At 41.7% G+C, this 468,905-nt stretch overlaps 7 protein-coding genes across 9 annotated transcripts; 4 read left to right on the top strand and 3 right to left on the bottom strand.

Annotated features, from left to right (window-relative positions):
* Nucleotides 1-9,905: 9,905 nt before the first annotated feature.
* usp33 (ubiquitin specific peptidase 33) lies at nucleotides 9,906-49,612 on the top strand. Of its 2 annotated transcripts, none has more exons than XM_079569702.1 (24): nucleotides 9,906-10,086; nucleotides 12,309-12,408; nucleotides 12,495-12,548; nucleotides 13,134-13,196; nucleotides 17,614-17,763; nucleotides 17,890-17,998; nucleotides 19,737-19,806; nucleotides 23,116-23,229; nucleotides 23,299-23,377; nucleotides 28,513-28,723; nucleotides 29,768-29,980; nucleotides 31,319-31,465; nucleotides 31,656-31,771; nucleotides 33,365-33,608; nucleotides 34,949-34,982; nucleotides 35,075-35,120; nucleotides 35,204-35,384; nucleotides 35,490-35,616; nucleotides 36,828-36,997; nucleotides 44,298-44,379; nucleotides 44,475-44,583; nucleotides 45,667-45,769; nucleotides 47,504-47,572; nucleotides 49,445-49,612. In XM_079569702.1, the coding sequence occupies exons 2-24, from the start codon at nucleotides 12,325-12,327 to the stop codon at nucleotides 49,600-49,602; spliced, it is 2,733 nt and encodes a 910-aa protein (XP_079425828.1). In that variant the 5' UTR covers nucleotides 9,906-10,086; nucleotides 12,309-12,324; the 3' UTR covers nucleotides 49,603-49,612. The 2 variants fall into 2 exon arrangements, with proteins under 2 accessions (XP_079425828.1, XP_079425827.1); XM_079569701.1 differs by having other exon boundaries at nucleotides 36,780-36,997.
* A 3,739-nt stretch (nucleotides 49,613-53,351) lies between these two features.
* Nucleotides 53,352-94,182, top strand: zzz3 (zinc finger, ZZ-type containing 3). 2 transcript variants are annotated; one of them, XM_079569698.1, is made up of 12 exons: nucleotides 53,352-53,591; nucleotides 66,507-68,181; nucleotides 80,563-80,701; nucleotides 81,327-81,474; nucleotides 82,318-82,430; nucleotides 84,064-84,135; nucleotides 84,317-84,418; nucleotides 84,534-84,629; nucleotides 85,561-85,710; nucleotides 89,964-90,095; nucleotides 90,168-90,268; nucleotides 93,326-94,182. In XM_079569698.1, the coding sequence occupies exons 2-12, from the start codon at nucleotides 66,569-66,571 to the stop codon at nucleotides 93,471-93,473; spliced, it is 2,814 nt and encodes a 937-aa protein (XP_079425824.1). In that variant the 5' UTR covers nucleotides 53,352-53,591; nucleotides 66,507-66,568; the 3' UTR covers nucleotides 93,474-94,182. The 2 variants fall into 2 exon arrangements, with proteins under 2 accessions (XP_079425824.1, XP_079425825.1); XM_079569699.1 differs by lacking the exon at nucleotides 53,352-53,591 and having other exon boundaries at nucleotides 67,301-68,181; nucleotides 84,061-84,135.
* Nucleotides 94,183-105,544: 11,362 nt separating this feature from the next.
* On the bottom strand, nucleotides 105,545-261,984 carry ak5 (adenylate kinase 5). The gene is made up of 14 exons (XM_079569766.1): nucleotides 261,694-261,984; nucleotides 252,535-252,721; nucleotides 244,988-245,155; nucleotides 215,683-215,855; nucleotides 208,793-208,906; nucleotides 182,999-183,190; nucleotides 160,804-160,894; nucleotides 147,980-148,053; nucleotides 136,870-136,918; nucleotides 136,298-136,342; nucleotides 124,413-124,576; nucleotides 113,309-113,425; nucleotides 109,899-110,099; nucleotides 105,545-105,798 (listed from the first exon to the last, which is right to left on the bottom strand). The coding sequence occupies exons 1-14, from the start codon at nucleotides 261,751-261,753 to the stop codon at nucleotides 105,730-105,732; spliced, it is 1,704 nt and encodes a 567-aa protein (XP_079425892.1). The 5' UTR covers nucleotides 261,754-261,984; the 3' UTR covers nucleotides 105,545-105,729.
* Nucleotides 158,268-160,033, bottom strand: LOC306972989 (tripartite motif-containing protein 16-like). Its single transcript, XM_079569767.1, has one exon. The coding sequence runs from the start codon at nucleotides 160,011-160,013 to the stop codon at nucleotides 158,319-158,321; it is 1,695 nt and encodes a 564-aa protein (XP_079425893.1). The 5' UTR covers nucleotides 160,014-160,033; the 3' UTR covers nucleotides 158,268-158,318.
* Nucleotides 261,985-271,810: 9,826 nt separating the features above from the next.
* On the top strand, nucleotides 271,811-319,021 carry pigk (phosphatidylinositol glycan anchor biosynthesis, class K). Its single transcript, XM_079569837.1, has 11 exons — nucleotides 271,811-271,949; nucleotides 272,172-272,225; nucleotides 272,305-272,396; nucleotides 273,701-273,836; nucleotides 274,185-274,296; nucleotides 275,299-275,395; nucleotides 279,084-279,201; nucleotides 282,508-282,618; nucleotides 284,899-285,074; nucleotides 296,550-296,625; nucleotides 318,718-319,021. Exons 1-11 carry the CDS (start codon nucleotides 271,884-271,886, stop codon nucleotides 318,832-318,834), a joined length of 1,155 nt encoding a protein of 384 aa, XP_079425963.1. The 5' UTR covers nucleotides 271,811-271,883; the 3' UTR covers nucleotides 318,835-319,021.
* A 15,069-nt stretch (nucleotides 319,022-334,090) lies between these two features.
* On the bottom strand, nucleotides 334,091-468,121 carry st6galnac5a (ST6 (alpha-N-acetyl-neuraminyl-2,3-beta-galactosyl-1,3)-N-acetylgalactosaminide alpha-2,6-sialyltransferase 5a). Its single transcript, XM_079569853.1, has 5 exons — nucleotides 467,959-468,121; nucleotides 466,447-466,731; nucleotides 383,658-384,070; nucleotides 350,093-350,200; nucleotides 334,091-334,514 (listed from the first exon to the last, which is right to left on the bottom strand). Exons 1-5 carry the CDS (start codon nucleotides 467,971-467,973, stop codon nucleotides 334,262-334,264), a joined length of 1,074 nt encoding a protein of 357 aa, XP_079425979.1. The 5' UTR covers nucleotides 467,974-468,121; the 3' UTR covers nucleotides 334,091-334,261.
* On the top strand, nucleotides 377,029-378,826 carry LOC306972777 (tripartite motif-containing protein 16-like; the record flags this gene model as incomplete). Its single annotated transcript, XM_079569483.1, has 1 exon — nucleotides 377,029-378,826. Exon 1 carries the CDS (start codon nucleotides 377,117-377,119, stop codon nucleotides 378,824-378,826), a length of 1,710 nt encoding a protein of 569 aa, XP_079425609.1. The 5' UTR covers nucleotides 377,029-377,116.
* Nucleotides 468,122-468,905: the final 784 nt, after the last annotated feature.

Below are 468,905 nucleotides of genomic sequence, written 5' to 3'. Positions count from 1 at the left end.
CCCCCTGGATGTTCAGCGGTGTGTGCGGTAGTGGCTTCCTCATGAAGTTGATCACCATCTCCTTCGTCTTACTGATGTTCAAGCACAGGTGGTTGCGCTCACACCAGTCCACAAAGTCTATGATGACGGACCGGTACTCCAGGTCGTTCCCCTTAGACACACAGCCCACGATGGCGGAGTCGTCGGAGAACTTCTGGAGATGACAACTGTCCGTGTTGTATGTGAAGTCCGATGTATAGATGGTGAAGAGAAACGGTGAGAGGACGGTGCCCTGAGGGGCCCCGGTGCTGCAGACGACCACCTCAGACTCACAGCTGCGCAGCCGCACATACTGTGGTCGGTCCGTGAGGTAGTCGATGGTCCATGCGGTGAGATGTTCATCCACTCCCGCGTCCTCCAGCTTCCCCCGCAGCAGCGCCGGCCTGATGGTGTTGAAGGCACTGGAGAAGTCAAAGAACATGACCCTCACAGCGTTCCCGGCGTGCTCCAGGTGCGTGAGCGCCCGCTCCGACAGGTAGATGACAGCGTCCTCCACTCCAATGTTGGGTCTGTAAGCAAACTGCAGCGGGTCAAGGGTGGGGCTTACCACAGAGCGGAGGTGGGTGAGGATGAGCCGCTCCATCGTCTTCATCAGGTGGGAGGTCAGGGCGACTGGTCTGTAGTGGGCCGGTTCCCTGGCGTGCGCTGTTTTAGGAACCGGGATCAGACAGGAGGTCTTCCACAGGACGGGGACCTTCTCCAGGCTGAGGCTCAGGTTGTAGATGTGGCAGAGGACCTCGGAGAGCTGGTCTGCGCAGGTCCTCAGCAGCCTGGGACTGATGCCATCTGGTCCTGCAGCTTTCCCCCGCTTCAGTCGCCTCAGCTCCCTCCTCACCTGGTCCGGTGTGATGGAGAGGGGGGAGTGAGGGGGGGACCGGTGTGGGGGTGGACTGCCGGGGGTGGGGCAGGTGCTAGAGGAAGTCCGTATGATGGGGGCTGAAGACGTGGGTGCAGGGGGGCTGGAGGCAGGTGAAGGTGGTCGGGGGAGGGGGGCAGTGTCCACTGTGCTGGAGACGCGTGAAGAGGAGGGAGTGGGGGGAGAATCAAACCGGTTGAAATGTTCGTTGAATTCATCCGCCCCGCGCTGGTCTCCATCAGCCGTCCCTCTGGCCCTCTGTCCAAAACCGGAGATGTGCTTCAGTCCCCTCCACACGTCCCGTGCTTTGCCCTGCGCCAGCTTCTGCTCCAGCTTCTCGCCATAGTCCTTCTTGGCCTTCCTGATCCTCCACTGGAGTTCATGCTGGACTCTCCTCTGCTCCTCTCTGTCCCCTGAGTTGAAAGCCCTTTTCCTTACACTTTACAATATTGACCAAACTGTTTGCAGATTGTGTTCAGCATGTTCAGAACAAACAGAAAATGCATGTAAAAGTTTAGTTATCAAGCATGTAGTGATGTAGAAAGTCTTTGGCGAGCTACCTAGAAGGCTAAATCATTTTCAACATTCTCACCATGTCCTATTTTAATGTTCTTGTTGTTGTTGTGAAATAACCACGAGCTGAGGATAAACATTTTAACCAAACGACTAATTTAATGTGCCAGAAACGGTGGAGCATTTCTTAATGATGTGCATGAAATTTAGTAGAGAAAGTGTTTAAATGAAAAGGAAAACTGAGGACAGTGGGGTATGGAAAGGTTTATCTTAAAAGACATTTTATCTAAATCGTCAGATCATAGAGTAATATCACATATGTTTGAATTTTTAAAACACACCAGACTCATTGATTGAGTTTAGGTTGTGTTGTGCTTTGTTTGTTTTGTTTTTTCCTCTGTAGGTTGCAGACTACGTCATTCCTAACAATGTATGCCATAATGACTTCATGCACAAAAACAAAACAACAAAAAAACAACAACAAAAAAGACTTCATGCAAACTTCATATCATCTAGTGCTCAACAAGTCGCCATCCACAAGAGGTGTGAGATCTTTTTCTGCCTGTGAATTTCAAACTCGATTCAATGTTTTTTTTTGTTTTTAAAAAAATGTTGAATTTCTTGCATCTTGATGTTAACAATAGATTTATGTTGTGACTCAGTATTTGTTTAAAAGCGTTTTAACTGGTAACCTTTGAACAACTTAATGCTGTTGAAGTAGTTGAGAATAGGACTACATGTTCTATTTTTTATTGAATCAATCTCGTGTCATAATGACCCCTTCCCGGGCTCGAACCGGGGACCTTAGAGTCGGCGTGTTTTCCATAAAACTGGCCGCCAAAGAAAAGAGACGACCTGCTTCCTCCACGGAGGCACCACAGCGTGTCTAGCGAGCGACACGCCATGATGACATCCGTGTAGTAGACATGGCTATGGGCAGCGCCGTCCCCGGTGGTGCGATGTGGATGAGGTCGAGGGACCTGCGCTATCCGCTCGGCCATCGCACCACCGAAGGAATAGAGACCAGAAGTTCTATTAACATCCATCCATCCATTTTCTTCCGCTTTATCCGGGGTCGGGTCGCGGGGGCAGCAGTCTCAGCAGAGATGCCCAAACTTCCCGATCCACACACACCTCCTCCAGCTGTTCTGGGGGGACCCCGAGGCGACACCAGGCCAGCTCGGAGACATAGTCCCACCACCGTGTCCTGGGCCTTCCACGAGGCCTTGTCCCACTAGGACATGCCTGGAACACCTCCCGCGGGAGGCGACCAGGAGGCATCCGAAACAGATGCCCGAGCCACCTCAGCTGGCTCCTTTCGACGTGAAGGAGCAGCGACTCTACTCCGAGCTCCTCCCGGGTAACTGAGCTCCTCACCCGATCTCGGAGGGTGCGCCCAGCCACCCTGCGAAGGAAACTCATTTCGGCCGCTTGTATTCGCGATCTTGTCCTTTCGGTCATGACCCAAATCTCATGACCATAGGTGAGGGTGGGAACGTAGATCGATCGGTAAATCGAGAGCTTTGCCCTCCGACTCAGCTCCCTCTTCACCACGACAGACCGATACAGCGACCGCATCACTGCTGACGCCGCACCGATCCGTCTATCGATCTCACGCTCCATCCGTCCCCCACTCGTGAACAAGACCCCGAGATACTTGAACTCCTCCACTTGAGGCAAGGACTCCCCACCGACCTGAAGAGGGGAAGCCACCTTTTTCCGGTGGAGAACCATGGCCTCGGATTTGGAGGTGCTGATCCTCATCCCAGCCGCTACACACTCGGCTGCAAACCGCCCCAGAGCGCGCTGAAGGTCCTGGTTCGTTGAAGCCATCAGAACAACATCGTCCGCAAACAGCAGAGATGAGACTCTGAGGCTCCCAAACCGGACACCCTCCGGCCCCTGGCTGCGCCTAGAAATTCTGTCCATAAAAGTAATGAACAGAACCGGTGACAAAGGGCAGCCCTGGCGGAGACCAACACGCACCGGGAACAGGTCTGACTTACTGCCGGCAATGCGAACCAAGCTCCTGCTGCGGTCATACAGGGAACGGACAGCCCTTAGCAGAGGGCCCCGGACCCCATACTCCCGGAGCACCCCCCACAGGGCACCACGAGGGACGCGGTCGAACGCTTTCTCCAGATCCACAAAACACATGTGGACTGGTTGGGCGAACTCCCACGAACCCTCGAGTACCCGATGAAGGGTATAGAGTTGGTCCAGTGTGCCACGACCAGGACGAAAACCGCATTGTTCCTCCTGGATCCGAGGTTCAACTATCGGACGGATCCTCCTCTCCAGCACCCCGGAATAGACCTTACCGGGGAGGCTAAGGAGGGTGATTCCTCTGTAATTGGAACACACCCTCCGATCCCCCTTTTTAAAGAGAGGGACCACCACCCCGGTCTGCCAATCCAGGGGCACTGTCCCCGACCGCCACGCGATGTTGCAGAGACGTGTCAGCCAAGACAGTCCTACAACATCCAGAGACTTAAGGTACTCAGGGCGAATCTCATCCACCCCCGGAGCCTTGCCACCAAGGAGCTTTCTCACCACCCTGGTGACTTCAGCCCCGGTGATGGGCGAGCCCACCTCCGAGTCCTCAGCCTCTGCTTCCTCATTGGAAGACGTGACGACGGGATTGAGGAGGTCCTCGAAGTACTCCTTCCACCGCCCGACGACATCCCCAGTCGAGGTCAGCAGCCCCCCACCCGCACTGTAAACAGTGTTGGTGAAGCACTGCTTCCCCCTCCTGAGGCGCCGGATGGTTTGCCAGAATCTCTTCGAGGCCGACCGATAGTCTTCCTCCATGGCCTCCCCGAACTCCCCCCAGACCCGAGTTTTAGCCTCCGCGACCGCACGAGCTGCAGCACGCTTGGCCTGCCGGTACCTCTCAGCTGCCCCAGGAGTCCCACAAGCCAACAAGGCCAGGTAGGACTCCTTCTTCAGCTTGACGGCATCCCTTACTTCCGGGCGCCACCACCGGGTTCGGGGATTGCCGCCGCGACAGGCACCAGAGACCTTACGGCCACAACTACGAGCAGCCGCATCGACAATGGAGGAGGAGAACAGAGTCCACTCTGACTCCATGTCCCCCGCCTCCCCCGGAATCTGGGTGAAGCTCTTCCGGAGGTGGGAGTTGAAGACCCCACTGACAGAGGGATCCACCAGACGTTCCCAGCAGACCCTCACAACACGCTTGGGCCTGCCAGGTCTGACCGGCTTCCTCCCCTGCCAGCGGATCCAGCTCACCACCAGGTGGTGATCAGTTGACAGCTCCGCCCCTCTCTTCACCCGAGTGTCCGAGACACGCGGCCGGAGGTCAGACGACACAACTACAAAGTCGATCATTGACCTCCTGCCTAGGGTGTCCTGGTGCCACGTGCACTTATGGACACCCTTGTGCTCGAACATGGTGTTCGTTATGGACAAACTGTGACTAGCACAGAAGTCCAATAACAGAACACCACTCGGGTTCAGATCGGGGAGGCCGTTCTTCCCAATCACCCCCTCCCAGGTCTCACTGTCGTTACCCACGTGGGCGTTGAAGTCCCCCAGCAGAACAATGGAGTCCCCAGTCGGAGCACCATCTAGTACCCCTCCCAGGGACTCCAAGAAGGCCGGGTACTCTGCACCGATGTTGGGCCCGTAGGCCGAAACAACGGTGAGAGACCTGTCCCCGACCCGAAGGCGTAGGGACGCGACCCTCTCGTCCACCGGGGTGAACTCCAACACGTGGCGGCTGAGCTGGGGGGATATGAGCAAACCCACCCCAGCCCGCCGCCTCTCCCCGCGGGCAACTCCAGAAAAATGGAGAGTCCAGCCTCTCTCCAGGAGTTGGGATCCGGAACCCAAGCTGTGCGTGGAGGTGAGCCCGACTATATCTAGTCGGTATCTCTCAACCTCCCGCACAAGCTCAGGCTCCTTCCCCCCCAGTGAGGTGACGTTCCATGTCCCGAACGCCAGAAGCTGTGCATGCGGACCAGGTCGTCGAGGCACCTGCCTCTGACTGCCACCCAGTCCTCTCCGCACCCGACCCCTACGGATCCCTCTGCGGGTGGTGGGTCCACAGGAGGGCGGGCCCACGTCGTCCCTTCGGGCTGGGCCCGGCCGGGCCCCGTGGGCAGAGACCCGGCCACCAGACGCTCGCGTTCGGGCCCCAACCCCAGGTCTGGCTCCAGGGTGGGGCCCCGGCTGCGCCATGCCGGGCGACGTCACGGTCCTTGAATATTGTACGTCCATATGGGTCTTTTAACATTAACGCATCAAAACACTATGGTGACCATGGAAACCTGTTTGCTGTGATGATGTCATCACGCTACTTCCGGGTAGCGCTCTGTTTGAACGTCTAATGCAAAGAAATATTACATTTACTCTGGCCTTTCGTTACTAATACTTTTCTGACATTAATTATCACATTATGTCTGTTTTCATACACAATGAAGGCTTATTTTAAAAAATATCTTCATTTCGCCTGGAGAAATAGCGCTATGTCATTCCAATTAGGAGAAAAACCTGAACCGAGAAAAATTATCTCCAATTTTGGCATTACCCAAATCTAAATGCTTCTGGGGGGAAATAAGTGACAAAACAAGGATGAAAATGGAGCAAAAAGTAAAATAAAATATAAAAAAAGCAACAAAAGAGCGACAAAAACACAATGAAAAGTGATGAAAAAGAAAAAGACTACGAGTGAAAAAAAAAACTGTTAAAGGGGGGGTATTATGCAAAATGGACTTTTTCAAGCTTTACATCATGTTATTAAGTCATTCCCTCATCAAAAACATGCCTGAAGTGTTGCCTTAGCACATTCACGTATTTTCGAGTAATCTGTAGAAACTCTGATGGCGGCCATTTTAGGGATAAAACGCCTGATTCCTTCAGGAAACGCCCTCGACCTCCAGGATACGCCTCCGACCTTTCGTCACCAGCCGAGTAACCAACCACTGCTCCTCAGCAGAACCCCCTCCCCGCAGTGTCTAGCCCTAAGATGTAAACAGAGTCATCATGGAGGATTAGCTTCATGTGTTGTGAACCGGAGTTACAGCAGTTCTGAAACTTTTACAAAGACACACATCAGTGTTTCTGTTACCTAAACACCCAGGATTAAAACCGGTGACAAGAACACTTATTTCAGTGTCTGGTTCTGCGCTGGGCCTTGATGATGCACAGAGCCTCCGGAGAAAGCTAATGCTAAGCTAAACCTCGAGTCATCACGTGAAAACGAGAAATATGCACACATAAAGTCAATAAAACCACCACACACATAAAGAACCGTTTAACAATGATCACACACGGAGCCTGGCTTGTTGATTTGGAAGTTTATTGCACACATTTCATCTACAGTGAGTCGTAGCCGAGTGGTTTTCTCCCGGAGCTAACAAGCTAGCCGCGATAAGCTAACGGGAAAATTCACTGAATACAAGCAGCATATTATGCATTGAAAACGTCACTAAAACAGGCAACTGCTTGAAGCAGCCTTTATGACGATCACACACGTAGCCTGGCTTGTTGATTTCGTAGTTTATTGCTCACATTTCATCTACAGTGAGTCGTAGCCGAGTGGTTTCTCCCGGAGCTAAGGCACTATTAGCCGCGACAAGCTAACAACCTTCACCTTCACAACATTCATTGAAAACAGGCAGCATATTATGCACAAATAACGTCAATAAAGCAGCAACTACTCGAAGCAGCCTTTACGATGATCACACAATGAGCCTGGCTTTACACATTTGTGGTTTATTGCAGACTTTTCATCAACAATGAGCTAGTCGATTATAACAAGCTAACGGGGTAACTTCGAAAAACCATTGTCCACCTGCACAGATAATGTCCGTCTTTTGAATCGTATGGGCTCCTGCAGATCCTGGTGTCGTCCATGGGGGTATAGTTAGAGATCCATAGGGCATGGCAGATGCAAAGAGAGAGCCTCCAAACAGCAGTTATTTTTCAGGCAAGAGCCCCTTCCAAGCGTCCGGTGTGGAAGGTTCGTCTCCAAATAATATCCTGTGTGGCCATTGTTCCCAAAGTGATAAACAGTAGCTCCTTTCCAACAATAAAAATTAAAATGCACCGATCGTAGATTCAATACGGTGGAGACAAGCGGAGTGTTGTTGTGATGCCACAGACAGCGTGTGGAGGGGGCGTGTCAGAAAGGGTCAGAGGTTCTTAAAGAGACAGGGGCCTATTTCAAGTCATTTGCTAACGCCATTTTGAAAGAGCAATTTTATACAAGGCAGTTATTCTAATTTACTGCATTTACAGACCAACAGAAGGTTTGGTCATCATTGTAGTGTGCTATAGACTGGTGCTATGTGGCTGAAAAAAGCATAATACCCCCTCTTTAAATTTCTTGCATCTTGATGTTAGCAATAGATTTAGGCTATTTGTGACTCAGTATTTGTTTAAAAGCTTTTTAACTGGTAACCTTTGAACAACTTAATGCTGTTGAAGTAGTTGAGAATAGATTTACACCTTTTATTTTTTATTTAATCAATCTCGTGTCATTATGACCCGGGGCAGACTGGCTATAGGTCCATTCTGGAGGAGCACAGAAGGGCTGCTGGCTTGAGGGTCACCAGCCTGCAAGGGGGTGCTGCTACCCGGCCTTGCAATTTCACAGTGAAGCAGCAAAAAAAACAAAAAATCTCTATTCTATTTGTTTAACAGCTCTGTTAATTGGCGCAACAAATATTAGGCCTATTATAAATTGATGTCAAAATATGTCTTTGTGGACGCGTGTGTTTTACACTAACTTGGGCCGGGCTGGTCAGAGTCCAGGGCCACTTTTTAGTCCTAGTCCGCCCCTGTTGTACAGGACACTAGGTTCGTACAGGTGAAATATGTAATCATCAGAATCAGAATCAGCATAGTTTTTTATTGCCGTTGTTTGTAAACAGCTTCACAAATTAGGATTTTTTCTCGGTGCAAGCGTGCGACATAAAACAAATAGCACAGAATGCTAAAAACCTTTCAACTATAAGGCTATGGGGCATGCATTAAGAATGTTGAATAAATAAGATAAATAAGATAAAATTAAAAGTGACATATGGTAAGACAACAACAATTTGACATTGAACAACATGGGGATTGTATTTACAGATGTTTAGGCATATAAAGTCACAAAAAATATAGATATAAAAATAGATATAGTGATTAAGTGATAGTGATAAAGTGATAGGGTGATTGCAGTGGATCTAAGTGTGGACACACCACATGGTGCAAGTGCAGATTGCCTCTATGAGTCTGTAACTATTGAGCAGGCAACGTCAGGCCAGGGGCCAAATCTGACCCTCCAAAACAGAACCTCTGGCCCCCAAAGATGATTATGTGAAATATTATTGTGCAAAAAAAGAGCTCAAATACCTCTTAAAGTACTAAAAAATGTGAGAAATGGTGTCAGTATTTTAAAAATGTCCTGTCAGAACATCCCGCTTGGTCATATATAATGTTAAACAGTGATTCTCTAATGGTCGGACACGACCCAAAAGTGTCTAACTGTGTCTGTTGAAATGAATGTTATTGGGTTGTTTTGATCATAATTTCTGTCTTGTGTGGGAAATACAATATTTTGACAATATTTCATATAATTGACAATATTTTGTTTTATTTGGGTAATGGGTAATGGGTGGCCACTGGGTAATGGGTAATGGTGGCCACTGCCACAAGCCCTGCCACTTGGGAACCACTGATGTCAAACATTGGCATTTGCAGAAAATAGTTCTTTACTTTAGGCTACAATGTTGAGGTTCGGCCCTTGGTGTTTTGGCAATGAAGAAAATCGGCCGGGGTACCACACTTATTAGTTTATCCCTTCTGAACCACTGATTGACTAGATAATAAAGTAATTAGAATTAATGTGTTCATATCATTTAACCTCTGAACCTCCACCTGAACCGAGCACATTTTCTCCAGTTTTGGTCAAATGTTAAAGCTTCTTGGGACAAAAACGGGTAGAAAATAAGGAGAAAAATGCAACAAAAAAGCGACAAAAAAAAGCAATTAATGTGCAAAAAAGTGACAAAAAAGAGCAATGAAAGTGCAACAAAAAAGTAAAAATAAATTAATTAAATCAACAAAAAAGTGGCATAAATGTGATGAAAACACAAATAACAAAGCCACAAAGAGGCAACAAACGAACACCATAATAGTGTGACAAAAAAGCAATGAAAGTGCAACGAAAAAGTGACAAAAAAGCCACAAAAGAGCAGCAAAAAAGCAACAAAATGTGACAAAAAAGTGATTAAAATGTACGTGAAAAAAGTGACGGCAACAACGTGAGGAAAATGTTCAGTTTATATCAGTTTTGTAGATCCTCTCAGATCTTAGCTTTCAAATGAGGCGTTACACTGGCCTATAGGCTGTAAGCTCCAGTCGAGATTTTTGTAAAACTGGAGAAAAAGCACTGTTAAAGCGGGGGGTAAGAGGGTAAAATGCAGCCCATAGATCAGATCATCAGTGGTGAAATGAGAACATTAGCGTTTGAATGGTTTTGACCGGAAAAGGGGCGTGGTCTCTGGTAGCGCTGGTAACCACGCAGAGCGCAGCGACAGGAGGCGCACGGACTTTAAACTGAAGGATTTCTCACTACAATTATGTTTCTTATTTTGGACTGAATCGGTGGATGTGGGATTTTACCAGCTCTACTTGAACAGGACAACGTCGTTTTAATCGTGCAGGTAAAACTGATTGTGCCGTTGTTGTAATTACTGACCTCGGTGCCGCTGGTGTCTCCTGAGTAGTCATACGGTCATGTAAATGCAGCAATGCTAGGTATGCTAAAGCTAGCTAGCACCCAGTGATGAACATCGATATTTATTTGTAATCATTTTAATACTGAAAGTTACAACGTTGTCAAATGCATCGACCGATTGCTTCTGAACAAATAGCATGCACCAGCCCTGACCTGACAATCAAGTAGTTTTATAATTGCTAATAATGTGCCTCCGGGCTAGTGCTAACGGGATCGGCGCAGTGCTAACAGTCTGTGACGCTGTCAACGCCTCGACTGGTTTTGACAACTCACTCTGAGTAGAGACAAGGCCAAGCTATGCACAACTGCTCAACCTACAACACGATATACAAATCTTGCCTCTTAACAATTCGCACTAGCCAGACACAATAAATGGGCATCGATCACGTAACTTTTGGTTTCAGTGCTGACAGTGCACGGAGCCAGCTTGTCACGCGTGATAATGCAGGCTTCAAGCGTCTAACTTTAGGTGTAAAATCATTTCGACAACCTTGATAGGGATAAATGCACAGCGTGGTAAATTTACTACAGACCACGTGTCCACGTGCATCGGAGTTGGTGTCACTGTCGACCCCACCCTGAATCAACACCTCTTTGTGCACGCAGCCTCACGGCCTCGGTCTGTGCTCATCCCCGGGAGCACTGCTTCTCATTCAGAGCAGTGCATCAGGCTCGTGGGCATGGATTCCCTTCCTTATGTGTGCTATCACCTTTCTTTACTTTTCAATGCTCTCATGAAATTCTCACAGCTGCTAAAATGTAACGCTTTAAATGTATTATCTATAAAATGCTGTCTGTAAATTGTCATTTAGAAAGGAGGGAGCCATACTGCAATGGTATAATGACCCTGTGTGAGTTATTGAACAGTTTTCTACTACCTTTGCCAACACCATTACTTAGTACACAGCCTTAGGTCATGCACTTCTCCATGAACACTTTCTCATTCAGAGCGGTTTGTCTCGTTTATGGCCATGGATTTGCCCCCTGCATTTGCGGTAACCTTGTTGTCAGCAGAGGCCTGGTGATAGCAAAACCACTTACCACAAGCTCAAAGCATTTCCACCTTGTTGTAGTAGCATTTACAGTTATTGTGGACTGTGACAATGTGGCCCCTTTGAAGTAAACAAAAACATTCATTATTCACATTCGTAGTCACTGATATGTATTTTTTTGTGTGCAAATCCTTTTCTTATCAGGCATGCGCTGAATGTTGGCTTTGTTAAAGAGTCATTTGTTCAAAAGGAATCTACTAATCCCTTTGTGCTGAGAATCATTTGCCCCACAACCTGCATTCTGCCACTGTGGCCCGCTGATCTCATAGTAGTTAAATCTCCTTTACTCCTGCTATGTACTATTTGATTTACTTCCACCCCTCTCACGCCAACATCTTTATAAACACTGGTTAAAATCCTGTTCCTCTGTACATGCTTTAATCGCTCAACAAACGCCTGTCCTTCTTGTCATTGCTGAAATAGTTTCTGTGGAGGAGGCGAGTTGTCAACAGTGGTAGCTGTGACAGTGAAAATTGAGGAAGTTGTCAGTCATGATGGCGACACAAAACTGGGCTTGTGCCAGTGACTCAGATTGCACTGCCTGGCTTCTCTGCTTACATTCAAACACTTAGTTACACCATAAGAAGTTGCGTATCGTTAGCCTCCTAGCACGATTGCCTGAGTCATACTGTATTGGGGGGGAAAAGAAACCCAATTCCAAGCCTTCTTGAAAATGACCGAAGGAGTTTTCTCACGATTGTTTGAGGACATAGCCAATAGTATCTAAAAAATATGGTAAATGGTACCTAAACAAAATGAGGAAATTATGCTCGAAGGCTGACGATATGTAAGATATTGATTGAGTCATGTTTACGCTACACAAGAAGGTCATCTTTGCTGTTCCTTTGAGAGGTTTTGTTGATTAAGTGTAATAAATGGAGGAGATAAAGCTGTATTGATGGCATAACTGGAGATATTCACCTGTTAACGCAGCTCTATACACATTTGGTTCACACTGCAAGGACAGTGTTTATGCAAGTCAGATTATATTGTCCAGGCATGTTGATGTGTGAAGTAATATCAATAGAAAAAAAATCACAAATCAAGCCTCATTCCTGTCTCATTTTATGACTTTGAAACCTCTGTTTGTCTTCAGATCTTGAGCTTGAGCGATGTCTCCAGCCTCCAGCTCCGACTGCCCCCACCTCGACTGTGTGGGGGAGATCACCAAAGAGGAACTTATTCAGAAATCTCACGTGAGTCTCTCTTCACATTTCTGTATAATATTATGGTTGCACATTGCCTGACCTTATCAAAGAAAATGACGTGTGTGCTTCTCCAGGGCAAGTGTCAAGACTGTGAAGTTGGAGGACCAAACCTGTGGGCCTGCCTTGAGGTGAGGCAGTGTGAGAAACTCTGGCTCCCGTTAAAGGAATAGGCCATCGTTTTTACACACTGAGATATGTTCTTACCTTAGACAAGTTCATTTGTACCTGTCTGGTCTTCACGTGTGCCCTCAGTCACGTAAACACAGCACAGATGGCGTTAGCATTTAGCCTCTCCTCCTCTATAGCTCCAAACGAGGTGAAGATGGAAGCTACCAAGCTCTTCCACGTTTTCCCTATTTAAATTGAAGAGTTTGTTTAAAGAACATCTCACAGTATGTAAAAACGGTGGCCTATTCCTTTGAATAGTGCTGCAGTGGTTCAAACCTTATAAACAAAAAACTACTTTCTCCCCTGACTATGATACTGTTTTAGCGATATATTTCATTCTACTCAGTAATATTGTCTGCTCAATAATGGCTAGATCAATAATGTTGTTTACTGAGATAATCTGAATGTGCTTGCTCCCAGCGAATGACAAAAAATATCCTAGTTTCTCTGTTACAATAGCTTCAAAATAAAGTTTCATCATGATAGAAGTGTCAGGCTGTTTACTGTTTGCTCACTGTCGTTTACATCTGTTTCTTTCTTTCCAGAATGGCTGTTCGTACGTCGGCTGTGGAGAATCTCACGCCGACCACAGCACTGTCCACTCCCAGGTGAGAAAGCCCAAGTGTGTTGACAACCAAAAGGGAACAAAACATCTGTCTTTGCTACAAAATTGTTTTACACTGAAGGAAAACGAATCATAATATTATTGTGGAAATTTCAATGCACACACGTCTACTAAAACTTGTAAAAAATATTTTCTTTGTAGAGTTTTGATGATGGTTCCTGAGTCAGCGCCATAGGAAGATACTTGAAGTTACTTGCAGCCTATTATTTAGCTAAATAAAGGTGTCTTTTATATGAACTAATGATCAATATTTTTCTGGTTCATGGTTTGGGATAAAGATTCAACGCCGTAGGGATGCACAATATGTTGCCAAATTATTGTTATTGCAATGTTCCATATCGCAAGAAGCCCCAATGCATGTAGATGGATAGATTGCTTAACCTTTTGACGTACTGTGTTGAAATGGTTTAGTTAGTACAGCAATTTTGTTATTGCAATATTGAAAACGGTTATTATATACCTTTATATTGTATTATAGGGCTGGGCGATATGGACCAAAAGACATATCCCGATATATTTAGTTGAATATCGACATACGGTATATATCCTGATATGTATTCCGCAAAGTGAGAGCTGTGAAATTAAATGTTAAGTCAAATTCAAAGTCAAATAGGAGTTTTGTTGAAAACTCACCATAAAATGTAAACATATGTATAACAAAGCTCCGCAAGGTGCACATTTACATAAAAAAAAATATCTTCAATAAAAAAAGCTTATGAAATAAAATTGGTCAAACCTTTTCTGAGGACAGCATTTATATATAAAGAGATAACACAATAAAGTGCTCAATTTAGGCTAAACCTCACCTTGAGATTACCTGTTTCTTATTGTTAACTTAATAGCTTATCTGAATTTGAAATATCCCGATAAACACGATATGGTCTAATTCCATATCTCATTTAAAAATATATCGATATATCTTAAATATCGGTATATCACCGAGCCCTAGGTTGTTAGACATAGATACATATATATAGAGACATTTTTACGTGTAGTGTAAGGTACAGCACATGTATCAATACAAAATGCGTCAGGCTATTGTTAACCAGAAAATGTTTCATACTGGATTAAAAAAGATTGGAACAGCATCCATCTTAACTTTAAATCCAATTGTGAGACTTTCAGATGATCTGTTTATCTACAATAACAACGGCTCCAAAGTCACTCCAGGACACCCTTATTCCCCCGAGCGCTGATAAAACATTTCGCCGTATTTTTGTCACTTTCCATCTGTGACCTAGAGTTTTTGTGCGTGCCACTTCTTTTTTTTTTTTTTTTTTGTGCCGCGTACGTTGTTTAAAAAATGATCAGGCTTTTTGCTGTTGCTGTCTGCCTACATCTCCTCATTCGGGCCAGTTTCAGCAGCGCTTCATCCATTATTAATTGCCATTCCTTCGGGAGATGGAGGAGATTCGGCTTTAGCTGCTAGCTCGGAGGATAAAATGTAGGCCTTAAAGAGCTGCAGTGCTGACTAAGGGTTGTACTATGACCAATGAAAGCAAATCAAGGTTACAGGGTGAATAAAAAAGCAGCCGTGACTCACTCCCTGTCAAATTAAGACCTAGACCTGTGTTTTATTGTAATGTTATGTATCTAAATTTCATATTTTTGATAAGTGGCAGGCCATAGCTGTCAAATTATACAACATTGAATCCCTTACTTTACACCTACAGTGCATTTAGGCTTTAATTGAGTGAAACTTGCTTAAAAAGTACATGAATAATTGCAGTAGTAAACATTTTTCCTTTTTTCTCATGTAGTCCAGCCCTGTCAGTGGATATCGCAAACATGCTGTTCGTGGTTGACCATTTCCCCCAGTCATATTTTGATATTTGGGTCAGCCGAGTGCAGCTCCCTCGGTGCCTTCGCTGTTTATTTTCAAGGCAGCCATTTTGAAACCTTCCTCCAAGACTTGAGATCCATAATTAACTAGTGCTTTGGAGGCCCCGGGAGGAGAAAGGCATTTAAATCTATGAATATGCAGCAGAAGAGTAGTTTGAATGTGCAAATGGAATATAGAAGGTTGGTTTGTGGAAGGTCAAAGGGAGTATTGTAACACTTTCAAAACATGATTTGTAGGAGAGTGCTGAGACTTTGTTTATAGTATGTTCAAAATCATATCCTTTTGATGCTCTTCGGTGCAGGGATCGTTCATAACAGGTGAAAAGGCAAAAAGCTGAGGCGCTCATAAAGGTTATAAAAGTTAAAAAGCCTTTATTTTACATGACTAAATTTTTTTTCCTTGCTTTTTCAGAAGTATAGTAATAGGATTATTTTCAATGCAGGTTTTAAGCTTGTGACTCACATTATATATTGTATTTCCAGGGTTAAGTGTGTCCAATGTTGTGTTGACACAAAGATCAAAACTCAAGATAATGAGATAAACTGCGACCAGATGACTATCAAGAATAATCAAGTGGCTTTTTGAGTAATCGACAGTCGTTATATGGTTATATTTTTTCTCAAACACGACGACAGCAACTAAATCAAAATGTCTTATAAGCAATGACTCATAAAAAAAATTATATTAATAGGTCCTCACTCTATATTTTAACCTTAATTGTGTTAAAAGTTGTTAAGATGCACAGTCGACTGCACAGAGAAAATAAATGAGTTGCAGCTCAAGTCTCTGCACTGGATGTTTTGTTTCCTTTTGAGCCTAATTAACAACAAAAACACAAACTGCCACAAAGACCGTTTCGGATTGATAAAGTTTTATTTGCCAAACCTGTTCATTGGGTTGGTGGTAAAGTCCCAGCGGTTCGTTCCTGTATAAATGATTTACACGTGAAGTCTAGAGCTGTGTCCCTTCAGCTGCAGCTCGGGGGCTAGTGCGCCCCATGAATAATGCACTGGTTTGGTCGGCAGCCGCTCACGTTTGGGTTCGTGCCGAAAATACCCAAAAGTAGTGGAATGAGCAGGAGAAAGTCAGGAGGACTCGCACATTTTTTTTTTTACAAAGAAATGTACAAAAAACTGTAAATCTTTTCCTTTTTTCATGGGTAAAGAAAATAACACTTTATAATAACTGCATCTTATTTAGTGTTAATAAATGATCAGTCGACACATATTTCATCATGAACAGCTCATTAGTTAAGTGTGTACTACAGTTAATGCCTAACTCCTAATGAGTAGTTCTTCAAATACTTCACTTATTCGTTGTTAAGTAGTGTTTAAAGCAGAACTAAGTAACTTGTTTACCTTAATAAATCCTTTCCGTAGTCCCTCTGGGGGTAATGCAAGTGTTAATGGGATGATTGGGGGGTCTTTCATCTCCCCCTGGTGTCTCTGTCCAGAAAACCACCCTTGCAGCTTTTCTGCCTCCGGGTCAGAGTCACCAATACACACTATAATGGAATCACAAAGAAGAAGCTAACAGGCTAACGGGCAAAGCTAACTGCGGAAAAGAAAAAAAAAATCTAATAATTGGATGTGCAATATCCCTCTCTCCCTTTGTCTTTTTCTGTCAGCGCAGTATTTACTCTCATGGACAATTAAGGGGTTAATGAGTAAAAAAACGTAACATGCTACGACACCTGCAGTGGCGCTTATGGCCTCTAGGGGCAAGAGTTACTTAGTACTGCTTAAGTAATGAATTGTTCATGATGAATTAAGTGTTAATTCATCATTTATTAAGGCTAAATAAGGTGTAGTTATTATAAAGTGTTACAGAATGTTTATTTAGTGTTTGTGAATCACGATACAGGTGCCTCGATATGACATGTATTGCCAATTACCGATATATTACTTATTGATTTATTACTGCTTAAAAATGCTAATCAGAACCTAAACTGTAAAACTTTTTTTTGTTTGAGGCTGTGTTTGCAAAAAAACATGAAAATCCTAAATGGAAAACCTCAGTGAGTTCATGTTTAATTGTGGCCTCTTGCGATGCGGAAATGTCCTCACCTGATATTGCCAAAACAAACATTCACTGAGCAGCCAGAGTCAGCAGAAAATACAGCTGTTGTGGTTTTCCATGACAAACCAAGTGTTTCATTTGTTACATGCTAAGTTCCTGCTCGAGTGCATACCTCAACATGTAATCTATCACTGTAGATCAGAGGTGGGCAAACTAATGTGGCCGTCTAGCCCTTCCATCCGGCCAAGCCCCAAATGCATTGGCTAAAAAGGGTGAAAAACAACAATTTTTGCTGACTTAAAGAAAGGTAATGAATAATGGCTGCAATTTTTTTCTTTTTTGTATGTGTTTAGGCGATGACCGTTTAGAATTGTACTAAAATGATTCAATCCGCGACCGACCTGGCCTTCCTGACAATTTCAAAAACCCAATGTTGCCCGTGTGCCAAAACAGTCTGCTCATGTCTACTGTAGATCGTTTACTAAAGATTAACCTTGATTCCAAACCTGTATTCATCTCATTCATTGTTTTTTTCCAGGACACGAAGCACAACTTGACTGTGAACCTCACCACGCTCCGAGTCTGGTGCTACGCCTGTGCAAAGGAGGTTTTCTTAGAGCGGAAACTCGGACCGAATTCACCCAACGGCAACTGCAAACCCCAGACTTCTGCCGCCAGTGCCGCTCAGGTAACGTTACGTAACGGCACACTCAGTTGTATAACAATAAAATCGAACTCCGGGTTTATCTCGGAGGATGTAGTTACTCATTTATTAGATAAGACGAGCTCAATAAGGGTTGCTTTGTTTGTTTAGGAGAGTAGCCGAGCCCCCGGGAGTCCCACGTCTCTGAGAGTGCCCTCTAGTGGCGCCAGTGAGGAACTGGACATGGAGACGGAGGAGGAAGATGAGCTACGAGCAAGAGGTCGGTCATCAAGCAGTCTGTCATGAATAACAAAAAAAACACAGCATATTATCTTAATATTTCACAGATGTGATCAATGGAATATATGCTTACAAAGTGAAATTTAACTAAAGAATATTCACATCGCTCCAGTCAAAGTATTGTGGTTGGTGGAAAATCTGCCAAATCATAACGCAACTGGTTTGTTATGGAAACTCTTACTTTTCTCACTAGTTCACACGTGTTCTCCCTTATGCCGGGTGTTACTGTGTGTTTTTTTTTATCTTATAAGACTTTTAGATTCACATTACAGACATGAGGATGGAAAGATCGTGAGCTGCTCTCGTCTCCACTGTGCAAATGTTCAAACTGAGAGACAATCGTAGCTACGAGCAAAGTTTTATCGTAGTAGTTTCAGGCTTCAGAAGGCGAGTGTTTAGCTGAGGCGAGCGCCACATGCTAGCGTTGTTTATTTTCGTGGAAAAGTGCAGAGAAAGTGAATGCGGAGTCGGACCCGCTCATGCCCGTGATGCCTGTGATGCTGTGACTCTGTCTGCGGCGTACAGTGTGTGCGCTGACGTGTCAACGCTGACAAAGATCCTCACTGCACGAGGGGAGGCTCACTCTGCGACGAGCCAATCAGGACGCAGAACACAATGTGTGTATGGCGTTTATACGCTGTAAAAAAGCATGCAATATTATACTAAAAATAAATCATAAAAAGGTAACCTGTGTTATAGCGAGGGACAGCTGTATATCGAAAATATCAAAATTGTTGTTTGGAAGATTTGCAATTTTACAAGATCGAGTTTATCTCCAATGTCAAGAAATGTGGAGAAAAAAATGGGGACAAAAATGTAAAAAAGTGGCAAAAAAATGGGGAAAAGAAAATGAAAAATAAAAGCAAAAAATAAAAATTGGGGCAAGAAAATGGGAGGAAAATAGGGCCAGGGAAAGAATTGAAAAAAAAGGGGGAAATGTTTTTTTTTTCTACCCTTCTAGAGACGCTTCAGGACAATTATCTTTTTTGCGCCACAAAGCAGTGTATCGTGGTTTGCAACAGTATTGCTTCATCCTTATTATTGAAAAAGGGCAAAGTGCTCATAATCAGAACAGATACAGAGTCCCGCCCACTTCTTGTTGTTGTTAATCTGCTAACACGTGCCGGTACATTTTATCAATGCTTCCTCACGCAATACTACATCCGCTATGACTATCCAATGTATACAACCCACATAGTCATTCTAAAGGTCAGCATACACGTGAGGTGATTGGCTGCTGTACACTTTTAGCTCAGGAGTGAGGCTTTTCTGTTTATCTTCATTACCCTGATTATGCCAGGACTCGTCTTATGTAAATGGCGGAGCTTATGATGAAGGAAGAGCAGACTGCAGTGGCATATGTCACAGGAAACCTCACGTGGAGCCGCACCAGCTGCTGACGGGTTATTTTAGACCTATTATAGATTCAGGAGCCTGCTTGTCCTTCTACAGTACATTAATATGCTTTGTTATTATAGCGCTATAAGGTGTGTTGTGTATTCAAACCGCTACAGAGTCAAACTATCAAGTAAAGCAAAAGACAGATACTCACACTCATATAAATGGGTGAGTGTGGAAAAAAGAAGCTGAATCAATATTATAACTGTTCTCCTACCTTCAGCATTTCTATGTATCTGTCTAAGCGATATATAACCTGGCATGTTCTGCAGCGTGGCTTTAATTTCTCATCCTAATATTGCTTGTTTTGTTTGTTTTAGGGCTGACGGGTCTGAAAAACATCGGCAACACGTGCTACATGAACGCAGCTCTCCAGGCCTTGTCAAACTGGTGAGCGGCTGCTTTACGTCCGTTCACCTGCACCTCCCCTCTTACATCTGCAGATTTCCCTTTGTCGCCGTTTTCTCGTCGCTTCGCTCGACTCTTGAGATGCGCTCAGTCCCGGGCTCATTTTAGAAAGCGATGCCCGAGCGAGGGCTGCGGCTCTGCGCCATTTGAGAGGGGCATGAATGGCCTTTTGTAGCTCCCCATAGACTCTAGTGTTACCACCGAACACCGCTCCTCTCTCCAAATCGGTTTAGCTTTTAGCCACCATCACCACTTGTCTTCTTGATGTCTCTTTAGCTGGAACTTGTGTAGTTTCAACAGATTAATGCTATCATTTCACTGCTTTGTTGCAAACCCAGAGACTATTTCAAATGTTTAACCTGGAGCCGTGCTGTGTTTACAAAAGTCCAATAGTGGTTAGGCACTGGCAGTAATCTAACATTGTGTTATCGCAGTGGCACACCTGGATGATGGTTCTGTTAGACGATTAATGTCAGCATATAAAGTCTATCATGGCTTATGTTGTGTTCTCTTCCTTGGATTGGAAATGGGAAGTTAGGAGCTAGTGTTTTTTCTGACTTAGTTCTATGTAACTCTAAAAATATTCAGATTCAGAAGACTTTATTGATCCCTCAAGGGCAATTGATTTGCCGCAACCTCAGACAGATATTGCACGAATACATCACAACACTCACTGTGCGTCACTTCCAACAATGCAGAAAATGGATGATAAATTAAAAAGGACACATTTCAAAAAGGTCCATGTCACCTCTTAAACACACTCCCTTTAGAATTCAACAGTTCGGTGACAGAGGGGACGACGTCCAGAAGGCATGAGCGAAAACTCAGAGGACAGGGCATGGAGAGGCTGACCCAAGATACATTTAGCCTTCTTTAGTGCCTGCTCCTCCCAAAGAGATTTTAGGTCTCTTTGTTTAACTCCAATGATTTTAGAGCAGATTTTGACAATGCTTTGCAGACAAATGAAAAAGTTAAAAGGCTCTCTATGAAACAGCAGTAAAAGTTGCAGAGAATCCTTTTGTTTACATTAAAAGAGTTCAGTTTCCTTAAAAGATAGGTTCTCTGCTGACCACGTTTAAAAATGGAGTCTGTATTTGCGTCAAACCGCAACTTGTTGTCCATCCAAGAACCGAGATATTTGTACTCCTCCACTGCTTCCACCACTTCATCATGAATGACACTACTGCCCAGAGAGGGCGCTGTGGAGCGTCTAAAGTCAGTAATCATGTCCTTAGTTTTTGAGATATTTAAATCCAAGTAGTTGCTGTCACGCCATTGGACAAACTCTGTCAATGCAGGGCCGTGGTTCATTTCAAATCCTGGTGTCGTTACAACAGGACTGTGTCGTCTGAAAACTTAACCAGTATGAACAGCAGAGGGGACAGAGCATATAATAATAACAGAACAAATAATATACTATTTGGATGCTTTCATTTGACAGTTTGAACTGTCAATGACTAAATGTATTGGAGCTAAGGTTCAAGCCTTCGTATCATGAATCTGCACTTGAATATGTGCTCACATTTTTCCCTTGCCTGGCACAGTAGATTGATTAATTGATAATGACAGAGAAAAATGTCACACTCGTCCAACAAGTCAAGTTGGTCCTTTGCCCGAGTCTTTAGCCGAGTCGGCAGTACTCCAGTTAAATATTAAATCAAACTATGAGCCTAATCTCCGCTCTGCCGCGTGTAATATAGCAGCAGATTCTCCTCCTCACATCCCTCCTTCTCCCCACGGGACCCCAGTTTTAAATTACACTGCCGATCTCTGCGGCGGATTGAAGCATAAAGTGCGAGGATGTGGGGCAGAATTTGCAATCTAAATCAAATTCGAAAATAGCCCGATCTGAGTAAAATGGCCGTCGAGGAAAAGGGGGAGTTTAAAACTCGGCTTTGATGTTTGTTTTTCCCTCTGTGCTCCGGGATCATTATTCTCTGTTCACTTATGTTGAAGGATCAGCTGCAGGACGTTCTCTCACAGTCAACATTGTGTTCTGGGCTCAGTCCCTGTTCACTCTGTTCATTTTATTATAGGGAATAAATCAACATTGCAGTTGTTGAACAAAAATACTGGATTTTAAGTTTTACTCAAGAGCTGCACGATTTTGTTGCAATTTTTCTGACCATTTTTATTGATTGTGTGTGTGGCTTTTGTTTTGAAATGAATATGTGCACTGCAAATTGAATCTTAAAGACTTTTTAGAAGCATTGGTTTTTGAGAAATGTTTGAAATATGATTTGCTGAACTAATATACAATAGAATCACATTTAAGAAAATGCATGTAAGGAAAGGAAATGTCTTTATTTATACAGCCCCTGTCACAGACATGGTCACAAAGCGCTTTACATGAAGTCAAAACTACAGGATTAGAAGGATTTAAACATAGTAAGACCCCAGGAAGACATCATATATTGTTTGCAAAGAGTATTGTTCTTCCTAAAAATGCTTAAAGGGACTATACAGAGTTTAAAAATGTGAAGCACTTTGAATTGCCTTGTGTATGATTGTGCTCTACAAATAAACTTGCCTTGCATTGCCTTGCCTAGGGAAAAGCGATATGGCCTAAAATCTATATCACCATTAAAAAAGGTGTAACGGCACCTTCTATATTAAGCTCGTGCATGACGAAAATTCGGACCCGAATTAACACCTTTTTGAGTGACAGTGCAGGATTTTAGAGGCAGTTGTGGTGAACAGGTCCGAGCTCATTCTACAATAAATACTTCATTTTAACATTTTTAATCTCTGTATAGTTCCTATAGATAAGATCACAAGAATGAGTAAACACTGTTTGCTTAAATGAATACCACCCACTCACTTATTCCATGCTGTCCTGTGAATGTTTACATGTTATCGCCAACAGAAATGTGATCAAATGTAAATGTTTGGATGGTTTTAGTTTAAGCAGACACTGTTTACTCATTTTTGTGATTTACATAAAGACCAAGCATTTTATGAGCTATTTAGGCACAAAAGTAAGAAATTCCAAATGGCATATACGATATGGCCCACCCCTACTTTGATAGGACTGTGATTAACCCTACTCTTTATTTTATTGTGTCTAATGTTGCTTTATATCACTTAGCTGGTTATTTCCCCTAATTTGTGTTGACACTGTGCTGACAAAAGTTCTGGAAACGAGCCACATGTCTCTTTACTTGTCCTACCTTTACCATTGCCCTGTGACCTTATTGTCTACATCTCCAGACTCATAATATGCCTAACTCAATCAAACGTCTACACCTCATGATTTAATATCCCCTGTAATCATTTCCTGTGTGCCCTCAGCCCGCCTTTGACGCAGTACTTCCTGGAATGCGGCGCTCTGGTGCGGACAGACAAGAAACCCGCGCTCTGTAAAAGTTACCAGAAACTCGTGGCGGATTTGTGGCACAAAAACAGGTCAGCGCTCGTGTTCTGGCATCGTTTTTTGAAATGTATCGACCTGACTAATGTCTCCTCCCTCCCCAGACCCTCCTACGTGGTGCCGACGACTCTTTTCCAAGGGATCAAAGCCATTAACCCCATGTTCAGAGGATACTCCCAGCAGGTACGCACTCTCGGCTTCGAAAACTCAACCTGAAACTGTCCACTGAAGCGACTGCAAGTCTGGAATATCAAAGTAGCATCTTGTTAAACGTCCTCTATATGCACCTAAGCTTTGATATTTTATGTAGTAGCTCTCTCGTCTCACACCAAGAGGGTTTACTTCAAAGTTTTGCCATAAAGAAATGATATTATAGCTTTTTTCAAAACTCGAAAAAGTCAATTTAACAGAATACAAGTCTTTAAAAGCGTTCAGATAAGTGCAGCTCTTGTGTTAAGTTCATGTGATGTGAAAGGTCTATAAAGCTCAGCTGCAGCCTCAATCTTATCAAGTCGCTGCCTTTTTTTTTTCCCTTTCACTGCGCGCCCATTTATTGCTGGAGAAATCGCATTAAGTCCAGCTCGAATCACAGGACCCGACAAACCAAAGCCTCTGTAACTCACTGCACTCGCTCTTCTCACAGCTACAGCATCTCCGAGTTGCGGGAAACCACAAGGTAATATTAAATGGGAGATTGTAATTATCAACAATGCCCAGTGCAGTACAAGCTCGGCAGAATCACGCTTGGAAAATAAGTCGTTGTTGTTTGTGTATGTCTGCTTGTCGGGATTGAATTGGTTGGTGGCTTCGTTTGCGTGGAGTTGGGATGTCAAGATTAACCTCTTAACTTGGCTTCTTGAACAAAAAACCCCCGTCATTATAGAGATGAAAACGAGGATGTAAACGCAACAAAAAAAGTGGAAAAAAAAAAAAGCTACAAAAACATGCCGGGCAAGCAACATGAACATGATGAATAAGCGGCAAAAACATGACCAATAAGTGATGAGAACGTGACAAAAAACCAATGGAAGAAGCAATGAAAAATGACAAAAATACAACAAAAAAGGCGTCGAAAACATGACATAAACATGCCGAAAAAGCACAATAAACAAGAAGCAAAAAAGCAATGGAAATAAGGATGAAAAAGAGGCGAAAAAGAGGCGAAAACACAACCAAAAAATCAACAGAAACCATAGATATAATATAATAAAGATGAGTGGGTCCCAATCAGCCCCATTCATTGAAAAAGGTTTCCGAATCCTGTGTGAAATTTAATGGCCGCTCTGTCTCCTCCTATGCAGCCTGTTCCTTAAAAGGGCAAAAGGGCGGGCCCTGCGTTCGAGGAGTGGGCGGAGCCTCCACAGAGCTCTGGAGTCAGTCAATGTACTGAAAATGCTTCCAAATTTCGAGCAAAAACTAGTGAGGTAAAAATCTTTCAAGTACCCCAGCGGTGTTACATTGGTCATAGCGATTGTTGGAAAAAGAAAGCCGTTTAGGACCATACAGAAGCGCGTTCCTCGCCCATTGACAAAATGGTGGCAAAAAAGAGGCGAAAACATGCCAAAAACACTATTTCAATGTGACATAAACGCGGCGAGGATGCTACAAAAAAGTTACGATCAGTTTTGTAGGTCTTAGCTTTCAAATGAGGCGTTACACTGGCCTATAGGCTGTGAACTTCAATCAAGAAGCTTTCAGACTTGGGTAAAGCCGAACTGGAGAAAATGCGCTTGGTTAAGGCGGGGGGGTAAGAGGTTCATCGGTTTTACAATTATCGCAGTTATAAAAGGTTATGTAGATTATAAGAATTTTAGGGCCTATGATAAACCGGAGTCACGTCTCATGAGCCGCAGTGCATGAGTAACTCAACAGTGAAGGCTGAAGAAACTAGAGGTCACTGATATGGGTTTCTCTAAGGCTGATGCCGATATATTTGGCAGGTGCGATCCCTTTGTTTGTGTAGGTTTTCTATAACATAACGTCTCGAGATGGCTCCTCTATCGCGGGAGGAACAGGTTCATTCTCTCACAAGAGGAACTTCTAACTCCTGCACAGTGCTGCAACTAATGCTTTTTCTTCGCCTGGTTATAACTTTGTTAAAGCTTCTTTCTCGTGTCTTCTCTGAAATCACCCAAAGAATATTCATTTGTCACACCTCGTTGCACGGCGCAGTCCTCTCCAGCTCCGAGTAACAGTTGGCTCTTAGAGGAGAGAGTTTTTTCGGCCGAAGGGGAGTGGATGATGATGTCAAGACATATTTATATAGATTTATTGTACTTTCATCAGTGTCTGGACTTGCGTTTGTGCTTTGCTGAATTACAGAGGAACAAAATGAAGTAAAGAGATGTTTGTGTCAGCGCTTTCCTGGAATTTTCCTTCAGTAGCAGTTTAGTCACGAACAGACTTCTGAATGAATAAGTGAATGTGGAGTCCAGTAAAAGCTGAGCAAATGGCAAAGTTATTCAGCTTTGTTTAATTTGCTTAAATCCCTGAGATTGTGAGCTGGTTTAGAAACTTTCCACTTGATAACTGAAGGCCATTTAAGGTTATATCTGTGTGTGGATGAAACTTGAGCTTTTGTCCTGTTTTCTTTTTTTTTTTTGTGATCAATTTTTTTTATTGAAGTGTAACATTACATTGGCATTTTGCACCTTTTTGCATGTGTTACACTTTCATTTTATAGCCCTTTCTTTTTTACCCACATCCCATTTCCCTTATGATGGGCAGAGAGGCTTCCCCAAAAATGAGAAAAGAAAAATAGACAAATAAATAAAAAATGAAAAATAAAAATAAAACTGAAAATAAAACAACAAAAAAATAAAACAAAAAAAATAAATAAAAATAAATAAAAATAAAACCCTGTCCAGGTTGACATATATAAGTGAAGCAAAATGTACAGTTGAGCAATACAAGGTGCTAATTTCCTCCGTCAAAGACATCCACAGAAATAGCAGTATACATATGGCTATGTACAATACATTGAACAATTCATATAGTACATATCATTATGTAATAAACTTTCTTTCAACAAATAGTACATCAACACATGTTCATTGTAGCAGTGTAGTTTATAACGTGAAATCTAATCCAGTTTGGATGTATTTAATAAATTGGACCAGCATGAGATATTTTCAGTTTTTGCTCCATGCATTCGAGCGGCAGAGAGCTCCAACTGAATGATATCTCTGTAGGACAGGAGCCATTCCCTCACAGTCAGAGGCTGCACTGTCTTCCATCGGCAAACCACCATCTTTTGAGCAGCGGTAAGGCCGGCTAATAAGATTCTACGATTATTAATAGTCAGATTTAGGTTGGAAGTATCACCTAACAAAAGAAGCCTCGGAGTGCAGGGTATGGCTCTGTCCATGATGTTTGAGAGCATCTTTGCAACGTTTTCCCAAAAATGTAAAACCCCAGGGCATTGCCACACCATATGAAGAAAAGTGCCAATGGTATTGTCTGGACAGAAATCACAATATTGATTATCTTTTAATTTCATTAGATGCAGTCTCCTAGGATAGAAATAGGCTCGGTGAATAATTTTATAATGGATCATTTGGTGGTTGGGATTTCTTGAAGAGAGAGAGATGTTTGACCAGATGTGATTCCAATCCCACTCCACGTGGTCCCTCAATTCCGTTTTCCAAAGTTGTTCAATGGGCAATACTTTTTGTGAAGAACAAACTAATAATGTGTACATGTCCGAGACAATGCCAGTGGCTTTTGCTTTGCTCAGAATGGTGTGGAGAGGATGATTTTTTAGCGTGCATCCCCAAGGGACCCCATAAGAACGCATAGCAGTTCGCAACTGTAAATAAAAAAAGAAAGAGGAGCCTGGTAAATTGAAACATTTTTGTATGTCATAAAACTCCCTTAAACCATGCTGTCCTATAATATCTCTTAGATTGTGAACTCCTTTGCGTTCCCATGTGGGAAAAGAGATAGGTTTCTTATCAATAAGGAGAGAATAGTTATGAAATATTGGTGTTTGAAGAAAAAAATCTTTGTCTTTGCCCAGATGTTTGTTGACTTGATTCCAAACAGATACAAGATGTGCAATAATGGGCCCATATTGGCTTTTAACTATTTTTAAAGGTAATTTAGAATACAAGAGATTGGGCATACCATATGGCTTTATTAATTCTTCTTCAATAGGCATCCACGCTGCTGACTTGTTGGTTTTGGACCATGAAAAGAGTGATCTTAATACAAAGCACCAAGAGTACCACTCAAAATTTGGAAGACCTACACCACCTGATGATTTCAATCTGTATAAGGTTGAAATTTTAATCCTTGGTTTTTTCTGGTTCCATAAATATTTGTTTATAAGCGAGTGTAGTTTTTTATAGTAGCCTTGAGGTGGTGCTAAGGGTATCATGGAACTGATAAAATTAACACGAGGCAATAAATTCATTTTAATAATCGATAGACGAGCCTGGAATGACATTGGGAGAGGACTCCACCTTTTAAGATCACTCTCTATGGCCAGCAGCATCTTTTTGTAGTTGTTATCAATCAGCCTATTGAGGGAAGGATTAATAAGAACTCCCAAATATTTCATGTTTGAGACCGTTGGGATGTTACATAAGGATCCAGTCAAACTTGCTAGACCCAGGGGCATAAAAGCAGATTTACCCCAGTTAACTTTGTATCCAGAGATGTTCCCGAAAGACTCGAAGGTTTTAAGAATATAAGGTATTGATTCAGAAGGGTTACTTGTATAAATTAAGATATCATCTGCGTACAAAGAGATGCAATGAAATGTATTATGAACCTTAATTGGAGCAATTTCCTTTGATTGTCTGAGTAATTGTGCTATTGGCTCCAAAGATAGACAGAACAACAGAGGAGATAAGGGGCAGCGCTGTCGCGATGAGCGAGATACAGTAAACCTGGGCGAGCACACATTACCCGTCAACACAATTGCAGCTTTTGTCCTGTTTTCTGTCTGGATGAAAACTTGCTGAGGATTGAACGTTAAAGCAGAAGAAACGAGCATTATCCTGCACAAGACACGTTATATCCACTGGCTTCTCAGATCTCGGAGCCAGCGGCATTTATTTTAAGTGTGCAACCTCCAATTACTTCAGCAAAGCACTTAGTCTTTGAAACCAATAGTACAAAAAATGTATTATTCCTTATTTTGCAATGAAATGGTGCTGGATAGTGGAGCTGAAATTGTAATAAATTGCGTTTAAAATAGGTTTCTTCTTTAGTACAGTCCTTGTTCAATTTTGAGATCCCATTTTTAAGTTTTTAATGAATATATTTTCACGTCAGCTGAGCCTCATTTGTGTCTTTTGGCCCGTTCCCGTCAGGACTCCCAGGAGTTCCTGCGCTGCCTGATGGACCAGCTTCACGAGGAGCTGAAGGAGCCGCTGCCGGAGCCTTTCGACCGCTCCAGCACCGTCTCCGTGGACAGCGGCCCGGAGGAGGACAGCCGCAGCCAGTCGGACGAGTTCCAGTCGTGCGAGTCCTGTGGCAGCAGCGACCGGGCGGACAACGAGATGCACGGAGGAGGAGTGGGAGGTGAGCGTTTTACGATCTTAATCTCCTCAATCGGTCTTAATTGGACCTTCAGATTTCATTCATTTTCATATGAATTTTATGTTTTTCTCTTTGTATTTGTTGACGAAAACTTCTGCAGATTTTGGGTTTATTAATTGGGCTGGGTACCATTAAACAATCGACAGCAGGTACCGAAAAGCAATATGGAATCTTTATATCAGCATTTTAATGCTGTTGGTCATCAAAATTTAAAAGAAATAAGAAGTGAAACACAAGTTGAAAAAAATATTAGAAGGGGGGAAATTGAGAAAGAAAGTGACAAAAATTGGGGAAAATGTTTTAATTTTGGGAAAAATCTGGGAACAATTGAAGGGAAAAACACGTAGAAAACTAAGTGGGAAAGAATATGGAAAGTTTGAGAAAAAAAAGTGGCGAAAATTGAGAAAAAAGTGGAAAAAAAATTGGGACGGGAAATAAAGGGAAATTTGGGGGAAAAAAGTGGAAACTTGGAAAGTGTTTTTTTCCCACCCTGTTGTAGCTAAAGGGAGTTTCGTTGTTATTTCACCTCAAACAAATGATTCACATGCAAAAGAAATCAAGTGGAGGAAAAAAAAATACATTAACATTATTAATCTGTTTTTTGTACATAAGATACAAAAATAGTGGTATCTTATGTTTTTTGTACATACTATTTTTGCTAGTTAATTGTTTTTTTTTCTTTATTTTTCACAAATCTTCTGCCTGTTTGCACACCCTGAGTGTTTCTAAGAGCTGAATGTTACAAGTAAATGTATCCATTGTGAGATCAATAAAGGCTTATCTTATCTTATGGTTCTACATGACAAATATTTTAGTATCAGTATCGAAAACCAAGTACTGGCATAACAAAATGTAACAGTACCCAGCATTACTCATTAATTGCTTTAGTTATAGTCCAATTCTAATCAGCGAAAATAAAGATTATGACAAAAACTGAAATTCACCCTGCAAAGAAATTCATGACAAACCATAACATTTCAGCGTTTCTTCTCAAAGTAATTGTATGAATGTGCCGTTCTCGCACAGACATGAACGAGGCGGAGATGCTGATCCCGGAGCAGGAGGAGATCCAGGCCAACCGCGAGTGGCAGAAGGAGAAGAACATGATTAATGATTTGTACCGGTCAGCAGGGGACAACGCAGCCGGCCGCGACGCCGACAAAGACGTGGACACGACCAACGAGACCACGCCCATCATCAGCTCACAGGGGGCGCTCAAAGTACAGAGCCGCATCTCAGGTGAACGTCCCACACACTACATGGTTATACAGTTCAAGTTCTGATATTTATTTGACTTTATTGACTTGCACTTTCTTCAAGATGTGGCTGCAAATTTCATCTCATCTTTAAAACAAATTAATGTCTAAAATCTATAAAAAAAATCATCAAAATATATCATACACTGAAGTCTGAGTGCAGAGTATAACAACCACAAGCTTCACATACTCGTGTTGAGTGCTGGAAAAGAGTTTGTTTAGCTACTGGCATATTTAAGATATTTTTAATGTGACATGGCATGATTAAAAAGTATTTTGTTTCAAAGCCATCTGCAGTCGATGAATATTTATACACCACAGCTGGTGGAGAATTTGGACTAAATTAGCGGGGGATAAATGTTCAACAATTTAGACTCGAGAAACAAACAACCAAGAGTCATTCTATCCACAGAGAGATTCAAGGTTTCCCAAACTTTTCATGCCACAGTCCTCGTAATAGTCCTCATATCGTAGGACCCCAATTTAAAAGTAATCTTGCGATTCTTGTGTATGCCCACTTTAGTAACCTTTCATGTACTTGTATGATATTGTTCAGTTTAGAGGTCGACCAATATGGGTTTTTCTAAGGCTGATGTCGATGCTCGGCCAATATTTTTCCAAATGTCTGGTCTATAATCCTGTTATAAACATAAATACTTGTGGCCGATTTTACTGTATTACTTTTAAGTGATTCAATCATAGTTTCTGTCCCAGCTTTGATAATTTGCCGCTAGCATTAGCATGGCTGCCGTTAGCATTAGCATACTGTTGCTAGTTGCGGCATTTTGCTCGGCGACCAATAATGCAATTGTGGAAGTTAAAACTAACTAAATTCTCCAGGTTCTGTGCTTCAAAATGACCTGCAGCATGTCCATATTGACTGAGAAACTGTGAAAGTTGTATTTAAAAAAACTTGTAGCTAATTTTTATTGCGATGTTTCTCTGTTCCCCTGAGGCATAAGGAGTTGTGGGAGGAAAAAACTCTCTATCACTTTCGGTCCCTTAGATATCGGCTTTTATCTGCGCTAGATCGATAGCCGATATTGTAAAATTCCCAAATATCGGTTGACCTCTAGTTCAATTTATCCTTTTCATTTTATCTGAACTATTAGCATTGACCTGGGAAGTTTCCAGCTTTGATGATTTTATTTTGTTTAACTCTATCTTTTATTTATTACCATACAATGCTGTTTTTCCAAATCGATTCCCAGCCATTCCCTTCATCCAGACATAATCCTGCTTTATTTTTGAAGCCTTATAAACCTCCTAATATCCAAAGGTTTTGTGGCTTTGTTTTTTAATTTCTCCATTTTGCCTCTAGATTCATTCCCCGACATCCAGTTATCCAACAACGCAGTCCATCCCAGACCCCAGAGCCCGGTGCCCATGGAAAGCCACATTCCCAAGATGTCCAGCAGCCCGCCCAAGTCTTCGGGATGGCCCAGTCTCAACCCGGCCCATAAGAAAGGTACGGCTAAACCTCACTGTTACCTCGCACCTCGGATAGGATTTTTGGGCCACTTCTTTGCTCTAATTCGCCCAGAGTGCTGGTGTTAGCTGAGGGCACGGTTCTGTGTACGGGATGATGCATTTGTATAGAGTTACAGGATATTTTGGTTATTAAATCTCCTCCTCTCACATTTCTCTCCGATCCGCAGCGATGGCCACGTTTTCTCCACCAAAGAACAAGCGTCAGAAGAAATATCGCAGCGTCATTTCGGATGTGTTCGACGGGACCATCGTCAGCTCCGTGCAGTGCCTCACGTGTGACCGGGTCAGTCTGTTCGCCTCATTACAATCTATATTTCATCATTTAACAGAGGTTATTGTCTGGACAGTAGCCAGTCCTTTTCTTAACCTCTTAACCTCCACCTGAACTAGTTTGGCTTTACCCAAATCTAAAAGCTTCTTGGAAAAAGTGTCAAAATGGCAACAAAAACGGGAAGAAAACGCAACAGAAAAGCGTCAAAAAAGCAATGGAAGTGCAACAAAAAAAGAGACAAAAAATCATCCAAAAAAGTGGAAAAAACTCATCAAAAAGAGACAAAAAAATAGACAAAACTCATCAAAAAGTGGAAAAAAACTCATTAAAAACTAATTAAAAAATAACTCATCAAAAAAGTGGGAAAAAATCATCAAAATCAGACAAAAAATCATCAAAAAAAGTGGAAAGAACTCATTAAAAAGTCGAAAAAAGTGGGGGGAAAAACTGACCAAAAAGAGACACAAACTCATCAAAAAAGTGGAGAAACTCATCAAAAAAGTGGAAAAACTCATCAAAAAGAGAGAAGTCGTCATTAAAAGGTGAAAAAAATCATCAAAAAAGTGGAAAAAAATCATCAAAATCAGACAAAAACTCATTAAAAAGTAGAAAAAAAACTCATCAAAAAAGTGGAAACACTCATCAAAAAAGTGGAAAAACTCATCAAAAAGAGACAAAAAATAGACAAACTCATCAAGAAAAGTGGAAAAACTCATCAAAAAGAGACAAAAAATAGACAAACTCATCAAGAAAAGTGGAAAAACTCATCAAAAAAGAGATAAAAACTCATTAAAAAAATGGCAAAAAGTGGCAGAAAACGAACGTGAAAAACTGACTCTCAGGTCTTAGTTTTTATCGATTTGGGTAAAGCTGAACTGGAGAAAATGCACTGGGTTAAGGCGGGTGGTAAGAGGTTAACCAATTGAAACTAGTGGATTTAATCAAATATTAATCTATAGTCACTCTATAAGGGGTTCAGAATATGTGCAAGTACTTTGTTTGGGAATCTTAAAAAGTTTGGGTGCAGCTAAACCCGTTTCGTCTTCTCATTGTTGCAACGTTGTTAAAACCCCCAACTATTTATGAGGCTGTTAAAAGGCTGCAGTGCATCTCTGCCTTTTTACTTTGCCGCGAAGTCTTTCCACGTTTCCAGGCGTTTTATGCTCACATAAAAATCAGAAAGAGACAGCTGAATAGGTTGCAGTCGCATACACTCGAAGCAGTAATTTCAGTTTTTATTTCAGTTGGAGATAATGGGAGGGACATGGCTCGAGCATTACAAAGTCATTTCACTATCCCGTGCTCCATTGTTGCAGCACTACAGCCTTTCTATGCAGGACTGTGTTCTTTGTCGCCGCTCCGAGATCTCCGCAGTCTATTCATTGTTGTAAAGGTCACATAGCCACCAGCAGTTCACCAAATGTCACTAAAACAAAACCTTTTTCTTTTGCAACCTGAAAGTAGCTGGGTGGGAAAGGTTTCATGCTTAAAACCGGGGTGTCTCCTTCAAAATGGCAAGACTTTTATTTGTTTCTACTGCTATGATTCCCCATATTGGCTCATACCAAATTCTAACTACTGCTGGTCTTTTTTTTCTGTGTGTAGGTATCCGTGACTCTGGAGAACTTCCAGGACATCTCGCTGCCCATCCCGGGGAAAGAGGACCTGGCCAAGCTGCACTCGTCGTCCCACCAGACGGCGCTGGTGAAGGCGGGCTCCTGTGGCGAGGCGTACGCTGCCCAGGGCTGGATCGCCTTCGTCATGGAGTACATCAAGAGCTGGTTCTGGGGGCCCGTGGTCACGCTGCAGGACTGTCTCGCTGCCTTCTTCGCCAGAGATGAACTAAAAGGTGTGTTGTGAACAAGATATTTAGGTTTTTAGGCCATTTCAGACTGGGCTGACTGCAGGAAAGAGGTGAGGGAGCAAAGAGACGCATTCAGCAAATTGTCAGAGGAAGGATGGCTGCATAAGTGTTGCAGCTACTACTGAGCGACGCAGCAGCTCAATTTGTGCATAGTGTTTTACAGTAAAAGCTATGTGAACTGCAGTTACCAAAAATGTTACCTTGTAGGGGTATGTGTGATTAAGCTGTTTGCTTCACTCACTTCGGACATGCTGAAGCCAAACTGCACGGAAAAGAAAAGGATGATGATGTTGTTGGGTAAAAGCTTGATTTGAAATGAAAGGATCAGCCACTTTAAAGCAGTACTAAATAACTTGTTTACCTTAATAGATCCTTTCCGTAGTCCCTCTGGGGGTAATGCAAGTGTTAATGGGATGATTGGTGGGTCTTTCATCTCCCCCTGGTGTCTCTGGCCAGAAAACCATGCTTGCAACTTGACGGCCCTCGGACCGGAGCCACCAATACACACTAATAGAATCATGAGGAAGAAGCTAACGGGCTAACGGGCAAAGCTAACTGCAGCTAGCGCCACGTACACAGTATTTACAGCCAAGTTTCAGTGAAAAAAATAATCTCCATTATGTAATTGAGTTGTGGCACAAAGTACAATATCCCTCTCTCCATTTGTCCTTTCTGTCAGTGTAGTATTTACACTCACGGACAATTATTGAGTAAAAAAAAACGCAACTTGCTACAACACCTGCAGTGGCACTTATGGCCTCTAGGGGCATGAGTTATTTCAAAAATATTGGGTATGACAAGCCACTAACTTTAACCTATGGTAATGCAAGCCATATAAATCATTGTGCATTCAAATTGTAAGAATATTATATACATTAAAGGTGCATTATGCAACTTTTCATGCAACAAAAAGAAGTTTATACTGTGATGAAAATTAAACACGCCATGCTGACCTTTCATACAGCCGCTGGGTCACTACAAGGTCAAAGACTCACAAATAACTTTTTTTCCACATAAGAAGTTGCATAATGCACCTTAGATGCAAGTTGGTCATTTTACACTCACTACTGCCACCTCAGGTCTTACGCATAACTGCAGGTTCTATATTAAGCACTTAGGACCTGAATTAACACCTTTTTGAATGACAGTGCTGGATTTTAGAGGCAGTTGTGGTGAATAGGTCTGGGCTCAGTCATGGCTGGAACATGTAGGGAGAAGAAAATACTTTAACATTTTTAAACTCCATATAGTCTCTTTAAATCAAAAATGCCTGCATAGATGTACATTTCCTGACTATTTAACGTCTATTTTCTGATGTCTTCTAGGGGACAACATGTACAGCTGCGAAAAATGCAAGAAGTGAGTGTCCCATTGTGCTGCTGTCATTTAGTAAAGATGCAGTACTTGTGAAGGAGAGCCAAAAGCACTGACTGTGTTTGTCTTTCTTTTAGATTACGAAACGGAGTCAAATTCTGTAAGATGCAAAGTCTCCCTGAGGTAAGAACTTTCTGTGCTTAGTTGTGTGTCCTTCTGTGATCGATGATTTCTTTTCCCCTAAACTATCCCTTCCTTTCCCCCAGATCTTGTGCATCCACTTGAAGCGCTTCCGCCACGAGCTCATGTTCTCCACCAAGATCGGCACCCACGTGTCCTTCCCGCTCGAGGGCCTGGACGTGCAGCCGTTCTTGGCCAAAGACAGTTCGGCCCAAACCACAAACTACGACCTGCTGTCCGTCATCTGCCACCACGGCACCGCCAGCAGTGAGTGGGCTCCGCTTTAGCGCCGTCTCCTCGTGTACGTGTCAGAAATCATTAATTCTAGAGCAGATCTCTGATGGTTTCCCCCTGTGCCTTGTCGTCTCGTAGGCGGACACTACATAGCCTACTGCCGGAATGACGCCAACAACTTGTGGTACGAGTTCGACGACCAATCTGTGACCGAAGTGTCCGAGTCGTGTGTGCAAAACGCAGAGGCCTATGTGCTGTTTTATAAGTAAGTTTGACATTTTAGTGCGTGTTCTTTTCACAACACAACACTGACAATATCACCGGTTAGTGCATAGTTTTATTGCTATTACCATATTTTACCTATGAAACCAATGAAGCCTTCAGTCTATGTAAATGATTTCTTTCTATATTTAAATCAAAAATGGAAAAGGAAACTCGTCTCTGTCCTCCCACTTCACTCCCGGAGCGGCATTAAAAGTTTTGTAGAAGTGAGTATTTGAGGGAATGAAATTAAACCATTTGAGATGTAGCTAATGCTCGCCCCGAGCAGCCTGGGACAGGATTTGGTGACACAGCAGTAGCTAAAAATACCAATCATCGCTGGAGCAACGCATTGAAATTCCTCCTGACTTTCAACAGGGAAGGAAGTCTGTGTGTGGATTGTTATAAATTTGGGTCAGTAATTGTCGACACACTCAAACTTTTGGCTTTCCATGTACCATCTTAATTAAACTTTAAGTAAACTTGAGTCAGTTCTAAACCAAAACTAAATTAGTTCAACATATAAGGCAACTGAAGTAAACGACGAGTTGTATCATAAGGAACAGGAGTTGAGAAGTAGCAAACACTGTTTGCATCGTATCAGCTCCAAACTTACATTGTAACTTTGTCCAATTGCATTTCCCCTGTAAATATATTAATTAAGGATGCACCAATACGATACCAGTATCGGGTATCGGGCCGATACCACACACTTGTGCTCATTATGGAGGTCCCGATACCAGAAACCGATAAGGACGCAGCTCTCTGCTGAGGAGAGAAAAGAGCAACGAATTCTTTAGTGGAAATACAATATTCCACATAGAGCTGACTTTATTACAGACGACACTCCCTAAATCAGAGTCTGTGCTGGATTTAACCAGAGCTAAATGTTGTTAGTGCTGCAGCATGGAGTCTGCAGTGTTTACAAGATACAGGCTAGTGTTGCTAATGTTGCTAAACGAGCCGCTAAGCCAAGTGTCGAACTCATGACTTTGAGGCCTGTAAATTGCCCACTCATTGGTAGCACAAAGATTTGAACTTGAAGTGAGACATGCAACCAATACCCAACTGTTGCTTTTTATCGATTGGATCTTAATCTGTCCTCAGTCGTCCTGCCCATGTTTGTTGGTGTTTAATGTGTCTAATTTGTGTGGCTTTGGCGTTTAGACGACCCATCTCTTCTCACTATCGCTCTGGTCTGGTGACTGGTCACAGGAAAAGCACAGAGGACGCGGTGAAGGAGCGGCGGAGGGTGTCGGGGCTCTTCAACATGATGGAGCCCAGTCTGCTGCAGTTCTACGTCTCCAGGCAGTGGCTCAACAAGTTCAAGACCTTCGCCGAGCCGGGACCCATCTCCAACGACGACTTCCTCTGCTCACACGGAGGTACGAGCGCTTGTCACTGTTAAAGGGATATTTCAGGATTTTTGACATAGGGCCTCATTTCCTAGTTGTCCAGAGTGTTGCTGATTTCTGGAGATATTTCTTTTGTAATTCATGCAGTTCTTATTTTTGAAGAGCTACGTGGTGCTAGGCTAGTGCAAGGCTAGCGCGTTTCTATGGTATCAGCTAGCCTGCATTAAAAACAGTTTGACACACTCCACAGTGCACCTGAGGCAACCATATAAACCATATAAATGTCTGTGTCGATAGAATAATTTTTGGAACATAACTGGCCTTGTATCACATGAATGATCGCATTTTGAGGGACTATTTTCTAGCAGATCACTCCGCCGATGCGTAGCTTATACAACCACGAAGCTGATGCTGCTCAAATGAGGCTCTATGTCAAAAATCCTGAAATATCCCTTTAAATAAATGCATATGAAGAATTAGGTAACATGAAGTGTATTTAGCAGGACTGAAAGATATAAGCAGTTCTAAATCTTTGTTGTTTTCTGGACTGAGACCGCTTCACTCACTCATAGTAAACTAGCTACCTTATTTTTCCTATATATTGTGCACCCTTAAGCCATTCCCCCCCTTGTTTTACTTTATGCAACCTAAATGTCAGATCTGTGCAGAGAAAGTGTTGCGCGGCCTTTCTAAATGCAGCTTTTGTGGACTCGTTTGGATCTCAGCCAGGGTTCTCTCCTGACTCTGACAAAGCAGCCGGAGTATTCCCTTCATGAGCAGCGGACTTCAAAAGAGGATTTGATTTTTTCTCTCTCTCTCCCTTTGTGCCTGATTGTTGCGGAGAAAAGGAAAGGGATTGCAGTCAGGAGCTGGCTTTCTTCAAATTGAAAAATATCTGGGTCAACCATGAGTTTATTGAATCTTGGCTTTAAAAATCAGAGCTTGTAATGTGTGGCTCATAGCGCAAATGCATTCAGTATCGAAGTGAGATAATCAGATTTTTTTTTTTTTTTTTTGAGTTTACTGCCAGTATGGAATTTAGCTTTGGATGGTTGCATCATGCAGCTGTTTGTTTTTAGATTTATGTTTCATTCACAGCTCTGTAGTAGCATGCTAATAGGCTGGAAAGTGTGGGTGGATGGATGGAAACAGGAAACGCACATTATTTTATGGATTCCACTCTGAAATGTTGAGTTTTGCTTTAGTGGGGGGATCTGGGGGTTCACAAATCTGGATATTGGCCAATCCAGAGCATCCCAAACTTGCTCAATGGGCTTCCAGGAATTGTGTCAGGATCTCATAACAGTATCTGTATTTAAATGATAAAATGATATGCACCTGTGTTCTTTGTCCACATCAATAACCTGATCAGCTCTGGTTTTCTGACCCCTTTTAATGGAGCAGAGCGGAGCATTTCAGAGTGGACTTTTGTTGTGGCCAGCCTGGAGCACACATGTGTCATATTTATGCTGATGGGATGGATTGTTTGCGTGTTCATTTTGACAACATATTTTGATTAGGTTTTGTCTTTAGTCTTTTGACGAAAATGTCCTTAAAGGGGCTAGATGCAAGTTGGCCATTTTATACTCACTACTGCCATCTCAGGTCATACGTGTAACTGCAGCTTCCATATTAAGCTCATGCATGACGGCAAGTCGGACCCGAAGTAACACCTTTTTGAGTGACAGTGCAGGATTTTAGAGGCAGTTGTGGTGAACAGTTCTGAGCTCATTCTACACCTCTCTAGCTATTGTCTCTTTAAGTTTTAGTCAAATTTAGTCGGCTAAATTAAAATGCAATTTTAGTCGACTAAATCTCAAGACAATTCAGTCGACTTAACATTTATAATAATTATTACAATTATGTTTAATCAAGGCCCTCTGCTTCAAGGAGCTTCTCCCACATGAACAAAACTGTTCCTTTGGCACTGATTGTAAATGATATGAGGCGTCAGTGGAAGTTTGAATGACTTTAGTCTCCATTTCATTTTTATTGAGTCTTGTTTTATGTGGCAAAAAGTCCTAGTTTTAGTCTCATAAACAACTTTCAATTTAGTTTTAATTGTTGTTAGCAAAAATGACCACATCGACTAAAATTATGAGTTATAATTTTAGTAACTTATGCCCCTAGAGGCCATAAGCGCAACTGCAGGTGCGAGTTATTAATTGTCCGTGACAGTAAATACTACGCTGACAGAAAAGGTGAAGGGAGAGAGGGATATTGTACATCTTATTGGATGGATTTACAATGGAAATAATTTTTTTCACTCAAACTTGGCTGTAAATACTGTTTAAGCGGCGCCAGCCCACAGTTAGCTTTGCCCGTTAGCTTCTTGGTTGCTCCGGTCACACTTGTATTACCCCCAGAGGGACTACGAAAAGGATTTATTAAGGTTTAGCCAGTTAATAAGTATTGCTTTAACACTGTTTTGCGTCTTTGGGCTTTTCAGCTCATGAGAAATGGATCACATAAAGTGTTGCGTCTATATTTTTGTTTATTGTACTTTAAGTGCAATCTCAAAGAATGAATAGAAGATTATGGCAATAATATTGAAATAGTTTGACCGTGTTGGCTCTCTGTCATCCAGGAATTTTTCATTGTAGATTTTTAAATCTCTAGAATGTTGGATATTGAAACTACAAAATATATTATCTGGCATTATCCCTTTTTACTATTCTGTTTCAAGTAAATATAGTAAAAGACTACATAAATATAGTGTGTTTCAGGGGAATGGGATAATATCAGCTTAAACCAGTGATAAACCGCTTGATATATTTTCCTAACTACATGTATTTTGAATGGATGAATGTAACTAGTCACCCTGACCATACATAGTTATTTCGGGTCAAACAAAATCAGCCTTTTCTTAGTTTTTGTATCTATCTGAGAAATAACCCCCTTCTGCAATTTGCCAAGGCACAAATTTATGTAATAGCCAATCATTGCCAATCTTTTCTCCCACGGCTCTATTAATAGTTTTCACACAAGCGCGAGTACAGTAGTTAGTGTTTGACTATACTGAGCTACAGAGGCGTTACAATGTGCAACAGGCCAGGCCAGGACTCCCACTTCCCATACGCTGCTGCCAATAAATCACGCTTTGACATGCTGAATATGCTCTCCATGTCCTCCAGAGCTGATAAATAAGCTGATGCTGATCACACTGTTGTAATGTTGTGATGTGATTTGGTGGTTTGCGAGTGGAGCTGTTGGGCAGGAGGGTGTCCCAGGTCTTTTGATGATGAGTTGATGAGTGATGAGTGTGCGACCCAGCAGAGGCCTATGGTTTTTTGACTGCTCTTTGTAAATGAGGTTTTGTTGTTTACTTGCCATCTGTGGGAACAAGTGACTTTTATCTACATCTAAGGAGCCGTCACTGGAGTGGGAAGTAGAACAACAGCCTGCAGCGCGTCAGCCGTAGCGAGTGGAAACACATCTCTGTGGCGTTTAGTGAAATTAGATATATTGAGGCAGGATAATATCACGATAAACGCATATGTTTATGTCTCACTATAGTGCATCAAAAACACAATGTTGTTTGTTCATATCGGAAACCATGTACTTTTGATACTCTACTCAGTTTTAGAAGAAAAAAAATACAAATGTTTTTTGACTTAAAGGGGCTAGATGCAAGTTGGCTATTTTATACTCACTACTGCCATCTCAGGTCATACGCGTAACTGCAGGTTCTATATTAAGCTTGTGCATGACAGGACTTTGGACCTCGCCTGGCCTTAGCCATCCGTAAACTCCGGTCAATTATAATTTCCCGACATGTTACGTCTGGGTCTGATCTCAGTGGCTGCGTTACATCTGTTGAGTTTCAACCTACCATTCAGCGAGTGGGGGAGGCGGGGCTTGTAGGTGACGTCAAGCATTTGCGGCACATTTGCTGGTTATAGTTTGGCAATGGCAGCGGATACGAAAGTAATGGAAGCTCTTCAATCTGTTCTGGCTCAGCTCCCAAATATCCAGAAATTAAAATGCGCAAGGAATACCCCCAAGAGTTATGATAGAGTTATGATAGAGTTATGATAGAGTTATGATAGAGTTATGATAGAGTTATGATAGAGTTATGATAGAGTTATGATAGAGTTATGATAGAGTTATGATGGAGTTGTGATGGAGCTGTGATGGAGTTGTGATGGAGTTGTGATGGAGTTGTGATGGAGTTGTGATGGAGTTGTGATGGAGTTATGATAGAGTTATGATAGAGTTATGATAGAGTTGTGATGGAGTTGTGATGGAGTTGTGATGGAGTTGTGATGGAGTTGTGATGGAGTTGTGATGGAGTTGTGATGGAGCTGTGATGGAGCTGTGATGGAGCTGTGATGGAGTTGTGATGGAGTTGTGATGGAGTTGTGATGGAGTTGTGATGGAGTTGTGATGGAGTTGTGATGGAGTTGTGATGGAGTTGTGATGGAGTTGTGATGGAGTTATGATAGAGTTATGATAGAGTTATGATAGAGTTATGATAGAGTTGTGATAGAGTTGTGATAGAGTTGTGATAGAGTTGTGATGGAGCTGTGATGGAGCTGTGATGGAGTTATGATGGCCAGGAAGCCTAGCGAATGTAATGCGTGAGTGAGTGTGTGGTGGTGGTCGGAGGGGCCGATGGCGCAGACTGGTTGCCTCGCTTCCGTCAGTCTACCCCAGGGCAGCTGTGGCTATAATAGTAGCTTACCACCACCGAGTATGGAGTGAATGAATAGTGCAATGTAAAGTATTTTTGAGTGTCCAGAAAAGCGCTATATAAAACCAATGCATTATTATTATTATTATTATTATAGAGTTATTATAGCTGCTTCACTCACTCTATTACATACATCACGACTAAACGCTAGCGAAAATCAGATCCAATCGTTTCAAAGGAGTTCACCCCTCCCACCTGATAACGGAGCTCAATTGTGAAAGTCCAGACCCTTGTACGAAACACAATGAGTACGAGGGTCTGGTAAAACCAGGCTACTTCCGACGTAACCACTTTTTGAGTGACAGTGTAGGATTTTAGAGGCAGTTGTGGTGAACAGGTCTGAGCTCATTCTACACATTAGGACATGGCTGGAACATGTAAGGGGAGCAAAATGCAGAATTTTGACATTTTTAAACTCCGTATAGTCCCTTTAAACATAGCTTTGTTAATACCTAATTTTGTGCCGATTGGTTTGAACAAAAGAGACATTTATATTATATATATCATATAACACAATTTACTTCATTGAGAAAGATTAAATCTTTTATGAGAAGAAGAAATATACAAATAAATGCGCTGACGATTATTTGGTTTATTTGGTAGGGACTGTGCATGTTAATGAAGAAGCCACACCGGATTGTCCCCCAATGCGCACTCTCAAACACACTCTCATTCATCCTGGCCTATTGTACATGTTTTTAGTGGTAGGAGAACATGGGAGAACATGAAAGCTCCACACAGAAAGGCCCTGTCTAGGTGGGAATCGAACCCGGACCTTCTAGCTGTGAAGCACGAGCACTAACCGCTGTGTACCTACCGCCCATTTACATTGAACCCAGAAAATGTATTATTCATCTGTCATTGATTGAACGATAAGTTGATATAGTAAATACTGTATCTGGTCTATAGCTTCATTTCAATCATGGGTTGCACTTTACAGCACAGTAATGGTACAGGATTAAAATGGAAATGGCAGCTATGGATAAGGAGGGATAATGAATTTTGCAGCACAGTTTCCATGTTATTATCAAGAAGATGTTTCCATGTTATTATCAAAAAGATAGTGGTCTTTATACTGGCTTAGGATTAATCATGAATACACAAATTGCTAACCATAGGATCATGAGGCCTCAGTGACTGTTACTTTGCAGATTTCTTTTGCACCTTATTGCACAGACTGGACATGTTTGTGTAAAATATAATAGCTTCCTTCTTCCGTCCCTCCTGCAGCTCTTGATAACCTGCTAGACAGCGACAAAGTGCGCAGAGTACTTTATATAGACATAATTGCGTTGGATTCAGAATAACTTTGCAGAGCAGCGGTGAGACAGTTGTTCGATTTCAAGACTCTTTTCTGCTCAGCTAAATATGCAGCGCTGCTTGTTATTGAATGCTAATGCTATTTCTAGGTCACAAGATGCATACAAATTGGTCCATTTCCAAGCTCTCTGTGAGAATATTTATTTTTTGAGCTATAGCAGGGTTATTTATCGTGTGAATTTGAATGCAAAGTGGAAAGACAATACAGCATCTGCCAGCAACAAACATCCATCTCTTTAATATCGGCTTTTATCATGTGCAAAATGTGCATCCTGTTGTTTAGAGCTCAACAAACATGTCATCTAATTGCTATATTAGTTTGCAGGTCATGTGCTAGTCTTCTCTCAGATTAGTTAATGCTCTGTGATAAATATGGTAAAAGTTGGTTTAGGGAGGGCATGTGGAATACAATATACATGAACATGAATATTGACAAAAATGATGAAATCTCAGTATTTTTCGGAACAATGATGAAGCGATGTCTTTGCAAACATCTTAAAGCAGAACCAAGTGGCTTGTTTGCCTTAATTAATCCTTTTCGTAGTCCCTCTGGGGGTAATACAAGTGTTAATGGGATGATTGGGGGGGGTCTTTCATCTCCCACTGGTGTCTCTGGCCAGGAAAGCACAATTTCAACTTCGCTACCACCAGGTCTCAGTCACCAATACACACTAATGGAATCATGAAGAAGAAGCTAACAGGCTAACGAGCAAAGCTAACTGTGAGCTAGCACCTCTTGAACTGTATTTACAGCCAAGTTACAGCGGAAAAAAATATCTGGCATTGTGTAATTGGATGTACAATCTCCGTCTCTCCCTTTGTCTTTTCTGTCAGCGTAGTATTTACTCTCACGGACAATTAATGAGTAAAAAAACGCAACGTGCTACGACACCTGCAGTGGCGCTTATGGCCTCTAGGGGAGTTGCTTAGTTCTGCTTTGTCACTTACCCAATTTTTTATCTCAATTTTCCACTATTTTTCCCCCCATTTTCCCCATTCAACCCTTCCCCCCTTCCCATAACTCCACTTTTCCTCCTGATTTTGCCCCATTTTTCTCCCCATATTTTCCCAATTGCATCCCTATTTTTCCCGCACATTTGGTCATTTCTTGAAATAAACTCTATTTTGTACATTTGCATATCTTCCAAACAGCAGTTTCGATATAATCTTGTTGACGATAAATTGCCCACCTCTACTAAAACCACAAAATCACTGTCTACTGCAAGCTTCATCTCTACAACTAGTGTCCATATTTATACTATTTCCCCCAAAGGTTCCGTGTATTGAACAATATACATTTATTTTTATTTTCTCAAGGCGTTCCACCAAACAAAGCCTCCTTCATCGACGACCTGGTGGTGATGCTGCCTCAGAACGTGTGGGACCACCTTTACAGCAGGTAATGTAGACGAAGCACCTTCTTAAATCCACGCTTAGTTGCTTTTTATCGCATCATCATCTCTGTTATTTTACTCCTTCTCTTTGTCCCATCAGATACGGAGGGGGCCCTGCTGTCAACCACCTGTACGTTTGCCACACTTGCCAGATCGAGATCGAAAAATTGGAAAAACGCCGTAAAACCGAGCTGGATATGTTTGTGCGGGTAAGGCTTAAGAATTACATCGATGTGCTGTGTTAGCCTCGGATTTCTGGTGAGATTGTGTTGGCTCTAGTGATACTGCAGAAGCTTTTATTCAGTATAATTATGGAGTAAAATGTCAGTGATTTATTTATCTATTTATCTATGGAGTACATATAGAGAATTTAGATTATGTTACTCTCCAACCATTAGTGTAAACAGTATATTGAGAAACCCTACAAGCAGAGGGAGAGGTGAAAGGAGTTCAGCTTCCTGGCAGCTTTGTGAAAAGGGATGGGAATGGAGAACCGGTTCTACTTGAGCAATCCAATGGAGTCGTTTGTCTCCTTCTCTAACGATGCCTCTTATCGATGCCACTTGGCGCAACAGCCTCTTGATATTGTAAACCTGCAGGCGTGGAGCCGCTGCAGATACACGCCTAACTTTCACTTGTTCACAAACTAAAGCATGGAAAGTTTATGTCAAAATAGGTACATTTATTAGGTCTCATGTTTAAATAAAAGGTACAAGAAGCCTGCAAATATAATGTAGCCTATTTTTTAATTAAGTGGAATTGATAAGAGAATCGATAAAGAACCGGATCGATAAGAGAAATTCTAAATGGTATTGATATTGATTAAAAACTCACAATCCTAATGGTGAAGGAAGCCGTCTTCAGTCGGCTGGACCTGGCTCAGAAACGCCACAGTCCCCTTCCTGTTGGCAGTTTCATTGTACTGCGCCTTTTAAAGCATTGTAGCTTCTTACATATCTTTGTAAACCTGAAAAGCCTGAGATAAATTGTAAATGTCTGAAATTATCCAATGTTAAATACACAACAATGTCTTCAGAACCTTGTCATAGCCATTGCGTGTCCTGCCTGTAACGAAACATTGCGCTGTTGGGTCTGTCCTCTAATTAAAAACACCACTGCGGAGAATTGATTAGGTTTCTCGTCTCCTCTACTCTCGATCCTTTCATCCTCTCTTAATAATGTTTTTACCCCCGTCTCCTGCCCCTCCCCTGTCCCACTTGTCTCGACTCTTTCCCCCTTTCCCTGCTCTCTCTCTCTCTCTCTCTTCCTCCCTGTCTTCATATGTCCCTCAGCTCAACAAGGCCTTCCAGGAGGAGGAGTCTCCGGTGGTCATCTACTGCATCAGCATGCACTGGTTCCGTGACTGGGAGGGCTTCGTCAAAGGCAAAGACAACGGTAATTGTCAGGGCAAATGTCCCGCGCCTTTGTCCCCCCCCCCCCCCCCCCCCCCCACCATGTCAAACAGCGCTAAGGCCGCATCGCTGATTTTATGCTAATGCGTCTCGTTCCATGTTGGTTTATTTGCTCGCCTTGTACTTGTTTGCTCTTATCCAGTTTTCGAGGAGACATGAGCAGACTAACAAAATGGATTTTCATTATTTTACGCAGAAAGGCAGTTCTGTAGTTGTGAAATGCAATTCTTGGATCAGTTTAGCTGTAGCTTTTCAGTCTTTCACTCAAATATTAATGTGTTTGAAATGAGAGCTGTGAATGTTTTTTTGAAAACGCTCATCGCAACACTTTTCTTTCTCCAAAAATGTTCAGCCTTACGTACGTGTTTATTTGTAATGCACTTTATAAAGACCACAACAATGTGCTGCACAGCAATAGAAAGAATAAAAAAGCAACACCAAACTCAGGACATTTATCTGTGTGACAACAAAGTGCCTCTGCAGACTTCAATCGAAACTTAAAGGATCTGTATCATACAATTTTAGCCATTCCAAAGTAAAGTCATAGGCATTCATGGGATATATTGTATCTCTACCACTATGGAGCAAATTTTTTTGTAATAAATTTAAGTATTTTCTGGAGATATTTTTATAACCCGGAAGACAAAACGCTTGGATTCAGTTAACTCTCACTATTTTGGCTGATAGTCGCTGAATCCCGGAGAGAAATTCCAACTTCTGGCGAGTGGCCTCTTCTTTAGGACGGTTGAATAAACTCCCCTCCTCGTAGCCAAACGCGCTTTTCTCTGACATTATCGTTACGTAAGAAAAAAGAACCGGCGTGTCCTGAGTAGGTTAGAAAGAGCTCCTTCTTCACAGCTTTTGGTGCAAACAGGGGGTGCATTTGTTTTCTGCAGGGGCAGCGCGGACGAGTCAGGCACTTCCTTTCCTTTCATTTCTTTCTTATGACAGGAATAATGAAAAAACTTTTTTACAAATTAAAATCAGGCCGTAAGCATAGAATTAAGACATTACATTACTGGCGTCAAGCACTTCCGCTCCGCTCTGACGACACAACGGAGCAAGTCAGTCGTTTTCCAGGAGAGCAGCATTCAGGAGGATTGCTGAGAACTGCGTGAATGAAGCCAAAAACCACTCTGGGGTGTTTTTGATAAGGAAATGGCATTACAACATGGTTAAAAGCTCCAAAAAGTCTATTTTGCATGATATAATAGGACCTTTGCTTTTACACTTATAAAAGACATTACCTAAACATGCAAAAATTCAGCTCTATTCTTTAGTGATACATACAGTCCTACACATACGATCTTGTACTTCTAAACTTACACATTTCTCAGCTGTAAAAAATAGGTTCATGATCAAAGAAAAGCCCACGGACTCCTCTGGTCTTGTTCTTCAAAGCGATCGCCGCAGCGACGTCCCTCGAGCCGTGTTTCCCTCCTGCTCCAGCTTCACAAACCCGGGCCTCAAAATCAATCATCCTTTGCTGCACGTTTCTCTACATTTGCTTTGTGCTTTGCTTTTGTCACATCTATTTTTGCCAGTCTCACCTCCTGAAGATCGAGTTCTAGAACCGGTTTCGACTCGGGTTATCAGCGGGAGAGGAGCGCAGGGCTTTACAGTCGAGAGCAAAAGCATTTATTTCAACAGATTTGTGGTATAAGTCATCCAAATGGTTTTATTTATTGAATTTATCTTTCTTTTTTTCCCCCTTTAGATCCCCCTGGACCGATTGACAACTCGAAGATCACAGTAAACAAGAATGGGCATTTAACTCTCAAACAAGGTACAGATCTGCTCATTCTATTCTATCATAAAAGAGCAATTCTGGGGAAGTTATGATTAAGTAAATTAAGCAAATATCTTGTATAGCTTCCTTTTTGTGATGTTTTGGTGGATTGGTGGCAAGAAAGGCATGAGTTCACTTCCCAGACAGTGTGGGGCTTTCGGTGTCTGGGTGGGTTTTCTCAGATTACTAATATCAACCCACTATGCACAGTGGGCTAATGGATACTGATGAAACAAGATCCTAGCTCAGGAGATACATTCCCTGGTGCTGCACTGCTCCTAAAAGTGCTGGTTGAAGGATGGGCCAAATGCCGGACATTTAAAGATTTAAAGCCGCAATGTGTAAGATTTCACCCTGGTATTACAAACAATTAGAGCAGTATCGTAACAACGAGTGTTTCGAAAGGTGAAAAATACCTCGAAAAACATGTCTTTACTTTGATCGGACTTTCCTCTCCTCAGTCCTGACTCGTAACTTTAAAGGGGGCGAGAGCTTGTCTCCATGGAGATGTTGCTTAAAGGAATAGGCCAATGCTTTTAAATACTGAGATATGTTCTTACCTTAGCTGAGATGAGTTGATGCGTAGCTGTCTGGTCTTAATGCGTGCACTCAGTCACATAAACAGAGCACAGACGCCGTTAGCATATAGCCTCTACTGCTCTCCACTATCGCCCCAAACGGAGGTGAAGTTAGAAGAAACCTCTTCCACGTTTTCCCTATTTAAATACAGTTACATGAGCCTTTACATGATCCAAGTATAGTTCCACAAAATTAAACACGACGATTTTCTAAGCGGATAAAAAGGGGAACTATATTGCAAAGCGTAGTAATATTACTACGTCTTGCAATATAGTTCCCCTTTTTATTGCTAAAAACGGTGGCCTATTCCTTTTTAAAATGAGCTTATTTCTCCCGACCGCGATTTCCGGAGGTCCTTCCTCTCGCTATTATCCCAATAAAGATTAGCGATGTCTTGCACAAATCAACGAATAGTTCAAGAAAACGTCACGGACAGTGAGATACTGATAGGAAGTCATTGGCTGCGTGTTAAAAACATTAGGTTGGATGTAAATACTTGACTGCAGGAAAAGTCTATGTTCATTGAGGTAGGACTTTATCTCCGATGTCTATTATGTAAAAACAACACTGCAAAAATTAAACAACTAGAAAGTATTTATACTTAAGACGGGCTGATTATTTTTTGAGTGGCTCGTTCAAAAATTTTTGTGTTAGCTGTTGGCTTCTACCGTGATCAAATCTGAACTTTTCTCACACATGATGCTGTGACAGTAACTCTCTGCCTGCCACATACTTTTGAGCTATTTCTTTCCCCGCTTCAAATTCATCAGGAAATAACGAGACAGGAAGTCGATCCATTCGGAAGTAACGTGACTCTTGCATGCATATACGTTTGTTAAGTGTGACGTCACGACTTCCGCTTCTGGGTCCAAGCAGACCAGCAAATATGCAAGAAAAAAACATAAAAGACTCTTTAATACCACAATCAATATTTCTGAAACTCAGCGGAGAGTTACTGAACCTACTAATTTCTCAGACTTATTAGCCCAAAATGCCGCACCTACTGTTGAAAAAGTAATATTTACTAAAGTCACTACTTTCGGGGTTAGCGTAGATGCTGAGCCATTAGCATTTCTCGCACTAAACTGGAAGTACCGATTTTGGTAAATGTTACTTTTATAGCAGTAGGTTCAGTATTTTTGGCTAATGGGCCTGATAAATAAGTATGTTCAGTAACTCTCTGTTGAGTTTCAGAAATATTGATTGTGGTATTAAAGAGTTTTTTGTAGTTTCTATACAGGTCAGTTTGTGTTTCTGATTGTCTTGTTTTGTTCTGTTTACCCCCCACAGGAGCCGATTCGGGGCAGATCTCCGAAGAAACGTGGAACTTCCTTCACTCGATTTACGGCGGCGGGCCCCTGGTCACGGTTCGCCCGAGTGTCACCCACCAAGACTCGGAAACCAGTCAGTCCGAGGAGAAGATCGAGGTGGAGACGAGATCGCTTTAAGCTATTCAAAGCAAAACCAGGAACTCTGCAGCAACAGAAATCAAATGAAAACGCCTTTATTATTTTGCACTTGACTTTTTATTTTTCGGATGGACCTCATGTTTTCTTGCTCCACGGCAGCCTTCCCGACAACTCACAAGAAGACGAAGCAAATGCGCACAGAGGTTGTCACGCTGTACAGATGTCTATACGAAGCTCTTATTCACCGTAGCATTGTCGTCTTCATGTTTCCGAACCTAGCATTTATTTGTTGTGCAGCTATGAATCCCACTGATGGCCATATGTTTGTTTCTGGTTTTTCATTGACCAAATTTTCCATGTTTTGTGTTGCTGAATTTGATCAGTACGTTGCGTTCATGTGATGTCCCAAAATCGAAAGGGGGCAAGCGTTTTCACCAGGTTTAAGGTTCATATTTTTCTAATTGCTGGGCCTGTCCACATGAAACAAAAACTGGCACAAAGTCTAAAGCCTCCAGGGTCTGCAAATATAAGCTGTTGTAAAATATTTTCTCTCTATAGCACTAAAAAGATGATTAAATTCATTTATAATATATTACGTGATAGTGTTCAACTATTCAATCCTCATAGATACAGACGGCATCTCGTCATAGAAGGGGGCGTGGCTTCACCGGGGGGAAATAGAATATTTTGGGAAACACAGTTTTTCACTCTTTTTAGCCATTTTGTGGCAAAATATAAACTTATTTATCACACATAAAGTCAAGTCTAAATCGGGTCCATATGGATATTTATTCACTGCAGATTGTCCATTAGAAGCGAAAAAACGGCAGTCATAGCAAGCGCTAGCTAGCGTTAGCCTTAGCACAATGCTCACATGTAGCATCATGTTAGCATTCTCTTTTTTTGTGTGTTTATGGGCTGTTGAACCACTTTGCTCCTCCCCATGTCTTTGTATCTTTACTTAGTAGAAAACTATATTCATAAATCAGCATTTGTTAAAGTAGTTAAGTAGTTGAATAATTAAAGAAAGTTTAGATTTTTCTCAAAATTGTTTTCCCCCTTAACTGTTTTCGAACATGACCATATATGGACGATTCCAGAGATGCCGTCTGTATCGATGGTCATTATTTAAAGTGTGCATTTTGGCCCCTGCCGTCCGTCTGACATTATTTAAAAATGTGAACGCAACGTATTGGTCCATTTTGCTGTAAATAACTCACTCACTTCTATTGTAATGAATGGTAAACGTTTGAGAATTATGACACTGTTCAAAGGTTATGAAGGGACTAAATGGGAACTAGTCTCAGGAATGATTCAATGTTTTTTGCACTGATCTGTAGAAGACGTACAAGGCGGCATGCTCTCGATGCAAATGTTTGTTTCAGAGCAGTGATTCTCAAACCGTTTTGCACAAAGTAATCGAATGACTAACTAAATGGGAAGAAAGCAGCCCAAAATGTGGACTAAAGCGAAGTATTAACTAGACCAAATATGAACTTGACTTGGTCTGAGCTTTGACTGTACAAGGTCTATTCTCGGACTCAACCATATGTGAACCAGGACAAGACTAAACCGGGTTTAAAATTAGCCTAAAGACGAGATCAGAAAAAGCCCATGTGCTCAAGCAATGAACGTATCTGTATTTGAGCTTAAATTGCAATTTGAATACTCACTAAATCCCACAGATGGCACTTATTTTTGTACTGTAGAGACCTAAATGATATCATCTCTCCAGAGGGTATCGAACTTTTATAAATGAAGCACTGTAAGTGTTAAAGAATAAAGAACAAATCGAATCGTAATGTTAAACACTTGCCATTGTTACCTGCACCTCAGTTTGAGAACCACTGCGTTAGAATGTTGTACTTTTACTGATCGTACGTTGGCAGCACTTGATTATTTATCGCAGAAGAAAGTGATTATTATTATTTTTTTGGTCGATGTCGATAGATTTTTGCATAATAGCGATGTACTCGAACAGCCCACTAGCTTATAAGGATGCATGCTATCAATCAATTCACCACCTACATTTAAACCGCATGTAAATTGAAAGCTGCTCACAATCTAGCCTAGACCTATCTGCACATAAATTGTACTAAACTAGGGAAATCACGCCGCAATGTTTAATCTATGAATTAGTCGATGAAAAGGCATTATTTTTTGTCAAAACCGAAGGGCATGTTGCTGTAAGTGTTGGCCGATGGGGGAACTTGACACGCTGTCATGCTGTAAGCCATTGTACATGTCCCTACAAGGTAAGATCTTTGCTGATTTTGCTGGCACTATTAAAACCATGCTGAAAATTTTAGGCTACTGTGATTTTGTTCAGGAGGAGTAACCGATAATGGTTGTTCTGGGAATGTAGGAATGAGAGCTTAAAACTTAAATTCATCATTTATTTGCCATTACATGTCTTTATACAAAATATATAAAAAGTGAACTACCTAATTTGCATGGTAAGAGGTTCAAATAGGCTTAAAGTGATAGTCTGGAAGTCTAAATGTTTTACAAATGTTATGAAATGTGAAAAATCCACCACGTGGTCTTGCATTTTATGTGAAGTTAGGAACATGAAGTCCCTCCTTTCCGGATCTCGGCGACTAATCAGAGTCTAGTGTCCTCCCGCGTTGACCAATGAGACGAGCTTTTCCTGTGAACCGGCATGTCAGGTCCAATCAGGAGGGAGGGGGAGGAGCTTGATCATTTACTTTTGAAAATTCTGTTCCTGCTCTCATTTTGCAAACAAAGAAGGGCTTTCTGGTTAAAGAGGGGAGGAATTTGATTGTTTACTTTGCAATTTCACTCTATCTCTCCTCACTTTCAAAACTGGAAACAATTAGTTTTGCCTGTAGTGCTGGGTTAGGCAAGTTTTCTTGGCGGAGGGACGATTTTCTTTATTGTAAACAGACCGAGGGCCGAAGCCGCTGATAGCCCAAAGTAAAGGACAGCATTTGAAAATGACCATCTTAAATGAGATAAATGACTTAAAATTGCTTGAATTAAAGTTCTTCTATGTTGAATTTGAGTCGCTTTGAACTAATCCAAGATACGAGCGCTAGCATCAATGGAACAAGAATAAAACCCACTTGAAATCAGACAAATAATTGATTTTAACTTGAAATGACACAAAATTATATAATAACTACTAAGAGAGGTTTTATCTTGTCTAAGACCAGACCAAATCTACTCAAACCTTGGATTTAATCTGTTAATAAGTCATTTCTTCCTTAAAACGATTATTCTTTTTCCAGTTCTTTCAAATGCCAGTGTTGTATATAATATATGACCTAATTGGGTGTATTGACAAGTATTTCTCCCATTTAACTCTAACAATGTTAAAAGTGCTCTCTGATTTGTGTAATGTTTCTCAAAATCATCTTGAGGGCCAGAGGAGCAGTGCTGGAGGGCCGCATTTGGCCCCCGGGCCTGACGTTGCCTACCCCTGCTGTAGCGTCTCCCCTTAAATCAAATTGTGACTTTAATAAAACTAAATTGGGACCAAAACCAAAAACCAAATGGTAGGAAAATCATTCGTATTTGTTTTGAGTAATTAGTCTACATTAATGACTCTCAGTGATATATGGAGCTCCTAATTGTGATAAAGATGATTCTGTGATATGTGCAACCCGTGTGGTAGTACAGGTTGTTGGCACAGAAGCGCAGCCACGTCTTTGGCAGACAGCCCCGGGGCAGCTGTGGCAATGGAAACCACCACCCTGTGCAGAAAGTGAGCGAATGAATAACTGGCTAAGTACAGCAAAGTGCTTGTCGAGTTCGCAAAGCGCAGTAAGTAGCATTTGATCTGGAGTGTTTTCCCCCCTGTAATATAAACTCGGGGTGTCGGGGTGCACTTTGCGGTGGGAGCCTGGTTTTGTAGCTCTCCCCTTGGGTGCCGCCGCTGCTGCTGCCGCTGCTTTGCTTCGCTGCGGGTTGGAGAGCCTTGCGCTTGGGCTCACAACCCAACCCCAACTTGACTGGAGCGAAAAACATGGCTGCGGCCGAACGTGCTGCAAATTTACGGAAGTGAGGTATGTTTTATCTTACGAGCTACAAATGCTACTTACAAGTGAGCCACTAGTTTAATGCTTGCACGATTGTGAAGATAAAGCCCGAGTTTGTTGGCTGGGGAGAAGTAGATTTCAGGCAGGGTAAATAAGAGTACACAAACGCATCGGCAAAGTTGAACAATCAGCTAGCTCGGTGTGCTAATATTAGACTCCGGTTAGCCACAGATGCTAACTGGTTACCAATGGTTAAAATAGGGTCTGGAGCTAACCATGCTACATGGGTCTGTAAATAGTCCGGTGAAGCGTTATATTACATCTAAATCAGTCCAAAATTGACTCGATGTTTATCTAAATGTTCACAAACAACACATAGCATTTTATGCTTTGCCACAATTTTGTAAAAAGACAAATAAAGCTGAATTTAACCACGATTCACTCTCGTGCACGATGCCGTTGGAAAAACTAGCCGAACACAACTAGCATCTTGGCCAACTAGTCGTTTACATCTGGAAAAACAGTCTGCTTTAGCATGTAGTTTACTTCTTAGCAGTGTGCCCTGCTTCGTGAGACATTCTAGTTTGCGTTTAGCTTGTGCAACAACCTGTAATTTGGTCAATACGGCTTAAATCGACAAAATAATAACATCCAAATGCGACGGTAAGTTAGTTGGCTGCTAAGGTTAGCTGCACAACAGGCTCAGTCCAGTAACTTGGACCATGCAAAAGCACGAATCCCTTCACATGTATTCACAAGCCAAGCTAAGACTCGTGAATTCACTTGTTCACGGCCAATCATGACTCAAAGTTTGTAGTTTTAAATTGGCTGCAGGAAAGTGGGTTAACTATGCCATGGGCACGTGTAGCTGACCACATCGCGCGTTTAAAGAGCATCCTCGTGCCCATTGCCCCATCAACTTTGCCAAAATAAAAACATGTTGCCTGATTTGGTGATTTTTGTTTTTGCAAGGTCTGTGAACCGGGCTCTCATTCTAGATTGTGTAAAAAAACAAAAACAAATTGGGCTCAATGTTTACTTCAGCTACTGCAGACACGAGCTCTTCCAACCATGTTACTGTCACTCACTTTCTATGTTAAAACTTGTTATTACGTTGTTTTTTGCAAATGTGCTGATCCACGTTACAATCCCGGTGCTGCATTTTATAGCTTGTGTCTTCTGCAATAGGTTTTATAGCCTCGTAACTCATGTATACCTGCACTCTTCCCTGACAACACTGGGTTTAAGTGTTTTCTGTTATGATTTCAAATAATTTATAGATCTTTTTAGAAGTCGTGGCTGAACAGAAACACCCAATGTACACTCAGATTGTGTTCCCTGTTAATGCTCTTTCTGTGTACTCTCTATTGTAATCTGACGGTGCTCCATAACAATCTGAGACCAACCTTTGTATTTTGCTTTCATCGACTTTGCTTTGCTTGGCCCTTGTATAATATTTACCATGAACATACAATATTTTAACCTCCGTCCCTCCGCTCCAACATTTAACCAGTAAACTATGCCTAATAGAGTAGTTATACGTTAGGCAGCTGTTTTTTCTAGGTTATATAACGTCCTCTGTTATCACAAATATCCCATTTCCCTTTGAGTTTACTTTAGACCAGTGGTTTCCAACCTTGCCCCTTGAGTCGTTCATTTATTCTCCGAGTACCCGCTTACCTGGAGGATTCTGACAATATGTTCACCAAGTGGTCGACTAAACTCAGATTAATCAGTGGTTAGTTGAGTGTGTTGTTCAAAATTGTGCTGAAATACTCTGTTGTTGTTATACATTCTTTAACCTCGTAACCCCCACCTGAACTGAGGACATTTTCCCCAGTTTCTCATTACCCAAATCTAAAAGCTTCCTGGAAAAAAAAATCAAAATAGCAACACAAAAGAGACGAAAACAAGGATGAAAGCACAACAAAAAACACATCAAAAAATGACAAGAAAGCGATGGAAAAAGTGGCAATAAATGCACCAAAAGAGCAGCAAAAAATGATTAAAAGAATAAGCCGTCTTAGCTTTCAAATGAAATGGTACACTGGCCGATAGCTCTCCAGTCAAGAAACTTTTAGGTTTGAGTCTGTTCAGGTGGGGGTTGAGAGTGTATTTGATCTTAGGTCATTATAAGTGTTCCCTGCTAAGTGCTCATAAACCCCAGCCGGCCTGTACCCCTGTTTGGGAAACACTGCTTTAGAGAACAACAAACTTAAAATGACGTAAAATACTAGAGTTACTAAATACTAAATGCTAAATGCTACGGTTACAGATCTCTCTAATTTATCAGCGTGAGTGACCTGCTTTGACTAATGTTACTCAATGGACATTTGTTTGAAAAATTTGACAAAATCTGTGATTTTTGTTCAAGCTTCACATACTGAACTTTATTAACAGATTCAGGCCCTGTCCATACAAAGTCAAGCTGAGGACCAAAGATATTTTATTAGTCCAGTGTATCGTCCATACAAGCCCAGTGTTTTGGGGGTCTGTAAATGAACATTTTCCAGACTAGGTCCCAGAGCGGAAAGATCTCAAAACGCCGTTTACGTGGCTCCACAACTTTTACTAAAACGATGACATCACAGCACCAGAGTGGTGTCTGTTATCCATAATCTACTGACCTTATAATGAGTTTTCCTCATGGATCTATGATGGTTTGACTCCGCTCCTCTTTGCTCCACTGCCGTCCACAAGCCACAGGTGACAAGTAGAAAAACACGGCCGAGTCAGTCTGTGTTTTTGGACCGACAGTAAAAGTCACTGACAGGTTTTTCTGCTTTAATCCCGTTACGACTGAAGAATAAACTCGTCTCTTCTGTAGATCCTAAATGCTTGGTTTCATTTTCACTAATTACATTCCACAAAAGTTTACTGCACATGCTCCCTCTACATCTTGTTCTTTTATCTGTGTGAGCGTCACAGCGCCTCACACAGGCCTGAAGATGAATTGCGCTGTTTTCACAGACCTGAGTCGACCCATGTGGACGCACACATTTACTGAGCCACTTCGTGACTACAAAGAAAGTTTCTGAAAATATAAGTGTTTTGTCTTCGTGTGGATATAGCCTTAGGCCGGTCACGAAAACAATATTTGAAGTTTGATACATTGAGGCAGGAAAATATCTTGATAGACCAGATTGTTGAGCACCATTTACGCCGTCAAACTGTAACTCTAAAACAAAGACGATACATTTGGTACATTTCATTAGTTTGAAATGTACCAAACCACATTTTAACTCTTTTCCCCCACTTTAACCAAGCGTGTTTTCTCCAGTTCAGCTTTACCCAAATCTAAAAGCTTCTCAATGCCTCCAGGCCTGTGTAACGCCTCATTTGAAAGCTAAGACTTGCATAGCTGATCCGAACTACTTTGTCACTTTGTAGCTGCGTTTCATCACATTTTTAAGCGTTTTCGTCTCTTTCATCACTTTTTTCGTTTCTTTTGTGACACTTTTTTGCCGTGTTATTATCAGTTTTTCATTTCATTATTGTCACTCTTTTGTTTGGCTTTTTTTTATTGCGTTTTCATCCTCGTTCTCGTCGCCATTTTGACCCTTCCTTCAAAAAGCTTTTAGATCTGGGTACGTCCGACGCGGTGATGTTTCCAATGTATATCCATCCATCAAAAAACGGAAACTGAGCTTTTTCTCGGAGCGATAGTGGTTCAGATGGAGGAGCAGGTCGTCTTATAAACACAAGGTTGGCGGTTTCCTTAATGGAAAAAACGCTTCTGACGTTGGTTGAAGAGCGCTCCAAGAATTTAGACCATTACCTATAAAACCGCAGCGTTTGCAGTGAGTAACGTATGCAAGGTTATTTCCCGTCATTGTGCAGCACTGCTTTTTAATGGCCTTAGTGGAATTAGATAATATATACAAAGAATAACTGGGGCAAACTTAGAATTTAACCATACAATGCTTGTCTAATAGAAGGGCAATAATCTCTGTCCGCCAGTGTAAGCGGTGGCGGCGAGGGCGGCCTGATATTGTCCAACACGGCTTTTCGACGCGGCTGTTATTGGAGCTGAAGTGTTTGGGACGTTTCGATGGCCGGGCAGATGAGTCAGACCTAATTGGTTTTGTCATGTCGGGTCCAAGGGTGACTGCTCTTTCTGAATACGGCCTCGGCTCGGTTTTTCTTTAGTTCTGTGTCTTATTTTATGCATGGACAAACCACATTAGCCGAGTGCGCTGTCGGGAGTCGAGCAGAAAATAAGGTGGAGCAAGTGCCGGTCCGGTTAGTGTCTATTCCGTCACTTTCAGACCATGTTTTATAGATTTACCGATCTGTTACAGCGCAAGGGAAGCACTGCCCTGTTTGTGAAAGAGTTTTTGCCTATTATAGAGCTATTAACCTCTTAACTCCCACCTGAACGGATCCTATTTTCTCCAGTTTGGCTTTACCCTAATCAAAAAGCTTCTTGGAAAAAAAGCACAAAAATAGCCACAAAAAAATGAGAAGAAAACAAGGATGTGACAAAAATTCAAGAAAAATGTGACAAAAATTCAAGAAAAATGTGACAAAAAATGAAAAAAAGAAAGAAAAATAACATAACGCGACAAAAATGTGACAAAAATTCAACAAAAAAATGAAAAAAATTCAACAAAAAATGAAAAAAAGAAAGAAAAAAAAACATTAAAAAAAAGGTGACACAACACAGTAACAATGCAAGGAAAAAGATCAGTTTTGTGGGTCTTAGCTTTCAAATGAGGTGTTACACAGGCCTATATAATAGCCAAAGAGGACAGAAGGCATTTGGTTTAGGCGGGTGGTAAGAGGTTAATATTTATTTTAAACATCAAATTGCCGACCACACCCCCCGGACATGACATCTTGATCACTTGTTTTGTTGAACTAAACTATGAATCAGAACATGTTTGTATAGGTGTAAGCTACAAGGTTAGCGTCTCTCTTTTTCATTTAGAACATAATACTTCCATTTAGAACTAAGTTTACAGTGCAGAACCTTTTTTCCCCGCAACCCTTGAACGCCTCAGCCTGCGGTGCTGCTTTGCTTTGTGATCATGAGGAGGAAAAAGACCTGACGGCTCCTGTAGATAATGGATTAATAAACAAACAGACATTTCAGGAGGATTTCAGCTGCATCAGAGCAGGTCGGCCAGATGTTTGTCACTTCATGATCTTTTTGTAAACTGCTGCCATAATGCTAAACTGTTAGCCGCTAGCTGTTGCTGCGTCTTCTGCTTCAAACATTTGCGATCTCTTGTTCACGTGTGTGTGATTACATGGAGCGGGGGCATGTGGGGGTGAGTCATGTGTTGGGGTGTGCACATGGTGGCGCATCTAGTAGTTCTTGATGAGAATGCAACAGTGCCGGACCAGCAAGACGCGATCGCTTAGAGGCCCTAAACCTGATTTTATTTAGATTATTTGAACGAAATTAGTTTTTTCCTCCTTCTGTGTATTGAAAACTGAAAACATTGTGCATCTAAAGTAAAAAAGTATTTGTATTGATTTTGTTTGTTAGCATTTCTGTGATGGTTGACCCTGAAATCTGACCCTGCAAGTTGTGAAAAGTGCTTATAAAGTCATCCCTGTGAAGAATAGGAATGAGTTTGGACACCTTCTAGGGCCTTTAAAGGAAGGGTCAGGATGAAGATCGCGCTTTCCAGATAACATTTGTGCTGATGTTGGTATCTGACACAAACTCAGTGTGTTAACACATTGAGTGACACGCTGTTTTGGGGAATTAGCTGTTGAGTGCCAACAATCCAGACCATTTTTCATGATATTTGCAGCACCACAGCGTATTCTATGTTATAGCTATGGACACAGGCTGTGGCTCGTTTGAAAGCTGAGACTCTAAGCTCTCCGTAGGTGATAATTCTACGTCCTCGGTTCCTGAGAAATGTAAGCTAAATTTTGATCTAAATCACAGATTTTTTTTCTAGATTCAGAGATATTTAGTGTTCTCCTCCTCTCTGCTCTCTGGACGGACACTAACGTTATGGGACGAGGCAAATGCTTAAATATATTTGTTTCAGGTCAATTTTCAAGGACAACATTGTTGACACGTTTTGCTTTCGCTCATTCGCTGACTTTATCAGGATGTTTCTCAGCCGTCCTTCGACCATTTTTAACCATTTTAAAACTCTAAGATCTTAACTGTTTCGATGTGTCCATGTGAGGCTCCTCTGCTTTGTCAAACGCACTCTAGAGAGCGAGAGAGAAGTGTCGGCCTTACAGCTGTTCGCTACGCAACACCACGTCCCCTCAGACTGAAAAACAAAAAAGACAAAAACGCAATAATATAATGAAGTGTCCAGAACGTGACTATTCACAAGTGGTTCCCAGAAAAATGGACATGAAAAATGAACATAGAAATGCAATGAGTTACACTGGCTAAGAGACTGTCGGCTCCAGTCCAGAAATGTTTAGATGTGGGAGAAAATGCACTCGTTAAAGGCGGGGGTTAAGAGGTTAAAGTACACATTTTTTTCTTTGGCGCATTTTGTTTGGGGCTGTGTTTGCAAATCTTTGTCAGATGGATGACCTCAGTGACTTTGTGATATGTGTGGCTTCTTCTTGTGGTATGGATCCTCCGTCGTGTCGAGTTACAGTGTTGTGGTATTCCTTGTATAGTCTATTAGCCCCATGTCGTAGGAGAATAAATACCTTTGTTTTAGCGTCTCGTAACATTATCTTGAACAGGCTGTAACGTTTAGTCTATTCAAATCGCTAATGAATGTGCCATTTCCTTTTCTTTACCCTGGCACTCAGTCATCTATATGACCTTCACAGAGCGACTTTCTCTTTGTCCTATAGACTGATTATGAACCGTGGTCTTCTTGACTCGAGGATACTTCAGGTTCAGAAATGTGACTGGGAATTTCTGTTTTCTGCATTAAAAAAACAAGACAACGACCTCGTATATAAAGCCTAATGCGATTAACACAATCAGTGTGGAGATGCAAAAGATTTGACGGATAAAATGACAGCTGTTAAAGATGCAACATCTAAATATGGAGTTGTGCTAATTTCATACTTATAACTTTTAAAATATTTTGTTTTGAGAAAGCTTTGAAGAATGTCTGGACGTTTATTGGCGTTTGCTGCTGTTAATCTGCAATGTTTACATTATATAAAGTCCTATATGGGTCTCTCTGCTAACAATGATACTAATAACTAGGGCCCGACTGATGCATCCGCTGGGCGATATTATCGATATTTTCAATATCGGCAATCAGCCGATAAAAAGGCCGATATCTACGGGACCGAAAGGTTAGCCCTCAGGAAATAGTGTTTAAGAGGGGTCTACATTTCAAAATCAGCAGGGGGGTGCTCCTGGACTCCCCCACAGTACCGGCGCGAAAGTTGAATCAGGTGGTCCACAATAATATCATTTATTACAATATTTTCCTGCCTCAATATTTCAAATGTTGTCGTGGCATCTGTGTAAAATAATCACTTATACACAAGATCAATGATAACGTAATTTTTTTGCTGACTAAAATGACACTAAAACTACATAAAAAGTTGTTTATGAGACTAAAATATGACTAAAAATTTACAGTTGAGTTTACAGTTAGTTTACAGAAAGATGTTAAACTGACAAGCATCTGACTGACCTGCTCTGATGCTCCTGAAATGTCCGTTGTTTATTAATACAATCTCTACAGGAGCTGTCAGGTCTTTTTCCTCACAAAGCAAAGCAGCACCGGAGGAGAGGCTGAGGCGTTCAAGGGTTGCGGGGGAAAAAAGTACTGCGCTGTAAACTTGGTTCTAAATGGAATTATTATTTTCTAAATGTCCAAAAAGACTTTCATGAAAGCTGCACTTTAGCAAATAAATGTAAATCTCAAAATATTTACTTTGTACATATCTGATTTATGCGGATGAATGTGTGTTTCACACAAGATTAATGAGATTTCCGTAGCTCACTGAATGCAATCTCAGCAGCGTGTGATCTAAACCTTGAGGGGCGTGGGCGACGGGGGAAAGCCTGGTGAGGGGAGGGGGGTGGGGTGGTGGAACAGAGTTCACTACTCCACCTACTGATGAAAACATTTCAAAAAGACATCGCTTAAAGGCCCTATGCCTGATTTTTTCTTTATTACAAACTATGAAAGGGGAAGACACTAAATTAAAAAGTTAGTTGTGGTCCAAACTCATTCGTAACTTTCCAAATGTATTTGTAGATTCCAAATGTTTTACAGGAACAAGTTTGTCGGCACAACTCACAACTTGCAGGGTCACTTTTCAAGGTCACTTTTGCAAAAATGCTGGAAAAAATAGCCTGATAGTTCATAAAATTGATATAAATATTTTATAATTTGATGCACGCTGTTTTCCCCACAAACGTTTGAGTTTATAATATACTAAAGGAGGACTAAATACATTTTTCTTTTTCCAAAAGTAAAATCAGGTAATGCTCCGTTTAAGGCAGCTTTAAGGCAGGGGTCAGAGATTTAAACATGTTATCAAAATTAACCCTGCCCTAGATGTTGATGGCACTAAAATAAAGAAACCACCAATATAATATAAATATATAATATAGAGACACTGGGGCAATAACAAAACCAGCCTCTTTAGGATGATTTGGTGCTTTACGTGACCCGTGCCAGAGCTGAACGAGCTGAAAGTGGCTAAAATAAAGCCTCTGTTGAACGGCCTCAGTCAGTCCTGCTCTTTGCTCTGAGATGTATTGATTTCTTTCTGTCATTGTAACCAAGCAACACCATCTGTCCGACGAAACGAGACGTGTCCCAGTGCCTCCCCCCCCCCCCCCCCGAACGGCGAGGAAACACATTTTGGGAGAGGTGTAATAATTTAAATGGTGTGAAATTACATCAAGAACAATATGGCGGCATCCCCCCCCCTGTGAGCGCAGTAATGGGGCAGAGTGGAGGAGCTTAAGGAGACCATTTGGGAGACATTCAAAGTGCGATTTCCATCCGTTTGCGACTCATCTCGATGTTTAGGCTTTGCTGTTGCGGCGAAATAGCCGTCATAATAAAAATCAGCGTAGCGTAGAGGAGGTGCGTGTTATGGCTCGGTCCGGGGCTGCGGGGCAATTTAGTGGATGGTTGGTTTGACGACGCGAGGGTTTGAGGGATGGCGCTCGACACACAGAGGTTTGTCTTCTGTCGTGGTTATCTGGTGTGAACAGGTGGACCAACAGAATGAGAGGCCATGACGAGGCGAGCGATGTGGAGGGAATGTAGAGCCACAACTGCATCGATATTGGTGTTTGTAGTTTCATTCAAAGGCCCCTGCGAAATGAAGGGTGTCTTTTCATCAACTCCAAGGGCTGCAGTATATAGTATCGCCAAATATTGTAAATGTGTGGCTAAAATGATAAAGAGCCACAGTTTATCCCAATAAAAAATCATCTGACTGAGACTTTTATTAAACATAAAGTGTGGATACATGTGTCTACGGTTCAGTTTGAAACATTTTAAACCCAGTATAGTCCCTTTTAAATAATCAAATGATGTATTTTCCTCCCCCTACATGTTCCAGCAATGTCCTAATGTGTAGAATGAGCCCAGACTTGTTCACCACAACTGCCTCTAAAATCCTGCACTGTCACTCAAACCGGTGTTAATTCGGGTCCGAAGTGCCGTCATGCACGAGCTTAACCTCTTACCACCCGCCAAAACCAAATGCATTCTCTCCTCTTTGCCATTGTCGTCACTTTTTATTTCCCTTATGTATTTTTGTCACTTTTTTATTACTTTTTTGCTGGATTTTTTTTTTTTTTTTGCTGGATTATTGTCACTTTTTTTGCTAGATTTTTGTCATTTTTTTGCTGGATTATTGTCACTTTTTTGCAGGATTTTTGTCTTTTTTCTACTGGATTATTTTTGCATTTCTTGGCTGGATTTTTGTCTTTTTTTGCTAGATTTTTGTCTTTTTTTTTGCTGGATTATTGTCACTTTTCTGCTGGATTTTTGGCATTTTCTTGCTGCTCTTTTGTCACCTTTTTGTTGAGTTTTTGTCATTTTTGTCGCTTTTTTGGGTCACTTTTTAGCGCTTTTTTGTTGTGTTTACATCCTCATTTTCTTTTTTTCTTTTTTATCGCTGTTTTGAAGAAGCTTTTAGATTTGGAGAACTTGGAGAACGGGAGAAAACATGTTCAGGTGGGAGTTAAGAGGTTAATATAGAAAGTGCAGTTACACGTATGACCTGAGGTGGCAGTAGTGAGTATAAAATGGCCAACTTGCATCTTAGCCCCTTTAAGTAAGTGCTTTATTAGCTAAATTGCCTGTGGGCCTTTTTTCCTAATTTATTTCCATCATAGTTTGTTTTGGTCCGATTTTGTAGTTTGAAGTCTTTACATCTTACGTTTAGGCACAATTTGAGGCTTGCTTTTCGATTGGTGTGAGTTAAAATGGTTTTCAATCACAGTGAAGATACTGAAGTGATTTTGAGGGAATATTTTTTACATTTCTGATTTCTGATTTGATGTATTTTGGATTGAAAACGGCATATTTTAGTGAAATTCAGCAAAATATCAATATTTTGTTTGAATCTGCTTCATACATGCCCTTATAGTCTTATAGTTCTAAAGTCTTTATAGTTCATTATTTATCTACCGAGCTTATATTATATTTATGTTTCACGTTGCTCGATTGAACCAAAGAAAATTCCCAGTTTGTGAACCTGTTCACTTACAATGGCAATGAAAGCTATTCTGATTGTTGTAATTAAAGCTGACATTAAATATTTTCTTCTTAAAGGGGCTAGATGCAAGTTAGCCATTTTATACTCACTACTGCCACCTCAGGTCATACATGTAACTGCAGATCTCTCCGGAGTATAAGACGCACCCCCAGCCAAACTATGAAAAAAAGTGCTCCTGGAATTTACGGTGCTTAAAATATTTAGCAGTTCGACCATTTTTTGTGCATTTAAAGGAATAGGCCACCGTTTTTACATACTGAGATATGCTCTTACTACTATACCTCACTTTAGCCGGGTTAATATATCCCCGTCTGGTCTTTGTCCGTGCGCTCTGTCAGGCAAACGGAGCACATACGCAGCCTCTCCCACATGTCATATAGCTCCAAAAAAGCTCACGATAGGAGCTACCAAGCTCTTCCACGTGTTCCCTATTTAAATAAGGTTACGTGAAGTGTTTTCATGCAAAGTATATTTACACAGAAATGTAACATGTCGATTTTATAAGCAAATAAAAATGGGGACTATATTGTGAGGCTTAATGATACGAGCAGTAAAACGTCCGCGCAGTAACTCCTAAAGGTTATTGACGGAAGTGAGCGGGGGGAAGTCTTTAGGAGTTTTTTGGAGCTATGTGACATGTGGGAGAGGCTGCGTATGTGCTCCGTTTGCCTGGCAGAGCGCACGGACAAAGACCAGACGGGGATATATTAACTCGACTAAAGTGAGGTAAGAGCATATCTCAGTATGTAAAAACGGTGGCCTATTCCTTTAATAACAAAATGCCGTATTTCCTTCCAGAGTGCTGATGTAGGTGTTGATTAAACCTTCCCGTCAAAAAATGAACAAAGAAATGCTCAATAATAGCGTTCGACAAAGGCTCACGACCCACTTTTATGTCTCGAGTCGACCCACCTGTTGAGAATCACTGTTCGAGACACTAGCTGCATTTTTCTCCTGTTTTATTCTTGAGAGCTCAAAAATATTCACCCGCTGCGCTTAAATTGCTTCCACTTACAAATCATTTCCGCTTTATTTAAACGGCTTCACCCCCTTCTCGAACGCCAGGGCTGAGCTGCTTTTCTCACTTTTAAGCTTGAATTAATTTTAATCAAGTATAATGGGAGCTTTGGAAATTGCAATGTGCCCGATTATTTGAGGTGTGTGTACTCCAAAAGTTTGTAATGGTGTCCTTGGGAATGGGATCAAAGTTTCCCCCCCAAAAAATGGAAATCCAGGCACTCAAACTTAAAAAGCTCAAAGTACTGCCTTGTCCTGCTCCAATTTGTTTGGAGTGCCCTGGTTTGCCTTTTTTGTTTTATATCAAGCAATTTAAAGCAGTACTAAGTAACTCTTGCCCCTAGAGGCCATAAGCGCAACTGCAGGTGTCGCAGCAAGTAACGATTTTTTAACTTAATTGTCTTGGAGAGTAAATGTGTTGAGTAAATACTACGCTGACAGGAAAGGAGAAGGGAGAGTGGGCTATTGCACATCCAATTATACAATGGAAATTATTTTTTTCACTCAAACTTGGCTGTAAATACTGTTTAAAGTGACGTTAGCCCACAGCTAGCTTTGCCCGTTAGCATACTAGCTTCTTCTTCGTGATTCTATTAGTGTGTATTGGTGGCTCCGGTCCGGAGGCAGTCAAGTTGCAGACATGGTTTTCTGGCCAGAGACACCAGGGGGAGATGAAAACAGTGTTAATTTTGACAACATATTTTATATTAGTTTTAGTCTTAGTTTGACGAAAATGTAATTCGATTTTAGTCTAGTTTTAGTCGACTAAAATTGCAAGTAATTTTAGTCGACTAAATTTAAGACGAATTTAGTCGACTTTGCATTGATAATATTCATTATAATCATATTTAATCTTGTTCCTCTGCTTCATGGAGCTGCTCCACATGAACAAAGCTCAGAGCTGATCCTTTGGCAGAGAATTTACATGATCTGAGGCTCTTTCAGACTGTCAATAGAACTTTGGATGATTTTAGTCTCTCCTTTTCATTTTTATTTAGTCTTATTTTAGTCGACTAAAATATCTGGACATTTTAGTCATAGTTTTAGTCTCATGAAAATCTTTTAATTTAGTTTTAGTCAATTTTAGTTGTCAAAAATGTCACTTTGACTAAAATTAAGACTAAATATTATAGTAACACGGGATTAAAGACCCTCCAATTATCCCATAATCACCTGTATTACCCCCACAGGGACTACGAAAAGGATTTATTAAGGTAAACACGTCACTTAGTACGGCTTTAATTGATCAATGTGTGTCTCTTGTTGCCGCAGGTGCCCGCGTCGTGCCGCAGAGAGAGCGCCCCAGGATGAGGAGGCAGTAGCCGCGCCGTAGTATGGCCGCGTCCCGATCCTCGCGCGTCACCAGGTCATCCGTGGGGCTCAATGGATTGGACGAGAACTTCTGTGGTCGCACGCTCAGGAACCGAAGCATCGCGCAGCCCGAGGAGACGCCCGTGTCTCCGCCGCCCCGGGCACGATCGCCGAAGAAGAGGCAGGACAGCAAGCAGGAGCGGGCCGATGCTAAACAGCAGGAGCAGGAGGCCAAATCGGACGCCAAGCTGCAGGAGGAGAGCAAGCAGGACGCCAAACCGGACCCCAAAGTCGACGGCGAGCCCGACCGGGAGGAGAAAGTAGCGGATTCGAATAGCTCCTCTTCGACGACTTCTTCTTCGGAGGGGGAGCTGTGGGGCGCGTCGAGGAAAAGGGGCGCGTCCTGTTTGGACAAGGACACGGAAAAGGCGGAGAACTGCGAAAAGGCGAAAGGGGCGAGTCGGGAAAACTCCCCGCAAATAAAAAGGGCCAAAAGGTGCTCCTCGCGATCCGCAGAAACTCAGGGACAAGAGGAGGAGGGGGAGGAGGAGGAAGAGGAGGTGGAGGGGGCGGTCCCGAAAGCGAAGGAAAATCTAACGGAAGCTTGCGTGGACAGTAACGGCGGCGATTTGAGTAGTTCGTCGGGGAAGGAGCAGGTTATCGAGGAGACGGAGGAGGAGGAGGAGGTGGTGTGTGATGGGGCAAACGGTAAAAACTCTTACAAAGCGTCGAACGGACTTAAGAATCAGGACGAAACGAGTCGCGAATCGAGCACGAACTCTTTGCTCAATGGGGGTCAATCGGGCGAGACGGCGGCGACGGCGGCATCGACGGCGCCCCGCTCCCCCGACCCCTCGGTGCCTTGTCCCATTTCAAACATGGAAAGCCAAAATCAAATCGAGCACGTACCGGAGGAGATTTTCGTAGCAAAGGAGCAGGACGTGGTGGAGGTGGTTGATGTAGTCGCCGGCGACCCGCTGTGCTTGGCCCGAGAGGAGCAGGTAGTCGAAAGCAATGGACAGTCCTTGACGCCCCCGCGGCATGAACCTTCCCCCCCTCCTCCCCCTCCCGATATGAACAATAGCCCAATCAATAACAATAGCAACTCAGGTGACGCATCCCCCACCCCTTCCCCGCCCCACCCCGAGCCGAACGAGTGCAACGCTACTTTTACGGAGCTATACGAACACAGGTACACGCTGCGGACTCCACCGAAAACGAGGGCGAACGGCAACGGCAAAACGTCGCCGGGCCCGCCCTCGGCAGCGTGTCCCTCTCCCCCCGCCGTGACGGACAACGGGCCGACGGCGGCGATAAGGGAAGAGGTCGTCGTACAGGAGGAGGAGGAGGAGGAGGAGGAAGAGGAGGAGGAGGAAGTCCCGCTGGAAGAGAAAATCGTCCCGTCTGAGGAGATCTCGGAAGTCGGGGCGTCCGAGGAGGTGCAAGATGGCGGAGATGACGAGGAGGAGGAGGGGGACTCGCCGATGGAGGAGGATTTAACCAGCAAACAGGAGGAGCCGTGCGCAGAGGAGCCCGCCTTGAAGACCGCCGAGGAGGAGGACGAGGAGGATGAGGAGGAAGAGCCGGATGTCTACTACTTTGAGTCCGACCATCTGGCCCTTAAGCATAACAAAGAGTATGTGGGGGATTCACGGGGCGGGGAGTATCCTGTAGCTTTCGCTGTGTGTTGTTTTAATGGCTTTACCTTTTGTTTGGGCTGTGAAAGGCCTGAATGAGTTTTATGACCCGCAATCAAACACTGCAGGAGATTTGTGGTAGGAGGTTAAGTTTTCTCCCTTAACATCTTGGCTTTAAAGTGATAGTCTGTAAGTTTGCAAAGTGAGGAGAGAGAGTGAAATTTGAAGAGCCAGAGTAATTGTAAATTATCAAGCTCCTCCCCCTCACTCCTGATTGGACCTGATAGGCTGGTTCTCAGTAAAAGCTCGTCTCGTTGGTCAATGCGGGAGGATACTAGACTCTGATTAGTTGTTGAGATCGGGGAATAATACAATATAATATGTATATTATCAGAGGTGGGAGACTGGAGACCCAATTTTCTTACTTGACTAAAGCTCCAAAAAGATTCGACTTGGGACTTGCTGTTTGTGCCTTGAGACTTAACTTGGACTTGAGGCCAATGACTCTCAATGACTTGCTGTGACTTTATAGTTATAATTTATTTGAGTGAAACTGTTGAAAGAACAGGATTCATTGCATTGTAAAAGCGGCGCATCTATGTTTACATAATATGGTAATTAGCCACATGCATGTTCGGTTTCCCGATGGAGCATCTAATCAATACGGCGCGAAAAGGAAGGAGGAAATACGACGTGTTTCTTTTGATGCATTAAAAGTTTTCTACAGTGAGTGAAGAGGTGGAGATTTATGGACAGGAAAACTTTGAAACAATGAAGCTACTGCGCAAACAGGAGCCTCCAGATCAACGATGCGTAAGAGCTGGATTAATGACAGAAATCCTGGGGGCGGTGCGGAATCTACTTTAAGCAGGGGCGAAAGCGAGTATACAGGGGCTGGGGCATTACAGGGGAACCACTGTCATTAAAACTGCCAAAAACCAACAAAAATAAAAAATATTATTTATATTTATCTTTCAGACTGCAGGGAAAAGCAACTCATGTTTAAAAGACTGTTTGTTGAAGTAGGCCCTCTGGCCCCCTTCCTTAAAATGCTGTCCCAATAATTTTGTGCATAGACTGGAGCATTTAAAATGTATATATTAAAAATTTTGAACTTGACTTGACATAAGCTATGACTCTACTTGACCCCATCATCAATTGACTTGGACTTGCTTGGGACTTGGACCTTCACGACTTGGACTTGACTCGACTCGAGACTTTAATTTGGTGACTTACTCCCACCTCTGTATATTATTACTTTTTATGAAAAAAAGAAAATGAAATGTACTGGGTTGAAATTGCTTAAAGGTGCATTATGCAACTTTTCATGTGGAAAAACCCCTGTTGATATTGTTGCGTATTTGACCTTTCCGTGACCCAGTGGCTGTGTGGGTGGTTCGCTTGGCGCCTTTGCTTTCCGTCCCAGTGGCCTCGATGACGCTCCTGGACCAATTTTATTTCGGGTGTTTTTGCAATTCTGGTCGGTTTCCGGATGGAACGTAGGCGTAACCATGGATACAGATCCATCTGTAGTGAAACCCTAAAAAAACAATAGGTCCTGGAGCACCTGAGAGGCCACGCGATGGAAAGCACCGCCATGTTAATCACCCATATGGCTGCTGGGTCACTGAAATGCACCTTTTTAATCAAATACAATATTGCAATACAGTAGGACTACAGTAGTTTTTTTCTTTTACTGGCACTTTAACGATACTTGGTTTTCAATACTGATACCTTAACAATTTCCGACACCTATACTAAAATATGTCATCTAGAACTAGAAAACAATAATGTGTGGAAGATCTGCAAATTTACAATATCAGGCTCATCTCCGATGTCAAGAAATGTGTGAGAAATGGGGAAATTTTTAGAAGAGATTTTGGCAAAATAAGGAGAAAAAAAATAAAGAAGAATTGGGGAAATTTGGGGAGAAAATGTAACCTGGCTAACGCCAGACTGCTGTGTGCGCTCGAATCATTTCGAACTGCACAGCAGCCTGGGGACCATGGTCGAAATGTTTGCATGGATTTGGGAACCAATCACAGAACGAGGAGGGACGGCAAGACTATTACGAGCTATTCGATATATGGAAGCTTGTAGTTTATTTATGGATTAAAAAATAATAATAATTTACGGATCAAACATGACAGCAGCAGACACGTCGCTATTTTTCGATCAAGTTTTAGGCCGTGTTTTAAATAGTTTAGCTCGAAAGTTTACAGCGGGTACGTCATACGTCATCGGATACGATGATACGATTGGCTGTGGCTACACGCAGACGCATGATAGACATTCGTAGCGCCCAATACACGGCTATGGACGATCGTAAACCACACCTCTCCTACGAGAAAATGAATTGGTGGTCCCCAGACTAAATATCACTTGTGATTTTAGTCTGGGGTTAGCCAGGCTAGAGAAAATGGGTGGAAATAGGGAAAATATTAGTAATAAAAAATTGGTAAAATGATAAAAAAAATTGGGGCAAATTTTTTTTTTCTAATGCTGTCTCTGGACCAACAGTCACAAAACTTAGATCTAAAGATAGGAATAGGCCATAGTTTTTTTATACAGAGATATGTTCTTACCTTGACTTAGACGAGTTCATTTGTACCTGTACAGAAGGCATTCAGCCTCTCCACCTCTCCTCTACAGCTCCAAACGAGGTGAAGATAGAAGCTACCAAGCTACCACGGTTTCCCTATTTAATTACAGTTACGTGAAGTGTTACACAGTAAAGTGTAATTACACAAAATTAAACAATGTGGATTTTCTAAGCGGATAAAAGGGGAACTATATTGTAAGGCGTAGTAATACCAGGAGTAGTCCGACATCAGAGCAGTAATATCTTCTGTTTAATTTTGTGTAATTATACTTGGCTAAATGCTAACGCAGTCTGTGCTGTGTTTACGTGACTGAGGGCACACGTGAAGACCAGACAGGTACAAATGAACTCGTCTAAGCTAAGGTTAGAACATCTCTCGGTATGTAAAAACGGAGGCCTATTCCTTTAAGATAGTTTTTTGATACTTTAATTTTTGTGATGTGTAAACTTTTTTCCGATGCCATGCTGGTATCTTTTAACAGTACCCAGCCCTACAATACAGTATTGAATAGCACTGTTTTTGTGTGTGTGTTTTTTTAAAATGAAATCAGGCATAGCTAGTTTCAGTGGAACGCCTTCATTTAAATTCTTGCTTATGAAAGTGTATTCTCAGTTGTCGGTTGTACCTAAGACTTGAGGGCGCAATCTGTCAAGTCAGAGCGTTCAAGTCCTAGTCCTTACAAAAGTCCTTTTTCTTGAACCTCAAGTCGAGTTCTACATCTCTGTGCAATCAGTGCAGCGCCGGAAACGGTACAATGGATGTGATCAGCCGTGTTTTTGTGTGGGCTTCCTCTCCCTCCGTCGTGGGCCAAAGCAACACCGCCAACACTTGTTAAACCGCGCCGCTATTTTTGTGTTTATTAGTGAGAGTCTAAGAATAGATCTGTCCCTATTGTTTAAGGTAACATGCTCTGGCTTTTAATTTCCACCTTGGCTCCGCTGCGCTGATGGAGCGAGCCGATGTGAGCGGGACTCGGAGAGGATAAAATTACTTGACTGATTGCCTCTGCTTCCAATTTTCTCGACCAAAAGTGCAGTTTCTAAAATGGGACTGGTTTTTTGGAGGGTAGCCTTGTGTTTAGTGCCACAAGTCTCGCAAAAGTAGAAATTTACGCTTGACACCAGGACGAGGGCTGTGTGTTTGAATTATGAGGCTATTTTGTAATGAATATAAATAAAGTATTAAATGGCAATTAATCTACATTCAATCACAATTTTGATTATGGCACTAATTAGTAATAAAATAGTGTGATTGAGGAAAAAGATGAATAACACTAACTTTCCACTGTGTTAAATGCATGACACATTACAGGATTTACACAAAAGTGAACATATTTTAAATAAGAAAATCCACACTGCCACTGACCAAAAAAAGTCACCACAAAAAGAAAAGGCCCGATGAACCCTGGCATTGTCATCTTGAAATATGCCCAAATCCATCGATGGAATAAACTGGTCATTCAGGATGTTCAGGTAGTCAGGAAGATGATCTCATTCTTTGGGCTCATAGTGTTACTGCAGGAACTCCAGAACAGAACAGTTAAAACAGTACTAAGTAACTTGTGCCCCTAGAGGCCATAAGCGCAACTGCAGGTGTCGTAGCAAGTTGTGAGTTTTTTATTAATTGTCCATGAGTATAAATACTACGCTGACAGAAAAGGCGAAGGGAGAGAGGGATATTGTACATCCAATTACACAATGGAGATTTTTTTTTTTCACTCAGACCTGGCTGTTAATACTGTTTAAGTGGCGCTAGCCCGCAGCTAGCTTTGCCCGTTAGCTTCTTCGTGATTCCATTAGTGTGTATTGGTGACTCCGACCCGGTGGCAGTCAAGTTGCAATTGTGGTTTTCTGGCCAGAGACACCAGGGGGAGATGAAAGACCCTCCAATCATCCCATTAACACTTGTATTACCTCCTGAGGGACTATGGAAAGGATTTATTAAGATAAAGTTACTTAGTACTGCTTTAATTCATGTGGACACTTAATTTTGGTCGGGCCGTGCATTTTGCATTGTTTTGTATAAAATATACAGCCCAGGGGAACTGCAAATAATTGTTTGAATAATCATGATTTCAGTTATGACTAAAATAATTGTGATTCTTTATTTTTGTATAGAATTGAGAAGCAGCCCTAAAACCAGTTGGACTTCATGGCGCAGTAATGCCATTCCTAAAGAATATTAGCCATGATTATGATTAGAAGTAGAGGCTGACCGATCTGATATTAGGGGATTTTACAATTCGGCCGATCTAGCGCAGACAAAAGGTGATATCTCCAGGACCGAAAGTGATAGAGACCCCTTTTTTTTTTTTTTTGCATTGAATTAGGGCTACGTCAGGGCTTTAGTTAGTAACCCTCAGTCCATATGGACATGCTGCATGTCATTTTGAAGCTAAAAACCAGGAGAACTCAATCAGTGAGTTAGTTTTTCCCCCCACAATAATAATTTTGATTGCTGTACAAACTACCATAGCTAGCAACAGTATGCTAATGCTAGCAGCTGCTAATCAAAGCTGGGACAGAAACTATGATTGAATCAGCTTGTGTAACAAAATAAAATCCGCCACTGCTGGAATGGCCAAGTGTTTGTTTGTACAGAATTATAGACCAGACATTTGGAAAAATCGGCCACTAAAAATCCCCCAAAATCGGCATTGGTATCGGCCTTAGAAAAACCCATATCGGTCGACCTCCAATTTTAACTCTTTATTCAGGGTAGGGGTTCAGTATGTCTCCCATTTCCATGTGATTACTATAATTATCAAGTGATAAAAATTTTGGGAACAATAATATTTCGATTTCTGTTATGATGCTATTGCTGTGCTGTACGATTATGTCCTACTGATTTCTTTTTTTTTAATTTATACTAAATGGTGATGCCTGGACCCAAAGACAGTGCTATGTTGTAAATGTTAAGTGTATTGGGCTATCCCAGAACAAATGCATGCTTAAAAACTACTTGTTTCCTCTGGTTTGCTCAAGGAAATGGCTGAGTATTATAGTTTCCAGAGTAACATAATGAAAGCCTCATATGATAGATTGGTGGCATTTGTGGTCATTATTTGTGAATGTTTGGTATCTCGAGGCTGTTGCAACAGGACTTCTTTTCTCTCGTGTAGCACTGTAATTTGATTTAGTTTTCCAGCCTTTTCAGTTTTGCTGAGTAAGTCACTTTTCTGGGACTGTCGAGTTACTGTGACCAGGCATTTTTCTTGCTGAATATGAAAAGTCCACTCCGAAATGATTTATATCATGTTTGCATAAGCTCGCTATATTTCCAGCCTTTCGGCCCAGATCTTTATTATTATTTATGATGCAAAATGTCCTTGACAGCTGAAGCGTCACATGGAAAAGCCTATAATACCATGAGAGTTCCCCTTGACGAATGTAAGGACTAAACCGGGACTGAGCCGGATCAAAACTGAGGCTATTATTTGAATTTTAAAGCTGACTTTGGATGCGCTGGAGAAGCTTAGGATCTTTTACCGACCCATAGGTGAACATATGGACTATGAAAGGAGCAGAGATGGACAGAAAATGTAGCATATAGTATAGAATCAGCCATTTCCTTATCTTAACAGAGCAGCACAACACAATGGCCACAGCGATCATCACTCTGACCAAGCCAAACGGCACAATATGTTATCACAAAAAGCAGCTTTTACTACCAAATCCTATCCCTGCCAATGTTCATTTAGTTTTCTTTTAATTTAGTCAGACAAATCTCTTTGATTGGAGTCTAGTTTTAGTTAAAAGCCCAACAGCTCATAACGTTGATCTCTCCAGCCATTTCTTGGTTGCTCCCCCAAGGCTTTCAACATTTCTACACAACACACGCACAAACACACAAGAAAATATATCTAACATTTTGACTTAACATTTTGAACAGAATCTGCAAACTTTTAGGTTCATAAAGTAGAGTAAGTAAGTAAAGACAAAATGAACACATTTTCGTTGAAATAGCATAATTAGACAAGTGTCACATGTTGTCAAAATTAACACTTGCATCTAGCCCCTTTAACCTCTTAACTCCCGCCTGAACCGAGAGGATCTTTTTCCTCACGTCATCAGATTTTTCCATCATTTTTTTGTTGGGTATTCAACTCATCTTTTATCACATTTTTGTCAAAAAAAAAATCGTCAAATTTTTTCACCTTTTTGTCACATTTTTGTCATTTTTTTTGTCATTTTTTTTGTCAATTATTATTTTATTTTTTTTCGTCAATTTTTTTATCGAATTTTTGTCTTTTTTTGGTTACATTTTGGTAATTTTTTTGTCAAATTTATATCACATTATTGTCATTTTTTGTCACATTTTGGTCACATTTTTGTCATTTTTTCTGTCAATTTGTTGTCAATTTCTTGTGACATTTTTGCCACTTTTTCATCAATTTTTCGTCACTTTTTTGTCAATGTTTTCTCACTTTTTTGTCACATTTCCATCATTGTTTTCGTCTCAGTTTTGTTGCTATTTTCACAGCTTTTTTTCAGAAGCTTTTAGATTTGGGTAAAGCCAAACTGGAGAAAATGTGCTCAGTTCAGGTGGGAGGTAAGGGGTTAATGATTAACCTCTTAACCCCCGCCTTAACCAAGAGCATTTTCTCCAGTTGGGCTTTACCCAAATCTAAAAGCTTCTCAGCTGGAGAGTTCTCAGCCTATAGAGCAGTGTAACGCCTCATTTGAAATGTATGACCTACAAAACAGTTCAAAATTTTATTTGTTGCGTGAGCGCCGGGGTTGTTTGTGGTGTTTTCGTCTATTTTTGTCACTTTTTTTTGTCTCGCTTTTTTTTTTCAGGAAGCTTTTAGATTTGGGTAAAGCCAAACTGGAGAAAATGTACTCCGTTAATGTGGGGGTTTAGAGGTTAATGCACTTCCGATTTTCTTGCCGGCTCAGCGGTGAGCGCTCGTGCTTCACAGCTAGAGGGTCCTCCTGCGTTCTATTCACATCTGGACGGGGCCTTTCTGTGTGGAGTTTGCATGTTCTTTCCGTGTCTGCGTAGGTTTCCTCCGGGTACTGCGGTTTCCCCTACCACTAAAAACATGCGCAATAGGTAAATCCTCCAGTCGGGTGTTTCTGACCATCAGCCTGGCTCCACATCTGGAGTCCCTGAGCGCCGGTGTTCTGATGAAATTGCCTCCCTTGTCAAAGTTTATTCCTTCAAGCCGTAAAACTGAGACCCCCCCAGTTTCGTAGTTTCTTTATGCTAAACGAGGGTAAACGAGGGTACATTTATTTACTTTGATACTTTGATGATTTGCACTTCTCCACGGTATTACTGATTTAATCGATAAATAATGAGTTTATAATATTTATGCGAAGATGCCAAAAATGTGCATAAATGACGGGTGTAGTCGAACGCAGAATGCCCATGTCCACTTGACTATACTCGTTATTTATGCACATTTTCGGCATCTTCGCATTAATATTGTGGACTCATTCTTTATCAGCTTAAACAGCCATACTGTGGAGAAGTGCAAATCATAACAAATTAAATGAAACTGGGCGTCTCAGTTTGACAGCTTGAAGGAATAAGTGAGAGTCCTCGCCATGCGCAACAGCAAAAAACTATACATTTCGACAGGATGGCGATTTCGACAGAGCACCTGTCCACGCTGGCAGCTCACTGCTCCTACAGGTCGCTCCAGCGGCATCGAGGATGGGTCAAATGCACTGAACGAATTAATAAAACTTAAACGCATTAATCGTGAGTTAAAGCTTTAACCTCTTACCCTCCTCCTTAACCGAGCACACTCTCTCCAGTTCGACTTTACCCAAATCTAAACACTTCTCGACTGGCACTCACAGCCAATAGGCCAGAATAACGCCTCATTGCCAAGACATACAAAAGGAATCGAAACGGACCCTTTTCTTCGCATTGGTGCCTCGTTATCGTCACTTTTTACACATTCTTTTTCATCTCATATTTGCCAGAGTTTTTATCACATTTTTGTGTTGTTTTTTTTGTCGCATTTTTTATTGTTTTTTGTTGCTTTTTGTTTGTTTTTTGCTGTGTTTTTGTCACATTTTTGGTGTTTTTTATCACAAGAAGCTTTTAGATTTGGGTAAAGCCAAACTGGAGAAAATGTGCTCGGTTCAGGTGGCAGTTAAGAGGTTAAAGGGACTATATGGAATTTAGCAATGTTAAAATTAAGTATTTTCCTCCCTCCCCCTTCATGTTCCAGCCATGTTCCAATGTGTAGAATGAGCCCAGACCTGTTCACCACAACTGCCTCTAAAATCCTGCACTGTCACTCAAAATGTTGTTACTTTGGGTCCGAAGTGTCGTCATGCACGAGCTTAATATAGAAGCTGCAGTTACGCATAAGACCTGAGGTGGCAGTAGTGAGTATGAAATGAACAACTTGCACCTAGTCTCTTTAACTTTGACAGCCAACAAGTTTTAGTCACAAAGTCTAATGTAAATTTTGCCGTTTAAATCCGAAATCAATCTTGCCATATTGTTTTCAAATATATTTAATCAGATTGCACTGCAGCGTTTTCACCAAGATCATGTATTGATGATGGGAGAGTGTGACCACTGCGCAAAGCCGTCTCCAGCACATCACAAAGAATCGTAATGGGGTTAAGATCTGGACTCTGTGGCGGCCAAAATGAGGTGGCAATGTGAGCCCCATGAATCCTGGCATCGTCTTGGAATACACCCGTACCATCAGGGAAGAAGAAATCCATTGATGGAATAACCTGGTCATATAGAATCTTCAGATCGTCGGCTGTTCTCATTCTTTGGGCTCACAGTGTCGCTGAAAATAGACCCGACCAACTGCTGCGACCCCAGATCATAGGCAAGGCACGAAAGGCGACGGAATTAACACTGGTCCCCACATCCCACTACAAACCTCCTGAAATGCATGTGATCCGTTTTGCTCCTCGTAGAGTCTAAAATATCCGCACTGAACTGAATCTTGAGTTTGAAAATTCAATTCAGTCATAAAAAAAAAAGCTACAATTGGATATTTTCCAAAGCAGTTCCAGCCCTCTTGTTGTCTCCCTCAAAGGCAGCTGTGAGTCAGACTTCGTCATTGGCGGCTCGTTTCGCAGTCGTCCTGTTTCCCGCAGGATCTTTGTGGGAAAGGTCAGTCTGCTTCAATGAACGCAATCACTGAGAGACTTGTCATGCAGCGCTTTGGCACTTTGTTACAATGTTAAGCCGCTTGTAATTCATTAATATTTGATGACGGACTTGAAATGGCTGTAATTTTGTTTAGACAAGAGCTGAGCAGTTAAATGATCCAATTATTTGTTTGTTTTGCAACGAGTGCAATAAGTGTGAGGGAAGATTCAAATATTACGCATTGTAGTATGAAATATCTTTAGCGATCAACCCGAATGTGGCACTGATGGACAAGTTTCGAAGGGACTTGTCTAAATCTTTGCTGTTTATGTGACAGTTATACACTCGCACCTCTCGTCATGGGAGTCCTGGCGTTGTGTGTCTTGTTACTAGGCTGTTGCGTCAGTAGTTGATCATGATGGGATGGTTAAGCGTTTAGCCCGCCTGCCTCACACAAAGGTCCTTTTGGTTCTTTGTTTGTCTTGTTTTTATACTTTCGACAGCAGTCCCGGGGACCCATCTCCATGATGTGGAGCCAGGCTGATGGTCAGAATCACCAGGCTGGAGGATTCACCCATTGCACATGTTTTTAGTGGTAGGGGAAACCGGAGTACCCGGAGGAAACCTACACAGACACGGGGAGAACATGCAAACTCCACACAGAAAGGCCCCGTCCTGGTGGGAATCAAACCCGGGACCTACTAGCTGTGAAGCGGCTTCTAACCGCTGTACTGTGCCGCCCCTTTCCTTGACATAGGGGCCTGTCTGTGCTGATTTTCCCCCAATTTTACTACCACTAAAGTAAAATCTCATACAGTGACACCCTTTCCTGAAAATCCGATTGTTCATCTTTGTGGGAAAAGTAAAATAAATGAATAAAATAGACCCTAAAACACTTTTTAGGGTCTATTTTGTTCTGTTTATGCGAGTCACAATGGATTGTACAAGGACAGCACACATCAATGAACATCTGTGTGTCAGGATTAGCTGCAGAGCTAGTTTTCAGCTGTTGTCCCTGGGCAAGGTGTAAAAGGGGCGACAGAGGCGCAGATGGTAGAGCGGGTTGTCTCATGGAGAATCCCAGCTCCTGCAGGTGCACACTGTTGTAGTGTCCTTGGGCAAGACACTTCACCCACCTTGCCTCCAGCGTCTGCGTACACTGGTGGTGAATGAATGAATGAGAGTGTGAAAAGGAAGAAAAGTGCTATATAAGTTGAGACCATAATTTACCATAATGCCAACACCCCACAGTGCCTTCATCCTCACTGCTGTCAGACTGTATAACAAGACTGTGAAGTAATATGTGCAATACCCCCTGTATTTAAATCCCACCTGCGTCACTTTATCAACCACTTGCACTGTGATGTAAACCTGCACTGCTATAACATTCTTGTTTATCATCTGTTTACTTAATTATTTACTGTTTATACTTTTGTCCCCACAAAGTCCTGGTTGTCATTGTACATAAGATACCACTAGTTTTTTGTTTATTTTCTCACATTTTCTGCCTATTTGCACACCCTGAGTGTTTCTAAGAGCTGTATGTGACAAGTAAATTTCTCCATTGTGAGATCAATGAAGGCTGTCTTATCTTAACAATTATAAAGCATAGAACGTATTGAATACACACATAACAGCATTTGTTCATACAAATCATACATTGACAACATGTGAATGTTCGTTCTGTGACTTGCTCAAGAGAAAATACTTTGGTGGAAGGTTGTGTTTCAAGGGCTTCAAGTTGAGTATTGTTTAATGGGCAGTTATGATGAATCGAGTTTTTCTTCAGACCTTTCAAGCATGTTGCTGCTTATAGAAAGCTTCCCTGAGGTCCCATGCATTCAGGGAAAGGCTTTCCTCACCCCTCAATCTCTTGCAAAGCTGAATCCTTTCATTACGGGTTAAAAACACTTGCCCATAGCTTCACGACCGCCACACTGCAGTGGGCGGCGCCTCTGCTTCACAGCTAGAAGGTCCCGGGTTCGATTCCCACCAGGACGAGGTCTTTATGTGTGGAGTTTGCAAGTTGCGAAGGCTTCCTCCGGGTACTCCGGCTTCCCCTACCACTAAAACATGGACAAGAGGTGAATCCTCCCGCCGGGTGATTCTGACCACCAGCCTGGCTCCACATCATGTAGATGGGTCCCCGGGTGCGGCACTGCCGTCGACCACTGCTCCTTACGGTTGCAAACAAAACTGCGGCATAGCAAAGAGGACAATCTGGAAGAGAATCTACTGTATTTTATTCTTTCTGTTTTAGATCAGAATTGCATTTCCTAACCAGCAAAGTGTTGATCGTGGTAAGATGTGCTTGAGACTTTTTGACACATTCATAATACCCCTCTCTCTTTTTTCTGCTTCTAATGGGTGTTACATATTTTTTTGGTTCTCATTTTTTGCTCCTAAACCGCAGTAAGAAGGTAAATATCCAACTCCTAATCCGAAAATAGATGTTTCAATGTTGCTCTCCCTCTTCACATCTTTAGCTCCGCATCACTACATCTTAATTATACATCGTGGAGTTAAAATTTGATGCGCTGCAGTTTTGTGAGTGTCAGGTTGAATAATGTACGTGTTCCTCTTTTCAAAAGCTCCTGCCTGAGTGGATTTGCTCCAGTCTAGACGCCGGTTCCTGTTTCCGGCTCTCGTCTGGTTTAGATGGTGGTTTCGATCCTGGTCTGACTGTGTTTCCTGTGTCAGTTACCAGAGGCTGCTGCAGACCATCGGAGTCCTGGAGGCGCAGAGGACTCAGGCCGTTCTCGACCTGGAGACTTTGTCCCGGCACCAGCGGGATGCACTCGACGACCCCATCATCTTCGTGGAGCAGCTGCAAAAACAGGTGAAGGAAATACGACAAAGTTCAGGGCTGAAAAAAGGGTGTTGTTGGGAAAATTTGCTGTTAAACTCACTAAACTCCACTCATTCAGTTCGTCTCCTCATGAGTTTAAGGCGAGACACTGTAGGTGAATAAGGAAATTATATTTTTCCCTTTTGCTTTTTGCATAACTTTACACTGTAGACGACGGACCTCAACTTAAAAAAAAATTGTATATCAGTTTTGTAGGTCTTAGCTTTCAAATGCCCTATCGGCTGTAAACTGCAGTGGGGGAAGAAGGGATTATTTGATTAACATATATAATGTAAAAAGTAATGGGCAAAAGATTGAACCTTGAGGGGGGACCCTTTTCTATTGTCAAAGGGGATGTTTTTTTTTTATTAAAGCCAACTGAAGCTTTGAGTTGTAGAGTAAAGCAAGTGTTTGAATGAGAATACAATAATCAAAAGCTTTGGACAAGTCAAAAAAGAGTGCCACACAATACTCTGCTTTGGGCTTTGGGTCTCCTTCTTTGCAATCGAAGTCGAACACAAACTGCTTCACATGTTTAAAAATGCATTAAAATCCTTCTCTCGTGCCCACCCGAACTGTCCATAGTAATCAAACGTAATTACGCCTCGTCTTTCAGGTGAGCCTGGGGATGCCGTGTCCGCAGAGAGTGGTCCAGCTGCCTGACATCTCCTGGGAGCAGTACACCTCGGGGTTAGGAGACTTCGAGAGAGAGTTCTGCGACAAGAAACGCAAGACCAGGCAGCTCCAGTTAATATTTGACAAAGGTATTTACAGCATTTGCACAACCGGTATGTTTTATTTTTTAGTTTCATACAACGTTGCAACGTGGCAGTACAAAGTTGAGTTTGGACATAGTGATATTGTCAAACACATTCAGTTGTTTTGTGCCTGTTTTCTGTCAGTTTTCATACACATTTTTGCTCAAGTGTCCAGAAATGTTGTGTCATGTTGACTGAAATGGATACAAATCTTTACAAATGATTGGTTATGCCATTGAAAATATTCTGTATTCTGCATTAAAATGCTCAAGAAGATAAGAGTACAAACACGGCCCCAGAGACGCACGTTTATGTGAAGAAACCAATGAGTCTGTGTTTAAGATACTAGCATGCTGCCGGTTAGCATTTAGCTTCAACAGCTTGCTAACCGGTAGCATGCTAACGTCTTGAGCAGCTTAAACACTGACTCAGACTGAGACTCTGTTGATATTACAAACTGTAAAAATCACAGAGAATGTTTTTCTGTTTCCTCTTTGATGTGTTAATTTAGTCTGAAATAAATCCTGCTGTAGCTCGACAAACAGAGCTGCTACGTCTGTGCCACATCTGCTGGTTTTATCACATAAACGTGCGTCTCTGGGGCCGTGTTTTAACTGTTATCTTCTTGAGCAATGATTACAAGTACATAAAAATGCCACTGTCAATCTGTTTTTCATTTTCATCCTGAGTAGAGATATTGTTACATGTTGTAGTACTGCATAATGCTACTTCGATATTCAAAATGGCTGCCGGAATTATGCATGATGTCATTGGAAATGCATGTATAAAAGCTTACATTATGACAGAGCTGTAATTAATGCCTTTTTATCCAAACTCCCGCTGTCCCAGGTTTGCCTCTTCGCCCCAAAAGTCCAATTGAGCCAAAAAAGGAGGGCGAGTCCTCGAGTATGTACGTACCTCTGCCCATGAGTGACGCTCCGGACAACAGCAGACAAGAACAGGTACGTAATCCTCCACTGACTGTCAGTGAGGGCTGCACAAACTTAGAAATCCATTTTTACCATACACTTATTACTTACTAAGCTCATATAAGCATCTGTCTTTGTGCACGTGTAAATAAATGTGTCTGTAAATACAAGTGGCTGTAGTAGGTTTCGTGCACCCATAATTAAGTGTGTGCTTGTAATATGTGTGTAATTAAGAGTTTGTGTGTGTAATTAGCAGGACATTCCCCTCTTGGCTGATTAATCGCTGCTCACGGCACAGCTTTCTTCGACCAGGGATTTCTTTAGTTGGGGACAGTCCTAGTATTGTAGTAATGTGTAAAATGATCATCTTGTAAAACCAAATCCTGCACAGTCCTGCCAAGGTTTAAACGGTACCGCCCAAAGGTTTGGAAACACTTTTTGTGTATTGGCTTTTCTGTATCTTCAACACTATTAACATTGTGTGATTCTCACTGAAGACATTAACGGTGAATGAACACATAGAATTACTGTAGGAAACATAAAAGGTGGCATAAAAGATTCTCTGACCCCATAGAGGGAAGACCCTAGTTCTCTGTTGTACAAGAGTTTTCCATTGTAGACAAAACCCTTAGGCCGTCCGCCGTACTCTGTAGTTCTATAACATCATCGTATTTCTCTCTGAGCCCAAAATAGCCACTATTGTCATGTTATTTCCCCACAAAAAGACATTATTTGCAACTGTGGCGTCTGAGTCACCAATCTGCCGCAGACGGCCGCACAAATAATCACCTCGTTAGCTCCTCCATCTTATCTCTCCCTCCTCACTCGTCGCTATGGAAACGAGGGGGGTTTACGGGGCTGTCACTGAGTTATTGTTACGATTTCTATATGATTCAAGCATTGTGGTAGTTTACTCTTAATTGGATGGTTTGGCTTCACTGTAGAGGAAATGGGGCTTGCCTCTCACAGTGTAAATAATGGTTTTCTATATCAATTTGTACAAGTTCTGTGAAATTAAAACTTGGGCTGCATAACAATAATCCATGTGATTCATTATATTTAATTAAGAATAGAAAGCAATATGTTTTTCCCGGGACACTTTTCAGCGCAATGTTTCCTTCTACCAGGGCGGGGGTCGCTAATGGCGGGGCAACAGCTTGTTCTTATTCAGCGCTAACCGATCGATAAAACGAGGGTCTTTATCAAATCCGTTCGGCGAATCCATTCCGGGTTTTGTTTTATGAGATACTACGCCTGCTCTTATCCGGTCCGAGTCCGTGTTTTTTACGGATCCAGTCCGCGATTTGCGCCCAGTGAGCGTGAGGCTGACGCAGGCCATGCTGTTTATTTAGGGCTGCGCTGAAAAAGATCGGAGACAAAGACCCCAAACCCAGTACATTTTGCACATTTTTAAGTAGCCATGTGGTTTTGTTTCCATGCGACATTTGCTGAATGTGTCTTCCTGCTCTTCCTCCCTTTCCAGTGAAGCAGCCAAGTCAAACATCTTCCAAAAAAAGTAGATTTTCTGAGAACTGAAGACATGTAAATTTCTGAGAGAGATTGTTTTGTGCGCCAGGCTCGTACGACACTATGTGAAAGTGAAGTCATTTGTCATTGCGTCTTGTTCGAGGTTTTAAACATGGCCGCCTCTTGTTGTGTCCAGCAGATGATCAGAGGAAGGATCTGTCACCCAAACAAATCCGACACCTTCAACCAGTTGTGGACCGTGGATGAGCAGGTAGGGCATCCACTTTAATTCATGTTTTATAGATAATAAAGGCCCCTCTCACCTTTAAACCCTGCTTACTGTCAAATAATGTTACTTCTAAACTAGAAAGTCCCACTCAAAACTTGCCTTTAAGAGAAAATGCAGTGTAGGTTTATGTTGTAAAGTTGCCGTTTTTGTCGTCGGTTTGCAGAAAAAGCTGGAACTGCTCCTGATGAAGTTTCCCCCGGAGGAAGTGGAGTCGAGGAGGTGGCAGAAGATCGCAGACGAGCTCGGAAATCGCACGGCCAAACAGGTGAATACGCTAAATAACATACTCCCAAGTACATCAGATGTAGATTCATCTTTATTCCTTGTTTTTAGAAGCTCTTGTAACAACAAACTAATTGCACGTTTTGAAATGATTGCAGGTCGCCAGCAGAGTCCAAAAGTACTTCATCAAACTGACAAAAGCCGGTATCCCAGTCCCCGGAAGAATACCCAACCTCTGCATGTACACGAAGAAGGTAGAGATGTTTAAAACTGACATATTTATAAGATTGAAGTAACTTTTTAATATTATAGGTTTAATCGGCATTCTATTGCCTTTATATACATGCTTTTCAGTCATGTGACTTTTGTTGTTTTGGTGGCCATTTTGAATACCGAAGTAAAATTATGCGGTACTACAACTGTAACAATATCACTACTCATCGACAGTGACATTTTGATGTACTCGTAATCATTGCTCAAGAAGATAAGAGTAAAAACACGGCCCCAGAGATGCACGTTTATGTGAAGGAACCAGTGAGTCAGTGTTTGAGCTGCTTAAGACGTTAGCATGCTACTGGTTAGCATTTAGCTTCAACAGCTCAGCTCTGACCTCTCCAAGAGAAAGCCTTGAATCACACTCCAAACATCTGGCCTTGGATACAACATGTGACAGAGGTCAGAGCTGAGCTGTTACTTTAGTATTTCCTTAGTGTCATAGATGTGAGCCACACATGTGTTTATTATGTTGAAGCCATTGACAGTTGCTAACCAGTAGCATGCTAACGTCTTGAGCATCTTAAACACTGACTCAGACTGAAACTCTGTTGACATGACCAATTGTAAAAATCACAAAGAAAGGTTTTTTTGATTTGTTCATTTAGTCTGTGCCACATTTGCTGGTTATTTCACATAAACGTGCGGCTCTGGTTCTTGAGCAATGATTACTTGTAGATAAAAATGTTGTCTTTAATTTTCATCCTTAGTACAGATATTGTTACATGTTGTAGTTCTGCATAAATCTACTTAGGTATTCAAAATGGCCACCGGAACTATGTGTGATGTCATTGGAAACCCATGTATAGGAGTTCTGTACGACGTTTACCAAGCTGCCTGTTCTCTTTGTAGATTTTTCAATTCAAGCACTATGTCGTTTTCAGCCGATTGATTGAACTTGCTCTTCCTCAGGCGTCCACGAAGCGGCAGCACCACCTCAACAAGCACCTGTACAGACCCTCCACGTTCATGGCGTCCTACGAGCCTCCGGTTTTCATGGACGAGGACGACGAGAGGAACGCCTACTACGGCAACAGCCAGGACCAAGCTGCAGACGAATCAGTCAGTGGTTATTTACTTTGAGATAATACTGCTGATGTACAGAACGACTATCATTGTTTTAGGAAATAAGATCTTCAATCCCACTTTGGTAACAGGAAACAAAGAGCAGGGATTCCCAATCAAATGGCAGACTTTACCCATTAGGCTCAGTTTATAGCATTCGATCCCAGAAGCTTCTTCACTCTCTTCTCTCTCTTTACAATAAAGAAGTCCACACAATCGCTGCATGATTTTGATAAAAAAGCAAATTATTTTTCTGACCGGTATTTTATTCATACAACATATGATTTATTTTTCATACATTTGAGCAATAAGCTGCATGCACATTTCTAAAACTGCAATTAAACATCATGTTAGTCCGTTCAGCTTCATGCAGCAACTAGATCTGCAAATCTGCAAGAGGAAAAGCGGCGTTTCATGTAGTTGTAAGCAGCGCTCGGGGTAACGTATTCCAAAAGTAACACCTTACCCCCAACACTGCTTACGAGTTACACAAATATATTACTTTTTTCAGTAACTAAGGAATATGACATTACTTAAAGGGGCTAGATGCAAGTTAGCCATTTTATACTCACTACTGCCACCTCAGGTCATACGTGTAACTGCACCTTCTATATTAAGCTCGTGCATGACGGCACTTCTGACACGAACACCTTCTTGAGTGACAGTGCAGGATTTTAGAGACAGTTGTGGTGAACAGGTCTGTTCTAATGTCTGAACAATGTTCTACACATTAGAACATTGTTGGAACATGTAACACTGGTGGATAAGATCTGCAGTTGCGTAGTTAATATCCCCAAAACAAAACACGAGAGAATGGGGGAAAGCGAAGGAAAAGAAAATCTGACTTCTCCGTGGCATTATTACTATTTTCGTCCCTCCTCGTTCTGTGATTGGTTCCCAAATCCATGCGAAGATTTCGGCCATGGTCCCCAGGCTGCTGTGCTGTTCGAAATGATTCGAGCGCACACAGCAGCATGGATGTTCCCAGGCTAGTGTAACTCAGCTACAGTTTAGAAACCATAACATGTAATACAGACATATACATTTTTTAGAGCTGTAATCACTAATGAAGTATATATTACAATTTTTAAGTAACTTGCCCAACACTGGTTATAAACCTGCGCTCTCACACTCTTTTCTCCCTCTCTATTGGCTTATTGCACAATGTGGCTACGCAAGTTCCTCTGAGCTGAAGCTGCGGGCACTAGTACTTCCTGTTCGTATTAATTTCCATTAAGATTAGCTTAGACCCGTTCGAATCATCGTATTGCCTAAAGATTCTGTGGTGGACAGTGAGTTCCTGGTAGATGATCACTTCCTGCAGGTTAACGAGTTGCTTTATATTTCCGTAGAGGAGACGTCTATGTTTACAAGGATCAGTGAGTTTGTCTTGAAGCTAAAGGCTAACATTAATTTCATGCATTATACAGTTTGAAATAGTGCCTTTTATTACAAAAACAAATGATAGCATGTTAGCCTTTAGCTTCAAGACAAACTATCAATCATTCATGATCACAGGTGTCTCCGATCTGAACTTGTTACATCAAGATTTGAACACACAGTAAATGATCATCTACCGGGAACTCACTGCCCACAACATAATCTTTAGAAAATATGATTATTATTCCAGGAAAAGAATACAGACAGGAAGTACTGGCGCTCACAACTTCAGGTCAGAGGAACTAGCATAGCCATACCGTGCAACAAGCCAATTGTGCTACATAAACGTTTTCTCTGATTCACAAGCTGCAAAACGCTGCTTGTTTTATGAAAATCCGCCTCATATTTACGTCAAAACCCGTCTGTAAAGATGTTCCAAATAGACGTGGCTTAAAGCAGCACAATGATGCGCACGGACGCCGATGAGCGGAGGCGATCGGGTTTCAATCTTGCGGCCCTAATCGAGCGAAAGCCGCTTTATAACAGCTATTGTACATGTTCTTTGGTCGACCAGTCTCTCACTTTTCTTCCTCTTTTTGAAGGAGTTTCCACGCTGACATTTGTGGCTGTGCCTTTGATCGCTGTGACCTTTCAGTGAGTCCTGGTCACTGTGTCCCGCCGAGAACAGAGGGAACAGAGTCTTAAAAATCTCTCGATACGAAACGCAGAAGAAACAAAATGCAGCTCAGAGAGAGTGACGGAAAACCTGACGATCGCACCAGTTTGTCCTTGACTGTGTCGTATTGTTTGAATGAAAACTATGTGGCGGATGTGACAAAGAGGAGATTGTTGTACCTGTTCTAGTTTGATCCCACACAGACACGGGGAGAACATGCAGATGGCTCACAGAAAGTTCTCGAAGTAGTCCACTACCTTTTTGTGATTTTTAAATGATGTTGCTCTAATGGCAGTGTCCTTGAAAGCCCTTTAGATACTGAAAGACGATATTTGCGCATCAGCTGTATGTCCAAATAACAGAGCGCTGTCTTGGATTCAGCTAAAAGTGAAATGGATCGATAAGAACAGTGTATTTGTTCTTGAGCTGTATCATCTCTCAGGGACACGTCCAAATGCACTCACTTTAATTTATGTTTTTCAACTTTTGTTTTAGGCCTGACGTAAAACACCAGGGACTCCTTTTTTTAACATTTGTCCCCATGACGTCAGGGGGTCCAAGTTGCAATAAAAGGTTAAAGACATGCAGCGAACCGAGACGCGCAGTTACTAAAGTTAATTATTTAAAAAGTGCTGTCCTGTTTGGAGAAATCATTTTCAAACTCCCTGAAAATTGGTCGCCCCAGTAGAATTTTGAAGTTGCTATTTCACACTATAACTACTGTATACTGTGTATATATACTGGAAGTAAAAGTAAGTGCTTTATTTGTCATTGTACAACGAAATAGTGTTCAGGTGTTTGTCCTGAGCCACTGTGACCGAGCCACCACTGTGGGTCATCCTGACCAGTGTGTTTTTGGAGGTAGAGGAAACGTAGCTTCCGGAGGAAACCTGGGGGCCTTCAGTCTCCTCTGATCCTCTGAACCGGTGCAGCGCCCCCTGGGTTTGTTCAGAGCGTGGTGTCCTGCACTGGTCAGCTCCTTCCTCTTCCTCCTGCACAGCTCCCTCCGCGAGGGCTGGGCGATAAATCCAATTAATTAAATTAATTCATGCTTTTAAAAACAGACTATTTGGAAAATGGCTAAATTGTAAAATCGAGTCCGCTGCTTCATGTCCTCCAAATGTGCGGCCAGTTTAGCAGCATTTCAGACGCTCCGTCGTGAAATGACACCAGCGAAGAAGCCGCTCTTATGATCTCGGCTGCTTCACAAAGGCCACATGTTGTGTTTTAAGAGAACAAGGTGTTTTCTTTCGCTAAAACAGAGTTTCTCACTTTCCTCTGTCTGCTCCTGTGCCTTTCTCTTACTCTGTTCTGAGCGGACCATTTAGCTCCGCCCCTTTCCCTAGATTTTATTTTTTGGCCATATCGCCACAGCCCTACCCTCCGCTCTACATCATCTTCTTCTGGGAAGAGCTTATCAGTTCATTGTTTTATTCTCCAGTGAAAGTCCATTAGCCACAACACTAGTTGGTTACTCTAAACTCATGGAAAATAGTCTTGTGCCAGAAGTACACCAGAGGTATTGCAGCGTGAGATGTTTTATTTCATTTAATTGTATTTTATTACTTTATTTGACCGGGTACAATGCATATTAATCAACATCTCTGTAAATGTGCCAGTTCTAGCTCTAAAGTTAGTTTTCAACTATAGTTTCTGGGAAAGATACGTAGCTTTCTATTTGAATCAGTCAGGAGATTTACACGAGCAATGTTTAAACGAGTGTAGTGACGCTTTGCTGCAGTTCAAATATACAAAATATACAAAATACACCTATGGGTCGAAATAAACTTTTGCTATTGTATTAAGATATAAGATCGATGTACGACACCATCTGCTCATGCATGTGGAGGAAAAACGGGAGACACCATGGCCTCAACTCGGTTCATTCAAATACAGCGGCACCTCAGACGCCCACAGCACACTCCAGCAGACGATGGTTCACAAAATTGCAGCAAAACACTGAATTCATGCTCAAGTGGCTTACACAAGTAAAATAAATCCTCCTCTTCCTGCTCATCAGCCGCAGGCCACACTGTCACCGACACAAACAGGCTCGTACATGAGCATAAGGCTCTGAGTCCGCCTCAGTGTCGCTTTGAAGTCGCCAAAGAGCGCCATATTTGACTTCATCGCCCTCCCCTTTCACTCCGGCGCTCACCTCTCATCGACCCTTCCTGTTCCGTTGTGTTTCCAGGACGAGGACGTGCCGATGGAGCTGAGGACTTTGCCCGAGTACAAAGAGCTGCTGGAGCTGAAGAGGCTAAAAAAACAGAAACTGCAGGAAATTCAGGACGACCAGACCAACGTCCGGCACGTCGGATTCAAGGTACAAAATTCACAAACTTTATATAGTGTTGTGTTTATTTGCTTAGTGTTTTAATGGTTTGGTCTTCTCCAGTGCGACATGTGCGGGACGGAGCCGATCCAGGGCGTGAGGTGGCACTGTCAGGAATGTCCGCCAGACAACGCCGTGGACTTCTGCTCAAACTGTTCAGACTGGTGAGTGTCAAACGTTTTCTGTTTTTTTTTTGCCCCCCTTTGGGTGAAAGAAACTCCTGTTACTTAATGGCAGGACATACAAAATCTCTGTGAATAATATACTGGGAATGATGCCCTTAATAAAAAAAAGATCAGAGTCTTGAAACACACATTAATGTTAGCAAGTGCATCTAGTAGATTAGTTTGTGTGGAATGAATCATGGAAGCGAAGGCCAATATTTTGCTCTCACAATATTTTAAAGCAGTACTAAGTAACTCTTCCCCCTAGAGGCCATAAGCGCAACTGCAGGTGTAGTAGCAAGTTACGATTTGTTTACTTATTGTCTTGGAGAGTAAATACTACGCTGACAGGAACGGCGAAGGGAGAGAGGGTTACTGTGCATCCAATTAAACAATGGAAATATTTTTTTTTCACTCAAACCTGGCTGTAAATACTGTTTAAAGTGATGTTAGCCCGCAGTTAGCTTTGCCCGTTAGCATGTTAGCTTCTTCTTCGTGATTCCATTAGTGTGTATTGCTTTCTCCGCACCGGTGGCAGTCAAGTTGCAAACATGGTTTTCTGGCCAGAGACACCAGGGGGAGATGAAAGACCCTCCAATCATCCCATAAACACTTGTATTACCCCCACAGGGACTACGAAAAGGATTTATTAAGGTAAACACGTTACTTAGTACTGCTTTAAACTACACCGTGCGGTACTGACATTTGATCTAACAATATAAAGGGATAGAATTAAAGCTGTAGCTATAATTACATTATGAACCAGCAAACAGAAAAATCACGCAAGCAAATGTTACGTGTAATTATCGCAGCAGGATTAGGCGTTTAAAAGCGTCTTGTTTTTTATCTGAAGCAACAAATCACTTCCTTTTTCCTTTGGGGTCACTTAATGTCCTTATTTTGGAAAGAAAAGCACTGCTGGATGACATTTAATTAATCATTAATACAGTGCAGACATTGTTAATGTTGTGAATGCCTATTGCAGCTGGAAATGGGTGATTTTTAATGGAATAACTACATGTGCAGATGCGCATTTCTAACAACCATCATTCCAGTGTCTAATGGTACGTTGTTTTAGCTAGTCGTCGTGTTATTTTGCTGCTCTGCTGAAAACTGTTGTGCTGATCAGAGAAACTACAGAACTGGCCTGGGTGACCTTAAACTTTGGAACGGTTTTGTAAATTAGAAGATCTCAGCCAATCTCTTTTCTATTTACAGGGTCATTCAATTAATTACGCTAAAATTAAGGGCTTAAAAGTCATTAAAAAGCATTAAATCTGATTCAAACTGACTCTGAATGTAAATTTGTTTAAAAAAAAAAAAAAAAAATCTTTAGAGAGACAGAATCTTGCTCAACTCTGTATTCGTCAAAAACACAAGTTCTATGGTTGAAAACTAATTCAGAAATTTGACCCAATCTTTTGCCCAAAGGTTTTGTCCAATTTAGTTTTGAATATCTAAATATCTAAATTTGTGGCATTAAATATATTGCATCAACCTCTTACCCTCCACTTTAACCAAGTGCCTTTTCTCCAGTTCGGCTTTACCCAAATCTAAAAGCTTCTCGACTGAAGAGCAGCAGTGTGACAGCTAAGACCTGCTTAACTTTTTTGTCATGTGTTTTTATCACAATTTTGTTTTGTCTCTTTTTTTATCGTTTTTTTATTGTGTTATTGGTTGCTCTTAGTTTTCAGTCAGCATCTTCACACAGACACAAAACATGAAAACACTGAAACAATGACTGAAAGGGTTTTGGCTGAGGTGAATCACTGATCTAAAGCCAAACCCTATTACAGCTTAATTGCAACATAAAGCGCCAGCATACAGCAGTACAAAAAAATGTGTTTTTGTATCAATTGGTTACAGAGACAATTCACACAAGTCACACATTCATCAGTAAATTTGGCTTGAATACAAATATAGTGTACACAGGAGAGTTTATATGTGATTTAGTTCTAGTACTGTATATCTGCTAAGTACATTAGATTTGAACATTTTTTTGAAAGCATTTAAGGATGTTTTTTAAGGCGTCATTCAGACTGTTCCATACATTTACTCCTCTGACTGAGACACATCTGGCTTTGGTGTTTGTTCCAAATACACTTTTCTGATAAATATGAGTTCCTCTGAGATTATAGGCAGTCTCTCTGGGTTTAAACCAGGGGTGCCCAAAGTGGGGAAACACTGTTCTGGTGTCTTGGTATTTGTCAGTCATAGAACGTTGTAGCGTCAACTTTCCCATTTTTCCAAATTTTATTGCAAAGGTCGTTGACATATATGACTTATAAAAACAATTATGCTGAACTGACACTTTCAAATTGGTCTAATGCGGCATTTTCTTTGACTTAAAGAAATGAATGAGGTAAAGTCACTGTAGGTACAGGTTACATTATGCACTGTATTGCTACAATAATTGATTTTGTTCTACTAAAACTAGGCTTTTGTATTTTGTAGCATGTTATTTGCATAGATAGAATCAAAAGCAAATGTATACCAAAAAATAAATAAAGTAACTAGTATTATTTGCAGTTATATGTGTTTCACGCTGACATCGCCGTGTTTGGCCCGCGACTCACAGGCGCTTTTTCATTTTGGCCCTCGGAGACAAAAAGTTTGGGCACCCCTGGTTTAAACCTTTCTTGAATACATTCAGGAATCTTATGGTTATGAACCTTATACATAACAATAGCTGTGTTAAGAACAACTAAGTCGTTCAGTTTTAGTATTTTTGATTGAGTGAACAAAGGATTGTTGGGGCATAATAATCTGCATAGCTGACTATACTGACCGCTTTTTTTTGTAGTATAACAATGGGTTGGGTTGGATTGTACTTTTATAATTATTCCCCCAAAGTACCACACCATAATTTAGGTATGGTTTTGTTCTTTTGCCGCTTTTACATTTGGGTAAAAGATGCTTAAAATGGCATTAAAAAGCATTAAATTTTACTTGCTGCCCCCTGTAGATACCCATTTTCACTAGGAGGCGCTTTCCTTCCCTCCCAAATACTAATAAAGGGCATTATCACGACTCATAAACCTCTTATCTCGTCTCCAGCTTGTTCAAGACGGACACCCACAGACCCTCCCACCACCTGGAGCCCGTGTATCGGCCGGAGACCTACCTGGACCGGGACTACTGCCTGCCCCGGAGCACGGCGGGCTACAACTATCTGGACCCAAACTACTTCCCCGCCAACAGATGACAGCGTCCCGGGACGACGGCCTCCAGCTCTCTCTCTCACTCACACAAACCCTTCAGGCCTCTCTGCGCAACGCCCCCGACAAAACCGGGACGCCGACCGGCCAGCGGCGCGCGCTCGGGGAAGGCGTCCGGAAACCGGTCCTCGGGGCGGCCATTTTGGATCAGCGGTATCATTTTTAAAAGAAGAAGAAGAAGAAGAAGGCACACCAACATTCCTGAGCGATGTGACTCTAGGAGGGCGTCCGCCATGTTGCTCCCATTACGATCATTACCTCCCTTTGCTGCTTTAAGAATAAAAAATGGGGAATCAGTGAAGTATAGCGCCACCTAATGGACCGGAGGAGTACTGACCAGTAGCTCATGACGAAGCTAAAACGGGGAAAAAGACGCATAGCCGGTTATAACTGTATGTGATTGGTCTCTGCGTGAAAAAAATTGTCCTAGCTAGGTATCCGTACATTGAGTATTTATGAATGGTTTCCCTTTTGAATAAACGGGAGCCGCACAGGGCGAGGATTTCGAGCAAACAGTTCCCGGATGGAAGTGTGATGTGTTTTGAGGACACGTAATTTTAAATGTTGCACCACGACCACCTCCACCAACATGTTTTGTTTTTTGTAATTTCTTCCACCGTCTCAAAGCGCTGCTACACACGCCTGGTTTACGCGGGAGCGGGTTTGGTTTGGGCCGGGTCAGTACAGACGAGTTTCTATCGGCTAAAGAGCGACGTGCTGGATACTGGAGTGGTTCAGAACGAGACGCACAGTGGAGCGAATTGCGCTTAAGTCAAAACAAAGCTAAAGAAGGACGATGAAGGGTTGTGGACACAGTTGGAGAACTCAAAACACACGACTTGAGCATAAACTAAGCTAATGTTTAGTGGCAAGTTTACATTTTCGGATCAGGGTGGCTACCTTTAAGTGCTATTTCGACTAGGGATGTACCGATCCGATTTTCAGTATCGGTATCTGTAGCCAATCAGGCTTTTTTATAGTATCGTAATGGATCGGATTTGATGACTGGACGGGCCCGATACAAGACGGCCGTGAATCTGCGGTCATGGATCTGCAGCGGCTCCCGTCTGCAGGTTTAGGGTCAGGGTTCGCTTCAGGGTTTATCGCAGCACAGCGGTAAACCTGCAGACAGAAGCCGCAGGAGATCCAGGACCACAGATTCACGGCCTTCATGCTATCGCTAAGCTCGGATACCTCATGGGTTTACAAGACACATTTCAAAACAAAATTCAGATGCTGCCAAAATAAAATCACAGAATCTGTACAATCAATCATAACAGAACAACATCCACATCTCAGAGGAGGATATAAATGAATTTGCCTAAAACACCTGCTTCTGAAAAACTTTCTAATTTTAAATTGAAAGCTAAAGCCAAACCTCTTGCATGTTTATAGGAAAAACTGATGAAACTACTGTAATATCCACAGGCTATAATATATAATGATATATATTATATAAAAATATAATACATAGAACAGTATCGGTATCGGATCGGTATCGGCCAGATGAAGTGTCAAAAATATCGGATTGGGAGCTCAAAAAAGTGTATCGGTACATCCCTAATTTCGACGACTAAAACTTTTTGTCCTAATTCTAGTCATTTTGCCGACTAAAACTAAATTAGAAGTAGGTCCTGAGTCTAAAACAATGTCAGATATTTACATAAACTGATGGAAATGAAATAAAAATGAAAAGGAAGGGACTAAAAACAGCAAAACTTCAGGTGACACGGGTTGAAAAAGCCTCGATGACACTTTATTTTACACTACCCTTGATACATTTAGTATAATAAATATGCAGACGATAAATATTGAGCCCAAAAATGTATTGTTTGTATTTGTTTGTATGTATTTATTGAACGATAAGTCAAAATAGTAATTATCATGACATGCTAAGGTACAAACTATCAAGGTAGTGTAAAATGATACCAAAAATCGTTTCAAATCCACTGCCAAAAGAGACCATGGAGACCTTTTTTCATGCGGGAGAAGCTTCATAATGTTTGTACAAAATGATATAGTCTCAGATTTAGTCAATATCACATTTTTTAAAACTAAAAAGAATCTACATTTCCATCAAAAGTGTAAAACAAAAACGGAATCGAAGTATGTCCAAAATAGCTCTGCTTTAAACCAATCTTTCTCAACTGGAGGGTCATTTTTTATCTCCTGGAAAAGCACCTGAGACTGATTCTATGACCAGGGCTCGGTTCTCCTGACCATGATTCCAGATTTAAAGGTTCATAGGTTTATGCAATGTCTAAATCGACAATAATCTGCAGGAAAATACAGCATTTCAACATGTTATGAACAGCGATGGATATTCTTCATGTTATCTTAGGACAGCCATTACCAAAGTCAAATGTGGAGTGGCCGACTTTTCCTCCCAGTGACAATAATAATTCACTGTATTTGAAGTTATTTGTAATTTACGATTTACAATAACATATAAAATGGCAATTACTGTGGTTGAAATACTGATTTAAAACTCGTGTGATGTTATTGCAACACAGTTAGATTTGAGTTTGTACAAAAGTTTCATGCAGTTTCTTTTAGTTTTTTTTTTTAGAAATGTGGGATTAAATGGGACTAAATTAGGAAAATCACGACTAAAACTGAACTTTTGCACATTTTTCATTGTATAGATAAACCGGGCACATTTTCTCCAGTTTGGTTTTACTCAAATCTAAAAGCTTCTTGGAGAAAGTGTCAAAATAGCGACAAATGCGTGAGGAAAACGAGGCTGAAAATGCAACAGAAAGTGACCACAAAATTAATGAAATTGCAGGAATGTGACAAAAAGTGACAAAATTAGATGAAAAAGAAAGTTTAAAGTGACGACACCGTGAGGAAAAAGACCCATTTAGATCAGTTTAGTAGATCTTAGCTTTCAAATGAGGCGTTGCACTGGCCTAGAGGCTGTCCGCTCCAGTCGAGAAGTATCTGTGCGTATCTGACCTTGTAGTGACCCAGTGGCTGTATGAGTGGTCCGCATGGCGCCTTTACTTTCCATCACAGTGGTCTCTACAACGCTCCGGGATCAATAGTTTGGCAGGTTTTCACTGCAGACGGAGCCTCTCAACAGAAAACCTACAAAACAATTCATCCTGGAGCATCGTAGAGATGACCACACATACAGCCACTGGGTCACTACAAGGTCAAATACTCACAAATATCAACTTTCTTTCCACATAAAAAGTTGCATAATGCACCTTTAAGGCTGTGCTGGCTGGACAAATGTGTAAACCATGGATTATGATGTGAAGCCCTAACTGTGAGTAATAATTTTAGATAAATACAAAGCAATGATGTGCGGAAAAGGTGATTTAATATATTTAAAGGCGCATTATGGAACTTTTTATGCAAGAAAGAAAGGTGATATTTGTGCGTATTTGACCTTGTAGTGACCCAGCAGCTGTGAGTGGTCAGCTGGAGCCTTTACTTTCTACAACGCTTCAGGATAGGGCTGGGCACCTTTAAATGTTTTTTCATACTGGTTCGTTAACGATACTGATACCTGACCGATACTTTTTTCGATACTTATACTAAAATATTTGTCATATAGAACCATTAAAGAGATTAATAATGTTAACTTACTCCTTTTCCTTACTCTTAGTTTCTTTTGCATTTGTATCATTTGTTTTGAGGTGAAACAACCAAGAAACTTCCTTTAAAGTGATAGTCTGTAAGTTTGCAACGTGAGGAGACATAGGGTGAAATGTGAAAGTAAACTCCTCCCCTCTTGGACCAGAAAGCCCTTCTTAGTTTGCAAAATGAGGAGAGCAGGAGCAGAATTTTAAAGTAAACGATCAAGCTCCTCCCCTCCTGATTGGACCTGACAGACTGGTTTACAGGGAAAGCTCGTCTCATTGGTCAACGCGGGAGGATACTAGACTCTGATTAGCTGCAGAAATCTGGGAAGGAGGGACTTCACAAAAAATATTTAAGTACATTAGTACATACTTCACATCAAAATGCAAAACCAGGTGGTCGATTTTGCACATTTGATAACATTTTTAAAACATTTAGACTTCCAGACTATCACTTTAATTACAAAAGGGTGAAAAAACAAAAAACACTTTCCAATTTTTTCTTATTTTTCCCCCCATTTTTTAAATTTTTTCCTCAAAATTGTCCATTTTGTTTCAAAATGTTTTACCTAAAATTTTCCCTTTTTTGTTTTTTCCCATTTTTTTTTATTTTTTCCCCCAAATTTTGCCCTTAAAAAGTCCTAGTTTTTCCCCCCAAATTTGAACAAAAAAATCTAAAATTTTCTCAATTTTTTTTCTTCCCAATTTTCTCTCTCCAATTTTTACATTTTTTTTTAACATTTTTTTTTTTTTTTTTCATGAAGAATTGCATCAAAGCTTGAATATAAGGATTTTATATTTCTGCTTTAGCATTACCTAAACCTTTTTTTTTTTCCCGATACCAGACTGGTATCTTTAACGGCACCCAGCTGTACTTCAGGATCAGACCTACTTCAGGATCAATTGTTTTATAGGTTTTCTGGTGAGAGCCTCCATCAGCAGTGAAAATGGATCCTGGAGCGTTGTAGAGACCACTGCAATGGAAAGTAAAGGCTTCACACTGACCACTCACAGCCGCTGGGCCACTACAAGGTCAAACACTCACAAATATCAACTTTAATTTTTCCCACATAAGTTACAAAGTGCAGCTTTAAGTCTCAGCCCATGCCATTCCCAGTCTTCCGTAAACCAGGCCAAACTCGTCATCTCTCTCCTTTGTTTCTCCACTAAACTCAAACACTAAAGCGTGGAGGCTCCGACAAACTGGGAACACTTTTTTTTTTTTTTCATTTTACACATTTCTTTTCTATTTTCTAATAGTTTTCGACCCTTTTTCCCAAATGTTTGCTGTTGTTGATCATGTCGCGTGTTGAAGTTACTTGGTGAAAAACGTAGCCAGCGCTAATAAATCGCCGTGTGCCATTTTTTAATAAAACGTCATTTCGTTTTCATCGTCCTCCCGTGCAAAAAAACAACCATCACCACGCCATGGCTCTATATCATTTTTTCCACTTGAAAAGGTCCATTGATTTAAAAAAAGAAAAAAAAGATTGTATTTTATTGATCTATTTAAGAAAAAAAGAAGATCTGAGGTTGTGATTGGTGCCTCCCGCGCAGTTTTATACACATAGCTTTCTTTGTGCTTGAGTATAGTCACCGTTTTGTAAAGGTCTCTGTTCCTTCACCCCCATTGCCCCACGGCTTCAGTATCTGTGTATAACAGTCTGATCTTATGTACAAAAATGATAATGTAAAAAAAAAAAAAAGCTAGAGGAGAATTGTGGAAATAAAAAATATGTGAAAATAGTGTTTCTACATCGGAGTTTGGTGTTTTTTCATCTGTATTACAGATGTCGGATCACTCTAAGGTTTGTGCAGCTGCATCTTTAAAGCTGCTTAAGTGATGTCTTTTTGAATGTTTTTCATCTTCAGGTGGAGTAGTGAACTCTGCTCTGCTCCACCCCTCACCTCACCTGGTTTCCCCCGTCGCCCCCCCTCACTCCCCTCCACACTGTTCAGACCAGGGGCGGCAATTCACTTTCATAAGCCTGAATTGAGTCGGAGCCGCATCAACTATAACTTATTCTGCTCAACTTTGTGTATTTTGAAAAGCTGATACCTATTTAGTAGGACTATTATTTTCTGTAAATATTTAGCCAGGACGTGCATGTGTGAGCATCGTTATTTAGGTTATTTAAATTTTTATCCTTGTTAACTTCAATCATTGCACTGAAAGCACCTCTGTGCTTCCTTCAAATGGACTTTGTTGGAAATGAAGCGATGCTTCATATAGCAGGGTCTCAAACTACATTTCTCTGGGTCCAAAACGTATCGGGAGTGAATTGCCGGGTCCATAAGCAAACAAAAAAATGTTTTGAGGGAAAATACTATTGAGGAAACTGTCATTAATCATTTGTCATGTAATCAAGTAAAATGAAGGCCTTAAAAGTCACTGAAAAGCTGTTACTTACCCCCTGATCAAGAGGTTTGGGTTTAAGGTCAAGGACTAGAAGGTCTTGGCTTTCAAATGAGGCATCACACTGGCATATAGGCTGTAAACTCTCCTGTCAATATGCGTTGAGATTTTGATTTGCATAATTGGAGAGAATATCTTTAAACCTGACCCAAAGATGGCAGACGGCAGGTTGAATCTGATTCAAACTGGCATTAAATATACAATTCTTAGAAAATATATATTTTCTCCAAGACACAGCCCTCTCAATGCCATTGCTTAACTTTTTTACTGCATAGATTTGTCAAAAACACTAAAACTATGGCGTAAAACTAATCCAGCTGCAGTTCTGACTGAAATTTCACATAATCTCTTGTTCCAAAGTTGCCTGTTGTTTCCAAATTAATTCTAAAAATTCCCCTCATTCCCCTGTTTAAATCAATGTTTATAAATCTTATGAAATGTGAAGAAATGGCATTAGATCTGACTTGCTGCCACCTGTAGAACCCCTGGTATAGTATGGATAGTCTGGTTTATCTGCTGTCTGTCTCCTTCCAGCAGAGGGCGCTGTCCCACCATTTTCAAACACATCCCTGAAGACAAACTCACTGCACAAAAGTTCCGGTGTTTTGCAAATGTTTTATTGACTGTTCAAAGACCCGACCAGAACAAGCACCTGCACAACGGAAACATAACAAATGCGAGTATATACTGTCAGAGAAGCGGGTCAGTTTGTACTTGTGGCATGCGCGCGCGCGTGTGTTGCTATTTAAAGGCTGACGCTGCGCAGAGGAGCGTCACTTTCACACGTGACATTTACACCTTGGTCTGTCTCCATCAGGCCGCCCTGTGAACAGGTAACAACACAAGAGATTACACCGATGGGACAAAGGCTTAACGGGGGGATTAGGGCCAACACCTGCCCCTCCTTTGGTGTCAATGATGTTAGATTTAAACAGAGGATTACCAGTTATTTGAGTCAATACTCTTCACCAGTTCAGCTTTACCCCAATATAAAAGCTTCCCGACTGGAAATTACAGCCTATAGGCCAGTGTAACACCTCATTTGAAAGCTAAGACCTACAAAACTGATCCAAACCTTCTTGTCGCCGCCTTTACGTCACGTTTTTGTTGCTTTTTCGTCATTTTTGTCATGTGTTTGACATATTTGCCCCACAAACATCTGACACACATTTTCAGAAACTACAAGGTCTTTCAACTACGGACTACAGGCTGTAAACGAAAACATGGCAACGTTTTGTAGGTCTTTCTTTCTATAGGTCTTTTCTCTGTAAAGAAAACTATTATTGTTTTGATATTTGCCTATTGTACATATAAATTTGTGCAATTTTCTTTCTTTTTTTAGTTTTCTAACTCGTTTGGGTCGTGGGCCGAAATCCAGCCCCCATGGCGGGTCGTGGGACGCATATATTGTAAACGACTGTGGCCTCATAAATAACGGCTACACTTATTGTACTTCATCAGCCTGTGTCACATGTTCCTCATAAAGTCATTATTCATTCACTCCACATTCGATGGCAGTAAATTACTTTTGTAGCCACAGCCGCCCTGGGGCAGACTGACCATTTACCACATGGCTATAATATGCTGTTTATATCCCGATCTCTTCTTATGTCAGTGCCCTCTGCTGGGCACGTGTGGAATTCTTTCCTTTTTTTAATTTAAGCTGCCCCCTAGTGGCTGGAGTGAGCAAACTGGTTATTTCTTTAAAGATCCATAACTCCGCACAGGAATGCGCTCGAGACTTGCATTAAATCATCTCCTTGGCCTTGACCTATGTGTGCTACAGAAATAAAGTTGACATTGACAAAACTGTGAAACAAACACGGCGACAGGCAACAGTCTTAGCTTTCAAATGAGGCGTTACTCTGGCCTGTAGGTAAGTCTCCAGCCGAGAAGCTTTAGGGCAGGCAAATCAATGAAAAAAAGCTGTATACGCCATGTGTCTGTAGTGCAGAGACCTCCAAACCTTGATAAGGAAATACAACCTATGATTTTGCCGTTATTTAATCGAAGTTTAGTAACTACTAGATGTGAAATGATCAAACCAGAAAAGCCTTTGTCCCACATTACATCAATCATAATCTTCGCATGTCCTCTGGTCATTTCCTCCGGTTCAGTCCGTCAGTCGGCAGCAGGTTTAAAAAAAAGAGACAAAAAGTGAAGCTTCATTTTGTGCTGACACCAAAGATTCACTGACTTTAGTTTGAAAACATCAGGAGCATGCAGACCACCGGGAGTTATGAGGAGCTGTCCACACGGAGCGGCACGGCACGGCACGAGTCTCACTGTGTTTACATATGAGGGAAATGTGCGGAGCAGATGCCACTGATTCTGTGCTCATGAGAGACACTACAGGCAAAACTGGTCTCTGCCTGTTAACCCCCGAGCGCACTTTCTCCAGTTCAGCTTTAAATCCATGAGGTCACAGCATATGGGCCAGAGTAACGCCTCATTTGAAAGCTAAGACCTATTTGGTTACATTTTCATCCTTGTTTTCGTCTAATTTTTGTTGCTATTTTTTACTAGATTTGGGTAAAGCCAAACTGGAGAAAAGGTGCTTGGTTCAGATGGGGGTTAACATAAAACAAAAGTAACCCTAATATTCACAATAACATAAGTTTCATTATTGCACTGATTCAATGTTTTAAAGCCATTTTCTCTACATTCAAACCTTCAAAACACCCTGATGAAGGCGCAAGCCGACACGCGTTGGTGTGCTTTTTAATGTCTCTGGCCCATTAATAAAGCCTTTTATACTTTTGCAAAATATGAGTGCCTGGACCTGATCTTTCTCTCCACATCCCATTGCCTCCTTCCATGAGCACCATTTTTTGCCGGATACCAGAAGCTCCCTGTTCTAATTTCTACTTCAAAACTATATTTTGAAGTTTTTTTCAGATACATTTCTTAATATTTAATTCCTAGCCAGATTTATTGAGTTTTGAATTTCAAAAAACAAGGAAAACTTTCAATTATTATTATTTTATTTTTTTTTACAGATTTTTCCACTAACAAAAGCATGTTTTAAAGCAATACTAAGTAACTTATTGACCTTAATAAATCCTCTTCGTAGTCCCTCTGGGCACAACACACACTAATGGAATCACGAAGAAGAAGCTAACAGGCTAACGGGCAAAGCTAACTGCGGGCTAACGCCGCTTTAAACAGTATTTACAGCCAAGTTTGAGTGAAAAAAATATTTCCATTGTGTAACTGGATGTACAATATCCCTCTCTCCCTTCGCCTTCTCTGTCAGTGTAGTATTTACTCTCACGGACAATTAATAAGTTTAAAAAATCGCAGCGTGCTACGACACCTGCAGTGGCGCTTATGGCCTCTAGGGGCATGAGTTACTTAGTACTGCTTTAAAACTAAGCAAGAAATAACAGGAATCTTGCAATACATTTTTTTTTATCATACTTTGATCTCTCTTAATTTAAAACGTTTCCCTTTTCACCTGCAGTGTCTCGCCTTAAATGGCATAATTCATCTTAAAAACATCGTAAAGTAATATGTAAACAGAAACATGCAAAGTTCGTAGTACGAATGACCTTTTAAACCGTAGATCCTGTACACATTAGTAAAAACAGACAAGAAGCTCACACCAAAGTGGTCATTGTCATTGTCAGCGGTTTTTCAGTTTTCCAGTCAAACTCCATAGAAAAGATCCCTCCTGTATAATCTGAGCCTCACTGCTGAATAAGATGATTTACAGATAACAGATATAAACTGAGCTGATGTTTGCACTTTTGGCTGTGTTGGATTTCGGGATTAAGTATCAGTATCTTGTTGCAGCTGATCGTCTTTATATAAACAGCTTCAGAGCCAGTCAGCAATATCTTCAGTCCACCAGAGGGGGGTGCTGCTCTGTAACTTCAACATATGGAAGATAAAGCAAGGCTCATTAAAAGTCATTGACTGAATCTGCTAAAATGAACTGGATTCAAACTGGGATTAGATTTAATTTGGGGGAAAATAATGAAGGACATTGTTTTTTTTGTTTTTTTTACTACATAAGTGTCAAATACACAAATACGTCTAAACACATTCATCTGCAGTTTTGGCTGAAATTGCACTTATTTTTCAGTTTTTTGTATCAAAATCAATCGCTCAGATGAAATGTTTGCAACTCTTATTATTTTTGCATTTGTGGCATTAAAAATATGTTTTTTGGGGGCATGAAAAAGCATAAAACTCGACTTGCTGTAGATATGATTCCTCTTATACCATGTTTAACAACATCAAAGTAAATATAATAATGGTCCCCAAAAGTCAGCATCGCCACCAATTTTAGATCAAATTCATTACTATCCAGAATTATACACAGTCATGAAACTGAAACCAGTTTGTACAGCGTGAGCCTCGGAGCTTTTGCTTTCCGGCCTCCACAAAGTCAGTGAAATCAGATAACCCAATAATCAGAGCTGATGAAATTTCTCTTTTGAAATCTGAGAATCTAAAACTCCGGGTTCTACGTGAGCCAGAGCAGATTTGGATTTTCAGAGCGACTGAAAAGTCTCCCTGCCTCTCCCTTCAGTCAGGCCCAGCAGCAGAACCAGGTGGAGGATCATGTTTGGGCTCGGACTCAGTGCTGTCCTTCTGGAGCTCAGTGGACACAGGTTTAGTAACTCAAAGGTCTGGGGTTCAAACTCAGTCAGCTCTGTCTTATTTCTGTAGTAAATGTAGTAAGTAAAATACAAATAGATGTGTTTGTAATGTAAAAATGTGTGGGTGAAGAAAAGAGAGTCCGGTTCACTATGTTTAGATTTACACTGTTGTGGGATTTCCGTGGAGAGTACGAAAACTGTATGTTTTTATAAACCTTATGGTATGGTATAAACAAACTTGCACTCATGACCTGTAACGAAGCCAAGAAGGAGCGACTGTTCACCCAGAAAAAGGACCGGTAGAAAATGTTCTAATGTTCCAATCTTGTTTAAATTAAATGTATGTTTTTAATGATGTCAAAACGTATAAATCCATGGTCAAGTATTCATCTACATTTAAAATCAGTGTTTGTACTGCAACATCAACCTGCCCAGGGCCTACAGGTGGAAATTAGCATTTTTGCTTTAACCTGGTACAATGCATCTTTCCTTTTGGTCAATGTTAAATTGTGCACTGTCCCTGTCTAAATAAAAAACATACCATACCATGGTATAAGCAATGAGGAAAACAATGTTTGCATTTGCCCTTGTCATTTGGTAAAATAATGCAATTATAAAAAATTTCCATTAGAGTAAATGGGGAGTTCTGGTCATCACTATGGTAACGCTATGACACATATGACAAGGGTTTCACTGACGTTTTTGTTTGGAACAAAATTGAGTAAATTTTCACCAAACTATGTTTTTTACTCCTCATATAAATGTTATTGCACTTATTTTTCATTTTTTTTATACATATCAGAGCAAATGGAAACATTGTTTTTTCTGATTGCTTATTTAATAAAGTTTTAAATAATGAATAGTTTTGATACTCTCCACAAAAACCAGGCGAAATTACATAGTGAACCGGACTATGTGATTTAAACAGTAAATAATCCGAGCTGAGGATGGAGTAATATCATGCATATGTGCAGCGCCTTAACCACTCGACTGTTGGAAACACACTGTACTTTATCTACAAACACATTATACATTTATTTAATTGATAATTGTATTTTTATCAAATTTTTTAAATCAAAATACTTTCAGTCTTTCTATAAAATCTTTAAATCTGTGTCTTTGTGACATTAGTTTGGCGTCTTTGCTGTATTTTCCCGGTTAGTTCATACACATGTGTTGAAAGATCAGAAAGAAATCAGATTATATGAATATCAGATTATGCTGTTTACATGCCCATCAATAATCTGAGAACTCAAGAAATCAGATTATGATCAGATTATTGGTCCTTGTGTAAATGTAGCCAGTGTCGCCTGATCCTTGAGATTTATTTTTACAAACATTTTATATTCTAGAGCTGACTGCAGCACTCCCTTCAAAGTATGTTTCTCTGTTTCCATCTAATATATATTTATGCCTTTATGACATACTTTAGAGTAGTAGAGCCGCGCTGAGCCGTGCCGTGCCGCTCTCGTGTGCACACGTCTGTAAATGTCCGGTGCAAGTGCCGTTATGTAGATCTTATGTAGTGAGAATCCTGTGCGAGACGTTGAAGAAAAGTGGCGTAAAACCCCGGACTTCGTGTCGAGTCTTGATCGAGAAGAGAAAAACGGAAAAAAAACAACAGTCCGATTCAGAAAACGTCCTCCAGCACCTGGCAGATCTGCGCGAAAACCTCATCCGGCGACCGCTCGGCGTCGATCTGCGGAGACAGACACAACATGGCCGCCGTGAGACACATTTACAACGATCGATGTCCCGTCGATGTGTCGTCTCAGCAGGAGGAACTGTTTGAAGGAGCTGTACCCTGGAGTAGTTTTCTCTCTTACTTTTACTCTACATGATCATAGTAATACGTTGGAACAAATGGCAGTTCTGGCGGCCATCTTGTGACTGGCCCTTCTAACCCAGTGCAATGTAATTAAATGGGAAACACCACTTATTTCCTTGATACTGTTTTTATCTATTCTTAGTTATTATTTCATGACTCTTTGATAATTGACTCTGTGCATGACTTCAAATCATAACAACGCCGCCCAAGAACTGACTTCCTGTTTCGATCCAGCACGCCAAAATAAAAGCACACAGCTCGTCTCATTGATTAGTTTGGCAGGTTCTTGCAACATTACAAGAATATAATTAAATACACACATTTTAAGTGTTTTATCTGTTAATAACTGCTGAACTAATAAGATGGTGCTTTTATTATATGAAGAAGTCACTTCTTGGGCAGTGTTGTTATGATTTCAAGTCATGCACAGAGTCATTTGTGACTGTCACATCAGGCAAGAAAATAATGTTTTGCATTTTTATTGGAAAGAGAGACTAAAAGGGGCTAGATGCAAGTTGGTCACTTTATACTCACTACTGCCACCTCAGGTCTTGTTCGTAACTGCAGCGTCTATATTAAGCTCGTGCATGACGGCACTTTGGACCCGAATTAACAACTTTTTGAGTGACAGTGCAGTATAATCCCTTTAAAGCAGGGGTGTCCAAAGTGCGGCCTGGGGGCCAAAAGCGGCCCTCAGACCAATTTATGGTGGGCCTCAGCCTCTTGCTATATCGGTACACATCACCAGAGATGGACCTTTTTATTTGAAATGTAATAATTCTATACAATTCTAACCAAACAACTAACATTTTATTGTGAGAGAGCTGGCATGAAGGTTTTAAGCTTAAATAGAGGTATGGGGCACAATTTAAACCTCTGCTAGTCGAAGGTTTTGCGACACTAACTACTGATCTACGGCCCTTCATCCCGTGTACGCTTCAATATGAGGCCCCCCCATGAAAAATTTTTGGACACCCCTGCTTTAAAGGAACTATACGGAGTTTGAACATGTTAAAACGAAGTATTTTCCTTCCCCTACATGTTCCAGCCATGTCCTCCTGTGTAGAATGAGCCCAGACCTGTTCACCACAACTGCCTCTAAAATCCTGCACTGTCAGTCAAAAAGGTGTTACTTCGGGTCTGAAGTGCCGTCATGCACGAGCTTAATATAGAAGCTGCAGTCACACGTATGACCTGAGGTGGCAGTAGTGAGTATAAAACGTGCATCTAGACCCTTTAAGCTCCATTTGTCCATGGATTTTCCTCTGTCAAACACTGTGGAAGGAATGGAGAAAACAAAGCTACGAGACGTTTCAAAGAAATGACCTGATCCTGACTGAGATACTTAGACTTAGAAGAATTAAACCAATCACAAACAATGAGTGTATCTCACATTCTGCTGCTGAATCAATGAACATTTTGCATTGGTTTCTACAGGGGTCAGTCTTGCCGGCCAGTCACAAGATGGCCGCCACGTTTGCCACGTCAATGAGCGCCATTATTTTGAAAACCAAATGTGAAAACAACCTCTGTGATAATAACCTCTGTGAACATAACCTGTGTGTAGCTGAAACCACAAAGAGACAGTTCATCTTGTGACATGGAAACATTAAACCTGGAATGTTCCACAGTGTGGCTTTAATTGTTCATCCTAAAGGTGACAGCGTTGGTGATGTGACACAAACAGCACAGTGCAAAGGCAATATTCACACAGGGCTTCAAAGAATTAAATGAAAGTGGTGAGGCCTGTTCAGTCAGCAGCTTGTACAATCACTGACTCAGAGGAATGACCTTTAACGTTAGCTTATGCAGTTCAAATGGTTCATTATAAACTTTACCAATGTATGTGGGCGGGGCTTTAGCATCAGTCAGGTCACAAGAGCACATCAGACTTTGACTTTGAATGAAGCATGAACCAAACACTGTATGTAAAGCGTGATGTCTTCAATTAAACATCAAGGTGTTATTTTTCAAACTCACAGCATAATATTTGCTCTACTTTGCCTACAGTTAGCAAAATATTAGATTTATATCAGGTCTTTGTCTAAATCATCATTAACAAGTCCGATTCTTCAGGAAACTTTGCAGAGTCCGTTAGCAAGGCTCAATGTGTTTTTCCTATAGCCGTTAGCATTAGCTTTCAAACATGGCAAATTAGGAATGATCCAGATGTTTTCAGCTGTTGTCAACCCATCGACCACATTTAGGTCAAAGCCTCGTTAGAAATCATTCATGAATGTTTATGAATTAGCATAAAAGTGTCCTCTGAGCTAAATGCTAACTCAAAGTTCAGTTCAGTTTCTGCTTTGTGTGGCTCGGACACACATCCAGTGGCTGCTAAACATGATCTTATTATATGTAAATGATAAAGAACCGCCTTCCCCATTTTGTATGGAGATTGAAAGTTTAATTTAAACCGGTCTGGGATTCGTTGGCTCGCGAGAGAATGAGACGTTCAGTGTCACGTTCATTTCTGAATGAATAAAACTCCTCATTACACACTTCATCACAGCCTCTTGTAGATTGGTTTGTGATATATAACTTTAAAGGGGCTCGATGCAAGTTGGCCATTTTATACTCACTACTGCCACCTCAGGTCATATGTGTAACTGCAGCTTCTATATTAAGCTTGTGCAGTTGTGGTGAACAGGTCTGGACTCATTCTACACATTAGGACATGGCCGGAACATGTAGCGGAGAGGAAAATACATAATCTTAACCTTTTTAAACTCTGTATAGTCCCTTTAATGGTAAAAATAGAAACAGCGGTTGGGCTGGGGCAGGTTTGAAACTGTTCCAAATGGGGGTCCCGCGGGTTGAAAAAAACCTGACCAGTCATTTCTATGATTGTATGACTGGGAGCGGGACAGCACCGGCTCGTCTCCATGGAGATATGGAGGCTCTACTTTGACTACAGCTCGCTAAATATACCGTATTTTCCGGACTATAAGTCACACTTTTTTCCTAGTTTGGCTGGGGGTGCGACTTATACTCAGGTGCGACTTAAATATCAAAATATATTATTTCACATGTTTGTTGTTTTCCCACTGAGAGCCGCAAGAGGGCGCTCTATGCTTGTGTACCAGTATCTGCTACTCCTGTACCACTGGAAAAAAAAAAGAAAAGAAAAAGGTAATCGAGCAGCAGAAAGAAAGGTTGGAAACTTGTGAAGGACTGGTGAAAAGCGGAGGTTGCTCTTACTGCAATGAAGAAAACAAAAAAGCTAATCACGGCTAAAAGATAAATGGCCACAGTTAGAGGAACGAGTTCGAAAATGAGAACTTGTAAAACGGTGCTAACACCTCGATGCCCAGGTAGTTGCCAAGGCTGGTGCGACTTATACTTATACTTATATACTGTATGTTGTTTTCTTCTTCATTATGTACTTTTTGGCTGATGCGACTTATAGTTCGAAGCGACTTGTAGTCCGGAAAATACGGTAAGCTTTATACCTAGTCCTCATCCAAATGCTTTTCTTTTAATGACTCGCTTCATAGAGTTCGGGAATGTGACGTCATATCGCTAAGCATTATGGGATTAGCAGCAACTGTAAACTAATGGAGATTTTAGAAGTTAAAATACTGGAGTTATTGTTTGCATTAAAACACTTGGACACCACAGTGAGTTAGATGTATTTACCAGCAGTAACTCAGCAGCTAACTGAGCTGTTCCGCGGCTATTTTCTCCACTTTATAAACAGTTTTTAGCTAATGTTAGTCAATGGAAATGTATTCTAAAAGCTGCAAAGATGGCCGATCTCCATGGTAACTGTAGACTTTCCCGAACTCCATTGGCATCCTGTTTTGAGTTTTGCAAAAGATTAGTTGCTTTTCTTGTGACATATAATCTAGAATGTTCCGCAGTGTGGCTTTAAATCAGTAAAAAGTCTGGTGTAATAAAACAAAAGTAAACTCATGACTGCAGCCACAGACCTTAGTTTGTGTTTATGACATTACAGTTGCCATAGTTACCGTGCGGAGCAGACTCTTGCGCTCATAGTGCTGTGTGACGGCTCTGCTCTCCCTGACGAACTGATCGCTGCTCCGCTCGCTCTCCGCCTCTCTGTCTGTGTCCGTGTCCATCCCGGCGCGGGACGTCCCGCTCCGGAGCCCCCTTTGGCACATTGTCTCAGGAGAGCAGCTCAGCAGCAGCACCAGGCTCGGCTCTCCCAGCTACAGCAAAACAAAAACACGGTTAAGAGAGGAAGGACATCTGCCTCAGGGGTGTAGACACTGGTGCTGGTGATGAAGAGGAGGAGATGTTTGATGGTTTAATGTGTTTCTTCTTTACTGAACACATGAGAAAACTAAATCCTGGACCATTGTTTGATCAAAGCCTTCTACAAACAGTGCACATGGTTCATCTGGCAAATATAAATGCTGGTATTTTTTCCATTACATTGTGCTTTAAAGGAACAGGAGATCTCCTTACCTGAGCTTAGACGAGTTGATGTTTACCTGTCTGGTCTGGTTTTCTAAGCGGATAAAAAGGGGAACTATATTCTCAGGCGTAATAACATCTTAGGAGCACTTTGACAGCCGTGCAGTAAAGTGAAGATATTCCTGTGCAGACATCAATGTGCTCTTAAGGTGATATTACGCCTGACAATATAATTCCCCTTTTTATCTGCTTAGAAAATCAACATGTTTAATTTTGTATAACTAGACTTGGATTGTGTAACTGCTCACGTAACCGGATTAAAATAGGGGGAAACGTGGAAGAGCTTGGTCGCTTCTAACTTCATAGAGGAGTTCAAGTTATCAAGTTAATCTGTACCTAAACAGTTTATATTGAATAATTGAATGTATTTCACTAATTATAGGCTGACTACACTAAAAAAAGGTACTAAGAACAGTAACAATTTTCTTTTTGTTTCATCTCGAAATCATTTGGGGACCCCCACCCAAGGCCTCGTGACCCCCACTTTTTTGACCCCCACTGCCATAGAGGAGCAAGGAGAGGCTAAATGCAAACAACATCTTTGGTCTTTTTGCGTGACTGAGGACACAGCTACGATACCGATACCTGAACGACAGATTTTTCGATATTTATACTGAAATATTTGCCATCGAGAACCAGAAAACAGAACAATAATGTTTAATTTGACCCTTTATTTACTTTTATTTTCAATACCAATAGTACCTAAACCTTTCTTTTCATATAACAATACCCAGCCCTAACCATAACCACACAGAGGAAAGTGAAGCATGAATAAAGTGTCTATGTTTTTATATTTTCCACGTGAAACTACATGGAAACACTACCGGAGTCTGTTAAAATGAATGTTAATGGGACGTTTTTAATCATAATTTCAGTCTTAAAGGCATAACTACTGCTTGTTCAATAACAACCTGTGCGGAAAATACCATATTTTATTCAATAAGCGACACATTAAGTGACCCCATATAGTGTAAAGGACTGTGGCCTCATAAATAACGGCCTAAACTTATAGTGCTTCATCAGCCTGTGTCACATGTTTCTCATAAAGTCATTATTCATTCACTCCACATTCGATGGCTCTAAGTTACTATTGTAGCCATTTACCACGTGGATGTGCTGTTTCTATCCTGATCTCTTATTACGTTAGTGCCTTTTGCTGGTCATGTGTGGAGTAATTTCCTTTTTAAATTTAAGCTGCCCCCTAGTGGCTGGAGTAAGCATCCTGGTTATTTCTTTAAAAAATCCATAACTCCGCACAGGAATGGACTAGAGACTTTTTTTTTTTTTGACATGCTCAGGAATTCATGCTCCTCAAAGGGCCACATTAAATCATCTCCTTGGCCCTTGACCTTGACACATGTGTTCGAGGATAATGGCCGGTTCCAAAGCCCTTGAGAACCGCTGCTTTAGACAAATGGAATTATAAAAATAATGTTTTCTGTGCCTGTCCTCCTTTTCCAATGATCTGTGTTGTATTTTAAAATGTTATCTACAAATATTTCTCTACAATCATCAAACCTTTACAGCCATGTGAAAAAAATGTTTATACTTTGTTAGGTCTGATTAAAGTCTGTTACAAAGCTACATGTTTTCTCTGATGTAAATGTGTCTTTTTGCTTCCTGTTCTCCTGCTCTTTATCCTCTGTGTCTCCGTCTGCTGCAGATCCTGTCTCCGAGTGGCATGTTTTGTTCCCCTCTGTCGACCTGTTTGTTCCTATAGGCTCAGTGTTTTGATCCTATAGCTTTCTGCCTTCGAGTGCTGTCGAGTTGTTTGTGTACATGAGGAAATGAACAGCCCGAGACGCCGCAGGGATGACACCGGGGAGAATGAGCGAGTCCACAGCGAATCTGTTACTTTTAAAGATTATTTGATGAACGTTAAAGCAACAAATTTCGCCTGTTAAACACAATAAAATACAAGCGTTTTTGGAATATTCCGCAGCGTGGCTTTAAGTTTCCCAGTTGTTGCAGTAACTTTAAGTGCATATGACCGGTTTTAATGCTTTTGAAAATGACTTATCAGTTGCATAATTATCATTTTGTTTCCCGTCACAACCCAGTCCAAAAGCAAACGAGCCACGGGCGGCACAGCAGCGCAGCGGTTAGTGCTGGTGCTTCACAGCTAGAAGGTCCCGGTTCTCCCTGTTCTCCCTGTGTAGGTTTCCTCCTGTTTCCCCTACCATTAAAAACATGTACAATAGGCCAGGGTGTTTGAGAGTGTGAGTGGGGGACAACAGATGGAAATTAGCCTAAGGCTACAATCCGTTGTGGCATATTTACATGCATGAGTCCCATGTATGTTCATAAACATGCACTGTCCCGACCAAATAAACCAATAACTAACTAAAAGGACCTAATGTGTTCTTGGGTTGTTGTGTTTTGAATCTCCCTTTGGGCACGGGGCAGTTTACTTTTGGCTATTGATGCACCAATCCAATACTGGTATCGAATATCAGAGCCGATACTGAAAAAAATATGATATCGGGTATCGCATACAAATATCCGATACTAAACCGATACCAGTTTTGGCTTTCACCGTTTTAAAAACACAACTTTCACCAACTAAATTTAAGTAAATATGGACATGCTGTGTGTCATTTTGAAGGGCAGAACCTGGAGGGGAAAGACGAACATTCACTTTGCCTCTCAGAGAAAGCCACTTTTAAGTCTGTTGGTATCGGTTTAAATCGGATATCGGCAAATACTCAAGCCCCCAGTATCAGTATCGGAAGCAATAAAGCTGGAACGGTGCTTCTGTAGTTGAAACACTCGCAGAACTCTCCTGTCGAAATGGTCCAAATGTCTTTGTTACGCCTTCGAGGCATAACTTCTTCACCGACCGCTCCACATGCTCGTGGAAGCAGCAGCATATTGCGAGAGTGTGAATACATTTGTGTTCATTGCAGATAAATGAGCGCGAGCTGTTGTTGTTTGTTGTGACCTTGTCCTCGTAGCCCTGGGCCTGCCTCACGTCTCGAGGGAAACCGCAGATCACCGAACTCCTCCCCATTCGCACGGACGAGGACACGGCTTCACACAGCAGCTCCAGCAGGCACTCCTGAAGACACGCAGGGAAAAAACACAAATCATATGTGCGGGATTAAAGCCTCTTGACAGTTTTCAAACCTTGATGACTTTGATGAATGCGGCCTCTGGAGGGGAAATGTTTAAAACAACAGATCAGGCCTTCACGAGGTCCCAAACAGATGCATTTAGTCAGACCCTGAGGCATCATTTACAAACAACAGGGGGCGATGCATCAGGAGGCGGGAACTGTGGCACCTGAAGGATCTTGCACTTGGCTCCACTATGCAGACATTTTGGATTTTTTGGGCACCTTTGTAAGTGTTAATCAGAAGTAAATTGCCTGAGGTGGTCAGTTATTTGATTTCATTACTTGAGTAAAAGTACAGATGCTGAATATAAATGATACTCTAAGAAAAGTCAGTCAGATGTGGCTGGGTTGTGGCTCGAAGGACTTGAAAATTGCACCCAAATTCACCTTCTGTGCGGCAACAAGACGGGGACAAAGGTTCTCCCTTGTCGTGAGTCAGTGGTGTTGGCAGTACATCTCCAGCCTTGAAAAGCTTTTAACCTCTTAACCCCCACCTGAACCGAACACACTTTCTCCAGTTTGGCATTTCCCAAATCTAAAAGCTTCTTGAGAAATAGCAACGGAAAAAACCAAGACGAAAATGCAACATAAAAAAGTGACAAACGAGCGACAAAAACATGCCGGAAAAGCAACAATAATAAACGAAAATGTGACAAAAACACGACAAAAAAGCTTTAAAACCACAGCAAAGAAGTTACAATCAGTTTTCTTTACCCAAATCCTGTAGGCCAGTGTAACACCTCAATTGAAAGCTAAGATCTACAAAACTCATCTAAATGGATCTTTTTCCTCACGTCATCAGATATTTTTTCCATCATTTTTTTGGGGGGGGTTTCAACTAATTTTTGTAGCTTTATTGTAATTTTTTTGTTAAATACTAATTTTTTTTGTCACTTTTTGTCACATGTTCATCATTTTTTCATCATTTTTTGTCCTTTTTTTGTCCTTTTTTGTCAATTTTTTGTCAATTTTTTGTGACATTTTTGCCACTTTTTCATCATTTTTTTCATTAATTTTTTGTACATTTTTCGTAAATTTTTGGTCACTTTATGTCATTTTTTTGGTCATTTTTTTGTCATTTTTTGTCACATTTTTGCCACTTTTTCATAATTTTTTTGTCAAATGTTTGTCAAATTTTTGTCCGTTTTTTGTCTAAGTTTTCTCACTTTTTTGTCACATCTTCATCATTGTTTTCGTCCCAGTTCTGTCACTATTCTCTCACCTTTTTTTTTTCCAGAAGCTTTTGGATTCGGGTAAAGCCAAACTAGAGAAAATGTGTCAATCACACTGTCCAGTCAAGAAGGTTTTAGATTTGGGTAAAGCCAAACAGGAAACAATGCGTTAAGGTGGGGGGTAAGAGGTTAAAATGAACCAAACGCATGGCTGTATTTACACATTGGAGCCTTTATAGAAATGTAGTGAAGTAAAAGTAAACGCTAACAGCAACAAAACACTTCCTGTTGTCCCGACAAAATAAAAGGCGTCAATGTTCCAGCCGATGGGAGAGTGTTTGCAATGTTAATGAATAAATGAACCTAATATTTTAGGTGCAGATGGAAATAAAGGCCTGTCTCTAATTGTGGCCTGGTTCCAATAAAGGCCTGGTCCTCGATGCCCTTGAGTAAATAAAGGCCCCGGCCAATATTAGAGCATTTACGGTAATCACACTGTACATAACCACACTTTTGATCTGGAAATGAATGTGGTTTAACAAGTGTTGTATTTCAGCACCACGGACAGCTCCCACTTACATCAACCTCAAAGGCATTCAAACTCTTCACTAAAAACTTATATTTATTCAGCTTTTATATATTCGGAGCAAGAAAAGGGCCATCCATAACACACATTTCCTCCAAGTCGGCATTACCCAAATCTTAAAGCTTCTTGTAAAGAGAAAATTCAACAAAAAAAGCTACAAAAGACTCATTAAAAGCTACAAAAACACGACAAAAATCTTAGCTCAGTTTTTTAGGTCTGAGCTTTGAAATGAGGCGTTACACTGGCCAATAGGGTCCAGTCAAAAAGCTTTTAGATTTGGGTGAAGCTGGAGAAAAGGCACCCGGTTAAGGCGGGGGTTAAGAGGTTGCCGTTTCTTGCGTTTCGGAACACGCAGCGCTTGTTGAAATCGTACATAATGAGACCTCACGGAGACAGAATACCAAGTTCTCCGCAGATGACATAGAATTACCTACATAATTGCCGCCCTTCTTGATTTGCCAATTGCAGCGATTCACGTTGTCACTCAGACGCTCTTAAATGAACGCTCTGCTTTGAACACCTTCCCCCCTGATGAAACACCGGTACATTTCTCCCCCTCGCTCCCTGCTCTCCGTGTTCTCGCCGATAGTTGGAGCCAGGTTTGTTCTGGGATTTTAGAAAACATTACATTCAGTTTCCAGGCAACAGCGGCTCGGGCTGCTCAGTCTGTGCCGCCGTTTGGACACTTTTACACACTTCATGTTCCCACTGGAGACTGGAGGCAGTGTGGACTTGGCTGTTTTATTATTCATCAAAATAAGGGATTTTCCTGATTTAGTTTCGGCCCTGATTTAGTATTTTGTTGTTTTTGTAAAGCTTGTTTTTATATTATAATTATAAGATCTATTCAGCTTTATATGGGCCTACTTAAAGAAGAACTAAGTCACTTGTTTACCTTAAAATTATAAATATTTAGTGGTCCCTCTGAGGGTAATACAAGTGTTAATGGGATGAGTTGAGGGTCTTTCATCTCCCCCGGTGTCTCTGCTTTAAATGATGAAACTAGACACTCTAATATACCTCATGTGAGATGTTGGTAGCTGCGATGAACAGAAGTGAAATAAGTGACGATCAAAAAGTTGTGAAGAGTCAGGATCTGGACATTTTATATTTATTATTGCGTTTCTTTTCTTTCTTTTTTTATCCGAGGGAGCGTGTTGTTGACACATCTCTTGGGCGTCCCATGTACAGATCGAAACAGTTGAGATTGTCTCTGAGTTTTTAAATGGTCAAACCGGTCCGAGGACGGCTGAGAAAGATCATGTCAAGTTGTTTTTATATGTAGATTTTTTTTATATGTTATACGTAGATTAGTTTCCTGTTCAGCAGAGAGAGCACCAGGGCAAAACTCTCTTCATTGCTTTTGGTGCCCTGTACTTGATGCATATGACAAATAAACTTGAACTGAGAAAGATTAAGACTTGAATCTGAGAACCAGTGTGTTTAAATGCACACGTGATAAAAGGCAATCGATATGCGGCAACACACGGTGTTTCAAAATGTGTCAACAATGTTGTTGTTGTTGAAAATTGACTTGAAACGAAAAATATTTAGGCATTTGCCTCTTCCCATAACGTTAGTGTCTGTCCAGGGATGAGAGAGGAGGAGAGAGGAGTTCATCAGAAAGGAGAGTGTCTAGAAAAATCTAGAAAAAAAGTGATTTTGATCAAACTAGCCCCTGTTTAGGTTTGGATTTCTCAGGAACTGAGAAAGCTTGGAGAGAGCTTGGATTCTCGTCTTTCAAATGAGCCATAGCATGTGTCCATAGTTATAACACCGAATACGCTGTGGTGCTACAAACATCATGAAAAACGGTCTGGATTGTCCGCACTCTACAGCGAAATCCCTAAAACAGCGCGGCACTCAATGTGTTAATAGAGTGTGCATTATTAGGCTTTAAAATAGACAAACAAAACATGTGGACTAATTTGCTTTCTACCTGGAGCTTTATCTAAAAGCAATGAGTTCACAACGAAAATACTACTCAGGTAAAGTACAGATCCTCAAACAACACTTCATTAAATTCACTGCTGCAATGACCACCTTTGAACACGTGCTGCAAATGTGTCAATGTTAAAGTTGTTGTGAGAAGCCAACGTGTTTGCAACTCGATCATTTTGCGGAAGAAGAAAGAGTTTCTTTGGGCTGTGGACTTTAGTGGAGCAGCTCAAAGAAACGTGTTGCTCTGGAAAGTGAGGTGAGCGGCTTCACTCGCACTTCATTCATGAAAAGGTAAAAGTGTTGTTTCATTCCTGCTGCTCACATTCATTCTGGCCGCTCAGACAGAAGTCGCATTGCAAAAAAGTCTGATCATGAAAATATCAGTATAATCTCCATTGGTTTATGAAACGAACCGAGAATTCAATACAAAATACAGATTTCTGCAGCCATCGTAAAGTTGAAGGATGTCGGCTTCTCTTTCTTTCCCAAATAGCTTTAGGTACGCTCTCAATCATGTTGACTTTTATGAAAGCGCCCCGGACTTTAATATCGACTGGTCTTTGAGAGTTTTCTCCTTTTTCAATACACAGAGAATCCACTAACCCTTGGAGACGTGAGCTGCACAAATCCCCCCCCCTCCACCGGGTTTAAGTCGTGAGTTTGTGCAAAGTGAGTCAGCAGCTTTTTTTTAAATATTGCTCTATTTTCTTTCAATATCAGGCTGAATATCAAACAGTGGAGGCAGCACTTTGCCGCGTTTACCCCGAGATATATTACCAACTTACTTTCAAAAACAGAAAAAGATCTGTCTGGCTAAAACAACCTTTCACCTTGGTCTTGTGTTGATAGTTGCAAGAGACAACTTTGTTTAAGCCAGTCATGAACTTTACTCAACTTCACTACTATACTGGTCAGAACAAACAAATGAATAAATAAACTCATTCCCTCATCCATTCTGCTTCAGACCTGACACAGTAAGTGGGCTGGATTCATGACGAATGACAAAGCTCCCCAAGCTTTTTCCTGAATGTTTTCTTCGTACCGGGGTTGTACCAGTTTGTAGTTTGTCCTTTAAAAAAGTGGTTCCCATTTTTTATTCTTTAAGCGACGCTTTAAGGCAATTTGTCGCACTGACATAGCAGACATGTGCATGCGAGATACCGGGCTCTTCAACACTGTTGCCAGGCAGAAGATCAAGCCCTAAAAGTTTAAGATCTATGCAGGCCCTCTTTAATTGTTTGTCAACAAAATAATCAAGAATAAGCCAAAGTGTAAGAACAATCCTTGCTTATTCTTATTTGTAATAATCGATCAACAATAAAAATACAACAACCATTTTACAGCCTTCTCTACTCAAACTGGTGACTCGTTTATGCTGATGGATGGACCCCAGAGAATAAAACAACAAAACTGTATGTGACATGTGAGAAAAGAAACGTGCTCCTCTGGCTCAGCTCATGTTCTGACAGTGACACTGAGACATTATAGTGAATGGGCAGCTGCTGCTGCCAGTATCTTGTCACAAGAAGAGTAAAACGATCGATACGAGTGACTCATCGGTCTGGTTGGTCACGCTGACAGTGAGAGAGGGAGAGGAGGAGAGAGAAACATCTGGGGTCTGAGGGTTTGATCCTAAATGTCACAGACCTTAAAGGCAGATGAATGAATGTGACTCTGGTTTCTCTCTCGTTGGTGTGGAGTACAGAGCCTCCAATGCAAGGTAGTATTAGAAAATAACCTATAAATGAACCAGTGATTTTAATTAGAATTGTATTGTTTAGGGCAGTTGTAAAGACAAATTCATTCTTTGCTTTTCTGGACACTCAAAGACGCTTTACATTGCATTATTAATTCACTCCATACCCGGTGGTGGTAAGCTACTATTGTAGCCACAGCTGCCCTGGGGTAGACTGACAGAAGCGAGGCAACCAGTCTGCGCCATCGGCCCCTCCGACCACCACCAACCACTCACTCACACACTACATTCGCTAGGCTTCCTGGTGTTCCCAAACGGTCTCCCATCCAAGTACCGACCAGGCCCTTCCCTGCTTAGCTTCCAAGGTCTGACGGGATTGGGCAGAGCAAAGGCGGTATGACCACAAATGCTCTTGGATGTGTTAAAATCTAATTGTGAAAGCCCAACTTGAAAATGCACGATTTCTGCGAGTCTAACGCCCTATTTGCACGGGATTAGAATTACCTTCAGACCTCAGGTAAAAAGCAATAATAATGACGTCCTTAGAGCTTCTGTGCCCAGGCCAATCTGCCACGGCCGTAATTTACAAGGACAAAATCTCTGTAAACTCTGAGGTAGGGCTGCAAGGTTTATTGATTTCAAATCACAATCGAGGTTTTGACTATACTGCAATAACTCAAGCTCAAGAAGCTTTTCTTCTTCTTCTGTCTCTGGCATTTGAGTGATGATGTTCACCAATCAGAATTGTGGAGCTTTGCGATCTCAGGTTCAGCCGCAACAGGTGAAAGGTCTGCGTTTCCGTAAAGCAGATTCTAAAGTGTTTAGAGAAACGCCATGTGATTCCATGCTGGACATATTTTAGTCACGTGGCTGTCCCCCAGAGCCACTCTGAATGTCAGGGTAGGTGGAAGCCGAACTCTTCCAGAAAAGGGAGCCGTCCTCATAAAACCAAACACTTTTCAAAGTATTTTATTGTGCATTGTTCTAATGTGGAGCAATTTGAGCAGGAATACAGTCTGCTGTTTGACAGTCTAAAAGTAACACTTCCTTCACTCATCAAATCGAATCCCAATTGCAATATTTGTTCTCAATTAGGTTTTTTGTCAAGATGTGAACATTTTCAACCTTCGTAATGAAAGTCTAAATAAGGGCAACATCGATTAAAAATGTCTTTAACTGTACATTTACACGCCTGTTGCAAAATCTACTTTTTGGAGTTTTTAACCATGTTGTTATGGTATTTCCTTATCAAAAACGCGAGTGCTGAGGGGGCTGCAGCAACTCCTGGTGGGTGGTTTGGGCATTGCAAGCACATAAAGCACATAAGCACATAAAAAGTATTTTTGGTGGAAATCTTTTCCCTCAGCGCCCCCTAACCAGAATATGTTCCTACATATTCACAGATTTCTCAGTAATCCTCCTGAATCTTGCTCTCTGAGCAGCTGCTCCGCCCTCTCCTGGTAAATGACTGACTTGTGCCAAGCTTACGTCAGAGTGACACTTCCCCTTTCAGAAAGTGCTCAACGTCTGTAATGTAATGCCTTACGGTTTGATTTTAATTTGTAAAACAGCTTTTATAAAATTATTTCTGTACTAAGAAAGAAACCGGAATAAGTTTGTCACTTCACTGATGGATGCTTCTGAACCTTGACCATAACCGAAGTGAACTAACTCTGGATTGGATCTGGATGGAGGCCAAAGCAGTAAGTAAATCAAAATGCGTGTTAGCCATTTATGAAGCTGTGTCGCAGACGTCAACTCCTTATAACTACATTGTGAAGTAACTTCATTTATTGCTGCGATGTATACATTTCTACTACTGCGAATGTTACATGTGCGGAATCAACTCGGAGAGAGGGGGCGGAGTTAACTGAACTGAAGCGTCTTGTCTTCCGGGTTTGAAAAATACCTCCAAAGAATACTTATATTTCACACAAAAATGAGTACTCCATAGTGGTAGAGGTACAATATATCATAGAAATGCCTATAGTTTACTTTGGGGTGGCTAAAATAGCATGATACAGATCCTTTAAAGCTCAATTAAAAATGCCTTGGTTCAAAGTCTAAGTGGATGAAGCTGCACCAGAGCGAAGGGGTTGAAAGAGAAAGGAGCTGTTTTATGGAAGCACAAAATCCCAGAGACGAGACACGGATGTCGTAAGAAACGGCTTTTGTTGCTGAAGCAAAGCTCAGACAAACAAACCAAGTTCATTGGACAGTCAGCGCTCGCAAAACACGAAAGAACATCAGGACTGCCGTCATCGTTCTGTGTCATTTCCAGAAAAAAAGTCTTTAAAATTGAGTGAATTACTGACGTCCAGAGGTTAATTCAGTTTTACCAAAATCCCAAGGTAATTCTAATCCCGAGCGGATATAGGGTTTAAGTGTCATTAATAAACTCCATTCCTCACTCACGGATGCTGCCCTTATTCCAGTCACGGATTCCCGCTTTGGCGCCTAATGAGACACGATCCAATGTATAGAGATCGTTTAAATGAGGCCACGCTTTGATCTGCTCTGACTGACCGGGGAAAATTAGCGCGAGTCACAGTCCACGGCACCTATAGGCACTAAATACAGTTCACAAACAGGAACAAAATGAGAAGGGGAGCTCGATCATGTCATAGATCATTATAGAACAACTACCACTTCAAGCACAACCGCTTAGAAGGGTCTCAAAACATTATACATCAATATATTACACATTTCATGGCATAATTGCGGTTCCACTTATAGGCTGCATGATGATTGGACTCAGCCATTACTGACATTTCTTTGTGGAAGAGGAAGAGCCATTTGAGATGAATGTAATTTACTCAAGAGATGATGACCCCTGGGAGAAACGAGTCCAAGATGAGAAGCTTGTTTCCCATCAGTGCAGGACCCGAAGACATTAACTCTGACTGAGGTGTAGTATTCAAGTCTAGCCCCATAGTAGAGTACTTATGTATGAAGCTGATTGAGAAAAATACCAAGAATAAAGGGCGGCAATTTTTAAGCATTGAGTTATTTCACCTTTTTTGCATCCTACATAATCCCATGTGTTCATTCATAGTTTTCACATCATTTAAATAGTGTTGAAAATCAAGAAAAGCCAATACATTAAAAGCCTTTCTGAACTTTCGATTGGATGCTGTACGTGTATTGAATAAGTATAGTGTTGAATAGCGAGCCAAGAATGCCAGAAGGCCTGATCGAGGCAATGCTTTGCCAAGGGAAATGGATAAGTGTGTGTGAGGGACAACACTATGATGCATCCATAAGGAATGTCAAGAAAAGCTGTCCTTGGTCAGATGTGCAGGGGCTGGAAAATTACACTGGGTTACAAAAACACACAATGTAGTTTCTCAGTGAAGTAAGTCCACTTGTTTTTGATTCACCCTTTTTTGATTCTGACTTTTTGTTTGGTGTCTAAATATTTTTTCACTGATTCAGAATATCTGGAATCTGGAAATAACATCCATGTTTATGTATCAGGACACGTTTTTGTGCTAAATCATTTTTTGATATTGGTGGTTGCTTTATTTTAGTAGTTTCATTTGAAATAAGATTTTGTGTACCAAAATATACGCACATTATGTTCCAACCAACTCCAGCCTCCCCGTAATTTAGGCTGTTTCCACGAGCAGGCCCTACCTAGCCCAGTGCCTGGTCTATCCAAGAGGTCCTGCCTACAGGCCTCCACTGTGAGGTCCCTGCCGCCGCAGGCTCCACTCTCAAGCCGCCTCCACTGTCAGGACGGGAAATGCACAGGACTACTCCCTGACTCCCTGGTCAGATTCATACGCCTGAAAGACACCTTTTGTAAACTCCACTATCCTTGAGGTTAGGATTGGATTAGTTTATTTATTATTATTATTTTTTTAACTCATATTTGTATTGCTTTTTTCAAATACAAGCTTATGAAGGCATGTGTACGCTGTCTGGTTGTTTATAAATGCTCATATTAGAAATAAAATTAACTATTGACCTCTTAACCCCCACCTGATTAGTTTAAACTAGCGTTGTTTTGTTGTGGTGACGTCATGGTTGGAGCTCCTCTTATCATTGACTGCCGATGTCGGCAACTGGCTGGTCTTACCCATCCTACGGGAAAAAAAATTCACCCCCGCCCCCACCCAAAAAAAGTCTGCACTTCCTGTTCTGACAGTGGAGCCTGCACCAGAAGCGGCAGGTGCCTCTCAGCCTATCCGGTTAGGCGAGCGTCTCCATTGGCCTAGAGCAGGACTAATTCGGTCTGACCAGGCACACGTTTTGGGACAGGCTTCTAACCGCAGCCAAAGCTCAGAACCGAGACTAACGTGGCGTGAAGAGACTGCTGGCGTCTGATTGGCTAACGAGAGAGAGGACAACCCTCACTATTAACATGCAGGTCATACGGAGTTCACACCGCTGTCTAAAAAGGTAATTTTGTCTGATAGCATTTAGCCACTATTAGCACAACTATAGCTGCTATTAGCATAATATTAGCATGTAGCTTACCTTCATAGTTGTCTTTTAGCAGCTTCTTTCCTAGTATTGGCCTTGGCTCCTCTGAACATATCCATAAACCCAACCAAAAGGCAGCATTTGTCCACATGTTTTGTTGTTCCTTCAGTAATGTGTATTCCAGCGTGTGCATGTGTGGAAGCGCCTGACCTCAACAACTGCTGTCTTTTATTAAGTGGAAACCGTTGCATGTACTGGGTAAAGTAAATACGTGACAAGTACAGACAGAGGAATGCGGGATACAAGTGTGTTATGTGGAAGCGGACAGAAAGGCACCAGCACGGAACACATTATAAAGACAATACCCTGTGGTAAAAAATCGACCTGATTGAGAAAAAACAATGTGAATTTTGGATTGAGCACATCAAAAATAAGCTCACATAACATTGTTGTTGTAAACCAGTGTTATCTATGTACTTCTCCAATAGATGTGGAGGTTCAAGCTCGTGGCTCGGGAGAAACCAGTCCCTCTCCTGCCTTTTCAACAGGAGCTTGATGAGTCATGCTGTGTTTGATTACTGTCTTGGCAAAATAACATCATCGCTCTTTCGAGTTACATTATTAAGGGCATTTTTGCTTTGATACTAATATTCTGCCTGTCAAAAAAAGTGTCCACAATCAGTAAACATTTTGGTAAATACAGAAAAAGGGCCTGGCAGATATTACATTCATTTTTATTTCTTTGTACTCATGTCTATCTTGAGTCCCATAGTTACTCAAGCATCCTCAAAGCCGCTCTCTGATGTTTTATTTCCGGAAGTAGCTCACAAGGGGGAACAGGTTGGCGAGACCTGGATTGGATTGTTCCACCCTGTGCACTGGAGAACCGCTGTAATCCCAGTGTTTCATCATAATATGGACCGAAGGATAAAAACATTGGTATTTTCAGTTTGGTTCAGAGCTCCTGCGGCAATAACAGACAGAAATGTGTCATTCAACATCTTCCTGTCAGCTCTGTCAAATGGTTGCATCAGTCTGACAGGAGGTGATGCTGTAGGGATTTGGTGATGCTTTAATTTGTCAAATGTAGGTACAGCTCTCACTCACCTGGGGCAGCGGCTCTCCTCTCTCCAGGGCGTCCCGGAGGTGGCGCCCCCTGCTGCTGTGGGCCTGCAGCTCGTGACACAGCAGGTCTCCAGCGGTCAGGCGTCGGACCCCAAACCGCTCCTCCATCCTCTCGCTCTGGAGGGACTTTCCTGAGCCGGGACCTCCTGATGACAAGAGAGAGGGTCAAGGAGTCAGAGGCGGACAGGTGACTCAGGGACACGAGGGATTGGAGATTTAGAAATGGATGTCACAAATAAAATACTTCTGCCAACAGAGGAAAAAACGGGACCTTCTTGGTTTTTAGGAAGTAGATTTTTAGCCGGGTATGGCTTCTAGTTTGTTTTCGCTATTGTGCCGTAATTTGCTCCCAATTTGTGAATTCATATCACGTGACTAAATCTTCCCGTTTTCGACATGATTAGTGCTAAATAGTCTGCTCGGGAGAGACGATCTGGCGCTAGAGCTTCATCATTCATTTCATGACACAAATTAGGGTCAGGGTCAGGGATATGGTTATCTTTAAAGGGATTATAAAGAGTTTAAAAATGTTAAAATAAAGTATTTTCCTCCCCCTAAATGTTCCAACAATGTCCTAAGGTGTAGAATGAACCTGTTCACCACAACGGCCTCTAAAATCCTGCACTGTCACTGCACTGTTGTTCGGGTCTGAAATGCCGTCATGCACAAGCTTGATATAGAAGGTGCAGTTACACATATGACCTGAGGTGGCAGTAGTGAGTATGAAATGGCTAACTTGCATCTAGCCCCTTTAAGGTTGGGGTTAGAGTAAGGGTTATTTATATTTTAGGACAAACCAGCTAGGACTAACCATTGTGCACATGCTTTACCGTTGTCGTGAAGTAAAGTGAATATTACCATGTGTTGTGAATTGACAAATACGAGCGATCGCGATGTCGTCACAATCATATAAAGGTCGGTTGGCAAAATAACACGAGATAAGAGTCAATCACAAGCGAACTAGAGAGCACTGCCACAAACTGTACTAACCGATAATCTAATGATTCCAAAGAGCTTTTTTTGTCACTGTTGGAGCCACAAAGAGCGAAGGCATGGGGGAAAGCACTGAAGCTGCAAAATACGAACCACAAAACGACTGCCCCAAATGTCCGTCAAGCTGGTGTTTGGAGCCTTGACAAATCTACTATAAATGTAGCCATGTATGTCTATTTCCACATGTTGCTGTTAGCAGTTTAAGAAGGAAGATTGTGAGCTGCTTGAGTTGCTTTTGACTACTTTTTTGAAGACTTACTACTACTTTTTAATTTCTACAAGTTGATTGATGTGCTTAAAAAGAACTAATGATGTAATATTTATTATGGTGGAATCATACAAACAGTAAAACATTGGTTGTGTATCAACAAGTTTGGCTCTTCATTTTGGAAAAATAACTTGAATGCAGCACCTCGGAATGGGTAGTAACAAGTTGCATTTACTATTGTGTAGTAAAGGTTAATCCCAACGGTGCACACTTAACAATCTTTACTTTTGCTGCCTTGTTTTCACTATGCTGACACATACAGTAACTAAGGAGTGTTGCTCTCATCAGGCCACTCTCAGCGATCAGGGATTCGTATTAGGAGCAAGTTACGGCACAGAAGCGTAAACCAAAGATATTTAATAAAACTCTAGATATGACATGAGGTTCCTTGACGTGGCAAACATGTAACTGGTCGGTGAGGCAACCAATGCAATCCCTCAGCACATGTGAACTAAGGTCGAATGTCTCATAAAGGCGCCCAAAAGTGGAGACAATATTCAACATTCAACGTTGGACTTTCAGGCATGAGATGAGTGTGGCTGTGAATCCAATCCCTTCCACTTGTCTGAACCCTTGCCCCTTCGTACTTGTCTGAACTTTTGACTATTCGTGACTCTGGCAGATCCTCGAGGTCGTCAAATCAGCTCTTGCTGGAAGTGCCCAGGACTGAAGGACGGGTGATCAGTCCTTTTCAGTAGCTGGACCCAGACTCTGGAATAATCTGGCCCCTGATATGCACCATCACTGATTTTGGCCTTTTTAAATCCAGGCTTAAGACGCATTTATTCAGACCGGCTTTTAACATTAAGTAGCATGGCGACACTTTACTACATTTTATCTGTTTTATTGTTTGGTTGTATGAATGGTTTTAATGGATTTTATGTGGTTTTATGGTAAAGCACTTTGGTCGCCTTGAGTGTTGTAAATAAAATTGTATTTATTGATTGATTGATTCCAGATAATGATGAGGGAAAACATTTATTTCTCGAAGCTGGAATCATGTCCGAGACGACAGCGCGCAGGATCAGCCTTCAGAGACCAAGCCTGAATTATGGACATATTTTGGGTATTTTAAGAAAAGTGAAGGACAGATGATAGAAGACAGTTTTCCTGTTTGTGGAACGTGCAGCAATACTTCGAACCTCTGACTCACCTGCGTGACCGTCACAGCTCTATGGCAAGTAAGTTGACGTTAGCATTTTAGCTGAAATGCTGATGTGGGACTTTGGGTTGAGGGAGAATGTAACGAGTCGCTCCATAGTGCGGCTGCAGCTCCACCGCCAGCATAAGCCGTGTCCGGATACCTCCGCACAATGGCACAATGCGTTACGGGGCTCCCAGATTCACTCTCGCCGCAGTATTATGAATTTAACAATGATCACTGTCTGATGGCATTTTCCCAAATCTGCAAAGCGAAAGCTCACTGGAAGGACACAAACCGAGGACAATTTTCCTGATATAGACGGTTTATCTTTAGCTTATCTTCTAGTTCCTTTACTTTGATGTGAAAAGTTGCACTTTTGATAAGGCTTTGTCTGTATTTTTTTCATCTTTTTTTTTTTTCAAATATTTTTATTGAGACCAATAGTAGAAATTACAATGAGGTACATGCTCCTTTATATGGTTGACGACACCGTGAGATGTACTCAGTAAACATATATGCAACCACTACAACAGTGTCAACTTACACTTCAATTATATTACAAGAAGCACAGTCTTGTTTAATGTCTTTTTTTTGTATTTTTTTTTTTAATGTAATAAGCACTGTTAAACTTTTTTGAAACTATTTCAGTTTATGCAGGACCTACTTAGCTTTCTGAACATATTAACACACATTAAAAAAAAAAAATACAGCGATAATACCGAAAACCGTGATAATTTTGGTCACAATAACCGTGAGGTAAAATTTTCATCCCGTGTCAGCCCTAGCCGTGACACAAGAATGCACAAACTCCGCACAGAAAGGCCTCACCGGGCTCAGGACTCAAACAAAGGCAACAGTGGGGCGAGTGTTCAATACAGAGTCCGTTTTTCTTATTGCCGTCGTCCTCTCACGGTCAGACAGCGCTGGAATGTGCTGTTGATCACTTTGCATGTGAAAAGTCTCCTTTCATGTTTCTATATTGAAGCTAGAAATGAATGCTAGCATTGAATAAGCTCCACTGTGGCCTTGAACACCAGATATTAAACCACACAGTCGGACAAGAAGAGTTATGAAAATATAAGAATGTGCTTGAAGACACTCGAAGGCGCTTTGCAATTTCATGCACTATTCAGTCTCTCACAAAGCATGACGGCGGAGAGGGTCAAAGTGCTCCATTTCAGCACGGTGACGAAAAGTACAGATGCTGCCGGTCAAATATTACTCCTATGAAAGTTGCTCAGGCAAATTGTTCCTGGAGACACAAGGACAAATTTACTTTTTTCTTTGGAGCCTTTATATAAATGTTGTGGAGTAGAAAGTATTATCTTTCAAATGTAGTATTGTAAAAGTAAAGTAGTAAAGCACGGATCAAAAACTCGACTTAAAGGAATAGGCCAGGTGGTAGGTAGGTGTGTACGTGTAACAAGAAGTACAAGGTGCAATGGTAAATGGTCTCAACTTATACCGCACTTTTCCACCTACATTAGGCGCTCAAAGTGCTTTTCAGTAAGGAACCAGTCACCCATTCACTCAAGTGTCTTTGCCCAAGGACACAACAACAGTGTGCACCTTCAGGAGGCGGGATTCGAACCCCTGACTTCTGATCATGAGACGACCCGCTCTACCATCTGTCACAGGTGTACATAAAAGTGTACATAAAGGTGTACATAAAGGTGTACATAGTGCCTCATGTATTTGCACATTAGTTAGTTATTAGTAGTTTTAACATACAGTACTTTTTACTTGTTGAGTAAAATTATAATGAAGTACTGTATAGCTACTTTTTCCACTGTGAGTAAATATTTTAATTGGAAAATGTTTCAGTTTGATCGACTAAATAGATGTAGATTGTCTCCGATGTTGGGGGGTGGCCCGGGCCTTCAAGGTGAGGGGGGGGCGGGGGGAGGAGGACGGACGAACGGGTTGGGGTTGTGGGGGGCTGTGGGTCTCGGAGTGTCAATGTAATGACGACGTATGATCACACAGGATTATATCCCTTTAATTTAGTTCTGTTTTACTTTTCCATCCAATCACGTAATCCTTCCTCCCCATGTGTATCCCATCTTTCTCTTCTGTTGTGTCCTGTGTCCTTATCACTTGTGTAATTGTGCACTTTGTATCTTATATACTCATCACTTAATAAAAAAAAAAAAAAATAAATAAATAAAAAGATGTAGATCGTCTCGTGCACCTTACTCTTTCAAAAGATGATCTTTTTCTGCATTTTCTGGGAATTTTCTTTGTAAACATCACCATTTCCACATGATTTTATGTTTAGTTTCACCCAATTTATTGCACCTTTGAAAATAGATTAGACTTTTTTTGCTCAAACAGTTACTCACAGTACTCAAATAACATTTTCTCCAAGTATTTTTTTTTGTGTAGAGTAATTATTTTGGTCACGACTTCTTGTACTTGAGTAAAATTATTGAGAAGTGACGTTACTCTTACTTGAGTAAATATATTGGCTACATATTACACAAATCAATCTATTATCATGCATCAGATTACAGCAGCAAACATTTCTCTTCGTTCTCTACTTAGTGATCGAACTTCTCGCTCTATGGGAAGTGTCAGTACAACGGAAAGTGCTGATCCGTGGCTGCTGCAGCTACAGTATACGTTCATTGTATCCTTTGTCACACTTTGTTCACCTTTATGAAATGTTGCGCTTTAATACTAATGCAATTGCTTTCTTGTTCCCTGTAGCTACACATGAAACTGTCATCTAAAGTGTCACCAGGAATCCTACCTCTAAGACAGGGGTTCTCAACCTGGGGGTCGGGACCCACTCGGGGGTCGCGAGACAAATTTTTCTTAACTCCCGCCTGAACCGAGAGGATTTTTTTGTCACATTTTTGTAATTTTTTGTTAAATTTTTATCACACTTTTGTCATTTTTTTTTCACATTTTGTCACATTTTTGTCATTTTTTGTCACATTTTTGTCACATTTTTGTCATTTTTTCGTCATTTTTTTGACAATTTCTTGTGACATTTTTGCCACTTTTTCATAAATTTTTCATCACTTTTTTGTCAATGTTTTCTCACTTTTTTGTCACATTTCCATCATTGTTTTCGTCTCAGTTCTGTCGCTATTTTCACACCTTTTTTTCCGGAAGCTTTTGGACTGGGGTAAAGCCAAACTGGAGAAAATGTGCTCGGTTCAGGTGGGAGTCAAGGGGTTAATGTCCCTGTTTTTCCCATGGTCTGACACGGGTGGGGGTCACGATCCTAATTAACTGTTACCATGGGGGTCGCGGCTCTAAAAGGTTGAGAACCACTGCTCTAAGACACGACACTATTACACGAGGACCTCTATGTATAGAATAGAAAAAAATAGTCTTGACAGTCCAGGCGATCGTCAAACACCGCTAAAATGGCCAATTTCCAGCCGCGCACCACGACATAAGCTCCATCGCTCCATTTCCCGTCCAACAATCCCCCCCCCCCGCAGTCTCTGTACAATCACCGCAGACGCACGATAATAACAGCCCCGGCTCACCGCGCAAAGTGAATCAAAGCCGCGCTGCCATTCCCTTTAGTTTTATTCATCGTGTTGTGACGGTTAAACTCCAGAGACGGAGGCAATATCTCCAGTCTGCAGGTGGCTTATTGCACATTAGCTCAGCGCGCCGCTCATAACCAGCCTGCAGCGCGGTAATAAAACTGCTAAACATTCATCTGCATTCACACTTCGCTCGGAGAGAGGGGGATCGTCCTTCTGTGATTTCCGCTAATTTCACTGTGTTTAAACGTGTAATTGTCCCGAATAAATGTTTGAACTAAGGAGCTAACGTCTTAAGCATGATCTGATATCTTTTCTGCTTGAGAACGCCCCATTTCCTCTCATCCCTGAAGCTAAGTTGGCACCGAAATGGGAGTACAAGGTGCTGCGGCGCAAGCTTGGGACGACAGGAGCTCAGAGCGTTCACTGATCTAAAGGTTTGGAGCAATTCACACCAGTCTCCTCCAATGCAAGGAGATAAAGCTACAACACATAATAAAGTCTCAGGTGGGTTTCCTTAGCAGCAGCAGTGGAGCAACATCATTGTCCTACCCAAATGCTCGAACGCAACTGGTGTCAGATATAGTCAACTGCTTACACTAGAAGGCAGTCCAGACGGCGTCAACCTTCCCCATAGTTTCCCAAAGTCTCTCACAAACACACAATGCAGGGGGGCAGTCTATGTGGCCGTCTGCTCTGATAGACACTGTAAGTAATGATAGACATTTTAGAACAATAATTCCCCAAAAAGTCACCGCAAACACCCAAGATCTTGTATCAGGGTGTATACAGGCGGCAGCAAGTCGAGTTTAGTGCTTTTTAAAGGGTGTTAATTCGGGTCCGAAGTGCCGTCATGCACAAGCTTAATATAGAAGGTGCAGTTACGCGTAAGACCTGAGGTGGCAATAGTGAGTATAAAATGACTAACTTGCATCAAGCCCCTTTAATGCCATTTTAATGCATAACTGCTACATTCTCAATGCCACAAACGGCAAAATATCTGTCCATATTTCTTTTCGTAAAGACACTAGATGTGTGACAGTTGTGGTGAGCAGGTCTGAGCTCATTCTACACATTAGGACATGGCTGGAAGGAAAATTAGGGAGGAAAATTCTTAGTTTCAACATTTTTAAACTCTGTATAAGCCCCTTTAACATTAGCAAACATTCGAAGGGAAATTTCAAAATTCAAAAGCAAAAGGAAACTACAGAAAACTTCAGTAAATAATCGTGTACAATTTCCAAAACTGCAGCTGGATGTGACCTGGACCATAATTTCTGTATTTTTTGATTAACGTATGCAGCAAAATGAGTCGAGTGATACTCTGGAAGTCTAAATGTGTTTTGCAAATATTATAATATGTGCAAAATTTGGATGTAAAGTAAAGAAAATAATGTGTAAATATTATTTATTATAATGTCCCTCCTTCCCGGATCTCAGCAACTAATCAGAGTCCAGTATCCTCCTGCGACGAATAAGACCAATGAGACGAGCTTTTCCTGTGAACCGGCCTGTCAGGTCCAATCAGGAGGGAGGGGGCGGAGCTTCATCATTTACTTTTGAAAATTCTGTTCCTGCTCTCCTCATTTTGAAAACTAAGAAGGACTTTCGGGGTATTTCAGGATATTTGATCGTCATTTCCTAGTTATCCAGAGTGTTGTTGATTTCTGGAGATTTTAATTCATGCAGTTCTTACCGCATATTTAAAGAGTTGGTGCTAGGCTAGTGCTAGGCTAGTGCATGTCTATGGTAGCCTGCATTAAAAACAGTCTGACCCAAGCACAGTGCACCTGAGGCAAATCACTTGTAACACCAGACTACCCATATAAATGTCTGTGTTGACTGAATAATGTTTTAAATGTAACCCTTTTGTATTTAAAATAAGTTATATTTGAGCAGCATCAGCTTCCTGGTTGTAAGCTACGCAGCGGCGGAGTGATCTGCTCTGTTACCGGATCTACAGTAGTTTGTTTACCTGCTGCCGGCATTACTACACGTGGAATTCACAAAGGAGCTTTCTACAAATCAGATATGGCAACGTTTGGAGGACGACCCCATGATTTTGAAGAGGTTTTTAATGCAGGCTACTAGTTACCATAGACATGCACTAGCCTAGCACTAGCCTAGCACCGCTAAACTCTTCAAATATAAGGACTAGGATTAGAAAAATAAATAAATAATAATAAGTAGGAAATTAGTCCCAATGTCAAAAACCCTGAAGTATCACTTGTATTGCTTTGATGACGGGAGAGTGTGACCACTGCGCAAATCCTTCTCCAGCACATCCCAAAGACTCTCAATGACTCTCAATAAGATCTGGACTCTATGGTGGCTTTTCCATCTCATACTCCCTGAACCACTCTTTCATTTCAACATGAGCCCGATGAATCCTGGCTTTGTCATCTTGGAATATGCTGGACCTGAATAACTGCAGCAGCCCCAGCTCAGAACAGTTGGTTAAATCCACTTTTGGCACATGACAACCACCGCTAAACTTAGACTCTCCTGTCCTTTGAAGCACGCTAAATTTTGAGCACGATGGATCTCGTTATATCATCCAACCATCTGCTGTCTGTTCCCTTTCGGATCCGGCTCGAGGAGTGTTTGCTTTGAAACCACTAGACTTTCCCCCAGCCCATATGTCAAACATCCGCCATGACGCACTTCAATCAGCGCTAGGCTAGCTCACGAAGTGCAGGTAAGGATGAAGATGAAACAAGTCAAAGAGGCCAGAGGAACATTCAGGAAAAAAATCCTGAGAGCAATTTCATGTTCAAATCCCATTTGCGACTTAATGTCATTATCACCACTGTCTGCGGGACATGCTTTTATGGAAGATATAAATCAGGGTAAGTGGAAAATGCGTCTGAGTCGAGCCTGTCGCTTCCACAAATTGAGAAAAATCACTTTCAGAGGGAGGAATCTTTTAGTTTGGAGAAAGCACAAGCTACAGGTACAGTGCATAATGTTCTGGTGTGGAATATCAATATAGTTTCTTCAGTATAGCCTGTTCCTTCAAAAGTGCAAACAGTGAATCCTCTGCTTCCTCTTGGCTCCGAGCTTCTCTTTGGTCTTCCCCTCGGCCTCTCATTCACTGGCAGCTCTGCCCTTAGCATCGTTCCTTCTTCTTTCCATTGCGGTTGGTCTTATATAAGTCAAGTCAAAGTCGTGCAGGTGACTTTTAAGCTACTGGCGAAAGGTCAAACGCTAACAAGCTGCGAGCTGTCGTGTCACACTGGAAGAGCATGTTCTGGGACACCGGCCTAATTAAAGACAGACTGTCGAGATGCAGGAATGGGTCAACATGTTTTTGCATAAGTTCAGAGCAGTTTGTGGCCAGGGAGACGGCAACGGCACAGATTGTTCCAGTATGTCCATTGTGCTGATGATGACGCCAAAGTTCACTCAAAAAATGCTACTGATTAAAAAGGATTAAAGGAACAGGCCACCGTGTTTACATACTGAGATATGTTTAGCCTCTCCACTGTCTACGCACAGTGGTGTATGAATGAGAGTGAATGGGCGACTGGTTCCTTAGTGCTTTGGCCTGAGTTGAGAACATTAAGTGTACAAAGCAGTAATCAAAGCAAAAGGTTTGGAAGAATTGAAGTAAACCTTTTTTGTTTAAGCATAATTCCTTCTTTACAAAGGCTTGTTGGAGCCAATCTGTGTGGAAGAAACAAGCAACATGTTTAAAAGATTTTAAGATTCATCAACCCCACACAATAAAGGCTTTTAAAATGTGAAATGAGAATGACTTGGTTTTAGTTCCCCAAACACCAAAGAGCACCTTCCCCCCAAAAAACACATGTTGTTATTGACTTCCTGAGCACGTTGTCTAGTTTTTTCCCCCATAATTCCATATGTGTTTCTTGAAATTAATGTCTTCAGTGAGAATCTACAAAGTAAACTTGAAATTAAAGAAAAACCAATACATAAAAAATGTTTGACTGGTACTGTATGTAAATATATACTTTTAAAACGAGAGAATACTTTTGTGGCACAAAACGGTCTTCAGTGATATTCTTTATAGTTATACATTCTTGCCTCAATATAGTAGAAGTAGAAGTTACAGCAAAAGCACAACGATTTATTAGGATTTAAAACTGCCCAAATGAGCATAATACGACGTTTTGACCAAGGAAAATGCATGGTTAAAAGCAAAAAGCATTTGTCTCCTGTCTCTTACCACAACATGAAAAAGCCACCAAGCTTTTATTAACTGTGAGAGTGAATGGATGTCTGAAGCGTATGACTATACACTTCAGTATCAAACATCTGAGATACATCTAACAACAACAGACGAGACCCAATGTCCTCATCCTTGAGAGCAGCCTCTGAGCCTCACGTTTCTGACATGATATCAGGCGGATATTAGTCAGGTGAGTGCACCAGCTGCAGCTCCGTCATTCAAAGCCAGGGTCACCTAAGAACAGCACGGACCCGGCATTTTTCACCAGGTCAAAGCAGCAGCGAGAGAGGGTTATTAGTTAGAGTGTAAATGTGGCGTCTAAATACCAGGGTCCAAAAGTCACAGCAGAAAGGTCAGTGGAGGCGAACTATGAGCTTATGAATCATCTTTAGATAAGGATAAAGGTGACGCTTTAGCATCTGTGTTCAACCTAATGTCAACCGTCTGTCACTGTCGACACATTACGGATGTCACGATTTGACATTTTTGATTGACGACATTTTACAACTATTCCTGAATAAGGTTAAGGTTAAGGCATACTTTAAGGGGAATGACCCATCCTCAATGCCGCCGGGGCGACCTGTAGGAGCAGTGAGCTGCCAGCGTGGGCCAGCGCTCGGAGACCCATCTCCATGATGTGCAGCCAGGCTGGTGGTCAGAAACACCTGGCTGGAGGATTCACCTATTGTACATGTTTTTAGTGGTAGGGGAAACCAGAGCACCCGGAGGAAACCTACGCAGACACGGGAAGAACATGCAAACTCCACACAAAAAGGCCCTGACCAGATGGGAATCGAACCCAGACCTTCTAGCTGTGAAGCACGAACGCTAACCGCTGTACTACCGTGCCGCCCGTGATTATCGGTCTAATTAAAGTCAAAAACTGAGATTTTTTGTTTGTCTTTAAAATGCTTTTTAAATCCTTGAACTTGTAAACATTCCCTGTTTCTAAAAAGACTATACTTAAAGAGCACTAAACTCTTAAACTTTACAAAAATCAGATACATGGGTCTTTTATTTGCCGTTGCCGTCTCCTCAAAGCCGCGTATCGTGTATCAAGTAGAAAACGTGTGGGGACAGAGTCTGGAGTCGGTAGTGGAGTGAGGACTCATTAACCTTTATCAGTGATGTAAATGAACTGAGCGTGTCACTGATAACACGGCTGAGTCAAAACAAGAGCCATGAGAAGGAAAAGTGTGTGTGCGGGCAGAGGCGTAGCTTGCCATTAGGCAAGGCAGGCAGCTGCCCCCAAGCCAGCAGGGGCCCCCAGAGGGCCAACAGATTTGACAGAAACGACCAAGAGAATACAGTCACTGCAGCAGTGACAAGGTGCAACGACAATTGGCCGCTGTATACTCCCTGAAAAGGCCCCATGAGCCCAGCCCCTCCCTCATGTGCTTCTCAGGAGAAGGAGAGAGAGGAGCACTTTGACGTCTGCACTGTAATATCTTCACTGGACGTCGAAGTGCTCCTAGAGACCTGACAGGTACGCATCAACTCGTCTAAGCCCAGGTAAGAACATACCTCAGTATGGAAAAATGGTGGTCAATTGTTGGCCTGAATGAGTGTGAAGGGGTGAGTGGTTCCTTGTTAAAGATAATAAAATATGGCCTCTTTTTATGTTAGGGCAGTAGTAAGGCAGGTGACAACAAATGAATATGAATGCAAACCTATGCACTTCACTGTAGTTCTTTTGATCATTTCAGTGATCAAAACTTCCTCCATTGTCGAGACCTATGAATTCGCCATGTGTGTGTGACGTACCCATGAGGAAGACCACCTTTGGTTTCTTCTGTTCTGTGCAGTAACCTGGAAAACACACAAAAGTAAATGTTATATTAAACCTGGACCAAAAATATAACAAATGATGGGTTCTTAACTAGGAAAGTAAACCAAACTGAAATGAAACAAGGACTAGAGCAAGTCACCGACACGACAAACCTCAGAGTTTTCATCTCTTTACGACCACAGTAAATATGTATGCTTTTGTGACTAAACATTAGTTGCTGTGAGAGGTTTGTTTTCCTTGTATTTCTGTAAAACACTGCTCAGAACCGACGCTCTAATTTAGTCAGAACAATGAGGCGCCTCGCAGGTTTGTGAAGCTTCAGGCAGTCCTTTGTTCAGAGCAAAAAAACAATTGACAAGATAATCATCACTAACAGCATGTCTCAAAGATTTCTACTAATCGGCTGACTGTGTTTGACTCACTGGCATTTGCAGAAAACGCCCAGTGCAGAGAAGAAAGAGGACTCGGTGAGGGACGAAGGCTGTTGTTCAGACCAATCCATGCACATCAATAACACGATTTAAAGGTGGATATCTATGAAACTCACTGTCTGTGGTGCCTTCGGCGTAGCACGTCTCGTCTTCCTCCTCCTCCATCTGTGAAAAACACATTTGTTCAGAAAGTTACAAACGTATGTAGACATAGACATTTGTTTATTTTTATATTTCATGTCATTCGATGTTGATGTTTTTGCTTGTGTTTTTATATAAAGCACGTTGGTCTCCTGTAAAGTGCTCTAGAAATAAACTTTGATTGATTTGAAGAGCTGTAATTTGATTTATGTTTGTGATACAGTTTAAAAGGAGGAATAGTGGAGAAAAACTGCCCAAATGTTCAGTTGCTGTCAATAGGGGAGAATACTGTACATTGAAATTGTATTAAGTTACAGAATACAAAATGCTTGCCTTAAAATGCATTTTACTTTGTCCAATCAGAGTTTTGTATACTGAATACTTAAAATACTTTCACATTGATGTGCATTACATTCATGCATGTCAAAGGTCTTTGATCGGCATTTGAGACCTACAAATCCACAGATTCAAAGACCCATAGTCCCCCACACCTGCAGCACAGTGGTAACGTCACAAGAGGCTCAGGAAACAGAAAGGGGCAAACGATGCATGTAACATGATGACGATGATTTACAATTGTACTTCGCTGTTCAAGCCTGTGTTACCAAGTTTCTCAAAACGCTGTCGTCATTATTCTTTCTCTCCATACTCTGTGGTGGTGAAGCTACTATTGTCGCTACAGCCGTCTGGGGTCGACTGACAGAAGCGAGGCTGCCAATCTGAGCCATTGGCCCCTCCGACCACTCACTCAAACAAACACACTTTGAACATATTTAATCAATATTGATGTTTTCTGGATTAATTTGATCTGCCTTCTTGTAACCTGATGTAACTTTGAAGCACATGTACATGTAGTTACTCTTATGTTAACAAACCGATCACCCCTCAATAAGAACTCAGAAACACACTTTGCAAATGCACAGCAAGATCGCCGCAGATCACATGACACACACATGCACCGTTTGCATGAACTGTCACTGGGCTCTGTGTGGCTGTGGAAAATAACCTCTAAATGTTGTAACTTTCGTGAGAAGGCCTTAAAATACCGAACCGCCCTAGGATTTCTGTCTTTAATCCAGCTCTTACGCATCATCGTTCTGGAGGCTCCTGTCTGCGCTGTAGGTACAGTCCATTGTTTCAAACATTTTCCTGTTCTTAATAAATGTCACCTCTTCACTCACTGTAGAAAACTTTTAATGCATCCAAAGAAACATGCATTTCCTCCTGCCTTTTTGCGCTGTTTAGATTAAACGCGCTTCGTCAGGAAGCAGAAGAAGCATGTGGCTAATTACCAAATGTAAACAAAGATAAAATGAATCCTGATCTTTCGATAAAGTCACAGCAAGTCATTGAGAGTCATTGGCCTCAAGTCCCGAAAATGGCTCAAGTCTCCCACCTCTGTGAGTTACTTTTAGGAAATAAAAACCTCAGACAACTATCTATGCTTTGATGATATTTTAATATGGAACTTCAGCAGAGAACACACTGAACGGTTGGTAGAAAAAAATGATGCACAAAAATGAACTGGAAGAAAATCAATTCATTTCCTCTCACTTTTGTATTTGCCCAAACTGCACTGTGTTCATCATGTTCCTAATTCGATCATCTGGGGAACAAAGAGAGAATTTGTCCTTAAAAAAATGTGACTTGATATAGTTGTTTTGCCAAGACAGAAATCAAATTTGACTCATGAAGCTTTTGTAGAAATGAGAAAGTCTTTGGGGAGGCTCTTTTTTTTCTTTTTATTTAATCCGCTTTCAAAATTGCTACGTACATTTTTCCCCAAAATGAAGCTGAGGCTTTTCTCAATTAGAAGAGACAATAAACCCCTAGTTGTCTCTAATCTGACAAGTACACACTGTATCGTCTGCTCCTCCGTTTTCCGCACGAGAAAGTTTACCCACGTCTCTCCCAGTAGCTCTCCTAATTAGCATTTCTCCTTTGTGCGGCGTTTCAGAAGTTATAGCTTCCGAAATCAAAGCGCCGAGTTCAAAACCGCAGCAGCGACAGGGGAAAGACGAGCTGGTTTCTTTGCAAACTCTCGCCTCGTTGCGTTGGAGCTAAACCGGGCCACGGAGACTCAAACTGACAGACTATCGATTAAGAAATAAAATAAAAAAGTGTATTTTGACTCATTGTCGGCTGTTTCCATGGTGATAATATAATCAGGGTGTTATTCACAAGCACAACACGGAAAATTGGTTGCTCAGTTTGTTTGCTGGCATAGTGGGTATGTGGGTGTTTTTTTTTTTTTTAACATGGTAGCTCTGTAGTTTCCCGTTGACATTTTGTAGTATGAGGTAAGGTCTATGTAAGAATTGAACAGTGGCTGTGTCCGAATGTCCAGCCTCTAGTCCTAACCCCTCATTCACCATATAGACCCGCATGATGTGCTTCCAATGACATCACGCATAGTTCCGGCGGCCATTTTGAATACCGAAATAGCATTATGCAGCACTACAACATATAACAATATCTCTACTCAGGGTGAAAATAAAAGACAAATGATTGACGGCAGCATTTTTTTGAACTTGTAATCATTGCTAAGGAGGTTAAAACATTTAAACAGTTAAAACACGGCCTCAGAGACGCATGTTGATGTGAAATAGCCAGCAAAGGTTACAGACGTAGGATCTCTGTCTGTCGAGCTACAGCAGGATTTACTAAAGAGACTAAATGAACATATCAAAGAGGAAACAGTGACTTTTACAGTTTTTCATGTCAACAGTGTCTCAGTCTGAGTCAGTGTTTAAGCTTCTCAAGATGCTAGCATGCTACCAGTTAGCAAATGTCAACCATAGATAGTTGATTCAGTCAACCGTCAATGGCTTCAACATGATAAACACATGTGTGACTCACGTCTATGAACGCTGAGGAAATACTACAGTAGGCAAGACAAGGCAACTTTATTTATACCGCGCATTTCGTACACAAGGCAACTCAATGCGCCTACAGCAACAGCTCAGCTCTGACCTCTGTCACATGTTGGATCCTGTGGTTCAGGGCTTTCTCTTGGAGAGGTCAGAGCTGAGCTGTTGTAGCTTAATGCAAACTGGTAGCATGCTAACTGGGGCCGTGTTTTTACTGTTATCTTCTCGAGTACATAAAGTTGTCTTTCTTTTATATCCTGAGCAGAGATATTGTTACATGTTGTTGTGCTGTATAATTCTACTTTGGTATTCAAGATGGCCACCATAACAACAAAAGTCACATGACTGAAAGGCATGTATAGTACTCTGCTAGTGTTTCAGACACGTGGCCCACAACTTGCTCCTCACTGTGTGTTGTCACATGTGGTGAGGAGAAAGGAGTGAGGCCCGAGTCTGAAACGCCAGCAGAGTGAGTGACTACATCTGCTATAAGTGTTCGCTAAACTCAGAGAATAATGTACGGTATGTCTGCGATAGCCTGGCCTTAGCCATCCGTAAACGCAGGTCAATTATAATTTCCCTACATGTTACGTCTGGGTCTGATCTCAGTGGCCGCATTACATCGGTTGAATTTCAACCTACCATTCAGCGAGCGGGGGAGGCGGGGCTTGTAGGTGGAGTCAAGCATTTGCGCCGCTTTTGCTGGTTGTAGTTTGGCAATGGCGGCGGATACAAAAGTAATGGAAGCTCTTCAATCCACTCGGCTCCCAAATATCCAGAAATGAAAATTGAAGCCTTGGAATGCGTAGCGTAAATCAGATCCAGTCGTTTCAAAGGAGTTCACCCCTCCCTCCTGATAACGAAGCTCAATTGTGAAGGTCCAGACCCTTGTACGAAACGCAGACTGACCAAAATCAAAAGACATTGAGCCGGATCTTGTGCCGGTGCACGGAGGGGCGCAGGCTCCTAGCGAATTATTTTCCGAGTGGCGGCGCTATGTGCTTTGCGCCTTCGCCACTTGTGAGGGGGCGTCACAAGAGGAGGTGAGTGCTCTCATGGGAGCACCACTCACATTAATTTCCTAGTTGACATTGCGCTGCCTTGTGTTCTCTCTTAAGCATGACAGGCCCTCTCAGGTCAAACTGAAACCTTTATTTACCCCATCGTGAGCTAAACAATGTTCACGCCTTGAGGCGGCGCGGATCGGCCCGCTTGGCGTGAGCGCGAAACAAAACAAATGCACATGTTCACCCCCCACAACCCCGCATAGGGTGATCTGGTTGGAGAATAACGTGTCTCCATCCCAGTACTTCCTCCTTCAATGCGTTAAGTCTGGAGTGGCCAGATCACAAAAAATGCTACGTTATAATCTGTGTTTTGACACACAAGATCGAGCCATTGGATGAATGAAGAAAACAACTTGGATTATTGCCTACGATTTACTGTATATTCAAGTTTATTAATGAAAAATATGCAACAGGTGAATCAAACTGCTGTTTTCATTCATGTGTGTAGTGTTTGGTGTTCTCTTCCGGCCCTCGCAATGCATAGTGGTCTATATAGACCCGTCTAGGGACGATCAATGCTCACTGCTTTTCAGAATGCATTGTGGTAAACCTTCACTGAACATGGCCCTACCACACACGCCAAGATTTATGTCCTCACCTTGTCACGTATCGAGCCAGTACAGGCTTCTGTCTCCACTACACGAAATTAAAGGTTTTGTAAACCACGATGAGAACAAATGTGGACAGATGCTGCCTTCTGGTGGGGGTTATGGAATCATTCAGAGGTGCCAATGCAAATACTAGAGGAAAGAAGCAGCTAAAAGTCAAACTGTGAAGGTAAGAAACATGCAAATAACACCTGCTTAAGTTTGTTAACATCGACTAAATCCCCTTTTTGAACAGCGGTTTGAGGTTGTATGACCAGCTTGTTAATAGTGAGGGCTGTGTGGCCAATCAGAGGCCAGTGTCTGTTCACGTCATGTTAGTCAAGTTTCAGCGCTTTGGCCACAGCCAGAGGTTGGTGCCAAAACGTATACTTGGTCAGACCGGTTTGGCCCTGGCTTCAGCAGTCGAAAAGTTGTTTGCTGTGTAGTGTCTGCCAGTGGAAAAGTAGCTTTTGAGCATTTCAGTAGTAGAAGAAGAAACGACCCATGATGACTCATTAATGAAGGGAACAGGAGGAGTAACCAATCAGAGAATACGCTGTATCATTCTCATACAAACATGGTGGCTTGTGCAAGTCCAGAAATAGTTGAAAGAAGACAATAGAGCTTGGGATTGTGCCATTATAACAGCTAAGAGTTGTGAAACCCATCATCAAGTACATTAAGTTTTTCTCACACTTTTAGAACCCTTAGCCTTCATACTTTTTTCCAAACATAACATAAAATAACACAAGAAAACACTTCCTTAGGCGAGACTATTAATAGTTGACATGTTCTGTATAGCATTGCTGAGGTCGCCTGAGAATAGATGGAGCACACAGTGACATAAATGATCGGCAAAAGCCCGTGTCCTGGCTGTGATGCGCTTTGTGAACGCTGTGAGAGTGGGAGGTGCTGAGGGCGGACCGACATGTGGCGCCACCAAATGTTCCCTGAGTCAGACGACGATTCACGTGGACGAAAACACGTGCAAATGTAAGAGGCAGCTTACAAAAAAAAAATCAAAACAAGCATTGAACTTCGACGCAGATTGTTTTTCTTCACCTCATGTCTAAACTCTTCCCACCCAAAGTGACTGTTTGACGCATGTTTTGTCACTTTACCGGGATACGACGCTCCGAAGTGCCAAAATAGGAAAGGTGTTGAATTGTTCTGGTATATTTATCACACTGTCTGTGCACGTTCTAAAGCGTTTGTGCTCTTTCCTCATAATCAAAACAATGGCAACAATTACAGGACATAATAATAATGATCTGATTCTGCTTACAAATATTTGCTGTGGCCTTTGGAAGATAGCGAGTGAGCTGTTGTTTGCTGCGCCTTTACAGTTTAGCAACATGAATAAAATGGGACCGGGTCGCACCAAAGCAACAGCTCCGTCTCAGGAAGTCACTGTCACCGCGTCACGTCACGTTCCCTCATTTACTCCCACTGAATTCACAAGTGCCTTCTCATGTTCTGGACCGCCGTCAGTCTGTTTACAACCAGAGTAAGAGCAGCTTGTGGAGAGCAGTGTTGTTGGGATTTCTCCATAAAAGTAATCCCTTGACTGATTACACCTTCTAAAAGTGAGTCACGTCTTTGATTAGTTTATTTCCAGAGTAAACTGATTACTGTTTAAAAAAGGATCAAGCCAGGCTCTTATGCCACTTTTCCACTTCCTGCCCAGTGGCCCAGAGCCAGGTCTATACCCGTGTAGTCGAGTGTTTCCAACGGCCAGGCCAAAGTCAACCAGGTACAAGTTTTGGGACCGAGCTCAGCCCTGGGGCAAAGCTGAATTGATACTAATGTGACGTGAACAGACTGCTGGCCTCTGAGATAAGACAGGAGGAGGGAAGACAGCCCCCAGAAAATCAGGTCATACGAGATGTAGCGTTCTTAAAATCTTAGGTCGTAGCTGAAAATCGCAGGTCAAAGGTCGCTCAGTGAGACAGGGACAAAGATTTAAAAGGCGAGCTGTGACTGACGTAAGACGACCTGATATTTTGGAAAGCTAGTCGCAGAGTGAGCCTCCACGCCTTCTGTAGCCTGATATTTGCTATGATAAACTTTGGTCTCTTTGAACAATCACACAGTGGAGACGAGTGTAGGCTCACGATTTTACAATCCCCATGTCGTGTTTTTGACAAAACAAAATCGCACCGTGTACACCAGCCATAAAAAGTGATAGTATTTAGTATTTCGCCACTGTAAGCACAACTTAAGCAGGTGTTTGCATAGCATTAGCACATAGCGTCTTTTAGCTGCTTCTTTCCTCTAGTATATGCCTTGGCATGTCTGAATAATTCCATAAACTCCATCTTCAGCAGCATTCATCCACAATGTTCTCATCGCCGCTCACAAAACTTTTCCTGTTCCTTCAGTAATGTGTATTCCTGTGTTGCGCGTCAGTGTGAGCTCTGCCCACAACTACTGCGACCCATTTCTACAGAAACTAGTCGACGAGCGAAAACAGGTGGAGAACATGTGGAAACACAGCCAGTGTTGGGGAGAATACTGCTACAGAATACCGAATACTTGCCTGAAAATGTATTTTGTAACGTATTCTGTTACTCTGGCCAATCAGAGTAGGTGTATTCTGAATACTTTTTAAATACACCGTATATTTTTGTAGTGTATGTACATGTTTATTGCACTGTACTGTTCTGCTGTTGGCAAGTAATTTGCCGTCCATAAATCGTCATATTTTGACGTAAATTTCACAATAAATATCCAGATCCAAGAAATAAAGGTTGTAGTAAGTTGCTAGTATGATCATTGGTAACTGGTAATTTGGATCCACTACAGTGAAAACTGTAGAAGGTATTGAAGAGTAATATCAATAAATTGGTGTTTTGACAGAAATTTCAGAATAAATGTCCAGATCCCCAAAAATAAAGTTGCAAATTTCAAACCGAAAATGTATTATTTATTTGACCTTTTGTAACCTATTTATAGATATTTAGATTTTTTTATTTCAGTGTTCAAGTTATTTTTATTTTTTATTCTAGGAAGTGACATAGTTGAGGTTAAAGGTCCGTATTCACCTTACTCTGGAGGTTCGTGTGGGCGCCGCCATAAATTGTGCCCGCCCCTTTTCTCCTATGTGTTAAAGCAGTACTAAGTAACTCTTCCCCTAGAGGCCATAAGCGCAACTGCAGGTGTAGTAGAAAGTTACGATTTTTTAACTTATTAATTGTCTTGGAGAGTAAATACTACGCCGACAGGAAAGGCGAAGGGAGAGAGGGTTACTGTGCATCCAATTATACAATGGAAATATTTTTTTTCACTCAAACTTTGCTGTAAATGCTGTTTAAAGTGACGTTAGCCCACAGTTAGCTTTGCCCGTTAGCATGTTAGCTTCTTCTTCGTGATTTCATTAGTGTGTATTGCTTTCTCAGGACCGGTGGCAGTCAAGTTGCAATCATGGTTTTCTGGTCAGAGACACCAGGGGGAGATGAAAGACCCTCCAATCATCCCATAAACACTTGTATTACCCACACAGGGACTACGAAAAGGATTTATTAAGGTAAACACGTTACTTAGTACTGCTTTAACATGGGGCTGGAGAAGTCCACATAAAATCAGTCACTACACAAAAACAAAGCCGTTTTCAGGCCGCCCAGAGAAACGCTGCAGTGTCGACATCTTGGTGCAAATGAACATTGGACATTTTACACAAATCAATCGACTAAACAGCAGATTTGAGCGGAGAATATTTTCCCTCTTTCTCCGTTAAAATGAACGGGCTTCGCGCTCGACCGGAAGTGTCTGGACAACGAGGTGCCGAGACGACGCAAAAAGTGGCAAAAGTGGGCGGGGCGGAATAAGGTGAATAGTTTGACTCATTTCCTATTGACATAACATGGTTGGCACGGCAACAGTTTAACATTGTCTGCCTCTGTCTACGTCACTTCCTGTCAATGTCCAATAAGTAAGTGAAACTATAAGCTGGGTACAAATTTGAGCATAATCTTAAAATTATACTGCATTTGTTTTCTTTAGAACTAACTAATTATTTTTCACTGGTCCAAAAGGGAGATGCATCTCCCCTGAACAAAACACAACCAGGGGCAAATAGACTAGTTTTAACATAAATCCAGTCTCTTTTTTGGTCACGTCACACTCCTCCTCTGTCCCGTCTCGACCGCAGCAGCAGAACCATCAGCCTCTCCATCTCGTCCTCTAACTCGTGCTCATTGTTGATCGAAGCACCAAAGTTCATTCACTAATTCATGGCGCCTCATTGTTTACATCTGCTGATCAAAAACTCAAACTCATTTATGACAGCCATAAATTTACATTCTTTTAGCATTTTGCTGCAAGTGATAATTATGTGAAGCTGGTGCCAGTTTAAGCTAGTCGAGGGCAGACAGGGCTGTTCATTTCAGACATAAATATTTAAATTCAAGAAATGGCCTGTCACACTTTGCATAATGGCTTCTCTTGTGATTAACATTTGTTTATTTTGTTTGCAAATGCAGTGGTAATAGGGTTGGGATTGTGGAGTGAAAACTGCTAAGATTTCAGGGATTCCCTTTTTACGTTACATAACAAACTAATGTGGATTTTAAAATGTAAAACACTGGCGTTTGTACATCACATTGTGTTAGATGAATTTACCAGCTACTGTAGCGATTGTTAATCTATGGATAGTGTTGCTGTGTGTGATCTCCCTTAGAGTGGTCCATTTGAGTAACATTGAATAAAGCGCTCTATTCATAAATCTATCTTCTGCATCTGCCTCTTCCTTAAATGTCACCGGAGCAACCTGTCAGGAGCAATAGATGAGCAAAGCCCTTCTCACGAGCCGTTCTGTTCATGTTGGAAAATGCAATCCCCAAAGTAAACGCACCCAGACACAAAGAGAACATGCAAACTCCACACAGAGGGACCCGTGTAGGCCAGACTTCAGACTCATACTGAGGGGAAAAAGCAACTAAATGCAGAGAGCAGCTTTATAAAACATTACACACAGTATTACTTCAATATTAGTAAAACTGTTTTGAAGTATCAGACCTCTTTCTTGAGTGAAACAAATGAAAAATATACAGTTTGCATTTTTTATACTGTAGTGTTGGATTTTTCTCTTTTCTTTGTCAAGAGTTTTCACATAATTTTATGCTTTATCAGTCTTTTGTCATCAACACCAAATAATAAATCAAGACTCTGAAAGTAAAGTCAACATTCTGGCTACTCAGACCTAGCCTGGCTAACGCCATGCTGCTGTGTGCGCTCAAATCATTTCGAACTGCACATCAGCCTGGGGACCATGGCCGAAATTTTCGCATGGATTTGGGAACCAATCACAGAACGAGGAGGGGCGGCAAGACGATGACGAGCTATTCGAAATATGGAAGCTTGTAGTTTATTTACGGATAAAATAAAACTTTTATTTACGGATTAAACATGACAGCAGCAGACACGTCGCTATTTTTTGATCAAGTTTTAGGCCGTGTTTTAAATAGTTTAGCTCGAAAGTTTACAGCGGGTACGTCATACGTCATCGGATACGATGGTACGATTGGCTGTGGCTACTGCAGACGCTTGATAAACATTCGTAGCGCCCAATAAACGACTATGGACAATCGTAAACCACACCTCTCCTACGAGAAAATGAATTGGTGGTCAAATATCACTTGTGATTTTAGTCTGGCATTAGCCAGGCTAACTCAGACCTGCATGACCCGAAACGTGCCAAATTTAAGATGCTTTATTGATCCCGGTGTGGAAATGTTCTTGTTTGTTTATTTGGTTTCAGGTTCTATATTAAAGGGATATTTCAGGATTTTTGACATAGGGCCTCATTTCCTAGTTATCCAGAGTGTTGCTGGTACCTGGAGATATTTTTTTTGTAATTCATGCAGTTCTTATATTTGAAGAGTTTTGTAGCGCTAGGCTAGTGCAAGGCTAGCGCATTTCTATGGTATCAGCTAGCCTGCATTAAAAACAGTCTGACCCGCTCCACAGTGCACCTGAGGCAAATCACTTATAACGCCAGACTAACGATGTAAATGTCTGTGTCGATAGAATAATTTTAACCATTTTGCTTTTAAAATACCTTATATTTGAGCAGCATCGGCTTCGTGGTTGCATAAGCTACCAAGCGGCCGAGTGATCTGCTAGAAAATAGTCCCTCAAAATGCGATCATTCATTGATGCAAGGTCAGTTATATTCCAAAAATTATTCTATAGACACAGACATTTATATGGTTAGTCTGGTGTTAGAAATGATTTGCCTCAGGTGCTCTGTGGAGCGGGTCAGACTGTTTTTAATGCAAGCTAGCTGATGCCATAGACATGCACTAGCCTTGCATTAGCCTAGCGCCACAAAACTCTTCAAATATAAGAACTGCATGAATTACACACAAAAAATATATCTCCAGGTACCAGCAACACTCTGGATAACTAGGAAATGAGGCCCTGTGTCAAAAATCCTGAAATATCCCTTTTAGATCGATCAAAGTTTATTCTCATAGCACTTTACAACAGCTAGATATTAAAATGTATCTTTGATGTATAATCCCAGCATATACACATTGAACTAATGAAAAGCCGTCTTACCTGGTCGTATTTACAGCCCATGTCTGTGGAACTGCTGGACTCTCCGAGCAAACTCAGGTCTAACTCACTGGGACCTGAAAAAGACGAGAGGCAAAATGAACATGAAGAAAGTAGTATCAGTTTATTCAAAGCAATTCAGGAAAGGTTTTCTATACATTAACCTACATAGGCTATTTTAATTAACTGTACAATCCTCAGAAACCATTTGTTCAAACATCTCGAAGACAAGTGTCGCTCTCTGTCAGTGAACATGTGCTTCAAATGCACTCCACAGTTGATGTTTGCCTCCTCTGGGCTTCCATACGTCAGGCCTCTCATTACTCCTCTCTCTTACTGCATATGTCTCACTTATAAACACTCACATCTGTAACTTTCACCCTGCACCTGAGCCGCTCTCGGCGAAATCTTCAAGTGGCAGCGTTGCTTTGCCATCTGCTGCCGACTTCTGACACATCGCATCCTCTCCTCCCACTCCTTCATCCCGTTTTCCCGGTCGAAATGGGTCGTGAATAACACTCCCCCCTTTGGCAGATTGCAAAGTTGAGAAACGCGTTGCCTTCCTGATTAAAAAAAATGAGGTTACGAGGCTCCAAACGCACCAGGGCTGAACAACATCGGGATGAAGGATTTTGAGATTAAATAGAGGCTGACTTCACATTAGGTTGGCCTTTACCTTTTAAAGTGGACATTTCATTTCTTTATCACCAAGAGTGATGTTAGTTTGCAGCCCAAAGTTTGGTTGGAGCGTCTTCCGCTAAAAACAATGCACTCGCTTTCACTTTTAGTAAACAACAAATCTATGGTGCCATGATGAACACTGTTTAAGTGCAGAAACTCGATAGGGACTTTAACTCCTTAACTCCCACCTGAACCAAGCACATTTTCTCCAGTTTGGCTTTACCCCAGTCCAAAAGCTTCTGGAAAAAAAGCTGTGAAAATAGCAACAAAACTGAGACGAAAACAATGATGAAAATGTGACAAAAAAGTGATGAAAAATTGATGAAAAATTTGCAAAAATGTCACAAAAATGTCACAAGAAATTGACAAAAAATGATGAAAAAATGACAAAAATTTGACCAAAAAATGACAAAAATGTGACAAAAAAATGACAAATAAATGACAAAAATGTGACAAAATGTGACAAAAAAATAACAAAAATTTGACAAAAAAATGAAAAAAATGTGACAAAAATGTGATAAAAATTTGACAAAAAAATGAAAAAAATGTGACAAAAATGTGATACAAATTTGACAAATAAATGACAAAAATGTGACAAAAAAATGACAAATAAATGGCAAAAATGTGACAAAATGTGACAAAAAAATAACAAAATGTGATAAAAATTTGACAAAAAAATGACAAAAAAATTACAAAAATGACAATAAAATGACAAAAACGTTTTAAAAAATGAGTTGAATACCCAACAAAAAAATGATGGAAAAAAAATCTGATGACGTGAGGAAAAAGATCCTCTCGGTTCAGGTGGGAGTTAAGGGGATAATAATGCGGAGAAGCCGGTGAGGAAGTCCAGCTCTATCCTGGGCTGCCCCATGGACTCTGATGTTAGGCCTGGTTCAAATCCATCATGGACAACACCTCTAACCCCGTGCTGAGCAGCTCCTTCAGTGGAAGACAGACCCCCAGATACCACATTCTCTGTGATTGGCCCTTTCCACTCCGCCCCGCTCTCCGCAGCCAATCCGTTTCTACTTTATTTGTTGAGAAACGTTCCGCATCCTCCCTCGCCTCTCTTAGGGCCTCCGTCGCCGCCTGTTTCTCCGTTCTTCCAGACAAAAGTATGGATCGACTCAATTTCCAGCCCCATCAGAGCCGGATCATCCAGTTCAGATCACACCACACAGGTCAAACATTATTTTAACGAAAATGTCACTATTTCACCCAATATAACCTGGATATTTCCAATCTGTAGGGGTTTGTTATCACTTTAGGGCACAAAAACAATCACACAATTAAGCTTTTATTACTTCCACTTTTCTCTGCCTCTGTCCCTCGGTTGCAAGAAGAAAAAAACAAAACTTGTGTTTGTGGAAGAGAAGTGGTCAAGCTTCAAAGCGATCTCCTCTGCGACAGGAGTTAACAGCTCGCCTGCCCCTAAATACTTATCTATTATTTTGTCGCTGTCATTCAAATGCATCTGGAGCGGAGCTGACAGGGAGAAGATGAGGAATCTGGACGTAAAGCACTGCTGTCAGACTGTACAACTCTAGCGTGAAGTAACTCATGTGCAATAACTTCATACCATACCATACCAACTTCATTTATAAAGCACTTTAGAAACCGATGCAAATATTTACAGTAAAAAATATGAGGAAAAAAGTACAACAACAACAGCAGGCAACATCCATTTGCGTTAAACGGCAGAGAAAAAAGGTGCGTTTTTAGGAGAGATTTAAAAAACAGGTAGGGACTGGGCCTGTCTAATCTCTAATGGCAGCTGGTTCCACAGCTGCGGGCCAGCAACAGAGAAGGCAGTAATCCAACCTGGTCGTTACAAAGGCATGTATCACAGTCTCAAAACGCTGCCTTGATCAAATGGACTTCGATTTCGACAGTTTTCTTAAGTGGAAAAAACTGGACTTAACGACTGCGTTGATTCGTTTCTCAAATTTGAGTTCAGGATCGACTCTTACACCCAAATTGGAAACAACCGGCTCGATAAAATCCGACAAAAAGCCAAGGTCAGGAGGGGTGCAATTAGGGCCAAAAAAACCATGACTTCAGTTTTGTCCTGATTTAGGCATAAAAAGTTATGGGCCATCCATGCTTTGATATTGCTGATGCAGTCGAAAAGCATGTGGATCCCCCTTCTTTAAAGGCAGATAGCTATGCAAAGCCATGTGCAATAATCTCTGCCAGCGTCACTGTGTCAACCACCTGCACTTGGACTGTATACTTTATATTTCAAGATTTTTTTTCTTCACTTGTTTGCATCTTTTGCTGGTTCTGCTTTGATTGCATTTTTCCTGACTATTTTGCCCCCCCCCCCCCCGATAGTTCTTCAGAGCTGCTGTAACAAGTGAATTTCTCCACTGCTGGATATAATAAAGTCTTATCTTAGCTATTCAGCCGTAAAAGAAAATCCCAAGTAACCCTGATTCTCTGACCCGCACGAATGAGGCAAAACTACGACTCCCGGGATGTTTTAGTGAAGGGAAAAACTTCAGAATATACCAATGTGTCCATGTAAGAGAGGTTGACCATACTGTAGCCAAGGACCACGAGCGAAATGCCGCTGCAGTTCTTCTGAGCGTGTTTGAGATGCAGCAGGTTGTCACGGAGCATTAGTGGCTTAGCGTCGCAGTGGTGGGAAGTTTCGGCAGCACGTTCATTTTGCTGCTGCAGAAGGAAATGTCGAGAAAAATGTAGGTCATGGCTGTCACTGCACCTCCACAGCCTCACGTACAGTAGAGAGGCCTCAGGAGAAGACAGAGGAAGTGAGTTTTTGGAATTCACGAGTTCGTCAAGAGTCGGAACCTGACACTGTCTGGGGCGACGAGACCCAGCGGTTCTTCCGATTTGTTAAGACTGTGTTTCCACAAGACGCAGAGGAGGGAACGACCTGAAACAGCTGGTGATTGATAGACTGTAATTTCATTTTCACATCGTGGCAATCTCCTGGAGCGATGACGGAAAGGAGGCTCAGAGCACATCACCTTGACTGCCAAACGTGTCCAAACAAACTCGATCTGTGCCATAAAGATCGTTAAGTTTTAGCATCTATTTAATATAGTCATAGGAATAACAATGGAGAGTTCAAGTGTTATGCTAATTCTCAACAGCTGTTGAGAACAGTTAAAGGAGGCTTTAAAGAGGGGGTATTGTGCTTTTTTCAATCACATGGCACCAGTCTATATCACACTACAATGATGACGCAACCTTCTGTTGGTCTGTAAATGCAGTAAATTAGAATAACTGCCTTGTATAAAATTGCTCTCTCAAAATGGCTGTAGTGAATGTCTTGAAATAGGCCTCTGTCTCTTTAAGAACCTCTGACCCTTTCAGACACGCCCCCTCCACACGCTGTCTGTGGCATCAGTGGGGAGGGGGTTCTGCTGAGGAGCAGTGGTTGGTTACTCGGCTGGTGACGAAAGCTCGGAGGCGTCTCCAGGAGGTGGGGGCGTTCCTAGGAGGACTCAGGCAAACCTATCCCTAAAATGGCTGCCATCAGAGTTTTCAATAACATGATGTAAAGCTTGAAATACCCATAATACCATGCATAATACCCCCCCCTTTAAGGCTACAGTAAAACACATCTTTAAACCAGAACAAAACAAGGCAAATTTTACATAGGGCTGGAAACCATAAACATTTTTTCAACTACTTCAATGATACTTGGTTTTCGATACCAATACCTGTACATTTTCCGATACCTGTACTACACTACTTGTGCCATCTAGAACCAGACACCAGAACAATAATGTGTGGGAAGATCTGCGAATTTACAATATCGGGTTCATGGGGAAATGGTGGAACAATTTGGCAAAAATGTGGAAAATATTTGTGATGAAAAATGAGCAAGAATGAGGGGAAAAAATAGAAAATGCAAGAACAAAAATAGTAAGTGAAAGGAATAGGAAAAAATGTTTTTATTTGTTTATTTTTATTGCATATTTATTTGTTCATCACTGCATCTTGACTCATTTGATCCAGTGCAGCGCTCTCAACTTCTTTTCTCTTTTAAACTGTTAGTCGACTTTCGCAACATTTCTGTTCTAACATCACATTTCTCCACAGAGATGAGTTGATGAGCGCTTTCAGGCAGCAACAATGTCAATGTAACCGTAACTAGCTGTGAGGTCACATTTCTAAAAATCCTAAAAAGGTGTTTCTTTCACAAACATCTGCTTTTATAAAATACTGAAGGATAAACTAATTTCATTCCACATTTAGAAAACTTGAGCCTGTTCGATACAGAGAATAAAGTGCTTTGCTTGTGTCCAGTCTCTGCTCGACTTTCCTCATCCCCGTATGGAAATGATGTGGCTATTTCCAGAACCACTGGTGCACTATTTTCAACTCACTTGGGCCTGGCTCCCAAAGGCAGCACAGTTAATGCTGAGGAAATAGCCTTATAAATAAAACAACATATTTTTTGATTGAACCTGTGAATGCATTTTCATGTTTGCACTGTGGGCCGTTTACTGGGAAATACGGACAGTAAATGAACCACATAAATACTGCACATTCTGGGGTCGTTTCTTCCAAGCATCGAGCATCGGAAATTCAAGCTTCTTTGTTGCTCTATTTCGCATAAAGTAAGATTTGTAAAGTGAAATGCTACAGGACACGGGAACAAGGAGCTGAAACAACCACAGGGCTTTACTTTTACCACGTCATGGACAACTCTCTGTCAAACTAAACAGTAGTTTGGGAATAAAGTGAGCCGACCTGTCGCTGTGTGAAGCTGCTCTCTCTTCAGGTTTGCAAGAAGCTCTCGTCTTGGTAATTTAGCAGAGCCGTGTTTCCTGCTGCTGCATCTTTTTCATCAAACAGTCTCTGCGATCGCGCATGTACTTGTGCATCGCCTTTGTGCTTTTGGAGCGGAGAATAAAGTCGTCATACGTTTCCCCGTAAAACTTGACATACAACAAAACAGTCTAGTTTGAGTGACATTGATGGATAAGAATGCACTTTTATGTTGTAAGCTTTAGCAATGTAAGGGGGGAACAGTGTGCTTTTAAACCCATCCACGCCTGAAGTTTTTTAAAGGGACTATACTGAGTTTAAAAATGTTATGTATTTTCAAAAACTACTTCAACAATCGCTGAATAATGAATATAGTTTTCTACTAAATAAAGATACAAAGATATGGAGAGGAACAAAGTGGTTTAACAGCCCATAAATACATTAAAAAAACGGAGAATCCTAATATGGTGCTACATGTTAGCATCGGGCTAAGATAAGAGATAAGATAAACCTTTATTAATCTCACAAAGGAGAAATTCACTTGTTAGAGTCGGCGTTACTAATGCTAACGGCTAGCTAGCACTAGCTACAACTGCCGTTTTTTCACTTCTACGGAACAATCTTCTGTGAGAAAATATCTATATGGGCCCAATTTAGGCTTGACTTTATTTATGTGTGATAAATAAGTTCATATTCCACCAGAAAATGGCTAAAAGAGTGGAAAATGGTGTTTATCTAAAGATTCTATTTTCCCCCTCGGCGAAGCCACGCCCCCTTCTATGACGAGATGCCGTCTGTATCTATCAGCACTCAGACCTTGCACAACCACCACTTTTTGAACATTCATAAAAGTTTAGATTTGTGGCAATGTCTATTTTCTTATGTTACAGACATTTCCCACACAAGCCACTACAGCTGTGCCCTTTTGAAAGAGAAAAGCTTTGGATAAGATTACTGGATATACTGTATAGGCCTGCGTTACTGTCTCATAGATCAAACCCTTCAGCTTTTTATTGTGATATTTGCCTCTTCATTTTCCTGATTTTTCCACCAGCAAAACCACCTCCGCTAAATGTTAATTATCAGCCGTGGCAACACCTCCGGATCACTGGCACCATTTTGTGAGCAACATTATTACGTAATAAATAAATAAGACAAGTCCCATTTACACCAAAGCAGTCGGCAGCTGCTTTAACCCACTTCTGCAGGTCTTACACCAGAGCGCGCCGCATTCTTGGGACGAGGTTTGTGGAAATATTTGTGCATAAAAAAAACAACAACCCAGCATTACCGGGTCTGTTTCTATGGTGACGTCTGAGTTGGGTTTGGAAGGAGAGAAGAAGCATCCATTGCGCTTCATTGCATCATTAGGTTTGGAAAGCAGAAGACGGGACGAAAACAAGCGCAACTGGGCTTTTGCTGAGTCGTGAATAAAGTAAATGTCACGGAACTTGCAGAAAGTAGATGCTTTTGGGGGGGAAACGGGGACACTTCCGGTTTTACAGTAAGAAGGGCTTGAAAGTCAGACATTGCAGGTAAAAAGGGAAACATTATAATGCAGAGATATCAGTTTGGAACAAAATCTATTGCAAGCTTTTTTGCCATTTCAAGTTTTCGTGCAAAATCTAAATAATGGATCGACCCAGATTCAGATTTATGGTTTTGTTTTGCTGATGTATGAGTAACAAAGATGTCAGACGGGATTTTGGATCTTGTTTAGTTTTTGAATAAGCTAATCATAAGTGAAAAAATCTGCAATATTTCAAATTTTGCCTTGTTTTTTGGTGGGTTCAAAGCTAAAAAAATCTGACTGAGAATGAGATATTAGAAAAATCCCTCCAATCACCCCTTCAAAATATTATTAGGTCCAAGACTATTAAGTTTGGAGTCAGAAGGAGCTACTGAAGTAAACAGTTGTTGAAAGAATGGAAAAAAAAAGAAAAAAAAACAGCCCTAATGTTTAGTAACGTGTGCACATGTGCGACACATTTCTTCGGTCTTTCGCAGCAGATTCCTCCCACAAAGGAAGTGACCATATTTGGATTATAGCGTCATCTCGAGCACCTTGGGCAGGACATGTGGCTCTAAAACATGTCAAAACTTGTGAATGAATAAGATGTCGGAGTGACATAAAATAAGATTTGTCTTTCTTATACTCTGACCAGGGCCGGACTTAAGTAAAATGGGCCCCGGGGCTTAAGTTTTTTCAGGGCCCCCCATATACTCAATCAATCAATCTTTATTTATATAGCGCCTTCACAACATCTGTACATATACTGTAAGTCTGTCTGTTGGATTTCTCTCTCTACAATGAACGGATAAATCTTTTTTTTTTTTCATTGAACATGTCACTTCTTAAACATAGTACTAGTTTAAAAAATGACAAAATTGTGAAAAAAAAAAAGTCTAAATAATGACCCCAATTTGAAGAACCTTTGCTACTGCCAGGGGGGGGCATTTAAAAGGGAGGTCTGGAGGTCCTCCCACAGAGATTTTTTAGGCTCAATGAAAATGGCTCAGATCTAGTTTAGAACTGGTTTAGACCGTGATTAGTCCTGGTTTAGACCTGGTTTAGACCTGGTTTGGACCTGGTTTAGACCTGGTTTACTCCTGGTTTAGACCTGGTTTAGACCTGGTTTGGACCTGGTTTAGACCTGGTTTACTCCTGGTTTAGACCTGGTTTAGACCTGGTTTGGACCTGGTTTAGTCCTGGTTTAGACCTGGTTTAGTCCTGGTTTAGTCCTGGCTTAGTCTTGGCTTAGTCCTGGCTTAGTCTCAGGTTAAAAGTCATCTGATAAAGCCTTACATGTGAGGGAGTATGCAAGGAGAGAGGGAACTAATTTGACAGCCCACACTGAGCATGCATTTTTCACCTTATGCCCAAAGGCCCTTCAACCTGCTGGGCCCCTGGGCTTAGCCCTTGTAAGATCCTGCATAAATCCGGCCCTGACTCTGACATCAAAATGTTATGGGAGAAAACGTGAAAAATGTATGTTTCACCTGCCGTGTCTCACCTTAATCAACAAGTAAAAAGAGCAAAGTCCCTGTCAAAATGGTGACCGCTATGAAACAGGAACCTGAGAGACAAACCAAAGGGAAATAGGGATTCTTGGAGTGAAGAGCAAAGGTTTCTGAAGGATCTGCCCTTTTATTATATGCAAGTACATGGTTACTGAGGGAGACGCTTGGAAAGAGCATGTCACTGCAGGGCTTCTGTAGATATTCACCTGCTCTAAAAACAACGGCTATGAGGTGGGAAATTACACTCCCAAAAGGCCAAAATGAGTTTCTCACATTTTGAAAAACTTTGAAAATGCTTTATGACTGAAGTATTTACCAAAGCATTAAAAGTTACAAAATGCTGACATTGTGACAGTTTGAAAGTGCTTAAGGGAAATGTCCAGCAGTGATTGGTTTCAGCTTCATGATGCCACTCACAGAGTCTCCTTGAGTCCAGCTCCCTGTCAGGGGACTCCAGCCTCACACTGACCCGTCGATCGATGCAATCAGAGAAATACAGCACTGAAGGGGCCTCCAGCAGTAAACATGACAGATGGTCAACTATAATGAACCACTGTCACCTCTGAACTGGGCTCCCAGTCTATTTATAGTCCATAATAGTACCTCCTGTTTGATTTCACAAAGGTATTTACAGTTTTTACACATGGAATTGTGCTTCTGCCTCCAACTTGCACGTTAGTAATGACATGTTGAGGTACGACTCTTTAGCGTTTTGGGATTAACTAGTCCCTCTTTGCTACTGACACATGGATCTTTAACTACTGTATGTCCCCATGGTCTACGCCAGGATCTCCCCAGTTTTTAAGCCTATATCCAGCCCATACACTTGAAAAAAGGGTGATTATTTGTGCCGGTGGACAGTGGCCAGTCTGGGTTAGCCCGTTAGCTTGTTACCTACAGCTCAGTCGCCTACAGCTCATTGTTGATAAAAAGTCTGCAATAAACCACAAATGAGTCAAGCCCGACTCAATGTGTGATAATCTTAAAAGAGATGCTATTATGTAGTTAACGGCTTTATTGGTGTTATTAGTGCAAAATACTTGTTTTCACAAAATAGATTGGAGCTAGCTGCTACGAAGCTAGTTAGCTCCGGAGCCACTTGTGCATGAAACGTAATAAACTACAAACTAATATGTCAATATAAATATAATATAATATAAAACCAATTCATTTAAATCTGCTGATCCAATGTTTAGATTAGATTTTAATATATTGTCAACTTTTTGATGTTTTATATGAAAACATAAAATTAGAGAAAACTTGCAATATATTTTTATCTTATATTTATATCAGTGATGTTCAGCAAAACTGTAAAATTGACATCTCTGAATTAAATTTTTTTCCCTATTCACCTGCAGAGTCTCACCTTAAATAAAGGCCCCTGGTAAGTTATTCATTAAGACATTGGTTGAAAGGCACATTTAATACAGAAGACTGGACTTTCGCCATTTTGCAATTTGTTTTAGTATTTGTAACAGAAAATGACACACAAAAACCCATTGATTTTTAAAATGTATTGATTAATATTTAGCACTTCCAGTGTACAGATGATTATGTTTGCTCAGCTCATAACATGTCTTTCACCAGTGTTGCCAAGTCATCATGCAGCAAGTTGTACAAATATGATGGGAATTGAGAACAAAATATATTTTAAATCAACAAAAAGACAAAAATAGGGAATAAAATGTCCACCACTGACAGACCCTCTCACCAGAAAACCTACAAAACAATTGATCCTTGAGCGTTGTAGATGGAATGTAAAGGTGACCACAAAAAGTTCAATTAGACACAAATACTAAGTGTGCTTTTTGCACAAAAAAGCTGAAAACTGCTCTCTGATTTGTTGTCATATTGGCACAAAGACAATCCCAAACGTTGAACATAAAAACAGCTATTTGAGCTTTGGAAAATATGCAGTGTGTCCATTTCCGGTAAACCCAACTCCTGCGTAAAGAGGCTTAGAGAAGGTGGTCTGGACTCTGTGGAGGAGGGTCATGGTCTTAGTGACGCTGTAAAATTCCAGGACCCCTGCACTGTGGTCCAGGTAAACTCCGATTCTGGACACTTTCGCTCCAGTGAAGACACCAAACACTGGACCTGAGACCTGGGACTCGTTTCTGTTAAATGAAAATGAATAGCTACTCTGCATACGGTCACAGTGTAAAGCCCAGGATACAACATTGTTTCCAAATCTACAATTACCTGAAAAACAATTTCCTTTCCTCTGAATGTTTTTATATGAAACTGCTATATCAGTCCAGATCCCACTGCACTCCACCTCCCAGTAACAACGTCCCGTCAGACTCTCACAGCTCAGGACCTGCCACGCGCTGAATCGGTCTGGATGATCAGGATAATTTGTTTTTTCACTCCTAACTGTTACTCTTCTGTTCCCATCAGACAGAAACAGATCGGGACTGACGATGTCGGGGTCCAGAGTGATTTCTGTTGAATAATGTAGGAGGTCCTCTCTGGTGCTGAGTTCAGCAGGTGCCAATGAAACACGGACTGAACTTTTAGCCAGATCATTATCGATCAGGTCCTCCTCCAGAGTGAGCTGCACTTTGTCTCTGAGCGTTGACACAACTACAAGCACATTGCTAAAGTTGTAGGTGCTTCCTGAGTAAATCCTGGCTGGCTTTTTCCTCTGTGTGTTTGTGCTCAGTGAAGGATAGCGCAGAAGAAACTGATTGTGATCCGGTGTGAGGGACAGTGTGTCCAGCTCAGAGATGCTCCTCTTCAGCTCAGTCACGTCTCGCTGGAGTTGGTCCTGAAGCTCTTGGATTGGTCTGAGTTGGGTTTGCTCCTCAGCCCGGATCTGCTTCTCCAGTTCAGAGCGTCCTTTCTCCAGGAGAAGGGCCATCTTTCTGAAGCAGTCTTCACTATGCTGCACTGCCTCCTGTGCAGAGCAGCTGATGTCCTGAGCCTCCTTTCGGAGCGTCTCCAGGTATGTCTCTTTGTACTGGAGGCTCTGGAGCAGCAGGGTCCTTTGAGCCGGAAGCTCCTCTTGCCTCTGAGCCCTCTCTGCTGCAGCCGTCACTGTGTCGTGGCCTTTGTGCTGGTCCTCAGAGCAGAGAGCGCAGATGAGCTGCTTGTCGGTGCGGCAGAACATCTTCTTCACCTCGCCGTGTTTAGAGCAGATGTTTTGCCGCAGGTTGTTGGAGGGCGCCACCAGCTGATGTTTCTTAAACATTGCAGCATCATAATGAGGCTGGAGGTGGTCCTCACAGTATGAAGCCACACACTGCAGACAGGACTTGACTGCTTTCATCTTCCTCCCAGTGCAGACGTCACAGGGCACATCCTGAGCTCCGGCATAGCAGTGGTCAGCAGGTCGCTCTGTGAGCCCAGTCTTCTTCAGCTGCTCCACTAAACCTGCTAACATGATGTTTTTGACCAGCACAGGCCTGGGGCTGAAGCTCTCTCTGCATTCAGGACACTTGTAGTTGACGTTCTGTTGGTCCCAGTGCTGGTTAATGCACTTCATGCAGTAGCTGTGTCCACAGGGAATAGTCACCGGACTCTTCATGAGACCCAAACAGACGGGACAAAAAAAGGCTTCATGGTCGAGAGCTTTCTGTGCCATTTCTCCAGTAATAAGAGCGACTGAGAGTTTAACACAAATTAAACTTTTGTGTAAAGTGCTGGGAAACAGACTGCTCCGCACAATACTCTGTGTGGAACTGAGGAGGATACAGTAAGATCAGAGCGAGGCTGTGTGTGCAGAGGGAGGGGCAGAAAACTCCCAAGGGGAGTTTAAGGTTTAAATACCTGTTTATGATCTCATAGTGATGTTATGTGGGGTGTTGTCCTGAAAACACGCCCCAGATCAAGTTTGGACAAAGTCATTGTGAAATGTAGGAGTCTAGATAATGCCGACTGTAACAAGTGAATTTCTCCTTTGTGAGATCAATAAAGGTTTATCTTATTTTATCTTATCTTAAAAGAAAAAAACAGCTACATACAAGACTGACTGGTATTCACAGTTCAAACCCTTGACGTTGTTGTCCATATCAAATGAGCAAATAAACACATTTATTTTCTGGTTACATAATGTCCAGTGAACATGCCAAATCAATGCTAAACTCTTAACACCGAGCATCTACTGTTTGTGATTGACGACGGCACAAAGACAAGTGAAAATCATTCAACTTTTATTAATAAATTAGTATTTTTAAACTAAACGAAAAGTGAGTTAGAGCTGCCATTTGCTCAATTTTTCCCCCCTAAACCCTGAGTTCTCATTGTTAAGAGCTTAGGGAGCAAGAGGACAACGCAACACAATATCTGATCTTGGGGAGTTTTATTTGTTTTTGACCATCCCAAGTGTAAATAATTTGTCATTAAAGTGGAGGTTTTGTTGAGCGTGGACTCACCGGCAGCAGGTTCTGTCGGGGCGAACAGCTTGTTGTCCAAAGTCTGGCTGATGTCACAGAAAACCTCCTCCTCGTCGCGGTCTGCGTCCAGCTGAAAGAGATTTGATGAAACGTGTTGAGCATCATACAACAGAGCCACGATGAGTAGTAAGTGAAAGCTGCTGGGGAGAGTGTGATTAGATTTTTAGAATTAGAATGTATGTGTTAAGATGCAATATTTTAGTCCACAGTGCCCATTTACGATATGTGGACACATTAGACACAATTTTTGCTAAAACTTACTGAAAACAATTCTATTAAAGATTTTGCTAAACATTTTCCCCCGGCTTTATTTAGTTTGACCATTGTGTTTATAGTTTCATTTCCTTATTAGACACTGACAGGAAGTGACATACAGGGGCAAACCATTTTAAAGGTACTACAGGCCACCATTTTTACATACTGAGACATGTTCTTGCCTGAGCTTAGACGAGTTGATGAGGACCTGTCTGGTCTTTGTGCGTGCCTTCAGTCACGCAAAACGACCAAAGATGTTAGTGTTTGGCCTCTACCAGTATATTCCTATGGCTCCAAACAGGGGTGAAGTTGGAAGCGACCAAGCTCTTCTACGGGGACAAAGACCAGGCAGGTACGGATCAACTCGTCTAAGCTCAGGTAAGAACATATCTCAGTATGGAAAAACGGTGGCCTGTTCCTGAGTGAGTCAAACGCGGCGTTCATGTGGTCCTCTGGAACTGTGGAAAGCGGTTTCCCCATTTGGGAAACCCTCGCTCAACTGGGGAAACAACTGGGAAACTCAGGTCAAAACAAACTTCCCGATTTCTGCGCCTGACTGCGTAAATTAGCGAATTTGTTGTGAGCTGTCGTCATCCTTTGGAATAGCAAGATTGAGAGAAAAATGCCTGACATCAATGCTAGTAAAGAGTAAATTTACTACCACTAATACTAGTTGGATGTGTCTATGCAATGTAAACAACCATGTATTTATTAGGTGGTGTTTTCTCCATAGATGTACTCTAATGCATTCCACATCACAAGCTAGTACTGTATTTTGTAATTTAAATGTTTATTTGTTATGTCCATTTCAAGCAACACATGACTCCTCACGTGACTTGTGACTATTAATAGCACCTGTGCATGGTTGGTTTTTCACTGTCTGCCCTGATGAAGACCTAATCGGTCAAAACGCGTTGATGTCCCTCGATTTTTACTTGAAAGTCAGTTGTGCCTCGGACCTCCTTTTTTTCTTTAAATTTACTACCGTTTAGCTTTTGAGATGCTAACAACACATTCAAACACATTCAAATCAGTGTTGTTTTTGGCAGCCCATTTAGTTTTAGTCTTAGTCTTTTGGACAATAATGCATTTAGGTTTATTCACATTTTAGTCATTTCAAAATGTGATCGTTTTAGTCACGTTTTAGTCAGACGAAAATTAAAAAGGTTTTCGTCAAGTTTTTGTCTGTTTCATTATAAGAAGTTATAATTAATTTCGATAAGTCTTGGAAATTGTGATAAATAATAGCTTCTATTGGCTTTCTATAGCTTTTGACAAACAGATGACACCACGATTGCCAGCACTGGCAGAAGTGATAGGCCGACTGTGAACAGTACTTTTCCCAAAAGCACCCGCTCTCCTCGTCCTCTGATCAGCGCTTTGAGATTTTTTTATTTTACCAACAGCGCTGTCTGCACATACGTAGCCTACATCGACGTGCTTTCTACGTTCAGATGCCACGGTATTGAAAACTGTCCTGAGAAACAATAAAGTCCCTGTGACATGGATGTCAGACGCTCTGTGGAGGATGTACGCGAGCAGTGACCGCCACGGGAGAGAGAGAGAAAGAGGCGCCGCTGCCCGGTTACACCGGCCGCCTCATGAGCAGCACGGCACCGCTCCGGGTCACGTTTACCGTGTGTTCTCTCACTCCACGCACAAACTGTTTGTGAACGATCTGACAAAAAACCTTCTCCCATTATTGTCTTGTCTCATTGACGTAAACTTGTAAACGTCTCGTCATGTTTTAGTCCCCAAAGAGCTCATTTTAGCTCGTCATCGTTACGTTATCGCCATTAAAAAAAGGGGCGTCAATGAAAAGATATCGTTATCGTCTTCGTTGACGAAAACAACACTGATTCAAATGATGACGTTTTTAACTGATGACATCAAAACACCCACTTTCCATAGCTGCTGAATTTATGCTCTTCCCAGTGGGTGCTCAGGCCAAAAATAAATAAATAAAAAGTCGGGATCAATCTCACAGTGTCCATTTAGCTATGGAGCTAAACGAGCGGAGCGAAATAGCGCCGCGGCTATATTTATTGAATCATTTTGTAATTAGGGCAAAATTCGCCAGGGGGCCCAAAGATTTGAGGGGTTGCTCCAGCTCTGCAGCGCCTATGCCACTTTCCCATATAAAAAGCACATGAACACAAAGCAACTGGGGGCATTGATGTCACATCTCCTAAAAACGAGCTCCCCAAGACCAACGCAGTCCACATGAACCAACAAAAGTAGTATCGATCTTTACCTCTATCTATGCCACTTCCTGTCTGCAGCTTAATTTTTACATTACAATTATGGCTTCACTGAAATACAATCAACAATCTAAGTTAGTCATATTTTCAAAAGCATTAAAACCTGTCAAATGCACTTTATCAGGACACACAGTAGAGCACGAGAATTAATTTGCAGACGATTGTATTTGACCTTAATAATCACCGTCTTTGCCATTTGCGACCATTTAAATTCCAAAGCCATTATGAGTCTGAGGTCCTCGCATGAACTATCACCGGGTATATATTTAAAGGTGTAAAAGCATCAGGCTCAGTGGGACACAGAGAGTACAGGGAGAACAGCAAGCTCTCCAAACAGCCCCACATTTATTATTCTCCTCCATCACGACAGACGACCTTTATTCACCACGTTGAGTCAAATGCACCGTGGAAATGTGCGGCTGATTGGAGAAGGGCTTTAGCTGAGTCTGGTCTCGGTCGACACTTTGTCCTTGGACTTTGGAAGCTGAAGAAATCATTGAAGTATTGCCAAAGTTTTTAAATCAAGATTCAATTGAACACGTCCAGCAAAGTCATTTTTATCAGGACATCGCGTTTTGCCTCGTAATCGACAAGGAACTTTCAGTGGCTCCAGCAGATTTCGTAACAGCCTTTTGTCTTCGAGGTTTCAAAGGAAAAGCTCTGAGGATTCCAGCGTGTGCCAAAAGTAAAGCCGACCGAGGCAGAGCGCTTGGACGACCGCCAAACCACAACAGGTTTCCTCCCAGACAGGCCTTTCAATACAGTAACGTTTGTTTGCAGTGGGTCTGTGTACCGGGGGATTACTATAAAATAACTTCTAGGAATGATTGGCACTGTTTCTTGATAAAATGATCTTTATTATGTTACAAAGTTTAGCGAAATAGTGGATACTTTTGTACATCTTTGTTGTGTTTTTGTGGGATTTTTTCTTTCATCCTCTCGCTCAGTCCTTTCAGGTTCCTCCCGCTTTAATGCTTTTCTACAAAGGACCTTCCCTTTTCTAATCTGTACCGTGCAAATATCTGGCATATCCTTCAATTATCTCAACACCCGTTTCCATCAAGATGCCTCTTCCTTCAAGCTCGGGATGCACCGATACCACTTTTTCTAAAACCGATACGAGTACAAGACATTTTCTTCAAACATGCTTTTTGAAGTGAATAGACGGTTTATAGATCGACTTTTTCACAGCAGATTAGTTAATGATTGGTTAATTTACTCATTTATATTTCCTTAAGTAAAGTAGGCTACACTTTAAAGACAAGTTATATCAGAATTGAACAGATGCCATTTTATTTATATTTTTCTTTTTCTTTTTTTGCACTGTCCATCATAAACAGAACAGCTCATGTCCAAAAGCTCCTCAATGCCTGTGCTTTATTCATTTATATATTTCTATTTAACAATAGTATTGAGAGGGTTACTTATTACTGCAGCTAAATGGTCTCTTTTTGCCTTTACTACAGCTGTATGTGGATTTTCTCGTGTCTTTATAGTAACTTAGCCAGAAGCTACAGCATTTTCGTTCAATATAGACATGCTGTATCTCTTTATTTTGGATTTTCTGAGTACTTTTTAGTTGCTGGGTTAGTTGTTCAGATGAATAAACCCCTGGGCATAAAGCGGCGTAAGAATCGCCAGAACTGTTAGCGGCGAGTTAGCGGCTAGTTTAGCAACATTAGCCTGTATCTTGCATCTCACTGCAGACTCTGATTTGGGGAGTGTCGTCTGTAATAAAGTCAGCTCTATGTGGAACGTTGTTTTTCTTTTTTCTTTTTCTCTCTTTGCACCACAGATTGCACCACAAAGGAAAGAGAATGGCAACAACTCTGGATTTTATATCTGCTCTGACTTTTACCTTTATCTTTGTCCACACAAACACAATCACACATCCCAATTACATTTTTATTGCACTCATTCACGTAACTTTTCTTGGCCCCTCTGTCCCTTTACACCAGGGGTAGGCAAGTTTGCGTTGAGGAGGGCCGATTTTCATCATCGCCAAAACACCAAGGGCCGAACCTTAACATTGTAGCCTAAAGTAAAGAACTTTTATGTGCAAATGCCAAAGTTTTACATCAGTGGTTCCCAAGTCGGGCCCCAACGTTACCCTTGGATGACAGGCCCAAATAACCCAAATAAAACCTTAATTTGTCATATATCGTACAAAATATGATGTTTTCCCACACAAGTTTTTGTTGAACAAGCAGTAGATATGCCTTTAAATCTGAAATTCCATACAGTTTCAGATGGAACATGTTGAAAAAAAGTTTCCCATAGACTCGCGACCCACTGAAAAAGGTTCCGGGACCCACTTTTGGGTCCTGACCCACCAGTTGAGATTCACTGTTTTACTGTAGGACTGTTAAAATACTGACACTATTTCTTGCATTTTTAGAGTACTGTAAAGGAATTTGATCTCTTATTTGCATAATAATGTTTCTCAAAATCATCTTGAGGGCCAGAGGTTCTGTGCTGGAGGGCCGGATTAGTCGCCCGGGCCTGACGTTGCCTACCCCTGCTTTACACACTGGAGGAAAAAACAAAGTCCTGTGACAGTGAAAGAGAAGTGGGCGGGCTGAAGTGGAGGTAGCGGCCGCTGATGTCGCTGTCATTCGGAGGCGTCTGGAACGGAGTGAAGCGAACAGGCGGAAGATGTGGGATCTGGGCGCGAGTCACTCTCCAGACAATGAGCATAACATTACAGGCTAAACGCACACACTTCCTCCTGCCTCCTTAAATATAAATCAAACTCTCTCTCTCTCTCTAAGGCTTAACATAATCCACTTATGCACAAACGCCCTACTCTTCACAGCAGTCATTTCTCAAGGACAGTGCTGGAGCTGCATCAAACCTCATGGCAGAGAATCGAGAAATTCAGCCTTTATTGTATAGGGGGCAGACATCCATAGTAAAATAGCAGAAGAATCTACAATGAGCAGCTTACACTAGGCTTCCTTGTTCCAGATTCCTTAAAAAGATGCTTTGAAGTTAGTTTAACAGGCTTAGCCATTAAATAGAAATGATAACATGAGCACCTAAAGAGCCTTGGAAAAATAGCCTCAAGTTAAATACACATCAGCTAAAAGTAATCTGTTTCACTTAGGTTGTTTCTTAAGATCTATTTTAGAGCTGAAAGATAAAGAATGTGACCGGGAAAACATGTTGAAGTGGCTTTAGCAACATGAAGCTTAACATACAAATACTTTGAAGGAAATGAGTGAAGGGGCATTAGAAGTGTGGTCTGATGAAGAGCCAGAAAAGTGATTATTTCAAAGGGTTCACTTTAGAACGGGGTCCCCAACTATACTGTGTCCAGGTTCCAGACATAATGCAGTCATTGCTCTTGAAAATGCTAAAACATGAACACAGGTTGTCTATTTGCAAAGCAGAACTGATAAATGAATCAAAAATGTTGCCATCTTGTTTCAATGTTATTCAAACTGTTGATTTTTAATTCAGCCTTAGAAATGAAGTATATTGAGAGGATGAAAAGGCTTTGGGGTCCAGACTAAAGCCTCTGGAGGTCCGGATCTGGACCCAGGTCCGTCAGTTGGGGACCCTTGCTTTAGAAAGGATCCTCAATATACCAGAATGGAGTCACAATTAAAACAAAAAAAGCAATTTGAATGGTCGGAATTTGCAAGGACTGCAACTATAGAGCAGTGTTTCTCAAACATGTCCCACCAATACCTTTCAAATACCACCAGGCCTTAATCAATACACAATAAGGGCTAAATTGGGTTCAAAATTAAATGTAATTGGATTCCATTATAACTAAACTTAGTGTAAATAATCCAGGAAGACACAGAATCTGACCAGTGGTATTTTGTGGCCGTGTTATACCTATAGGTTTAACGTAACAGCTTTGTCTGACCCCCAGATGCCACATGCTCCGTGCTCGCCCCGTTCCACTCCGCCCCGACCTCCGCAGCAAATGCGTTGCTATTTTGAACGTTCAGAAACATTCCACATCGTCCACTCCTCTCCGAGGGGCCTACGTGGCCTCTCCGCCTCGCCACGATAAAAATACGGATCAGCTCTATTTTCAGCTCCGTCTGCGCCCCGTCAGCTCCGGCCGGATGAAGCTCCACAGTTCAGACCACATCAAACGGGAAAGAGAACGGCAACAACATCCGGATTTTCAAAGTAAATACCCTCCGAGCGGACTTTATTTTAATGAAAATGTCACTATTTCACACAAAGTGACCTCAATAATTCCCTCTGTGGAGTTTGTTATCACATAAACAATCAGACGACCCGATTAAGCTCCTGTTGCTTTCGTTCATGTACCTTTTTCTGGGGACGGAGTGGAGCTGAGCGCACTGGCGGATGATGTGGAATCCCGGGGTGAGGATCACTCAAAACTGCGTGAATGTTGTGAAATACTACTCCAGTTCTGTCTTTGACGAGTGAACAATATTGAAGCATGGTTTAAACCTCAAGAAAGTTGATTTTGCATAATATGCCCACTTAAAAGTCCTTCCAAAAGTAATGAATGGTGGGACAGTATCAAAAGATGTGAGTTTAGTCACCCACGAATGCACAGTTTCTCCAGCATTTGTTCCTTTTATCATTTTGAAGAGGAGAGGTTTTAATGGAGTTCTGAAAAATCTTGTTTCATCTTCCAATCTAACTCTACAGTATTTAGCTCCAGCTTGTTTTATGCCTTATGTGACATACGATATCTATCAACATTTTTTTGTATATTAATGACATTTGTTTATTCATTTCTCCAGCATTTTCAACCAAATAAATACAAGCTTTATTGACAGTAATCATGTAGGTCTTTTCCAGAATTGCTTACACTTAACCACAAATGTTTAAGAGGCGTAACAATCCCACAGTTAACAGCTCAGAAAGTCAGTGTAGCACCAGCTTTAGCGGAGCACACCTCGCGGCATGTTCCGGGAGTCTATTCTACCGTTTTTCCGTGTTGGTAAATTGGACTCTTATGACAGAATGACACACCTCGGATGATTCCTGCAGGCCCGAGGCAGTAGTGCTTCTAAATCACACCCAGAGAGCACACACCGGCCCTGGGGACAGATCTGTCAAACGCGCCCCTCTCACCACCTCCTCCACATGCTCCACATGCTCCATCTGCCGCAATTTACCGAACACCTGTCTCCTCTGTCCACGCACAAACTCCGAGCTGTCAATCGAACCGATGCCGACCACTCCAGCAGTGTCAAAACAAGCTCCGTCATGGAGGAAGTGTCAGCGAGACTGGCGTTTAGCACAGACAGAGAGTCTTAAATTGATTTGAAATGGGAAGAGATTTTGAAAAGGCGGTGATTAAAGCCCAGGCTAAGTTGTTAATGTGTGTTTGAAAGCAACCCGACCGACTGACAGCTAAAGCGCTCGTCCTATAAGAAGGCGACAGTAATGTGAGGTTGAATGGCCAGCCTCAATGCAAAGTGAGGCAGTGTGTTCTCCCCGTGTCTGAGTGAGTTTCTGGTAGTGGCTCAGAGGTCTGGGTTTAGTTGTTGAACTCGTCAGCTTAACATTATTATTTGTGAGTAAAATGTAAATATTGGTTAAAGGGATATTTCAGGATTTTTGACATAGGGCCTCATTTCCAAGTTATCCAGAGTGTTGCTATTTCTGGAGATATTTTTTTTGTAATTCATGCAGTTCTTATATCTGAAGAGTTACGTGGCGATAAGCTAGTGCAAGGCTAGCACATTTCTATGGTATCAGCTAGCCTGCATTAAAAACAGTCTGACCCGCTCCACAGAGCACCTGAGGCAAATCACTTATAACACCAGACTAACCATATAAATGTCTGTGTCCATAGAATAATTTTTGGAATATAACTGACCTTGCATCACATGAATGATCACATTTTGAGGGACTATTTTCTAGCAGATCACTCCGCCGCTGCGTAGCTTATACAACCACGAAGCTGATGCTGCTCAAATATAAGGTTTTTTAAATGCAAAATGGTTAAAATTATTCTATGGACACAGACATTTATATGGTTAGTCTGGTGTTATAAGTGATTTGCCTCAGGTGCTCTGTGGAGCGGGTCAGACTGTTTTTAATGCAGGCTAGCTGATATCGTAGAAATGCGCTAGCCTTGCATTAGCCTAGCGCCATGTTATGGTAAACATTAAGACTATATTAAATGAAAACCGGAGAGAAGTCGTCATGAATGAAACGTGCAGGTTTATTTGACATAGGTGTTAGAGGATAACATTAAATCGCCATTTATCATACTGGGTCAGGCTGTACAGTCGTACTATCTCTGTCATAGCCTTGACTGTGGGGCTCAGGCGTCCACTCTCAGCCACTGAATGCTTGCGTATCAGTATGACGCACTGAGAGGGTATTTATTCCTTTTCTGTGGAAACATAGACAGACTTGAATGGTAGGACTAGCGCAATGTCACGAGTTCATGTCTCCGGGTCCTGCACCGATGGTAAATAAACTTCTCCTGCATAAGACATACAGACTGTTGCCTATTCTTCATCTATCCTCTCGAATACCATTGTTATTTCTCTAACAATATGCATATGGAGAGACATTTTGCACAGGTTGTACAAAGATGCTCAGTCAGTCCAGAGCCAGGACACGGTATTTATACAAACAGACTGTATAAGATCATACGATCAGAGTAGACCAATGGTGTTACCAATGATGTAATGGTCAAAGTAGTCTTACATTGTTGAGATGCAAAGATGAAATGCACAGATACAGCAGATACATAAGGCACCATGGACAAGGGCATCTCTATAGATTAGATGACAGGTTATCCAAAGAACAAATGAAGTTATCTAGAAGGAACAAATGAGGTAATGCTCACTGAATATAGGTTACTGTTTGTAATCGTCAAATGTCCATAAAGCATATGTGACATGATGAGAGGAATAAACGGGTAATGGTTCAGATTTCTTTAACAGCCACGATACTCTTCAAATACAAGAACTGCTTGAATTACAAAAAAATATCTCCAGAAATCAGCAACACTCTGGATAACTAGGAAAAGAGGCCCTATGTCAAAAATCCTGAAATATCAATTTAATGTTTATACCTTTGTTCTTGGTTTTGTGGAAAAAGGATATGATTTTGTGCTTGTGTTGCAATGGAAAAAGCTTTGACCCGTCTGACAAGGACAAGACAAGACGACATTATTGTGTCACATCATCCAGGACATCGCTCTGACCTTTTTCTCCTGGAGAAAAGTCTATAAAAACATCTGAGACCTTTGTGACAATTGCACAGTCCAGGCAGAACTTTTAAAGCTGTGTCTGTATTGTGTTCCTCTGAGTATTTCAGTAAAGTTATTTTTTCCAGAGGTGAAATTCGTTCTCTGCATTTGACCTTTCCTCAATAGCGTCGGGCGACCCGGGAACCCACGGGTCGCCCGACGAACCCACCTCCAGATGGAGCCAGGCTAATGGTCAGAATCACCTGACTGGAGGATTGACCTACTGCACATGTTTTATAACGGTACCGTATTTTCCGGACTATAAATCGCTCCGGAGTATAAGACACACCAGCCAAAATAAAAATAATGAAGAAAAAAACAACAGGCGCAGTATGCTAACGTAACACATTAATGGCTAGCTACATGAAGCATAAATAACAAACTAAATAGCTGTATGGTTTGTTAACGTCACATAAAGATAACTATAGCATAAAGAACAAACCAAACTCTCGATCTCACTCCAAATCATTAAATCCATTGAAATCTTCCTCCTTGGTGACACTTCTGAACAATCGCCATGGCCACGACCTGAGTACAGAGGCGTAACTGCACCGTTGACAAGCCTCTCCCGGCAGCACGTTTTTCAAGCTCTCATTTGTGAACTCTTACTCCCATCGAGCTTTTAGCCCGTGATTACCTTTGTTTTGTTTTCTTCTCTAAGAGCAGGGGTCCTCAAACATTTTTCTCTGGGGGCCACATTATCGTTCCTGACTGTGATGGGGGGCCGGGCCGGGTTGGCTATATAGCATAGAATTGTATGCCCCAAAGCAAAAGGCCTCATTGTGAAGTAGAGGTTACTCGCCCGGCACTGTCGTCCCCACTATTATATCCAGAAGATCAACACTTGATTAACTGCTTACACTTGTATTGTGCTTTACAAGCCTGTGTCACAAGCTTCTCAAAGTACTGTAGTTATTATTCATTCACTCCACAGTCTGTGATGGTAAGCTTCATTTACCACGTGGCTATAATGTGTTGTTCATATCCTGATCTCTTATGTCAGTGCCCTCTGTTGGACACATGTGGAATTCTTTTTTATTTACTTAAGTTGCCCCCTAGTGGCTGGAATGAGTATACTGGTTATTTAGTTAAAAAAAAAAAACATAACTCCGCACAGGAATGGGCTAGAGACTTACTTTTTTTTTTTTACATACTCAGGGATTTGTGCTCTGCAAGTCAGGGGCCTGGTTAAGTCATCTTGTGGGCCGGTTTTGGTCCTGTTCCTGTCTGGCCGGGATCAAACCGGGACCTTCAAGCTGTATTTGTGTATTAAACTACTCAAATGGAGATCTGTTATTACATGTTCGGTACTTTCTAACAAGTCATAAGGTTCATTTGTTTGTTGTGATTTCGTGACAGGTTTTCCCAGACGCTTGGGTCAAAAGCAGAGAAACCAAACATATTCAGCATCACGTTTGTGTAACAATCAATGTTCTATTATGAAGAAAAATGACCAAGTGACTAATTCAAGCCTCGGGGATTTTATCTTTAGATTTAAATGTTTTGATCCATTTCGAACTAGCAATCAATGAAGTGAAAGGCAGTGAGTGTAATAGTTTGCAGCAGACAGAGGAGTCCGCAGGGGTTTTCTCCATTACGTTTCTATTTCCTCCGATCAAGACACGCCTGACTATTAGCCTCCCAGACACGACACACACAGATCTGAAAAGTTGTGCAGGTAGAACAAAGGGTCAAGCTCCAACTCATGAAATGCTTTGTTGTTTCAAACGGCAGAAAAGTGGAGGAGAGTATGAGGAAAATAGCAAAAATATAGAGATGAACAAAACACAGCTAACTTTGTGATTCAGTTCATACCATGCACAAATAAAGCAGCTATACCAACAGCAAAAACATTGAAAAGTCTAGTATTGGAGCAGTTAAGATTTAAAGTAACATCAATAATAATAGAAATATCACTCAGACAAGTCGATCTTCTGATTTTTGTGGTGCATTGCGGTTTCCCAAAACATCTATGAAACACCTTTATGACAAGGGAAAAACTTATGAAAGGGCAAGATGACATTCAAAGGTTAGCTGGATTTAGTGCTTTCCTCTGAAATGCATAAGGGCCGTTGCAAGAATAAGAACGAGACAAAAATATCTGTCTCTGTTACATAATGGGTGAATTCTGACATCTTTCATTTCAAAACAAATCATTTGACGGTGACATTTTAATATGCTAATTTTAACGGCTCGCTTTTCACCCCACGTTGCATTGTCCCATTCAGTTTTATTGTATTAGTATTGACAGTCAGAGTTTAATAAAGGAAACATGAGTCACTGTGGTGCAAATAATTCTTATGTTTTGAATCTGACATTTTGCACAAAAGCCGATGTCTCTGAAAGTCGAAGATCATTTCGACCAGGACGGACTTGGTGCAACGAATAGTTTAGCTTAAGGTTCTCTCAGGGCATCCCATAATATAATAATAATTTACATATTCAAAGGAATTCATAATTATTTTACAGTTAAAATAACATTGAGCAATGACTGAAGACTAAATACTGGTTTAATCTCTTAAAGCAATTAAGTAACTTGTTTACCTTAATAAATCCTTTCCGTTGTCCCTCTGGGGGTAATACAAGTGTTAATGGGATGATTGGGGGTCTTTCATCTCCCCCTGGCGTCTCTGGCCAGAAAACCACACTTGAAACATTCCTGCCACCGGGTCGACAATTAATGAGTAAAAAAACAGTGTTGCCCACACCTGCAGTGGCGCTTATGGCCTCTAGGGGCATGAGTTACTTTGTTTTGTTTGAATCCTCCATCCTACTTAATCAAGTGTATTTTCTCCAGTTGGGCTTTATCCAAATCTAAAAGCTTCTCGACTGGAGGTCACAGCCTATAGCAGGGGTAGGCAACGTCAGGCCCGGGGGCCAAATCCGGCCCTCTAGCACAGAACCTCTGGCGGCCCTCAAGATGATTTTGAGAAATATTATTACACAAATCAGAGAGGACCTTGAACACTATTAAGAGTTAAATGGGAGAAAAAAGGTAGAAATACTGTCAATACATCCACTTAGGTCATATATTATGCACAACACTGGCATTTGAAAGAAGCGCACTGGAAAAAGAATGGTAAATGGTAAATGGTCTCAACTTATATAGCGCTTTTCCACCTACATTAGGCACTCAAAGCGCTTTACAGCAAGGATCCACTCACCCATTCACACTCTCATTCATACACCAATGTACGCAGACACTGAATAATCGTTTCATTGATTAATTAACAGATTAAATCTAAGGTTTGAGTAGATTGGTCTGGTCTTAGATTAAATAAAACCTCTAGGAGCATTCAAATCAATCAAAAATCAATTATTTGTCTGATTTCAAGTGGGTTTTATTCTTGTTCCATTGGTGCTAGCATTTGTATTCAACATGGAAGAACTTTAATTCAAGCAATTTTAAGTCCTTTATCTCATTTTTCCAGTGTTGTGTTTACTTTGGGCTAATAATCAGCGGCTTCGGCCCTCGGTCTGTTTACAATAAAGAAAATCGTCCCTCCGCCAAGAAAACTTGCCTACCCCTGGCCTATATGCTAGTGTTACGCCTCATTTGAAAGCTAAGACCTATCAAACCTTAAGCATTTTTGTGTTTTTCCAGCAGGTTTTTGTCGCTCTTTGCTGCGTCTTTGCCACATTTTGGAAGTGTTCTTTTTTCTTTCTTTTCAATCAGTTTTTTGTCATGTTTTTGTTGCTTTTTTATCTCATTTTTGTCACTTCTTTGTGGCTTTTATTTGTTGCTTTTCCATCACGTTTTTGTTGTTCTTCTGCCACTTTTTTGCTTTTAGATTTTGATTATGCCAAACTGGAGAACATGCGCTTGGGTTCAAGGTGTTAACATAGTACATTTTAGCAAGTAAATTAACATTTCCTTTCAAAATGTCACTGAGGCCGCCCACAGTTCTGGACAATGGTGGTGATGAAGAGGAGATGGAGAGGCTCACGATTCTGCTGCTGTAGTGGAAGTGGAGGAGAGTGGCGGAATGAGGATTTAAGAATATTCAGCTTTGGTTTGAGTCATTTTAACTCCCATAGTAAATAAATCTGCAAGTGGATGAAGTATTTTTGCACTTAAAGAGGCTTTTTTCAGGTATTTGGTAATAATCTCAAACACATATTTATCACCATCTTACACTTTGTTGGTTAGAAAATGCAATATTAATCTAAAACAACTGAAAGAAATTGTCCAGTGTCCCTTCCTGTTTCAATAAAGAGAGAGAGATAGGGCTGCAACTAACGATTATTTTTATGATTTATTGACTAGCAGTGAATGGTGTATGAAAATGGTATTTTTTAATTTTGTTTAATCACATAAAGCTAAAGTGGCATCACTTGAGGACATGTTTATGGAGTAAACTTAAAGTGAGTGTTTTTGGAGGCTCTTAGTGCCAATTCTGCTTTATGATTGGATGAGATACAGACAGATATTTATGAAATTTTCCATGTACAAAACATTAAAGACCCTAACTTGAAAAACAAAGTAGGTTTCCATAAAAAAAAAAGAAAGAAATCATGTAATTTTTGCTCTTTTAAAGTCTCTGTTTACTAGAAAACTATTTCAATAATCGATTAGTTGTCGATTAATCGATTAGTTGTTTCAGCCCTAGAGAGAGAGAAAACAAAGTCAGAGCCGCAAATACAGGTATGTCATGATTAGGAAATATGAAACTACGGCTGGCGTTTTTTTTTTATTTCTTGGCCAAAAGAAATTTCCTTGATTTCCTTGAGTCAGGTTTGGAATTTGGCAATGAACAATGTCAGCAGAAGCAGAATAATTTTACTTTGCTTTTGCCAAAACTATAGTATAAAAATGCCTGCAATGAAGCAAGCCTTTGGTAGCGGCTTTGTCTATATTAAAACAGAAGCCACGATCCCCCTTTTATACAGAGAACACCAGTCAAGTATGAGTTAAGTTGTGTCGTGAGTCAATCCAGTGAACAAAGTGTGACGTGGTTGGTCGGATTGGCTATTACCGGGCCTGTCTCTGGAGCCTCCTTCTTCAGTGCGACTAATGCCTGGTATTTCCCAGAGGAGCCATGTTAAAAGGCGGATTAGAAAGGCTTTGTTCCTCTGGGTGAAAGTACACATGAAGAGTCATACTCAAACATACTTAGCACAAATATCCTGTCTGGAAGGAAAAGAGCTAATGCATCGGAGACAGCTGGCTGATCCGTATTGATCATGTACGTCAGCCATGTCAGCTTCGAATTGAGATTTAAGGTAGTTCTGGTGTCCCAAAGGAAATTCAGACCTCTGCATCAGTGAACCATTTAGTTTTAGTCTTGGCCCGATTGATCTCGCCAATACCAGCACAACAGCAGGACCGTGGAGATATCCTCTCTCACTCGGAACATGGGCAGTGTTTAACTCACAGTGGGATAAATAAAGTTTATAGTTTGTCCTGTGAGAGCGGAAAAGGGATGGAGTCTAAATGCAGAAGGAAGTTCATGAAGCAGTGTTATGTTAAGGAGAAATGATGAGGCTGCAAAGGGAAAGCAGCAAACCCCTTGCCTGGCCTGCCAAACTACATGCTTTTTCATAGATATTTCAAAGACATATAGTCTGGGAGCAAGCGGGATCTCAACGATATCCCGGTGGGCGTGACTGACAGACGGCATCAACCAATCAGAGCAATGCTAGATACGTTGCAGCAACAAGTGGCAGGAAGCCTTTCCAAAAACGTCCTTATTTATGAACGCTTGCTTCGGCTTTAGGGATTAAATTTTTTTCAAATGATTTAAAACAGACAAAAGAGCAGAAGAAACAGTGTGGTGACGGCTTCCGCCTCTTGGGGGAATGAAGTCCCGCCTCTCGGTGCGTGATTGGACAGGTGTGGGTAAAATCGTGAAATGATGGGCTGCGAGGAGCTGTCCAGATGGTTCTACTTTTGAAGAGAAAGGAGTGTCTGGCAGGCCAGGCAAGCAAACCACGCCTCAGTCAACCTCTTTTTTTAAAGTTTTTTTTTAGCGCCAGTGACATGCCGGGAGGTCCTGATTGGGGCCCGACATTTTCACTATATAGAATGTACATCTATAGCATTTCATCCATAACAGGCCGATCTAGTCAATAAAGCTTTCACTTTTAAAAATCCCTTTGTGTCTAAAACACCTCTCCTAAACCATGCAGAGTAATAAAACACATTGGTTATCACTTTTTGTCCCCTTTTTTTGTAGAAATGTGTAGCACGGACACAGCGCCCCCCTTGTGTCGTCAGGGCATTGGAGGCTCGCCTCACCTCAGGTCTTTCAAAACACGGTTTGAAGTCAAATAAAAAGGTTAAACATGTTTTTCTTGAGCCAGATTCTTTATCCAGATGATAGCAAACCAAAGCGTCCAACAAAAACCCATAGACAAATGTATTTTACTTTTGGAGGGGGTGAAAAAAGCACAGAATGGGAGCGAGCGCTGAGTGAATGAACCGAGGTCAGTGCGTGCAGACACACACATGATGATGATGATGATGATGATGCACTGCCTCACTTTCCTCCACTGACCGCACGTCACTGTCTAGCGCCAGACAGACGATCAGATCCTCAGTCTTTCAACACTTCACTTTGGTCAAATCATTCTTTTTAGTTTTAGTTCACAAATATTTCATATAAATTTACTCGACTAAATCTGTAATGAGTTCAGTAAACTTTACATTTATCTCATTTTATTAAAATATACTGAAACAAATTTCATTTTTTCTTGGACAGTCTCCCACAAGGACAGAGCTCTTTCAAGATGTCATTGAAACTTACTAGTTTTTAGTCCCTTGTTTTGCAAAAGTGACTTATCTGTTGAATTCTGCTGGTGGAACTTATCTGAGGCAGTTAATGACAGCGCTTTTACTGCTTGTACTGACTGAAGGACAGAGGAGCCTATTGTGCATATTTTGGGTTGAAGGGGAAGCCTGCGAGATGCAATCGAATCACAATCTGAATGGTTGCAATTATAATGTCAACTACAAACAGCTAAATATAACTGGTCAATCAGGTTAAGTCATATATAAAACCCTTCAACCTTGAAATGTATGTTTTGTACATTTTACCTACTTCAAAAGCTATTGTTCCAGGTTTGTTCCAATTCAAAATGAGCTGTGGAAGCTTTTTACAATCCCCATGTTGGCTACATTTTCTTTAAGAATGGTTAAGCCCTCCTCACTCCTTTGTCAGCTGCTGTTGGTGGTCTTGGATCTGCAGAGCTGGCGTAAACGCGCTGAGTGGTCGGACACACGCAGGTCAACTGACTGAGGACTTCTGCTTCGCCGATAGAGCTTTTCTGCCGACGCACCTCTGACACTGAGGAGATGGAGGCTCGGGGAGAGTCACAAGCGGATAGTTCTGAAATGATTCTGCGACGGTGAGAAAGACACCAAACCAAACCTGCATTCTGTGTTAGTTCTGTCACGATACTAACATTACTGCCCTGGTTTATCTGCATGGCAGAATGCTCAACATTATATTACTTTATTTGGTTTCATTGTGTTCTTGAGACATTATTGGTCTAATTTGTTCTCTTTATTTAAAGTCAAAAGCTAAAATTATGCTCGGTAATAAGCAGAGAATATGTTTTTAAGTTACAAAATGCCAGAGGTAATACAGGAAATGTGTTTTAAAGCAGTACTAAGTACAGGTGCAGGTGTAGTAGCAAGTTACGATTTTTAATTGTCTTGGAGAGTAAATACGACGCTGACAGGAAAGGCGAAGGGAGAGAGGGTTACTATGCATCCAATTATACAATGGAAATATTTTTTTTCACTCAAACTTGGCTGTAAATACTGTTTAAAGTGACGTTAGCCAGCAGTTAGCTTTGCCCATTAGCATGTTAGCTTCTTCTTCGTGATTCCATTAGTGTGTATTGCTTTCTCCGGACCGGTGGCAGTCAAGTTGCAAACATGGTTTTCTGGCCAGAGACACCAGGGGGAGATGAAAGACCCTCCAATCATCCCATAAACACTTGTATTACCCCCACAGGGACTACGGAAAGGATTTATTAAGGTAAACACGTTACTTAGTACTGCTTTAAGGTGAAACCAAAGACAAATTTTCAAGTCGGAGGACAATGAAGTTTTTGTATTGTGTGCAATAATGACCATTTAAAGGGACTATATGAATTTAAAAATGTTTAAATTATGTATTTTCCTCCCCCACATGTTCGAGCCATGTCCTAATGTGTAGAATGAGCCCAAATAACTGCCTCTAAAATCCTACTCTGTCACTCAAAAAGTTGTTACTTCAGGTCTGAAGTGCCGTCATGCACGAGCTTAATATAGAAGCTGCAGTTACACGTATGACCTGAGATGGCAGTAGTGAGCATAAAATGACCAACTTGCATAGTTTCTTTAACTTTTGTAACAACGCTGGGATAGGTGTTATATTTTTAACCACGCTGGCTTTTGTGCAGCAGAAACAAAAAGTTGAAGCCTAAATTGTGGAGGCCCCCTATGAGGGTGGGGCTTTCCACCGAACAGGCTTCGTAGGCTGAATGGCTAACCGGTTATCTCTTGCATATTATATCTTTGATGTAAAAGTAGAAAGCATTTGGGGAGCTACTTGGAAAGAGCTGGAGAGCTACTTCCAAGTATTCCAACTTTAGGAAAAAGCGAGAGACAGAGCGAGTGGATCGTCGAAGGCTTCATTAGTGTAACTCCACTGGGAGAACTTCCTTCAGCTCACACTCGGGCTATTTATACAAGCGACGCTGCAGAAGAATGGAAATGAAGACGGGCACATTCAAATTCCTGAACAACTTGTCTCTCAAATGAAGCACTGTTTCTGCTCTACTGTATTCAGACTTAGAAAACTTTATTTAGAGCAATAACGTTTCCAGTGCTCAAGGGATCGAGACACAACACACAACAATCTCCCCCTCGCTCTGGGAATACAGCGTTTGTCTTTGCCATTTCCACATGCGGGAACATAATAATGGACGGATTTGACAGACTTGCCAAGTTGGCACATAAAATAGGTAATTGGAATTGTCTTATCCACATTACTCATGCCACATATCTCAGAAACGTACTTAATAAATACTTAGGCTACAAAAGTATTGGAAAAAAATCCGTTATTGCACTTGGTGGTTTTAAAATCACCGATACGCTGTTGGTTTATTTGGACTGAGCATAAATGAAAACTTTAAAAGCTGCAAAATGCTGAACTAGAGCCACGGCGTGTTTTCTCCTCGTTGTAAACAGCACAGACGTGGGAGTGCGTGTGGGAGTCTGTCTGTACAAGATGAGTGAGCGCAGCCAGTTTTCTTTCTCAAGCAGCGGCAGCTCGAGCTTCTGGATGGGAGTTAAAAACTTCACGTGTCTTTCTCGTGCATCAGTATATTACAGAGGGCATGTTTGCAGCATCTCTGCCTCTGGTCAGAGCTGTTGTGCATGGCTGGAGAGGGAGCTGCTTCGGTATCAGATCAATGGAATGATATGAGAAGAAAGAAAGACTTTTAACTGTGATGATTTGGCCGTGTGGTATTATACTCCTTAATACCGATAAGAGGGCTGTCGGTCCAGTTGGACGTTATGATACCAGGTTTTGGTCTTCGTCCCTATTAACCTGTTATCCACCGTTTTAGGGTTAGAGTTAATTAGCAGTTTTGCTATAATCTGACATATTTACTATTTGTGTACAACTCGTTTATGATTGTTCATTAATGTGTGTTGTCCCGATTGAATAAATAAATAAACAAAGAATTATTTTCTCGAATTATGCATATCCAAATCTCTAAGTGTATTGATCTTACAGCCCATTTGCCAGTGTGATACCTCATTTGAAAGCCATGACCTTCTAGTTTCTAAAAAATAGTGTATAATCTGTGTGAGTGAAACATAATTTACACCCCTCACCCCTGACCCATAAGGATTATGCAGTATAGTACATACTTGTAGAAGTCTAAACTTTAGGGTTAGCAGCTTCTACAAACTAAAACTCCACAGAGAGAAGACATTTGGTTGTCTGTGATGGATACTGTACCTAAACATTTGTCCCTTTTGCGATTTGCAACACTAAGACCACGTAACGTGAACAGACGCTGATCTCTGATTGGCTAACAAGAGAGAACAGCCCTCACTATTAACACACAGGTCATACGGATTTAATATTTCACATCATCATACGGCTGTTCTAAAAGGGAATGTTGCCAATATTAGCATTTAGCCGCTGTTAGCGCAACTTTAGCTGGTGCTAGCATAACATTTGCAAGCTACTCAAACCTTCATACTTTGTCTTTTCGCTGCTTCTTTCCTCTAGTATTTGCCTTGGCACCTCTTAATGTCTCCATATCCCCCACCAGAGGGATGCATTTGCCCACATTTGTTCTCATCGCGGCTAACGAAACTCTGTGCAGCGTGCACATCTGTGGGGGCGCCGCCCACAACTGCGATTATGTCGTGTAGTGGAAACATGTCGAGTTGATACCTGACAATGTGAGTAACATAGGTCGTGGCGTGTGCTGTAGAACCGTGTTCAGTGGAAAGGTGGCTAAAAAGACCTGATTCCACCTAAGCCACTTTTGCTCAACTTTACAGAAACACCTTGTTCTTAGTTTTTCAAACTTCTGAACGTGTCAAAGCGGTATATACACTCTCAGAGTAAATATAGATTTAGAAAAACTGGCACGAGCGACTGAGGAGCAGCCAAGTGAGAGCAGCAGGCGCTTCAATTAACAAAGAGGAGGATTCTGGCAGAAAAGGTGCTTTAAAAATGCAACCGCTGATTCCCGCAGTCTTCAAACGCATCACTCTGGCATTTCTCCTCCTTTTGACAAAGGGCATGAAGTAGAGCGCACAGCGGGACATGTGGAAGCTTTCTGTAATGAGTGTTGAATAATACAAGGAAATTGGATCACTCAAAGCAGAGGTTCTCAAACTGTGGTGTGAGTCCACTGACAAGCACAATCATACATGTGCTTTCGCTATAGTATAGGTATTCAGTAAAATTCATCCTCGCTATGTCTTTCCTCTTCGTAAGCGTGTTGTGTATCATAATGGCCCTCATTTATCAACATTGCGTACAATGCGCGTGGCATTTATGAACCTGTGCTTTCTCCTCAGATCTTTCCGTACGCAAAAGCAGCTGATGGTAAATGCCACAGAGAAATCCTAGTGTCATTTGAATGAAACGCCCCAAAATATTCATAATCAGGAGGCCTCACCCACGGGTTTTACGGCACGCACATACGAAACACGGCAAAAAGGGAACATTTCTCCAACCAGGAAATGATAAATAGTTGTTTTTAACACAACAAATATGATGTTTTTGTGCATGAGGAAAATTAAAGAATCTGTCAGTAACCCACATTAACCTTATAGCCAATCCAAGATCACATTTACTAAATAAAAAAAGAGGGCGAAACAAAATAGGCTAATAATTAATATTAAATAAGCTGTAGGCCTAAATAGCCAATTTGACCACAAAAATAGTGTGTGGTAAAACGAAAAGGCGCGGATGTGACGCTGCAGTCCGAGCAAACTCTGGACCATGATCTGAACCAGCGAAACGCAGGTGTCAGCTCCGCGGACTGGAGTCGAGGGCAGAACTACCCGTCTCTCAGAGCCTTCCTCCGGGAGGAAACAGGTGCGCAGAACCAAACGAACACGTCCGGACCGAAGACAGCCCTACGACGAGACGAGCTTCGATCATTCCCCTGATCGACGAGAGGAGTCAGCAGAACCTATATAGAGTATTTTAACCATTTTGCATTTAAAATACCTTATATTTAAGCAGCATCAGCTTCGTGGTTGTATAAGCTACACAGCGGCGGAGGGATCTGCTAGAAAATCCCTCAAAATGCGATCGTTCATGTGATGCAAGGTCAGTTATATTCCAAAAATTATTCTATCGACACAAACATTTATATGGTTAGTCTGGTGTTATATATGTGATTTGCCTCAGGTGCTCTGTGGAGCGGGTCAGACTGTTTTTAATGCAGGCTAGCTGATATCGTAGAAATGCGCTAGCCTTGCACTAGCCTAGCGCCACGAAACTCTTCAAATATAAGAACGGCATGAATTACAAAAAAAATATATCTCTAGAAATCAGCAACACTCTGGATAACTAGGAAATGAGGCCCTATGTCAAAAATCGTGAAATATCCCTTTAAGGGATTTTGCTGTAGTATAGGTATTCAGTAAAATTCATCCTCGCTATGTCTTTCCTCTTCGTAAGCGTGTTTTCTTCAACACTTCTCCACTTAAACTACGGCTGTCTCCACCTGTCAGTGGGAAGCTCTTTTCTGTTCTTGCCCTTGGACCGATCACTGTCTCCGAGCTGCACATCGCCTCAGGGTTAGCGTTTTAGAGCGTTTGATCGATTCTTTCTGCTGGCACTTTTCCACCAGGAGAACAACGTAATGTAAGAAAGTACAACACCTTCTTTAGAGACGTGCTTGAAAGCTTGATTTTTCTGTTTGCAGACACTTAAAAACACAACGGCGAAGGTGTGGAAAAGCGTCTTACGGTGACGATGAGGCCCCTCTCCTGGAAGTACTTGACCAGGGGGATGGTGTTCTGCTTGAAGTTGGTCAGCCTGCGGTCGATGGCTTTGGGGTTGTCGTCGGGGCGGCCCTGCTGCTCCGCGCGCTTCTGCAGGCGCTCCTTCAGATGGTGGTTGGTGCAGGACAGGAACACCACCAGGTCCGGGGTGCAAATCTGACAAAAGCAAAGACATCATAACGTTTCGGTATTGTCATTTCAAACTAGAGGCATCAAAAACAAATCAAAACTCTCTTCCCTTCCCATTCCTATCACCTTGACATTTGCTCCAAACGACTCTGTTTTCAGTCGATTGCTCAAAGGAAAGCTCAAGTTTGGTGCGAACATGCCCAGAAATGTAATTCTCGTATTAGTTTGCGGTTCATGTTTCAGTGTTATCTCAAATGCTCAGGCTCCTGGATGGTTCAAAGCTTTCAGAGGTGCCAGCGGGGGTTTGACACAAGGCCCAGCCAAGTCCGGACAAAACTGTCATTGAGAAATAAGTGGCTTTTTTTACCTGCAGTGCTTACAAACAGGGGTACGGGGACACCAGGATATACCTGAGACTTCAGCAGAGGGTTAAACAGAGCCCATATTTCCATATTTCCCTATTTAAATACAGTATAGTACATGGGCACCCCACCTTAACATGGTGGAGGGGTTTGAGCGTCCGAATGATCCTGGGAGCTCTGTTGTCGGGGGCTTTGTGCCCCTGGTAGGGTCTCCCATGGCAAACAGGTCCTAGGTGACGGGTCAGACAAAGAGCGGTTCAGAAGCCCCTTATGAGAGACCAACGGGCCCGATTAATCGCGAGGCCGTCCTCCCGTGGACCCACCACCTGCAGGAGGAGCCATAAGGGGCTGGTACAATGTGATTTGGGCAACTCCAACAGTTGCCCCTACGACCCGGAAACGGACAAGTGGAAGAAGATGGATGGATGGATGGATGGATGGATGGATGGATGGATGGATGGATGGATGGATGGATAGAACATGGGCATAGGTTTGCGTGGGGACCTTGCTGACATGTCCCCACCAATATTTCAATATGTCCCCACCATCTTCATGTGCAGATATTCACATTGTGCGATCTTACACAAAGACTTGACTCAGATGTGGGCGCTTTAGGTTTGGGAGAGGACGATTGGCATCACATCACTTTTTGATTGGTCGAATATTCGCGGAGATATTCACCTTTTTCGGGTTGCAACGGAGCTTCTGTCTGTTTATGGAGCTTTACTACATGAGACACATTTACGTGTCCGACGGAAACAGGCGATGTTTCTCGTTTATTTATGTCGGACGTTTCACTCCACAACGGTCTTTTTTCTTTTCATAACTTATTTTATGAACAAGTTAAGTGGGAGAGCAGAGCGGCTTCTGTTCCATGTTCTCTGAGCGCAGCAGTGAGGGGAGGGGCAGCACAGGGAACAACTAAAACAAAGAGTCATATTAATATGGCGAAGTGAAATGTTTGACAAGTCTGGAGCCAAACATCCAGACTTTGACTCCAGACTTGTCAAACATCGTCTTTGTGTTAAAAATGATAATAATATATTTTTTCTTTTTGGGGGGGGTTGGGGGGTAAAGTGTTCCCAGCAATAATAACACCAAACCTACGCCCTTGGTATAGTAAGTACAGTTATACAAAATTAAACATGTCCATTTTCTAAGTGGATAAAAAGGGCCATAGCAACACCTGGAGTACTTCGACAATATTACTGCGCAGAAGTCGAAGTACTTGGATACTTGGATCGTGTAACCGTATTTAAATAGGGAAACGTGGAAGGGTTGGTTTCTTCTAACTTCACCCCCGTTTGGCCCCATAGAGGAGAGGAGGAGAGGATAAATGCTAACACCGTCTGGGCTCTGTTTGCGTGACTGAGCGCACGCGTAAAGACCAGACAGGTACACATCAACTCGTCTAAGCTCAGGTAAGAACATATCTCAGTATGGAAAAACGGTGGCCTTTTCCTTTAAAATAAAACTTCACTGATAATTTGCAGTAAAAAGTTTGTGTTTTTGCTTCATTTTTAACACTTTACACAACTAAATACCAATAAATCTTTTTCGTCCATCATTTTCTACTGGCTGCAAGCGAGACAAAAAAGGTTGGACCGGCTTTAGCTTTGATTACAGCACACACTCACTGTGGCATTGTTTCAATAAGCTTCTGCCATGCCAAATGATCCAGCATTCATGTCTCACCAAGTATTGATGATGGACTCTGTGGTGGCGAATCCATGTGTGAAAATGATGTCTCAAGCTCCCTGAACCACTCTTTCACAATGTGAGCCCGATGAACCCTGGCATGGTCATCTTGGAATACGCTCATGCCATTAGGGAAGAAGAAATCCATTGATGGAATGATGTGGATGTTCAAAAGATCTAATTCTTTGGTGTTGCAAGTCAGGCAGTATAATAGTTTGGTGATAAGCTATAAAAAGACATCAACCTATACCTTCAAAACGACAATAATCAAGTTGAAGATGTGCTTGTTTTCATTTATCATGAATCGTCTTGAATCACACTTCATATGAAAAAGCTTCAGGGACACTTTTCTTTCTGCCTCCACAGTCCTTGGTCGACTGTTGCCTTGTCTGTCTGTGGCCACCTGTTGGCTCACTGCTGCCCAGGATACAGGTGCTGTCATGCCCACTGAGATTAGAGACTCCATTTTAGAGAAGTGGACGGTGCTGGCCCCGTCATAGAGGGTGAACAGCAGAAAATATATCAGGAAAAGAGAACGTAAAGACAGACTTTTGATAAGATTGAGCATAATCATTGTGCATATGGCAATGAGCACAGAAATTCACTTGATAAGGCAGATTAAAGGGACTATACAGTTTATGTATAAAAATGTTAAAATGATGTATTTTCCTCCCCCTACATGTTCCAGCCATGTCAGAATGTGTAGAAAGAGCCCAGAACTGTCACTCAAAAAGGTGTTAATTCGGGTCCGAAGTGCCGTCATGCACGAGCTTAATATATACAGTAGAAGGTGCAGTTATACATATGACCTGAGATGGCAGTAGTGAGCAGTGATGTACCTGAACGCGTTCATTGAACGAAAGTTCATGAACGCGTTCATATTTTGGGCGAACGTGAACTGAACGCACCGGATTACTGCCTGATGAACGAAACCATGAACGCGTTCATTCTGGTGTCTGTGAACGGCATTCCCGTTCTATTTACGTTCGTTCATTATGGTGCCAGATTTCTTATATCGGTGAATATAAAACCCCACCGCGCCGTCAGAGTTTACCAGCGGGTCTAAACTCTGGCGGGTCCATGGTGTAGCTCGCGCTAGCTCCGCTCCGCCCCCGCGCCAACAGCCCGACTGTGTCCAGTTCTGTGGTGTTGAACTCTGCTGTTTATGGTCTCTGGCACATGCCCTGGCACACCGGTAACCAGCGGGTCCGCACGGTGCCCGCGAGCAGCCACAGAGTGAGGTTACGAAGCGAGTCTCCCTTTCCCTCTGCTCCGCGGTGCCACTCATTTGCATAAAGCCACAATGTGGAGTTTTTTAACTACAAATTAGCTCCTAAAACAAACTTATTCACATGATCAGTTTACCAAATTAACACAAATGCAATTCAATAAAATGCAATTCAATATTTGTAGCCTCATTTTCCACTAAGAATTTTCCAATTAAACTAAAAAATAATAATAATAATAAAATAAAATATGATTAGCAAAGATATCCAAAATCCACTCTGAAAACAGTGACAGGCTGACATGAAAGAGCTATAACACTAAGTGATAGCCATAATATTTTTGACTCATAGCTGAAGTCAACTTTCTCCAGCTCTCCCAAGGTTGGCAAAAATGCATCTCAAAATACTTAAGATCGTTGCTTTAAGGGGGAAATAAACTTCTCACCTTTTTCACCCCGATCTGTTTTCATGCCCAATAATAGCTCGCAGCAAAAAAGAAAAAAAAGAAAAAAAAGAACTATGAACTAGTTCATTTTTGGAACTGTGAACGAACTATTTACTTTAAACAATTATGAACTATGAACGAACTACTTCATTTTGAAACTTGCATCTAACCCCTTTAATAATATAAACAATACTTCCAAAGATGCTCCATTTTGCATTATTAATGAGAGACACAATAGTAGGTCTAACAAGGTTTTTAAAAAGATGTAACGTAATAAATAAAAAGATTGCAATTATTTATTTTCAACATGTTGTGGAAGTTTACAAGTCAGATTGATTAACAAGAGCAACAATCAGAAGAGCAGAGATTCAGGCTTTCAGAGCACTTTCAGAGCACATGTCATTATATACTTGTCGTCACAGCCTTGTAGACAAAACAAATTAGACCACATTCTATTCTGGGTTCAAATTAACCTCAGCATTGTTAAACAAAACAAGGTCATGAACAGAACAGAAATGTTATCTCCTCATTGTCCAGTAGCAATGAGAAAACAGAGAAGACAGATGTGAAGCATGGGTGCATTTAGCAGAGGTAATCAAATGTGTCTTTATATAAAGCTAAATATTGCAGATTGCGTTCATGACTTTCTAGTATGTATGACAATATTTCAGTTGGACCAGGGGTCGATATAACTCACTGGGAGAGACACAGTTTGGAAAGAAATCTCCAAATGTTTTCCCTGATCATTATTTGGAATAGAGTGGATTCACAAACCTGCCACATTCATCTGACCGACATCAAGCACGAAATCTAGATTAATGTCACCGCCTTTGGACGCCTTCATGAGACATTCATGTGACCTCAGTTCATAAGTGCGGAGAGAGAAGACGTTGAACTTCGTGACAGTTTTTGTTTCGCGAGGATAGGTCCAGCCGATACAGAGATATTAACCATACACAACATAAAATAATGTGGGAATTATGAGATTTACAAAGAAAATTCCTAGAAAATGAAAATACAGAAAAACTAAATAATTCTGAAAAAAAACAATGCACGAGACAATCTACTTATATTTTATGGATCAAAATTAACCTCTTCACTGTCACCTTAACCAGGCACATTATCTCCAGTACAGCTTTACCCAAATAGACCAGTTGTTCCCAAACATTTTGGCGTCCCGCACCCCCTACTTTGTTTGCTATTGAAAACACTGGGAATATCACATGTAATGTTGTATTTATTTCCTACGTTATTACAGTGAAAGTTTTCCACACTCAATATTTTTTTGATCGTCTGGGTTATGTATTATAATAATATTTTGAAAAGCAGGCTGTTAGTGTGAATGGGTAAAGCTGAGTGTTTTGCTTTGTCCCAGTGGACCCGAACTTTTGTCACTCATTCTAAACATCAGACTCTGGCCCCGCCCCCTCTGCGTCTCCCTCAGTTGTACTGTCAAACCACGGATTCAAAAATGGTTTAAGCTTTTGCTAAACCGAAGATAATGTACACGCAGGACATTACCATCTTTGCATGTGCCATCGCACATCAGCTCGTAATTTAAATGTGTAGCGGCAGATAAAGGAACAGCCACAGAGGCTTCTCCTTCTCCCCTCGTCCCTCGGATCAGAATTATATTATTGACAGATAATACAGAAATTGCAACTTGACGAGTACCCTGATATAGACTACTGCCCTCATTTGAAAGCTAAGACCTGCAAAATTGATCTAAACTGATCTATTTCCTTGCATTTTTATATCATTATATATAAAAAAGATTATATATCTTTTTTGTGTTTTCATCTTGTCTTTGTCACTTTTTTGTTGGGTTTTCTAGAAGCTGGTATTTGGGTAACACCAGGGGAAATCTGCTCGGTTAAGGCGAGGGTTAAGAGGTTAAATGTTTACTCAAAATGGAGAAAGTAACTTTTCTTTCACTCAAGTAAAAGTACAGATACTTCATTAGAATTTTACTCAATCAGAAGTAAAAAGCACCATATGATAAAAAGTACTCTAAGAAGCACAATTTCTTCAAAAAGTTACTCAAGCGCATGTACTTAAGTTATTGGCCGTTTACCCTGTTGTGACATCATGAGAAAACAACCTATTCTCTCCACTTTGGTTGAATAAACATGATATCAGCCAAAATGCTAAAATCATTGTATAAACAACCCGATGATAGTTTGACAAACTCAAGTAGTTCCCATACTTGTTCAGTAAATGTAGTATATTTGTATATTAATAAAACGTTAGCTAGAAGCCTGAGCACTTTAGGGACCCATGTGCTATAACTAATCAAAGAATCACATCCATTGCAGAACATGTTTGTAGAAGCAGGTGATATGGAGAGTATTTAGTCGTTGATTTTTAAAAAAACAAAACAATACTAAAAAACAACGAGGAAGTCTAGTCTAGGACAATTCCCCCCAGAAGCACTAGACTTGTCCGACTCGCTTGTCATTAGACTTGTGCGGCGGCAATAACGCTGTGGAAGATGGACAGCTTGTCTTGCTCTGCAGCCTGTAACAGCATGCGGCCCCCACCGCCCGACAGCTCGAGTGGAAAAAGCTAATTACAGCAGGCCGCGAAGGAGCCCAGTGTCGAGGAGAGACCAAATACGGATCCACTGGACTCGGGCGAACATAACTTCACATAATTAGGACCAAAATGAGCCGCGCAGGAGGTTTCTATCGGCCGGGAGCTGAGGCTTAGCTGCTGTGAAAGTACTTAAGTGCAGGCTATTCGCGGCAATTATGAGGGTAGGTCCTGTACTTACTGTACAAAAGAACACTGTGGTTATTTTTGATGAGATGTCTTAAAAAGCAAAGCAGCCTGCAGTAAAAGTGGACTGGAGTTGTTGAAAATTCCTTGCCCAACTCGGGGATTTCTATAGGGCACAGTGGTTTGTGTCCTATAACATGTTTACTTGAGTCTAAGGTGCTACCAGGCCTTTTGTTTTTCTTTATATGGTTACACTCACTTTATACACAAATTAGTCCAATTTAGGTCTATGTAGATCATTTTCTAAACTGATACTTGGATGGGAGGCCAAACAAAATGTCTCTACATTTGTCTATTTTGACAAATAATCTGCAAATTTCCATCCATCCATCCATTTTCTTCTGCTTTATCCGGGGCCGGGTCGCGGGGGCAGCAGTCTGCAAATCTGCAAATTTAATCAGTAATTTTTCTATCATCAAAAAACAAAGCCAATGTCAGATGTACAGCATCTCAACAAGCTTTAGAGAGTCTTAACCTAGTGTTTGTCTCCAGCAGATTAAACCAGTCGTTCCCAACCAGGGGCACGGGGTCCCATGGGGGTACTTGAGCACTTGGCAAGAGGTACTTGGAATGACCAGCCTGATAGAATTTGAATATTACTTTAAAAGAATAGAAATGTGTTTATGATGTTTTTCAGTGAGGTTTGACTTTGAGAGTATTTGAGCTATAGTTTGAACATAACACCCTACAAAATAATGAATAATCTATGTTTAGTTGCTCACTTTGTAAAAACAAATTGGCAGGATCCTTGAGCTGGGGGTAATCAGAGCATAAATGAATGGGTTAGACGACTGTGACAGACTCCTCACTGGCCTCTCTATATGAGCTGTTAGAGCTGCAGTATATCCAGAACGCTGCCACTAGACCAGCACATACAACCTTAATAGTGCTCAGGTCTGGGTTCCTGTCGCTCGAACAGACTTTTCAACAGCTCTGCTTGTTACAACCTCAGGGAGGGGTCTCCTGCTGGTACCCAGAGTAAGAACTAAACAACAAGCTGCATTTTAGTTTAACGCAGCTTAAAATCTAACAACATGTGCAAATGACAACTGAAAATACTTTATCTGCACTCTTCACTTTCAATCTGATGTGTCCTACAGTCAGTGTTTATGCTGCTCTGAGCGTAACATAAATTATATCGTGTCCACAGCGACATCAAAAAATTATATCGCGATAACAAAATAGCCCACCCATTAGCGATTGTGCTTCACATCTAGAAGGTCCCGGGTTCGATCCCCAGGCGGGGCCTTTCTGTGTGGAGTTTGCTTGTTCTCCCTGTGTCTTACTCCAGGAGCTCCAGTTTCCCCTACAACTAAAAACATGTACAGTAGGTGAATTCTCCAGCCAGGTGTTTCTGACCATTAGCCTGGTTCCACCTTTGGAGATGGGTCCCCAAGCGCTGGCTCACGCTCCGGGGGCATTGAGAATGGGTCAAATGCAGAGGAACGAATTTCCCTACGGGGATCAATAAAGTATACCTTAACCATAACCTTAACCTTGACCTTAACCTTGACCTTAAGGGTGCACTGCGTAACATTTTGGACTATATTGTTGCCATCAGTACAAAACATGTTCCTAGTGAGCAGCTCGACACAGGATGCTATTACTGCAGTGAGAAATCAATGAATGGATTTGGATGGGAACCAAAGCTGCTTAAATCTCAAATTCTGCTGCCTTTAGTCGACGTCTCCATGGAAACGAGCTGGAGACGTACCCACTCCCGGTAAAGTTATGTCATGTCTTAGGAGAGCTGAGCCGCTCACAGTAAAATTACATATTTGTTTGAGGCATTTTTCAATGCTGAAATGCTGGGTAAAATTCTACGCGGTGTGGCTTTAACCTTAACTCCTACTGTGAAGCACTTTGAATTGCCTTGTGTAAGTAAACTTGACAATATCCTTTGGAAACAACAAAACGTCTTGTCTGTCTCACGGGAGAGCAGTGAGTGGGTAAAGCGTCAGTATTTGAGCAAAGAGCTCCATTATACCATGATCTCTCTCCAAAAGCAGATCGCCACAGGGCTCAGATATATCGACTACATTGTTATTGTTATATTGCTGCTCCCAAACCATGAAGGGCATCATGAACAGATAATGCAATAACGTGAATGGGAGGTTAGCAGGACCTGTCGTAAGGCCGTCTCAAAGCATAAACTGTGATGTGAAGTCTGTCAGTGCCGACGGGGGCACAGGTCAGGCCTCAAATAGAAGCACAAAGACCGAGAAGGCAGGAGGAGTCAAAGCAATAAAGACCTCACTCTCACAGGGACCCATTGACTTTCCGCGCACAGAATCCCACAGAGACGGAGACGCTGCAGACCTGATGAGAGCTGGAGAGGTGAGAGCAGAAAGAATCAGTTCGCTCCCTCAAGCACAGAGAAGAATGTCAAATCTCGGGCTGTGCGAAGCTCTCTGGAAAGCAGGTGATTCAAGAGGTTCAAAAGGCGAGGCGTGTCTTGCGACCAGAAGCACATGAGAGGACCGCCCAGACTGTTTACATCAGTTACTGCTTTCTAGAAACTCTTCGGAAACTCTCCTTCCTGTTTCGGACTCACTAACGAGCGCATTTAATCAGACGCGCTGCCAAAAATAGTCCCGTCGGTGATATTTATCAAAGCTCTCACTGTGCAGCACCGGGACGGCTCCACCAGGGCGACAAACTGACTTCAGTTTCCATAGAGACGCGATGGCCTTTCTCTTTATTACAACGAGGAAATGGCCACTTGTTATTGATTGTGTTGACGTACTTGAGTAATTATCCACAGCATGTTCATGAGCTGAAGTTTTATCATTTCAGCTTCCTTTTCTTCTCGGTAAAGCCCGTCATGAAATAAAAAGCTTCTAAAATATACTTTCAATGGCTGCATGGATGTTGTATTGTAAATTCTGCCCCCACGGTGAGTCAAGGGCCACATATATAGTAAACAATAAATGAATAACAACAGAGTACGCTTATTACAGCCTGTGTCAGACATTTCTTCTTCATCAAGTGCTTCATGAAGTCATTATTCATTCACCCCACACTCTATAGCGGTAAGTTGCTATTGTAGCCACAGCCGCCCTGGGGAAGACTGACCATTTACCACGTGGCTATAATGTGCTGTTTATACCCTAATCTCTTATTATGTCAGTGCCCTCTGCTGGACACGTGTGGAATTGCTTCCTTTATTTCAATTTTAGCTGCCCCCTAGTGGCTGGAGTGAGCAAACTGGTTATTTCTATAAAAATCCACAACTCCGCACAAGAATGGGCTAGAGACTTACTTTTTTTTGACATGCTCAGAAATGTATGCTCTACAAGGGGCCGGATAGAATCATCTCACGGGCCAGCCATGTGTTTGACACATGTGGTTCATGAATAACCCCTTTGCAAAATACATGCTAAAATCCCTGTATTTAAATCACTTACCTGCACTAATATTGACTGAAACATTTTTTTTTATAGTCTCTTTACTTAATTGTTTACTTCTTATACTTTTGTCCCCACAACGTCTTTGGTAGTCATTGTACACAAGATACCACTATTTTACTATTCAATTGTTTTTTTGTTTATTTTCTCACATTTTCTGCATATTTGCACACCCTGAGTGTTTCTAAGAGCTGAATGCAACAAGTACATTTCTCCATTGTGAGACCAATAAGTAAAAATATCTTATCTTATAGACGGCAACGTGTCATACAAAGGGCCGTGGCCAAGCTGAGGAAGAAAATCTTTTATGGGATGCACAATTTTCCTGGCGGACTGTAAACATATTCATCTCACACAAATAAAGTCAAGCCAAAATCGGGACCATATGGATGATTTTTCACTGCAAATTGTTCAGTAAAAGTGAAAAGACGGCACTTGTTGCTCATGCTATCATATGTAGCATGAAGCTAATGTCAGCTTCCTGGTTGCCCATATCTTAAGTATTTACTGTATGGGCTGTTGAACCCCTTTGCTCCTCTCCATGTCTCTGTATCTTTAATTAGTAGAAAAATATATTAATAATTCCCCACCATTACTTTAACAAATGCTGAATTATGAATATATTGAGACATGGAGCCCCAAAACGGACAACACAAACCAGGAATCTAACTGTAGCTTCATGCTACATATGCTAACGCTAGCTACAACTGCCTTTATTCAGTTCTACTTTTGCTGTGGAAAAACATCCATATGGACCCGATTTTGGCTGAAGAAGAGAGTGAAAAAAATTGTGGTTCCTATGAGAGGTTTTCTTCCCCCTCGGCTTGACCACGCCCCCTTTTATGATGCGCTCCAAGCATATTTTCTGTATTGAGCATTACGTAAATCATTTGGAATATTTTTTTCAGTATCTGTGCAGAGCCTTTGCAGAAGCACATGTCGATCTGCTCCATCTGTCTCGATAAAGCCGGCCGCTCGGAGGTCACTTCCTCCTCATTTCCTGACGCCAGCTCACACTCGCGCACTTCGCAAATGTCTCCAACTGCTTTCTATAAACTTAGACTCTGACCATTTTCATTGACCCAGGAGTGAAATTTAAAATAATGCCAATTGTTTGTTGGACATAAAGCAACAGAAAAATACCTAAAGCTAGTAAAGCTAGTTTTTCCAGCTTGTTTCAAACCGGATCCTAGTCCTAGTCCTGAGTCCTAGTGAAATATAAGACATGTTTAAAAATGTGTTTATTTATTTGTGCCGCAAAACTGGTAAAGTACAGGTTTGGTCCTGGCCCTAGAGCGGACCCTGCTGTACTGTATGTGTGTTTAGTGGTTTGGAAACAGAAGTACCCAAAGGACTACATCACTGATCAAGAAAAGTAATCAGCGTTAGGGATGCACCGATACCGATACCAGTATCGGGCCGATCCCCGATACTAGTATCGTACTCGTACTCATTCATGAGGTCCCGATACCAAAAACCGATACCATTTGACGTGTGGCCAGCGCACCTACGAGGCGCAGCTCTCAGCTAAGGAGAGAAGAAGCAACAAACTGGAGAATTCTTTAGTGGAAATACAATAATCCACATAGAGCTGACTTTATTACAGACTGCGCTCTCTAAATCAGAGTCTGAGCTGGATTTAACCAGCGCTAAATGTTGTTAGTGCTGCAGCGTCTGCACTGTTTACAACATACAGGCTAGCGTTGCTAACTCGCGCCTGGCAGTTTTAGACATTCTGACGCCGTTTTAAGCCCAGGGGTTTCTATATCTGAAAAACTAGCCCAGCGACTAAAAAGTCCTCAGAAAATCCAAATTAAAGACATACAGCATGTCCATATTGAGTGAAAATGAGCTGCAGCAGAACAATGAAAACGCTGTAGCTCCTCGCTAAGTTGCTACAAACACACGAGAAAATCTACAGGAGCTGAAGTAAAGACGAAAAGAGATCTTAAGCAACATCTCAATACCATTGTTAAAGGAATAGGCCACCGTTTTTACATACTGAGATAGCGCTCTTACCTCACTTTAGCCGAGTTAATATATATATGGTCTTTGTCCGTGCGCTCTGTCACGCAAACGGAGCACATACGCAGCCTCTCCCACATGTCACATAGCTCCAAAAAAGCTCACGATAGAAGCTACCAAGCTCCTGCTACATTTCTGTGTAAATATACTTCGCATGAAAACACTTCATGTAACTTTATTTAAATAGGGAACACGTGGAAGAGCTTGGTAGCTTCTATCGTGAGCTTTTTTGGAGCTATGTGATATGTGGGAGAGGCTGCGTATGTGCTCCGTTTGCCTGGCAGAGCGCACGGACAAAGACCAGACGGGGATATATTAACTCGGCTAAAGTGAGGTAAGAGCATATCTCAGTATGTAAAAACGGTGGCCTATTCCTTTAAATAAAAATATATAAATGAATAAAGCACAGGCATTGGGGAGCTTTTTGACATGGGCTTTTCTGTCTATGATGGACAGTGCAATAAAAATAAAAAAAATATATTGAATGAAAATTAAATAAATAAATAAATGGCATCAGCACAATTCTAATATAACTGCTCTTAAATGTGTAGCCTACTTTACTAAACAAAATGTACATGAGTAAATTAACTAATTACAAACCAATCTGCCCCCCCCCCCCCCCGTTCCACAATCAAGGATGCGAGAAATATATAATTTCAAATCATTCACAAATGGTTTGAAACACTCACAAACACCGGGAGAACATGCAAGCTCCACACGAAGAGGCTCCACCTGGTCCTGGATTGAACTGGGGATTTGGGGAGTGCTAACTGCTGAGCCCGAGGGGTTTTGGGCCCAGAGTTTTACATGTCTTGCCAACTGTCTGAACCATGTCGTTTCACCAACAAAGACTTTAATTGAATCATTTCGATAACGTAAAAATGACTCTTTCTAAAAAGTTAATGACTTTGTTGAAGACACAAGACAAATATTGTTCAGACATTCGCAAACAAGGCTTGAGTGCGGAGCCAGAGGAAACACCCACTTATAAGTCTAGATTGAAGACACATCTCTTCAAACTAGCTTTTAAGACTTAGATTGCACTTATTTGATTGATTGATTTTTTAATATTGTTTTATCTGTCTGTGAAGCACTTTGGTCTTCCTTGTGTTGTTGTAAGGTGCTATATAAGTAAACTTTGATTGATTGATTGATTGACTTCCCAATTAATAACCGCAGCAGTATGAATGCAGAAAGCATGTTGTCAAAAGCTTAGTGCAGCCTGTCAACCTTCATCCCTTTTTCCGATACTTATTCTCAATACTTATCGACCTAAATTAATTTATTGAAACACTATACTTGAACAAAACTGACTAAAACTAGACTAAAACCTTTTCAGTTTTCCTTTCCTTAAACAAAACTGTGCCTTAGAGCAACCCACAAATATCAGCAGCATTTATCACTGAATCCAGTGTTTTTTTTCCCTCTTATTTTGTGTCTGGTTGTTTCTTTCTCTCTCTCCACAAAAGCCAAAAATCCCATCACCTCCATCCAGCGTTAGTATGTCCTATGGTTAAGCCTAAAGATATTGTTACAGACAGCCATCCTGCAGAAGAATACGCTTATAGAATGTATTATGCCTTTCTAAAGTGCATTGTAGTGGAATTCATACGAGAGGATCCGAGTTGCAGCAGCGTGAGGATAAGCCTATTGTACGGCGAAGGTCTTTCCCTCACATGCATTCTCGCTCTCGTCTAACCAACCATTTCCCCTCCGATTGACAACTCCGATGATGCGGAGAGGTGCGTAAGACATTAGTCAGCGGAGGATGAAAGGATAAAACCTCTCTGTGGAGCAGCATGCATCGCCCTGGGACAGTGAGTGGACCACAGCCGCGCCTATTTTAAACGTCCATCTGCTGTTTGAAAGGTCGGGCAGCAGCGGGACACGGGGAGAGGGGACTTTGTGTCTTCTGAGAATCGTTTGCTGCTACACTGGTGACAGACAACATAAGCGCTGGGATTTCAAGGGATTTGTCAAAGAATATAGAAAAAATAGGCTTAACGCAGCGTGGGGTGAAGTGATCTCAGGGGGAGGGCCTTTTCACGGCGTCTCAAGAGGAAAAGTCAGGCTGGAAATGCAACAAAGCAAGACGTGAACTATACAATAAGACAATACAGTATGCGCACAGAGCTCTTGTCTTGCACAATATTTAAGACCATTCACAGTGTTTTTGGATTTACTTCACACTGACTGTACAAAACGTGCTTTCATGTGCGTTATGTGACGAGAGTATAATACAGCCGCTTGATTCTAGGAAAAAAATGTCTTGACTGTTTCCAGTTGATCATCATCTTAGAAATTTAAGTTTATTTAAGTTTTTGAATAGGTCCAAAAGTGCAAATAATACCAACTTTGTTCACGTTTTTAAACAAATGCAAATTGAACTGCTGTGAGAAACCACAGAATCATGAATGATGGGATTAATTAAACTTATTTGATGATTTATTTATTATAATCGACACTTGAAAATGTCAAGTATTAAAGGAACAGGTCACCGTTTTTCCATACCGAGATATGTTCTTTTCTGAGCTTAGACGAGTCGATGCGTACCTGTCTGGTCTTTGTGCGTGCCCTCAGTCACACAAAACGACCAAAGATGTTGTTAGCATTTAGCCTCTCCCAGTATATTCCTATAGCTCCAAACGGGTTAAAGTTAGAAGCGACCAAGCTCTTCCACAGGCACAAAGACCAGACAGGTACGCATCAACTCGTCAAAGCTCAGGTAAGAACATATCTCAGTGTGGAAAAACGGTCTTTCACCACCTCAGTGATGGTAAGCGACTAATCCAACCACCACCAACCACTCGCTAACATGGGTGAAGTTTTGGGAGTGGGTGAAGTGTCTTGCCCAAAGACAGAACAACAATGTGCAGCTGCAGGAGCTGGGTTTCAAACCTCTGGATAATAAGACAACCCGCTCTCCTAGGGCTGGGCAATTTGAGCTGGACTTTGTATAAATGGTGTGTCTAAATTCATGCATCAGCCACATGTTATTTTATTATGAAAAAACATCCATCCATTTTCTTCCGCTTTATCCGGGGCCGGGTCGTGGGGGCAGAAGTCTCAGCAGAGATGCCCAAACTTCCCGATCCACACACACTTCCTCCAGCTGTTCTGGGGGGACCCCGAGGCGACACCAGGCCAGCTCGGAGACATAGTCCCACCACCGTGTCCTGGGTCTTCCACGAGGCCTTGTCCCACTAGGACATGCCTGGAACACCTCCCGCGGGAGGCGACCAGGAGGCATCCGGAACAGATGCCCGAGCCACCTCAGCTGGCTCCTTTCGTCGTGAAGGAGCAGCGACTCTACTCCGAGCTCCTCCCGGGTAACTGAGCTCCTCACCCGATCTCGGAGGGTGCGCCCAGCCACCCTGCGAAGGAAACTCATTTCGGCCGCTTGTATTCGCGATCTTGTCCTTTCGGTCATGACCCAAATCTCATGACCATAGGTGAGGGTGGGTATGAAAAAACAAAATCTACAAAAAAATTTAGACCACTGATTGATTTTTGTTGCCATATCGTCCAGCCTTAGACTGATGTTAGTGATGCTGCCAATCCGACTAGGCAAGGCAAGGCAAGGCAACACAATAAAAATATAACAAAAAGCACTAAAAACACAATAAAAAGCATTAAAAACACAATAAAAAGCATTAAAAACACAATCAGAATGAATAAAACAAATCATTCGATACAATTACATTAACATTTCAGCCTGGACTTAAAAATACTCAGGGTTGAGGCCTGTCTCACATCCTCACCTGAGGCTGTTCCAGACCTTTGCTGCATGAACCTGATGCTGATACTTTGGTGCTTGACAATAAGGGACTTATACCCAAGCAGGGAACAGGAAGCCAGTGCAGAGACCGGAGCACTGGACAAATATGGTCGTAACTACTCACTCACACACAGGGAGGGGTGAGGTTTTGGGAGTGGGTGAAGCGTCTTGCCCATGGACACAATGACAATCTGCTTCTGCAGGAGCTGGAATTCAAACCACCAACCTCTGGATTGCAGGACGACCCGCTTTCCCATCTGTTTTGGAACTGTTACCAAGATCAGGTGCACCAAAGAAACCATGACGACCTCCTCACAAGACGAGGGGTTTCCAAACTTTTCAGGCTGGGACCCCCAGAATTAGCAAGCGAACAATCCGGGACACCCACGGTAAAACCAGGTTGATAATATGATACTTTTACTTTATTATTTCACATGCTGTTTTCACTTAAGCATGGAGGAGTGCGAAAGGGGACATTGCAACCTCATTTTAGTAGCATCACAATGAGTCCAAATGACTAAAGTTTAAAGATCTGGTTGGTTTACAGACTGTACATGTTCCATGTACGAGAAAAAGCAAGGATTGACCTCAAAATGTATGAAGGTTATTTACTCAGAGGGAAGGAGGGTATAAGTTGAGAGGAAAACTACATACTGGAAAAAGTTAGTTAGTTAGTTTAGCTGGATATTATGTTCATTGATAACTTGTTTAATGCATGAAGATATAATTCCTTGTGTTCTGAGAGAAAGTGGATAAAACCAAGGGAAGAAAGCAAAAGTATTAAGACTTTCAAAGATAGCGGGTGGGAATTAAGTGTTAAACTTCCTCCTACTCCTTTTCGAGCGGCGCTGATTTGTCTGTGTTTGACTGTCAGTGTCCTGCATATTTGTTTTCTGTTTTGTGCATCTCATTGATCAGACAAAGCCGCTGTTGGCCGTCTCCTGAGCAGCACGAAGCCACTGTTCTCACTTTAATCCAATTGTGCTGCATTAGTCTCCGCTGCCCCGGTGCCGCCGCTCACGACCAATCACGGAGCGGCGTGTGCGGTCGCTAAGAGACAGCTGCACAGCCTCATCAGCGTCCGCGCCGCATCCATCCCGCTCACTTCAGCTTCATTTACGTGTGGCCTATTTATTCAACAATAGGACCTCATCTCACCCCTGGATTCACTATAGACATGCCTGATATCACTGGGGGAATAATTAGGGGTTGACATGGATAAGAAGAATGGCACTCGAGGCGCTTTCATGAGTCCAGACTTCAACAGCAGATATCATTTTCTGATTATATAGCGACGTGTTAGCTTACTGTACGGGAGCAGACAATTAGAAGACACACTACAACCAAAGAAACCCCTTCTGTCCAAGGCATTACGAGGGATTTTTTATTTTCTTGAAAACCTTGAGGCGAGACCTTGCAGGTGATAGGAAAACAACATATAATCTACAGCAGGGATGCCCAAACGTTTTGTCTCTGAGGGCCAAAATGAAAAAGTGCCTGTGGGTCGAGGGCCAAACGTGAAAAAGCGTGAAACACACATAGCTGCAAATAAAAATAGTTACTTTATTTTTCGGTATAAATTTGTATTTGATTCTATCTTTGTAGTAAAAGTTGGAAAACTGTGAAAGTTGATGCTACAATACTCTGTGATGAACACAAAGAAACTACAAAAGTGTTTCATTAACTTTGCAAAAGGAGTGAAACAGCGCCCCCAATTGTACGATGGTGGCCAAACAGTGTACTGCATCCATATTTACCATTGAGAATGAAAGGGAGAGAGTTAGTATTAACCACAGGGCCAACAGAATTGTTTCGGCAGGCCAAATTTTTTGGACCCCACTTTGGGCACCCCTGATCTAGAGATACATTTTTGAAACTTTTGCTGTGAATGAAAGATTTAAAGAGATATTTCAGGATTTTTGATTGGTCCTGGCCGGCGCCTTTCTGTGTGGCGTTTGCATGTGTGTGTAAACCCACGCAGACACAAGGAGCACATGGCTCCTTTTGTCTGCGTAGGTTTACTCCGGTTTCACTTACCACCAAAAACATGAACAATAGGTCATGATGAATGATGAGCGTGTGTGAATGAATGGTGGTGGTGGTACCTAAAACGTGTCCCTCTGAAAGAAGTTGTTTATTTGTATAGGTCCTTTCATAGACACACTGTATTTTCTGGACTAAAAGTGCCAATTTTTTTCATAGTTTGGCAGGGGGCGTGTCTTACACTTTGGAGCGATTTATATGTAACATATGTAAAATATGTTAAATTAAAATATAGAATTTCACATGCCGCTCGAGGGCACTGCAGGCTAATCGACCAGCAGAAAGATCCTTTGGAGTGAGCGAGAAGCGCATGTTACTCTTAGAGAAGAAAACAAAACAAAGCTAATCACAGGCTAAAAGCTAGAGTTCACAAATGAGAGCTTGAAAAACGTGCTGCCGGGAGAGGTTGGTCGACGGTGTAGTTACGCTACCGTGCCCCTCATTGCCGAGGCGATTTTTCAGAAGTGACACCGAAGATGAAGATTTCAATGGATTTAGTGATTTGGAGTGAGATCAAGAGTTTGGTATGTTTTTATGCTATAGTTATCTGAACTGTTTATGTGACGTTAACATACCAGACATACAAGGTCCCTCTGACCATCATTCATCCTGGCCTCTTATACATGTTTTTAGTGGTTGGGGAAATCGGAGAACTTGGAGGAAACCAACACAGACACGGGGAGAACATGCAAACTCCACACAGAAAGGCCCCGTCCAGGTGGGAATCAAACCCGGGACCTTCTAGCTGTGAAGCACGAGCGCTAACCACCGCGCCCAAATATCCTTCAGAGTAATTCTAAGGACAAGGCTGGAGAGTTTGGAACCTAATTTTGAATAAACGTGTCCTTTAATGTTGTAAAGTCTGCACACGCCTGTTTATTTCTCCCAGAAAGGAAATGACCACATTTTTCAATCACAGCCTCATCTCGGTCGCCTTTTGTGCTACATGTGGAAAACAAATTTGTGAATGAATACGCGAGGGAAAGACGAGGGACTGTTGCACTATGATATACAACAAACTGTCTGGCAGGAAAAAAACTCATAAAATAAGCATCCCAAAAGGTGAATTCTTTACTCTGACATTAAAACTAAGATGTTAGCCAGTTTGAGCGCATTGTACTGTATATAACGCATAATGTACAGCCACATTTACTCCCTGATTCTGTCAGATACGGCTTTCTGAGATCTTAATTACTATATTGACTTTGCCGCTGATTCGATTTCTCTTATGAGCTGAAGTAATTAACACGGAGACTGAAACTTGACACGCGTGGATTCAATATGATTACATATGGATTTCTTACACAACATGCACTGCTTTTCCTGCTTTGTGCTCCTTGGATACAGAGACTTATACTCACTTAAACAGTCATGGCAGAATTGGATAAATTGCTTCATGTGTCACTGGCCTCTGCTGATCTGTGCTTCAATCAATCTATCAAGCTTTATTAAGGACACATAATCCTGGTCCACAGTATTAAAAGAATTATACTAATAAAAATAAGACACAGTTACATCATTATTTACACATATAGGCAGGAGCCCCAGTGCTTCCAAAGTCTTGAAGTAAACCTGACCAAGCTTTTCCTCGGACAGATCAAAGCTTGTATAATACAGTTGATGTACAGACTATAATGTAATAATACAGACTGATTCTGGACTCTACACATAAATGTATAGATGAAATGCCTTATGCCAGCTGCACAAGCTCTTATTCCACAGTTAGCAAGCATCGCACTCGCACTGCTGTGCCTTGGTACTTTCAATAGCATTCTCAAACAGTCAATGTATGCCACTGCAAGCTCTTCTTTTTGCAGCTGCGCCAAAGCTGTGCTGCATACAAAGACAAGCACTAACTTTTAAACCATATCATTTTGACATTGGTGGAGCACATGTGAAACTTACGAGCCAATACAATGCTTGTTCAATACACGCGAGCCAATGCTTGTTTTGTAGACCAGAGGTTCTCAACTGGTTCTCAATCTCAACCCACAATCAGCCTGGGATGATAAACCGAAACCCAAATATGACATAGACTTGAAACATATTGGGCCCGATCTTGTGCATCAAAACGGAGACGATAGCGTGACATTTTGCGCTGAGTCGGAGCACACTTTGTGATCTTGCCACTCCAGACTTAGCGCATTTAAGTGGGTGGAGACAAACACATTTTCCTCCAAACAGATCGACTCAGCGTCCAGGAGAGTGGTTGTGTGGGAGTGGGGGGTGAACATGTGCTTTTGTTTTGCTTCGTGGTCACGCCAAGCGCGGGCCGATCCGCGCCACAGCGGACGCTGTAGCTCTTTTTCTCTCGAGACGTGAACATCGTTTAGTTCATGATGGGGTAAATAAAGTTTTTAGTTTGACCTGTGAGAGCCTAAGGCTTAAGAAAGAACGCAAGACAGCACAATGTAAACGAGGAAGTGAATGTGAGCGGTGTTTCCATCAGTGCAGTCACCTCCTCTTGTGACGCCCCCTCACAGGTGGCGGAGGTGAATGGCACATATAGCGCCGCCACTCTGAAAATAATTCGCCAAGAGCCTGCGCCGCCACAAGATCTGGCCCAAAATGTTTCAATTTTGAAACATAAAATGTTTCAATTTTTGTCTTTTCCTCAAAAATTGTTGTTGAATAAGCATTAAATAAGCCAAAAATGCTGAAATTATGATAAAAATAACCCGATAACTGTCATTTTAACAGACAAGTGGTGATTCTGTACTTTTCCCTGTGTATTAATATTAAAGAAAATGGTGAAGGCTTGTCACTAGGGCTCAAACTACAATCTAATTGCTATTTTAAAATAATTCAATCTCAATAACCATTTTAATCGACAGGATAATTGGCCACTTTCCGGGGCCGGGTCGCGGGGGCAGCAGTCTCAGCAGAGATGCCCAAACTTCCCGATCCACACACTCCTCCTCCAGCTGTTCTGGGGGGACCCCGAGGCGACACCAGGCCAGCTCGGAGACATAGTCCCACCACCGTGTCCTGGGTCTTCTAGAAGAAAATGGATGGATGGATGGATGAATAATTGGCCAATCCTGATGAAATCTGGGGAAAAAATCTCGCCGATCTGGTGAATTTAAGTGTAACATCAGCTACAAACTGTACTCTCTAGGTTCAGCAACACCATGAGGTCAGCTGATTCCCTGAACATCCTGAAAGACCAGGTTTTTCAGCAGCTTTCTTCTTCCCTGATGGCATTGTGAAAGAGTGGATCATGGAGTGTGAGATGGATTGGCCGCCACAGAGTCCAGATCTTAACCCCATTGAGCAGCATCTTTGGGATGTGCTGGAGAAGACTTTTGCACAGTGGTCACACTCTCCCCACACAAGTAAACAATGAATCCTAGGATCCAGAGTTCTGATTAAATGCCAAAGCTGTACTCAAAGCTAAAGGCAGCAACATGATGTTTATGTGGTGTTTTTTTATTTGTTCACACAGTGTAATATGTGACCAAGCTGACCAGAAAAGCATAGATATATATTTAGTTCCTTTACTAAACTTAAATTCTTAAAGGGTGGGTGGGAGTTGGGAGGTACCGAAATACCAAGGCCAATATTTATAAAGTATAGTAAGGCACTGAATGAAGTGTAATATTGGAATTTTACTATAGTACTGTGTTGCTTTAATATGAGACTTTACTCTATAAAGTTTTTGTCAACAGCCTTTAACTCATAGCAGTCGATCCCAAACTGGAGAAGAACCATTTTCCCCTTGTGTGAATATGTTCTCATTTTGATCAAAGAGCAGATAGAGAGGCACTAAGAGCCCGCTGCACACTGAAAATATCCTACGGCCAAAACACAACAAACCGCTGGGCCTCTCTGTGCACGAAAGTGGCTGCGTCTCTCCGGATGCTCCTATTACAAGTGCTTCTAAAATTAGGCTTGAATGCTTCATATCATCTGATTCTATTCATAGACACAAAACAAAAGCATGTCTCGTAATACAATTTAAGCCTGCCGTGCTGCACTGCAATCTTCTGCGCTCAGGTTTGCTAATGTGATTAAAAAACATCTGCAATATCCATAAGCCACCAGAGCCATGGTACTTTCGAGGCTGGGATTGTTATATTGAAGGCAGAATATTGCAACATTGCAGGTTTAGCGTCTTGTTCCACATCGAGAAGGTCCAGATTCAGTTCCAAAAAATATATTGATTGCTTTATGTTTTTTATATCAACATTTTAAATACTTTTGTTTTTGCTCTCAATTTTCAACGGTTTGAACCCAAGACCCATTTCTCCCAAATATTCTTCATGAATCTGTCATAGTGACTTCTCCTTTGTCAGAGACTCCACCCCCGTCACAGCTGTGACATACCCAGATAATGAATAGACGCATTAACCTTGCTCAGGTGCCTTAGGCTGTCTACAATAAAAGGACACTCTGAAATCTTCATTGTCAAAAGACCAGGGGTCAGACCCTCCAATTGTAAAGCATCACTTTCTAAGAATGCCAGTGTGGTACATAATGCATGGCCTAAATTTCCAGAGTACTTTAACAGCCATTTGATATCTGATTAGTATGATAATTTTCTTCTAAGTTGTTTTGATGGCCAGATGAGGGGCTGGTTTTGGCCCCTCATCTGGCCATCAAAACAACTTTGAAGAATATTGGGTAGAAAGCGGGTGCTTCGCACATCTGTTTCATACAGGTGTGTTGGAGAGGTCGTGCGTATTGCTCGTAACATGTGAAAAATGTAATCTCCCGCACACTGTGAAGCTTGTAAAAAGTGAGATTTTATTAATACAACGCCTCGGCTCAGGAGGCACATAATGTTATAAAACATGAGACCCTTATGGTAGGGCTTAAGGTGAGGGTTGGACTTTGGGTCTCATGTCGTATTACATTATGTACCACCAAGATACTAATACACATTATTCCATTGTGCATGTAACCTGTAGGTACACGTTATTACACAGTGTTGTATAGCACATTACATTGAACTTAATGTGGCAGGGTTACCAAATATTATCATACAAGTCAGAGTTCAAATGCCTGTATACTTGTAATATGAAAAATACTGTCAATTCCTTTAAAATTACAGTAATTGACATGCCTACCTCTGGTACATGCCCATCCAGAGCACAGTGATACAGCAATTAGCACTCCTGCTTCACAGCTAAAAGGTTCATTTCCCAACTGGACGGAGCTTTTCTGTGTGGAGTTTACATGTTCTCCCCCTTGTCTGTGTAGGTTTCCTCCAGGTGCTCTGGTTTCTTTACCACTTAACATGTATAATGGGCCAGAATGAATGTAGTGTGTGGTTGGTGGTGGTCGGAGGGGCCGATGGCACAGACTGATGGCCGTGCTACCTCAAGGGGCAGCTGTGGTTGCAATAGTAGCTGACCATCACTGAGCATGGCGTTAATAAATAATGACTACAGTGTAGCACTTTGAGAAACTTGGCAATACAGGCTTGTAAAGCGCAATACAAGTGTAAGCCTGGAGGACATGTGATTCAAAGTGTCATAATAAAATGCACCGGTGTTTGTTGTAAATATATCACCTCTATGTGCTGAACTGTGTGAGGCAAACGGAGGTCAAACCAGATACTGACTGGTTTTCTGACCCCTCCAATAAAGAAAATGTGTCCTTTTATTGTAGCCAGCCAAAGGCACTTGTGTTCATGCGGTCTAATCAGCCTCTCGAGGGATGGATTCTCTCAGCAAAGGAGAAGGGCTCACAAACAGATATAGGCAGATTTGTGAACAATATTTGGGAGAAATAGGTGCGTTTGAATTTTTGTAGCGTGTATATGACACTAATAGTTTCCATTTGATTCCTCAAAGTCCAAACTCCCCAAAGAATAAAAGCCGTTACAGCCACAGGAGGCTGTAAACCTGGTGATAAAATGGAACCATGCGAATAATTCAGATTGACCACAGATTTTTATCACGATTCATTTAACGTTTGATGAATTATACAAGCTAGCGATCAAACATGCTTACAACAATAATCCAGCTTTGTTCCCTTCTCAGTGCTGCCGATGACAGTGAAAGAAGAGAAACGAGATGCAGTGTGTGATCGAAGTCTTCCATTCCTTCCTCGCGTGTTATTTTTGATGAGGGAGCCGACGGAGAAGCAATCACTCCCTAGACAGGACCAGATGTGGTTGTGTCTTTCCAAACAGCGTTGTTCCAAGGCAAATTAACCTGCGCGTGTTTGAGATGAACGCTGTGTGATGAGATGCATGAGGCTTTTCCCAAAGGAGCACCTCTGCACCAGGTAATCATCTCCTCAGGGCTGTCGGCTTCATATTTACATCTGCTGTCTGTTTATGCCTCTGGGGAACAAATACAAATTCTTTTACATAATTCATGATTTTTTTGGAGCACATGCTGGAAAATTTAAAGCAGGATCTTTTTTTGGTGAACAAATCAGCAAATCTTTCTGCAGAAATATCCTGGTTTGTGTCAAGGAAGAATGAGGCGATGGCTGTTCATTCCGCCGCTGATGCAATTTCGAATGTTAATGTTGATGTTAACAGTTGTTGTCTGTTTTTATTACAGTGAGGATTTCTTTAAAGTGAACTTAGCATGCAAAAGTTTAGCCCCGCCCCCCACAAAAACACACCCACCCACTCACTCTCTCTAACCCGAGATGCTCTCTATTCAAATTCTATGAATTTTACTGTTTTCATGCTCACTTACACTCAGAAGTGTGTTTCCAATCAGAAAACTACGAAGCCCCTAAAGTTCTCTTTTTTTAGGCCCCTTTTTGTGGTTAAGGCGAGACACTGCAGGTGAATAGGGAAAAAATAAACACATTTAGAACTATCAAATTAAAACTTTTGCTGAACATCATCAAGAAAATGTGTTTCCTGCCATTTTTTGTTTTCATATAAAAATAAGACATTTTATGCATAAAATGGCCAAAATAGCCAATATTTTCAGCGACAAAATCTAAATTATGGATAAACCCACATTTGATTCATGGTTCTATTTTGTCGGGATTTGGGAATAAACTAATCATAACATAAAAAATATGTACAAACTCAAAGTCATTTTGTTCAAAGCTCAAAAAATCAGGCTGGAATTAGAGATTAAAAAATCCTCCTGAAAAGTTTTTCAAAATTCAAAATGTTGAGTCCAAGTCTGGAAAATGTGTAGTCTGTAGGAGCTACTACAGTGGATACTTTGTTGCATGAGTGAAACAAAAACCTATTAAACAAAAAAGAAACGGCCCAACAGTCTCTCCGGTCTTTTGCAGCGAGTTTCTCCCACAAAGGAAATGAGCATTTTTGGATTACAGCTTCATCCGGAGCACCTTGTGAATGAATACGTGTGGGGACTGCAATTTCAGAGTTACTTCCTGGATATCTCCAGCTCCCTCACGGAACAAACATTGTGAAATAGGCATCGTACGGGATGAATGTTGTCTTTTTTATACTTTTCACCTGCCGTGTCTCGCACTTCCAACAAATGTCAGCCTCTAGTCCGGGTCTGGGTCACAACACCTGTTCTTATTTTCTTCTTAGGGGTTTAAGAGCTGCCCTAGGTCTGGAACATCTCTTAGATCTTGGTGCCTTGGCAAACCTTAGGACCATAATGCCCCAGGTTAAGTCGAGGGGTGAAAGCCTGAGAGTCGTCTCCTCTAAAGCCCCTAAACATCCATCGTCACAACACTCACTTTCAATATTGACCTTGTTTGTTTATTTCACTCCATTCTCAGGTTGTGGTCCTTGTGAGTGACCCGTGTCGTGCGGATAAAGAAGTCTGGGATTCTCTGCTCAGACTCGTATAACTTTAATCATATCGATGTCTTTCTGGCATTTCTTTCCGACTCACACACTCGTCAATCCAAGGCTAAAGCCCGGTCTTATCCTTGATCTCCCTGTGTACCCCTGCACAGCACTGACCTGGTCTTCGAAGGACAGCGCCTGCCCCACGTCTCGAGGAAATCCATCGATCACGATCCCATTGGCCTCTGGGGTCTTCATGATCTTCTGCTTTATCTCTGTGATGGTGGTTTCCTGCAACACAGAGCAACAGGCGTTCACATTTTCCCCTCAAGATTTGCATCCAATTAGTATATATTTATTGTGAAACATTGGATAAATAAAAGGACTGGACTCGTGTACCGAAGATTTCAGCAAAACCTGCATTTGAACACGTTTTGCTGACATTCTGTTGAAAGTTCAAAGAAATGTCACTTGGCACTGCACTAATGTAAATCTGATTCAATAATTTGGCTTACGTAACAATCATAAGCATCCCTCTAATGCATTAATCCTTCTACAGTGGGCTCCATATGGCCTTGTCCACTCCTGCTCCTTCACATTAGCCCGACGGTCGTCTTGGGATCGCGAGGGGCCAGGACGTGCCAGCTCCCTTTAGCGTCACTCACTTCCCCGTGGCTGGAGAAGGTCGGCGCCGGAAAAAAGCAATTCACCGACGCACGATATGATATAGCAGAGATAAAGACGAGGAAAGGGAACGCCTCTGAAAAAGACGGCGATATCGTGGCCTTCTCTGCGCCGCGGCCAATGCTGACTAATATGTTCGATTTCCCCCCGTCCGCACAGACAGCGGCCGCGGATTAAATGTAATCTAAAGTCCATCTCGGTGATTAGTGTGGACAGATGACGGGGAATGGGGAGCGCCAATTGAGAAAAAGCCACGTTGTCGGGTCTAGAGAAATGACAAAAAAAGCTATTACACAAATGAATGGACTGCCAGAAATGCGGTGCTCTCAGCTAATACTGGCACATTTGATTAAATACGCTGTCTGAGCAAAAAAAAAACAATGTCGCCACCTGGATTGACTGTTCTGATCAAGGGTCGCTGCAGGTGGGCATGTCTAGGTCCAGCAACACTAACGGCCTGATGTTGTGTTTCAAAGCAAAGGCTGTAGACTTGACTTTTGTGCAGACAGGTGGCTCTGTGTAGAATCTTCAGCTTCAGACCTGGAGCAGTCAGTGGCTGGACTGGACTTCCATGGCGATATTACAGCAGTGGTCCATCCCCAAGCTTTCCCACCTACAGACCGCACCAGACTGGAATACTTTTCACCACTGTGTCGAAAAAAGTTCTGCTCAGCCGAGGCGTCAAGAACAACCTGAACAAAATGGCAACTGGACTCAACTTATATAGTGCTTCATCAGGCCAAAAGCGCTTTACAGTAAGGAACAAGTCGCCCATTCACTCTCTCATTCATACACTGGAGGCAAGTAGGGTGAAGTGTCTTGCCCAAGGACACAATGACAGTGTGGGAGTTGGGATTTGAACCCACACCCTTCCGATCACGAGACCACCATGGACATCCCTTTTGTTCCTGCAGCTCTGGGTACGTCTTCTGAAGTAAGACCAGGCCTTAAAGGAACAGGCCACCGTTTTTCCATACTGTGATATACCTGAGCTTAGACAAGTTGATACGTACCTGTCTGGTCTTTGTGCGAGCCAACTTCATTCCCGTTTGGAGCTATAGGAATATGTTAGGAGAAACCAAATGCTAACAACAATTTTGGTCATTTTGCATGATTGAGGGCGCGCACAAAGACCAGACAGGTACGCATCAACTCGTCTAGGCTCAGGTAAGAACATATCTCAGCGTGGAAAAACGGTGGCCTGTTCCTTTAATGAAGTTTGGACAGGCCTCTGCAACGTCTCTGGTACTCTCCTCAGGTAAGATCGGCCCTTGAGTGTCCAAAGAATGAGATCAGCTGACTTCCTGAACATCCTGAATGACCAGGTTATTCCATCAATGTATTTCTTCTTCCCTGATGATCATCAGGCTGCGAAAGAGTGGTTCAGAGACATCATTTTCACACAGATTGGCCACAGAGTCCAGATCTTAACTGTTATCTGTTGTCTTTCATACTTTCAGCTATAGAGCTGCTAAACAAGGATAAATCTCATTTTAATCATTCATGTGTCATCTTAGGTCAACTATGGCTCCAAGCTTTTGTTATCTTGCTGACCTATTTTATTTATTTGTAGGTGTTAGGCCTATTCTTTTTCTATGTACTGTATTTATGTGATGGACGAATGTTTGGCTGGGAAGCTGCAAATGAATTGCTCCTCGGGGAGAAATAAAGTCTTCTGAATCTGGATCTAACCTCGTTGGGCTGGAGATGGCTTTGCACAGTGATCACAATCTCCCATCATCAATACAAGATCTTGGTGAACAACACTTTGCAGAAGCTTATTGAAACAACGCCACAGCGAATGTGTGATGTAATCAAAGCTAAAGGCGCTACAACCAAATATAGAGGATGTGACCTTTTTGTTGTGGTGTGTGTAAGCGAGGAACTGAATGAACTGAGCTATTTTTGTTCTCAAACATAAACCAAACCGCACTGTAAAGTATAAATCAGAGGCTTTATCAATGAGATGCATAGTGCCGATTTTCCCAAAATTCTGCACACTATTTCCAGAAAGTCTTTTTACCAATCACTTCTCCAGCCTCACCTCCTTCATCTGCTCATTTCAGCGGAACCATCAGCCTCCTCCTCATCCCCACACCTTCCTCTCTACCAAACTAGGCTAAAATCACCAGGGAACTATAATGATAGTGTGTTATACAGTTAAACGCTGCTTTTTTTATTTGATCTTGAAAATAGATTTGACTCTAATTCCCTCCTAATGGGACTAGTCGTGCGTCCAGCAGTAAAATCTACTAAATTATCAAGCGGCCGATTCACCGACCTATTTAAGGACACAAAGAGAGCGGCTGAAAGACGAAAAAGCCTTGTTTTTGAAAAGCTACGGCAGCCCTGGGGGGACATGCTGCAGCCATGCTCTGTATTATTCATGTGACAGAGAAACATGCTCTCAGCGTGAGGAGACCGGTGGGATTTCAGAGTTCAAAAACAGGTCCAGGGTCATGATCGCTCTCTGATGCAAGTATTTATTACATCAGTCTGCAGTGCCACTATTTTCACTGAAACTAAACCATTCATTTGGATTGGGAATAGTTTCATCATTAACGGCAAAGCAAGACTGAGCCCACTAGTTATGCAAACGCGATTTTATGAAGTTGTTTGTGTTCTAAATCAAAAGTGACACAGGCAAAGGGAGATTTCCATATTCCAATAATACAACTGTGACTTGCTCATGGCTCTTGTGTATTGTCCCCTTTCTTTATCGTCAAAAAAGTGTTTTTTGGCTTTTAGAGATGCGGGACTGATTCATGCCTTGTCTCATTTGTATAAGGAGACAGAGTTCTGAGATCAGGTTGCTAATGCTTTGTCTCAGCCCAGTGAACAGGTCTGGGCTCATTCTACACATTAGGACATGGCTGGAACATGTAGGGGGAGGAAAAATACTTCATTTAAACATTTTTAAACTCCGTCTAGTCCTTTTAATATTTGATTTGACCCTGTGTGCTCCATAGCTAGAGTACAAACAGGTCATTATTATGTAATATTTACAAATATCCTACACACTCTATGCTAAACATGATGACAGATGTGCTAAGACTCAAAAATGATGATATTAAAGGCGCACAATGTAACATTGCAGACAATACACAACAGGCTCCTTATGTCCATCTAGACACAGAAAATGCTATTTCTGCAAAGTACGGATTTGGACTAGGGCTGAACGATATGGACAAAATGTACTTTCTCGATATTTATGCCAGATATCTTGATATCGATACGATAGAACTACAGGTGCGGTGAAAAACAAGCATTTTTCAGAAAAATAAAAACATCACAATACAAAAGAGTGCAGTTTCATTGATGAAAATCAATATCGTTAATATCTTGCTTTATTATTATCTTGAATGTTCATATCCCGATATCGATACAATACATCTTTCAGCCCTAATTTGGACCAGGACCAAATATATTTAAATCTCATATTTGGCTGCTTTTAGTCAACATCTCCATGGAGACATCCCGCTCCCTGTAAAGCTACAGTCAGGTCTTTTTTTTTTTCAAGGATAATATAATAAATGCGGTATTTTATTCTATTTATTGGGTGAAATGTTACGTGGTGTGGCTTTAAGAGTTTCAGCCACAACTAAATACAACCCAACACTCTTCAAATCATGTAACGCTGAGGTGAAGCTTTTGTACAGGAACATATACAACATCAGCGACTCATAACCGAGCTCTATCAAACATGTGATCACTGAAGTGCACAGCCTGCAGCCTCTCCTGTCGGTGGAATCATGTCTGGAGGATGTTTGTGTTCCAGTTTGGTGTTTATCTGCCTCTGACATCTGCAGAGGGGACACAGTGCCAGAGTCTGTCGGGGAGTAGCCTGAGATTGAAGGGAACTCAAATTGAGGAGAGCTGTCACCGCATAGACAGGGAGGAGGGGGTTATAAGCTGAAAATGCTGTACATTATAGAGGAGAATACAGTGTCCTTGGATAGAATCAGCAGAGATGGTGAAAAAACTAATCCTGACGTTGTTGAAAATGCATCATCGACCATTTTTTCATATTGCAACTAAAAGGAACGAAATGGTTCAGTCTGAATCCATTTGCTTACAAGTTAAAGGGATATTTCAGGATTTTTGACATAGGGCCTCATTTCCTAGTCATCCAGAGGCGGCGGAGTGATCTGCTAGAAAATAGTCCCTCAAAATGTGATCATTCATGTGATGCAAGGTCAGTTATATTCCAAAAAATATTCTATCGACACAAACATTTATATGGTTAGTCTGGCGTTATAAGTGATTTGCCTCAGGTGCACTGTGGACCGGGTCAGACTGTTTTTAATGCAGGCTAGCTGATACCATAGAAATGCGCTAGACCTTGCACAAGCCAAGCACCACGTAACTCTTCAAATATAAGAACTGCATGAATTACAAAAAAAAATATCTCCGGGTATCAGCAACACTCTGGATAACTAGGAAATGAGGCCCTATGTCAAAAATCCTGAAATATCCCTTTAATACGTGAAGAATCAGGACGTGCACAAGGCTTTCTGAGAGTCAAATACAGTTTCTATTAAACCTGCTCCGTTCAAACTCATATCATTTTGTCTTCTAACATTTGTCAATTCCTCCTTTCACAGTTTGAGAAGCGAGCAACAATAACAACAACACTGCTGTCAGTGAAGAAAGAAATACAGTTTTGCTTTATTGTGTGGGTTTGCTCTGCAGGCGGCAGTTTCCCTCATTAATCTACACAGCCTGACCAAACCTGAACATTCTGAATGACCATTAGGTTATTCCAGGTTATTATTTCTTCTACTACATTTTCCTATAGTGCACTCTATAAGCACAACTGTATCATCACTGTATCATTGCAGCGCCTAAACTGTGGAAAAGTCAGTCCTGTTTTCATGGATCAGTCCCTTTTAAAGTCCAGATTAAAGACTCATCTCTTCAGATTGTTTTTTAATACCTAGACCGATCTGAATAATGTCTAGGATGCAACAATTTTGTGTTTTTAAATTGTTTAATCTTTTTTTTTTTTTTTTAATGGATGCACAACCCTTCAAAAAATTGGAAACACTTTTTTTATAGTCAATAAAACAAAACGCAGATGAAAAATAAGTGACAAAAGGGCAACAAAACCATGCCGGAAAAGCAACAAAAACAAAAAAATTGAAAAGTGACAAAAACAACAACAAAGCAGCAACTAATGAACGACAAAAACGTGCCACAAAAGCAACAATATCACAAAAATGTGGCGAAAACCGCAATTGCAACTTTCTGCCTCTGGGTCGGAGGCCCCAATACACACTAATGGAATCACAAAGAAGCTAACAGGCTAACGGGCAAAGCTAACTGTGGGCTAGCGCCACTTAAACAGTATTTACAGCCATGTGTGAGTGAAATAAAAAATCTTCATTGTGTATTTGGATGTACATAACATGGCCTCTAGGGGCAAGAGCTACTTAGTACTGCTTTAAATTCTTCCAAATTGCCACCCTTTATTGTTGCCGTTTTCTCAATGGGCTTCATAAGGTCGTCTATGAAACAGTCTGTAAAGTCAAAACCATTTCTAGTGACTTCATCGTGAAGCTCATTGAGAAAATGTCAAAGGTGCAAAGTAGTACCAAAGAAATAGCGGCACGGTAGCGCAGCGGTTAGCGCCTCCGCTTCACAGCTAGAAGGTCCCGGGTTCGACTCCCACCAAGGACGGGGCCTTTCTGTGTGGAGTTTGCATGTTCTCCCCGTGTCTGCGTAGGTTTCCTCCGGGTACTCCGGTTTCCCCTACCACTAAAAACATGTGCAATAGGTGAATCCTCCAGCCAGGTGATTCTGACCATCAGTCTGGCTCCACATCATGGAGATGGGTCCCCGGGCGCGGCACTGCCGTCGACCACTGCTCCTTACGGGTTGCCCCAGCGGCATCGAAGGATGGGTTAAATGCAGAGAACAAATTTCCCTACGGGGACAATAAAGTTAACAAACAAAGAAATGTGTTCATTCATAAATACATTCCTTCACTGATAATCTACAATGTAAATCGTGTTGGAATAAAAGAAAAGCCAATAGATAAAAAATGTGTTTCCAAACTTTTGATGGGTGCTGCATATGGCTGTCGCGGTCAGTCAGTCCTACGGTAAATCAAGACGTTAATCCGTTGAGTATTATTTTCAATCCCCTCCCTGTCTGCGTGAAGACTTTCCATGTCGGTCTCTAATGGCCTGTTTCTCTCCCCCTCTCTTTTGCTCTGTGCTGAGGCTGAACGCTGCTAATTAATCCCAGTTTTCACACGTGCCGCGCTAACAACCCCGAAGTGACCAGACACCCTCCCCCCCGTTCCCATGGAAAACTCCTGGATGACCGTGAGGCTGATGGATTTGCATTTAGGCCCCAGACTTTTAGAAGCGCTCTGGTACCTGCGGCGCCAGCTCTCCGTTGGTGATGATTTTGGCGATCAGGCTCCATTTGCGGTTGCTGGTGGCGTTGTGGATCATCTTCTTGCGGAGCAGCTCTCCCACAGAGACGTACTGGAAACCGTACCGCTCGGCAATCTTCAGGCTCTGGGTGCCTTTGCCGCTGCCCGGGCCGCCTGCGGATTCACACAAACACAGAAGGAGCGGAGACGCCGCAGGTGAATACACAGAAATGAGTGGTCGGTCTGTCCGGGAGTAAACATGAGCAAGAAAACAAGGTGGAGAAGGGATATTACACACAAATATTGAGAAAAGAATATAAAAATAGCTTAAGATAAAGGGTTTGTACATTTAGTGTTTTGTCTTTCAGTTAAGAAGATACAGTATAACTCATATGCGAAAAACACGATAGTTATACAGGGTGGGGAGTGGGAACTTTCTTATTTGAAAAGAGGATAGTGACGTTAAAACAGTACTAAGTAATTTGTCTATCTTAAACCATTTTCATAGTCCGTCTGGAGGTAAAAGTGTTTATGGGATGATTTCATCTCCCTCTGTTGTCTCTGGCCAGAAAACCACACTTGCAACTTCACTGCCTATGGGTCGGAGGCCCCAATACACACTAATGGAATCACGAAGAAGAAGCTAACAGGCTAACGGGCAAAGCTAACTGCGGGCTAGCACCACTTAAACAGTATGAGTTTTTTTTTATTTGAGTGAAAAAAAATCTCCATTTTGTAATTGGTATGAATGTAAAATATCCCTCTCTCCCTTTGTCTTTTCTGTCAGCGAAGTATTTACTCTCACGGACAATCAATGAGTAAAAAAACGCGACATGCTATGACACCTGCAGTACCGCTTTTGGCCTCTACGGGGATGAGTTACTTAGTACTGCTTTAAGGAGGACAGTGGGGTGGGAGAGGGCCCAGTGGAAAGGGCTGATAGGAGGTTTGTGTTTTCGCCTTCCGTTCAAAAATTCTGCTGCCGTGTTCCTGATCACACATCGATTTACACATTGTGGGCCTTCAAGGAAACAGGGAATGTGTCCAAGAGAAAGAAAGGACCGACAAAGACTGTTACAACACCTGAAAATGCCCAGTCAGGTTCATTAGGTCTTCTAAGAATGATGCTACTTTTCGTTCTTATAGCCAGACCTGAAAATGCCGTACGGGTTAGGGTTAGGGGACGTTCTCTTTGTCAAGTTCTTCACGATGAACTCTATCGTCACCCATATGAAATCGGTTAAATTGATTTTTTACAGAAGCGATACCTGGTGACTGACCTACCTGAGAGGGGACGTAAACTGGCCTGCGCACATGCCTGATTAAACCTGTAATTATTCCCTGTGGGGTTATCCCTGGTTTATAAAGTTCACAGACCCTGGAAGACTTAATAAAATCCGAACCAAAATTGCCAATAGGCCAAACATTCTTGAAAGAGTGGACAAAAACTTTCCAAATCTATCTATCTACATCGATTGACAACGGAGGCCAACATTTAAAAGAAAACTGCGCAACTAAAAAAACTATTCTAACGTTAGCTTCACGCTAATGCCAACTGCTAGCTTCAAGTGCCGTTTTTTTTGCTTCTAGAGGACAATCTGCTGCAAAAAAATATTCATGATGACCTGATTTTGACTTGACCTTATGAGTGTGTGCTAAATAGGTTCACAGTCCAACAGAAAACATCTGAAACAATGATTATGCGTAATTCCTTCCCCCTTGCAATGCCTTTCCCCCCTGAGTATGACATTATGAAATATGTGCGTATGGAAAATGTATCTTCCACCTGTCTGTGAAGATGAAGGAGAAGGTGATAGAAGTGACGGTGATCCAGGGGAAGGTGGAGGAGTGAAAATTTTGACGACGTGACAGCGGGACATTGCGTGTGTTGGCGTTGTTTATTAGGACAGGATAGAGAAATGATATGTACGCAGTGATCGTGACTGGGAGAGCGGGGGCGACAGGGGCAGAAGAGGTGTAGGTGAGAAACGCCTACACCCAATATCACAGCGTTCGGATTCCTGTGAACAAATCGAGGAGGCGTCTCTCAGCTTTGGTAAACACAAAACATGACAAAGTGTATTAAGGGCTCTGGTCCACTGGTGTGTTCAGAGAGAAGCAAACTCCACTATTATGGAGCTATTTCATCTTTTACCTTTTGTCCGATATCGGAGACTATATCGTACACAAGATGAAATACTTCTTTCAAGCTGCAAGAACTATATCCGCACTCTATGCTTTTAATTTATGTTTTATTTATCATTTTGTGTGATTTATCGCTTGCTCAATAAAGCACTAAGGGAGTCATTTATCAAGGCAGGTGCTAGATAGTGGGTACAAGCTGAAAAATAAAATATACTATTTTGTTGAAATTTTGCACTTGGATTACCATTTGATATCTGCCTGTATAACAGTATTGGTCTCCCAAATCTGATATGTAAATGAGACAATGCTGCGTGAGGAAAAAAAGGCATAAATGTTGCTGCTGATCCACATTTGCACATGCTGCTTGCCCTAGTGTATGAATTATGCTCTACAATTAAACTTTCCCTGTCTTTTGGGCCTTGACTCATTCATAACTTGCACAACACCATAGTATATTTATGTATTAGACATGAAAACTTTTTAGGGTCTATGAAGAGAAACGCATGATCTACACCTTTAAAAACAAACTATGGCGGCATAGATGATCTTAGAAATGTTGTAGTGACAAAAAAGAATCAGCGTAGCCAAGTACTACATTTTGTTAACTGCGGTGAAACGGTTCAGCGGTCCCATGGTTCAGTGCGTCATGGTGCAAGCATGATATAAATAATACTAGTTTGTCTTGAAATAAAATAGCCTAAATGTTCATTATTATGCAGCATTTATTCTCAGAATAAAATTGGCAATGCTTTCTAATTTTTCAAAGCTACTTTAAAGCAGAACTATGTAACTCATGCCCCTAGAGGCCATAAGCACCACTACAGGTGTCGTAACATGTTGCGGTTTTTTTTTTTGACCGTGAGAGTAAATACTGCGCTGACAGAAAAGACAAAGGGAGAGAGGGATATTGTACATTCAATAACGCAATGGAGATATTTTTTTGGCTGGAAACACTGATTAAGTGGCGCTAGCCCGCAGATAGCTTTGTCCATTAGCCTGTTAGCTTCTTCTTCGTGATTCCATTAGTGTGTATTGTGCCTATGACCCGGAGGCAGGGAAGTTGTAAGGGTGGTTTTCTGGCCTGAGACACCAGGGGGAGATGAAAGACCCTTGTGCAACTCAGTTTGCTATGAATGATTTAGTTATATCTGACAGAAAATGGCATCTACATTTGACGCACATTAAAAAGAGGTTAGGACTGTCTGGCTACCATTCGATCCTGTGCAAGGGAAGAATCTCTTATTGTCTTCTGCATTACTGCTTGTAAGCTTGAACCTGTGTAAGCCTGCATCACATTTCTTCTGGGTGCTATGGCACAGGATGAGCTCTGTTAGCTTGGATCATTTCCCTTGTATTTTCTGTTTCTTGTTTTGGCTCCAATCTGTCCAATCAACTGCACGACTTTAGCCTTCCAAACCGCTCTCCTCCTCTGCCAAAAGTACGAGCATTTTCATTTCCAGGTTTGTTTTGCAGAGGCCAAGGAAGCTCCTCTCTGCTTTGGTAAACACTTATACAACAACATTTATGAAAGTTTGATGTCCAGCTGGTTCAGTGTGGTATAGGTCTTATACTTAAAGATACAGGAGGGTTTTTCTTTATACAAGACTGTGTTTTGGCTCAACAATGATCTGAACGACTCTCCTTGTCCCTCCATCTGCTGCTCCCTGCTGTGCACATACGTTTGATATTGTTTTGTATCTAACAATTGTCTTATTGCACAAAGGGTTTGAGAGTAACATAGTTTTGATTCACTGTATGTGCTTTTCATGTTGTAGAATTGACAATAAACATATAAATGATCCCATCCAGGAAATTATAAGTGCAAAGTGACACATTAAAAACACATGAGAAGACTCTGTAAACAAATAAATTCACCATCACATCTAAAAAGCACTGACCTACTGCTACAGCATCTGCTTTTCTCCATTAAACACATCAAGTGACTTTTTTTGTTTTTTTACCTAATAGCGAGATGATAATAAAATTGCGTAACTAAATGAAGCGTAGGCTTCATAACAATCAGCTAAAAGGCATAACAATGTATTATCGCTGCTGCTGCTGTGCTGAAAGCTCAAAGGTTAGCTCATCTCGGGAACAAGGAATCTAAATTATTGCCCAGTTTCCCAGCCGGAAAATATGAGATGAGGTGGCGTTCGTGTGCAATTTTCTACTCTCCAACTGGTATTTACCATAATTACGAGACCACATGAAGGCAGCATATCTTTCGACCTTGCAGGGATCTCCCTGGAAGAGCTGGAGGAAGCTGCAGCCTCTTACAATCCAGCCTTGGATGAATTGGAAGACGGATACAGATGGCAATGCGTCAAACAAGGGGGCGTGGCCAAGCCGAGTGAGGAGAAAACCTCTCAAGGGAATCACAATATTTCACTCTTTTCAGCCGTTTTCTGGTGGACTTTAAAACATATTTATCATACACCAATAAAGTCAAATCAAAATCAGGTCCATATGGATCTTTTTTCACAGCAAATTGTTCAGTTGAAGCAAAAAAAAATGGCACCTGTAGCTCTAACGTTTGCATATGTAGCATGAAGCTTATGCTAACTTCCTGGCAAGTATTGTTTTTTTCTCTAACTTTACAACAAATGCTGAATTATGACCAGTGTTGGGCAAGTTACTTAAGCATTGTAATACATTTGATATTAGTGATTACAGCTTTTAAGGGGCTAGATGCAAGTTGGTCATATTTATACTCACTACTGCCTCCTCAGGTCTTACGCGTTGCAGCATCTATATTAAGCTCAAGCATGACGGGACTTCGGATCCGAATAAACAACTTTTTGAGTGACACTGTAGGATTTTAAAGGCAGTTGTGGTGAACAGGTCTGAGCTCATTCTATTAGGACATTGCAGGAACGTGTAGAGGGAGGAAAATACTCAGTTTTAACATTTTTAAACTCTGTATAGTCCCTTTAAAAATTTTACATGTTTGTATTACATATTACTGTTTCTAAAATGTAGCTGAGTTACACTACTTTGAGCTACTTTTGGCAAAATATAAACTGAAAATAGTAATAAGTGCAGTCAGAGATTTCCTTTTCCTTTGCTTTCCCCCATTCTCTCGTGTTTTGTTCTGACAACATGAACAACACATAACTGCAGATCTTATGTACCAGTGTCCAACTTGATCTGGTGCTGCATTTTATTTCGGGGGAATTTGCCATTTTTTCATATATTTAAATGCTATTGTAACTTCAATTACTTGTAATTACTTATATTACTAACACAAAAAAACGGAAATATATGTTATATTCCCAAGTTACTGAATAATATATTTTTTTAACTTGTAACTTTTGTACTACGTTACCTCCAACACTGATTATGACTACATTTCTCTACTAACTACATGAAGATACAAAGACATGGAGAGAAGCAAAGTGGTTCAACAGCCCATATATATGGACAATACTAACCAGGAAGCCATTTTAGCTTCTCGCAACGTATGCTAACGCTAGCAACGAGTTTCAAATACTGAACAATTTGCTGTGAAAAAATATCCATATGGACCTGATTTTGACTTGACTTTATCGGTGTGTGATAAATATGTTTCTGGTCCTACAGAAAACGACTAAACAGAGATTCCCATGAGAGGTTTTCTCCCCCCATACTTGTCCATAATCCAGGCCAATTAGTGCTGTAAACCTCGAGACTGAATTCCCGAGGTTCTGAGCTTTCAAGTGAGATTGAGTTCATCATTTTACACTAAAGCGCGTCTGTGTGTGCTCGATATGAAGCTTATTAAAGGAGCCCGGTTTGCGATACTGCCATCTTCAAACCAATATAGCTTGAAATAACCCTTTGGCCTCTAGATCACTGTGCCCCCTTTCTAATAAGCTTTCCTGAATGTTTTTTTTAGTGAGATGAAGATTGACAACAGGCATGAGCGTGACTGGGAGAGCGAGGGAAACAGAGGAGCAGGTGAGAAAAGCCTACATCCCACATCACAACATTCAGATTCCTGTGAACAAATCAAGGCGGCAGCTCCGGTAAACACTCATGTGATGGAAATATACTGAAGTGTTTTTGACACAGGTGATGTCGGGGTTCATGCAGGCAAAAGCAAGTCAAATGTAATGCTTTTTCATACCATTTTATTGCCCAAATACTACATTTTAATGCCACAAACACATTTTATAAAACAGCGGAAAGAGAATTGGACAACACTGGCAACTTTTGAGCAGATAAAATGTGGTCAATTTCAGCCAAAAAGTCAACTGAATGCATTTTAGACCATCATTTTTGGTATTTTCAATTAACTTTTACGGCAATGTCATAATGTTCCAAGAAATGTAGATTTAATGTCAGTTTGAAACCAATTTAATGCTTTGTATTGACATTTAAGGCCTTTAATTGGGCACAATTCATTAAACCCTGGACGTGGTATTGTTGGGTTAATGATATTGCCAATGAGGAAGCAAAGTAGGGCTGCACAATGGACCACCAAATCATCATTGTGATATTAGGTGACGCCATATTCAGTGATATTGGATTTGACTTGTATTGCACAAGTTTCTCAAAGTACTACACCAGGGGTCTCCAAGTAAATTTCCCTGGAGGAAACTGAGGAGACTCTTGTGCTTCACTTTTTTCTCACCATACTCAGAGGTTAGCTTTCACATTCATACAGGAAAGGTGGGTGAAGTGTCTTGACTATGACTGTAGCTGAGTAAATCATTGGACTTCAGCCCGGAGAGTAAGGGCACATAGCAGGTGAAGGGTGAGTGCATCAGTGAGTCCAGATATTGATAACAAACAATTAGGTGCTCCTTGACGGCAAACGGCATCACTAAGCAAGGCAGTAGTAAAAATCCCAGCAGTCAAGTATACTGTTGGTGTAACTTGTTTATTTATCGCACATCTGCATCTTGGCCGGGTCCCTGAAGCTCCACTCAAAGCCAGCCGGACCAGCCAGACTACACACTTTTCCCTTTCTTTACAAAGACCTGCAGTCTGGGACCCAGTGTTCTCTCCACAAGTTCTGATGACCGGCAGATAAACCAGTCATGGTAAATGGTCTTAACTTATACAGTATAGGGCTTTTCCACCTACATTAGGCACTCAAACTCAACTTTACACAGGGTTTCTGCGGGGCATTAAAAAGCATTATTATACGGCTCTTCACAACGTAAGTAGAAAGCTCCGTTGATTTGAATGGGATTTCCCAACGTTCTACCGGTCATTATTTTCTGATAAAGGACCTCTGAGAAAAATAATGACCGCTGCCAATGGCAACGGAGTTCGTGCTTTCATATCACTCCGTGTGTACGTAGTAGCGGACACACTATGTCCCCGTCACTGCGAGAGAAGTTGGGAATTTTGCTCGTGAAGTTAGCGTGAGTCTAACTTTCAACTTACCCAGAGTTTCACCACCATTCCTCCTCTCCAACTGCACCTTCATAATTTTTACTGTACAAGTTCATAGAAAAAATACCAAAATTATGGTCTAAATCTAAAACATAACCAGATGCTGCTTTGGCTGTTTTTTGTTTTTTTTATTTCCCATGTTTTTAAATCTTAAAGGGACTAGGTGCAAGTTGGTCATTTTATACTCACTACTGCCACCTCAGGTCTTATGCAGTGCAGGATTTTAGCGGCAGTTGTGGTGAACAGGTCTGGGCTCTACACATTGGGACATTGCTGGAACATGTAGGGGGAGCAAAACACATAATTTTAAAATGTTAAAACTCTGTATAGTCCCTTTAAGAAATGAAATATGCACCGCTTTTTTTCCTGCATTTGGGGCATTAAAACATAGTATAGTTTTTAATCACAGGAGGAGGTCCAGGAAGTGCTTCTCCCTTCCTTCTGATATTAAAATATAGTATTTGGAATTAAAAATGGCATTAAAAGCATTAAATTCGTCTTGCTTCTGCCAGTATAAAGCCTCTATAAACCCCAGCAAGGAATCACTCACCCATTCACACTCTCATTCATACATCAATGTACGCAGACTCTGGAGGCAACCAGGGCGAACTGTCTTGCCCAAGGACACAATGACAGTGATTTGAACACCCGACCCACTCAACCAATAATGCCCCAACAACAAGTGAACTCTTTAACCTCTTAACTCCCGCCTGAACCGAGAGGATCTTTTTCCTCACGTCATCAGATTTGTTTTCCATCATATTTTTGTTGGGTGTTCAACTCATTTTTGTAACTTTTCTGTCATTTTTTTGTCATTTTTTCGTCCATTTTGTTGTCAAATTTGTAGCACATTTTTGTCACATTTCTGTAATTTTTTTGTCACATTTTGTCATTTTTTGGTAACATTTTTTTGTGACATTTTTTCTTCAATTTTTTGTCAATTTCTTGTGACATTTTTGTGACATTTTTGCCACTTTTTCATCAATTTTTCGTCACTTTTTTTGTCACTTTTTTGTCAATGTTTTCTCACATTTCCATCATTGTTTTCGTCTCAGTTTCGTTGCTATTTTCACAGCTATTTTCCAGAAGCTTTTGGACTGGGGTAAAGCCAAACTGGAGAAAATGTGCTCGGTTCAGGTGGGAGTTAAGGGGTTAAAGCCACACCGCGTAGAATTTTACCCAATAAATAAAATTGAAATACAAGCATTTATTTTATGACAGATATTTTCATCATAGAAAAATACCTCATAAATGTACAAACAAACAGTTATGAGGCTCACCCCTGCTAAGATATGACTGTAAACTTTACTGGGAGTGGGTACGTCTCCAGCTCGTCTCCATGGAGATGTGACTAAAGTCAGCAGAAGTTCAGATTTAAACAGGCTAGTTTCTCATCCAAATCCATTCTTTTATTACATACTGCAGTAACGGCATTTTCTATGTCATTGGGAGCATGTTTTGTTTTGCTGCAACAGTGTAGTCTTAAATGTTACGCAGTGTACCTTTAAATTGCAGCTGTGATTGGATTGATAAAAGCCATTCGGTTTTTGAGTTTGGCGGCAGAGTCCCAGACGCTCGTGCTTTAGAAGAGAAAGTATGAGCGTCTAATCAGACTAACTCAGAGCGGGGAAAGTGTCAGCAAAGCGCCGCCGGCCGCTCTGACAGCACATCAGCGTTGTGAGTGTTGTGTTGCATATTTATGTTGGTGTTGACTCAATAGATTCCTTCTTTTTTCTTTTTTTTTGCTTGGCCCATATTCACATTTCACTACACCAGAGTCCAATCTCGAAATGCAAACCCCACTCTTTCTTGAACGCTTCCCCGTCGAGCATCTACTGAAGCGACCGAGAGCGCTCCCCCTGAAACAAAGAGCCGCGGCGCCAGACAACGGAGCGTCTTTCTCGTCACAAAGCCACCGTTTCCATAGTAATGTCGACCGCTACCACAACCAGGAGAGAAATCAAACGCCGCGCGAGTAATACCGCTCCTGCCGGGGATCAATTCAGAGATGTGAATGAGAGGAGGGCGCCCCGGTGAGAAAGGCATCATCGAACCCTCCACGGAGCATCTGTGAATGAGTCTGCAGCGAACTGAGAGTTATTTAAAGCTCGAGGAGTTTCCAGTCGGGGTGAACGAAGAAAACAAAACCAGGAAATATCTTTGATCTAAATGAACAAGGACAAAACTGGCTCATGATTAGAAACTATTGAAAGGCAGTTGATTTTAAACCATTGGTGTTCAAACTAAAGTACTTCATTTACAGATACTACTGGACGTATATTACTTCGTTCACTCATTACTCAGTCTGATAATGATTAAAACATGTTGAAAAGGACAAACAGCAGAAGCATTTAGCTCTTTTGTTCAACCTCTTTCCTCCCGCCTAAACCGAGTGTATTTCTACAGTTCGGCTTTACCCAAATCCATACGTTCACAGCCTATAGAACGGATTAGCGTCTCATTTGAAAGCTAAGACCTACAAAACTGGTCTAAACGGATGCGCTTTTTATTGTGTATTGAGGCTTATTTTTTTTTTAAATAATTTTGGATACTTCTTTGTTGCGTTTTCATCCTTGTTTTCTTCTCGTTTTTGTCGCTATTAAGACGCTTTAGATTTAAGTAAAACCAAACTTGAGAAAATGTGCTCGGTTCAAATGGGGGTTAAGATGTTAAACCGATCAGCACCTGGATTTAAAAAACTTATCCTTAAACAGACGAGATGCAAGTTGGTCATTTTGTGCTCACTACTGCCACCTCAGGTCATACGTGTAACTGCAGGGTCTATAATAAACTCGTGCATGACGGCACGTTGGACCCGAATCAACAACTTTCTAGAGGCAGTTGTGGTGAACAGGTCTGAGCTCATTCTTCACATTAAGACATTGCTGAAACATGTAGGGGAGGAAAATACTTAATCTTTTCAAACTCTGTATAGTCCCTTTTAAGTCAAAAACATTTGTATGCTTTTATTCTAAAACTGTGTTGAGTATCAAAAGTATTGCGATACAAAGACAGTTGTGTTTCATAAAACACGCGCATGTAGAAGCTTAGAGTCTTCCCAAAAGCCATAGCATGTGTCCATAGCTATAACATAGAATATGCTGTGGTGCTACAATTATCATGAACAATGGTCTGGATTGTTGGCACTAATAAAAATGCAGTTTTATATAATACCAGAATACAGCACATTAACGGTTTGTTGTTTCAAGCATTGATCAATAGGTCTGTTCATCCAAAGCCAAACCTATTCATTTGCATCTCGTTTGTGACTCACTAAAAAGCAAAAACATGTCCCTCACGTCCAGATCTGATATCGGTACCTGGCCTCCGTCTCAAAAGATAATTGTGTGTAATTATGAACAATCAGTGATGACGATTTTCATTTTATCTCCGTGGAGGCACTTGCCAAACTGCAGAGAAACCGAGGCGAAATCTGGCAGCTATAACCAGAGGCTAAAAAAACAAAACAAAAAAACGGTTTAGATCTATACTATATATATTCTATACCATCTAGGCAAGTTTGCGTCAAGGAGGGCCGATTTTTGTCATTGCGAAAACACCAAGGGCCGAACCTCACCATTGTAGCCTAAAGTTAAGAACCATTTTCTGCAAATGCCAATGTTTTACATCTGTGGTTCTAAAGTGGTCCGGCTCCAAGACCTGCCATTACTTAAATGACAAGCTGCGAACCAAATAAAACTGTATAAAATATTGTATTTACCACTTGTGGCGAGAAAGACGAGGACACAAGCAAGCTGCAAGTAAGTCACTTTATTCTTTCTGAGCCAACAACAGAATGGCGGAAACTCTGGACAAACACAACATGAGGGCTATGACACCCCAAACCCCAAAACCTACTGGGTGAGAGACACCTCTCTAACATGTACGCCACACACTCATGTTTTTTATTGAACAAGCTGGAAATTTGCTTTTAAGAAATTATGATAAAAACAACCCAATAATATTTATTTTAACAGACTCCAGTGTGTTTCCATGTAGTTTCAGATGGAAAAAAAGGTTCCCTACAGGCTCACGACCCACCAGTTGAGAATCACTGTTTTATATTAGGCTATATATGACAAAGTGGGATATTCTGCAAGGACATTTAAAAAAATACACTATAAAACACACTGCTTCTTGCATTTTTAGAGTACTTTCACAGGTATTTGATCCCTTATTTGCATAATAGTATTTCTCAAAATCATATTGGGGGCCAGAAGTTCTGTGCTGGAGGGCCGGATTTGGTCTCCGGGCCTGACGTTGCCTAGCCATGCTCTATACTATATCTATACTATACAATAACAGGAGAAGCAAAGGTTTAAATATAAACTGGCCAACACTCGTGAGTAGAATTGGCTCGATGTATCACAAGTGGATTCTGGCTTTCATTTTCACCTCCAGACAACTATAGCATATTGTAAAGGCTTCACATCGAGCTGTCCGTCATTCCTATTACAATCCAGCTCATGTGTCTCTGAATCCCCTCCGGTTTAGAATACATTTAGTAAAGGATTTCAAAGGATTATGCTGGTTTACAAAGGATCGGCGATTCGTTTGCTGTAATTATTGTGATGAAATGAAAACAGGACATACCGAATGACTGTTGTTAAGAGACGGTTCCCCTTCAAGTTGAACGGATCACGAGAACAAAGGCATTAGTCTGAGAGGCAGATGTTGGAGCCGTCGCGAGGACAGGATAATTGCACGAACACAGGCGTACTTCGTTTCAAGAGCTGAAGCATTGTGTGGAAGAGATGCTTTGATTGTGAATAGCTTTGTCAATGTAAGGCCAAACAGTTGTACCGGGGGTGAGGTTAAGGATGAAACTGAAAACGGTAATTGCAAATGCTCCTGGACATGTTTTAGGGTATTCTTTATTATCCAAGAAAGAGCTGGTTCTTCCTACACGCAGACTACGCAAGGGCCCCGTATCTCAGTCAAATTACGGCATTGTTTTGGTTGTTAATCAACGCGTTGTTACGGCAACAGGCTCTCTGACAGCGCTCACACTACTCTCTGCCAATACTTTGCTACATATAACTCAAAAATGGAGCAGATGAAGCGGATGTGCAGGAGAGACCCTATGGCTTCACCCCCACCCTTCACCTTCTCTACTCTCCCGCTCGGCTGTCTCCCGTCTCCCAGGTGGTGCTCGCCTGCGCTTAAAGGATCTATATCATGCTATTTTAGCCATTCCAAAGTTAAGTATAGGCATTTATATGATATATTGTACCTCTACCACTATTGAGCACTCATTTTTGTGATAAATATAAGTGTTTTCTGGAGGTATTTTTCAAACCCGGAAGACACAACGCTTCGATTCAGTTAACTCCGCCCCCTCTCTCCGCACATACAACTTTACCGTAATATAAATAAACAGCAATAAGTGAAGTTACTTCACGATGCAGTTATACGGAGTTGACATCTGCAACACAGCTTCATAAATGGCTAACACACATGCTAATATGCTAACACACAAGTTAACCCGCGTTTGGATTGACTCACCGCTCTGGTCCATCGCTGTTTACATTATGGGACTCGCGTTGGTTATAAAAGTTAATCCACTTTGATTCAGGCGAAGGTTCACCAAACATCCATCAGAGACAGTCACAGAAAAACAATATTTTGGTGATAGTCGCCGAATCCCGGAGAAAAAAAAAACTTCAAGTGGCCTCTTCTTGAAAAAATGTTGAATAAAGTCCTCGTAGCCAAATGCGCTTCTTTTTCTCCGTGACATTATCGTTAGGTAAGAATAAAGAACAGGTGTGTCCAGAATAAGTTGCAACGAGCTCCATCTTCAGCTGCAGCGCAAACATGACGTCTGTTCAGACGCTCAGGGGATGTGTTTGTTTTGGCCTCAGCTGACCTGGAAGCACCTCGGGCACATCCTTTTTATTTATTTTTTTCCTTTTATTTTTCTCTTTGTTTCTCTCTTACGACAGGAATAATGAAAAAGCTGTTTTACAAATTAAAATCCGTCAGTAAGCATAGAATTAAGACATTACAGACGTCGAGCACTTCCGTTCCGCTGTGACGACACAACGGAGCAGGTCAGTCGTTCACCAGGAGAGGGCGGAGCAGCTGCTCAGAGAGCAGGATTCAGGACGATTACTGAGAGCTGCGTGAATGAAGCCGCAAACCACTCTGGGGGTGTTTTTGATAAGGAAATAGCATAACAACATGGCTAAAAGCATGATATAGGACCTTTAAATGTGGACAGGCTAAGCATATTCTTGTTGTCCCTAGTGAAGGACACTCATATCAGGAGCTTGGCGAATAAAAGTGAGCAAAGCCATATTTGTCTCATAAGTGCTGCAAGTTACTTTCAATAACTGCAGTTCTATGAATGTACATGGTCTACAACGAATTACATCAGGCGAATTCTCAGTGGTAAGATAGAAATAACCAGTCAGATTTCAGTTAGTTTTAAATCAGCGGTTCCCAAACTGTGGGCGAGGGACCTGAGGTGAGAGAATGTGACCATATACCATTTTAAAAAGTGCGGGAAAATAGTGTAGTCCTAAACACCAGTCAAACTGTGGCAAATGGTTAGTGGTTCTGAATTGAGATCATTATGTTCCACTTCTGCCCTGCACTACTGCGTGTAGCTGAAAATGGGTTTGTTCTGTTGCCTTTACCACCGGCTCTGATCCAATGATATAAGATAAACAAATGCAAAAGAAAGAAAGAAAGAGTTCCCTCCCCCTTTTGTTGATTTATTTATTGGTTTATTTAGCAGGGACTGTATATTAAAACAGTGTTTCCCAACCAGGGGTACTTGAGCACTTAGCAGGGGGTACTTGTAATTATTTCAGATCAAAATAAGAAAGTGACACCTATGTTTCTCAGTAAAAGGTTTGATTTTGAGAGGAATTTAGCCTCATTTTGAGCACAATACTCTATTAAATATCTGAATAACCATAATTTAGTTGGAACAGGCCACCATTTTTCCATACTGAGATATGTTCTTACCCGAGCTTAGACGAGTTGATGCGTACTCGTCTGGTCTTTGTGCCCGTGGAAGAGCGTGGTCGCTTCTAACTTCCCCCCCGTTTGGAGCTATAGGAATATGTTGGGAGAGGCCAAATGCTAACAACATCTTTGGTCTTTTTGCATGACTGAGGGCACGCACAAAGACCAGACAAACTCGTTTAAGCTCAGGTAAGAACATATCCCAGTATGGAAAAACGGTGGCCTGTTCCTTTAAGGGGTATGTGAGACAAAAAAAGGTTGAAGAACCACAGCACTAAAACATTGCCACCAACTTGCAAACCAATGTCATGTGCATAAGGCTTTAAAGGGACTATACGGAGTTTAAAAATGTTAAAATAAACTATTTTCCTTCCCCTACATGTTCCAGCCATGTCCTGTTCACCACAACTGCCTCTAAAACCCTGCACTGTCACTCAAAAAGTTGTTTGGGTCCGAAGTGTCATCATGCACAAGCTTAATATAGAAGCTGCAGCTACGCATAAGACCTGAGGTGGCAGTAGTGAGTATAAAAATGACCAACTTGCATCTAGTCCCTTTAACGTCTTAACCTCCACCTGAACGGAGCACATTTTCTCCAGTTTGGCTTTACCCAAAACCTAAAAGCCCGGGCGTTTGACACTGGGACGACTCTGTTAATGCCGTTTCAATGGAGTGTGTGCTAAACCACACAAACAGCTCACATCGTCAGTTTAGAAAATCCAAAAGGGAAATCTTCCTGGTCTGATCTCCAGCTGCTGCCCGCCGTCTGCCTCAGTCAATCATCCGGCTTGTTCTGCAGATTTCCCACAATATCTCCTCTCGCGGTCCGCAGCGTGCTGTTTTCCCCCGCTGAGGTCCGAGCGTCAGAGTTAGACAAATACAAAATAAAAATCCAGTTCTGATGCATGTCCTGGCTCCGATAGCTGCTCCAGACCCAATTTAGTGAATTAAGATCCATCCAGACTTAGATATAAATCAGGGGCCATTTCCTTAATCTGTCTGTTGGCCTTTTAGCATCTAATATGAAAAATACATGGGAGAAAATCAGACGCTGCCGAGCTAATGGAGAAAAAATAATAATTCTAACTTGCACATGTGGTCAATGTTTACTAGAACAGACTAGACCAGGGGTAGGCAAGTGTGCTTGGCGGAGGGCCGATATTCATCATTGTAGAAAGACCAAGGGCCGGACCTGCCAAATTTAGCCAACAGTAAAGCACCATTTTCTACAAATGCCAGTGTTGTTTGTACATGAGTAGAGCTGGGTACCGTTAAACGATACCAGTCTGGTATAGGGGAAAAGAGTTTAGGTTTTACTGGTGTCTAAATAAAATAAAATACAGCTTTGATGATGTTGATGCTGTTGCCCCTGGTTGTTTCAGCTTAAATAAAAATTATTTGTTTTCCCCATTTTTTTGCCCAAATTATTGTTTTCTTTGTATCTATATAATTTGTTTTATTACTAGTATTTTTCCTATTACTCCCCATTTTCCCCACATTTATTGACATTGGAGATGAACTTGATAATGTAAATGTGCAGATCTTCTACACATTATTGTTCTTTTTTCTGCTTCTAGATGACAACTATTTGCGTATCGCTATTGGAAAAAGTATTGTTCAGGTATTGGTATAGAAAAAAATAATTGATTGACTGCGGAATTCTTCCGCAGTCAATTATTGGTTTTCATGTTCTTTATTATTATTCCTCTTCCATCTTTTTCCCGATTTTCTAGAGCTTTCAGCACCTTCATGCTTTGTGCAATTTATGCAAGTTATGCATCAAAATGTTCAGCATGTTGAGGAGAAGGGTGCTATTACTTTTGGGACTTCTGCAACTTACGGTTTTTCCGCAATCGGCCAAAATGTCGGAGATTTTTCCCATTGACTTATAATGGGGCTGCCGCAAATCCATGCTTTTCTGCACTTTTTTCTGCATTTTATGCAATTTCTGCACTTTGTGCATGTTCAGCTTATGCAACTTGTGGGTTTTGAGAAAAAAATGGCCTTCTGCAGTTTTCCATTTTTTTTATACGAGAGTTTGAAATTTTTGCATTGGTGTGTATGTGGGAATCCAGCCAATGGGGAGACTCCAGGCCTTTCAGCCATTTGTGCAGCTTCTGCCAATCAAGCACTTTCAACAGTTTGACCAGTTTATGGAATATAAAAGTTTATGCAACATTAATAATTTATGCAAAGTAAACACTTTATGGGATTTAACCAGTTTATGCATTTTAAAGCGTTTATGCAACTTAAGAGTTTATGCAAATTAACCCATTCATGCATTTTACCACTTTATGCAGTTTATACAGTTTATGCAACATGACATTTTATGCATTTTACCAGTTTATGCAAATTTGATTATGCAATTTGAAGAGTTTATGCAATTTCTGCATTCGCTTCCCGCATTTCCGCAGTCAATCGCAATGGCGCAGCCATTGCATTTCTAGTTTGTAATGTAATTTTACCCACATTTAGCACATTTCTAGAGTCCTCTAACAGGCATTTGATCTCTGACTTCTGTATTAATGTCATCTTCCAAACCATTCAAAACATCCTGAGGGCCAGAGGTTCTATGCTGGAGGGCCGGATTTGGCCCGCGGGCCTGATGTTGCCTACCCCTGGACTAGACTGTAACGTTATTAGACAAATGATCATTATTGCAAGAAGCTACATCGCAAAATCTTCTATCTGACAGAGATTTACAAACTTTTGTTTTGCTATCACAGCTACATGTTGTTATAGACTTCTGTTTTAGTCACTATTTTCCTAATTGACTTGGTGCATAACAGCACCATCTTATTCATTAGTTCAGCAGATCAGCATTAGTTAAACGTTCTGCCTATTAGCAGACAAAACACTGAAAATGTGTGTATTTAATTACATTCTTGTAATGTTGCAAGTACCAACTGAACTAATCAATGAGACGAGCTGTGTGCTTTTATTTTGGCGTGCTGGATCGAAACAGGAAGTCACTCCTTGGGCGGCGTTGTTATGATTTGAAGTTATGCACAATTTTGGTCACTTTTTGTCCTGTCCTGTATTTGTCCTGAGTATTTTTTCTAGGCTATTATTGACACAATTTGGAGACAAAATGAATGATCTTTGTTTTGAATTTAAGAGACTGAACCATGTTGAAAAGGTTTGGTCAAATATATTCAAAACAAGTTCAAAATATGACAATCTCTTCTCAACCAGCAATCTGCTAAACCCGCTCACCCTTCAGCTCCGGCACCTCCAACCCTTGTTTAACCTCATGAGCTACTTTTACATAATAACAATGTCAGTGAGCGACATATGCTGCAAGAATCTCATTGCCGTACTTCCAGAGGAGACATTTCTACAATGTCATCATAGTGTATTATTCACAGTGTTCCAACAGAAGTGTCTCTCATAAACCTGAAATAAACCCTGGATTTAAAAATAGGACATTTCATCTGCAGAGCTCCGCACAGCCTCAAACATTGAAGATGCTACTTTTTCAAATGAAAGCGCCCATGTTCTTATATAACTCTGAGTCTAAAAAGTTTCGCTCATGCATTACACAGAATACTAGGCCCTACAGGAACAAATCATCTCGGTGGGCCCGGACTACGGCAGCTTTATTATTTTATTTTTCACTCCTTTAGCGATACAGTGTTACACATCTCCTGACCAAAAAACAAAAAATGATGCAACACAAAAAAAACAGCTTTAGCGTTTATTGCAGCTGTCGCAATAAGTTTCTTCAATGTCAAAAGGTCCAGTGTTGCATTCATTTTACACCAAGATCCCTTCTCCAGCACATCCCAAAGATTCTCAATGGGGTCAATATCTGGACTCTGCCGGGGCCAATCCATGTGTGAAAATGATGTCCCTGAATCACTCTTTCACAATGTGAGCCCCATGAATCCAGGCTTTGTAAATGGTCTCAACTTATATAGCAAATTCACCCTTCATTAGGCCCAAAGCACTTTACAGCAAGGAATCAGTCACACATTCACACTCTCCTTCACACACCAATGTACAGGTGACACTCGGGAAATTAGAATATTGTGAAAAAAAACATTTATTTCTGTAACTTAAAATGTGAAACTAATATATGATATAGACTCATAACACGCACAGTGACATATGTCAAGCCTTTGTTTGTTTTGATGATTTTGTCTTACAGCTAGTAAACACCCCAAATTCAAAATATCTGTATGACATGAAATCAATTTAAAAAATGATTTTAAACAGAGAAATGTCGGCCCTCTGAAAACTATCATGCATAAGTACTTGGTTCGGGCCTTTTACTTGAATGACTGCCTTAATGCGGTTTTGTAGCATGGATGCTCTCAGCCAGTGGCACTGCTGAGGTGTTATGGAAGACCAGGATGCTTCAACCAGAGGAATATGACATTTGAAGCCCATGTCTAGGATCCGTCTGTGTGGTGACTCTTGATGCACTGTGTGACGGGGCTCGTATGGCTGATAGTGTTAGAAACGGCGTGACAAGGTTGTCACGCCGTTTCTAACACTATCAGCCATACGAGCCCCGTCACAAGTGGTGTCAGAAGTGGGATGGCTGGCGGGGGAAAGAAACGACGTTCCCAACGGCGAAAGCTTGAGGAGGAGGAGGAAGAGGAGCTGGACGCTGCCGAGGAGTCCGGAGCGGGTGCTCAGCCCCTAGGGGAGCTCCTTGACCTATTGAAAGGTTTTATGGCGACTCAGCAGAGAAGAGAGGAAGGTCTGCTTGGCGAGCTACGCGGCCTCCGGGAGACATTGCATCCAGCCACTCCTCGGGAGGACAATTTCGGCGGGGAGGAGACCCCGAGGACAAGCAGTCCGCGGGTAGCACTACCGACACCTGCACCTAGGAGGAGACGGGAGAGTGGTTCTACAGCTTCGCACCGTCCGCAGGAGGGGAGCTCTGGTGATCTGGGCCTAGCACAACCCCAGGTGGAGCAGAGACCGTATGCAGGGGAGCCGAAGATCCCGCCTTACCAGATGGGGGAGGATATCGAGAACTATCTGTTGCGCTTCGAGAGAATGGCAAGGACCTGGAGGTGGCCAGAGACTGAGTGGGCCTGTCGCCTTGTGCCGCTCCTATCGGGGAAAGCTTTGGAAGCGTATACAGCCATGGATGAGGAGGAGGCGCACTGCTACTTGGATCTGAAAGCTGCCTTGCTTGCCAAATTCGACATATCCTCGGAAACATACAGACAGCGGTTTCGTGCCTCGACTGTTCCGCAGGGAGAGACGCCGACTGAGACCTACCATCGTCTGAAGGGCCTGTACCGGCGGTGGGTTCGTCCGGAGCAGCTCACCAAGGAGCAAATCGGGGAGATCATCATCCTGGAGCAGTTACTCCGCGTCCTGCCTGCAGAGGTCCGCACCTGGGTCAAAGAGCATGAACCACAGGATGGCCTGACGGCAGCGAAGCTGGCGTTGCAGCACCAGAACGCACGGCGAGGAGGACCTCCACGCTTCACCAGCTCAGCGCCACGACCGGCTCCGCAGTCTGTCCCGGCCGGGAACACCGGAGAGTCCCGCTATGACTCACGAGGTACAACCGGCTCTGCCACAATCCAGCCAGTATCCGGTAAGCCTTTTCTTTGCTATCACTGTCAGCAACAAGGACATAAAGCCTCGGTGTGTCCAGCTCGAAGGGACAAGCTCACGGGTGCTTGCTATGCACCTCGGGCAGAGGGTGAACTGTGTACCAACCAGGGCTTGAAGGAGCATACATTGAGAACTGTGACTCTGAATGGCCAACAGGTGACAGCACTGTTGGATAGCGGCAGTTTTACTTCTCTGGTGAAGAAGAACTTGGTACCGGTAACCTGTGTTGATTATGGCCTAAAAACTGACATAGTTTGCGTCCATGGGGATAGTCATGCATATCCGAAAGCTGAAGTGACGGTGGGGATTGATGATCAACCATATTTAATGACTGTTGCTGTAGTGGACAATTTACCTGTTGACATGGTTCTGGGCACTGACTTACCTGTGCTCCTGGGCCTGTTACAGAAAACAGACTGGGGGGTTGTTGGGGATGTGACTGTGTGTGATGTAACTGGCAATGTTTCATGTCCTGTGGTGACTAGGTCCCAAGCTAAAATGGCTTCGGAACCCCTGCCAAATTTTGATGATAGCCTTTTTGAGGGGGGCACCAAAGGGCCAAGAAAGTCCAAGCGGCAAAAGCGTTTTGAAAAACAGCTAGTGCTAAATGACAAGGTTTCCAACAGCCTAAAGGTTGATGAACTGTGGGAAGTACCAGAGAATATTGCAGAGTTACAGAGGCAGGATGTGACCTTAAAAACCTGTTTTCAAAAAGCGAATGCTAGCGTCAACACTCATGCTAATGTTACTGGCAAAGAACAGTTTATCATAATGGATGGGGTGTTGTATGTCGATAGCAATGCTCATAGACGTCTGGTTGTCCCTGCGTCTTGTAGGCAATTGGTAATGCACGTTGCGCACACGCTCCCCTGGGCAGGGCATTTTGGCCGTCACAAGACCTATTTACGCGTCAGTTCTCGGTTTCATTGGTCCGGTATGTACAATGACATCCGCACATACTGCGTCACATGTCCTACCTGCCAAATGACATCTCCTGTTCGTAAATCTGATAGGGCACTCCTTCATCCGCTCCCAGTTATCCAAACTCCGTTCCGCAGGATAGCAATGGACATTGTGGGCCCGTTAGTCAAAAGCGCACGGGGTCACCAGTACATTCTCGTGGTCTGTGATTATGCTACCAGATACCCCGAGGCGTTTCCTTTACGTACCATCACTGCTCCTGCTGTTCTCCGGTGCCTGGTCCAGTTGTTCTCGAGGGTTGGGATCCCAGATGAAATCCTGACAGATCAAGGGACTAATTTCACTTCTCGTTTGTTGCAGCTGTTTCACAAGCAGTTGGGGATCACCGCCTTGCGAACCACCCCCTATCATCCTCAAACTGACGGTCTCGTTGAAAGGTTCAACCAGACGCTGAAAAGGATGCTTCAGAAGTTTGTAAGCGACACAGGGAGGGACTGGGACAGATGGTTGCCATTTGTTCTCTTTGCCTATCGGGAGGTACCACAGGCAACTGGATTTTCGCCCTTCGAGCTCCTGTACGGGTGGGATGTGCAAGGACCCTTGGATTTGCTGGATAAAGCATGGACTGCATTGGAACCCAAGGCCAGCGAGCGGAGTATTGTCCAGTACGTGCTGCAAATGAGGGATCGCCTGTCCAGGTACCGGGTTGAGGCTGAAGAGAACCTGAAGGAGGCTCAAAAGAAGCAGAAGACCTGGTATGACCAACAGGCCAGGCGAAGAGATTTCCAGCCAGGCCAAAAGGTCCTCTTACTGCTTCCCTCCTCCAACAGCAAGTTGTTGGCCAAGTGGCAAGGCCCATACACCATCACCAGGAGGATGGGTCCTGTGACCTACGAGGTGCATCAGCCGGATAAGAAGAGGCCCAAGCAGACCTATCATGTGAACCTCCTGAAGGAATGGAAGGAAATCTCCCCAACCCTTCCGGTACCGGCATTCCTGGTGAGGGAGGTGGAAGTGGAGGAAGAGGAGGACCCTGGTGTTCCGGTAGTGACAAATGCTTCCGAACCTCTCATCGCCCACCTCTCGGTTGACCAGGCGGCTGACCTTCAGAAGATTTTCCGAGACATGCCATCACTCTTCACCGCGGAACCTGGCAGGACCACCTTGATTGAGCACGTGATTCGGCTGAAGGACCGCAACCCTGTCCGTCAACGGCCTTACCGTGTTCCTCAGCAGTTGGTGGCACAACTCAGGAAGGAGGTGGAGTCGATGCTGGAACTTGGGGTCATTGAGCCGTCAACTTCGGAGTGGTGCAGTCCAGTCGTGATTGTCTTCAAAAAGGATGGGTCTCTGCGCATTTGTATCGATTTTCGAAAGCTCAATTCCATTTCTGAGTTTGATGCTTATCCTATGCCAAGGATAGACGACCTCCTGGACCGCATTGGCTCTGCAGCCTTCATCACGACCCTGGACCTGTGTAAAGGCTATTGGCAGGTGCCGCTGGAGCCCTCCAGTAGACCCTACACCGCGTTCAGGACACCAGCCGGACTGTTCCAGTTCACAGTAATGCCTTTCGGTCTGCATGGTGCCCCTGCAACTTTCCAACGCCTTATGGACAGAGTGCTCCAGGGCTGTGACGCGTTCAGCGCAGCTTACCTGGACGACGTGGTGGTTTTCAGTAGTTCCTGGGAGGAGCACGTCCAGCACCTGAGGACCATCCTGGGGAAGATTGAGACGGCTGGACTGACCCTGAATGTCGCCAAGTGTGAGTGGGCCCGCCATGAAACCAGATACCTGGGCTATCAGCTGGGAAGAGGAGAGGTACGACCCCAGATGGATAAGGTTGAAGCTATCCAGAAGTGTCCTCGTCCTCGAACCAAGAAGGAGGTGCGATCCTTCCTGGGCCTGGCTGGATGGTATCGGAGATTTGTGCCACAGTTTGCCACGATTGCAGCCCCACTCACTGCCCTGACCATGAAGGACCAGAGGAACCCAGTGGCTTGGACTGGTGAGTGTGAAACTACCTTCAGCACCCTGAAAACTCTCCTCTGTTCCTCTCCAGTGTTGCGCAGTCCGGATTTCAGTCGCCGCTTCCTGGTGCAGGTGGATGCCTCAGATGTAGGCCTTGGGGCGGTCCTTGTCCAAGGGGAGACCGGAGCGGAGCAGCCCGTTTTGTACCTGAGCCGCAAGATGTTGCCTCGGGAATCCAGATACTCCGTGGTTGAGAAGGAGGGACTCGCCATCAAATGGGCTCTGGAGAGCTTGAAGTATTACCTGCTTGGGAGAGAGTTTGATCTGGAGACGGATCATCGAGCGCTCGCATGGATCAACTCGATGAAGGACCATAACAGCAGACTGACGCGCTGGTACCTCTCGCTGCAGCCCTTCAAGTTTGTAATCAAGCACCGGTCGGGGAAGTCTAACCTGGTGGCCGACTACCTTTCCAGGTTGCCAAGACTTTGTCAACCTCCGGGAGGAGAAGGATGGTGTGACGGAGTGACCCCGTCCGAGCCCGCGGGAAGGATACCGCGACCCACCTAGGACCTAACGCACACACATCCACACTCACCTGTTGCTCGGTCCCGTTCTCCCTCCGTCTGTTCCGCGTTTGCGAACGCTAGTAGTTCAACGTCCATCGCGGGGGTCTTGGGTGCACACTAGGCCGTCGCTGAACCATCTCCCTTCCATAACCCCGTGGTCCACCAAACATTCTTCCACACCTCCGTGTTCCCCATCCATGTCCCCACGGGCAAACCGAGCGTCTGCACTCTTCCGGGTATATTGCGTCACACGCGGGACGCCGGCGCATGACGTCATCATGGCCAGCCCAGTTTTCCATTAGTTAATTATAATAAAGTTAAAGGGTAGTTTCTGGGCTCTGTGATTATGCTATAGTAGTTAGATTGATATTCTGCGTGTGTATTAAATTGTTCAGGACTGGTTGATACTGTTTTAGTGCAGTAAACAGTAAGTTGGTGGTGATTGGCTGAGGGGAGGGGCCAATGAGTATAAAAGAGGGGCGCCCTCTCACCCCATCCAGTCTGCGTTGGTCCGTCTACAAGGGAGGTAACTATGAGAGCCTTGTGTGCCTCATTATTGTAAATATTGAAATTGTAAATAATGTATTGTTTGTTTGTTGGTTTTTTTTGTAGTAAGCACCTTGGGAACGTCGTTTGTATAGAGTAAAAATAAAAAGATGGTGTTATAAAAAACGTACAACCTTGTCACGCCGTTTCTAACACTATCAGCCATACGAGCCCCGTCAAAGATTCTCAATGGGGTCAATATCTGGACTCTGCCGGGGCCAATCCATGTGTGAAAATGATGTCCCTGAATCACTCTTTCACAATGTGAGCCCCATGAATCCAGGCTTTGTAAATGGTCTCAACTTATATAGCAAATTCACCCTTCATTAGGCCCAAAGCACTTTACAGCAAGGAATCAGTCACACATTCACACTCTCCTTCACACACCAATGTACAGGTGACACTCGGGAAATTAGAATATTGTGAAAAAAAACATTTATTTCTGTAACTTAAAATGTGAAACTAATATATGATATAGACTCATAACACGCACAGTGACATATGTCAAGCCTTTGTTTGTTTTGATGATTTTGTCTTACAGCTAGTAAACACCCCAAATTCAAAATATCTGTATGACATGAAATCAATTTAAAAAATGATTTTAAACAGAGAAATGTCGGCCCTCTGAAAACTATCATGCATAAGTACTTGGTTCGGGCCTTTTACTTGAATGACTGCCTTAATGCGGTTTTGTAGCATGGATGCTCTCAGCCAGTGGCACTGCTGAGGTGTTATGGAAGACCAGGATGCTTCAACCAGAGGAATATGACATTTGAAGCCCATGTCTAGGATCCGTCTGTGTGGTGACTCTTGATGCACTGACTCCTGAATCCACTCCTTGTGAAGGTCCCCCACACTTTTGAATGGCCTTTTCCTGACCATCCTCTCCAGACTGCGGTCATCCTGAGATGTTTCTGACATGTTTTATTTGGGGTGTTTACAAGCTGTGAGCCAAAAACTTCAAAAATTTAAACAAACAAAGGTTTGACATGTGTCACTTTGCATGCCACATGTCCACAACATACATTTGTTTCACATTTGAAATTGAATTACAGAAATAAATGAACCTTTTCACAATAACTTCTGCTCTCAGCTGAGTGCACAGAGACCTCTGCCCTCTCTTTAGATTACATTTTGCATATGTTTCTGTCAAAAAACAATTCTTAAACTGGACATAGCTTCTGAGCTGAGGTTTCTTTAACAGCCCTTTCCATTCCTCCTTATGAATATTAAGCTACATTTGCCTCAGAGTTGTTATTTTACATATACTCCCTTTTTGACAATATTTGGAGGACCTCTGGTGTCTGTGACCTCTACCCCAATTGAAAATCTTCCAGGTTATTCTGTCTAAGATTCCCAACCCATATCACTCTATCGCCACTCTGGGGGTAAACTTATGAACTCCTAAGGAAGTATCTCATTGCTCTACTCTGAATGTTTTTACACTCCGGTGCCTCCGCTTTTACTCAATTACTCAATTAGAAGTTACTCAATACCAACTTTTAATTGAGTAAAAGTGCTGGTTCCTTGTTTTAATCCACGTAACAAAATAAACACAAATAGAGCTGGCTTTTTAAAAATAGCCTTCATTTGCATGGCTTGACTCACCGCTCTTACTGTCTTTTTGCGTAACTGCCACTCCTAATGCAGCGGGTAATGCCAGTGTTTGACAGGAGTAACGCAGCCTCGTCATGTAAATCAGATTAGACCGATGAGAGTCTGACAGAGCGAGTGACAGGCAACGAGATAAGAGCAGCCAAGGCCCGAGCTGTGAGCTGAATTCTGGGAAAACCTCGGCTGACAACGGCCCATGCTAATAATGGCATCCAAGTTCAAATCTACAGAGTTTGACTTTCTGACCCCAAAATCTAAAAACGAATGCAGTTACCCCACCTCAAAGTCCTGACAGAGTGAGGGGACGAGACAGATAATCACCTCCACTTTAACTAACTGGAAACATATACACTACGTTAAGAATTATAATTTATTTCAGTGGTAAAGGTAAAAAAAAATATTTTTTCAATTAAACTCATGGATGGTATTGTGTCTCAGGGCTCTGTGAATCACTGACGTCAATCTCAGACGCCTGTGATAATTAGTTGCCAGGTAAGCCTAGTTACTGAAAAAGGATGTTCATCATTATTAAGCAAACCACCATTTTCAAGCAATAAGGGAAAGAAAAAGGATCTCTCTGCTGATGAAAAGCGTGAAACAATTGAATGCCTTGGTCTAGGTATGAAAACCTTCAATATTTCACTGTACTGTTGTACAGATCAAGGCACAATGAGGACGGTTTCTGCCAGACAAATACATCAGATTAAGAGAACAGCTGCTACAAAGCAGCAAACAGGTATTTGAAGCTGCTGGTGCCTCTGGAGTCTCCCGAACATCAAGGTGTAGGGCCCTCCAGAGGCTGCAGTTGTGCATAAACTTCCTATCCGGACTCCCCTAAACTGTTAATTGAAGCTCACGAGCAGAAATGGCGACACTGGCCCAGAAATAAGACTCATTTGTCTTGACTGTCCATCCATCCATCCATTTTCTTCCACTTGTCCATTTCCGGGTCATGGGGGCAGCTGTTGGAGCTGCCCAAATCACATTGCACCAGCTCCTTGTGGCTCCTCCTGCAGGTGGTGGGTCCACAGAAGGACGGCCTCATGGTTCTAACCGGGCCTGTTGGTCTCTCATAAGGGGCTTCTGAACCGCTCTTTGTCTGACTCGTCACCTAGGACCTGTTTGCTCTCTAAATTGATATTTTTGCAACTACTTGTTTGCACATTTACCTTTTTTTTCTTTGATGTACATTTTCAAAGTATCTGCACTCTATCGCATGTTTTACAAGTGAATGTCTATGTTAATTTTTACACTGTTAATAAAGTCATATCTTTTCTAATTTTATCTCAACAATAAGAGGAAATCAAGTGAAATGTTAATTTATAACACACACCAAAAAGGCACCACTTGATTAAACTACAACAGCGGCTCAGAGGTTGAAGAGAGTGTTCAATAATCGAGAGGTTGAAGGCTTGAATCTAGCTCCATCAGGTGCAGATTGTTGTGTCCTTGGACAAGAAAATTCACCCACCGCCTGTGTGTGAATACAGTGTGTGAGGGACCCGGGACTCGGGACCCAAAAGTGGGTCACTTAACCGTTACAGTGGGTCGCGAGCCTTCCCCAGAAAACATTTCTTTTCATAGTTATGCACAGAAAAAGTAGAGAATCACTACTTGAGTCGGTTAAAATGGCTGTTATCAGGTTGTTTTTTTTCATGATTCAACCACAATTTTTGAGAAAAAGAAAAAATATTTATATTTTATCTTATACATACTTGCACATGACCCATAATGCTTTGCGCCTTGGAGGGTAGCTACGAGCTGGAGGCATTTGAGTGCGAGTGAAGCTACAAACAATGATGAAAGCCAACTTCTGCTGCGCTCATAATTGCTCCGACTTCCTAATATTCACAACACATTCCGAACATCCCGAACGGCACATTCACAGGGATGAGTTTTTAATAAGCGAGTTTCACCCCCTTCATGGGCAAAGCAGCTCAGTAACACGGTAACGTCTGCAGCAAACCTTTTGATTTAGCATCGACACAACCACATGATTCGTTTCGAAATGCTTCAACACTGGTCTCTTTTTCCCCATAAATGTCTGCGGATAAAATGAATTTCACTATTATTTTAATAAAGGAAAAAGGAAGGCTCGCTGAATATAAGATGGGGGTTAAGAGGTCAAAGAATAATTCATGGAATAGCCTGATTATTGACTATCCGGATTATTGGAATAGCCTCAATAATCAGGCTATTCCATGAATTATTCTTTAACCTCTTAACCCCAATCTTAACTGAGTGCATTAAAGGGATATTTCAGGATTTTTGACATAGGGCCTCATTTGCTAGTTATCCAGAGTGTTGCTGATTTCTGGAGATATTTTTTTTTGTAATTCATGCAGTTCTTATATTTGAAGAGTTTCGTGGCGCTAGGCTAGTGCAAGGCTAGCGCATTTCTATGGTATCAGCTAGCCTGCATTAAAAACAGTCTGACCCGCTCCACAGTGCACCTGAGGCAAATCACTTATAACACCAGACTAACCATATAAATGTCTGTCGATAGAATATTTTTTGGAATATAACTGACCTTGCATCACATGAATGATCGCATTTTGAGGGACTATTTTCTAGCAGATCACTCCGCCGCCGCGTAGCTTATACAACCACGAAGCTGATGCAGCTCAAATATAAGGTATTTTAAATGCAAAATGGTTAAAATTACTCTATCGACACAGACATTTATATGGTTAGTCTGGCGTTATCAGTGATTTGCCTCAGGTGCTCTGTGGAGCGGGTCGGACTGTTTTTAATGCAGGCTAGCTGACACCATAGAAATGTGCTCGCCTTGCATTAGCCTAGCGCCACGAAACTCTTCAAACAGAAGAACTGCATAAATTACAAAAAAAAAACTCTCCAGAAATTAGCAACACTCTAGATAACTAGGAAATGAGGCCCTATGTCAAAAATCCTGAAATATCCCTTTAGCTCCAATTCATCTAAATGTATCTTTTTCTTCTGTGTTGTTAAACCTTGAACCTTCATTAAAGACGTAATAGACTAAACTAATAGATAGAGTGTGCACATTAGCTGTGGTCCAAACTCATTCCTGACTTTCCTCATAATGCAATTTCAACATCCCAACTAGAAAACAAAAGTCTGGAGCATTTCACACAGAAGAAAATACTTTCTTCTTTCTTCTTATGTAAATGGAGCTCATTGAGGCAGACACAAGTCAAGCAGTGGGATGTTTTCTTCATGTTTTCTTCATGTTTTCACTTGAAGGAGCCTTAATGCTATGAAGATTACGTAACCACAACACGGCGGTGCAATAACATGACGGGCGAGTGTGAGGGGAATGGGAATAAAAGGCTTTTGAAAAGGATGTGTCCATTTTTTTCCCTCATAGTAGAGAGAGTTTTGTTTTGCCTCGTTGCCGTATATTGTAAAAGAAGGCATTTGATTGGAAAAGAGACATCAGTGCACGAGTTTAGATTCGATATAAACATAGTTCTTTAAAGATTGTGTGAAGTGGAAAACCATGTAGGTACTTTTGGGCAGAGTTTACTCATTCTAGTGATTTTAATAAAGATCAGAACACATTTTATGACCAGTTTATGCAGAAATGTGAGAAATTACCCCTTCACCGTATGTGTGTCTTACCGATGACAAGGATGACTTTGGGCCGAGGGCGGGACGGGTCGAACACCTCGTACTCCTCTATGAGCTCGGCGGTTTCTGACAGGTCCGAATCGCTCTCGATGGAGAACTGGTTTATGGGCGGCAGCCTGTCGTAGCGTCTGTACGGGAAGTTAGGGCTCTCGGGCATCACTGGAGGAGAGAAAGAGCATTAGCGTGAGAAAAGTTTTAACATATTTGGTTTTGGCAACCACAAATGAGTAAGAAAAACAACAATTGTATGAAAAAGTGACAAAAATTGTACGAAAAAGTGACAAAAATGTAATGAAAAAGTGACAAAAAAGTGACAAAAATTTGATGAAAAAGTGACAACAATTTGATGAAAAAGTAGCAAAAATATGACAAAAAAGTGACAAAATGTGACCAAAACGCATCAATAAAAGCAATAAAAAAATAACAAAAAAGTGGTGAAAAAATAACAAAAAAGTAGTGAAAAAGTGACAAAAATGTAATGAAAAAGTGACAAAAATTTGATGAAAAAGTGACAAAAATATGACAAAAAAGTGACAAAATGTGACCAAAACGCATCAATAAAAGCAATTAAAAAATAACAAAAAAGTGGTGAAAAAATAACAAAAAAGTGGTGAAAAAGTGACAAAAATGTAATGAAAAAGTGACAAAAATGTAATGAAAAAGTGACAAAAATTTGATGAAAAAGTGACAAAAATTTGATGAAAAAGTGACAAAAATTTGATGAAAAAGTGACCAAAAAAAAGGAAATTAAAAAAAGTTAAAAAAAACAAAAGAAAAAAGTGACAATGGGAAAATAATCCATTGAGATGAGTTTTGTAGATTTGGGTAAAGCTGAACTGGAGAAACTGTACTTGGTTAGGGCAGGGGTTAAGAGGTTAAAAATCATTAGCTTCAGCCCATATACCTTTCCGCTCAGTTTGTATAAGTTATGATGAAGAAGTGAATTTAATAGAAGTCACACCATGGTCTGTGAGATTTCCAAGGCTAACTGGAATTCATAATTTCCATTTATACCATGGTCTGGGTGAATACTCGATTCTGATTGGCTGGTGGGTGCTAACAAATAAAAACACCCACCAGCCAATCAGTGGGTGGTTGACTCCGCGTCGTGCAAAAAGCCCAAGTGTTTCTTGAGAGCTGATGAAACAAGTGAATTCCTCCACTGTGAGATCAATAATCATCTTCTTCGGAGAGGACAGAGCACATTAATGAGCACTCAGTACAGTGACCCAGGGTGATTTGGTCAGATTTAGCCATGAGATACTTTCCATCCGTAGCCCTCTTACAGTCAAGACAGCAACAATAAAATATAGAACTGACAATAGAAGGCAATAGATACAGACGGCATCTCTGGAATCACCCATATATGGTCATGTTTGAAAACAGTTAAAGGGGGAAAACAATTCTGAGAAAAATCTAAACTCAAATTATTCAAAAACTACTTTAACAAACGCTGAATTATAGTTTTCTACTAAATAAAGATAAAAAGACATGGGGAGGAGAAACGTGGTTTCACAGCCCATAATTACATTAAAAAAACGGAGAATGCTAACATGATGCTACATGTTAGCATCGTGCTAATGCTATCGCTAGCTAGCGCTTGCTATGACTGCTGTTTTTTCGCTTCTACTGAACAATCTGCTGTGAGAAAATATCCATATGGACCCGATTTACAATGGACTTTATTTGTATGTGATAAATAAGTTCATATTCCACCACAAAATGCCTAAAAAGAATAAAAAATTGTGTTTCCCATAAGATTCTATTTTCCCCTTTGGCGAGGCCACACCCCCCAACGAGTTGCCATCTGTATACTGTTATTACTTATTACTTATTATTTACGACCAACTAATGTGATTTCTGATCAATATAAAACCTCCCCAATTTTGGCAAAGAACAAAACAAGACACAGAAACTGTCACTGAAACTCTCAAGCACAACTAACTGCATTAACCGCAACAACTTATTTACCAAAAGTACCATCAACTAATCCTGCGATCGTAAATAATACACAGACTCTGAAACATGTGCTGAAGGAAGAAGCGTTATCACTCGGAGGTAATGACACACATTTCCTGTATCATTGCCTCATAATGACACAGGAAATGTGTAGATTTTGAATTTTTGATGAAAAACTGAAGCAACCTGGAGCCCAGTTAGATATATCATGTATAGTGCAGTAAAACCCAATTCCGCAGCCCTTCAGGGGGTCTCCATGGGGCTCGACCATGTGATAAAGAACCACAAGTATTAACAAGGCTAACTCTGTCAAGATGACCAAGATAGTTGCTAGTTCACCTTTCCGCTAAAATCATGCAAAACACGAACACACCACAAATTCCTCGAAGGACGTTTCTAAGCAGATAAAATGAAAATAAATTGCATGTCTTCATTCATTTCCGCAGACTCCCACTTAAAACAGCAGCTTTGAAAGAAAACCATGCACACATTACTGCTGTGAGTCATACTTTCTAAATAAAAGGGAAATCATTAAGCAGTAGTTGAAGTTGTGCCCTTGCAATTCTTGATCGCACATGTTCCGATTTAAAAACGATGAAAAGATATCAGACGCTACATCATTTCGAAAGTGTGTCCAAATGGGGGGAATATTGTTTAGAGCAAGTTTGCTCAAAAGACCGAGGGCTGAACTCCACAACTGTCGCCCAAAGGAAAGCATCACTTTCAACAAATGCAGGTGTAAATCATGTGTGAGTTAAGTGGATGATCTTCTCAGTAATGTAAAGGAATTGACTGTATGTTTCACACTTTTTAGTACTTTAACGTCTTACTTACTCTGCCTTAAACGAGCACATTTTCACACTTTACCCAAATCTAAAAGCTTCTAGTTTACAGACTATAGGTCAGTCTAACGCCTCATTTGAAAGCTGAGACCCACAAAACTGATTGTAATTTTTGTCACGTCAATTTTTTGCCATGTTTTCATATTTTTGGCTGTGTTTTTGTTGCTTTTTCATCTTTTCTCCCCCCGTTGCTTTTTTGTTTTGGTTTCGCCACATTTTTGTCACGTTTTTGGCACTCTTTTGTTGTTGCTTTTTGGCATAAAGCCAGACTGACTTTTTTTTAAAGGTTTTTATAAATGAAGTAAGCCTGGAATTGTGGTACTAGGATGCAATTTCCAAACAGAGACTGGAGGCAAACGATCGCAGTTTGAATGAGAGCGAACCAATCAAACACAAAGCGACTTACGCTTTGCGTTTACGTCCTCCGCCATGTTTGTCCACACGCACAGTCCAGTAAATGTTTCTTACTGTGGCTTTAAGGACAAGTCCAAACAGAAGAAAGGGCACCGGTAAAAGATCGCTGTGTTGCGGCTGCCATCTTCACTGTTTTGGTTACGGCTCGGAGGAGCATTGATGATGGGAAATCCTAGTGCGTAAGATGACGGACCATTAACTCCCGGCTCCTGTGCTATGATTGATTGAAATCGCACAATTCCAGACTGTGTCCCCATGTATCTTTTAACATAGAGCTTTTTTCAAGCTTTTAGATTTGGTCAACAGGCCTTTGAGCTCTGAATTGTGTAAAGTTATTTCTCAAAACCATCTTAAAGGGGCTAGATGCAAGTTCGTGATTTTATACTCATTACTGCCACCTCAGGTCATACGTGTAACTGCAGCTTCTATATTAAGCTCGTGCATGATGGCACTTCAGACCCGAATTAACAACTTTTTGAGTGACACTGCAGGATTTTAGAGGCAGTTGTGGCGAACAGGTCTGGGCTCATTCTACACATTAGGACATGGCTGGAACATGTAGGAGGAGGAAAATACATAATTTTAACATTTTTAAACTCCGTACAGTCCCTTTAAGGGCCAGAGCTTCTATGCTGGACCAGACGTTGCCTACTCCTGGTTTAGGGCATCAAATTGGCTTGGATGTCTATGTCTAAATCTTAACTTTTTGAGAGAGATTCAGATCTGTTGTACACATACAATATGAGCCTTGTGATGTCAATATACTGTACACTTGTTTTTACTGCCCTACTATCTTGAGAAAAGCTTTGCTTCTGTCTGGTAAATGCCAAGTGGGAGTCCGTGTGGTACATTAGCTACGGTAAACTCAGTGAAGAGAACTTTCAGTCTGTTCGAATCCAGTCCAATCGGTTCATACTTTTATCATTCTTTATATCACAATGTGTAACATATTAGCCTGTCCTTCACTAAACAGAAACCGGAGCTGAGTCATGAATGAGAGACGGTTTTATAACTCCCGGATGCAAATGACAGACACAGCGTTTATGCAAATCCAGATGACATTTGCATCTGAGCCGCTGCCTCATTTGATTGAAGCAGCACAACTCCACAAACACGGAACGAAAAACTGACCTCTGAAGGAAGACTTACAATTACCTTTTGACTTTGTCCTTTAAATTACATGGGGTCTTTTCATGGATGAAACCTGTAGCTTCAACATCACAAAACATGTCCTATAAGCTTCATGCGATTCCTGCCTCAGTTCAAAATTAATATTATATATTATATATTCTTGCAGCACTGCTCTGAATGTACTGTGATCTTTGAATGTTTTTGGAGTTGATCCCAGAAAAAAAGCCCATTACAATAATCCAGTCTGGAGGAGACGAAGGCATGGACAAGTTTTTCTCTGCGTTGGAGAGGGTGAGGAGATAACGGATCTTGGAGATATTTCATAGATGGTATAAACAGGTCTCCGAGAGTTTTTTTTATGTGGCCTTCGAAGGTGAGTTGTTGATCAAACCTGACACCAAGGCTGGTTATGGAGGAGGAGAGACCAATGACCTGGCCATCGAAGGAGAGCTGGGATATGGAGGAGTTGGTGATCTGGTGAAGGGCTCCACTGTTCACTTGAGAAGTTCATAGTTGAGTTGTGAACGAAGCGGACCATTGATCAATGTTCAAAGTTTGCTTTCCTTGTTACGGTCCCAATGTTTGTTTGTGGGAAAGAGTTCAGTTCAGTTTATGATCAAGAGACATAGAAGGTTTGATTCATCCTACAGCATTGCAGGTAGGAGGGTAGTGGTCAGGAAGCTCGCCATCCAATGGTTGAAGAACGAAGGCTTCGAGAGGAAGAAACCAAGATTCCAAGGGGGGAATTAAAACCTGACCGGTGAGTAGAGGTGTCAATAAGGGATCCAGGTAAGTCACGACATATTGAGGTGAAACAATCGATGAGAAGAACACACTCAGCCCATACTGTAAAGATATCCGCTCAGTTAATTTCAGAAGGATTGCGGGACGTGGCCAGCTTGGCCACGCCACAGCAGTAGCAGCTTTGAGCAGCAGTGGGAGCGGAGCAGGAGGAAGTGACAAGGGAGGGGGAGAGGAATATGAAGGAACCTGGGCCCGCAACAATAAAGGACACAGGAAGTTGGGGCTCTACTTTACGTGGGTTACACACTTCCTGGTTCATGCTGGAGGAAAATACGCAAATTTAGACCAGGGGTGCCCAAATGTTTTGTCTCCGGGGGCCAAAATGAAAAAGTGCCTGTGAGTCGCGGGCCAAACACGGCGATGTCAAGCACGAAAAACACATATAACTGCAAATTATGAAGTTACTTTTTATTTTTTCGATAGCCTACATTTGCATTTGATTCTATCTATGCAAATAACATGCTATATTAAAACAAATGGCAACTATGGCCTGTATCTACAGCACCTACAGTAACTTTACCTCATTCGCTCACTCAAAGAAAATGCCACAATAGATTATTTTGATATGTCAGTTCAGCATCAATTCTTTTATAAGTCAATTTTTAACATATACTGTTGTTGAAGTCAACAACCTTTGCAATAAAAGTTGTAAAACTGAAAGTTTATGCTACAAAACTCTGTGATTGAGAAATACCAAGACACCACAACAGTGTTTCCATAACTTTGCGAAAGGAGCGAAACAGCACCCCCAATTTGACGCTCGTGGTCAAAAAAGTGTACTGCATCCATATTTACCATTGAGAATGAATGGAAGAGAGTTAGTATTAACCACACGCAGCGCAAAATTAGGTCACTCTCTGGCGGGCCAACAGAATTGTGTCGGCGGGCCAATTTTGGCCCATCTTGGGCACCCCTGATTTAGACACACAACAGCACACAAATGTCGCGTTTACAGAGTAGATTAGTGATCTGACGTTCATGACCGACCGGCTCTTTTGAACGGCTTTTCAAGGTGAACGGTTTCAACCTGATCTCAATTGTGAAAAGAGACAGATCATTTTTTCCAGTTCGTTTTACCCAGATCTCCCCCGAACGAACACAAAAATCAGCCCGACAATGGAGCAGGTGACATAAGTGAAAGCTTTTTGCGCTAAAAAAAACTCCACACAGAAAAGCCTCATCTGGCCTAGAGCTGAACCTGGGACCTTTTCAGTGACGCGAGAGCACTAACCTCTCTACCACCCTGTTTAATTTTACCACGCTGAGCAGTCCTACCTATACGTTTGGCCAAGAGGCTTTACAGTTCATCCCTGCAAATCACATGTAACTTTAGATAAACAAAGGCGCAACTTGAGTGTCTGTGTCAAAGCTTAATGAATCTCATTATGCTTCAATTAAAAACAGATTAGTTCTCGGAAAGCTGCATCACGCTTCAGCACGACCTAAACACTGAGTCAACAAACACTGAATAAAAAGGCAATGCTTAACTACCTTTGTGAGCCTTGAATATAGCTTCAGACTATTTAAATGCTAATGATGCTAATAATATTTTTATGTAGATGTGAAAGCTGGCTCCATGTCTCCTAATGACACAGCCAAGAGGGAGCATATAAAGCACTGGGCCTAAAATCCAACCCTGGGGGACACCACACAGCAGGTTTCCACACTTACCATGAATATCTTATCTTATCTGAATGTCCTGTCTGTGAGGTAGGATGTAAACCATTTCTGGACAGCACCAAATAGGCCAGTGTTTTAAACGGGTTAGATGAACAGTCTACTGCAAAGTTAAGGTTAAGTATTCAGTATTTAGCCCACACAGATACTGCTATTTGTTATTTTAGATCATTTTAGGCTGTAAAAGATGACAGATTCTTTCAAATAGAGTCAAGTTTTATTATTAGGGAGCCCTGTGGGATATTCTGTTTGATAAGGGGGCCACTGCTTGCTGGTTTACTGTATTAAAGGCTGTGTTTTAACTATGAGTCATAATTTAATTTAACATCCTTTGAAATCTTTAAAAGAGCCATCTCGGTGCTGTTCTTGCACTGAAAGCTATGGAGGAAGCAACCTTCACTCTTAGTCCATTGCTAACATACAGTCCATGACCCCCTGACACATTTAAAACAATGTGTTTCCTCCTTTTTTGTTCGTAAACACACATCAGGTATGGGCGGCCTTTATGCATTTCCACTTGTTCCAGTGACTACATTTGATTGAATAAAACAATAATTAGGCGATACACTGTGGAGCCCTGGCCTGTTCTGGGGGCAGAGGTTTCTAGTATGTCATACATCTATGCCTCAAGTGATAGAATGACTGATGATCCACACTTGACTCCCGTCCCATTCACAGATCAATATTTGACCAGGTGAAAAAGCACCTCACCGTTTCTGAAGAGCGTTCGTCGGGACTGTCCTCCGTTGAGAGGGGGGAGGGACTTCTTCTCCTGTCCCACGAACGTGTCCCATCGCACCTTCTCCGTCCCCCCGAGCTCGCGCACTTTCTTCAGGCACGACTCCAGGTACTCGATGGGGTCGTCCGGCCGGTAGAACATCAGCCCTGTCAGCAAACTCTGAGAAAAGACAAGAGCGAGAAGAGGCGGGTCAATCACAGGCAACGGAGAAGACACTATAGCTTCTCTGGGTCCAACAGCTGAGTTTGGTTCCTTTGGGAATCATATTTCATCTGAAGCCTGGGACATGAGAGAAGTTTTTCTGATTTCTAAACCTGACGCTAAATGCACATACGGGAATTTTTCCACAACTGATCTCTCTCTTACAGACTAAACAATAGGTTGTGTTAATGTGACACCACAACATTATAAAATCGGGCTGTGGGCATCTGAAAATACCATAGTGGTAACTGCTAATTGGGTCTTACTATTTGGCTAATCTCTCCGTCGTTACTGAGAGAATCCACATGAAACAAAAACACACTCAAAGTTCATTGTCTTGTTTATCAGTGCAAAGGTCAAATTATGTTCTCTTGGAAGCTCCGCAAAAGGGGCTAGATGCAAGTTGGTCATTTTATACTCACTACTGCCACCTCAGGTCTTACGCGTAACTGCAGCTTCTATATTAAGCTTGTGCATGATGGAACTTCGGACCCGAATTGACATATTTTTGACTGACAGTGCAGGATTTTAAAGCAGTTGTGGTGAACAGGTCTGAGCTCATTCTACACATTAGGACATTGCTGGAACATGTACGGGGAGGAAATTACTTCATTTTAAAAGTGAGACAGCAAGGCCTTTCTTCCATTAATACAATATGACGAGTTTGTGCTTCCAATCACGACCAAACATTGATGAGGTACAACATTTGTCAATTTTCCTTTTGGAGATTTTTAATAACAACAATACAACTCCCATAGAGTTGTATTGGCCCCTGCCCTCCACCTGAGATTATGGCATCATCATATTAAATAACTGTCCTCGATATTATTGCAATATTACACTTTGACTAACATTTCAGTGCAGTAGGCTCTGTTGAACCTAAAGGAACAGGCCACCATCTTTACTTACTGAGATATGTTCTTACCTGAGCTTAGACTAGTTGATGCGTACCTGTCTGGTCTTTGTGCGCGCCCTCAATCACGCAAAAAGACCAAAGATGTTGTTAGCATTTGGCCTCTCCCAATGTATTACTATAGCTCCAAACAGGGGTGAAGTTGGAAGCGACCAAGCTCTTCCACGGGCACAAAGACCAGACAGGTACGTATCAACTCGTCTAAGCTCAGGTAAGAACATATCACAGTATGGAAGAACTGTGTGCCCTCAGTCATGCAAAAAGACCAAAGATGTTGTCAGCGTTTGGCCTCTCCCAGCATATTCCTATAGCTCCAAACAGGGTGAAGCTAGAAGCGACCAAGCTCAGACAGGTACGTATAAAATCGTCTAAGCTCAGGTAAGAACATATCTCAGTATGGAAAAACGGTGGCCTGTTCCTTTAAACAAAAATCTTAATTATTTTTTGCAGCAAAATGTGTCACCTAACATCACGATAACAATCATTTGCAACATATTGTGCAGCCCTTTTCTTGCCAATGCAGATAGATTACACTGGAGTATTGAAACTTGTCGAACACATCCAACAAAACTAAATTCCGCCTTCCGTTAATACCATAGACTGTAAAAATAATGGACTTCTCACTCCTCCCCGTTTACCACAATGACCAGGCTCGAGGGTAAATCATGGCAGGTTTACAGACTCCCCCTCCCCAGCTCTGACGAGGCATGTTCCTAAAAAGGGCATCAGGGCGGGATCTTCACTGTAGACTCGGCCCTTGTGTGACGTATAGTTCACGCTGCTCCAATGCTAACAGTCCGGCCCTCATTAGTACGAGATTTCGAATTTGTATCTTACGAACACCAGCCTGGTCTCTTTAAGTGTAACTAACCCAGCGTCATCACAGGAGGAAAATCTAGCTCTAGATAGTTCCAAAAAAATTGGGACCAGGCTTTAAAGTTGTTTTTAATGTGTATAAGGTCCAATGCTTTCCAATGGGGGACTAGCGGCCATATGGAGGCACTACAGCAATGGCGGCCCCTAGTGTGGTCGTCAAAAAGCAGAGCAGCCATTGGTTAATACAATGCTTTGTTACATATAGACAAATCAATCCTTTATCCAGGGCCGGGACAAGGAGGCAGTCGCCTGAGAAGATATGCCCAAAGATGTGGAAGTTAATTTACACCTTTTCTACTCTAATTTGCCGACTAAACCTGATGAATGCTCTCCCTGCTCAGCCGCTGTCATCAGAAAACGTAACGAGGAGTAAGCTTTGAGTCATTTTTCTTAGATATGGATCATGTTTTCCAGAACAGCTTCATAAAAATGCACATCCAAATGGGACTAAACACATTTCTATATGTCAATGTCAGAAGTTAGAGCAGAAAAGCTAAGCCAGGAGACGACAGACGGCAAACTCATTCACATTCGTCTCAAAAACAGGCCCATCTCAGTCGTGGATCGAGCCGTCGAGACGCCCTCTGGAAAATCACTACAATCTGTTCACAACCTTTGGCAACATAAAACCGCCTCAAAATGAAAATCTGCAGGTTTTCCAACAAAGGAGGTGGCACTTTCATGTCTCCAGTGTCACAGGGAAGCGCGTGTCTGTGGCAGGTGTCAAGAAGGAAAGTCCCACAGGAACGAGAGCAGAGACGAAGCGGAGAAATCAACATGTTTACAGACGAGAGCGCCGGTCTCCAGAGCCATGTTTCCGATATGCTCGTACAACACCGACGCGGGTTCACTTGGCGCTTGACATCACAGGGCGCATGGATTAATATTTTGACTCACGAGCAGATCATTCCACGGAAACATTTGGCTTTTTTAATTGTCTGAACGCAGATGATTTGACCTGATTTATGTTTGTATCTTTGTAATTACGGGGACATGAAACAAAAACGTCGTCTCTGTCGCACAAGTGAACCGGGTGGAGTTATTTTTTCTTCCAAAAGTACAATGAAATCACACAAATTGGGCAAAACATGTGCAGATTTTCCTCTTTCAAACTGTGTTGATTAACAAGTGATCTGGGAATAATATAATCACGCGGCAACAAATCTGTGACACCGCACAGTAACAGAACAATTTACAAAGTGATCGCACATGTGGAAAATGATATTTCTCAATTATTTTTACGGCTTACATTTACAGGGTTTATACAGGCAGAAACAGGTCATATTTAATGCTCTTTAATGCCATTTTGAATGCCCAAACAAAAATCACCACATATTTAATTTCTTAGAATCAAACCGAGGAAAGAGAATTGGCCAAAACTTTCAGGCAAAACTGCAGTTATTCATGTTTTAAATCAACATTTTAGTATTTTCAATTAACTTATACAGTAAAAATTGTTGAGCGAGGTCAGAATTTTCCAGGAATTTTTTTGAATGCAATTTAGTACATTTTAATGACATTTAAAAGGTGCACTATTCAACTTTTTATGTAAAAAAAAAAAAAGGGTGGTTAGCTTGGAGCTGGCTCCTATAGATACAGAGGGCAAGTCTGGAATCGTTTGAAAACAGTTAAAGGGACTATACGGAGTTTAAAAATGTTAAAATAATGTATTTTCCTCCCCTACATGTTTCAACAATGTCCTAATGTGTAGAATGAGCCCAGACATATTTACCACAACTGCCTCTAAAATCCTGCACTGTCACTCAAAAATGTGTTAATTTGGGTCCGAAGTGCCGTCATGCACAAGCTCAATATAGAAGGTGCAGTTACACTATGACCTGAGGTGGCAGTAGTGAGTATAAAATGGCTAACTTACATCTAGCCCCTTTAAGGGGGAAAACAATTTGGAGAAAAATCTAAACTTTCTCTAATTATTGAAAAACTACTTTAACAAAGGCTGAATTCTGAATATAGTTTTATACTAAATAAAGATACAAAGACATGGGGAGGAGCAAAGTGGTTCAACAGCCCATAAATACATACATAATGGAGAATGAACATGATGTTAGCATCGTGCTAATGCTCACAGCTAGCTAGCGCTAGCAACGATTGCCGTTTACTGAACAATCTGCTGTGAGATATCCATATGGGCCTAATTTACACTTGACTATATTTATGTGTGATAAATAAGTTCATATTCCACCAGAAAATGGCACACAAAAAAATGCGTTTTCCTAAAGATTCTATTTTCTCCCTCCCCTTTTATGACACGATACAGTCTGTATCTATGATGATTCAGGATCAATTTTATTTCAGGTTTACGGAATGGAATGATAGGTAACCATGGATATGGTTCAAACAGCAGTGAAAAAACCCAAAACAATTGTTCCTGGAGCGTCCTACAATCAGGATGGTAAATATAGGCTGTATGCTAACCACCCAATCATCTGCTGGGTCACTGAAAGGTCAAATAAGTATTAAAGGGACTAGATGGAAGTCAACAGTTTCATACTCGCTACTGCCACCTCAGGTCTTACGCGTAACTGCAGCTTCTATATTAAGCCCCTGCATGATGGCAATTCGGACCCGAATTAACACCTTTTTGAGTGACAGTGCAGGATTTTAGAGGCAGTTGTGGTGAACAGGTCTGAGCTCATTCTACACATTTGGACATTTAAACTCCATCTAGTCCCTTTAATATCAACTTTTTTCCCTCATTCCCTAATTTGTCCAAAACACAAAACGGTTCTGACTGAAATTTTACACAATCTTTTGGTCAAAAATCGCCTGAAGCGCAAAAACTCTTCCCAACTTAAATACCAAAGCATGAAGAAAATCAAGTTGCAAAGGACCTTGAGCACCTCTTGAAAAGTTCCCTGTACACCGCCGTTTGGGACACAGTGGTCACTCTCTCTCCCAATGACCTGACCTTAAATGTTTTCTTCCCCTAGAAATTCCACTGCGATTTGCGGTCACATCTTGCAAACTTACTGAGCCATATCGGGCACCGGTCTATGCTGTCTCATCGCCACAACAGAAAACCAAGTGTTATTTTGGGTACACTGTGTTCTTTCTGTCCCCATAGTTCCAGACTGACAGAGCTGTTTATTCTGGCGACTTTTACTTTGGTTTCCTTTCGGCTGAACCCGTCCCGTAACTCCCACTGTCAAATGGGAAACAGAGTATGAAGGGCTTATCTTTTGTCCCTCTCTCTGTATCAAAACCAGCGCTCAAAGATCTTTATAATGTTACAGGGCGTCCGGCCAAGAGGTTATAGACCCATAGTTTAACACTGAGGGGAGAACCTTTACTGCCTAGAAAGTGGTTTATGACAAATATGTGTGTAATTACTAAAGCATATTTGCATGAAACACAAACTGGCATGAGCTTCAATGTCTTCTCTGTCTGTGAACCAAGATGACATTTAAAAAAGCGATGGCATAGCTAATTCATTCACAAGGGCTCGCTTACTGAAGATGGATTTGGCAGGTTCCTGGACCCCAAAACCCCCAAAAACATACATTGGGAAAGTATATTGTCACCCCTTCACTTTTCCAACATTTTGTTATTTTGTTAAAGCCTCATTCCAAAATCGATTCAATTCTTCAATTCATCAATTTACACACAATACCCCATAATGAAAAAGTGATAAAAGTTTGTTTTGCAAACAGGGTCGGCCCTAGGCATAGGCGACCCAGGCGGCCGCAGAGGGCGCCATCTGCTGAAGGGGGCGCCGAATTACGCTTTAATGTTTGAACCCCATACTCCCACCATTTACAACAGCGCCGATTTTTGGACATAACTTTGGAACAGAAAGTGATAAGAGACTTGTGGTCTTTTGAGTTGAAAACTAAAGATTTCAATCTTTCAAACGAGCCCCCTCCGGTTCTTCTACGCCTCCGGGGAGCCGCGTAACATCGTGATGAATATTCGTATTATGATTATGATTGTTGTTGTTCTATTACGCTTATCTATTCATTAATAAAATAAATTAGAGACGCGCACAACAACTCTATTGGAGGAGAATAGAGCTGTTGTGCGGGTTTCTGGATTAATTTTTTTAATGAATAGATAAGCGTAATAGAACAACAACAATCATGATAAAATTAAATAAAGCTAGTCTTTTCCATATCCAATAAGTGTCCAAAAGGATTGGAGAAAAAACAAAAAAACAACTACTATAGCATGCTATTTGGGTCAAGAAACATGCAGAAATATGAATATCTGTCCTGTTTTTTTAGAAGGGTGGAAGGGGGGCCGCCAAAGTTCAATCTTATCTAGGGCACCAAATGCGCTAGGGTCGGCCCCATTTGCAAATGTATTCGAAATACAACTCTGAAATATTGCATGTATGTATTGACACCCTACTGACACTCAAATTTGAGCTGAGGTGCATCCCTTTTCCACTGATCGTTCTTGAGATGTTTCCACACACACACCTCGCTATAAGGTGCCACAGAAGCATGTCAGAGCAGAATCCGAGCCCTGAAGTCAAAGTAACTGTCTGTAGACTCAGAGAGGGATTGTATCAAGGCACAGATCTGAGGAAGGTACAGAAAAAGTCCCGAAGAGCACAGTCATCCTTCATCATTCGTAAAAGTTCAGAACCACCAGGACTCTTCCTAGAACTGGCTGTCCATCCAAACTGAGCAATCGGTGGAGAAGGGCCTTTCGTCATGGAGGTGAACCCTGAGGAAATGGGAGAACCCTACAGGCGGACAACCATCTCAGCAACTCTCTTGCAGAGACAGGAAACCCCAACTCTGAGGAAGTGCTAAAAGAGGAAATGCTTTAATAACAAAAACAGGTGAGCCTCAGTAAGGTGAATATGTAAAGTGTATGTAAAATCAAACGGGATGCAACTTTTGGTTTCACAGCAGCTCAAACAAGAGTTAGGTCAATAAATTAACTGTGGAAAGCTTTTAAAACAAACAACCCAGACCAATTGGTGACTTTATAACACTGTGGTTATAAAGTCACTAACAAGTTAACAAGTACAGTCCAGTGCTATCAGGCTGAAGAGGAAAAACAGCGTCATTTTGTCTTGTATTCGCTCTCCAAACATCTAATTTCGGGCTTAAACGCTCGATACGGCAGACCCAGCCGTCTAAATAAAATAAACAATGTCAGCATCTACGCGCTCTTGATAAATGCGAACCAACTCCCAGCCAGGATATTCTTAACTCGGTTTGTTATTTTGACATTTGCTCCCTGATCCTTAATGCCACCAAACAATTCCCTCCCCCCGGGGAACTTTAGCAGCACCTTCTCCAAAACAAGGCTAATGCGCATTTAGCCGACGCACGCTGAATAGACTTTTATATGAAAAGCAATTACAGGGGAAAATGGCACTGTTTTGTGCCACTTGACTGCACGCTCTAATTTGCTGAATAAACAGGCAGAGATTGCATGCATAAACAATATTAGCTATTACACTAAATGAGTGTAATTAAGAGGATATGCTTGTGATAGTGAGAGAAAGATGCCTCCGTTCTCAGTCTTATGTGCATTGTGCGTAGGGTGACCGCCTCAAATCGCAGAGAAAGTGGGACAAGTCCATGAAGCGGTGCGACATGGAGGGAGGCATATGGGAAATTCAATCATGCAGATCAGCACTTTGCTTTTTTGGCTCAAAATATGCACCACATGCACTCGTACCAGTAGAAGTGGGTCACAAAATATAAAAATCCAAAAAGTTGTCTGTGCATTTATCATTTATACACATTTGTTAACATAAGCTTAAACAGGAATGGAGTACAATTTGGATTTCTGGGGCAAAAATAAAAACTGAAACATGCAGTTGAATGTGCTTTGGACTAGATTGTCGTATTTTTTATGAACTGATGGCATAAAAGATCAAGAAATGGTCGATTTAATGCCTATTGAAACAACTGTTATGCTTTTCAGTCAAATTTAAGGCCTAATGACTCAAAAACTGGGGATAATTTGTCATTCCTTATGTAAATCTAACTTTATTGAAAATGTGGGACACTGTCTAAGTAGGTGGGACGGGGGACAATGGTCTAAATGTCTGTGTCGTGCAAACAAAAGAGCGACAGGTGGTCACCCGGCATTATCATTAGTATTTAGCTTATTTTCACTGTTAGTTGTGAATTTTTATGTAAATCCATAATAAAAAAAACATAGTCTTTGAAAAGATTGTGATTTCATGTTGCCTGTCCCTTGGGATAACTGCATGGATTCGATACAGGGGAAAGTCATAGGCTCTACTCTGTTTACACTTGAAACATCATTCATTCTTTAGCAATGCAGTTCATTTTATTCAAATAGAGACATAATTAAGTCCAATAAAGATCTATTTTAAACCCTTTTAGACCCGGTCTCACGGCTTTGATCTCCATCTAAGCCTGTTGGTATTTAAGGGCAAATATTGTGGTTGATCTCGGTGGTAAGTTTGAGAACCGCTGCACTCTCTACTCATCAAAATCGTGTGGCTGAATTGAATGCTGTCGCCTGCACCAGCACTGTCACGTCATGCACTGGTTTCCCCTGATTCAAGTCAAGATATGGGAGAAAAAAAAAAATCTCCTTCCTGCTTCAGAGCTGTCACAGCATCTTTGAGCATCAGCGTTTCATATGCAAGTTGCTTAGAGCAGTGGTTCCCAACCTTTTGTTCTCCCTGATCACCCCTTACACTCCAAAACTGCAGTCTCTCAACATTAAAATAATCCCCCATTTGCATTCATTTCAAACAAACAAACAAAAAAACAACCATACAAACACACATTGGAAAGTCAAGCAGCAGTACTTCTTTGATGATTTATCACCAGACCAAACTCCAGGTTGGGATCCACTATTTAAGCATCAACACAAATATCTGCGTGTCCAGAAAGGCAACCGAAGACTAAAGCTTGCGTGAATTGCTAATAACTTGAGGGGCATGCATTGTGCAATATGGCGATGGAAGAGATAAGAACATGGTGTCAATGTCTTTCAGCCAAATCCACCCATGACAGTTACTCAATAACTCTGCATACAGTCCGCGCGCATCTATTCCACACCTAAGCATCACCTATTTGTATTGGCATTACACGTGGTCACGCCAAATATTGCCTGTCCACGACGCCGATAACGAGAAGCTAAGAATCCTCACTCAAAGTCCACAAAAGGTCCACGTTACCTCAAACAGTTGTGGAATCTCGCGTCGCGCCAGGTACTCCTTGGCGTCGTTCGTGTTCATCTTTATCGGCTCTTGCTGGAACGACAACTTGGTGCGGAGCGTTTCTCTCTTCTGGCACAATTTCCCTTGTAGTTACTTGGTCTTTTGGTGAAGCTTCAAACGCGCGCCCTCGCTCACTGCATGTTTGTTTCGCTCGGGACTTCGCGACTTGATCCTGCACCCGCTGAAATGACCGGCGCGCGCGCTCTTCTCCCGTCGAGGATGATGCGTGTATTGGGAGAGAGAGGGAGGGAGAGAGAGAGTGAGTCCGTGTCGCTTCGCTTGGTTTCCCCTCGTGCGCTCCTCCGTGCGTGGATACGTGTGGAGCGCGCGAGATGCCCAAATAAAAACGCCTGGTCCCTCTCTCTCTTTCTCTCTCTCGCGTCTTCCTCCACGAGCCGTGCGTAACGTTGACCCGCTGCGCCTTTAATAATGCATTGAGAGGGAGAGCCGATCAGCACTCCTCACAGGAGTTTCAAGTATTGCAATTTTCAGTAGCCTCACTCTGACAGGCACAGAGAAACAAAATTAAAGATTCAACACGCTCTCCACAGTTTCCCCAGAAATGAAACAGCCGACAGGAATTACGCGTCAGTTACGCGTATGTGCTCTGGTCTTAGAGAAACAGAAACTGTTTGAGATATGACTCGGTTTGCGATTGCATCTCCTCATACTGTAGGTTGAGAGGCTCATAGCAAGGTCGTTGGTTCGATTCCCGGACATGGGGCTTTTAAGATAAGATGGCCTTTTTTCTGTGCGGAGTTTGCATGTTCCTGTTCCTCCAGCAACTTTATTTATACCGCGCATTTCGTACACGAGGCAACTCAAAGCGCATTACAAAAGAAAATGTGCGAAATTACAATCAGGTTAAAGGTTAAAGGAATAGTTTTTTCCATACTGAGATATGTTCTTACCTGAGCTTAGACGAATTGTTACGTACACGTCTGGTGTTTACACGTGCGCTCAGCCATGCAAAAACACCGAACATGTTGTTCGTGTAGGTGACCATGTGAGGTGTAGAATAAGGCAAAGCAGAGGGTTATTTTGGAGGACAGGTCTGGACCATGTTCCCGTTTGTTGATGTGGAGGCAGAGAGAGAAAACGGGAACCGCAAATTTAAATGATGGCAGTTCATGGGTCACCGCCCATGCGCACCTGTTCAGTGACTAACATTAGCATTTAGCCTCCTCTCCTCTCATGGACCCACACGTGGGTGAAGTTAGAAGCGACCAAGCTCTTCCACGTTTTCCCTATTTAAATACGGTTACGTGAGTAGATCCCAGTATAGTTACACAAAATTAAACCGCGCAGTAAAGTCGAAGTTCTCCGAAGACATGAGAAATACACAGTGCACGACACCACGTGTTGGTATTTTTCCTTGGGGAGGGGAGGGGAGGGGCGCCCTTCTGTAGACTGGAGGGCGGGGCCCGAAGGACTGGGGCTAACTAAACTAACTCCAAAGCCTAAAAATGACATTGAAAAGCCCTTTATCAAATGATTTCAACTTGGAAATGAATGTATATCAACATTTTTATTGAACAATAAGTTGATAATTATCGTGGCAGGGCTACATTCACAAACCCACCTCAAGATTGTGGACGCTGCAAATGAACAGGATCAATCTGTGGGTTAAAGCACTTGCAATAATAGGTTATGTTCACCTTTGAGAATTTTAGATTGAAATCTCAGATGGAGGACAGGTGCCAATACTACTCAACAAGAGAGGCACCGTTTTGAAAGAAATCTCCAAATGTTCAGGGATAAGTCTCCTTTCACACTGGTCAACACTTTTGGACACCTTTAAAGGATCAGGCCACCGTTTTTACATACTGAAATATGTTCTTACCTGAGCTTAGACGAGTTGATACGTACCTGTCTGGTCTTTGTGCCCGTGGAAGAGTGTGGTCGCTTCTAACTTCACCCGGTTTGGAGCTATAAGAATAAGCTGGGAAAGGTCAAATCCTAACAACATCTTTGGTCGTTTTGCGTGACTGAGCGCACATACAAAGACCAGACAGGTACGCATCAACTCATCTAAGCTCAGGCAAGAACATATCAATCAAATCAATCAAAGTTTCTTTATATTGCACCTTACAACAACACAAGGAAGACCAAAGTGCTTCACAGAAAGATAAAACAATATAAAAAAAATCAATCAATCAAATAAGTGCGATCTAAGTCTTAAAAGCTAGTTTGAAAAGATGTGTCTTCATCCTAGACTTAAAGAGGGACAGCTCTGTGAGAACACGCAGACTGAGGGGCAGGCTGTTCCACAGTTTTGGCGCTACAACCCTGAAAGAACGATCGCCCCACTGTTTGTAATGGGACCTGGGCATGTCCAGAACCATTTGATCGGCAGACCGGAGAGCTCTGCTGGGGCGATGTACGGTCAACAACTCAGTCAGATATAACGGAGCGAGACCATGAAGGGCTTTAAAAATATATATCTCAGTATGTAAGAATGGTGGCCTGTACCTTTAAGGTAAAATAATTGGACATTACTTTATATGTGCTGATGGACAGTGTGTGGTAGTAACTGAGTACATGTAGATTAGAATTCTCCTTTTGGGTTACTACATTCAGTTAGAATACAGTTACTTTCTTAAAATCAAAGGAATGCATCTCAGTACTCCATCATTCAATCACATTTTTCACATAATAATTTAACATTAATAATAAAGTAATGGCCTTTTGCAAAGTGCTTTTTAGCATTTCTCATGACTGGTGAATAAGTGTGTAACAGGTGAGTAACACGTGTGGCCAAACATCTTCTTAATCATGCATTAATATTGGACAATGTAATCTGTCCACACTCATATCTGCTGTAAATCCATTCACGCTATTGTTATGTGTCAAATTGTTTTATTTTATTTCAACCTATTTCATGCACACCCTTATAAACGTGAAAGTACTCTACGTTTTCAGAATACATCTCTGATTGGACAAAGTAACAGAATATGTTATTAAATACATTTCAAGGTGAGTATTTAGTATCCTGTAACTAAATGCCCTTTACATTGTTGCACCAAAGCTCAGACTGCTACAGTGGCCTACAGAATGAAAAAAACAATACAGAGTAAAAACAAGCCTCAAATCAACTGGAAACATTTGCGTTTTGACAGTTACCATAGTTACCATTATAATTCTTAACCCCACAACCTCCTCAATGTTACACAAGCTCTACTTTATTATACACCAAATGTTACTTTCCTAATAATTCAGGCCTAGGATGTTCTGAAACTGTAACACCAAATTTCACAACCTTTTCACAGCGTGGAGTTCATGTCGTACAAAAAAGTATTTTAAGTTCAAAGCTTTAAACCGCACTTTGATCCAGTCCACTGCAGGAGCATGTCCTCTCTGTGACACGCTCACATTTCGGACTTCGGCAGCACATATTCTACAGTATGAACTTTAATTCACTACGGGGGAAAAAATAAGCTTGGTTTTGACCTTATGCCCTGCCACTCTTCTTAGTATCCTGGCAAAGTTAGCACGAATAAATGATGTAACACAGTCATACAGGTGCTTGGAAGTTTCGGTGTCTGAAGTTCTCCAGCTCTGTTCAGATACGGCTCATGTGAAAATGAAAAATGGGCGCGTAAACATTCCATTAGGAGGCATCAGAGCGGTCAGATCCCAGAGCAAACAGGTGCGCGTGCTCTGAATGACGTCCAATTATCACAAAGCATTAGCATGTCCACCAGGGCGCCATTTGCATAGTCATTTAGCGATGGATTTAAAAGCCCAAAGACTTTGAAGCCCTAACCTGTCCAATTACCTGTGCAGACTCGGAATAAAACTACTGGCTTTGATTTTTTCTTTTTTTTTTTACCATAAAACCATAAAAAACAAAGCCAATTGCGAGTTCACATTTTATTGATTGGCTGAAGCGAACAGCAGTCCAATTTATATGGAAATTTCCCAGGCTGCGCATATTCATATTTTATTTTAATTTCATTATTGACCGAGTGACCAGTCAATGCAGCTGCTTCTGTTTGTGGAGAGTAATGGATTTTTGACTGTAATTATGAAAATACTGAAATCATCTAAAGCTATAATTGTAAAAATACACAGATGGAGTTGATGCTACTTCACTTCAAGTGGACGTGTGTAAAATTGGCCAAAAAGTCATCTTGTTTGGGGAACTCAGGCTACCATTTTTCCATACTGAGATATGTTCTTGCCTGAGCTTAGACGAGTTGATGTGTATCTGTCTGGTCTTTGTGCGTGCCCTCAGTCACGCAAAAAGACCAAAGATGTTGTTAAGCATTTGGCCTCTCCCTGTATATTCCTATAGCTCCAAACGGGGTGAAGTTGGAAGTGACCAAGCTCTAACACGGGCAAGCACAAAGACCAGACAGGTACGCATCAACTCGTCTGAGCTCAGGTAAGAACATATCTCAGTATGGAAAAACGGTGGCCTGTTCCTTTAAGACACTGCAGGTAAAAATAGGGAAATGAGACTTTTGCAGATTACTGATTTTTTTTATATCGCTGAAAAACAAAGCATTTTTTTGCCCCAACTTGCCTATATTTTTGGCAACACAATCTGAATAATGAGTATTCATGGGGATTCATGGGTTACAAAAGAATTTGGATATCTTGTTATTATCTTGTTATATATATTACAAATTCAAAACTCAGAAGAAGAAGATCTTTATTTATATAGCGCCATTCACAGACATGGTCACAAAGCGCTTTACATGAGACAATTGTACATTCTCTCCATACTCGGTGGTGGTAAGCTATGTTTGTAGCTTCAGTTTCCCCTGGGGGAGACTGTCAGAGGTGCTTTCGCGACTACACACGTCTGCGCCAACAGACCCTCTGACCACCACCATTCATTCACTCGCACACATCATTCATCCTGGCCTATTGTGCATGTTTTTAGTGGTAGGGGAAACCGGAGTGCCCGGAGGAAACCTACGCTGACACGGGGAGAACATGCAAACTCCACACAGAAAGGCCCCGTGCAGGTGGGAATCGAACCCGGACCTTCTAGCTGTGAAGCGAGAGCACTAACCGCTGCGCTACCGTGCCGCAGTAAAGGTATGAGCAGGAGATATTGCCGCACCATTGTGAGAAAAGTGCATTGTGAGAAAATGACCCTTGAAAAAGAAGCTTCCTACAAATACCTACAGCACTCATCCATCGCTTCATCACCAGCAGCTCTTCACCAATCATCCAATCACAGTCCCATCTCAAGCCACACCTTCACGACAGCCAATCACTGCAGCTGCTCATTCCTGCTTCAGCCATTCATCGCCCAGGATCCCCTTCATAAGCCTCCCTGTCCATCACTCGGCCGTTTCTCAGCTGTTCTGTGCCCTACCTCCGCCCCTCCTCCACCTGGCCTCTCCTCAGCTCTGCTGTCAACGGGCCGCCCCGGGTCTCATCCAGTGTCCAGACTCCAGGAGGAAGACTCCATCAATCATCCATCATCGCCGTGTATTTCTTATCGTTAATTCAATCTTCCGTCTGAGCCCAAATCATGTCCAATAAAACTCCCCCAACACCACTCTGTTTCTGTGAGACAATTTCCCCAAATATATCTATAGGGAAACATTGAATCAGTGCAATAACTAAACATGTTATTGTGAAAATTAGGGATTTCCTCACTTCCATTTGAAGGTTTATATGATCAGAGACCAAAGTGGCTCAAAACCGGAACAATGAAAAAAGAATGTTTTGCCTGCAGTTTTGCCTGTAAATGTGAAATGAAGTAAAGAAAAGACAGGATTTGCAGGACTAGGATTTTGCCTGGCCTGGAGCCTGCAGGCTGTAGTGTGATACTGGGAACGACTCGTCATAAAACAGTGACAACAAACTGTCACTTTCATCTGGCACGCAAGCAAATCCGTGGCATGTCTCAAAAAAGTCTGCCTCGAGAAGTGCTCTGATTAGTTGGGCCATGGAGCCAGAAAGTCTCCTAAACTAAATCACAAAGACATTGACATTTCCATAAACTGCATTAGATGTGCCTGTAGCAGAAGGCGCAGCTGAGTCTCTTTAAACAGTGTTTTGAACTCCAGTTGTTGTGGACCGTTTTAGGACCAAGCCTCTTTGATTTACCTATTAGGTCCTCCCCGGGATTGGCCTCCCCTCACCGGACACTAATCCTGTTGACAACTGGACGCGCGGCTTATGTCACTGGATTAATTCGGGAGTTTATCGAACGGGGAATCAGCAGCTGACACAAAAACGCAGAGTCACGGCTCAGGAGGAGTGCTACGTCTGCAGAATCAAACAGACCACATTTAATTAGTTTGGGCCAAAAACAAAACAGTAAATAAAGTATAGAGCAAAGCAATACGTCAAAACAAATCATTTAGTGCAGTGGTTCTTGGCCGGGGAGCACAAATTATCCACCAGTATTTCCAAGTTTTTAAGTCATCAAAGGAATCTCACTGGAAAGCATTACAGTTGTTTAAAGTTTTATATTAATCAAGATTTCTTGATTTTTTTTGTGTCCAAAATTCATAAAAAATAAAAGAAGTATGGTCCAAAGCACATTCAACTGCATGTTCTGCACTTTCCAGACTTCCAACAGTAAATCCACAGCAGACAGAGGCACAAAACAAAAATATAATTAGTTTAATTGTTTATTTGAGCAGTTAAAAGTCTGCTCAAAAGGAGTTGGCTGAAACAAAAGCTATTCATTACAATAAAAAAATAAAAAATCACAATAGTGGCCCGGTCGCAATAACGTAAACGGTCCTCAATTGACGCCAAAATAAAAGCACATCGCTCGTCTCATTGATTAGTTCAGCAGGTACTTGCAACATAACATAAGAATATAATTAAATACACACATTTTAAGTGTTTTGTCTGTTAATAGTTAGGCAGAAAGAAAGTTCAACTAATGAACTGCTGAACTAATGAATCAGATGGTGCTTTTATTTTGGCGTGCTGGAACAAAACAGGAAGTCACTTCTTGGGCGGCGTTGTCTTGATTTGAAGTTATAATTGAGTCAATAATATGGTTCATCACATCATATTCCTGTTTGAACATATCAAGTTGTCATGATCGGAAGGTCGGGGGTTCGAATCCCGCCTCCTGAATGTGCCCACTGTCGTTGTGTCCTTGGGCAAGGCACTTCACACACCTCCAGTGTCTACATTGTATGAATGACAGTGTGAATGGGTGACTGGTTCCTTGCTGTAAAGTGCTTTGCGTGTCTAATGTAGGTCAAAAGTGCTATATAAGTTGAGACCGTTTACTCATACTCTACAGCAGGGGTGTCACTGAGGGACATACAGAAAATTATACAAACAACTGGGTCGCACTCAGTACAGGTCAGATATATAACTTCACATCTATTGTATTAAATATAGCAAATTCAATGAAATGTTGCTCAGGGCTTCCCCACAGATTATAAGTGGACTGTGGTGGGAGAGAGAGCGCCTCCTAGGGCCCCGTGAGATTTTTTTTTTAAATTCAGATGTGTTTTCCTGCATTCTGGTGCATTTTAAGCAATAGATAATAACTATTTTTGGCTATTATGCTGCTGTGAAGAGAATAATTTCTGGTTAATATACACAGGGTACAGCTTTTTTTAAATATATAATGTAATGGATCAGTTTTCTTTCAGGGGGCGCAGGCAGAGAGGGGAGATCAGGACTGTGGCGGATAAGAATAGACTATGGCAGGCACCACAAACTAATGTATTAGTGGGAAACCCTGATGCTTTTTAATTGAATGTTTAAAGTAAAAAAAAAAACAGCCTTCATCACAGTTTTCTATTAATGTATAATGGATTTTCATTTATTTCATATACAGTGGGGAAAAAAAGTATTTAGCCAAAATCCAATAGAATGTCTATGTGAAACTGACCAAATACCTTTCCCCCCACTGTATATATTCAATTAAAGCAAAAAATTAAAAAATTAATAAAATGTTTTTTATAATTATATTTTTAGAATTTGCCGCGGGCCAATTAAAAGTGGGCCGCAGTTGGCCCGCAGGCTGTAGTTTGGACACCACTGCCCCACAGTGTAAATGAACAGTATACAGTATGTTATAAGACCACTTGATCAAGATTTTACATTCTTTGTATATAATCTAATAAAGGGCCCCAAAAGAATGTAATAATCCACTTCCACTTCTTCTTCATGGCATTAAGTGGCAAAAGCTCTGGCACTAATTTGTTTACTATAGCCAAACCTTTGTAAAAACTAATTGCTATATAGTACAATCACTGAAATCTCTTTTTATTTACAACAAACACAACATTAAGCACAAAACCAAAGTTGCAGCCACAAAGAAAAGTATAATATTACCTACTTATTCCAAAGTTACTCAATAAAAAGTAGCGTGGTTAAGTCCATGTCTATCTCCCTCTGAGCTCAAATGTCATTAGGTCTTTATTAAAGCGTGTCTTGTCATTACTGCCTCATTAAGTGGAGAGTGAGCGAGTGTGATCGAGTTCATTACTGACTCCCAAATGAGCTGAAACCGTTTCCACATCGACTCGTGAAAATGTTATTGCTTTTATATCAAGTAACAACTAAGTGCGTCATTGTAATGAGAGAGAAAAAGCAATCAAGTAGTTAACAAACTTGCTTTTCTAATTACCCATGCATGTGATTTTGTTCGTGGGGAAAATTACAATAGGAAACACGAGAACACGCAAACTTCTCGACAAATGTTTTCTTTCTTTGCCTATTACTGAATAAAAACTGTCTGATCTAAACCTTTTAGTAAGAACTCTGAGGTTACTTGCCTTTAGCAGAGGACAGGGGGTGACAAAACAATAATCTTAGTGATGATCCATTTGTGACTTCTTTTGGATATTCCTGAAAGAGAGCAGATGTGATGAATCATAAGGTAGTCCCCACCATGATGCTATTTTGATGAGATTGTCAAGTGTGAGTCAGTAGAGTTTCTGTTAAATGATGCTCCACGCTCAAACACAGCCACTTTTCCCCATACGAGTCTCCTATCCATGCCATTGACAGTATATTTGCAATCCACTGTCAATGATCCATGCAGAACTGTGACCTATAGATCGTTTTTGGCTCTTAAACACTGAGACTGCAATAAACCATGAGGTGGGTATAACATACAACCTTTATAAATGTGTAACTTTGAAACTTGAGCAGTGTAGCCCTGGTCTCATAGAGTTAAAATAGGATTAGGATAAGCCTTTTTCTCCACAGAATGATCTGGTGTCACAGGGATAAGCCGCTTACAAACTGTGATAAATGATAACCATACGGCTCCATTTTGTTAAGCAGATACCGCAGAGTAATTAGTCGTGTAATGATAAAATCCAACAAAACCCATGAAATTGTATAGATTGGCATCTAAGAAATATGAGCAACATGTATAGGCTCAAGAAATAATGATCTTTCTTGTTATTGACTTCTTTATCCACATTTGTCAATAGTCAAATTAACTTTATTATGGATTTCATTACATATGAAACACATAAGCCAATTGAATTTTTGATATCTCAGACTTGGTCCAAAACTGTGTACGCATGTGAGGGGGCAGGACCACAGTTTGTGAATGCTGAGTGGAAGCAGATGGAGAGAGAGCAGGAAAGGGGAGTTCACATGATCACTTTTACATATCACTGCAGCTTTTCAGGAATTAAAACACATAAACATATGCAAATGCGAATCTGTGATGGTGCATTAGCAACCTGTTATTTTAACAGTTTCTCGGGCAAAAATAAAAGTTCAAAAATAAAAACATAAAAACATGTATATAAATGAAGAGCTTCTAGTTCAAATACACCTGATATGTTTACACATGTAGTTTCTATGGCTATTGTAAATTACTATCTAGATAAAAAAATTAGTGGTTTATTATACCTTTTGGATAGCCAGTGTCTTAGGTGCAAAAGGGTTTAAACCAGTGCTTAATGCGAGTGTTCCGGCAAATGTTTTGTCCCGTTCCCCGAATCCATCACATCAAACCAAAAGTGTTCCTGAAAATACCAATTTACAAATCAAGCACTGGTTTTAACTGAAGTTTCTACTCACCTCTCAAATCTCATCCCTTCACCGCCAGCGTTTTATCAATCCAACTCTTATTCTGAAAGCAAGAGACCGGAAGCACATCTTGGGCGGAGCTTCCGCTTAACTCACTTCCGCGTCCTGCACTGTGTTAGCATTGGTGCTAGGCTAACAGCAAATGCACCATGAAATTACCGGTTTTATTCGTCATTTTGGCCACGCATCTCTTTTCTGGGAGTGCACACGTCGGGGTGAGCGCGTGGACCTTTCAGTAACGTTGTTGCCATGTCTATATTTGCTCAATTTGATTATGCATTTGCCTAATTTATTGTGTATGTTAGCTAATATTGTGCTGTCATTCATTGTACATACTTCAGACTGCTGTTCTGTTGTCATATCTTTGCTTTTTTGTAAACGGAATTAACGCTTGTGTTTCGGCGACTAAACCTAACATGTTTGTTTTTATTGTGTAGAAGCATGTGGGCAACTTCTTTAGCAGTCAGCACACCAATAACTGGGCTGTCCTGGTGAGTAGATGTTGATTCACTGAACTGACAGGAAGGAGGAGGAGGATGGTTTGGTGCTGACTTTGTATGTGATGAACAGGTTTGCACATCGAGATTTTGGTTCAATTATCGTCACGTGGCCAATACACTGTCCGTGTACAGGAGTGTGAAGAGACTGGGCATTCCTGACAGGTAATGCATGGAAATACAGTGTTTCACAACAGAATATAATTGTATTGAACTGCATGGACCCAGACTGCCATTGCATGTAAAACGTGTGGTTCTTTATTAACGAGAAGATGGAAATGATGCAGCAGTTGTTTCACGAGAGTAGAGAGTAACAAGCTGACGTTACATTCACTAGGGAGGATCACTGTTATTGTTTATTGTTTTTGTGACTGGGCAAACAACAGATTTTTCCATGATTCAGCTAAATCACAGAACTTTTCACAGACGCAATGCTCTGTTTGTGAACGATGTTTTGACCCAGTGGAGAACTATTCATTCTATTTAATACATTTGCGTTGCCCACCAGTGCCTCGGACGTGACGACAAGGCGATCCCCCTCTTGAGCTGGACATTTATGCTTTTATAATTGGTCAAAGCCCCCACATCAGAGACCAAGAAATATGTTTACTGATCGAAGCAGTTAATCAAACTACAAGAATACTTCCTTATAGCATTTTCTGGTGACTGCAGTGCCACGTAGGGCTGGGTACCTTTACATTTTTTGGACCTGGATGATGCTTTTTTGGGATACCTATACTAAATAACAATAACGTTAATTTATATACTTGTAAAAGACTATTTCGTTTAAAGTTGTGTTGTTTATTTGAGTTGAAATCTGTAACTTCCTTTAATGCTGTCCCAGGACCCGACAGGCATCAAATCAAAACTTGGTCCCTAAAGATATATTCTGTATTTATTTCGGTAACTGTTTTTGATACTTTTATTTATTCAATGCTATTACCAGTAGTACCAAACATTTTTTCCTGATCCCATACTGGTATCATTTAATTAACCCTACTGTCAGTGCCACGCCTACCAGATGTGTGTTTGGGTCGTACAATGTCCAGACTAGTGCCCTGGACATGGCCTGGTGCCTGGAGGAAGGGAAGGCCCTGATGGGAAGTGAAATGTTGGCGCCTCTCTTAAACTGAAGTCCATGTTTTTTAGAGGTTTAAATGAACTACTTGGATGACTGACTACTTTATACTGTATTATCACCATCCATTCCCAGGAAGGGGAAATTATACAGCACATAAGTTTTAGGTTGACAACAATATTTGAGAAATTTAAAGGAATTCCTCTCTTCTCTGAAAGAAAAATCCAGGAGTTAGAATGAGAGAAAGCTCCAAGATAAACACAATGACGTCTGAATCCATGCTGATCGAGCTGGAGATGATGCCCATTTGCTTATATTACACTGTTTTAACTCTGACATCACTTCCCAGTGAGATATATTGTATAACACTGTGCCGTCCTTGTTGCTGTAGCCACATAGTGCTGATGTTGGCGGACGATATGGCCTGTAACCACAGGAACCCTAAACCGGCCACAGTCTTTAGCCACAAAAACATGGAGCTGAACGTTTACGGCGACGACGTGGAGGTGGACTACAGAGGATACGAGGTGAGACCACTTTTCATTCAAACGCACAGACTGAAAATGACATGAAAACTTGCTTAAAAACTTAATCTATGGCTGAATATTGTCCAATAGACTTTCGTTTTGGGATGTGACTTTGGTTAAATACATCTTGCTAACACATGTAGAGACATCCATTCATTAATTCTACATCAGCTCCACAGAGTAATAACACATTTTCCCTGATAACAGTAATTGTTTTGGTAAATAGATTTGTTACTTGTCACTTCAGTCATTGATTGTTTCAGTTTAATTAGGAGATAAGCAGCTGGGCCTCAATAATTACATTGGTCCGGTCTGAGTCACTGGTTTTGTTCATCTTCTTGTTTAAAGGTGACTGTGGAGAACTTTCTCAGGGTTCTGACCGGGAGGTTACCGCCCAGCACTCCTCGCTCCAAACGCCTTCTCTCTGACGATCGAAGCAACATTTTAATTTATTTGACAGGTAAGTTCCGCATGTTTTAGGTTATTCAATGTGATGATGCCACATTCATTGACTAGTGTGGCAGATGTAGCTGTTTTTAAATTAGCCATATAAAGTTGACATGGACAGAGATACTTAATTATGTTATGTTAATTACGGGCTCACAAGATTCCTTATTATTATTTGTGCATATACAATATTTACATACAGTATTATTACCAGCATTAATCGTACACCACAAGCCTGATGACCTTTGAATCCCAGGAATATAACACATACAAGAATAGTGTAAAGCTCAGGCTCCTTGCTTTTATAATGTCATGAAGTGTGTGTTCTGACACGGTGACAACAAAGAAGATTCTTAACATGTTGTTAACCATTAATTAGAGCAGCGGGCGGCATCATAGCAACAAAGGACGATAAAATGTTAACACTAACATAAAAAATGTGTGTAACACAAATGTGATACATACAAACAGTTGTGAAAATGTAAATGCTACTATGGTAACACATGAATAAAAAATGTATCACAAAAAAATGACACGGCTTAAATTTATTATTTTAATGATTAAAGACTTGTTCATAACAGGAAAAACGTGAGGAGTTTGTCTTTTGACCATGAGTCTGTAATGACGGTTATCTATCTATGAAACACATGAAACAGCAATTATAATTGGGGACAATGCTTTCAAATTATCTTTCAAAAATAAATTGAAACATTAATTCAGTTCTTTGTGTTATGTATATGATGGTAGAGAATTACCTGAGTAAAACAAGCCAGAAGGATTTAGGTACAATCAATTTGTTAAAAACATCAAATTTGGGAAACAAAAAGTAGCTTTTTTAGAGAAATGACCCTTGTATTATTTCCATATTTATTGCCCGAGTTAATCCCATCCATTTGCTGATAATTGCTTCCCTCCTCTGCTTAATCCCACACGGTTCATTTCTATCTGCCCCGTTTGTGTTTTGTAAATCTGTAAAAAAGAATATGCATGCACTCTGTGTCCATCTCTGAAACAGGCCACGGCGGGAACGGCTTCCTGAAGTTCCAGGACTCGGAGGAGATCAGCAACGTGGAGCTGGCCGACGCCTTCGAGCAAATGTGGCAGAAAAGACGGTATTTATTTATGAAGGGGAAATTATACAGCACATAATGAGTCTCTGTGGGTACAAACAGCGCAAAATAATAGTGGGAAAGGTTAAATGTGCTAGAAATGCATAGATTTTTCTACTGACATGGGAAGAGAGAGAGAATGGAACTGGTGCTCGTGGCTCAGTATGGCTTAGACTAAGGTTAATTTATTGATCTACGAGGGGCCTTGCGTTGAATAATAATACAATAGAATGTGAATAAAATAAGTAAGTGGAATTTTCCAAGTTATTTACTAGTTAAGTGGGATTCAAATTGTCTTAAATCTAAATTTATCGAAAATCAATGATAATGCTCAACTGTTTTTCTCCAAAAATCATTGAAAATTCTCAATCAGATTTTTTAGGACAGCAGTTAGAAGTGTTAACCAAATATAAATATTCAGGTTTACATATTATTTCCCTATTTCAGTTTTAAAGCAGTACTAAGTAACTATGCCCCTAGAGGCCATAAGTGCCACTGCAGGTGTTGCGTTTTTTTTACTCATTAATTGTCCGTGAGAGTAAATACTACACTGACAGAAAAGACAAAGGGACAGAGGGATATTGTACATCAAATTACACAATGAAGATAATTTTTTTCACTCAAACTTGGCTGTAAATACTGTTTAAGTGGCGCTAGCTCGCAGTTAGATTTACCCATTAGCCAAGAAGCCATCTTCTTCGTGATTCCATTAGTGTGTATTGGTGGCTCCGACCCGGAGGCAGCGATGTTGCAATTGTGGTTTTCTGGCCAGAGACACGAGGGGGAGATGAAAGACGCCCCAATCATCTTATTAGCACTTGTATTACCCCCAGAGGGACTACGAAAATTATTTATTCAGGTTTAACAAGTTACTTAGTACTGCTTTAAGGCAGTATTAAATAACTCTTGCCCCTAGAGGTCACAAGCGCAACTGCAGGTGTCGTAACAAGTTGCGATTTTTTTAACTTATTAATTGTCTTGGAGAGTAAATACTACGCTGACAGAAAAGATGAAGGGAGAGAGTGATATTGTACATCCAATTATACAATGGAAATATTTTTTTTCACTCAAACTTGGCTGTAAATACTGTTTCAAGTGACGCTAGCCCACAGTTAGCTTTGCCCATTAGCCTGTTAGCTTCTTCTTCGTGATTCTATTAGTGTGTATTGGTTGCTCCAGTCCGGTGTCAAGTTGCAAACATGGTTTTCTGGCCAGAGACACCAGGGGGGATGAAAGACCCTCCAATCATCCCATAAACACTTGTATTACCCCCACAGTGACTACGAAAAAGGATTTATTAAGATAAACACGTTATTTAGTACTCCTTTGAATGTCACGTAAAAGCTGTTAGGACTATAATTCAATGCTCCCTTTCAAATTTTCGATTAATTCGGAACAGTTTGTCAAGCGGCAAAGATGTTGTTCCATTCACATCCTCAGTCACATCACATACTGTCGAACCTTATGGTCCAACGCACTCAAATCAACTATAAAACCGTTACAATCATTATACAAGCAAGCCCTGAAAGATCTAGATAAAAAACCCTAAAGTTTTCACCTTTCTGGCTCATTCATTACCGGTTGAAACAAAGTTCTCTGCAAAAAAGGAAACATCCTGCCTTCACCTTGTAGTCTAGACCTCTCCCTGATGTTAATGCTCCTGCACATGTTTAATATGTACCTGGGGAGCTGAATCTCTCGTTTGAAAGTATTGCAGTTTAGATATTTTCCAGGCTCTGACCTTAATATCGCGGACTAATGGGAGGAAGTGGCAGACGAAGGAGCGAGTGGTGTGTGGGCGTCTTACAGTGAGCTTGGTTTCCTCTCGTCTCCATGGAAACTGCAGTCCGGTGGATGGGAATGCAGTTTGTCTGGTGGCAACGCCAGTTATTACGAGGGAACAGGAGGCTTTATGACACCGCTGTGCATCCGCTTTAGTGTCCAGGGCGATGGAGGTCCCAGGTTCAATTCCCGGACCATGTGGGGCCTTTCCGTGTGGCGTTTGCAGGGTTATGTTTGTGTCTGTGTTTCCTCTAGTTTTCTCGATCAACAAACAAAGCGAGGGAGAAAAAAATGTAGTGAGATTCATTAAACAAGCGTCGCGATCACCATTACATTTACAATTTCTGCGTTAAAAGCAAGATTCAGATCACGGTGCACATTTTTGTTTCACAGCCACAATGAGAACAGACTGGCTATTGGATATGGATATTTACTGTGCAAATGTCCTGTACTTGTGAATGTGTGACCAAACCAAATTTCTGCCATCATTGTCCATGGTAGAAAATCAAGTTTCCTAGGCACTACGGGGAGGCCTCCAAAGCTTGTCTACAAAACAAGTTAATTAAAAAACATTGATTTTGAAAGGAAAAATACATTAGTAGTTGTATTTAGCCAACAGAAATTGCTAGTGGTTGCTTTTTACGTAATTTTAGCTTTAAAGGAACAGGCCACCGTTTTTCCATAGTGTGATATGTTCTTACCTGAGCTTAGACGAGTTGATACGTACCTGTCTGGTCTTTATGCGTGCTCGTGGAAATGCTTGGTCGATTCTAACTTCACCCCGTTTGGAGCTATAGGAATATACTGGGAGAGGCCAAATGCTAACAACATCTTTGGTCGTTTTGCGTGACTAAGGGCACACACAAAGGTACGTGTCAACTCGTCTAAGCTCGGGTAAGAACATATCTCAGTATGGGAAAATGGTGGCCTGTTCCTTTAAATTATAACTATCTGGGGCCCTGTGAGAATCTTGGATCGATAAAGGGGCCGAGATGTCACAGACTTTGTTTGCTCAAATTGTGATTTATCTTGTGGGTAAACCTCCTAATATCTCCTCCTGACTCCTCCAGATCTGATCATATTGGCCTGTTTGCCAGTAGGGCCTGCGTAGTGCGTACTTTTTAAAAGTTTCTTTCAGCTTTGCCTCCTTGATCAGCGCTGTGCAAAAGGAGTAGGATGAGAAGTGCTTTTAACAGCGTTTTATACAGGGTTTCAGCAGGGCTTTGAAAGTCATGAAATGAATTATGCCAAAAGTAAGTCCTTGAAGTTCATTAAATTGGATCCAACTGGCATTAAATCCAAATTTGTTTCTTTCTTTCTTAGAGACAGTTGAATAATTTCTTTTTTATTGCATACATTTGTCAAAAATTATGGTCTAAAACAACTTCAGCTGCCGTTTTGAAAATGAAGATTACCCGCATTTCTCTGTTTGATCGAATGTTTACAAATCTTACAAAATGAAGCATGTCAAGTTTTTTTTTGCATTTGTGGATTTAAAATAATCGTGTTTAGGCCTTAAAATGTCATTAAAAAGCATTACATTTGACTTGCTGCCACACTCTTTTCTTGACACATCTGTCATTTTATGTTGCGCTACAAAAAATACCAAGATTGAGAGAGGGGCTTACCTTACTACTGTATATCTGATATTACGTGTGTGTGGTTGGCCTTTAGTGTCAGTGCAAACAGACGATGCTCAGGTCTTCTGATCTCAGCCACACCTACTCTGTCCAATAACAGATCCTGCACTTCACTTTTACTTTAGTGCCGTTTACATGGAGATGGCAGGAGAGGATTCAGTGGACCAGATAAGATCAGCTTTAAGTAATGAGTGAGCCAGTTTCCAGCCAGTGTTTGTAAGCCGATAATGTCACTCCATTACCAGTGAGTTTGTGTTTTGTTTTGACAGGTACAACGAGCTGCTGTTCATCATCGACACGTGTCAGGGCGCGTCCATGTACGAGCGCTTCTACTCGCCCAACCTCATGGCCCTGGCCAGCAGTCAGGTCGGGGAGGACTCGCTCTCTGTGAGTAACTGAGTAACTGAAATCGATAAAAGCAAAGGAACTCAGGCTAAGCTGGAGCTATGGCCTGAAAGGGATGTTTCAGGATTTTTGACATAGGGCCTCATTTCCTAGTTATCAAGAGTGTTGTTGATTTCTGGAGATATATAATTTATTCATGCAGTCCTTTTTATGTGAAGAGTTTAGTGGTGCTAGGCTAGCGCATGTCTATGGTAACTAGGAGCCTGCATTTAAAACAGTCTGACCAGCACAGTGCACCTGAGGCAAATCACTTATAACACCAGACTACCCATATAAATGTCTGTGTTGACTGAATAATTTTTGAAATATAACCATTTTGCATTTAAAAGAGCTTAATTTTGAGCAACATCAGCTTCCTGGTTGTAAGCTACACAGCGGTGGAGTGATCTGCTAAGTTACCGGATCTACAGTAGTAGATCCGGAACAGAACAGAGGCGCAGTAGCACCAGCAAAGGACCATGCCGTGAAACAATATTCAATATGGGAGAATATCATACAGTGGAGGTATGACTTTGCTGCCTCCGGGGTACAGTAGTTTGGCATTACTACATGTGGAATTCACAAAGGAGCTTTCTACAAATCAGATATGGCAACGTTTGGAGGACGACCCCATGATTATGAAGAGGTTTTTAATGCAGGCTACTAGTTACCATAGACATGCGCTAGCCTAGCACTAGCCTAGCGCCACTAAACTCTTCAAATATAAGGACTGCATGAATAAAAAGAAAGAAAATCTCCAGAAATCAGCAACACTCTTGATAACTAGGAAATGAGGCCCTGCGTCAAAAATACTGAAATATCCCTTTAATTTGAACCAAGTTAATACAGTTTTTTAGTATTATTCTTAAATGTTCAGAATCTATTGTGACCCCGAAAAAGAAAATGCATTATTAGCACCTTTCTAAACACTCAGGTCATTTACCAAGCGTTTGCCCATGTTATAAAAGGAGCGCGTGCAAAAGGGGCAGCATTCCCTCATTTGCATTTGAGATTGGGGGACTCTAACACAGTATTGCAGGCGATTTCAAATGGTACATTAGGTGCAAAATGACCACAAATTGCTGTTCAGCACCCGTCTTCTTGACAAATGACTTCCGTCAGTCAAAATTCCCCGTGTTTACTATTCATTCCAGGGTATCCGTTTCCAGGGTGATCGTAAGCGGTATTTGTGAGTTTATAAACACAAGAGAATCCATCTTGAACTGCTCCCAGACTGATGTCAGTGCAAGTGTTATTGGCACTGGAATATCAATCTGACTCGCCAGGTTGAATTGTGCCAAATTCGAGGCCTTAAATGTGGGTAAAAGGCATTCAGTGTGATTCAAGCTAAAATACCAAAATGATGGTCTTAAACATATTCCATTGCAGCTTTGGCTGAAATTGCCCACAATCCTGCTGAGAATTTGCCCAGTTTGTCCAATTCTCTTCCCACTGTTTGCAAATGTTTCTAAATCTTAAGAAATTAAATACAGAGCATTTTTTCCCCAGCATTTGTGGCGTTAAAATGTAGCATTTGGGCATTTAAATGGCATTAAAAAGCATTCAATTTGACTTGCTTCTGCCTGTTAAACCCTGAATTCCCTCTTAGCAATTTGTAAGACAAAGGTATGCCTCCTCTGAAGCCACATCTGCCCTGAGGCTAACTGACAGAAGAGTGACTACAGCCTCTTGTTTCCGCCACATAGGCGTCTGATTCCACACACAGCAGAGATGTTCTTTGTGTGTTCACTGTTGCAGCTTGGCCATAGTGTTTCTGACTCTGAACAAAATTTACTTGTTGCATAACATTATGCAAATATACAAAGTCTGTGAAGTTTTGCTCTTCAGAAATCAACTTTTTATTGTTTTTTTCTTTTAAGTTTTAACTGAAAGCGGAAAACACAGACTGCTTTACTGTTTTGATGGATGTGGCACTTTGTCGCGTCCCAGTTTGATTTATCAGACAGAGTTCTTATTCCAGACGGCTACAGCTGTTTAATTGCTCATTTGAATATTGTATTATTGCTTTAGTGATGGGCCCCAGGGGAGCCGCTTCCGGCCTCGACTCGACTGATGACTCTTATAACACACTGACAATGATTTTTAATGAACGCTTCCATCACAAGTTTGACTCATCGGTTCAATACAGGAAGGAAGAGGAGGAGGGGGAGAGGTCCAGCCACTTAAAGCTGATGATAGACTTGTGCAAAGAATTTCTTATCAAACTTAAGGAACTTTTGAGATGAGAAACATTGTATAAAGCATATATTTAACAGCATCAATTTATGATTTAAAGTGCAATATGATGCAAACATACACATATTTACTGTGGATAAATCTAACTGTTGCATCTGAAACAATCTACCTCAAAACTCAACCCTGAGCGCTTCACATCAAGGAACCACTGATCAACACATGGCCAGTGTAGCAGGGGGAGGTGAAGTGTCTTGCCCAAGGACACAGCTGCTGTTATTGTTGTAGTATGAAACATTGTTCATAAAATTTGACCTTTATGTAACAATGTTTTATTTATTTATTTATGAGATAAGGACATGTTCAGTACCGGTCAAAGCTTGGTCAACGCTGTGTAGGGTTAATCCTTGTACTGTGGTTTCCCCTCCCATTAAAAACATGTACAATAGGTGAATCCTCCTGCCAGGTGAAGGACGAGTCAAATGCAGAGGACAAATTTCCCTTCGGGGACAATAAATTACTCCTTAAAGCAGTTCTAAGTAACTTGTTTACCTTAATAAATCTTAGTTTCCGTAGTCCCTCTTGGGGTAATACAAGTGTTAATGGGATGATTGGGGGGTCTTTCATCTCCCCCTGGTGCCTCTGACCAGAAAACCACGCTTGCATCTTTCCCTGCTCCGGGCCAGAGGCGCAATACACACTAATAGAATCATGAAAAAGAAGCTAGCAGGCTAATGGGCAAAGCTAGCTGTGGGCTAGCACCACTTTAGCTGTGTTTACAGCTAAAAAAAAATTATCTCCATTGTGTGTTGTGGCACAATGTACAATATCCCTCCCTCCCTTTGTCTTTTCTGTCAGCGTAGTATTTACTCTCACGGACAATTAATGTGTAGGAAAAAAAACGCAGTATGCTAAAACAGCTGCAGTGACGCCTATGGCCTCTAGGAGCACGAGTTACTTAGTTCTGCTTTAACCTCTCCATAGCTCAACCAAACTAAAAACTGACTATGATTATCTCAATCTGTCTGAAGTTTGTATTGTATATTCAGTGTAGTTTTATCTTGCTCTCCCCAATATCAAACCTCATTGACTTGACTTGTCCCTCGCCCTCTGCAGCACCAGCCCGATCTGGCCATCGGGGTCCATCTCATGGACCGCTACACATTCTACCTGCTGGAGTTCCTCGAAGACATCCACCCGGCCAGCAAGACCAACATGAACGACCTGGTAATCAGCTGCACACATCAAACTAATGCAAACAGGACTAAAACCAGAAAATAGCTCATGTTTCCTTTATTATTCAGTCACTCAGCCAGCAATTTGTTAAGAAATGATTATAAAGTGCTTTGTCTGTCCAGTGATATTGGCCACTGCTAAAACACAAACCCAAAATAGATACTACAGTGGTTTTCTTGTCATGCTGTTGATTCCACTCTCCGGGCAGTAGGTTTTTCCCGGCCTATATATAGCGGTCCATCAGAGGCGACATGAAAGTGTCTCCCTCTGAGCTGCACTTGAAGCAGACTGTCAGATGTGCTCGCCCTGTGCCCTTTGACACTGATGTTAAATAGTTAATGGAGCCGCCTCAAAGCCAGGCTCAAATCTCTGTTGCTCACAATGTTTTTGATCCCTTTTCCAACCACCAACACTAACGTAGACTCATTAAAATAGTATTATGTTAATGATGTTAATCTACTGCAGTAACATTTCAGACAGGAGAATGTGCTGGTGTCTTTCTCTCAGGAGGAGGCAAGGGGAAATATTAATTGTATTTTTCTCATTTTGTTAGAGCTTTTTTCCATGTTGCAAGATTGTGAACATGTGATTTTGTTTTGGTCACGTTAAAGCTGACCCGTGTCACAGTGGGACCGACTGTCGGCTACATCTTTTCCTCTCGGGACACGGACATTGTTTAGCTCACGATGGGAAAAATTACGTTTTTAGTTTGACCTGTGAAGAACACAAGGCAGCGCCATGTAAATGAGGAAATGAAAGGCTGCCATAGAAGAGCAGCGCTCAGTGCTGCTTGTAATAAACCACGCCTCAGTCGACTTCTTCTCTTTTTATAAACGACGCCCTCTCGCCAGTGGAGCAGGCACAGAGTGCAACAGCTGCACCCATGGAAGATAACCAGCACCTTTTGAAGCAATGCTGTCCTAGCGCCATGCGGAAGATTTGGCCTCCCAAATTTCCTTCCCCTTCATCTTCCAGCCATGTCCTAATGTGTAGAATGAGCGCAGACCTGTTCACCACAGCAGCCTCTAAAATCCTGCACTGTCATTCAAAAAGTTCTTACTTCGGGTCCGAATTGCCGTCATGCACGAGCTTAATATAGAAGGTGCAGTTACACATATGACCTGAGGTGGCAGTAGTGAGTATAAAATGGCCAACTTGCATATTGCCCCTTTAACTCTGTCCAAGGACCCAACTGGCATCAAGACTGTTTTTAGGACCTATTGTAAGTAGTTCCCTGACACCAGTAGTGCCTAAACGTTTTGTCTTCATTTAACAGTACTGAGGCCTAGTCTTGAGCTCCTCCTCTTCCTGAGGTCCTACATATTCAGGAAGTGCTTACCCTTTCATCGGGACAGAAAAACAGTCGCCATAGTTTCACTACAGCGTCACGGGGCTCCCCCAGTCTATTCATTTATTTATTTTTTATCAAGTTATTGACATCAGCCCTGCAGCGAAGGAGAACAAGTGCAGGAGTGAGGAGTTGGCAGGGAGAGGCTTAGTGTGAGTTTGCTCAGAGAATCAGGAAGTAAAACTGCCGCATATCTAAGCTGTTTTAGATCAGTTCACATTTTCTAACCATCAACGTTTAAGACTAACCATCATTTTAAACAAACCCAAGGCCTGAGCCCGGACAGAAATATGAACTACCGATAAGGCTGTACAATGCAACGCCCCCAAACTGGCCCCTCCCGCATGGCTCCATCCCAGAGGAAAACACGACTAAAGACTCTGCAGTATCGCTGTTAGTTTGGGTATTTATTATGGGGTCTATAATAAGAACTTTTCTACTAATCCATCTCAGTTTGTGTTAATGTTTGTTGTAATACAAGCGGTCTCTAATGAGCATTTTTATGGGGCATTTAATGGGATTAGCGCCGTGTTGGCACTCGAGTCTCTGAAGTCGACTCTAAAGTAACAGGCCTAATAGATTTCAAACTAACAACTCTGCGCCTCGTGATCCTTTTTTCTTCACACATTATTTCAATCTTCTCTGCTGAACACCTCCCACAGTGTCTCTAATTGTGATCCGAGGAGCCTAAAGACGCTTAACCAACACTTAACCATGAAATTGGTCCTTCAAGCAAATGTAATATGAAAGGCAGTAATTATGTTTCTAGTCAAAATGTGGCCGTGTTCCTCTCTGATTGTGGCGTTATTCCTGTGTCTGTGTTTTCATAAGAAATGTCCAAAAGAAAAGAGTGTGTGATTTGCCAATTGTCTCCAGCTCTTACCTTGATATCGTCTGATGTCTTTGTTTTTCCCCCCACGCAGTTCAAAGTTTGTCCCAAGAGCCAGTGTGTGTCCACTCCGGGCCACCGTACTGACCTCTTCCTCCGCGACCCAGGAAGTGTGCTCATCACGGACTTCTTCGGCAGCGTTCGAAAAGTGGAGCTCACCACCGACGCCATCAACCTGACGGAGCCCATCACGCCAGCGGAGAACGTCAAGTAAGTAACACTGATGCACATGCTTTTGGGCAAGACACTTTAATTTATTTAACCTTTATTTATCCAGGAAAGATTACAACTGTCTTTTGCAATGTTCTGGCCAAGAAAATATTAAAGGGACAGTAAATAAAACCTAAATACACCGCTTGACCACAAAAAAGAGTCACACGCTCTAATATTTTATTAATTACTCACCAAGATCTTGTATTGATGATGGGAAGGTGTGACCAGTGACCACTCCACAAAGCCTTCCTTCTTTCACAATGTGAGTGCGATGAATCTTGGCTTTGCCATCTTGGAATATGCTCGTGCCATCAGGGAAGAAGAAGTCCATTGAATGACCAGGTCATTCAGGATGTTTAGGTCGTCAGCTGACCTCATCCTTTGGGCAAATAGTGTTGCTGAACCGAGACCTGACCAACTGCAGCAGCGAGGGCTGTCACATTAATTACTATATCGACATATCGTTTCCATAAATGACAGAAAAATATATTTCGGGCTCAATATTTATTATTTAGAGACGCTATGCTAACCACCCAAGCATCCGCTGGGTCACTGAAATGTCAGATATGCAACTTCTTTTTTTTGTACATAAAGAGTTGCATGGTGCACTTTTTAAGTTTTAAAGTTGGTTTCTGTTGCATTATTCACCTTATTCCACCCCGCCCACTTCCCACTTCCGGTCAAGCGTGAAGCCCGTTCATTTTAACGGAGAACGAGGGACAAATATTCTCCGCTTAAATCTGATGTTTAGTCGATTGATTTGTGTAAAATGGCCAATGTTCACTTGCACCAACATGTCAACACTGCACCGTTTCTCAATGCGGCCGAAAAACGGCTTTGTTTTTTTTATAGTAACTGATTTTATGTGGACTTCTCCAGTCCCATGTTAACAGATAGGAGAAAAGGGCGGGCACAATTCATGGCAGCGCACACGGGAACTTCCGGAATAAGGTGAATAAGGCCTTCAGTGACATTGTTTATCGTGATATTTTCCTGCCTCAATATATCAAACTTTAGATTCTGTTACTGTTCCAGCCCTAACTGCAGCAACCCCAGATCAGAACAGTTCAGATCAGTTCAATCCAGATGGCAACTTGTTTTTGTCATGCAGTGAGCAATTAGTTACAAGTTGGTGAAGCCCACATTAATTTATTAAAACTAGTCAGAGCTGAATATTTTACATGTGCAAACAGGACTCCTTATCACAAACTATAAACAAGACAAATAAACAGGACACTCCATCCTAGGTTCCTTGGTAATCGTTCTTCTGTGCAAATAGGGCTTTAGTGTGTTAGTGATTGCAATAGTTTAAAATCTATATTTTTGAAACGATTAATTGTGCTGCCTTTAGTTAGGAATATAGAGCTTCATTGTCCTTCAATCCGCTTGCATTTGGTCCTGGGCTGACTAAACCGAATTTCATCCTGTAGTGCCCCCTTGTGACCATCCAGCCCCAGTGCACTGTTTCAGCTCCTCATCCAGCCGTGGTGTGATCGACAAACTCGGCCACTAGATGTCAGTGTGTAGCTATTTTTAAATTTCAATGCATCCTCATTCTCTGACAGTGGTTTTATTTATTGTTCGTCATTACAAATGTAAGTTTTAAAGACCTGGACACTTCTCAATACACTCTCAAAGTTATATTTCAACGTCCTCCCCTTAACTAAACAAATGACTGAACCAGGCCTGTGGGAGGTCTGTCTCGCGGCGCCCAGTAATCAAATGCCGGCTAATTAGTAATTAACAGCATTTTCCAAAGCGCTGTTTAGTGCCTGCTTTGCCGAGGGCTATGGTTAGGCACTGCGCTGCACTCCCTCCTATTGCGTTGTCATTGATTTGTGGTAAAACACTTAGTCTGCTGATGCCGCTGTGCTATTGAGCTACTGCTGGCCTCATTTAGTCCCCGACACAGGCGTTTTATCTCCCGATCTGATGTAAGCAAGCGGCAATCCGGGCTTTAACGGAGCTAAGTTTAGTTTACCGACACTGCAGAAGAAGAAACGTGCAAAAAAATAACAGATGCAGAGTGTTGCTCTATGCTTTAATGCCTTTTGATGTGTTTTTGGTGATTAAGTTTGATTAAAAAATGTGTCTACTTACCGTACAGGTCTTTAATCTTACTTTGAAAACTTTGACTTAACTTTGAATACTTTGACTAAAATGAGACTAAAACTGTAGTAAGGCAAGGCAAGTTTATTTGTAGAGCACAATTCATACACAAGTTGCTTCAGGTACGTTGAATTACAGAAGAATTAGAGAAGAAGATAAAATCGATCTGTAAAACATCAACATAGAAATTAATCAATTACAGTAAAAAGCAGGAGTGCAGATAAAATACTTTCAGATGTCATATGGGTCAAATGAACTGTTTTCAGGCTGGATTTGAACATTGTCAGAGTTGAGGCCTTTCTCACATCCTCATGGAGACCGTTCCAGATTTGAGCTTTAGCCTCACCATGGTTTAGTCCTGACTCTGGGAACCAGCAGGAGACCCCTCCCTGAAGTTCTCAGGGCCCGAGATGGTTCATACGGCTCCAACATGTCACATATGGACTTTGGTGCTAAACCATGAAAAGACTTGTAACAAGCAGAGCTGTTTTGAAGATTTTCTCTGAGTGACAGGAAGCCAGTGCAGAGACCAGAGCACTGGACTAATATGGTCGTATTTCCTGGTTCTTGTCAGGACTCGAGCAGAGGCTTTCTGGATGTACTGCAGCTCTGACAGTGAGCAGGTCGTTACATTAGTCTAACCTGGAGATAAACACATGGATAAGTCTCTCTAGATCTGGTTTTGACAATATTCCTCTGATCTTAGTGAAGTTTTTCAGATGGTAAAAAGCTGCTGATGTTGTTGCTTTGATGTGGCTGTTTAAGTTCAGGATCTGAGTCCATGATTACTCCTAGATTTCGAACCTGATTTTTTTGGTTTTAGAGAGAGAGGCTCAAGGTGAATGATAACCAGAGCCGTTTTTTCCTATACACAGAGTATGCAAGGTGCGTAGGGCCCCCACAGCTGCAAGGGCCCCGCATCTCAGTCAAACTACGGTGTTGTTTCACTGATTAATCAGCGTGTTGTTATGGGGACAGGCTCTCTGACGGCGCACACTCTCTCTCCGCCTACTTTGCCCCATATAACACCAAGACAGAGCCGTCTGCAGAAGTGAATGAGCAGGAGAGACCGACCGCCTTCCCCCTGTCACTCCCAAGGCGCGAGTGCTTCTCCGCTCGTGTCTCGCTTCGCCTCCTGTGTGCCTGCATGCCTCCCGTGTCCCGGGCGCTGCTCTCATGTTTTCTCTGCATAGACTCGGAGCAGCGTCAGCCACACATTCATTTCACTCTCTTCTTATTGTCTCTAGTGGAGAATCAGGACAGTAATTTGGCGAATAGACAAGAGTAAAGCCGTTCTCCATGGCCTCTTTGTCTCAAGGGGGAGTTGAATCCTCATGGTTCTCATGGGCACAGTTACTTACAATAACTCTAGCTCTCTGAATGTGCACAGTCTAAAACGAATTAGGCGACTCACCGGCTAATTCTCAGTGGTCAGACAGAAATGACTGTCAAGTGCAGATTACTGTTTGTTTTAAATCAGCGTTTTCCAAACTGTGGGTCTGGGACCAGAGGTGAGAGAATGGGACCATTTGCTATTTATCATTTTGGAAAGTGGAGGAAATAGACTAGTCCTGAATTGAGGTCATTATGTTCCCCTTCTGCCCTGCTCTACTGCACAGTGGAACTGTTTTTGACCATAAATGGGTTCGCTCTTCGTCGAATAGCCATGGGATGTGTAGGTACTGTTGGCCCCCCGTGTGGATTTTTGCTTAGGCAGCACCGGCTCTGGGCCCATGTTCACCAGCCGTCAATAGGGCTGTCATGATAATTACTATATCGACTTATCGTTCAATAAATAAAAAAAATAAACAATACATTTATTATCATCCTCGGCCATTTTTTCTTTATAAACTTTGATTTCTAACTGAAGCAAATCGTTACATTATATTACTTGTTTACTGCAGCTTATATTGTATTTTAGGGTATAATTATGCACTTTTAGAACAAAAAGGTTTACTGTCATTTTTATGCCTGAGAGTTGACAGTGTCTAGTATCCTAAGAGTCAATAATATTGTTTATTGCGATACTTTCCTGCATCAATATATCGAATTTCAAATTTATTATCGTGACAGGCCGAGCCGTCAGTGACACATAGATCTGAGTGTCATCTTCATAGTTGTGATAAGACACATTATTTCTGTAGTTAATAGTGACTAACACTATATTTGTATGAAAAGTTAATGTGAACTCACTAAAGTCCGAAAGCTGCTTTTGTCGGAGTCGTTAAATCTGATAATAATGGGCTACATTCAGCCCCTGTGGTCATGTGGTTTTACTGACCTCATACTGTACACTTTTAATCAGCGGGAGGGTAATGGCTTTTTCATTTAATGACGCCAACGTAACTCGCTCTGCAGCAGAGAACAAACACCTCATTTATGTTTAGGACCAAAACCTAACGACTGAGACCGAAACCAGTCACTTGGGCAACAGTGGCTCAGTGGTTAGAGAGTGTTCATTCAGAGATACAAACACTGTGTCTGTGTCCTTGGGCAAGACACTTCGGTTATGTATCTAAGTCATTACATTAAAAAACATTACATTTAATTCAAACTGGCAAGAAAATTCCCATCAGACAATGATGACACTGCTCAACTGTCTTTAGCATAAGTTTGTGGTGGCAAAAAACTAGTGCTGTCAATTCATTTTTTGAATCATATTTTAAAGTCGATTTATCGCGGTTAATTTTTCCCTAATCATTATATCCTTTATTAATACCAGGCCAACATAAAACACTGAAGTTTAAAGCATTTGCTCACATTTTATTAGACAAATATTTCAGTTTCATAATTCTATGGGAAAAGCCCAACAGCTTAAACCAGGGATCTCGCTCGCCCAAGCCTTCCAACATTTCTACACACGCGTTTCATTTTACATTTTAGATTTCTTTGGTGCTGAACATTGTGAACAGAATCTGCAAACTTGGGTTCATAAAGTATAACTTAAAGACAAAGACATTAAAGTTGAAATAGCAGAATTAGACGAGTCTGTGTGATGCATAATTACCTCTATCGCTTTTGTTGCTTAAAAGTAGTTCATCATTTAAAAAGGTTGGAGACCCCTGGCTGACAATTCAAATTCAGAAAACTTTATTGTTTCCCTCAAGGGCAATTCATTTGCTGCACCCTCAGACAGATATTGCACAAACACATCACAACTCACTGTGCGTCACTTCCAACAGTGCAGACAATAGTAGATAATAAAAAAGGACACATTTCAAAAAGGTCAATGTCACTTGAGTTAACACTCCCTTCAGAATTGGAGAAACTATTTGTTTTCCGAAAAGGTACATGAAGACGACGTCCAGAAGGCATGGGCGAAAACTCACAGGACAGGGCATGGAGATACAATTAGCCTTCTTTAGTGCCTGCTCCTCCCATAGATAGGTCTCTTTTTTTAACACCAATGATTTTAGAGCAGATACAGGTGAAGGTACAGTAATACAGGTGAAACTTGGAAAATTAGAATATCGTTAAAAAGTGCATTTATTTCTGTAATTCAACTTAAACTGTGAAACTAATATATGATATAGGCTCATTACATGCAAAGTGAGATATGTAAAGCCTTTATTTGTTATAATTTTGATGATTATGGCTCACAGCTTGTTAAAGCAGTACTAAGTAACTCTTCCCCCTAGAGGCCATAAGCGCAACTGCAGGTGTAGTAGCAAGTTACGATTTTTTACTTTATTAATTGTCTTGGAGAGTAAATACTACGCTGACAGGAAAGGCGAAGGGAGAGAGGGTTACTGTGCAACCAATTATACAATGGAAATATTTTTTTTCACTCAAACTTGGCTGTAAATACTGTTTAAAGTGATGTTAGCCCGCAGTTAGCTTTGCCCGTTAGCATGTTAGCTTCTTCTTCGTGATTACATTAGTGTGTATTGCTTTCTCCGCACCGGGGGCAGTCAAGTTGCAAACATGGTTTTCTGGCCAGAGACACCAGGGGGAGATGAGAGACCCTCCAATCATCCCATAAACACTTGTATTACCCCCACAGGGACTACGGAAAGGATTTATTAAGGTAAATAAGTTACTTAGTACTGCTTTAACACCCCAAATTAAAAATCTCATAAAATTAGAATATTTTGAAAATGGACTGCAAGCCATACTCATCAAAATTAGAACAAACAAAGGCTTGGCATATGTTACTTTACATGTAATGAGTCTATATCATATTTCCACATTTTAAGTGGAATCACAGAAATAAGTGAAGTTTCGCCTGTATGTAGTTAAGTGCTTTGTCTTACAGGTCATGTGTGGCTCAGATACAGGAGTGTGTTTGGTTGAAACATATATGACGTGATTAGTTAAGTGCTGCACAAACAAGGAACAATGTAGGCTATACAACGAGTAACATATAAAAGTAGCTCATCCTTAAAACAATTTAAAAAACAAAATAAAAGACCCACCACAAAAACAATAAAAAGGCAGAGATGAAAAATTAATAAACACTCATTTGCGATTAATTCATGATTAAAGGGACGATACAGAGTTTAAAAATGTTAAGATTATGCATTATCCTCCACCTACATGTTCCAGCCATGTGTAGAATGAGTTCAGACCTGTTCACCACAGCTTAATATAGAAGCTGCTGTTACACGTATGACCTGAGGTGGCAGTAGTGAGCATAAAATGGCCAACTTGCATCTAGCCCCTTTAAAGTGATAGTCTGGAAGTCTAAATGTTCTACAAATGTTATAAAATGGGCAAAATCAACCTCCTGGTCTTGCATTTGGATTTAACGTAAGTAATAATACATACATACAATTTTTTGTTAAGTCCCTCCTTTCCGGGTCTCAGCAACTAATCAGAGTCTAGTATCCTCCCGCGTTGACCAATGAGATGAGCTTTTCCTGTGAACCAGCCAGTCAGGTCCAATCAGGAGGGAGGGGGGAGGAGCTTGATCGTTTACTTTTGATAATTCTGTTCCTGCTCCCCTCGTTTAGCAAACTAAGCAGGGCTTTTTGGTCAAAGAGGGGAGGAATTTGATTGTTTACTTTCAAATGTCGCTATGTCTCTCCTCACTTTGCAAACTTACAGACTATTACTTAATAAACGCTTTAACTTTGACAGTCCTATGAAAAACACAACAGCAGTTTTGGCAGAAATCACACACAAAAACACACAAGCTTTCTATTGCATTCAATTTGCTTTTGAATATGAAAGTTTCCTCTCATTGCTCTGTTTGCAGCCTGTGTGTCCTTAAGAATATTACATTTGACTTGCTGCTCCCTGTGTAAACCCTGACAGCACTGGTTTAAACGTTTCCACACAAGGGTTTGACTTGCTTGAAAATAAAAATGAAGATATCGGCTTTTGAACATTTAATTATTTATTTTTTTAATTATAACTTTGTGCCTCCCCAGTACCACCTCTTCCACTAGGTGCAAACCAGTCAGGTATAAATAAACGTCTCCTAATATTAGGTCCTGTAATGGAAAAATCCACTTAACCACTCTTTTCCCACAATGGGAGAGAAGCTTTCACACAAGCGTCTTATCAAATATAGTGCCACATTAATCCACTTCTCAGCCTTTTCTGTCACTCACAAAAACACGGGGTACAATACAAGGTCTGCACTTCATATCCCCGTCCAGCTTTTAGCGTTTTCTCTCCACCCACTGATTTCCAAAGAGCCTTTTCCCGTTCTGCTCCAAACACGCGCGGCGTTTGCATTAAGGAGATTGCTGTTGATGGACGGGGCATTCACTCCTCTTGATTATACGGAAAACATTTGACGGTATAAAAGCATCGGGCACTTAGTCACGCCGCACATAGGTGGTTGTTTACTGTCAGGGCTGCTCATGGGGACTCTAATAAAGCCTATTCGCCAAAAAGTGTAAAAAAACCTGCCTTTAGGCTGTTCTTTCACTCCGAGCTGCCCTGTTTAAAAACCCATGAGCCAAAAAGACACAGGTGAGCACACAGTGACAATAAAGTTTTTTGTTTTTCCGTTTTTACAGGGTTTTCACTGGGAATTAACATCTTTACCCCAACCTGAACCTAGCACATTTTCTCCAGCCGACTTGACTCAAATCTAAAATCTTCTTGGAAAAAAAACATCAACACAGGTGACAAATAGCAGCAAAATGCAATGACGGTGCCTTAGTGAGAGGTCTGAGGCTTTTAGCATTAACAGTGCGAGTGGTCTTACCTGAGGTGCGCTCACTGCTGATAAAGACAGGAATATCCGTTATGGTGGGTGTGGAGGGACACCTTCATGCTGCTGATTCTATTGTAAGTTGAATGTTCTGTTTTAGGATCAACTTTAAAGTTCTATTAATGGTTTTTAAATGTCTTAATGGTCTTGGTCCTTATCTTTCAGAACTGCTTTTACCTTATGAACCTTCACTGCCCCTTCGCTCCTCTGGCAGGGGTCTCCTAGTTATTCCTAGTCAATAAAAAAACTCATGGTGAGGCGTCTTTCCAATATTACGGCCCTCGCCTCTGGAACGACCTGTGGAGGAGCTCAGAGCTGCAGAGAACGTTCATGTTTTTAAGAGCAGGCTCAAGACCCACCGTTTTAGCTTAGCTTTTAACTGACTAATCTATTTACTCAATCCTAATATATAAAATATATATATGGGAGGTTGTGCCAGGCGTATTGTTTTAAATGTTGTAATCTGTAAAGCACCTTTTATCCGAAAGGTATCAACCTTTCGGTATCACAATTGACTGATTGAATAAAACTGTACATTTCTCACGTTTCCTATTTGAGAAGGGTTCTGACTCGAATGAAGCTGAAAAGTGTTGGCACCAAATCGGTGCAGGACAAGTCCAGTCACAGTTAAAAATAGCAGGTCCGCTGTCGCTGCGATGGATCTTACTTTCAGACCGATGTTTTTGCAAGTCCCTCCTGCTCCGTCCCGACCGCTGAGCCTGCTCCCCTGTAACCGGGCTCCCACAGACCTCACAAAAGAACCAAAAAAACGACAAGTCTATGACGTAGCTGTGACTTGTGGAGTGATGGAAAAAGGGGCTCTGCAATTAATCTAATTTTAATCAAATCGTAATCTCAGCTATGGGCAATCTCAATTACGGCATGAGACTTTCTAATCGTCTGGTCCTGCGGCCGATTCTCTGGCTCGACAGCTAATGATTTTGAGTTTGGAGGAGTGTAATGGAATTTTTCGAGGGTACTGGAGTGGAAAGCATGAGTTTTTTTTCTGTGTAAGCTGAGGTTTATTTAAGAATATGAAAAGCAAGCGAATAAAAGGATCCCATGTATTTCAGATCATGTTTGCAGCCTGTAAAGAATATTGTTATGCCCCTTGAGTTACACTCTTTGTGATTTAATTGTGCGTCCGTTTCTAGGTTGATTTTTGCGTCTTCCATTATTTGCCCATTACATCCGAGTGCAGCCACGGTTCATTGTTATGGCACTGATTTGTGATTTGCGGCGCCTCCCTGGGCCGCGCTTCCTGTTTCCCGGGGGAAATTGCTTGATTTGCATAAGTTTGAGTTTGTTCTGCATATCATTGACTTAGAGACAGAAATGATCTGCCAATCTCTCCCTCTGTCCACAGACACACTGCAGCCTTTCTTATGAAGCTTAAGTTAGCCGACACTTGAACTGGGACTATCTGAATTTGATCCATGTTAAACACATTAAGTACAATTACCTGGCCTCATTGACTATGCATGTATGAACATTGTAAAGATATAGACCATTCAGTGCTTGGGGTTTAACACGGCTCAACCAAATCATAGGGAAGTATGAACTCTTTTGACTTAAACCTCCTGAGTGCAATATACAGAACATGTAGGAATGTACTTAGAAGAAGATAAAGCTGCACAATCATTTATTTAGTGCAGTCAAAAACTATCAAAACAATCCAACAACTCTGCCACCAATAGTCTACTGCACATATGGCAGGACGCTGTCTGTGGGTTCTGGAGTCCTGGCTCTGACAATTTGCTGAATGTCTGTCCCCGCTCTTCTTCCCATTCGCCCTGTACTGTCCTACAGGCCAAAAAATCCTTCACAAGAAACAACAACCAATCAACAGTCACTTTTGGCTTGCCTCCCCGTGCTCATTAATGTAGAGCAGAGGTAGACAAGTGTGCTTGGTCGTGGGCCAACCTTTGTCCGAGAGTCATCACGGTGGCTCCAGCTCGAGCATTGCTTTGTACCAAAACTACAGTATTGTTGTTCTTCATACAAACTGAATACAGGTGTCTCTGGGTGCCGACCCCCAGTAAGGCCACCGTTTTTCCATACTCAGATGTGTTCTCACCTGAGCTTAGACGAGTTGATGCGTACCTGTCTGAGCTTGGTAGCTTCCAACTTCACCCCCGTTTGGAGCTATAGGGATATGCTGGAAGAGGCCAAAAGCTACCAACATCTTTGGTCGTTTTGCGTGACTGAGGGCACACATACCATGCTTCCGTTGTTTTTGTATTTCACTTGTGTGTACAGTGTTCACTCGTTTATCGCGGGGGTTACATTCTAAAAATAACCCGCAAAAAAACTAAATCTGTGAAGTAGACAACTTTAATTTTTTAAACTATTATATATGTTTTAAGGCTGTAAAAACCCTCCCCACACACTTTATGCACTTTTCTCACTAGTTCACACAGGTTCTCCCTTATGCCTGGTGTTCAATGTATGTGTTTTTTTAAATCCGTAAATAAACTACAAGCTTCCGTATATCGAATAGCGCGTCATCGTCTTGCCGTCCCTTCTCGTTCTGTGATTGGTTCCCAAATCCATGCGAACATTTCGGCCATGGTCCCCAGGCTGTTGTGCAGTTCGAAATGATTCGAGCGCACACAGCAGCATGGCGTTAGACAGGTTTAGTCTTTTCATGGTTTAGCACCAAAGTACATCTCGGACATGTTAGAGCCGTATGAACCATCTCGGGCCCTGAGAATTTCAGGGAGGGGTCTCCTGGTGGTTCCCAGAATCAATAATAAACACGGTGAGGCTGCGTTTCAGTTTCATGCAGATAAAATCTGTCTCACATCCCCTTGGTTCTGCACATGTTCATTATGTGTCTGCCTGTGGTTTGTTGGTAATGTTTTTGTTCATAACATTGTACAAGTTTTTTTAATCAAATTTATATTGATTTTCACTAGTGCTGTCTTTGTCTGTCGCCGTCTTTGATGCTGTCAGCTGCATCTGCACTATGTGCGTAGAACAGATTTCCCCAAGAGGGACAATAAAGTTTAATTCATTCATTTTATGACCTACGTTTTTCCCATGACGAGGGATCATTTGTCGCAGACGGCTAAAATCGCGGCGTATACACCCTGATGTAGAGTCTGTTATCCTTCTGGTGTTGTCTTTTTGAATGGTGTGAAAAAAATAAATAAAAGAGAAGTAATTGTGTGCTTTGTGCATTTTATATTTTGCAGTTCTGTAAATGAGGAGCAGGAAAAGGAGCCGTACTCGTACGTTGATCAGCTGCCTGTTTCCGAGATCATTCACCAGGTGAGAGCTGCCACAGAACACGACAACAGCAAACCTTATCTGATACTTTGCAAGTGTTTTCAGTGTTTCAGGAAGATGATCAGATTGGATAAGTTTATTGGGAGATTTCAGATAAACTTTGAAGCAGATATAGTTCCTTCTGGAATAAATTATCATCCTGTGACCGCTTTAATCACGATCCCGAACATTCACGTCGAGCAATGTGTCTTGCTGTCAGCGCGACCTTCACAATTCAACACCTACATTTCTCTCTTCACTCCTCGACTTGTGCGACGCATTCAGACGACTAAAGCATGCGTCTCTTAAGGCTCCATTAAATATACTATTCCACTACTTTCACTTCACTCCAGTGAGCGCAGCTGTCACAAATCACTGGTGAAAGTCGGGAGCATGAATTAAGTGAGAGTGCAGAGAGTGGAATTTGACTTCATGGTGCAGCAGGTTGAAAAACATATAAGACAAATACATTTAACACATGCAGTGCCTTGAAAAACAGGGGGATGTAACTTTCCTTTGCTGTTTTAGGACTTTCTGACCCAAAGTCCTGAGTAAATCCAGCAATGATTCAGGCTTCAAGTATTTTTGTTTTTATTTTGAGCAAAGCATTACATTTTTTGAACACTTGAGGACATGCAGCGTCCAGTTCAAAGGATAAAAGCAGTTTTTATTGGACGAAAAGTTCATATGGTGAAAATGGTCAACCTTTTTGGTCTGTTCATTTTTACTTTCTACTCTCCTATACCCTACTCTTCTGAGAGAGGAGGTTTAAGCAGCTGAACCTGATCTCTCCTACGGCGTCAACACTTTCCCTTCAAGGCCAGGCCACGAAGCTAAACCAGATATGGACTGAGCTCCTTGGCTCATGTTTTACACTGACTTTCAGGATTGTAAACAACTGCACACACATACCCCCCTAACCACGCCCCCAACGTTTCATCAGCCGGTCATCCATCATCATCAACACCTGACCTGGTGTACTTTGTATTTCTCATGTCTTGATGTTTTTGTGTATGTGCTTTGCCTTAACTTTAACCTGATTATTATATCGTATATCTTCTTTTGTATGGAGCTTTGAGTTGCTTTGTTTACTAACTAAAATTGCAGTAAACTATAAAGGTTGGCTTGACGGTACCTGCATAAAACAAGTTAAATCTGCAAGTGCTTCAGAAGAACAATTAGTATTTAGTGCATTCAGGGCACATATTCTGCCATAAGCCCGGTGTGTTCGTACAGGTGCTTGTCCATGTTGAATCAGACATTTCTATTCAAAGCACAAGTTTCTCCAGAAGCCTTTAAGCACTGCAGACTGGAGACGAGGCACACCTGCTCGTTTGGATGCCTTTTTTCTCCTCCACACAAATAGAAAACGTTCATTTGGCTCGGATATATTGGTCCATCGCCGCTATGAGACTGTCGCGTTCACAACGATTTGCAAAAAAATAAAAGACAACAACAGTTAAGCTTTCGATTCCAAACGGAGGGGGCGTGAGTGACAAAAATATGACTCACTGACCTTATGTTCCAACACGTACAATTTAAGAAGTAGTCACTCAATTTTGAAGAGTTTTAAAGGGAAAAGTTGTGCTTTTGCCGAACGAAATTGCAGTTTGAATGGCCTTAATTGGCAGATCTGTAATTATTTTGAAAGTAACACTGTTGCAAACAAAGTACGGTGTTCTCCCACCACGGGGCCTCATTACGTGTAAAACCTGCTAACCCTGAACATTTAATTGCTGTAGTTGCCGGAAAAACAAATATTTTTCTGAAGTCGGGCTGCCGTGCTTGGAGAAATGCAATTTATTCTAAAAATATCTCAGTAATAGTCATTTGCTTCAACGCTAAGGGCGCCATATCTGTAATCTTTCTTCTATTAAACTCCTCACGCAACATGGCAATTAACAGTGTTATTGCATTTTCATTATCTGTTTAGCTTTGACATTTTCATTAAGTTTTGATTATGAATTTAAATCTTTTGAGATACTACATTGTGATTCTATTGCGATCTGGAGTACTTCGTTATAAAATGAAAAAAACAAAAAAACAATTGGTGGCACTAAGAAATAAAATAAATCCTGATTAAACTTCCGTAATTACTGGATTATATGATGCTACTTTTTTTACAGTTTAGATCTTATACTCGAGCCCAGGCCATGTTGGAGCGAGAAATCCAATAGAGTCCTGGTTCTCAACTCGTATGACTTTGGGACCCAGCATTGCACAAGGATGACTGTATTTTCCCCACAAATCAGTATTGAATAACTATGGATATACCTTTAAAGATTAAATGATAATCAAAGTAACTCAATAACGGTCATTTAAACGTTCTATGGTAGTGTTTTCCCACATTGTCAATACATGTTTCACAGTAAGATGGTACCAGGTTTGATTCCCACCTGGATGGGGTCTTTCTGAGTTTGCATGTTCTCCCTGTGTGCGTAGGTTTCCTCTGGGTTCCCCCGGTTTGCCCTACCACTAAAAACATGTACAATGGGTCTCCGTGTGAGGCGAGGACTCCCCAGAAAAGGTGATTCTTAATCTCAGTGGGACTTACCTGGTTAAATAAAGGTCAAATAAAAATAAATGACGCTACACCGGGGCCATCGTTTTTTGCTCTTTCTCTCAGAACAGTTTTTAAAGCAGTACTAAGTAACTCTTCCCCCTAGAGGCCATAAGCGCAACTGCGGGTGTAGTAGCAAGTAACGATTTTTAAATTTATTAATTGTCTTGGAGAGTAAATACTACGCTGACAGGAAAGGTGAAGGGAGAGAGGGTTACTGTACATCCAATTATACAATAGAAATATTTTTTTTTCACTCAAACTTGGCTGTAAATACTGTTTAAAGTGACGTTAGCCCGCAGTTAGCTTTGCCCGTTAGCATGTTAGCTTCTTCTTCGTGATTACATTAGTGTGTATTGCTTTCTCCGCACCAGGGGCAGTCAAGTTGCAAACATGGTTTTCTGGCCAGAGACACCAGGGGGAGATGAAAGACCCTCCAATCATCCCATAAACACTTGTATTACCCCCACAGGGACTACGGGGAGGATTTATTAAGGTAAATAAGTTACTTAGTACTGCTTTAACTCACAGTGGGCTAAATAAGTAGTTTGGAATCCATTTAGTGCGTAAAAGTATGGAAAATTCAGTGCAGTGTTTGTGAAAAACGAGCGAGGAGGAGATGGGAATGAAATGGTAACCTGTCCCACACGGCGCTCACCTCTTGGCCTCGCCCAGGTGCATGTGTGTGTGAGCTCTCATGACACCTGCAGCTTATAGACAAGTGTGGCCCATATGCACTTTTTCTTTCTCGAAAATTATTCATATCCTCTGACTAAATTCCTTTTGCAAACACAGCATTTGTTTGGAAAAACAGGCCGCACATGCAGTTACCATCTAAATATGGTGTATTTTCTAAAATGGGGTTTTCTTGGAAGTCTTCTTCTAAACTCACTCGAAACGGGATGTGCGGGAGGCATTGTGTGAGCTAGGAATGTTAACTCAAAAATAGTCTCCATTTTACTCACCAAAGTCTAAACCCCAAACAATGATCTGTCACTGCCACAGAAGGAGGAGGGGGAGGCTGTGCACTGGTCGATTTTAAAGCGACATTCTGAAATGGACCCTATCATGATTTGGTCTTTTGCAGCTGTATACAATATAAAACTGTTGGTGCTGCAAATAGGTTGGGACAAATCCTTTTAAAAGCATAGGAAAAAATGACTAGAGGGGTCTACTTTAACATTACCTGAAGCTGTGGGAGTTAAAGGGAAAAGGAAAAGCCCATTTGTCTTACCGACGAGAGAGCGGAGCACTGGCATTGACTCAGGTGAGAGCCGCGGACACAGTTGGTTTGCCCCGAGAAATGAGCCTGACCACAGGCTTCTGTCGGGCACTCACTGGGCACTGATGGGAAAACTGGGGGGTCGCCACAGCCAAAAAACACTTTGTGAAAAGTGCTGCCTCTGACGCCGGGCCAAGTATCAGCTCTTTGCGGGTTATTTTAGTCTGTCGCTGAAAAAGATTACCGCATTCACACCTGCCCAAACCATTTCACCAAAAAAAAAAAAAAAGCCACATTTACAGATGCAATTCACTGCCCAGACTGCAGGCAGAGTGCTTAAAAGCATCCTCAAAAGCACAAATCCTGTTATTGGTTTATGTTCTGACGCTGTTCAACTCCGAAGAGGTTTTTTTTATACCCATTCAGCTTTGAATACAGCATGCTTTTAAGACTCTGAAGAGAAGCCCTGAAGTCCATTTAGAGTTTACTTTACAAAATGTCGTCTAGTTGGATTTAAAAAGGAAAAGAAAAAAACAGCTTGGGCATGCATTTCCTCTGGGTGTTCTATGTCAACCCCTTTGACAAGTCTGATGCATTTTGGAACCAAATCCTGTGACCGAAAAGGTTTTTGGCTGGAATGAAGCAGGTATGTTCGGAGAATTTGTATTGCAGCCAGTGGCAAAGAACATTTCAAGGGTAGCTACAAGAATGGATACAACAGATAACGTCACAAAGCTAGACAACAAGTGTTTACTTGTTGTCACTTAGCGGAGCTGCAGGATCTTGTAAGGATGAGCCGTCTCCCTGGCTTAGATCTGTTAAAAGCATTTTTCGCCCTTGTATATAACTCCACATTTGAGAGCGATGCTGGTATCGGCTCGCCATTCTCGGACGTACAATCTTTCCGACTGACATAATGCAGAGAACAGATGTACCTGCTCCCCTTAATCTGCTCCACACGTTGAAAGTCACTCGTCCACATAAATATTGCCACCGCTTTGCCCTGTCCGTTTTTTGTTTGGCCCATTCTCTTTCCAATTGTGTCATGCTGTCGTCGGTCTTACCGGGCTTTGGAAATGGGAGTAAAAATGTTCCCTCTGGCATCCGGTCTCGATATCTGGAGTCTGATTTGCAAAAGCCCCAACAGTAGGGCTTAGTTCCTTCATTCTCATCATCTTCTGCGTCCTGTTCCTCGTCTTCTTCCAAATAAATGACGGACTGCTACCCTTTGCAAAAAGCGGGGTGTAAACAGCACTTTCTGATTATTAATGCAGACAAGACCAAAGAGCTAATCCTTTGCTGTTCCAGTCCTGTTCAGTCTTTGTCCTTCTCTGACCAGCCGGTGGAGGTTGTAAATAGCTTCAAGTACTTGGGTACTCACATTGATGACAAACTTAATTTTTCATTAAATGCAGATTCAATGTATAAGAAAGCCAACCAGAGACTATGTGATCAGGAAGCTCAGGGGCTTTGGAGTGAGCCCACACATTCTTGAGCGGGTCTATGTCAGTCTGATTGAAAGTGTCTTTGTTTTTAATATCACCGTATGGTTTGGGTATCTTACAGTGGCAAACAAAAATCCTCATCCTCATCCTCTGTCTGATGAGTTTAGTCTGATGCCCTCTGGGCACCGCTATAGAATACCTTTAGCTACAAAGGAGGTGTACAAGGGCTCATTTGTGCCTAATGCAATAAACCTGAATAAGCGCTAGTGGAGTACGAAGCACAACTGTTTTTAATTGTTCTTTTTATTAACTTATTGTCTTTGATACTGTCTGTCATGTCTGTTGTGACTATGTGTGATTTTGTGACTGTGATAGTGAACCAAAGACAAATTTCCACCTCGGTGGACGATAAAGTAAATGTAATCTAATCTAATCTAAAATGAGCGCTTGTTTGACGGGCTTTTTACCCCATGATGCTTTGCGGAGATCTAGAAAGAGGCTGTTCTATTCCGGCGAATTCTGGAAGAAACCGGCAGGCTTTATTGTCTCTTCAGGGATATTTATCTGTTCTGCATCATTCTAAATTGCTTTGCATAAAAAAATAAATGTTTGCAACTATAGTATTTAACTGAGGTGTAGTGCATTCCTTGGAGAGAGTTTCCTCTTAACAACCGATTATAATATGCGTTAATATTTGCAGAGAAAGGTAAGTATCAGCTTTATTTGCCTGAAATATGAGTGCCCCTCAATATATTTTAGTACCTTGAGTATCTAGTTTTTTGGTCGTTTTTTGGTCTGCTTACAAGATTAACCAAAGAGAACTGCAGAAAGGTAGTATTTTGAGCACCGAGAGCATTCGCAGCATATTTCGTTGAGTCTAAATCCTGCCATAAGCCTCGTGCGGGTGTACAGGTGCGAGTTCAGAACATTTCTATTCACCGCACAGGTTTCTACAGAAGCCTTTTCAAACCCGCAGACTTGATGTACACCCCGTCATTTGGGCAGATGAATGGGCTCAACCACAATCTACAGAATTGCGCACTTAGTCATTTAACTATTCAGCTCTATGTTGAGAACAGGCGTCTTCCGAAGCCTCATTTTCTTTTGCATTTTCAACCATAATGAATATAACAAAGTACAAAAAGATGAAGAAAATGATGTACACCCCCTGAATCTCAATGAACTGCAGCAGTTTTATAAAGAGAAATGGTCTAAGATTCATCCTGATAATTGGGAGTGTTTAATCTGCAAGTACAGAGAAGCAGTTATTGCTGCAAAAGAAGAATCAGCAGCTATTTAATACAGGGGTTCACTTACTTATTACAAGCTGTTGTGCATGTCTCAGGTTTTCTGCAAAATAATTTTTTGTCATTTTTCGTCAATTTTTTGTCATTTTTTGTGACATTTTTGCCACTTTTTGGTCAATTTTTTTGTCACTTTTTTGGTCATTTTTGTCAATTTGTTTGTCAATTTTTTTGTCAATTTTTGTCAATTTTTTGTCACATTTTCATCATTGTTTTCATCTCAGTTCTGTCGCTATTTTCACACCTTTTTTCCATAAGGTTTAGGATTGGGGTAAAGCCAAACTGGAGAAAAGGTGCTCGGTTCAGGTGGGAGTTATGGGGTTAAGAAGGCTCGTATTGGAAAATTGGATAAAGGTACTAAGCTTTTGACAGACAGATTACACCACAATAGGCAGAAGTGTCATTGTGAACATGACTTTCCCAAAAGCGGCCGCTCTCCTCATCCTCTGCTTAAGCTCTGGCTCTGACGAACTATTTTCTCCCAATTTTTGTCTCATCTCATCAATGTAATCTCATAAACGTCTTGTCATGTTTTAGTCACCAAAGAGCTATTTGTGACTCGTCATTCTCATTAAAAAAAAGGTGCATCAACATGACTAAAACGACACTGGTTCACAGTCAGGGAGGGACGTAGATCTGTCTGGATACATTTGTTTTTAAGGAGCGATTTGAACCATGGTTTTTGAGGTTTGTATATGTTGCTTTGTAGGAATAAAGTCCTGCTTGACTTTAAAGATGATTCTAGATGGGCAGCCGGTGAAGTGTGGGAAAAACCAGCGTGATTTGTGAAAATATTTACACTTTGACACTTTAAAAAGCCAATTCTACAGTTCGTTTTCTCACGTGTCCCACTTTTATATCTAACTATGGGCTGGAGAATGTTATCACGTGATTACAACCTATTGTGAGAGGAAAGTAAATCAATAGAGCTCATGCCGGCACTTCATCTAACATCTAGACATCCCTACATCCATCTACAAGTCGGCATGGTTCATTTTCTATTCCTATCCTGTCTCTGAGCTTCACATGCAGTCAACACGTCCAGCTGACAAACTCGACCCTGTGACTCCCCGCACAAATTTCCATTATCGCTCTGTCCACCTCCCTGTGCTGCTCTTCCCTGAACCATCCCCCCCTCTCCTTGCTCGCTATTGTTCACACCGAAGCACCGTGACCATGAAAACCCCATGAACCTCCTCCTCTTGCACATTACCTCTCAACCTGACCAGGCCACGTGCAGCGCTCTGTTTGAGATCTGTTTTCAGCCAGGCCGTGATTGAATGGAGTCACAGGGAGAAGCATTTGGGTTTTGAATGAGGGTGATGTATAAATGGATTGTAATTATTCAATCAATCAAAATCATGATCAACTATTTTCTCTTCCTTGTGGCCATAGAAACAGCTTCAGGCCTTGTTATCTTCTGCTCCGTCACATCAAATATTGATAGATAAAGCTAGGGCTGTGCAATTAATCGAAATTCAATTACAATTCCGATTACTGCACTAAACGATTACAAAATTAGCATAATCGCATAAAACGATTATATTTTTTTTCTATTTTTTTGTCTATTTTTTGTCTATTTTTTTCCCATAATTTTTTTCTATTTAAAAAAAAAACAATCTTTTTCTTTTTTCTTTTTTTTTGTTTACATTTTCTCAATATTTTTTTTTTCTTTTCACATTTTTTTTTCTCACATTTATTTATTTATTTTTTCTCAAAATTTTTTTTTGCAAAGCAGACTTGCTTTTCAGGCCGCTGGGATTATACACCCTTCTCATTTCAGGTGCCATGGCTCATGCTTTTGCCTGACAGAAAAACAAACTGCGCTGTTTGATGATGTCATCAGGCCGCGCTGCTCAGTTTACTTGCGCAGGTGTGAGGGCTGGCCAGCAGGGGGCAGGTGTGAAGCAGAGACCTGTCTTAAATCAAGGCGTGCTTGAAATCATTTGTACTTTTATGACTGTTCAGAAAACTGAAAATATCAGCATAGTTTTTTGATTAATAAATAAATAAAATGAAGATATAATAAAAAAAAGAAATAATCCTTTGAATAATCGGGATTTCAATTATGACTAAAATATTCGTGATTATTATTTTTTCAATAATCGAGCAGCCCTAGATAAAGCCATCTCTAAGTCGGTTTCTTGGTTGTCTTGCTTTGGCCAAGACTTTCAGGACATTAGATCGACGACGCATTATCCGTGAGTGACATGTTTAGGAAGTCTACAATCTGTAAAACAAGTTGTCCAGCTGCAGTGCACATAACATACCATTTTAGAAGAGATTTTTGAAAAAGAAAACTAATGTAGTTGTACAAGAGCTGAAACCACATTCTTCACCATTCAGAGGAATTAGCTGCTTTTCCCTTTACGTTTTTCTTCACCGCTTCCCCCCTTTACACACAACAAGTAATTCAGCTTGTGTCGCCTATACAGAAACCAATCTACAATGCGTCTGTCTTCTAAACAAGGCCGGTTTTCTATTTGGTGTTGGATAAAAGAGGCCGCTAGTGTGACAGAGGAGGTACAGTGCTGTGTTCTTTATACGGGCCGTCCACAACCACGCAAGAGAGTTGATTAGTGCCTTGTCCGCATTGGCAGGCGCCTCTGGGAAGTCAAAGTGACTGTAAGTCTCCAACAATACACGCACACAACATTCTACAGAACCTAAGCTAATACAGTCAGTGTCAAGCTTTTTTTTTTTCATTTACGTCTATAAATCATTTTGGGACCCACAGCTCAGTGCTTTTCTCAACACAATAACCATGAGAGCAACATGTTCTGAAGTTCTTAGTTTAGTAGTTATTATTCTGTCTTTTCTCCAGTGCTAATGCTTCACAGTGAACAGATGCCTTAAATTTTAAAAGATAAATTAACTAATTGCAATAGTTTAAGGTAGCAGCACTCCCTGTACTGCGATTAAGTTGCTCAAGATACTTAAAAACTCTTTACTTACTTTGCCGAGTGGATCCAATAAGACAGTAGGGCTGGGACAAAATATTGTATCGGACTTGGATCACAATACTTTTTACTGCAATACCAAGTATCGGTACTTCATCAAGTATCGTTTTTTCTGAACTATACGTTACTCCGAAGTATAAGACGCACCAGCCATAAAATGCCTATTGAAGTAGGGTTTGATAACGTAACACACTGATGCTTAGCTGCATGAAGCATAAACAAAGAACTAAATAGGTGTCTGGTATGTTAATTCACTAATTAACTCTAGCTAACTCTAAAAAACGAATTTACTCGACTAACTATAAACAAACCCACTAACTCTAACTCTAACCCACTAACTCTAGCCAACTAACTGTAACCCACTAACTCTAACTCACTCACTTTAACTCACTCACTTACAATAATTCTAACTCACTAACTAATTAACTCTAGCTAACTCACTAACTCTAACAAACTCACTAACTCGCCTAACTATAAACAAACTCACTAACTCTAATTCACTCACTTACAATAACTCTAACTCACTCACTCACTCACAATAATTGTAACTCACTAATTATCTCAAGCTAACTCACTAACTCCAACTCACTAACTTGCCTAACTATGAACAAACTCACTAACTGTATCTCACTAACAAACTCTCTCACTCACTAATTAACTCCAGCAAACTCACTAACTCGACTAACTATAAACAAACTCACTAACACTAACTCTAACTCACTCACTTACACTAACTATAACTCACTAACTAATTATCTCTAGCTAACTCACAAACTCTAACAAACTCACTTACTCGCCTAACTATAAACAAACTCACTAACTCTAACTCACTAACTCTAACTCACTCACTTACAATAACTATAACTCACTAACTAACTCTAACAAACTCACTAACTCAACTAACTATAAACAAACTCATTAACAAACTAACTCACTCGAACTCACTCGCTTACAATAACTCTGACTAACTAGCTAATTAAAGCTAACTCACTAACTCTAGCAAACTCACTAACTTGACCAACTATGAACAAACTCTCTAACTCACTAACAGACTAACTCACTCTAACTAACCAACTATAACTAACTACACCAACTAACTACACCTACAACCCACGCTCTTCGATTTCCGAGAGCTTTAAGTTGAACAATACCCTAAACACTGAATAACACGTTTAGCTGTGCGGCTCCGGTCTCGTCGCTCGCATTAATTACACGTTTCCCTCTGAGTTTCTGTTATTGTGTTATTGTGTTATTCTGTTATTGTGGGTCACTTTGCTGCGAGGCGTCTCTTTGTTGATTGTTTTGGTCGGTCGCCAGCACCTAATCACAATATGCTCAGAGCCGGAACGCACCGAGAATAGCGCTGTTATTTTTAGTCTCTTGTGTATTGCAGTTTTTCCCTCTTCTCTTTGAGCCCGGTCCCTGGCGTCAAATTATTGTTTGTTCTTTTTTTTTTTTTTTTTTTCCTCTCCGGCTCGAAGCCACACCATATGGCTCTAGTGGATTGCAAAGTGAAAGCGGTAAGAAAAAGAGATTGCTTTCCAGACCAGTTACTTTATAAATTCTCTCTTCCTCTTGTAATGAGTCGTACTTCTCTGGAATATATAAAGAACACTTTTCCACGTTATGTATTGCCAGGCCACCAATAAAGGGGCACACGCTCATATTTAATCCCACCACCTTTAGATTTTACTGTGGCATTATTTCCATGAGCTTCTAAAGAGTCAGTGTTGCATTAATGTTTCCCTAAGATCCTGTATTGATGATGGGAGAGTGTGACTACTGCGCTAAGCTTTCTCCAGCACATCCCAAAGATTCTCAGTGGGGTTAAGATCTGGACTTTGTGGCAGAAGAAGAAATCCATCGATGGAGTCACTTGGTCATTCAGGATGTTCAGGTTGTGTATATATGTGTGTATTGTTACGTACTCTCTAATATATATATTGAGCACAGCCCTAATGGTTGCAGAAATACAGTTTATTTGATGGATGGATTGATTGATGGAATAACTTTGTCATTCTAAACATTCTGGCAGCTTTCGATTGTGAATTAGGAGTTGTTGTTTGCGTTTGATAGAATTGCTCCCTGAAAGTTGTGAAACTCATCCCTGTGAAGAGTTTTGATGTTTGAAGTGCTTTAGAGAAGTTTGGAAAGAGCTTGAACCACAACTAATAAATAATGGAAAGGAATGAAACAAAAAAAAAGAAGACCTTTATAGTGCCTTTAACTACCGTTTGTTGTTACTAGAGAAATTGCAGGCACTATTGGTTTGGCAGTTTGCGTTGTATAGTGATCCAACTCTAGTCACGCAAAAAGACCAAAGATGTTGTTAGCATTTAGCCTCTCCTCCTCTCTTCTATGGGGCCAAACAGGGGTGAAGGTAGAAGCGACCAAGCTCTTCCACGTTTCCCTATTTAAATACAGTGAGTAGTTGCACGAACCAAGTAAATAAAAAGGGGTACTATAGTGTTAGGGCGTAATAACACCTAGTGATAATTAGGTAATAACACGTCGCGGATCGTGTAACTACTCATGTAACCATATTTTAAAAAAGGAAAACGTTTAACTCATTGACTGCCAATGACGAAATCCAAACGTTGACTGCCAATGACGTCGATAGACGTCAATCAAGTTTTCCAATGGGAACAGCTTCAGCAAAGCCTTGAGCGTGTCACCTAGTGACTCAATAAAAGAACTACAAGTCTTTTATTGAGTCACTAGGTGGCAGCATTGCTCTTTCGTTTTCTCAGCTTTTTGGTCAGAAAACAGCATTTTGTGTGATTTCACTTATTTTCTACGGACGATTACTAAAGAATGGAAAGAATTTTTTTTTAAATGAAAGAAGAGAGTCTACTCTTTCTTGTTGACATAGACCTAGACCTACATTTTCTGTGGGGCTTAAAAAAACAGTAAAAATCCTGAAAAACCTCTGGCAGTGGGGAGCTCTCTGATTTGAAAATGGCTGGCAGTCAATGAGTTAAGAGCTTGGTCGCTTCTAGCTTCACCGCATCCCCCCCCCCCCCCCCCCCCCCCCATCGAGGAGAGGCTGAATGCATGATTTTTGGTATATTTGCATGACTGAGCGCACCCGTAAAGACCAGAGAGGTACGCATCAACTCGTCTAAGCTACGGTAAGAACATATCTCAATATGGAAAAACGGTGGCCTACTCCCTTAAGACTAAACTTGGTCTCCTCAGACGACTGTATCAACTTGTATGCCTCACCAGCACCATCATCAGAAGTCTGTGTAATATCTGCAGTCGATAGCGCCCCCTCTTTTCGCTGTGCGGGGCCTGGACTTCACCGTCGTTGTTACTGTATATGGCGAAAGACTTGGCAGAGCCATTTCAGACCTCCCTCCTCACAACCATTAACGCTCAGTGAGATCGTGTTAATTAGACCTAATCAATTGTAGAGCCGCTGTTTATGGATTTAACCGGTGAAGTGAATACGTAACAAAGCAGGTTTAAAGAAATGCTTCTGTGTGAGGCGATGTCCGTAGTGCTGAAACACTTTGTCGGCTGAAGGTCAAACTTGTGTCTGTTAAGGCTGCAGCAAATGTAGATGGATGCTCGGACAGCCCTGTATACGGATACTTTGCACATGAGTCAAATTCTGTTCACCATTCATACACTAAAACACGATTCTTAATAATTAGCTCTCACACCTTTTTCCTTCAATTGAAGACGTCGCACTTCTTGATATTTGATCAATTTCCAAATCACGACCTGAGCAACCCACCGCAGTAATCATCAGACCCGATATGGGCGCATGGGAAAGGCAATTATTCACTCCCTGCATTTTTTTTATCCCAATGACAATAAATCAATAACATTAACCTTACAGACCTCTGTCAAAGCACATCTCCAATCAATGCTACTGCACATTGGATTAGCACTTCTCTTCCAGGCTGAATGCTAACCACCTCGCCTGAAAGAGAGGGAGATGTCACCTTGGAAGCAAACTTGGGATGGAGACAAGTTGGTCTTTTGTTCTGACTCAGCCGTGATTCATATAAAGGCTCATTATCTATAGGCTTTTCACTTCTAATGAGCGTTTCTGTCTAACATACTGAATAGGTACGTTATACACAATTTGGCAGCTTCTCTTATTGTGCTGCTGCTGCTGCTGCTGCTGCAACAGACGGCATTGACTCTGTGCAGCTGCAACAAAGGAAAACTCACTTTTTTTACATTCAATGAGCAGTTTCATAGTCCTTGGAATAGTTAAATGAGTAATGGATTTCGTAAAGCGTTCCAACTATTTATCGGAAAGCAGCACTTGCAAGTGTGAAGGTTGCTGGCCCTGGCGCATGAAGTTTCAGAGTTTCAGATCTGCTTGTCTTGGAAAGTCAAATGAGTAAATACTGCAGCAGCGATTTTTATATAACATTTGAGATGGGAGTGAAACCAAATGGAAGGATATACTTTGTTTGGATATGTGCTAAGGTTGCGCAATTAAGTGCATGTAAATTACTATTTCAACAGCTGTATTTAGCAAAGATTGCAATTATTTGGTTTGTTGCATGGTTTGCGTTTATGCAGAGCCTCACAAAGCCACAACGTACAGAGTTTAGCGCTAACCAGGCCTGTCACGATAAAAAATTTGAAGTTCGATATATTGAGGCGGGAAAGTATCGCGATAAACGATATTATTGACTTAAACCATACTAGATACTGTCAACTCTAAAATTGACAGTAAACCTTTGTTCTAAAAGTGCATAATAATTTCCTGCAATACCACACAAGCTGCAATAAACATGAAATACAATGTAAGAATTTCAAATCAAAGAAAAAATAAGCGGAAAATGGTAATAAATGTATAGACAATAAATATCGAGCCCAAAAATGTATTGTTTATGTGTTGTTTATTGAACGATAAATCGATATAGTAATTATCGTGACAGGCCTAGCGCTAACAACTTGCTATGTACATAAAGAAATACAAGTAAATAGCACATTTATAAATATGAAAAATGGCTGCAGCCTCAAAAATAATCATCCACATGGTCCAAATAGCGATCGATAGCTTTCCTCTTCGAAGGCAAACTTTTCATCACCCGTGTGAATGTTCTGATAACTAATTTGAAGTTCAATATATTGAGGCAGAAAAGTATCGTGATAAACGATGTTATTGACTCTAACAATACTCAATACGGTCAACTCTCAGGCATAAAAATGACAGTAAACCTTTGGTCTAAAAAGTGCATCATTGTATCCTAAAATACCACACAAGCTGCAATAAACATGAAATATAATGTAACTCAATGCTGATAAATTTACAGACAATAAATATCGAGCTCTAAAAAGCATATAGTTTATCTGTTATTTATTGAACGATAAGTCGATATAGTAATTATCGTGACAAGCCTATCTGTTAGCTCAATTTTGTAGCTGATTTTACTCTTAAAATCCCCAGGTCCGCTCCTCTTGCTGCCACATGTGTCATCCTGTGCTTCCTGTTTGGTTTGCCGAGTGATTCCCTAGTCCCTGGGCTTGATCTGCCAGGCGATGCAGCAGTGCGCCGTCCATACTTTTTTCCAGATTGCGACAGGACTCCCCGATTCTCCTGTCGATTAAAACGCACCTCGCGATTATCGAGATCGACTTTTATTAAAATCGCGATTAGACAAAAATTCGATTAATTGGCCAGCCCTTGTACTACTGATATCGAAAACAGAAAAATAAATACATCTTTAGATTCAAGTTTTGATGCTGATGCCTAACTTTAGTTAAAAAATAAAAACGGACCAAATATAAAACAAAAAAGTTGAACACAAGATGAAAAAAAATCAGAAGGTGGGGGAAAATTATGGAAAAAAATTGGGTAAAAAGTGGACAAAAATGTTTAAGAAAAGGTGCTATTATCATTTTTATTTAGCGTTAGCCGTTCTCATCAGTCACTCACTGCCTGCCGTGTAATCTTGAGCTATTTATTTATTTTGCCAAGACGCCGCTACGAACCCATAGGGAAATAACGGGACAGGAGGAGCAGCGCCTCCTGAGGATCCGCTGAAGTCATGTGACACTTAAGTGCTTAAAGCCCATTGTTTGTAAAGAACAATGTACTTATTTCCATCTACTGAAATGGTGATTTTGATTTGATTGCGGTAACGCCTCCCGCTGCCTTGTATTGTCTCCTAAAGTGGTCTGTGTGAGTTTGTCGTGGCGTGAGGCTGCGGGGGGGTGGGGCGGGCGGGCAGTGGCCAGTGATGATGAGCACGCTTTAATAGGCCACACTTAGCGGTGGCACATGCTGCTGTCCCCCGCGGCTCTGCTGACGCGGCACTCTGTCACCCTTCATCCGTCTGCATGTCCGCCGCGCTCCTCTTCCTCACCCCCAAGGACCGCTCGCACTCTTTAACGGCGGAGTCAGCCGTATTTCAGCCAGCTATTGTCGCGCCCGAGTCAGCTGCCCTCAATAAACGGATACGTATGGGGGCGTGTGCGCACTTTGGTCCGGGAAAAGTCAGATTGATACGGCTTTGGAGCTTTTATATCACTGTGGAATAGCTCTGCCTGAAAATGTTTGCGAAGAGGAGGGAATTACAGATGATTGCTGGCTGCCGGTCGGGTCGAGCAGTTTGAGGCCAGAGGAAAAATGTGAATCGCTCCTCTGTGAGTTAAGTCGAAGGATGTCAAATGCAGAGGACACATTTTGTTGTATAGTTGTAATGAAGATCCTGGATTTAACTTACTGTTCTGATCTGGGGCTGCTGTAGTTGGTCAGGTCTAGGTTCAGCAAAACTGTGAATGAGGTCAGCTGAACATACTGAACGACCAGGTTATTCCATCAATGGATTTCTTCTTCCTGATGCACGGGCAAATTCGGTGTGAAGTGTGAAGTTACAAAAGGGGCAGATAATGTAAGACTTGTTCTTCTCCTCTGCTCCATTTCATTCATACTGTGTTGGCTTGGCGGTTTTATGGTGATTGTATGACATCACTTTTGAAATAAATAAATAAATAAAATGAAAATGACCCCTATGACCCTCTAGTGTAAGCTGCAAACATTTGTGTCAAATATTAATGGTAAGAAAGTACACTGTAAACTGAATCTTGGTATTCATTCAGAATACGGCTGTAACGATTATTTTGGTAATCGATTAATCTACCGATTATTTTTTACGATTAATCGCTTAGCTGTGAATGGTGTTAGGTGTATGATTGGATGAGATACAGACAGATATTTATGAAATTTTCAATGTACAAAACACTAAAGACCCTAACTTGAAAAACAAAGTTACTAGAAAACGATTAATCGATTACTAAAATAGTTGACAACTATTTCAATAATCGATTAGTTGTCGCTTAATCGATTAGTTTTTTCAGCTCTAATTCAGAGTTTCTGTGTTTCATTCAAAAGTATTAAAAGTCACGGAATTTGCTGAAATTAAGCTAAATGTAAAGTTCTTTGGAAATACTGACTTTGCTCAACGGTTTTACTCCATGAGCTTTTTTGCTCAAAAGTTTCCAATTTGCTTTTAAAAATGAAAATGTTCCATCATCCTTCAGCTTACAGGAATGAAAATACATCTTTAGAAATGATTAAACATAGGTTTTTGGAGTTTATTAAATATGTCCTCTTTAGGCATTCAAGTTTCATTTAAAAGCTCCCACACCTGCAGCACAGGTGGAGGCGTCACAAGAGGCACTGCAGGAAACAAGGAAGGAACAAAGGAGAAAATGGTGAAAGACTGTTCACACTCAGAAAGCTTTATTGATCCCTTAAGAGCAAATCATTTGCAGCAACCTCAGACAGATATAGCACAAACACATCACAACACTCACTGTGTGTCACTTCCAACAGTACAGACAGTAGTAGACAATAAAAAAGACACATTTCAAAAAGGGTTTATGTCACTTAATAAACACACTTTCAGCAGTTCATTTGTTTAGCAGAGGAAGAGGAAGGAGGAGGAGTTGACCAGTGCAGGACACCATGCTCTGAAACCGTTTCAGTTTGCTACGGTTTCCTCTGCCTCCAAAAACATCAGTCGCAGCGGCTCAGGACTTACACCTGAGCACTATTTTGTTGTGCAATAAAACACTTACTTACTTAAAACTGACTGTAAACACCTGACCTGTTTAAACCCTGTCATAAGTACATCAGCTCTAATCGCTATCACAAACTTCTAAGACAAATTACTACTGGGGCTTTTGCCAAAAACAGCACAGCTCTGTTCTATCAGGGCTGTTCCCTCTGTTCAAGCCTAAGAATCTGATGCATATTTGATCTAATTTAAACTTTTAACTTTATTTTCAAACCAAGCAAATGGATGACGGTCGCCAGGTGTTGACAGTCTGAGCGCTGTCGTATTCCAGTGTCAGCAACAAACTCCACGCCCCGCGGCCAAGACCCAACAATCTGCTCAAAAATGACTGGCTTCTGCTGAGTCGGCCTCTCGAAAACCACAGCCGGACCGAAGCCAAACGGGCCGCACTGAAGAGGCGGGGCACTGAAACAAAAAAACTTTATTAACTATGTGTAACTAACTCTGGGCATCGATTTGTGTCGAACCTGCAGAGAATGTGCTCGTGTGCTCTGGATGTGGTGTTTGTTAGTGTTGAATTTAGGGGTGAAGCGGATCAAAAACTAAATATGACTAAAATGTGATAGAAAAAGCAACAAAAGAGCATCAAAAACATTCCAGAAAAGCCACAATAACACAATAAAAAAGCGACAAAAGACAGACAAAAAGCAATGACAGAAGCGATGAAAACATTTTTTCAATTATGAACATATTTGTCATAAAATAAATATTTGTATTTCAATCTTATATATTGAGTAAAATTCTACACGGTGTGGCTCTAAGGCATTTGAATACAAGCATCATAATCTAAAGGGATATTTTGTGTTGCCTCCCTGTCAGCTATAGGATTGACTTTAAAGGGATATTTCTGAATTTTTGACATAGGGCCTAATTTCCGAGTTATCCAGAGTGTTGCTGATTTCTGGAGATATTTTTTTGTAATTCAAGCAGTTCTTATATTTGAAGAGTTTCGTGGCGCTAGGCTAATGCAAGGCTAGCGCATTTCTATGGTATCAGCTAGCCTGCATTAAAAACAGTTTGACCCGCTCCACAGAGCACCTGAGGCAAATCACTTATAACACCAGACTAACCATATAAATGTCTGTATTAATAGAGTAATTTTAACCATTTTGCCTTTAAAATACTTTATATTTGAGCAGCATCAGCTTCGTGGTTGTATAAGCTACGCAGCGGCGGAGTGATCTGCTATAAAATAGTCCCTCAAAATGTGATCATTCATGTGATGCAAGGTCAGTTATATTCCAAAAAATATTCTATCGACACAGACATTTATATGGTTAGTCTGGTGTTATAAGTGATTTGCCTCAGGTGCTCTGTGGAGCGGGTCAGACTGTTTTTAATGCAGGCTGGCTGATACCATAGGGATGCGCTAGCCTTGCAATAGCCTTGCGCCGCAAAACTTTTCAAACATAAGAACTGCATGAATATTACGGAAAAAAAATATCTCCAGGTACCAACAACACTCTGGATAACTAGGAAATGAGACTCTATGTCAAAAATCCTGAAATATTCCTTTAAAGTCAATCCTCTAGCTGACAGGGAGGCAACACGGGGACATCCTTGTTCCTGTCAGTAAGGGCACGCAGCAACTTCTGTACTTGTTGTAGGCTGATGAGTGAGGATTTGTCTGACTCACAATGGAGCGAGTTATAATAATCAACGCACGAGGATATGAACGTATGAATAATAAATTAAACATATATGGAATTGAGAAACGCGTTGCATTAATGTCATTTTCTGCGGGAAACTCCAAAAAGTTTGCTCTTAGACTTCTCTGACAGACTTCATTTCCTCCTCAGGGGATGGATAAAGCTATCTGTCTGTCTCGACTTGATTCCATCTGAACAGATTTATTCACCGTTAGAAAGTTGCATAACGGCGCGTATAGTTTTTGTGCTTAGATAACCACGTCTCCCTTTATGACCCTCTTTGTCCCCGTCCCTCACAGCGACTCCCTCCGCCCCCCCCTCTGTCTGTGTTTGTCCCATTCACTGCCACATCATCACTTTGTGTACCATTATACTTTTAAATCCCCGCAGTATTAAACACGCGTCTCACAAGGAGCGCATTTATATGCTAATGCACGGAGATGAGATTTAACCTCTAAAAAATCTCTCTCCGAGTCCTCCGCCGGCGACAAAAGCCACAGACGGGCATTGACGACGCACTTTAGAGATTTGTGTTATTCCTCGCGGTGCACGCCGACATTATCCCGGGAGTGACAATACAAGCCGGGGTAAGCCGCTGCCAAAAACTGCACGGCTCGGCAAAGAGGATGAAGACGCAGCATGTGTCACTTGTACTCTCGCTGTAGCGCACAGTGGAAAGCTTGTAAAGCAGAGGAGATGATGGGTGGATGTAAATAGCGCGGTAATAGTTTTGCTTCTACATTTACAAAGATCTTAAACGGATCTGTTTTTGTGCAACTTCTTTTCGAGCTTTGGGCCATGTTGCAGTTTCAGTAGTTAAAGGAACAGGCCACCGTTTTTCCATTCTGAGACATGTTCTTACCTGAGCTTAGTCGAGTTGATGTGTACCTGTCTGATCTTTACGCATGCGCTCAGTCACGCACAAAGACCAAAGATGGTGTTGGCATTTAGCCTCTCCTCCTCTCCTCTATGGAGGGGGTGAAGTTAGAAGCGACCAAGCTCTTCCATGTTTCCCCTATTTAAATACAGTTACGTGATTAGTTACATGATCCAACTATAGTCACACAAAATGAAGCATGTCCATTTTCTAAGCGGATAAAAAGGGGAACTATATTACTACTATATACGCGGACGTCGAAGTGCTCCTTCCTTTGGTCCCATAGAGGAGAGGAAGAGAGGCTAAATGCTAACAACATGTTCCTGTGTTTTTGCGTGACTGAGCGCACGCGTAGAGACCAGACAGGTCCGCATCAACTCCTCTAAGCTCAGGTAAAAACATCTCAGTATGTAAAAACGGTGGCCTGTTCCTTTAAATACTATTTGAATGTTTGCATTACGTTATCGCTTCACGTTATCATTTGGTAATTGATGTTTAGGTCTCAGGACTTCACACCTCAGGTTCTGACGTTCTGAGGGGACGCGTCGGCTAAAGCTACACTGATGACTCATATACATTGAATATATTATGTATGGTATTTTGCGCAGCGATCAAAACGTACAAATCTGTCGATTAAAACGAAGTAATTGAATTCTCCAGGTTCTCTGCTTCAAAATGACACGCAGCGTGTCCATATTGACTGAGGTTTAGTTGGTGAAACTTGTGTTGGACAAACGTGTAGCAACCAATTTTCATTGCGATGCTTCTCCGCTCCCCTGTGGCCGAGCAAGTCCTGGAGAAACTCATTTTAAAGCCCTGACTTGGCTCTTTCCAAAGTAAATCCATCTCTTTCAGTCCCGGAGATATTGGCTCTTATTGCCGTTAGATCAGCCAATAACTGATATAGTAAAATGCCCAAATATCAGCCCGATATATCAGTCAACCTCTTGCAGCAATGGTGGAGAGACATGCTTATTTCGGCTAAAACAGGCATTTATCCTGTGTTTTTGTTTTTACCTTTTGTCGGACACATGGCTCATTATGCAGGATAAACAAACTACTGCGCTGTAGAAAAAAGCCATTGACGACGCACCAGTGTCAAAAATAGAATCCCTGCGTAATCCTGCTGCAGAGCCGAAGACCTGACGGCCACATGACGGACTGGTCTTTTTTTTTTTTTTCATTTCTATGGCAGACGCACGTAAAAGACATAATGTACTTGGTGTAACAGCTTCAGCCCGGAGAAACGAACTCAGCAGACCTGACCCTGCGAGGTCAAGGTCTGGTCACCGGGGGGAAGCTGGGTTTTCAGTGAAAGTTGTGTTTATTAAAAAATTATTTCAGAGAGCTAAAGCTAGCAAAAATACAAACTCTTTTTGAGTCTGCATCCTGGACTAACTCTAAAATCTTACACTGACTCACTATTCAATTCCCTCAATGGGCAAATCTCTCCAGTTTTAGCCTGACATGACCATGTTTAGTAAAAAATAATGATGACAGCAGAGCCTGAACACCTGCAGGGACACGTTTAACAAACACTAGCAGACAAAAGTGATCATGCCCTGTGCGGATGTCCTTCGGCAACATTCCTCCTTTGTCAGTCTCTCTGCAGTCGGTGACTTTACGCCTTTGTGCAGATTCTCGACAGAAACGTTTGAAAATGTCTGTGTAGCTTTTCAGTTCATGCTGTGGGCTTGTGCAGCTGTTATGAATTATTTGCTTTTTAAGTTCATTATGTTTAAGTGCTGAGATAAGAGACCTGTATGTAACTCCTTCCAAAACTGCAATGGATGATGAGATTTCCCCTTATATTATCAATATGGCTGGAACAACACACTTTTAATACAATCCAGTTCATATCATCATACTGAGTGACTTAAAACCATCTCTGTGGTCGGCCCTGACTCTGCAGCCCTCACAGCTGGACTGCTTCAAGCCTTGTCTTATTTATTCTCTGGCACTTTCATGTTTTATATTTATAGTTTTGGCCCACCTTTACCCATCCCTCCTCTCTGTCTCCTCAGAAACCCAAGCAGAAGGACTGGCACCCCCCTGACGGCTTCATCCTGGGACTGTGGACCCTCATCATCATGGTGTTTTTCAAAACATATGGCGTCAAGCACCTCAAGCACATCTTCTGAGTCCTCTGCCGAGCCTCAGAGGAGCCTCAGCACGAGCCCCTGGGTGGAGTTATTTCTTACTGACGTGCGGCTGCAACGCTTGAACAGAACTAAGACACTGGGGCAGATTTTATTCTTTGTTTTTGGGACACTGGGTTTGTTTTATTTATTTTTTATGACTGTTTCCATTTTTTTGTGAAGGAATACTTGATGCCTGTACTGCTGAAGGGAGTGTGCGAGTGTAAGTGTTAGGAAACTGAGCTATGTGAGCGAGTGTGAATGCAACAATTGGCGGAAACTTCTTTTAAATCGAAGATGAATAAATACTCAAAAACGCTTCTCATGTGTTTCATTTCATTACTAGATACTGGTAGTGGTTAAGTATTACTACGACAAAAATAAGCAAAGCAGAAAGTACAAGCATTGCAAATAATTGCGGCGCCTGAATTCATAACCACAGCAGGGACAAATCTTTTTTTGGGTTAAGGTGCTTGAATTGATTGCTGGCTGTGAAAGAAAGGGTAAAAACAAGTTCATGGAGACGACGAGCCGGTGATGAGCCGGTGATGTCCCGCTTCTAGCAAAGTCAAAAGTCGGGTCTTTCTTGAGCATTGACATAATATAGTTGTCGTCCCGTATTAAATCACTGGACCCATTCTGAGCTCTTCTTTTCTTAAACCGTCTGATTTCTTTTCATAGCCTTGTCTAAAAATACGGCTTCTTTCTGTGGGAAATAGTTCACTTGACTGTTAAAAGAAGAAGAGCTTTATTTGTACAACGCTTTTCACAGACATGTTCACAAGGAGACAATATTCAAAATGTTGGTCAAATGAAAGACTCCCAGCTTTAAAGCAGTACTAAGTAACTCTTGCCCCTAGAGGCCATAAACGCAACTGCAGGTGTCGTATGTTGCGATTTTTACTCATTAATTGTCCATGAGAGTAAATACTACGCTGACAGGAAAGGCGAAGGGAGAGAGGGATATTGTACATCCAATTACACAATGGGATTTTTTTTTTCACTCAAACTTGGCTGTAAATACTGTTTAAAGTGGCGCTAGCCCACAGTTAGCTTTCCCAGTTAGCCTGTTAGCTTGTTCTTTGTGATTCTATTTGTTGCTCCAAAACTCATCTTTCCATTGTTTTTGGAAAATATGATAAAACTACGTTTTACTACACATTGGAGTTCTCTTATTGCCATTGTAACATTACAAAAATGACAATTATGCTATGTGGCTAACGAATTGTGGTTTTCTGGCCAGAGACACCGGGGGAGATAAAAGACCCTCCAATCATCCCATTAACACTTGTATTTCCCCCCAGAGGGACCACGGAAAGGATTTATTAAGGTAAACATGTTACTGAGTATTGCTTTAAAGGTTCCATATGCATCTTTTTATGTAGAAAAAGAAAAGTTGATATTTGTGTGTATTTGACCTTGTAGTGACCCAGTGGCTGTATGTGTGGTGCATGGTGCCTTTTCTTTCCATCACAGTGGCCTCTACAATGCTCCAGGGTAAATTGTTTTGTAGGTTATCTGGCGAGAGGGTTCATCCGCAGTGACATCCTTCCAAAAAATGTATCCTGGAGTGTCCTAGAGACCAAAGTGATGGAAGGTGAAGACGCCATGCTGACCACTCACACAGCCAGTGGATCACAAGGTCACACATATCAACTTTTTTTTCTACATTAAAAGTTGCATAATGCACCTTTAAGATAAACATGGCAGCATTTTGAATCCAATCACTATCAAATAATGATCCTATTCTACATTTTTACATTTTCTTTCTTTCTAAAACATTGGTCCCTGCCCTCAACTGAGATTATGGCAACCTATTCCCTCTTCTGTCAGTGGAGGGCGCCATACACAAGAAACAACACTAAAGCTGGATCTAACTAACTGTTATGATCTACAGGTTCAGAAACACTTTGTGCCCCAAGAATGAGATCAGCCGACTTCCTAAACATCCTGAATGACCACGTTATTCCATCAATCGATTTCTTCTTCTCTGATGGCGCCCTATTCCAAGAGGACATCGCCAGGTTTTGGGAAAGAGTGATTCAGAGTCCAGATCTTAACCCCATTGAATATCTGTGGGATGTGCTGGTTCAAGAAGCCACAATCCTGCGCGATGTGTCCACTTTAATCCCTTTCCGGAGCCGCGTTGTTGCTGTGCATAATGAGCTCGGGTGCTTCTGTCGGGCACATAGGCCGAGTGTTTGAGTGGGCTGTGGAGAGATGACTGTTTAATGTCTCTGTTCGTATACATTACCCCTCCTCTCCATCATTGCCGCTCTGGTAAAGGATAACAATCGCTCACGGGCCTCTCTGGAATGATCGGGCCACGCTCTCGCCTCGTTCGCTGAAATACTCCATTTGTGGAAACGTCTACGACTGTCGTATATAGGACAGTGGCGGGAGAAGGGACAAAGTAATGATTCAGAATGCAAAATTATGCTCAGGGAAAGTCTCTTCCTTCTTCAGAGTTTTTACAAATTGACTTCTCGTCCTTGTAGTGCTGTTTTTACACAACTAGCCTTAAAAGTGCTCCTCCTCTCTCTCTTTCTCTCTTTAACAAACTGCTTTAATTTCCCCATCACACTGTCCGCTGGAGACGAGAGCTTTGGTTTACTGTTACTCTGAGGAGCCGGGCGCGGAAAATAGGCAACAAAGACATTTACTAAACATCACTTGTTCTTTTTATGACTGGAAATAAACCACACTTTATAGATGCGATTCACTTCATTGTCTTGTTCTCCATTCAAGCAGAAAAAAGTGGATTTCTCTCTCACTTGAGGCCCATTCACAGCGACGCGATCGTCTCTGGTGGTTGAGCAGGTTTTTGTGGCCGACTCTCTAGAGCCTCTTGCAATCGCCGCACAAGGAGAGCTTTTGTGCTGTTTTTGAGTTGTTGGACTCACTAAATTGGGCTCCCGCACACTTATTTTGTTCCAATTGATGAGCCTGACAAAATGTGCGAGGCATTTATCAGCCTCATCAAGGTGGTGCAACTAGATGCATGTTATAAACCTTCCACAGAGAGACAAAACACCGCTGTGCCGGCTGGTCTGGGGTTCAATGTAGAGGTTGCTCTTTGCAGGTGAGACGGGGGCAGACGAGAGGAAACCAAAGCGAGAAAGAGAAAGAGTGAAATAAATGACGATCAAAAACGTGAAGAGTCAGGATCTGGACGTTTCATATATATATTAATGCGTTTTTTTTAGTCTGAGGGACCTTGGTGTTGCGTAGTGAACAGCTGTAATCCCGACACTTCTCTCTCGCTCTGTGGAGCACGTTTGACAAAGCAGAGCGGCTCACATGGAAAGATCGAAACAGTTGAGATTTTAACGTTTCTCTGAGTTTTTAAATGGTTACAATTGATCCAAGGACGGCTGAGAAACATCCTGTTAAAGTCTTCAATCCGACAACCAGGCTGTTTATGTAAATGCACAATCGATAAAAAGTGATCGATAACATGCGGTGTTTCAACAATGAAACACTGTTAAAAACTGACTTGAAACGAATATATTTAGGCATTTGCCGCTTCCCATAAAGTTATTGTCAGTCCAGAGAAGCTAGAGGAGGAGAGAGGAGTTAAATCAGAAAGGAGAGTATTGCATTAAACCCCCGTTATCTCAGAATCTTGAAAAAACTGTGATTTTGATCAAAACTGGCGTCTGTTTAGCTTAGGATTTCTCAGGAACCGAGGCACGTAGAATTAAACTATAACATAGAATACGCTGTGGTGCTACAAATATCATGAAAAAACGTCTGGATTGTTGGCACTCAATGTGTTAAGAGCATGAGTAGACTTCTCTAATTGAGTTAATGCTTGTTCCAATGGCAATTTTATTTCAAGACAGTCTAAACTTATTCAAAATCAGCATTAGTTGATGCCGTTTTTTCCAGTGAAGGTCCAGGGTTCAGTCCAAGGACCAGGCGGGGCCTTTCTGTGTTCAGGTGTTAGTCCTGAGCCGCTGCGACTGAGCGGGACACCACCTGACCACTAACTGACTAACTGTGGCCACTGGAGGAAACCTGCACTACAAAAAGTTAATATCAAGCAAAATAACTTAAATTGAGGAAATATATCTTGTTTTGAGGGGTTTTCACTCATATAGACCTTTTTCCTGATCTGACCAAGATTATTTTGCTAGTTTGATGACATTTCAGACTGGTTCTATGGTAAATATCGCTTGAACTAAGAAAGTAAAACTGCCAATGGGACAAGACCATTGTTCTTACCCCACTGGCAGAGAAACTTCCTCTAAATAACGGCGAAATGTGTTGAAATGAATAAGTGAAATAATCCATTTCAAATGCCCAACTAAATCTTAAAGAGGGGGTATTATGCTTTTTTCAATCAAATAGCACCAGTCTATATCACACTACAATGATGACGAAACCTTCTGTTGGTCTGTAAATGCAGTAAATTAGAATAACTGCCTTGTAGAAAATTGCTCTCTCAAAATGGCTGAAGTGAATGTCTTGAAATAGGCCTCTGTCTCTTTAAGAACCTCTGACTCTTTCAGACACGCCCCCTCCACACGCTGTCTGTGGCACCAGTGGGGAGGGGGTTCTGCTGAGGAGCAGTGGTTGGTTACTGGTGACGAAAGCTCGGAGGCGTCTCCAGGAGGTGGGGGCGTTCCTAGGAGGACTCAGGCAAACCTATCCCTAAAATGGCCGCCATCAGAGTTTTTACAGATTACTCAAAAATACGTGAATGTGCCAAGGCAACACTTCAGGCATGTTTTTAATGAGGGAATGACATAATAACATGATGTAAAGCTTGAAAAAGTCAATTTTGCATAATACCCCCCCCTTAAACTAGTCAAAATAACTAAAATGTGGATTATTATGCTTAAATTTAGACATTCAAACTAATCTAGTAAATAACTTTTTGCAGTGTGGCTGGCTCTGAAACGGTGCAGCGCCTCATACACTGCAAAAAGTAATTTTATAGATTAGATTAAATGTCTCAATTTGAGCATAATAATCCAAATTTGAGCTGTGTCGTCAAGTTAAGATTTAGTTGAGCATTTGACCTTAATTATTTCACTTGTTTTGGGATGGTTTGGACACTTTTCAATACATTTTCAATTTTTTATTTTAGGTCATTTTGCCAATGGGGTAAGAAGATTGGTCTTATCCCATTGGCAGTTTTACCTTTACTTTTTACCATTCAAGTGAGATTACCTTGAGATTACTAGCAAAATAAACTTGGTCAGATCAGGAAAGAAAAGTCTAATTGAGTGAAAACCACTCAAAACAACACAGAACCATTTGAAGTCATATTTTTAAGTTGGCCAAACAAAAACATTTTTTCAGTGGAGAAAGTTTAGAAAAAGAGGCGAAACAGAAAAAAATATTCAAGTTATAACTATTTTATCTTTTTAAAGCTAATTTTATATGTGACAAGGACAGTATTTACAATCAAATGTCTCATTCAGTCAAGTAAAAAGTATAGTGTGACGAATACACCAAGAGATACGGTGCTTTGACTTGTAAATTTAACCTCCCGCCTTGGACTACAACAGCATATTTCGCTTCTTTCCCCTTTTGCCTATAGAAATTCACCGGGAGCGGAGTTTTGACAGCGCTGACAGTAAGATGGATGTTCCCCTTTCTCTCAGGTGTGACAGAAAGTCTATATTAGCACAGAACCGACAGGAGCCTATTCACTCCTCGTGCTGTGAGAGAATCTGAATCCGAACAGACTCTATATAAGAACAGGCGCTTTATTTATTCCGCGTCCGTCAGCCTGATGCCGCTTCCACTCACGCGCACGGAAACAGGGTGATCGTTTACTGAGCGACACTTGAAATCAGGAGGTTTTTCTTACCGAGCAAAACAAAATTGCTCGATGGCTTCGTCTCGTTTTAACCTCTCACCACCCGCCTAAACCAAATGCATTCTGTCCTGGCTATTATATAGGCCTGTGTAACACCTCATTTGAAAGCTAAGACCCACAAAACTGATCTTTTTCCTCATGTTATTGCTGTGTTGTGTCACCTTTTGTATGTTTTTTTTTTCTTTTTTTCCATTTTTGTTGAGTTTTTGTGACATTTTTGTTGAATTTTTGTCATTTTTTTTATTGAGTTTTTGTGACATTTTTGTTGAATTTTTGTCACTCTGGTTGAGTTTTTTCACATTTTTGTTGATTTTTTGTCACATTTTTGTCACATCTTTGTTGAATTTCTGTCACTTTTTGATTGAGTTTTTTGTTACTTTTTGTTGAATTTTTGTCATTTTTTTTGTTGAGTTTTTGTAGAATTTTTGTCACATTTTGTTCAATTTTTGTTGAATTTTTGTTGATTTTATGTCACATTTTTGTTGAATTTTTGTCACTCTTTGGTTGAGTTTTTGTCACATTTTTGTCACATTGTTGAGTTTTTGTCACATTTTTGTTGATTTTTTGTCACATTTTTGTTGATTTTTTGTCACATTTTTGTCACATCTTTGTTGAATTTCTGTCACTTTTTGATTGAGTTTTTTGTTACTTTTTGTTGAATTTTTGTCATTTTTTTGTTGAGTTTTTGTCACATTTTTGTTGAATTTTTGTCACATTTTTGTTGAGTTTTTGTCACATTTTTGTTAAATTTTTGTCACATTTTTGCTGAGTTTTTGTCACATTTTTGTTGAATTTTTGTCATTTTTTTTATTGAGTTTTTGTCACATTTTTGTTGAATTTTTGTCACTCTGGTTGAGTTTTTTCACATTTTTGTTGATTTTTTGTCACATTTTTGTCACATCTTTGTTGAATTTCTGTCACTTTTTGATTGAGTTTTTTGTTACTTTTTGTTGAATTTTTGTCATTTTTTTTGTTGAGTTTTTGTCACATTTTTGTAGAATTTTTGTCACATTTTGTTGAATTTTTGTTGAATTTTTGTTGATTTTATGTCACATTTTTGTTGAATTTTTGTCACTCTTTGGTTGAGTTTTTGTCACATTTTTGTCACATTGTTGAGTTTTTGTCACATTTTTGTTGATTTTTGTCACATTTTTGTTGATTTTTTGTCACATTTTTGTCACATCTTTGTTGAATTTCTGTCACTTTTTGATTGAGTTTTTTGTTACTTTTTGTTGAATTTTTGTCATTTTTTTGTTGAGTTTTTGTCACATTTTTGTTGAATTTTTGTCACATTTTTGTTGAGTTTTTGTCACATTTTTGTTAAATTTTTGTCACATTTTTGCTGAGTTTTTGTCACATTTTTGTTGAATTTTTGTCACTCTTTGGTTGAGTTTTTGTCACATTTTTGTTAAATTTTTGTCACGTCTTTGTTGAGTTTTTGTCACATTTTTGTTGTGTTTACATCTATGTTTTTTTCTCATTTTTTGTGGCTATTTTGGTGCTTTTTTCCCAAGAAGCTTTTTGATTAGGGTAAAGCCAAACTGGAGAAAATGGGATCCGTTCAGGTGGGAGTTAAGAGGTTAATAGATTTTATTCTTATTTCTCCTGAAAAGTTTGGGAACCCCTGTGTCAGTATTGCATAGTGGTTGCTCCATAGACTTCTCTGGGGTCAGATTTGGCCAGACCAGGCACAGCGCTGAAAAGGGATGGAAAATAGAAGAGACACAGAAAAATTCAGATTGGCCACAGCTTTCAGTGATACTGTCGTGATACTGGGAAAAGAAAAAAGCGCAGAAGTATCAAAATACAAGAGGAAAGAAGCAGCTGAAGGACAAACTCTATGGGGTATTTTCTTTTCTTATTTGACCGTTATTAAACCAGGAAAGTCCCACAGAGATTTCAGAAATGTTTTGTTCTTTTGTTTTGGATTCGTGATGGATTATGAATTATGGAAATGTGGAGGACAGTTCCAAGTTCTGTCTATTGTGCAGTAAAATGCAGGAAGTCATAAAGGTTGTGCTTTATTTTGATGAAGAAGAAACAGGATTACTCAAACTCACGCCAGGTTTTCTGGTGACCGGGTCTGTCAGCAGTGAAAACCTACAATGTAAAATGTAAATTTGTTTCAACTCAAAAAAACGAATTCCATGGACTGCCAAGAAATTTTATGTTGAACCAATAACAAGTTTACAATGTAGTATTTGAAGTTTGAGTTTCACTTCTTTCGACGGTTCAGTTCAATTGTGTTCTTAGGTTGACATAACCATAGATATATATAAAGGCTAGATGTCTTAAGGCAGAGTCACTTCCGGCATAACGGGCGGCCATCTTGCCACAGGGAAGCTTTCTGGCGAGCTCAAGTAAGTGAGTGATCAGCACAAACACAAATCCTCATATATCCTCATAATCATCATATCCCGCTCAAATCTTCACGGATTTACAAACGGTTTGGTTTCTTACAAACGTTATTAACGTGGCTATAATTCTGAATGCTGGAACATGTTGAAATATATACTTTTTTCATTCAAGTGTATGCAGTGTCATACCTACATCTCTGAGGTTTATAACAAACCAAACCGTCTGAAAATCGGTAGAAAATTGAGCAAGATATGGTTGTTTAAAAAGTACATGCACCATAAAACACAATGTTTTGCTCCCTGTGGCAAGATGGCCGCTCGTCACCCTCCATTGGCCAGCAGCGCGTATGAGACATCTAGCCTTTATATATAACTATGGACATGACTGTTTTCAGTTGTAACTACCGTTTTCCACTTCAGACAACTGAAAACAGTTATGTCAACCGAAGAACACAATTGAACTGAACCGTTTAAAGAAGTGAATGTCAAATTTCAAATCGACTACATTGAGTTGAAACTATTTTACATTTTACAGTGTACCAAACAATTGATCCTGGATCGTCCTATTGACCACTGTGATGGAAAGCAAAGGCTAACTATACCGACCACTGGGTCACAAGAGGGGTCAAAATACACACTAATATCAACTTTTTTTTCCACATAAAAGTTGCATAATGCACCTTTAAGCTCTCTATAATGAGTATATTGGATGTAGCACAGTAGAATAATGATAATCCAAAATGTTTAGTGCATCTTTATATTATAGAAATGTAAAGTTGACCAAATAAAATCTAGATTTAGTTGAATGTTCATGTAACTTTAGTAATCTTTACTTAAACCTTTCATCTAAACGCTTACACTAAAACTAAATAATGCATCATCAAACAAAATGAAGTTGTCAAAATGAACAATTCTCCGGGTGTTTTTCATGAGGGAACTGCTATGTTGTGGCTCAAAGCTCAAAAACATTGGATTTTGCTGAATGTTTTCCTCTCCATGTTGTAAATTATTCCGTGAAACTTACCTGTTCCTCCAGCTCCACTTCCAGCCGTAGTCTCTGCATAATGTTATGATCTGAAATATAACCTATTTCCATACAATCTCCACAGCCCCAGCAGCCCTCTCCTCTGTGGGCCTTTGTGCTGTCACTCATTTCCGGCGGATGACAATTGCAATTTCGGTCACAACGCGCATTCATTCTGGCGGCTCGGCTTTGCACGCTTCAAGTATTTTCAAATTCAAATGTGGGCCCCCTTTCTGCAAACTTCCACATGATTGTAGCCGTTTCTGCGTGATTGAAAGAGAAGGCTTCCGGGCCACATTGTTTGAAATCCATTTATTTATGCAAAGTGGGTCGAGTGCCTTGAGAGAGAGAGAGACGGGAAGAACTCTCGTGAGGAAGTGGCATTAATGTCGGACACAAAGGGAGGCATTTGCATCCGGGCTTTTTATGAATATTGAACAAAATCCCTGTCACACTAGAGGAGAGGCATCTGTCAGTTATGGAACAGTGAAAAGGGGGTTATTGAAACATTACAGCAAAGAGCAACAAATAAAAAGTTTGTCAGAAAAGTACAATAAGTATTGATTGGTGTTAAATAATGTTGGACCCTTTCATTGTCTGCAAACATTGGAGGTGGTGGGCGGGGCTTAGCTGTTGGCAGGAAGCAAAACGTAGCTGTTGTCTTGGTAACGATAAAGAAATGTTGAAAAAACTGTGTATGAATATCCTAAATTGGGTCACACTGTATCACACTGTGTTGGTTGGCTTATTGGCGCCATCTGGTGGTGAAAAAGCATTGCAGCAGGGAGCCTGAAAAAAGCAAACTCAATACTGACTGAGCTCATATTTCTCTCCAGAAATGTGAACCAAATCGTCAGGATTGATAATTGGATAATTTAGAAAGAGGAAAACTGCTCCGGATAATGAGGTTAGAAACAAATGAATGAGAATTAATGAGAAGAATCAGTGATAAATCAAGTCACTGACCAGGATTTAATAAAGGATGGTTCAATAATGGGGGCACCGGGCATATTTTGATTTTGTTCACCAGTGGATGTCAAGTCAAAAGACTAAACCAGAGGTGCCCAAAGTGCGGCCTGGGGGCCAAATGTGGCCCTCAGACTAATTTTGCTTGGCCCTCAGGCTTCTTGCTGATTTGACACAAATCACCAGAGATTGTACTGCAGTTTTAGTAATTACAGATGATTATAACCTCCATACCGAACATTTTAATGTGACAAAGAGCTGCTTTAAGCGTCCGATCCCAAATGAAGATGTGATTTAGGGTTAATATCGCTGCTAAATGTGACCAGTTTAATCTTTCACTGCATTGACCGCAGGTGTGTGGCCCTCCATGTCGTGTACACCTCCATATGTGGCCCCACAATGAAAAACGTTTGGACACCCCTGGACTAAACCATCATAGAACATCGTCTGACTCCAGTGTTAATTTCGTCGACTAACATTTTTAGTCTTAATTTTAGTCAAAGTGATATTTTTGACGACTAAAATTGGACTAAAACTAAATAAAACGTTTTTCATGGGACTGAAACTATGACGAAAATGTCCAGATATTTTAGTCGACTAAAATAAAACTTAATTATAAATTAAAAGGAGAGACTAAAATCATCCAAACTTCGACTGATCTGAAAGAGCCTCATATCATGTGAGCACTCATTGGAGCACTCAGTCACCCTGAGAAGAAAACTCATTTCGCCCGCTTGTACCAACAATCTTGTTCTTTCGGGTCATGACCCAAACTTCAGGTAGAAACCAAGATTGACCAGGAAAGATTTGCCCTTCGACCCAGCACCTTCTTCAACAAAACAGTAAAAAAAATTAAAAAAAAGAACCGCGATAACTGAATAAACAGGTTCAGCCCAGTTTTTAAACAGGAAACACAACAAGCATTTCCTCTTCCTCAATTGTGTCAAAGCGTGACACAAAAAAAGCAAAAAATGAGGGCATATACATACAACAATGTAAATCTGGATCTCCTTAAAGGGGTTGGATGCAACTTTGCCATTTTAAACTCACTACTGCCACCAGGTCATTGCACCGTCTATGTTAAAGGGATATTTCAGGATTTCCTAGTTATCCAGAGTGTTGCTGGTACCTGGAGATATTTTTTTTGTAATTCATGCAGTTCTTATGTTTGAAGAGTTTCGTGGCGCTAGGCTAATGCAAGGCTAGCGCATTTCTACGATGTCAGCTAGCCTGCATTAAAAACAGTCTGACCCACAGTGCACCTGAGGCAAATCACTTATAACACCAGACTAACCATATAAATGTCTGTGTCCATAGAATAATTTTAACCATTTTGCATTTAAAATAACTTATATTTGTGCAGCATCAGCTTCGTGGTTGTATAAGCTACGCAGCGGCGGAGTGATCTGCTAGAAAATAGTCCCTCAAAATGCGATCAGTCATGTGATGCAAGGTCAGTTATATTCCAAAAAAATATTCTATGGACACAGACATTTATATGGTTAGTCTGGCGTTATAAGTGATTTGCCTCAGGTGCACTGTGGGTCAGACTGTTTTTAATGCAGGCTAGCTGATACCATAGACATGCACTAGCCTAGCGCCACTTTACTCTTCAAATATGAGAACTGCATGAATTACAAAAAAAGGATATATCTCCAGGAATCAACAACACTCTGGATAACAAGGAAATGAGACCCTATGTCAAAAATCCTGAAACATCCCTTTAAGGCCCAGCAGCAGCAGCAGCAGCGGTGGTGGTGTTGGTGGAGCCAGTGGTGCATGACAGTTGAACGAATGCCCCGCTACGTTGCTCCTCTCCATCTTAATCTGTCCCTCGTGTGGCCGGCAGTGCGTTTACATGGAAATCCCGCTGTAACCTCATACATCGCATTATTACCCGCCGACAGGAGCCTAACAATGCCTTATGACAGTAGCTTTTACGCTGTGGAGGAGGAGCGCGCCGGTAGATCCCCTCTCCGTGGCTCACACTTGTCATTCAGAACCAGCCTCGGATCGCTCAATAGCGCACATATTGTACACAGGCACAATAAGGTTTCAGAGAGGTTTATGTCGAGGGGCACCCACGGTTCAATCAATTAGAAGGAGGATGACAGAAGACTTGAACTCCTCAATGGTGAATGAAAGCGAGGGGAGAGAGGAAGCTGATTTTTCCAAGGGACTAAAGCTCTCAAAAGGTCAGTGGTAAATGTTCCATCTATTGAGCCTGTAAATGTCACAGTGAAAACACCACAACTCAACGTCTACTTAAGTGGACGAGTGACGTCAAACACAACATCCTTCACAGTCCTTTATTCCCCAGGGGCACTGTATGACCAAACAGAATTTTTTTTTTACCTTGTAGTGTCCCAGCGGCTGTATCAGTGGTCAGCATGGCGCCTTTACTTTCCATCCCAGTGGTTTCTATGACGCACCAGGATCAATTGTTTGGAAGGTTTTCTCTGCTGATGGAGCCTCTCACCAGAAAACCTACAAAACAATTGATCCGGGAGCGTTGTAGAGTTCACTGTGATCGAAAGCAAAGGCGCCATGCTGACCACTCATACAGCCACTGGGTCACATAAAGGTAACATTTTTTTTCCCACATAAAAAGTTCCATAATACACCTTTAACCTCTTAACTCCCGCCTGAACCGAGAGGATCTTTTTCGTCACGTTATCAGATTTTTTGTTGGGTAATCAACTCATTTTTGTAACTTTTTGGTCATTTTTTCCTCACATTTTTGTCATTTTTTTTCTTTTTTTTTGTCAATTTTTTTTGGGTCACATTTTAATCACATTTTTGTCATTTTTTGTCCCATTTTTGTAATTTTTTCGTCAATTTTTTAAATCTAATTTTTGTCTTTTTTTTTGGTCATATTTTGTCATTTTTTGTCACATTTTTGTCATTTTTTCGTCAATTTTTGTGACATTATTGCCACTTTTTCATCCATTTCTCGTCACTTTTTTGTCACATTTCCATCATTGTTTTCGTCTCAGTTTTGTTGCTTTTTCACAGCTTTTTTCCAGAAGCTTTTGGACTGGGGTAAAGCCAAACTGGAGGAAATGTGCTCGGTTCAGGTGGGAGTTAAGGGGTTAAAGGGGCTAGATGCAAGTTAGCCATTTTATACTCACTACTGCCACCTCAGGTCATATGTGTAACTGCAGCTTCTATATTAAGCTTGTGCATGACGGTGAAAGTGCAGGATTTTAGAGGCTGTTGTGGTCTGGGTCTGGGCTCATTCTACACATTAGGACATTGTTGGAACATGTAGGGGGAGGAAAAAACCTAATTTTAACATTTTTTAAACCAGTATAGTCCCTTTAAGGCCTGAATGCATCAGCTTCTTTGGGAAGTAAACAACAACAGCGATTGCTTGTATAATTTTTTGTGTTTTATTGATTTCATTAGTGTTTTATATCTATGGATTTAACCGTTCATTATACAGTTTTATTGCATGACGTGGAGACAAGAACTTCCTCCGCAAAGTGCATTAAAACTGTCTAATACACTGGTCCTCGTTGTTAAATCCGCTTATACCATGGTCCCACAAACTGAAACTATTCATTTGGGCCTTTATTTTATTTTTTTTATATCAAAGACCTGTATTACAAGCACAAACTTCGTTGCCATTGGCAGCGGTCATCTTTTTTTCAGGAGGTCCTCTGTCAGAAAATAATGACCGGTAGAACGTTGGAAAATCCCATTCAAGTCAATGGAGCGTTCTTGTTTCGCCCGTAAGTGTTCAATACATTATCCCGCTTATTATACGGCCATTTGCCAACTGAACACAGACACAATAAATGCACTTTTATGAAGGCCGAAAGGTTTATTTAATGATTTCCCAAAAGTTTGTTGTTGTGATTCCAGGCAGTGTGACTTATTGCTAGCCTTGCTACTTAGTGTTAGGTGCAGTTGGAGACAAGGCCGTGGGAACCCAGGGTGCTGAGGGCGCTGCAGCACCCCCTGGTGGATAATTTGCGAACGGCAGGCAATATAAAAAAATAGGAAATAAGCACAGAAAAAGCATTTTGGGGGTAAATGTTGTCCCTCAGCACCCCCTAACTATAATATCTTCCCACGGCTCTGGTTGGAGAGGAGGAATGGCGGTGAATCTCTGGGTAAGTTGAAAGTCGGACTCCCGTTAACTTCACGAGCAATTCCCCCAACTTCTCTCGCAGGGATGGGGGCAGTGATATGAAAGACCTGTATTATAAGCACAAACTCCGTTGCCGTTGGTAGCAGTCATTTTTTTTCAGGAGTTCCTCTATCAGAAAATAATGACCGGTAGAACGTTGGAAAATCCCATTCAAGTCAATGGAGCGTTCTACTTGTGTTGTGAAGAGCCGTATAATAAGTCATTTTACGTGCTGTAACTGTGCATTGTAAAACACTGTGAACCCGACGCCAATGTCTGCGTACATTAGTGTATGAATGAGCGTGTGAATGGGTTCATTGCTGTACAGCGCGTTGGGCAAAATGAAGGTAGAAATGATAAGAATTGAGGCCATTTACCAAATAAACTTGACACGAATCTTGGCGTCTCTTGCAACAGCGTTATACGATGAATAAAGTTCAGCAGTAAAGAAATATGTGAATGTAGAGAGTCTGTTGTTTACTGCTCCATTCCCCCCGAGCCTTGAGAAAATCAGCACAAGGGAATACAGGATTATTAGGTGTGAAATGAAACACAGCTCGCAGTATTATTTAGAATGTGTTTACTCTGATGTGTTTGGGACCCGTTACCTATAAAGATACATATTTTGCCCTAAAAAAAAAAAATGGGCAAAACCTATAGGAACTAAAAGGCTTTGAAAAGACTAAATGTCCCGTCGGCTTTTTGGAAACGCGCCTCATCCATTTCACCGCTGTCTCTGGATGTTGTAACATTATTTCAGTCCATTCTTTCCGCTGATCCTTTGTTCAACACTGGCTGTGCAGAAATCCGACTTGAATCCTCCGGTAAACATGTATCTGCCGTCTTCAAACAGAGGTACAGAGATTACCCAGCATGCAATAGGAGGGTAGCACATCCTCCGACTGCCAACGATTGACCTTAATAAAGATCTGCTTCCACATTCATCCCAAACTCTCTTTACGTCTCCAGAAACAACACCCAGACTGTAGATTACCCAGCATGCATTTTGTCCACACAGCCCTGTCCGCGTTCCCGTGTACAAAGCCTCGGACTGCCCCTGACCCCCTTTTACAAACAAGTATAGACCCCTGGTAAACGTCCCGCGGTCGTCGACATCACGTCTTGGGCGCGCTCGTCCCAGTCCCCGCCCCCTCCGCCGTGCGATTGGCCGGCAGGGGCGCGGGGCTCCAGTCCGGTTGGTAGAAGTGGATGTCAAACGTCCGTGCCCACTTGGCGAAGACGCGCTTCTCGGTGATGAAGCGGTGGTGGCTGCCCTTGCGTCCGCGCTCGTGGGAGATGTACATGGCGCACTCGTCCGGGCCGCGGGGCTCGTAGTAGTGGTACGGGACGGACTGGTGCTCGGGCTCCCTGCGGCGACAGAAGAGGGACAGGGGTTTAGAGACAAGGATGGTCCAAGCATTCAATGTAATTACTTTGACACCTTGAAGGGGCTAGATGCAAGTTAGCCATTTTATGCTCACTACTGCCACCTCAGGTCATACGTGTAACTGCAGCTTCTATATTAAGCTCGTGCATGACGGCACTTCGGACTCGAATTAACTTGTCTGGGCTCATTCTACGCCTTAGGACATTGTTGGAACATGTAGGGGGAGGAAAATACTTAATTTTAACATGTTTAAACTCTGTATAGTACCTTTAAGGCGAAGACACTGTAAGCAACTCATTCAGAGATATCAATTTGAAACCTTTGTTGTAGATTACTGACATACAATTCAGCTATGAAATCTATATAATGGATAGAGCCAGGTGTAAATGTATGATTTTATTTTGTTGAAATACTGGTTTCTTTATGTTTTGTTTCCATTTCAAACTCAATAAATCAGGCTGGAAATTAGATACTAGGAAAAAAAAAAGAAAAAAACATCTGGAAACACCTCTGGCCCCCTACCTCTTCTATTATGCAAAGAAGAGGTCAAATACCAACCTGTTAAACTACTACTTGGTCATATTTAATGTAAAACAGTGATTCTTTCCTGGTGGGGTCGCGAGTCTATAGAGAACTTTCATTCAATACTTTCCATCTGAAACTAGAGCAGGTAGTCATTGTGCAAGACACTTCACTCTCCTTGCTTCCAGTGTCTACATGCATTGGTTAGGTAGAGAAGCACTATATAAGTTGAATCCATTGACTCCTAGCTTGTGCTGAAGAGGGTGGTTTGAATCGAAGAGCAGGTACTTCTGTCTGAAACTGTCCATTTGACCCAATGATCACATCACAGTCCAGGAATGCCAAGCGATTATCCTTGACCTCCTCACATGTAAACTGAATGTTTGGGTCCACTACATTGATACGAGCCATGAAGGGCTCCACTTCATCTTTATTGATCTTTACCCAAGTGTCATCCACATACATCTGTACCAGTGACTAGGAGAAATGCCTATAGGCAATGCAATAGGCCAGGATGAATGATGTGTGAGTGAATTGTGGTGGTCAGAGGGTCCGTTGGCGCAGACGTGTGTAGTCGCGAAAGCGCTTCTGACAGTCTCCCCCAGGGGAAACTGAAGCTACAAACGTAGCTTTCCACCACCGAGTATGGAGTGAATGTACAACTGTCTCATGTAAAGCGCTTTGTGACTATATGTCTGTGAAAGGCGCTATATAAATAAAGATCTTCTTCTTCTTCTTCTATATAAGAGGCCAAGGCTCTCTTCTCAACTTCCTCCATGTATAAGTTGGCCACTATGGGGTAGACATACCATTAACCCCTTAACTCCCACCTGAACCGAGCACATTTTCTCCAGTTTGGCTTTACCCCAATCCAAAAGCTTCTGGAAAAAAAGGTGTGAAAATAGCGACAGAACTGAGACGAAAACAATGATGGAAATGTGACAAAAAGTGAGAACATTTTGAACAAAAAATCGACGAAAAAATGACATTTGGACAAAAGAATGACAAATGTGACAAAAATTTATGAAAAAGTGCCAAAAATGTCACAAAAAATGACAAAAATGTGAAAAAATGGACAGAAAAATGACCAAAAAATGACCAAAATGTGACAAAATTTGAAAAAAATAAAGAAAAATATCACAAAAATGAGTTGAATACCCCAAAACAATGATGTGAGGAAAAAAGTCCATTTCGAGGAGTTTTGTAGATCTTCGCTTTCAAATGAGGCGTTACACTGGCCTACAGGATTTGGGCAAAGCTGAGCTAGAGAAAATGCTCTCGGTTCAGGCGGGAGTTAAGAGGTTAATCTGCTTGTAAAAGTTCCCTCTGAACCGGAAATAGGTGTTCAGACATATTTCTAGCAGTTGGCAGATGTGATCCGCCGTCAGGTTAGTCCTCTCAGCCAATGTAGTAACCTCCAGCAGTCTCTGTCTCACCGCTGTTACCGCCTCTGAGATGGGGATACAGGTGTCACATCCAGTGTTGGGAACGTTACTTTTAAAAAGTAATTAGTTATAGTTACTCACTACTTGTTCCAAAAAGTAACTGAGTTAGTAACTGAATTACTCTATAATAAAAGTAACTCGTTACCAGGGAAAGTAACTATTTGTGTTGCTATATGTCAAAGAATTTTGTTTTTTTGTTGTTGCTGTTTTCACAAGTCAATTGAAATGGTTAGAACAGACAGGTGTTCAAAGATGTTCAAAGATGTTCATAGTAACTGAATGAACTGAATGGGGGGTGAGTGGGGGAGGCCCCTGTGACTGAGTGGTATTTGCGCCGCTGTTTTATTAATGTCGGAATATGGCCGTATTCAAAGAGAATGGGGAGGAACAAGAGTAACATGTGCCAACGATCAGGGCAGACTTTACGCACAAGCATGATGTCTCTCCGTGAAACAATCGACAGCAAATATAAGTTTACATGCCCCAGAAGGTTAGTGGCCTTGCACTGTTCTATGGAGCGGAGAGCGGGGAGAGAGGAAGAAGAAAGGCGCTGAGAGAGAGAGGGAGAAAGACGTGTCTCCACCGCGTCCACTGCGTCTTTGGGTTAAAAATAAGTTCCAACACTACTGATCAATGATCACCAACTTGATTCTCCCCTGCGGCTGCACCGCGCTGTGGGGATGACAAGCCGCGGGTCGGGGACACAAGTAGTTTATGGAGCAGAGAGCGCGATGCAGTAGCCTACTCTGCACGGACAGTCAGATGTGCGTGTTCTGCTCCGTCAGACTCCGCCCACCCTCTCCACTGCTCTCCCCATGCTGACACCGCGGCGCTTCATTCAGCCCAATTGTAACGTGCCACTTTGTTTACCCAGTAACGATAACGGCGTTGTAACGACGAGGAGAGTAATGAATTAGATTACTCCGTTACTGAAAAAATAACGCCGTTACCTAACGCCGTTCTTTTAAACGGCGTTATTCCAAACACTGGTCACATCAAAGGATACTATTGTCTCATGTTAAGGGACAAAATTAACTAAAATCTCCACATTCACCACTGCATGAAAAGTTGATTGTTTTCACCTACAGTGTCTCAGCTTAACAAGAAGCCACAACTGCCCTGGGGTAGACTGATGAAGGTGAGGCGGTGCCACTGGCCCCTCCCAGCATCACCAACCACCCACTCACCACATTCAATCACATGAGGAGGGTGCTGTGTCTTCAAAACGCTGACCTTTGGATCTGCAGACGAACGCTCTAACCACAGTTGCCTTAAAGGGGCTACTCACTAATGCCACCTCAGGTCTGATGCGCAACTGCAGCTTCTATATTAAAGGGATATTTCAGGATTTTTGACATAGGGCCTCATTTCCTAGTTATCCAGAGTGTTGCTGGTACCTGGAGATATTTTTTTTGTAATTCAAGCAGTTCTTATATTTGAAGAGTTTCGTGGCGCTAGGCTAATGCAAGGCTAGTGCATTTCTACGATATCAGCTAGCCCACAATAAAAACAGTCTGACCCGCTCCACAGAGCACCTGTCGAACCATTTTGCATTTAAAATAACTTATATTTGAGCAGCATCTGCTTCGTGGTTGTATAAGCTACGCAGCGGCGGAGTGATCTGCTAGAAAATAGTCCCACAAAATGCGATAATTCATGTGATACAAGGTCAGTTATGTTCCAAAAATTATTCTATCGACACAGACATTTATAAGGTTAGTCTGGTGTTATAAGTGATTTGCCTCAGGTGCTCTGTGGAGCGGGTCAGACTGTTTTTAATGCAGGCTAGCTGATACCATAGACATGTGCTAGCCTTGCATTAGCCTAGCGCCGCGAAACTCTTCAAACATAAGAACTGCATGAATTACAAAAAAAATATCTCCGGGTAACAGCAACACTCTGGATAACTAGGAAATGAGGCCGTATGTCAAAAATCTTGAAATATCCCTTTAAGCTTTGGGGGTAAGATACATAAGACTGAGAGACTGATCTTACCGTGTGAATAACACCAGCACTGATGCTGAAATGGGATTGTTCTGGTTTAAATCATTTTGGGAGAGGAGGAAAAACGTTTTGTGCAGCATTTGGTTTTAGCAAATCCCAACCAAGTCTCAAAACAACAAACCACTACAATAAACATCCATTAAATACTTAGCTTTCAATAATGCTATGTGTGATTTTAAGTCTGTAGGAGAAGCCTGTGTTTTTCGGTCGTCCCTGTGTTAATCAGAATCCAGCTTGTTGTTTTCCACAAATGTTACACCCGCCCACACGGCAACTACTGGCGAAGGCTTTTCTTTCTTTTTTTCTCTTACAGGCAAATCAAAGAAGATACAAAACTGGAAACGTTCATAATTTAAGGCAAGGGTTGGCAATGTCAGGCCCGGGGGCCCAAAACCGGCACTCCATCATAAAACCTCTGGCTCTAAAGATGATATTGAGGAACATCATTATGCCTGTTAAAGCACTCTAGAAAAACACTGTCAAATCCTTTTAAAATCTCGCAGCAGAACACCCATTTAGGCCATACATGATGAACAACACTGGCATTTGTAGAAAATGATGCTTTACTTCGGCTACAGTTGGAGAGTCCGGCCATTGGTCTTTTGACAATGAAGAAAATCAACTCTGATTTAAAACCACACCGCGTAGGATTTTACCCAAAAATTAAAAATGAAATACAAGCACTTACTATATGACAGATATTTTCATCATTGAAAAATACCCCATAAATGTACAAACATGTGCCTTTGCTGTGAGCGGCTCAGCTCTCCTAAGACATGACTGTAACTTTACCGGGAGTGGGTGTGTCTCAGCTCGTCTCCATGGAGATGTCGACAGCAGAATTTGAGATTCTGACAGGTTCACATCCAAATACATTATTTGATTACCCACCGCAGTAATAGCATTGTGTTGAGCTGGTCATTAAGAGCATGTTTTGTACTGATGGCAACAGAATAGTCTAAAAAGTTACGCAGTGTGCCTTTAAGGCAGGGTAGGCAACGTCAGGCCCGGGGGCCAAATCCGGCCCTCCAGCACAGAACCTCTGGCCCTAAAGGTGATTTTGAGAAACATAATGACACAAATCAGAAAGTACTTTAACATTTTTAAGGTTAAATGGGAGAAATACTGTCAATAAACCCAATTAGGTCATATTGTGTACAACTCTGGCATTTGTTGAAAGTGCACTGGAAAAAAATAAGTAAAAAATTATAGAAGAAATGACATGACCTACTTGAATAAAGAGATTCAATCTAAAGTGTGAGTAGATTTGGTCTGGTCATCTAATCGCCAATGGAACAAGTCATTATTCTCTTAACTTAGATTATATTGTATGATTTCAAGTGAAAAACAAATCTTTTTAAAAGTAAAAGTTCATTTGTCTGATTTCAAAATGGGTTTTATGCTTGTTCCATTGGCATTAGCATTTGTATCTTTATCTTAGATTAGTCCAAACAGACTCAAATTCAACATAAAGAACCTTTATTCAAGCAATTTTAAGTCATTTATCTCATTTAAGATGGTAATTTTTCCAGTGTAGTGCTTAACTTTGGCCTAAAACCGGCGGCTTCGGCCCTCGGTCTTTTTACAATGAAAAAAATGTGCCTACCCCTGCTTTAAGGGAATGTAAATAGAGCTAGGTGAATAAGGAGCAGCAGCAGCAGCAGCAGAGTCTCCATTTTGATATAGAATCCAAAAGCTACTGCTAAGATACAAGCGCTTCACAAATGTAGTCGTGGTCACTTTGCCATTTTTGACTTTGCGAAAGTTCGACGACCTTCGTGTCGACGCCACTCTTTAAAAAGCTCCCCCGGGAGACTGTGGGAAGTTGAATCCATTTGCACCTTCTGCATATTTCATTAGAACAGAGTTCCCCCAAACACCAAAACACAAGAAGAAAGATAGCGCGCATCTGTGGTTAATTTTTCATCCAGCCTAACATTAAATCTCGCTCCGTGCTATTTTTCATCTGAAGGAGAAGAGCGCGTTCTCATCTGCATGTCTTTATTTATCATTCGGCGAGGCATTTGCAATCACACTTTTTAATAACACCTAAATGTCACCGTGGAAGCAAAGTAAAAAGCATTACACAAGAGCAGAAACAAAGGACGACTTCACAAACAGGTTTGAAAGTTCGCCGACCTTTTCAAAAAAGCAACGAGAGGTAGTACTGTACACGCAAATGTGCTATCAATTTAATAAACTATTCACTGCTTCTTTCAAGAGCTTATTTTGCAAAGTGGTGGCTCCCCAGTTTTTAACAATGCTGAAAAAAAACCCCATCTATTCTAAAGCATGATCGACGTGTGATAATTCTGCCTGAATCCGAACTGCCTTCTGATTGACGAGACTCAGTCCATTGTCTCCCTGAATCTGCGACACATTTTACTTTGAGGCATCTGCTCCAGCTCAGAAACGATCCAGCCTCTTCCTCTCATTACGGATTGGATTTGTGCCCAAAACCAAAATAAAGCATAAATCTGGCAGAGACGCAGCGACGGCGTCACGGTGTGTTCTCTTTATTGAGGAGCCCGATAAAGGTTTGTCCCCGCTCCAATAAAACGGTCCAGTTAAAGCGGTGAATCATGTTTGTATTAGACTCCGCTAATGAGGCGCCGCAGTTAGGACGTCCTTCAGAGACTTCTTTACGTGCGCGCGCTGCGATTTCTCAAACAAAACTGCAGCGCTTGAGTGGACTGGGCTGTTGCAAACGCAGCTCTAAAGTTTGAAGAATTATGCTGAATTCACGTTTTTAAAGGAATAGGCCACCGTTTTTACATACTGAGATATGTTCTTACCTTAGCTTTGACGAGTTCTTTAGGACCTGTCTGAACTTCTATCACGTAAACACAGCGCAGACGGCGTTAGCATGTAGCCTCTCCCCCTCTCCTCTATAGCTCCAAAACTGGTCAAGATAGAAGCTACAAAGCTCTTCCACGTTTTCCCTATTTAAAGGAATAGGCCACCGTTTTTACATACCAAGATATGTTCTTACCTAACCTTAGTCGAGTTAATATATCCCCGTCTGGTCTTTGTCCGTGCGCTCTGTCACGCAAACGGAGCACATACGCAGCCTCTCCCACATGTCATATAGCTCCAAAAATGCTCACGATAGAAGCTACCAAGCTCTTCCACGTGTTCCCTATTTAAATAAAGTTACGTGAAGTGTTTTCATGCAAAGTATATTGTGAGGCGTAATGATACGAGGAGCAAAACGTCCGCGCAGTAACTCCTAAAGACTTCCCCCGCTCACTTCTGTCAATAGAAGCTGCGTGACTTGTAGAGCAGCAGAGAACAGTTCAAGAAGCGTCGATAACTTGTGAACAATGCCTTTTACGTGCATCGTGCCGGGCTGTGATAACAAGCAGAAAGTATATAGTGTAGTAATGTTTCACAGATTTCCAACTCACCCCGGACGACGACACAGGACTCAGCACCTGGACCATGAGGTAGGAATGCGCCAGCACTTTCCGAAAATATATTTTCTGCTTGTTTTAAAAGGCTCTCTACAAGTCACGCAGCTTCTATTGACGGAAGTGAGCGGGGGGGAAGTCTTTAGGAGTTACTGCGCGGACGTTGTGCTCCTCGTATCATTACGCCTCACAATATAGTCCCCCATTTTATCTGCTTTTAAAATCGACATGTTACATTTCTGTGTAAATATGCTTCGCATGAAAACACTTCACTTAACTTTATTTAAATAGGGAACACGTGGAAGAGCTTGGTAGCTTCTATCGTGAGCTTTTTTGGAGCTATATGACATGTGGGAGAGGCTGCGTATGTGCTCCGTTTGCGTGACAGAGCGCACGGACAAAGACCAGACGGGGATATATTAACTCGACTAAGGTTAGGTAAGAACATATCTCAGTATGTAAAAACGGTGGCCTATTCCTTTAAATATGGTTATGTGAAGTGTTCCACTACAAAGTATAATTACACAAAATTAAACAATGTGGATTTTCTAAGCGGATAAAAGGGGGGACTATATTGTAAGGCGTAATAATACCAGGAGTAATTTGGCATCCGCACAGTAAAGTGAAGATTAGTGCGCGGATTTCGAACTACTCCTGGTATTTTTACGCCTTACGATATAGTTCCCCCTTTTATCCGCTTAGAAAATCCACATTGTTTAATTTTGTGTAATTATACTTTGTAGTGGAAGACTTCACGTAACCATATTTAGATAGGGAAAACGTGGAAGAGCTTGGTAGCTTCTATCTTGACCTGTTTTGGAGCTATAGTGGAGAGGGGGAGAGGTTAAATGCTAACGCCGTCTGCGCTGTGTTTACGTGAAAGCTAAGGTAAGAACATATCTCAGTATGTAAAAACGGTGGCCTATTCCTTTAAGCTTTTTATCAGAGTTACGGTACGAAAACACTCCAGCTGAGGTGTTTCAAAGTCATTTAAAGGTCCTATATCATGCAAAATCGACTTTTTTGGAGTCGTAGTGTTAAGAGCCCGACGTCTGTAATGTAATGCCTTACAGCTTGATTTTAATTTGTAAAACAGCTTTTTCATGATTTCTGTCGTAATAAAATAAAATAAAAAAGTGCTTGATGCATCTACGCTACCCCAGCTGAGAAAACAAACGCACCCCCTGAGTGTCTGAACAGATGTCATGTTTGCACTGTAAGCTGTGAAGAAGGAGCTCTTCCTAACCTACTCTGGACACGCCAGTTCTTTTCTCTTACCTAACGATAATGTCATGGCGAAAAGCACGTTTGGGACGAGGGGACGGATTTTTTTCAACCTTCCTAAAGAAGATGGAATTTCTCTGCGGGATTCGGCGACTCTCAGCCAAAATAGTGCTCTTCTGTGGCCGTCACTTCATCGATGGATGTTTGGTGAACCTTCGCCAGAACCAAAGTGGATTAACTTTTATAACCAGAGATGATGGAGCGGCCAGAGCGTTGGTGAGTGAAAACGCGCGTTAGCTTGTGTGTTAGCGTGTGTGTTAGCTTCCAGTTTGCATGTTCTCCCCGTGTCTGCGTGGGTTTCCCCTACCACTAAAAACATGTACAATAGGCCAGGATGAATGATGTGTGTCCCTCTGACCACCACCATGCATTCACACACACATCATCCATCTTGGCCTATTGCTCGTGCTTTTAGTGTTAGAGGAAACCAGAGGAAACCCACGCAGACACGGGGAGAACATGCAAACTCCACACAGAAAGGCCCCGTCCAGGTGGGAATTGAACCCGAACCCTCTAGCTGTGAAGCACGACCGCTAGCCGCTAACCGCTAACCGCTGCGCTACCGTGCCAAAAGAAGATCGGAAAATACCCCGAACTCGACATTTTTACTGCAAAACATTTGAGCCTCGGGAGATTTTCACCTTGTAAGGATCTCAATAAACTGAAAGGTGTTTCTATTTGCAGTCACTCATGTATTAGTATTGAGAAGCTGCTTGTGCGCCAAGTAAAAAAAAAAAAAAAAAGTTTAGTAGCTGTCTAGCATTTGTAGCAGGACAGCTCAAGGTGTATCTTGAATAAAGCTGAACAGTCAAATCCAAGGTTCACGCTTGGATATATTTCTTAAGTGCTGCTGTCGGGGAGTTTGTGTTTGACGGCTGTGTGGGCTCCTGATGTAAACAAATGGAGGTAGACAGTCGTGGTTAATGACAGATGAAGCGGGTTGTCTAGTTGTTAATGCATCGCCATGGTTACGCGACACAAATGCGGCTTTAACCCCCCTCATAATTTCGACATCTAAGTGAGTCACCGGCACTAATGCATCTGTCATACACAGTAATGCGCGGTTGTCAAGTTTATTATTTTAGAATCTGTGTTTTTTGCGCTAAGAGCTGTGCGGGGTTTTGTTCTGTGAGGTTTTTTCGGGCCTATTTATGAGTTCGACTCCGGGGACGTTTGGAGCAGAGTGAGGACCCACTGCCGAGCAAAAGAGTGATTTGTAGTTTCTGCCGATATGACATGCTAAACTGCACTAACACATTTCATAAGTCATTAAAAAAGAGTCAATCACCTGAGCTCATTGCTTCAAGTTCAGGGTTGAGGGCCCCCTAGAGGCTGTCACGATAATTACTATATCAACTTCAATCAATGGTAGATAAACAATACATTTGGGGTTCAATATTTATCGTCAGAACGTATATTTGCATATTTCAGCTTTAGAGTTAGTTTCCGTGGCATTGTGAGGTCTTCATTATCCTTTATCTGCCTCAACACATCAAACGTTCGATTTCGTTATCGTGACAGACCGACTCCTTTCACCGACATGGTCACAAAGCACTTTTACATGGGACAATTTATGTTCACTCCATGCTCTGCCTGGGGTAGAGTGACGGAAGCGAGGCTCCCGATCTGCGCCATCGTCCCATCCAACCACTCACTCACACTCACAGACTCACCATTAGTCTAATGTACCCCACCGGTCAAAGGTTTGGGGTCACCCAGGCCAGTTCTACAGCTCCTCTGATCAGCACAACAGTTTTCAGCAGATAATTGCAGGAGAGTTTTCTAATCATCAATGACCCTTTAACACAATGTACCATTAGAACACTGGAGCGATGGTTGCTATGATGGTATTCCATTAAAAATCACTCCTTTTCCAGCTGGAAAAATGAACAATGTCTACACTGTATTTCTGATTGATTTGTTAGTTAGTTTATTGTTTATTGAAACAGGGACAATGTACAGAACCATTAGTCTAAACAAAAGAGGAGATGGTTTGTACTAGATTTAGCTCAGCAGCTATTTTCCATCCGCAGTCCCTGGACAGGTGAGTACACAAAGCATTACAATTATAATCTATAAATCTAATCTACAATAAAATCCCTATATAAAATACACTATATGCTTTTTTCTAAAAGTGTACACAAAAAACTAAACAATCTCTACAATTTACAATACATTCATCAATGCTGACACGATTGATGATCTAAAATGTACTTTTTCAAATTTCGAGTAATTCTATTAAGATCCACAGACAATTTCCGACTGTCTGGAAGGTCATTCCACTGTTTAATGGAGCGAAATGAGAAGGCACATTGTGCAAAACCCGAGGATCTTTTTGGAATTACACAGTTCTTCAATGGTGGTGGAGCCGTGTTATTGGTCATTTTGAATATAGTTCTTAGATTATTGTATAGAATTAGATTGTCAAATCTGAGCAGTTTGTACTTACTCAGGATATTGCAATGATGATAACGAAGTGGTGACTTTTGACGACAAAAAAACATTATACAAGAAGAAATTTGTCCAAAAATGAGACCGCTGTGTGCCGTCTGCTTCTTATTAAAAAATGTTCAATTCATTTGCAAAACCAGAAGGATGTGCAGGAATCTGCTTGTGACGTCGTGATGTTTTCAATCCGTGACAAAGAGAACTTATAAAGTTTTTTGTCGTCTTAAAGGGATGTTTCAGGATTTTTGACATAGGGCCTCATTTCCTATCCAGAGTGTTGCTGATTTCTGGAGATATTTTTTTTTGTAATTCAAGCAGTTAGGCTAGTGCAAGGCTAGCGCTATTCTACGGTATCAGCTAGCCTGCATTAAAAACAGTCTGACCCGCTCCACAGTGCGCCTGAGGCAAATCACTTAGTGTTTCCCAACATCACAGTGTTTCCCAACCAGGGGTATGGGGGTGCTTGAGGACCTAGCAGGGGGTACTTGGAACTATATCAGATTGAAAAAAATGGAAAATATAACATCTTTTTTTTTTTTATAGGACAATGTATATTTTTCAGTAAAATGTGTTGCTTTGGGAGAATTTTAGGTTTATTTTGACAGCAACATTGTCCTTTTTCTTACAAATACAACTTTTAAGTAATTACTTTCTGAATAAACTGCAACACCCTTGAGGTAGGGGGTACACGGTTGACCACTGAAAGGCCCAAGGGGTACGAAAGACAATAAACGTTGGGAACCACTGACTTTTAACACCAGACTAACCATATAAATGTCTGTGTTGATACAATCATTTTAACCATTTTGCATTTAAAATACCTTATATTTGAGCAGCATTAGCTTCGTGGTTGTATAAGCTACGCAGCGGCGGAGTGATCTGCTAGAAAATAGTCCCTCAAAATGTGATCATTCATGTGATGCAACAAGGTCAGTTATATTCCAAAAATTACTCTATCGACACAGACATTTATATGGTTAGTCTGGTGTTATCAGTGATTTGCCTCAGGTGCACTGTGGAGCGGGTCAGACTGTTTTTAATGCAGGCTAGCTGATACCATAGACATGCGCTAGCCTAGCACAAGCCTAGCGCCACGGAACTCTTCAAATATAAGAACTGCATGAATTACAAAAAAAAAAATATCTCCAGAAATCAGCAACACTCTGGATAACTAGGAAATGAGGCCCTATGTCAAAAATCCTGAAATATCCCTTTAAGTCACTCCTAACTTTCCTAATGCATTCTGAACATAACGAGAAGTTAATAAGAGTAACTGCATTTCACACCTTAAGCACAAAGCGGCACGATCATGTTTACAACAACCGGTTTTAGCATTTGAGCTACTTTTCTGGGTTTACAATCACTAAAAACAAATGCCAGCAAAAACAGAAACAAAACAAATGTCTGCAAATAAAATATACTGCAAGGAGGCAAAATGGATTTCACTTTATAGTTAGAAAAAAAGCCGATTCAGTCATTTCAAACTCACAGTCTGAAGATTGTAAACCGTGCAGATAAAAGAAGGTTTGTAAAGAAATGGGCCGAGTGGATGGGTTTGAGAGACCTAGAAATTAAATCCTCCCACTGCCATTGTTTGAGAATGTGAGAAATTAACATTAGATACACAATGGAAAAATAATAATCCTCTTTCATGAACCAGATATGTAAAAAACAGAAACACGTGGATGCATTTCTTCTGAATAGGCTGCTGTTCTGAAAGCCAACACTTCACCTCTTCATATCCATTAATCCACACAGCGCCAGCGAGGAGATTTTAATGCACCCTTTTATGGAAAATGTACTCCATCCCTAAGTGTTCAGCTGTTCCGGACATGTTGTACATCTGCCTTTTTAATGCTTTACACACAAACCTATTCATACAGGATGTAATATACGCAGAGGCAGGAGGGTTTTATTTTACGGGCACAGACTTTATATATGGCGCTGTATTTGATTTTACAGAGTATTGTTGAGTCATTTTTTTTCCTGTTTTGGTCCGGTGTGGATAGGAAGTGTTTGGTTATGCATTCAGAGGAAGGAAGTGACTGACAGGTGCCCGCTAAGGTTAGGCGTTCAAGTCTCTGCTTCCGGCAATGTCTTCAGTTTTTAGTGTCCTTTGGCAACAACTGCATATTAATATTGGATAGAGCCGGGTTTAAATGTGTTGTTTACTTTTTGTTAATACACACAGATTTGGACTTTGGATATGTTGTTTAGTTTTTGAATAACTTAGAAAAAGGTACTATTTCAGATTAAAAAGAAGAAAAAGCAAGCAGTATTTTGTTTAGTATTTTTAAAGGAATGTCAACAAGATAATACTTTGTAGTAAATGTGCTTGTATTTTGGCTTTGTATTACTAAATAGGTGTTTTAGTTGATCACTTTCGATTGGCTGCTGTTTGAGATGATCTCAGCTATTAGATCTATCAGATGATCTGTCTATTAGATGATCTGGCTATTACATGATCCGGCAATCAGATGATCTGGCTATTAGATGATCCGGCAATCAGATGATCTGTCTATCAGATGATCCGGCTATTAGATGATCCGGCTATCAGATGATCTGTCTATCAGATGATCCGGCTATTAGATGATCCGGCTATCGGATGATCCGGCTATCAGATGATCTGGCTATTAGATGATCCGGCTATCAGATGATCTGGCTATTAGATGATCTGGCTATTAGATGATCCGGCTATCAGATGATCTGGCTATTAGATGATCTGGCTATCAGATGATCTGTCTATCAGATGATCCGGCTATCAGATGATCTGGCTATTAGATGATCTGGCTATCAGATGATCTGTCTATCAGATGATCCGGCTATTAGATGATCCGGCTATCGGATGATCCGGCTATCCGATGATCTGGCTATTAGATGATCCGGCTATCAGATGATCTGTCTATTAGATGATCTGGCTATTAGATGATCCGGCTATCGGATGATCCGGCTATCAGATGATCTGTCTATTAGATGATCTGGCTATTAGATGATCCGGCTATTAGATGATCCGGCTATTAGATGATCCGTTTATCAGATGATCAGTCTATCAGATGATCCGGCTATTAGATGATCCGGCTATCAGATGATCTGGCTATGAGATGATCCGGCTATTTGATGATCCCTCTATTAGATGATCTGGCTATTAGATGATCCGGCTATGAGATGATCCGGCTATCAGATGATCCGTCTATTAGATGATCTGGCAACTAGATGATCTGGCTATGTCGTATTTCCATCCTGTGGCGGCGTTCAATCAGGAAATGCTAATGCTAACAGGCTAGCTTGGGAAGTTGCACCGCTGCGTTTATTATAGTATTTCTGGTGGAAAGCCACCTCCTAGCCTCACCTCCTCTTCTGACCTCAACTTCAGTTCAACTCGTAGTCCATTTGTTTTCATAATGTGCTGAACATCGGAAGATATTTCACTCCACAGAGGTGAACACATTCGCAGCACGGAGGAATGACTTTCAGACAGGAAATAAATGAAGAGTACCAGAAATAATACAATAAACGCGGCGGTGCAACTTCCAAAGCTAGCCCGTTAGCATTAGCATTTCCTGATGAGACTGTACCCAGCTTTCTTTAGTTTGGCAATGAGTCTAACTGCTACAGAACTTTACCTTCATCTATGTCACTTCCTGTCAGCAATATGTTTCTTAAGTGGTGACGTCACAGCTCTACTTCCGGGTTCGTAGATGTGCGAGAAACTACAAAAAACTTTTTAATACCATGATCAATATTTCTGAAACTCAACAGAGAGTTACTTAACATACTTATTTATCAGACCCATTAACCAAAAATGCTGTAGCTACGGCCATAAAGTAATATTTACCAAAATCGGGGTTAGCGGAGATAAATGCTAACGCTGCAGCGGCTAAGCTAACCCCGGAAGTAGCGACTTTGGCAAATATTACTTTTTCAGCAGTAGGTGCGGCATTTTTGGCTAATGAGTCTGAGAAATAAGAAGGTTCAGTAACTCTCTGCTGAGTTTCAGAAATATCGATGGTTGTTTTTAAGAGTTTTTTATGCATATTTGCCGGTCTGCTAGGACCCGGAAGCAGAAAGTTGTGACGTCACACTTAACAGACGTATGAAATGTTCAAATAAAACAAAAAATATTAAAAATTAAATTAAAATTGAAAAAAGAGTGTCGTTGGGGGGGATTCTCTGCGTCAGATGGACACCAAACATGTCAGTATTGGTGAACTGATCATCATAAAATTAACATTGTAAAGGGTGAGTTTGGTCTATTTTTACTTTGACATTAAAACTGAGATGTTAGCAATTAACTTTTTTCAGAAATATGATCTCAGGGTGTCTTATAGTAACACACATGTCCTCAGACCAGAAGTAACTGCTGTTTTGATTTTGTAAATGCAGCTCACGAGGGTAAAAGGTCGGCCTTTCCTTTTCGCAGCTACTTAGTTGTTGTTTTTTTCTCACCTGCAGAAGTCTGGGGCCACCATGCCGTACACGTTAATCCGGTCACACAGCTCCAGCGCGATCGTCATGGTGAACCAGCCGGTGCTCAGCCACGAGTTCGATATCCTCCTGTGCACAGACGGCAAACGCATTAGATTAAAACGGTACATGGGAGTATTACTGCGCAGCATGGATTTATCCGGATCCCGGGGTCGATGATTCCCGCTCCGCTCGCCGCTTCATTAAAACCCTCCTCCGTCCGACGCATCGACTCGACAAATGAGCTCTGTCAAATAATCAAAGGTTTAATCAGAAACGGCCTTGGTGGGGAAGGATCCGCCGCATCGGCAAATCCACGGCCCAATACATCATATGAGAGGAATACAGGAGTCAACGCGGAGTGAAGGAAATATGTTTGAATAAAGCCCACGGAATCACGGTCATCGCCATCGATTCAGCGCTAAAAGCTCCTGGACATATTTTCCCCTTTGTAGCAGTGAAAAATCCATGAAGTATGAATAAAGTAACGTAAGTAATTGTGCTGTGAAACTACTCACAGAACCTTAGAGTAAAGAGTAAATGTATCAGATTATTACATCACTTGTGCTTTATTTCACAGGGTTTATACAGGTCGCAGTAAGTAATATTGTATGTTTTTAATGCTTAAAAACTATATATTTTCCACCACAATTGCAAAAAAAACCCTCCTCAGATTTGCAAATTTCCACCCAGCAGATAAATAAAGCAGGAAAAATAATCAATGTTTTTTTTTTCCCAAAGAAATGTAGTTTTACTGCCACTTTGATTGCAATTTCATGCTTTTTAATTAAATTCAGGGCCAATTGCACACTTGGAAATGAAGCGCTGAATTCGTTGCTGTGATAAACTCTGCTTCGCCCTCTAAATGTTGTAAAAGCTGCTTTTAAATTAATGCATGTTAAGTATTGGGATTTGTAAGAGACAGAAACGAGTTGGGCAAACAGTAAGAATGCCCTTTCCTCCGAGTGTTTTTAATCGAGAAAAGTATCTGTCGGCCTAAATTTCATTGATAAGTTCACACTGCACACTGTTCCTACAAGTTCTATCCCCAAACTAATAAATAGGGAGGCCAGTCGCAATACTAAATACTACTATACTTTAAATAATTTCTGAGGTTTCTTTATCATTAACATCTTATAAGATAATAATAATAATGCACTCATCTTATATAGCACTTTTCAAAGTCACTTTTGCTATTTTGTGCATTGTTCATTCACTCCATACTTGGTGATGGTAAGCGAGGCCACCAGTCTGCGCCATCAGCGACCACCACCAAGCCACTCACTCACCCAGGCTTCCTGGTGTTCCCAAACGATTTCCCATCCAAGTGCTAGCCAGGCCCTTCCCTGCTTTCCCTCCGTAGTCTGACGGGATCGTTAGCATTTAGCTCAAAGGACACTTTTATATTCCATTTTGTATCTAAAGTAAAATCTCAAAAGGTCTGTCTTAGAGCTGAAACGACTAATCGATTAATCGACGACTAATCGATTAATCGACGACTAATCGATTAATCGACGACTAATCGATAATTTAAATAGTCGACAACTATTTTAGTAATCGATTAATTGTTTTCTGGTTCACACAGACTCAAATGAAGCAAACATGACATAAAAATGTAGTATTTTTGATGAAAACCTACTTTGTTTATCTAGTTAGGGTCTGTGTAAATTTTCTCCATTGTAAATTTCATGAATAGAGCCTCCAACAAACATGTGTCTTTAGTTTACTCCATCAACACATCTTCAAGCAGCGCCACTTAAGCTATATGTGAGATTTAAAAAAAAAAAAAAAAAAATTTCCTACACCATTCACAGCCAAGCGATTACTCGATTAATCGTAAAAATAATCGATAGATTAATCGATTACAAAATAATCGTTAGTTGCAGCCCTAGTCTGTCTTCATTAATTATCTCTCATTAGACTTTAACCATCACTACAACTGGATCGTTGATCATTTGCTATGATTGACGGCTAATGCTAACGGCTGTAGGAATAATAGGCTACATTGAGCGGGCTACTGAAACAGTCTCCCGGACTCGCCCACTTGCCAAATGTCCGCATACGTTAGGATCGAACGCCGCTTCTCTGACTGTCCATGAGTCCTCGAACTCGACACTTCACCCACATTGCCCCATCCTGTCGCATCTTTACAGCTGGTTGCGACAGAAAGTCATTGTCATATCAAATCACCGAGTGTCAAGAGAATTATTCACTTTACAGCGATGATAAAGTGCAGCACTGGAGCAAAGTCCCTTCCCCTGAGATCGGTGTGGGTGTGATTTAAATACACTTTCAGGCTCTGAGTGAAGGGAAGATGGCATCTCAAGTAAAAAGCCATGCATAAAACAAGAAGTGGGAGCTTTTCTGACAGTGACAAACTTTCACCTGTCAGCTGGAAATTACTTGATATTCTGTAAGAGAAAACATGAGCAGCCAATTTGAATTCTGTCAAACTTTGAAAGGACGGGGCTTCTACAGAAAAGGCAGTGTTGATTTCTGCTTAAGGACCAACTTTGTGGCACACTTTTACCTGGAAATTGACTTTTTATTATTTTGACGTATCAATATTCCCATTTGAGGAAAACTTGTGGTATACAAAAGGTTTAAGGTTGACATTTGGAAAATAAAAAAAAATAAAAAATCAGCTTTAGGTAACGTGTTGCATGTTATCTTAAGAAATACTTATTTCCTGTATTAAATAGTAGAATTTTCATATTATTTAGTGCTTTGTCTGCAAAAAAGTACTCTTGAAAAAAGGGACATTTTCTTGAAATAAGTAATTTTGTCCTTGATTAGAGGGTCCAATTGCAAGAAATCTGCCCATAGAGAAACATATTTAGACTAAAATTAAGATAAATTAAATCAATAAAAATTAAAAAAATCTTAATTTACTTATAAAACTGTAGTTGTTTTATCTCAATTCAAGTGTACATATCTTACTCCATGGACAGACCTTGAAATCAGACTCTGAAACGAAGGACAAATGTACTCATTTCAAGATTACTTTTTGCAGTGTACTTACTCAATCAGACTTTTCATGAGTATTGTCATTTTTCCAGCTCTTACGTGAGTGACTACTAGGGATGGGTACCGTTAGTTTTTTTCCGATACCAAGTACTTTAACGATACCTGCTTTTCGGTTCCGGTGCCTTAACGGTACTTTTTTTGATACTTATGTTATTTTAATTCAATAAAAATAACGTGTATTAAAAGTATAGTTCAGGAAAAAATCCTAAAACGGCACAGCAGAAGCTACACAGGAGCAGCAGCGTCGCCTGTGACTTCGTGTTTTGAGCACAATTTCCACTTAAGCAGTAATAAAAAGAAAGAAAGGACGTTATTACCTCTTAAGCTGCAGAGACAGGACAGATCCACATCAGAACATGGTTTTCTTTCAGCTAAACTTTTCTAAACACAGTGCGCTGTTCGACGAAGGAAAGCAACTTCACACGTCAAAGATCCTTATATGGTTTGAGCGCTCACTCTGCCACTAATAATTTACCAAAACTGGACCAACAATGTCTAATACAGAGTGAGCGCTCACTTTCAACAAACAACAAACAATCTTTGATATTCCTGTCGCTGCAGCTGCTGTAAAGTTGTAAACAAGAGCACGTAAGCTCCGCCTCCGGGACTGTCGCTAAAGGTAAAGACGTCTTTCTTGTTGTCACTGCTCTTTTTTGCTTTTCAATTTGAATAAAAGCTCAAGTTTCTTATTCAGTCCTGGTTTAGTCCTGGTTCATAACTGATTTTGTTTAGCTCTGGGTTTTACAACCGGTGTAGTCCACGTCCTGGCTCAGTCCTGCTCAGTCCTGGCTCAGTCCTGACGCAGACCGCGGCTCTGCCATCTCTATTTCAGAAGTTTAGCAAGTTATAGCTTTGCTTCGCTATAAGTTAGGCTACATCTATGAAATATGTCTTTGCTTCGCTCCATTTGTGCTGAAGCCGCTCAGAACCTGCACACGTTCATGTTGCTTTAAGAGTGAGCATTAATTTTACCATGTTAAATCCAGCATCTTTGAGTAATCTCCAACTCTGTCTAAGCTTAACCCTTCAAAAACACTTGCAAAGTTTCAGTACATGAGCAGCACAGACTATTTTTTCCTCTTTATTGAAAGTTGCACTGGGAAGAGCAGCAAGAGGAGGAGCTTATGGGGAGAAATTCAGTGAAACGACTGGATATTTCGTTTCAGATCAATCCTAAATTTTCTAATCAACGAAGTGTAAGTCATCGCTACAGATGTGCTTGAGATAATTACCAAATACTTGCAAAAAGCTTCACACCCGCTCTTTATTAAGACATTGATCTTTACTCGTAATGACAAAGGCAGCTATAAAAAATCACAAAGTCATAAAACATGAATTATCGTCTTGAGGATTTGCCCGTTTCACCCAAGTTTATGTCTCAGAATAAACAGCCAGCTCTTAACTGAACGTAACCTGGGCGACGTTATGAATCCGAGCACTCTGAGATGATTAAAAGTCCTTTATTGCAGACCGGGACGCCCTGGTCATCTGCAATAAAGGATTTTTAATCATCTCAAAGTGCCAGGATTTGTAACTCTGCCCAGGTTACGCTCAGTGAAGGGCTGGCTCCTTTCTAGTTTTTACCCTTGAAGAGCACCTTTCTTTACCCACTGATGCCCTCCCACTGCCTTTCTTAAGTAAATCTATATTTTCTTTACACACAAAACAACAAAATGAACAGCACTTCCCTCAGTAAAAGAGAAGAAACCCATCAGTGACACAGAGAGACGCTGTCAAACCTGACGAGCTCGAAATAGCTCCGTGTGATTGAATGTCAGAGCGATTGAAACAGTGGCACCTCAGCTTCAAGCTCCAGAACAAGAACATGCGCACGTGCACCAGCGACGTCACGTGGTCCTGACCCGCCGCGTCGACTGGAGGGCGAAAGCAAAGCGCAGGCCTTCGTGCTCCATAGAAAAGTAGTTGAAAAGTTTTGACAAAAATCAGTGTCGTGAACGCACACGCCGCTGCAGGCGACACAAACAAACGACGGAAGGAAGGAAGGAAGGAGAGGAGCACGAAGCTTCATAGATTTAAACCAGATTAAACAGGAAGAAAGCAACAGCTGACAGCGATGAGGAGGAGACTGAATCACCGTCCGTCCCATGAGTGAATTTACTCACTTCACGTTACAGAATTACGACCATCAAGTGCCTACATCGTGTCTGCTGAGCCTGATGTAGTAGATGTTTCCACGCTGAACAAGTCTGGACAGTCCAGACACATATCAGGCTTTTAAAATGTACAACAGGTCATTTTGTCCAAATTGTGGGGATGGTTTAACAGCCTTTATCTTCTTTGGTGAACCTTGGTCATACTGATGATATTAAAGTGCTGATTATGAGAATAAATGAATGGCCTAAATCAGGGGTGTCCAAACTTTTTTCATGGAGGCGCATATTGAAGCGTACACAGGGATAGATTAGATAGAAACCTTCGACTAGCAGAAGTTTAAATTGTGCCCCGCACCTTTATTTATGCTTAAAACTTTTATGCCAGCTCTGTCTCACAATAAAATGTTAGTTTTTTGGTTAGAATTGTGCAGAATTATTACATGTCAAATAAAAAGGACCATCTCTGCTGATGTGCACCAATTCCAAAAAGGCCGAGGGCCCTTAAAAATTGGTCTGAGGGCCATATTTGGCCCTCAGGCCACACTTTGGGTACCCCTGGCCTATATATAATTATTGAACTGGTTTAGGTGGAAAATGTAGACTTCAGTATTAAGAATAAGTTTGGACTAGCCCTGAGTTTTTCCTGACGTTGTGATTGGTTTTTCCACCGAGGTGCTGGTTCGGAGCTGGTTCTGGTGCCGGTGCCGGGTTGGTTCCGCACTGACTTGGTTTTCCACCAAAATGAGAGCTGGCGTTGTGCCTATTGCCATAGCAACGCTTTGGGAAGTCAACTGTCGCATAAAACATGGATAGTAACATCTTACCACAGCCACTTCTGGTAATAAAATACACAAAAATATGTTTATGCTCCTGCAGCAGCCGTTAACATTTTGATTTCTTCTTTCTAACTGCTCCTTCTTGCTTCAGCTGTAGCTAAAGAGCATAAAGCAAAACAACAGTTTCCTTCACAGAGACTGTTTTGACTTCTCCAGGAAGTGCTGACATCACTGGTGCTCGTTTCTTGGCCCAGCTTTAAACTGGTTCCCAACCAGCACCCAACCAAAGAACCGATTCTGAAACTGGAACCGACCCGGAACCAGCACCAGCACCAACTCTGTGGAAAAGGGCTAATGTGTGTGTAGTATTTGGCATGAAATGGGCTTTTCTCTTGCAGCAGACAGTTTAGTGCAGTAGCTCGTGCTCCTCAGCACAAAGATGATCTAAATTAGTCAAGTCTTTCAGTTTCAATTTGTTAGGTGGTCTGTCAAGCGACTGTATTGCCGGTGCATGTCTTAAAATGATGTTCCAGACATTAACGAGGTTTTGAGGGGGCTGTGTGGATTGTGGGAGCGAGCCCAGTGTTGTGCACAATAACAATGACATTCACCACTTCTTTTAAAACTACGTGTAGGTCCAAATTTAGTCCTGAGAATTATTCAAGGAGCAAAAACATTTGAGAGAATTTCAAATAAGGCCTGTACGATCTACCACCAAATTGTTTCGCAACATCCTTATCGAAAGAAGCAGAACATTTTAGCCTTTCTTTGCTGCTGATTTTGTGTGTTTTTTTTGTCTTGCCTGAGCTTAGACGAGCTCATTCGTACCTGTCTGGTCTTTGTGCGTGCCCTCAGTCACGCAAAACAACCAAAGATGTTGTTAGCATTTGGCCTCTCCCAGCATATTCCTATAGCTCCAAAGGGGGGTGAAGTTGGAAGCTACCACGCTCTTCCCCGGGCACAAAGACCAGACAGGTACGTATCAACTCGTCTAAACTCAGGTAAGAACATAGCTCAGTATAGAGGTGGCCTGTTCCTTTAGGTTTTGCACAGTGATCACACTCTCCCATCATCAATACAAGACTTTTATTCTTTTCTTCAGATGCCTTTCAGAACCTGTTTGTCGTGGTCTAAACTAAAGCACAAGGTTGACAGGGTTTGTGTGCATGAAAACAGGATATTCTTTTCTCCTCAGAGGACGTTACATCACCTAAATAGCTGCAGCCTTTGTCATTCGTTAATTGCAGCCATTCAAATTGCAATTTCGCCCCAGTTGTGATCAATCGTGCAACCTTTCACTGCAGTCCCATCTCGCATCTATTTTTACCCCCGCTCAGACGCACGCCGTTCGCCTCCTCCTCGACACCTTTGCGCCTCTCAATCAGCGTGTTACTCATGCAATATTAAAGAGTCTGCGGCGCTTCCCGGAGAATTAGACGCAACCTCCGTAACCTTTATTATAGCACGCTGACAACCGCCTTCAGCGCGAGGGGACGACAGAAGAGTGAAGTGAGGGAGATTTATGAGTAAGAGCCGCGGCTACATCTCAATCAGGTCGGCTCGCTGCCAAGTAATTACATGACACTTAAAAGCTCTTTGTCAGTAATGGAAGGAGTCTCCGCTTTTTATCAAGACGCAATCAGGCGTGAGTTTTAGAAAGAAGAAGGTCTTGGCTTTCAAATGAGGTATCACACTCAATATGCTTTGGGATTTGGATATGCCTAACCCTAACTCTAACCCTAAGGAGGCAGATAACAGGTTAAAACACACAAGTTGCAATTAATGTGAAACTCAATGAAACACATGGTTACTTCATAAGGAAGAATGTAAATAATTATCGAGCCTGAAAACATATTGTTTTTCAGTCATTTATAATCATTTATTAGACGATGTCGATATAGTAATTATCATGACAGGCTAAACTCAGGTAATTATTGTGATAATGCCCCTGATGTGGGGCGGAGGAGGCTACTGTAAATGAAGGACAAGTCGACACAAAGGTCACAATAACGGTTCATTGAAGGGTTTGCTTTCATCACAAAAAAAACGTCTCTCTTGAACCATCTTTCCTCCTTTGCTAAAATTCTGTCCTTGCTGCAACAAAGGCGTAGTGGGAGGCTTTAAGATGAAGATTCTTCTGACCGTGGGCCGCGAGTGCATTCCCTGCAGAGGAGCTTCAGAACTTTTGTCTAAAATGTTTTGGGACAACTTTGCTTTGGTGAAGTGTCTTGGCCGTGGACAGAACTTCAGCATGAACTCCCCTTCACCCCACAGTCGCTTTGATATAAAGCGCCATGTGGAGAGTCCCACCCACCTCAAAAATTCATTATGAAGAGGTTATGAACGACAGTTGAGTAGCACGCTGTTTTGTAAAGTCATTACAATAGTGAGAAGACTCCCATTGATTCTTTGATTGGTCGGAGTGCTCCGTGTTAGCGTTTCCATGGAGATATGGTGGAGGCAAAGGTGAACGACTTAATAGCCCTGACATCTTCATACGAAAAACTTGAGAAACAATGAGGAATTTGGCATTTTTCCAAATCCATTTAAAGCCAAAGTAATATTCCATGTTATAAAGATCAACTGAATGGTCGTCCAAGTGGGACAAAGCTAATCCTACAGCGGGTTCTCAACCTTGTCACCTCCCAATCTCCGGCAGCTGCACGATCGTTGGCAAAATTAATTAATTCTACATACTTTGTCTTAAATGTTAATAAAACTTATTTGACAATCGAAAATTAGTCTTACATCCCTATAATGCGGATTGATGTTGAGTTATGTTTGTCCAGTTTTTTATAATTTATGGCCCGAGTGAGCATAGCTAGGCTAACCGTTAGCATGTTGGATTCTTTTAGAAACAGTAGAACTCTCTTGAATACTGACTTAAACTTATGATTGTGCCTCTGATACAGACTCAGAGGCTAGTTTTGAATATCAGTATATTCATGCAAGGCTGAAGTGCCGACAATCAAACAGCCATAAACCTAACCATATGTTATTCACCTGAAAGAGCAGCATCTCCATAGAGCCCAGCTGTTGGTGCCCCTCATAGAAATGAAAAAGGAGAAGTGGCATTTGAGCCTGATGTTAGCTTGCTCAAAGTATGTTTTCCTATAACCGTTAGCATTATCAAACATCACAAATTAATGAATCCAGATGTTTTCAGCTGTTGTCAACCCATCAAACACATTTAGGTGAAGTCAAAGTCTAGTTAGAAATCACCAATGAATGTACAGGTTTTACTTTAAATACAAATTAGTGTCTAAAAGTGTCCTCTGAGCTAAATGCTAAGTCACATTCATTTTGCTTTTTGTGCGTCGGACACACATCCAGTGGCCACTAAACATCATCTTATAAGATGCTAATGATAAAGAAACCACAGAAATGATACAAATGCCACGAAAAGAGCAAAACAAACTCGCCACACTTTTACACAGGGACTTCAAAAAAAAAATCAATCAAAACTTTATTTATAAAGCGCTTTTCATACAGAGTTGTAACACAAAGTGCTTTACAGATTAAAAGCAGTTCCCGCCCACCCAACCACCCACTCTTCCAAACAGACAACAACACTGCTCACCCCACCCCCCTCCCCATAGCCACATACACACACGCAGGCACACACACACAGCCACACGCACACACGCAGCCACACACACACACACATACACGATGAGATAATGGACGTAATGCTGAGTCTGGGTACAGATGAACCAGGTAAGGAAATGCCATCTTCTTCATTCGTTTGTATGGGGGATAGAGCATTCAATTTGAACGGGTCCGGGATTCGACGGCTAACGGATCTAGCTAAAAGCATTTCTATGATTGCTATGGTGTCCCGGTCCCAGCAAAGTTACGAGACTGGTTTGAAGCATTGACAGTATATTTAGAATCCACTGTCAATGGTTTGAAGAGAGCAGGGCCGTGCAGACCCACAAAGGGTCAGGAGCTCAGGCTTCAATAATAGCTGTAAGACGACCCAGGCTCAGTTTCTATTCCTTGACAGTGGAAAACATTGCACTTCAAGGATTCCTTTTCTGACATAAACCTTCAAATTATTCCAAGCTTGGACCTGGCACAAGTGTTGCAAAAGTACATCTAAAAACACTCAATGCCCCAACAATGTTCCTTGACTCTTTCCAACCAGGTTAACGCTGCAGGCTTAGGTAGACAACCTGAAACAACAGAAACTAAGGCTCCTCTCCATAAAGCCTGCCGTTTTAATTCAAACTCTGCGGCGCATCCCACCTCCTCCCTCCTCACCACTGCTCAGAAAAACACGCTTCGCACTTCCTACCGCTGCTCCTCGATCTGTTACAAATGCTAAACAGTGCTTTTTATTTCATTTTTTTGACACATTTCTCCCCTCGCTGCGAGAGAGAGAAAAAAATTCCTCCACACAAGAAGCCTTTCAGCGAACAGGTAGAGGCCCGTATTCCACCCGTGTCACCTCATCAGCCGCGGCGGAGGCGAGCCCAGATACCCTCGGCTTGTTGCTGTCAGCTCGTGTCTTATCGACTCCGCCTTTTGTTTTTCTTCAGAAGACGCTTCGCCTGCCGCCACCGTGGCTGTGAGTCTGAGTGGGTGAGGCGTGCGGATGCATAAACAACAAGTCGAGACGGAAAGAAATGCCAAAGGAAAGCGGTCAAAGATTAGGGAGACGGGTCGGATATCAAGCAGATGTTTTTGGATAGATTTGGATAGAAAGTAAAGCGCGGATGGTATTTCGCACAGATTTTTGTAGAAAGGTCAAACGGCAAGATGTGGAATTGTAGTAAAGTCAGGTCTTAGCAAGTCACACTCAGTTCTGTCACAATGACCTAAAGTCGAGATGAAATCTGAGTCCAAACCACAAGTCCTGCCCATTTAAGAAAGAAATGATCAAAGTGTCCAAACAATTAAATTCAAGTTTCAATGATTCGCCGATGGGAAAAATATAGCAATAAACCAACACATGGCCAGTTTTGGTTTCACAACATTTCACACATTACACTGACCTACCCAGGTCTGACCCTTTCAAACAGCAGACACCGTTTCAGAAACAGAAAACCATAAAATAGCATTTTTTTTGGGGGGGGGGGAAATGGTAAAGCTTTAAAATGGCATCACTCCTGTTATAATGATCAGGTCTGCTTCACTTGACCTGCAGCTGAAAGAAGAAAAGCATGTGACATGATAAATAAGAGCTCATACATGAGGATGAAATTGTTATATATATCAATGCTCCCCTAATATTAAAGTTTTTTTGTGAAATGCAAATGTGTTACATAAAAAATTTACTCAATTTGACAAAGCTTCAACTGGTTTAGAAATGACACCAATAAAAGTTACTTGCCTATACTAACATATATCTTTCGCATAATAATCATCTATACATGCGTTTCCAATGACATCCCGCATAGCTCCGGCAGCCATTTTGAATACCGAAATAGAATTATGCAGTACTACAGCATGCAACAATATCTCTACCCGGAATGTAAATGAAAGACAACTGATTGACAGTGGCATTTTTTATGAACTAGCAATCATTGCTCAAAAAGATAAAAGTTAAAACATGGCCCCAGAGACGCACGTTTATGTGAAATAACCAGCAAATGTGGCACAGACGTAGCAGCTCTGTCTGTCGAGCTACAGCTGGATCTGCTTCACTCCTCAGACTAAATGAACACATCAAAGAGGAAAAGAAAACCTTTCTCTGTGATTTTTAAAGTTTGTCATGTCAACAGAGTTTCAGTCTGACTCAGTGATTAAGCTGCTCAAGATGTTAGCATGCTACCGGTTAGCAACTGTCAATGGCTTCAACATAATAAACACATGTGTGGCTCACATCTATGACACTGAGGAAATACTACAGTCACAGCTCAGCTCTGACCTCTGTCACATGTTGTATCCAAGGACAGATGTTTGGAGTTTGGTTCAGGGTGTTCTCTTGGAGAGGTCAGAGCTGAGCTGTTGAAGCTAAATGCTAACCAGTAGCATGCTAACAACATAAACACTGACTCACTGGTTTCTTCATATAAACGTGTGTCTCTGGGGCCGTGTTTTACTGTTATCTTCTTGAGCAGTGATTACGAGTACATTAAAATGCCACTGTCAATCAGTTGTCTTTCTTTTATATGCTGAGTAGAGATATTGTTACATGTTGTAGTACTGCATAATTCTACTTCGGTATTCAAAATGACCATCATAACAACAAAAGTCACTTGACTAAAATGCATGTATTCGGATATATATTGTGTAACTTGAATCTACAGGAGTGTTACAACATGAACAAAGTCCTGACACTTTACAATATTTAAACTAAAAACTAAGGCCAGCCTAAACTTTCATGGGGCCCTCAGCAGAATTTAGACCAATGATTCATATCCTCCAATAAATGAGACACAGTTGTCAACTCCTGTAGAAACAAAGCAGCAAAGAGGATGCTGGTTTCATTAAAACAATTCACAGTAATTTACAGGTTTTATGGATTGTCTTTATCTGCTTTCTGTAATTTTATGTAACTGTTGAGCACTTTGAATTGCCTTGTGCATGTATTGCCTTTCGTTACAATTTGCTCCTGAAACAAAGTCTGTCAAGAGAATTTCACACTCTTACAACAAGGTTAATTGTTTTTGCAAAGCCACGGTTCTGAAAAGTGCGTGCTGCATTTTTGGCTCTTACAAAATGAAGTGTGCCAGAAAGTTAAACTAAAGTTAAGCCTGTGCAGTTCATCCAATTATTAGAAGAAAAATGTTCAAACAGCAGCTTCAGTATGGGAGTTTTTTAACCGATTGATCGAGTTTGTGGAGACGTCTCTTTGCTTTGACTGTAAAGTGTAAAAACCTTACAACCTCTTCCAAATATCCAATATATGGGTCAATATAATCTCTTGTTAACGGGGCAAATGCATATGTTGAGGCTTTGAGGAGGCAAGTTCTTCCAAATGACATCATAATGTGGGGAGCAAGCATGTTGGGCATAAAGATTTCAGACAATTTGACACTAAAACTAGAGATCAACTGATTATTGGGTGTTTTATAATATCAGCAATCTTACTGATTGAAGACCGATATCTCCGGAAGCAAATGTGAGAGTGACTTCCTGCCCTCCCACAACGTCCCGGACCAGGTTAAAATCAGCCTTTGCAAATCATTTCAGAACCATAAGGACACTGATCCTTTTTTTTGTTTTTGAATCTGCAGATTTTTGACTCTCTTAACCCTCACCTGAACTACCCAACTCTAGAAGCTTCTTGAAAAAAGCCTCGAAATAGCGACTGAAGCGAGAAGAAAACGAGGAAGAAAATGAGGACGAAAACGCAACAAAAGTGACAACAATGCAACGAAAAAATGACAGAAAAGCGAATAAAATGTGATGGAAAAACAACGTCAAAAAAGTAACAACATGGCAACAACACAAGGAAAAAGATCCATTTATACAAGTTTTGTGGGTATTAGCTTTCAAATATTGTGTTACTCTGGCCTAAAGGCTGTAAACTCTCCAGTCAAGAAGCTTTAAAGCTGACCTAAGTGATGTCTTTTTGATTTTTTTTCGTCAGTAGGTGGAGTAGTGAACCCTGCTCTGCTCTGCTTTGCTTTCCTGCAACCCTTGAACGCCTCAGCCTCCTGTGCTGCTTTGCTTTGTGATCTCAAGGAGGAAAAAGGACAGCTCCTATAGATATTGGATTATTAACCCTTAATAACACCTTTAAAAAACTTGCGTTAAGGGAGCTTCGACACAAAAATGTGCTTGCAACTTTAAAGAGCTATAACTCAATGATGGAACAATATTTTTTTAAACTTTTTTTTTATTTTGAAGGTGAGACTGTCATATTATAACTTTATAAATATTTTAACCCTTCAAATGCCAACCCAAAGTTACAATGGTGCATGTTCAAAAAACACAAAAAATGAAATATCTTAAAATTTTCCAGAGCAAAATGGAAAATTTCTGTTCTGGCTGATGTGGCCTGAGGTCTGTGACATATGACCCGAAGGATTTGTTTCTAAGTTAAAATTTGTTTATGTAGCGGCGATTTTAGTAAAAAATAAAATAATAAGTAATGCAGTTGTTTATGTTATTTACGACCGTTTACTAATATTGGAAATAACAGCCATTTTCTTTTTCCTGTCAAAATAGGTAAAAATGACCTCATGGTGAAAAAACTGTGTCAGGGCGTTAGTTTGAAGCCTCAAGGTTCAGAAAATATGCAGAAGCTTGAAATTTAATTTTTAATCCGTTTTATAGAAGCGTTTTGAAAAATAATGTAAGTCTATGGAGTCAATGGGCACAAAATGGAAATCCATTTTAGTGACTTTGCGACAGAAAGTTGGCAATGAAAGGGTTCTATTATTTTAAAAGTTTGATTATTTTTATATGCATGACAAGAGGAGAGGTCAACCTCCAAATTAAAACCAAAAAGTTTTAAAAAATATTGTTCCTTCATTTTTTTTATAGCTCTCTAAAGTGAAAAGCACATTTTTGTGTGGAAGCTCCCACAACGCAACATGTTGTACTAAAATTGCCGCTACATAAACAAATTTCAACTTAGAAACAAATCCTTCGGGTCATTTTACACAGACATCAGGCCACATCAGCCAGACCAGAAATTTACCATTTTGGTTTTGAAATTTTAAAAATACATAATTTTTTGTGTTTTTGGAGCATGCGCTGTAGCAACTTTGGGTCAGAAAGTTGGCAATGAAAGGGTTAAAACATTATGACAGTTATAATTTTTATAACTAATTTAATTAATTAATTAATTAATTAATTTATAATTTATATATTTTATATGTATGCAAAGAGGAGAGTCAGACCTTCAAAATAAAAAAAAAAGTGAAAAGAAATATTGTTCCTTCATGGAGTTATAGCTCTCTAAAGTTTCAAGCACATTTTTGTGTCGAAGCTCCCTTAACGTGAGTATTTTTTTTATGAGTGTTTACAATGGGGTAAAATGACAAATCACATCAAATTATTTTAGATCACCAAAAAATACACCCCCTGGGGAAGTTTCACCCAACTGGCTTTAAAAATGTAGGAGTTATGCAAAAAACAAAAGTCCAAAAGCACAAAAATGTGCTTGGGTGTAATTAAGGGTTAAACAAACGGACACATCATGAGGATTTCAGCTGCATCAGAGCAGGTCAGTCAGATGTTTGCCAGTTCATGATCTTTTTGTGAACTTCTGTCATAATGCTAAACTGCTAGCTGCTAACTATTGCTGCATCTGTTTGTGTTTACATGGTGCGGGGGGATGTCGGGGTGAGGCGTGTGGTGGGGGGGTGCTCGAGGTGCCGGTGTCCTTCAGGATCGCTTGGAGTAGCTTTAAGACTTGGGTAAAGCCAAAATGCAGTCGGTTAAGGCGAGGGGTAAGAGGTTAAAATATATATGTCCTGAATAAATCAGAGGCCCTATGCCTTGAATGAAGCGCCCCCTGCTGTCACAGTTCAACACTGACATGTTTTACAGTTTAGAAGCACAACTTTATAGACAAGAAATTGGTCTCAAATATTGGCCAAGAATATCAGTAGTGCAAATCGACATCAGCCAATTAACATCCCCAAAAATCAGCCTTTCTAAAACCCAGATCCGTCCACCTCTACTAAAAGCAGAAACTTTGGGGGAAAATAGCGGGCAAACGTGACTACTTAATACTATAACATTCTTTAACTCAGTCCACTTTGAAATCCGGTGCGTCTTCGATGACTGATGGACTGGCCGGTGTCCAGAGAGCACGGAGACGCAAACTTTTCTGGGCCGCGCTCCAGCTCCTTTATGACCTCAGCCGAGGACAATGTCAACGCCCAATTATTAGCTTGAAAAATTGAAGCACACACATTAAATATTAGCTAATAGCCATCTCTTATCTCAGGCAATTAAAGTTGAAGAGACTTAACACAAAATGAGATCTTCAAGTTTGCCTGGACGGAGCGGCGCCGATAACAAGAGCATCTGCATTTAAATTGGGCCGCAGTACCTTATGGGCACTTATAATGGTGCGTATTTAAATAGCCTTGAACACATTTTAAAGCCATTCATATCAAATTACATGAAATTACGAGGAGGTTAAGATTAAAGGGAAGATTAATGATTGAATAGGGTGCTTGGAATACCTTAAAGTTTTCAAACAAGCCCCTAAAACATCACACTTTTGATCTATCATCTCCATTCACCCTCGCCTTAACCAAGCACATTCTCCAAATCTAAAAGCTTAAAATGGCGACAAAAAATAGACGAAATAGAGTCGACCTGTATGTAATCTAATGTCAGTTCAAATACAGCTGCTCTGTGATGGTCTCAGAGGTCTGTGAAGAGACTATTGGGGAGCAGAACCATCATAAAGCCCAAGAACACACCAGACCAGGGATAAAGTTACTGTGGAGTAAAAATCTGGGTTAGGTAACCTTACCTTTGAACATCTCTCAAAGTTCAGTTAAATACACCATCCAGGAATGGAAAGAGTCTGGCATCACTGCAAACCTACCAAGACCCGGCCGTCCTCCTAAACTTACTGACCGAACAAGGACAGCACTGACCAGAGCTGTTACCAAGAAGCCTATGATGACCCTGGATGAACTGCAGAGAGCTACAGCTCAGGTGGGGGAAACTGTCCACAAAACAACTATTAGTAGTACACTGCACAAATCTGGCCTTTATTTTTGGAAATGTTTGAAAGAAAACCATTAGAGGTCCCGCTTTCTGTTTGCCAGAAGCCACATGGACGTCACGATTGTGTGTCACTTAGTGTGTGTCTTTCAAATGAAATTTCAAATAAATATACTTCCGTCCATAGTGTGGCAAAATGTTAAAAGGTTGAAGGGGGGGCCGATACTTATGCATTTATACTTATGTATAAATCCAGTGTGTACTTGCGCTTGTTTTCCCGCCTGTTATGAATTCACTTGCCATTTATTAGGAAGGCAAACAAGCACTTTGCAATAGCACATCGGCAACGCAGCAGAGATCACTAAACGTTTCCCTGGTCATTTTGATCTTTTCCCTCTCTATAGATACAGACGGCAAACAATTTGGAGACAAATCTAAACTTGTTCAGAAAGTACTTTAATTACTTTAATAACTACAAGTTCTGTTTTCCGAATGTAGTTTTCTACTAAATAAAAATAAAATAATAACGGGGAGGGGTTCAACAATAAATACATAAATAACGAAGAATGCTAACATGATGCTTCATGATAGCATCATGATAATGCTAACGGCTAGCTAGTGCTTGCTACGACTGCCGTTTTTTCACTTTTACTGATTATCTGCGGTGAAACAATATCCATATGGGCCAGATTTACAGTTGACTTTATTTGTATGTGATAAATACGTTTATAATCCACCAGAAAATGGCTAAAAAGAGTGAAAAATTGTGTTTCCCAAAAGATTCTATTTTCCCCCCTCAGTGAAGCCACGCCCCCTTCATGACACGATGCCGTCTGTATCTATATCATGCCATATGAAACTCAAATTTAATCATTGAGTACCATAATGTATCCCCTCGATTTTGAAGAAAGTAACAGTATTCTAAATACTCTCAAATGAAAGAGTACCTGAATACAGTTGCTCAGAATGTGTATTTCTTTCTACATTTAGACATTCCTCCTGTGATAACGCTGGGTTTGGTACAATTAAAGGGACCAGGTGGGTTTTTGTAAGGTACATTTTAGAAATCTTTTATAACTAATGAGGGCCTGACTTTGATTGGTTAGCATGAGAGCTAATGGCGCGGGGCGGAGTCTATAGTGAAGATCCCGCCCTTTTGCCCTTTTTAGGAACATGCTGGATCGGAGCTGGGTAGGAGGAGTCTGTAAATCCCCCATGGATTCCCTTTCGAACGTGGTCATTATGATAAACGGGGAGGAGTGAGCAGACGCTGTCTATTAATTTCACAGTCTACGGAGGTTACGCCAATAGATCAGTAGAATTATAATCGTAAAGAGACTCAAACATTGCACTGGGAGCCGAGCGTTGATGAAGTAATTAGCAGATCTTTTAACACTGCAATAAAACGAGACACATCGCAGTAATTCTTCCCTCTTCCTCGGCCGCTTGTGGCCCCGTGAGCGACAGTGATGAATGCCCCGCGCACGCCCCTCTGTCCACTCCGTCTATATCAGAGCCGCAAAAACAAAAACACCGCTGTCCGAAGTGACATTATCTCAGCTTCTTTGACACATGCAATTTTACAACATTTAAAAGACAAAGGCCAGTCCCTCCCATCTCATTTCCATGTCGCTTTATTTTCAATGCCCTCGGGGGGAAACCTCGCTTTAATGGAACAACAGGAAAGAAGACGGTTATAGTCTTAGCGTTAGCATAGCGAGGTTTGGTCACCTACTGCCGAACAGCTGAACTATCTTGATTTCAGGCAAGAGAAGCTGTGAAGTTTGCTCTGAATGACAAAAGTTTTGACAATCTTCCGCACTTAATTGCTGTGTTTTATTTTTTGTTTATTTACTTCGAGAAACAGGGACAGCGCACAATAAACATTAACCTCAAGGGGAGAAATGCGTAGTACTTAGCGTGAAATGACTGGCTGTGAGCAAAGTCCCAGACGCTCCTGCTTCTGAACAGCAGGAGTGGTTGATTGGCCTTTTACGATAAAAGAAGCAGCTGTAGTCAGGGCCGGGCGGGGAACTCATTTCGGCCCGGGAGCTTCGTGTTTTAAACCGGCCATTTCCCCACAGAGTTTTAGCTCACCTGGTAGGGCAATCGCTTTGATAATCAGAGGTTGTAGGATCAGATCTTCGAGTTATGCATATGGAAAAAATATATGCACTTTTTCTGTCTCTCTCTCTCTTTCTTTTCTATTTCTTTCTCTCTCTCTTTCTTTTCTATTTCATTCTTTATCTCTCGTCCTTTCTTTCTTTCTTTCTTTCTTTCTTTCTTTCTCTGTCTCTCTCTTCTCTCTCTTTCTCTCTTTTCTGTTTCTTTTTCTCTCTCTCTTTCTTTCTTTTCTCTCTCTCTCTCTCTTTCTTCCTTTCTCTCTCTTTCTTTTCTATTTATTTCTCTCTCTCTCTTTCTTTCTTTTCTATTTCTTTCTCTCTCTCTCTCTCTTTTCTATTTCTTTCTTTCTTTCTCTCTCCCTTTCTTTTCTATTTCTTTCTTTCTCTTCCTTTCTTTCTGTCTTCAGCTTCCTTCTTTCTGTCCACTTATTTACTCACGCAGACACTTCTTTGTTATCTCCCTGCACCAACTCAAACTAACTCATAGGATCTTTTTTTTCTTTGTAGAAGGTTCATACTGTCTTCTTAAGTTAAGTCTATTACAGTTGTGTTTCTTTTAGTAAGACAGAGGGTTTAGTTTTACCTGCTTGACTAGTTTCGATCACTAGCGCCTTCTCACTGACGGAGAAGGCGCCAGTCAGTAGGGGGCGTAAGCGCTCCCTACTGACTGAAAAAAATCCATGTAAGCTGCCTACGACACGTCACCTCCACCACCAGGTGTCGCTTCTGAGGAAGATCACAGGCAGTGATAGAAACTAGTCAAGCAGGTAAAACTAACACATAGGATGTTCAACTTAAATGCTCAGAGTCAGTTCAGCGCCCAAGGGCATCTCCTGCTACAGCGCAATGCGAAAGCTCTGCCTGGTTTCTGATTCTGAAAGCCTCAGTCAGATTTACATGACAAATGTCTAAAACAGAAGCTCCGGCTGCAGCCCAGTTACAGCCTTTGGGCCTCATGGCACATCTGTGAGAGTCCATTATTAAGTGTTAGATCATAGTCAGTGAATACTCGATTCTGATTGGCAAGAGGGTGTCCGTTAAAAAGTGATATTATTTTTATACACCCGGCAACAGTTAGATCACGTCCACAGCCGCTGTTTCCATAGTAACGATAAACAATTTAGCTGGAACTAGCTTCAGGTTAAACAGCTTAAAAAGTGAAATAACTCCTTCCCAGGACTTAAAAAAAAAGCAAACAGGCCCCAATGAACAGTTTCAGTTGGACCATGGTATAAGTGGGATAATGCACTCCGGGGTGTCCATTATCAGATATAACTGGACTCTAGTTATATCTCCTCCGCTTCGTGTCGGACAGTTCACGCCTCCGTGTCATCCAGTTATTTCTGATAATGGACACCCGCTTTGCATTAGCCCTTACATATTTTCCCCCCGATGGCCCAAAAGTACAATGAGGCACATGCCGCTTAAAGTGCATCTTTAGTTTGGCCACTGATTCTCCGTACAAATGTTGCTGCCACAACCGAGTAAAAAGCTATACGCCTCCAAAAACTGTCTTTCTTCTTCTTGAAACCAGGACTCTCGTTGAAAAACAAAGGAAAAAAAAAAAACATTTCTTAAAAACTGATTCCTGATTAAACTGCGTCCAAATGAAAAAATAATTGAAACTATACTAGATTGTAAATGTGTGCATGAGGGACACTTCCCCTCCCACATGAGACTAAAACAAATGGAAATCTGAACGTCTAAGCGAAAAAACAGATTTCAATCCGAGTCCTCAGTGTCGGTTTATTACAGCAACAAGTTTTCCGCCTCCATCTGTTTTTGGAAATCGCAGGCTTATCCTCGTGATGCCGACTGAAGCAGCCGAGCCGAGTCTCTTTCCCTCCTCTCTCCTCGTCTCCTTTACAGAGATAATTAATCAAACATTAATTTTTGCTGGAGATTTACAGGGATTTGTGTAATTGTTATCAAACAGAGAATTCCTCCCAGCGCCGGCAAACACGAGTGCTTTTCCTGTTTCGATCACTTTATGAAAATCCACCGTGAAGAGAACGCGAGCGGGATATTAACGAGCCGCGGAGGAGACTGTGCGGAGAGGATGTTGTTTTCACGATTACAATTTGTGCCTGAAATAAAGTCTGTCAAGAGAATTTCACACTCTTATAACACGGCTAATTATTTTGTAAAGCCGCGCGTCTGAAAAGTGTGCGCTGCATTTTTGGCTCTTAATAAGCTTCGAGGTGTTGACCTAAAAAAAAAAAGGCAACACTTGATTTAAATGGTCAGGTAGCAGTGACTGAACAAGTTAATTTAGTGAGGAAAATAAAATCATTAGCCAACAGTGGTTAAGGTGGTAAACGGTTCGATCTCATGTAGTTGAAAACGTGTGGGAAAGGCTGTTGGCGCAGATTGGCAGACAAGTGTGAAGACTGAATAAATAATCCAACGCAAAATGTCTCCGTCATGCTGCCTTTGCTCTGCTCAATCCCGTCAGATCTTGGAAGCTAAGCAGGGAAGGGCCTGGTCGGTTCTTGGATGGGAGACCTTTTGGTAGCACCAGAAAGCCTAGCCTAGATATTCCTCCTGGGATAACGCTGGGTTAGTCACAATTTTTTTTTTTTTTTTTTTTTTTTTATTGACATAAAACACAGCTTACAAATAGCACATAGACAAAGGGAAGACACATAAGGGTAGGGTACATATTTGATTATTCGTTCTTGGGTTCTGCGTGGATGTGTGGTGTGTGTGCTGAGTAGGTGTGCAATATGAGTAAGAGAGAAAACACAACAAAAAAGATGAAAGCAAATAATAAATCATGGGAAACAAATCGTGGAACATGAAAAAATGATGATAGTAACAAATAATAGTAAGGACACAATAATAATGAGGTAAAGGTAAACTGAATGGGGTAATGAACATGAGGAAGGGTAAACATTCAAGATTGGAGGAAGAAAAGGGAGAGAACAAACAGGAAATTACAATATTAAGTTCTGCCCACCCCCACCTGCATCTCTGTCCTTGTGTGGTGCATTAAAAACTTTGTGGTATGTGGTGCAGTTAAAAACTCATAGGGTAGTACATGATGCAGGTGGGGGAGCCTTATTCCAGAGCTCCTTAATGTTTTATTTTATAAAATATAAAATAATTCATTTGTTTATTATTGTTATTATTATTCTTATTGACTGGCCTCCTTTCTTCCTCTTTTTATTTGTAAAATTATGATTCGGCCTATGATACTAATGATACTTAACATGATTTACCATGATTTACCAACGTGGAATTTGTTATACAAGAAATAATAGTAATAATAATAATAATATAAATAATAGTTGTAGTAATTGTAATAGTAATAATAATAGTAATAATCATAATAATATAATCACATTATAGTCATAGAGTAATGATACGAATATATGCAAACAAAATGATACAGATAACTCAATATAAAAATACAAACAAGACATATAAAATAAGATATATAAAATAAATAGAGGGATTTGAAGACAAGGAAGACAAAGTAACAAAAGGATAAATAATAATTATAATAAAATTAAATAAGTAAAACTAAATAAATAAATAAATAAATAATGTATGTTCATAGGAAGAGATAATAACAGTTTACAATTTAGAGGAGTCGTGTAGTGATGTAGTAATCGATGACCAGAGGCAGACGGGTTCTATAGTGGGATGGTTGGGACAATTTTGTGGGTTCTGTAATGATATATGTTCACTCAACATGTTTTTCCACATTGCAATGTTTATTTTTAACCTTGATTTCCAATTCATGAGGATAGTTTTCTTGGCGATGGTTAGCGCTACCAGTAGGATGTTTTTATTTGGTTGTGTGGTACCTAGCTGAGTAAGCTCACCAAGTAAGCAAAGGGAGGGGGACATTGGGATGTGGCAGCCTAGAAGTGAAGAGATGGAAGATGTGACTGTTTTCCAGAATTGTAAAATGGGTGGGCAAAACCAAAGGGCATGGGTATAGGTGTCCGGTGTATTTTGAGTGCAATTGGTGCAAGTGTCCGATGTTAGCATTATCCGTTATTTATGTATTTATGGGCCGTTGAACCACTTTGCTCCTCCCCATGTCTTTGTATCTTTATTGGGTAGAAAACTATATTCATAATTCAGCATTTGTTAAAGTAGTTTTTGAATAATTAGAGAAAGTTTAGATTGTTTTCCCTTTAACTGTTTTCTAACATGACCATATATGGGCGATTCCAGAGATGCCATCTCTATAGCCAACCACAGCTAAACGATAAAAAGCTAAAGCCGTTTAAGGTTCACTATGTACTTTTTTCAATCCAGACATTAGTGCATAATCGACCTTTCAGTGACCGTATGAGGGGTCAGCATGGGGTCTTTACTTTCCATCACATTGGCCTCTAGGACGCTCCAGGATCAATTGTTTTGGGGTTTCTGGTAGGTTTTCTCTACTTCGAATCATCTCCATACCAGAAACCCTAAAAAACAATAGATGCACACATGTATTTAGATCAAATATATGAGTAATTGCAGCAGTGTTTTTCTGTTGTCACTGTGATGTTAATAAGTATCAATAAAACACAACTGTCGAGAGTCGATCTGAGGCAGCTTCAACCTACAGAGATGGATTTGTGTGAGATTGCGACAATCTAGTTTGCAGCGCAACATAAGCTTTTATTCCTTTTTCAAAGAAAGCCACTTAATTTTCACAATATGTAACACTCTTCCTGTTTTGTGTTTGAATAGCTGCTGTCACTTTGCTTTTAATTTTTAACTGCTCAGAAGCCTCAAAGATTACAGGGAACAGGTGGCAATGGAACAACATGGTAAAATCGTCAACATTTCCATTGTTTCAGATGCTTTTAAATGTTTATTTGCTTCCATTTTATAGGCTATGGCCACAATCTCTAAATGTCAATGAGGGAGGTAGATATTTCAGTCTTCATGACAGCCAACATTCTTTAAGGAACAGGCCACTGTTTTTCCATTCTGAGATATGTTCTTACCTGAGCTTAGACGAGTTGATGGTTATCTGTCTGGTCTTTGTGCCCATGGAAGAGCTTAGTCGCTTCTAACTTCACCCTGTTTGGAGCTATAGGAATATACTGGGAGAGGCCAAATGCTAACGACATCTTTGGTTGTTGTGTGTGACTGAGTGCACGCACAAAGACCAGACAGGTACACATCAACTCGTCTAAGCTCAGGTAAGAAAATATCTCAGTATGTAAAGACAGTGGCCTGTTCCTTTAAAGAAACCTCTGTAGCATATAAAACAACCTATCAGTAATACAACAGCAAATACTCTACAGAGCAAGCTGTGTTTGTTCGAAGTAATTTATAAAGACACAGTGATCCAATATAAAAACAGGTCAGTCTGATTGACATAAATGAATGAAACATTTCGCCCCTCACCGGAAACATGACCACTTCCCAAACGTCTACGCTGCCGTGTCTGAGCTTAAATGACATTGAAGCAGTTTCCTGCTGCGAGCTAAAGGTCGTGTGGCGGAGCACAGTGTAATTAGCCCCAAATGAAACAGCTGGGTAGCGCTCATTAGCATTAGCATTAGCCCACGCTACGTGTCTCGCAAGCTAAGCGGGTCTGTCAGTCTGCACTTCTCTTCAGTTCAGAGCGGAGCAGTCCTAACACGGGTTTAAAGTAGATCATGGTCCGCCATCTGCTTTCATTATACATCGATCAAACGTCCATCTGCCGGTAATTTGGGAGTTTCTTCAAAGTCAACAACGGGCCTGCTCTTTTTGACAAAGTGAATGCTATAAAAGTAGCCGAAACTATGGGCCTTAGCAGCGGTATGGGGGCTGAATGACACTTAACACTTTCACCTCTGCAAGAAGCTACTGGTTCCGTGCTCTCCATGCATCCTGGTGTGTTTCCTCCAGGGGCTCTCCTTCCCTCATCAACCTAAGTGAGTCAGTCAGTGCTTTATTTGTCATTGTACAAACATACAACGAAATTGTGTTCCAGCGTCAGTCGTGAGTTGTGCATAATAGGCTTAGGTCAACTCCTGACCTGGCTGCTTTGTTCAGTCTGTGTCAATCACAAACGGTACATTTAAAGGTTTTGCGTTGATTTTAAATGTTTATTGACCTTTATTTAACCAGGATAGCCGTGTGTTTAATCTTGATGCATGTCTGAATGCAGCGGAACCGGACTGTCCCGTTTGAACAGTTCTCTCTGTGAGGCTTGGCTCTGTGGGTGAGACTTGGGTGAGGCCTCAAAGTGGAATGTAGTATCATGTGAACAACTATTTTATATCAAGTTAAGTTAATATGTGTCTAATGAGTTTAAAGGCATATGATAACCCTACATGGATCTGTCCGGGGAATCAACTATAGATGATACATATGAGTCGTGTGTGAGGTTAGTTTTCTCATTGATTTTGGAAAGTCTTACATTTCACATTGTTGCTCAATCTTGATTTGGAGCAAGTTCCCAGGATAATGTCCAACAAACACCATGGAATGATACAAAGATATGTAAACTCGTGCCAGTTTTCGGCCCCGCCCTCTGTCACACGGCTCGCTCTGTGCTTCCTTTATCCTCCTCAGATCCACACAGAGCATTGTGCAGCAGTGTCCTTCACAGCACCCTACATTTTCAGTGCCTCTTGAAAGTACTAATACACCATGAACTTTTCCACATTTTCTCATCTTTACAACCATAAACATAAAGTTTTTACTCAAAGTTCACAAACAGGTAACAGACAACTGTGAAGTGAAAGCAAAATGATACATGATTCTGTTATTTAAAATAGAAAAGTGAAAAGTGGGGCTTGCATAAGTATTCATGCAGCATTTTTCTGAGTGCATTAAATTACCTTTATAACATTCCTAATGACAGCACAATGTTCACACCTTGCCCTAACTATTTAATAGAGTCCACCTGTGCGTAATCTACTCTCAGTATAATTTCAGCTGTTCTGTGAGGGCCTCAGAGCTATGGTCAGAGCGCATTGGTCACTAAACAACATCAAGGAGCACACCAGAGAGGTCAGGGATAAAGTTTAAAGCAGCGTTAAGTTATACGTTCCCAAGATTTGAACATCTCATGGAGCACTGTTCAATCCATCATTCAGAAATGGAAAGAGTATAGCACCACTGCCAACTTACCAAGACAAGGCCGTCCACCTAAACTAACAGACCGAACAAGGAGAACACTGGTCAGAAATGCAACCAAGTGCCCCAAGATAACTCTGGAGGAACTGTGAAGTCCTGCCGCTGAGCTGGGGGAATCTGTACATGGGACAACTATAAGTCGTACCATACACAAATCTGGCCTTCATGGACGAGTGGAAGAAGAAAGCCATTATTGAAAGCAGACCATAATAAATCCCATTTGAAGTTTCTAGAAGTCATATGGAGGACACAGCTCCATGTGGAAGAAGGAGGTTTGGTCAGATGAGACAAAAATGAAACTTTTTGGCCCAAATGCAAAACGTTATGTATGGAGCAAACCTAACACTGCTCATCGTCCTGAGTGCACCATCCCCAGTGTCAAATATACGGGGGGGAGCATCATGCTGTGGGGCTGCTTTCCTCAGCGGGGACTGGGGAGATTGTATGAATAGTTGGGAAGATGGATGGAGCCAAATACAGGGATATTTTTGAGGAAAACCTGCTGGAGTCAGCAAGAGAACTGAGGCTGGGACGGAGATTCACCTTCCAGCAGGACAATGACCCTAAACACAAAGACAAATCTACAATGGAATGTTAAAAAAAAAAAACATATTGTGTTAGAATGGCCCGGTCAAAGTCCTGACCTAAATCCTATTAAAAATCTGTGGAAAGTCGTGAAAACTGCTGTTCACAAACGCTCTCCTTCTAATTTAACAAAGCTTGAGTTGTTTTGTAAAGAGGAACGGGCTAAAATGTGCAAATCTTGTACAGTCCATACCCCAAAAGACTTTCTGATGTTATTGCAACAAGAGGGGGTTCCACAAAGTATTAATTCACGTTGTATGAATACTTATGCATGCCCGACTCGTTTGAACAGTTCTCTCTGTAAGGCTTGGCTCTGTGGGTGAGACTTGGGTGAGGCCTCAGAGTGGAATGTAGTATCGTGTGAACAACTACTTTATGTCAAAGCTCATATGTGTCTAATGGGTTTAAAGGCATATTATAACTATTATAACACATATGAGTCGTGTGTGAGGCAAGTTTTCTCATCAATTTTTGGAAAGTCTTACATTTCACATTGTTGCTCATTCTTAATTTTGGGCAAGTTTCCAGGACAACGCCCCACATCCACCATGGGATGACACAAAGGTAAACTCATGCCAGTTTTCTGCCCCGCCCCTTGTATCCTCCTCAGATTCACACAGAGCATTGTGCAGCAGTCTCCTTCACAACACTCTACATTTAGGTGTCATTGTGTCAAAGTCAAACTCAGTCGCTCTTATCAACGGAGAAATGGCACAAAAAGCTCACTACCAAGAAGACTTTCTTTGTCCTGTCTGTTTGGATCTGATGAAGAGTCCAGTGACTATTCCCTGTGGACACAGCTACTGCATGAAGTGCATTAACCAGCACTGGGACCAACAGAACGTCAACTACAAGTGTCCTGAATGCAGAGAGAGCTTCAGCCCCAGGCCTGTGCTGGTCAAAAACATCATGTTAGCAGGTTTAGTGGAGCAGCTGAAGAAGACTGGGCTCACAGAGCGACCTGCTGACCACTGCTATGCCGGAGCTCAGGATGTGCCCTGTGACGTCTGCACTGGGAGGAAGCTGAAAGCAGTCAAGTCCTGTCTGCAGTGTGTGGCTTCATACTGTGAGGACCACCTCCAGCCTCATTATGATGCTGCAATGTTACAAAAACACCAGCTGGTGGCGCCCACCGATATGCTTCAAGAAAACATCTGCTCTAAACACGACGAGGTGAAGAAGATGTTCTGCCGCACCGATCAGCAGCTCATCTGCGCTCTCTGCTCTGTGGACCAACACAAAGGCCACGACACAGTGACGGCTGCAGCAGAGAGGGCTCAGAGGCAGGAGGAGCTTCCGGCTCAAAGGACCCTGCTGGTCCAGAGCCTCCAGCACAAAGAGACAGACCTGGAGACACTCAGACAGGAGGCTCAGGACATCAGCCGCTCTGCCAAGGTAGCAGAGCAACGCAGTTGGGGCTGGTTCAGAGAGATGGCCCTCCTCCTGGAGAAGAGACGCTCTGAAGTGGAGCTGCAGATCCAATCCGAGGAGCAAACCCAACTCAGACGCGTCAAAGAGTTTCAAGACAATCTGCAGCGGGATGTCACTGAGCTGAAGAAGAGCATCTCTGAGCTGGACACACTGTCCCTCACACCGGACAACAATCAGTTTCTACGATTCTATCCAACAGTGGCCAAAGACTCACAGATGACAGAGCCACACAGGATTCAGGCAGGGCCCCGTCGCTACTTTGAAGATGTGACCACAGCGGTGTCTGCACTCAAGGACAAACTGCAGCTCACTCTGGAGGCAAGCGTATCCAACATCACACTGGCTCTGAGTCGAGTGGATGTTTTACTGTCACCAGTTGAACCCAGCACCAGAAATGACTTCTTATTCTATTCAACAAGCATCACTCTGGACCCAAACACAGTCAGCACATGGCTGTCTTTGTCTGATGGAAACAGAAGAGCAACAGCTACGTGGACAGCACAGACTTATCCTGCTCATCCAGATAGATTCAGTTACTGGGCTCAAGTCCTGAGCAGAGAGAGTCTGACGGGCCGCTGCTACTGGGAGGTGGAGTGGAGCAGGAAGTGGGCACGTATAGCAGTTTCATACAGGGATATTACAAGGAAAGGACACGCCAAGGAATATGCATTCGGAAACAACGATAAATCCTGGGCCTTGTACTGTTCGCCAAACAGTTATTCATTTTACTTCAACTCAGTCCAGTCTGAGGTCTCAGGTCCGATCTCGTCCAGAATCGGGGTTTACATGGACCACGGCGCAGGGGTCCTGGCGTTTTACAGCATTCAGGACCAAAGTATGAAGCTCCTCCACAGAGTCCAGACCACCTTCACTCAGCCTCTTTACGCTGGAGTCTGGATTAACGGAACTGCACATTTCCCCAAACTCAAAAATCAGCTTTGTTCTTTACCGCTTGATGTCGTCCTTGCGGCTTTTGCAGAACACTAGCTGCTTCATCCACCACGCGAAAGGAAGAGCCAAAACAGTAACTCAACACCGAAACTATTTTGTAATATCTATTCAGTTAAAAGTTGAGAAATCACCATAATGTTTCTTACAAACCTTAATTAACTCCGGATCCTTGCTCTAATAAAGTGTAAAAGCCTCTATCAGTGCAGAACAGCAGGGACAAGAGCCGGTTTAATGGAAGATTTCACTGTGTCAAATTGTAAATTGGGAAAAAGATTGTAATTTGAGAAGACGGTGCTGCTTTAATGAGTGGTTGGGGCTCGGAAGTGGAACACGGGGGACACCTGTTAGAGCAAGTGTTATTTAGACGGCCACACCACCCTCATTAACTCAGTCAGGCCATCACCCATAATAACAATCAGAGACGCCACAGACAGAGGCCAGAGAATCATTATACAATTCCACAAAGGTTATTTAATATCACGCAGATGTTACGCAGCTTTTACAGACACACACAGGTTTGTTTCTGTTTCGTTATTCAACGTAAATACTTCATGCATGACATATATTGGGAGTGGCATTCCTGTGTTATATTTGATTATATTTAAAGGTACTATACCTGAGTAGTTTTCTAGTATTTATGTGACCCTGAAATGTTGCTGTATTGTAATGTATGTTACAAAAGTTAGGAATGAGCTTGGGCCACAACAAATATTTTATTTTAGAGGCTTCTTCGTTCATTTTTTGTAGTAGAAACAAAAGAAGAAAGAAGTAATCAGGTAAAGGGCTTTTTAGTGGTTCTTATGTGGTTGGGTTGTGAGCATAGGCGGGTATAGTACTCAGTTACATTTACACAAGTACTTGAGCAACTTTTTGAAGTAGCTGTACAACTACTGATAAAACTTTAGTAATTTTATCATATGGTCCTTTTTACTTCTACTTGAGTAATATTATAATGAAGTATCTGTATTCTTGCTCAAGTAAAAAAAGGGTAACACTTTATTTTACACTACCCCAGGGGCGGATCTAGAAAAAAATCACGGGGCGGCAAACAGGGTCAGGGATACTTTCTGGGGTGGCAACATATTTTACAATGTTGAATGTTTTATGGCAAGTTTTGCTTGATCACAAGGCATTTTTTTCTGTTTAGATGCAAGATGAGCCTAAATTATATACACATAGAGGCATTGTCCTTAATATAAGTAGGGGGTTTCAAACTCAGGTAGAATTTACACCTTAACAAACAAAATCATCATCTTGGGAGCCACAGGAGTTGGCCTCTTATTTAGCTATACAGTTGTTAGAATTCTTTGTCCTGTCAGAAAAAAGTACTAACTGAGAGTGAGCCTCTGTGAGCACCAAGTAGCTTCTAAAACAGATGTGAGACATGACATTGGTTACAAAGACCAAGAAAAATATGAAATGAATCAGGCTTTAAAATCTGGATAGCAACTAGTCTTTGAAACAATGCATTTGTAAAGTGCCAGGTTGATGACTATACTACAGTTTAAACAGTTCCAGACAATGACAAAACCTGGCTGACATCAATGGGGAGGCAGCTGCCCCCCCGTGCCACCCTCTAGATCCGCCCGTGCACTTCCCGGTTTAGCGTAATGTCATGTGCTACGTAAAAATGTGTAACAACTTATAATACAAGATGGAATGATATGTATTTGTAGTTCCCTAATTCTAACCCTCTAACGGTCTTATTGCATTATGTACCTGGGGCGACAGCGGTGCAGATGGCAGAGCGGGTTGTCTCATGATTGGAAGGTCAGGTGCACACTGTCCTTGTGTCCTTGGGCAAGACACTTCACCCTCCTTGCCTCGAGTGTCTGTGTACACTAGTGCATGCATGAGAGAGTGAATGAGTGGATCCTTGCTGTAAAGAGCTTTGAGTGCATGATGTAGGTGGAAGAGCGCTTATATACGTTGAGACCATTTACCTTCAAGGTTCTATTACACATTACTCCATTGTGCATGTACTACATAAGTACGACAGACAAAGCGGATTGCATCGTACTAAATTTTGCTCGGTACAATGTCTTAAGGTAAGCTTTATGTCGACATAAAATAGATGTAGTTTGTGCTTCTTTTTTTTGGGAAATACTAGGATTTTTACATCATTTCCTGTTTTGTTTCTCATCCTTTATATCAAAATCAGACTTTTATGCTCAGTTACTCACAGTACTCAAATAAGAGTAAAAAAGTATCTGGGGAAAATGATAATTGAGTAGTTATTTTGGGCATTACTTTTTAATTCTTGAGTAAATATTTCTACGTGACCCGCCTCTGGTTGTGAGATTATGTTCAGTGGGTTATGGGGCGGCGCCAAAATCTCTGTTGATGAATGGTTTTAATATTTTTGGCTTATCTGTTCTATGATCAATGTCATGGCTTTTCTGCCTGGAAATACACTACACTATTTTGACATTACATGACATTAACAGGGTTTAACTGCAAGATGTTTTTATGTGTGTTTTGTTATGAGTTGAATTTATCTTTTTTATTTAGGTTGTGCAGTACCATGATGATAATTGTATATTCTGAATCTTATGAGGTTTGTAAAGATTTCAAAATTATGATATCATTCTTCTTTCTAATTCAAAGCTTCTTTTTTCTCTGGATACTGGATACTCCCATGTCTGCACCATGTGAATCAATAAAGGCATTTTCAATCTGATTTCCCTCTGTCTGACATCATTTTAGATAATAAGAAACAATGCGGTTGGTAAAGAGCTACCAAACAAACATTTCAAAATCCAACATGAACATACATTTGGTAATATCATTAACGCCTGCCTCTCCTCTCCATCCTGACATGACAGTTTTACATTTCCTCGCACCATCTGCCAGCTCCTGTCGCTAACGCTTCTCTCCGCTCATAAAACCAACAGTGTCACGCGGCATATTTCCATCATATTTCATTGACAGCTGATCCTCTCCCCGCCTGCTCACACTTCTCTGCATGTTATATATGTGTCGGCTTATTTTTAACCTCGGGATAAATTGCATCGCACTTTCACAACAGGTAGTAGGTGTCCCGCGGTTCACTAGATTGGCAGCCACGGGAGCTTTGGGGAAAAATAATAATCTATCATAATGAAAAAGGCTGCAACAGTTTTGATCTTATAAGGTGTAAAAGTCGTTACTGAAATGTCTGAGTGGTCTCTTCTTTTTGTGACATAAAACAAGGTCTTAAAATGAAACGGGTTTGTACGTCCTCCTCTGAGTGTGCGTCTGTGTTCCGGATCTGTTTTCGGTTAGTGCTTTATCTCCTTTGATGCAATCGTTTTTAAATTAATGTCAAGAGGAAATTGCACTGAGGCTGGCCAGAAAGAAAGACGCTGCTGACCACAAAGACCACAACAGGTCTCCATTGTCCACAGAGACCTGTAGATATCCTTGACAGGCTTTAGGTTAAATTAATATAAACAACTCACACTAAGTGATCTGATCATCACAAATATGTTACATCAGTTATTTCTTAAACTAACCGCAGAATTTTTGCAAAGATTAAAACTAACTCAATGATTGAATTCTCCTGGTTCCTGGCTTTACAATGACATTCACCTTATTCTGGAAGTTCGCGTGGGCGATGCCATGAATTGTGCCCGCCCCTTTTCTCCTACAAAAGTGCAGTTGTAGGAACTGCAAAGATACTGCCCGGAACCCTCAAGCTCCCAGGCCTCTGGTAGAAATGTTTTCTGGGAAAAGCTCATGACCCACTGAATAGGGTTCTGCGACCCACTTTTTTGTGTCCCGACCCACCACACTGCTCTTTAACGTAGGTTTCCTCCGGGTACTCCGGTTTCTCCTACCACTAAGAACATGTACAATAGGTTAATCCTCCAGCCCTGGCTCCACATCATGGAGATGGGTCCCCGATCGCCGGCCCACACTGGCAGCTCACTGCTCCTATAGGTCGCCCCAGTGGCATTGAGGATGGGTCAAATGCAGAGAATGAATTTCCCTAAGGGGATTAATAAAGTATAACTTAACCTTAACCTTAACTTTAACCTTAACTTTAACTTTAACTTTAACTTTAACTTTAACTTTAACTTTAACTAACCTTAACCTTAACTTTAACCTTAACCTTAACCTTAACCCTAACCTTAAACTTAACCTTAATCAATCAACCTTTATATCCATTGTGCTTTACACAGCACCTGTTGAACAAAAGTGCAGTACTAAAATCTATTTCAACACAAAATAGAAAAATAGACACATCTCGATCACTGTAAAACACATATAAAACACAGGTGTGCAGCTAGCAAAAAAAAAAGGCGTTCTAAGCTGGTGAGTTTTCAGTCTTGCTTTAGGAACAGGAACAGCCCAGGACCAGCTACATAAGTGATCGCCCCACTGTTTACTTTTGGCACTAGCTAATTTTGCATCTTTATTTCACACTCAGCTTTGATGATGAAATGTGTAGTTTATTCCAACATTATATCAGACTCAAATTTTAATGAATGCACTGCCTCTCCACAGCTACTTTCCTTCAGATGAAAACTATGAATAGCCCTCTATCCCCGCAGGCTCTACACGCATTTCTATTATCGATATTGTTAGCTCTCTGTAGCAGTGGGTCACCCTTCACTGGACTTGCCCCTGGACTCGATCACTCAGCGTTCCAAAGGGCAGAGGTCCCTGATGTTGTAAATGCCAACACCAAGGTTTTTCAATCACGCGGTGACATTTATAGTGAATGTTTTACAAGCACTGGGTCTGATAGCACACAGATACAAACGCCAACATGCGCTCCACAGTTTTAGATCAATATTACATTTTCTCACCAACAAAATGCGGCCTAGTGATGGTACTTGGTGTGAAAAGTTTGAGGGTGATAAAACGTCATTTTGAGCCTCACCTGTCTTTGCCCGTCTCCTTCTTGAAGATATCGTCGAACTGCTGCATCTTCTGCCAGGAGATGACGTAGGCCTTGAGCTTGGGCAGGATCTGGCTCATGAGGCGCAGGTTGTTGTAGATGAGGCCCTTCCCGTCCCGCCGCATGTAGCTGCCCGGGCCCCAGAAGATGAACACCGCGTCCTGGCTGGAGTTGAGCAGCTCGTGCCGGCTCCGGAGCACCCTCTGCAGGCTGGAGTGGGCGATGACGCGGAGCGAGGTCCTGCGCCCCACGTCCCGGGAGAAGCCTCGGGAGGTGGGCGCGTCGTTCATGCGGATCACGCACTGGGCGCGGTCGATCTCAGCGCCCCGGCCGGCCCCGATCAGGTGCCCCGAGCTGGTGACCAACGAGCAGGTCCGGCAGTGCATCCGGAGGGGCTGCAGAGGAGAAGAGGAGGAGGTTAAAAAAGGTAACGTTTCATCATGTGTTTGTAAGAAATACCAAAACATAAATGACAATTATCAGGATGGACTTTAAAATTATTAATAGGTTGCGTTCTCGACGTTCTGGAACAGGAATGTCACACTTTCAGGCTTTAACAACTCAATGGGAGAAAGTTTCGGAAAGAAATCTCCAAAAAGAAAATCTAAAATTGCTTTCCCTGATCATTATTTGGAAGTGATTGGACTCACAAACTTGCCACGTTTTGTCAGGGTAAAGTCCGTAGATAATACTAACTGCGGAACTGCTCTTATAGTCACATAGAGAAAATTTATGTCACCTCTTTGATGCTTTCATCTTTGTTCTAGAGTGAAGAACTTTGGCAGAATCAAGCTGCAGTGATTTTGACTTTGTGTATCACACGCATTACATCATCTGCCATGTGCTCTCTGTCTATGCGCCGACTTTAGTTTGCTCCTGGTCATTGGCATCTCCCCTTAGCTCTAGTGCCAGTATTGGATCTGATTTGGAAGAAATGTTAAGGGAACAATACTAATTTGGTAGAATGGACGTACAGTCCAGGAGTCCCAGATTTGTGAAAATGGTAGAGACAAAGTCACACTGTAAAAATGGGATGAACAACCTTCAGCAATATGTCACCTACTTCTAGGATTTGCATTTATGTGTTCCAAACATTTCAAGCTAAATGTTTGAACAGTTTATAGAAGTGTTTTTATTGTGAGACAGAGCTGGCTTTAAGAAACCGAGCCTAGAGGTGTGGGGAATCTTGTAAACCACTCTTTAAAGCAGTACTAAGTAACTCGTGCCCCTAGAGGCCATAAGTGCAACTGCAGGTGTCATAGCATGTTGCGTTTTTTTTACTCATTAATTGTCTGTGAGAGTAAATACTACGCTGACAGAAAAGACAAAGGGAGAGAGGGATATTCTACATCCAATTACACAATGGAGACAATTTTTTTTTTCTCAAACTTGGCTGTAAATACTGTTTAAGTGGTGCTAACCCACAGTTAGCTTTGCCTGTTAGCCTGTTAGCTTCTTCTTCGTGATTACATTAGGGTGTATTGCGCTTCCGACCCGTAGGCAGCGAAGTTGCAATTGTGGTTTTCTGGCCAGAGGCACCAGGGGGAGATGAAAGACCCCCCAATCATCCCATTAACACTTGAATTAGCCCCTGAGGGATTAATTAAGGTAAACAAGTTATTTAGTACTGCTTTAATTCACTCAGTTTGACAGGGACGGTACACATAAATGAACATTTCTGTAAATGTGTTAGAGCTAGTTTTCAACTGCACGGACAACCAATCTGTGTCCCTCCATACCATATACTGTACACTTCAATATGCGGCCCCCGAGGATAGAGGTTTGGTGTCTGGTCTATAGAGTAATTCCTGAACTACTTTACAAGCCAATACCCTGGGCCGGTGCTGTATAAGGCAATGCATTTCTAAATCTAATTGACACAAGACACTTATTCTCATACATAGGAGTTGTTGTACCACATAAAGAAAGAATAAAAAGTCAGACGAAATCTGAATCCAAGCATTTAGTCAGATTATACTGGAAATAAATATCATCATGCACAGCAGCAGTGATAATCTTCAGGCCATGTCTCTCCTCAATCGTTTTCAGATGATGTTGCCAAACCACTGACAAAACTTTTACAATCTGCATAAAAATCCATTTTCCAGCAAAACTTCTGGCAACTTTTAATCTTCCCCCGAGGTTTTAAAATTCGTGTTGTTTCTTCACATCTTCGCGTCTTCCTAACCTCAGCGCCCTAACCTTTGACATAATGTTGCAGCGCTCTCACATGGCTATAGTCTCCGAACAGCTCAAAATGCGCACGCCGAAGTCTCATGTTTTTTTAATGAGGTCACAGCATCAAAACTCACTGACCAGCAGCTTGTTTTCGCCAACTCGAGTATTTGCGTAATCCGGTCGTTCCCGGCAGACTGACCTCCAGCTGCGTGTTTTGACAACTTTATGTGAATTGATTTTATAGTAGCGTGCTGACGGCGTTTTATTCGCTTGTCAAACCTCAGAGTTTACAGAATGAGGAGAAAAAAATACGTCCATTAGAGAATAAGCTGTGGAAAATATCCCTCATAGACAGAATATTCATCTAGAGCTGAGGAAATTTGTTTTTGCAGGTATTTGGTAATATTCTCCAACACATCTTTATCACTATCTTACACTTTGTTGTTAAAGAAAATGCAATATTGATCTTAAACAGCTGAAACTAAATATTCAGTAGTTTCACTTCCATAAACCCCTCCCACCTTCCTCCTCTTGCCCGCCTTTGCTGTGCAGCTGTTTCAATAAAGAGAAAAGACAAAAGACCGACCATAGCTTGGCTGCAGTGAAGCTTTTACTTTGCGATGAAAGAAATTTTGAGATTGAGAGGTGAGGAAAGCATTTGTGGATTTCTTGGAACTATCGCTACATAACGAAGAAGAGCCACTGGAGAACATTCAAAGATGTGCGAGTGGGCGATATATTCCTCTGTTTGAGAACAGTTTGCATTTTCCACTAAATACAGCTGTATTTCAAGCATCATTGAACAGTATAGCACAGTGTCATCAGTATAGAAGTGCAGTGACACATTGTTAATGTAGTGGTCCAGATTGTTCATCCATCCTTTTTCTTCCACTTGTCCGTTGCCGGGTCGTGGGGGCAGCTGTTGGAGCTGCCCAAATCACATTGCACCAGCCCCTTATGGCTCCTCCTGCAGGTGGTGGGTCCACAGGAGGACGGCCTCACGATTAACCAGGTCTGTTAGTCTCTGATAAGGGGCTTGTTCATGTAAATCATAAAAAGCAGAGGGCCCAGGACTGAGCCCTGCGGCACCTCCTGCTGAACAGTAAGTGGAACAGATGACAAACCATCCGCACTGTGTCTGGTTAGACAAATAAGTTGAAAACCAACGGACTGCTTGCACATGTAATAAGTAGATATTACTTCGCGGACGTCGAAGTGCTCCTAAGGTGTTATTACGCCTTACAATATAGTCCCCCTTTTGATCCGCTTAGAAAATTGCCATGTTTAATTTTATGTTACTATACTTGGATCATGCAACAAATCACACAAAAACTGTATTTAATTGGGGAAAACGTGGAAGAGCTTGGTCGCTTCTAACTCCCCCCCCCCGTTGGGCCCCATAGAGGAGAGGAGGAGAGGCTAAATGCTAACAACATCTTTGGTCTTTTTGCATGACTGAGCGCACGTGTGAAGACCAGACAGGTACACATCAACTCGTCTAAGCTCAGGTAAGATCCTATCTCAGTATGGACAAATTGTGGCCTATTCCTTAAATACAGAATGATCAACAGTGTCGAAGGCCTTGGACAGATCTACAAACAATGCAGCACAGTTCAACTTGTGCCCTGAGAAGTTTATTCGATAAATCACAAAACGTTGGTGAAAACTATATTCAGACTGCCATCCGACGCGGGGCTGTTATTTTGACGTACATTGCTGTTTTTATAGATGTTGTTTTCAAGTAATGAAATCAAGTACTTTGACCACCACAGGGGTTCGGCGAAGTTAACAACACAGCATCTCATCTGAAGTATATTCATTCTTTACAGCGCATAAACGGGGACAACTCTTGTCAAATCATGTTCAGAGTTTTTTGAAAGAGCACAAACAGCACGGGGAAACGCACACCTGGGGGAAGCGCTCGCTGCTGCTGCCGTGGCGGAAAGTGCAGCGTTGACGAATGGGAAGCGACAGCGGCTGGTGGCTGTGTGGAGTGTGTCACAGAGCTGTGTGATCAGTGAAAGCCCCCAGGACGTACAAATTCACCTGAAGTCCCCGAACGCATCACGACAACACGCCTCCTGACTGCGCGCTCCGTTACAACAGCACCAGAGAGACATGCAGCGCTGCCATAGTGAAGAGTCTGGTGTGAAATACAGATACAATAGTGGGACTACGATAAAGAACAGTTTCTGCTCTAAGGGCCCTTCCAAACAGTATTTCAGGAGTTAATAACTCTACAATCCTTCCCTTGATGAGTCATATTTGAGTACTTTCACACTCCTAAAGGTGCACTACCTGAATACCGTGAAAATTCTCGTCGTGTGGCCTAGCTGAGTGGCAAGAAAACCTCTCATAGGAATCAGAATTTTTCACTCTTTTAAACCGATTTCTGGTGGACGATAAACATATTTATCAAACACCGATAAAGTCAGGCCAAAATTGGGTCCATAGGGATGGTGTTCCCAGCAAATTGTTCAATAGAAGCAAAAAACGTTAGCATTATGTAGCATGAAGCTAGTGTTAGCTCAATGGTTAGCATTGTCCGTTTTATTCATTTTATTTGACAAAGGTTGTGGGTAAATACACGCACATCCACAGGTCTAAGTAAATGTGCAGGATCAAGGCATGAGAAATAATAAAAGGTTGGATAAATAAGTCAAAAACCAAAGGACTGCTTGCACATGTAATAAGTAGATATTACTTCGCGGACGTCGAAGTGCTCCCAAGGTGTTATTACGACTTACAATATAGTCCCCCTTTTGATCCGCTTAGAAAATTGCCATGTTTAATTTTATGTTACTATACTTGGATCATGCAACAAATCACGTAACTGTATTTAAATGGGGAAAACGTGGATGTGCTTGGTCACTTCTAACTTCCCCCCCCGTTTGGCCCCATGGAGGACAGGAGGAAAGGCTAAATGCGAACAACATCTTTGGTCTTTTTGCATGACTGAGCGGACGCATAAAGACCAGACAGGTACACATCAACTCGTCTAAGTGTGCAGGATCAAGGCATGAGAAACAATATAAGAATAAAAGATCCGCACAACTTTGTAGCTCCCAAGCTTTTTTAACGCTCACCGAGTAGTTTTATTCTTTTATTATTCATTTTATTTGACCCACTTTGCTCCTCTCCATGTCTCTGTCTTTATTCAACCTCCACCTGAACTGACCACATTTTCCCCAGTTTGCCCCAGCGCCACTGAAGGATGGGTTAAATGCAGAGGACAAACAGTACAGTATACAAACAAACAAAGTGTGACGTCTAATTTTTTAAGCATTTTTGTCTCTTTTTTGTCTCTTTGTTGTCTTGTTTATGGACTTTTTTAAGCGTGTTTCTGTATTTTTTTTGTTGCTTTCCTCATCGCTTTTTTATCCTTCCTCTTTGTCGCTTTTTTTATCGTGTTTTCATCCTTGTTTTCGTCGCTGTTTTGACACTTTGTTCGAGAAGCTTTTCGATTTGTGGAAAATGGAGAAAATGTGCTCGGCTCAGGCGGGGGTTAAGAGGTTAATGCACCAAATCACTGCTGTGAACAGGCTGAATACAACATGCAGACATCTAGCTATAGCAATGGATCAAAAGAAAACAGTGTCTTTATTTGTATTTCCTCTTGGGGACTTGCTGTCTGTGATAAAAAAAAAAGTAGCTTACTGCTTTGTTCTGTGAAAGTAGCTCACGGAGGATAAAAGCGTTCTCACAGATGCTGACTATGGACAGCATAAGTGCAAGGCTGAGACTCCAGTGATAGGCAAAGGTAATGGACCGACACTTCTAAGAGGCAGGAACAAGGAGAAGCGCAGGATTTCCTCAATTTAAACATCGCAAATTGAACAGCTTTCTCTTTGCAGAATAAGAAAAGCCAAAGCCATAAGTACACGTTTCATAATAATCATTAGAGTTAATCGCCGGCAGTGCAAGCTTTGATATAAAAAGCACAGTTTTTCTGGAATCTACATCACTGTAACGATCACAGTCATTTTTCTCCAAGATGCAGTGGTTCTGCTGCTTTGGGCCGTGTTCCCCGCCCCTGTATTAGCACAGCTCATTAGATTCGTAGCCCGCTTTCCCGCTCGCGGCCTTGTACATGGGCATAAATCATTAACATCGGCGCGTAAACAGATAAAACATGTAGCGGAGGGCGGAGTTGGACATTTTTCCCGTTCCCTTTGACATAGAACGCGGCGGCGAGAATCAATAATATGCAAACGAATCCTGCCGCGCCGCCTAATGCGCCCTGAAACATCTCCGCGGCGGAAATCCACACTTATTTACATGCACAAAGCCGTAACGAATGCAGGAGTCCCGCAGCAGAATGGATGGTTATGCCGAGGAGGGAGAGGGTCGTTAGCCCGGGCTCATCTGCGCCGGGATCGCGGAGGCAAAGGCGGATCGGCAGAAGGAGCAGTTAGTCAGAGTTAGGGGGGGAAAGGGAGCGAGCGGGAGACGTGCGAAGATTCATGGGAAAAAGTAACGATCACAGACAACAAAACAAAAAAAGAAAGCATGTTTAGGCAGAGATGTATGTTCAAGTTTCACCATCGTGAATCACGGCCAGCTGCACCCACAATAAAATATTCATATCAACTCACGCCAAGACTATATGGCTCAGTGTTTATAATACTGGTATTGAAATAAAAGCAGGTTCCAAAACAAATTAACAACAAAAAAATATCTCTAGAGACCAAGTTTGATGCTTGTTGGACCAGGAACAGCATCAAAGGAAGTGACTTGGTTGTTTCAGCTCATATAAATGATATGAATTTAATACAAATAGTCTTTTTCCGGAACAAATTAACATCACTGTTCTGTTTTTGGGGTCTAGACGGCAAATATATATATATATATATATATATATATATATATATATATATCTATATATATATAGATATATATATGTAGACTGTGCAAAGAGGCCAATGAGCAGGGTGTAAGACGCTGGGAGGGAAAGCTTACATGGAGCGCCATAACCAAGTGGCTGGTATAGTGTACAGGAACATCTGTGCAGAGTATGGGCTGGAAACCCCAAGGTCAAAGTGGGAAACACCTCCAAAGGTGGTCGAGATTGACCGAGCCAAGATCCTGTGGGACGTCCAGATACAGACAGACAAAATGGTAATGGCGAACCAACCGGACATTGTGGTGGTGACAAAGAGCAGAGGAAAGCCGTTGTGATCGACACAGCAATACCAAGCGACTTCAACATCAGGGAAAAGTAACACGAGAAACTAGAGAAATACCAGGGGCTCAGAGAAGAGCTGGAGAAAACCTGGAGGGTGAAGGCATCAGTGGTGCCCGTGGTCGTTGGGGCACTCGGGGCAGTGACCCCCAAACTGGAGGAGTGGCTCCAGCAGATCCCAGGAAATACATCAGACATCTCGGTCCAGAAAAGTGCAGTTCTAGGAACAGCAAAGATACTGCGCAGAACCCTCAAGCTCCCAGGCCTCTGGTAGAGTTTTATATATATATATATATATATATATATATATATATATATATATGCCAAAATGCGGCAAAAAACCCTGTTGAAACGGTGACAAAAATAGCAATGAAAACTAGCAAACTAGCAAATGAAAAAAAAAAAAAAAGACTACAATGTCATAGCAAAAACAAGAATATAGCTTAGATGAGTTTTGCAGGTCTTAGCTTTGGCGTTACTCTGGCCTATAGGCTGTAAACTCCAGTCAAGAAGCTTTAAGATTTGGGTAAAACTGGAGAAGATGTACTCAGTTAAGGTGGGGGTTAAATATTGAGGTGGTTTGCAGCTAATATGACAATATGGGAAGTGTAAACATCCAAATGTTTGGATTGTAACTCTGTAACCTATCCACCTCAAACAAAAATGGTTCAGTGGTTCTCTGTCAGCCCAGATTAACTACAGTATATAGCCCATATTATGTTTCCTAAGGATCTCCATAAGTGGGGACCATATTCAAAACAATTGTGAGTGATGTTGGCCACACACAGGAGTGAACAGTATTATAACTATTAGCGACAATTATTAGTATTAAATGCAAGTACCTGCATATATGTGAGCATTCAAAGGTTATAATGCAACACCTTTAAATTATGTTTCGAATTGATGTAATTCTAGTCCAGATCTATTGTTATTTTCCAAACACCATAAAAGCTCTGATAAAAGCTCTGTGAAGGATCTTTATAACAGGGCTCTCCTCTTTCATGGCCGTCACCTGAACTGAACGAACAAGTGGTCGTTTGCTGCAATAAATCAACCTCCATCTGACAATATAACCTCCACCAGAACCAGTTCGGCTTCACCCAAATCTAAAAGCTTCTTGAAAAAAGCAAAAATGAGACGAAAAACAAACATTTAAACTTTATATGTTGAAATCTGATCCTTAAACCTCCCCCAGCTCCACCACTCTGTCTGTTTCTGACTCTCTCTCCTCCACATCCCTCCAGCGTCACACACCTGGCTCAGTCCTGACAGCCAATTTGACCACATCTCCCGCAGAAATCCCATTTAAACCCCGGGGCCCTCACGTGTCTGCCCTCTCTGGGTACAGGGAGGGGGCGAGCGCTGACCAGAGCGAGCGAGCCTCTTCTGGGAACTCGAGCAGCCTATTACCCACAAATAAGCTCCGACGCTGTGGACAGGACGCTCGATCTCGGCCTGGAATTGTGCGCCTGGGCCAATATGGGGCTGTCAGCGGCCGGCGATGGAGAGCAGGCGCCCAATACCTCGCCTCGGCATCAGCGCGGAGCGGCGTCCACGAGGGCTGGCCTGTGTTTTCAAATGGGAAACATGGATTGTAAATTTGAAACCGCTCAGTGCTTCATGTGGAGTCTCAACGAGCCACATGAACCAAGCACATTTTGTACAGTTCTGAGCGCATTTTACCCAAATCTAAACGTAAAAAAAGGTGGCAAAAGAGCGACAAAAATGTGCCGGAAAAGCAACAACAACACGACAAAAACACACGGCTAAAGAGTGGTGAAAAATCCAACATCGGGAGCTCGTGCTGTTACTACTACCTATACATAGAAGCAACGTCAATGGTGCATTTATGGATAAAAAGTGACATTAATCTCACCTTTAATCTCAGGCTCCAGCTCCCTGCCTCACTCTTGCCTCACTCCTGCCTCTGCTGCTGTACATGTGCTGTCCATACATCCATATAATCCAAATAAAGCGGTAGTTTCTTCTTCCATCATCGTCCCTGTTCTCAGTTGTCCTCCGGGTAACACTTCCTTCGCCGTAATGTAAACACGAGCCATGTGCTTTATTGTGAAACGCTCCGCCTGCGTGGTTTCGTGTGACGTCCTCTCAGACCGCTTCATTTCTTCGACTTTTGCGCTGCATGGTGTAGTGATGAATCAGTTTACGTTACATGGAGCTCCTCGTCTTATTTATCTCGGAAGAAGCCAGAATGAAGCGGAGAAAGACTGAGCAGGTCCGTGGGCTGCGGAGCCTGGCGTTACAGGCTACTTTCGGTTTCGTTTCTCCCGTATGTTTCAGTGGAGCCGCTGCCAGGAGTGGGGTCTGTCTGCGGCCTGCAGGACAGAGGCCTGTCATGAAGTGACGTCACTACACCTTAAACTGTCCTGGGCCCTAATCTTAAAATACTTTGATTTCTAATGCCTAATCTAAACGCACGCAAACGGGAAGTTTGGGCATCTCTGCTGAGACTGCTGCCCCCGCGACCCGGCCCCTGATAAAGCGGAAGAAAATGGATGGATGGATGGATGGATGGATGGATGGATGGATGGATGGATGTCTAATCTTAAGGATCACGGTTTCCAGCCTCATTGTTTGAGGGGACATTTTGAGCATAAACCTCTTGTCGACAACGGCTACTCGTGAAGGATTGCTTTGTGGCGTCTTGCAGGCCACAGACAGATACACTTGGCTGCCAGAAGACAGGCGTCAGACTATCGGCTATTTCACTGTAGAACCAGGGTATTTGAGGGTTAAAGAACTGTAGAAATTTGGCCTATTGAAGGAAACATCTTGCCAAGACACAGAGCCGCTGATCTCAGCTGCTTATGCACACGCAGGAGAGCGCTCTCCCGTCCTTTTTCACACAAACAATTCAAACGTCACTCTGTCTGTAAAACTTTGATATCTGTTTGTATTCTGAAACATTAGCCCAAGGTAAACGATAGACCTGCCTGTAAATTGAGAGCATCTTAATTGTTACAAAAGTGCATAGATTTAATCGATCAATGAAAATCTTGGTCGACCACGACAACATCGACTAATTAGCCGACTAAACAACCAAAGTTGTCAGTGCTAACGGAGGATTACCTGTTATGAGCTCCAGTAATTATGCCTTACTGCAACAAAACCCAAGTCCAGGAGTTAAAGGTTGGACATTTGTGATTCATTTGCACACGATCCATGAACAAAGACTTTGTCAAACGAATCATCAGTGCTACTATTGCTAATCAAATAAAAGTCTCACGCTTGGGCAATATCACAACAACAGACTTCAGACTTACATTTTGACGGGTCACCGACTTCATGCGGCTGTCGAATAGTTAATGATGTAGCTCTCGTTTGGTCAATGATGCTTGACAAAAACAATCCGAGTGTCAGAGAAAGTGTAGACAGGAGCGTCCCGACCTCACTGCTGTCCTCCTGTCTGTCTCAGTAATCAGATCCCGCTGCTGTGGCTCTCCCAAACACCTCTCCATCACAGTCCCCAGCCTTTCCATCTCCTCCTCCTCACTGTCACATTTACACGACATGGGGGGATACTTTCCCCTGAGGTATCTTCCATTCATCTGGTCTCGGGAAACGGAAATGTCTCTCGCTTGGACTGGGAACACTTTGGGATCGAGATGGAAAACTGGGAAGTCTGGGCTTAGACTGACGGCTCCAGATACAGCAGAACACACCAAACAGATGGATGGAAATGTGCATTGTTAGCCGTCGAATTCAGGATTGAATTGAATGTTCCATCCCCATACAAATGAATGGAGAAGCCAGGCGCAATACTTAACACAAGGCGAGGTAAGTTCTGTCCTTTTCATGGCATTTATATAATTTCTGTGGTTTCTTTATTAACATATCATATAAGACGATGTTTAGTGGTTACTGGATGTGTATCTGACCCCCACAAAAGAGCAGAAACTTCGCTGAATTTGAGTTAGCATTTAGCTCAGAGGACACTAATTTGTATATAAAGTAACATCTCAAAAGGTCTGTACATTCACTAATGATTTCTAACAAAGCTTTGACCTAAATGTGGTTGATGCGTTGACAACAGCTGAAAACATCTGTATTGTTCAAAACTTTCGATGTCAATGCTAACGGCTATAGGAGACATACATTCAACAGGCTAATGGACCCTGGAAACTCTCCGACTCACTAACTGTTAGGATCAAACGTTACTTCTCCTTTCTCTCTTCCTGCCAGAAGTGTATCCATTCACCTTTCCTTTTATGTTTGGAGTGGCCACGTTTTGGTCTCCTCTGCGCTGGTATTTCATATTTTATAAACTAAAGTAAAGCAAATTTGTGGAGTGTTGCCTTTCACTTGGTTAAACCTTTTGTGTTCTCTCCAGTGTTGGTCAAAGTACTTGACTTAAGTTACTTTCTGGTGAAAATACTACTCCAATAAAAGTGAAGGTTTAATCTGTTTAAAAAAGTGTTCGAAAAAATAACTTTAAAGTGACTATACGGAGTTTAAAAATGTTATAACTAAGTATTTTCCTCCCCCTACATGCTCCAGCCATGTCCGATTGTGTAGAATGAGCCCAGGCCTGTTCGCCACAACTGCCTCTAAAATCCTGCACTGTCACTCAAAAAGGTGTTAAAGGAATAGGCCACCGTTTTTACATACTAAAATATGTTCTTACCTCACTTTAGACGTGTTAATATATCCCCGTCTAGTCTTTGTCCGTGCGCTCTGTCACGCAAACGGAGCACATACGCAGCCTCTCCCACATGTCACATAGCTCCGAAAAAGCTCACGATAGAAGCTACCAAGCTCTTCCACGTGTTCCCTATTTAAATAAAGTTACGTGAAGTGTTTTCATGCGAAGTATATTTACCCAGAAATGTAACATGTCGATTTTATAAGCAAATAAAAAGGGGGACTATATTGTGAGGCGTAATGATACGAGGAGCACAGCGTCCGCGCAGTAACTCCTAAAGACTTCCCCCGCTCACTTCCGTCAATAACCTTTAGGAGTTACTGCGCGGACGTTTTACTCCTCGTATCATTACGCCTCACAATATAGTCCCCCTTTTTATTTGCTTATAAAATCGACATGTTTCATTTCTGTGTAAATATACTTCGCATGAAAACACTTCACGTAACTTTATTCAAATAGGGAACACGTGGAAGCTTGGTAGCTTCTATCGTGAGCTTTTTCGGAGCTATGTGACATGTGGGAGAGGCTGCGTATGTGCTCCGTTTGCGTGACAGAGCGCACGGACAAAGACCAGACGGGGATATATTAACACGTCTAAAGTGAGGTAAGAACATATCTTAGTATGTAAAAACGGTGGCCTATTCCTTTAATGCGGGTCAGAAGTGCCGTCATGCACAAGCTTAAAATAGAACCTGCAGTTATGCGTAAGACCTGAGGTGGCAGTAGTGAGTGTAAAATGACCAACTTGCATCTAGCCACTTTAAGCTTTGAAAAACATGAAAGTTGAGTCTGAATTCAGTTGTGTACAGCAACACGGAGGGAACAAACCTTCTTCTTTGCTCTGACAGAATTTGACAGAACATCAGCACAGCGCCACCTACTATTCAAAGACTGTGCATTTTTAGGCTTTTCTTTGGAGCTTTTATAGAAATGTAGTGGAGCACACAGTCTATATATATCTTCTAAATGTAGAAATGCAAGTAGCAAGTAAGTAAAGTACACACCCTCAGCAGCTCTACTCAAGTACAGTATTTAAGGGGAGACACTATAGGCAAAACTCAATTGTTTCAGTTTTCAGGTTTTGGGCCAAATTTGTCTCTGAACATAGAAGCTTTCACCCGGAAACAGAAAATATGCCTAATCTTCACAATAACATGTTTAAATATTGCGCTGATTCAATGTTCCCCCATAGACTTATATGGGACAATGCAATTTCAAGGGCCTTTTTCTCAAAACACATTTTTCTGTCATTGTGGCGACAATATGTCCACGTCAGTCGGACCTAAAGACTTCACATTTTCCAGCCTTGGACTGAACAATATTTGGAAGATTTTTTCAGAGGGATTTTTTATTATTTAATCCCTAAGCCCCATTTATTGAGTTTTGAATGTCAAAAAATGGGGCGAAAATTACATTTTTACAAATTTTTCCACTAAAAAACAGCTTATTTTAAAACTAAACAAGAAATCCACAATCCCCTCTGAGAAAGTCTTGGTAACTAATTTATCAATAAAATGAAAGCATACATTTGAATGTAGCTCTATCCATTATTCAGATTTCGTTGCATTTTTAGGCATAAAACACCTTGTTCTTATATGAAAAGATAAAATGACAGAAAACTTGCAATTTATTTTTTTCTCACATTTATGCCAGTGATCGACAGCAAAAGTTTCAAATTGATATCTGTAAATATACATTTTTTCCCTATTCACCTGCAGTGTCTCGCTTTAAGTAAATTGACTTTGTTGCTGTAGGAATGATCCACGCTGGGAAAAAGTGCAAACATTACTTGGAAATAGCATGCAACATGTGGCGCTTGTGAGTGCAATTTGGGTACAGAAAAGAACACGTCTAATGATATTTGATGGACTTCTGGTGGGAAATTGCAACCAAGATGTTTCTCCAGCTCATTTAATCAAAAACTACAGCAGTTATTTTGGCACAGCAAACAACAAAATGTTCTTTCTCCAGTGCAGAAACACTTTCACAGTACAGAAAACATTGGTCAAATGCATCTGTATATAATAGTAAAGTCAGCTAGTTACACTTAAGTTTGTCATCTTCCACAAACGACAAATAGAACTCGCTAATATGAAGAGCCATCATTTCCCAGTGATACGACACGACCGTAACAGTATAAGCAGCCTCTTAAATATGAAGCGCCGTTCTTCATCTCATTACAATAAAGATAAGCCATAGAAGCCACAGACTCCTCAGACCTCTCCCTCTGTAGGTTCGCTCAGGCTGAGGGCTCTCCTGTTGGAAAATGGACGCTTCAAACCCAATCACTTCACGTGTGAGAGAACGGCCTTTGTGACACGTGAGGCCAACGCGGTGTTTGTCTAAAGAGGAGCTTCACGAATCATAACCGGCTGATGTACAGTGAGCTCACAAAGTGCTCACTCCCTCAAATCATTCTTATGTTGAAGTCTCTATTGTAAATGCTTTGGGCTTCTATCGTTTTTTTTTTTTTTTTTTGCACAGACCTAAAGAGAGAGCTAAATTTGCATATTGATTGACTACGAGCTTTATGTCACCAGGAGCAGTGTTTGAGCTAGACTTTGTCTCAAGTGGGAGCCAAGGGGTGTCAAGGTTTTGAAATGGAGCCATATCGTCTCCATGACTGAGTACGATCTCAGGAGGTCACGGTACTTTCTGTCTCGCTATTAGGATCAGCGAGGGCTTGCACTAATCAACGAGTAGTTCACACAAACATCATAGACAATGAGACACTGATGGGAAGTCATTGGATGTGAATACTTGACTGCATGAAACGTTTTATCTCAGAGCTAATGGCTAGTATCATAAATCAACACCACAAAAACAACTAAAACGTATTTACACTATAGACAGGCCCGTTATTGTTTGAGCTGCTCAAAAACCATACATTTTCTTCCGCTTTATCCGGGGCCGGGTCGTGGAGGCAGCAGTCTGAGCAGAGATGCCCAGACTTCCCGATCCACACACACCTTCTCCAGCTGTTCTGGGGGGACCCCAAGACGACACCAGGCCAGCTCAGAGACATAGCCCCTCCAGTGTGTCCTGGGTCTTCCATGAGGCCTCCTCCCAATAGGACATGCCTGGAACATCTCCCGAGGGAGGCGACCAGAAGGCGTCCGGAACATTTGCCACCTCAGATGTGAAGGAGCAGCGACTCTACTCCGAGCTCCTCCCGGGTAACTGAGCTCCTCACCCGATCTCTAAGCCACCCTGCCACCCAAATCTCATGACCATAGGTGAGGGTGGGAACGTAGATCGATCGGTAAATCGAGAGCTTTGCCCCCGACTCAGCTCCCTCTTCACCACGACAGACCGATACAGCGACCGCATCACTGCTGACGCTGCACCGATCCGTCTATCGATCTCACCCTCCATCCGTCCCTCACTCGTGAACAAGACCCCGAGATACTTGAACTCCTCCACTTGAGGCAAGACCTCGTTCTTGTTGGTGCCATTTTAAATTGTATTTAATGTTAGCCATTAGACTCAAAACCTTTTGTTATAACACCACATTATGTAACAAACTCTCTCAACTGCCTTTGTAATAAAACTGATCAAAAGATCAAGCAGTAAATAATGCATTGTTAATTACATAATTCATCATTTATAAGACATGCATTGTTAATGTTAATAAGCATCGAAACAGATAGTTTAGTGACAATGTGCACCATCTGTGTGTCTGGTTAAGGTCAGGAACAAGACATTTAGGAGAAAGAGATACAAGCCTAAACTTCTTCTATAACTCAAAAATAAAGATAATCACTATTTATCTGTTAATAAAGGAGTAACAAATGATGAAGAAAGCTTTGTAAATGTTTCAGAAATGCTAAAATAAGTATTTACAAATGCTTTACCAGTGCCATGGTTTTCCTTTTCCTTTTGATGAAGGAGACTTTGAAGCTCACAGTGAAAAGCTCTCTACGAATAAATATTAACAATGACTGAGATTACAAACTTATAAACGTGTAACTGTCTTTCCTGCGTGGGTCCTGGGCTTATTTTTGCAGTCATGGACAAAAAAGTAAAAAAAAATAAAAATAAACTTGACTTAAACTATTCCCTTAAACCGCCAAGTTTGAGTTTCAGAATGCATTTTTCAGGAGAGTCCTTGTTTTCGGTGGTACGGGAAACCGGAGCAGCAGCAGCAGAAACATCTTTCGCAAAACCCACGGCCGGCTTTTGGAGCAGGAGAGGGACGGACCAGGCGTTACTGAAACATGCATGAACGAAACAACGCACCGCTCGTATGGTCTCACAGAGGACAACTGTGGAAAGAATCAAAACGTTCACTCTTCAGGCAATCTCCCAGCTATAGAGTTCATGCTATGGCAGCGTGACTACAATCCTTCTCAAGCCCAAATCTGGAGAACACTTCATTAAAATCAGAACTGAAATCCTTCTCTGGTCCACATTGGGGGTGTATAAATAGCCGTTAGAGAGATGAGTGATTTAACATTTGGAGAAGGAGCTAAAGGAGATGAGAGCCGACCTTGTCCCACTTGAAGCACATCAACGGAGGCTGTCCCGCTTCAGGCTGTACCCCCTCCCCCCCCCCCCTCGATCCTCCAGAGCCACAGCGGCCTACAAACTACAGGACAACACCCAGGGGCAGGCGACAGACAGCCAGGACAATAAAGGAGTCCCTAATTACTTACATTTGTGCCCCCAAACAAAGAGTTCAATAAAATACCTGGCACATTCTGTGAGGTAAATCCCACTGTAAACAGATGCGTCCTCTCGGTGTCCTCTATAGGATGCTTTGAGGCACAGCGCGTTCTGTTTTGGGACAGAATTGGGACAGGGCTGTAACCTTGAGAGGGGCAGGAGGACAAAGGGACGGTGTCGGTCCCAGAGGACAGGGGGACAGAGAGAGGGAGAGATAATATGGGCAAACATTTTGATGTAAAGGCCACGGGGGTGATTTTGAAAACGTGCAATAGATTCATCGCTGAAACATGTTCGAAAGCAACAAAATGAACTGTAATGTCAAGGAAAAAAGACAAAAAAGTTATGACAAAAAGACAAAAAAGTGATGAAAAAAGACAAAAAGGATAAAAAGACAAAACAAGTGATGAAAAGAGACAAAAAATGATGAAAAAAAAACAAAAAAGTGATGAAAAAAGACAAAAAAGTTATGACAAAAAGACAAAAAGGATAAAAAGACAAAAAAAGTGATGAAAAGAGGCAAAAAAGTGATGAAAAAGACAAAAAAGTGATGAAAAAGACAAAAAAGTGATGAAAAAGACAAAAATGTGACGAAAAGAAACAAAACATTTGACAAAAAAAGTGATGAAAAGAGACAAAAAAGTGATGACAAAAGACAAAAAAGTGATGAAAAAAGACAAACAGGATAAAAAGACAAAAAAAGTGATGAAAAGAGACAAAAAATGATGACAAAAAGACAAAAATGTGATGAAAAAGACAAAAAGGATAAAAAGACAAAAAAAAGTGATGAAAAAGACAAAAATGTGATGAAAAAGAGACAAAAAATGTGACAAAAAGAAACAAAAAATGTGACAAAAATGTGACAAAAAAGAGACACAAATTTGACCAAAAAAAAGGGACAAAAATCAGTTTTGCAGGTCTTTCAAATGAGGCGTTACTCTGACCTATAGGCTGTAAGCTCCAGTCAGAAACTTATAGATTTGGGTAAAGCTGAACTGGAGAAAATGCGCTCGGTTCAGGTTAATCAATGCACCAAAGCTCAGAAAAGTCAATTCTTCCTCTCCCCTTGAACTAACATCCGTCTTCAGGATCTGTTATTCCCAACACGACACATTCACTCAATAGGAGAAGAGCCGTCGGTCTGGGCCGGGGCCAAACTGGAAGTCATTAGGTCCTATTTGCACAAACAAATGCTGTGAATGTACTTGTCAAACGCGACTACAATATAATTGTCCCGTCATCACGTTGAACAGGAGCGCTGTGACCCCTTCACGGCTGATGGGAAACCGCGGCGCTGATGGTTGGTTAAAGCTCAGAGGTCTTACGGGAGCGTGAAATCAGCTTTAATTCCAGCTCCTGACTCCTGGCCACCAGAGACCGGCTCCCGGGAGGAAAACCTGTATTCTCGGCGCGCTCAACCCTCAGCCTGACGTTTGCCATCGGAGCAGAAATAGCTTTTGATTGTGGTTATTGATCTTCCGCGGGCGAAGGCGGCGGGGGCGAATCGAGCCGAGGATTCTGCGGCGAGGCCAGAGGGGGGACTTGGAATGGGAGATATGAAGTTGAAATGTGGGTAATCACGGCGCTGGCGGGAGGGCGTCTGGCTGTCTGTGTCTGTCTGGGGCGACAACAGAGAGCTTTGTAGCCCCCGCGGATCCGACCTTTAGGCCTGTCCAATGCGCCTTTGTTTCCCCGGCTCCTCTGGGGACAGCACTTCGAGCCGCAGACACAAAGTAATGGCGGCTCGAAGCTAAAAGGCTCAGGAGGACTTTGTTTTGTTACACATGGGGTTTGAGGCCGGATGAGGGATGAAAAGGATCAACTAATGCAACAGAACAGTCAGGAAGTATAGGTAATCATTATGGTGTGCAGCCTTTCAAATAGTGCTTTATGATTTTAAAAAAATGGCAATCTTTTAGACCGGTTTCATTTATATTTGCTTCTTCTGCTTTGATCCTAAAGGGCAATTCATTTGTAAACCTCAGAACATTTCACAAACAGTCACTGTGTGTCAGTCCCGACAGTTCAGATCAACATTATATAACAATTATACTTATACATATACTTTACTGAAGGAGCACACTCCATTCAGAATTCAACAGTCCAGCGGCAGAGCAGACAAAAGAGTTGGAGAAACAATTCGACAGAAACTGACAAACTAACACAAGAATCACATGCACTTCAGAACAAGTTTGTAAAGACATGGAACTACAATACAGGCAGGTTTCAGAGATAAGGACATAGATAAGCACTGGAGAGAAAAGGCCTTCGTTTGGTCACGGCAACAATTCAAGCTGCATTTAGAATCAATAGTGATCACCGCAGTCCATTAAGTACGTTATAATTGACCTTGATTTCAAAGCTTTATTCAGGAAAGTTCCACACAGAAAGAGGGGACAACAAGGGCTCAGATGGAGTGGGTTTTCCAGTGCCCAGTGTCCTTGAGCAAGACGCTTGACCCCCCAGCTGTATGAATGTGGTGTATGAGTGAGTGGTCGGAGGGACCGATGCTGCAGATTAATAATGATAATAATTCACTAGCAAGGACCACGCCACAACAAAGTGCAATTAACATTTTATACAAGGCTATAGTGTGGAGTGAAACTGGGTGAGACTGTGGGTGGGGGCAGCATTTCATTGCTGAAATAGAACGGACATGAAGGGAGGGAGGGCGGGGTCAAACAAACTTTGATGACGAGGTATATAATGGCTCGTGAGTAATAAAAGGCGTGGTTAGGTGAAAGCAAGAGTGGTTGGTGTGCACAGTGTGATAGGCTGAGGCGTGCTCTCGGGCCAAGTCAATAAATATTGACTCCATGAATGCTTGCATTGCACTTTTCAAGCCTGTGTTGCCAAGTTTCCCAAAGCCTCACACTGTAGTCATCATCATTCACACCACACTCGGAGGTGGTAAGCATCTATTGTAGCCAAAGCCACCTCTGGGGTAGACTGACTGAAGCGAGGCTGCCAATCTGTGCCATCTCCGACCTCCATCAACCACTCATTCACACTGTATTCATCCTGACCTATTGTTTTAGTGGTAGGGGAAACTGGAGTACCCAAATGGGAACCTACACAGACACCTGGAGAGCATACAAACTCCAGACAGAAGGGCCCCGCTCTGCCCGGGGACCCAACCTTATAGCTTTAAAGCATGCTGTGCCGTCATGCAGCCTCGCTTCTGTAAGTCTACCCCAGGGCTTTGAGAGGCTTATGGCACAAGTAAAGCGAAACACAACTGCAAGCCCAAAGAGAGAGGCTCGACCCAAGAACAAACCCGGGACCTTTTTGCTGTGAGGCCAGAGCACTAACCGCAAACGTGGAAATACGTTGAAGTAAAAACGTCGAACAATGTTATCTGTGTAGTTTGTTTTGTATCTATAGGGCACATTAGGCCATGGCATTCATTTATTTGAAGCCTCTGAAGGATGTATTCCACTAAAGAAAGAAAAACAAGTGTGTAAAGTCAGCTGCAGAACCATTGTACAAACAAGCTGAATTCCCCAGACGAAGTAAAGCCCAGTGAAGCCGAGCTGCGAGCGCCTGATTTAGATAAACGGCTCTTTGTTGTAGAGCCAGATGTTGTGAACAGCAGGCTAAAGTTACAGACGAATCTCTCTGGGAGAAACTGGGCTGTATTTGCAATGCTAATGCGCCTCGCGCTCTTTATCATTCTCTAATAGTATGTTAATCAGCCACTAAAACTACACTCTCTGATTAAGGGACAAAAAGCCCAGAAAATCAGGGAATACATTTGTCCAAAACATGAAACAGGCTTTTTCCGGGGCTTTGTACACGAGGGCTTTCATTTGCAGTTTAAAGTTTTGCTCAAAGGGCCGGAGCGCATCTGGACAGGGTGCTTGCCTTCTGATCTGAAAGTTGGCAGTGGAATCTGTCGTGACATCGTTGTGACTTGGAGTGAGAGTCACAAAAGAGGCGATAATAACAGAGCACAGTCTCTGCACATTCAGTTCATGTTTTCCGAAGTCCAAACTGCGAATCTGATGAAAAAATCCTCACTGTTTACGCTTTAACTCCGCTGTGTTTACAAGGCGTGATCAGCCAGCGTAGTGATATTAGCTTGATTTAGGCCCGGATCTACTTACAACCTCGGCACTCCTTGTTGTGACTAAATGTAGAGCCTTCTTCATGACATATTTATCTTTAATTAACATTGTACACGGTTCAAAAATGTCCTGTGAGAATGGTCTGTGAGTGGTATTATGGTATTAGCTAGCAGTAGCACCCACTGCACTGCACCTTGTTGTTGTGTGATGGACAAATACGAGATACATACAGATACAGCCAGATGCGGTTACTAGATGTAACTATGGTTCTATGAGTGAAGAGACTTTGGGCCTGATCTTCCGCCTGACTCAACATTGTTGCTCGAGACGAAGTTGGAATCTTGTGTTGAAACAACAGTGCCACAGTGCTTGAGGGAGTCGCTTAGGAAAAAAAAGGGGCCGGCTAAGGCGTGGTGTGTTGCTTCCTCTTCTTTACATCATTATCGTGCGCAGTCTTACTAAGTTGTTGCAGGACAAACTAGGAACTATTTCTCCCACTGTGAGCTAAAGGAATAGTTCACATTTTTTCCATACTGAGATATGTTCTTACCTGAGCTTAGATGAGTTGATGCGTAACTGTCGGGTCTTTGTGTGTGTCCTCAGCCAGGCAAAAAGACCAGGTACGCATCAACTCGTCTAAACTCAGGTAAGAGCATGTCTCAGTGTGGAAGAACTGTGAACTATTTCTTTAAACTCTGTCCATGTCCTGAGAGAGAGAGAGAAAATATATCGATAGTCAGGTTCTAGTGCTAGTATTAAAGGAACAGGCCACCATTTTTCCATTCTGATTCTTTTTCCTAAGGTGTCACTACCCCTTTTTTTTAAAAAAGAAAATCGTCTAACTGCTCACATAACCGTATTTAAATAGGGAAAACGTGGAAGAGCTTGGTTGCTTCTAAGTTCAGCCCAGTTTAGGTCCATAGGAATATGCTGGGAGAGGCTAAATGCTAACACATTTTTTGGTCTTTTTGCCTCACTGAACGTACGTGTAAAGACCATACAGTTACACATCAACTCGCCTAAGGTCAGACAAGAAGCTGTATTCATTTTGACAACTAAAATATTACATCATAATTTTGGTCAAAGTAATAATTTTTCAGACTAAACTTGGACATAAACAAATTGAAAAGCAGCTAATGAGACTCAAACTATGACTGAAATGTCCAGATATTTTCATGGACAAACAAAGCTGAAAAGAAAGGACTAAAAATATGTGAACTTTCAGAGACACCCTTTGAAAGAGCCGGATCATCATCATCATTTAAATTCTCTGCCAAACGAACAAGTCTGTGCTTTGTTCATGTGGGAGAAGCTCCGTGAGGCAGAAATGACACATGTTTGAACACAATCATGTGAATGTCGATTTGACCCAATTCACTTTAGATTTGTTTGACTAAAATCTAGACTGAAACGAAATCACGTTTTCACAAAAAGGCCAAGTATCTGTCGTGTCACTGCCACAGAGGACGCAAGAGTCCAGGAGTTTTCAAATCCTTGCGTCCGGGAAGAAGTCCCAATTAAAAGAACACAGCCTCCACTTGTAGTTAAAAGTCGACACCTATGTCAGGAATAGCTCTGGCAAACACAGGCCTAACAGCGTGGACATGATCGCTTGGAGGAAGAGAACAGTGGCGAGCAAAATAATTGGAAGTTATTTCAGCCAAAGCGCTTGTTATGGGAGAAGTTTTTGGGGTTCTAAAAATAAGTATTCCTTAATAAGTGGCGCTGCTGCACACTGCTCTGGCTTCAGCACCACAGGCGGCGGCAGCAGCAGCAGCAGCAGCAGCAGCAGCAGCAGCAGCAGCAGCAGCAGCAGCAGCAGCAGCAGCAGCATGTGGAGGAGCCGGACAGACGGAGGTGGTTGACCGGTCATTATAGACTTAAAACAACTTTATGAGAAGTGATGAAGACCGGAGCTAAAGGCCGGAGTACAAAAACAGGCCAATTAGGACCGCGGTCGGCAGGCGCGGGGCAGTTTGACGTGAGCGCTTACAAAGCCAAGCCATGTCTTAATTAGGCCCGAGTTTTGTTGGCGCCTCAGATAGAAACGGGCACTCGAGATTAAAAGATGCTAAAAACGTTGGTCGATTTTGGCGTACATACATTGAAGCAGTACTAAGTAACTCTTCCCCCTAGAGGCCATAAGCGCAACTGCAGGTGTCGCAGCAAGTTACGATTTTTTAACTTATTAATTGTCTTGGAGAGTAAATACTACGCTGACAGGAACGGCGAAGGGGGAGAGGGTTACTGTGCATCCAATTATACAATGGAAATATTTTTTTTCACTCAAACTTGGCTGTAAGTACTGTTTAAAGTGACGTTAGCCCGCAGCTAGCTTTGCCCGTTAGCATGTTAGCTTCTTCTTCGTGATTCCATTAGTGTGTATTGGTTGCTCCGGTCCGGTGGCAGTCAATTTGCAAACATGGTTTTCTGTCCAGAGACACCAGGGGGAGATGAAAGACCCTCCTCACCCGCCTAAACCAAGCACATTTTCTCCAGTTCGGTTTTACCCAAATCTAAAAGCTTCTGGACTGGAGCTTACAGACTTTAGACCAACAACAAAACTGATTGTAACTTTTTTGTTGCCGTTCTGTTGACACATTTTTGAAGCTTTTTTTTCTCACGTTTTCATCTCTTTTTTTGGCACTTTTTCTTTTATTGTGTCTTTGTTTCTTTTCCATCACATAATTGTTGCTCTTTGGCCGTGTTTTTTTTTTTCACGTGTATTTTTCATGTTTTTTTTTCATGTTTTCGTCACTTTTTTTGTTGCTATTTGTTGCCTTTTTGTCCCTCTTTTTTGTGTTTCAGTCACTTTAAAAAAAATATTTTATTGTGTTATTGTTGCTTTTCCGGCACATGTTGCTCTTCTGTCACTCTTTTGTTGGGTTCTCATCCTTGTTTTAGTTGTTATTTTGACGCTATTTTGTCTCTTTTTTGTGGCTTTTTTCCCCCATGTTTTCATCTTTTTGGCGCTTTTTCTGAGTATATTTTTCAGGTTTTTATCTCTTTCTTAGCACTTTTTTTCATTGAGTCATTGCTTCTTTTCAGGCACATAATTGCTGCTCTTTTTTGCTCGTTTTTTGGTGTGTTTTAATCTCCTATTTCTTGTATTGTAACTGTCCGTACACGTACTGGCAAAAGGAACAGTTTCTTCCAGCCATGAGCACAACAACGATGGACTGTTGTATTGGACCTGGCAGCTCGCTGTGGAGACGACTATATTTCTGGGAGGAAAAGGGATAAACTGTGAGGGACCTGCTCTGGAAAACTGAACTAATGCTGAGACCGAGTAAAAAAAGCTCATTCATTATAAATTCATGAACTATTCTGGAATAATTCTCTTCCTCCTGAGGTTTGAAGCAGCTGGACCGCTTTTCTCTCCTATACCGTCAACACTTTCCCTTCAAGGCCAGGCCATGGAGTTAAACCAGATAAGGACAGAGCTCTCTGGGTCATGTTTTGCATAACACTGACTTTCAGACTTTCACACATACCCCCTCCATAACCACGCCCCCGTCATTCTGCGTCTGCCTCAACACGCTTCTTTAGCCCCGCCCCCTGGTCAATGGCCGCTCATCGTGTATTTCCCATGTCTTGATGTTTCTATATATGTGCCTTAACTTAACCTGATTGTAATTTCGCATTATCTTCTTTTGTGAGGCGCATTGAGTTGCCTTGTGTACGAAATGTGCGGTATAAATAAAGTTTCCTTGCCTTGCCTTGCTCCTCCTGGAACCGCCACCTTAACTTGGTGGAGGGGTTTGAGCACCCGAATGATAGGAGCTCTGTTGTCGGGGGCCTCGTGCCCCTGGTAGGGTCTCCCATGGCAAACAGATCCTCGGTGACGGGTCTGCCCAAGAGCGGTTCAGAAGCCCCTTATGAGAGACCAACAGGCCCGTTTAACCATGAGGCCGTCCTCCCGTGGACCCACCACCTGCAGGAGGAGCCATAAGGGGCTGGTGCAAAGTGATTTGGGCAGATCCAACAGCTGCCCCCACGACCCGGCAACGGAAAAGTGGAAGAAAATGGATGGATGGATGAATGGATGGATGGATGAATGCATGCCTTGCTCGAAACACCAGCCCAAACTCCAGTGAACGGAATAATCGAAGAAGCTTCTCAGTTTTAAGGTCCATACGCTGATCCCGTCCGTGACCAAACTCTCTTCCCGGTGCTGATCGTCAAATTTGCAGGTATTGCGCCCTCTGGTGGTGTTTTTGTACAACTGCATTTAAAAGCATCATCATTCCCGAGAGTCTTTACTAGGCACATGTATTATTTAAAGTCATACTAGAAAAACTCTACGGCTTAAGTGTCTGAAAGCCTGAATAAATCATAATGTAGGACGTTTCAAAGTGGGAGGTTCTTGCTGTGTGGGACAGAGCAGATCTATAAGGCTGATAAACGACAACGTGAAACAAACCTGGCAGTCAGAGAAAGCGTATTGTGTGTTGTTCTGTGCTCACTTATAACGAGGAGGCATTAGCGAAACCAATGACAAAGCTAATGTTTGCTGCCGGGATAATGCCCATTCATTTGGCTAATGGAAACGCACCTGAGAGGAATCCAAATCACTCATTAAGGCCAGGCCAGTACTTTGCATGTAAATGGAGAAGTCGGGCAGCGAGATTTATCGCAAGGGGATGAAACGCCCGTTTATAAATGGTTGCAATAAGTAAAAGCTGCAATTATTTAGGCACAAACTCGTCTGCAAACAACTAAATATCTGGACGAAATGAGGTCTTGTTATGTGTAAAATGAGTTTACATCAGGTGACCAAACTAAGGCCCAGCCTGTTAAACATGATGAACTCCATATGCATTGGTAAAAAGGGGGAAAACGCCAATGTTGTTATGAAAGATAATACAGAACAGCTGCCACTTTTGTACTATGTTTAAGCGATTACAGGTGATTTGAGATCTGTAATTGATCCAACTGGCAAAAAAAGAGTAATGTGGCCCTTGCTTCAGAAAGTTTGCCCATACCTGGTGTAGTTTTAGACTTTGGGACTCAAATGTACAAGTTCATTTCAAATTATGACTAAACAATTTGGAAGTTAGCCCATTTATAGCATTTCTTCACTAAAATCTTTTGATACAAGCATTGATTATAAAGTGAATTTAAAGAAACTATTTCCTCCCCCTACCTGCTCCAGCAATGTCCTAGTGTGTAGAATGAGCTCAGACCTGTTCACCACACCCAAAAAGTTGTCAACACGTTTCTGAATTGCTGTCATGCACAAGCTTAATATAGAAACTGCAGTTACGCATAAGACCTGAGGTGGCAGTAGTAAGCATAAAATGACCAACTTGCATCTAGGGGTGCTATATTATAAGGCGTAATAACACCTTAGGAGCACTTCGACGTCCGTGCAGTAAAGTCGAAGTGCTCCTAAGGTGTTATTACGCCATACAATGTAGTTCCCCTTTTTATCCGCTTAGAAAATCAACATGTTTTATTTTGTGTAACTTTACTTGGATCGTGTAACTGCTCACATAACTGTATTTAAATAGGAAAAACATAGCTTGGTCGCTTCTAGCTTCACCCCCGTTAGGAGAGGAGGAGAGGCCAAATGCTAACAACATCTTTTTCTTTTTGTGTGACTGAGGGCACCCATAAAGGTACGCATCAACTCGTCTAAGCTCAGGTATGAACATATCTCAGTATGGCAAAACGGTGGCCTTGCATCTAGTCCCTTTGAGGCGAGACATTGCAGATGAATGAATTTAGAGATATCCATTCGAAACAGTGCTGATAAATATAAGACATTTTATGCATAGAGCTGATGGAAGAAGTGCATAACTCCATTGTGAGATTAACAAAGTCTTAGTAAAGTCTATGTGGATATAAAATGTCGATATTTCTGAAAGAATACGCAACGTTGCAGGTGCTTCGAGGACATCTCCAGTTGCTTTAAAAATGCTGGAAATTAAGGGAAAGTTGTGTGTGTGTTTTTGATACTCTGACATGCCTAAGCTGTTAAGGGGAGAAAACTAGCAAAAAATGTTCACATTGACCATCTGTGTTTTCAGCTGCCGTGATCAGCGAGTCGGCTCCACTGACGCTGGACGAGAGCGGGAATAAACTACATCTAACAATGGTATATTTTAAGATCTTCTGACGGGAGAGAAAAGTACAGTTTGTGATACCAGACGATATTGGACATTTTGCATGTTGTTTTTGCCAGTGCATCCAACAGCATCGTGTTGTTCATCAAGCCTTTTTTTGTTTTTTTTTCAAAGGACTCAATGAGAGAAACTAATGAAGTCTGATTATGAGGAGCGGAGATGGAGACGTCTCTGCTACAAACAAACAACACTCATCGCGCTAATGAGCGGGATATTATGTGGAACCAGCCGCAGGGACAGGGAACATCGAGTAACATGGGCCTTTCTTCACACAAGTAAAACCTCTACATCAGCCAAGTCTAACTCGAGCTGTTAACAAGAAAGAAAGTAAGGATTTGTGCAGCAAAATGCACCAGTAAATGTGGACAGAAAAGGTAACTACAAGAAATCCAAGACTAAACAGGGATTACACCAATAAAAAGAAAAATTATTCAACCTATTTCAAAGGATCTGTATCATGCTATTTTAGCCATTCCAAAGTAAAGTATAGGCATGTATATGATATATTGTACCACCACCACTATGGAGTACTATTCTTTGTGATAAATATAGGTATTTTCTGGAGGTATTTTTCAAACTCGGAAGACAAAACGCTTGGATTCAGTTAACTCCGCCCCCTCTCTCCGCTCCTACACTTTAGCAGTAGTAGAAATATAAATACCACAGCAAAAAGTGAAGTTACTTCCCGATGCAGTTATAAGGAGTTGACATCTACAACACAGCTTCATAAATGGCTAACACACGTTCTGATTGACTCACCGCTCTGGTCCACTGGGTGTTTTTATTGTGGGACTCGCGTTGGTTATAAAAGTTTGATTCTGGCCAAGGTTCACCAAAAACCCATCAGTGACAGTCACAGACAAACACTATTTCGAGAAATTCCAACTTCTGGCGAGTGGCCTCTTCTATAGGACGGTTGAATAAAGCCCTGCACCTCTCGCAGCCAAACGTGCTTTACTCCGTGACATTATCGTTAAAAAAAGAACAGGTGCCCAGAGTAGGTTAGAAAGAGCTCCTTCTTCACAACTTTTGGTGCAAACATGACATCTGTTCAGACGCTCAGGGGGTGCGTTTGTTTTCTCTGCAGGGGCAGCGCGGATTCATCAGGCATTTCCTTTTTTCTTTTTCTTTTTTCTTTCTTTCTTCCTACCGACAGAAATAATGAATAAAGCTGTTTTACAAATTAAAATCCAGCCGTAATGCATTACATTACAGACGTCCAGCATTTTCATTCTGCTCTGACGGCACAACTGAGCAAGTCAATCGTTCACCAGGAGAGAGCAGGATTCAGGAGGATTGCTGAGAACTGCGTGAATGAAACCAAAAAACAGGAAATAGCAAAACAACATAGCAAAAAGCTCTAAAAGGTCAATTTTGCATGACATAAGAACTTCAAAATACACATTTACGAAGGCTTCAATATATATATAGGCTTCAACAAAACCAAGGAATACAGGACTAAATTTGCTGAACGTCAACACAATAAATCTGTGCATGTTTCATTCTTAAGATTTGCAAAATTAAACCTTGGACTAAACCAGGGATTTACTACGGCTTAACCTAAACATGGACTTATAAACCAGTACTGAATTGGAGCTTAGACTAAACTAGGATTAACTTCTCTCTAAAGCCAGACTAAAGCGAGAACAGAACAGGAGCAAAGCAGTAGAACATAAGCTCATTTGAACAGTGATTCCAATAAAAGCAAACTCAAAGTGAAGGCTGTCTCTGAATCTGTTTTTCTGTTTAGCTGAAACCTCGAGCCGTAGCTGTCAGCGCGTATTTGGACGTACACATCACAAACAGCGGCGTTTGCGTATGCTACATTTTTAAAAAGCCAGTCAAAAACCCGAGACACGTCGCTCCCAACAGATAAAACTCCGGCTCAGAGGAAGCGAAAACACACATCAAATAGAGCTAAATGTTTGGGAATATATCAGATCACTCGACGCTGTAAACAAACGGCGTGTTCTCGGCAGCGGAAAGTCAACAGCGTCAAGGCTTTCGGCGGCAGAAAGTCAGTGAGACGAGAGTGTGAGCTGATGAGTGAACATGCATAACTGAAGCCACTGATGTCGTCCATTTTATATGTGAGAATGTCTGGGCATGGAAGAGACATTAGGGGGGACAGACTGGGCTGGTCAGGATTCACAACGGGCCTAGGGCGACTCCTGCAGGCAGCTGTGGGGATGACATGCAATTAAAAAAATGAAATTACAAAAGCTTTCAGTTTTAGGAAAAGGCACAGAAGCAAATTGTGATGAACACACTTTGAAATCTGTTTATATACTGGAAAAAAATGCAATACAAAATGTATACAAAAGAATAACTTAAAAGTGCTTGAATTATTGGAATTTGTGCTGCTTTTGAGAAGGTTTGGACTCTCTTATTGCCATGTGGAACAAGCATGACTTTTCATGCCTTTGTCTTGAACTAAGTAACTCATGCCCCTAGAGGCCATAAGCGCCACTGCAGGTGTCGTAGCATGTTTTGTTTTTACCACGCTGACAGAAACGACAAAGGGAGAGAGGGATATTGTACATCCAATTACACGATGGAGATATTTTTTTTTCCACTCAAACTTGGCTGTAAATATTGTTTAAGTGGTGTTAGCCTGCAGTTAGCTTTGACCGTTAGCCTGTTAGCTTCTTCTTGATAAACTTCCTGTTTGTTGCATTGAAAAGAGCCCAGTCAGACTCTTAAAATGAGCCTCTGTGGACCTGAGAAACATCGCTGTGAAAATCAGTAGCAAGTGTGTACACCTCAAAGGCTGAAAAGGTTTATAATTTCGGGACCATAAGAAATAGAGGCTTACCTTCTTTTGTTTTGGAATCTGCTGACTTTTGTCTTTCATATGAGCTCCCACTTAAGTACCTACTAAACATCAATGTCCTGAATAAATCAGCCCTACGGCTCTAATAAAGCGCCACCTGCTGTCACAGTTCACCACTGACACTTTTAACAGTTTAATCGAAACACAGGGTTATGTTTTTAAAAATCTGCCGAAAATATCGGCATCAGCCAATCAACAGTTCTAAAACTCCGCATTGGCCTTAGAAAAACCCTTATCGGTTGGCCTCTAGCTTGTTCCATCGGCAGCCTTATTTCAAGACAGTCTAAACCTATTCGCAATTGTCTTAATTCAAGAACAATTGAAGCCATTTATCTAAGATAAGATTGCATTTTCCCAGTGCAACGGTTCCAGTGAGGGAGACCAGAGGCTGCTGACTGCACATTTAGACATTTGTTTGGACATTACATTGGTCATTTGTTTCACTGTTTCAATGTTTGGAGCAGCCCTGATTTCATTTGATTTTGTGGTTTAAAAATGTGGAGGACAGTCCCATCTTCCTTCTACTTTGCAGCGGAGTAGAGGAAATACAGATCGAAGGGAAGAATTAGAAGTGATGTAAGTGAAGAGGAGTTACTCCAAACATGAAAGAAAGAAATGAGAAGAAAAATGTTATGACAAGGTTAGAACTTAGTTTTCAGGACCATGGACAGCACCCGAGACCCTTCACAAACACACAGAGTGGGTTTTGGACGAACGGGTCTGCACTTGTTGTATGGTGCCTCCGTGCCTTTTTCCATAGTTTTGTCTAATCAGTGTGGAATGTTAGTCAACAGAAAAGACATGATTTTAGTAAACACCATCATAACAAGAAGTAATTGATGAATAATGGATGCATAAATGAGTCTTTGGGCACCTCAGCATTGATATGTCATGCTATCAAGTTTCAAATAATGTTTATGTAAAGAGAAGACAGTAAAGTGTTAGCCTGGGCTGCTCAAAATATAAAATTGTACTAGGGCACCCCCTGCTGGCAATAGTAAGGATGACACATTATAAAACAAGCTTTCACTTCCAGCTATGGATGGATTATGGGTGGAGGCCGACCGATATGGGTTTTTCTAAGGCCGATGCCGATATTTTGGGATGTAATTTGGCCGATGCCGATATGCTTAGCCAATATTTTTGATCGATATATTTGGCCCATTTTACATTTTTAATACTTGGCCGCTCCAGCACTGGCCGATTTTATTTGATTACTTTAGGTGATCCAATAATTCTTGTCCCAGCTTTGATGAGTTGTCGTTAGCATTAGCATGTTGTTACTCACCGCAGCATTTTGCAAGGAGATCAGACATACAATAGTGGAGGTTAAAACTACCCCGGTGATTGAATTCTCCAGATTCTGCACTTCAAAATGACTTGCAGCATATCCATATTGACAGAGGTTTAGTGAAACGTGTGTTTAACAAACTTGAAGCAAACCAGTTTCTCCCAACCTCCCCTGAGGCCTAGGGGGCTGTGGGAGGACTCGTTTTAAAGCCCTGACGTGGCTCTTTCCAATGCTTTTTTCGGCGCTAGATGGATATTGCCGATATTGTAAAATCCCCAAATATCGGGCCGATATCTCAAATTATGGGCTTTAAAACACATGGAGGACAGTTGTGTGTTACCTCCATGATGCTACAAATGCATAAATGTGTGACATAAAAACGCTTCACAACAATTCAGTGCATTGTAATAAAGCTAAAAGTCGACAAATTTGAGGCCCTTCAACCAAATAACTTAAGTAAACACCTGAAAGCTGCACGAATGAAGCAACATACAACTCCTGTTATACTTTGACAAGTGAACTATGTTGTAACACGCTGAAAAAACACGATTTTTGCATGACACATCTCCTTTGAAAGTAGCTAAAATCTCCCTGAAAAACTGCTGCTGGCCTTTTTGAATTCCTTCACAAATTTCCCTAAGAGCACACATTCCCCCAGCGCAGGGCGACACAAAAACACCCCTCTCCTGTCTCGTTATCTCCACACAAGCATGTATCCAGACTCAAACCTAAAGTGAGAGCTCCAACACTGGCGATGTGCCGCAGCACCTTGTCTGTACCGCGCTGTGTCAGGCCGGCGCCGCTCGCGGGGCTGGATGTAACAGAGACGTAGCCATTATTGTGCTTCCCCTCTATCCACGCTCTCCACGCTCTCCCGCACGGCCGCCCTGAATCCGAAATGCCCTTGTCTCAGAAACAGCAGCGGGCAGACCCTCTCTCACCCCGGGGCCGCGTCATTAAAGCTTAAATCCGCTCCCCGCGCGCTAAAGGTCGAACCGGCGGCGACGCACTTTAATTCCGTTGTTTTTTCTTTGATAAAAAAGTGAACTTTCTTTTGCCGGTGTTGTTGGGGGGTGACCCTTACAAGAAGAACAAGCAACAATGTGAACAAGCAACAATGTGAACTTTATAGACTTTAGGCTCGGAGTCGCCCGCTGTGAACTCAACAGATTTTAAAACTCACTTGTCCCGGCTTCAATCAGGCTGTTGAACGAATCTAAACAAAGGTCAAAGTGCCACACTGCACATAAATAGGTGTATGAATAGTGGACAATGGACACACTCTCTTATTGTACTCTTATAGAATGGGACAGGCCTGTTGAATGTTTATCGTTTATTTATGTTGTCTATGTGTATTGATTTTTGGCTGCAGCGCGGGTGAATCGCCCAAGACAAATTTCACACTTGTTGGACAATAACGTTTATCTTATTATACGGCAAATATGGTATCGGTAAAACTTGCCAGAAGCACCTACTGTTGCCGTGTCCCGGAGCAGGGCTGGGCGATATTGACCAAAAGACATATCCCAATATATTTAGGTTGAATATCGATATACAATATATATATCCCGATATTTTTTCCGCAAAATGAGAGCTGTTAAATTAAATGTTAAGTCAAAGTCAAAGCCAAATATGAGTAGTTTTATTGCCTCATTATAAAATGTAAACATAAACACTGTATAACAAAGCTCCGTAAGGTGGACATTTAAATAAATATAATATCTTAAGAAAAAATAGTCTATAAAATGAGAATTACGCTGCAAATTTAAACTATATCGATATATGCCATGTGGTTTAATTCCATATCTCATTTACAAATATATCGATACATCTTAAATATTGATATATCACCCAGCCCTGTCCTGGAGCAAGCGCTTTGCTCACATTGTATGATGTAATAAGCACTTGATGATTTCAGGTCATCATCATTTAAGGCCCTGCCCACACAAAGTCAAGCTGAGGACCAAACGCAAAGATATTTCATCAATCCAGTGTATCATCCATACAGTGTTTTGGGGGTCTGTAAATGAACATTTTCCAAACTAGGTTCCAGAGTGGAAAGATCTCAAAACGCCGTTTACGTGGCGCCGTTGTTACGACGTCTCCCCAACCTTTACCAAAACGATGACATCACAGCTCCAGTGGTGTCTTTTATCCAGAATCTACTGACCTTATAATGAGTTTTACTCATGGATCTATGATGGGTTTTACTCCGCCCCTCTTTGCTCCACTGCCGTCCACAAGCCACAGGTGACAAGTAGAAAAACACGGCCGAGTCAGTCTGTGTTTTTGGACGGACAGTAAAAGTCACTGACAGGTTTCTCTGCTTTAGTCCCGTTGCACAAGACGGATGTCGCCAAAAGATCTTTGTAAATATGTGCTTGTGATATTAAACGCTACAAAACAGGCTCAAACTCTCTGTTGCCCTAATACACTTTTAGCTGCTTTCCGAGGCCTGTGTTTTTGTTCGTGGAGAGAGATGATTGAAGCCAGCAGGTCTTTCTCGAGTTGCCTCTTGTTACACCATACAGTCCTCGTATCTAATTGCCTCCGCGTCCGCTGCTTAGGGCCAGACAAACCCGCCCCTTTCTCCGCTAAACCTGGAACTTCCATCTCAACAGGGCCGAGAAATGTAAGATCACAAGCCCGCGTCTCCACGGGGATGATTGCTTCGGCGTGAATACAAAAGACGGAGGGCAATTTCGCAGGTCAGAGAATGTCAGGCTTTCTGTTCCCGGCTTCGAAATTGAGAGAAAGGCAGAGATGGAAGAATGAAAATAGCAAAAAATAAAAGCAAGGATACAATTTGAAGTGTTTCGTAGGCAGCGTTGTGATATTCGAGGCAGTACGGAGCAACAGGCGAACAAAAGAAAGCCGTGCTATGATTCTATGCGGCGAAGAATGCAGCAGTGACCTCTTTCTAATGGGTGCTATGGAAAAGAAAAGAAGAAAAATACAAAAGATCTGTTATAGAAATCTTTACGGGGGTATAAACAGTGGAGACTGCAATCACATCAAGAAACATATACAGTACGAGCAGCTATTTTGTGCAATTGCTGTTAGACACAGAGCCAGAGCAAATACAGTCACCACAAATAAGGTCCAACGCACACATGCACTGTAGCATTGTTTCAATAAGATTCTGAAATGCATTTTTCACCAAGATACAGACAGCAATGCATCAGACAGCAATGTGTGGCCTAGCTCACAATTTTTTACTCTTTAAAGCCGTTTTCTTGGGGACTATAAACACATTTATCACACACCAAAAAAGTCAAGCCAAAATGTTTTCCATAAGTATGATTTTGCACAGTAGACTGTAGACAGTAGACTGAAAAACTTTGCTAATGTTAGCAAATGTATGAAGCTAACATAGCTTCCTGGTTAGCACTGTGCGTATTAGGTATGTTGAACCACTTAGCACCTTTCTGTGAAAAAATATATACACCTAATTCAGCGAAGTGGTTCTACAGCCCATAATTACTTCAAAAACAGTCAATGCTAACCAGGAAGCTTCATTAGCTTCATGCTACATATGCTAACGCTAGCAGCAAGTGCAGTTTTTCACGTTTACTGAACAATTTGCTTTGAAAAAACATCCAAATGGAAATTGTGATTCTCATGAGAGGTTTTCTTCCCCCTCGACTAGGCCACGCCCCCTCGTATGACTCGTCGCCGTCTGTCTCTGTTGCTACATATGTTTTAGACCTGCTTTACAACCTGTTAAGTCCTATTTAGTTATTTAGTGCTCATGTTTCTCAGCATGAAGGTCCAAATGTGGCCTTTGGAGTTTGCATGTTCTCCCTCTGTCCCCCTATGATGCTTTGCTTTAACCTACCCCTATAATGTGTTCAATAGGGGCCAGGATGAGTGTTGTTCTGAGTAACAGTGTAAATTTGATTCGTCTACGTCTCGTGTTCATAATGCACTGTCCCAAACAAATGAACAAAATAAAAAATGATGCCTTCATTAGTTTAGACCTAGCATAGCCCTGGTTTAGACAGGTTTTGCAGGTTATGTCTTGGTTTAGAATTGGTTGGTTCAAAGTTTTATTTAGTTCATGATGAATAAAAATAATCGTGCTAGTTCCATGAATGCACTTTGGCTCAAATCAACATGAAAGTTTAGGCTTCTATAACTAACTATAACTATCTATCTAACTTACAGACTCATACAGTGCTGTTCCCCTCCTGACACGGCGCCGGTTCCTTCTCCCCGCTCTTATTGATGCCTCCTTTGTTTTCCTCGCCTTGTTATATCGCCACAACGCGACGGTAATTGCTCCTGGGGGGGATTCCGTTTGAGTAGATTTATGGCTGTAAAACGCTGCTCTCTGCTGGCACAAGTTTAGCGCCGGTGTGAAAATTGCCTTTTTGCCCTCGTTCGCAACAAACTGTCATCTCCATTTGGACGCTTAACAAAAGATCTGAACGAGTCGGGCAAATAGCGAATCACTGTGTCTCTAATAAGTGCTGTTACTGAGGTTATTTGTGAAGTGCATTTTATATACGCACTCAGAGCACAGTGAACCTTTTAAAAACATTCAGACTTTTACACAAGACCACATGAGTTTATGGTTTACCTGCTTTAGGTGTTACTGTATTAGACCAACTGAATCAGTGGTTCTCTACCTAAGTCTGTTTACCTCTTAATCCCCACCTGAACTGAGCACATGTTCTCCAGTTTGGCTTTACCCAAATCTAAAAGCTTCTTGTAAAAATAGCGACGACAAAAACGAGAAGAAAACGAGGATGAAAATGAGAGACAAAAGAGCAATAAAAAAGTGGCCAAAATGTTTACATCAGGTTTGAAGGTCTTAGCTTTCAAATGAGGCGTTACTCTCGCCCATAGGCTGTAAACTCCAGTGAAGAAGCTTTTAGATTTGGGCAAAGCAGAACTGGAGAACACTCGATTAAGGCGGGTGGTAAGAGGTTAAACTGACTGTCACTGAGTTGTAGTAGTCATTATTCATTCACACCATACTCGGTGGTGGTAAGCTCTTGTAGCCACAGCTGCCCATTAGGATAGACTGATGGAAGTGAGGCGGCCAAACTGTGCCATCAGCCCCTCCGGCCACACACTCACACTCTAATCGATTCTGGCCTATTGTACATGTTTTTAGTGGTCGGGGGAAACCGGAGGAAACCTACGGAGACACAAAGTGAAGAGGCAAACTTCACGCAGAAAGGTCCCGTAACAGGCCAGAGTATACCCCCGATCCGGACTATACCTGGGAGGGCCTAGGACGTGTGATATCCCAGATATATTCTGGCCTTCTGATGGTCCAGATCACCTGGTTGGAGGATTCACCTATTGTGCATGTTTTCGGTTGAGGAGAGAAACCGGAGCACCTGGAGGAAACCCATCCAGACACATGGAGAGAAACATGTAAACTAGATACAGAAATGCCCATACTGCCCGAGGACTGAACAACTTTCATTCATTCTGGCCCTATTGTCCATGTTTTAGTGGTAGAGAAAACAGCAGCAGGAGGAAGAAAACCACTGCAGACATGGGGAGAACATGCAAGAGCACATGAATCGAATCCGAGGCCTTCTGAACATGAATCTAAACACGCAATTTAAATTTGATTGCAACTACTTCTGCAGCTCTCCTCTCTGATACGACCGAATCTTACATTATGACTTTGGGATTACTTTTCAATCCGAATCTTCCCGTATTCAGATCTCCTTTCCACCATCCCTCCCCGTGCATACACTGAAGATAATATTATACCGCACCTTTTATCTGTCTTTCCCTCTGAAGCGAAGAGACCGAGAACTAACGTGACGAGAAACCCAAATCATTAAACATCATCCTCTGCCGCGATCGACCACGTTTTGTTTACTACGGTACGGCGTGGTGGGCCATAACGATGCGTTCGGGCACAAACGGGAAAGGAAAAAAGAAGATGATCGTCACGGGACACAGATAAATAAATGGAGGTTTTGATGGAGCCCAGAGCCGCTGTGGTGCATGAATACGGAGGATATTCGAATGTGGAAAGCAGCGCGTTGGGAAAATACGCCCACACTTGGAGCGGCCGTCATCAATAACTCAACGGAGGAAGAGCTAAGAGTGGAGTTAGTTGGAGAAAAAGAGAATGCTGAGAATTAAGGGTGGTAATTTATGGTCCTCATGCAGAAGTTCAAGTGCAGTGAGTAAAAACACACACAGGACGACTTTCATTTTTCCCAGTACCCAGAACAACTCTGGCACATATTTTCCCTTCAGTTTCCACACAATGGCTGTATTCATCGCCCCAGAGCGTGTGACTGTAGCCGCCTTTGTCGTGTCGAGGACTGAGACTGAGATGGTCTCTCTTGAACCTTCCGAAACCAGTAAATTGGTAAGAGGTCTGACGCCAATGTGCGTCAGAGTACGGCATGATAAGAAGCTTCCGAATTGGTCTGTCAGTTAGGAAGGAGTTAGGAAAGAAGCCTTAATGCTAACTATCATAGCTACTTTAGCATAGTGACTTCTGATGCTAACTAACCGGTGATTAGGAGCTATGTGCCATCCCATAAGCCACTGTGCCAATCCCCCCACCCCCCTCGGCCCCACCCTCGAGTGATTCATGCACAACCACTGTTGATTGACAGGCTCACATTTAATTAAAAAAATTACAATATAGTCGTCACAGCTCAGTCACATGTCAGTGTTAAAGAGCTGCTTCAGTAAACGGCTTTAATGACAGTTTGTGCTTTTGCTTTCATTAGATAGAAACTTAAGCCACTTGGTTGATTTGCAACTATAGCTTAATGAAACAACTGTTGAGATAAAATAAGGCTAAAGGGAAATGAGATGGCTCATTTGGATTTTTCCTTTTTATGTCTTTATCTAGACACTATGTTGTTGCATATGCAATACAGTAGGTGGCGACATGCACTTTTGTTTGCCTGCCAATAACTTTAAAGAAGAAGAAAAACAGCTGTTGGTGATGTCACTTCCCCTTCCCCTGGGTAAGGACGGTCGAATTGTGCGAATGCTGCTGAAGCTCTAGTTCACTAACTGCATAGAGATCTAACAGTTGACCCCATGAAAGGTTAAGGATTAGTTGCTAGTGTTAGTGCTTAGAGGCTACAACGCTCTCTTTTCTCTGTCTGTCCTTTGGTTTCTTCTTCTGGCCTTGTCTCCAGTTGAACCTTCAGCAAAGTCAGGCCGGTCTAAGTGATCCAGGCCACACGCAATTGTTCAGTGAAAAGAGACTCCATACTGAGCAAGGTCCAAGCCAGGACCAAAGCACGACTAATCATAAATGAATGGTGTATTTTTGTGAGCAGGTGTTTACCTACAGGTGAGAGTAGCTGTGAGTAGAGGGGAGGAGCGGGACCAACCCCAACTCCTCCCTGTGGTTTTATCTAAGCAGCGGGCTGGGCGGAGCCTTAATCCGCTGACGAAGGCTTTTGGGTGAGAGGCGAAACGTTCAAGACTTCAACTACAGAGTACAGAAGATGACTCCTTCATTGAAGATGGGCAACTCCTGTACGACTGAGAGCTTACACAGACAGGTTGTTCCTTTAGATGAACAAAAACAGAAAACATAATAACAGGGCTTAATATTAACACACGCCAACCCACTGGATACATTCCTGCCGTCTCTCTGACTCGCCTCGTGGTGGGTTAGACTTGATCCTATTTATTTTCATTATAGTGTCACTCAAAGTCGCTCTTTAACGCATCACTGTATCTACATTCCCGGTCGACTTCAGATTCTCTGCTCTATCTGAATCCGTCTCTGTCTTGTGTACTCTTTCTTCCTGGAGCACTTCAACAATGTCTTACTCTTTTCTCAGGACGAAGTGCATCATTCCCACCGAAACACAGTAATGATGTGCGTAGACGGGAGGTCAAGGATGAATGAAAGTGCAGGCAGTGCGCTGTTAATAAACGACCTGTTATTGAAGAGAGCAAGAGGTCGCTGTGAAGAGGAGGAGCTCACGGAGCCAAGCGCTTCGGGTGCTCTGAAGCTGTTATAGTTGAAGGTCGGATATTCCCCTCCAACACTTTGGTACCGGCCTGGAGGAAGCTACACTCCTGATGTACGGGTTAAGTCTTGGTTAATAAAATGTTAAATGTAGCTCTACTACAGTGGGCCAAATGACAACAATACCTTTCATTTAAGTAAGCCAAAAAACAGTGTTTCTATTGCATGTTTATTATCGGGTTTTGTTCATGTTAAAATTACATTTATTTAAGTTGAAATAAAAAAAGATTAAAGAACTGAGTAACTTGTTTACCTTAATAAATCCTTTCCGTCATCTATCTGGGGGTAATACAAGTGTTAATGGGATGATTGGGGGGTCTTTCATCTCCCCCTGGTGTCTCTGGCCAGAAAACCACAATAGTAACTTCCCTGCCTCCGAGTCGGTGGCGCAATACACACTAATGGAATCACGAAGAAGAAGCTAACAGGTTTGCACCACTTAAGCAATGTTTACAGCCATTTTTAAAAAAAAATCTCCATTGTGTAATTGGATGTACAATATCCATCTCTCTCTTCATCTTTTCTGTCAGCGTAGTATTTACTCTCACAGATAATTAACCTGCAGGGGCGTTGCTAGGGGCATGAGTTACTTAGTTCTGCTTTAAATTACTATATTTATGAATAGGTCTATCTGTGCTTAATTTGTAAATCAGTAGTTTCAAGAACACTTTTGAATCGATGTGATTTGGGGGGAAGAAGCCAAAACTGTTGCAGGAACACTCCCATTAAACACCATTATATCATCTCAGATCTTTGCCGGATCCTTTATCCTGAAAAACTGACAGATGACAGATGGGAGAATGTGTTCCCCCAAACGGGAGGTCAGATCAAGCACTCTTAGTTTAGTCCAGTGAATCAGTTGGTGGCTAGAGACTTTAGAAAGCCAGTAGCCACTATGTTAAAGCCCTGATCCTAAACTCAGTGTTTGAAATTCTCAACTATAACATGACATCAAGATGACTGACCAGACCTTACATTATTAAACCTTATTAAACTGTTTGTTTTTTCATCTTTTGGTCAAGTAACTGGCTTTAACTAAGAAGTCTGTCTGAATCTGGCTTTTTTTCCTGACTTTCTACAGATCTACAGATACCTTTTGATTTGAATACATCAGGCCAAAAGTCCTCCAGCTCTTGATCCTGCTCTACATTTCTGTCTTTTTTCAACTCCAGCCTCCCTTCTCTCACACGCCTCCAAGCATCACCTTCACAGGCCACCACAGACATTCCTTTTGCTCTGCAGAGTGAAAGAGTGAGAATAATGCCCCAATTAGACATGTTAAACATAGAGAGAACACTGCAGCGGGGCCATTCATTCTCTCTCGCTCTCCTCTTTTCATTTTTCATCTCTCTGTGTCTGCCTCTCCTCCCACCGTCCCTCTGTCATCTCCACTGCTTTCATCCTCCTGTATCTCCTCCAATCCCAGTGAACAGCTGCAGTCTCAGAGAGGGGACTTGAAGAAGCCGGTATGGCCTGCATTCTTATGAGGAGATTCCGTTGCTTAGACAGGCTACACGAACGCTCGGCCAACTCATCTCGAGCTCTCAACTCCTAATTGTTCACGGGAATTCAATAAGCCGACAGTAAGTTAAAGGCTCTAAACCCAATTTAGTGTTTTTCTGGAAGTGGAATCAAATCTGTTTAGTCCTTCAGCATGTTGCAAAAGCAGACAGTTGTGAAAAAAGTCCTTTGTGCCGTGTCCACCTATAGTTATAAATCATTTGTGTTGTGATCAAGCAGCTATTGTTGTTGTTGTTTGCATTACAGTGACAGTAAAGCTCCCTGAAAGTTGTGAAACATGCAAACAAACTCATCCCTTAAACACATAAACTAGGACTGGGAATTTAATGCATTCATTTCAATTAATGAATTACAAAGATCTTACTGCGTTAATATTTTTAACACAGTTAAACAAGTCCAGAGCCGGAACCGTTGTATTTGCATGTTTCTGGTAGGCCCGTAAATCTGACGTACATCTGCTCACAACACCGATGAACGAAACTGTCAAACTGGGGGAAAAAAATGTATTTTAAAAAAAAATCTCTGATGGGAGGATAGAAAAGACTCCTGTTGTGTACGGCAAATGTTAAACTCTTAAAGGCAATGTTTTATGTTTAATTTGTCATCAACAACTGTACGAAATGTGCCCTCTGCATTTGACCCATTCTTCGACGCCACTGAGACAACCCGTAAGGAGCAGGGGGCTTCGCCGATTGTACATGTTTTAGTCGTAGGGGAAACCAGAGTACCCAGAGGAAACCTACGCAGACACGGGGAGAACATGCAAAGTCCACACAGAAAGGCCCCGTCCAGGTGGGAATCGAACCCGTGATCTTCTAGCTTTGAAGCATGAGCACTAACCGCTGTGCCACCGTGCCGCCCATGCCTCATTTTGCGGGCCATTTTTCCTGCTTAAAACAAAATCAAAATCAAACTTTGTTTCCATTTTACATAAAGAGACTATGGGGAGTAAGAAAATACTTCAAACAGTTACAGCTGAATAGCTATAACAGCACTTTGCACCAGTCTGTTTGTTGAAGCTGAACAGATTAACAAAAATAAATATAGAACAATAAATACATTGTTGTTGAGCTCATGTTTCTATGTATGAATTCAATAATTTAGTTGCAAAAAGGGTTTTTTAAATGAAAATGATTTTATCGTTATCGTTATTTACGATTAATGAAGGACTTATTAAAGGGACTCTACGGAGTTTAAAAAATGTAAAATTATGTATTTTCCTCCCCCTACATGTTCCAGCCATGTCCTCATGTGTATAATGACCTCAGATCTATTCACAACTGTCTCTAAAATCCTCATTCAGAAAGGTGAAAATTCGGATCAGAAGTTCCGTCATGCACGAGCTTAATATAGAACCTGCAATTACACATAAGACCTGAGATGGCAGTAGTGAGCATAAAATGACCAACTTGCATCTGGTCTCTTTAATTAACTCGACTAAAAATGTTATGGAGTTTTTTGGGTCATTTTATTGAGCTGGGATTCTCAATAACCTTCTGCTGTCTCTGGACACCTCCCCCAATTGTACAAGCGTGATGAATAACACTGTTCAATACTGGAAGGTTTGAGCACTGGCACACTTACCAGAGAGAACTGCACGATTTTAAGCTTGTTTCTAAAAGTTGAATATTTTCCCAGGTTTCTCCAAGACTCGGAGAATCCCACACGGAAACATAAGGAGACAGTGACAGACTTCTGCATACGAGATGGCGTTGTGCTTATGAGACGCCAGCTGCCGTCAGTCGCGCGTGGCGTCCTCTCGGGGGGAAGAGCCAGATTTCATATCAACAAACAGTCCACGTCAATCCATCTGCATTTCCTGCATGTGCCCGAGCGGAAACAATCGCTTATTATTATTCTGACAACACGTGGCTGTGCATGAAGAGGTGAAAGTCCCGAAGCAGAGCGTCGTGTACGTGTGGTTCTGTGCACTCTTACAATGAGGAGGCATTAGTGAAATGAATGACAATGCTAATGTTTACTGCCTGGATAATGCCCATTCATTTGGCTAATGGAAACGCACCTGAGAGGAATCCAAACGAGCCAATCACGGCTACCGCGAAATTAGCCAATTACTATGTGAGCGAAAGCACACTTGATAAAGAACGCCTGTATGTCTGATTAGTATTGTGGTTGTGATAATTGAAATGACTGTGACAAAACAACATCGTGGTCTACAACAACGGCAGAAAGGTTCGTTTGCTTCTCTGTTGGTTTGAGGAGTGCAGTAAACAGAGACATTAGGTCAACTAGCTTTCAGGTGAAGCCATTCTCCTCAAAGAAACCACAGAAAAACCTTTATCTGAGTTTCTACAGTGCCCCATACAAATGAATGGGGAAGCCAGGCGCAATACTGAAAGGTTGTGAGGTGAGGTTATGTCCTTTTCATGGCATTTTTTATTTTATTTCCATGGTTCCTCTGTCAATAACATCTCATGGCCATTCGATGTGTATCTGACCTCACAAAAAGCAGACACTTAACTGTATTTGTGTTAGCATCTAGCTCAGAGGACACTTTTAGAGGCTAATTTGTCGCTAAAGTAAGGTCTGTACATTCATTAATGATTTCTCGCGACGCTTTGATCTAAATGTTGTCGATGGGTTTGACAATTGACATTGTTCATAATCTGCAATGTTTGATGTGCTAACAGCAATAGGAAAAATACATTGAGCATGACTAACGGGCTCTGAAAAGTTTCCAGGACTAGCCATCTTGCTAACTGTGCTCATATGTAAGAATCTTCTTTTTAATTCTATGATTCTCCTACTAATGCCTGCAGGAAAATAGCACCAAAACCTACAGTATGTCAATAAGCCGACACGACAACTTTTGTGGAAGCCTCCGAATCCTCTATGGTTGAAATGAAAAACCTGCGTGTCTGATCAAAAAAGGGGTAATGCTTCATAATGGTCTACAACAGTTACATAGTAGTAGATATTTGGCCATTTCTTTATATCAGACAAGTGTGGGTCTTTCCTTCCTGATAGTTTATTCCTACATGACAGTTTCAACAGCTCCATTTCCTGCAGTCTTCCTCAGAGTCGTCACATGATACTGCTGTGAAGTGTCTTTGTTTTTTTGCTTTGTAGTCCTACCAGTATATACAGGACATCAGCGCTATCTGCAGGTTTAGAAAGTTCATTGTGTCTACTTGCTACTAGTATAACTGTCAAGGTTATTAATTTAGGCACTAGGATTAGAGATGTTATTTTACCTTTACCTGTTTTCAGTGATGTGTTGGATTCCACCAGGGCTGCCTTTTGTCACCGGTTCTGTTCATTATCTTTATGGACAGAATTTCTAGGCGCAGCCAGGGACCGGATGGTGTCCTGCTTGGGAACCTCAGGATCTCATCTCTGCTGTTTGCATACGATGTTGTTCTGTTGGCTTCATCAAATCAGGACCTTCAGCGCGCTCTGGGGCGGTTTGCAGCTGAGTGTGAAGCAGCCGGGATGAGGATCAGCACCTCCAAGAAAAGTCGCCAAATGCCGGTGATTCAGTACCTCTGAGGATGCAGATTGCAGCCATCAAAGGCAAAATAATTCAACATCTCCAATCCTAGTGTCTGAAAATTAGTGCTATCTGCCTTCTGACTTCCGGTGTGGGAAAGCCAAAAAGCCCCCTCATCCCGGTTAACTGTCCCAGAGGCACGTTTCCAAATTTCGATGATTTTAGCTCCTACATCCCTGTCCATAATACTGTTTTCCTTTTTGCAACGATCTGAAATATTGGATTTGAGTTGTTCTTGTTCAGCTTTTTGTTCATTTCCTTGTGCACACGCCCTCACAGTTTCCTTCTCACATTCTGTTCCATGCTGCTTTTTCCGAGCACTGAACGCCTTTATGATCTGGTTCTATTTTGTCCTTTGGGTGAACGAGCATCAACTTTCCGCATGGTTTATCCGGTGTATTAATGTGGTGCACGAACTGCGTAGAATAGGATCTCCAAGGGGAAACTCTTTAAACCTGTGCACTACACTGGGGCCATATCTGTCTAGTCGGAGAATCTAAGGACCTTTCTTTTTTACTTTACTTTCAAATAAAGCGCAGCACAATTTTTCACGTCCTTAATGCCTCCTTTGTATCTTCCGCGGCGTTTCGTTGTAGCATTTTCAGCAGCGTTGTGGGGATTTGGGGGCCACCTGTGGGCTTTATTAACTCTGATTGAGAGCGGCGCGTGATGAGCTCCCGCTCCCTGACGTTATTTGTTTGTTTTCGGCTGCGGAGAGGCAGGTCGTCCCCGCGGGCCCAAACAAGAGACACAGGCCGTTTAATCACGACTTAATTTCACTATTCAGTCTGTTCGAGAGGAAACTGCAATTCATTTAGAAAAAAAAAAAAGTTTACAAAAATAGAGGGGAAATTACTAATGAAAAAACTTTCAATTGTTTAACTTTGTGATCAGGGGATTTTCATTCTCACTGGAAACGGCCATATCTGGTTTGAAGAAATCAGAGGGGGAAAACAAAATAACTAAACTATTTCACATTTCTCCACTGTTATTCTATCTGAATTATGAATATATATTTCTTATCTTATTTTCTTATTTTTTCGTATTTGTGTGTGATAAATATGTTCCCCTCCTGGAGCCGCCACCTTAACGTGGTGGAGGGGTTTGAGCGCCCGAATGATCCTGGGAGCTCTGTTGTCGGGGGCTTTGTGCCCCTGGTAGGGTCTCCCATGGCAAACCGGTCCTAAGTGACGGGTCAGACAAAGAGCGGTTCAGAAGCCCCTTATGAGAAACCAACAGGCCCGATTAATTGTGAGACCGTCCTCCCGTGGACCCACCACCTGCAGGAGGAGCCATAAGGTGCTGGTGCAATGTGATTTGGGCAACTCCAACAGCTGCCCCAATGACCCGGAAACGGAAAAGTGGAACAAAATGGATGGATGGATGGATAAATATGTTCATAATCTGCCAGAAAACGTCTCAAAAGAGTGAAAGATTCCTTCCCCCTCGGCTACACCATGCCCTCTCGTACCTTGTATATAGCCCGTGGACCAAATCTGCCCTGCGAGATGATTTAATCCGGCCCCTGACTTGTACAGTCACAAATTCCTATGTAAAAAAATGTACGTAAAAAAAAACAGAATGCTCACTCCAGCCACTAGGGGGCAACTTAAATTTAAAAAGAAAAGAAATCCACATGTGTGCAGAGGGCACTGAAACAATAAGCGATCAGGATATAAACAGCATATTGTAGCCACGTGGTAAATGGTCAGTCTGCCCCGGGGCGGCTGTTTACAAATCAGATTCCCTTCCCTAAGTATTAGCCGTTATTTATGAGACCACAGTCCTTTACAATATATGCAGCCCACGACTTTGACACCCCTGAAGTAAAATATCCGTGCCTGACCCAAAAATAAAAAGTCACCATACGCTCTTATGGTTCGTTGGTTGGTTGGGTGCACCTATAGCTTTGATTGCAGCACGCACTCGCTGTGGCGTTGTTTCAGTAAGCTTCTGCAGTGTCCGCTGTTGTGCAAAGTTGCAATTGAAATTCATTTTATTAAATATTTCCCTCTGTGTTCTGCTGATACATCTCATTAATTGTCACACCACATGACGAGAAGGACAGAATCTGCTTTTTGTCCTGGACGAGTCTCTCCAGAAGCTGCTGACGACGAAGCTTTTTTCTTGTCCTGGGCGCACACAGAGAAAGAGAGAGACACCCCCCCTCTCTCTCTCCCTCTTTCCTCTCCTTTCTTTCCCTTCTCTTCTCTGCTGGAGGACGTCACACTAATTCATCGAACGCCAGCAGCAGCCTCTTTCAGGCTCTGGCAGAACTGTACAATCATCAGCTCGAGAACACTTTAGGAAATAGAGTTTGCCGTTGTCACTTTCATATTTATTGCTCATGGCTCCTTCAAGATGAGACGTGTGTCAGTGGGCCTGGAGTGTCAGTCTGCAGTGTTCTTGGCTACATGTAAGGCTATAATGGATTTGTAATACTATACTTGGTAATCTATACCAGTGGTTCTCAACCTTTTAGAGCCGCGACCCCCATTGTAACAGTTAATTAGGATCGTGACCCCCACCCGTGTCAGACCATGGGAAAAACAGGGACATTAACCCCTTGACTCCCACCTGAACCGAGCACATTTTCTCCAGTTTGGCTTTACCCCAATCCAAAAGCTTCTGGAAAAAAGCTGTGAAAATAGCGACAGAACTGAGACGAAAACAATGATGGAAATGTGACAAAAAAGTGAGAAAACATTGACAAAAAAGTGATGAAAAATGTATGAAAAAGTGGCAAAAATGTCACAAGAAATTGTCAAAAAATGTACGAAAAAATGACAAAAATGTGACAAAAATGTGACAAAAAATGACCAAAATGTGACAAAAAAAAATGACAAAAATTGGATAAAAAATTGACGAAAAAATTGAAAAAAAAATGTGACAAAACAAAATGACAAAAATGTGACAAAATGTGACACAAAAATTTCCAAAATGTGATAAAAAATTGACAAAAAAATTATGAAAAAGTTACAAAAATTAGTGGAAAAGAAATCTGATGACGTGAGGAAAAAGATCCTCTCGGTTCAGGCGGGAGTTAAGAGGTTAACTTATATAACTCTTAAAAAACACAGAAAAACAATGGCTAAAACAAAAATGAATTACATTTAGAACAAATAATAGCACCCTGGTAAAATAGCATGTATGCTACAACACCATAATAATACTAAAATATATATTTTATCTAAGTGCTCTGGCGACCCCCCAAATTTGTCTCGCGACCCCCTAGTGGGTCCCGACCCCCAGGTTGAGAACCCCTGATCTATACTATCAGAACTATTTCAACCTGGATAGACTCAAACAGACAAAAGCAGCGATTAGGAAGATTTACTGACATGTATTTTAGTTTTGGCGATCAGACCCTGGTGGTCATCGATGTATGAAAGTCCATATGGATGAACATCACCGGTCTTCCCCCGGAGCCTGGACACTGGTGGTGGTATGGAAGACCCATGAAGATGCAGCAGGTAGAAGCCGTGTGCGGAAGAGGCGGAGGCGCGTCGCAGCACAGCTGGGAAGCGAACGAACCATGATTGCTGGGGCTTAAAAGCGGGACCGAGGGCGATGATTGGCTGCTATGAAGGTGCGGCTCTAACGCTGATGGGCTGAGGTGGAGGTGTGGCCCTCTCGGAAGCGATCATTGGCTGGAGGTATGTGATGCTGAAATTAGTCTCCCAGGTTGAATTAACGCCTAGGCTTCATGTGTTGTCCAGGAATCATACTGCACTTCTGAAAACTGCCTTTAAACTGTGCCTTCAAACTGACTGAAATATCTCTGTATCTTTTCAGAGTTGATGCAGTTATCTCAGGACCACAGCGTTGTTCCCAGTCGGACCCATCACGCCGAGTTAGCGCCGCGCGGCCCGGAGATATCTGTGACAATCGCTGATCTGTCGGAGAGACCCAGTTCTGCTCGTCTGAGGTCGGTCCAAGAGCGCAGCGAGACGCCAGGCTGTGATCCTTTATTCTTCATGTACAAAGAACCCTTTTCTTACATTGAAGAGCTGTCACTAGGATGGCCATGATACATGCAATCAAAATCAAAGTCACATTTTTGAACTGTTGCGAGTAGGAAAATGCTTGGCAGTACGTCCAGCAGCACAATGCTCGACGCCAGTTTAAGCAGGCGGAAGCGATTATAATGTCCAAATACTGTGTTTTAAATGCCACGAATGAAACTAACCTGCATTTACCAAGTCTATACATCTGCAAGCACTAGATTAGGGGTGTCCAAACACATACTGAAGTACATTATGGAGGGCCTCGGGTCAATACAGTGCGTTTAGCCTGTGACCACACCACTCTTCCCCACAATGCATTTTGAGATTATATTTGTGCAGAATTAGGAAATTTGTGGTAAAAAAAAACAAAAACATCTCTGCCGATGAGTGCCAATTCAAGAAGCCTCAAGGCTGCCAGGTATTGGCCGGGCCGCTCTCTGGGCACCCCTGAAGAATCTGAGCAAAATATGCTGCTAAATGTTCTTTGGGCCATAATTTGTACGTTTATTTGTAGTGTCAAAGATCAAGCAATTTATGAACTTGACACATGTTTTACTTTATCAGTGTGTCAAGATTTCCTCAGTTGACATCGCTTTAGCTTATGGTGGGTTATAATCGAGTAAAAAAGTCTAATATTTTTTTGGCTAAACAATTAATCTTAAATAACTAAATGCCAAATTATGCAGTTGGCCAAACATTTTGTTGCAGTTCTGATGGTTTTCTTCATTTTTCAAAATGTTTTCAACGTCTTAAAGTTATTGTATGAGGCCTCGTCTACATGTAGCAGGGTATCTCACGAACTGATGATGTTTTCCTACAATCTGGCCTATCATCCCCACACGACCGGGGTTTTCTGTCGATAAAAACAAGGGTTTCTAAAACGCCAAATAACCGTCTCACACCCGTCATGCTCACCGGAGAGAGTAACAGCGGTTTTGGTTCAGACCAGGACTGCAGGAGAACTTTGAGATAAAGTCGTCCTCCAGGAGGAAACGGTGAGACGAGTACTACGATCCTCGCTGCTGCTGTTGTTTGGAGTTATTACGTGACGGGTCAGTCCACTGTCAGCGGTGAGTCTGGTCAAGAAAGTTGCTCGCACGTTGTACTATTTATCTGAAGATTACAAAAACTGGCAAATGCATTTTGTTTCTCTAAGTATACGTTGTCTCACAATTGTTTGGCAGGTCTGAAAAGCTATAATGGTGCTTTTGGGACCACAGTTTATACAGCTGCATAAAAAATAATGAATGTGCTGCAGAAACTTGTGGTGAGATTTGAACAATTAATGTTGACAAGGCATATACGCGGTTACGTGTGGATGCCGAGGCTGTGCGGACTCATTTTATTTTTCTAGGCGGAGGGCGGATTTATAAATACCCTGCTATGTGTGGACTAGGCCCAAGCTATGATCAGGAGCCCCAGAGAACTCACATCTCCTGCATGTTCTCCTGTAGTGGGCTTCCCTAAAATCCTGAATAAACTCCTAAAGGTTGAAGGCTCTATACCTTTATTTTATTGGAAAACTCAATCATAACTTTCCTAATGCATTTGTAGCATCTCAGTTCTTCATAGGAACAAGTTTATCGGTATGTTTCATGACTGGCAGTGTCACTTTTCAGGGTCACTGTCGCCGAAATGCTACAAAACTAGCCTGCAAGTTCATGAAATGGATATGAATGCTTCATAATTAGATCATCATGTTTAACGGAGGGCACTGCTAGAAAAAAAAATATCTGCCTTTAAGGTATTATTCATTGTCCCGGTAGGAAAATGTGTCCTCTGCATTTGAATGGCATATCAGACATTCAAACCAGCATGGGACCAATATGCTTTCACTTAAAAGTCTCCTGTAGCGCCACTTAAACATAGTCCCAACACTCAGCCCTTTATATTTAGTGCTGAAAATCCCCTGTGTCTCCGTAATTAATAACTGAGCCATCCGATACGTCTGAAAACGGTCGTCCTGGGGCTCGGGAGACGCTGCAGGCGAAAACACAAACATCATTTCATCATCCGCTCTCATTCACGGGACATGCTCATTCGTCAGGACTAAACGGATCAGTAACACGCTGCTTTTGGGACACGAATGGTCTATTCATAGCTTTTCATGTGACATCATATCTTTCAGAGGAGTTTATAACTAAGGCAAGGATTCTGTGGTGCGGCTTTGAGCTGCCGTACCGTAAGTGAAAAAAGGGGCAACAGAACTCAGTCACACGGCTCGATCAGTTGAAGGGACTTTAAGCAATTATAATCGCAAATTTGCAGAATATACGGCTAAAAAATCCAACGCTGGACTTGTGCGGATGTCCTGTTTAGACTTTACTTTCAAAAATAACAATCGCTCATAGAGTTTTACAAGTCTGTGCCCTGCGTTCGGGATTTTCAGGATCAAATTTCATTGTATTTAAAGCAATACTCATTAACTTGTTTACCTTAATAAATCCTTTCTGTAGTCCCTCTGGGGGTAATACAAGTGTTAATGGGATGATTGGAGGGTCTCTCATCTCCCCCTGGTGTCTCTGACCAGAAAACCACAATTGCGGAGCCACCAATACACACTATTGGAATCACAAAGAAGAAGCTAACAGGCCAACGGGCAAAGCTAACTGTGGGTTAGCGCCACTTAAACAGTATTTACAGCCAAGTTTGAGTGATTTTTTTTTTTTCCATTGTGTAATTGGATGTACAATATCCCTCTGTCCCTTTGCCTTTTCTGTCAGCGTAGTATTTACTCTCACGGACATTTAATAAGTAAAGAAATCGCAACTTGCTACGACACCTGCAGTTGCGCTTTTGGCCTCTAGGTGCAAGTAAAAGTAAGCAAGAGTTACTTAGTACTGCCTTAACATATTTCATTTAAGTGTGGATACAAACTTTGAGGGAACATTACAGCAGGAGAATCGGGACGTTAACTAGGGCTGCAACTATCGATTATTTTTTACGATTAATCGATTGGCTGTGAATGGTGTAGGAACATTTTATTTTTTGATCACATTATAGCTTAAGTGGCGCTGTTTGAGGATGTGTTGATGGAGTAAACTAAAGGTAAATGTTTTTTGAAGGCTCTATTAATGAATTTTACAATGTACAAAACACTACAGACCCTAAATAAAAAATCAAAGTAGGTTTTCCATCAAAAATACTACATTTTTTATGTCATTTTTGCTCCATTTGAGTGAACCAGAAAACCATTAATCGATTACTAAAATAGTTGTCGACTATTTCAATAATCGATTAGTCGTGGATTAATCGATTAGTCATTTCAGCCCTAATGTTAACCTTGATTTTCAACAAGTCACAGCGCCCCCTAATGTGGCAACAAAAAGAAATGTCCCTTCTTTAAACTCTATTTAGTTCAGTCTTAAACCTCACTTGGAAACCCATAACATTTCTTGAAGTCGCAGCTTTATCCTTAATCTCTTTTCTTATTCACTATTGTTGCAGGCAGAGAACATCTATCTCCAGGTGTTCAACCAAACGCTGCGATTCATTTATCATGCTTTACCCTTTTCACAAAATCTCAATGGTCCAGGAGGCGCCCCAGCGGACCCAGCCTTCCCATGCAGCGCCAAAGGTTAACACACACCAAATCACTATTCAGCGCCCGGCACGCGCCTTAAGAAATATCCCTCCCGGTCCTTTGTGCCGACACCGCGGGCATTTATAGCCATACGTCAGGATAACAGAGCTGAGATATTCCGCTGGGGAATGTTATCAAGAGGAGGTGTACATCTCTTCAACAGTAATTGCTTTCCGACGCTGCATTCAAGTGCGCCGGGAGCTGTGGTGAGTTTGACATGAACACAAAGCATGGGAGATAGAGTGAAAATTGAAGAGACAGGATCCAATAACCAATAGGGACCAACATGGCAAAAACCAATCCGCTGTTTTAGTCTTCGGTATCGTCATTCTCCTCCAAACAATACGGCAAAGATCAGAGATGGTCAGTAATATAGTAAATTTAAGATCAGCACTTTTGTTGTAACTAGGGGTGTTGAAAAATATCGATCCACCTATGTACGATCCACATCGCGCGATTCTCGTATCGATCCAAAACATGCCCGTATCGATATTTAAACATCTATTTTGGAGGAAATATTGATTGCAGCGTCTTGCTTTGGTCCTGCACTTTTACTCCCGCCCGCTAGATGGCAGCACACCGCACAGCCCGCTTGAGAAACACTATAATCTAGTGAGAGTTAGAGGGGCTCTTTTAAAACTCTACATTTGACCCACTTGGGCTTTTATAGCAGAGACAGAGACCTGGATTATTACGAGAGCCACCGTTTGAGTTCTGGGAGGATTTGTCTTCGTAGCATTTTATTACAGAATAAAACGAAGCCGAAGGAAAACTAAATGCGAGTTAAACTTGTGTCTCGTGTAGATTTTTAGTCTTATTGCTTGCATGTAAAAGTCACAAAAACCTTCGGAGAGGCCATCTGTTTGTACTTTGCCATATGATTTCTGTTCTGTCATGGTGATATAAACTGTTTGTGCAAATGTTATATATAAATGTTCTGAAATCCGCGCAGTAATCTTCACTTTACTGCGCAGTAATCTTTACTTTACTGTGTGGATGCCAAATTACTCCTGGTATCATTACGCCTTACAATATAGTCCCCCCTTTTATCCGCTTAGAAAATCCACATTGTTTAATTTTGTGTAATTATACTTTGTAGTGTAACACTTCACGTGACCATATTTAAATCGGGAAAACGTGGAAGAGCTTGGTAGCTTCGATCTTGACCAGTTTTGGAGCTATAGAGGAGAGGAGGAGAGGCTAAATGCTAACGCCGTCTGCACTGTGTTTACGTGACTGAAGGCATGGGTGAAGATCAGACAGGTCCTAAAGAACTCGTCAAAGTTAAGGTAAGAACATATCTCAGTATGTAAAAATGGTGGCCTATTCCTTTAAAGTACTGTCAGACAGTTCTGGTCAGAAAAATGTCAGACTGGTTCATGATTAGTGGTTAAACAAACATTTGCCTAAACCTGCACGTACTATCTGAGTCAAAAGTCAGGTTGTGCGTCTGATTTAGAGGCGGGACGAACAAGTATATAACGACAGGACAGACTTCCATAGACAGACTTCCAATCGAATGCTTGTATTTTTGTGCTATTGATTGAATAAAGACTTCTTCGAACAAACTTATCTTCCTGAGGGTTATTTTCGAGTCCCGGACCGGAGCAGATAGATCAGTACTCGCCACTGCACTACTACGACACAAGTTTAACATGAGCCTGCTGTGTTTAGTTTCCCCTCGGCTTCGTTTGTGTGCTAATGCTAACACAAAAAGATTCCGAAGAGATGAGGCTATAGTCACGGTGATGCCCGTGTTGTCATTATGTCCCTGATCTACAAGTGACACCCGTTGCGAAGTAGATCAGGTTTTTATCAGATTTTAAACACCATAACTGTTATTACTGATCACTAAGGACTCCCAACTATAGGAATACTAGAAAACGTGCATCCCCAGTTTAGTTGGTTTCATTAACTAGGTTTCCAAGTGTCTGTTTTCCATTTAAAGTTGCATTTTTTTCGATACCTATGTTATTTTAATTGAGTTAAAATAATGTGCATAGGAAAAGTATCGTTCAGGAGGAAGTCCAAATACGGACACCATAACTGTTCCAATTCCATTTGGTGCAGCTGGAGTTGTAAACAACAGCAGTAACTTCAGGCTCTGTGGGGCTAAAGGTATTGACTGAAGTGTGAGTAAGTTACAGCTTTGCTTCGCTTCTGCATTTGTGCAGAAGCTGCTCATGAGTTCAGGCTTTAGACTCACTGCGGATCATTTCTTGACGTTTGGAGAAAAGTACAGAAAATTAGCACCGAAAAAAAAAAAGGTTTTCGATACCGCCCCCTACCGGAGCTTTTCGGTCAGTACCAAGTAGGTGCCGTTTAACGGTACCCAGCCCTATCTAGCCCTAGTTACTTTTTCTGCACAGAAGCAAGTTCATTTGGCTCATCTCCGCTCAGCCTCAGCATTTCCCTGCTCCCAGTGCAGCCGCGGCCCCAGAGCGGGCGCTTGTGCCTGGGCAGCAAAAAAGGAGAAGCCTCTGTTCAACTTAAGAGCATGGAAGGTTTTGGCGAGCAGGTTAACATCGTAAAAGTAGCTATTCATCTTATTTTGCTTGTAAGCCCCGTGCTTTATACAGTCTAGTTTATGTTGTTTTTTTTTCTTTACAGGAGCAAACTCCCTTAAGACTGATATTACAGGGCCAATAAAATTAGCGCTGATATCAATCTGGGTTCGCTAACGCTTAAAGCGCTTGGGTGAGGACATACTTTTGGAACTGATTGGATCGAGCACACTGGAGATCCATTAAACACTGTATTTCGTTTTGAAAAATGTTCTGTGTGTTTGTAAAGTCTGTAGCAGCAAACCTTGTGTTTTTCCGTCATTGCATTTTTAATTAGAATCCATTAGTTTAAATCACTTTTGCTTCGGACCCAAACAGATCAGTGGGAGCAACAGAAGATGGATTCTCGAGTATTTATGAGCAAACTCACAAACACTGTGTGACTTCCTCTTGCAGATTAATACTCACGTTGGTTGGCAAACTCTCTGCAAAGATCAATATGCTCATCTTCAGCCAACGATCAGCTGCTTCATTGCTTTTAACAGACGCTGTATGTTGTTGCCTCTTTTTGTGGACTGTTTGTCGGTATAAATAAGTAAAACAAAATCAGTAAATAAAAGCTATGTTTGTGACAATCAGGGTGTGGGCGTTTTTTTTTTAAGCCATTCCGCGGGTGAAAAAAAACGTTTTTTTGCCTTGTTGTTTCCAGAGTAAAATTGGCTATTTCTGTCTTATTTTTTGTGAAAATCACTATTTCAAATGACAAAATCTCAAATCCAAGGCTCCGTGAGCTGCTTTTTCAATAAGTGAGGGAGATAGAGGCAGTTTCTCATCATCGCAGGAGCACATGGGCTCTGTTAACAAGTAAACAATCTTAAAAATTTCAGCCGTGCCATGGTTTTCAGATATTTTTGGGCGGGTTTGGCTGCCCAGACCTGGCAACCCTGATTACAACTCTACCACATACTTAGCGACGCGTAAACAAGCAGCAGCTTTCCTCTCTCTTGGTACAGCTGCGTTTTTTGCCTTTTTCTGCTAACTGCATTTGTGGCTTCTGTCTTCCACATTGTTTTAGTATGTGTGTTTTTGTGAGGTTCAGTGGAATTTTTTTTTACTGCAGATTTTCAAGTAAACAAACAGCTAGCTTACGAGCTAAAGACATTTGAGACCGACAAATTTCCCCTTTTGAAAGACTGAAGAGGCCCCTACACCTGCAGCCCAATGGAGGCGTCACAAGAGGCGACAAAAAAGGGACAATTGAGGAGGTATCCGGGCAAGACTCACAACTAAGCCACACAAATCTTCCATCCCTACGAAGAGTGGGACAATACATCGATTTTCCTATATATCGCGATGTTTTACGGGACGATATGATACCGATACTTTTTATTTCCGATGTCGATACTTTTGATGACGTCATGCATATTAATGAGCGACATCATGCATACTAATGAGGCAGCAGTGCTCCACTGTTTTCATAGTGAATAGAGGCCAACAATGATCAAGAATTCAGTCAGGACAGCAGGGGGCAGCACTACAGTTTTAAGCACTTGGACCAAACACTGTCACACAAATAATTTACTTTTGATGATAGTTTTTATAATTCTATATAAGATTAATGTGGGGTTGATTTACTCCTTTTTTTTAAAAGGACTGTGGTTTCACTGACAGATCTACCCATTTTCAGTGGGTAAGACCGGGATCATTTACAGACATAGAAAAAAGGGGTACAAAGCACATGAAAAGAAATGTAAATGAGTAAATTAAGGTTAAAAGTAGCATGTTTTTTAAATGATTATTGTAGGTTATATTTGTGTAATATATCGATTATCGCAGTATTGGCGTATCGTGAGATAATCGTTATCGTAAGCCATGCATCATATCATATCGAATCGTGAGCTACCCAGAGGTTCCCCCCCCCCTAATCCCTACTATTGTTCTGGCTACTGTTCGTTCACTGGAGAAAAAGGCAGATTATACTTGTCTGATACACTCTTCCCAGCAGATGGTGAAAGACTGTAGTGGAGCGGAGGGAGCTGCGCAGGGGGAAGAGGAAGGCATAGCTGACCAATGCAGGACACCACACTCAGAGAAGCAGAGTAACAAAACATACAAGGAGGACGACTCAGACCTCCCCTTAAAATCAAACGCTGCAAATAATCACACAGATCCTTTTTTTTAGACTAAATTGTCGCACACACTGAAAAAGCTCCCCGGCATGTGCAGCCCAGTGTAATAATTTCACACTTTTGGAAGAAGCAGAAGGCTGTCGCAGCGGCGCATGCATAGATTCATGTGTTTCCACAGACAGCCCTCCCCCCCCCGTCCGACTCCTCCAATACCTTAAGCCGCATGAAACAGCTCCGCCACGCCCGCCCGAGCCATAACGGCCTAATTGGGGAGCTTCAGCCGTGCTACCCAGCTGGCTGATTGCGCCGCACAATCCTAATGAAGGGTAAAAAATGTCTTTGTGGCTGGGAGGAGCGGCGCAGGAGATGGGGATGAAATATTAAAACATCTCACTTCTCCCGCTGTCACCGAGGAGAGAGGGCCTTGTCAAGTCTCCGCGGCACAGATGGCTCGTCCTGCCTGCGCCGCCTCCAGCTAAGTGTACCTATAGTCACAGTATTTCTGTCGGAGGAGCAGGATCCGTCCTCTGTTAGAGAGCGATGAGGAGCTATAGGAGCCTGCGACACTTGCGCGACAGAAAGAGGACAAATTGTCACTCGACTAAAATACAGGATGTTTACGGGTTTGTGGACTTCGAAATGTGAAAAAAGAAGTTGGTAAAAGCGTTGTCACGTGGGGAGAAGAAGGGTTTGCATGTGCGCCTCTGCTGCCTCGGGTCTGTGAGTGCTTTGAAAAAGACATCTTAAATTTTAGTTGGACCTTCCTGGTGAAAAAAATAAGGGACAATAATTTAAAAAAAAAAAGTCTACACTTGTGCACTCTCAAACCAACACTGTCAAACAAATGCAATTTTGATTTTAATTATCCAAACTTACAGTGAGACTGATTTTCACCCTTTGAAAAATGTGTATATGAATAAGATTTAGTACAAGAATTACTGAAAAGAGACTACAGTCTGTCCCTTTAGAATCATAAGGTTCTATCTGTGTTGTTCAGAGATATTTAGGTTTACAGTTCTGACCACGCACAGAACAAAACAGAAATAGGCTTCACTATTATATTTACTTATATAAAAAGAACTCTACTATGCCTCAATCAACAACAGAAAATGTATATTGGGCAAAAAGGGCCCATGTACGAGAATACGTGAATAACTCAAAAATGTCAGCTAGAACCTTGTAATTCTAAAAAAACAAAAAAGTGAGTCTCTAGCCCACTCCTGTGTGGCGGCATGATTTTTTAAAGAATAACCAGAATGCTCATTCCAGCCACTAGGGGGCAGCTTAAATTTAAAAAAGAAAAGATTTTCACACATGCCAAGGGCACTGATATAACAAGAGATCAGGATATAAACAACACATTATAGCCACGTGGTAAATGGACAGTCTGCCCCAGGGCGGCTGTGGCTTAAGCTTACCACCACCGAGTGTGGAGTCAATGAATGATGCCTACTATGTAGAATTTTAAGAAACTTGTGACACAGGCTTGTAAACTGCAATACAAGTGTAAGCCGTTGTTATTGATTAGGCTACAGTCAAGTTGGGGCTTTGACCATATCATTATTATTATTAATTTATTGGAAAAATGTTCTCTATAGTATTTACTTTTTTTACTACTTTTTAAACTATTTTTACATTATATGTGGCCCGCGACCCGCAGTGGGGGCTGAATTTAAGGCCGCGACCCAAAATGAGTTTGACCCCACTGGTCTAGGGCAAATCTGCACAAATCTGGCAGAAAAAAGATCCGGTTCTTTCACAATTGAGATCTGATTCAAACTGTTCACCTTAAAGTAATAGTCTGTAAGATTGCATTGTGAGGAGAGAGTGACATTTTAAAGTGAACAATCTAGTCCCACCCCCCTCCCCCTCTGATTGGACCACAAAGTCAGTTCTAGTTTGCAAAATGAGGAGAGCGCGGACAAACTTTCAAAAGTAAATGATCATGGTTCCTCCCCCTCTCTCCTGATTGGACCTGACAGGCCGATCCACAGGACAGATCATCTCATTGGTCAAAGCGATTGCCCGGGGATTCTGATTAGAGGCTGTGATCAGCAAATAAAAATATATAATTATTTAAAATTACTCTTGTTACGTCAAACTTCAGACCCAGTTGGTTGATTATACGCAATCTATTCAATTGGTAAAACATTTTAAACTTACAGACTATCACTTTAAAGCAGTACTAAGAAACGTGTCTACCTTAATAAATCCTTTTCGTAGCCCCTGTGGGGGAGCAGAAAACCATGCTTGCAACTTGCCTGCTACCGGACTGGAGCCACCAATACACACTAATGGAATCACGAAGAAGAAGCTAACATGCTAACGGGCAAAGCTAACTGTGGGCTAGCATCGCTTTAAACAGTATTTAGAGCAATGTTTGAGTCAAAAATTGGTGTCTCTGACCAGAAAACCACAATTGCGGAGCCACCAATACACACTATTGGAATAACAAAGAAGCTAACAGGCCAAAGGGCAAAGCTAACTGTGGGTTAGCGCCACTTTTACAGTATTTACAGCCAAGTTTGAGTGATTTTTTTTTTTTTCATTGTATAATTGGATGTACAATATCCCTCTCTCCCTTAGCCTTTTCTCTCAGCGTAGTATTTACTCTCCAAGACAATTAATAAGTAAAAAAAATCGCAACTTGCTACGACACCTGCAGTTGTGTGTTTTGCCTATAAGGACACACAGAAAGCACAATCAAATGATTAGCATTAACAAGTAAAAGCTTGTTTTCACTGATTTAAAACATATCGATCCCACTGCTGCCTGCAGATGGCGCCCCAGGCCAGTTCACTTCTTGCTGTCTTTTCCACCACATAGACATTATTTTATATTTTAAATCACAAATGATCAATCCTCAATCAATCCTGAGGTGCGCAAAATAATGTTCTTAAGCTGGAATGATTTATAGTATTTATATTTAAAGGCAAAATGCGGCTACCTAAGAACATTATTAAACCATTTAGTATTACGAAGAAGAATATGATATATCTAAGAGTTAACAAGATGAGGTGGAGGCAAATAAATGTTTAAAGGTCAGTGGGATTGCTTAAGACAATGCTGATGAAAGTTTAACAGAGCTCTCTGCCTCTGTGCGAGTCTGCAGAGGTTCACTGTGCTACAGCTGTGAATAAAACAATACGATAAATAAAAGAGGACGACTTCTCACATGTCGGTATGGCCCTGACACTTTCCTTCCCTGCAACAGCACCGTTCGACAGAAACATGGGCAGAGGTAATGGGCCTGTCACTAAATCACAACGGGATAAAACAAATGCAGACAAAAAGCGCGGCACAATGAGTTGGCTAATTTATCAATCCGTCAGTCGTTGGGTCCGTCAGACGTCCGTACACTTTGTGCTCGTCAGTGGCTTCAGCAAAATGATCTAGAACATTTCAGCAGCGCCGAATCTGAAAGTGACATCCATTTTCTGTATCAGTTAAGGTTTTTGTGCAAAGTGGATTTTCCGATCTCTGTATTCCACGAGGTGCCATGACTTTCTGTAGACGTGTTAAAACCAACCCTGAGGCATGTTAAAACCAGCCCCAGCCAAGGGGCCGCTTTCAGCAACATTTTTCTGTCATATTTTTGGCATTTCTAAGAAGTGAACTTGCATATCAAATAATAAAAGTGCCTCTATAAAGCTTTCGTAAATTGTCAACAACACACACGGCTGCTTTGTACCAAAATATCTGCACAAATGCAAATAATGTTACAAACAAATCACAGTCTCCCTCTAAATGTAGACGAAAGACATTATAAAGACAATTCCCTTCCACAAAATTTGGCCATGGGGTAAAACCTTTACTTGATTGAGCAAACCCAATGTCATTTTTGGATTGAGCACTTCAAAAACTGTCCTGTATCCACTCACAAAACACCAAATTTGTTGTAAACCAATGGAGGCTATAGCCCTGGTGCTTGGATCAAATCAAAGTTGTTTTGTGCAGCCCAATATCTCAACAGATGGGCTGTAGCAAACAACAACAACACAGTGAAACACTCGGTGTAATGTCCCGGCAAATGTATTGTCTAAATAAGTCAGCGGCAGATGGAAACGTGCCCCGGGTGTCCCCACGAACCTAGGCGGCAAGGAAAAGCTCAAAATCCCAATGCGATTGAAGAGAAACCTCTGAGAGAACCACAAGAAGGAGAGATCTGCTCCCATGGACGGGTTGTAGATACACCCAGGGCTGATGGGAGTCCCTCTGATTCTGGAACCAACATCCAGTCCTTGTTGGAGCTTCAAACAGTTTTGTCAACGAAGACTAGAACTAAATCATCCCCCTCTTTCTAAGCAGTAGAATCATTGCTGAAATAGAACAGACATGAAGGGAGGGAGGGCGGGGTCGACAGTTTCAAACAATCTGAGATGACGAGGCTTGGCTTGGTATTTACTGGCTCGTGAGGTATTAGAGGCGGGGTTAGGGGAAAGCAAGAGTGGTTGGTGTGCAAAGAGTGATAGGTTGAGGCGTGGTCCTGCTCCCGAACCTAGTCAATAAATATTGACTCCATAAAAGGCAGTTTATTTATTCGTCTAGGAAAGTAGACAAATAAATATTGCGACTGACTGTGATTAAACTGGGACTTTATCTTTCCTCAGGACAGTTTTTTCCCCGGTTAAATACAGCAGCGCATGAATTAGGGCTGCTCGATTATTGAAAAAATAATAATCACGATAATTTTTATCATAATTGAAATCACGATTATTCAAACGATTATTTGTTGCCTTTAAAAAAAAAAGTCTTCATTTGATTTAAATATTTATGAATTAAAAAAAACATGCTGAATATTTCTGAACAGTCATAAAAATACAAATGATTTCAAGTATGCCTTGATTAAGGAGAGGTCTCTGTTTCACACCTGCCCCCTGCTGGCCAGCCCTCACACCTGCACAAGTAAACTGAGCAGCGCGGCCTGATGACATCATCACACAGCGCTGTTTCTTTTTGTGTCAGGCAAAAGCATGAGCCAAGGCACGTGAAATGCGAAGGGAAAATAATCCCTGTGCCATGAAATAATACAAGAAAAAATAAATAAATTCAATTAAAAAAAAACGTTTTTTTTCCGATTATGCTAATTTTGTAATCATTTAGTGTAATAATCGAAATTGCAATCGAATTTCCATTAATTGCACAGCCCCAGTATGAATGCAGAAAGCACGTTGATGGATGAATTAGCAGACGGCGCTGTTGATAAAAAATCTCCAAGCGATGATTAAAGGATGAGGAGAGCGGCCACTTTTCAGTCATGTTCACAATGAGGACATTTCTGCCTATTGTGGAGTAACCTGTCTGTCAGAAGAATAGTACAACCTTTGTCCCAGGTTCCAGCACTTATTTTCAATAGCCCACTTATTGACCTAAATTAATTTGTTGATATACTTATACTTAATTACGATAAGAAATGACTCAAATGTGAGTAAAACTATTAACATTTTCTCTCAAAAGACTAGGTCATTTAAGTCTTTGTGCTACTTCAGATGTTGTCCCTAAAATTATGCCTTTTGCAAGGACAAATTCCCATATCAATCTACTGCGGAAAGTTGATTCAGTGAAATAATAAAACGCCTCATTGGGTCGATCTGGCAATTTCTCCGCTCCCGAGTATGAAAGCAAAACCTCGCCACTCGACTTTACTTTTATATTTCCACACAGCGTAAGATCACATTACTTCGTCCCCTGTAGCAGGATCGGGCATCACTCCTGTGTTCGTTAAAAGCTCTTTGACACTTTTCGCCCGGTCTCATTTTTCAGGTAAATTGCTCTCAGATCGTCCTGTTTTGAAGTCGGGCGCTCTACATCTGGCAGCCGCAGATGCTCTGGATAAGAGCGAGGGGGAGGAGAGAGACGCGCGGGAATATGGGTGATAAATCTCCATCGTTTGGCTGTCGCTCTCACCGGCGTCATGGAGGATCTGCCCCGCCACGCTTCCCCTCTCTGACGCTTTCTCACGTGGAAATGGAATACTGCTTCTCTCTTCCACATTGTTTTACTGGATACTTTTGTACATCTTTGCTGTGTTTTTGTGAGGTCCATGACAAATAAAGCACTTAACTTAAAGGTGCAACATTTTATGTGGAAAAAAAAGTTGATGTTTGTGCGTTTGACCTTATAGTGACCTAGCGGCAGTATGTGAGCGTGGTGCCTTTACTTTCCTTCTCAGTGGCCTCTAGGACGCTCCAAGATCAATTGTTGAGAAGGTTTTCACTGCTGACGGAGCCTCTCACTAGAAAACCTACAAAACCAGTTATTCTGCATTGTAGCATTGTAGAGACCACCGTGATCGAAAATAAAGGCACCATTCTAAGCACTCATACAGCTTTTAGGCCACTACAAGGTCTAACACTAATATCCACATAAAAAGTTACATGATGCACCTTTAACTTATCCATTTGTCTCCAGCAGGTTAGACTACTGTCAACGGCTGCTCACTGTTAGACAGTACGTCCAGAACGTTGCTGCTCCAGTCCGGACAAGAACCAGGAAATACGACCATGTTAGTCCAGTGCTCTGGTCTCTGCACTGGCTTCCTGTTGCTCAGAGAATTTTGAGCATTGAAAATCTTTGGCCTTCCAAATGCCTTCCGGGCATGTCCTATTGGGACAAGGCCTCGTGGAAGGCCCAGGGCACGCTGGTGGGACTATGTTTTCGAGCTGGCCTGGTGTCGCCTCGGGGTCCCCCCAGAACGGCTGGAGTAGGTGTGCGGGCATCTCTGCTGAGACTGCTGCCTCCACGACCCGGCCCTGGATAAAGCCAAAGAAAATGGATGGATGGATGGATGGATGGATGGATGGATGGATGGATGGACAATCTTTGGGATGTTCTGGAGAAGGCTTTGTGCAGTAGTCACACTCGATGGAAGATCTTGGGTAAAAATGAATGCAACACTGGATCTTTTGACATTGCAGAAGCTTATTGAAACAATGCCACAGCTGTAATCAAAGCTAAAGGTGGTTCAACCAAGAATTATAGGACATTTTTGTTGCGACATACTTTTTTGGCATACTGTAAATATTGTAAGAAATGTGATCCTTCCCACCCCTGCTTCCGTGTTGAAACAGATCATTGATTTCAGACAGAACATTTTCCCGCAGTTTGAATCTCGCTCAAAAAAGCCAGGTCGACCCCAAGACTTGGGTGTTTGGAAAGAATATTTAGATAAAGCTCCTCTGACTGACAGCGCCTCTTGTGCCAGCCGCGGCCCGGGCCCGTGTTATTAATGTCTCCCTCGGATCGATACGGCGCAGAGGTCAGCGGGGAGACGCTTAAGACAAATGTTTGTGTCTGGATCTTTTCACCGATCACATCATCCGACGCTGCGGGCCGACGGGCGGCGAGGTCAACAACTTTCTCACTCCACAGCAACCCAAAACCTTGTCTGATCTCTCTGTCAGGCGTCAGACTCCGGGCAGAATGCAAGAGGTCGCTTAAGGCGCTGATTTCTTTTGGAAAACGGCTATTTTTCTAAATTCCAAACACTGACAAAAGCGAGGCTCATGATATTTCACAATACGTCACTCACGGACAGACCTTGGGCAAGAAAAAGTATTGAACTAAACATTTCTCACTCACAGAGCACAAGAATTAATAAAAAAAATGCTAATTTATGCTAACTCCTCATGGATCTAGCCTCATGTAATTTCCAGCAAGCTAATGATACATTATAAAAGCAAAACAATGTATAAAGATCGAGAATATATCAAAATGCCACAAGGTTTTTCCATCCCTGAGTTGAGAAATATGGTGGATTTATTTTTTTCTTGCAAGGATGCATCCAATATGCTTACTGTAGACTGCTGAAAGGTGATTAAAAGGATTATGTAGCAACCCACTAATGCATAATTTGTTGTTTCGCACTTGAAAAAGAACACTGTATTTAAATTTTGTTAAAACGTTCAGTAAAAGGTTGTTCAGAATTATTTCATCTCTGCAATTGTCAAAGCCTTGCCTCGTATAACTCTTGTAAACCTAATCACATATAGAAATAAGCTAACACTAAGTTTTAAAGAGGGGGTATTATGCTTTTTTCAATCACATAGCACCAGTCTATATCACACTACAATGATGACGAAACCTTCTGTTGGTCTGTAAATGCAGTAAATTAAAATAACTGCCTTGTATAAAATTGCTCTCAAAATGGCTGTAGTGAATGTCTTGAAATAGGCCTCTGTCTCTTTAAGAACCTCTGACCCTTTCCGACACGCCGTCTGTGGCATCAGTGGGGAGGGGGTTCTGCTGAGGAGCAGTGGTTGGTTATACGGCTGGTGACGAAAGCTCGGAGGCGTCTCCAGGAGGTGGGGGCGTTCCTAGGAGGACTCAGGCAAACCTATCCCTAAAATGGCCGCCATCAGAGTTTTTGCAGATTACTCAAAAATATTTGCGCAGTGTATGACGAGTCGACAGTTTCCCCCACCTGAGCTGTAGCTCTCTGCAGTTCATTCAGGGTCATCATAGGCTTCTTGGTAACAGCTCTGGTCAGTGCTGTCCTTGTTCGGTCAGTAAGTTTAGGAGGACGGCCGGGTCTTGGTAGGTTTGCAGTGATGCCAGACTCTTGCCATTCCTGGATTATGATGAGGGAAAGGGTGGCCGGTACTTATGCACATCCCACTTTTCAGTTTATTATTTATTTAAAACTTCACTTCACGATTGTGTGTTACTTTGTGTGTGCCTTTCACACAAAACTTCAGTTAAATATATTTATGTTCATGGTCCATAGCGTTTCAAAATGTTTAAAAGTTAAAGGGCGGGCCGATACTTATGCAACCCACTGTAGCTTTGGTGATTTCTCAAGCTTTAAAGCATCTTTACGTGCAATACGCTGATATCCAAATCAAACTGGCATCACAATTCTAGCCTCATGTATAGCTTGGTATGGGATCAAATCCAAAATCACTGTTGTCGCCCCGTAATCCCCAGACGCCCCCCTGACAGATTGCCCCAGCGGCTTTGAAGAATGAGTCAAAAGCACTGGACAAATTTCCCAACAGAGCACCTTAACATTAACCTTCAAAATGTGTAAGCTATATTCTTAAGAGAGTGATCTGGTCAGCGAAGCAAACCGTATAGATGTCTTTTTGCAGCAGCTGAACGTCGGCAGCGTCGGTCAGGTCAGGTTTGAAGAAGTGTAAAGGATATCGAGCGCAGACGCGGGTCTAATTGAGGTCCCCTGTCGCTGGAACGTCAATAAGTGATTTGCCAAGAGACTAAAATAAATTGCCGGTTTATTTCTGATGCACCTGACAGTGAAGCAAAATCAATGTGTATCCGCAGAAATCTGCCTTACCAGCAAATCCTCATCAAATCCTCATCAAATCGAAGCCCGGCGTCGCTTAACATCGGCATTTGCGAGACGAGACGCTGCACAAACGCATCATTTTAAACTAGAACTGAGTGGGATTTATATTTCTGTCATGTGCCACTTGACTTTCGGAGCAAACTCCAGCTACGACCCGCCGCTGCTATCATTCGGATTCAGGAGAGCGGCCCCGAATAGCCCGTGGCTTATTGACCGCACCTCTGGAAAAAAATATTAAGCCGAGATTTTCGCAAGTTGGTTCAGAGATAGAGAAGAGAGATCAACATGGCGGGGGAGGCAAACCCAGCCAGTAATGGAAAGGACAAAGAAGGCCCCGAGAAAAGTTTGATCATTTTGGAAAGGGCGTTCTGTTTGCCGAGTTGACGACCGAATCGCAGAGGCCTGGGAGAACAGGATCTGTCTGTTTGCACAAGGTGGAGTTCTTTCAAAGGAGTTATGGAGGGATCTCAGTCACGTGGGTTTTGTCCTGTTGAGGGTGCCATACTTTTCTGGGCTTTATTCGACACGACAGTTCAGGGTGAAAGGAGGAGAAGGCATTGCATTCAGTTGGCGGTTTTCTTTTTTCTTTTACTTGACAAGTCAGAAACGCTCAATTTAGGATTGAAGACAAATGTTCTTGAGCTGTCGTCTGTGCTTTGTAGTTTAAAGGGACTATAAGGAGTTTAAAAATGTTAAAATTAAGTATTTTCCTCCCCCTACATGTTCCAGCCATGTCCTAATGTGTAGAATGAGCTCAGACCTGTTCACCACAACTGCCTCTAAAATCCTGTACGGTCACTCAAAAATGTGTCACTTCGGCCCGAATTGCCGTCATGCACGAGCTTAATATAGAAGGTGCAGTTACACATATGGCCTGAGGTGGCAGTAGTGAGTATAAAATGGCGAACTTGCTTCCAGCCCCTTTAAGGGCCCATATTATTAGCGGCACAAATCTGCTACAGACAGTATATGAGTTTGGACTTTCAGCATTCATGTGAGACACAAATCTTTACTTTAGCACTACGCTTGGTAAATCAGGCCCTAAGAGTCTGACATTTCGCTTCTCATCCAAGAAGCTTCGTCAGCGACATTAATGATCTTGTTCTTGGCAGCAGGCGGTATTGTGCTCAGCTTTTTTACTGACCCGGCCCAACCCGACCCGATGAAAATCAAACCTGACCGAAAAAACGTGACTGCGAGTTTACAGGAGATGTGACGTTTGTTCTGTTGTTTTGTTCCGGACACATCATGCGCAACTCTCACTGTCAAGCTAAATGGGAATTTGGAAATATTTTATTGTTTTATATCCTAGAGAGAACCAATCCAGCTTTTTTGCTACCGACACTGGAGTTTGAGTATCTGCCGATATCCGATATTTACCGATACCAAGGGACTTTCTTAAAGCGGTACTAAGTAACTTGTTTACCTTAAAAAACTCCTTCCTGTGGTCCCTCTAGGAGTAAAACAAGTGTTTATAGGATGATGGGAGGGTCTTTCATCTCCCCCGGTGTCTCTAGCCAGAAAACCACAATTGCAACTTCCCTGCCTACGGGTCGGGGTCATCAAAACTGAAGCTCTTTTTCCACATGTAGGCGCGTCTCAGCTGAATGGCTCTTTCATCCGCTTTGTCGAGCTTTTCCATAACAAAAGCCAGGGTCAAACCCGTGTCTGACGTGAACGGGCCCTGGCCTCTGATTGGCAACGAGAGAGTGGACAGCCCTCACTACTAACACACAGGTCATACAGATTTAATATTTCACAACATCATACTGCTGTTCTAAAAGAGGATTTTGCTGATATTAGCATTTAGCCGCTGTTATCGCAACTTTAGCTGGTGTTAGCATAACATGTGCATGTAGCTTACCTGCATAGTTGTATTTAGTGGGTTCTTTTCTGTTTTAATACAGCTTGGCTCCTCTGAATGATTCCATAACTCCCACCAGAAGGCAGTATTTGTCCACATTTGTTTTCATCGCGGCTCTAAAAACCTTTAATGACGATCTGTAAAGCGTGCTCCTCTGAGGGGGCGTTTCCCACAACAAATGCAGGCGTGTGTGTGGTGGACACAGAAAGGTGTGCGGGGTAGAGTGGAACGACGACTTTACTGAACCAAGCACATTCTCTCCAGTTCAGCTTTACCCAAATCTGTAAGCTTCTAGACTGGACAGCAACAGTGCAATGTCTCATTTGAAAGCTATTATAACGTTTTTGTCATGTTGTTTGCCACATTTTTAAAGTGTCTCTTGTTTTGTATCTTTTTTGTAGCGTGTCCAGCATGTTTTTTTGACACTCTTTTGATGCTTTTACTTTGCTTATTTTGTTGCTTTTTTGTCGTGCTTTCGCTTTTTCATCACTTTTTTTTGTCACTTTTTGTTACGTTTTCGTCGCTATTTGGACGCTTTTTGTTTGGGTGGATCACTAGCAGGAGGCAGACAAACCTCCAGTGAAAGGGAGTCAACTTGATATATAACAACATCCATTTTTAGTTCTTAAATCTGCTCTCAAACCTTTATTATTTAGTGAGTTTCAAATGACAATTCTCTTGATTCAAGTCATTTCAACTTGCAGAAACTTCACATCTCGCATTCTTCAACACTTTCAAATATCCCACTGCGTTTGTTTGAAGATTTGACTTCATGCTTTGACAAGGATAAGTTTGTGAAGCTTATTTTTAAATATACAGGCACTATACGCTGAATATATTCTACTTAATGCTGGCTTTCCTTTTTACTTCTGTGTTTTTGGACTGCCCTTTACCCCCCAAGGATTCATCACATATTTCTTACTGTGGAAGGTTGAAAGCCACGATTTTAATGCAGGCGTTCTTCATAATTCATGCTATTCTCCATTCCTTTCTTTTCATTCTGCTTGGTGCGAACGGCGCAGCATTTATGAGACATCTGAGTTATTCATTTGCTGCGCTCCTGAAATTATTTAAACATTTTTTACTGAGAAATTCATAAAAAGAAGCTTGAGCTGTGGCACCTGGAAGAGACGTCATAATGCAAAAGGAAAACATAGCAGTAACAGTCAGTCACAGCTTTATTTGAAACTTTTGCTGAACATTACTGATCTATTATAGAAAACGCTATCTCAATGGCCGCCGCCTGGCCGCCGCCATGTTTATTTCCCATACCGACTTTGAAGCTAAGCAGGGAAGTGCCTGGTTAGAACTGGGATGGGAGACCGTTTGGGAACACCAGGAAGCCTGGCGACAGTACTGAGTGCGTGGTTGGTGGTGCTGCTGTCCGCGGACAACCCGCTGTCACAAAAACGCGAGTGCACGAGATCTGACTGCCGTGCGTGTGCGCGCATCCACACAGGGCGATGTGTGTGTGCGCGCGTGTGTGTGCGTGTTCGTGCGTTGTGTATGCATGTGTGCGCGCGCTTCCAACCAGGGCCATGTGTGCGTGCGCGCGTGTCTGCGTGTGTGTATGTGTGTGCGTGTGCGTGCGTGCCCAAAACCTGCTCAAACACGAGCCTCTAATCACACGCGTTGCTCCGACTGATTTATCCTCCGTGTGCGTAAAAGCGAAAATGACACTACACCTTAACGAGCGCATGGCCTGCACTGCGTAGTTTTTTTCCTTTTTTTTTTCCTTTGCTGCTGTACCATTTCTTTTCTATTTTGCTTTCACGTATTATGAGCCCAGAGGTACTTTTCATTCTAACGCATTGCCAATTTTATTGTAAGGTTATAAATACTGTCTAATAACAATCATTAGGCTATTTCAGTTCAAAATCTACTTATTATTTGTTTGATTGTACACTACCGTGGATGCACCAAACCACGGGTCCTGCACCGTCAACCAAACCGTTAGAGCTGAACCCCTAATATTTCACCATACTTATTCCACTGTCTCTTGAATCCTGTTCCCCGAGTTTAGCGAAAATATTGTCGTCGTTTATAAGAAAGGAGCACGGGTGCATCAAACACTCCAATTGCAGTTTGTTTGAAATTTTTTTTTGCCTTCATTCTTTCACTCATTTGTAGTGGCCATAGTTTTTGGCATGGGTTGGGAACCACTGGTCTACAGCTGAACTGTGTGACGGGTTGGACATTTCTTTGTAATCACTCATAATCTCAGAATATCAAATGTGGAGACTAGCGAGGCCCGGCCGAAGGCCGGGTCTCAGCTAGTATAAACATAAGGAGAAATACATTTTCCCCAGGTACTTTTTTACTTTTACCTGAGTAATTGTTTGAGTCACTACTTTTTACTTGTACTTATTTCAAAGCAACGTTACTCAATTAGTCAATATCTTGGCTACTCCGCCCACCTCTGCGTATTTTAACAAAGACTATTCCAGAAGGGATTTTGGATCATGTTTAGTTTTTGAATAAGCAAATCATAAGTTTTAGTTTATTGTGTTCAAACCTCATCAAATCAGGCTGGTAATGAAATATTGAAAACATCCGTCTGAAAAACACAAAGTCTGGAGTCAGTAGGAGCTACTAAAGTGTAGAAATGGGTGCAGGAGTGGAACGAAAACCTCATTTTGAGAAAGCCTAAGGTTCTGTATCGTGCATGACACATTTCTCCGCTCTTCCATAGCCGGTGTCTGAAAGGACATGACCATATTTGGATTATAGCATCATCGCAAGCACCTTGTGGAGGACACATGGACATAAAATATGTCAATGTTTGTGAATGAATACGTGTGGGAACCCGGCTTTTGCGGCGGATGCGTGAGTAGTTACACGATCCAAGTATAGTTACACAACATTAAACATGTCCATTTTCTAAGCGGATAAAAGGGGTACTATATCGTAAGGCATAATAACACCTATGAGCACTTCGACCAAGCACATAAACACCAGACAGGTACGCATAGAGAGCCAATTATATGCACTGAAAAAATGTGCATGAGATATTGTCTGGTGTGCCTTGGGAAATTATGCAATTTCACCTAGTTTTTTTTATTTTATAAATTCATTATTATCCGCAAATAATGTACAGTTTTCGAATGTCTGTGCCCTCTAGTGATCAGCAGAGTAACCATGTAATACTCTTCCATATCAGTAAGTGGCCGCAGGTAGCTCATTTGTGATGATCAATGGCATTATGGCTAGCGAGACTATACGGTGTTCCTATTCAAGACACTTTGATGAGAACGACTGAATATAGGCTACAGAGCTACATTTTTTTACATTTTCTGCTGGTGGTGTGCATCGTGATTTTGTCAATGAAAAATATGTGCCTCAGCTCAAAAAAGGTTGAAAAACACTGAGCTAGGCTATAAGGCTGTGGGACAGAAGCCAAAATGAAAACTTCAATGAACAAAGCCCAGTCTGCTTTCACCAACCCTTCCACCACTCAACCACCGGACTCTCACGCTGTAGAGCGAGCACCTACAAACTCCCCCACACACACCACCATGCGCTCTGCTTCTGGAGAACGACTCGTTTTTGGACAATTTTTGTTGTGCTGTGTCAGTCTCTGTCAAGCGACAGCTTCAGTGTCTGAGACTAAAACGCACACTTGGAACAGTCTACGAGGTCTTTTCCGTGGACTCCAGCGCTTTGTAATACAGATTGTTACCCGCCTGCACCTGTCACTGCCTTTGCCCAAGGCCGCTCTCACGCGCTGCTGCAGGGGAGGCTTTATGGGTCTGGCAATGTGGACTCCCAGAGCGGGGATGAACAGGGAAAGTGTCTATCACGGGGAGACGCTGAGACGTACGCGACTCCTCCAGCGCCGTGAGGACTGTTAATAAGCTTCTCTTATTATGAGCTATTCTCAGGTTGGGTTTTATTTTGTACACCGGAGCACAGCTGAGAGGAAACAGTCGGTCTGTTGGTAGAGACAGAGAAAGAGAGATGCATGAGCCTGTCATCTCTCTCGTTTTCAGGGGAGGAAATAGCTTGTGGTGAAGTTTGTGCTGCCTCCAAACGGACAGAAAAACGCAAAATAACACTGCGTAAATGAGTGATACGTATCTTTTCCCACTTTGTAGTGGTTAGACTGTAATTCTGCAGGTCTTCTAGTGCAGTGTTTTTCAACCTATTTTGAGCCAAGGCACATATTTTTCATTGAAAAAATCAATCAAAAATGTAAAAAAAAATGTAACTCTGTAGCCTATACTCATTCGTTCTCATCAAAGTGTCTTGAATAGGAACACTGCATAGTCTCGCTAGCCGCAATGCCATTGATCATCACAAATGAGCTACCTGCGGCCACTTACTGATATGGAAGAGTATTACATGGTTACTCTGCCATGACACTAGAGGGCACAGACATTCGAAAACTGTACATTATTTGCGGATAATAATTAATTTATTTTAAAAAAGACAACTAGGTGAAATTGCATAATTTCCCAAGGCACACCAGACAATATCTCACGGCACACTAGTGAGCCACGGCACAGTGGTTGAAAAACAATGTTCTAGTGGTTATACCTGCGTATCCCGTAGACTACATAGCTTCCCTTTATAGCTTCACTGACAGCATGGGTCTATCGCACCACATTTACGCAGGAAAGTTAAAATAAGGACGTCTAAATGATCCGACTCCAATTGGAAACGCTTTGCAATATACGTTTAGCCCCAGTTTAAAATTAGCAATGTATTGGCAATTTATAAAGCAGAACAATGGCTAATTACTTTTGTACGACGCGATTCAGCCCAAATGGATAGAGTCTCATTATTTTCGGTTAGAATCTCAGACGTGGCCCCTTCCCTCTCATTAAGAACAACATTTGTGCTGGCTGCACTTTCTCCTCTTTCTCCGCAAACACATTTCTTTTAATAAGCTTTCCTCTGTCTGCGCAAGATGAAGTGTCGCTGCGGCGCCCCCGGTGTTTAATTTACCCAAAGTTCATTTAGCAGAGAGGCCTACTTTCTGACGCGCGCCACAATATGTTCCCGCTGCCTGCAGAAGTGTCTCCCGCGCTGAACGCATTACTGTTGTTTGTCTACTTCACACAGCAACAGCCGGCGGTCAAATCACTCACGCAAATCAGACACAATCCAGTCACTGCGAGGAGGCTGCAGCAGCATCAAAGTTCCCAATTAAGGATAAAAACGTTTCCACATCAATACAAATCGAGGTATAAATGACTAATTTGTCAACTACAATGAACATAAGATAATCCTATATTGAGCTCACTTGTTACATTCGGCTCTTATTAAGATCACTCAGGGTGTGCCAAATAGACACCCCATACAGCAGAACACTTTCCTACTTTGACATGTTGGGTGTCATTCTCTTTAGATCAGGGGTCGGCAAGTTTGCTCGGTGGAGGGCCGGGTTTCTTCATCGTCAAAAGACCGGACCCTCCAATTAAAGCAAAAGCATCACTTTCTACGTATGCCAGTGTTGTACCACATACACACTGGAAAAATGTCCGTCTTTAATTAGAAAAAATATTAAAATTCGCTTATTTTTTATGTTAAATTTAAGTCTGTTTGAACTAATCTAAGATCAGATAAAAACACCAATGCCAAAGGAAAAAATAGAAATCCCCCAAATTAACTTTCTCTGTAAAAAAAAAAAATGTTGTTTTTCACTTGAAATTACACAAAATAATCTGAATTAAGAAAAAGCTTTTGCTTGTTCCATTGGCAAGAATAGGTTATATCTGCTTTAAGGCCAGACCAAATCTACTCAATCTTTAGATTTAATCTCTTAATTCAAGTAGATATAAGTCATTTCTTAGTATTCATAGAGTATTCTTTTAGGATTATGGCCTAAAAGGGTGCTCTGCTAAGACATTTTAAGGAATTGACAGTATTTTTCACATTTCTTGAGTACTTTAACAGGAATTTGATCAGATTTGGGTCATAATATTTCTCAAAATCATCTCCAGGGCCAGAGTTTGATGATGGAGGGCCGGTTCTGGCCCCCGGGCCTGACGTTGCCTAACCCTGCTTTAGATTAACAAAACCACTGCATCAGTGAAGTGAACATTACTTTTACTCATGATTATGGCTTAAAGTCCATTTTCATAATATTTTTAACTTGGGGTGTTTACAAGCTGAGCCATAATAATCAAAATTATAACAAATAAAGGCTATACATGTCTCACTTTGCATGTAATGAGTCCATCATATATTAGATTCACGGTTTAAGTTGAATTACAGAAATGAAAGCACCTGTGATGTTATGTAGCATATTTTGAATCATATGTTTGTGGAGAAACATTCATGTAACGCTAGCATCTCAGTGGCTAACTGTAGTAGAATTAGCCGGTTTGTTTACACAGGTTTATTCAGCTGGGACGCTCTGAGCTCATGAGTCGTCATTTTCGAATGGGAAAAATACCAGTTGCCTGGAACGCACCATTAGTTTGCAAAATGAGGAGAGCAGGAACGGACTTTTCAAAATAAAAATCAAGCTCCTCCCCCTCCCTTTTGATTGGACCTAGCAGGCTGGTTCACAGGAAAAGCTTGTCTCATTGGTCAACGCGGGAGGATACTGGCCTCTGATTCGCTGCTGAGATCCAAGAAGGAGGGCCTTACGAAGAATAATCAATATATATCATTACTTACATCACATTTTTTACATCGATATTGCAGATTATATAGAATGTGTAATATACTTAGACTTCCACTTTTCAACGACACAAAAGCACTTGAACACAGCGCACTTGTAATTCCACTTCACAACATTTGAAAGGATGGTCCTTTGAGCACATGAAGGCAGCATAAAGTGTGACTAAACAACAAGTCAACCAGAGAAACAAGTGAAGAAGGTCTATTCCCGGGAGTTCAAAAGTCGACAAAGTCTAACTAAAGCTTAAGCAAGGCTCTTTAAACAACGTATACGAGCCTAAAGCTGCTGTGAATATAATGTTATATGAAATAAGCCTGTCATCCACTTTAGCTGATTGTATAAGTGTCTTTCCAATTATTTCTCCTCGTCAGTGCATCAATATTCTCATCATACATTGCGTCATTATCTCATCCAGCCTTTGTCAAACGCAATCATCTTGTTGTTTTTCACTTAGACATTATACAGCAGCCGTGTTCATTAAGACTGTCACTCACGGCTCCGGCACACACTGATTTAAGCCGTATCTATAACATCCACCAGCCGTGATCATCTCTGATTAACAATATCTCCCTAATTAGCAGTGATCATCAGCCTTATTTGCTTAATGAAGAGTAATTATATCATTCTTGAGGATCACGGCAAGAAATCTTTCATTATCTACCGAGGTCTGCAAACCCAAGGCCAATTCTTTCTTAAAGGAGCTGTATTACGTGAAATACTGTAATATTCGGAGGATTGAGCGGACCTGAATATAAGCCACACTTGTCCATAAACCACAGTGGTCCACGTTGTTACAAAGCACAGCTGAACGTGCTTGAATTGGAAATACAAGACTTTTCTCAATTCGTGCGCCATCAAATGTTCCAAAAGAACGGCGGCCCCCGGGTACATTTTCTCTGATTGTGGAAGAAATGGGTAAATCGTTCAAGACTGACTTTTGATTAATTTAGCCCACTTTGTCCCTCCATAATACTGAGAGAATTAATCGCATTTATTTTGCACCCGAAGCCACGTTACAGGCTCAGCAGGGCTTCCTCCAAGGCCGCGTTTTGCCACCTAAGTTATTGTGCAGGTGAGTGGGGTAGGGTCTGCGTGAACTCTCCATCGTCTACACAAATTTACGTTTGGATTTGGAGCTGTTATTGCATCTTTCTCATGTCGGAGTTCTTTCATTAGAAATAGTCGAGTGTTTTTGGACTCAGGCGCATTGTTTTTTCTTTGTCGAAGCTCCAAAACTGTGGATTGAACTGTCTATCCACATAAGAGCTGCACAGACGCTTGATCATTTTAAATGGTTGCTTAAGACATATTTCTACTCAAAAAGTTTTAATACTGTCTAGCACATTGCTTGTATTAAAGGGACAAGCACAAGCTTAAAGGAATAGGCCACCGTTTTTACATACTAAAATATGTTCTTACCTAACCTTAGTCGAGTTAATATATCCCCGTCTGGTCTTTGTCCGTGCGCTCTGTCACGCAAACGGAGCACATACGCAGCCTCTCCCACATGTCATATAGCTTCAAAAAAGCTCATGATAGAAGCTACCAAGCTCTTCCACGTGTTCCCTATTTAAATAAAGTTACGTGAAGTGTTTTCATGCGAAGTATATTTACACAGAAATGTAACATGTCGATTTTATAAGCAGATAAAAAGGGGTACTATATTGTGAGGCATAATGATACAGGAGCAAAACGTCCGCGCAGTAACTCCTAAAGACTTCCCCCGCTCACTTCCGTCAATAGAAGCTGCGTGACTTGTAGAGAGCCTTTTACAACAAGCAGAAAATGTATTTTCGGAAAGTGCTCTCGCATTCCTACCTCATGGTGGAGCTCCTGAGTCCTGTGTCGTCGTCCGGGGTGAGTTGGAAATCTGTGAAACATTACTACACTATATACTTTCTGTTTGTTATCACAGCCCGGCACGATGCACGTAAAAGGCATTGTTCACAAGTTATCGACGCTTCTTCAACTGTTCTCTGCGAGCTCTCTACAAGTCACACAGCTTCTATTGACGGAAGTGAGCGGGGGAAGTCTTTAGGAGTTACTGCGCGGACGCTGTGCTCCTCGTATCATTACGCCTCACAATATAGCACCCCTTTTTATCTGCTTATAAAATCGACATGTTACATTTCTGTGTAAATATACTTTGCATGAAAACACTTCACGTAACTTTATTTAAATAGGGAACACGTGGAAGAGCTTGGTAGCTTCTATCGTGAGCTTTTTTGGAGCTATGTGACATGTGGGAGAGGCTGCGTATGTGCTCCGTTTGCGTGACAGAGCGCACGGACAAAGACCAGACGGGTATATATTAACTCGACTAAGGTTAGGTAAGAACATATCTTAGTATGTAAAAACGGTGGCCTATTCCTTTAATGTAGAGACTGCAGTTACACATAAGACCTGAGGTGGCAGTAGTGAGTATAAAATGACCAACTTGCATCTAGTCCCTTTAAGGTTGTGAACAAAAATGTATTTAAAACTGAAACAAAAATGAACAAAAGGTTTCACCAAAACCTGCAGCTGAACTTGTTTTGGACGATAGATTTTGTATTTTCATTTGAGCAGTGCCAGTACTTCCAAAGATATACAGATTTAACAATTCATTTTACAATTTAATAATTGAGTGAAGAATTCAACTCGTTTCTCCATGTCTCTCTTTTCTGAAAACTTTTTTTTTTTTTTTTTTTAAGGAGAACTTTTTCCAACAAACTTTTGAAGCACCAGTGTTTCGGTGCGGCTCATAGAAGTGTCCATCATCCCCAGACGGCAGCGGAGCAGAGAGGCTTCATATTGTTCTCAAAAAGATAACATCACTCACCGCAGACTCAGCAGCAGAACCGGACTGAACTGACAAGCCAAACAGGAGAGTAATGAGAATATTGCTTTGGAAAATACTAAAATGAAAAGCAATCATAATATAACTGATTAGGGAAGAGCATCCGATTGTCCAATTCTCTGACAAATACAAAGATTACAATTCATTTTGCAATTCATGTAAGGCTGAAACATGAACAGCAGGCATCTCAGAACATGTCTGTGGACGTACAAGCATAAAATCACCTCTTGGAGACATGGGGAGATTCAGTTTTCTGCAGAGGACATATCATGACCTAAATAACCACAGTTTAAGCACTTACGATTTCGATTTTAGAGAAATCTAAAGGCTAATTGATGTTTTGAAAACTGTAGTGCAATTAAAACACAGCTACAAACTGTTGTGCTGATCAGAGAAGCTTTTAAAATGGTCCTTCCTTGTTGAGTGTCTGGAGCACCAGCATTTGTGAGTTCGATCGCACTCCTCAAAAAACGTTCTTCTGAAACTCGGCTCTTTATCCGTGTTCTGAGAAATGGAGGCTATTCTAAGCGAGATTTGGTGGAAAACATCGAATTGCCTGGGTGATCCCACACTTTTGAACGGTGGTGTAAATATCTCAGACCTACGCATTTAGAACTTTTTAATTCTAAGGGGATAATTTTTGGCAAACTGTCAAAGCCCAGACTTGAGCTGCCTGCATTTGATGTCGATGCTGCTTCGCCTCACAAGACAATGCTTGACACCGTGTCTTAGTTATGAGTAATATCAGTTTGACGAAGCACTTCTCTTGACTTGATTACACCGTCTCCTTCTCTCCCGTTCCCAGTCGATAGTTCAGAACCCGTTATCCAACCCGACGCCTGCTTTTGTGTTTCTATTGTGGTCAGTGTTGCTTAGACCGACAGCTAAATTGGCTAAAACCCCCTTTTACACAGTGATTAGGTGCAGTTTGACTCGCCGCGAGTGGAGCCCCCTGTGTTTTCATTGATTGTTTGATGCTGCGCTGTAAACAGGTCAGCGGTCCCGTTGCCCACGGTGACGTCAGGCGGCCTCTCCTCAGAATGCACTGATCTTCATTGGTAAAGACGGGAGGCTATTGACTGTGTCGCTACACGGAGGGAGGGAGAAAATGGTGATAAATGGTGCAGGGAGGAGAGGCAGATTGTGGGGAAATTGGAGGACGGTGGCTGTTGTTGGGTATACGTTTGGGGTGGGTAAGTTCTTTAAAGTAATTGTTCAAACTTAAAGTGGACTTATCATGCATAACAGAATCTCAAAAGCATCATTTTGGAAACCACAGCGCTGATATTCCACGGATAAACATTTGAATTATGTCTAAATTTAAAAAAAAGACCTGAAGGAGTGAGGGGACTGGGCTGGTCAGGGTTTTGAATTGGCCTGGAGCGCCCTCTGTAGATAGTAGCGGGAACAACACAGTGAAAACAAACGGTCTCTTTCAGCTAATGGCATGCCAACAAATCCATTGTGGCGTAATGAACACACTTTGAGCTCAGAGGTGCTCAGAAAGTGTCCAGTGATGGATTGTGGGCTTTGAAAATGTGGAGGACAGTGTTGTGTTCCTCCTGTGACGAAACAGAATCCAGGAAATACAGCGGTACAAGATGAAACGACCAACGTGAACTTGAGTACACATAAGTGACTACTGCAGGTTTGTATTTGACGAGGGAACAGTGTTATGACATGGATCAAAGCGCAAACAAGTTGTATTTGCTGACGCGTCTCTTGTATCTACAGAGATGGATCAGTAATGAATAATATTTACATTAAGTCTAATATTTTCTACTCCACTACATTTCTATAAATGCACCAAAGTAAAAAGGAAATGTGTCCATGTGTTTTGTTCATAAAAAAAAAAAAAAGTACCAGCCCTGTCTTAGTGGTTCGCCAAAGGTTTCCTACATTTCTACATGCGCTTCATGCTTAGTTTGAACAGAATCTGCAAATAACTGAGTACATATGGTTAAGTTTGAGACAAAATTTCATTTGTTTTCTTTAATTATGTTAAAATATCATCATGGCTACTTCCTCTCCCGGGTGAACTCCTCCTAAGTCACATAGTTGCACAAGTATCTTCAAAACATAAGTAGCACCATGACTTTTTTGTTGCATAAATCCATAAACGTTCTACTTTGAATACTTAAAAGGACTATACGGAGTTTAAAAAAATACCACGACTGCCTCTAAAATCCTGCACTGTCACTCAGAAAGGTGTTACTTCGGGTCTGAAGTGCCGTCATTCAAAAGCTTAATATAAAAGCTGCAGTTACGCATAAGACCTGAGGTGGTAGTAGTGAGTATAAAATGGCCAGCTTGCATCTTGCCCCTTTAAGTATTTTTTTACAGCAAGTACTTTTTTTTTTTTTTTTACAGAAAACCTTGTACTTGTATCTTAGTAATATTTGACCAATGGTGTTGAAACCAAGTGCTTTGACCACTAATGAGGATTTCCAAACTTTTGGGGGAAAACTCTCAAGCCATAAGTCTGGAATGTAATACGCAAGTTTTTAAGTTTTTAATTAAAAGCATTAAAAGTCAACCAATGAATTGTGCCACCATGTTATTAAAAAGCATTAAACTGGATTCAAACTGGCATTAAATCTAAATGTAGTGGAAAATTATTGCTCAACATTTTTTACTGTTTAAGGCCCCGTCCATACGAAGTCATGGTAAGGACTGAATGCAAAGATGTTTTATCAATCCGCCAGAGTGGTGTCTGTTATCCAGAATCTACTGACCTTAGAATGAGTTTTACTCATGGATCTATGATGGTTTTACTCTGCTCCTCTTTGCTCCACTGCAGTCCACAAGCCACAGGTGACAAGAAGAAAAACACGGCCCAGTCAGTCTGTGTTTTTGGACTGACGGTAAAAGTCACTGACAGGTTTTTCTGTTTTAGTCCCGTTACGTCTGAAGAATAAACTCTCCTCCTCGTCTCTTCTGTAGATCCTAAATCCATGAATCAGTTTCATTTTCACTGTTTACATTCCACAAAAGTTTACTGCACAGCGCCTCACACTGGCCTGGAAGATAAATTGCGCCGTTTTCACAGACCTGAGTCAACCCATGTGGACGCACACATTTACTGAGCTGCTTCGTGATTACAAAGAACGTTTCTGAAAATATAAGCGTTTTGTCTTCGTCTGGATATAGCCTAAGTTAACTGAAAATACCACAAATATGATCTAAAACATATCCAGTTTCAGTTATGGCTGAAATTGACCACTTTTTTTTTTTTGCTAAAACGTTTCCGTTTTGTCTAATTCTCTTTCCTCTGTTTGGTGAAATGTTTGCAAACCTAAAGAAAGAAAATACACGTCCTAGTTTGAGCATTAAAAATGGCATAAACAAGTATTACATTTGACTCTGTATAAACCCTGCATGTGCTTCACTCAGAGAGGCCCATAAGCCTCACATTTCCGTTTTTGTCCTGCCTTTGTTCCAAGCCTGAAAAGTTGTACGCTATGGTTTTTTTTTTAATTACAAAGCAATCCAGTATTCAGCCGCTTTAATAATGAAGAAAGTCATTTGTGGCAGTAATTACCAGTAACAAGTGTCCAATTTGACTGCGCTTGTGTTATGTTAATGAAAAGTATTAAATATGTAGGAAGGCGGTGATTCATTTGGCGCTGATGGGTCAAGTCGGTTCACGGGGAATTTTCATGTGGCCTGGGCGTCTTTTCTAATAAACCAGGCTTGTTTATTTCAATTAAACATCACGACTCCCTTTTTTAATTGCACGAAGCCCTGTTCTCTCGTGAACAGACTAATAACAGTTGATGCAAATTGCCACTAATAAGGGCTCCATAACAAAGACTGGTGAACATTTAATAACCTGTCTCACCCGAGGGGATCGGTAATAGGACGAACTGCAATCGAGACGACAATTTAACAGGTCGCAATTAGAAAATCACCATGGCACAAACTCTAGGTGGCATAATGTCAGCTGCAAACTACAAAATAACAGTAATAATAATGTATCAACGCTCCAAACGCGATAATTCAGCTCGCAGCCTAGGTAAGTTTGTCAGGTCTCGGTTCAGCAACATAACACAGCCAAAGAGTGAGATCAGCCGACGACCTGAACATCCACAATGACCAGGTTATTTCATATAATGGATTTCTTCTTCCCCGACGGCACGGGCACCGAGAATCCCATCAGCAATACAATATCTTCATATATTACTGGACTTTCTGACATCGCAGAAGCTCACTGAAACAACACCACAGCAAATGTACTGGCATCAAAGCTAAAGGCGCTAATGTGATTGAAGTCGAAGTAAAAGCGAAGTAAAAACCAAGAAGTACCTCAAAATGTTATTCAGGTAAATAGTATAATAGTAGTAGACCAATGGTACATTCCAGGCAACTGGTAACTGGTATTTTACCCACTTGAAAATTACGACTTACGACCAGCGTTCCAGGTGATTAAACTCGTATGTAAACAAAATTGCTAATGCTAGCCTACAACAGTTAGCTCATACGATGCTGACGTTTTATGAACGATTCTCCATACCATATATAACAAAAAACATGCGACATAATGTTATGTTGAAAGCTGTGACCAAAAGTAACGTTTACGTCACTGATGCAGTGGTTTTGATACAGTTCTAACATTAGCGCCGCGCCTCCACTGGGGGGCGCCATTACTGTCTTCATCTCGTATACGAACTTTTCGCAGTCTTGAGGTTTCCGAGTTTGCAAGTTGTAATTACCAGTACGAGCAGCGCTTTTCCAAGTGGGAGGTGGGAAATTTACCAGTTACCAGTTTCCTGGAATGCACCACAACGCTATGCTGAGCTCATCATTTAAAGAAAATCACGTAAAATAACGTTTTGCTAATGTTGATGTCAGGCATTTCCCTCCCAATTTTGTTGCTACAAGGATGACAACAGCTCACATTTAACTAAAAAAAGGAGCAGTGTTTATACGTTTGTTAAGTGGTGACGTCACAGCTCTACTTCCGGGTTCCGAGATGTGCGAGAAACTACAAAAAACTCTTTAATACCACAATCAATATTTCTGAAACTCAACAGAGAGTTACTGAACACACTTATTTATCAGGCCCATTAGCCAAAAATGCTGAACCTACTACTATAAAAGTAATATTTACCAAAATCGGTACATCCGGGTTAGCAGAGATAAATGCTAGCGGCGCAGCAGCTACGCTAACCCCGGAAGTACCGACTTTAGTAAGTAGAAGTAGAAAGTATGAGTCTGAGAAATAAGAAGGTTCAGTAACTCTCGTTGAGTTTCAGAAATATAGATTTTTTTCTATTTTTTATACCGTTTTAGCACACGCCAGTCAGCCAATGAGAACTGAGTATTTACCCAGACTGGTATAATAATGGATAAATGCGGCACATGATTAAGAAGATGTTTACTCGCCTGTTGCAAACTTATTCACCGCTAATTTGGAATGCAAAAACAGCACTTTGCAAATGCACAGCTCAGAAATACAGAGCTCAACTCTTCCCTGGCTGTTTTTCTCCTTTCTTTCTTCTTAATGTTAGGATTCTGAAACTGATATTTAACGGCTGAGTACTTTGATGTATTCCTTTGAGATGAAAAAATATATATATATATTCTGACTACCTGCAAATGAAAGAGTAACTGTACCTGACTACAGTTACCCAAAATGATTATTCTAAACACATGTATTCAGTTACTATCCAACACTGAAAGTACTATATGCTACAATAAAATATAAACAATGCAAGAATCGTCCATGTGTTCAGACTGAATAGAAGCTTGAAAAAGAGATGGTTCATCTCAACGGGGCTATCCTTGAAATAAATGAAATATCTCAAAGCCACAATAACTTCCGCAGACCGTCACCCCATGCATGTAAACTCTCTCCCCGCTCACGGCGCCGCTCGGCCGGTACCTTGTGGTCGATGATGCCGCTGTATCCCTGCAGCACCGGGGCAGGCACCTCCTCCTCCTCCTCCACCTCCACCTCCACCTCGCTCCTGGGCTGGGGATGCTCGGTCTCGCGCTGGTCCTGACGCCGGAGGCTCACGTGCGGCAGAGGTTGGGGCAGATGCTGCTCGTGCGCCTGGCGGACGCGCGTCTCGTTGGCGTCCCGCGCGGCTCCGCTGAAGCTGCCGTTGTACACGAGGAAGAGGCTCGCGCACAGGAGCAGCACGAGGAGCACGGCGACCCCATGGCGCTGCACGAGACATGGGGGCACGAGAGGAAGATTAGAGGTCCTGTTGCACCAGGCAGGCAATGACTCAACCTCTTAACCCCCACCTGAACCGAGCACATTTTCTTCAAAGCGTCAAAACAGCGACGAAAACGAGGATGAAAACGCAACAGAAGAGTGACAAAAACGTGCCGGAAAAGCGACAATGGCACAATAAAAAAGCAAAAGAAACATGACTAAAGAGTGAAAACAACATGAAAGCCACAACAGAGAGACTAAAAAAGTGACAAAAATGCAATTATACAAAAAAACGCGTCAAAAAAGCGATGAAAAAGAGACAAAATCAAAAAGGCTTCCAAAAATATAATAAAAACGCAGTGACAATGTGACAAAAAAGTTACAATATGCAGGTATTAGCTTTCAAATGAGGCGTTACACTGGCCTATAAGCATCAAAAAGCTTTTAGATTTGGGTAAAGCCGAACTGAAGAAAATACGCTTGGTTAAAGTGGGGGTAAGAGGTTTAATATAGGCCACATTTACGCCATAATTACAGTTTTTAAGTCTTTGGATAGACTTACTATACTTTCACATTCACATGATCACATCTTCCACAGCCTGTATTGACAACTGCGCTGTAAAAGTTAAACTTATTGAGCTCTAAAAGATTTTCCCAAAAGCAAAGAAGTTTAAACTTTCCATTACGAGTTGATGAAAAGGTAAAAAGGCGCGCGCGTAAAACTAACACTGTCTCAATTACGTTCCCACAAAACTCAACTCTTTCAATTACGCCCAACTGACCGCACTGACCCTAACGTGACCAAAGCAAAAGCAGCCGCATCAGTGAGATCGTGCCTTTCTACTTTTCCAACATCGGAGTGACAGAGAAATGTCACTCTTTCAAACAACCCGACACTTCAGTTCGATTCAAAGACAGCACGTGCTCATCAAAACCACACGAACACGCGGCGCAGAATCTCAATTAAAATAGTTTTTGATCGTCCACGTGTATTTTGCGTCAGACAAAGTGGCGATAAAGCTGCGTGTGGGCTCCTCTTGCTCACCCTCGTCAGTCGGGGCTTAAAGCGGCGCGGGGCGCACAGCTGGACGCCCATTGTTCACGCGCTAATCTCCTAATCCAGATGAGAACTATACGGAGCGGCGTTATGATTATAGCGACGATGAGAGCGCGCAGTGGATTCCCATAAGAAACGAGGCAAAGAAGCTTTTTTTTGTTTTGTTTTTTTTTTACCATGGGAGTCTTCATGGTTTGGAGCGCTGTCCTTGGGCTGCGGCTAAGTGCGTTCAAGTCCAATGTTTAGTCCACTTTGAGCCATATTAGTCCAGCCGCGGCGCGTCCTGTATAGTCCCCAAGTCTAGACAGCGACGGAGCCAGCCTGTGCGCTACCACTGCCGCTGCCGCTGCTGCTGCCTGGATGTTTTCAAGACTCCGGCGCGATCCATACAGCGGGGGGGAGCGGGCGACAGATGTGAGCGTGTGCGCCACCAGGTCCTAAAGCCCTTCGGCTTCGCGGAGACGGGGAGGAGAGAAAAGCGCGGGGAGGTAATTAAAGGCGGCGGTACCTGGGAGAGGCAGATAAGGGCGCGTTTGAGAGTTCTTTCCTGCTGAGCGCGGCGTTTTTCGTTAAATTCTAAACGGGATTAAAGTTGAGCGCGGTGAATTTAGTGCCTCTTCGTCCCGCTGCTCACAATGCGGGGTGAGAATAAATGAGATAGAACAGATCGTCTCGGCGGAAGAACCCGAGTGAATCAGCATTACCTGACCGAAAGCGTGCACGACATTGGGATGGGTACTCGTAAGGAACGTTATCGTAGAAATCAACCGGCACGCAAACATTGTTCATAGACTAAAAAGACTAAAATGTAGAGGGAAAAAGCCGAGGAGCTGCCGCTGGTGGCAGAGTTAACCACAGCCCGCAGTTGCCGTTTGGCCCCAGACCAGAGTGCCTCCTGGTTCCTCCTGGTTCTTCCTGGTGCCTCCTGGTTCCTCCTGGTTCTTCCTGGTTCCTCCTGGTTCCTCCTGGTGCCTCCTGGTTCCTCCTGGTTCTTCCTGGTGCCCCCTGGTTCCTCCTGGTGCCCCCTGGTTCCTCCTGGTGCCTCCTGGTTCCTCCTGGTGCCTCCTGGTTCCTCCTGGTGCCTCCTGGTTCCTCCTGGTTCTTCCTGGTGCCCCCTGGTTCC

Source organism: Gobius niger (genome assembly GCF_951799975.1).
Source record: "Gobius niger genome assembly, chromosome: 13".
NCBI lineage: Eukaryota > Metazoa > Chordata > Actinopteri > Gobiiformes > Gobiidae > Gobius > Gobius niger.
Note: the sequence above shows the minus strand (reverse complement) of the source record. Positions and strands in the feature narration are given on the sequence as shown.

Bases quoted from the DNA above. Each gene is read 5' to 3' on its own strand.
- usp33 (XM_079569701.1), top strand. From the start codon at position 12,325: ATGTCTCCAGCCTCCAGCTCCGACTGCCCCCACCTCGACTGTGTGGGG. The intron at 17,764-17,889 runs GTAACGTTACGT...TTGTTTGTTTAG, and splicing joins CTGCCGCCAGTGCCGCTCAG to GAGAGTAGCCGAGCCCCCGG. The intron at 44,584-45,666 runs GTAAGGCTTAAG...TATGTCCCTCAG, and splicing joins AGCTGGATATGTTTGTGCGG to CTCAACAAGGCCTTCCAGGA.
- zzz3 (XM_079569698.1), top strand. From the start codon at position 66,569: ATGGCCGCGTCCCGATCCTCGCGCGTCACCAGGTCATCCGTGGGGCTC. The intron at 80,702-81,326 runs GTGAAGGAAATA...CTCGTCTTTCAG, and splicing joins TGGAGCAGCTGCAAAAACAG to GTGAGCCTGGGGATGCCGTG. The intron at 90,269-93,325 runs GTGAGTGTCAAA...TCTCGTCTCCAG, and splicing joins TGCTCAAACTGTTCAGACTG to CTTGTTCAAGACGGACACCC.
- LOC306972989 (XM_079569767.1), bottom strand. From the start codon at position 160,013: ATGGCACAGAAAGCTCTCGACCATGAAGCCTTTTTTTGTCCCGTCTGT.
- ak5 (XM_079569766.1), bottom strand. From the start codon at position 261,753: ATGAACACGAACGACGCCAAGGAGTACCTGGCGCGACGCGAGATTCCA. The intron at 136,919-147,979 runs GTAAGACGGCTT...TGTTTTTCACAG, and splicing joins TGGGCTGTAAATACGACCAG to ATGGAGGAGGAGGAAGACGA. The intron at 124,577-136,297 runs GTACGTCACACA...TCTTGTCATCAG, and splicing joins AAAGGTGGTCTTCCTCATGG to GAGGTCCCGGCTCAGGAAAG.
- pigk (XM_079569837.1), top strand. From the start codon at position 271,884: ATGAAATTACCGGTTTTATTCGTCATTTTGGCCACGCATCTCTTTTCT. The intron at 271,950-272,171 runs GTGAGCGCGTGG...TTTATTGTGTAG, and splicing joins CTGGGAGTGCACACGTCGGG to AAGCATGTGGGCAACTTCTT. The intron at 275,396-279,083 runs GTATTTATTTAT...TTGTTTTGACAG, and splicing joins CAAATGTGGCAGAAAAGACG to GTACAACGAGCTGCTGTTCA.
- st6galnac5a (XM_079569853.1), bottom strand. The intron at 350,201-383,657 runs GTGAGGCTCAAA...GTCTGTGCACAG, and splicing joins AAGGAGACGGGCAAAGACAG to GAGGATATCGAACTCGTGGC. The intron at 334,515-350,092 runs GTGAGAAAAAAA...CTGTCGCCGCAG, and splicing joins GTGGCCCCAGACTTCTGCAG to GGAGCCCGAGCACCAGTCCG.